Source organism: Grus americana, chromosome 2 (assembly GCF_028858705.1).
Source record: "Grus americana isolate bGruAme1 chromosome 2, bGruAme1.mat, whole genome shotgun sequence".
In the NCBI taxonomy this organism is placed as follows: Eukaryota; Metazoa; Chordata; class Aves; order Gruiformes; family Gruidae; genus Grus; species Grus americana.
In genome coordinates this window covers 54,082,480-54,659,195 of record NC_072853.1, presented here as the reverse complement: position 1 = coordinate 54,659,195, position 576,716 = coordinate 54,082,480, and the positions used below count along the sequence as shown (strand labels likewise).

The window sequence follows — 576,716 nt, the reverse complement described above, 5'->3', positions numbered from 1 at the left end:
GCCTGGAGACTTTGTTCACCTTTCAAGCAAATAACATGCTATTGTCATCCTCAGCTGGTGATGCTGAGTCCCTAGCTAGCTCAGTTGGCTGTGTCCTGTTACTGGTTTACAGGACAAACATCTGTGTAGAGAAGGTATGGCTCCTTTGGCCTAAGCTAAAAGAATAATAATGTCAGGCTCTGGGCCCAGACCTGCTGAGTGTTTGAATCTCTTAAGTATTTGTCTGATAAATCAAGAATATCCAATCCCTAGCCATGCAATATTCTGGACTGTTTAGTAGATGTGTTCTAGAAAGTGCTGTAAGAATTTGGTATAGAAATAAATATGAAGTGCTGTTAGTCTAGGTTTTAATTACTATATTTTGATTATAGAACCCAATAAGGAGCACACAAATTGTGGAATCTGAATTTGAAGAAAGACATAAAATTCCTAGAGAAAGTTGTAGGTTGGTTTTTTTGTTTGGTTTTTTTTTTGTGGATTCTCCATCAGTTGATGCTAGTTATAAGATGGAGCAAACCTAAGAAAAACGTGTTTGCAAGTGATGTTGGCTGACATCATGTGCCAAATGAGAATATGTACCAGTAGACAACTTGAATTTGTGATTAGAAAATATTTTGGCCACATCCACACCTGCTGATGGCTCAAGCATTTGAATCTAGAGATTTATGAGACAAGGCAGCATTTTCTGGACACAACTTACATGGAACTACCCAGAGTGAGTTACAGTGGAAAATATCTGATCAAATGGGTTTTGTTTCTCCTCTTCACCTTTCTAACTCAGATCACTGCAGAAAAAACTTGTATTACAAATCTTAATTACTCTTTCTTATGTTCTGGTTTGAATGACTTGTGTAAAAGGTCTCCAATTCACTTTCTTTAATATTTGTTCATGGAAGGGTGTCAGAAATTCTCATGAACTAATGAAGTCTTTGTTCAGCAGTGATCAGTATCTGAAAGAGACGGCGTAGTTGGAGGTGAAGAATTCTGGCTGATGTGTTACATTCCAGACTTTCAGCATCTCCCTTTAACAGATAAATATTCAGTAAACTGCAAATGTTAGCAGGCACATCTGACTGGGAGATTGTTGGTCAGCCAGAGAAGAAAGAACATAACAAATGAGCACTTGTACGACGAGAGTGTCGCCTCTCTCTATTTTTCCCCACAAAGTGGCAGGGAGATGTGGCTGTCACAGCTATCGGCAGCGACTCTCTGATGGTATCACAAGGGCAGTTTCTATTTTCCAAGGTCAACAGCAGGGTCTAAAATTCTCTGTTTGTTCTAATCTTTGACCTAATACTTCCAATTTACCAAGTTCACAATAAGCTGCAGAGTTGTAGCAGGGGTTACTCTGAAGAGACTGCACGGTGGTGCCAAAGCCCCGGTGACTGCAGGGAGGGGAAAAAAGCAGAATTAAAATGCCTGACCAGGTCAAGACCACTCAGGGAAGCAGGCTGTAGCCATTCAGAAACCACTAAAGGAATAATAAAAGGACCCGATCCATAGCCAGCAAGTGGGACAATTCTCAGTAGGAGCCCTCTGAGGATGGAAGAAAGATGCACCAGATGAAACCATCCTGCGATGAGAAACTAACATCACATTACCGGTTACAGCAGTAAAAAAGATTAAACTGAAACTTTATCTAGATTCTGGGCCAGTTTCTGAGGTGATAAAAAGCAACTGAGCAAATAGCTAAATTGGAAGCCAAAAAGAACTTTTAACTTAACTCGCACCAAATCTTCAATAACCATAATCATTAAATAGAAATCCCTCCTGTTTTAGGAAGGTGGGAAACTTTATATTGCATGAACACTAAAGACAGGCAAGAAGTGTTTTATACTCTGTGCATTTTTCAGTGACAGATCAATCCTGAGAGTTGCAAAATGACTGGAAATGTTTTTTGGGGAGCCTACAGAAGTGTACAACTTATAGCCACTGTGAGTTAGAAGGAAGACTTATCCAAATTGCTGTCAACTCTATTCTTAGTTCTTGTATTCTTGGTTAAAAACTAATTTGCAACTGTCTGCTGAGTATTGCTTACCTAAAAACTGGAATTATGCTGCAGGAGGATAGCGGTGAATAAAACTTCCCCCTATTCTCCATGTCACTGAGGGACATGCAGGGGCCAACCGAAGGCAGGGGTGGAGGTAGGCACCATATGAACTGATGGGCACTGATCTGCTGAAGCTGCCCCACTCTGCGTGTAGCTGCAGCAAAGCACAATTTGCTGGCACAGCAGAGCACATTACTAACATCTACCAGGTGGCTTAATGTTTTCCTGCTTCTTCCCTCCCCTTCAGTAAGAGCTTAAAAGAAATTTTATTTTGTGGGCAGCTATGGTGCTTGTTGCTACTGAAGGATAAAAATGTTTTGCTTCTGTGGGGCTGGGATGTAAGTACGTGGACTTGGGGACAAATTGACCAAGGTAGTGCAAGCTCTGTGATTGATTTTTTTTTTTTTTTTAAGTTTGTGGAGATCACTGAGCTTGATAAATGGAGGCTTAAAAAAAAAAAAAAGTATTGACCAAATGCATTTTGTAGTTGTACTGTGAAGAGTTGGCCAGTCCTTGGAGGGTGGAAGCTCAGGTTTACCAATGCCTGGCTAAGGGACTTTGGAAGAGCAGAGGTTCTCAGGGGAGGGGGTCTGCCTAACATGGCAAACATTGTCCCTCTTTCCTACCCCACATATTTAGTCATCCTTGCCAGGGGGCTCGCTTGTGGGCCTTTTGCCAAGGACAATGTCCCAAGAGCTCTGGCATGAGGCTGCTGAGGCTGAAGTAGTGCCACAAGCTGGATTGTACCAGACTTCATCTTGCTGTGGAAAGACTGGCCTGTGTTCCAGGAGCAGTATGGCCTAGGGGAGCTACAAAAATTGAGGCAGATATAAAGACTGAACATTGAGGTAATAAGATGTCCCAGTGTCAAAGATGGTTAAATTGTAAGTATCCCTATAATGCTTCTTAGAACTAGGGTAAGATAACTAGCTTGTGTTTTAAAGAGTTTTCTATTACCATTAACACAAAAGTGTTTTGCTGTATCTAGTCAGCCCTTGCTGAAACGAAGAGCGAGTGTCGATTGTGCCACTTGATAGCCACCCAACTTTCCCAAACACTGCCCTTGCTTGGGGATGTGCTGGGGGATACAGCTCAAAAAGAAAATGGAGTCTTGGGGTGACTGCTGCCTGCATCTGTGATGAATGCAAAACCTGAACCTGACAACGGCTCTTCTCCAAAACAGTACGAAAAAACCCCACGACTCTAAAAGGATAAAAATATCTTTAGGTTCCCAGCAGCTCCAGGAGAACAGTTGTTTCACAGCATGTTAATCTTTCACATACTCATTTTTCCCAAGAATCTTGAATAGATTTTTACTGTTTGAAGAACAGTGTGAGGCAGGTAAATTGTCGTGGGCTTTTTCTAAAGTTATGTAAATGTATGCTATAGGAAGACTTGTATGAAATGTGTTATTTATATACCTGGGAGACTGTTTAATAAGACATTATTGTCATTTGCCCTGTGATTCCAGACACTCTCAAAAGGCCTTAATGTCATATGTTAAACACAAACACAGATGCAGCAGAACAGGGGAATGATTCATAAGAATAACACTGTGCTTTCCTTCTACAGCTCTGCCTGTGACTTGTAGGAAAGCTATAGTGAAAAGCAAACCTGGAGCTTATAAAGCCTTTTCACATCTTAAATTACAAAAACCTATAAATTGGCTCACCTGACTGCTTCTGAGCTTTAAATTATCTGGTTTCCCTCAGATGACCTAATCTGTGCCCAGTGGTACTTTCATTAGCCCAGTTCAGTTCAATCCCTGGAAAATGAACTTGCTGCAGGTGGAGAGCAAGTGTGACTGTTCCCTGTGCTCAGGATTCCCAAAATGGCAGGAATGGCAGATGCAGATTGTGTGTTGGGGGTTTTTTGCATGTTATGGACCTCAGGTTTTTTTACCCCACATTGGACTGAGTGATATCTTAGATATTTAATCTTTAAAGACTCCCATCTCTGCTGAGTCTATACCTCCATACCTACCAGATAAGCTCTTTCAATGTCTAATTATCCTCATAGCTAGGAAAAGGCGTCTTATTTCAAGGTTGAAATTGTAGAGCTGTTTGTTTCTTCTGGGTTTTGCTTTCCTGTTTTTTATCTTGTTTCAGCTGATTTGTTTTTTTCTATAAATTTTTGCTACTAGATTAAAATTACATGAAAAAATATGAAATGTATAGGCATACTTAAAACCATTGTCTTTTAATTTTCAAAACTGTTGCATACTAGAATAGTTTATTTATAAACTATTGGAATGAACTGTTTAGCTGCAAGCCCTTTAAACGTGACATGAACACTTGCCCTCAGAGGGTACAGAAGAACAGCCATACTGGGTGAAGTGAGAGGTTCATTTAGCCCAACAGCCTCTTTCCAGGAGCGTCCAAAACAGATGCTTTTGGGAAGATGATTAATAACCCAAAAACTTATCTCTTCCTTGGCTGTTAGCCAAGCCACCAGTGCAAGTCGGCATAGATGCCAATGCAAGCAGGCCTTTAGGGAAATAGAATTTGGAAGTAATTTTTGCTGTTAGGTCTGGTGTGAGGTTATTTCATGGGTGGAAACATCCAGAACCACACAATAGTATGTAGTCTGAACTAAATCTGCATGGTGATCAGCTTAGGCCTTGTGAACCTACAATGTGTGAATTAAGCTCAGTAACAAATTGCATGAAAAAGTTTTGTGGGGTTTTTTCTTTCTTTTACAGATAAAATAAAGCTAAGCTAAGCACATAAACAAATTCTCCTTTAAAGGAGAAAAATGCAAGGGAAAACCAGCATAGTTAGTAATGGCAAAATGGAAGAGAAGACCAGGAAGAAAAAAGTGGCGTGTTTTAGAACTCTTGAACACTTTCATATTTTGTTGACTTCATTTGATGTTGGAGCGAGTCCAGAGGAGGGCCATGAAGCTGATCAGAGGGCTGGAGCACCTCTCCTATGAGGACAAGCTGAGAGAGCTGGGGTTGTTCAGCCTGGAGAAGAGAAGGCTCCGGGGAGATGTAATTGCAGCCTTCCAGTACCTGAAGGGGCCTACAAGAAAGCTGGTGAGGGACTGTTTAAAAGGGAGTGTAGTGACAGGACAAGGGGTAATGGCTTTAGCTGAAGGAGGGTCGATTTAGATTAGATGTTAGAAAGAAATTTTTCACTGTGAGGGTGGTGAGGCACTGGAAGAGGTTGTCCAGAGAAGTTGTGGATGCCCCCTCCCTGGAAGTGTTGAAGGCCAGGTTGGATGGGGCTTTGGGCAACGTGGTCTAGTGGAGGGTGTCCCTGCCCATGGCAGGGGGCTTGGAACTAGATGATCTCTGAGGTCCCTTCCAACCCAAACCATTCTATGATTTCTAAATGGAGGAAGATGATGATGCAAGCAGGCAAACCAATATTTCCTGGCTGCTGATTGTATGTATAGTTGTAGCTCCACATTTTTTTAGAAGTTTCAGCCATTTTGTTTTGAGCTTACTGGTATTAAATACAAATTATTACTCCAGCACATATCTCTGTGCAATGCCTTTATTACAGGTGTAAGATCAAATGGACTTGCCACTCCACTGTACAGAGAAGGTGAAAAAGGAACATGATTTTGTGGGAGGAAAAAAACACCACTTTTTTTTTTTTTTGATAAAGCTCCTGCCACCACTGAAGATCTATGCATAAAAACTTATTCATGCAAGTATCCAAGGGCAATAGGGTTTCAAACAGGCCTACCACACACATGCAGGTGGCAGGACTATCGAAACAAGTGCGAAGTGAAAGCTGGGAAAAGAGGAAAGGGGAAATAAAATGCAAATTGTCTGAACTGTCTAAATTATGTACCAGAGAACTCTGAGTGGATTCAGCCAGAAAGACAGAATGAATGATGACTAAACACGAAATGATTTGTGGCACCCCAAATATAGCCTGGAATCATCAGACTTCTTAAATCTCCTCTGTATTGTTGCTGATTAGGTAGGTATGAGCTACAAAACCAGACTCTGTTGTTTCTGGACAAAGCTGGACTTGAGGGTGTTTGCTTTCCTCTGCTCTAGAGACGGAGGGCAAAAAAGTCATGTAGCTGAGAACCAGATGCCAACACTAGCAGGGGTCTGAAATGAGAATGGAAACAGCTTTTGCTGAGCAGAAGCCATAAAGCCATACTGCTGCAGAACATAGTTTAGTGCTTCAGCAAACCCATATTTATAGAAAGCATCAGCACACAGCTATGGTCACATGTCTGAAGGTTGCCTTTCACCCCCTAGTAAATATTTTTCAAAGACGACAGAGGGGTGGGAGATGGGAGAAAGCTCAGATGATGTTTAAATTTTTGTAGCACAGGAATTTCAGTACCTGCTGCAGCGCATCTAGTCTTTACCTCTTAAACTGAAATACCAAAACTCACTCTCCTGAAGCTCTTGCCAGTTTTCACGCCCCCCCTCCCGCCCCCACAGCCTCACCACTACCGTCAGCATTTGCTATGCCATTTCGCTTCATTGCTCACTTGCTAAATATAAGTCTGAGATTTTTCTTTCTTCTGAAAGCTCTGCTGTGCCATAAGCACTGAATTCTGACAACTCCCCCACCCTAATTCACTGAAAGCTATGGATTGCCTACAAAGGGGTATAACTCCATCTTAAGTGAAATCTTGGCTCCTGTGGCCAAGAAATTTCTTCAGACTGCCCGTGTACAGTGTCATCTGGCAGTGGTGACCCATGAAGTCCATCAGAGCCTTCCCTTCAGGTGCTGAGGCGAGCTTGTACTCCAGGCTTGTGTATTCTTGTTCACTAATACCCTGTTTTGCTTTTGAGGCAGACCTAAAGTCCACCTAATCTCTCAGCTTTGCTGGAGATACAGGTAGCTTTATGTTCAGCTCATAACCAACACTACAGCAGTCAGTGGTGGTGTTACTGCTTCTGCCTGCCTCTCATTTGGGAAGTGGTAGACCTGGACCTGAGCCCCTTCTATTCCTAGATCCACAGCTCTGACCTTTGAAGACATGCCCCAGTTACTAGACTAGAGACCTGCTTGTGCACCGAGAAGGAAAATGACCTGCCAGATTGAGCAGACTTCAACTGAGTGAGCAGTGGGACTACTACATGAAGGTGGAGGTGCTTTGCTGGGAGGAGGAGCTGAAGTCCTGTTGCCTTTCAAGGTCAGTTCATGCTTTATGGACATATACTAAAAAAGACTGCGTCGAGAGCAGAGACTGCAGGCAAAGTAGACTGTAGGATGGATAGTTGAGGCTGGGAGGGACCTCAGGAGGTCTCTGGTCCAGCATTTGACTCCAAGTGGGGCCAGCTGTGTGATCAGATCAGGTTGTGCTGGGTTTTCTGGTCTTGAAAACCTTCAGACACAGCCTGCACAGTCTCCCTGGTCAACCTGATTCAGTACATGGCTATCCTCAGGGTTAAAAGTTTTCTCCTTGCATCCAGTCTGTGCCTCACACTTCTGTTTATGCCTGGAGTCTTCCCACTGTGCGCTACTGTGACAAGCATGGCTCTATTTACTGGGTAACCTCATAGGTACTGAGCAACTGCTGTTAGATGCCCCTGGAGCCGTCTCGTCTTCAGATTGAACCAGCCTTGGTCCCTCAACCTCTCTTCACAGGGCAAGTGCTCTAGTCCTGACCATCCTAGTGGTCCTCTGCTGAACTTCTTCCAGTTTACTGATGCCTTTGGGGGGCCCCAAAACTGTGCACAATATTCTAAACACAATCTAAAGGACTGCTTAGCAAAGAGGGATAATCCCTTCTCTCAATCTGTGGACAGTGCTTCTGATAATACAGCCCAGGATTGCAATATAACCTTCTGTGCTGCCAGGGCATGCTTCTGGTTCATGTTCAGCTTGCTGTCCTTCACGACCTCTGGGGGCTTTCAGATCTTCTCCACAGGTAGTGACTTGCCAAAGGATTTTGAAGTACTCTTTAGAAGCTCATATGTCTTCATTGCCTGTATGGAGAAAGGGCGTACTTGCATACCCGTCTTCTTTCACCCCAGTCCACAGTTTGTACCCAATAACTGCATGGGGCAACATACTACTGTTCTATCTGAGTGCAGCTCATGTTCTCATTCTTTTGTTCTCCATCACCTTTCAGTGTCAGCTCCTCTCCTTTTCTTGCTGCTCTACCCCTTTCTTAGCTGTTCCTAGATGTGCCCTTTTGAGTTTGTTCTCTGAGATAAATATACCATGCTGTCATACTGCAGAGAGACAGATCATCTTCTCAATCTTTGCTTGTAATTCTGAAATGCTGAGATTGGAGCTTATTGCCAAATTGTCAGGACAGATCAGCAGTGGAGGCCTTATCCAAAGGTCACTGTTGGAAGCTCAGGATATTTCAGGACAGTGGATTCAGTATAGTCTGCAAAATAGTTGCTTGCTTGCTTGTTTGCTATCAAATGCAAAGGCCTGATCCTGTAGCTCTGCGAATGACCTTCCCGGCCTCAGTGGGACTGTTGCGTGACAGGGATTGCAGGATCAAATTCTCCAGGATGTTTGATAAATGATGCATGTCCATGGGGAAATTGGCTTGTTTAGCCATTCATGAATGTATGCATTTTGAAAGAGCAAAATTTTTGCTTACAGTTTCCGAAGTAAAAGAGCAAATTTCCTGGCTACTTCTAAAAATATAACTATCTCTTAATGTCAAGATGCCAATCTGAAACAACTCGTATAATAGCATCTAATTTACAGTGAGGAATCATTATCTTCTAGCCGCATCACAGTTAGCTGCAAATAATGAAGTAAAGCTGTATGGCACTTAAACAGAGGGAAATGTTCATATTAATACAAAAAGTAAATTGGTGAGACCATATTCACAGTTAGTGCTCTGTGTGACATTCTCCCTCTGCCTCCTCCCCCACCTTTAATTTCAAGGATGAAACAGTATGGGCTACAGCATTAAGGAAAATAAATGTTTCTCTTCTTTCCCTGCTTGGCTTCAAAGGGCAGGAGACAAACCTGTATCAGTTCTCTCATAACCAAGTATCACAGTGCCAGGATGGGAGTTCACTGCATTCTGTAGCCAGCAAAAGATGTGTGAAACACTGAAAGGGTGGTCTAACTTACTGACCTTGATGTATATAGAAGCCTTAAAATGGTTCTGGAAAGCCAAGTGTCTTCATCGTGCAAGCTTCTGAAAACAAGGTAAAAAGGTCTAAAATCTGAATTTTAGTTACAGTATAAGTGGTGCTCAGCTAGTGCAGAGTGGTTTGGCCTCTAGGTGCAGAGAAGCTATCCAGCTTGTCGGCTTTTTCCCTTCAGGAGGAGGAGAATCAAGTACCTAAACCAATGGTTCAGGACCAACCGGGTGAGTGCTCCTGCAGTTGGGTGCTGTGCAGGACAGCTGGAGCCAGCTGGAGCATCTGCCTCCAAAGCATGGGTGAGGACCACCTGCCCTTCCCTGCCACTTCCAGAATCTGGCCTTAGCACTGCCCTTCCCTTGGGGTACAACGGGCTGCTTCAGCCTCTGAAAACAGCCTGTTGCACTAGTAGAAATATGATCTGGAAGGCTGAAGATCAGGAGTCAAATAGTGCTGAAGACACATTCTGAGGTCCTTCAGGAGAAGGTTTCATATTGCCATTCCCTTATATCTCAAAGCAGTTTACATATAAGAAAAGCTAAACCTGGTTGCAACTTCTAGGTCAAGTTCTTGAAGTTTAATAGTAGTAAAATGGGAGTTTGCTTAAGTATCTGAGATTCTAAGTGTTCACAGCAAGACTGTATGTTGTTTAGGCAGCTGTGCTGAAAGCGTGTGGATAGATTGTGGGTTGTAGGCTCTGCCTTAATTTCATCTTTCTTGAATGTGAGAGATCAGATGTTTTACTAGACAATCATCTACTAAATAGCCTAAAAAGAAAACATTAATTTAAAAAAAACCCAAACCAAACCACCCTTTTTTGTTCAGCCTAGGAAAGTATCCAAAATCTGCATGTAAAAAATGGCCACAAAAAGTTGCCTAGTTGAAAGGATCTACAAAACTCTTCAGGTGTTTCACCATGGGTGTCTTATGCATGTGCTTTTTTGCTGCAAAGTCTAATCTGTCACAGGAATAAAGCAGGAGAGGGATCAAGATAGTTCTGCAGTCCTACTCCACATGAGTGCAGACCATTAGCGGCGTGTGTAGGAAATGTACTTCAAGAGCCTGAGCAAGCAAGGTGTACCTCAGACTATCCTGAACCCATAAGAACTGTTCATGTTATATTATTTTCCAGTTAGATCTTGGCTTTGGCAGTATCTAGGCCTTCAGAAGGTCAAAGGATCCCCGCCCTGTTTGAGAAGCCTAACGTATACATCAGGGGGATAAATAAACCTTTCTGGTCCTCAAAGGTGAGCAGTCCAGCCTAGCCATGCTCACACAACACAAACGTGCAAAGGGGTCAGGCCAGGCCTCCCTCCTTCTCTAGGCTATCATGAATGAAAGAGTCTTAAGGGTTTTTGAGAGGGAAGACTAATTGCCTTGGTCATAAATTTCTCAATGTTCTTTGGAAGTTTTAGTCCCTTTGCTTATTGAATTTCTCCTAAAGCATGAACAGAGATGCTACGGTTTATTGACATAGCTTATGAAAGATGTGGGACTAATTATCTAGTTCCACATGGTATATTAGGAGACATGAGATTAATAAACATGGCTTATTATTAAAAAATAAAAAATTGTTGAGGAGGTAAGATAAGCTATGCACTGCAATATGCTTGCTTATCAAGCCCTTGGTCTTGCAATCTTTCAAGCACATCAGCATTTCTGGATGCATAAGCTATTTCTGTGAAGTAAGTGCTTTCTGTGCCCTGCTTGAACTGGCTGACAGAAAATGCCGTTGTCAGATATCTAACTTCCTCAAAGTTTAAACAAAGAAACCCCAAACAAATCCAGACATGTAAGCATATGTATAACTAGTTACGTTAATATCACATAAGTAGAGTTTCATAGCATGGTGTCACAAGGTGGCAAGATGAGATACCTGGTAAATAAGTTAGACTAGACTGTATTATTCCTACTGCATGGAGAGACACTGAGGAATTCTTGCAATCTTCCTTCCAGACAGGCTTTGGTCAGAGTGCTGGATAACTCCCCGGTAATTTGGGTTGATGGGTTTGGATGAGTTTTGGTGGTTGTGTTTTGTGTTTAGCTTGCGCCCCCACCCCCTTGGGTTTTTTTAAATTTTAAATTCTATGGTGGGTGTGGGGGTGTTAATCTTCAAGTAACTAAAAATCTTGAGGTTTATAAAGGACTCGGAAGTAATGAGACACTTAACAAAGCACTGGCTTTGAGATTATTGTCTAATGTGTAAAGAAGGGTTAATGTTTTTAAAACTGATTCCTGGATCTATTTTGAAGATGGACGTGTTAGATTCTCTCATTGTGTACACCTGTGATAGTGATCCTCTGGTAGATAGGGATATATATTTACACAGTTTTCTGCCATTAATTTCTAATTAGATACTTGTCAACAATGTGAATCAGCATTGCTATTGTTCAGCAACCTTTTGATTGCTCTGTCCACCCTAATTAATGAACAGCTTCCTTATAAGTAGATTAATAGAGGTAGTCCCATTACCTAAAGTTATTTCAGTCACTGTGTTATAGTGCACCTCATTAGAGAATTGTAAAATGAAGCAGCATTTCAATTAACTATTACGCAGTATCTGCTTCTTTTTGTTTTCTCATTTACTGTTTCAAATGGGTTTGTGAGAAGGCCCTGACCTCTCTCCAGCACTCTAGAGCACAGCACATGTTTCTGTGAAATGTCACTGCACTTCAGAACAACAGCAAACACAGCTAACTTCTCACTGTATTGCTAACTGCAATGGAAACTATGTTCTGACTAAGGTAAAGAGAGAAGTTTCTCTTTAAAAAAAGGCCAGCATACAGATACTGTGAGGTATGCAATGTCAGTCAGAACTTGGTACAGTTGCTTAGCCCAAATGCTAAATGGGGACTATGTAAAAGGGTAAAACCATAAGGTAAACTAGCAAATTGCAAGCAGCTTTCACATAGGAAAGTCAGAAATGATGGCAGAAGAGATTGTCACATGTGCCTGTGCTGACTAGTACTGCAGAAAACACTTATGTGAAGGTAACAGTGCTGTGTCCAGTTCTGGGCTCCACAGTACAAGGGAGATAGACATACTGGAGATAGTCCAGTGAAGGATCACAAAGATAACAAAGGGATTGGAGGAAAGGCTGAGAGAGCTGGGACTGCTCACCCTGGAGAAGAGAAGGCTCAGGGGGATCTCATCGATGTATATAAGTACCTGAAGGGAGGGTGCAAAGAGGATGGAGCCAGGCTCTTTTCAGAGGTGTCCACTGCCAGGACCAGAGGCAATGGGCACACACTGGAACACAGGAGGTTCCCTCTGAACACCAGGAAACACTCTTTGACTGTGAGGGTGACTGAGCACTGGCACAGGTTGCCCAGGGAGGTTATGAATTCTCCCACCTTGGAGATACTCAAAATCCATACGGACATGGTCCTGGGCAACCAGACTCCTGCTTAAGCAGGGGCATGTTGGAACAGACGGCCTCCAGAGATCCCTTCCAACCTCCCTGGGATTGTGTAGGAAATGTAATGCAAACAATGCAGGAGCAGAGTGAACCTGTCCCTCTACTGAAATTAAGAAAGGAAGCAACCTAGAAGGTAATTCACATTAATTCAATCTTCAGCATGCTGAAATGGCTGGATTTGCCATTACATTACTGAATTTGCCCATAAATGACACGGAGAGCCTTTTCTGCATCATAAGTTAAGCATCCACCTTCATAAAATGTCTGTTCTTGTTCTGAATGGCAATGGTAGGACATGCTCAAGTTCTCTGATGTGTTTGCAGTTTGGGTTGAATTATACAAGGCAGGGCGAAACTAGGGAAACTATTGCTAACTTGACTTCTTTGCCATAGCTACAGACTTGCCAAGAGTTTAGAGAGCACATCCACAGGTAGTGGGAAGGCAGGGAGAAAGAAGACTTACCTGCTGCTTTCTTATGGTAAAGAGTTACTGGTAAACTGAGGGACTGAGCCAGCTGGCTCTGCACAAGGTGGATGGGTGGTTGGTACCCATCCTCCTTGTGCAGAGGAGAGAATGGGTACCCATTCTCCTGTCTCCCTTTCTCTTCTGAGAGAGGCATCAAACCACTCTGTGGGAATAGTGGAGATGTCTGGAAAAGGGACACATTTAAATGGTGGCTGTTGGCCCCTCAAAACTTAACTGATACAGAGTTCTAAGTTTCTGATCCTTTCTTTCAACAATGTTCATAATCATAATTTAGATCAACACTGAATTTAGAAAGAAAAGCAGCCAAATGCTCCTTCTGGAAATGTTGGGTAAGGTGAGTCCTAAATACCTGAGACACATCAGTTCCTTGCAACATGAACACAAAGAGGGTAACGGTGGTGTTGGACACTGCTGTTCTCTGTCTTTGGATGGAGACCCTGATTCATGGACAGAAAGCTGCCTCCATCACAGTAACAACAAAAAAACCACAACACAAACCTCAAACATGAAGAGAAGCAAACAAGTTTGTGGTGGTACTGAGGAGAGGAGATTTTTTTTTTTTTTCAAAAACTGAATTTTATAGGTTATCTTATAGTTTAGTGAAGTGCATGTTATATGTCTCTTGTAGCTGTACTTCACAGACTCAATGGGCGTCATGGAGTTCAAAGGAATTTAGTTAATCAAAAGGCTCTGCAGAATTCTGCTCTACAGTCAACTCTGGTACTCACAGAAACTTTTCAGTTGTGGTTACAGATGATATCTCAAGTAAAGCCAGACAAAGGTCACAATAAGGATTATTGTCATTGTATGCTATGGTCATGTCTTTTCAGTAGTAAGATATCTAAGAAGAATATAAAGCATAAAATATTAATGACATGCAAGGTTTCACTTTTTTATTTGTCTTTGTATAGCAATTAAATAGTTATTAGAGTAGACATGCACCAAGGAAACATGTAGGTTCACAGTGTTGTTCTTACAAACTAGGCGTTTAAACTAGAGCATAGAATAATGTAACACTGCTCCATGAAAAATGTTGGAGTTTTTAATGAAATAGCATGGCATAAGATCCAAACATAAAGGTGTTTATTACAATGCTGGTGGTGTATAGAACAATGCAGAAAACTTAATGTGATACAAGACTTGACCCAAGGCATGAAAATCTAATTGAATGGGAAACTGCTGCACTGAAATATTTGAACCAGAGTGTCTTAAGTGTTTTGGGTTGGTTGGTTGTTTGGGTTTTTTTTTTCCTCCCCCAAGGCTGTTTATTTGAATTGTGTGGTTGGATGAATACAGCATGAATATCAATCCAAGGGAACTTCTGGTCAAATTTTAGACACAAAACTCTCTTTCTAGTAGTATACAATCCAATTGTATTTCTGGTAGTCTAGGAAGATTTTTTTTTTCTATTTGCTTATCTGGGTCAACATAGACAACTACTATCATTCTAAGGATTAAGCACTAGAAGGCCAAAACATCAGTTTATTGATTTAATCTCTCTTATTTTTGGTCAGCGACATTGCTGTCACAAATCTCTTTATCATTTGAGCAAGCTGAATCACCCTCGGTTATTCAGACTTAGAGCACATGTTGCTTTCAACACATATTTCCAGTTTGGAAAATACAGTTAAGGTAGATTCTTGCTTATACCTGCAGTCATGCTTAAATGAGAACTGCAAATAAAGCAATAAAACTCAACACTTCCTACACAGGGATCAAAGACACAGGAGGGAAGGTGGGGATAGAGCAGGCACTAAAGATGAAGATGTATCATTGCTACTGGGTGAAATGGGAGGTATGGGAGACATGGCAGCTACACCGGGAGCCAGTCCTTCAGCTGCCATGCAGTCTGACCCCTTTGATGCTGGTGGCAACAGGAACGAGCAGCTTGCTGTCTTATTTGACTTTTCTGTCTCTTCCTTAAAGTGTAATGCTCAGAACTGGACACTCAGTCATGTTTTCATCAGTGTTGAGTGGAACAGACTAGAGCCCTTTGCCAGTCATAACTACAGTATGCCTACACAATTTCATCTGCAGTAGATGGTGGTTTTGGTGAGAAGGACTCCTATTTAGTTCTGGTGCACTTGAAACTCCAGTACTTGGAGGCTGTGGTCCTTGTTTTGCAACTGGGTGTTAGATTTAGCAATGGGAAATCAATCACTTTCTTCTTTAATGTTTTTCATCTTCTTGCACCGCTCGTCCAATTCGTCATAGTCATGCTGACTTTGTCCTTCAGAGTATTTTGCTATTTCTTCATCCTGGTGTCATCTATGTACCTCCTTTTTTTCATGTTTTTTATATGAATATTATATCTATTCTTTTCAGCATCTCCCAATGACTTTGAAAAAGAGACCAGCTAGGGACATACAGGTTCTTTGTGTTGGAAGTACTTTTCCAAGTCTGGCAATAGTCTGGCAACTAGTCGTGTATTTCATCCAGACTTGTGCATATAGCCTCCCAAACTGGTCTCTTCAGTCAAGGTCAAACAATACCATGCCTACTGTTTCCCCTCTACCTTGGTTCCCATATAACACTAATGGAGCCCCTCAAGCCAGAGCACTCGATTCATGAAGTCCCTTGCACTTGCCCTTTCAACAGTGATGTGTCTGTCTATCTTTTAAAGCTATCTAAAGTGAAGAGTGAATGTTAAATGCACCAGTCTGAGCAAGGTATAACCCGACCAGTAACTGAAGCCTAATATCTTGTAAGGCCTTTACACCACCATGAGATTTTTCTTTCAACTCAAAGTAGGTTCCGATAAGTCCAAATGGTGCTAAGGGAATACAGAGTTAAGCAAAATTTTTCTTTTAGTTGAATAATAGATCCTAGTCTTTCATTATTCTGTAAAGGTCTAAAATGGCAAGTGGCTTTTAATATTAAAAAGTTACAAAAGTAGAACAAGGTTAATTGTTTTACAATTGCTGTTTCCTTTGCTTAGTCTATTCTCAATGTGCAATGCCATTAGCTTTATAATTTCACAAAGCTTACTTGATAATTATTACAATCATTACAATGTTGTATTATCTACTTTCTGCATGTATTTAAAATTTTAGATAAAATTTTAAAGTAAGTGACGCACTGTTTTTATGGTTGTCTAGGAATCTTATTTCTTCTGCATTTCTTTCAAGCCTTATCACACTGCGCCTGAGTGGAACAGCACTTGCTTCTGAGGCACTGTTTACACAGAAGCAGCAAAGTCTGTCATGGCTTTAGAATAACTGCATGTTAATAAAGTATCACTAACCAATCAACTGCAAGCTATGTAGCCAAGGTTTTAGAAATAGGCAACAATTTCTTGTGTTTCAAATCTGTTGCTCAATTTAACAGACCTTAAATAGGTCTCTGATCTCAGAGAATAATGTGTCTACAATGGTGGATCTCTACTATGTTGTCTGAAGTTGAATGAAAATACCTGAAGGTAAGACAGAACTTGAAATAATTGCTTCCCAGAAATTGAATTTTCACATCTGTCTATTGAAGGGCATAGTGGAAAAGTAGTGGCACAATTATTTCAAGCTTCCTAAGTCACCATTCAGGTGGAGTTGTGCTGCATGGAGGAAAAAACCCATAAGCTTTGTTATTAGTTTTCTTGCTTTCTACAGACAATTTATTCCAGTGTTACAGTGACTGAAAAGAACATATTTCATGCTTGTATGCCACTGAAATAACTGCTGCAGTACACTGTGGTGGGTATAAGAATGATGTTGGCTGGATATGAAGGTCTGAACAGCACAACCCATAGCTGGCAGTACATGGAAATAGTTTACTCTGAGATCTTGCAGGACATTGTCTTGCTGGTGATGCTTTCACCCATTATTTTGACAAGACTATACAAATGTTTTTCAACAGTACAAAATAAACTGTTTCAAGATGGGACCTGAGCAAGTGTTACCATTGCTACTTAGTGTGTTAGTTAGATACGTTGAGGTCTACAGAATATTTTAGTAAAATGGGGGTTTTTTATAGCCATTGAAAGTTTCTTCCTCTCTAGGTTTGTTAATGGATAGTGGACTGTGAAAAAAGAGTAGAAGACCCATTACAGCTGTAGTTGCCGTTCTCTTCTCCCTTTGAAGTTAATAAATCAGGCAGAGCTGTGAGGTAGCAGATGTTCTGTTGGAGCACACCATGTTGTCCTCCTATTTGTAAATTACTTTTTTCCTACAACGTCAAAGCGCAATGTAAAATTGAGTTACTGTGTTATGACTGCAATAAAGCCCTCTGAGGCTGAAGTGGGAGCTCTAGTTCTGCACAGAGATTGCCATTGTGCACTATTGCACACCTTTGAGGATGCAACCTGTTGAATGCTAAGTATTACTCTCAGGCCTTGGCAAAACCTGTTTCAGTATCAGCTGTATAATATTCTCTGTTCAGCTTCCTTTTTTTCAGATGCTGGCAGTGACCTCTTGTTTTCATCTTTTGAACCGATATTTTTCTGTAGTATGGCCTTCCCTGTGGAGCCAGATGTTTGTTTTCAGAAGTTTGAATAAACAAAATTTCAACCCCTTCTCTCAGAGAAGAATGAACAGAAACTCTTCCTCTGCTGTAAAAATAAATTCTGCTCTTCTATTTTTATTTGAAAATGGAAGTCTGGCAGGGAAATAATTTTGGAACTATGCATGACCTCATTTTGAAAGGCATTGACTTTGATTTCTCAGTTCTGAAATACATATCAAAAATAAAAAAAGTACAGAGGGCTTGGCGGGGGTTGTTGCTGATTGAAGAGAGAAGCACTATATTCATGCTAGGAGACCTTCACTGCTTGTGATCTTACAACTACATTAAAATGGCAAGCCATTCTATGGAAAGCTATTGATGTTGAATTCAGCAGAGAAAACTGAGAAGTTGAGAAGGTTTCTTGAGAGAGGACCTTGTGAACTATCTAGTACGCACATAGTATGTTGATAAGACTACCTTTTTGAATTCTGCATAAGACTAACAATCCAGGGCTCTTGTAGGAGCGCAATCAGTGATGCTTTAAGTCTTATAAGGCATTAAATTGTTGAGGAAAGTGTCTGGCAGAGTTCCCAAGAAGCCAGGAGAAAAGTCCTTTTTTTGAGGATTAAGGCTTAGAGAGGAAAGGACTTGTTCCTGCAGACCTTAATACTAGTTTCATACGGTACTATTTAAGAATTTGTTATATGACAAAATAAAATGGTGCCTCAATGGAAACACCGCTGCACAAGCAAGCATAGCCCAGTGCTTTTATGAAATCTGGTTTGGTAAGTGTGTGGCACTGTCTTTGGTCTGAACCTGAGTGCTATTGGAGAAGGGTTGATGCCCATCATAGGACTCAACTGTGTTTCTTTTCTGTGATCATCTTTTGTAATGTGCCTTGGAGCTTCAATCCCAAGTAAAACCTGGGACCAGGCCACAGAGGTCAAAGCCTTCAAAGCATCTCTTAAAGCAACTGAAGCAGTATGTACGTTGGAGCTGGTTGTACATTAGGCCTTCATTGACACCTTGGCATATCTGCCAAATCTGGGAACTTTTTGCTAGTGTCCTGATATAAAAACCTTTTTTAGGCAGTGTGTCGGCTGTTGTGAGTATTCCTAGGCTTCCAGCATAGCTCCGCAGCTTGAGAACATCTAACCTATGGTCAACGTGATCAGTCTGATTGCTACACTTAGTCATTAATGATCAGTTGATGACAAAAATAGTGATTATGAGTGATATTTTTGAGGAGAAAAAAAAATCAAACATTAAAATGCAGTCAATCCATGTCTATCATACCTGAGTGCAGAAACAGGATAGTTTTTGCATTAGAAGTCATTCTGTGTTTCCCAGTGACACTATATAGTTATCTAGAAAGTTCAAATGTGTCATAAGCTGCAAAGGGAGGGCAAGCTAGTAATAATAATAAAATGAGGGCTGGAAGAAAGGGAGATGACAAGGACCACAATTGCTGCTGGTGGACTTTTCTTTCTACTCACCATTCTTTTTCGATTCCTCTTCTCCCCTCCTTTTGCCTCTCCCCTGTTTCTGTTTGCAACAACATTGACCTGCTGTAAAGGTCACAAACCAAAAGGCAGAGTTGGATGATATCATACGTGACGGGGACTGAACACAGCAGTAGTTCTGCCTTTACTATGTCTAATGGGAGTTGGAAACAAATGTGGGGAAAGAATCACTTCAGTTCAGTTGCACAGTTCTCACTTCAATAATCCTTCAACCCCAATTATCCTGGAGTGTTAATGACTGGGCTGTAGGAACTACAGAATGAAATACCGTTAAAATCGCTTATATTAACAATCTCTCTCCCTAAGTGAAGTGGGAGTGTGCATCATCCATCAGCTCTATTGATCTAAGTCAGTCCCAAGCACTCTTTTGATTTGAGGTATTGACAATTTTAGTCTAACAGGGGTGGACTACCATTGCAAGTCAGCAGGGTACTGGTGATGATGCATCCATAGAAGGAGCCTAATAATAACTTGAATGCCGTTGAATCAATAGCGGAATCATCAGTGAATAAGTACTGTGTTTTTCAGGGTTTGCCAGGGCTTGAAGGCACGCTCTATGTGAACCACTAGTGCAAAAGAGGGGGAAAAGATCTTTCCCACCGTAGAAGCAAGGTGCTTTGTTATAGCAACAGCATTAGAAATCGTTTTGATATTTAGGCTAGCATAGACAGAAATCATTAGTTGTACAAATGTGTCATGGCAACAGTTGGAGTGCCTCCTGAAGCCTTTTTCTGTTTTGTTTCCTTTTTGGAGGACACTTTTGCTTCTTACCTTTTTCCACTAACAGGCAAGTTCATTAGAGCAAAACAACCTCTGCCTTATGAACAGGAGAAGGCTTTTCTCACTGGTATTTTTGTGCAATTACTTTATAGCAATAACATTTGAGATAAGAAGCCAGATTCCCTCCTGATGAAAGCAAATGTGGTTACATTGGAAGTAAACATAGTTTCATCAAGAGATGAATAAGATAGAAGTCCCAGCTTTGCAAGAGACCCAAATAACCTTATAGCACAGCTTAATTCTCTGCTATTAAAATCAATGAGTAGAGCATATCAGTAATAGCACTTAATTGAAATAAAGAACTATTGCTGTCTTAGATGTTTTGATTTGTGGCCTCTTGGTAGGAAGGACAATGGGAGAACTAGGAGGACTTACGTGGGGTTTGTTTGCTATTTGCTTTTGGGATATTTTTTGGTTTTTACACAGCTGTAGCTACTTAATGTATCTGGCTATTTTCCAGTAGTTGAGATCATGAAAAGACTACCTAGAAAATGAAAAGAACACTCATCAGATACAGGGGAAATAGTATAAATGCCCTGGGGAGCATACTATATGAAATGAAGATAATGAGAATCACCTCCCATAGTGGCTGAGGAATGATCATCTATCACACATGCAGAAGATCCTTGCAGGTAGCCATTAAAAGGCAAAGTCAGTGAAGCTGCACCATCTTTCCTGAGTGGAATATTGCCCCCTGAGCTGCTGGCTCACTGACAGATACTTACCCTTTCGGTAAGACAGGCTGTACTCTGCCTGTGAAATAATCCTCAACGCTGTTTCTCAGTATTAGAGTAACTCTTTGAGATGTTCATTTGGAGAAATACTTAAAGTTTAAGAAAATGACATTAAAAAAATAATGAAAAAAGGTAGTTATCTCACCAACCGTTAGACTGCAGGCAGGAAACCTCTGCCTGCTCACCCATCTTGTTTTCCCCACCCCATGCCAGTGCCACTCCCCCTCATTTTTTCTGGCTGAGCTGTGCAAGTGAGCAATCCTCCCAACTCAGGCAAAAAGATCTGGTTTGGCTCAAGCTGCGAGACTGGTCTTTGCGTGCTTTGATGGAAGGGGATGTGCTGAAGGCAGAAATCCCCAGCACCGGGTGCTGGTGAGCAGCTGGGGTGGGCTGGCAGGAAGGAGGTACCAGCTTCCACTGGCAGAAATGGCGGTGGGAACACACGGTTGTCTCTTTCCTGTGTGTCGTCTAGAAACAGCTTCCGCTGCTTTCTTTTCTTCCTTCAAAGTGAAGAAATTGTAATAACATTTGTTCAAATTTGTCTCCTCTCTCTGAAAATCAGAGAATCAATTAGTTTGTTAATTCTTGTGCATAAGCATATAGATGCTGAATGAACTGTGGCAGCATTTCAACTTCCAGTGCTAGGCTTCTACTAAACCTTCACTTTCAGTTCTGATTTTGCAAGCATCTTGACCTCTGACACTTATTTGTTTTGGTCACAAATCACCTTTCTGATGGTGGTGAACAACCACGTATGTGAAGTCGTACTCTCAACTCTGCTATAACACATTTATTTGTTTGATAAGATGTCTTCTAAATAAATTCCTAATATATTTCTCTGTATTAGCACGGGGCACGCTTGGCTTGTTTTCTGCCATGTTTCCATGTTTTCCCCCCTAAGAAAAATAGAAATGGCTGTGGGTTGTGTTTTATTGTACTTTAGATTTTCTTAAGGACAAAAGCAGTGTATCATTGGTTTGGTTTTTTCTTCCTCTTGACTTAATACTGATTAATACCAAGGAGCATTACACAGATCTATTTTCATGTCCTGTGACAGCATGGATAAGCTTTCTGTTTTCAAGATTCTGAGAACAGTAAGCTAAAAATCTACACATCTCAAGCTCAGTGTTGAAAACTGCATTTTACATACCAGCCCGAGATATATTTTATCATGGTTACAGGTGTAGTGAACCACGCTGAACTGGCCTTCAGCAGCAGCTAGCTTCGAGGCTTTTTGTGATAATTTATCCATTAATAAATATGCAACATCCCTGGGCATATATAGGAATATAGTAAATGCAAATCAATCCATCCATAAGCTTTTTGGCTGCACCAGCTTGGCTTGTGGTGCATCGTGAATTCTGTTGTAGGACAAGCTGTTCTTAGGTTTCAATGTTACAGAAATGCCTGTTCATGAGTTGGGTCCTTGTGTGACCTAATGGGTGGTTTTGGTTATGGTTTTGTCAGGTTTGCCAGTTCTTTTCTAAGTGACTTGGAGGAGAGCAGATCCAGCACACCAAAAGAAAGCTCAAAGGAAAGGTTGCAATGATGGTTCCATCATGCAGAATGCAACATGGTGTTAGAGGTTTCTTCACATCAAACTAAGTCACGTAGTGAACCGGGATCACATTCAAATATAGGTTCTCTACAAGGCAAGCATCAGGATTTATTGTCTGGTAGAGGATTCTTTAATTGATAAAGAATTTTATTATACATTTAGCAAAGCACCCACGCATAAGAAAATAAAAAAGCTTCCTAGCAGTAGTGTAATATGCTAACGTTTTTTTTCCTGTAAACTCATGAAAGATAAGTCTATGTATCAAAACAAACAAGACAGCTCAGCTGAAATTCAAGGTAGTAATGATGCATTCATAAGCTTGAGAAAAACAGGAAAGGAGAAAATGGCAATAAAGGATAGAAGATTTTTGTCTGAGTAGCTGCTGCTATTCACAGCTGTACAGAGAAATGAGGGAACCCAGTCTGTTTGCTTCATGCTCCTCTTTCTCCTTCCCTTCAGGCTTGTCTTGAGCTCTTGGAGAGCGGTGGTTGAGAATTCATGGAAGGAAAATAAATGCTTATGCAAAGTGAAGGATGCATACTTTTGCAGCCTTCACCTATGTGCAAGAGATGGGTGTGATAGTGTACAACTGTTTTATCTGCCAACTGATCTTTAAAAAGGTGTGGTTACCACAGCAACTGCCACATAGTTGTGATTTACAGCATGCCACTTCTTGCGTGCTCCACAGCATGGAGTCTCTGTCCCTCTGGCTGGAGTCTCTTGGGCTAACTGGTGCCCGTGTGGTGCCACGTCCACTGCAGCACCCCTCTCTCCCGACAAGGTAACTGGCTGTCTCATCTCACGGAGAAGAGACAGGTTGTACAGACCGATAGCTGCTTTCGTACCTTACTGTATTTCGGCTTGGTTGAGATGTTGATGACCTTGGAGGTACAAGGGTCCCATGGTCACCCCTGTGACGAATGCAGCGTAGAGAAGTGGCTGTGTGAGGTTTGCCTTTCAATGCAAGAGCAAGCAATGAGTGCAGAAATCAAAGGAAAATTTAATTATGGTTGCTTGCAATTGACCTATCTTCTCTTGGTGGCTTTCTCACCTTTGGCTTTTCTTATTTGCAGGGATATTTTGTGTCTGTGCTGATAAATTACATAAATATGAAGTTTCTCTTGTGATGGTGGTGCAAATGCGTGCTCTGATCAGTGCCGTGCATGTATCCATTTGGTTGTTGAAGAGCTGCACTTTTGTCAGTGCGTTACGTAAGGGGATAATTCTGTTGGGTAATAAATTCATGAGACCCAGGAAAAGGCTGCTGCTGTAATAAATAGATGCTGTAGCAAATAGCTGCAATCTGTGCTTCTACAGACAGATAAAAATTGTGCATAAAAGAGGTCCTGAGGCAGTTCCACTTTCTTGGTTTTCATAACTAATTTGAGCCACAGCTTTTAGTTTGGCCTCTTCCTTTCTGTTTTGTCCAAAAGATTTTTTATGTCTTGCTAAGGAGAAAAGTAATCTTGATGACTGAATTTTCAGAAATGTGCATTTCAATGAAATCATGGAAATACCTTGAGGTGGTGAGATTGCAGGCTGGCTTCTTTATTGTCGTACCTCAGTAAAACGTGAACGTTTGAAGGGAAAGATCAAGGGAAGGCTTCTGGAAGACAGGTCTACCTTGCCCAAAGTAGCAAGGGGCATCCTTAAACCACTTTGGCTTGCCTTGGTAAACAACTGGATTAAGTTACCTCAGACTTTGCTACAGTGCTGAAAGTGAATAATATTTTCTTTTAAAAACTGTGTATCTCTTCTAAAATAGGCAAAACCTAAGTATAAAAGAATAAGAAAAAAGACTAAGGACAGAATTATGGGCAACAGCAGGCAACTGCCTTACACTGGATTCAGAAAGATATAAAAGCTCTTACAAATCTCCTCCGCCAGTTAGACCCTTCAGAGAGTAAAAATACAGAATGGTAATTATCGCAGATTTTTTTTTTGTGGCTTTGTACTTTAGCTTTTCGCATGAGCAAAGCAGAAGGGATATGAACATTAATAAAGCAACATCAAAGGAAAACAACCCAGCCAGAAAATAAAGGACTTTCACAATGCCGTGTAAAGGAACATAGGGAAGTCATCTTAATAGCACAGATCCTGTTTGACATAGAACTAGCCATCACTGCTGTAACAGTGATGTTGTTACTACAGCATACATCTCCTGGGCCTCCTTGTCTCATTCCTGGTTTAGATTTCACATATAGCGCTAATAATTTGACAAGGAGCATGGTAGCAAGAGACTTTTTACATAGTTCATATCTGTGAGGACATAAGAAGCTGGGGAGAAATGACACTAATTTTGTAGGGTTTAAAGTTAAAGGAATTCTGCCAGCTTTTCTCAAATCTGCTTGGAAAATGCTTAAGCTTTAAAAGAGTATAGTTTGGAAACTGTTGGAGAAAACTCCCACCAAGTTAAAGGGGAAGAAAGCAATTGGCTTTTTATGCATTTTCCACTCCATAAATACACACTTTCATGTTCGTATACTACAAGATATTTATATAACACAATATTATTCACGCCTTATGCAACAGTTATTTTTTTATGAACTGAAGGCAGAGAATATAAGGTGAAGACAACTCTTCAGTACTTTAGGAAGAAAATAAATAGGATTAGATGTTGTTTGTCTTGTATCAAATCAGCAGCTCCTCTTTCTGCATTTATCTTCCAACACAGCAGGGAAGTCTGTGGTTATACAGCACAAAAGGGAGTCACAAGCCCAAGACGTGAGAAAGAGTAAAATATTAAGAACAGAACTAAACCAGTGTTTCACCGCTGACTGTTTCAGTATGTGCAGCTGAGACATAAGCTGGTATGCAAATCATTTGACCTGAAGCATTATCAGTAGAGTCCAACTAGAGTTATGCCGGTGAAAGTGAGATAAGTCTTGTTGACTGGTGTCAGATAAGCACATCCTCTTCCACAGGAATAGGTAGCTTACATAAATTGGTGGAGTCTTTGACAGTACCTTTTTAAAACAAAAAATTAATTCTCTCTTTAAAACTTGGCAACTTAGCTTGGGATTTGTAGTTGGACTCTAGAAAATAGGGGGGGGGAAAAAAGGGAGGGGGAGATTTAAAATCTAAAGTAAATATGAAGAATTTTCTCAGGACTGGGGGTGGGGGTGGGGAAGCTTATTAAAAATAGCCTGTGGATTTAGGTGGGTTTTTTGTAACATTAACAGGCCTTTTTTTTTTTTTTTCCTTTTACTTGTACATGGGTAAAAAATAAAATGAAGCAAACCTGTTAGTGTATACTCACATGGCCATTTGGAAGAGGACTTGAACACAAATTGTATAAAGGAAATTGTTTACACATAAATTGCTTGAGGTAAATGACTCATAAAGCTTGTGTTCATCTGCAAAGGAGAGATATGGGAAAATTTCAGGTATATTGAGGCCTAGAGCTGGAAGTCTTTTAAGGGCCACTAGACCTTGTTGGCACAAGGGAGACTGTAAACATTTCTAATAGCCGCAAGACAAAACAATTATCTCTCTGTAAAAAAACTAAACCGAAACAAAAGCAACAAAATCCAACACAAATTTTTCTGCTTGTTTTTTTTCTCTTTATGATAAGCATCATTTGCATGGAGACTATGACTGTTTGTCCCCAAAAAGATTATCCTGACAATGCACATTACAGCCATTTCAGTGGAAATACTTCTCCAAATAAATGGACAACCTGGGTGCTATTTCTTGCTTTGCTTAGTGGCTTAATTTGTCCTTGAAATACTGATCGCAGTGCCTGAGAAAGGTGTGATTTCTACACCATTTAAGATCATAATTCTGCCAATACAAAATGTTCTTTCTGAAGTATTAATGTATTTTGACGTAAGCCTCACCCATTTGGCTTCTGTGAAAACTGTTTGGAACTGTTAACTTTGATTAACACTGCATAATTTCTTATTCAAGTCATCTGAAATGAATGTAGAGGATACTGTGTCAAACCCTTTTCTTGCACACCTTTGTTCTACCGCAACAGTATAGAACAAAAGGAGCAATAAAAAGATGAACCTGGATTAATTTTGGAAAATGCATGTTTACATTCATGACCCTTGAAATGAAACTGATTTATTATATCACCTTCTAGGTACATTCATATTGTTGAACTTGAACTTCTGTTGGATAACTTGTACGCTTAGATGTTTGCATGTGCTTAGGCAATGTTGAATTTGGACCTCTGCTGCAATAGAAATAATGGCATGCAACATTAGAAAAAATCTGGAAAAATATTTTTTTCCATATTCTAAAACCTGGACATTTTTTAAACCTCAACTTAAAATCTTTTGATTGAATTCATGCTCCTGAAGAAACATTTCAGGGTGGACTGCATGGGGCCAATCTTTTAATCTTAGAGATATGAATTAGGTGCTCAGATCTAAATTTTACCAAGACCAAATCTCCGATGGTTTTTCTCATTTCTGCTGAGTGATCTCATTGCTTTGGTCTGTTCCTCAGCAGATGCCTGTGGGCATAACTATGTAGAAGTCACTGGAGCTCTGGCTTCCCTTGAGAAGCTGAAGTAATCTCTGCATTTCAAAATATCTGACAGATGCTTGATGCAAAGTCAGTGTATGGCAAGTCAATTAATCTTTCTGTGCCTCAATTCATCCCTCTGTGAAATGTCATGCACATCTCCCAGGGAGTTATGAAGCTCAACAGATGTTTATTAAGCACTCTGAGAATCTCTTATGGAAGCGATGTAGCTGCTATACAGCACAGTCCACCTTTGCCTCATACTTGAGGGTATTTATATAAGAAATATGGAGAAAGACTTTTTACCAAGGCCTGTAGCAACAGGAAATGCGCAACAATTTTAAGCTGAAAGAGGGTGGATTTAGATTACATGTCAGGAAGAAATTCTTTACTATGAGGGTGGTGAGGCACTGGAACAGGTTGCCCAGAGAAGCTGTGGATGCCCCCTCCCTGGAAGTGTTCAAGGCCTGGCTGGATGGGGCTTTGGGCAACCTGGTCTAGTGGAGGGTGTCCCTGCCCATGGCAGGGGGGGTGGAACTAGATGGTCTTTGAAAGTCCCTTCTGAGCCAAACCGTTCTGTGACTATGATTTAGTTTCAGGCCTCACTCTCCAAAACTAAAAGCTACCCAAGGCCATTTATATATAAGTAACTGAATTATGGACCACGACCACTGATTAGACATGCAGCCATAGCGACACTAAGGGCTTCTTTCTTCTGGATGTTACTGCATTTTAATTATAAGGCTTTTGATGAGGAGAGAGGCATTCAGCTCAGAGTCATGAGGAAGAGGCAGACTAGTGCAGTTCTGTCCTGCCTGTTTACTCCTGCTCAGCGTGAGAGATCATAAAGATCAACATGAGCCGGCAGTGTGCGCTTGCAGCCCAGAAAGCCAACCGTGTCCTGGGCTGCATCTAAAGAAGCGTGACCAGCAGGTCGAGGGAGGTGATCCTGCCCCTCTACTCCGCTCTTGTGAGACCCCACCTGGAGTACTGTGTCCAGCTCTGGGGGCCCCAGTACAGGAGAGACATGGAGCTGTTGGAGCGAGTCCAGAGGAGGGCCACGAAGCTGATCAGAGGGCTGGAGCACCTCTCCTGTGAGGACAGGCTGAGAGAGTTGGGATTGTTCAGCCTGGAGAAGAGAAGGCTCTGGGGAGATCTAATTGTGGCTTTCCAGTACCTGAAGGGGCCTACAGAAAAGCTGGTGAGGGACTGTTTATCAGGGAGTGTAATGACAGGACAAGGGGTAATGGGTTTAAGCTGAAGGAGAGTTGATTTAGATTAGATGTTAGAAAGAAATTTTTCACTGTGAGGGTGGTGAGGCACTGGAACAGGTTGCCCAGAGAGGTTGTGGATTCCCCCTCCCTGGAAGTGTTCAAGGCCAGGTTGGATGGGGCTTTGGGCAATGTGGTCTAGTGGAGGGTGTCCCTGCCCATGGCAGGGGGGTTGGAACTAGATGGTCTTTAAGGTCCCTTCCAACCCAAACCATTCTATGATTGTATGATTTTATTCTGCACAATAACTGGAATTTCTAGAAAACTTTGCTTTGCTTTTCCACGGCAACTGCTTCTAACACAACAGCTTGTGTAAAATACCTTGTACCTGCATTAATTCCCTAGTCTTTTTGCTCAGTTTAGAGCTTTTCCCTAGCTGTACCTTGCAGATCTGTTTCACAACCTGAAATTGTCTTGGCATTACCCCAGTTATTTCATTTGATGTGACATTTCTTGCACTCAGAGGACCCAAGAAAGCTATGCATGGCTTTGAAAGACAGGAAGCAAAAAAATTATATAATAGACTGCTCATTGTAGTACCAGTTGTCAAATGAGTCGGAGATAACATATCTGGAAGCCCTGGATTAATTTTTCTTTTTTTCTTGGGCATTTAGCTTGGAGGCAAAAAAGGATTCCTGTGTAAGCTGGGAATTACAAGAAGTTTTGTAGCTTAGTTTTGATGTGGCATGTACTTTTACCTTTTTCATATTTGACAAATATGTGTTACAGAGAACCTAAGCTATTTTCATGTTCTTTGAAATCAGATTAAATCAGGAGTAAATCAGTCCTATTTTTCCTTTCTCCCAGAATACTTCATCTGCCATTTTATATGCCAGGAAGTTTGCTAATTTTATTCCTTCTCTGGGGTATCTTCCTAAAACATTTGTCTGTATTTGGCTATGCCTGTGTCTCGGAAGCAGAATGTATTGCTTTAGTATATACTTGATTTGTCAGTTATTTCCTTCCCAGATGGTAGTAAAACATCTGTCAGGCCACCAAATATGATGCAAGTACTAAGTAACTGTGTTCTGTACTTCTGCTGAAGTGCTAATGCAGCTGTGGATTTCAGGTGTGTAATCAGAGCCTGATTAAGGGGGGAAAATTAAAGGGGGGAAATGTCATTTTGGTGGGAACTTGCTTTAATAAAAAACCCTCCAGAATTTCTGGAGGTCTTTTTTGTTTGGGGTTGGGGTATTTTTTTAATACTAATATTTTGAATAAATAGAAAAAGATGTTGAGTTTTGTCTTTAGACAGAAAGATAATTAAATGGGTTTCATGAAAAGGTATATATTTTAAGGTTTTTTTCGATAGCTGGGCTTAAATGTTCAGTTTTTCTATGGTAGGAAAATAACTATATTCTTTGTGTGACTTTTCTATGAAGGAAAACCAGAACAAATCCTTTCATTAAGGAATTGTTCTTTTAAAAACATCTTTTATCAGAAATGGTGCATAAAATTTGAGTGATAAGAAATCTGTAGAAATAAATTAAAAAAAAAAATAAAAATCACTCTCTTCTTCAAGAACTCTAGGCTTCTTTTTTGAGTAATTCCTGTTAGGCTATTTCCTGTTCTGATGATATGCCGAACTGTCCCATTGAATTTATCATTTTATGTTACTTAGCATAAGATATTCTTGTAAGACTGAGTGGATGCCTTCAGGAATTAACTTCAATTTAGGTGTAAATTCATCACCCAACTCCAGGTGCTGGACTGTCCACTCCATGTGGACTTGTCAGCTGGGACCTCTCCCTGAACAGTGGAACTGGTCTATTTCTTAAAAAGTTTCACTGAAGAAGGAGGAATCACCCCTCTCTTACTGAGCAGCCTGGTAGATCAGGACCCAGTTCCAGGACGTGGAAATCTCTGGGTCAGCTCTCTCTTTGCCCAAATAAACTTGTCTTTCTACCTCCTGCCTACTCAGTATCTCCTACCCAGTGTTTGCCCTTTTTGCATGTGTGCTTAAGTGTCTTTGTAATGGCAGATGGACCTCTTTAGTGATCTATTGAGATGTTAAAACATGCTTTCTCTTATTCAATAAATATCAAATGTGTTTATGTGTGAGGAATGCTTCCAATGGAAGAAATTGTGAGATCCTGTGAAGACCATAATTCTTTTCAATCCCTAAAAATGGATGGGGTTTTGGGGGGTTTTGTTTGTTTGGTTGGTTGGTTTTTTTTTTTTAATTCAGCACTGCTATGAAGCCCACCTTGGTCCAGCCTCCCTCTGTCTCTTTCCTTTGCAGTCCCACTCATCACCACCTCATGTTCACACAGCAGGTCCCAGGCCTTGCCCTCCCTACAATTGCAAAGCTGCAACCCTCTGTCACCTGGGCTCCCATTTGAGCAATGCCAGACATCTACTTCACAACCTTTTCTTCCCCCACAGTTTGACTGTCTCAAATGCTAAAAAAAAAAAAAAAATCGCCTCTGTCTAGCTCTAGCCCTGCATGATGTGTCACCTGCTATTACTTCTTCAGCACAGAAGCATTTTGTGGACTTAGAAACTTTTTCTGTGCTGTTGTGTAGTTGGGCATAGGGTAGGAAGAGAGTCACAGAACATACTTGTATGAGCCTTGGGGAATGATTAGCTTGGTGGGGATCTCTGGAGGTAACCTCCTGCTCCCACAGCAAGCATTGCACAAGTCTACCTTGAAACTGGCAGCTGTGTTCTTCTGAAAAGTCAGAGATGCAAACTTGCGATTCCTTAAGAAAAATATGACTTTGGTACCCAGGACTTTGACAGCTTCACTTTAATCACTTGTGCGTTGAGTGAAAAAGGGAACTATCTTTTCCCACTTCAGCTGCACTTTTTGTATGACTTTGTATTCTCAGGGTGTGCAAATGCAACTGACTTCTTTAGTAGTAGCAGTAGGAAAAAATGATTAATGGATCCTAGAGGCAAAGGCTCAAAGCAGCGACCCACAAGGTTAGCATGTCCAAGATTTGGGCAGTTCTGAGTAAAATATTTGGAGCAGATATAAGGTACTGTAAGACTCTGTTATGGTATTCCAGACTAGGCATTGACTGAGAAGTGTTGCTGAGTACCTAAATGCAAAGTGCTTTGGGGTGCCTAGCCCCATAGTGGGCTACTTCAATAAAAGCTGGGAAAGTTCCACCTTCTGGAATACCCAGAGATGAATAGATTTCCTTCAGCTGTAACCTAAACTAAACTTGAATTTGGGACTACTCTGAAGCTATCTGAGATAAATTTAATCCATTTTCAGGCTTTGTATGGCCTTGACTTGAAGGGCTCCTCACAACAGTGATTAGTACATGAGCTGGAGCAGAGTGGAAAGCAGTGTACTGGATCTCTGCTAATAAAATAAAACATTGGACCTGTTCCTGTGAGTGAATGCATTTTCCCTACACTCTCCAACAAACTGTCTTTAATCTAATAAGTTTCCTTCTGTCATTCACACTTCTTCTGAGTCACAGCATTGCAGGCAAGTTATTTAAAAATTAAAACCCACCACCACGCTCTGGAATGTAATGTGAATCTTTGAAATTTGGTTGGGCATTTCAATTTCAAGATTAAACCTAGCAATCAAGCAGATGAGGAGAGATGATCTTAGGTAACATAAAATGCACTGTTTCTGTGTGCTGCTGAAAACCAGGAATTTATTTATCTTGTGGTGACTTTCATGTATAAACTGTTGACTTCAGGTAAAAATGTAGAGGGTAGAAATATTTATCTCATCCATCCATCAATGCCTACTTGATTAAGGTATTCAGAAGGATGTTTATAAATAGCACCTTATCGCCTTCTTACATATGTATCCAAGGTTTCCAAAGAGAGGATCTGTTCCAGGTGATACATTCCTTTTAAGTGATGTGGGTTTTTTTAAAATGAAAGCTGAGTGTTGCTGATATGCTGAGTTGAGGAAAGGGATCCTTCCTATAACTGTAAAAAAAAACAGTTTGCAGAGCTGCACTGAAATGGCCAAGATAGCATAGGTACTCACCTGGGCAAGGTGGCTCTGTGGGGGCCAGTAGGAGCCTTCCCACTTGAGAAATTGGGCTAAGCAATATGTTCCTGCACTTAGAAAATCCTCACACCATCCTTTAGACAGTGCACATGGCTTGTTTTAAATGCTGCGCTGTGAGTGTTTTGATTTTCACTGCTCTTCCAGGAGCTGCATTGTAGCCCAAGGCACTATTTATGACATTTCATTTCTTTCTTCCAAGTTTTATTTGCATTTTGTTTGCTCTGTTTGCTATAGAAAATGAAAGGCTAGAACCAATGAAGGTGAAGTTTGGTGTACCAAAGCAGGGACAGGACCAGCACGGAGTGTGGCTAAAGTCAGGTGCCCAAACTGAGCAGAGAAGATGGGATAAGCCAAGGATCTGAGAGCACACTGAAAAGAAAGTTATCCGAGGTCAATACCCTACCTTACCATGATTACAAGTCTGTAGAGGTGAAGTGGGTCTGAATCCATCCTCCAAGACACCACATCTCCGATGACTTCGAGCACCTCCCTGGAAAGCCCTGCTGATGACTTGCAGCCCATCCTTCCTTTGCACGCTCCTCCTCTCCAAAAAGTTAGTGGAAAAGTCCTTTGTTATAAAATGTACTCAGAAGGTAGAGTGGCATTAGCCATCCTTAGATAAAAAACTTAGTAATTGATTCAATCTTACAGTAAATTGCCATGGAATAAGCTGGAGAACCTGTCTGTGAAACAAAAAAAGCAAAATCTGGTCTTCTGCAAACTCAAAAGAAAGCTTCAGCTATACCATCTATACTGGTATGCTTATTTCTTCCTTCTCCATATCACTGAATTACTAAATTATTTTCTGTATGGTTTGCTAAGTTCACAGGCACAGAGCAGCCTGGTAGGTTTAGGGTAGGTAGGTCTAAATTCTTTGGGAGCAGAGGAACAGAATTCAAACCTTTTTCGGGGGTGGGGGGGAATTGCATCTGAAGTTTCTGTTTCTTGAATAAGCATGCAAAATTTTGTGCTATTTTATTAATGCAGTTCTGTCTTAAACATATTTTTTTAAGCTTTTTCTGAAACGTGCTTGGTGGCGAGGAGACCTGATCCTGATAGTATACAAGAGTGCCAATCTGAGTATGTTTTATTGGATTAACCTGTCAGAGATACAGGCACAGAAACATTGAGCCATAATTAGGTTTAGGTATAGCTGAGCACTGAGCTGTTTCAGTATTGTGGTTATTCTTTTGCATGCGTGCAGAGGTAAAACTTTAAAGAGTGTAAGAAACTTCACCTCCAGCCGAGTAGGTTTCTTAAGAACTGTGGGGTTGGAGGCAGTGCCTGAAGGCTGCTTGGGTGCTTTTTGGACCAAGTCCAAAGTGATTTCTCCAAACTTTTTTTCCTCCTCTGTGAACAAAAAAAAAAATTTCTTTCTTCCGTTTGAAGTGAGATGTGCAGATGCCCTGTATGTGGGAATAATTTTGGATTTTTTCGGTATGCAGTCATTTGACAAAAATAATTTGGAAAGAATTTTTTTCCTATAGCTGTTTGTTAAATGTTTCAATGCTGTTGCACATATTTTATAATTTACGCTGCAATGTCTTCTCTAAACAAGCAGTCTGGAGAAGTCATGATTTAAAAAAAATTAACAATATTGAGAAGTAAGAAAACACACAGCTATTCAGTAAGCACTTCCTTATTTCACAGTAGTTTCAAGCTTGCTATTCCCACATCTTTTCTTTGGGAAAACCAAGCTCCCAGTGTACAGTAGCCATCCTGTTAATGCTTCTTCTGAAATGGACTTGCCTTTATGCCAGCTGCTACTGGGGCTTCACTGGTTCTGAGCTCGTCTTTCTCTGAAGGAAAAGACATTGAATGAGGACATGAGACCAAGAACAGCAAAATAAAAGGTGAACTAAGGGCAGGAAAAAATTAGAAAGGGATGGGAAACTGTTGGCTCGGTTTTGGTGAAGAAATTAAGTTGCCTGTAATTGCTTGCTGTCTCCTTCAAGTGTTCACACCAGTGCTTAACTCGGGTGTTGGCTCCCTGGCTGTCCCATCTCTGCTCCTGCGCTTCCAATCGCACAGCTCATCTGCTGCCAAAACAATTTGTCTTGGTAGTTTCAGTTTTCCTTTACATGTGACCACCCTTTCAAGCTAGGTTCACCCGAAAGGACTCAAATCAACAGTGACGATGCAATTTAAAGGACTTTGTCTAATATTGTGAGCTAGTGGCAAGGTCCCTGGCCTTAAGTTTTGGGATACTTTTTGTCTGAAGAGGTACTGTGGCCTATCCCATCTAGCTGAGGCAGTCCATGAAACGTGAACTTTCATGGTCCTCCCTCAATTACATGCTTCAAAACCCAGAACCTTCAGAGGTCTTGCAAGTAAATAATTGATGTGCATTAACCTTTGTAAATCTGTGCAGAAAATTCAATGAAACTGGTGAAATGTTTCTGACACCTTCTAGAGCTCATCGGAGTTTGGTGGTGTTGCTATGGTACCTATCAAGTAAAGTTTTTGATGCCATTAGTGTCTCAGTCTCTTAAAACTCACCTTATTCCGCAATAGAGACCAGGATCTGGAATGGGCTTTCTTTTATTACCTGAAAAACTATCAAACTTCTTGAATTTTTCTGAGCATAGAAAATGCAGTAATATCCATAGATGGCATTAGCTCCATTCTGTTGTGACACCAGGCAGTATCTGGTGTCTTATTTAAGTATACTGGAGGAAAAAGATCATTACACTCATTTGCTCCCATCTGCTCACTGTAAACTCCAAATGGAAGATCCTTTGGTGCACAAAATAAATCTCTTCTGCCAGGCATCAGTCAGCGAGAGTTTAGTACAAATAAATAAATGCAAATAATGCTAACACATTCTGTGATGGTCTCAGATTTGCTTTGCAGATTTGTAGCAGACGATCCTTTGTAAAACCTTGAAATATTCATGGTTTTTTCACATTAAAATGCCTTACAATTCTCTCTACCTATAAGCAGAGTGCTTTGTTTCCTTTACTGTCAACTTAACTACATACCTTCAGAACAAAAATAAAAGCGGAATTGAAACAGTATGCCAAAATAATGGCCTCGGGCACGCTGCCACTGCAAACCATACATCTAAGCAGGACCTTTTCCTTTGGTTAGATGTGAGTTTTGTGTGCTGCCACATTGGTGGGAAAAGCATTCTTAAAATATAAATATACACAATTCTATTATTGCCACAATTTGAATTTGGGAGCTGGTTGTCAGGGCTAGCTTAATTTTCAGCTGCTGCACAAAATACATTTTTAGCATTTCTTAAAGATGCATTAAAACTCAGTTAGCTTTTTAAGCAGGGAAAACATTTTGAAACGGTATCTTGAGTTGAATCCAATGTCCTTGGCTGGAAAGAGAGGAAAAGAGATCTCTCAAGTTGTCATTAAAATATGAGCCTGTCTGTTTTTATGATGAATGAACAGTGACGATGAGAAGGAAGAGCAGAAAGCTGAAAGGAACCCCTGAGGTTACTGAGGTACTGCAGACACGGTACAAGGCTTGCCTGGTCTCAGGCTTTACTCCCCTAGCTCAAAAGTTCATCCATTCCAGTAGCATTTCTTTTCTAACAGCGGAATGAGGAAGTGGAACAACTTCTTTTTCCCAGCGCCGGGTCAAGGCCACGAGTAAACCTGGGACGTGCCTCCGTGAGTGGCAACACAGGGGTGGACTGGGCTGAAAAGGAAGGAAAGTGCGTGCCTGAAGCTCTTGGGCTCCAGCATCTGTCTCTGCACATGTAAAGACCCTATGTCTTGCTAACATCTGTACCTGTGGTCTTGCTCAAATCCAGGTTTGCCTTAAAAATTATCAGTCACGCATAGAGACCACTACTATTTCGCTCTGCCTGCAAGGTAGAGGCACTCTGCATGTGCAGATCAACTCTGCACATGTGTTCTCTGTGCTTTTGCTGTACTTTTTCTTGAGACTGATTGCATGGTGGAACAGGACACATGAGGCTGTGTCTTAAGACAGACCCATTAATAATCTAACAACCAGTTTCTTAAAGCCTAAACAACTGCACTGGGTGGCATTTAGAATCATAGAATAGTTTGGATTGGAAGGGATCTTTAAAGGTTATCTAGCCCAACCCCCCTGCAGTGAGCAGGGACATCTTCAACTAGATCAGGTTGCTCAAAGCCCCATCCAACCTGGCCTTGAATGTTACCAGGGATGGGGCATCTACCACCTCTCTGAGCAACCTGTTCCAGTGTTTCACCACCCTCATCGTGAAGAATTTCTTCCTTATATCTAGTCTACACCTACCCTCCATCATCTTAAAGCCATTACCCCTCGTCCTATCACTCCATGCCCTTGTAAACTGTCCCTCCCCATCTTTCCTATAGGCTCCCTTCAGGTAGTGGAAGGCTGCTATAAGGTCTCCCTGGAGCCTTCTTTTCTCCAGGCTGAACAACCTCAGCTCTCTCAGCCTGTCTCCATAGGAGAGGTGCTCCAGCCCTCTGATCAGCTTCGTGACCCTCCTCTGGACTCGCTCCAACAGCTCCATGTCTTTCCTTTGCTGTGATTTCTCTGATCCCATGTTAACTATACTCATCTTGTACTGTTTTCATAGCCATTTTAGACATATTTATGGGACTAAAGTGACTTTCCATCTACTTGAATCAAATTTTTTTCAAACTCCCTCACTGAGCCTTAATTCTTGTCTTATTTGGAAATGGAACTTACCTTTAGTGACTCTATAAAGTTCCCAGTTTTAGTGATATTGAACATTGCACGTGTCACTGTGGGGTTGCAAAATGATTCCACTGTGGCTAAAACTTCTGCATTTCTGAAAATGGAATTCTATTTAGCTGAAGAAAACTGGAAAAAGGAAAACATGCAGTTGAACAAACAAACAAACAACCCAAAAGCCAGCTGCTTAGGTAGCTGATGTGTTAAAAATAGCCTCAGCAAAGACAAATTAGTGATAAGGATAAAGGAATCTATCAGTTAGGTAAGACAGAGGAAAGTAAAGGGAGAATGCAATGTGTCATATGTCTCCACAGTTTATTAGCTGGGTATTCTCGGTGCTTATTAGGGGTTTCCTCAAGAAAAGGATTTTCCTCAAGGTGAGATCATGTCACAGTGACCAGTACAGGAGTAAACCCATTGAATACTCTTAAATGATGTCTGTGAAGGGAAGGGGGAGAAGGGAGCTTTCTTCTTTAAGCGGTGATTGCTTAAACAAAATACCAAAATAATAGGGAGAACTGATTGAATTTAGCCAACTGTTATGTCACCATAGCAACCATACATGATGGCTCCACACTGGAAATATCATTTTTTTCAGGGATTAAAATGCTGTTTCTTTGGGACAAAAAAATGTGGCAGATCCACTAGGATCTTGCATTTGAAGAAAGAACTAGTTTAATTTTGTTGTTTTAAATATTGTGATGGGGAGAAAAGACATGGATGCTTTGTGCACTGCATTGGCAGTTTCCTATATGGCCATATGTTATCTTCAGCAGGAGTGTAGGGAAAGCAGAACAATTGCACGCTGCCTAACCTAAAAAAAAAAAAAAGTCTTGACAGTTATTACTGTTATTTATTTATTTATTTATAAACTTTTACACTTAGAGGCCATGGACCTAAAACAGTGATCAATTAGGTTGGACTCTTTCTACTGACTTACTGCCTTTTCTGTGGTTAGGTCAAAATGCTACAGCTAAGCTATGCTTTTTATGATGTGATAAGTAAATGGAATAAAAAACTTGCTGATATTTAAAATGTGCCTACTGCTGCAGTGAGTTGTGGAGGTATCAACAGTCAGAAAATGACCCAGTAGACTAATCAAGCAAAAATGTCTTACCAAATATGATGTGTTCAGTTGATGAAACTGCCCCAAAAATTGTGTAATAATAAACTGTTGGCCTGGGATCAGTATGAGAGAATTTCACACGCCCATTTATTGTCTATTTTTGCACGACAAATGCAGTTCTCACTGATGGCAGCAAACTGTGGTTTCTTACAGTATTTTAGTAAGTTTGGTCAAGACTAGGAAAAATTACTTTAATACAGAACAATAACCACTTTTAATCAGCTGTATTTGTCCTTTAGAGCAAACCCTTAGCAATTACTTTTGGAAAGAAGAATGAATGCTTTATAGTGAAGAGGTATATTTGTATGTATGTTGTACTGTAGTCAGAGAGGACAAATGCTCCTTTTTTCTCCTCTAAGCAGATTGTCACCAGGCTTTCTGAGTGGCGTTTATGAAGAACAAAGTGAGAGAATAACTTTGTAGTGAAGGTAGGGAAAAGGCCGTTCAGAAAACCAGAGTGGGGCTTGCAGGGGTGCTGCGGGTTCCCCCAGGGATGCACAAACTGACCGTGGAAGACGGAGCAGTGCTGGGGGCAGGGGGAAAGCACGGCTCTGCTGCTGTAATGCAAACCCTTTTGCTAACAAGCTTTGCCTCACAGCAATGTCATGCTGATGCTTTCCTTCTGCACCGAGTTTGGTGGTGCCGGAGGTACAGAGGGGAGCTCTGCTTTATGGCACACAGCGTAGCCAATGCCTGTGTGACCATGGGTACGGTATTAGCCAGATCGGCAAAGACGGCTGCCGATCCTCATTTGGAATTCCAGGTGCTCTGTCCTTTTGGGAAATGGACCATGGAAGAGACAGCTAGGGGTCCCAAGTCCAGGCATGTCTGAAAATGTTGTCTCTTTCCTTTAGCATCTTCATTAACAAAACATTAATACTAATAACAGGCTCCATCAGTAGGTTACAGAGAAAAGGCAATCCCTGAAGCTTTGTATCTTCTTTCAAAATGCTGCTTCTGCCTCTGAATGATGGATTAGCTGCTGAACAGCTCTGTCAGTGCTACCTAGCAGTGAACTGATGATACCACTTTCCCACAATTAATTCAAGTGTTGCAGCAGGGCTGACCTGGCTAATTAACGTGAAATAGCTTTCAAATTACCACAAGCATATTAGCTCTTTATTGTTTTTAATTTACTGACAGCAAAATCACTGAAAACACAGATCTTGGCCAGATAGTTTAAAGAGCACGATTATTCTGGAGTCGTGAGCTGCAGTAGGGCCGTCTTTGGCCAGCTCCAGCTCTTGTAGCCATACTGAGTTGCATTTGGCCTATATTAGCTCCCCTTCAGTAGCATTTTTGCTTCCCTGAAGGTGTGATATCAAGTGTTATTAATAGCCAAATTGTCTAACATCTTATAAAAGCTGTGTATTTCCTTGGATTTCATTCTTTTGGTACTGGTTTTCCACAGAGGAGGCTATGAGATAGTGCTCGGGTGTGCAACTGTAGGGAAAACAGCAAATGTGAGTGGCGGGGAAGGTGATGGATCAGTATAGCTCCTACATCCATAAAACTTGTGACTTCAAGCTTTTCGGTGTTCCTGGAATAGCATAACAGGCTTTTTTGTGTGTGTGTGAGGTTTGAGTACTGTAATGACTATGCTGTATGCTAGAGATGATGGCTGTAGTTGTTTTGCATAGTTGGAGATCTGCACGGGGAGGAATACTGCTTTCCCTCCTCCGTTCACCACGTGCATGGACACCTAACTACATAGTGCTGATCACCAGAGCGTTTCTCCTTTGCAAAACACGGTATTCAAAAGAGGATTTTGTGCTAATTGTTTAAACGATGTTAGTCATTGATGATAGCGCACTGGCACCTATGAAAAAAGGTGAGACACATCCTGTGAGCAAATCCTCATGTGCAATTTCTCACTCTCATCCATTTGTGTGGATTTTGCTGTGAATTTCTGGCAATTTGTATTTTCACTCACAAAACAAAAACACAGAAGACGTTATCGTTTAATAAATGCATTTCACAAAATGTGTGAATCAATAGGAAATTTTAGCAAGACGAGTGAAGTTGCTAAATGAAAAGAGGTAGCTGCTTTGCAGAAGAATATGGGGAGGGGGCTTGCTTTTTTATTGTAGATTTCCATTACGTCCCTAAAGTCTACTAGCTACTTTCCAAAGTGCTGCACCAGAATGATCAATCCAATTAATTGCCAACTGCCTAGAAATCCCTAATGTTTAACTGGATCAATAGTTTCCCTTTCGCTGCCTGTTTTCACAGCGTACCGAATACCATGATACCAACTTGTAAAGACCATCTAAAAAGAGCAAATGCCAGTGGGAGAAAACAGTGTAATACAGCGTTTGCTCTATGACACAGTGTTTGCTACTTGCTGTATTCCATTTCTGGGAAAAAACATAAGCTATTGGTCTCTTCGGGCTTTCCAGCTGTCCCTCAGCCATCCCTTATTCATTGCTAATCTACTGTAGTAGAGATTTTGCTCACCGACTCTTTTCCTATGTGTCCATAAAAAACACATATTGTTTTTTCTCTTTTCTTGCTTCCTTCCTTGCTCTTCAGTGATCTTCTTTACTCTAGATATAAGAACAGTAGTGTGGGAATGGGAGAGTTACTTTTTTCCACAAGTAGCTTCAAAAATATCTTAGGTCATATTACAGAGTGCTACCATATGAACATTGAATTTTGTAGTATATCTTAACAGTAGTTCCAGTTAATCTTGTGTTGAATTTCTAGGAGACTTGAGTCATGTTGCTAAGAAATACTTATTTTTAAGTAGCAGAGCTGATACTTTTTTGCAATGATTCTTTCTAATCATCAATTGGCCAAATCTCCTTTTAAAAAATAAAAAAAAAATGAACAAACCCATAACATTTTTATCTTATGCGTAAATGAAACTAGCCTAGAAGGCGTCGAAAGTATTTTTCATCAGTAAAACAATTTTTGTATGCCCACACAATTGATTTGATGCCTTTCCTTATTCAAGGGAGGTATTTTAAGCTGCTTTTTATTTCTTGTTTGATGTTTGGGTTATGGCTTTTTTTTCCCTCCTTTCTTTTTTAAGATTCATCATGCAGAATGATAAAGAAGATGCCCAGAAGGAGAGCTTTAGTCTCCGTTTTTTCCTTCTCATTTTGGCTGGACTAATCACTGCATGTATAAAGGCTGATTTACGTGTTTGCTGTTAGGCCTTGAAAAATGGAATTGTCTTGAAAAAGTATTTCCCTTTCAATTACGATGGCTTTTGCAAGAGCAACAGAAAGGCGTATCCTGAACGGTAAACAGTCTTCAGGTCCTTAGCACAATGATAATGACCGCAGCAATCTATAATCACTGTGTTTTAGCCCCAGAGTTGGATTTCCAAAGCTGGCTGCTGGTCATTCCCTTTGAGATGTCCCCTTGAGATGCAACCACATCCTAAGTGGGGTGACTGCGAGTGTAAGGGGTGTGCAGGAGTCTCATGGGCACAGGCTTTTCTGCTCTCCTCTCTTTATTTGCCTTACAGCAAATGCTGAAATGGCTTTGACTGCTGTGTGATTTTTTTTTTTTTTTTTTCCCCAACCTTTTGGCTTCATGACCTTACACCTGACTTGTAGAAAATCGGAACAGGAGGACAGCTCAGGCAGTGGCAGTGTGTGAAAGCTGTTTTGTTCGTACCTGTTGCAGCTGTCGCTAAATGCCTGCAAGGCACGCTGCCGTCAGGGAAGCAAGAGCTGCTGCTCCCTGTATGTTCTTTTGAACATTCCGTGTTGAAGACGCTGGCTAGCAAGTTGGGTTGTTTTTCCCAAGTGCTGCTGTGCTATAACTGGTGCAAAGATGCCCCTTATTGTAGTGCTTGCTACAGCGCTCAAAAATTTGCATTTGTAAAGCTCACAAAAAGCAAGTTAGCAAATGCACGGCAAAGCTTTCCTGCTCATTGCAAGGGCTGCCCGCTCTCTGCCTGCTCTGTGTGTGCATCGGGCTGCAAAGCTTTGCTGGGCAGCCCCTGGGCCCTCCGTGTTAGTCTGTCTAAAGGAGAGTCAGATTTGGGAGGCCAGGGATGGCAAAGAGCCCTGGCAGCAGCCGTCACCCCCATGGTGGGAAGCGTTCATAGAGGAGGTCCTGCTAGCCTGCAACACAGCTGTCTGGCACAAGCAGGACGTCTCATCTTAACTCTTGCCTCAAGAGCCTCAAAATGGTCCTCAGCATGCCTACTATGCTCTACATTTCACGTTAGCCTTGTTTTTACTAGTCTGCAAGTGCACTGCAGCTGACTTCAGCCAGGCTTTATGATGGGCAGTGAGAAGCCACCATCTGTGATGGTTCCTGTTTGGAGCCCAAGGTGGGCTCGCTTCTTCATGTGCTCATCAGAGGGCTCTATGCATTTGCCTCTGTTATTTTCAGATGCTCTTAGCAGTGGGGCTGTGAGACCAGGTAGCTCTTCTCCCCAGCTTGAACAGTTTCCTCTTCAAATAGTTTTTTCTTGGCTGCAGCAAGTCGCTTGAAAGGAGAAAAAGCCACTGGCTTTGCTTAAGCTTTATGCAGTAGGTGGCCACAGCTAGAGACAATTAAAAAAAAAAATCCACCAGGGTTTTTGCTCTCTGCTCCCCTGATTAGAGCAATTAGATAGAAACGTGAATCGTTTGAAAACCTTGTTTCAGTGCAGCACAGCTGTGTTGTTGGAAAGGCATTAGTTCCCTATGAAGAAATGAGCATCTGTGGAAACAGCCCCTGGAAAGGTGGCTCCTTCCCCGCCACCACCATGGGACCGCACGCTGGCTGCACCAGGCTGCAAATAACCCACTGATCTGGTTAAAGGGAGGTGTGCGCCTTGCACGTCCCCTCCTTAAGCAATACCAACAGTATCGGAAAATTAGTTTGGTAGGATCGCATCTTCCACATTCCAAGGGATTAGGCAGTGAGATGAGAGACACTTTTGGGCAGTGATGGGGGAGAAATGCAGCATTTCGGACCTCTCCAAGAATATTTTTTGTGAAATGTTAAATTTCCAAGTCTTTTTCTCTGCATGTCATATTTCTCCACCCACACTCCCTTGCTTAGAGGTGTTTAAAAATGCTTGGAATGGAAACACATATGAAAAATATTTAATCACAGCAACAGCCCTGTGTGGAGTGTTCTGTTTAGCAAAAAGTCTGTATAATCTGCATGTCAGCAACCACTTGGAGACATTACAGGGGCTGTTATCTCTAATCATCCAAAGATGTTTTATAACTCTAAGAACAACATTGACAGCCTTCCCTGGACCAACACAGCATAGTCTTTGCTACTTATACCACCTCTTGGAGTAGCGAGAGAAACATCCCGGTGCCTGATGCTTAGATCTGGTAGATGTTGGTTTTAATGGCAATCAGCATGCATCCGTTTTCACAATTGTTTAAAAATCATATTCAGTGTGTCTAAAAAAACTGGAGCAGGAATCAGTGTGATCCGATTTAGAATGCATAGCAACATTGGTGTACTAATTATAATTTTGCCACAAGCAATTGTCACAGTCATAAAACTGCCAGTCTGTTTGGTGGTGGGCAGCTTTCTATTTCACAGACATCTGGCAGAATCAGCAGAGGACGATTAGCTTGCCAGACTGCCGGCTGCGTGCAAGAACAAAAAATCTCAATGTTGAGGTAGGCTGGAGAAACCAGTAAATTCTGCAATAGAAATGGTGGGCTTAAGCGCTGCGAAATGGAATTTCATTTGGCATTAAATAAACAAGGCTGTGAATGCATCATGTCGGTTCTCACAAAGCTTATTGTTGCTCTCGAGCTATTCTGTACCCTTCAGAACATAAATAGTTCTGATGGTTTTATACCTAAAAAATACCTGAGGTGCTTTTGTAGCAGGGAGGTAAGCTAGCTTGGCCATGAATTTTGTGTATCAGAGAGGATGCTGTTGCACTCTTTTAGGACAAGGCTGAGAGCCTATACATAATTTGCACTCTACTGCATTCCAGAGATGGAGATATACCGCTGATAAGGCATACACTTACCTGAAGTCAGTTGTACATTTTCCAATGACACAGACTGGCACTGAGAAAATGCCATTTTGAAACAGGCACAATGAGAGAGCATCGTTCTTTCATTGGCTTTCCAGCCCAATGACAGTATTTAATTTCAATAACATGGCAAATTTCATTACAACTTTATATGATAACATATGAAACAGAAAAATATTTTGATCCTTTCATATGGTTTCAAAGTACTTAAATTCACAAAGAGAGGAGATAATTTCTTTCTTTTTCCCTCTTTTTTTTTTTTTTTCCCCTCTGAATATGCAGCAGAATTCTTTTTTTAAAATCTCTGCATTCACCAGTCGGATGTCACCGTCAGGTGCAGGATGGGCAAGGCCCTTCCTTTCCCACTCACCGCTGCTGCCTGAACAGCTGCGGAAGGCTCCCCGGCAGCAGCGCCGCTGCACCTCATTATTTACCTCTGCAGCAAACGGGTTCTGCCTCTCGGAGTGGGAGGCACACCTGAAGTATGCCATACCCCTTCTTTTCTCTAGATGCGTGAAGTTGCTTTCTATATTGTAATAAATTAAGTACTGCAAAAGTTGTGAAAGTTTACATGAAGAAGTTCCGATTGATTTTAGTAGACAAAAGTTATCTGGAGCAATGGGTGTTTTATCTTACTGTGTTTGCACACCTTGTCTCAGTGAAGGTTTTGATCTTTTAATCCTGTTGCTTATTGTATGCAAATCATTTATGGAAAGGAATCTTTTCATTTCAGTGGCTGAATGATGAGTGTTGATCAACGCTTTGTATCAAATGGGTCAAACACCCTCAAAGCAAACAGGACTGAATGCAATTTACCTGCCTAAACATTGCTCATACAGAAGGAGTTCTTTCCTGGAGATATTTTGAGGCTACGTTACCCACAGTTGAATGCTTAGTTCAGGGAAACATAAAGGACAATTAACTAAATGAGAAAATTATTATAGGGCAGGATAGACACATTTACTTTATAGAGAGAAAGTGAAGACAATAGCACAGGTTTGTCGTATCTTTTTTCACTGTCGTGCTTGGTTGCATTTTTAAACTAGCAGGAATAATAATAGTTAAATAATAATTTAAGAAATAATAATAATTGCAAAAGGATTAAGTAGCTAGAACTTTGTATTGGTTACTTTCCCCAGGGGTGAGAACCTCATGAGACCATCTGTCAGTCCCTCCCTGAGCTCTGCTTCAAATCCAACACAACTTATCTCAGTTTTAAGGAAAGGCATTCCCTAGTACCTATAGTACACTAAAACTTTATCTACTTTTTAATTTGCAATGGTAAATTAAATTGGAAATTGGAATTTTCACCCACATGTCATGGTACAAATAACTTCTTGAAAGTATTTTGCAAATACAAGCGAAGACAGACAGGCTTTCACAGTAAGGTTACTGACAAGATGAGTGACAATAGGAGAAGGACTTTAGTCTGTTTTGTTTGGCATGGAAACATGATTTTCTAAATTCCCAGGAACTTAAATGCCTCTTCTCTGCTTTCATCTGCTAGTGTACAGGATTTTAGCACATTATAAACCTTTGGCTATTATTAAAGTAGCACACAAAAGAAGTCCCCAAATTAATTCATACATGAGAAAGAACATATCTTTCGAAAATCATGTTTAAACTTTTTTACATAAAAGGTAGCAGTGGATTATGGTAGATAAATCCCAGCAATATTTGTAGTGGCTACTTACCATGTGCTTAAAAACATGTACCTTATCAAAATAGCAACTAGATTCAAATACCAGTTAAAAAGCAATTGTGATATACAGATAATTATTCAAAATAAAAATAATTTTATCTCTTCTTCTATAGCTATAGAAATGAAAATAACTTAACTTCTGATATTTTAATGACTCTATGATTTCATATTCTATAAGTAACCCGGATAATATATGTGAAGTCTGTCCTTGAACATTGCAACAAACGTTGTGTACGCCAGAAGAAACGTTGGGGCACGCTTCCATCTCTCCTTTCCTTCCCTCACCCCATCTTTTGTGTTCATTCCTAGATAAAAAGTAAAGAAGGAATGAGGCTTTCTGTGTTGGCATTGTGGATTGCAGCCCAGCTACAAAATAACTCTTGTCCTTTAAACGACTGCTGCGAGTAGCGGACGGAAGTAGGGCTTGCTTTGAGCTAGGGACGGGCAGCGAGAGCAGAAAATAATGACAGAGGGCACAGATACTCTGCTGAAGGCAGCGCTTGTCCTGCCCATATGCCCTCTAACAGTCAACAAATTATTTGGCGTGGAAAACACTGGCTACTCTTTCTGCATCGTGTTCTCAGTGTAAGAGAGAAGATGTAAAGAGTAACGTGATGTGGGGGAAGGGAGGAAAGATCTTTGCGAAGCGGATTCCAGCGTGCCGTCATTGAGGGGGAAAGGGAAAATGTTTTGGGAAAGCGCTACTGCAGCTGAATAAGTACATTCAGAAAGACCGGAGTCTCAGTGTAAGATGCATCTCCTTTTCCTACAGCCTTGCTCATCTTTGGTATATTTTGGCTCCTACTAAGTCATCTGCTATGGTGCAGGAATACAATTGCAAAGTCTTTCCACCACTTGTGAAAAGACTGACCTAAAGTTTGTGATGCTGTTGAAGCAGCACACTGAAAAAGGAAACAGGGTTTATAGAGAGAGGCAATGCCTTTTCCTTAGACTCATTGATACAGCTGGAGTGGGGGAAATATGAGAGCTTTTGTTTCAGAGTAACTTTATCAGGTTCTTAAGAACGGTGCCTGCAAGCTTGCCTTGTTTTATCCAGCTACGGTTACCTGCTCTTCCCTGCAAACCCTGATTCCCTTTTATCCTTAGGCCATCACACTGCAAATCTACTGCTACGTATTAAAAAAGATCACATCACGTAGAGAAAGAAATGTTAAAGTCACGTTCACTTTGGAGTTTCAATTAATGCTCAATCATCATCTGTTCCTCTTTTATGTCTCTTGCCTTTTGTGGAGCAAGTTTGAAAAGGACCATGGCTGCAGCAGGGATTAAACCCACCTAAGCAGAACGTCGACAGCGCATTAGGTCCTTAGCATGTTTCTGGGACGATTCTCTTATTGTGTCACCTGAAGTTTTAACTAGCCACATCTTCTGAGATAGCTTTTAATCACACATGTGAAGAGATATATTATTGCATGCTTATCTTAGGTAAGTAAAAAATGTTAATCATAAAAATACTGTGTTAAATCATTTTTAAAAGGTTATCTCAAAGTAAAATTTCCTCCACAGGTTGTCTGCCAGGAATGATGAGACAGATTTCAGTTAGAATAGGATGTCAAAACCTTAATCTTCATCTGACTTCAGATATTGTCTTTGGAGAAAAAGATGATAATGCATTTGCCCTTCAGCAGCAGGGAGAAAGAGAATCCACTGAGATTTCCTTTTATTTTGTAAATACTGTTGAAGGAGGCAAATGATGGTGTCTCTCAGCTGTGGAGTCCTCAGCCTTGGCATTTGCATTAGGAAAGTTGGAAACACTAGCATGACTTGAGTTATATACGTGGACAGTGAAACACTAAAATATATGCTTGCTGTTATCACGGTGAAATTCTTGATGTTAACTGACAGGAGATCACAAGAATTTCAGAAGAGCACTGCCAAGGTGAGTGAGTGAGAAAGCTAGGTAGACTGATGTAGGGAAAGTATATTTGAGACCATTCAGACACCCCCTGAGAGGTTTGATTATGACCATTCAGGAAAAATAACTAGGCACCATCAGAAGAAAATTGAAGATACTGTCATGCACAAAACCTGTTAATAAGAGTGTTGAAGCTATTATATAAAAATATATAACCCTTTCTTATTTGAAGTGGATTTCTATAACTGCTTTTCTTGAACCATTGTAAAGGAAAGCGCCACTGGGCAATCTTTACTTTGAGTTAATGACTTCCTGGGGAAATGAGGAGCTTATCTGTGGAACCTAGAGCCAAGAGTTGCTGGGACAAAGAGCTTAGCTGGATTCAATCAAGAAGCAAAAGCATACAACTTAGTCCTTTATAGACAGCTACCATGACACCTTATATAACTTAGGTAACTTGTTATCTAGAAATTTTAAGTAAGTTTCATAAAGAGGGGAAGGAAATAATGGAACCCATGGAAAGTTTATACTCTTTCTCCTAATGGCATAACTTTTATGTGTACACCAAAAATTTTAGATTAAATGACCCCTGGGAATAAAAGCTCTGGTCCTGTGTTACTGCTCTACTGGGGTGCAATGGGGTGCTTTTGGGGAGGTCCATGATGTTTCACTGCAATCCTGCCTACACATTCCTGCAGTCTTTGTGAAGTTCACTGCCCCACTGGCTGTATGGATTAACCATTTGTGTGAGTTAAAAGTTTTATAGAGGGGATGTTTTTGTGAGACTAGTTTCTGTTATTCAGTGGTTTGAGAACAGCTGAATGAGAGCACAAGGGAAGTAATCTTAATTTTGGGTTAATGAATTTTTGGGGAAGTGTCTAACCATGGACTTCAATGCCATGAGGACAAAGAGTAGTTGTCTTCAATGAAGAAGTACGTTGGAAAATTTGGACCTTTGTAGAGAGCTACAGTGATATCTGCAGATGAGTTCTCAATTCAGGGACAGATATCTGTAAAATACTTAGCTTTGTCTTTCTACAGATTTTTTTTTTTTTAAATGCAGATGCACTGTAAAAATATATTTGTTTTATATTGATAATTTATATGGAATATTTAACTGCATAAGCAAGTCCTTCGTCGGTGGTATGGTATTATGTAGCCCTGTTTGGAGACAGATGTGTCACAGATGAAAATGAACATCGCAAAAGATTTGTCTAGTAGATTTTTTTTTTTCAAAGTTGAGAAGAAACTCCTAACCCAGAAAGAGTCTATTTTCAGTAAAATGTTCCCAAAGCTACTGGTGCTGATTAAACTAACCTATGAGTAATGGATCTTGCACTGTGGTGGACATGATAATTTGTGCCAGTGATAATGAAAATAATTTCTTGGCAATTCATTTTTCTTGAGAATATGATTTAAAATAATTTTTCTATCTCTTGTTGTTGGCAAGTGTCTTAGTCATTTTTCAACCTACTTTGTCATCAAAAGCTTGAAAAATCCAGGAGTTCTGGGGAGTCAGTCTTCTAAGTTTTGTAACTCAGCAATTTTTCTTCACTTATTTTTTCATAACTCTTGCACTTCATGTCTTTTTAAACTGAACCCCTGGCAAATTCCTTAGAAATAGACTTTTTTGTAGATTGCTTAGTTTATTTAGTCTGCCTTTTTTTTTTTTTTAAATTTGCTTCATGTAAAGGAAATTTATATTCAAGAGAATATTAATTAATGCTAATAAAGTTTTAGAGCTGAAATGTAGGTATACACTAGGTGGGAAACAACTTTTTGGTGCTCTACACTGCCAAAACAACATTTTAATTCCAACTCTTTCTGAAACATGAAGGCTGGAGTTTCAGTGCAAATTGTATGCTTGTCTCCCAGTGCTTCCTAGATGTGCAATGGATGTGTCCTTCTCCTGCAAGCACAGCCTTTCTCAAAAGTCTCCTTCCCGGATACTTGAGATTATCTCTATTGGATAATCCCCTCTCTTCTCTGGAAAAGGCAGGAAACTTGGAAGACTTTACGCAAGTCTTTGGTGTCCTTGTGAACTCAGCTCTTCTCAGTTGGCCTCCCAAATGCGGGGAGCGAATGATTTGCAGTGTCAATGGAGCTGAGTAAACTTTTGATAGGGTGCAAATATTAACAAAAGTGAACTTTTTTTCTGTCTGTAAATGAAATCAAAGCATTCTTTTTTGCTTATCTTAAAATTATGGGATCAAATTTGAAAACCTGTTTTAATACAATGGAGTTCTTCCTACTTACTCTCATGTTGTCTTCAACTGGTTCATTAAATGGGAATTTTGGATGTCTAAAATATTTGGATTGGGAGATAAGCATGGGCTTAAATCACTATCTGAGCTCTTATTGTAGGAGCTTTTCTTACTTTTTTCCAATGGTTTTTGTAAACAAAAATCATTAACTCCAAAACAGATTTCAGAGGACTTTTGAAAGGCAATAAAGTTTCCATGAAGGAAAATTGTCATCACTATCTTGAAGGGATGCTACAGCATTAAGAATTGTAAAAACACCTAACTAAATAAAGATATTACTCAGCATGTATTTGCCTGTGCTCCTCAGCATGTTACACAGCTATCACGAAGAGAGACTTCTTGGGTGTTGCAGCAGAAGCAAAGAGTAGTGGTAGCAACTAGACCATGCAGCTAAGGGAACGCTGCTCAACGTGCTGCTTGTAAACTTGCATCAGTTATGATGTCCGGTCCCACGGCACATGGGATTACCAAGCCTTGCTAAGTTTAAAGTACAGTAATCCTCTTTCGTGCGGTAACACGTGTAGATTCTTTATAACAGCTTAGATGGTAATTAGCGGGGGATTTCGGATTCATTGACTGGATACAAATATAGCATAGGGGAGGGAAAGACCCAGGCAGCAGTTCTCAAACTAAGGGTCACTAATGCAATAAGGGTTGTAGCATTTATGGGGGTGGCGATGAGCCAGCAGAATTTCGAGGAGGGGTGAGTGTTACTAGCATTTGGGATTGCAAACGTAGCGATGGAGTCTTAATCAGAAACAGATAAAGACTGTCTTGGCTGGGAGAAGTTTCTGTTTAGATCTGTGTTTTCTCCGACATTTCGTAACCATAGATGTAAATTCTTTGGGGCTGACACTCCAGATGTTCTGCTTTTGAAGTATTAGGAGAATTGTAGCTGTTGAATCAGCCTTATTAATTTAGTGTGTTTTGATATGCCTTACAAGAATGGGGTGAAGTGAGAACAAAGTGAGTTAAGCTGTCTCCACCTGACCTTGTTTTACCTGCAGAGGCGTTACCACTGCAGTTAATCGAAAGGAAATGAAAGGTTTTACAAATTTTAGTATTCAGCAGATTGATGTAGTCACCAGATGAATCTTATTGCAAATGCATTGGCTCTTTCTGCTGACAAGTTTTCTGTGTTTTAGCTATTCAACTGGTGGTAATGAAATATCACATTATATTTCTGGTCTCACTGCCAGCTAGCAAAATTGAGAAAACATGGAAGAATTTGCAGGTTTAGGGTTTAAGGCAGTAATGAAAATCTTTTTAATTTTCTTTTAGTACTTGGGAGGAATATTATTTTGTAAGAGCAAGATTCATATCAACTCTAAATGCAAACTCAGATCCTAGAAATATAATCTGAATTCACACCTTTAAGTGACTTAGAACCTATGAGTTCAGCTATTAGTTTATGCATTGTCTGTTGTACGCTTACTTTCTTGTTGGAAGAGCAAGGGGCTGGAGGGGCCCTAGGTGAGAGCTAGTTTTGAACAGTGCTTTGAATTTTTTTAAAAAATACTGTTAGAAATGTATCTGAATTGGCATTTTCTATTTTTTAAGCAACAATACAGGCTTTACTTTGACTCTTACTTTGACTTGTAGTGAGCTTATAGGTTTGTTTACCAAGAATGGGCTTTGGCAACTGTTCTGCTTTAAACATTTAATAAATGCTTTAATAAATAAGCATTTATCAAATGTATGAAAAATTATCTATTCCTTCTCTGTCCTGCCCACAAGATACTAAGTAACAAAAAACATTTGTTATATTCAATATATTGACTATTTTACAATTAAAAAGTCATCCTGATTTCATCAACACTTTTATTTTTTAATGAATGTTGCACATCTCATTTTGTTTGATTGTTGCATTAGTTTCTCCCTCTCCCTCCCTTTTGAAGTACTGAATAAAAAAATCCTCCTGCTTGAGGCTGGTCCTTGATGAACTCTGAAGTCTCACTTTTTTTAATGTTTTTATGAAAATACCTTTCTCTGTGCTGTTAGTGGCTTCCCTTGCTTTCAGTAGTGGCCCTGAAAAAGCGCACCAAGAAATATTTCAATAAATTTAAGACCGAAAGCGGAAGGCAGATGACTAAGTCTACGGAAACACTTGCTTTCTGGTTCAGCTGCCAAGTTGAAGATGTCGTATGTGTGGTCAGAAAAGCACACATTGAAACTTCACTTTTACGTCAAAACGACAAGTCGTGCTGTCAGCAAAGGCTGGTAGCAGTGGGCCAGTGGTCGGGCACGCCCTTAATGGGGAAGTGCCGGATTTCGACCCATCCTCTGATCGTCGGCCCTGTGAGGACTGGGCTTGGGGTTGGGGCTCTGGGCACAGGTCGCAGTGGCAGGGCAGCAGCTTCCACTTGTCGGGGCTGGAGCTTGTCATGCGTTTGAGACCCAGGGGTGCAGGTTGACCTGCTCAGGTAGATGTGACGGTGTGTCCAGCTCCCAGCTGCATAAGGCCCACGAGCAGCTGTTTCTCCTCTCTTCCTAAAGCAGATGCAAACACTATGCAAGCCACCCACAGAGCTGGGCAGAAAAGCACATCGCAGGTTGGGCTTTTCTCCTGTTAAAGCTATCTATCTTGTACAACCAATGTGCAATATTAAGTACTTAATAATAAATGTAGGGAAAAACATAAATTCTCTAGCTCTTTGGTCAAAAGATGCATCCAAGAATGGGTCTTTCCCCAGTTTTGTCAGCCTTGATCTACTCTTTTATTTAGTTTTCATTCTGCCCAAAATTATTCTGTATTTTAAGACCTAATTTCACAGATAGTTTCAAAACATCTGAACTGGCATTTTTAGATCATGAACCAGTTGCGGAATATTTCGACCTATTTCTGTAGATGAACCCAAAAATTTGAAAGGAAAAGAAATGTTGTCTTCAATGAATCTTAATACTATCTATTTTGGAAGACATCATTTCTGTTTACAGTCTGAGAACTTTGTCAAATCTGAATTGAATATTAATATGAGAGAAAAACACAGAAAGAAACTTCTTATTCTCAAACTTTTCAGCCGAAAAAGATTTGAATGTAAGGTGTAACTATTATGTTGATACCTCCTGTGTGCTGTTATGTTCCCACTTTGCATTTGTATCTCTGCTACCACTCACCAGGTATATAGTGCCTGTAACTTCCTTGGGATTTATTTCTGGGGACCAGAAGACACACTAGTCTGTTGCACTGACAAGATGTACTAGCATTATCTCATCCCTAATGAAATTCATAACACCCTTAATATTTCTTTTTGATGCCCAAGAATCTTAATAGGTCATCGAAAATGTTCACTTCCATCACAGCTGCCATAGTTCTCCCGGGACAGCTTCTTCATCTGTTTTAATAACAATTAGGCATTCTGTTTTTTCTCACTGCCTTGTTTTCAGTTGATTTTCTTAATTAATGCATCTAAGCTAGTAAGCAAATAGAGGGGAACAGGGCAAACTGTGGGGTAGTCATTTCTTTTGTAGCTGTGCTATTCTATTGTTTTCAGTTCCACGTTAGCTCTGGTTCATATAATCTTTTCTCTTACTCCATATGACTCACAGGCTAAACAGAGCAGATGGGGGAGTGATTTCAGACAGTGACCTCATTTCTGCACATACTACTTCTCAAAAAGAGACAGCAATCAACCTGTGTCTTACAAAAAGAAAAAGGATGAGGGTTTTTTTTCCCCTTTTACTGCATTATAGATGTGAATAATTTTGAAAAGATAAAAGGGCAAAGGAGAAGAGTCTAAGCTTCCAGCACCACCAGCGTGTTCTGCTGTTCGGAGCTGGTATAAAGACCACTGTCAAACCTTTGGGTCCAGCTACCTTGAAATCTCCTTTCACGATATACTTTTAGTTTTTCTCTATGTGCGAAGTATCTAAAAGACTATTTTTATTAGTGAAATAATTTTAAATTTAAAACATATTAAATATCTTTATAAGAGAGTTTCTACTCATTTGTGTGTCTGAACATATTGAAGTTATCAGGTGTTGAAGTTACCAGGTATTGAACTGGTTGCAGTCTTCAGGTCTTAGCTGCAGTCTCTATTGCTTAAGACAGATACATATATTAATGATTGCAAACTCCTATCAAAAAGTGTCAGAGTTCTCAAGAAAAGTCAGTGTTCACAGTGAATAGCTGTGCTTGTTTTTTCCTGTTGCCTTTATTGTGATGACTAGTCCAAGAAAAAACACAGCTGGATGAAACCTCTAGAATAAAAATTTCCATAATGCTGGGAATGTCTGACAATTTTCATTTTCTGTAAATGCCAGCCAATACATATATACAGAACAGTGATCAGTCTTGAAATCAGAGTGACATATAAAACTGTAAGAGACTATAATTTCAGTAGTACCTTGGGTTTGATATTTACCTTTGCTCTACTAGTATTTGCATCATTAAGCAGCCAGTGCTCCAATCTTACTTTGGTGTTAAGCTGACTGTCAGGAATATGTCCTTAAAGCTCACAATACGTTTGTATTTTCTTCAAATCTCCAATGCAGTGAGTCAATTTTTTACAAAAGAACCTTCCTTTTCAAAAGAGGGATATTGCTATACTCGAAGGAAATCTTTAAGCTTTAGAGTGAAGATATCCTGAAACTTAAGAAAGGAAGTAAATAAGTGCCTGTATTTTAAAAGTATTTAAAATATTGATATATATTAAACTAGTCTTTTGAGGTTTGGAAGAGGTACAACATCATAAATCTAAAATGTCATAAATATGAGTAAGCTGTAACAGAAATGAGCTGATTATTTTAATTTATTTAAAGTTAATTTTTCTCCATACAGTTACTTAAGGATACAAATATTAGTGAAGATTATACTAAATTTGCTTAAAGAGCAGGTAGCATGGTAAAACAGTGATTTGCTTCATTATAATCACAAATATTTATACAAACATTATTCAAATCATATTGGTTTATTTTTTAAATAAAAAATTCTAGAAGCTATAACATATAGAAAGGATGACATCCGTGAAAGTAAACTAACTTGTGTGAATCTACAAAAAGTAGATATCACAAGGAATAATTACTATGAGACATGTTATGTCCTGTGAGTTGACATTGCCTCTTTTAAGGGTAACTTTTGTCAGTATTTGAAGATTTAGTATTAGAGATGATCTCTGCTAAAATTCAATCATAAAGGGGGACTTCTGAGGAGGTAGATTTTCTGAGTCTGCTTAGTTTGTTTTAGAAAAAACTAACTTGCCAATTTCTGCGAGAAATTAGCATTCTCTTTGTTTTTCCTTTTACCACTGAAAGCCTTTCTCTCCATCTGATATCTTTGTATTGTTCTCTGTAGGAAGAACCTGTGGGTGGATGGTAAGACTTAATCCTGACCAAGGCAAACAGAGACACGTTTATCCGCTGACAACCTGAGCTCCGCTCCTAACTAGTGCCGAGGCCGAGAATTAAATCCACTTCCTTGCTTTATTTCCTTGTAAATGACCCCGAGCAGCTGAGAGGACTGATGACTTGTGACTTTTTCCTCTGCTCTGCCCTTCAGAGACCGCAAGCAGCCTGACAGCCAGTGCCCCAGATCAGAGGAGAGCGATGCCAAGCCCTGCCGTGGGAGCCCAGGGCTGCGTGGCCAGGGGCTCTCTGGACTTGCCAGTCATCCTCAGCACGTGTCTTTCCTAATCCTTGCGAAGGTTTGACGTGTACTGGAGGTGGAGTTTCTTACCCTTGTACTTCCTTTGTGAGACTTTAATGTAGGTGCCCTTCATCCCAGAAAATGAGAGAAAAATAAGATGACTGGAGTCTTAGCATTATACAAGGAAACGGGAGGTGATATATGATTCTATATACTTATCAGAGTATGTGTGATAGGTTGGATTTTGTGCCCCGTAAGATATATTTTCATTTACAAGAGGTGAACTATTTGGGGGGGCACGGGAATATTGATGAATTATGAGCAGAGTAGCTGTTGTTGTATACATAGTTCTGCAAGTAACTTTACAAACATACATCAGACAAACAGATTTTTCCATTACTTGAGAATTGTTTAAACTCCTTTAAATGGTTGAAAGCTATTTGTTGTGCTGGGGGAGGATGAATAGCACTTTTATAGGGTAGTTAGGAAAAAAATCCCATTACGTCTGTTATGTAAATACTGTGAAATCAAATTAGAGCAAAGAATATTGAAAAAGAGGAGCGGAGAATATTAAGAATTTCCTTTTCTCACAAAGCAGGTAAAATGCTTCATCAAGGATTTCTCCCCCAGTGAAACTAGCCCTGATTAGTTTAATTATGCAAAGATTAGTCTTTGCTTCATTTCTCTAAATCACAGTAATGATGGTACTGTCAGACTACAGAAGAGGTACTAAGCATCTCATAGGAAGTCCTTTCCAAACCTTTGCTATGAGCTCAGAATAGAAATGTATTTTTCAGTGTAATCTTGTTCTTGAAGTTTACTTGTTTTTGAATCTTACTGTTCTTCAGTAAGTTAAATGGAGATGCCACTCACCTTCTAACATGTAGATACTTCTCCCATGGATCCATATTCTGTTTGGTGTTTAACGTAGCTAAAATTCTGTAAATAGAAAAGACCATTTTATGACTGTCACAGTGTCAGAAACAGCTGCTGTACAAGCACTGACCAGCTAAACAAACACTTCGCCTAACACAAAGGCCGTACACATGAGTCTGTTAGCATAAGCGTGGGGCAAAGTAGCCAGTTAAGGTCAAAATTTGTGTAGAATCACATAGTGAGGAGATTGCTAACAATTGATTGTAGAAGAGTTTTATTCACCAGTGAGGATTCATATATCTAAACATCTGCAATCTTTCAACTTGAAGCCCAAGAGTAAACCAGTTGAATGTGGAAGATGCGGAGGCTGGCCACTGGGAAATGGGAAATCACGTGCCTGAGCCTTGTGCTGTGGCAGTGTCAGGTCTGACAAGTGTGGGTGTTATCAAAAGGTGGTAAACTGTCACCTGGACTGCTTTGCTCTCTCATCTAGTTGTCGCCTCCAGCTCCCGCGGATATGTAATCTCATCTCTAGCGCTTTTCCACTGTTTTTCTCTATTGCAGTGTGGCTCTCGATGGCTCTATATGCTAAAAGGCTATCATTGCAGAGATGGCTTTCAAACAAATTGCTGCTTACTGATGACCTAGCTCTGAGGCAGGGCGTTCCCCCTCTCTCGCTGCCTCTGTACAACTTAAAAAAATACTCGTAAGGGAACTAGGTGTCTGATCGCTAATGGCAGACTGAGTGGAGCTTCTGGCTGTTTTCTCCTAGTAGTCCTGATTACGTGTGCTCACACAGAGGGAAAGGTGGCCATTACGTGTGAGAGCTGCTTATTTGCACACGTAACTCCATTCAAGTATTTGTACTTATTCAGCATTTGCATTTATGTAGTATTTGTACCTGCTAAAATATTTGTACTTGTTTATGCCGATAACAGAAGGCCAGACCCTGCCTTTGGAAAGCTCTGGGGGTCAGAGTACAAGGAGGCAGCCAGCTCCTCACCGGCTCTGCGCTCGCTCCCTTGGAGTTGCTGTATGGGCCTCGTTGTCCTGGCTTTGTAAAACCACTTTCTGATCTACTGCTTAGATATACACGTGCATATTGGTAATGACCTGATATTCCTTAAGGATAAACATTAAAAATAGTTGTACAAAACAAAAGAGAGAGTCCTGTGACAAATAAAAATTACACTTGAGAAAAATTCCATTTTATAGTCCCTAGGGCTTAAAATATGAGTAGTCTGAAATATTAACTGTAATGAAATGAATAATTTTTTTTTTCTGATTACTGAAATGTTTTCACAACTTCCAGCTACAAGGCATGGATTCACAGTGCTTTAGACTAGAAAAATAGCCTTTTGCATCACAATGTCTCTTCTTTGGGCATAGGGGATTAATAAGCTTTTTGTGAGTAATAAGTCTCTTTCATGCAGTAACATGTGGATTCATAACAGCTTACATTATAATTAGAGAGTCATTTAGATTCATTGACTATATACAATTATGGTTTTCCCTTGTCTGATTTCTCTGACCTATGCTTTAGATCGTACCTTACAATGCACCTCCTACATTAAGCATCATTATAATTTCCACTGACTACTGATGTATTTTCCATGGTATTTAAGAGATTTCTCAAGGGAGTACTGCAAATCCTGTAAGTAAAAAATACCACAGTGCAATAAATAGCCATTTTTAATGGCATCCATTATTTCCCCAAGATGCAATGTCTCAGGGGGCCTGAGTCCAGCAGAGACTCTGATTAGCCCCAAGTCCTTTATAAATCTGCCTCTACTTGTTAGGTATCACTCTTCCCCTCACAGGCATTTCGGATATTGTTCCTCACTTAGCACAGCAGCTCGGCACAAAAGCTCCTTCCATTCGGTTTTCTCTTGAAGTCCTGGGAGAGTTTCCTGATTGATGGTAGCGTGTTCAGCCAGTGGACATTAGTGGGTTGAATTACTGTCTCTAGTGCAGTAGCTTTCAGAAAAGTTTAGGTTAACACTTATCTTTGGCTGTGATAATATTTCTCTTTATTGTAATCGGTTCTTCTAACCTTGTGTTATTTCTATCAAATCTGAGATTAATGATACAATCTTTATGTTCTGTTATTGCCTGGGCACACTAAGTAGGAGCTATGACAAATATGGCTCTAGAAAACTCCTAAGCAGTAGCTAACTCTCGTTAGCCTAGTTAGAGGAAGTAAACACACCAATTGCATGGGGAATCTTATGAGTCATTTATGAGATGATAGTTTTAAAAGCACTTGGAAAAGTTGGAGATCACTGAGGTAATAAAGACATAAAGTCCGACTTCAGTTTTTTGGTATCATCCAAAGAACATCATAGTTGCATTATAACTGAGTTATATGTCACAAACGTATTGGTGGATACAGAATAACTGGAGAACTCCAGTCACAGCAAGAGAGGAAAAAAAAAAAAAATGGAACTGAGGATGTCAACACATCATTCAGTGCTGTTCTATTACTCATTTTCCACCCCATGATACTTAATCACAATGAAATGCCATAAAGATACACTGAAAAAAGTGGGATGATAGCTGTCTTTCAGTAATTTTTCAGGTAGCTTTTACTGGAAGCAAAACTTAAATATTGCATAAAAATTAAAAATTAAAAAAAAATAATCTGAGTTTCTGTAGAGAGACTGCTAAAGATGTACATAAAATCAAACAATGCTTTTAGACTTCAAAGTCTCAGTCTCCTGTGAAATACTTTTGCACATCTGACAAAATTCTTGAGTGTCAAGTTCAAACTCTGTCTTGCTTCTGGATTCCTTCTCAAGATGTAGCTCTGTGTGTTCACAGTAAACCATCAGAATGGGGGTCTACAGTGGAGAGAAGGGTGAAGAGAAGTGATATGAGTGTTTAATCTCCCTGTGATCATCAGTCAATACACAGTCAAAATTATTTATAAAAAGCAAAGCCTATCACTGAACACTGATGTAAAATTCCCTTAGACTGTGAGGCCAAAAGAGAGCACAAGAGGGAAACGCCGATGAGATGGGGATGGTATAACAGAGTAGAACACTTCCGTTGCTTGGAGAAAAAAGAAATTCTGATTACAAAGGAGCTTTCTCTGTACACAAGGCATAAAGTTCCTGCAATTTCATAGACAGGAAGAAGATTTGTATGTTTATCATCCCTTGCATAACCACTGCAAGAAAAGATCATGGAACTGCAGAGAAACATAACTTTTATCATTTTAAAAGCAACTGCTGATGGATTGGATAGCAAGCCTATCAATAGTGCTTTTAAAGCTATTTGGAAGAGTGGAGAAGAAGAGGGAATCTCCTTTCTGCTTTCTTGAGAAACGATAGCAAAGCAAAGGTGTCGGGGGAACAATTTAAGCTTTTTAAAAGCTGAATTAGTATTCCAATGGTATTCCTACACTTCAAAGAGTTTTGATCTTATTGACTGCCACTGCATTTCCAGGATTCTCTTTTTCATATGTTTAATACTTTAGGTAGATGGGTAACCCGGCAAATAACAAGAGACAGTTTAAATTAATATCCTGACAGGTGCACTTGTATTAAATAAAATACTTGGTAGATAACATAGGTGCCAGAGGATAAACTGGAAATGGATAGTAAAGAATCAGCATAGAAGTCTTACAAATGTTTAAGATTATGCTTGTTTCCTCACATGAGCAACATCACTGCTGATAGTAGGAACATTTTCAGTGGCTAAGGCATGTGGTTGCAAAACTGGGAACTCAACTACTTACCATGGTCTCAGGAAGGTACATAAAACAAATTCACCTTGAGAAAATTTGAAAAGAAAGTATGTCGTGAGATGAAATCTGAAAACAGATCCATCTGAATGGAATTTTTTTTCCTTAATTGGTAGAATTGTTCTGTGTTAGACACCACCATTTTGCTTATAAAATGCTAAGTCCATTGATTGCTTTGAAAAATAAAGCAAGCTAAATGAATAAGTGTGCAGAAATCCAAACTTTGAATTATTTACTATGTGCAGATAGAAAATCCCCAGGAGGGACTGGAACAGTTGTTGTCTGAAGGTTCAGTTCACTCAGTTAATAAGAGCTTCTGGTGATTTGGTAGATATTTGGAGGAAAATTGATCTGGCAACAAGCCTGAAGACATTTCTCTAGCTTCAGGCTGCAAGAAATGTGGCACATTTATTTACAAAGGAGGGTGGGAAAGGAAGACTGTTTAAAAAAAAAAAAACCAACAACAAAAAAGTAGATAAACTAATGCTCCATTTTCAGCATCTCTCAGCTTGAAATATTGTGAAGCACATAATATCCCTGTAGCTACAGCAGGCTTCCTCATAAATACTGGTGACATGCTGAATCCTTTAAGAAAAGGAATGGAAGTCATTAGACTTCTCATTAATGGCATAGCTCTTGGGTAAGAGTCCTAATGACTGCTGAAGCATGAAAAGACACCCTGGCAACTGCTGATCTGCCAAAAGATTTCTTCCTCCCCTGATATATCCATTGGATCTTTTCTTTATATACAGAGAGGAGCTTGAAATGTATGATGTGAAAGGTGCATGACTTAAGTATGTATATTAAGCAAAGGCCTCATGAAAGCATTTTGATTCTCATTCAGTAACATGGTGCTTTTTGTCTTAATTATATGTGCGGGCCTATAGAAACTGTGAAGTATGAAAACCAGAATGCTTTAAAAATTGTTTTTATTATCTTTAAGTAATTTTTTTCTGATGTCTTTGACAGATGGTGAAAACTGAGATAACACCACAACTGTGTGAGGCAGAAGTAAATGTAGATCTAAAATGACTGAAAGCGCTTGCAAAGATTAATTACAGTCGAGGGATATGCATGCCATAGCTGGCACAGTCTCTCTATATCATACGTAAGTATATTTGATTATATAAGTTCAAAAATAGCTTTTGTGCAGTGACTCAGATGCCTTTTTATTTTTGATATGCATTAACTTTCATAAATTCCTTTGATGTAAACCAAACTCCACATTCTCTGCATCATCAGTATGACTTCTTTGGATATTTTGTTGTAAAATGTAAGAAAGAGAATATGCTGCCCCAGCTGCACTTTGACAAACTGGATCATTCTTTATGTGCTTGCTTATAAACAACATCCATGCCACTGCAGGAAGAAAAACTAGTACATTTTAACAAGAAACAGGGACACCATTCTCCTACCTTCTGCATCAGAAAAGCAGGTAGGTTGCCTAGGAGAAGACTGTGGGTACAAAATATTCTGTGTTAATGAAGGGTATGAATTTGTAATAAATCAGATGTTCTAGGATTACTATTTAGTCATGTTCTGCCTCCTATATGTAATGCAACTTATTCATTAGGAAGGAGGGACTGACAGATAAATTTGCATTTATGATAGGGTAATAACATGGACATTGGAAGTAATTTTAGAATAGATTCTGGGAAAGCAAAAGAAATACCGTTGGTTACCGATTAATAGTTTCCTATTTGGAAGGAAAACATCTATTTTGAAGATACCAGGTATGGAAACATAAAGAACAGCTTGAAGCAATAAGAGGGCATAAAATCTTTGGTACTACCCAGGATGTTAACTTTGGAAAGCAAACGCCTTGCTTGCAGTTTCTGTATTTTCTTTTCCCTCTGCATGGACAGCTTTTTGTTTCCCTCACCTCCAGGAAATGGGCCAGAGGGTGGCTTTATCTGAATTACAGTGAAAGCACCTTGTAGAGACAAAAATGAACTGCTTCTGCTTGGCCAGGACTCCTATGCCTTGTCAATGGCATTAGCCAGCCGGAGAATGAGCGTCTCACATTTCTGGGCCTCTGTTCTTGGGTGAGGAAGGGGAAAAGGAAGTTCTTCTACTCTATCAGTTGTAGGTCTAATGCATGAGGTAAAATGGGTCTGTTCTCCAAGATCTGGCCTAATGGTACAGTTTTTGCAATAGGCAAACATCTGCTGTTGCCCCAGCTTCTGCTCAGCCAGATGTTGTTCTTCTGGTCAGGATTTCAAAGAAGGTAAGGTCAGTGCCCTTACAGGGGGAAGCCAGAACTTGAGTAAGCTGCACTTTTTTCACTTTTTTTTTTTTTCTTCTTCTGCCATTATTGCTAAAATGCAAGACTAAGAGTCAGTGATATTTCTGGAGTTGGATGAGGAAAAAATAGCAGAATTATAGAGTTTGTAGAAAGACTGCTTTCCAGTCAGTTCTCAGCATAGTTCCTGCATGCCTGCATGGGAAAATTCTTCTGTTCTTCCCATACATATGACACTTCTCATGTTACTTTGCTTCCTAAAAGAGAAAAAAATATTTGTAGCTTGATGCATCAGAAATCAACATAATCTGTTTTTCTTCCCTTTGGAAGATTAATGACTGGTTTTGATGAATGCATGATTAAAGTTGCTAATAAAATTATTGCAGTATCTGAAAAACTAAACTGATCTGTTTCATACAAAATTCCATAATATGTTTTACTGCTGATAGGCTTTATTTACCTCAAAGCTGAAGGATACACGCTCTCTTGCATACAATTGCCTGCACTCTTCTTTTTTTCTTCATCTTTTGCTTGCTAGTACAGTGCAGAAAGAATCAAATGTTTCCTCCTTTTGCAGGCTGATGATTAAAGACCCTTAGTTTGGCCATTTAGGCATGCAGTTATTTTTGCATAAACATGGTTGCCAGACAAGGATACAGGAAGCACAGTGACTGTAATTGTGTTTTGTTATTAAAGCAAAAGTGCTGGTGACTCAGGAAACAGAGATCTATTTCGTTTTCCTCTAACACGCTCTACAGTATATGTCCTAAGGATGGTTTGTTATCAGGTGCAAGTAAGTTAACTCCTACCAGAATCACAGAATAGTTGAGTCTGAAAGGCACCTCCAAAGACCATCTAGTCCAACATCCCTGCTCAAAGCAGGGTCAGTCTAGAGCAGGTTGCTCAGGACTGTGTCTACTCGGATTATGAATATTTCCAGAGACAGAGACTCCACAGCCACCCGAGGCAACCTGTTCTGGTGTTCAACCATCCTTACAATAATTCTTTTTTTTCTTATGTTTAAACAGAACTTCCTATATTGCAGTTTGTGCCCATTGACTCTTGTCCTATCAATGAGCACCACTGAGAAGTGTTTGGGTCTGTTGTCTTTAGCCACCCCATCAGGTATTTATACACATTCATAAGATGCCCCTGAGCCTTCTCTTCTCCAGGCTGAACAGACCCAGCTCTCTCAGCCTCTCCTCATATGTTAGATACTTCCATCTTTCAGTCACCTTCATAGCCCTATGCTGGACTCTAGTTCAATATGTCCATGTTTTTCTTCTACTGGGGAGTCCAGAACTAAGCCTAAAGTTGACCCTGCGTGATGTGCACCGCATAGATAACCTCCTAGATTTTGCATTCCTTTAAATCAACCAGGCAAGCTTTCACCTTGCCTGTCAGAGTAAGCTTTTCTGAGGAGCAAGAAACTCTTTCTTTCCCAGTGGGATCTCATATTGATGTTGCTGACTGGACTCTGAATCAGGATGCAAAAGCTATTTGAAACAAAATACTGCCTGTGACGATGGCTAAAAAAATGGCAGGTCTTCTGGTCTGGAAGACTGGGAGATATAATAGTGAAAGATTGGTCTGAAAAACAATGGGGGCAAACTTGAAATGTTGTCTTAAATCATTGCTCATCAGAAGCCAAACTGTTAAGGAAAATAATTAAATAGAATGGGGTGGACTAGACAGAACAGATAATTTTGATATCCCAGAATCATTTTACTGAACAGCGATGATGGAAGTGAGTCATTTTGCTCACTATGACTCAAAGACGTTTCATATAAAATCAATGTCTGTAATCTCTCTGCCTAGTGTAAATTATATTTGAATGGCAATAGGAAGACAAATGCTATTTATAAAGATGAGTGAAATCAGTTAGTATGCTGATTGGATAGTAAAAAAAAATCAAAGATGGAGATTAATCTCTGCAAATTTACACAGCTTAGAAGAGATGTCTTTCAGTTTAATGCTGTGGAATACCATGTATGAGCTATAGATACCATAGGTCTCTTCATCTTCTGCCTTGTATATGCAAGAAAAATGTACATGTACACGCACGCTAGCCTGCTACTGAACTAGAAAAGTAGTTTTTACTCATTTCTCATTGAGTGAATTAAAGAATTCAGCTAAAGTCTTTGCTCATGGATGTGCCCATTGATTCACATTGCAGGGATTTTCAAGCAGACAAAAATATCAGTTGTCTTTTCCTAGTAAGGAGAAAAAATATTGCATAGATCTACAGCAGAGCTGTTTTCTTCTTACTGCTGTGCTGGTGGCAATGCGTGCCATTACTTTTAGGTTATTTCTAGGACTGCATTTAGATTCTTGCACCTTGATTTTGACATTACATTTAGACCTTTTCAGTATGAGTTTAAAGGAACTCAGCCTGGGTGCAATGTCTCATTTAGACATTACTATCACTGCTGTTTTTTCCCAAAGTAAAGGGGTAAGAAAGACGTATTTCATTATGAATTGAGGGAACACGGTGAGAAGAGAGGACTGTCTGCCCATTACTCTAAGCCTTTGACTGGATTTTCAGTGCAAAGCTTTCCTCCTGGATGCTTCCGTTTTTCCCAAACCACTCCTGTTTTTTGCTGTCTGAAACTTTCCATCTCAGCAAGCTCTTTAAGAGGAGAAACCTTTATCCAATTCCTTGCTTTGTCTCCTGCCTTTCCTCTCCTTTGTTTGCAAAGATCTTTTTTTTTTTTTCTTTTTTTTTTCCAGAGAACAGGAACCCAGTGATGAGAGCCAAAATGTAGCAAGCTAGTCCCAAATTCTGCTTCCCTACTAGAACAAATGGGAAGAAAACTTCCAGGAAGAAAATATGATGGAATTTTCTTTTTCTCATTTTCCCCACACTGAGACGTCCTATGGGAGAATATGATTGTTTCCAAATCACCCTCTATGTATGGGCAACACCATCCATGTTCGTCAGTTTGGGATATGGTCCAGAGCAGGCAAATTGGTATTAATCTTCAAATGAAGTATATTAAATTCGTACATTTATAACTTTAACGTAGTTAATGAAAAATAAAGATTTATTCTTGAACATCTATATATGAAATGATGAAAAAATACAAATTAAATCCAGTTGTGTTCATCACTTCTTCCTTTTCCCTATGGCATAAAAGCTCTACCAGATCACACCGAAGATCTTGCCTCTAGCTGTGAACATCTAGGGACCAGAGTAAAACAATTGTGTTATTTCCACCAAACACTCCTTGTCTCTGGTAATATCTTTCAGGAGTTTTTTCTCCTTCTCCCCTACATGATAAATCATATGTACCCACAAAAATGCTGTAACAATACTTTTGTTCTTTTGTTGTACTTTATTACGGGGTGAAAGGGACTGTGCATGGTTCAGTCTCTAAGGACTGGCAACCTAAATAAGCATGTATTATGCTGGAGACAGAACCCTTCCACTGTATAAGCAATACAATTATTGCTTTCAGAAAGAAATGTGATGCCAGAACTAAAACTTAAAAGTCACCTCTTTAAATCAAATTTTATCTGGTTTTTGTCATTGCCATTCATTCATCTATACCAACTCATGCTTTGGAAGGTGATAGGATTTTGGGGGTTTTGGGGGTTTTTTTTGGTGGTTTGGTTTGTTTGTTTTTTTTTTTTTTTTTTTTTACTTTTTTGCAAAAATTTTATAGAGATTCTGTAATAGTATGGTGTTAAAACATACTGGGTCTTGACACTTCCCATAAAGAGGATTCTGTAGTTCCTGTATAGTTGTTCAGAAAGGACTGCTTGTAGATAATTCTACAGGCCTCCAGGATTAAGCCTCCAGCTTAAGTGGGACTAACTCTACAATAAAGTGGTAAATTTTGCCTGCAAAAATTTATACAGATGTTTTTTAATTTAGAATGATTCAATTTACATGCTTGTACTCTGGCAATAACCATTCCATTCCAAGTGAAATAATTCAAATAAAGGTCACTAGATGTTACATTTTAAGCAGCTGTGAGTTATTAAATCATGTATATGCTGTACCAATTTTCAATAAAATCCCATGACAAGTATTCTTTATTTTTATTCTTGGTAAAAATTGTGAAAGTAAATTAGGTTTGGCCATTAAAGCAATTTTGTTTTTATTTAAAAGTCTATACTTTTCTGGAGACTGAATATCATGCAGTGTCTAATCATCTTTATCAAAGACAATGTATTTGTTTTGTGTAACATCCCGAATGACTTGCTATGTTAGACTCAGGACTGGAAAATTATACTGCTCTTACTACACAGAATAATTTACCACTTGAATCACCATATACTCCAAAAAGGTCTGCTCTGCCAAGATGGCATCATTAAACTTCTGTTCAAATTCCTGGAAGATCTCACAGGAGTCTAGGAAGCTTGCAAGGATGCCTAGCATATAGTCATAAAATACAGCAGCAGTGAAGTGAGAATGCAATGTCCTAGCAGCGGAGGTGCCGTATTCTGATTGCCCCTATAATTCTGGTCCAGGTCCTGTTGTTCCAAGTACTTTGTGTGTATGTTATCATTTCCCAGTTCTGATCAGCAAGGATTAAATTACTGCCATCTGAGTACTGTTCAGAGTCGGTGGTGAGAGTTAATAGAAAAGTGAATTAGATCGATGGGCAAGTGTTCCCAATCGAACTGCGACTAATCTGTCGATTTTCCTTAGCAGAGAGAAGCAGGGGAGGGAGCCAAGCCTGTAGCATCATCATGCTATCAAGTCATGCCTGTGCTACAGCAGGTCCAGTCCCTCCACCATCCGTTTTACAGTGTCCCCGCGTTCACGTGAAGGACAGCACCCCGGTCCCCTGGGTGACAGAAGCTGGTCAGACATGGGGTGCAGTCAGAATGGCAGGTTCCCTGACTGCCCCAGCCTGAGCCAAGCTGATCAGGAGCAGGGCTGCTCAGAGGAACACAGAACAGCCCTGACTGCGTGATTTGCTTTGCCTAATAATCCTTTTTCCCCTTCTCCTACATAATCACTCCAAACTCATTTTACTCTTGCCCCCACTAGCCCTGGGTTTGCCAATTTTATGCCCTTATTTTTTAATTCTGGCTTGGTGAGAACCCCTGCTAAGCCAGCACCCCTTTCACTGTACTTTGGCGTTATTCACCCAAGGGGAGTTTCTGATAGTTCCCTTTCACTTTGATAGTTTATCCCACTATTCACTATTGTCTTCTTAGTTTTAGACCACTTTAGGTTTTGCCAAGTACTTATCTTCGATTTTGTACAATGTCCAGCCGACTCTCACATTTTTTCCTTGATAGTTTGACTTCTGGCTAGGATTCCCCATTTGCCTGTATATCTGAACTGAGCGATCTCATTTTGATTACAAATAATTACTCGTGTACAATCCCATGATTGGGGCTCAACTTAATGAAACTTTGTCTTATCACCTGTCTGTTTGGCCACACTCATGTATTGTAGTAGCTCTACTGGTGATACTGTGATAGTGATTGCAGACTGGCAGCCTAGGCAGGTGAAGAAAATGTTGATCCCAAAACTGAAGAAGGGTTCATGCAGGTGTCCTGTCACTGGAAGATAGCAGGCATTTCTCCTTTGGCCTGCTCTGGAAATGGACAGATGCCTTCCAGCACATGTCTCATGGTTGTGTTCCTTGCTGTCTTCTCTCTGTCTTCGTACACACACGTGCACGAGCACACACACACATACATTCTTGATTGTTAAAGATTACTGAATTATAAATCAGGGTAGTTAGGAAATGAGGGAATTGTTACTGCTGCAGTGGTGGAGGGGTCTGTTGTATTCCAGGAATTTTATAAACCTAGGATAGAGTGAGTTTATCTTTCTTCCAGCTCTTTGCATCCTGTAGGAACGCTGGAATTACAGCAGTGAACAAAACCAAAGATCCACCCAGTTCACCACTTTGTGTACCTAACAGGTTCAAATCATGGGTGCTTCAGAGAAATGTGCTGAACGAGAGAAGCTGTGTCTTAAGTTCTTAAGTCTTGTATCCAAAGATGTTTCCTGTCTTTGGATGACCACTTCTGCACGTTCCCAGCTGCTAGACCCCTTTTTTCTGCTGCTTTGCATCCTTCAGGAATGGGGAACACTAGAGCTGAAAGCAGTGTCCTGGAAACCGGCCAATGCACTATAATGTATGGAAAGGCCATTGTCTTCCTGTCTCTTGATTTACATCTATGAACAGCACTTGGTGGTTTGGTATGTCAGTCAGTCATGGTATCTGTGGCAGACCTTTAACTACAATTTCTTCTAAATAATGTCATTGAAGTTTGTCGTAATCTTTGGGTTTATCTTTGAACTTGTAGTTAGTTTACCACTGTCCTGAAGTTGTTTTTATATTTATTTTTCAGAGCAGTTTTATCTTGAATGTATGTATTAACTGAACTGTCCACAGCAATAGCTTTTCCCCTGTACTAGCTGGAAAAGCTAGGAGGTAAAATTAAACCCAACTGAAAAAGCTGATGCATTATTGTTTGCATGCCTTTGAGAAGCTGTGATGGGATTGCACTGAAATAAAAAAATTTTCCCCTGCTGTGGCCTGTCCTATTTCTAATCATTATTCTTCAATGCTTTGAACACTGATTATCCACTACTTTGCTGCTACAAAATTGGATGGATTTGAGAGAGGCAAGGTGAGGAGAGGATAGGATATCTTAATGGTATACTGGCACAGTGTTTTGCTGTTGCCTGTCATGGCAGAAGTAAGTGTAGTGGCACAGATTGACCCAGTGTTTTGGTTCTCACTGGAGTCACGCTTTTCACCCATGCCAGGTCATCTGCCATGGATCCTTAGGACAAGGGGGGAATAATTTTTGCAGAAGTGTTACGTTCTGCCAGGCTACAGCAACAGGTGAAGGCTTTTTTGTTCCTAAGGACTTGGTTTGTAACAAAAAACTTTGTGCAACTTTCCAAGACTTTAAAGGAAAAAATAGTTCCAAGAAAATCCTGTTTCTCAGTAGCACGATGAAGAGTTGTTTATACAAACATTTGATCTTGGCACTAGCATTGACAAAGAGCATTATAAGGTAAACCAAGCCTTCTCAGCAGGTATCTCCAGACATGACAGGCAAAGAAGTTGATATCCTTATTAGAAGAGCAATAAGCACCCCAAAGGATACAGTGAGTGAAGAGGCAAACTGGACTCACTTGGGAAAAAAACTGTTTCTGGAGGGAATAGTTTTTCTCTTGACATAAATTTCCCATGTCACTAGAAAGCTGGCAGACTAACTTTTCTTTACATAAAAAGGTAATACTTCTCCATTTGACAAGGTTTAGACATTGTGCTATGACTAGATGTGGAATTTCATGTTGGGATAGCCACAAACAGCCTGACACTAGCACAGCTTTTGCTTATAAGAAAAAAAAATAATGCATGGAGCGAGAGCTAATTAATTTTAAAAGAGAGCTAATTAATTTAAGGCTTAATTAAAAATTAACCTGCTTTAAGACCTACTGAGAAAATTACTGCAAACTGTGACTCAACTTAATATGGGCATAGCTAGAATGCACACTTGCTTGATACAGACAGGTTTCAGATTGAAGAAGGTGGGAGTCTTCCTCCTGGGCTGGTAGTGAATTCATGTTCTAGCAGGCTGGGTTACTTCACATCCTAAACCTGTAGTTTTTCTTCACCTAAGTACCACTAATATAACCGGGTATTCATGCCGTCTCAGTAGTCATATATTTACCCTCATCCTGGTCATCACCCAAACCGTCTGTCTCGTTAATATTGCAAACACAGGGAGAGACAGACTGATTCTCTTTAGCCTAGTAATTAGAGTGCTCAGCTCGGGGTGTGGGACAATCCCGGGGCAGACGTGGCCGTTGATGGCTTTTTTGTAATGTCAAACAGATCCAACCGAGGGTACTGAGACAAGACGGGGCTGTCTCCTGCTAAACTACTCTGAAATGGAGTGTCTTTCTGTGTGTACTTTTATAGTTAAAAATAACAACAACAACAGACCCCTGAAATGTTTTGATGGTGTCCTAATAGGAGAGGGGTTTTTAAAAAAATTCCTAATCTTTGAGGACTCTGGGAAGCTGTCTCTACCTGAAGCCTTCTGTATTTTCTTGCACGCTGTTTATTAAGAACACAAACTTTTTTTTTTTCTAAAGAGCAAGAATGATGTGAACATTTTAAATCTTCGGGATCTATAGAGATTTCTACGTATCTCAAGGAATTTGGTTTAAAAATAGAAGTTCCCCAGTAATCTCTAGACCTAAAGCCTAAAGCCACACAAATGCAACAAATAATTATTACTGAGGAAATCTTGTACTTTCAATAGCAGCAGCTAGCAGTTCCTTTTTTTTCCTTAGCAAATCGTAAATTAACAGTTACATGTAGTTCTAAAGAGATTGTGTGGGCAAATACCTTCAGCCAAAAAAAGTGGAAAAGAGTATTCAAAAATGTTAAAATGTTCTAATATATGAGCACTTGAAATACTTTTGATATTTTTTAAAATAAATAACTCATCTTCTCATGTAGAAATTACCTTTTTGAAATAGAGTGGGAGTTAAGAAAAAAGGTTAAGTAACCTTGAGACAAAACCAAACACTTGTCTTCCAACAAATTCTAAAATTTAACTTAACCAGAATTATTATTTCTTCCCTGCATGGTTTTCATTTTCCCTGAAACCTCTTTTTCTTCTTTTCTCTAACCTCTCTCCCAACTGAGCTGAACAAAATGTCTCTTGGCAATCAAGTAGGTTGCTTTACTGTGGATGCAAAATGAAGAAATGAGATTAATAACTCCATGAGCATTTTCCAAGTTCAGTTGTGAGTTCTGTTCATGGGGGAAATGAATGATTTGGAGGGTGTAGGACTGGAGCAGAAAAAATATTTTGTTCCAGCTTTAAACTCCCTTCACACAAAGTTTGTCCTAATACTGCTTAAAATAACTCCTTTTCCCTTCCCTTTTCCTGATCTGACTGTGAAGGTCTGGGCCACACCAAACCCTGAAGGGAAAATACGGAAGGTGTTGCTTCATATGGCTTCTCAGGGTGTCCTCTGCCTGTCGCTGGAGTACTCTAATGGCTTCTGAAAACGTTATTCTAGTTGAATGCTCCAGCACTAATTTAAAATTATGTTAATTGAACTTGAAATATGCTTCCAGTTCTGCCATCCCCTCCCCATGCTCCTTCTCCTTGGCTTCAGCATTTCCCTGCACTTTATGTTCCTTCTGTACGTGGGATTGTGTCTGAGACTTAATGAGTGGACTACAGAGGTCTTCCAAAATGTTTCAGTGCTGGAACCTGTATCATTGGCTTCCAAACCATTTTCTTTATAGTTTCAATAAATAAAATGTTCTTTGCAAAGTGAACTTTAAGGGAAATGGTAAATGGTACTACTATTTTGTATGTTTAATTTTTATTTCATGAATGTATAGTGAGTGATTATACTTATTTAGATGTTGCATCATATTTCAAAACTAAATTGCTTATTTTCATATGTCTTGCTTTTATGCATTTGAGTTATATATTAAAATGATTATATATATTGGCAGTACATATATGATTACATATCTTGCTGGTCTAAATATCTGCTAAAGTGGATTAAATTCATGTCAAGCATTTACATATTTACGCAGTCAGTAAATTAAAATATAGTGAATAAATAACTAATCTGAGCTATCCAACAAGTCTGACAGATAATTAATGCAAAGAATAACTTGAATTCAATCTTTTTGATTAAAGAATAAAACACTGCCACAAAGTAATTTATCACATAGTGATGCATAAAGAAGGAATTACAGGAAATAACAATCTATTGCCAGTAGAAGAGCATAACAAAAAGTAGCTTAACTCGATCAATTCTTCCCTCATTGCTGCTGGTATTCTATTAAGGGACACACGACTGTCATGTTTGGAGACGTAGATGTATATTTTTTTTATATATATATATATATATCTCATCAGCTGAGTTTCTGGAGCATTGGCATGCATATCTACTATATTTAAGTTTAGTTTAACTAACAAGGATAATAATTAGCAGAGAAAATGTAGCAGGAGAACCTTCAGCTCTAATTAGTAGTCCGAATAGGTACCTGGGGTTTCTGGCAGGCTCGACTTATTTGCACTGCAGCCTGACTGGCCTGTGTTCACTGTCAGCAGTTAGATTAAGGACAATTTAGGTATGAGTGTCTGTGTTGCATATGCTATGACTAGATTGCACAACCGTGGAGGATTGTCTTTGAGATAAATCTTGCAACAACTATAAAAACAGTTAAAATGAGATGGGTTATCTTACAAATGCAATATCAGATTTTAAAACCTTTGTGATCTACCTACAAGGGCCACTTCCAAGGTATGATTATCACTAAAACATGGGGAGTAGAACTCAGTCTACAGAAGAGAAAAAAAATGGTTTATAGGGTAATATGGCAAGATAGCTGTTGTCACACGAGTTGGGCCAGATTAAATTTATCCTAGAAAACCCCAGAGCACTTTCAGAACTGTTAAGGTGAAAAGTAGGCATGGTACAGAAGATTAAATGCATACATATACACAGAAGAAACTTTGCTTTCCCCCCCGTTGCCCTCCAGTAGAGAATCTAGTAAATTATAGTTCAGTCATCTAAACTTCAATCCCATGAAAAATCAACTAGAATAAATAATAGTATCAAATATTTGTAGGCATCTAGAAGATAACAAAAAGATGAGTAGCAGCCAACTGGATTGATATTAGCAAGTCAGATCAAACCAATCTGATTTCCTTCTATAACAGACCCTGTGTTCTGTTCTGTATCTTATCTCTAGTAAGGTTCTTAAGAAAGTCTCCTATGATATTCTCATAGAGAAAGTGAAGAAATACAATCTGCAGTGAAGAAATGAATGGATAACAGTAGCTGAAGAATAGATACCAGTGGGTTCACTGTTAAACTGGAAGGAAGAATCTAGTGAAATTCAGCCAATGTGTCAAGGGTGAGGTCTTTTATGTTCAGTGTTTTTACTAATGAATTGGAGAATGGAATGAAATGAAAAGCATTACATTTACCAACAGCTGAAATCTGGGAAGTTAGTGCCCATTTTATAATTTAAAATTATATTTGCAGATAGTTTGAACAAAAATCTTTGACATTAAAGAAACCCTCAATGACAGAGCTAGGAGGAATCAAGTTCAGAAGAACAGAGATGAAACAACCGGGTAGGTAGTTGCTCTGAGGAGACTCTGGGAATTACTGTGGATCACAAGCCAAATGAACCTTTTAATGCCATGTGGGTACACAGATCATTGTAGCGGAGTATGTTTGCCAGACCGGTGCAATAACTCTTTAGTAATATCTCTCACTGGTGAGACCTCACCCCATTTGATGTTTAAAGAAGCACCTCAGGAAGATGTAGATCAATTGGAGTGCACTAAGGAAAGCAGCAATCATTTATCTAGAGAGATGCAGCTGTTTAGTAAGAGGAAGAATCTGAGGAGGATGTAACAACAGGTTTCCAATACAAAAAAGCTGTTGCAAATAAAAGGGAATAATCCGCTATTCATGTCCAAAATGGGTAGAGATCAGATGTAACAGGTTTAAGTTGCAGCAAGAAAGATCTGTGTTAAATGTGAAGAAAACTTTTCACTTGTTAAGTGAGGTGGTGAAAGAGACTGTCCAGTAAGCCTGCAGGGTCTCCATCACTGAAGATTTGTGAGAGCAGGTAATGAGGGAATAAGGGATGGCTGATCCTTTCTCAGGGACTGAGGATCAACTAAATGACCTCCCAACAGCCCTTCCATCTTTATAAAGGCCCTTTATTTCTGTTTTTTATGAGCTTTAGAGGATTCTTCATTTTGTTTTTCCAAAGCAAGGAGCACATTCATCATGTAAGTTAGCATTCCCAGTTTCTGGTTTATGTTTTAGCTTCATGTTTCAGGGAGGGAAGTGTTAGCTCAGGTTCTGACAGTGTCTGTTTTTATAAAAGTTCATGATGATTTGACATCTACTCTTCCATTCATATCAACTATAGGAGCCAGAGACATTGGGGCATTAATTACAGTACCTTCACTGACGAGTGAGACTTTAGAATTGTCTGCTGACTTAGACTCCTAAATATCATTAGAAATCTATGAACAGTATCATCTCCATGGGAGAGTTCAATTTTTTTTTTTTTAACTTTTGATTGAATAGAGTTCTGTGCTAAATTATTAATCAAAAATGTTTGTCTTCCATAAAATTTTATATGTATCTAGATCCATATTTGAAATTAAAACTACAGTAGACATAGCACGTCTTGGTTCTCTGATTGTTTTTTAGAAAAGCAGTCCCATATTGCAGCCTGCAACATAAAATGGTAAGAATGCATCTGCTTTTTAGGTATGCTCAGTGTCAATAGAGACAATGGGGTCCATTTGTAGCTGAATTAAAATTAGTCTCCTATAAGCCAAAATAACCTCTAAAGAAAGATCACCGAATTAAAAATTTTAGTAAAATACGAACTAACCATTACTTACAAGCTGATGTAAGACTAATCAGATTTGAGTCTAAGGTTCAGTTGTTCATATATTGTTGTACTCCAAATTACTCTCTCTTTCTGGTAAAAATCTTGCTGTTCCATTTATTTATTTTTGTGATTCTTTTGTGACTTTCATATAGCAGACAATACTCGGAGAAAATTTTCAGGACATAAACGAGAAAATCCTAATTCAGTGTTCTAAAGGTGCAGCATTTAGCACTGACTTTCTCATGTAATTAAATAGAAGCCAAAGGGTAATTACTTGACTTTATCTTATTAAAATAAAGTTCTGCACAGCATTACAGCTTGCAATAAATATCCTCTTTTTATTGTTTAGTGTTTATGTATCGCTGAAGACAATGTCCTGCAGATTGCAATCAAGATTCCTGATTATTTTTGGGTCTATCTGGTAGAAAAGAAAAGGAAGAAAGGGGGGGTGGGGAGAGAAGGAGGAAGAACTATTATATCTCAGAAGTAGTCATAAAAAACCTCACCCAGCAATTTCAAGTAGTAGATACAATTTTGCTTTTCTATTATAGCATAAAGTGTTCTAGCTATATAAAAGTAGCTTTCAGGTGCTCTTGTACAATGACAGATAATTACTGCTATTGGATCAAAGGGCCAAGCTGATATCCAAGGATTCTAAGGGTGCTTGAATTTGCAGCTACCAGTGCTGTCTGACTCATGGAAAACAGTTAAATATATACTCAGAACATTTTGACAGGCAGGTGCTTCTCGTACAATCCTCTCTGTGCTCCCTGTATTTTCTTCAGCCAGTTTGATTGCCACTTGGCTTCCTTTCTCCCAAATCCCTGGCTAATCTCTTCTATATAGACTCTTTTGCCACCCTTATCACCGTAGCATCCAAGCGGCTGCCAGTAGCGCATTAAGCTACGCAGTAAGATGTCACATGTGTCTCATGGTCTCTTTCATCCGCTTTCCAGGGGAAAAAAAGAACCCGTGTGGACAACAGGGTGTTGTAATAGGGGATTATTTTTTTTTTTCCTTTTAATATGTATCCTATAACCTTTGAGAAATCTTCGTAGAAAAAGCATGCCTTGCATTGGAGGTGGAAGTGGGAATGGTCACATACGCTGATTAATTGGTGCAGATAGTTTCCGAAGGATTGATGGGCTCTGTCCTCCCCAGAAGTGGCAAAAATAATTAAGGCTCAAATATCCTCCACCGGGATGAAACAGAATGTCTTTCCAAACAAGGATGACTGGAGCCTTCCTTTCTGGCTTTCTGTGAACCAGAGTAAATCCATCAGCACTTCTATGCCAAGAAAGCCAATTGCTCAGAGGTGTTTGCTCTGTATGCCTTCCAGAAGCCCAGTCCAGTTTTGTCATGTGTGCTGGACAAATCCAGGGATTCCAAAGTAAAAATGTAAGCTCCCAAATATGAAACTTTAAATGTTTTTAATTTTTTGCTTCAAAGTGACTTTTTTTAAGGCCACCCAAATACACTGTACTCATGTATTTCAGCTGCTTTTTACTATTGCAGTACTAAGAAAAATATTTCTTAGAAAATAGAAGCAGAAAATATCACATAAGCATTGAATGTGAAGAATTTGGACTGCTGTGAAAACAGCTATCATTCCATGAAAACATTACATGTAATTATGTACCCCCAATGTATCTGTAAGTCAATCTCTGGGTACTTTGGAGCTATAGAGTGAAGGTCAGCAGTATTCCTACCTCAGGCTGCAGTTCCAGACCTCACCCTGCAGCTAATGACTGCCTGCCACATTTGGAGATTTCCTACCTGTGCAAGAGAGCCCTCTCAGGGCTTTCTTTGTTCTTCTGGGTCTGTGACTACTTTCAGGAATGAAGAGATTTGACTGATGGAAGAGACTGTAGATCTATCCACCAGTACACTTAAGGAGAGAGAGCGTAGAAGACTTGTAGCAGTCTTAGGGCTGAAGTAGTAGCTTACTCATGATTAATACCCTGCAAAGGTTCCACAGCGATCACTAGATGACAGCCTGCTGCTTGAAAGAAAAATCAATAAAAATAGATACCTTTGTTATCTCTGTGGATTAGCACCTGTCATAATTAAGCTTATAGCCTAACACCTTAGCAGACACTGAAATTGCTTTCATTACATTTATTTATGTCATCCATGGTGAGTCAAGCTTACCCTTTAGGTAGGACAACCTTCTCTCATAGTTTTGTGGAATTTAATTTTAGAGTTTTAGATACAGGGAAATTTGCCCCAGGAAGAACACCAAAGTGTGTTTTTGAATGGCTATTACATCTTGTTTAACTTGAAAGAGCTACCACTTCTACCATCATTCATAGCTGATAAAGCTACACCATCACACGGTCACTGGGGTTTTTTTATTTTTTTTTTTTTAAATAAGTAATGACAGTTCTGGAGTACAGGTAAAGCTTCAATAATATTTGGTGGCTTTAACAGAATTCTGAGAAGAGTAATTGCACAATTTCTTTTTTCCATACATGATTCCCTCTAAGAAATGGGAAAGGAGTCTTTTTAAATTATGATTGTCTTAGGGATCTACTTTACCCATGAGGATTTCTGGAAGAAACTTTCTCTTCAGTGAAAAATAGTTATGAGTTATTAACATACTCCAATTCCCTTTCAACTAGTTTTGCATTCATCTTTAGGATTACTGTTAATGACTAGAAGTAGGGAATAGCAAAGTGTGAAATTTACTGGGTGACAATACAAAGCTGCTGTCGCTAGAAGAAAGCTTAGCTGAATATGAAGTGTTTCTCTGCCATTTAATAGCTCACACAAATATATGTATTCTTTAATAGAAGAGCCTCTCAAGATACAGAAGCCAACAAAGATTTGAGTTTGTACTTATCTACAAGAGCTGAATACAGTTGAATGCCACATTTAATTTATAACTCCTAACAAAGATGACTGAACTACAGTTCATGTGCATTAAACTTTTTTTCCATCTGTTTCAGTTTCTCAGGTTAATATGTTCAAGTGTATTGAAGATCCCAGTTTCTTGTAATAGAAAGTTTGAAGGATTTGGGTCATGCAAACAGAGAGGTAAGATATGATCAAATACGTTATTTCACTAAGACTAAAGTAAACACATGCACACACACACACAGACCTTGAGGTAAAATCACTCTTGTTCAAAATGGTTGGACTTGATGATCTTAAAGGTCTTTTCCAACCAAAAAAAAAATCTATGATTCTGTGAAAAACTGAGTGGAATAGCAACAAGGTTGCTCTGCAGAATTCCTAACCCCAATAAGATAGCAAGAATGCTGGAAGAAAACTGTTTTAGAAGAAAAGTACATGTGAAAAAGTAAAGATAATGCTTGGCTAAGTCAGAGAAACAGTAATTCTCTATCAAGCAGTATTTCTTCGTGTCCAGAAGGCATTTGTAATACCTTTTTCTAAAATGATTGTGGTTAAAAAAGCTTAAAATAACCATGAACCTAAGTGAAGGCCCTTCTACGTTTGGCAAGCTATGGAATGATATTTTGTACCTTTGACTAGGTTTTTTGTTATTGCATTAATTCTTGATCTGTGTCAAAATCTAATATCAGATATTTTCTAATTTTTCATGTGCATGTTAGCTTCACCGTGTCAATGAAGCTTTTTTGGTTTGCCAAATATTGGAATGTTCCATATTGGAGTTCTCTAAAGTTTTCAGTGCAGGTTTACACCATAAAATTAGAGCTTACTTTAAGCCTTACTTTGGAGTTGGACTTTTTAATGTTGTTGAGCACAATCATTCCACTGTGGTCATTCATGGTGAACTAAAAATAGGATATATCAATGGTCATCATAGGTAGTTCTGTTCTTGCATGTGGGATACCTTAGGGAGCTTTGTGTTTACAATAGTAGTGCTATTTCTGGGTTTCACTAAGGTAGCTAACACATTTACATGGTGACTTTTACGCTTACAGGACACAAATACTGTTCCACAATTCAGTGTAACAAAATAAAATTCAATATACAACAACATTAGCTTAGGAAGAATGTTTTACAAAATTATTTCCTTATGCATATTTTTAAAAGAAATAGTGTTCCTGAAGCAGCAATGTTTTTCAAGGAACTCATCTTCAGCTTCCCTTTTCACCACCTTAATTAGAATGACTCAGAATGAAATCTGAAATGAACTAATTAATCATGTTAACACCATTGCTTCCACATGTTCAAATTGAAGGTCTTCTTGCCCTTGCCTTTGCTAGTCAGGAGGTTATTACACTTTGCAACTATAAAATACTGTTTTAACTATTTTTATTTCTTCAAGGCTTTGTAGATGCTATTGCCAGTTATCCACATGTATTTAACAAAATAGAAATTGATTTTTTGTCTTTTTTTTCCAACTAAAATTCCCTTTTTTGTTAATCAGCAGGTCAATATTTTATATGGGCCAAGACTGCTTCTTATGCAAATTCTGCATTCCCCAGGCACCTATTGTTGGTGAGTTTTTTGGCTTTCAGGGATACAAGAGAGACTTGATCAGCTGGGGTTGCGTTTCTATTTCTTGCACCTACCCCTTGCATTCAGCTAAATGTTACCAAAACCCATCTACACTTAAGTCAACTCTATGTTTTCTCCGGGTTATCCAGCCAGGTGTCAACCTCTTCCAAATATTTATGAGCTTTAAAAGAAGGGCTTGTAAAGTACTCGGGTGACACAGTTTGTTGGGTCAAAGTGTAAAACACCTTCATAATGAAGGTCTTAATCCAGAGGGCTTCACTGACTATTGCATAGCATCCTCTTACAAAAATATTTTAAGTAGAAAAGGTAATACTGAGAAAATACTTAATTCCGAGCCTTTAGTTTCTCTGTTCATGCTTTTAGCCCAACCTCCTGTTGGCTATGAACCTTCTTCTCTTCTACCTCCATTCCTCCTCTTGTTGCCTCCTGAACTCTTCCCATCCACCTAGATCACATAATTTAATCTACACCTCCTTTTCTAAAACTACTCCTGTTTCTACCTATTAACATATGGCCCTAAGTACCAAGAGATTATTGACAGTTGTTACTTCAAATACTTCACTCCTAAATCCACTCTGGATAGCCTTAGCTTTTGCACCTTTCCTTCTCATCAATGGAATTCCTTTCCTTCTACAAAGAAGAATGCATAAATCATCAGTTCTGTCACCTCCTTTGACCTGTCTCTCATCTGTTCCTCGTGTAAGTGAGCACTCTCATGAAACTCTGTTCTTTTCTGGGGTTTTCAGCCTCCACTAATATGGGATTCTCTTCTGAAGTTCTTGTTATAAAGTGACAGAAATATGTATCCCGTTACCTCTGCACAAAACTTTGTTACAAGCCGCCCATATCTAGGGGAACCACACGGGTTGAAGATTTTGGCAGTTGATGGGTTATGCCATGCTTTGCATGGCTTACAGTTTGCAAAAGTTTTCCAGAAGCCAGGGCTTTCCTACCTAAACTGCGATGAAAGAGAAGGGGTTTTTTGTGAAATGTTTTGCATGAGATGCAATGAATAACCAGAAGCCTGCATGAAAATTAATGGAAGCAAGAGACCTTCAAGTGGCAGTGTTTCTGTCTTTGCCCAATCTTCCAAGCTTTTTTTCCTGTTTAGAAAACACACTACATGAGTCACTAGAAATGATAATGACTACAAGATTTACCCTACAGGGAAGATACTCTTGCTCTTTTACGGTGCTATGACTTGGACTCTGCAGAGATGATACTTTTGTTGTATTCGATATAAAAAAGAATACATTTTAAATGTATTTTAAAAGGTATTACAAAGCTGGCCATAATATCACATCTTTAATATGTCTCACTATTTTGATTTTTTATATTTTATGAATAATTTAAAATCTGCTAACAGTTATCTTTTTTTTAATTAGCTGACTAAACTTAGTACAGTGAATTTTTAATATTTCACTCTACCCTTCCTAACACATATCTCCCAAGACAAATGTGTTCACAGTATTCCATTTTTCATGTTTGCTTTGCCTTTTTTTTTTCTTTTTTTACCTTTTAATATATCACTTTACTCTGAAGGTACCTGTAACTCAAGAGGTTTTAATTCTGAGGTCCTGATTCTAAGATTAATTTCCCAAACAAATGCAACATGTCTTAACTTTGTACGGTGAGAGTCTCTGCTAATCTGCTCGTTCAGAGCATCTAATCTTAGCCACAATTCTGCAATATCACATTTAAGAAAAAGAAAGAATGATTTGGCTTGTGAATGGCAAGTATTACTAGGAATAAGGAAGAGGAATAGATCACTGCAGAGATTAAGGGATGTCCATTCCAAGGCTCAAAACTATTTTACAGATGAACCCTAATTCTTTTCCTGACCCTAACATTTATCAGAAGTGTCTCAGATAATATGAAGAAAATTGAAAATTAATTTAAGCACATTTCCTTTGCTGGAAAATAGAACAAATGCACGTTGCTAGGTACATCTTTCATCTCTAACAAAAGGCCAAGATAGTACTCAGCTTTTTTGTAGATATTGTGCTTCAGAAAATTCAGTAGTGTCTTTAATTTCACTCTTGAGCAAAAGCTCATATTATAGCTAATTTTCCCACTAGAAAAGTGTTCAAACCAGAAAAGGAATTGTAGCCCAAGAAACAATGCTTGCTATTTACAGTGTTTAGAAGACGCACTTTAAGATAGCAGCCATAACAATTTGGATAAAGCACTTGAGTGGGATTTGAGTCAGCTGCATGGTTTAATATTTAAGTAATTCCTGACAGTATTGGCACACAAAAGAGAAGAAATTAACCTACTACCTCTACTCATGTAATCTGAAGGAATTTGTAATTGTCTCTGGTCAGGTATAAAAAAAATAAGATTGTTGTCAAATAACAGTTAGAGAACCTGTGCGGTTCCTATCCACTTTCATGGGATCATCAGCACTGATGTCCCAAGGTTTTCTTCCCCACAGAAGAAATCCCAAACGTCATTCTAGATTTCAGGTTCCTTTTGAAAAATAGTGGAACCGTCTGGGAGAAATCCTAATAGCTTATGCTTAGATCATGTAAATTGCATGCAATCAGCATGAATGGACCGAAATGTCTAAAATCCTAAGAAAGGTGATGTTTTCAGAATCTAGCTTAAAACTGTAATGGGCAGAACCAAAGTCCTGGCTGCAAAACTCCTGACCTTAGGCATTAGAGATCCAAACTGTTCTGAGATTTATTACCTAAAAATTTGAAAGCATCAAGGGAAGCTTCACTGAGTTGGAAGGACCATTGGCAGTGGGATACTCCATAATGCCCGGAGGAAGCCCATGGAAACTATTGCTCATCACTGGAACTCACTTGCCGCATTCCAGAGGTAATACTGATTTAAGTCAGCTGCTGGTTTTGTTAAGCCATTTTAAGAAATAGACTGGGCAGCCTACTCTCCACAGAAGGTGGATGTTAGCTGAAACATGGCTTTTTAACCACATTTATGTGGGTTCTCATCAGAAAATATCTCAAAAGAATTTTTATCTGGAAACATATTCATTAGAGTATTTTAAATTAGTTCCCTCTACTTTTCTTTATTTTCCCTGTTGCCAGAATTCAGAAACAGTTGTCTATGGAAAGACACATGCAAACAATTCAGGCATACAAATCAAATGTACATGCACCTCATAGCAAAGATCAAAAAAATAAGCATTTAAGTCAAGGTACAGATTTAAAGCAGGCAGCCTTGCCCCTACTGCTGCAGCTGCTCCTGCTGCTGCCTTCAGCAGAGCCAGCAGCACCAACCGGCATCAGAGGCGAAAGAGGATTTGCAGTTCTGAGGAAGGAGTATCCAAATGGTATGTGGCCGTTTCTGCCGGGGGCTCTCAAACCTGGGCATATCTCACGGCTACCAGCCAGTGCTGTGTGTGAAAAAAATTCTTATGGTACATTCAGAGAAGCAGAAACAGCCAGAACTATGTGATATTTTAAAAGGGAAACCAGTGAGTAATTAAGTGCATACTTAGCTTTAAATACACAAATACCTTTGATTAATTTTTTTTAAAAGTGAGTAATCTTATCACATGTGTGTTTGCAATAATATGATATTTTAAAATAGAAAGAGGTTATGTATTACTGCTACTTTTGAACATTGGCATGGTATTTATAGTTGCCTTTTAAAAAAGAAATGTTCTAAGATTTAACAGGTGTTAATAGTTAAATATATAATTAATCTTAATGTAATGTATGGAACAATACCACCAAATAGGAAAAGAAAATTTGAACCAAAGGGTGAATTACACAACATACAACGGCCCAATTTAAGTCTAATTTTACCAGTTCACAGTCAAACTGAGTAACTGTGAAACTAGAAAGGGTGAGGAAGATTTTTGCTTCTCAATAAGCAGTTTGCTTGCAAATAAGAATTTAAAAACAAGTTGAAAAAAATGAACTTTCTGAATCACTTATGATATTACTTCTCTAAATCAACTTTTGAACTATGCCATTTAATGTTTCTGTTAACGACACAAAAGAAAACACAAAAAGTCCTTAGTGAAGGAGGGAGACATCATGATAAGGATGAATCACCAATACAAAGCAATACAGGTAACTTGATTTATAGATATGATAAACCACTATGTGCTTCAGCAGAGGACAGATGCAAAATACCTGGTTTTACATCTACAGCCAAGGTGCAGACAATAGTATATAACAGGAGATTCTGCCATAGGGAGCAATTACTCTAAATAAGGTATTATGATCATGGTGATAAATAATTGTAATTCCAATGAGAAACCTGGGATAATGTTGTCCTTCAGGATGTAACTATTATGCTACTGACGTGATCATTACTGAAATATGTTTTGTAATTTGGTTGTCCATATTTCAAGAACGATCTTGAGAAACAAAACTGGGTTTGAAAAAGAGCCCAGGCATCATTAAAGAGTTGGAAACTATAGCTTATAGGTAGAGATTCAAGGTTCTTAATCAATTTAGCTTATCAAACAGAAGATTAGGGAGTAATTTTATCAATCTGTAAGTGCCGCAAATCAGCTATGGGATAATTATGTCTAGAAAACAAAGAGTAATAATACCAAATACCTGGAAGTGAACTTAAACATCATGATATAGAAATTTGTGCCACAATGGTGACGTCGAAGTAATGTGACAATGTGAATGGAATAGGTGTTATTTACTGGGACTTGTAACCGAGGCCTGTGATAGACACTGTACAAACAGTAGTTCTAAAATCAACACAACGAGCTTTTCTGGAAGGTGTACTTAACTTCAGCTGCAAGCATTAATTAATGAACACAAATGATGGAACTTCTGTGAATCAGGAATTTGGAGAAGATTAACTAAATTCTCTCAGCTGGCCTTAAAATCAGTGAAAACTGTCATCTTCATTGCTAGTGAGTTGAATTACCCAAACAGAGTAATAAAATAGAGGGAAAGGTAGAAAAAAGGTGAAATGTGAATTGAAAAAAGTGCCTCTTTAAAAGAAAATTCAATCTCATTTCCAATAAATATAGCACACTGGTTGAATTCTGATTTTTCAGAGGAATGATTCATCAATGTTTTCAATAAAAATTTTACCAAGTGTTTCATGTCTTTCTATTTGGATAGAAAACTAGATAGAACTTTTGGATAGAAATTCTTATTGGTTTTAGTGAAAATTGATTACTGAAATTTAAATCAGTCTATATATTTGAAATAAAATTTCTCTGCCCTTTAATAAATCATTAAAGAGAAAAAAAAATCAGTTGGACTATCTTTTACTGCTGTTTCATGAAAGCCTATTGTTTTAGATTAATTTCATTTGCAATCAAGCTGCCTTCTTTAAACTAGTGTATTTTAGAATGAAGATATTCTTAGTATAGATATAAACCAGTATGCCAAAAACTACTTTAGACATATGGACTTTAACTCTTGATTTCTTCTCTCCTAATTCCATTATTCTTACTCTATTTATTAAATTCCTTCTCCATTTATAAAATGGCAAGTGAAGTAAAGCAAATGGGTTGACCTTTAAAATGGAAACTCTGCAGTGATTAGTTTCATGCTTGTGTGCATTCCTGTGCTGCTTGATTTTGTTTTGGCTAACTGCAAACAATTAAAAATACTTGTTGAAAAAAAACCCCTTTTTATGTGTATTATTACAAAAAATCCTAAGTCAAATAGTCTTCTCTTCTGAGTAATTCTGTAAAGCAAAAATTAACACATCAGTTCTGTGTCCAAATAGTCGAAATGATCTCTATGGAAATTGCCAGATGTTGATCATGTAGTAGTACAGGACAAAGGTTTAAAATCTAGAATTTGTCTCCCTGATACATGAGAGACCATAAGTGCCCACAGAAGCAGTTCCATGTTTAAAATGGCTGGAAACCTAAAAATTACAATAGGTATTACTGACCTCAAAAACGTGCTGGGGCTTCATCTTCAATGTTTGCAGTGGGCTTCTTCCTAGCAAAGAACTGACAGAGAAGATACAAATTTTCAGAGTGGAACTGAGATTAGCATTTTAAAACTGCATATGTAACTTAATCGTGTGGAAATCTCTTGTCCACAGAGATTAACTGGGAAGACTTAAAACACTAATTCTTCAGCCTCCCACCTTTTCCAGAAAGTTATAACAAGGTATTTTCTAATTTCACCTGAAATGCTCCGACTGGCCTAATTGGCTTATATTGTAAAGATCAGCTCCTGGAAAATCCCATGGAACTGCAGTACAGTTAATATTACAGTTCTAATATATAGAAGCATAGAGAATAATTTCAAGTACTCTATATGAATTAGAATCACAGAATGGTTTGGGTTGGAAGGGACCTCAAAGACCTTCCAGTTCCCACCCCCCTGCCATGGGTAGGGACACCCTCGACTAGACCAGGTTGCCCAAAGGCCCATCCAGCCTGGTCTTGAATACTCCCGGGGAGGGGGCATCCACAACTTCTCTCGGCAACCTCTTCCAGGGTCTCACCATCCTCACAGTAAAGAATTTCTTCCTAATATCTAATCTAAATCAACGCTCTTTCAGTATAAACCCATTACCCCTTGTCCTATCGCTCCATGCCCTTGTAAACAGTCCCTCTCCAGCTTTCCTGTAGGCCCCTTCAGGTACTGGAAAGCTGCTATAAGGTCTCCTCAGAGCCTTCTTTTCTCCAGGCTGAACAACCCCAACTCTCTCAGCTGGTCTCCATAGGAGAGGTGCTCCAGCCCTCTGATCAGCTTTGTGGCCCTCCTCTGGACTTGCTCCCACAGGTCCATGTCTTTCTTGTACTGGGGACCCCAGAGCTGGATGCAGTACTCCAGGTGGGGTTTCACAAGAGCAGAGTAGAGGGGGAGAATCACCTTCTTTGACCTGCTGGTCACGCTTCTTTTAATGCAGCCCAGGACACGGTTGGCTTTCTGGGCTGTCCATGCACATTGCTGGCCATGATGAGCTTCTCGTCCACCAACACCCCCAAGTCCTTCTCCTCAGGGCTGCTCTCAATCCATTCTCTGCCCAGCCTGTATTTGTGCTTGGGTTGCACTTATTTGTAGCTAGAAGCTGGCCAAAAAATTGTGCAAATCAGACAGAAATTATGTATTTTCCTATCAGTCTATGGTAGGACAAGTCTTAGCTTCTACTGAAGCAAAAAGGAACCGACAACCTGAACTTGTGTGAGACCATTACAGGCTAACTCATCCATAACAGATCTCCTATGAAGTGGTTAGTATAACATAACAACAAAGAAATGTATTATCACTGAGCAAAAGAAATTAAATAGAAAAAGAAATAGATAGTTCTCAGCAAATAATGTAAAGTTAATACGTATGAGATCAATGTTGAATAAGGACTGATTTCTTCATTTTACTTTTCTTCTCATAATGACCAACAGCAAAATGTGGTTGGTCATAGTAATACTCATTATATAGGATATCATCTAAGGTACCCTTCCCCCATTACTCTTACAATTTCTAGTCAAAGACGGCTTTAATCCTGTGTCTGAATATCAGGATCTGGAAACTCAGTAGAAAGCTATATTTACTCATTAGTGACATAACCAGTGTAAGGTTATCTCTAAAGTTTGCGCAGCACTTAAGCGCTTAACTTGGATTTGCCCCAAGTATTTTGATTCACTTAACTCCTATATGAAGATGCAGAAAGCAGACTTAGCATCTAGATGTTCACAGCAGAAGATGAAGGCAATTCCTTTTGCCACTGCCACCTAGGTACTTTAGAGCTGACATATCACAGCTAACCCACCTATGAGCTCACTGGCATGTTTCCTCTTCCATAAATGTCATCCAATATCTTCATTTACATGGATACAGAAGAGGTCAGAGCTTTTTTTATCCAGGGAGAATATTTTTTTTCGGAGCTCTCTCTGTCCATGCTGTATCCCAGAACACAGTGGTGATGTTCACTTCTCCAGGAATAAGGCTAGCTCAGTATGAAACAATCTCTGTTACATTTACATCATGAAATGATGCCTTATCAGGATACTGATTCAAATTTGGAGAAACTGAAGTAGTAGTAATAGTAGTAAATAATAATAATGAATAATAATAATAATAATAATTTTTGCACTCATATGTAGGATGTTATGGATAGTGAAACCAGAAAATGGTGAAAGTTCTCTCCTTTGAACTTTCTTACCACCTGAAAAAGTAAAGAATAAAAATTCAGGAATTTTTAACCCAGGTGAAGTACAGGTGATGCTGTAGGAATAGGAAAGGAGATGTGTTTTAAGGAATTAGCTGTAGTTAAATAATCAACATTTCTATTAAAATTACAGTTATTTCAAATGCTAGCATTGTGTCAAAATCTATTTTAATAACTTCAGTGTGCCAGAAAACTCCAACTTTTTATTCCTTGACATGAAGTGTGTCTGCACCCACCTTTTTAAGAATAGGGTTCTTCAATGTTCTCTAACTAGAGAAAGACTACCTGGAAAACGTAGTTTGATTCACTAAGCAAGCCATCCAGGTCCCAGATAGGTTGATGGATTCACTGTACTCACAGTCAGATGATGTTATTAAAAACTGATTTTTTCTCAGAATACTTTACCCTGAACATCTTTTTTGTCCAAAACTCACATCCCATCTAGACTCATATTTGATGCTATAGTTAATACTATCCAAGCTGAAATTACTTAAGTCCATAGCTAGCACACTGGGAAAATCTACACTTACAAAATTATCTCCTGGTGGCAAAATAGTTATCATTAGTTCAATTATTCTTGTGTACAGAAAGGTTGAACACAAAATACCATATGGTTGTGTATGTCAGAGGAATAAGGTGAAGGAATTATACACCTAAAAACCAAGGATAGCATGAAAAGAGGTCAATGTTACTTTTTTTTTTTTTGGTTCAAATAACATTCTTAATTATGAGCAGACAAAGTGACTGAACGTGCATGTATATTGGCTTTTAAATAACTTCAGTGTGCCAGAAAATTCCACCTCTCTATTTTCTGTCATAAAGCATGTCAGCTCCCTGCACTTTCCACATGCTGGTACTGCTGCAAGGGCTGGAAGACAAGGGATATATCAAATTAAGCATCTGAATAACTAATAAGATCTCTCTTTTTTTTTAGAGATGAGAAACTTTTTACTACCCATATGCTATGGCATGCCTGTATTCCTTTTATGTTAGACATTCTAAGTAGTTCTTCCATTATTCCTATATGTATTAGAAAACAATTTCTCTTTTACATACATTCTTTCAAATCTACTCCTATTGTTCAAATCCCCAAATGGTCTATGAAAAGCTAAACATAAATTCAAATATGTTCTGCTACCAGCTTGAGATATATTAAGAAGACATTTTGATCTAGTAAGTTTATAAGCTAATAAAAGTTCAGTATGATAGTTCTCATTTATTGTATATTTATATTCCAGTTTAATTTTTAGTACCATGGAAATTTTAATTTTTTTTAATGAACTATTAATAACCCTCCTGGTCAATGAATATTTTGGAAGACATCTTCATATGATTTGTATTAATTCATACTTTTTCAATGTTAAAAAGCACTTCTAAAATGTGAACATATGTAGATGTACTAACAGAAAAAACTGAGGTGTAGTGGACAGTTATATTACCAAGGATCAATTCTGTAGCCTTCCCATTCTCTTTCATTGCTAGCTATCTTTATTTCTATTTTGAATATGCTTTTTTGTAGATAGCATGCAGTTAAATTTTTATTTTCTTTCATTGCACAGTTTATTTTTCCCATCTTGTCACTGCTGAATATTCTCATGGTAAAACTGAGAATGGTAACTTCACTTTTGATCGTAGTGGAAATGCAGTGCACAGAGGCAACTGTACATTTAGGCTTTTCCCTGCAGAGCAGCAAGGTTCTAATTTACTCTGCTGTTTGGTTGTGGGCTGTTTGGTGTGGATTTTTTTTTTTTTTTCCAAATTTAGCAAGAATGCTAATGATGCTTTGCAATGGTATCTTTGTATTTAAATGATAAAGTTAGAAGAATCTTCCCTATGAGATACCATTAGTTGAAACATTTCTGCAATGTCATAAAACTTACTCCCTGTGCTTGATTAAAAAGAAAGAAAGAAAGAAAGAAAGAAAACAAACAAACAAAAAAACCAACAGAGGAAATTTTGTAGCTATTTACAGAATCGGAGAACATTGTTAGCTTCTGAATGATTTAAATTGTTGGTTTTAACCTACTGGTTTTCTGTACCTGGTGAATATGCATCACCAACCTATCTTGAATAGAGAGGTCCCAATAAAGTACATAAATGAGCTTTGATGACTCTTCTAAATTATTCCTGATTGCCCTTGCTTCTATTTGCATGGATCTACTACATTTGCCTTCAGACACATTGTACTGGGGTATATACTACTGGCTGAATGGCAAAACTGTTCCAGGGAAAATGTTTTTTTGACATTAGCAGTGTGAATTTCTCAAAATGCAAGCCAAACATAAGGCTACATCTTTGACTACATAAACACAAAACCACTTTTAACACACGGACTTCCTCTGTGTTTATCAAATATCATTGAAATGAACTATTGAATAATTTTTACCTGTTTATTTTTACATGTTGCAAAGACCATTATAGTGATTTAGCACTCTTTGTTCAGTAGAACAAGGCATTGCAGAAATATCACACAGGATTATTTTAAAACTAATTTTATAATAGGACTCTCACTTTTATTCTCCATGCCTCTGTTTGTTATAAAACAATTTTGTGCAAGGTGGTAGGAATCATGTCTTTCACAGGAGTGAAAAAATATATCTGTCCATGAGGAACCATATTCATGACATTGTTTCTCTTTCTCTCTGTATCTTGCTTTCTTAATTTCAACTGTAATTTTTTTTTTTCTGGATAGAATATTTTTAACTTACATAAATTCAAGCATTATTATCTGCATCCTGATCATGCATAACTCTTCTCCATCTTTGCTGTTGCAGCACATGCAGTGGAATGAATGACCCAGGGGTTGACAGAGACTGAGGTTTGGGTGAGAGCTAGCTAGTAGAACTAAAAATGAAAAAGATTAGAACAGAGCCTGAAGTTGAAGAAGTCCACTGGAAGAACTGGTATGAGTTATAAACTTACCTTTTCTGAGGACACAAATTCTTTCTTTATAAAACAGCTAAATAGGTCAGGAGTTTTAAATTTAATATCAAAGTGCTGTGTTTCAGAGGAAGATACGGGCATTGGTCAGGGACTTCATGTGTCTGTGTAGTATTTTAGGGCTTTACATTGCTTTAGTACTGTAGGATTTAGTACTTTAGTGATGAGAGTTTAGAAAGCCATCTACAGTCTAAGTGAATGGAGTATGAGATATTTTGCAAGATTTTAAAGCAGAAACCATTATTTTCTCCTATTTCAGTATTGACTTACTGCTAGAAAGGCCAATTTAAGGCTTTTCTTGGCCCTGGACGTGTTCACAGGGGTATGAAGGAGCAGAACTTGCAGTCTTGACATGGCAGTGGATCACTTACTACCAATAAAAAGAGCAATTCTTCCTCTCTGGCTTATCCAGCACCTTCTGACAGGTCCCTGGAGCAAAAAACTTCATTTCAGGTCAAACTGGCACCTTGCTGCCGCAGAGGTGGCAGCTCCAGTCACCTGGTGAGTTCCTCTGGAGTGAGATGTTCTGCACTGCTGCAGGATGCAGCATGGACCAGAGAAATGAGATTGTGGAGGTTCAAAAGTATGTATTAAGCTTAGGTGGGGAGAGGAATTAAATTTAATTTTTAGTTAGCTAAGCACTGAGAAACTCCAGTTATGAGCTAGAAGCCTGAAGCATTAGCCATTGTCTAAACATGCGGCGAAAAGACTGTCTTATTTTATTTGTAACGTATGTGCATGCATCCAAAATGCCTTAAGAAATAAGTATTTATTAACTTTCTACATTCATTTTATTTCACCTATTTGGTCACCACACGAAAGTCAATAATGTCCACAGAAATTGTTTTAACAGAGTTAAAAGTTTAAGGTTTAGCACCTAGGAGGGCATTTTTTCCTTTCTTTTGACACAGCCTCTTGATACAAGGATATGTGTTCTTGTCTAAGAGAAAATAGAGCTAACAAAGCATCAACGGAGCCAGTTAGGGAACGGCAAGTTGATGAACTGCGTTTTGAACAGTTGTCCAAGGAGCTTCTCAGAGGGCGATATTTAAAACTGCAAGTACTAAATTGAGAGCACACGCTCCAGGACAGAGGCCAAAAGCCTAATTCTATACATGTTTATGTGTGTGTGTTCCACCTTATCCTTACAAGTAACCTTGTTGGCTGTCACTGCACTGAGAACCTACACCTGGAACGTGCTGAGCACGGGGTGCTCAGAGCTTCAACCTCTCAGGGAAATGGGTGGGAGTTAATGGGACCTTACGGGTTGTGTTCCATTTGTATGAACCTAGGAGCGAGACTTGTATGTGCTTCTGTGTATAAAGAAAATATTCCTTTATCACACAGAAAAATGCTTTTATAGTTTTACTAAGGGTATGAAGAAAGCGCCTCAGCTTAGGGCAGTAAGGTTACTTTTAAAATCTCACACAACTTTTCTCCCTGTTCTACTACCTAACAGTCCTGCTCTTGAGCGTACTACTGTGTACAGTTTTCACCTTCACCATCACACATATTACATATTACTGAAATATTTGAAGATGTGGAGAGTTCCCTCCCAAAATACATGAGCCCCTGCAGGAAAACTTTTCCAGAGAAGGATAAATTTGGCTATATGTACCATTTCCATTTCCTTTACAGTTGATTAATGCAATGCCTGTAAGAACATAGGCAAGCACTAATTCTGATTAACTTTTATTGCACTGCTAACACATCCTTAACTTTTGAAACTAATTGGCCTTGTTCTTGTGCCTAGATCTGTTTTATAAAGCATAGCTGTCCATTGGTCTCTCTGCAACCTTTTCAGACACATGGAAGATGTAAAATTTTCAGAGCAATCAGCTGGTTGAACTTTTACCCAGTCGCTTATCCAGACCAAACTCTTGTTCAATATAGAGAAAATTCTGAGATGCAAAAGTTTTTGACACCTTTCCACACAATGCATTTTGTAAATGTATTTTCTAAGTGAATTCTGGATGTTTTCACCTATATTTAGAAGCTGGAATGGGTGTCCTGAACCTGGTTAACAAATTCTCGACGATGATATTAATAACATGTCTGATATGAAGAGACTTTTCTATTAGCTGAATGAATAAGTTGGCCTTAAGCCTGCAGTCTTTCCACTTTGGTATACAGCTAGTTGCAGAGCTAGGCTTTTGTTACCTTGAATGAGCTTCAACCTCATTCGTCCCTTGCACTCTCCCATTTGTTTGTGTGCATCTTCTGTCTCTAGCCTTGTTCTCACTTTATTAGCTCTCTGAAAGATACTCTTTTGTTCTGTATTTGCAAAGCACATGGCACAGGTGAATTGATCGTCCTGAGCATGGTTCCTAGGCATTAAAACAAAATGAAAATGAAACAATCTCATTCTTGAAAGCCAACTACTGTATTGAAGTATACTCTTTATGTGCAGAGAGTTGTTTTGATTGCATGGGATGCAGAGGAATGAAATTTGCAATATATAGTCTTTATTATGTTCACAGAAATGTTAGAAAATAAGCAGGCACAGCATCACAAGCCATTGAGAATATATTTCTCTGGATTCATGCTACCTTTAAGTGGCACTTGTTATCTTATCTTATGGTGTGTAATTCCAGGAGGATGAGAATGTATGTCTTTCTACTGTCTGCTGACAGCAGGAGATAATTCATCATCCAGTAAAGCTCTTACCATCCTAGGTCTTGGCCTAAATCCAGATTGTCCTAGGTCCAGAATACACTGGCTTTAGCTAGATCAGCTTGTAATTGGCCTTTGGCTAACTCCTCTATGAGTCCAGTCTGATACTGGGTTGTAAGTATTCAAAGCTGGTTTATTTGATGCTGGGTAGATCCGTTTGTTTTCATAAAAAAGGAGAGGAATCATTCATTTTCTGAGCACATTCCAGGCTGGGCTGATTTTTTGAAAAAAGTAAATCAAGTTATTACACCTTGTATAGGGAAAAAAAAAAAAGATGATAAATAGGAGACCACCTTACCAGCTTTTTTGACCTTAAACTGTATGAATTTCATCCCTGAATGAAACTCTGTCTACTTCAAATAGGCACCACTTGCTTCTGCCAGTGAAGATGAGAATATGGTTGCTGATCTTGGGTTCAGAGTCACCCAGGGGATTTAGAACAGCTCATCTATGATGTACAGTTTAAAGACAGCCTGTTGGTGGTTCCTATAGTCTGCTACTTTCCATCAAAGAACACTGGATGATAATCAGACTGCAGGGACAAAACAAAGTACCAGCTTATCAGGAAGGAGTAACACCATGCCAGTGTGGCACAGAGATATTGATAATAGCATTTAGCAATCTCTAGAATTTACTCCTTACTTTATTTTAAAATTTATCCATTTAAATATGCATGAAAATCAATACAAAAAAAAATCTTTATGTTTCAATAGGCCTATTTAGCTACTTTGGCAGAACAAGAGTATAATCTCAAGTGCTTTCTCCAAAAGAGTATTTAAAGATGAAGAAATGGGACTTTCAGAGTTTTCCTCAGGAGTCCGTTCCAGAGACTAACAGAAACCCAGTACAGATGAAGTAACAAGGCAGATTGGGAACTTTAAGGAAACTGTAAGGCATTTTACCTCACCTCTTCTCCTGTGAACTTCTCCCTTCCTTTCCCAGGCATGTTTTCCATGGCACTTACGGTAGAAGATAAAATATGATACAATTAAAAAAATGGGACTTTTTAACATGCAGATTCCTTCTTCAAAATTGTAAACTATTATTCTTTTTAAAAACAAAATCATATATTACCACTTTTTATTCTTGTTAATTCTGCAGAGGGAATGTATCAGTGACAGATAGAATTGTTTTATACGTGGTTTAAAGAGCAACACTATCAAGTGCTAAGTCAATGGCATACTCCTGAGTCTTTCTGTCCTTCAGTGATGCAGAAAGAACACCACCTGGTTTTTCAACCCCAGCTTGAGTTTTCAAGGATGGCAGTTTAAAAAACTCTGAATAAATAAATGGAGAAAGTACTGAGAAGAAATTAACACAGTACCTTACAAAGCTATTGGTAGTAATGTCTTTTGACATTTTACCTGCGCTTAAAATATTCTGTCCCCTTTGTTGACCTCTGGTCATCCTGGAGGCTTTTGGATCCTCTCGATCACAGCAGTGCATTTAATTATCAGATATTACATGATGCAATTCCCTTATGAACAAGTTCAAAATGGCACTTTTTCTTGCCTTCAGCTTGCCTCCGTGGTAGTCAGTTAAAGCAGCCGTATGGGCTCTCCGTGTCGCTGGAGCAGCACAGAGAAGCTATATAGTAGAAGTACTTCCTCAAGGTATAACTAATCATCAAATCGTTGACTCAGTTGTACTATGGCACCATTAGTTGGTGAATGTGATTGCTTGTCATTGGCCAAACTCTTTTTCCTTACACCATGGTGCTGGACACTGTGTAATTTGCTAGTCTTGCTTTTGCCAAGGGCTTCTGCCTTCAGAGACGTTGCATTGTGTATGCATGGTGATTTATTCACAGGAGTTTGCTGTCCTTTACTGAATGCCATTTTAACATTAAAACAAAATTTAATGGGTATTAAGAAAGGAGAAAATTGGGGGTTTTGTTTTTATTTACAAGCTTCTAGGAATGAAATGTTACCAGGTCAGACCAAAGCTTTTGGTGTTGGAGCGCTGTTGTGCCGGAATGATATATAGAAGAATGCTGTCAGATATACTTTACTGCAGCCTCCAAACAACTTTATAAAATATGCTGAGCTGCACAGCACTTTACAGGTACTTGCAGATTTCCAAGACTGTGCTAGCTCAACTGAAGACCAATTACAAATTAGTTTGCTGATTATTTCAAAAATAAAAATTTCTGGATAGCTGGTATCTAGAACACTGGAATGGAAGAAGCTCATAAAGATTTCCTCTTACAGGAGTTATAAACTTTGTATCTTCCCTTACATATTAAAAGTCTGGGGGATTTTGTGAGTTTGGAAGCCTGCTTCAGCTGTTCGGAAGTAAGCGTGCGATAGCAGAAGTACACTGACTGAACTAAGACTGGATGGCTGCTAGGAATGGGAAAAGATGCTGTCAGGATACTGTTCATGGGGACAAGGGCAGTGCCATTCAACAGCTGCTGGCTTTCTGCTGATGAGAAAACTCTCTCTGAGAGTTTATTTGAGTGTGTTGAATAAACTGTTTGCCTTGCTTTTGAGGGGTAAACACCACCACCCCAAATACCTGGCAGAAACTGCCGGAGAGAATGCAGAAAAGAGTCACTTGTTGTCCATAAACACTTTTTTCCATGCCATTAATAGAGAACTTTTGAGAGAGGTGTGCATGATTTTTGGTAAATCCTGTAACAACAAGAACGTCCACTATATATGCATGCTTTATGTGGTGGGTTGACCCTGGCTGGAGGCCAGGTGCTCACCAGAGCTGCTCTCTCACTCCCCTCATTCACTAAACAGGGGAGAAAAAGTACAATGAAAAGCTTATGGGTCGAGATAAGGACAGGGAGAGATCACTCACTAATTATCGTCACGAGCAAAACAGACTGAACTTAGAGAGGGAATTCATCTAATTTATTACTAGGCAAAACAGAGTAGAGGAATGAGAAAATAAAATCAACTCTTAAAACACCTCCCCCCACCCCTCCCATCTTCCCGGGCTCAACTTCACTCCCGGCTTCAACCTTCCCCCCCTCAGCGGCACAGGGGGACGGGGAGTGGGGGTTATGGTCAGTTCATCTCACGGTGTTTCTGCCGCTTCTTCATCCTCAGGGGGAGGACTCCTCTCATCGTTCCCCTGCTCCAGTATGGAGTCCCTCTCACGGGGTGCAGACCTTCAGGAGCAAACTGCTCCAGCGTGGGTCCCCCACGGGGTCACAAGTCCTGCCAGCAAACCTGCCCTGGCGTGGGCTCCCCTCTCCACAGGTCCACCGGTCCTGCCAGGAACTTGCTCCAGCGTGGGCTTCCCACGGGCCGCAGCCTCCTTCAGGTGCCTCCACCTGCTCCGGCGTGGGGTCCTCCACGGGCTGCAGGTGGAATCTCTACACCCCCTCATCCTTCCTCCATGGGCTGCAGGGGGACAGCCTGCTTCACCACGGCCTTCACCACGGGCTGCAGGGGGATCTCTGCTCCGGCGCCTGGAGCACCTCCTGCCCCTCCTTCTGCACTGACCTTGGTGTCTGCAGAGTTTCTTACATGTTCTCACTCCTCTCTCCGGCTGCAAAAGCTCTCTCTCTAAGTGTTTTTCTTCTTCTTAAATATGTTATCACAGAGGCGCTGATTGGCTTGGCCTTGGCCAGCGGCAGGCCCGTCTTGGAGCCGGCTGGCATTGGCTCTATCAGACACAGGGGGAGCTTCTAGCAGCTTCTCACAGAAGCCACCCCTGTAGCCCCCCCCCCCCCCCACTACCAAAACCTTGCCACGCAAACCCAACACATTTAACAAGAAAAGACTTCTCTGGAACAGTGCAGGTAGAATTTAGTTGATGAAATGCAAAAGTCTGGAGATTTCAAGAGATCTGAGAAACCCTCACTTCTTAAATTGCTAATGTTAACTCAAAACTTTTAGCATGGCCTTCCATACCAGGACCCTGTTTTGGAACAATTGTAGAATTCTACCACTACCTGAAAACTTCTTCCAGCTTGAGACAAAAGTATGTTGGAATATGTTCCTATACATTTTTAAAAATATCATAATTGGCTTCTTCCTGTGTTGTCTTTGATTTGTCTTTATTTTATCTACAGACCCTCCATGAAAGATGATGCTTAATTATAATTACACTGTAACTGTTATACTTATGTCAGTTTGGGGTACTTTACAGATCATGGATGGAAAATAGGAAATAATATTTGTTGTAATTTGATGAGATATTTTACTATCCTACTCTGCTGCTACCTTCATTGTAAAACTCTTGTTGACTTCCATGGGAGGAGAAACAAACCTGAAATATCCATGTGTGCTACCTTCATTGACGTTACCAGCTCTTTATTGTGCCTTAAAATAATTCCTTTCCCATACTTGACTGACACTTTTATTGATGTAAGTCTTAATTATCGGTCTTTCTGGAGTCTAATTCTGTTAGAAGTTCCTGTTAAAAGCTCTCCTCAGAAACACCTTAAATGTGAGATATCAGCATATCTTCCAGGCACAAAATGGAAAATAATTGAACATGTTATAAAAATGTGGGTTTAATCTTGAATATTGTGACCTTTTGACAGTTGTGTAGTGCTTACTACTTGCTTTATCGCGATTCACATGAAAGGGTGGTGAAAAATGTTTAACAAACTAAATTGTTGCCTCCTTTTCCCATAATGTAAAAACCCAACCAACCAACCAACAACAAAAAAACCCACAACCAAACCTCAGGAAATGAACAATCCTATCTCTAAAGCTTTGGATGTCTTTCCTTCTGCTTTAATGTACATTTTATGCTCGATTCCTCTCACTCTGGGATAGGCTTAGTAAGAAGGCAGACAACTTCTATCTCCCTACCTCTGTTTCATTATAAATGACAAGATTATTGCATAACAGTAAATCTGGCCAAATCTAGCTGTCACTTTTTTATATCCAGCCATTTAAGAAGAGGGAGGGAGTTGAGTTGTCACATCAGAAAACCCTGTTGAATGTTCTTAGGACTGCTCTCCAGGACACCTGTGCTTTGTGTGAAGGCCTTAATTTTAAAAATCTTTTGGTGGTTGAAACAGACCAAGCTAGATGCAAACGATAACCCTACTGTTAAAATCTAAAACCAGAATATAGGAGTCCAGCTCTTCTTTCTGCTTCTGTTGATATTCAACTTTCCACCTGAAAAATTGAAGTAATGTTTTATTTTTCCCATCATGCTTCATGCTATATATGATTAAATTATTAATCAGATAATCAGAGAATCAGAGAATGGTTTGGGTTGGAAGGGACCTCAAAGATCATCTAGTTCCAACCTCCCTGCCATGGGCAGGGACACCCTCCACTAGACCACATTGCCCAAAGCCCCATCCAACCTGGCCTTGAACACTTCCAGGGATGGGGCATCCACCACCTCTCTGGGCAACCTGTTCCAGTGCCTCACCACTCTAACAGTAAAGAATTTCTTTCTAACATCTAATGTAATTATTTATGATAAAGATTGCCTTTTGTCTTCAGCAAGTTTGAATTGATAGCACCAGTAGGAAAATGAAGCCCTGGCCTCAGTTTGGATCTCAGTTGACTGTTGTGGGATCTTTGATGTGCAGTTGGTCTGAGTAGAGAAGAAGTATCTTCCACTGTTACCTGTTGTAAGAAAGGAGTAATCCTAGCTCACATAGTAGACAATGGTGGTTTCTGTACAAACTAGTCATGGGAGTTTTCAGCTAGCTCTAATTGCTTCGTGCTAGTTGTGCTGACTGTTCAGGAATTAATGCCGATAAAAAATATCGTTTTTATCTAAAAATACCTCACTTAAAATCCTAAGTGAGAGACAGTTTTCTACATGATTACTAGTCTTCTCATTCATCTAAATTTCCTATAAAGCTTTCCCTGTTTCCCCACTTTCCTGTCAAAAGGAGCAAAAATACTCCCATGGTTGTATTGCACTCCACTTTAGAATTATATGTTCATTCTTAAAAAACATTATATCATAAGTTATTATAGCCCTCCTTAGTTAAGAAATTGAATGTACCTCCTTGATGCAGCTGTCTACAAACTAATTTGCACTTTGGCATTCTCTTAGGGCTCTGCTCTGTCTCAATATCTGGAAAAGTATTCTCATTCTGCTGAGGGAATTTCATGGGCTTATTGGTTTGAACTAATTTTTTCTCCTTCTCTTTATGCTTATTCAGAACATTGCTGTTTATACCACTGAAATACATCCTGATACCTGAAAATCACAGCTCAGTTTCTAATCCTGAACAAAGATTTGGGGGGTGGGAGGGAAGGCGTCATGGTCAAATCATCCATTTTACATCTTCCAAAACAGAGACCCTGCTGAGAAGCTTCTCAAGACAACTTCTGACATTTCCTGATAGAGGTTGAAAGTCACAGGGTTTGTGGAATTATGTGTTTGATAGCCTAAAGGTCACAAGAATAATACCTTTAATAAAGTACTTGTTTTACTTCTAAATCATAAAATAGTATGTATCAATTGTAAACCCATGTTAATCTTGAAGTTTGGGGTTTTTTCCTCCATATTAAGTAGTTTTGCTGAACTGACACTGTATTTGTATTACTTGTTACTCTTCTCCAGTTTTTCTGAATGAGTAACCAGCAGCTCACCAGGCCTTCTTATCATCCATCTTTAACTGACCAGTCAACAGTCAATGTGGTTCTACAAGGTGAGCTGACGCCTACTTAGCTTCTCCTTGGAGGGCACCTGTCATTTAGCAGTCACTCACTGGGAACAAGCGCTCTACTCCATGTCCTATTAACTCCTTCATGCTATCCATTAGGCCAGGGAAAAGAATTTGCTGCAGTGTTTTTGCAAATAATTAGATGACATGAAATGATGCAATCCACGCAATTCATCCACTAGAACATTACTGCCTTCAGTGCAGCCCAGTAAAATATGACAAACAGACCTACAATGGGTGTGGCAGATACTAATCTTTTTCAGTAAAAGACATTATAGTATTAGGAAAGGGAAAATATTTAAAATAATATTATCTAGGCAGATGTCTTCTTACATTCTGAGCAGATCTCATCCTTCCCAGCTCTCTGTGTGCCTTGGCAATGCATATGCCCACCCACTTGGAAAGCTAGTGCATTCCAGCAGAAACTGCTCTCAATGTACGTGAGGAGTTGTGACAGCAGGTGGAGGAAATGAGACACGGGGGAACTTGGAGAATATCACTGCTATGCTCTCCATGTTTCGCTTGTTCTGCTGATGCCCAATCTGTGAGGAAAATGAAAATAAAATATAGCAAAAAGGGGGTACTTTGGCAGTATTGATATAGACAGTGAAAGGTAAGTATAGAGGCATGAAAGATCAGAGTAGGAAAAGGGATGGAGGACAATCTTTTTGTAATGCAATGGAGAGTGAACCAAAGAATTTAGATATGAAAGGTAGAGATTATCTACAAAGTTACAGACAAATACTATCAAAGCAGCACTGCTCAAGATTTTCAGCACCTCTGTGATGAATTCAGATGCCTCTTGCCCAGAAGTTAAGGGAAGACATGTATCTTAAAATCTCAACCATTGCTTAGTCGTCATTTTGCTTGTGTCAACAAACTGCAGACAGCAAACTGGATGCTCAATTATTTGAACTCACAGGGAGAAAGAAATCTTATGGACGCTGGCCATGCAGACTTCCACATTTGTGAGCCTCGGTCATTGAAAGGCGATTTCACCAACAAATGTGGCCCATGAACACCTGTAGTGGCTCTAAGGCTCCGTACTAAGACCTGATTGAGCGGCTCTGACCTTCTCTCCAGTAGAGGGCAGTGATAGACAAAAACTAACCGTATTTCCCAACTCTTAAAAAATTGTAACACCGTATCAGCATGGGGAAGAAGACCATGTAAGCACGCATATAGTTTAATTATGTCGTAATGACAGTCGATATGATGATCTCTTTCACTATCGGTCAAAGCAAAGAGAACTCCCTCCAAGAAAAAAGAGATCAAAGTGTGAGTATAGTATATTATAAAGACATTCGCATTTGGAGTAATTTGATAAACTACATATGGCTGAAGATACTAATACGGAACTATCTCACCTCCCCAGGCCATTTAAAATGTTTCGTTTCTGATTCCTACTTTTCTGATCTGAAAACTATTTTGGAACATTTTTCTTCCAGGCTGTGCTTTCTTCATTTATTTCTTGTTCACCTACATTTGTTTGCTGTCATTACTGAAACCCTCTGCTTCACAGCCTCTTTTTTTTTTTTTTTTTTTTTGTGCATGCCATCTCTCACACAGCCTGAAGAAGAATCTTTGCTCCCATCTTGGAAATCTCCCCTCCAAGTTGCATGTCTTCCAAGACACCCATGAGTACTAGCACTAGCAGTACAGACAAGTGTTATGCCTAAAATGAAAAGAATTAGTAGCCCACAAAGACCTTCTACATCATTATGTAAAGCAGCCTGAATGTCTTATCCCTCCAAGATGCAGGTTTCTCTAGATCACTTCAGGAGAGAATATACAACCAGACTTCCCTTCACACCCTGTGATCCAGCCAGGCTGAAGTCAGGCAAACAAGGAGCATCCAGAAAAAAATGATTAAATGGCTTAGATTGACAATAGGGAGTGCAAGTAAAAAAAGAACAAAATCTCCATGCTGGCTTTTATTTTGAGGCCAGATAATTTTATGCAAAAAAAAAAAAAATGTCTCCCCTTTCCTTTTTACTCTTCGCTCTTCAAAGGAAATTGGGTCTACTTAATTTTCTGGAAGTTTGTATGAAGCCCAAAAATATGTTATCTGTTTTCATCACTATCTAGTTCTATTAAGTAATGTAATCAACGCATTTGGTATAAATATTTTTGTAGAACTATCACACATAACATGACTAAATCTGCTTTATAACTTCACAGGCCTACGGAGGGCAGGCTAAATTTTCACATAATTACATAGCAAAGATTACATAAATTCTACTATGAGGTCTTCACAGACCGTCATATTTAAAACAACAGATTATGACAAATTTGAAACTAGCTTGACAATACAGTTCATTATGACAAGTAAAAAAAATCTTGCTGAGAGGTAAACTAATATACTAATAGGATAGTGCTGTATGTATAAACACCAAAAAAACCCAGCGAACCCTGTACTATGTAGCTTATTCACCTGAGTTAGCTCAGATTCACCATCTGTGTTTCAGTTAAAGAACTAAAAGGATATGTGTACCTTTATTTTAACTAAACAAACAAACGATATGGCTTTGGGGTGCAATTTGTTTTTTTAACAATGTCATCCTGACTTGATTTATGTAACTTAGTAACAACAAATTTGGGCTTTTTGATTTTATTGCAGTACTTCTGGGAAGTCAGAACAGCTAAATCTTAACAAGATGGACAATCTTTTCAGTGATTTCTTCTCTACACCACGTATTATGCGTACAACTAAAAAACCCCAAACAATTATTTTTAAATAGATTGACCAATTTTTTCCCCAATTGGTTGATTGCTTGCTAATTAGCATGATTATCAGTCATCAGAATTTCCTAGCCTACCTAGCCTGTAGATGTGACCTACATTTGTAATTAAAAATGTCAACACCACACCACTTCTTCCTTTCCTCGTTTTACCCCTGAGACATAAGGTCTACATTGTCCACTACAAAGAAACAAAAAAATAGTATAAACAGTATACCTGATATCCCCACCAAAATATTTTTCATCCTTGTCATTTAATAAACCTTTTTCTACTACTAAGATTAACTTTTATTCCATACATATTACCTGTTTTGTGCAAGGAATAAAATTTCAAGGGCATTTCTCACAAAACTTTCCTGGTTTGGAGCTTAAAGAAATCACATCTTGAAACTTGCTGGCACGACCCACTAATAAATTTAGGACTATAAGAATAATTTGTTCATTCTATTTTAGCTCTTTCATGAATTGTATGTCAAAATCTCATTTATATGTACATGTGTGTCTATATATCCAAAAGATGGATAGAATTTACTATCTAGCAAATACTTGATTTGAACATATTACCATTGTTCAAACACCTTTTAGCAGGTCACATACCGTGGTTGAAATGCGAGTGTCTGCACAGTGGCCTGGATTAGCACAGCCCTTCACCGCTGTGTCAGTTTCAATACTAGCAGACACATGTACGTATAGTTGTACCTATAGTACTCGCAAACTCCCAGCCAGCACCCTCCCGACCCACAGCCCTCCCGCCGGTCGCCCCCACGCACGGACAACGGGCGACCCCCACGCTTTGGGGCTCCGCCTGTCACACCCCTGCCTCTGGCTGCAGCAGCACCCCCGGGGAAACGCCGCGTCCCCCCCGCTCCCATCCCCGCGCTCCGAGGGCCGCGACGCTGCCGGCAGCCCCCTCACCTCCCCGGGGCGGCCGTAGCCGGTCCCGGAGGGCACAGCACGGCTCGGCTCGGCACGGCCTGCCCCTCCCTCGGAAGGTGCCACAGCCCCGTCCCCCGCGGAGGCCGCTCGGCATCGCGGGCGCATCCCCGCGGCCCGGGGGCGCTCTCCGAGCGGCATTTTTTGGGCAGAAGCGTGGGGGGGTGCAGGGGGTTCAGCTGCTTCCCGCCAGGCTCGGGCAGCCCGGTGTGCAGCGGGATCCCCAGGGTCAGAGGCCCTGAGGGGTCTTTCCCGAAGGCGCGTCCTTGGGATCGGGAGGAGAAGGGCGGGCGTGCGGGGCCGGCGCGGAGGGGCAGCACGCCGGCGGCTTGCGGTGCCCGACCGCCGTAGTAGCGAGCTGCTCCTCCGGTGGTTGGGCTGGGGAGCGCTGGGCTCCTCCTCCTCCTCTTCCCCCCCAGCAGTGCACAGCCGGGCGTGTGACTGACTAGTCTCCCCCCGTTTCTTTTTTTTTTTTTTTTTTCTACGGGTACACACACCGAGATACGCACATGACAGTACTTCTGTGCAAGAGCCGGTGCATCGCCAGGAGGGCTGTGCTTCCACTCCGGGCACGCACACGCACACTCACGCATGCTGCTGCTGCTGGAAGTCTTTCTACACGGGGATTAGCAGCCGCCTCTCGCTCTCTATATTTCTCTGTCTCTTTCTTCTCCTTTCCTTTCCTTTCTCCTTTTCTCCCTCAAATGCTTGACTGACGGACGCCGGGCATAAAAAGGTAAATGCGTGTGTGCTGTTTGCTGACAATACCGATGGGTGATGGTGTTTTGGCAGCGTGCTGCGCGGTACGCCCTCCGCTTGCCAGGCAGGCAGCCTGCCCTCCTGCCGCGCCGGCGGCTGCCGCCGCTGCCGCTCCCCGCGGCTCCCCGGGACTCTCGTCTTGGGGGATCGGGTTTTGCCGCGAGAGGTTTGGCTTCCCCGGCTCCCCCCCCCCGCCTCCCCGGTCTGTGAGGCAGAGGTTCCCGCTATTGTGCTCCTAGCAGTTGCCACCGCGGGCTGCGAGTGTGTGGGAGTGCTTAGTGAAGGTTTCGCGGGATGAAGGTTGCTATTAATTGCTGTGTGCGCGGAAGAGAGCGAGCTTTTCGCTTCGGCAGGGAACCTGTGCATTATTAATCAGGGCTGGAGAGTGGCAACGGGAGGACCAGACCCCTCCCCCCCCCCCCATCGTTTGCTGCATCATTCAAATGAGTAATTTCTAGCTGGCCTTGCGTTGCGGGGCTTTTATCCCCCCCCCCCGCGGGTGTTTTAGCAGCCGCCGAGGACTGCGATCCTCCTTCCTCTGCCCCGGGGGGCGCCCCCTTCCCCGGGGAGCGAGCGAGCGAGGCGGGGGCAGCCGCCCCCCCTCAGCCCCGGGCCCTGCCCCACACCCGCCGGCTCCCCAGACCGGCGGGGCGCGGACCCGTGTCCCGGCTGCCCCACCGCAGGCTCCACAACTAGTTGTCGCCTGTTGTTCGGACCGAGTTTGTCCCGTGTCCTTCCTCGGCAGGACAAGAGAAGCAGGGTGAATTTTTGCCTTTCCCCTCGGCAAAGCCCGTGCGGTGCGGGGATCCCGTGAAACCGAGAGGAGGTCCCGCACCGAGCAGCCCCCCCGAGCGGACCGCGTCCCGCGGGGCTCGCCCGGACCCCGATCCAGACTTTCATTCCCCGGAGGCTCGGCTGCCTGAGGAAGCGTTTTAGGCCGGCAGGGGAGGGGAGGAAGGCGGCGTTGAGGAGCCTGCGCTGCCGGGCCGCTCGGGAACCGGAGCTCCCCAGCTGCTGGGGACGAGGGGGGGAGGTCGCAGGGGGCAGCGGGCCCCGGAGAGGCGCAGCCCCCCCTCCTCAGGGACGCCCCCGGGCCCGGCGTGACACAAGTGCGGGCATTTAGCGGCGAACAGCTCCGGTGACCGCCTGGGCAGTCCCCGGGGCGGAGGAGGTTAAAGCGTCCCCCGGGAGGTGCGGGCCTTCCCCCCGCCGTACCGGTGCGCATCGTTGCCCGGGCGTGCGTGTGCGGGCGGCGGGAGCGGCGCCGCGGTCCCCGCCGTGCGGGTGCCGGGAGCGGGGTGGCCGGTGCCGCCGTGCCCCCCTCCGCTGGGGAAACGGGGCGTTTAGCGAGGTCCGTTATGTAATTATGTCTTTTTTTTTTTTTTTTTTTTTCCCCTTCTTCTTGTTGCTGTTACTAAACCCGGCTCAGGATGCCGACAAGGAAACTGTTATACCACGCTTGTTTCTAAAGGAGGTTGATGGTTTTATGTGATCTTGAAGAAAAATTATTGAGTAATTAATATTTAACAGGGAGCACTTCGGTTTCACACATGATTGATTTTGGGTAATCCCGTTTCATTCATGTCGTTTTCTACACCTGTCAGAGATACGCGAATACACTGTTAAAGACAGAAAGCCAAAAAATAGTAACAGAAGCAAAAATGGTGAGAAATGTAGTGGACAGCATATGAGGTTAGTTATTAAAAAAAAAAAAAAGTAGTTGTTTGACGTTATAGCCTACTTACAAATAAAAGGTAGGTGTGCTCGTAGGCATGCTGTATGCTCAGCCCGTTGTGTTGAATTGTATTTCAATGTTAATACACCTTTAAACAGGCAACACTAATTTCTACTGGTATGTGGGTCCAGTATATGCACTTAAGGTACTACCCCTCACTTAAAAGATGTTGCGAGTTTGATCAGTGTTCACTGATCCAAAGGATCCAAAAGTCTAAAGGATATATATTTGATGATAAATTTATCGCTGATAATAATGATTACAGGAAAATTAGGAGTTTTTTAAGGGCAACAACACAGTTCCTTGTTGTCTTCTGTATAACTTACTTGTCTGTCTGATATTGTGTATTTCAGAACTATTAAAATTAGATAGCATAATTAATGAAAACAAATGGGAGCAAAATATGCTATTAGAGAGGTAATCAAGTAGTTTCAAAATAAAGGGTACAATACTGTTCCATCATATATATATATCCTCCTGAATTAAAGTTTTCTTTTTTTTTTTCTTCACCAGAACTGTATATGTTAAATATACTTGCTTAATTCAAGGCTCATACTGGTCTATCTCTTGTGGAATTAACACTTGCAAACATATCAATGTAATCTGTTTGTGTTAGACTTTGCAATGTTGTCCTTCCTGTAAAGGTGATGCATCTCAGTGCAGCCCAGGCTAGTGATGTTGCCACCTAGAAATACAAAAAGAACTGCATGAATAATTAATGAAATAGTATAATAAATAAAGGCAATCCTGTATCAAGGAACAGTAGTAAGTAGCCTTTATGCAATTTTTTTTGTTGTTGTAACTTTCATACCATCCAGTAACTCAAATTTTCACTCAAATTGTAATAGACAGGTGCAATACCCTCAGACTGGCATTGCCGTTTTAAGAAGATAGACCTCAAGGCACTTTAACATCAGATAGTTTATTCAGCCCTTAATCTCTGGAACCAAACTTAATTTTTACAATGTCTGTTGTATTATCTCTCAAGATTTAAGAAGGCTATTTTTGACAGGGGCACGTAATTAATACTTGTTCTCCTCTTATGCTAAATTTTGCACTTGTGCACAAAGCTCATCCAAAGAAACCCGAAAAGGGGATCTCCATGGTAACGGGAGAGAGAGAGGATTTTCTCCCTCATCATAGGTCAAGACTAGACGCCTACCCATTCCTTAACTTGTAGCAGCATTCATTGGCACCTTCCCGTTTGTGGTTATTTTGTCTACTGGGGTGTGCTTTTACTGTCTCGTGCTTCCAGAGGGCTGCTCTTGAGAACAATGCTACACTGGATGAGCACAGCCTCTGTGTCTCTCTCCGCTTTCATCCTCCCTTCCGCTTGCATCATATTTCAGTGTTTCTATACCTGTATGATTTGACTATGGGATTTCAGGAAATAACTTGTTTTCCCCATCAGGTTTGTGATTTGAAGGCCTGTCTTGGCTCTAACTGTGTGTAAGACCTGACAGAACCTTACTCCTCAGTCCATTTCAGATGGAAGGGTGGGAATCTCCTTTCTCTCTTTCTCTATTTGTTGGCACTCTTTTTGGACAGAGTTTCCCCATGGTGTCCCAGAGGTTTTGTAGCAGTAAAAGCAGTCTATCTCTTCTCTCCAGGGAGCAGGGCTTAATTTTATTTTTTAGTCAGTATGTGATACCAGGATTACTGTTTGGAAATGTTAATGATAAAAAGAGTTTCTTTTGCCCTGACCCTGCCATCACAGAGCGGTAATATGGAGCACTGCTTTCTGGGGTAATTATTGGGGGGTTGGGTTTGGGTTGGGTTTGGTTTTTTTTTTTCCTCTCTTCTTTGAAGGACTATCTGCCTATACTGTGTCTCTGTCCAAGCTAAGATGAAGTGAACACATTTTATTCCATATGATCCACTAGTCAGATACTTAAAAACTTCACTGAGGAGTATAATGTATTTTCTATTCCTCTTCTCTGTATTCAGTTTTTATAGCTAAGATCTCATGAGAGAATACCAAATGGCATTTTAAATGGCTCCCTTAGGCTGCTGGTGCACCAGGTCTCTCTGGGCATATTTCCAGTTCTTTTGCCTTTCCCTGTGACATAGCTTGGGATAATTTGAAAACATCTGCTGGAGCAACCATCTTATATTAAGACAGCAGTCATCATTTGTCACTGAGCAATATGTCATTTGTGACTCTGTAATTGGAAGACAGATGCTAATGCTGACTTTGGCCTTCTTAACTTGTCTTGTTGGCAGATTGTCTATAGAAACACTTTGCAATGCTTTGAAATCACAGAGTGTATTTCTACCTTTCTGTATCTCTATGTTTCTGAAAGAATTCCCTGTGTCATTTGAAAATCTGCTCAAGAAACCATAATGATAGCAGCTAGTATGTTTGTAATCTGGCGTGCCAAGTAAGCTTGACTTTATGCATATCTTCAGTGTCTTCTGCCTGCTAAGAACCATCTTTGAATAGTTGTCTGTGAAGCTTTTCCTTTAACCTTTGTATATGAGAAACTTCTGATCTCTTTCCACATGATGCCCTGTCCCTGTATTGGTAGCATTTCAATGAAGGTCCCTCATCCCAGCTGTTTCCCTCTCTTTGAAAATTTTGCTATCACCTTTAACTAATGGAAGAGATTCTTCATCTTCTGATTTCTCATACGAAGGAAACTAGGGATTTGAGAAATGAACTTCTAACTGGGTGAAGGAAATGTACCTTTCTAATGATCTAGATCCAGATTTCAAACCTCAGTTGCTGTGATTCAGATGACAAAAGTGTGTGGCATCAACTTGTAACCAAAGATCTCAGTAGTTACAGATGATGTTTCATATCTGGAAGGTGCTTTTTTAAGCTTTGTGGGCTAATTTCGAATGCAGGCTGCAGAAGCTTGAGTTCACTTGCAACAGCTTACAGGTTTCAGCTTCTTAATAGCCTGATGTGCTGATGTGGTGCCTGTGCTGGATCCAGCCAAGGATTCTTTGAGTTTGTCTTTCTCTTGGGGAAAGGAGAGATAAAGGGATAAGGATCCCCAAAATTTTTGTCTAAGAATTGTGCTTGAAAGTCCATTTCACGTTCTGGGCATAAATCCTCACTGAAGGTAATTCAAGGGGCATACTGATAGGTAGGATGGTAGCCAAGTTACTTTTTCAAGTGAAAGGGAGCGGGGGTTTTTCAGCCAGCTTCCCGAGTGTGACTTCTATTGCTAATTCTGTGCTTGTACACGCTTTCTTCCCATGTGTCTGTTTACTTTTGCAGATGGAACAGGATTACATATGTCTCACTGGAGGTCAATAACAGTGAGAGAAAATGATTAGCAGTCTCACCTTCATTGTGGTAACTTCAGATTTAGCAGTGTCAACACTGAGAATTAGTGCCTTGCTACTGTCCTGTGTTTTTCTTTTGTCTTGTCATCAGAAAAAAAGAAAAAGGAAGAAAAAAATCAAAGAGAAATGGAGATGAAATCCAGGTTTCTGGGTTTTGGTAGAGGTCTCAACAGTATCTATTCATGAATAACTGGACAACAGACAGTGTACAGTTGCCTTTGTCCAGCAATATTGGGAGTCAGCATGCTCCATGGACATGCAGTGTCACACAGATGTCCAAAGTACACAATAATCTCCACCTTCTTTTCATCTTACAGCTGAAAGAATTTTGGAGTCTTTGCAGTATACCATTCATGTAGGGTGAGCTTCATTTCGTGGGTTGTAGGAGAGCACAACTTCTGGTTTTGTGGTACTGGAACTGCGTTGGTGCAAATGTTTCATATGGATATCAAAGGAGATTCCTTGTTCTCTTCAGTCTGTGTTGTGGGGTTTTGTTCTTATTTTTTTTCTTTTTTTTTTTTTTGTGAACATCACTAAATTCCAGTATTGGATCTCATTTTGTAAGAACACGCCGTAGGAGATCATCCTCCTAGCTGTTCCTTCCTTTTCTTTGCAGAGAAGTGCTTACTGTCAAATTTTTATACACTTTTGTAAATAATATTGATGAATATCCAGACGTAGCTTTTTAGTGGCAAGGGGATGGCAAAGTAGAATAAATAGGGGGAAAATCACTACAGCAAGGAATGAAAGAAATAGAATTAGGAGAATTTCTTGTGATTTTGTACAAATGAAGTATTGCAAACATTGTCATGTTGAAAGAATTCGGATTAAAAATGAATGTTGATACTGTAATTCTGTTTGTGGAAGAACTTTGCAACCATAAAATATAATATTTGGGGAGATTATTCAAATAATTTTCTGAAGAAAATCATCCCAAATACCTAGGTGGTGTATGTCATTTAATAGCAACAGTGAAATAGTGCTAGCAATTACTAGATTAGTGGTACTTTGAAAAGTATGGTATGTATATCACTTTATGAAATGAAAGACTCTAGAAGAAGAGATACAATGTCTATTTGGGAAGCTCTGTAACTTTAGTGAAAAAGATGGATTTCTTAAAAAATGTAATACAGATATCTACATGATAAAATAAGCTTGAGAGGAATTATAAACTGAAGACGAAATGTTTTTCTTAACACATTTGGATCTCACTCTTCCTTGGAAAAAGGGCTAATGCGGCCAATGCAGGATTTTTTCTTAAAAGAAAAAAAAAAAAACCCACCAAGCTACTGATATTGCACTCAGGAGAGGCTACTGAATGGTGTTCAAACCAGCTGGCTGTCCTCTTATTTCAGAACAAAAAAATTATGTTTTTAATTCCTGAAATATTACAAATTTATTCATGCAAAAACTATGATTACCTCTTCTACTTTATTTTGTTCTGGATTGGTTTTTTTTTCTTTAGTTCATAAAAACTACTTCAGAGACAATATTCTTTGTAGAGCTGTTACAATACCCATGTAATGTCATTTACAGAACTGAAGTGTCATGGTAGTTGAAGAGCATTCATTTCACCTTGGGTAGAAGTATGAGTTGATTTCTGTATGTACAAATTATAATTTTTATTACTTTTTTTTTCCAACCTGCAAATCTATGTGGTGTTTCTTACCATACTGTGATGGTGTATGGTCTGACTTCCAGAATACTTGCGTGGTGTTTTACATCTCTAGAGCATGATATAAATTTACCCACCGGGAATCTTCATGCTCTGTTTTGCTGAGAGAGTTGTATAGCAGAATTATATATGAACAAAGGTATTTATGCCTGAAAAGGATCATTTATTTGCTGTGCCATATGCTAATAATTTCTCAGTCAAGGGGCAAAAACAACAGTGTGAAGCTGTGAGACCACTTGCACATCACAAATATTCTAATGAGCTCAATAAAAAGGACATTTACTCTGCTATACGTATGGTTAAGTTCTTGCATGCTGTTTGTCTTCAAATAAAATGTATTTTCGGAAAAAGGGATGTCTTTAGAAATCGGAATCAGGGCAGATGGATAGAAAAAAAGGAAAAATATTTGCAGATTTCTAAAACCAGATTTTAATAATTATCAGTGGTAGTTTTAGACAAAAGTTGAGGAAATGTCATTCCCATTTTTACAAATTCATGTGAAAAAAGCATTGCACAGTTAACAATGAGATCTTAAATACAGAAAGAGAAAAGCTAAACACAAGGAAGTTCTGTAGTATTCAAGTACTTTGGTCATTTACAAAGCAGATATTAGGTAAGGTACTTCTAAAATCAATGCAGCGTGCTGCAAAATAGTTAACCTCTTACGTTAAATTACCTTCCAGAGGACATTTCTGACAGAACTAAGTCAAAATAGGAGAGTATACTACAGTTCTTGACCTGATCCTTTTCTCTTTATGCTAACTGGCATTTTGAACATGAACTGCAGGAGTAGGTTGCCTGTCCTGTAAAAATCCATATGAGATTTTTAATGTTGAGCATCGATTGGTCAAGATCATATTAGAGGGGTTTTTTCATAAGAAGAAATGCTGAAATGCAGTGTGTTACACTTCTAGAGCCCTTCTGAAGACAAAAATATTTGTTAAGAGATTACTCAAGGATCATAGCATTTCTACAAGACCTAGGAGAAGTGAATGACATCATGTTTCTTTATTTTAAATTTCTGGTGCCTCCGTGGCAACACACAGCAGAGCATGGTGAGAGAAAGATGGAGCTTTATCTTGGGGCCCGTTTCAGTTTCTTTTGGAGCTAAAAGGAAAAGTTGTACATAAAATAAGAAGAAAATTGGGAACTTCAGTTCTGTGTGTCCAATAATCAATTTTCTAGCAAACTTTGCACATCTATAGAAACTATAACTTGCTTTTTGCTATTCCACTTATCTGTAGTTTGCTCCCTGAACTGCAATAGGACCAAAAAGAATTAGACCATTTTCCCAAGGACTTACAGTCTCTCTAAGAACAGAGAAATTAATATGTAGGAAAGCCCACAAATGTAAATCTGATTTGTTAAAAGCTTCAATATTGTTAATCTGTAACGCTGTCACACTAAAGTTTATTTTCAGGTTTAATACGGTGTATCATTTAGAACAAATCCTACCAATGTTCTGCGTGCAGCTCCCAGTGATCTCTGTGCGAGATCCGTCCTTGAGGCAGGAAACAATGCTGGAACCTGAGGCTATTGCAGAAAAGCCCAGTGGTTTATTTTATTGCAAATTAAGAGATACCGACTAATAAATTGCATGTGGATTTTTACTTGGTTCAGCTGTGATTATTCTTTGTTTGTTTGTTCGTTTTTATGCAGAACTGAGATCACTACTTAATTATATGTGGTATCATTAATTAATTAATTAATTGAGGAGTCTCCCAGATCTGGTTTAGCCTTTCTGGCTTCTTTCACATTATTTAGCCTTAGCAAGAGTCCTTGCAGCTGATTTAGACATTGGATTGAACAATTGCTGAACAAAGCAGTGCCCTGGTTTTGAGGGTCTGGTTTCATTTTTTACTGCTTTGTATTAAAAAATGAACATAATGTTGACTCCAATATTGTGTGTACATGAGAGCCTTGTAGAATATTGTAGAATATAAATTATTTCATATGTATCTGTTGATTTTGCCTTAAAGTTCACTCTAACCATAAACTGCTGCCATACTCGAGTACCTCTTCAGGCTTACATATACTTTGAATTTAGGTTTAAGTCAGGACCGATCTTTTGATGGGGATTTTTTTTTTCCTCAACCATAGGGAGAATAAAAGTGAGAGAGTGAGTTGCCTTTAAACTCCCTTATTCTTGATGTTAATCTCTCCCGACTCTTTGGTGTTGTAGAGGAGGCTGAAGAGAAGCTGAAATTAGCTGTTCAGGCACTTTAAAGACACTTTAAAGAGTTTTTCTTGTCTTTCCGGTGGAAGCAATGAGGACCTCAAGGAGGAACCATGAATTTCTTTCTGGAAGGCATTGAAGGCGGTGAGCGCACACCTCACTCGCACCTCGGGGCTGAAACTGCCACTTTAGTTATTGCCGTCAGATGGCCTTGAGAACATGAATTTACAGACCTGCTAGCTCAAACAAGCGGTGCACTCCACAAACCCTAGGTCAGACCTACAGCGCGCACTTGCTTAGCTGCGCGCATGTGGTAGACCCGACTAGTCACAAGTCCACTTCTCAAGAATAATTCACTCAGAGGATGTGTTATTAGACAATTTTTCTGTATAGTCAAGGTGACTGTCCAGAATTTTTGGATACCAGCAGCACAGTTACACTGCACTCATATTTTTGATTACAGTAAACACCCTTTACCCATGGTAAAGGAAATAGTATTTTTAAACAGGTTGATCTAGGCAGATATGTGCCCTCTACAAATTGTAAATAGCCAATATGTTACTTAGTGTACTGTGGTGTATGGCTGAATAAATAAATAAAAGATGACTATAATAGAGCTGTACCGTAAAATCTAATATGATAAAGCTTTTTCCACCACTAGCAGAGCTCAGTAATTTATTACTACAATTTGGTATCATGGATATGATTCATTCTATCTTAGTGGATACAAACAAATTGCTTTACATTTGTGCAGTAAATTATTACTCAAAGCCAAATGCATACTTGGTATGATACTGAGATACTTGAACTTTTACAGAGTAAGATGTATTTATTTATATGTATTTTTTGAGGGGGAAAGTAAATTTTCAGCACATACTATTTAAACAATCATCAGCTAACATTTAATTCAGCAATCAAAAGAACAGTTCTTGGTCCAATTGAATTTCAGTGGAAAATCATCCTGGAGCCGAACAGGTCTCTCCTGACATCAGATGCTAAAATTTGTGTGTAACCCAAGTGCTCAGTCGCTTTCCAGTTTGTTCACCTGTAATATGAATTTTTCTAAGGTAACCTTCCTGCTGTGTGTTTTGTGGAAGACAATGTTAAGCCACAGTATTAGAAAGAAAATGTTTAAATACATTGATCAGTACGTGCACTGCACATCTTATCTGTTTAAAATAGACAAATAAAGAAAAAAAATCATTTTGCTTCCCCCTTTGAATTTGCAGATTAGTCATGGATTGTTGCCCACAATTTTATGGAACCTAATCATGTAGTCCTTTCTTAATAGATTCCATTATTATCTTTACAATATACCAGCTAAAGTAAGTAAATTAATTCAGTGGAGTCTCTCTAGAGCTAAGTTTGTGTATGTGCTGGAAAATTAAGTGTGGCAAATGTAGTATTAACAGTTATTGTGTTAAGCAATTTTTTTTAGAGTTTACATGGAGGTATTTTAAGAAATGGGATTGATTTTGTTGTATTTATTGCTAGGTCAAATACTTTTTGAAAATAGGATGAAATTAGTCATGGTTTATCTAATAACTACTTTTAACTAACTCTTCTTGTGCCTAATAAATAAATGTGAAATTAAACTAAAGATATACTGAAGGAAATACTCTATAAAAGAATACTCAAACCCATATATTTTGTCAAAATAGACCAGGTCTTGTTCCCTTCTGTGTGCTGACTGGATAACATTAACAGGAAGCAAAAAAATTTATTTGCAGTAAAATTTATCTCAGCAGATGCAAAATGCAGCAGACTGCATTTGTGACTGGTGTGTTTACAGGGAGGTAAATGGGGTGAAAGCAGGAATGGATTTGACTTCATGCTAGATTCAAGTAGGTATAAATGTAAATACACAAAGCCAAATTTACTATTTACAGATTTTTAAATTTTGCCTCACCCTAGACTTTTTTTTTTTTTTTTGGAGGAAAAGAGAGGTAGAAGTTTATCATTTGGATAGTGGAATATACAACAACTGTAGAGAAAATAAAAGAAAAAAAAGAAAAAAGATTAAGTTCACCAATTCCAATAGCTTTGATAGCCAGTTAAGGAATGAATTTGAATTTTGAGACCTTAATGTTTAGTGTATATGACATTAAGCCTCAGAGTAGTCTGTGGGTAAAGCAAGAGCAGAATGTATGGAAGAAATGTCTTATGCAATGAATATCAGAACTGGCAAATCATTTGTGTAGTACTGGCCACAGTAATAAATGAGATGTGTTCATTGTCGCCGCAGTGACTAATAAAATATTGCCATCCCTCCTGTGGTAAAAACATGGTCACTATTTATTTGGTAGGATGTTGTTGTCAGGGTAATGAATTTGAAATTATTCTGTGTTTAGCAAAAAGAAAAGGGTTTATAGAAAAATTATTGTTTTGAACAGCAGAAGATCACATCAAACTGAAGTAGTACAAGTAATTTCTGAGTTTTCTTTGCCAGCTGAGTTACAAATGAACATGTCATTTGAATGACATTTATAATGTAAAATAATGAAGATGTATAACCAAGGACAAAGACTGAACAATTTAAAGTGATGCTTTTAGAGTTTTAAATATTTAGACTTTTATTTATGATATCAGTTTCAAATGAATTTCCTGTTTGAGAGGTGATAACTAGACCTTTCCTATACTTTCAGATTATATCTGATAATATAAATGAAAATAACACAGTAATTTGAAACAGTAACATGAAAAAATTACAGTGCTAAACAAATCGTAACGCGCTTCATATTCCCTAAATCATTATCTGATAGATGAAATCAAGACAGATTAAAATATGGTCATAGTTCTAAATTATAATTAATTCTCCATTATATTTTTTCAACAGTCTGAATTTCAATTTATTTATATTCACTTTACCAAGTATCCTGTAAGGTCAAACAGTTTTAGATGCTTTTTAATGGTAGGGTGGTATCTTTTGTGCCTGTCAGAGTTCAAGGAGCATCTGAACGATAGCCTTAGTCATATGGGTTAGTTTCAGGTAATCCTGCCAGGAGCAAAGAGTTTGAATTGGTTATCCTTATGGGTCCCTTCCAACTTGAGATATTCTATGATTCTATGATCTTACATTGGGTAAACTCAGAACACCCTTTGAAATAAATAGCAGAATTTATTGTGACTTAAGTGGGTCCAACTTTCAACATTTTCAGCAAGGTGTATAAAAAGAAGCATGTCTGTAAGCCAGCAGAGCCTGGTGGAGCCTCTGATGTGTGCCCATATAATTCTTATTGCTAAAAGAACGCCATGGTTTAGCATAGGTAGGATAATCCATAGGAACCTGATCTAATACTTGCTGAAATCTGTGACTCACAGTCTGAATGTAATGTCTATCTTTTCCTTAAGCAGGCATTGGATTGTGTCAATACAGAAGCACAGCGATCACATCTTTTTTTTTTTTTTTTTTTTTAATGGGACCTGCTGGGTTATTTGCACTTCAAAATATTATCTCCTAAATGCTTTTCTTTTCCATGTGAATTGTTTGAAAGGCAGACTTTATACTGCTATCTGGTCTCCTTTGTATTTGGCTAATATTTGCGGGTTTCTTGACATTGTATGTGCACAAAAATGACACTTTTGATGGGACAAAAAAAGTTATACAGGTTCAAACATTTGACACTGTCCCACACAACATCCTTGTCTCTAAAACGGAGTGGCATGGATTTGACAGATGGACCACTCAGTGAATAAGGAATTGGCTGGATGGTCGCACTGAAAGAGTTTCGGTCAACGGCTCAAAGTCCAAGTGGAGACAAGTGACGAGTGGTACCTCACATGCTATTAGGATTGGTGCTGTTTGACGTCTTTGTCAGCAACATGGACAGTGGGATTGACTGCATCCTCAGCAAGTTTGCCGATGACACCAAGCTGTGTGGTGCGGTCAACATGCTGGAGGGAAGGGATGCCATCCAGAGGGACCTTGACAGGGTTGAGAGGTGGGCCCGTGCAAACTGCATGAAGTTCAACAAGGCCAAGTGCAAGGTCCTGCACGTGGGTTGGGGCAATCCCAAGCACGACTACAGGCTGGGTGGAGAATGGATTGAAAGCAGCCCTGAGGAGAAGGACTTGGGGGTGTTGGTGGACGAGAAGTTCATCATGAGCCGGCAGTGTGCGCTTGCAGCCCAGAAAGCCAACCATGTCCTGGGCTGCATCACAAGAAGCATGACCAGCAGGTCAAGGGAGGTGATCCTGCCCCTCTGCTCTTGTGAGATCCCACCTGGAGTACTGCATCCAGCTCTGGGGACCCCACTACAAGAAAGACATGGAGCTGTTGGAGCGAGTCCAGAGAAGGGCCACGAAGCTGATCAGAGGGCTGGAGCACCTCTCCTATGAAGTCAGGCTGAGAGAGTTGGGGTTGTTCAGCCTGGAGAAGAAGAGCCTTCCAGTACCTGAAAGAGGCCTACAGGAAAGCTGGAGAGGGACTCTTTATGAGGGAGTGTAGTGACAGGACAAGGGGTAATGGGTTTAAGCTGAAAGAGCGTTGATTTAGATTAGGTATAAAGAAAAAATTCTTCACTGTGAGAGTGGTGTGGCACTGGAACAGGTTGCCCAGAGAAGTTGTGGATGCCCCATCCCTGGGAATGTTCAAGGCCAGGTTGGATGCAGCTTTGGGCAACTTGGTCTAGTGGAGGGTGTCCCTGCCCATGGCAGGGGGGTTGGAACTAGATGGTCTTTAAGGTCCCTTCCAACCCAAACCATTCTGTGATTCTGTGATTCCATAAAAAGTGTGTGAGTGCCCATGGATAACTGAAATCCAAGTTCAAGCTTGACTTTGTATAATAGAGACAGATATTCCAGGTTTCTTTCAAAGAAAATGTTAATCTCCACTCAGTAAACCTGCACGTAGCCTATGCGTTATATTTGGTTCATGTTAGATATATGTTTAGTACTTAACAGAGGTTGAACTAGTGCATGAGACCATCTAAGCTGACTTGAATTTTATCCACAGAGAGTGGAAACTGGCTGTTAAGCTAAATGGTGGAAGATTAAGACATTATTTCTCCCACTAAGGATTTATGGTCATAAAGCTGTCAAATTCATTTGTGTGTCAATTGCAGTTCCAGAGGTCACAAGTCAAGACTGCCTTTCAAGACAAGTTTTTCTAATTAGAGTAATGAATGTTTGATTAATATTCCATTAGTAATATATGATAATTGTACACTGACGGGCTGTCACTTTCACCACATACAGAATAAGATCACAGATGCATTTTTATGTTGTTATGCCTTTGTCAGCTTTGGTTCCCATCAACAGTCAGCTTTATGCAGACGTACGCTGTAATATTTCCAAAATACATTTTGTCCATAAGCCTGTTAAATGGTGCCACATGTCTGCTTTGTGGTTCAATGACTATCTCTTGCTTTGTTTAACACTTCATCAGGATTTTACACTTTGACATTCACTAGATTGCACTTGCAGGGAGTAACTTTAGTATTCAGGAAATATAATGCGTGGGAAAAATCCTGATTTACTAACAGTGAGTAGATACAGATCAGGAAATACAGTAACTTCATAGAACTACAGTGGAAAATGCACATCTTTTGTCCTTTGGAGGTTAAAAACATTTCCTTAGAATAATAGGTGGTGTAGAAATGTGTGGTATTAATACTCCGAATCCCAGAGTTACTGTAGTATGTCTCCCCAAGGGTGATCATTGCATTCAGCTTAATTCTGTGATTTGAGAGCTTACGATGCTTTCCTGTGAACCTCATTGTCTTCGCCTTCTAAAGCGGTTCTGGACCTTGCTGTTGATTGTGAACATCCTGGTACGTGAGGTATGTTAAGAGGGAGGGGAAAAAAGTTGTAAGGATTGCATGCTACCGATTGCATAGCAGAATGCTGGAGCAGCAGGCAGAGACTGCCTGGATGCACATCTGACCAAACTCTCCTTTTGTTTTCCTTCCATTGTTTTCTATTCACACTAGCTCAGAAGACCATTTTCTTTGTATTGCAACCTTTACATATGGCTGAAACCATGTGTCACAGAGCAAGAATGAACTTTTCTTTCACAGTTGAAGAAAGGAAACCTAATTGATGCTGGCATACATGTTTAAGTGGGCCGTGCATTAATTACCCATAGTTGCAAAGGAAAAGAGATGTATGCCAGTTACGTGTGTGCGTGCTACAGTATATATAGGAACAATTTCAGTATTTGAATGTCTAATTAATTTTGCACTGAATTATTTTTTTTAATCTTGGAACATTTTTATATTATTAAATATTGTGCTTTAAAAAAAAAAACAACCCAACTTGATTCTTTTTCTGTTTAATAGTATCATATAGGTATCCCACGAAGTTAAGAACCATAGTGCAAAGCTGTCTGCTTCTTGGAACAGCAAAGGACAAGTAGCTGTAGAGGACTGTTACCCTTTCTGTGTCCAGCTGCAAATCTGAGAGAAGAGCTTTGCAATTAGCTTTTGTAAATACTAGCTGACAGCAGAGGAGGGTTTTGAGACTTCAGTTTTCTGGGCTCCACTCCAAGTTCTGGAATGAAATATACTTCGGTGACTACGTATCTCCCTGGCCCTGTCTCGTCTGTCTCCCCTAGCCTGACTACTTTGTCTCCTCATCTTGACTCATGTTCCTTTTGTGTGCACCGCGCTTCTTTCTCCCCTTTGCTGCGTTATGGTGAATGCTACATCTCCCTTCTCTTCCACGCTTTCTGTAAAGCATGGATGGAGGAGAGAAGGTACTAGAAACAGTATTTTTGTCTCATTTTTAGCATTCACTCACCGAACAGCAATAAGCAATGACAGAAAGGCTCTTGCTTGCCTGCGGCTTGAGGTGCGTTCAGTGGTTGATGCTGGAGGAGCGTGTTCTGTGGGACTGGGGTACAAAGAGGAGTTTTCTTACAGCTTCTAATGTACTCCTGTTGGGTGAGATGAAATGGCAATTTTCTAAGGCCACCTTTTGATGATTTTAGTAGCTTTCAAGCCAGAATAACCCTGTTGCCCTATTTTTAAGAATGGGAACGGTAGCTTTTCAGTGAGATATTTTTAAGAATTTAACTTTTAAACTCATATGCTCAGAAGTGTCTCAGCTGCTCTTCTCAAAAAATTTAAAAGAACTCTGAACAACTTCAGCATTTTCATAATTTGTTTGTAACTCAGATTATTTCACATTTTTTATTTGAACAAAATTAGTTGAATGATTAAATCAGATCTAATATCTAGGCCGGCTGTGGTAATAGCTGGGACTGAAGAGATGCGGGCAATTGCCATTTAAGGTGGATTTGCTGTTGGTAGGAGAGATTCTTTTACTAGGAACACCTTGGTAGGGTATCATGGACGGTGGCATGACTCAGTGCTGTGCAGAGCACAGTCTCTGCCACTCATGTGGAGCTACTTTCAGTGACAGTCTACAGAGTCCATAATTCAGGAGTGGATGGTGCTAAATACTTAAAGGAATCCAGAGATAGCGCTGAAAAAATGCTTTGACACATATGGCAGGAGGAGGAACTTGGCCGGGAAGAGCAAAAGTGTTCGGTTTGCTGTTAACAGAAATTACCAGGACTTTTGATACAAAAACTTCTTACGGCAGTGAGCCAAGAGACTGAGATCCTAACACAAAAGCAAATAAGATTGTTTTGGGAAAAGATTACATAGCTGCTTTGAAAAGGGCTCTTAGTTGGAAAGATGAAGATGACCTGAGTAATCAACTCATGTGCTCAGTGGCAAACCCCAATAAGTATTCCCGACAACAGAGGACCTGTTGCCTTAGACACGGTATGTACGACGTATGCTCCGTGAGATACCAGGAGGAAACTGCACTAGGTATTTCCACACCGTTAAGGGTAAACTGATCTTGTGACAGGAAGCATTCGTAATTCAAGAGAGGGTTCAGCCGATGGATTCTCTCTTCAAAAGAGAGAGGATAAATGTTACTAAATACTGCCATTTCTTGGTGGAATTGGATTGGAGAGACTGTAATAGTGCCTAAAACGGTAAAGAAGCAACTAAACCGCTTCCAGGTGCTGTGATATATGCTAGACTTGAATATGATGAATGCATTCATCATGGGGTGATATTGTTTAGTTTTTGATGCAGAAGGATAATCTCTTTGTTCTAATTCCTGCTAAAACTGTAGGACTGTTAAAACAGGTTGTGGCAGTAGCTTCATCTCCTGATATATTTCCTCATTTTTCCAGTTTAAACCTTCTTTTGTAATATTTAGTTAATTCTCAGTATTTTTGTCCCAATAAATATGTTCTTGTAATCTGCTTGAAATGGTTTTAAATAATTTAAAGTTTACCTTTTTCTTTAATCATTGTTAGTAGTTGAACAGGATCGTTCATTAACTTGATTTGATCAGATCTCTGCTCCTTAATACAATAAAACCAATTGTAATATAACATCAGCTTCCTTATATAGGGTGAGTAACGATATACAGAGATTTTTTTCACACAAACAGAATGTAAATTTTTACATTGTGTTAGCTTCTATTTTTCCATTGGAATTCTTTGTACAAAAATGATGTACTTTGCTCATGTTTTAGAGGCCTCTTGATAGAGAGTACAGTTTATTCTGTTGCTAATAATAAACTCTCTTTTCCTTCCCATCTGCACTATAAAAATGTTATTAATCTTCAGTATCACCATATTCCTGAAACCCTGTTCACAATTAAAATGCTATTGTAATGGTGACACCAAACAGTCAGTTTGTATTTTAGTGTCTGAGATAATACTAGTGCTATCTGTAAGATAATATTTCCCATGTTCTCAGCTGAATATAGCTCTGGAACCTTGTATGTTGTGTGGGGGAAACTATTTGTGCTTACGTATATTTTTTAATGCATATCTTTATTCCGCATTAGTACCACATCTTAGAGGAAATAGCTTCAGAAAGAATGCTCCTGCTCAGCTGACAATTCAGGAGGTATTGCTGTCCCTCAGAGAGAGATTTAAATTAGGTCTTTTTGTTTAAGCTTTACTTGGCATTTCTAATTTTCTGTGGTGTAGGAGAGGATACGGGTATTTTGCTCCTGTGGCAGACAACCCATTAAACGCACCTGATACAATTGAAATAGATGTTCCAGAGATGAACCAGTTCCTGTCCAGTTAATTACAGCTTTGTAATCTGTCATCTATTTAAGTGTCTTACTGCAACTCCTTGTTTTCTACAGAGCTCAGAAGTTACCTCTTAGTTTGTCTATTTTTATTAACTATGGGTGTGGCACTAGTTCACCATTGCAACAGAGGGAAATCACTTATCTTTGTTTGCCTTGATGTTAAAAATGTTGCATTAATGAGCTCGTATTTTAACAGTATTATTTGGCTATGAACCGATTTTATAGAGGATTAAACTACACGCTTGCTGAAAATAAATTGATTTTATGCTTCAGCAATTAACACAAAATTAATGTAATTTGACAGACTCTAACATGGGTTTCAAACAGACCCAAATCAAGTACCTCTGTGATCATTTTGGTGGGTCCTTTGTGGCACTGAAACTATTGTTCTTTCATAATCACATCTTGTTAAGGACCATAAATAAGTTAACAGTAATCATTTTATATCAAAATAAACTTTGAATATTTAATACTCCTGTGTCTCTCACATAGTTACAGGAGACTTCTGCAAAAATATTGGGTGAAAATTCCTGCATATTAAACAATGGCATGGAAATTATGACCTATTTTCTGATCCTTTTTAGACAAATTATAAGATGGGAAAAATGCATTTGGAACTAGTGTAGGAAAATGGTTTATTACAGTTAATCATGACACTAGCTGTAGAATGATAAGGCTTGAGGAAAAATTGGTATACGCAAACTTCAGAGATTTGCTGAAATTCAATGGATCCCAACTTGTCTGCCATTTGAAGTGATTATATCTTGTATTTGTTCCTGTAGATCTTTTTACAGGAATGCTTCAAGAAGAGTAATGGCCTGGGTTTTATATCTACTGCATGCAGAACCACACCAAGAAAATATGGGATTTTTTTTCTACAAATGTATGTTATCAAACATGTGATAGTACTGTTTCTTATATAAAGCATTTGACTGTTGGAAATAATTTTTCTGTTGTTGATGTAGCATGCATCTGATGACTTTTTAGACTTGGTAACATAGATTTGTGTTGTCGGCTGTGACCTAGATTAAAGCACACCAGAACAATATGGCTTTCATTGCGGGCCACTGTGGCCAGAGGATGCTGCATAGGGAGCATTGTATTTGGTGGCCAGAAGTTCATTAGTTCTCTGCTTTCTTTTGCTCCGAGTGTGAAGATTTTGATTTCTTACACTCCTGAGGCATAGTCCCGAAAGGTTTTCTCCTCAGAGTTAGCAAAAGGAGCTCAGTTTATCTTGTGAATTAGTTGATGAAATGTCAGAATGGGAGCTAGTCTCAGATACACTGCTCATTTGGGAAAGGAGAGCTGGACTCAGATTGCATACCCATATACAAATAAGTAATGATTTTAAAATAAGCGCAGTAATACGTGACTCAAAATTCATATGCAGTAACTCAGTGCCTTTTGTCTGATTTTAGTGACCCTCTAAATTCACTTCTTATTAGACTAGCTGAAATTTTATACTGAACAAAATGAAGTATGCAAATTTTGTAACTTCAATTTGTGTTGCGAATTTGTGCGTGTGTAAGTAAATAAAAGTTACAATATCTGCGTACAGATAGACACATGCTGTTTCAATATCTGCAGACCTGTGTCTAGGTATTCTGGGATTATGTTGGCTCATAAAACTAAATTGAATTTTCATTTAACTCCATGTATTTCTGTGATGGTGCTCAGGTGGTGCTAATAAGTCCATCTCCATTTTAAAGGAGGCCATATTCTGCTTTCTTTGATACTTTGCAATTCCATTAATTTTATCTATTTTTAGTTAATATCCATGTCTTATATCTCTGAAGACTGATTGATAATGGTGCCTTCTTGTAGAAAACCATTATTCTTCTTGCCCTTTATTATCACTACCCTGGAAAGTTATAACTGAGTAAAAAAAAACCCCAAATCCAACACATTATGTGATAGGTAGCATTTATATACTTGGACAAAAGACAGAATAGTGTTTTACAGAATCATATATTTAGTAATCAATGTACATAATGAAATTTTTTTTTTTTTATTGTCAAACTACAGTCCCTGAACCATATCTTCTTGGCTTATTTAGGCTAGCGTTTAGAATATATTTTATCTTTCTAAAAACCTTGCTGACCACAATAGAATACACTGTACAGATGTTTTCACATATGTAAATGACACTTTTCAGGGTGGTCATGGGCTCTCCATGGAGGCTAGCAAGACAATCATCTGAATATTGTCTTCCTTTCTGCTGCTCAGGTGTCCTACAGGTAAGTGATACAAGGAACGTTGTGGCGTTCTTTGATTAGTATAAGACTAGGTCGTCAGTGACCTCCTTGCGAGCTAGGATGTTGAGGTGTAAGAACAAATTTAGTTGCCCATATCACTTCAGTAGGAGTCAGTGTCCTGTTACACAAAACCCCACAGGATTTCTGTCTCATTAGGGTTCCCAAAGATTAACTAGATTCACGTAAGATTCTTCTGTACTCCATGCTATTACATCTGCATTGTTTAATGAATACTAGGTGGTGTCTTCTTAGGGGAGACATTTTCTCGATAAATTCTATGTAAAGCAAAAGCCTGCGCTGGTCTTTTAAAGACCACATTATTATAAAGTTGGCAAAGGTTGGCTTCCTTCCTCATGTAAATAGCAGAATTTGGCTTAATATGTTTTTGTGCTAGAGAAACTGCTCCCCAAAGGTGAGCTGCTGAACCAGAAATCTCCACTCCCTTCTGGGTAATAATCACCTATGACTTCCCGCATTAAGAGAGACATGCATCAAAATGTATTGACCTGAGAAGTTTATGTTAACAGAAGAAATAATCTACTTCGCTATTTACTTAAAGCAAAAGTAAATCGTGTTGCTTAGTAAAATGTAAAGGCAAGACAGTGAACGTAAAGGTCACCGCCACCACCACTTGTGCCAAAAGTTTCATTTTCTGCAAATCTGGTTCCGCATCTGGGCATTACAAACAAAAATTTTCATAAACCATATCCCAGATCTAACTCTCTGGGAACTGTAAATTTCTCATAGGTAGATTCTGAGTGTGGAGAGAGCTATTTCAATCTATTACTGCCATGTTAGAGCTATCTGAAAGACTTATGGCCAGCTGGTAAATTTTACCTGGAGTTTGTTAATGGACTCCTGAAATCTTAGTGAACCACCCAGGAACACGGACTTGAATGTGTATGTCTGATCAGGCTGGATATAGCATGGGTTCAGGGAAACCTATTATTATCTTCTGAGAAGCTAAATACGATGAAGTCATGCGCAGATCTGATCTCATTAGTTAACATTGTTCCTGATCTCAATATTGTTGATCTCTGAGGAGATCTAAAAAACCAGAAGTGAATTGTCATGTAAATTCCTAAGCCACGCTTATGCTAGAATTTTACTTTCTTGGTAATATTCCTAGTTATTAGTATAAAAGGAAAAGAATATCTATTAAAATGGAGCAAATATCTTAACATTTTATAACACATCCACACCTGGTGACTGCAATTGGTAGAGGTAGCCACTTAACAACAGTGAGGGTTTTTTGGGTGGTTTTTTTTTGTATCAGCAAATATTTGTTCTGAAGAGGGAAATAACTATAACAGTATTCTAGGATTTGTTAGGGGTTTTTCTGTTCGTTGGTTTTACATTTAATATAGAATCGTAGAATCACTTAGTTTGAAAAAGACCATTAAGATCATTGAGTCCAACCATAAAGCTAACACTACCAAGTCCACTATATTTCATGTTATGATGTTTTATATTCCACGATATATCAAGTACTTTGTGACTGATCATAGTAACTTCACTGAAGGGCCTGATGATGCAGATCAACAAGGTCTTTTTTAAGAAGTAAATAATTGGTTTAGTAACTACCTAATTGAATGTATAGGTAAGGAAAGGGAGGGAAAGTAAGAAAAATACAATTTTCATAGCCACAGTGAAATTTTTGCTTTGAGAGAAAAAGAAAAGAAAAGAAAAGAAAAGAGAAAAGAGAAAAGAGAAAAGAGAAAAGAGAAAAGAGAAAAGAGAAAAGAGAAAAGAGAAAAGAGAAAAGAAAAGAAAAGTCCAAAAGAATTGTGTTTAAAGAATATCTTACTGTAATAGATGGTCCTAACTTTTTTTTCCTGTTTCCCTTTTCCTGCTTGGGTTTATTGCTCAATCGCTTTTATTTAATTTTTCTTTTCTGAATAACTTCAAAATATTAATCAATCTAATGTTTCTGTTTTAAGTTAATGGCTGTCTTTGAGGAGGAAGATAAAGGTTTTGTGTTTGGGGATTTTGGGGGATTTTTGTTTGCTGGTTTTACAGATCTGTGATTGTGTATTCCCTATATTTTCTGAATATTTTCATAGAAAGTGCTTTGACAAGTAGCAATTGATATTCTTAAATTATATTCTTTGTATGGGAAACTGAAGCCTTGAAAGGTTGCTTTAGCAATCATTTCTTTCATGGAGAAGGAAAGAATGATATGCCAATTTATAAATTGTCTGGTCTCCTCTTTGTTCCTATGGTTAATTCCAATTAAGACATGTTTCTTACATGTATTATATGGGTCAGTAATAATTAGCACTTTGTTCATGTGCCCTTAAAAATATTAATAGTTTGTGGATACAATGCTGCACAATGTAAAACCAGTTCAGAGTCTTGGATCTGTGTTTATTTTGAAGGTACCAAAGAGATAGCGTTATTGAAGAAACAATTGGAACATGGATAAATGAATCTGGGAGTTCACATGTGCCTGCTTTATTTAAGGTGAATAAACATTTTATGCAATGCTGGAGTGCATTTCTAATTTTTTTAATTATAGAGTTCATCATGTCAATAACTGCTTTTAATTGTCTGAGCCATACCACCTGCTAATAACAAAAATTCTGATAGGTATTACATCTATAGTCTTTTATATAGCTAAATTTTCTTTTTGCCCATGGCAATAATATGCAATATCTTCATTAAACCTACTGACAGTTCCTTAAAGAGAAAATTATTAATTAATCATGCCATAGACTTGCAAGAAGGAGTAGTATAGGTAAAAAGATGCTGTTAGATCAAAAACTTTTGGGGAAAGATGATAAAAGAAATTGCATTGGTTGGTGAAAAGAGACCTACTTGGATACTCCAGAGACAGGATTCAGTGAGGATAGAGATTCCTGTAGTGTTATGAGCAAAGATAAAACTCATGCGCAGAAATTCAGAGGTGGTGATTGGGGAACAAATACTGTTATCAATGTGACAGCCTTAAATGCTTTGCTCTTTAGTTGGCAAGTTGTGATTACTAGAGAAATTAATTTTATTTGAAAAAAAGTTGTAAAAACCACAAACCACCTTAGATTGAGTGTTCATGAGCTGATTCATTTTGACTTAAATAGAAGCATAAATGAAAGTGTATTAGTAATATGTTTCAAGTCTTCAGTTTCAAAATAGAAAATTTAGAAGAACTGGGAAAAGCACATAGAGAAGTTGCTGGACAGAGGAATTCAGGATTTGTTATGTGGAAGAGGAACACCATCACTTTTATCATGGAGAAAGTTATCTGAAGCTAGTGTCACAAGGAAAAAAACCTGCAAGGGGTGTTTCCTGATTGAACTGGGTGAAATGATCATTCTCCAGAAATCATTTAGAATTAGGGAGTCTGTCTGTTCCATTCCTTCACAGCTAATCAACGAAGAAAACCATTAAAGGATAGACTGAAAACTGATAAAACCAAGGGTTAGTTAGATATCGTAGGAGATGTTTTAACAAACAGCTCTTCAGCCAAAGGAACAGAAAAAAAACAAGGAATGAGAAATACTGAGGGAAGACTAAATAGAAATTTCATCCTAGAGTGTAGAGTTTAGGTGTAGACTGAAAGGTATACTAACATTCCATTTCTTTTATGAATAAGGATGATACAGCTGACTATGAGAGCAAAGGTGAGGCATAACAGGGACAAAAATGTTAGTGACTACAAGATGTATGTCAATGTCTATCAGTTGGAGTGATGTCTTACGGGAGTTACGGAATGGCTGCTGATACTTTCCCCCTTTACTTAAATAATATGAGCAACTGCAAGACCTTTATTTTGACTTAATAGTCTGTAAATACTTGAATAAAATATTGCTGGAGAGAACAATTAGAAATGTGGAGATAAATAAAAAGTTGCATAGAATTTTATTTAGACTTTACAAAGGCAGACAATGTCAAACAAACTACCTTTAAAAAAATAATCAGTAAATATAGTTTAATGCAAGAAAACGTGCCAGATATAATCAATATGAACTTTAACGGAGCACTTATTATGGTGCCACATGAGAAATCACTAATTGAAACATGAAGAGTGAGGAACTGTGAGATGGACAAGGTATTGAGCAAAGGAGAGACTACCGACTATGGATGAAAGGAGCAGTATTGGCTAGGGGGAAATTTGCGTTTCTCAAAGAGAAGTCTTCAGATCTGTTGTGTTTTAGTATTTCATTGTTAATCCTGGCATAAACTGTAGGAGTATGCTAAGGAATGAGTCAATGTTTTGGAGATATCTACAGTTTGGAGGAGCAGTGAATTTACAGAAATGGGAAGAAGGTTGGCTTTACAAAGTGCAAGAGACCAGTGTCCAAGCATGCAAGTGCTTGGGGACTAATTCAGATAATTCCTGTTTACAGCTGGGAATTCATTGTTCGAGGGAGAAATCTGGGTAAGTAGCTGACTACAGAATGACTCTGATGGCTCATAATCATGGTTCGAATGCAGATGAAGGCCACTCGTAACAGAGCATGCAAGGATGGAGATTTCCTTAGACGTAGGCCAAGTGTGGTGTTTGACTAAGGCATGCAGAGGTGGTGGGTGCTGCTATGCCTGCACTGAAGGCTGGCCATTACCATAGGTCTGCTTGCCCCATATGCATCCGAGTTACCTGTCCCAGAGCTGCCTGTTGTCAGCGCGGCAGCCCAGAAGGCACGGGGGGTGAGGCTGGGATGCACTCTCAGACTGGGGCAAGTAGCTGCTGCCAAAGGGAGGGAGGATGCTTTAGATGGAAGGTAGAGCTTATGCCCGAGGGAACATGGATGAGGGAGGTGGGTAAGCTCCAGTGCTGCCTGTGAAGATGAAACTTCTGCCACCTCTGTCTGCCCCCGAGGTTTTACTCTGTGTGCTCGGTTATTCCTTCTTCCCAAGGAAATCTCTACATTCCCACTGATACCACTTCCCCCAGAGATCGCCAAACCCTGCAGCTTTCATGTAGTCTTGCTCATCATCTTCACACCCCTGAAAACCTACAATCCCTTTTACCCTCACCACGTGCACTGGTGAAATCTCCGTGACCCCTGTCCCTCCTCATGGCTGCAAAGCTGAGTTTTACCTGCATGGTGAGAATGCTTTGTTTGACATGGAAGGGGGGGAACCATAAGTTTTATTGCAAAACGTTAGTGGTTCGATTTTACCCGAAATACTGTGTAAAACTCTGATTACCCATTGGAGAAAGAAGGTTCACATTTGGAGAAAGGCCACATAAAATGTTGAGAGAGAATATGTTGTATGGCTGAAAAAGTTGAGCTATTTTTAAGGCTGGAAGGTGACAAAATGGCTCTCTGTATTTGTGTGAGGAACTGAACTGAACACCAGGGAGGGAACAACTATGTGAATCAAAGAATAGTGTTGGTAGACACAGAAATGACCCACCCATGGATAGTTATGGGCTGGAAACCAGACAGAAGTTTATTACTTCCAGTAACAGGAGGTTTTAGAGCAACATTCCAAGAATGGTGTTTTCAGGTGAAATTTGCTAAGTTTATCTAAGGCCTTATATGATGTGCTTATGTGTGATAACGAGGGAGAAATCTTTGTGAACCTGGAGGCCTCTTCCATTCTAATAAAAAAGACTTTTTATAATACATTCATACAGCAGATATTAATGATTTTGTAGAGTTAGTTCTCAGTCTCAAGAGCATCCTTAAGAGTGGAATTAATTTCCTTTTTTTTGTATAATTGAGCTTTTTCAGAAATGTCATGTGGTTTCCCTGGTTTTTTTCTTACTTTCTGAATTGCCCTTTTGCAGTTTTTCAGAATACACTCACGTACCATTGTGATTAACTTAAGAAAATTGATCTTCCAGATGTCCATGATGAAGTATATTATGAAAGATTAACATGCTTGAATTGTTGTAACAGGGACAGAAATGAAGGAAGGTAATGATGTAGAGGAAGCACAAAGAACTGGGTGAAAGAAGAATAACACAAAGATCAGTGAAACAGAGAAACCTGATCTGTAGCAGAGAAGTACCTGGACTTTCAGTGCTTATGTGAACCAAGCTTCTGAATATTCTCACAGTTGTTCCCTGTAGGTACCACACTTTGGTGATAAAAGCACACAGGCTTCGTATATGTTCTACCCTCAATTTTGGGATTAAATCTGGTAAATTTTTTGGCTACTTTGATTTCAGTGGGGGTCTTCCTTTTGTTTTTCAGTGGAATCTGGTTTTGGGACTGTGATGTGAGAAACCATCTCATTTTAAAGCACACACAGGAGACTAATTTAAACCAATTTAGTTTGGTGTGATGTTTCAAATCCGTATGTAAAGTTTGTCACTGTAACATCTGTTTTTAAAGCCTGAGTTCTATTACATCTCTAAATTCACCAACTCAAAAATATTTTATGCAACATTTTATCCCTGAGTACCAAGTTACAGACCGTGAACTGCAGGATCTGCAGTGAAATACCAACAGTTTAACTAGGTTTTGCCAGTAGCAATTACAAGCTTGATCTGGGTTTCTAAGTACTAAACTATGATATTCATACAGTAAATGTATAATTTATAAGTAAATGTATAAATATAGTAGACTTTTAGAAGCATATTAACTTTAATTAGTTAATCAAAAGAATATTTTTCTCTTTGGTATTTGTGTAGATTAATTTACTATTGAATTTACTTAATCCAAACTGTTTATTATTGAATGTTTTCTATTTCTAAGGGCCAAATGTTGCAGTCTTTAGGGAAAATACTCACTCATTTCACTGGGAGTCTTGATTGGATGAATGCCATGGGATTTGCCCCTAAAAGCCATTGAATCTATACCTACATCAAGCTTTAACAAATATTTCTGTGTTCCATTAAAAAGCTGCCTCTCTGCAGTCCAAATTTAGTTCCTTTCCAGACTACGATGCTTGTATATCAAAATATTTTTCATTATGAGCATTCCTCACTATGTTTTATTTGCTTTATTATAATTCAGTTTTAATTTAACATTGTAGTGCAACGTATGAATAATTTTCACTTGGTGCCAGTGTTCTGGCTCCTATAGTTGGCCATGGTGAATACCTATGGTAGCATATAAGATCAGGTGAAGTTTATAGTGGTGCTGTCTGTGATATACCTTCAAGCTCCCTGACTTGGGAAAATGTCTGGGAGAAAGGCATCATGAGATGTGAAGATTTTCTTGACAGATTTTCTGTTGTGAATTGTTCTTTAAGGTTGTTTCAAATTTGTTAATGTCCGTGGCACTAAAAATACCCTGAAGCAACAGTTAGTGCTATCTATAAGCTCTTTAACATTTACATCATAGAGAACAATTCATGCATATATTCTGTGGCCCATCATAATCTCTACAACAATTTTCCAGATATAGGAAATAGTTTTTCTTCAGTAAAATACAATAAAAAAGATTACTTTAAAAGCAAGGGCTTAAAACCTCTCCAGGCTATATTCCATCCTTATAGAATCTCCGCTGCTTAGGAGCTGCAGTGTGACACTGTATCATTGCACCTCTAGTTACAGATAGACTTTTTGAGCTGCACACACAGATGCATCTTGATAAATAATGCTTCTCTTCTTGGGGAGATATTAGCAAGAGTACCTTAGTTCAGTCATGCACCTAGAGGTGACCAACACAGTCCCATACCACCCCAAGTGTATAATCCAGAGGCAGGTTATCACAGAAATGCATTACTGTTTGGTTTTGGTTTGGTTTGTTTTTTTCCAAGAAACAATTTTCCACTTGCTTTCTTAATAAGAAAGAAAGGTATTGTGTGCAGGGGTTTAAGTAGTACACACAATTTAAGATTCTGGCTTTTTGGCAGCTGGCTTTTCAGATCAGTCACCTTAAAAATCTTGGTTGCTTTGTCTGTAAAACTGCACACGTGATGTAAATCTGTTACTGTGAGCTTTCTTGCTCCCTACTTTTGAACAGTTTCATTTTTATCACCATCACCACTTGCCTTGTTTGAATCAAGATGCTGCTTGTCACTCCAAGGTTAAATGATGGAAAAGTGGGTAATGGTCATCAGGCATTCAGTCTTTTAAAAGGAGGAGCTGAGCTCTTTTGGAATGGAGATTCATTCTGAAAAGCTGTAGCATTTCCTTCATTTGATGATTCTAATGTGCTTTCTCTTGCCTCTCCATCCTCCGTGCCACATATGTTTCCCTATGCATTTAAACTGTGTGCTTTGCTTAAAGCCTGCATGCATCTTGCCTCTAGTACGTTGGTCCTGATGGGAAAAATTGCTTTGCTGTCCTTCAAATCACCAGCCATTGCACTTGGCAGCAACACTTCCTTGATGAATAGATGGATATGTACTACGGGATGTAATCTACTTCTGTTTGGAATGTAGGCCAGTCCACTGACCCAAGCAGACTTTAAAAAGAGAAGTGTTTGAGGGAGTTGAATGCGATGAAATAAGAAAACCCCAAACAGATATGTAAGAAGCAATCCTCTTTTTACTTCTTTCTTTTTTTCAAGCATTTAGAGCTTAAACTATGTATTTCCTTCATGACAATATCTGTTTGAGCAGCTTACTGAAAAATACAAATAAAATGGCAGTCCCCTTGAGAGCCATTAGCTTCATGCAAATTCATGAAGCTGTGGAGATAAGAACATACGGTTAAAACTGGTACATGAAATACATCAAACTAAAACATACATGCCTCCGAGATTCAAAACATGTTCCAATGAAATATATGATTTGGGGGCAGCAGTATTTTGAATTCATATCTTATATATGTGTTAGTAATATTTGTGCTGTCATGTTCCTACTCTTAACTTACTAATTGACTTTTTTGGCATTAAAGATATATAAGAAATATTCAGTCACGTCCATTCGGTTTAGAGCTCCATGTCTGGCTACAGTGGAGAGAGGCACGTTGTATGTTGTGTGTTCAGCTGACCTTAGGAGTGGTCAGCCTCAGGAAGATTGTTCTGAGAAACCAGTAAGAGTCTCCAAGGGGCTGAAACAGTCACTCTTTTCACATATTTCTTAGATATCCTTTCCAAACCTGTGCCAAATACGGCTTCTTTCCTTGGAGAACTCTTCTGAAACATTTGATGGCACAGGGTTTGCACACCTTGCCAGTAATGATAGATATTAACAGTCTCTCACTTAAAAAGCTCATATCCAGAGTTACTTTTGTTTTGTGTATGTATTTATACAGGGATTTATCTGTATATAAACATATAAAGTATGATCCTATTAACACAGGATATAAACCTTCAGTAGTTTCTATGGTGTGAAGTTTAGGGTTTAGACAGGTCTAAATTAACAATACCACTAGGAGTTTTTAAAAGCAATCCTGGATATAGTAAGTCAAATTATATGACTACATTAATCTTAGAATCATGGAATCATAGGATGGTTTGGGTTGGAAGGGACCTCAAAGATCATGTAGTTCCAATCCCCCCTGCCATGGGCAGGGACACCCTCCACTAGACCACGTTGCCCAAAGCCCCATCCAACCTGGCCTTGAACACTTCCAGGGAGGGAGCATCCATAACTTCTCTGGGCAACCTGTTCCAGTGCCTCACCACCCTCACAGCTAAGAATTTCTTTCTAACCTCTAATCTAAATTGACTGTCCTTCAGCTTAAACCCATTACCCCTTGTCCTGTCACTACACTCCCTGATAAACAGTCCCTCTCCAGCTTTCCTGTAGGCCCCTTCAGGTACTGGAAGGCTGCTATAAGGTCTCCCCAGAGCCTTCTCTTCTCCAGGCCGAACAACCCCAGCTCTCTCAGCCTGTCCTCATAGGAGAGGTGCTCCAGCCCTCTGATCAGCTTTGTGGCCCTCCTCTGGACTCGCTCCAACAGCTCCATGTCTCTCCTGTACTGGGGCCCCCAGAGCTGGACACAGTACTCCAGGTGGGGTCTCACAAGAGCGGAGTAGAGGGGCAGGATCACCTCCCTCGACCTGCTGGTCACGTCTCTCTTGATGCAGCCCAGGACACGGTTGGCTTTCTGGGCTGCAAGTGCACACTGCCGGCTCATGTTGAGCTTCTCATCAATCAAAACCCCCAAGTCCTTCTCCTCGGGGCTGCTTTCAATCCATTCCTCGCCCAGCCTGTAGTCATGCTTGGGATTGTGCCCACCCATCTTCCTATGGAATCATAACATTTTCAGTTTATCTTGATGATCTACATTCTTAACTTTCTTACTTTAGAGTAGCATGCAGGGGTTTATATTTTAATGTCTCTTGTTTGTTCCAGAAGAATCTGGCCTGCACAGCATATGCTCAGCAAGCTTTAAGTGTGATTTATAGATACTTTTCTTGATCCACATGCAGCAAAATTATAGAACTTGTTTATATGCAATGGACTTGAGTATAAAAAATATGCTGAACTCCTTTTACTTGAGATTTTTATGCCCTACCAAACATTTGTCCTACACCCTGGGATTTCAGGATAGACTTTGCTTGTGTGGTTAAAGTAATGCCCGTTTTTTCTCTTCTCATTTTCATGTCTGTTTTAGTTACCACTCTAATTTTAAGCACTACCACTGAGGTGCTTAATTGCTTGACTTTCTTATAATTACCTGTAAATGTGGTAGTTAGTACAGTAGCCTTCCATTTTAACAGCTTACGATTGCCTGTTGACGAAGCAAAGACACTGACACTCATATACTACCCGTCTTTAGAGGCTTTGAGCTCCCTTTCTGCCTCAGGGTTCTTATTTGCTCATTTTTGACACCTCAGTGAACAGCAGAAGTCAGTCAGAATAAGCCTTTTGGATAATATGCAATATAAGAAGCCAGCTCATTTGAATTTGGGGGATATTTTGCATTGTATGTTTTAATTTTCTGCTTAAAATAGTTTTCTGCTTAAAAGCAGCTGGAGGGAATCAGATTAGAAAAGGAAAGAAAAAAAAAATCTCTGAGCTGAGACCAAAGGCAGAAAATTTTCTGTTGGAAAGAAACATTTTTCTGCAGTTGTGAGATTGTGAGCCAGTGCAGCGAAATAACTGTCCTGACAGAATATGAACTCTAAAACGTTTTGGTGCGTGATGCATCGTTCTGACTCATGTTAGTCCAGTGCACAGCACTACTGCTGACATGATGCAAAAATGTTTCTCATCTTCTTGTCCTGCCTGCTGAATGTTTCTGGAAAGTAGCTAAGTGCTTTTAACTCACTCTGTTCTAGAACTGAGTTCCCATGGGAGTGTGTATGTTTGATAAATGATATACTCTGCGTATCCTGCAAGCTTGTGCTATAACGCTAAGTGAAACTCCAGAAGGGCTGCAATCATTTTGTATGCAAAATATATTGAAATCAGTAGGAAGAGAGTGTGGCCTGGTGAGTTGGGTCATTTGTAATCTTAGACATTAAATACTTAGACTGAGATTTTTATGTGTTGCCCATTAAAAATAATAGAAACTAGATATCCAGATTCCGACACTAAATCCTGTTTGCAATGTTTCTTAGAAAAAAAAAGGTTGTTGTCAAATGAAGCCCCTATTACTTTGGTGTTTCTATTTTGTACTGATTGTGAAATGTAAACTGATGTGAGTGGTAAAGGGTTGCCGGTATTACAAAGCTTTATTTTTGATGTTCAGTATTTTATTAAAGTTTGTGTAAAACTTTGAGGCAGTTGCAGAGCAAAAAAGGCTCCCATTGATTATTGTCAATTTGATTAAATCTGAAATGTCCAAATTATCACAATTTAAAGCATGAAAGGCATTTCAATGTACTATAAATTCTGTTCTCCCATTTTATAAATATGCATTATTTATATTTATATATATTTAACATAAAAAAGTTAATCTTACAGAAGATAATGACTTCTAAATCAGATTGGTATCTGAATATTATCCTCTAAGTAATATTTTCTTCCAGTTAGCTTGAGTTTTGGCTATACGAATGATATCTCAGTAAGTCTTGGAGCATCTAGCATTTAAAGTGAGAAGTGACTTAGCTGAAGGATTTTATTTCCTTTGTGAAATTCTACTATTATGTTGATTGTGTAGGTTTTCTAAACCAAAACACATGACAAATGATAAAAAGAAATACTGGTTCAGATCATCTTTGAAAAGAGACTCTTATCAGTGTGAAGTATCATGGTTTTGGGAGGCCTGTCCTATAGACTGCGTGCTTTTATTTCCAACTTATGTTAGTGAGAACTGAGAATTTTCGGGACCTGCCATGAGGTGCTCGGCACAATGTCATATCCCAAATGAACATAGACCTACTCAACCAGTAGATCTGAGACCTTCATAACCAAAAGAGTCTATGCTAATCTATAGATGCACTGGGTCAAATTAATTCTTTGCATATTTGTTTTAAATCAAAGATCATATTATTCCAGCCACTGCTTTCACAGATATTTTTGTTTGTTTGTTTGTTTTTCAAACCAGTATGTACTAATCATAGCATAAGAAAATTTAAAAGCTGTTTGTTTTTTTAAATACGCTTGTTATTCTGAGGAAGTTTTAAAGAAGTAGGTTGCTCAGCAACATCTGGAAAAGTTGTTCTGTTAATTTCTCCCTAACACTTACTATAGCGGTAAGATGAATTGTAGAACTATGGGGGCGGGGGGGGGGGGCGGGGAAGCAAGCAAAGCCAAACAATAAAAACATTTACTTTTCACTCTTCTTTTTAGCCTCAGAAGTGCATGGGTTTACAAAAAACCAACCAACCAACCAACCAAAAAGTTTGGTCTTTTTGCTCTTTTTCATGTCTCCTGCATGTCATTGCTGTGCAATTTTTATTTACCCATTACTAAAGTTACGAGACAAAACATTATATCAGGTCTTGATTTCAAGCACGTTTTGATTTGTTGGCCAATTAACTGGTTCCTAATTGAGTTGAGAATAAGCAAAGGAAAATGTGGGAATCTTAACCTTAAGCTGAAGAGTTTAGAGTTTATAGCTGAAGGCTGACAGATGAGTGTCCCAGTTTCAGCTAGGACAGAGTTAATTTTCTCCCTAGTACCTGGTACAGTGCTGTGTGTTGGATTTGGGATGAGAATGGTGTTGATAACACACTGATGTTTTGGTTGTTGCTAGGCAATGTTTACACCAAGTCAAGGACTCTTCAGCTTCTCACACTGCCCTGCCAGCGAGGAGGCTGGGGGTGCACAAGAAGCTGGGAGGGGACGCGGCCAGGACAGCTGACCCAGATTGGCCAAAGGGATATTCCATACCATATGATGTCATGCTCAGTATATAAACTTGAGGGAAGCTGGCCAGGTACCTAATCACTGCTCGAGGATAGGCTGGGCATCAGTCAATGGGTGGTGAGCAATTGCATTGTGCATCACTCATTTTGTCTATTCTATTATTATTATTAATTATTATTATTATTATTTATTATTTTTATTTTATTTTATTTTCCTTTGCTGTCCTATTAAACTGTTTTTATCTCAAGCCATGAGTTTTACTTTTTTTTTTTGATTCTTCTCCCCATCCCAGTGTGGAGCGGGGGAAAGGAGTGAGCAAGTGGCTGTGTGGTGCTTAGTTGGTGGCTGGGGTTAAACCACAATGAGGAGCATCCTCCCTCTGTGGGTAGAGGTAAAGGGGAAATGTAACACAAACTGACAAATTGGTTACATAGATATTTCAAATAAAAAAAATCAACATGAAGATCAGGATCTAGATAAAACATATTTCTAGGGTATGCTAGACCCTGGAGCAAAACACAGTCAAGCTTTGGATTAATAAGAGCTGAACCTGAGCTTTCTCTACTGTTTCTGTCTCCCTTTAGCCTGGGTTTTTATCAAATATTCCATTTATTATGTCAAATGGAACTTTTTGAATCCCATCGTCTGTCTGGTGAAACTTACCTTAAGCTGTGTTCAAAATAACAGAAAAGCCATGACAAACAGCAAACAATCCCTGAGCACTGACAGAAGTCCTGACATGTAGAAAACTGTCCTGCCAAATGCATCTGCTAACTCACCACCTTTTAACAGATGTGCTAGTGCTGCGCAGTCTTATATATTTTCATATTCTAGTGCAGATTCTGAATACTATTATCAGTCTTTACCACGAAGTTATAGGGACTATGTTAATGTGCTATGAAAATGTAAAATAATTTGGATGAATAACCAAACTTGAATTTAATTCAGAAACCCTTAGGGGTATATTCTCATTTCAATGAGAGGTGGTTTATCCATAATGAGAGGCTTATGCATAGCTGTCTGCGCAATGAGATGAGAATACATTCAAAACTTCTTAAACACAAGAGCTACAAATAATCTATTTAGAGGTTTTGTAGTCAAAAGAGCTGAAATTTTAAAAGTAACTAGTTAGCCCTTATTTGCATAAGAAAATTAGCTGAAATTCAAGTCTCAGAGGAAACTTCAAAGGGCTTTGTCACCTCTATTACATGCTATCTGATCGAATTGTACATGAAGGCAAATAGCCTGATTTTTTTCTATGTAAATCTTGCAAAGCACGTTTTATCAAATTGATTATTTTTTTAAGAATCTTGTTAGTGAAGAAAATTGTTTCAAGTGGCAGTTTTTTTCCTAAGTGAAATTGATCATGATTACACTGCAAACAGATCTTTACCAAGTGTTGGCCATTGTTCTTTTAAATGCAAATTGCTAGTTGTATCTTATTTAGATTCTTCCTCTTTGTGACTCTATCAGTTCTCAACTAACATCATTTTTATTTCACAAAGTTTCATACATAAAACCTAGTATGTCTGATTTGTATCACAGGAAAGTATATTTTGAAATTATTTCACTGGTAATGAAAACACCAGGTTTGTAAGAGAGCATGATCCGTTTGACAGGTCCATGCTCTAGAAAGAAAGTTGCATCTCCCTTTGTTGTAGATGGGCTAGATGTAATGATATTCCTTATCAACAAGAAGTCTTGATGTGCCTCTTCTAACAACAAGGCAGGTGTCAGTTGTGGTTGGGTGATTGTGCATCATATGGCAAGGGGTGTCAACTCTTTATTTTGCCTTCAAGGACACCTTTTGCTAATTGAGCTGGCATTTTTACAGTACCTTCTGATGCCTTGCTCTGAACTCAGCCTCAGAATACAAACATGGCTGAGTCCTCACACGCTCACAGTTTCACATACAGATTTACTAGGGGAATATTCTGATTAACTTTATTGGCTTTTGGAATAGATTTTTAATGCTCCTTTCCTCTCAGAATATAGAAAGAATCAACAAAGGAGCATATGTATGTACAATCAGTGTGGTCCCTTCTTTGGCTCAGATTTAATCAAATTCTTATCTCCTACATGAGGCAAATCCAAAGGAGCTCCACACCAAATTACCCTGGATTTGCATAGCTATACCTACAGTCATAGTGTGCCTTTTCGATTCTCAGAAAGATACTGGGGCTTGGTTCTGTCTGTGTTCAAAGTCGATTTTTAGAGCAGAAGAAAAAAAATGCTAGGTCAAGACAATAGTGGAGGTAGTAGAGGAGAACGGGTTTACAAAATAAGAGCATGTGCCAAAAATAACTACTAGCAATACAGGAGAAAATGTATTTTGAAATGTCGTGTAGGAGCATCAGTACTTTAACAGCTGGTTATTGCTTGTGCCCACATGCAGTGTTTAAAATTGCTGCAGTGTGTCTGCTGAATTTTTTTACACATTAGGTTGATCTGGAGAATTGTTTGATGACTTTGGCCATTTGCAGTTTAAACCAGATTATGTAGGTCTCATCCTGTACATACACAGGTAGATAAAATTATATCGCATGAATTCTCAGCTAACAATTAAATACAGTCCACTTCTATTGTTGCATGAAATATATGGTGCTAAAGATACAGAATTTAAACTTTTCTGTATTTTTACTATTTATTGATTAGTAATAGCTAAATGGATGTAACTACTTTTACAATTTTATCTGACAAGAGATATTAAATTTTTTCTATCTCAAGACCATAGGCAAATAATGTATTTCTCATTAGTTCAGGTAGAACTCATGTTGGTTTGAAGGGAACTAGGAAGAATGCTCAGCACTTTAGGAAATCCTCCAGGTTTCTACAAGGAAAAATACTGCTGAATTCAGATAATCCTTACTCCAGTTACTCTAAAAGGTTGTTGCTGAGAATAATAATTTTAACAGCCATATTCCCTTTTTGAATCAAATTTAAGATAATTTGCGAAGCTACATTTTTTTCTGCTTATTTAGGCAGCAGACTCAATTTAAGTATGTGCTTAAATGCAGTCACGCAGTTTAAAATATGACATGCCTTTACCAGGAATTGACTTTTTTTTTTTTTTTTTTTTTTTTGAGAGAGAGAGAGAGAGAGGGAGGTGCTAGAAGTGAATCAGTTCTGGCTATAAAGTAGGCTCAAGGATTTTGGGTACTTGTTTGAAAGGTGCAAACGACAGTCCATAGAGAGGAAAATGCTCCATGCTGAGATTGCCTCACAGCTGTTGGGGATGCTTCTGACAGATTAATGTGTGCATGTTGTCATTAGTTCTTGAACTACAAAGCAGTAAGGCACGTGGCTTTGGAGAGTAGAGCTTTGAAGAGCTTCAGCCCCAGGCCTAGACCCTCTGCATCAACACTGTAGAAAAGATTCATTTTAAAAGCTGAAATATATTGGAGCCCAGATGGAAGCCAGACCACGTTGGGGCATCCTACTGGCTTCAGTTTTGCTTTGACGGAGAGCACTTGTAAGTTCGTAGAAGTGACCCGAGTTGCCATGTCTGAAATCATTCCTGTGCTGTAATGATTCTGCTGTGTCAGTCAAAGCAGAGACTTCCTTGCAACTTCAGACAATCCCCTCTCCTCTTATGTTTTATATCCATATAAGTCAGACATGAGGGAGAAAATATATTCTTTTTATGAATGCTTTCATGAGGGCTCGCAAACTAAAAAAGTCACTGAAGGCTGATCCCCTGTGGTTGCAGTAGATTGTAAAACAACTCTAAAATAATTTGTGGTTCTGTTCTCAGACAAACATGCATGAAACTAGCTGATACCTGTCACAAACTTCAGGAGTGACTGAGTGGCAATTTCTAACTTGTTTTTAAACAATTCCACAGCATATTTAGAAATCCCTTTTCCCTTCCTTACAGTTATAGCTTTACTGGTATCTGAAATCTGTGAAAAAGCTAAGCTTCCAGCTTTGCTTTCACTGTGAGCATGACTCTCTGCAGGTTTTCTTGGCTAGGACAGAATGATCTTAATCTCAGTTTGCTGTCTTCAAGTCTTAAGGTAGATGCTTCCTTTATTAGCTGTAGCTGCCAAAATATGTTATTACTTTTCTTTGATGCTCTCTGTTCTGTCAGGCATGAACAAATAGAACCACACTCAAAAGGGAAGAGGACAGCATTTTCTAGATTTTTTTTTTTTTTAATCAGTATTGATATAATGAGGGGATGCATCATGGGACTGAAAAATAGCAGAACTAGTGCAAAATGTGTGTACTCAAACCGTAATTATTTTTCTTTGAGATGTTGATAGCATTGCAGATAAAATCATGGAAGGTAACCAGATTTCTCTGCAAAGGGACTTGAGCAAATGGGTACCGCATTAATTTGCACAGAATATTGGGCAGCAGCAGAGCAGGATTGGTACGTGGTATGTGTGAGTATGGCCACGCGATGAGAAGAATATCCCGTCTCCCTCTGTCTTCATTGAGCCTCCCAAGGTCATGCTGCTTTCACGCAGGACCATGCCAAAGGCATTAGCTGCACATAGTTGTTGCCATCATGAATTTGGCTTAAAACAAGGAATGTAGTCAAAGCTGGAGGCAGGACAACTTATTAATTTTTACCTGAAGGTACAGACTTGCCATATTGTGCATAGTTGAAGTACTTTGGGAATGCTCACTGTAGAAATATATATGCCTTTCTACTCAGTTGGGTAAACGATTTAAAATCCAGAAGATCAATGGCAAAAGGATGAAGGACTTAAAGTGGAGAGTGAAAACCTGTATCAAAGAAGTGGTTCAAAGGAGCTCAAAGATAGGAAGAGATAGATTTCTTTAGCCAGCAAAGCTGAGTCCCTGGAGGCACTTGGATTGCATTGATTTTGTCCAGATGCAGAAACAGGTCACACCTGCTTCTACCATCCTGCTCTTGGGTAGGTCAGTGGTCTTAAAGTTGTACATGCTAATGGGTCACTTGTATTAAGGCACAAGAGAGATTTTTTTTTAAAAAGGCCAGACTCTTTCAGCACCTGAAAAAAGATTTTTACAGCTGCGCCATTGCATCAGTACCTGTGATCAGAAAGCATAAATGTTTATTTTTTTGTACTATCTTGCAATTTGAATATGTGGTCTAAGCAGTCAGTGTCTCACCAAGCTTCAGGGTTCAGGGAGGATGGATGGCACTGTCTAGTGTCTGGAAACAGTACAGTCCCCTGTGGTCAACAGACTGCTTTTCGACATCAGAAAGTAGTGGGATGGAGCTGGGATCTTTGAGCATTCAGGGAAGGACCCCTGGATTCAAGTGGACCAATTCTTTTTTTTCTCTTTATTCACCCATGAAGTGTGTGTCAGTGTCAGATAAAAAGCAGGAGGAGTTTGTCTGATACCAGGTTGGTAGCTGAACCACAGCACCCATTTCCATGAGAGAGCTGACCCGCTGTGATGTTGCTGTGTGCCAGAGCGCAGGTTACTGGTTTTGTGCTTCAGTAACACAGTGAATCAAAGAGGAGCCGCCTTGGGCTACTGGCCTGAAAAAAACCTCATGTTTGAGTTAACGTGACACCTAATGGTTCTGTATTTATTTTGTGGCAGGTTTTTTTTAAGTGCATCTCTAATGCATTTCTTCTGGAGGTATAGTTACAGGATCTGTTACGCTTGCTCAATGTTTAAGATTAGTTTTCAGTCAGTGGTTTTGAAGCTGGTCTCTTATAATTTAGGTCAGTGAAGGGAGTGTATGTACATTGAACTAACAGCTTTCTCAGCTTCACTTGAGACCACAAACAGAATTTAATAATATTTGTTTAAATATTTTGGAGGAAGGGAGTGGAAGAAAAATCAGAAAAAATATGCAATGTATGTGTTGTCTTAAGTGGAACGGTCTGTTGCTTAATAAACAAATAATTGCTAGCATGATACCTGACTGTTTATTTAAAATGAACAGTGATCACCTAATACTAAATGATGCCTCCTTCAGAAACCTGCAAGAAGGTTGAATAGTCAGCAAATTCAAGCTCTATTAGAATAAGGAAAGAATCGGTTGTTTTATTGAAGTAGGGTTTTGGTGCTCTTGCTGGCGGTTGCATCCCACCTAAACCAACAGATTGGCTTCTCGACTGCTTGGGTGGTCTCAGTGGTTGAGGCAAGTAATAAGAGATAAGTAAGAGGGAGATACTGGACTGGGGGGATTAGAAGAGATGGGGTAGCTAATAAAAATGGGACATGAAAGCGCACAGGGATGCCAGGGTCTCTGGTCAACACAAAAGAATTAGCATGGTATAGGCTATCACAAAAAATATGGCTGTAGAACTCTGTCCTTTTTTTCACAGTGACTACTGAAAAGAAATCCACTGCATAAAGGGTAAAATGAGTGGAACTAGTGAAAAAAAACTTCAAGTTTTTTTTGATCAAAAAAAGTGAGAAGAGAGAAAAGTAGCATTTTTCTAAAATTTCTAACTATTATCAAGCACAGATGGCTGTTTCCAAATGGTTTGCCTCTAAAATATTGCCTACTTCTATGCTAGCTGAATTTTTCAAATATTTTCTAAGTTCAGAGCAGATTGCAGTGATCCAAGTGGAAGGTAAGAAGCGATAGCTAGCCTCTGTAATGTCTATTTCTAGAAAAAAAATGGCAACACGTCAGTAGTACATAGATGGAAATAAACATTACTGATCCTTTACTGACACTTCTGGTCATCCAAAAGCAATTGAGCAGCTCCAGTTCAGATCAAATTCCCTAGCTAGTTGAACTGAAATAAACTCTAAAAAATATTTTCTTTTTTTTTCTCTTCCACAATATTACCAGTGTTACCTCAGTCTTATGAAAACCCATATTGCATAAATTGCACCCAAGATGTCCTCATCCAACCTCATCTCCATTAGGACTGTAAAAATACTTCATCTGAATGTATGTATATGTGTATATTGTATTGATACTCTTGTCATCAGTGACCAAATTTGGCAAACCTCGCTAGGCCTGCATTGCAAATAGTTAGGTACATATGGTTCTCCTCCCTCATGTCTTAGTCATATGTGCACACATTCTATCTGGTGATAATACCAAATGATTAATATCTTTTGGTTTTCTGTTTGAATGACAGGGGGGTTTAATTTTCCTTAATGTGCACAGATTAACCAGTTCCGTGACATTAAGGAGCACATTAAAATCTCGGACAAAACGCAGCAGGGCACTAGGACTTTTGAGCTGAAGCAATAGAGACTGCTGTGAAGAGGTTGGGGATGAAGACGGTCAAGAAGCAGGGGAACAGGGCAAGTCTTGCACGAAGGGCTTGCTTGCTGTAGAGAAGATAGAAGTGGCTGAGGTGCCAATGGGCAGGACTGGCGGTACTGGAGTCAGGGTCTTTAGCAGAGAAGCCCTGACCTGTAGAAGTTACCCGCACAAGGGAACATGTACTGAATAAGCAAGAAACTTGAGGAAGTAAAAGGACGAATGCATGGCTGGGGTGGCTGCATGGATTTTCAGAGCTGTATTTTACCTCTGACTCTGCGGAGGTGGTGGTGTGTCATATCAGTTAAGTGAACTTTTAGGTAGTTTTTTGCTTGACTTGAGAACACGTTCCAATTGACAGAAGTGCTAAGTACTCTCAGCTGCTTTGGAACATAAGGGTGCACGTAATTAGTTTTGGCATTTCCATACATTTGAATGAGTGACTTTGCGATCTTCACTTTTTAACAAAGGGATATTTGTGTGTATAATACCTATTAAAAATAAAAATTACCTTAAAATCTATTGCAGCTAGTGGATTCAACATAAGTAAGCTGGAACATCTTGTACATGCCATTGCTATGAAAATCTGTGAGTACTTAATATAGCTTGCACAACCAAAATTGCCAAGTGATGCAAAGCAAGATGAGCCCCAGCATGATTACAGGATCCCAGATTGAGATACTGGAGTGATAAAAGAAAGATCTTTTTAGACCTACTGTGTATAAAAGACTGCAAGGCAATAAATATCAGCCTACAAAGACGACTTTAGAACCTGTAAGACAGACAAATGGATACGTACCTTTCTGGTTGAAATGTGTACAAAATGCTGCTGCAGGACTGAAGAGAAATGTTTTGCTTATATTTGCAGTCTTAGATATGAAAAGCAGTTTGCAGCCCAAAACTGAGGACATGTATTTTTGAGGGAGGAAATTATCAGTTAATGATAAGCAGAAGGAGCAGACTGACTGATTAGAAGGCGAGAAAGTATGTACTGCCTCTGCCCCAGGGAGAACAAGCCTGGCTAACAATTCCAGACAGACACTCCTCAAGAAGGGGATGTGGATGGGTTTTGATTTTTTTTTTTTTTTTTTTGTGTGTGTGTAGGAATAGTGGAGGTGGTAAAAAGAGATTGTAATGTTATACAATAAAGAACTTAATGTTTCCAGGTCATCACTGTCCACAGGTAAATTTATTTAGTTTTTAGTCTTTGTAATGCTGTTCTTGTCTTCCATTTTATTAACCCAAACAGCTGTTTTGCATAATATTATGTGATATGTTTGCATTTTGTAATATTCTCAATTTCTTCTATAGCTTTTTCCCCATTTGTCTTATATGGTCTGGTTTTTATTTAAAAGCAGGTTTTCAAAAAAAAGCATAAGAACATTTAACAAGTCAACTCAGGCACACTGGAGAATGGGAGATTAAAATCTGACTCCTGAAATCTTGTGAATGTGATAAAAGTGAGTAAATGTACTAGGCTGAGATGAAAAATCAAAAGATGTATTGAACTGATGGTCATAAACCCGGCTGCATGTGTGATTTTCTGGTAGCTCAGCTGAGAACCACTTCTTCCCTCATCCCAGCCCAAGCATTAACTATGTGGACTAAGAAATTTTACTCTGAGGTACCTAAGCAGCTGTAAGCACACATACTAAAGATTCATGGTTTTTATATAAATGTAACCTCTATCTTGTCAGTTGTAAAAAGAAAAAAAAGAATAAAAAAGTCCTCTGAACTAAGTTTTATATGAGGACTAATGAGGGACAGTGAAAACAAATTCAGAACCAGATTGTAAAACGGGTCTGTTAATTGCCTGAAGCTGTTGCTGTGACTAACGATGTGCTACCTGCTTCCTTAGTGCGGGTTGGGAGGGGGGATTCTCAGAGACTTCAGGTGCTCTGATTGAGTGTCTGCCATTCCCCCGCAAACCAGAGGCACCTGCTCTGTGTTGCTGTGGTAAAACACGCCGGGAAACATGTCGTGGTGGTGTCTGAACTATGTGTGTGGAGCCAGAGATGTGTGTGTGAGACATGGTCTGCTTTTGCTTTCCTCCTTTATTTCGTAGCCCTACCCATCACCACCCAAATCCGTGGGCAGCTCTAAGTTGTTGGGGTTTTTTTCATGTGGTTTGTTCTGGAAGAAGGATTTGGATAACCCTCTTAAGCAGTTAAAAATCCTGTGTCAAGTTCTATTCAAATGAAGATATTTAAATAGTTATTACAGGGGACACTTCTGTCTTCTGTTCCCGTTATTTCTTTCAAAGCAGGAGGAGGAGCAAATGCCTTCCTCTCTCATGTTTCTAAAGAACTTTTTCCTTTTCTGAAATCTGAGATGTTTAAAGAGACAAAGTACTATTATGGAAATAGTAGTCCTTCCCTGTATTCCCATTCTTTCATCCTTGTGTGAGATTTCTTTTTTATGTTTCTCTGAAGTGATCACACTTGGAGGGGAGGCAAGGGAGGCTGCTTGTTGGCTCTCATTTGACTTCACTTGGGCTGACCAAAGCATCAGCAGTTTCCGAGTTTAATCTTTTATTTTGGGAAAACTGCTGTGGAGTTCCAAAGCACTGGGTGATTCTGCTGGTCTTTTTCAATTAAAAATGTCTAAGGAAATAGTTCCTGAGTTTAGATGCACCTCAGAAGTGGCTCTCTGATTTGCTTCTGAACCAATTAGAGTACCCTGAGAAGTACACAGCAGGACTAATCAAACCATGCATACAGTCTGCGTTCAGGTGTACAAAAACAAAGAAAATGCAGATTAGGTAGCTATTTCAGTAGATGCTTTATTATCATTTTTGTATTCTTTGTTCAAAAATCAGTCAATGCATTGGCAGGAACTGAGTGGGACATCATTGTGTCTCATATATTTTGTTTTTATTTGGAGAAGTAGGGTGTACCGTGGGGGCATCAGGAGGGCACTCAAGTAGAACTGGACACCTGAAGCTGACAGCACTCATGGCTGAGACTGAAATTTCACAAGTGAGGAGGGGTGTTCACGGTTCTTATTTCCTGAACTAAAGTAAATTCCCACTGGAAAAGGAAAATCCTCACTGATACCTTTGCAGTATGCCTTCTCCCATTCCCCATGAAGCTGCTTATGAAATAACAGAAGCCAGCAGTCGACCGCAGTAGCCGGCATCCCATAGCTCAGTCGTTGCAATTTCTGCTGTCTCTGCCGTCTGATGTCTGCATGCCATTGGCTTGGGATACTGTGTACATGTTGAACTGTAATTAGTAGGTCTTGCTTCACTGAATAATTTAAGTCTACATTTAGTTAACATTTTAGGCTTCTTTAAGGATTCGAATTATGGTTGCCAGTGTTAAATTCTGTCCTGTACTGTAATTTCTTGGGGTTGATAGACATTGGTCAGTTTACAAACTGAATAGATAAACAAAGGAAGACATTAAGTAAATGTTCAATTTCAGAAGCTACTAAGTCAAGATAGCTGTAGAGAATCTAAAAAAATGTCCTGCCAGTAATACGAGACCGTTAATAGTTGACTGAAGAGGTTTGGGGGTTATAGCTTGTGAAGGAAAAGAAGTTGCAGGAGTTCTGTATTTTGGTTTGTGATACTTGCTGAAACTTTAACCAAGTTGTTAATAGCCATCTATGTTTCCTTTTAGTCACTAGGTTACTAAAACCATGAGATGAGCTCTAGACTTGATATACTTTTCTGTTCAAGAGTTCTCGGTAACCAGAAAATTACCAAGGTCCTGATCACAGTGAAATGAGGCTTTATTTGCCTCTTAATTTTCTTCAGTAGAGAGAAAAATGTACCATTGGTGTAAATATTAAAGGCTTAGAGGAGGCCGTAGTGCATTCCATCAAAGCTTCTCATAGGTCATAAACTAGTGGCCTCAACAGTGGCGGTACAAAGAGAGCCTGAAAGGAGGGTAGCTTCCCAGTGGCACTTTCAGCATCGTATCTACGGGCATTATCAGAGGCCCTGCATCCAGCCCTGACTTCTTTGTTTCAAATGAATTGAGGTTTAGAATTGGTGTGTCTGGCCAATGGAAAATTTTGGAGTTGTAAAGAAAGAATCTGCTTCAGAAAGTATAGCTGAAGACTGAGATGCACTGCCCTTGGGAAGATCTTTGGTATGGGGCCAAGAAGCAAGACTTGCAGCGGGTGAACTGGCCTGTGTTTGTGCTGTACAGATCTTGGAGCATATTATCTTTTCTTCTGTGCTTAGGTACTCTCACCAAGCGAGGCAACTGCTTGGATTGCTCTAAGTAGGAGTCTGTGTGCACACAAGCATGTATGCAGTGTGGATACTGAGGCCAAGGGCTGTGCAGTGAAACGGAAAGGGAAATAATTTGACGGTGTAGATAGGAATTGTCATGTGTGTTGGAACCAGCAACTCAAAGAAGGCTTTCCCAGGTAGGCTGCTCTGCAGCATCCCTGGGAACCCTGGAAGGACAGTGCTTTCCATGGCCAAAAGTCCTGGATTCTCCAGATTTAGGACAGTTTTCATCCCTGAGGTGTGGGAGAGGCTTGGCTTCTGAGTTACCTGTTCCCCAACACAGTGGATGTAGCAATGTGAAAGAAGCATGTACGAGGCAGAGTACAGTAGACTGATGCTTAAATTTTATAGAAAGTTCATGAAACCTGACAGATATTTTATACTAAGTCACCTAAAAGTCAGCTATTTGCAATAAAAGGCAGTTCCATCAGAAAACCCTTAGCTAGTCACAATATAAAAGAAAATACTAGTCAATATCATCTTAATTAAGGCTAGATGATATAGAAATTAAGCTCCTCTGAAAATTAAAGCTAGAATGTTTAAAGATAGAGATGATGACAATGCTTCTGTCCACAGGAATGAAAATGAGTATTTGATCTAAACTCATAATTTGTTTGTTCGTTTGTTTTCTGTTATGTTATAAAATAACCACACTGACTCAGTCATAGTTCTTTGGAAGTTACAGATGAGATTTTAAAGCCATATATACATTGATTTATATGTATTACAGTAAATTACAAGAACCTCCTTCAAATCTGTCAAACTTAATTTTCTGCTCCGTGGACCACAGTGCTGAAGACAGTGAAGCTGAGTGACATTTTACACTGTGCATACTGCCAGCTGGCAAAAGCCTATGGCGTTAGCTGAATCCGCAGTAAACCCACAGACAAATGGTCAAGAAGGCAGGCTACGTAGTTCTCTCTCAAGAGTGCTTCCAAGGGAGCTTTCAGCATCGTTTTGCAGTGCCTACAATGGCAAAGCAGTGGCATTCTTGATGAGCAGTTTGACAGAGCTATGCCTAGCTATTTCAAATATTGGTTTGGATGCTGCTAAGTGGTTTAAGGGTCATATTTTCTTTAGAACTTTGTAACATCAGAAACATAATTGGGATCGGTGTCATATTCGGCTGTAGTCCAGCCATATCCAAAAGGCATACTCTCTTTTAAACTACATGGTTAGTCAGTACTCCAAGTCTTATAGGTTGTTCTGTTGGGAAGAAAAAGCGATGAGAGAATTATCTATAACATTGATGCATTTTTATTTGTTTGCAAAACAAATCTTCGTAAAATTATATCTTCCTAAATAATAATAATAAAAAAGAATAGGAATAATAAAGGGAGCAATCTCTTTATTCTTTATACTCAAAATTCTCCTTAGTGCCAACATTATGCTGGAGATGCACTCTCTGAGCTTTCTTCTATGTTTGTATTACAAGTGTTCCTCTGATATTTCATTGTTTTCCATTGCCTTTTCTGGCTACATCTGTGATACTTTTGTCTTTGTCTTTTTGCATATACGGTAGTACCAACAATTTCAAAATTGTTTTTAGCCAGCAGGAGAATCCATTTCCTTGCATCATACAACAGCACAAGAGCAGCATCTGTGTGAGTTAGAGGGGTAATTTCTTCTGCTTCTAAGGGTTCTTAACTTCATGTTACATTTACAGTGAATTAAGGATTCCCATTATGCCTCCAAAGCCAAAGGTTTTGTTCTCGATACTACTCTTACTATTTACTTTTAATGTATGCCAGACTCCTTTGAAATTGAGGACAAACATGCCAAAGACATTAATGGTATCAGATTAGGCATCAAATTGATGTATCTAGGGTAATTCATAAAATTCATCTTCTGATGTTTGGGTTTTTTCCCTCTCCAAAACTTCCCATTTACACATAAGATCTAAGACTGCAGGTCCTTGAGAGTCTGCAATTTGCACATTCTGTGAAATTTTTTTTAGACTTTGAGTATTGATGTAAAGGATATGCCATTTTTATGCAGGGGCTGCAGGAGCGAGCTAGCCTGTGTAACAGGTCTTCTTACGTCTTATCTGGGGTGGCAGGACATGAAGTTTGGGAGTCTGTCTTCTAGTTCAGGTGGCACCAGTGTCATGGTTTTTTCATGTTCCTGCTACTGAAATGTAAGAGTATTATCACAGCATAATTTTCCTAGTTGGTCATTTGCTTCCTTTTTTCCCAGAGCAAAGGTAACTTGGAGTTTTCTTTGAAGATAATTTACCACCTTGCAAACCCTATCATGAAGTATTCAAGACCATGCTCTACTTTTTCATGTGACACTAGATCGTCGTCATCCACAGCCATTGACTGCTTTGCCAAAATGTTAAAAATGCTTTCAACTGAAATCTTCATTTAATCTGAAGAGAAATTTAACATTTGATTCTTCATTTCCTTTGATTAAAAAAAAAAAAAAAAATCCCCTCATATGCCTTTCTCAAATAATTTTCAGATGACAGCAGAAAGGAAGAGTGGACAGAGGTGTGGTTTGTTTATGATGTTTTTGTTGGTTGTTTTGTTGTTGTTGTTGTTATTATGGTTATTATTATTATTACTATTATTATAAAACGAAGCAAATAAAACCTCCAATGTCCCCAATGTTTAGGGATGGAAATTTTCAGGTCCACAACATGCTGTTCTCCTTTAACTAAAGTTAGCAAAAAAATATCTTTTGTAACCAAGTGTAAAGGACAGTAGGGCAACGTACTTTAGCAACTTGGATCCACAGATGTATAGTCAGTTTCGAAAAATCCAGAAATCTTTGGTATATGTATAACAAAAAGTTCTCCATATGCATGACATTTCTGTTGAAAAGTAGCCATATATGTCATATCTCACACTCACTGCATTTGTTAATGATAGTAGAACAGACAGGTAATATATTTCATTTTGTTTTACTGCAATCAGAAAGCAATAATATCTTTCTCGTTGCACAACTAACAGTGGAAGAATTAAGTTGTGTGTAGCTGATTCAATTCTTAGTGACAGAACTACAAAAGACATGCATGAATAAAACATCATTATAAATATGCTAGTATCAAAGCTACCTTCATATCATGTAGAGGTTTTTGTATTGTTAAAATCAACTATATAAAAATAATCTTTTAAAATCTTTTTCAAAAGCTGAACTTTATTCCAAAGACTTTTTTTTGTATTGTATTTTCAGACTCTGTGTTCACCTCTTCAGGACCAAAATTTTGGATTATGCTTAGAGAAATATGCTTTCTCTTTAAAAAATACACAATATCCATCCACAATTATTTATTTGTGAATTGTCTTTTAAAGTAGAGTGGATTCTTTGGCTGTATAGACTAAAGAGACTGGCTTGACAAATTAGTTGAGCAGATATATTTTTTGATATCCTTAGCAGTGGGTGGAGGTGAGCTTTCCCAGTGTGGTCTGAAAGAAAACATAATATAGTGTATGTGGGAGTTCAGATCTTGTAATCTCATTTTAATTCTGCCCCAGTCTCTGCTGTGTAGCTTTGGAATTGTTGCATATTTTCTCTGGGCTTGTTTTTTTCATTTTCACAAATTAGATTGTAGTATAGGATTTTTGGTATAGGTGTCTTCATGGGGCAGGTAATACATCTTTCAGGAGGAGTAATTTCACTAGGTGATTGTGCAGAGCCTACTTTACAAGGTAGTAGAAACTGGATTAAATACAACATAGGACCCATTCTAATGTGATAAAGCCAAACTCAGATCATCTGTCGATTGTTTCCTTATTGCTCTCTACCTTTATTTATATTCAATTTGTACCTATGTAAATTTACATATACTATATATTATATATACACGCATAAATATATAGATGTATGTATATATTGTTTCCGTTACATACGTATGTTAATTTCCTTTATTTTTTACAGATAATTTATTTCAGTAATAGTTCTGGATGCAGCTGATTTCCACATAATTCCTTTATGATATTTCTACTTTTTAAATAAGTCTCTGGATATCTCTTGCAGCAATTGGGCAATTATGGATTTTGAAGTATGAGATAGGAGATATTCTGAAGAAGATCTGTAGCCTAGTTTAGTCAAAGCAATATGTTACTTAGTTTGCCTTTACTTTGGAAATGTCAGAGTAAGAAAGTGTGCGCAGCTGGTCCCCATGCTGCTATACCTGTTCTGAGTCAGCTCAAAAAAGTAATTATCCAGTGTTCTCAGGATAGCACTATTATAAGCAAAATAGAACACAGACACTCCCACACCCCCAGTGGTAAATGGGTTTATAACAGAATTAAACATGTTCATGTGTTGCTAACTCTAATTTATTCAGGGTAGGCCCAACACTAAAGCAGACAGGTTTTTATTAGGGGCTGGAGTCTCATTTTCATTAATATTCATTCACGTGTCTGTCTGGCAGTAAAGAAATGCAGTACATAGGTGTGCTGACTTTGGTCATGTGCGAGGAAAGCCCCGTGTAAGTGAGAACAGGGTCCTGGAGATTTGATCTGGTGAAACGTTTGTATCACAGGTATAACTCTGTACCTCCTTGAGGATGATGAGCATGAGCTTGCTGTTCTTCGCTTTAATAGATGCTCTGTGCCAAAGTCGAATTAAGTCTCCATGTCGCCAGGGTATTACGTAGGTACTTTCTTTTTTCCCTGGCATTCAGCTCTGTGACCTATTTTCTTTCTGTGTGTGATTTTTTGGGGGTTTTTTGTGACTTGCTACCACATAGCCTTCATTATTTATAAACTGTCTCTGTCCCTTGCAAAACCCCCCCCCCCAAAAAACAAAAAAACAACAATATACAATACTTTGAATTAAATCTGAGCTAGCAAAGAAAATTATCTGAAATGTTACAAAGTTTTACATCTCCAACTAAAATGATACTAACCTCATTTTAATTAAAAGGAATAATTTCCAAGCTGAGAGTTTATGTCAGAGTAAACGGTAATGGGCAAGTTGTGAATAGCATATCAAAGCCTGTAATGGTTATACTGTCAGGGTCAATGCAGCCTCAGCCAAAGCATTATCATACTAGATTGTCCTAAAATGTCATTAAATTGCAATGTAATTTTCTCTCTTTCCCCATTTTGTCACTGCTGTGGCAGACGTATCTGAATAGAAGCTTTTTTATCAATTTGCTAATCCAGCTTCATTTATCGTTTCCATAATTCAGTGCTTGAAACATCTTAATCACCTGCACGTATTTAATGGTGAGGTCCAGATGCTGCAGGAAATACGCTGTTCCAAGGCCTTATCTCTTGCCAACTCTTGTGGCCGTGCTTTGGGTATGGAGGAAGAACATTGGTAGGGCTCCTGAGTACATGGAAAATAACGAGTGCAGTGAGCATATATCACAGGCCTGGGGACCTTATCTCTTTCATAGTGTAGACAAGCCAGATTATCTCATAAAAATATCTTATTTTCTGATTCATAATCCTGGGGTGCTGACATCAGTTCTTCATGGATAGGCATCACTTCATTATTCCCTCCAGTTGCTCTACGCCCAGAAAACAAGGGAAGGAATTTAAATGTTGCTTTGTCACAGCTGTGAATGGAATCTAGTTTTCTTTTGGAAATCTGTAATTAAAAAGAAAGAATCAACAACAGCAAAGAGGAATTCCGTGTTGTGTTGATAAAGAGTTCTTCGTTAAATTCCAGTGCAAAAAGGACAAAAATAATTTGAAATCATACACAATTGTTTTCTTCCCAGATATAATAGTTTGTCACAAGTTCTTTTGTAAAAATCGTATTTGTAGGACTTTAATCATTTGAATGAATAATTTGCTTCTGGCTGAAAGTTGGCAGACGTGATCTCAGCTCTAGCACAATTGTTGGCTTTTTTGAAGGTGCCTTTATGATTTATTCAGTAAATAGAAAATATTTTCTTTTTTCGACACTTGTAACTTGAAAAGTGTTTGAAGGAATATTATTCCATGAAAATGCCTAAATGCCATGACTTCTATGTCTCTTCCACTCTCCTGAAATGGAGAGAAGCTATTTTGAAAGAGCAGAGGGACCAAGTGTGATAATGAATTAGTGAGAGGTATGCAGTGGGGTTTTTTTTTATTTTAGTTGTTTGGGTGGGGTTTTGGGGTTTTTTTGGTTTTTTTTACTGTATTGCTGCTGTTAGCTCTTCTTGAAGACAAAAGGGCTTGTGGAGTTTTGTATCAGCTTGGCAATGACACCTAGACAGCAGCTTCAAACTGCTGCTCTGAAAAAGTTGGTAGTATCAAAATACCATCTATTCACTGCAGCTTTTCACTGGAGTGAATCAGTGAGATTAGGTAGGGTCACACGGTAATGTGATGCCAAACCAGACATGCCACTTGTTTGACTCTTTGCTGGAGTACCTGGTACTGCAAAAGGGTAATTCAGAATCTGATTTTTGTCAGAACTCACTGACATTTCTGTTAAGAATTTTTGAACAATTTCATAATTTCTGAAATTAATCTAATTTCCTAGAATGCTGTAAATTTTGAAGATTGCTCATCTGGAATATTTTTGAAGAATTAAGCAGTGACAGTATAGGTAGAGCTTATGAAGGTGAATTAATGAATAACCTTATGTCCCTTCTGAATGCAAAGGGTCAGATATGTGACATCTCTCAAGTGACACAGGGTGCTAGTAAATGTTTCCTGTTAACCTGTTGCTCCACATAGAATATCTGAGTATGAGTAGTTCAATCAATTATTCAATAATAATGACAATGTAATATTATCCAAAGTTGAATTTCCAAATAAAAGAGGAACAATTTAAAAAATCAAATATTCTGCAAATAAAATTGTATTTAAGGAATGTGGACATCATTGGCCTTTTGCATTTATATGGATAAATTCTACATTTGTTAGTACCTACACAGAGAAAATACATAGCTGAAATATAATTGCCATTGGAATAATGCCCATGTTCATTAGGAGCATGAATAGTACTGTCACGTTAGAAGACCTGATAAATATTTTTCAATCCATTGCCATGAATGCAGAATTTGTGAGTTATTCACTAAGAGGAAGTTAAAAATTATCAAAATGGTTGTGGTTTTTTTTTGTATAGGGGGGTTTACTTCAGCATGATGACTGTAGCTGAATTATCAGTAGGAGTTTCTGTGAATAAGACGATGATGTTTGATTTGCCTGGACTTTGAGCAGTACCTTCTCGCTGGCACCTGCTTCATTATGGGTAAAGTCATAACTGTCACAGCTGCCGCAGATTTAGTTCTTGATTTATTATTAATGCATTCTTAACTGAGTTTTTTCTAGTGGATTGGTGGCTGTGAGGTGATGATAAATATGTAAGTGAATGTGCTTCTCTGAGGAAAAAGCCTTGAATGCTGCTGTATTTTGACCATGGTTTTGTAGGAAGTTACCAGTGACAGGTTGGTATGTCCTCTCTGTGGTGTGTAGAGGATTTTGCTTTTGGAATTTTGAGAGGCAACTTTCCACTGCAGTGTTGAGTGCCGTGCTTCTATGCAGCCTCTTTATAGATGTTTTTCAGAGGCTTGGAGGAGGAGGTTACTTTGAAGGAGAAGAAGGACCTTGAGGTCCATGCGCTGCTCTGTACTCCAGCAGGTATAATCAGCAGGGACTGGAATAGTAGTTTTAAATTAATGTAGTTACTCCAGGCATTATCTAGAATGTTTTACTGGAAAATAATTTTCCATCATCTCTCTGGCTATTAACACATATAGCTAAACATACGACTATGTGGTGGTTTTGAAAAATTATATCCTAGCTTTCTTTTGCTGACCTGAATAGTTTGCTTTGTTCTACATATGGCTGGAAGCTCAGAAAGAATGTGCAGATCTTATTGATTAAAAATGAATTGCGAAAAAATGTGTCAGCTTAAGAATTTGGAACACTGTGGTTCTCCTTCTGCTTTTGGTCCCTGCCACCTTTTTTCTTTTCTTTTTTTTTTATTCCCTCTTTTCCTGTCTTTCGAGGGAGAGGGTGGAATATAATTAACAAGACTGAACAAGTAGTTGTAATTAAATGCTTCAGATGTGAAACATACTTTACCAGTTCAATTTGTTTTTAGCGTTCAATTCTAGAGTTGAAGTATCTGGGATTACTCCTGCAAATTAGCATTATGGCCAGCAGTAGAAAAAGCATTTATGATGGATAGTTCATGTGCTTTCATTAGTGTTCAATAAGCAGTCTCCAGCATGGGACAATCACCCAAGCATTCTGCTCATCCTTCCTTTCTACCCTATTCTTTTTAGTAGGAGTGCATTCACTTAAAAATCATCTTTTAAAGCTTATTGGTTATATGCAACCTGGTCTAGTGCAGGGTGTCCCTGCCCATGGCAGGGTGGTTGCAACTAGGTGATCATTGAGGTCCCTTCCAACCCAAACCATTCTGTGATTCTGTGATTCCATGATAGTAGGCAAGAATTAAAGGTAACTTAATGTGACATTGTCTGAACTTAGGATGATATTTTCTGTTGTCCTTGATAACAGAAATATTAAATGCTCTAAAAAGTTGGATTGTTTCAATGTCACATCCACCTGAGTGTGACATCATGAAAGAAAAAGACACAATAGTACACATTTTTGCATTTAGTTCAGTTCCTAACTCCCTTTTTGTCCCTGTGGCCTTACCAAATGTATTTTTTGGTGAAGGCTAGCCTACTTCATCTTAGTGAACAAAATATCAGTAAAACTGAGACAAATTTGATAATTTATGTCATGTATTTGTCATAGGATTCACAGTTAATACACTGGTGATACGTATTCTAGTTTTGAGGGTTACTGGAAATTAGGTCTTTTCTATGTTTCTGTTGTCCTGGTATTAATGATTCTGGGTATTGGTATCCCCAGAGAAGCCGGATAAAGAGGCAGCATTTAGCTAAAATGTTCTTGACTCAACCTTGTGATAATACTAAGTCAAAACAACAAAGTCTTTGTTGTTTGCTTTGATGTTTTTGAAAGGATATACTTTGACCTTACCTCAAAATAATTGATTTTGCATCCACATTCAACAAAACCCATTAGTTTTCATAGAACATTTTAAGTCTGTTGAATGCATATTTTCTTTAAAAAAAAAAAAAAAGACATGGAAAAAAATCCAGCTATGCAGTTCCTGTGTAGTTAGCAAACTTTTTGCAAAGCTGGTTTCATTATTTTCCTATTGAATGATCTTGTCCTTCCATGCTTGTACAATAATAAGGATAACAAGAAGCAAAGGGAAAACTAAATAGCCATAAAATTCAAGCATACATACTCAAATATGCAAGTCTGTTTTGCTAAGAAAATCTATTAGAAATTGTTGACTTTGGGAAGGGATCCAAGTATGTGAATTTTGTACTTCATATAATTTCAAAAGGGTTTTGTCTCTTTCTGACTCTTCCAGATGTTAATTCCTGTTTACTTAAAAAAAAATAAAAATACTTTTAGTGCAGTTTCCCATTGTACTTTGTAGGGGAAATACTGGTTTTTTTCAATTGTTTATAACTTAGTTACATGCACTTAAACATAGGGTTATTTCCTGTCCTTAAGTCAGAAGATATATCTGCAAATAGCTACAGACCCAGAAGCCCAGGTCTCCTTCTGCTTTGAGCATCCTTGCAGCTATCAATTACTTGATTCTCTCCTTCACTTATTTCAAGAAACTTCTACAGGTTCTGTTCTGAGAAACCTTCTGGCATCAGCGGTGAGAGCCGCCCACTCATACATATAAGCTCAGTTTCTGGAAGGAAGAACTCTATTTTTTTTTTTTTAAGATTTTATTTGGTAGGCAAGAAACAACTTACAAGTCAGAACCTATAAAAAGTAAATCCAAATCATGGACTGGTTTTGAAAAAGCAGCAAGTTGGGAGGCTTGGGTATGGAGGTTTTTTCCTTGAAAAAACATTGGGATTTATGTAGGGGTGGTTTTACCAGGTGTTCAGATACTATTCATCAACAATTATATATTTATTTTTTTTAAAAAAGGCATGCAGATCTACTTGTGAAAATTTACCAAAAGTTGTTTTTGTCTTTAACTAAGTTTCTTGTGAATCTATTGATAAATATATCATGGGCTATATTTTTATTTCATGTATATAGATCATATTCATTGTTTACCCTAAGTAATTCAAAGAGGCTACGTAAGGTAGATGTCATTGTTAAGTATAAATAAAAATCAGAACTGGGGGTTGCAAGAGGGATTGTCTGCTAAAATTTGCATGAATATCATTAGCACATTTTGTGTGGGAAAATGGATGGCAGAACTTCTTCCTTGCTCCTGATGTAGGCTTGTGTGTGGTGGTTGACCCATAATACAATTTAAGCCTGTGCCTGCAGGCCTAAATGTGATGTAAGTGATACTAAGCAAAGTCCTTATTTTAGAGGTCTTGCACCTACCATCCCTTTTTTCTTGATTCCATAAAAATAGAGTTAAAGTCCTGGACAGTCCTGTGCTGTTTCGTTGTTTTCAAACAAAAAACCAAAAACCCTGCTATTGATGTACAGACGGCATAGAAATCTCTGCTCACAGCTTTTAAGAATACATCAAGGAGAATTACTTCCAAGCCTTTATGAAAACAAGAAAAAGCAACATTCACTAGCCCATTTTCCTGGATAATAATTAGAAGATTTAGAGACACCAGCCGGGTCGTTTTAACTGTGACATCTGGAAGTATAGCTTCTTGCTTAATTTTACTCTCTGCTAATCAAGTGTTTCTGAACGTCTTTGTAAATTGTGAATTTTTTTCTACAGAGTAAACCTGTGCTGCCTTCTTTCCCCTTCTTTTTGTCCCCATTCCCCTCCAAACAAATGAAAGAAACTTTATCCATGCAGGAGAAAAAACTTTCATACAAGCTGCTTTTTTCTTTATGAAGTTTTATTTTCTTTCAAGTGAGCAGTGTAAACCTCACCACCTTTTCCTGATACTATTACTTGCCAGAGTAAGTGATACTTTTCACGTAGAATTCTCCCTTTGGAGAAGAATCAGAGAAAACAAATATTTTGGGGCAGATACTAGTCATAACCCTTAATGTGCCAATAAACTATGATGTGATGGCCGTATGAAAGTGTTCATGCAGCTATACAGTTAATGTCCGCTGATGTGAGCTGCATGCGGTCAGTCACAAAGAGACTGTGTCCTGGTTTCAGCTGAGATAGAGTTAATTTTCTTTCTAGTAGCTGGTAGAGTGCTGTGGTTTGGATTTAGTATGAGAATAATATTGATAACACACTGATGGTTTTAGTTGTTGCAAGGTAGTGGCTGTATCTACACTAAGACAAGGACTTTTCAGCTTCCCACAAACTGCCAGGTGCACAAGAAGCTGGGAGGGGACACAGCCAGGACAGCTGACCCAGACTGGCCAAAAGGGTATTCCATACCATATGACATCATGCTCCGTATATAACTGGGGAAGCTAGCTGGGAGGCAGGATGGCTGCTCGGAAACAGACTGGGCATACAGTTTTGTTTTTTTCTGCACGTGGTGAGCAACTGCATTTGTACATCACTGCTATTATTGTTATTATTGTTATTATCTTCCTTTGTTATCCTATTGAACTGTCTTTATCTCAACCCATGAGGGTTTTTTTTCTGTTCTCCTCCTCATCCCCTTGGTGGGGAGGGGTGAGCGAGTGGCTGCATGGTGCTTAGTTACTGGCTGGGGTTAAACCACGACGGACTGCAATATGTTATAATGGCAAATAGGACTGCATTGCAAAACTCCAAAACTTCCCAAGTGAGTTCTAGTCTGAGTCTGCACCAGAACATCACAAACGTTCATCCACTCAGTTTTGAATCACATTTGAATTACATCACAGTTTAGTGCTGCTTTTGTTTGTCTGTGAAATGTTGACAAGATTGCTGAGAAAGTGTTCCTTTTTCATAGACATCTACCAGTTTTTCAGACTGTTTACCAAGATCCCCTTCCAGATCATGCCTGATTTATCCTGGCACACCTCCTCTCCGTTGCATGTGCCTAGCCTCAAAGGCCCAGCATGAGAGAGACCACCTGCTTTTGCTCTGCACAGTTGTTCCTTTCCCCGGATGGATCATTCTGGGCATCTGAGGTGCAGCACTCATGCATGAACCAAGGGCACCAAACACCTGACTGCAGTGCAGCACGATCAAAGAAGTGTGGTAGCTGATTACCCCGATGCTGAACTACAGCTTCCGGAATCTATGGGATAAATCAGTCTGACCAAACCTCAGTAAGAAGAGTCCATCTAGGAACAGGTTTTATCTTGCTGCTGGAACAGGTATTGAGGCTCTTTTGTTTAGCCCAGCGGATTGCCATTTATCGGTTGCGTCAGGACACCTTGCTGGAGCAACGCTTTTGACCTTGATGTTCACACCACTCACTTCCAGCCATTCCCTGCCAGCCAGGACCATTGCCGGCTGCTCCCACTAGCTGCCTTCTCTGCCAGTTGTTCTTGCTCACTCTGCTGCTTTGCTCCGTCAGCCAGTTTGCCGTATGCTGTTTATCTCCCATCTGTTCATTTCCACTCTTGCTGTTCTCTCTTCCTCAGTCACATTTCTTTGCAGCCCCGATAGGGTTTCAGGTCTTTTAGAAAGGATACAGTGATATTGATCAATCCACCTGGAGCCTTCCTTTTTTTCCTTTTTTTTTTTTTTTTTTTTAAAAAAAAAAGAAGAAGAAGAAGAAAGGGTCAGCTGCTCCTCTTTATTCTTTTAGTCCAAACTATTTTTACACCAAGGGTATAAGCCTCAGCATTCCTGTAGGATGACTTATCCAATCTAAAAGAGTGGACAGGTTACCTGTTTATGCTTTCCAGACACATTTTCCCCAATTTTACCCTTTAGCTATGTTTAACAGGAATCTTGCCAAGAGTTGCAAGAATTATGTAATCCATGAGTGAATTGAGTTTGATCAGCTGAAGCTTTTGGTCAATTCCAGGCAGCTTCCTTGACTGTCCGACCAAGGTCAGCACAGCCCCTGCCTCGTGGGGCTTCCCACTGAAGTTTCCAGGGAGAGACTGCTACTGTGTCTCAAGATCTCAGTAGAACAGAAAGGTACTTCATAACTCATATATAGAAAACTGATAACACATCCCAGTGGGATGACAGTTTGGATTTTTGTTGTTTAAGAGTATGACCACAGTTGACGTACATTCGTTTTGTGATAAATTGTAGCCATCAGGTGCTGTTTTGTGGAATGTCTGACAGTCAAAGCTTTGCTGAATTTCTGTCCTGAATTTGTGCAAATGAGTATTCCTGTATTATGCAGCACGTTGTACTCATTCGTAAGAGAGCTGTAGCTTTCGGACAGTTTCTCTGTTTTCTTGAGTGCCTTTTGAATTATAATCATGGCCTCCAAAATGCTTGTAATCCCTCTCAGCTTAGTGTGAGCTCTGAATTTAATAAAACATACTCCCTGTTCCATCATCTAACTCACTGACAAAAATAATAAATAATACCATCCTGAACATCGGCTCTTGTGAAGTTCACCCAAGTAATCCTTGTGTTTGTCACTGATTAGATGTTGTTATCAATAGCTATAAGCCTATTTTACTGTGGTTTGCCCTAGACCACGTCTCCCTAGTCTGTCTATGAGAATATCATGTAGTAACTGTGGCTGATTTGTACACGCCATTTTTTAGTCTATAAAATCCCATCATTTCCAAACATGTTGCTTCACTATTTTGGAATAAAGCCTGCAGTATCGGGGGGGTTTTCTGGACTGTGAGGATTTAGCACTGTACTTGTTTCCTTTTACTCCCAAGCTGATATTTTAGTGAATGTGCACTTGTCCTGACTTGCAGCTGTAGGAACGAGGGTCTCATATGGCACAATGGAGTGCTTCCACCTGTTTGTGTCTTTGATTTGTTTTTAAAATGTAAATTGTTGCTATGTTTAGAAGAGCTGTTCAGTGCATCTTAGCAATTAAGGTTGACACCACTGTATACAAGTGCCAGAACAGTTCTTTTTAATACACCGTAAATGATCTCAGTGTCAGATATAATGGATGGTTATGGTGTACTTGTCAGTGGCATCCTTCTCATTTTGAGTCTAAGTGAAAATGAGAAGTAGTGAGGGAATGGTTGATGAATATATTTTCCTTTCTTGTTGACTAGCAGTTTTATTTTAAGTGATTTAGCTGATTATTTTTTTTATTCACATTTTCACCTGAAACTGAAAGTATTTGCAAATTTATTTATTTTATTTTATTTGATGCTTGGGGTCCAAACCGCAGTGCCTATACAGCCCTTTGTGAGTATTCCCACTACTGGGGAAACCCTGGAAAGAAATTTTACTTAGAAGACACGATGCTCTCAGTGTGCAGCTCCTACTATCTCCCTTGAAGTGCTGTAGCCTTTTCCTTCATGTTTAGTGAGCCAAGATAGATATGGGACCAGTACTGCACTTGCTTAGTTAAGGTCATTCATTTGACGTGGTAGTTTAAAAGGAATATTTCTGCAGTCCATCAAGCACAGAGACTTCAGTGCTCCATAGCTGTCTGCAGGAAACACGGAGGGCAGCCCCTCTCCCGGGCACCTCAGCACGTCTGTGGGGCAATTGAGAGATACAGTGTGGTTCTTGGTGAAGGAGTTGATATGTGTACCATAATGGCAACAAGATTAAATTTCACCCAAATTTAATGCAAGCTTGGAGTGCTGCTCTCAGGAAACATGAGAGTCACAGTTGCATCATGGGGAATGACTGGCTGTGCAGCCAGTGTAACAGGGTCTGCTTGTTCCGACCTCAGGCTGAATGGAAGTCTGGCAATGTGATACGGTTACAAAAAAGGCTAGTGTTACTCTTGTGTGAAATGTGAGGAGGTAATTGCTCTATGCGACTAAATAAACGTCACTCAGGTCTCAGGTGTACCACTGTGTCTGGCTCTGGACACTGCACTCTAAAGCAGTGGTTGAAGAAAGTCTTTTGCATCGCAGCAACGTTTGTTTGAGATCCAGAAATGTATCTATGGAGAAATGTTTTATTTTAAATTTAATTTTTTAAAAGTATTTAATTGGGGAGTGCAGTCAGCATCTGTCATTGTGTAAGGTATTGTTAGAAAGAGGGCAGGCTATCTTTGCAATTTTCCTCACTGAAGATTTTAAACATCAGATTATAAAACACATTTTCAGAGATGGTCTATATACGTATCCTTCATCAGAACAAAAGAGTCAACCAGATGTCTTAATATCATTCTATAATTTTGTTTGTCATCCTTTTGCAGAAAAATGCCTCCTCTTTACTTTTGTCAAGACTCCCTATTTGGGGGGGGGGCGGAGCTCCTAAGAAGAAAGTATTTCCACCCGGTATTAAAAGTCTCCCTATTACCTGATAGCATTTTACTGAAACAATTTTACCTGGTACTTATGCCTTTTTGCACAGAGGCTGATAAGCTACAGATTTAGGGTAAAGACATGAGAACATCCTTAAAACAAACTCCACTATTTTTCTTCAGCAGAATGAGCACAATATTAGGTCAGCTAAAAATATGCTGCACTTCAGAGAGCTGCCATGGTTGTTGGGGATGTGGATGTTGAGGACTTTGAATAACATGGTACTAGGAATATCTTTAATTACCTCTGAATGGCAAAGCTTTGTTTTATATCATCTTTTTTAAACTATATATGACAGTTGGGAGCAAGGGGAACACTAAACCAAAATGGGTTAAGTTCACCAAAGTATCCATTCTCTTCCTGCTGCTCATTATTCACCACTTCTTTGCCAAGTTCCTTCAAAATAGGAGAAGGGATAACATCTGAATGGAGTCTGAGAGAAGACACAAAAAAGCCAGCTTAAATCTCAGATAATATTCCTGTAGAAATTTGGTGGCTGTCATTGATAACTCAATTAAAAACCTGCATCCTTCACTGTGCAAATAGTTGTATCAGAGTTACTCTGTATTGCATCGTGATTTTGAGCATTATCTGAGATGAGAGGGAAACTGGCTCACCACCTAATGTATACTATCTCAGCTAAACAATGAGGCTTGTTTTTCTCCAGTGCTGCTTCATAAAGGAAAATACGGTGTGCAGCAATAAATTGAGTCAAAGAGGTAAAAGGAAAAATAACCACATTCCGTACCACATCCAAACATCTTTGATTGCTTTGTGTCTGTCCTATTTAGGGCAATATGTTCCTTTCTGCTAGAAGGCATGGAAGAAATCAAACAAAAATACCAGCTCCATCCAGATGATTAAGTTTGGTGAGGGAACAGAAGGCATTCTGTGCTCTGTTTTTCTTCCCAGGAATAGCAGAATTCCCTCTGTAGAGCACAATAGTGTTGGATCCTCCATTCATTCTGTTTTGTTCTGCTGGGATGGGGAACAAGGGGGAACAGAGGAGCCAAGGTAGCCGGGTGGATGTGGAGAAGTCAGTACTTTATCTGCTAGTATTTTTGACAAGGAGCATGTACAATTGTTTTCCTCCTTGTCTCTGATAAACTCCCAAGTTTCATGAGCATGTGGACATATGGATAGAACAGAAAAAATGTGTCCAGTTTGCAAAACAGAAAAACATTTTCTTACAGGAATCACTATTATCATGAGGTAATTGATATTAAGATGCACTTTTCTGGAAGTATTCTGCTTAAGTCATTGAAAATTTCACTACACAGTATAATGGTTTTGGTGCAAACTGATACCAAGACTCACAAAACTTTTTCTGTTTTTCAGTCTGGAGGATCACTATATATCGCTTGGGTTTTTTTAATACATACATGTCATTTGTTGCAATTCAGCATACTCTTTTTCACAATACTTCTAATAGAGTATCTTCAGTAAAGCTGAAATAGAAAGGCTTAAAGTATACATTGCAGTTGCCACTTTATGATAATTTGGTTCCAAAGTAATCTGGGTGAAAAGGGATGAGAAACAGTTTGGTGGTATTATTTGTAGAGAGGTCTTGCTCTCTGCAGGTTGTCACCTAAAGAATCCTGTTCTTGCTCTCTCTTTGCTTCAGATCACTTACTTGAAATGAGTAATTTGAAAATTTTAGAGCTCTCAAAGAACACTTCCCATCCAGTATTTCCTGAAGAAATGGATTAAGTTGTTTGACTAAACCTTGAGAGAAGTTGGGCAAAATAAATGGAAGGAATTGGGCAGAGTTACAGGTAGGGGCATGGGTGCACAAGTTGGGGAGGCAATAGAGAGTTAAAAAAAAACCCAAAACCCCACCAACCTGAACACTGGTAAGAACAGGACTGCAGAGTGCCTGTTCAATGTCTTTCTCTAGACTTGGTCTCGCTAATCAGGTCAATAACCCTTCCTTTCTGACAAGCAGCTGTGAAACCCATAAGTGCTTGCAACTTAATGCTGGGCATATAGTTGAACCATATAGGACTAATTTAGCTCCTTTGTGCATACACATTACGATGCATCTGGTTAATAATATGCTGAAAGATGCTCTCTCCCCTACTTTCCACAAAACCTTTGCTAGCTCAGTGTATGAGATGGATTTGCCTTAGGACTATATACAGAGGGGGCAAGTCTTAGTGAGTAAAGTAGAGGACTCCAAGAGGACTGTGTTTGTGACATGGCTAATTGGGTTTCAGCTTTGCCTCTGCCCCAGAATTTCTCCGTGATGCTGGGAAAATCATGTAGATATAAAAATTCTCCAGCATAACTCCTCATGCTGTGTTGCTTATTTTCTGAGGGCTTCACATCAGGAACTACGGGTTGATTTACTTAAGTTTGGAGCACTTATAGCTGTAGCTGGGGCCAGTTTAATAGGAACTGTGGTCTGAAGGTGAAAAGTGCAATATAACGTGAAGTAATCTGAAAGATCAGGGATAGGCTTCTCAAATTTGGTTGCCCAAGAGGAGCTGACACTTTTGATCATTCTTGTCTTAATCTTCATGCTTCTGTTCTCAATGTGTCAGATAAATGAAGGAAAATGTGCTCAGTCAGTTGTAAAAATGGAAGTAGTCAAAAACTTTCATTTGGGTATATACATGCCCTTAATTTAAAACTATGTTTACTTGAAATATGCTTACATCTGTTGTATTGTAACTAAATTGATCTTTGCTGGTGACAACAGAATAAAGTATTTTTAGTGATGGCTTGAGAACAGGAATCTTGCTGTGGGTTGGTGGTGGAGTTTTGTGGGGTTTTTTTTGGAAGAGGACTTTTTTTTGTGGTTTGTTTGGGTTTTGGTTTTTGGTTTGGTTCCTCCCCCACCCCCCATGAATATTAGAAACAAGGGAGAGAATATAACGTTATTACATAGGAGAGAGATCCCTGGGAAACATCGAAGGATGCTGTGGGAGGCAAAGGTCTAAGCATAGTCTAAGTTAGACTCCAAAGACAGGGATGCATAATTTAAAAAACAAACAAACAAAAAAAAAAAAAAACCCAAACCCAACCAAACAGTGGAAAGGCACAGAATGGGAACACATCTGATGTAAATTACTGATGCTTTTTGGGAGATTGCATTGCCATCATGAACACTAGCCTCTTCGTATTGACGGTTGTCTGGTTTTGTTTGTTAGCGTTTTGCTCCCTGCTCTGCTAGCTCGCAGAGTACTCACAGAGGAAAAAAAGTGCACAACTAACAAAACATGTTTGTTCAGTGAAAAGGCACTTTATGTTTTGTTCAACTGCTTTGAACAGCTATTTTGTACCAACAGCGACGGGTGAAATAGAGCAAAGAAAGTGTGGGCAAACCTTGGGTTCTCCCTCTGGTAAAACAAATGGAAATAGGTACTCATCTCTTTACCTAATTCTTGGAAAGCTCAATATTACACCTCCTGGGCACTGTGCTCATTTGTCTTTGCAAGGATGAGCTGCATGTCAGGATTCCCGGGGTGGAGTGCTTTTCGTTGTTGACCAGTAGCAAATGCCTGCTAGGCTAGCGCATTTATAATCATATATTTGATCTAGCTACGTCTTGCTTATATTTATTAATTACATTTCAAATACTTCTTCTGACTTGCTAACTTGTTTTTAATTAAATCCTTGTTAAGTTGATTGACTTAATTGAAATAAATGCTACACCCTGATGAGAACTGGGTTATTTTGAATCCAGTTAACCTTCAAATGAAGGGTTTTTTTCTGCAGTGTAATTACAATTGAAATTACCTTATTATGCACATAATGAGTGACCTTTCATCTTGTCCAAGGTAAATAAATACGCAGAGGTATTTGCTGCATGAGCAGAAAGTACACGAGTTTTAATATAAGATACCAACTTACTGTTTGTTTTGTCTTTTGGGGCTCTCTCTTGATCAGACAGACGTGCTATTTTTATTTGTAAAGTTCTCAAAGCCACAAGTCAGGAGAGAGGCCCTCGTGTCAGGTGCTACGCAGAACCTCGAAAAGAATAAATGGATTCAGCTACTAAATCAGGCTTCATTTCTGACTGTATCTTGTGTTTCCTAGGCTGCCTCTGGATGTCCTTGTGCTACGTCTTGAATAAAAATGAAGCTTCAAATTTGTAGTTTCTCTCTCTTTCAACTTCCATCAGGCTTGTCAATTCTCTTTAAAAAAGAAAGATGAAAAGCCCTAGTGATTGCTGGGTATAGGCCTCAAGTGCAGAATCATTCCCATCAAGGCTTCTCTTTGTTTTTCAAGGCTCCATTCATTGGGAATACTTCTGTTAATTGTATTGTTATATACCCTCATACTTCATTTAAATGCTGACATGGGATACACTACTGCTGTGTTTTAATGAGTGTGATAATGACTTGAGGCATAGCATGCAAGTAGAGGGAATAGCGATGAAAAATATAATTATACTTCAATTGACAGTATCTGTGTAATAGAAAGCATATAGGTAGCATCACAATCTAGCTGACATAGATAGCATCAAAATGTGAAGACTCGTGCCTTTATGTCAGGATACTCTTTCTTAGTAAGTCATAAGTTATGTTCCTGGACATGTCGCACAGTGGCTCTGTGCATTGTTTTCATCAGCTGTGAAATAGGGAATATGCATTCTGATTTACTGTTGCAAAGTAACTCAATTTAAAGCTTCCATGTAAATATCTTGGTACTATTTTTCCTGTCATTCTGGCAGTGTGATATTAAATACTGAAAGCAGAGGCCACACGAGTCTCCTTCACTGAGTTTTGTTAATACCGACATCATCATGAGCTGTTTGTCATCAACATTTGAGGAAAGGACAGGCTGATGCTCCTCAGTTTGTAACTCCTTATAATCAGTTGCCTTTGTTCCACAAAAAATCCTGCATTAGTATTTTATGCTCTGCAGAATAGTACCAGTGTAATTTCTATAATGCCTCTTTTCAGCATGCCTGAAAGACCTTCCTCAAAATGCAGAATAATATCTTGCAATACATGCATTACTTTCTCAAGACTAATGTGACAGTTTAAAATTAACAATCAAATCGAGGCCTCTTTCGGAGGCAACTTGTATGTTTTAAATTATGTAGCTATATGAAGCCTTTTCTCTGATAGGTTGGAGGCTTACTGGATCTTCCTGTTCAGAAGAATACTGTTTGTGCGTATTTAAGGTTCAGAATAATGGTAATGGAATACTGATTTAGGCCATATGCTAGGGAAGTGAGAAGTTTTCATTTGTTTGGTCCAGGTGCAGACTATGGATGAGGGAAGGGAGATCAAACTGGATTCCATATAAAGCATCTTTGCATGGGATTTTCCTCAAATTCAAAAGCAAAAGCTGTAGGAGGTAATATTTTCCTTTTGTATTTTAACAGCATAGTAATGGTCCCCCACACGCTGGAATTCATTGCTATTGTCGCCTGTCTCTGCTAATCAGGTTTTCAGTGTGAGCTGATATTAAGTTGTTAAGATATCATGCAAAATCAGATGAAAAAGATTTTAGGTTCTGATTAGCTTATGGAATGACTAAGTCCATAAGTGTTAGTTTGTCTGCAAGAAAGATTTAATAATATAAAAGTCAAAACTGATGATTTCACAAAGCAAGAAATCATGCAATTTTGCTTTAGTTGTCTGTGGCAAATATTTTCAGTAATCTGACCCTGAATCTCCCCAGTGAATAATTGATGTCTTCTTTTTTTACTTACTCCCATTGCCTTATGGAGATTTTTTCCAAATGAATTGCAAACAAGCATTTAAGAAGGAAGAATAAAGGCCTTTGTATTGTATAATATGCATTGTGATGTTGTAAACCTAACAGTGATCCAAGTCACTAGTTATTCAAGTCCAGTAAGATAGCAGTGGAGAATTCAGAATCGTAAATAGAAATAAATACAAATCCTTAGGAACAGCAGAGAGTGCAGAGATGCCTGAAGAACCAGCTGAGGACGATGTGCTCCCCAACCTTGAGACAAGCAGCTGTCATGAAAAACTTCAAGGTCTGACTCTGAACTTGCTTAACCTCCCAGATTTCTTTGGGTTCATGTGGTGGGTTGACCCTGGCTGGAGGCCAGGTGCCCACCAGAGCCGCTCTCTCACTCCTCTCATTCACTAAACAGGGGACAAAAGGCATAACGAAATGCTTGCAGGTCGAGATAAGGACAGGGAGAGATCACTCACTAATTATCGTCACGAGCAAAACAGACTGAACTTAGAGAGGGAATTCATCTAATTTATTACTAGGCAAAACAGAGTAGAGGAATGAGAAATAAAATCAACTCTTAAAACACCTCCCCCCACCCCTCCCATCTTCCCGGGCTCAACTTCACTCCCGGCTTCAACCTTCCCCCCCTCAGCGGCACAGGGGGACAGGGAATGGGGGTTACGGTCAGTTCATCTCACGGTGTTTCTGCCGCTTCTTCATCCTCAGGGGGAGGACTCCTCTCATCGTTCCCCTGCTCCAGCATGGAGTCCTTCTCACGGGGTGCAGACCTTCAGGAGCAAACTGCTCCAGCGTGGGGTCCCCCACGGGGTCACAAGTCCTGCCAGCAAACCTGCCCTGGCATGGGCTCCCCTCTTCACAGGTCCACTGGTCCAGCCAGGAACTTGCTCCAGCGTGGGCTTCCCACGGGCCGCAGCCTCCTTCAGGTGCCTCCACCTGCTCCGGCGTGGGGTCCTCCAGGGGCTGCAGGTGGAATCTCTACACCCCCTCATCCTTCCTCCATGGGCTGCAGGGGGACAGCCTGCTTCACCATGGCCTTCACCAGGGGCTGCAGGGGGATCTCTGCTCCGGCGCCTGGAGCTCCTCCTCCCCCTCCTTCTGCACTGACCTGGGTGTCTGCAGAGTTTCTTACATCTTCTCACTCCTCTCTCCGGCTGCAAAAGCTCTCCCTCTCTAAGTGTTTTTCTTCTTCTTAAATATGTTATCACAGAGGCGCTGATTGGCTTGGCCTTGGCCAGCGGCGGGCCCGTCTTGGAGCTGGCTGGCATTGGCTCTATCAGACACAGGGGAAGCTTCTAGCAGCTTCTCACAGAAGCCACCCCTGTAGCCCCCCTGCTACCAAAACCTTGCCACGCAAACCCAACACAGTTCATTAACTTTACATTGACTCCAAGTTTTACACATTAACGGTGTTTCATGTAATAGAATAGATAGTGTTGAGGCACCAGGAACCCCAGCGCATGAGGCAGAAGTTGGCTCTGTTGGCTCAGACACGACCACATGTTAGTGAAGTTCTTGTCTTAAGTTTAATCCTTTAAGACACAGATGCACTTAGATCTTTTTTTCACCAAATTCATCTTTTTCTGTTATCCTTTACTACAGCCCTCGCTGTTTGAATGGGTTGGAGGAAACAGCTGATAATTGAATTCTATAAACTGCTGCTAGTTTCCTGACCTGATCTTAATGGTCAGGCAGACGGCAAAAGTAACCTTACCACATGGATTGGCTACTTATATCTAGCTTATAAAGGTTAAAACATCCTGTTCTTTCTACCTCATGCTTGCCACAGCCACCTCTTTTCTCCTCTGAGTTTTTGAATCTGTTTTCTTTTTTTCTTTTTTTTTTTTTAATCTTTTTTTGGAAGATGGAAAAATTTGTAGTTGTTCAGGGGCTCTGAGTGCTACTGCATCGTGTTCAGTCACCAGTAGTGACTGAAAATTGTTGTTACTTGACTGCTCTTGGAAAGTCTGCCTTGTGACTTGGTTGGGGACCATCACAGTCGGTGCTAGGTAACACCTGCCCCAGCTCTTTCAGGAGGCATCTGTGCTGCCCCTTGCCAGCATTTTTAGGGGAGGTCAGTACTAGGTGGTATGGCAATGGAAGATTGCTTCTGGGTTAGGGATGAAATGTGTTTCACACTTGGTTTGAAAAAGCTCCCACTGCTTCTGGCTGGGCAGTAATTTGTTTTGAGGACCAATATAGAATCTGAGTTTCTGTGGCTGTTAGTCTAATGCTGTAAATTAATATTAAGTACACTTTCAAAAGTCAATGATATAAATTAATAAAATACTTTTAAATATTGTAGGTGTTAAGTGGTGGTAAATGATACTGTTTAAAAAAAGAGAAAAAGAGACTCTTCAAATCTAAAACATGATGTAGAAATGAAAAGGCCGAAGCTACTATGAAATTTTGCATTTTTTATGCCACTCAGTTCTCAGATGAATATATATGACTACTGTTGTACCAATAGAGATATATTATTATTTTAATTCCTCTGATGTAGGCAATCAATTAAAATATTATACCTGTCAGTTTGCCCTTGGTCTCTCTAAAGGGCTGTTATTTAAGTTTGCTTGCTCCTTAATAACTTGGTTCTACTTGGTTGAAGCTTTGAAGAGATGAAATTTCTTTTCTCTGGCAAAGAATAAGATCAAAGTTATGCTAGCTTGAGGCGTTGATATTCTCTTAATTGGAGCAGGTTTTCTTCTCCTTCTTAGAAGTCTCACATAGAAATTGAAGTACAGCTCTTTTTTCCTATCCTCTGTTGTTCTTTCTCACCCAGATGATCAATTGCAAGCCTTATTTGTTTGTAAGGCTTCAGACCCTGTGGTTTTGGAATGTGGTCTCATCTTTTTCTTCTGTAAGATCTTCTAGTAAGAGTCTCTGGGGAGGAAGCGGAGCCGCCTTTCTTTTCGTCACAAGACTAGAAGTTGTGCTGTTCTGGTTCTCCTTCAGAAAAAGAAGTTTCTTCTACTTAGGTAAATTCAGGTGGGAAATGCTGCTGAAAAATGTTATAATGTATTTTCCTGTTCCATTTATTCTCACTAGAGTTATTACACTCATAATTAATGTAGATTGTATTTCTAATGAGCTAAAATTTAACCTGTGATATTCCTGTTCTGTAAGAATGTTCTCTTTTTTCTTTTAACTCAAAGTTACAATATCTGCCAATATTTTTTATATATAAGGTATGATAGCTGCCAGTTCATAGCCACAGGCAGAATGTGTGTATTTGTTCTAAACTCACATCAAATTGAAAAATTTGTGATTTTGATACACTTCAAGTACTTTGATTAATAGAGTCAATGCACAGTAAGGTTTGTCCACGGTTTTTTCTTTGATGAATGCACTTGAAACACAGAGCTCTGATTTGCCAAAGGCTGCTGTGGTCAGGCAGTGACCTTTAAAACAAAGGGTAGGTTCTGCCCTACAGTTTTGGTGTGATATTGGGCAGGTGACTTAAAATTTCTATGTCTGAAGACTGCTTCTCCAAAAGGGGAGCCACAGTCTTCATTATTCTCTCATTTGCTGAGAATGCGTAATCTTAATGACTATGACTTATTTTCATGCAGTCTGTAATACAGTTATTCTCCATCTTAGCTGGAGTATTTAGACCAAAGAGTGTTTTAATTTACAAAGTACAAATAATACCTATTATGGACTTGTCAAACATAGACCGCTAGAAATGCTACCAAATCCTGAATCTCAGTGCCTTAAAATATCCACAGGCTAGGGAAGAGACTATTTATTTCTGTTCTGAGGCAATACGCTGTGCGTGCACTCCCAATTGTATGGATGCCTGGGGTCCTTGGGGGGGGGGGGGGGGGAGGAATTCCCATATTATTTACCTGTAGCTGAATTTATTCATTGTAGAGGTCACCTAGTGACCTCTGTTATGAACTTCATTTCGTACTTGTCTATTAACACAGTGGCATGAGATGTCTATTAAAAAGTTGATGATGTATTTTGCTGATGCTGACTTGGCTGCCTCTTCTCTAAGAGTACCCAAACAATCACTTTATCTTTGTTTTGTGGGTAAAAAAATGCCACTATTTGAACTGCATTATCCTGCATTGAACCTGCTTCACCCATTTAGTTTTATGCTCCTTGGAGGGAGAGGTCCTTACTTGCTCAGTACGTTATCTATTGCTATAACACTGCATACAGATTGGAGAGGAGCTGCAGTAGATCTATGAGTCCATTATTAAAAACATCCCTATATTTCTGAGGAGCCTGTAATAGTTCATTTGAGTGGGACTTACCAGTGATGCCAGGGGCTTAAAACAATAAAGATCACAACAAATTTCTTTGACATTTTATCTAGACCCCCATTAAGCATTCCTTTAGGTCAACTTTTAAGTATATTTCTTTTTAGTTCCAAAAAGTACTCATTATTTAAATATTAGAATGTTTCAGGATCAAGGCTGGTACATAAAGCCACAGAAAAAAAATGTGTCGTTGGAGAGATTTGGATATATATGGGAAAGAAATAACCTTTTCCTCTGTCTGTCTTTCCAGTATCTGATTTACTCAGTTTTCCTTGTGACAACTCAAGGGTCCTTTTTTTCCATTAACTTAAAGGACATGTATGTGCAAGTCCCATTAACGTCAAAAGAAATTACCTATATCTCCCCTCCCTGTGAATAAGATACAGACACTCTTAGGTGCTGCTGCCATTGATAGCTTCTGTGAACCAAGACCTGCTTGCAGGTAAAAATAAAGCACAAGCACAAGAAACTCCGAGGAAAGTTATCATGATAAACCACTTCTCAGTGGATACTGTTAGGCAGAGGTGAGTGTGTGTCTTTGAGAGACAGAACTAAAGCCTAGCTAGGGTATAAGTACAATGAGGATCACTTCAGTATTGGCAGGAAAGTGGATCAGATTGGGTTTGGCTTTGACTCGGTGAGGAAGTAAAAGCATTGTTAGCAAAGCAGTCAGCAAATGCAAGGATTAAAGCAATTTTTCCTCAGAAATGATAAGCAATAGCCTCAAAAGGCTCTATTCTCACTAATTTCCATTAAAATGGAAAAAAAATGAAGACTGAAAGATCTTATTGCTTATACTGATATTGTTTTCTAAAAATACGTCAGCTCAAATGTAGCTGTGTGAAATTCTGGACCCAGTGAATTGATGACAAATTTCTAATTGATGAAGTTCAGCCCTTTTCTCACCCTCTTGTTTGCTCTCTGGTTTTCTGAAGTGAACATTTGCATCACCCAGTTACCTACACAGGTCACTGTTTCAAAGGAGAAACCCATTATTGAAAGCAAAAGATTGAATAAAACTGACACTGTCTTTACTGATTTTTTGATACAAGCATGCTGCTTATGTGAGAAAAATGCCAACCATATAGATGGAGGGCATTTTTCTAATAGAGTTTCTGAGCAGCTTAGCTATGTTTTGAAACCAAAGGTAGTTTATTAACTCTGCATGACCTCTGTCCTTCAGTCTACAATTTGACCTCACAGTTGCACTTCTTTCATAATTCTGAATTATAATGAAATGGAATGATGCCAAATTGTAATATTTTGTGGGCCACATGACAGAGTCTAGTGCAATTTGGGCAGGAAGAGAACCGAGAAAACTCTAGCTGGGCAGTTACCATTGATCCAGACATGGTTTCACTGGGGCTGCTTCACCCTTTATTCAGACTCTTTAGTGAGGATGTCACTCCTTACCTGAAGAGTATTATCTTACAGAATAAGGACTTCCCTTCCTCGAGCCTTCCAGAAGCATCCATTGCTCATAATCATTGAAGCACGCCTATAGGTGTACAACGTGTCTATCTGAAAGAAGACTTTTGAACATTTTACAATTGTGTATATCTGTCACTTACTGACAACAATACCAGTAAGTCTTAAAACAAACAAGCAAACAAAACTTCACAAGAAAATTCCCTGGGTTTACTTTAATCTAAATTCCGTAGTATTTTAGGTATTTTTTTTTAATTTTTACAGTGAGACTTTATAGTTAAACTGCATTTAATTTGTTATACAGTGCTAGAGCAGTTGGACATTGTAGGAAAATATGCCCCTCCGTCTCGTGGGCCTGTCGTTACACAATACACTGCTCTAGCAGTGATTTCCTAACGTAGTGTAGGTAAGGATGAAAGGACAATTATTTTTTTTTCCTTAGGAGAACTTTCTTCTAGAGGAATTTTAAAATGTAATGCTCTTGGAAAAAAGCCTTATTTCTGGCTTTTTGCTGTGATGATTAATGAGGCTGATGAAAAGTTTTCCACTTTCTCTTTCCCATCACAATAGATTATTCACTCTCGTTAGAGTGTGCAAGCAGAATCTGGAAAAAACATCAGAGGCTAGGCTACATTTTACTAATGATGTTGCTCCGGCACATCTAGTTTATTTGCTTTTAAAACTTTTGGTAAAATTTTCTGCCGTTTAATGATGGAGATTGTTTTTGCTCTAAAATCTTGGGGTATTTGGGGCTACATAGGAGAATACCTAAATTCAATCTCTAGTTGTGTAAGTTAATGGTGTGGTTTTAAGTTTCTTGACTGTATTTGCAAGATAATGCTTGAACGCAGGCATCACCCAGCATTGTTAGACTGATTTCTTAGGTAAAAAACATGGGTATTCTGTGTGTATAATATAGCCTATATTTTATAACATAGACATTGCTCTCTGAATTATTGGCTATACTGGGATTCTGCAGCAGTCATAGCTTCTCACCCTATTTTACATATTCTCTGATTACTTTGGGATTTCTTTTGTAGCCCAGCATAGTTTTGGTAAATTACCACTGTGCATTGAATTACATAGAATATAGATTACAACTCTGAATACATTACATCAGAACTACTTTCTGTCATTTATCTTTCTTTCTTCTGTTTACTAAAAGGTACTGGAAATAGGTTTCCTTAGGAATGAGGTTTGATGACACTTACACTTTCGGAGTTACAAAGCTCAAAATAAATGCAAAAACATCCAACTACCAGTAAAATATACATATTTAATTTAGTACTATAATTCTTTATTTATTACTTATTTTTATAGTGGGATATGAGAAGCTGTGGGAAGGTTCAATATTTCTTTTGATCTTATATTAGAAATACATTTTAGTCCACTAATTTTATGAGATTGTGTGTCTGTAGAGAAATACTAATAGTTTACCCAGAATAGAATGAGCCCAAGATTTTCTCTCCCTTAATGCTGGGACAAGTTATTGCACAGCTGGAACAGTGTCAGAAGGTCAAGACTAAGGAGTGACAGCTATTGGGACACATTTATCTGGGTCATTTGCTATCGTTCATCTGTCTGTTTACAGCTATGCACCAGGAAAGTTATAATAATAGAAATAATGCTTTTTGGAATACTACTTCAATTAGGTTATGTTTATTCAAGCAGCTGATTACATTATCAAAATAATATTTAAAAGATTTTAAAAGTACACAGCAAAATAGAGAGCTGTATAGAGGAGGCATTTATTTATAATGCACATTAAAAATCTGCCATAATTTGAACGTTTGTTCATGTCAAACCTGATAATTAAATTATTAATTAATACCCAAATAAACATCTTTTCTTTTCATGAAAATCAACTTCTACCTTAATTTTCCCTGGGAAAGAAAGTAGATTTTGTGAGAAAGACAGAAAGTTGGTGTTGCTTTCTTGTGCAGGTCATACCACTTCTTTAGGGCCACCACACTATCCTTACCTGTCTGTTTTCTGATAACTGTTAGAAGACTAAGAAATGGCTCAGGATTTCATGCTCAGTACGTAGCAATGATACAGCAGTAAATGTCAATGGCAACTAATGCTTTCTGACATCATACTGCTGTGAAGTAACATTTTGCCAGGTTTTATTTATGTTTCTCAGAACTAAAAAAAGCTCTAATGCCTTAGACTGTGTGGCTTTTCCTAGCAGTCCCTTACTCTCCCACAAGATCCATGAGATTATGCTAGCCCCAAACCACCCTCATGATGAAGTTTTGGAATTCAAATCTTGCATCCCATTTTAAGCACTCGCTTCAACACCTTCAACTCTTCTCACCAGAGACACAAGTGCTCTAGCTCAGGGGATCCAAGGCCAAGCAGTTCTGGGTATTTGGACAGGAGTATCCCTATTAGCTGGTGTTATACTGTTCCTGATAACTTCACTGCATTTCAAATTGGCTTTTGGCTGATTGTGCCTCTCAGGTGGCTTTGCCGGCAGACACTGGTTGGTGGTGTTGAGAAGTGCCACTCCAAAAGGCAGATTTTGGTGGAGGAGATAAGTGCAGGGAGTGTAAAAATTTGTCTTAACTAATATAACATTTTGAACAATGGATAGTCCATGTTAAGGTAGCCATGGAAGAAACTAACTGCAGCTTGTTAGAGAAAAAGACCTTTGACTTCTCTTTACATCTCCCTTCTTCCTTCTTTCCTTTGCCTTAGTAGTCAGCTAAAATCCATTTCTAGGAACCTATAGGTCTTTACCCAGGTAATCAGAGAAACTGGAGAACAGATTGTATTTTTAGTTTGCAAAACAATGAGCAATTAAGACTATATTTTTTGATCATTTACCAGAAGTTAATGACCTCAAAAGACCTGGAAGCATAAACTGAGCAAAGCATGATTGGTGTTTCTAGATGTCTGGTTCATTAATTTGACTTTTCATGAAGACAGGTGTTGCCAGTTGAGAATCTTGTACGTGACAGGTACCATCCTCTCTAGTGCTCTACTGAACATAAAAGCTACCATGCTGGGTGGGACCAGAGGTCCAGCTCATCTTGCTCTTACTGTGACCAGCAAGGAAAGCTTGCAGAAAAACTGTAAGAAATGAGGCCCACCAGGACTGACCATCAAGGGTTAAGGAGCTTGCTTCTGTATTTAATAATGATCAGTGAGCTTACTCTCCATGAACTTGTCAGTCTCTTTTTGAATTCTTTATACTTTTGACTTCCTTAATATCTTAAGAGAATGAGTTTCTCAATTTACATGCACAATCTGTAATTTTTTTTTCCTGTGGTTTATTTTAAACCTTGTATCTCGTAATTTCATAAGACCACCAAATTTTTGTGTTATAGATGGGCATAAGGGCTCTAGGGCCACCTTTTATGAATTTCCAGTGGTATGTGGAGCTTTAAGCTGTATAAAAAATAGTTTATAATAGTTTATGGTTTTATGAAGAACAGGTTTATAGATTGCTTCATGTGTGCATACATAGAAAAGGGTATAACTTAGTAATCTGTATCTTAAAAAAAAAAAAAAAAAAAAAAAAAAAAAAGAGAGAGAGAGAGAAGAAGTCTTATATTGCAGAGAAAACATATTCCAGAAGATCATTCCATAGAAAATCCTTAGAATCTCAAATGTGTTCCCAACTTTGCTGGTGACTGGATGTTTTACCTTAGGCAAGCTATTTTATTTTTCTGTGCCGCTGCTTCTTAACCCATCCATTACATACCTTGCCTTTATCAACTTTCAAAAAGCAGCATTTTATTAGATCTATTGACACAGAGTATATCAAAACGATCTTTTAGTTCACTCTTAGGTGTCTGCCAACACTGCAATAAAAATGACTTCCAAGAAAACAATATGTGAAGCAATTAAACCACTCTTTCTTTCTGCCAAGCAGTTCTTGGGAAAGTTCTGCAAGGGTGTCTGATACCATGTGTGACTCTTGCACTCAGAAGAGAGATATATAGTTTATAAATCAATCTTAATTATGTCACATGGCCATAATTTGCTGAAATCACTTGTAATTCTTGTCTATTTGCATCTCTCGGGAAAACTTTACCTTGAATCTGCAAGTTCACAATATGCAAATCCTGCATGTTATGTATAATCACAGCTCCCTGTTGCCTTCTCAGCTCCCTCTTCTGTTTTGTCCCTTATTTCATGTGTTGAAACAGCTTTATTTTTTCAGTCCTGTGATCCACAGGTTTAAAATAAACCTGTGGTGGGTTGAGCCTGACTGGGGCCAGGTGCCCACCAGAGCCGCTCTCTCACTCCCCTCATTCACCAAACAGGGGAGAAAAGGCATAACGAAATGCTTGCAGGTCGAGATAAGGACAGGGAGAGATCACTCACTAATTGTTGGCACGAGCAAAACAGACCAAACTTAGAGAGGGAATTCATCTAATTTATTACTAGGCAAAACAGAGTAGAGGAATGAGAAAATAAAATCAACTCTTAAAACACTTGCCCCCACCCCTCCCATCTTCCCGGGCTCAACTTCACTCCCGGCTTCAACCTTCCCCCCCCTCAGCGGCACAGGGGGACGGGGAGTGGGGGTTACGGTCAGTTCATCTCACGGTGTTTCTGCCGCTTCTTCATCCTCAGGGGGAGGACTCCTCTCATCGTTCCCCTGCTCCAGCATGGAGTCCCTCTCACGGGGTGCAGACCTTCAGGAGCAAACTGCTCCAGCGTGGGGTCCCCCACGGGGCCACAAGTCCTGCCAGCAAACCTGCCCTGGCGTGGGCTCCCCTCTTCACGGGTCCACCGGTCCGGCCAGGAACTTGCTCCAGCGTGGGCTTCCCACGGGCCGCAGCCTCCTTCAGGTGCCTCCACCTGCTCCGGAGTGGGGTCCTCCACGGGCTGCAGGTGGAATCTCTACACCCCCTCATCCTTCCTCCATGGGCTGCAGGGGGACAGCCTGCTTCACCATGGCCTTCACCACGGGCTGCAGGGGGATCTCTGCTCCGGCGCCTGGAGCTCCTCCTCCCCCTCCATCTGCACTGACCTTGGTGTCTGCAGAGTTTCTTACATCTTCTCACTCCTCTCTCCGGCTGCAAAAGCTCTCCCTCCCAGTGTTTTTCTACTTCTTAAATATGTTATCACAGAGGCGCTGATTGGCTTGGCCTTGGCCAGCGGCGGGCCCGTCTTAGAGCCGGCTGGCATTGGCTCTGTCAGACACAGGGGGAGCTTCTAGCAGCTTCTCACAGAAGCCACCCCTGTAGCCCCCCCGCTACCAAAACCCTGCCACGCAAACCCAACACAAAACCACAGGAAAAAAGATTTTACAGATCGTGCATGTAAATTGAGAAGCTCATTCTCTTAAGGTATTAAGGAAGTCAAAAATATGAAGATGTGGATGTGTCTACTAGGGAGCTTTGGATGCTGATAAGGAAACATATATTCATATATATTATATAGTTCTGTCAGCAGATGACATTTTAAAAGATATTCAGACATTAGCTTAAAATTTTTGAAGTGGTCTGCCCTGTAAAAAGCCTTTGAGAACGATGTTTTCAGGTTGGAAAACTCGCTATAGAACAGCATTTCACCTACCTACTCATTATGGAAACATAGTGGGATGACTTGCACAACTAGGTTGCTGCAATGGATAGCTATAAACTCTTCAGGAGGGGTAGACAAGGAAGGTGAGGTGGTGGGGTACCCTGCATGTTAGGGAGTGTTTTGACTGTCTAGAGCTTAATGATGGTGACAATAGGGTTGAGTGTTTATGGGTATGAATCAGGGGGGAGGCCAACAAGGCAGATACCATGGTGGGAGTCTGTTATAGACCACCCAACCAGGGTGAAGAAGTAGATGAAGTATTCTACAAGCAACTGGCAGAAGTCTCACAATCGCTAGCCCTTGTTATTGTGAGGGACTTCAACTTACCAGATGTCTGCTGGAAATACAATACATTGGAAAGGAAACAGTCTAGGAGATTCCTGGAGTGTGTGAAAACATGGGATCCACCCAAGGCTACTGAGGGAGCTGGCAGAAATGCTCACCAAGCCACTTTGCATCATTTATCAGCAATCCTGCTAACTGAGCAGGTCCCAGTTGATTGGAGGTTAGCAAATATGACACCTGTCTACAAGAAGGGCTGGAAGGAGGATCCAGGGAACTACAGGCCTGTCAGTCTGACCTTGGTGCCAGGGAAGCTTGTGGAGCAGAACATCTTGAGTTCCATCATGTGGCATGTACAGGACAACCAGGCAATCAGGCTCAGTCAGCACGGGGTTATGAAAGGCAGGTCCTGCTTGACTAACCTGATTTCCCTCTGTGACAAAGTGACCCATATAGTGGATGAGGAAAAGGATGTGGATGTTGTCTACCTAGACTTTAGTAAAGCCTTTCACACCATTTCCCACAGCATTCTCCTGGAGAAACTGGCTGCTCGTGCCTTGGACTGGTGTACTCTTCACTGGGTAAAAAAACTGGCTGGGTGGCCGGGCCCAAAGAGTTGTGGTGAATGGAATTAAATCCAGTTGGTGGCCAGTCACAAGTGGTGTTCCCCAGGGCTCAGTACTGGGGCCAGTTCTGTTTAATCTCTCTATCAATCATCTGGATGAGGGCAATCGAATGCACCCTCAGTAAATTTGCAGTCAACATCAAGTTGGGCAGGAATGTTCATCTACTTGAGGGTAGGAAAGCTCTACGGAGGGATCTGGACAGACTGGATCGATGGGCTGAGGCCAACTGTATGAGGTTCAGTAAGGCTCAGTGCCAGGTCCTGCACTTGGGTCACAACAACCCCAGGCAACGCTACAGGCTTGGGGAAGAGCAGCTGGAAAGCTGTCCAGAGGAAAAGGAACTGGGGGTGTTGGTTGGCAGACGGCTGAACATGAGCCAGCAGTGTGCCCAGGTGGCCAAGAAGGCCAACAGCATTCTGGCTTGTATCAGGAATAGTGTGGCCATCAGGACTAGGGAACTGATTGTCCCCCTGTCCTCAGCGCTGGTGAGGCCACACCTTGAGTACTGCGTTCCATTTTGGGCCCCTCCGTACAGGAAAGACATTGAGGTGCTGGAGCAAGTCAAAAGAAGAGCAATGAAGCTGGTGAAGGGTCTCGAGCATGAGTCTTATGAGGAGCGGCTGAGGGACCTGGGATTGTTTAGCCTGGAGAAAAGGAGGCTGAGGGGAGACCTTATTGCTCTCTACAGCTCCTTGAAAGGAGGTTGTAGGCAGGTGGGTGTTGGTCTCTTCTCCCAAGTAACAATGAGAGGAAACAACCTCAAGTTGCACCAGGGGAAGTTTAGATTGGATGTTAGGAAAAATGTCTTCACGAAAAGGGCTGTCAATCATTGGAACAGGCTGCCCATGGAAGTGGTTGAGTCACCACCCCTGGAGGTATTTAAAAGACGTGTAGATGTGGTGCTTAGGGACATGGTTTAGTGGTGGACTTGGCAGTGCTAGGTTAACGGTTGGACTCAATGATCTTCAAGGTCTTTTCCAGCCTAAATTATTCTATGATTCTACGAGTCTACCTTTTGGCTGACTGGGGAGAGTCATTCCTCTTCCTTAACTTAGCAGTGATCAGCCCCTGAGTCTCACTGTGGGGAAGAGAACGATGACTATTTACCTGCTATTATCTGCTGTGAGCGACTGGAGGCAGCAGGAGTGAAAGCACATTAGCTGCACCCCACCGTCTGTTGGAAGGAGGAGTGACTGAGAGCCCAGGGTGAACTCTGTGCAGCATTGAAGAATGCAAATACAACCCGCTCATCCCAGTTAACCCGAGTGGGCAGATGAGGAGGAACTGATGCAGATGTAAAGGTGTTCTTGATCTGTGTCTCTTTTAGGGAGGCTGTGGGTTGCTTCTTACCTGGACCAGGTTATGAAATAATTGCTCATATTTATGCTTATCCAGTGGCTTGTCCAATCTTAGTGGCTATTCATAGTTTCAAACACATTCAAGTATTTGAGTTTGAGATGAAAAATGTATTTGGGAATATGCAGTATTGGAAGAGGTCTGGAACCAGTTGATACTGGGTTTAGAATAGAGCAGACACAGTCCATACTAAACTGGGATTGCAGCACTTGCAGACTTGTTACTATCCTGACAGACTCCATAACAGATCCTTCACATTTGCAGGGCAAAAAGAGGACTATGAGAATGAGTGAAAGAAAAACATGATATGTGAAAGAAAGAGGGAAAGAGAGAGAATATTGTCTGGAATGCATATTTCATTTAAAAATCTGTATTTGATTAACAGAAAGAGTTCTGTTAGCGATAAAGAGTTGATCCGCTTCCTTACCGGAGGTTAACTTTAGCTAAATATTATCAGAACATGCATTCTTTATTTAAATAATATTGGGAAGTTTCTCTAAATTGTACTGTAAAGTGCCATATAAATGGCGCTTTTCAGGACATCCATCCACTGCTGTCCTTAGACTGAAGTGATAGATTTGGTGTTAGGAGACAGCTATCCAGTGCTCTGTCTATGGAAGCACTTCATAAGCAGTAGTATACTCTCATGAGATTTTAAAGATCACAACAGAAATTTTAAAATGTATATTTATGATAGAATGAAGCTTTACAGTAACAAATACATATCTAATTTATTACCTAAAGAGCTTCTCTGTGGTTCAGACATCTTTTTTTGTTTTGTTTTGTTTTGAAAGCCAGATTGACATATTTTAATTATAAGAGAACCCAAAGCAATCAAAACTAGAGGACTGAACAGTAAAGCTTGTAGGTCCATCACAAGTATTGCCCCTTTTCTACCCCTATGCATAGTGACCCAAGTTTCAGACTGGATGTCAGACTTATATCTCAGGTTTTGGTTTGGGTTTTTTTTCTAATATGGTTCAGTGTATTGGTATGATTTAAATATATTGGGGGGCTTAATAAAATAGTAACATCCATTTTTCTCAGTGTGGGAGTGCGAACTAATGGTTAAAGACAGAGACAATGAGCCACGATTCCCTGGTTCTATTCTGGGCTCTGAGCTGACTCACAGCATAATCTTACTCAAGTCATTTAAATTCAGGTGAAATGGGCCCCACTAAGCTGATGAGATAATGCATGTTTCAGCCTTTCTTCCTTAGTGGATTTTTCTAAACAATTCTTCCCCTCAGTCATCAACATAAGTTTATTAATATGTTGTTGCATAAGATCACTGTAAAATGTGTTTAATAAACTTGTTCAGTATCTTTTAAATCCTTTATTGAAAGGTACTTTTTTTCCTAATAGAAACAGGCAGGTAAATGTTATCCTATTCTGTGGAAATTTTTTTTCTAAAATGATTCTCCTCTACATCCAGATGAAACAACCTTTCAAAAAGCATTGACACCCATACTAGTTAATTGCCCATCAGTAGGGTTAATACCTGGAGGTATCATTGACTCATGCTCAGATCTCTGCAGTGAACTAAATGATCCTTTGTGATACAATGGTCCCAAGTCAGGCCACTGAACATTTGCTCTCCACTGTAAAGAGTATCTCTATCTGTCACTGATGTGTGAAAACTCAAGAGATCTTTGCTTTCTTTTTAATTTCAGTATGTGGAGAGAAAATCAAAATACTGACCACTTTTGCCAAGTAGATTTGTTTTCCAGCACACTGTAGTGGAACTTAACATAGAACAAAGCGTGCTTTCCCTTCCATTTCCTTCCAGAAACTGCATCCTGTATTACTGTTGTCTGCCTTTTTTGTTCCCTTGTTTGTTCCAGCAAATATTATTCTTTCTCAAGTCAGCATTCAAAATTAAAAAATTGAGGTATGCAGAATTCATCCAGTATCTGTGAAGTTGCTCTCGTATTTTGATGGACATGTGGGATTACCTGTGAGTTACTTGCATCCAAATAGTCCTTCCACTGTCATAATCCACAGCTGACTGAGGAGGATAAGAAATTATGGCTCAGAATGACTTCACATGACTACACATCCCAGCACTGTGAATGGCAGCACCAAGCGGTGGTGATTCATTCCCTCGGCGCTGAAATTGCCAGTGTTTGGAGGAAAAGGATTACTTTCGAACAAATAAATGCTTTATCCAACAGAGAGTACAGACATTATAGAGTTATTAATCAGGGCAGTCATCCTGAAAGTAGATTTAACTGCAGGATTTCATGTAGAGGGAAACTAGAATTACAGTAGGAAGCGATTGAGAACTCAAAGTAGTAGATAGAGTTGCATATTTTAAGGGCTCCTTAAATTACACCTGGGGAAAGGTTCACTCTGTGGATGCTAATTAAATGGTTCCTGTTTGTGTAGTTCAGTGTTTTCTTTGGATGGCATCTCCCCAGTATGGTAATTGCGGTTGGTTGTAAAATAGGAAGACAACCAGTTTAATTTGCTCTGTTTTCCACTTCAGTATCACCACAGGCTGTTTCTTTGCTAAATGTTGTATGCGAAGCCAAGTCAACCTCATCATTAGTGAGATGGGAGACCTCAAAGGAAAACCCAGATGTGGCAGGTAACTATACTGGTGATTTTTGGCTGCTAGCAATCCTTCTTTGGAATCACTACTGAAGCATGAGCTGGGAATTAAGGATTTTATAGCACTGGAGCAGCTATTGTCTTTATGAAACATAAAGCTGAGGTGCTATTCTCCTATGGCCATTGCAAAGCAATTCAGGTAATTTGGAACTCCCTGGCTCAGCTTCACTTCTTTTTGGAAAGTGCCTGAAGTAGAGCAAATCAAATTCCTACCTTGTCTTCTGGATTTTGCCGTAGTTCAGCTGAGGGCAAAGGAGTTTTGCATAGATTCAAATGATCGCTTAGGTCAAAAGGGGCTTCTGGACCTCAAGGACAACTTCAAAGCTAGATCAGGTAGCTCAAGGCCTTGTCCCATTGAGTTTTGAATATCTCCAAAGTGGAGGTTCCGTGATCTCTCTGAGTAGCTTGCTCCAGGTTTTGGCCACTTTCATGGCGAAATAGGTAGGTATTGTCAGTTGCTCTGGAATTGTTCCATGTAGGAGTTGTTTTGCCTTTCCCCCCCAAAAAATATATTTTGATACTGCCTCCTGGCTGTCCATGAATAATGTGTAAGTGCTAAGGCTTTAGTCACCTCCAGGTTAACAGTGCCTCTGCTGAAGTTGTTGAGAGTCCAGGTAGTCATCATTTATCTCTGTGGAGATTTTCAGATGCCCAGAACATTAACTGAGCCAGGTAAGGCTTGTGTTCAGTGGAGCCCTGTCATCAGTGGGTCTGTAAGTTTAATGACATCTTCACTTCCCAGAATGGAAGGGATGACCGTGTGTGTGCTGAAAACAGGTCTTTATTCTGATAAAAGTTAGAATAGAATAGGGGCAAGCAGAAATAACAGAAATTCTGAAACAAATTATTGGAAGCTTAGATGTCTTGGAAGTGCCATTAAAGATTTCAGAGGTGTACGTTTAGAAAAGACACCCTGAAACTCATTAGTATTTATCACAGTTTATGACATTGCAGATCACACCAACCTACATTTCTGGTAGTTCTTGAAATGCACTGGGTTTCACCATTTACTAATATCTTTGGTGTTTCTTTATACCTGTAAAAAGTGTTGTGAAATGTAGTCATTTTGATTTGGTTGCACTTTTAGCACCCATTCTGCATAAGTGTATGTGTCTGCTCAAAGGAGGAAATAATACGTAATCATGCATTTTCTATTTTCTTACACAACATCACAAAATTTCATTCACTGGAGTCTTTAAGGACTTCATCAGAATTTGTATATGGTCGGATATTACATTAGTTTCCTCTTTCTGTTTCTTTAGATGTTGGAACTTGGGTAATGAAATTCTAACCTTGCATAAATGGGCATGATTTCTGCCAAGTATCTGAAAGACATGCACCTTTAACGGAAAAATTGCTCCAAATGTGTCATGGTATTAATTCTTATTTAAAGACACAACTATTTCCGTCCTTAGTAATGTAGATTATACTTGAAAGCTTCCATTTCATTTACCGCTGTAAAACCGTGTCAAACAGTCTATAAATTCTTGGTCTACTAGTTTCAGCAAGTCACGAGCCAATATGTTGTTTACAACCACGGCATTGGTGCTCGGGGAGAGGTTTCTCCCTGGTCTTAATGGAATGGTCTGTGATCAGTTCATGTTATCCTGGAGCTTATCCTTTCTCCTATTGACTTATGAGATTATTCATATAGATATCTATTCTTTCTCTGGCATTATAGTGGAGATGACATCTTGGTAGTCATTTCACATTTAGTGAAACAAAGACTTAGGAAATAATAACTACAGTTCTGGAATACGCAGTTTCAAGTAGTCTTTTCTTCCCAGTGCACATATTTGTTAAAAGGAGGTTGAGTCTGTAGATATGTCTTAACTGCAAACTTCTCAAACCATTTTCTGCAAGATTTAAGAGGCAAGTTTTACTTATTTCAGCACCAAATTGTCACTTATCTGATTTCCTGATTGTATTTTTCTACTAAAAATCTTACCTCTAGCGCACCTCATTCAGAATAGCCATCTCTTTAAGATGGGTTCCAGGCCAGTCAGTCATATTACTGAGACTAAGGACAGGTTTTCCATTTTGTGTTACCTCCCTTCTGTGATTATGGAATAATGCATGCTGTTTCTTCAAGTCCTTGGGAGATATATGAGATTTCAGTAATCTCACTGTATTCTTCTGCTACATTTATGTGGGATCACAAACGAAGTGCAGTCTGAAAGGAGTTCAGTACTGAGAAATCAACTGCTGTACAACCGCACTGTTAAAACTGAAGTTGTTCTTCATCTCCTTGTTTTTAGTGAGTCTTATTCCTGAGAGTGTGCAGCATATTCCCTCTCCATCAATAATGATCGATTTAACTTACTGCATAATGGAGAGATGGGAACACCTTCCTGACCTTCCCACTGGGGCCTTTTATACTTCTAAACCTGCAGAAAGGAAACTGTCTTTGGTCATCAGAAGATGTATTAATGCCCAATAGTACAAAGGGAAAGACAGCCTAAATCTGTCCCTGTTTTTGCAGCAGCTTTAAAAAGTTCAGTCCTCAGCTGACAACTCATTATTGCATGCTAATTGTGGCCCAGCTTACAAGAGGATCTAGAAAATAATTTATGTGGAGGGAAATCTCATTGGTTGCTGCTTTACCAAGGAAGAATAAATGGTTGTTTTAACTACCAACATTTCTGCAGCTGGGTTTTCATCCTCACTTCCCTGGAAATTAGTTTGTCCATCTATACGTAAGTGAGCTTGCCGCTGTGTGTGTATATTGCTTTTACCAGTCTAACCTTCATACCACCTCTTAGCTCCTGGTAAGAGCAACAAAACAAAGTGAAATTTCATTTGATTTGCTGAAGTTTTATTCACAGCAGTTTCAAATTCATTTTTTTTATATGCTTTTGGGCAATTTCATGTCTGGAGAGAGGTAAGCAGCCAGCTAAAACATTTATGGATGTTCCAATTCATTCAGTATGGAAGTTATTTGGAACACATTTCAAATATCACATTTGTAAATAATGCTGGTTTGCCATATTTCATATAAAATGTCAGCTTCTTTATAGCTGGTATCATTGAAACAGGATACCTGATCACAATGCAGCTGTCTTAGTATTTACTATTCAATGTCTCTTTGCTTTTACGAGACAACCATAATATATACTCTGGTGTTTTCAGTGAAAATGTTTTATTTTTGAGGTCAGGGACATTTTTATCATGTTCATCACAGACCTCTCTATCATTTTTTTTAATATAAGTATATTGTGCATTTTTTACAATTTATCAGTTTGTGCGGAAGAAGATAGTGTCCAGTTTGTAATAACAGAGATGCTTCCAAGTGAAATCCATTGATAGTGGAAGACTTAATGTTGGTTTGCTGAGAGATGGATGATTGTATTGTCCAACATCTTATTCTCTCAGACAGCGGGTTCACATTAAACAAGTTCATGGGTGTATTCATGACTTTCATTATATTGTATTCGCAAGTAGACAAATGTAGCTGAGGATGTTAAGTGGAGACAAACAGCTGAGGGACAGTGGCCCTCCATTTCACGTTGTGAAAAAAGTGGGGGAAGTAAAGCAGAGAGAGTGCTCCCTTGGGGAAAGGCCTTGATTTTTTTTTTTTTTTTTAATGGAAATGACATTAGCGTGAAAGCTAGCATGAGACATTGATATTTAGAACAAACATACTTTTATGTTCTCCCTTTCCTGAGGCAGAGAGGAGAATTAGGAAAATTCTTCCCATCTGGGCTTTCTCTCATATTCCCATATGAACATAAATTTTTCTGTTTTCCTGATTTTCTAACATTAATTTTTATCAAGTTCCCATTCATATTTACATTTCCTCTTATATGAGCTATAATTACTCCTCCATTATCAAAGCATATTTGAGTTGCTGGATGCCACTGCTTGATGTTTATCTCGACCTATCTTTTCCTTTGTTTCATTACTCCAATGAGTGGTAACAATTTCTAAAAATCTGACAAGAATCGTAGGTGTCTAAATTGTACATTTGTTCTAAGGCATGTTGAATATGCCAACAGCATAGCAAAAAGAGATTAAAAAAAAAGGTCAATTGATCATTGAAATGAGAGAGGGAGAAATGTATCCACTGTTTACCTGCCGTTGCTGTAAAGTGTGTGGTATCAGATAGAGGATATGAATTTTATTTGTTGTGTCATTTTTTAAACAAGCACTGATTGCAGAAACAACTATCCATCTTTATATACAATTTTAGTTAATTAAATGCCTTGCAGTACCTGCTGGCTTTAGGAAGTTGAGCGGCTGGTGAGTCATAGTTATCTAATTTCACTGATATTTTCTAAACCCAATTCTGTCTTATTTTGCTGTGTGTATTGAACTCAGTGTCTGGGCCCCTTCACCGATTCCATGTGATTCTTTCCATACTCAGCAACCTTGCCTTCCTTTTCTTTCAGGAGCTTTTAAGAGCGACAGGTTATGCAATTATTAGTTGCAAGTCCAAAGACTAATATCTGCTCACTTTACTCTTAAATCCCAAAGATTGTTCCTGAAAGCTCAGGGTTTTCTTCATAGCTGTGCGTGTTGCCTCCAATCATTTAAATTCATTCTTTGTTATTAGTAATTTGTTTCAAAAAAGGTGCCTTTTTAGCAAGTTGCTTGTTGGCAAAATGCTCACATTGGGGATGTTTTACCAGGGCTGCTCTCCCAAAGAATTTTGGGAAGTTCTTAAAACAACAACTAAAAACCACATCCAGCATGTTCTCCCACTTTCATGACCTTCTCTACCAGTTCTTGGCTGAGTGGGTAGGTCGCTGTGCCCTGGCAGGTGTCTGCTCTGGCTCGGTCCTGGAAATCTCTGCTATCTCTGTGGCCCAGTAAGCAGAACTGGTTGTTATTTGGCAGCATGCTCCAGCAAATGCTGTATGTAGTAGAAGCAGTTGTGCAGAGATAGCAGATTCTTACTTCAGTTAGAGTTACTGTGTATGATTCGTTTTCTACTTTGCAAAGTATTCTGGAATATATTAATTCCTTTTAGCAAAATAATTCCAGATTACAGATAAATACATTTCTTAAAGAGGGGATTTAACAGTTTAAAATGAAATTTCATCAATCAAAACTCTTTTCTCCTCTTTAGCTAATGTTATATTTATTTGGTTTTTGTTTTTTTTTCCCTTGGCAGCCTAAAGCAACACAACAGTCATATTGTTCAGGATTTCAAAGAGCCATCGTTTATCTTTGCGGATACAAGTAAACGGACAATGGTGTCCCGACCATCTGCTCAAGCTGCTTGAGAACAGTCTTCTGTGCAAATGGCATGAAAGGTAATTTAACCTCAGAAGGTGCCCACAGAGCTTCAGTTCTGTTTACCATTGTCTCTTTGCCAGTCTAAAAATAGATCATGCTGAACAAAAAAAATCCCTTCTTCTTTCCCAATTTAAAGAACACATCGTCACAGGAGCTAATTTCAGCTAATTTCACTAGCAAGGGGTTGTTTTTCCTTTCTAGTATTTTTCTAAGTAGCAAAGAGTTTTTCTTGGATAAAAGGTAGCTGTCTTATAATTGTCTTTGTTGCTGTAGGAGGCTGTTGTTTTTCAGAGTACAAAATAGGATGTAATCATAGAGTGGTACTCAGTGCTGGGTGATACACACTTTCAACATATCAAATGCAATTCTGCCACAACCCTTTTGTTATTTTGCTTTGCCAGCCCATGTGTTTTAATGAGGAAGGCACCTGTGTTAGTAAGCAAGACGTCTTTTTCACAGAGGGATATTCTGTCCTGAAAATGATGAGTGCTTTCTCTGGCTGGTTTTTTTCAAAGCCTCATTTGGTAGTAGTTTCACCCTCTGGTCCCAGTGAAACTGTTAAAACGCTTTTAAAGGCTTTTATAATTTCACTCCCTGTAAAAAAAATCAGAATAGCTGCTGTAAAATGTGTGTCTATATACATAAAATAGCCAAAAGAGGGAAAAGGGGTTCCTTTCTAAATTTAAATATGTATTTCAGGATAAAAAAGAAGGACCTGACATTCATCTCACTGTCACTGGTTTTACAGTTCCTATTAGCTACAACAGTTAATATCAGGACTAGCAAGAGTAGTCTTCAGGTATTGTCCCACAGCTTTAACCTCTTTACTATCTTCTGCCATCTACTGTGCTGATTTCTTCTGTTCCCATCACTACAAATAAAACAGTTTCTGGCTCCTTCGTGCTCTCCAGCTGTTTATACTGCACTCCTCCTGCTTTGTGGTAGGTGAAACTAGTCCAAGATTTGAGACTGTTTTCTTGCAAAGATCGGAGGTCAAATCAGATGTTGTAGAGTATATTCTCTGGGACACTGCGCAGTCATCTTGCATGCTGCTGTGGGAGGAGAAGTAGAAAATGTGTTTTGCTGGCTGCTTTCTCAGATAGCTTGTTCTGAGGGCATGGGGAATATCAGCAGCAGAAAGAAGGTAAATATAATCTGTATTCAAGAAACAAACTTGGATTAAAGTAACAATGAAGACAATGTTTCCGTGAGAAAGGACGTATGTCTGAGCTGGTTTTGTTGTTGAATTAGCTACATTGGTTTAGCTAACCTAATAAAACATTTCTTATTGTAATAAATACATTCTGGACAAAAAAATGGTCCAAGTTCTTATACTTAATTGCAAAAGAGTATCCAGTCTTCATGGTGGCATAGCTTTTGCTCCAACTTAACAACATAAGCCTGATTCATATTTTTCTTGGACTTTTTCACTTAGAATTTTTTTTTTTTTTAAAGCAGAGAGGTGGAACATGACAGATTTGAAAATGTTTTATATAGCTTTCAACAAGAAGCAATTTATAGCAACTTGAAGTTATATAACTTCTAACTCCACTTTTTTCATGGCATGATTTAGATAGTTCTGGTGCTTTCACAATAATTCAAAGGAATATGCAATCAGTCAATCCATCTTATCTATTTTAAGCATTTCCAAGGAACCATCACAGTAGATTCTAGGTTCCTGATCTTAATACAAGTGACAGTTTGCCATAAACATGCATTTTGCAAAATATCAGAAAGGAAAATGGCAATATTCTTTTATGAAATTAAAACTTCCTCAAACAAAGGGATCCCATAGTGTTGCTCATTGCATTCCCTACACAATTAGTATTAATTTGTGCCAGTACTTTAGGACAAACTGCATTTGTTATAGCAAGATGATGGGTTTGGTCTCCAGCTTCATATACATCTGTAAGACCCCACAATTATCAGAAAGATAATGTAGTATTACCTTTTAGTAATTGTATTGGCCTAAATATAGGACAAATAAACACAACAAAAGTTTTCACAAAGAAATATTTAGGATAATCTAGGAGGGCATCTAGGAATTCATCCAGATGGCTTCAGAATACTTATAGCCAGAAGTAGTCTGAAAAATATCGTACAATAGTTTATTCAAATCAATTTGGGATATTGTTCAAATGAATCATTCAGCTTTTACTTAAGTGAATAATTCATGAACATTCATTTAGAGGAATTTAATCAAGGTGTCTGCTTAATATTTTTGCAATTCATTCAGTTTTACCTATAGTACTATCAAAGCAATGCTTCGACTTCAGTTGGCACCTCTGTGCGGTTTGAAAGTTTGGGGTTTGCATCATTTGAGCTCACAACGAAGCCAGGAAAAATAAAGTTGACAGTGCAGGGCAGAATTAGGTGCCTGTCTGGGATATAAAGGTTGCTCAGCTGAGAAAAACAGCCTATCAGTTGAGAAAAGCATGACAAGAAGTACAAATCAAGAGCAAGAAATTTGGAGTGGATGAAAATACCCCTAGGAGATAGAAAAGCCTGTGTCTCAGGAATATTATCTGCTTCTGACTGCATTAGCATATTTACATAAAATCTTTAAATGTTCACTCCTTGTTCATGTCTCTTTCAGAGCTGTAGAGCAGATTTGGATGATTTTAGCGCACTTTTTCAATCCATGTTAAAGTTTTACTGGAAAGAAGAGGAGGAGTATTAAAAAAAAAATATCAGAATTAACTGGAGCTTTTTTAAGGGCAGAGACAGCCTATGTAATTCAAAGCAAATCTGAACAATGGAAGACCCTTTTAGTATTCCCTGAAGTATGAAAGTCCTGAAGATCTGAAAGCTCAGTTTATCTTCTGTCTCTCAAAAGGTACATGGTAGTTCTGTATGTTATTGTTGTTGACATTTTACTGAGCCTATCATTTTTGGGTCATGTATCATTATTAGGTTCACAGAAAGCAGGAATTGGAGATTAGGTGGGATTTGATTTCTATTTCATATCACCTCCAACTCCTGGACCATGGCTGGATTTCATTAGTTGTTGCTCCTTAAATGGTAGTCTGTCCTGAGATGAAGTGGTCAGTGAAGAGAAAGGAGTAAATATTGCTCTTGTAAGTGGGACTTTGTCTTAAATGTACATTTGATGGAAAGCCTGAGACAAAATGTGAAGAAGCTAGTTCCCAATATACGGTAATAGCATTTCAAGCATCGTCCTCACCCATACCACATAGCACGGACGTTTGATTTCATGAGCTGTAATTTGCTGCTGCTATCTGCCATGATCTTAGGCCGTGGTTGGTTTTCAGTTTGTGATGAAGGCACTTTAGCACAAACATAGGTAAGTGTCTAAATGTGTGCTAGGTGTCCAAATTCTCACATATAGTCAATGAACTATATGTCTTTGTGGTAGTCGGGCCAAAAGAATGACCTGAATGACCAGCCCCTATAGGTTCAAATCACTGACACCTGTGTATGCTGCTAGTACCATTTGAAATGCTGCAGGGTGTGTGGGTCATCCACACAGAACTGATAAATACATCACAGGACCTGTAGATGACCTGCAGCCTGCTGAAGTGATAGCTGGAGGCCAGGAAGGAATATTCCAGGGCATCTCTGAGGGCAACTGAATTGAGTCTTAGGTGTCTAGGTAACAGCAAATGTCAGCATCTTTCTTGAGTGTAGACAACAGACGTTGAGTGTGTTAATCTGAAACTGAACTACGTCACGTGTAACTGTGTCTTTATTGTATTTTCTGCAAACAGTCTCACTGACATGAGAATCACATAGAGAATTAGAAAGAGTAAGGAAAGTTACCCAGGTTTTGTCTCATTTGCTTACAATGGTCCCTTGTAGGACTACGACATTGCTATGATATACCAAAGAGAAGCGACCAAGGGCAGGCCCATGAAAATTTGGTTTGAAGCAGCTGAAACAGCTGCCAGTGCAAACTTGCTGGCAAATGGAGAGGCAGAGGCAGGAGCTTAGGTGAGTACATGTAACAGTCCAGTGTATTGCCTAATGCAATCAGGAAAAACAGTCCCTTGGGTTCCGACTTAGGTGGGGACCTTGGGCTAAGTGAACCGCAGCAGGCATTCAGCCACACACATTGTCTCCAACCAAGAAAAAAAAACAGCAGAAGGATTTAGGGTGGGGCTTGTTGTATTCTGTTTTGGTTTTTATATGATGTCGTCTTTGCTGTGAAAAGGTGAGCAATCAAATCCTATTTCCTTGTAAGTGCAACAAGGCAAACATGCAAAAAGGAGAAAGAAAATGTAACAGTTTGACTTGCAACTAGAAATTTAGCGCTTCCTCAAAATTAGAAAAGCCCAGGAAAAAGAAATTTCAAGTCATTGTAGGATATTTTTTCTCCATCTCAGTGGAGCAAAAATTTCCCTATATATTTAAGGAAACATTAAAATAGCTTTTCTTACCTCCCTAATTAAAGCCATACTTTATTTCTTTAATCACAAGACATGTATTACAGATAACCCAGCATATACTGCTAGCTATGCCTGTGCAAACATAAACAATTACTTTCGAATTATGACGCATTTACATAGGGTGAGAGCCACATTATGCAAAAAGATATGGAATTACTTTTTGCCTTTGCCACTATTATAAAATAGCTGATAAAACTGGAAGGGAGCATAGAAAACATCAATTTCATTGACTTGTGACCAAAAAGAAAGGATGTTTCAAAAGTATGCAAACCACTGTGTAAATACAGACCCTGTATTGTAGTAGTGTTTCAGGTAGAAATCATGTTTTTAAAGGAAAGAATTTGGAAAACAAATGCAATAGTAAAGCACAATTATCACAGAACAATAATAAAATCAACAGTGAATTTGATGTATTTTGTATGAATTCTAAGAGCAGGATTTGAGCAGGCTCTGGAATGCAGGAACCGTGATCTTGCTTTGTTATTTGTTATTTAGCCAGCTGCATACTTGAGTAGAAAGGTGGCCGCGAGCGTTTGAATTTTGGTCACTGCTATCTATACCAGAGGCCATGTACTGCTGAGCTGGTGACCTCCTTCCTAGAAAAGCCTGACGTGTGCAGCAAGATTAGGTAAGATGCTAGAGCTTATGTTGCTTCAAGAACAGCCACAGTCAATTTAGAGTGTGCTCATAATGCCACAGTTCTTTTCTTACAACTTAGAAAAAAGAAAATTATAGTGAAGTGTAATGAGGACACGTATCGAGTAACTGTCAAAGGAACTTTCCTTAGTTGCATCAAAATCTTAAAGGATGTCTGCAAGAGCTTAACTACTTTAATCATATACTCAGGAAAATAGAGGTCAGTTGGTTTAATGTCAGAATGAGGGGGTTTGTGTCATTGGCCATGTCTCAAAATTATTTTCATATTTTTTCACACTGTTGATGGTCTTTTAACTATTGTAACACTATCTTATGCTAGTTTATGAGAAGCATTCCATAGTAGTTCATAGACATTTGATTACAGAAGTACTGTGATTTGAAGTTTCAAGATTGTTGTTCCCTTTAGTAGTAAGTAAAGCAAGTAGCATAAAATTAGTGATCACTAAAACTTTATGACAAGATGTATTTCATTTTGCTCTTTTAATATCCAACTCCCATACCCTCAGGTAAGTTTGTTTTTTAGTTCTGTTCCATTGTTTTCAAGCTACTACCTCTGAAGTTTGTTCTGATTGAACCTTGAACCGAACAAATATGTTGTCAATAGCATGAACTTGAATAAATGTACAGATCATTATATTGGTTCTGGAGAACGCATGCAGAAGACTTTTCATGCATTTCTAAATAGTTTAATAAATAAAGGAATTCTTTGTTGGCATTTTCATCTTATCTAGTAAATTGGGGCGAAACATTCAATTATTTCTAAAAGGTTTTAGTTATACGCAATTATCAGTTCTAGCTGGAGGTTTTGTTTATGTGAATGTGTGTGTGTATATATGTATTCAAAAACATGTCTATATGCTTGAATTCTGTTTGATTTGTTCCTCTACTGCATCTTTCACCTACTATTTGATTTTTCTTTATTCTAATGCATTTTGACATTTGCTTGAAATGTTCTTCAATAGAAACATTGCTGACATTTCTCAGATATTTAGAAACATGTTACCTTTTAATCCCTTATGGTATATCTTCATAGAAAATAACCTAGAGTAGAGATTTGTGTCTTCAAAAAGAAATCATTGGTAGTTTTTGAGCTTTCTTTCTTGAGTGGTTTTGGTTTTCCAAGGGTAGGCTAATACTGGTCAGCTGCAACTACGCTGCCTAGAGAAGGTATCATCCTAATGAGAGTGGTCTTAGAAGGGTGTATTTTTAGTTCCTATTCAAAAAGTTTGATGTTTGTAAATAAATAATAATTTTGCTAGCACTTGCATCAAGTTTTCTCAGGCAAAGTGTCTTAGATACAACATTTGGATTGTGATTTGTTCCATCGTGCTGAGGCTGAAGGTGCGTTACGTATATTAGCTGCAGTACAGAGTATTTCCATGTGACATTCTTATGGCTGTTAGCATTTGGCCTCTTGGTAGGAAATAGTATGGCAAAGCTTGTAAGCTCTTTTTTTTTTTCAGTGTAATAGTTAAATCAGTCTTAGAATTATCTTTTGCATCTCTCTAAATTATGGCCAGTAGTTGCCAAAGGAGAGGGGTTAATTGTCTTACATGATTAGCTTTTGAAGTAAAAAGAATGTGGAGGCTCCATAGTGAAGCCACTGCAGGCAAATCTTACGATCAGAAAGGGACGTAGTGCTTTCATGCTTCTTTATAAATAAGACACATTCCTTTTACAGTGTTTCCTTGCAAACTTGCAAGTTGAAATGGACATGAGGTCTTCCAGTTCAAAAAGTATTAATTTGACAGGTGTTAATTCTTGGGGAAAAAGCAGCTTTTTAATATGCTTTTGGCGTGCTTCCATTTCAGCACTTTAAATCAAGTCATTAAATATTTCTGATGGTTCTAAATTTTTAGAAGAAAAATAGGTCAGCAAAGTCAGTAAATCATTTTGTCTTTAGGAGCAGTGATGTCTCGAAAGATAGGAAAGTGATGAGATTTAGTCTTGCTGCATGTGAAAAAATTACATGTTTAACGTGATAGGTCACCTCTGGAATTAATACTAGCTTTGAATCAGTGATCAGTGCATAACAAAATGAAATTACAAAAAGTAATTTAAGTATTGGAATGTTAAAATTATAGTAATTCGTAGTTTTAATCTTGAAGTAACATTTAGACTACAAAAAATACCGCATCACTGAAAGAATCATGGAAGGATGGAATATACATGGGACTGTATGAGCAACAGGTACAAGGGATTTCGGGCCATTATGTAATAAATAGGTTGATATCAAATAAGGTTGGTATAGTTGAAAGTTACAGTATGCTAATGGAGTTTAGAAAGCTTGAATTAAATAATTTAGTGATTTTACCATGCTGATGGAATATTATCTGTTTCATTAACTATACCCATTACAAATGGAATATCTCTTTTCTAGGCAGATTTAGTGCAATAGTTGACCATTAAAAAGTCGAATAAACTAATCCTTCCTTATATTATAAAATAAGAGATTTGACAGTCAATTTTGCAGTACATGCGTAGGATTTTATAGAGGTGTTTTTTCCTACAATGTACTTTTTTTTTGAGCTTGGAGAACTTCAGTCCAAAGGACTGCAGTGTATGACTTATTAAAGACAGTAATAGTCAATAAATAGTGTTTTACTCTTTTTTTTTTTTCCTTACAGTGCAAATATGCTACAGAATTGACTTCTGTAAGGCACCTCAGAATAACAGCAGTTAGGATTTAAGTCTGATTAGTGTTCTAATTCTATAGGGTAGGCTTGTTTGGCTGATTCTTCTGGAAAAGCAGTTTGAAATGATGGGAACGCCGTGTTTCTGGGCATCAGCACTCTACTCCTAACAAAAAATAGAGATAAAACAGAAGTGGGTCTTTCCTTCCCCTTTTTTCATGTTCAGTATATATGCTGTCGCAAAGTTGATGGTGAATGATGACAATTATTCCTTATTTAGAAGGAAACATTTTCTTTTTTTTTTCTTTTTTTTTTTTTCCCCATTCCCTAGGATTTTGGGGGGTTTTGTATTAGCTACAACTTATTGTTTTTTCAAGTGGGGAGATTATTTTTGCTAAAACAGAGGGGCTGCTTTTCTCTCAACGAGTTGTTCTGTATTGGAAGCTAGCCCTGAAAGTCAACTACATTTTGGAAAGAGTGAGAAAAGGATAATGATATATGTCCTTTCTTTCCCCTCATATTGTCATCAGAATTATCACTTTGAACTATTTTATTTTACCATTTGCAACTAATATGCTCAACATAAGTCACTATCTGGAAATTACATTTTTATAGATGCATAGACTGCTGACTATTTGTTTCAGGTATGAATTCAATTTGACAAAATAGTCACGATAAAGTTAAGATGAACTCTTGTAGCTACTAACATCACCGGAGAATGTGTATGGCTTATATCTGAGGCAGAATTAAACAATGTATATATCTATATAGGTCATAATGTAGAGTTAGTTAAAGTTAAAATAACAAAAATCTAAATTTGCTATGGGATTGTCTCTGTTAAAGGTACCTAATAAACTATCCCAGGTTTATTTTGCACACTTACTGTTCTTGCATTCAGAATCTTTTGTGCAATCCCTAAACGAAGTCACCCCAGTTTCCTCAGTCACCTGCATTAATGAAACATAATGTATCGAGGTATTTGAGTATTGAAACTGAAGGGAATATAATGAGCTAATAGTAATTGAAAGGAGATTAACAGCTCTGTGTTATGTTCAGTAGTACTTAAGCAGACTTTTTTTTTTCCCTTTCTGTTCAATTATTCTAAGCAATCTCACTTCTGAGACTGACCTCTGATGGAAGCTTTACCTTGTTTAACAAATGAGTGTCATCAGACCTGCTTTAATTGTGTAAGCTCTCTTCACAGGCAGCAAAATGAATTCGAACCTTGAGTGTTCTTTGAGAATAGAGCTCCGACTTTTTCGATACACACTGAAGGTTTCTGGGAGAAAGGCATGCCTAACTGTACTGAACACATCGGGGTACAAAAACCTTAAAGACTGGAACGCAAATTGGAATTTCGTTATTTCGTTTCCACCAGTCACACAGGAACTCTTGTGGACAGGTAGACTAAAAGGAAATCAGATTTGCCTCTGTTCTTCGAAATACATTGAAACTCATACTTCCACCCAAAATATGTCACTCAAAGAAAAATTGTTTTCTAGTTAAACACCTTTTGACTAGAAAATACAAACTCATTGGAAACATTCTGAGTTCTGTTCTCAATTCAATAAGTACCTATATTTTGTTGACAAAACTTTGGTTTGCCTTTAAGTCTATCTCTAGTATTTACTTAATCAGGTAGAGTAGTTTTACATACTTTATGAGGCATTACATGTATTTCAGAAATGAAGATGACTAACTCAGAGTTGTGAACAATTTGCAGTCCATATATAATTGTGGTGTATTAAAAATTCTGATAGTGTAATGTAACTTAAAATTCTTACAATTTGAAATAAGTTTAAAAATATTTGGACAGTTTACAATAAAAAAAGCTGAGTAGCCTTGGAGGGCTGACCTGGATGCTTTACAGTAGCTGAGGTCTTGAGTTTGATCAGTATGTCATCTTAAAAAGTTTATGTTCTGGATTTTTAACATTTTTATGAATGGAGCAACTATAGAAAATACTTCGTAAATTGTCCCTACTATTAAAAACATATTTGTTTTATTTGAAAGCTGAATTTATCTGATCTTGGCTGCTTATGACTCATATTACTGAATTTCTACTGTTCTGTGGCTCCATAAACTGTGACCAGTTTATCCCTTTTAGCTTTTTTTCTGAGCAAACTTTTGGTAGCAAGCATGGTTGTTGATTGGTCATTCTTAGGATTATTTGCTTCTCCTGGTTTTCAGGATCTCTATGCAGCTTTGCAACAATAAGTTAGGAAGGGAGTTTGGGGGAGGAAAGAGGACAGTTCCCTGGAATGCAATAGAATTATGAAAAGCACATGAGGAAAAAGGGTAGCTTTTGTGCCATATAAGAAAAGGAATTGTAATCCTTATAATTAACTCCATCATGTATGTAACGCATGATGATGGAAAATAATTTTCATTTTTTCTGCTGACTAGATTTTTTAGTCTTCAGAGGAAATATGAACATCAAAAGTAGCTATTACCATCTTTTCACATCAGTAGATAGTATTTTGGCTACAAAATAATATACTGTGGATGCCTTGAACTATGCAAAGTTCAGGCTGAATGCTTCATTATTGGTGTCTGTGAGGTAGTTGAAAATTGTATTCTATGAATCACATTTTCTGGTAGTTCATAAGAACATTAGTTAAATACAAAATGCATAATGTATAGTACATATATGATTTCCAAGGGATTATTATGTGACATACACATTTCTTTAATAATTTAAAGTAGGAGATTTTCTACCTCACTGGATTCTGTAGTGGTATTGCTTAGGGTCTGATTCCAACAAAAGCACTTTTACTGACCTATTAGCATATCTTTAAACAAGCTTTAAGTATAATGTGTTTAAATTTACACATTGGAAAGTACTTTGATTAACTGTGGTCTTTCCTTTTGTAAAAAAAAAAAAAAAAAGAAAAACTTAAGAAACCAATGTGTTTTTTCATTACTTCAAGAGTTACTTGGATTTTTTTGGCAATATTAACATTGTGGAAAAGGAAAAAAATCTTAACAGGACTAAGATAACGTATAATCTAAGAAATTCTTTAATTATTGATTGAGTTTTCCTCAACTACTTTTATGTATGATGGATAAATGTCAGAAACAAGTGTTTTCTTTTCTAGTGAGGAATTATGTAACTTGTATCTTTTCATCCATCTATGTCATTTGCAGTGGTGGTTTACATTAGAAATACTAATAGTCTTAACTATAGCTGTGTAATTCCAAGTGTGACTACAGTTAAGTGAAAAAGAGAGGCAGTGTTAGTCTGGACAGGTAAGGAAGCTGAAAATCTGGACTTGTGGATAAAATTGTGAGCATGAAATGTGCTTCTTTTCAGTGTTAATATCTGATAAAACTGAGACCCAAAGAATTTGAAGTTCCGTCTGATCACATGAGACTTGTCAGCTTGTCCTCAGGTTGGCTGCTATAAGTTTTCTGTAGATATGGGGAAAAAAAAAATAAAAAGGAAAATTAGTGTACTTTTAGTAAGCATTTGCAATATGATTTTGCTGATAGTCAATCAGAAATGTTTCATTTGTGAAATTAATTTTATAGTGAACATTTACATTGCCTTTAGATTCTTCTATTGTTCTCTATATTCTGCTAAAAGGAGTAGGATATTTTTTGTTTCATCTTTGTTGTTAGCTCTATTTTTAACACAACATCACCTGAGATCTACAGCATATTTTTACTGGACAAAACCTTTTAAACTACTTTTTACTGATTGTGGCTTAATTCATGCCTGGATTAGCCACAAGTGCAGTTGCTAGATTTAGTGTACCAAAATTTGCAGTTCTGTATTGATGTTCACTCCCTTTTTGGTGGTCTTACTCACCCCATCAGTGTTGAATATTTCAGTTGCAACCCAGCATCCACAAGAAAATAGCGACTGTGTAATGAGTGTTTGTACTGCAGCCTGTTTCACTGCCTGTAGCATTGTTTTGAGCAAGGAATGCCATAGGAAAGCACAGAACATAAATAATGTTCATAAAACATAAAGGCAAAAAACATATGTAAAATTGAAGTCTAGACTACCTGTATTACCTCTGTATATTTGGGAGTCGTCTTCAGATTTATTCCTGCATGCCACGAGAATTCCATCTCAAGAGTCTGAAGCTGAGTTTTGGAATTAATATTAATTGTGATTATGGTGCCCCAGATCTTTCTTGATAATGTGTGTACTTGTAACTCCTCCTCTATACGTTACAATGCCTTACTGCTCTGTCAGACCGCACAGTTCTAGAAAACTGAATTGCATTTGAGAATCTGTTGCGGTGAACCTCAGATTATTTCTACACATTTTCCCAGCTTTAAATGCATTTTAGTATGATATTCACAAGAAATTAGCAATACTAAACAAATTTATTTCACAACAGAAGCAGTGCCCAAAGAAAAAGAGAAAGTATAGAATGCCCAGATTGATCATGACAGCATAAATTGATCCTACAGAATTACTATGGACTGTTCTTACTTATCATGTCTAACAAAATTACGGTCTTTTTCTGAGTTTATGCATTATGCAGATGAATATCATACACTCAGCCTGTTCTTAACAGTAAACAGTGATAGGCTTGAGTGATGTCTGATTTCCTTTTGTACTCTCAGGAATGAGAGGGTGCAAAATAACTGTATGAAATGGGAAATTTGAGCAATTTGTCATTGAAGAGAAGATCACTGCTACATTGAAGTCCTTGTCTATGTTGGCAGAAATAATTCCATATTTCTTGTATAAGTGAGTCTGTAGAAGAGCACTTTAAAGCCCCAAATCATAAGTATTTTTTTTTAGTTGTAAAGTTCTGCCAAACTTCCTGTAAAGCTGGCAGTTTCTAAATCACCTTTGTTTAAATTAAACATACAGAGTCATGGAATGGTTTGGGTTAGGAAGGGATCTTAAAGACCATCTAGTTCCAACCCCCCTGCCATGGGCAGGGACACCCTCCACTAGACCACGTTGCCCAAAGCCCCATCCAACCTGGCCTTGAGGGGCTCCAGGGATGGGGCATCCACAGCTTCTCTGGGCAACCTGTTCCAGTGCCTCACCACCCTCACAGTGAATAATTTCTTCCTAATATCTAATCTAAACCTACCCTCTTTCAGTTCAAACCCATTACCCCTCGTCCTATCACTCCATGCCCTTGTAAACAGTCCCTCTCCAGCTTTCCTGTAGGCCCTTTCAGGTACTGGAAGGCTGCTATAAGGTCTCCCCAGAGCCTTCTCTTCTCCAGGCTGAACAACCCCAACTCTCTCAGCCCGTCTTCATAGGAGAGGTGCTCCAGCCCTCTGATCATCTTTGTGGTCCTCCTCTGGACTTGCTTCAACAGTAACATATGGTAAAATCTTCCTGTCTATAGAGGAATTTGGGGAAATAGAAAGTCTTTAGGACAAAAACTCTCTCTTCCCCCCCCCAAATTTATTCATGCATCAAAGGTACACAACACCTGCCTTAATATTTGTGCAAAACTGTATGCTTCTCTGCTATTGAAATCCTCATGCTGGTTCATTCTGACACATGGATAATCTGAGGCTCTATTGAAATTAGAATAATATTATATTTGAAGAATCTTCCAGATCAGCCATTTTTTTAAACATTAAAGTTTTGACTAGACAGCGTGATGACAAATATGAGCCAGTTTAGTGATTCTGTGACTCTGAGCTGCCAAACGTCAGTCAAATCCCATGCAACACCTTAGAGGAGCACAAGGGCTTCTCTGTGCTCTGCCTGTGGGTATGTGGTCATTTGGCACAATACACAAGTTCCCAGAAGTTATTCTCCAGCCCCAGGAGCACAGGATGGAGGAGAACAGGGGCTATTTCATTCTCCCTGTTTTATGCTGGTGTTTTTTCCCCTGGCCAGAGTAATTCCTAATTATTGGATAATTGAATTCGAGGGGGGTTTGCTGCTAAAGCCGTGTAGAGCAGCCTCAGTGGTCCCAAGAAGGCACTGTCTATAGGCTGTTATGCAAGAGGAGGAGTTGTACAATACTTTCTCCATTAATGAACCAGAACAACCTAGGACACACTTACTTCCTGAGCAAATGTCTCCCAAGTACTGACAGTTCCCATTTATCTGCTAATGGATAAATCAAGTTATGCAGAAACATGAATATCACAGAACCCCACAGCGTGCCCCCGTGGTACATGCATATTCTCTTGCAATGTGTCATTTGCATACTTTATACTATTGCTTTTAATCAGGTCTTATGGGAAGATGAAATAAAACCATAGGATGTCTTTTGTTAGCATAACATATAAATGTAAAAGAATTAAATTTGAACAGGTTTTCACAAAGAAAATGAAATAACTTTGACAGCCATTTTTCTTATTTTATGAATTTTCTGGCCTTAATAAAACAAAGCTGACTTCATGGTTGATAATTTCTAAGTGCTGAGTGTGAAGTCAGCATGAGCTTCATCAGTAGCTGATGCTCTTGCTGGGTGCCATTCATACTTGATTGCAAGTATCACAAGTAAAAATCTGATAATTTATCATTCTGAGTCTAATCGATTGATTATTTTTTTCATTGATAAAAGTAGTTCTGAGAAAAATTATACTGTAAAGGAATCAGCTTTGTTATGGCACAAAAAATTTGATTTAACATGAGGATAAAGCTGCACAGCAATTTGGGAGAACGTGTTTGTTTACCTTTTCCATCTTTATTACCTTGGTGAGTGATACCAAGCATAGCTGAGAGTTCAAATAAAATAAAATCTTTCTAGACTTATTCTTGCAGGTGCCTTTTCCATTCCCTGCCAAGTCTCTTACTCATCTCAGTTTCCATATGGCACCTGAAGCTGGTACCTCTGCAGATTCCGTGGGGTAACTCCTGTGAGGAACAAAGGGCTTGCTCTTCTGCTTCAGCTGAGTGTGTCCCTGAACACTAATGCTTCAAGCTTTAAGAAAGGTCTCTTTTATGATTGACTATACAGCGTTATATAATCTGCATTAGGTAGGTTCTAGTCTTCTCACTGCTGCTGTATTCAGTCTGCATTATTCTCACCCCAGAAGAGCACTCCTATCTTCATTTTCTTTGCCAGTCTTTCCAGCTTGATGGCTGCGATTTTGATTACAGTTTATACCTCATTTAACCTGACTGTCCTGAATATCTTCTAGCAAGCAATGGCTTATTTTTTATGATATTTCCTTCCTTAATCATCATGTCACTCTTTGCTAGACAGAATGGTCTTTTGGATTTATATTTTCAGTCTTAGACTTTCATCTGTAAGGTCTAAATGGACTAGACTAGATTAGACTAGACTAAAATAGAACATTTCAGTTGGAAGGGACCTACAATGATCATCTAGTCCAACTTCCTGACCAACTCAGGGCTGACCAAAAGTTAAAGCATGTCGTTAAAGGCATTGTCCAAATGCCTCTAAAACACTGACAGGCTCGGGGCATCAACCACCCCTCTAGGAAGCCTGTTCCAGTGCTTGACCACCCTCTTGGTAAAGCAATGGTTCCCAATGTCCAGTCTAAACCTTCCCTCATGCAGTTTTGAACCATTCTCATATGTCCTGTCACTGGATCCCAGGGAGAAGAGGAAATGCAAACCCCCCCTTTCCTATCATAAGTCTGTGATACTCTATACCAGTACACCCGTGGATCCTTTGGTTTAAGTATAAAACTTTACTTTGCCTGTTTTCTGTCTATAAACTTTTAACTTAAGGAGTTAGGGGAGGAGATGTGGGGAGGAGGAGTGACTGTGGGTGTTGAAGGAGGGAAGGAAAAGGAGCTGAAGGAAGCAAGTCATGAATAAGATGTGGCTGAGTGTGTTTTAGCAGAGTACAGATATTTCTAGAAAGACATCATTGCTGCCAACATTTGTTAGTAATCCAAAGGTAAGAATAGCTACATGGTGACCTCAGCTGGGAAGGATCAGTGCATGAACTTTATCTTCAGAGCCAGGTGATGTTCTTCAAGCAGTGGCTAACATCTGAGCCAAGGAGAGATTTTTGCAGCTCATGCCAAAGGAAATCTGCTTTATGTCTCTGTTTTATGAGAAGCACTAGTTTGTAATAATATTTATCATCATTTTGGCAACTGCTTGGTGGTAATTCTATCAGCTTGCTTGTTTTGGGAAGCCCAGCTCAGTGAAGTAATAAATAAAATGGACAGTGCTGTGACAGACGCTAGCAGGATAATAGGAAGGTGTCTCTTTGAATTCCTTTCATATTGACAGTGCCTCATTTCCAATCTTGTGCAAATAATGAGAAAAAATTAGTAATGGCAGTCATTTGTCATAATGGAACGGAGCTTGTAAGTGTATTAGAGAACCATAGGTGCTTGTATTCCTGGCAGGACAGGGTCCCTACTTTGTCACGCAGTCACACTTACCTCTTTGTTTTTCTTCTTTTCAGAGATATTTGGGTTGCTGTTATAGGGTTTTGAAAATAGAGGGGGAATTACTCTGCAATGACTAGTTGACTGCAGTAAAGACAGAATAGTGGTTCTTAATTGCTAAACAGAAAACTTCTGTTTGGATGAAGAGCATGATCTTGAAGTAATCTGCTTATATTTAGAGCAATAGTACTAACAGTACAGATTATTAGATAGAAAAGTGTAAAAATCAAATAATTTCTAATATTCCTTAATTCTCTAAGGCAGCAGAGTAAGTAATTTCTAGCAATTTCTAAGGAGTTGAGGAAATAATTTACCCTTTTAAGAACATCACGGACCATCTTCTTATTTGCAGTAGGTTTTAAACTCTGCTGCTTTAAAGGTAGTGCCACTGTTGTAGTTTAGCAGTGTGCTACATCCCTTTAAACTGCACAAGCCTTCTTAACGCTACCAGAGACCACATATTTGTGTTGCACGTGCAAGCGGGAGCTGTACTGCCTGACTGGGAGTGCAAGCGAGTTCATCTTTCTTCGGTGCGTTTTGCTTTGAAGAATTCCGTAAAATAACACCAAAATGAAGAAATTTTGTATTGACTGATGCACAGGTTGGTAGCGGGACTGTCCATCAGCAGAGCTAAACTCTCATGTCCTAAATACAGAATGATATGAAGAAATGACTTAGTTCAGAGGCCTCCTCCTGATCATTTGTCTGTAAGTAGAATTTACTCCTTACAGACATATCCTAGCAAGAAATTATGCTGCCAAGTTTTCACAGATAAAAAGGAAGCTACATAAAATGCAAAGTATACTGACATGCCCAACTGCAGTAAACGCTTGATCTGTGTTACTGTTGCACATGTGAATAAAATGGGTGAATAGTACTGGGGTAAAATTCAGCCTGCCTCTCAGTGCAGTGCAGCGACAGAAAGCATACCTAATATTTCCTCTAAAATGAAATATACCGCATAGGGTGTTTCACTGGAATACAATTTAGTATCCATATTATGTTTTTAGAACTTGTATTTCTTCAATGTATGTGTGATTTAACATATTTTTGCATTTAAGAAACGATAAGAAAACCCCATAATTTGCAGTTAAAAGAATATATACAGCAAAGCTAATAAAAGAAAAAACAAATAATATGGACATAAAAACTAGAGTAGCCAGCTTTCCACCTGTCTCACACAAGCGTTCAGCGTGCAGTGCTCACTTACTCATCCACAGCAGAGAGGCGATCTGGAAAGGATGTGAACGGCTTCACACTTGCCCGTGTACTCACCAGTGCAGCAGAGCTAGAGAGACTGGAGACTGCTTGGCTGCAGCTGTCAACAGCAAATTTCTATCTTCCTTGTGCACAGAGGAATTGTGGCTTATTTCTGAGGGTTGAAGCAATGCTGTTGTCCCTTGCTAATTCAGGCTATGTCCCTGGAATAGTCTGGTGTGGAGCAGCCGACAGGGGAATATGAGAAATAAGTGTTGGGATACGTACATCAGAACTGACAACAGTTTTAGTGGGACCAGAGTGATGGACACTTCAGAAATGTGCGAGTTGTATTGATAATGTCTTATCTATGTTTCATCCATTAACACATACTTATTTAGATGATCCATTTTTAAAGTAAAAGCCTGACATCTTATGTAAATGTGCTAGTAGATTTCAAGAACCTGTTGGAAAGGTTCCTAATTCTGCCTTTCTGTATCTAGCCAAATCTGCCTTCATAAATCCAAACAACCTGGTATGTTTTCAGCATGCCCTGCCAGAAAAGCAAACAAATCCAAGACAGAAGAAAATAAGGTGATTTCATCCTGCTAATAGGATATGACAGCACACTAAGGCATGGACTCAACGTGGCTCGATTAAACAGAGGATAGTCTCAATCATGGTACCACTTTTTTGTTACCAGGCTTTCACAGGGTGTAAAACTGGACTAGGCAAATAGTATGATCTCCTCTCTCTGTATGTTGTTAAGTTTCATGTAGATAACTTTGTCTTTGGCCAAAAGACTTTATTCAGACAAAATAATTTCCTTTCCTCAGAGACTAAACTTGGGGTTCAGAGAAGAGCAAAAATCAAAGTATCTTCAGTGTGCAAAGCCACTGTGACAGTAGGGAATTAATTAGATAAGACAAGCCTAGATGGTGCTAGCAGGCAACTGAGGTCCTGTGCTGCAGAAGATAGCTGAGGAAATACTAAAAAGCCCCAAGAAAGTAGGAATGAATCTCTGCTGGTTCATACTCACTGAGGAGCTGACCAGAGATTAGATGATGAGGTAAAACTGCAGAAGTTGGCATGACAGGGTTGCACAAATGTGAGCTGAGACTGGGCTGGCAGATTACCTGGTTCCTAGGTGGGGGTTCTGCCCTTCGGTAATTGTATTTTCATTTCTTATTAGAAAACGTGATACCTTGAAGAAAGAATCTGGATGACTACACCTGTGTGTTTTATATGCTGAGACATTTCATGATGTTCTGAAAGGAATTCAGGCATGGAGCGGTTTGTTTTTTGTTGGGGCTTTTTTAAGTCTTAAAAAATCAAGTCTTTCAAAAGATGCGTGTAGGTATAAGAAACTAGTGAATGAAGATAATGTAGAGAATAAAAGAGTTCTTATTTTAACCAACGATTAACAATTTTCTTTTGTTACAGTCTTTGAATACAAAGTAAGCATAGACAAATACAAATGACTGTGCAATGACAAAGACTGTATGTTGTGACTTTGAGTGTGGAAGTATCTTTGTGTTGTTCATCTTTTTATTATGTTTATAAATATGCATGCACCTATTCTGATGCATAGAATTAGACACTCAGAACTTTTAAATTAGCTGTTCTTAATGTCTCCTATTTAGCAGGCTGGTTAAGTAGTAAAGAAAGTTTTAGCTCAATGGCAAATGATTCGAGTAAGAACACATTCATATAAGGTAGGCTAAAATTTTTATCTAAGCAGTATGAAATACGTACAAATTAGCTGAATGTTAGTGCTCAAATGGTCATTTAACTAAATTGTGGTTACAGAGATACCCTGACTATAAATACCCTGGCTATAAATGCAGTCCATATTTAAAAGGTGTTGGAGGACACTTGTAGTTATTAAAAATATGCTGTACAAGGGCTAACATTTATCTTACTGATGGTTCTCATTCTTAAATTTCTTTTGAAATGAGCAAAGTTGTTCTGTACATATTCAGATTTTAAAAGTCAATAGAATAATAAATGTTATAGGATCCCTTTCTTTCTTCCTTCTTCAGGAAACTAAAACAAATAACATATTTGTCTCCCCTCACACTTTCTGATTAGTTTCACCCCAGAATGAAACTTGTGCTCCATACCATAAGGACTTTCTGTAGGAGCATTGAGGAAACCCATAATTTTCAGATAGTAGTAAAGTCAGTAACATTCCTGGTGGCCATAAAAATTAAATCTTTTGAAATGGGTTACGTAACTTGCTGTGAGTGCAGAAATGGCTCGGCATACATGTTTAATGGTTTCACCTGTGGTTATGCTTGAGGGCAACCTCCAAGCCTTAATGCTGAACTCTAATTAGTGTAGACAAGATCACAGCACTGGATTTCAAGGGAATGCAAGATAACCTGCAGACAAATTACTACTGAAGTAACATGACAGGTCTTGACAGTCATGTTACAGAAAAAGATACATCCATTGTCCCCAACGTTTTCTAATATTTTGGCTACCAAAACATTTTGCACCCAATAGGTAGCTACACTTCTGAATAAGTATAGAAGTGGTACTGTAGCTGGAGGGTTTATGGTAATTCCATAAGCAGCAAAGTGTCTCTGTAAAGGAGAGATAAACAGCTAGTAATCCTCATAATTCCCCACTGATAGCCTATCCATCTCTGCTATAAATTAGAAAGCCCAGAGATTAGGAAGGCTAGGCAGGGTGTAGCTCACAGCATTAATCACAGTATTAGGACAGCAGTGTGCTCGCATTCTGTGTCCAAAGGGCTGGTATTTCTCTCTAGGTTAAAGTGACATAATGTAGTTTAGAATACACATTGATCGAACTACCGACCCAATGCAGAGACGGTTTTACATAAGACATTGTTATACACTTCTGAAAACTAAGTTATCTACTGCAAACTTGGGAATAATGCATTGATTTTCACTATGAGGGTTGTAGCCATGATTTTGTAAGCTCTTTCAGTTTCTAAATTAAGATTTTTTTTTAATATGTTTAGCATTATTTAGATAGAATTAGGGTCATTTTGTCCTCAAACCTCTCAGTACTAGAAGGACATTGTGCAAGTACTTCTGATCTTTTGGAATCTGCATGTGACCGCACAAACTGCACTGGTAATACAGTCATTGTGTACAAATTCCTATTTAAAGGTAAAATGTGAATGGACACTTTTAAAAATTAGAAGTTAGTTATTAGTTCTCAGAAGTATATGGTTGAACTAAATACATTTAATCAGAAATTTTCTTGACAATAACATTTCTTTGTGGTGGTAGTCAGATGGAGAATGAAGAACTGTGATTTGGCCTTCATAATAGTATGTCATATATTCCAAATCCTATACGACATTTGATTTAAAATACTTAATTCCAAAAGTGGATTTTTTAGCCCTCTGCTTTTTATCAGATACATTTTATGTGTTCAGATCTCTCCTGCCTCCTTTCAAAGTCTTTTTGGATATATTCACAATAATTGTACTCTGGGAATGTAGTTGACATGCATTATTGACACTTCAGCCTTTTGAGTGGATCTAGTTCAATAAACTGTTGCTTGAGGAACAGTTGAGGAAGAGTAACCCTTTTCTAAAATTGACAGTGGATCAACAAGCTTTTTGTTTGTGCATGCACAGTAGCAGTGTACGAGGCTTTTGAGATAGTGAAAGTGTTTCCATCATCTTGTATGTTCTTGCTTTGGAGTGACGATCGGGTTTCTGGTTTTGCAGTCATGAGAAAGGCTAAATGGGAATTTCTAGAGAAAGGAGTTCACTAACTGCAATATGAAAAAAAGTCTGCTCAGCAAAGTGAGAAAACCACTTTAACACATGTTCATAGGGGAAAAAGAACAATATATCCGGAAGGGCCAGAATTGTAGCTAAAATGGAATATTTTGTTTAAGTGTTTGTAATATTGTGAAAGGATATAAATTGACATCTGACTGTTAAAAACAAATAGGAGACTAAGAACAGGCATTGGCCAAAGAAGCACCATTTTATCACCAGCACAGAGTAATTTAGACTCAGCAGATACTGTATCAAAGTTGAAGATTCACATAACTGCAAATAAATGTCTGCAGGATGACAACCGTAGACAGAAGAGAGTCCGAGAGACGTTCATGAAAAAGCAGTTAGAGCAAATACACCCTATAGCATAAATGTAAAGTTCACAATGGGAAACTGTGGAAGATGGAGCAAAACACCAAGCCACAAAGTGAAGAAGCTTCCAGCAAAAGGCAAAACATGTATGTAAGGCATCAGTGGAAAGATGCTTTGCAACATGGATCCAAAAGGGAATGTTACCTCTGGGCGACAGCAAAGAAATACATCTTCAACAGCATACAGAATGTCTTTGTGTGCTGCTAACTTCTAAAACATTTTCACAAAACTTAAAATGTCAGTATGATAGTAATAATGGTCTGATCCACCTTTCAACCAGACATATGTTTGAGAAGAGCAGTGGAGATTTTCAGGCAGCTTTTTAAATTGTGTTACTAGACACTTCTACAGCATCTCAGTCACCACTGTTTGTGTCTGGACTACAACCAGCAGAGTTTCTGATGGGAAGGTGAATAAGGACTCTGGCATTTTTAGAGGTTGTTAAGCCTGAACTGAGAATGTGAAAGAACTGAACGTGAAAGAAACTAAACCAAAGGTTGGTGTTGATACTTTGAACTGTTGGAAAAACTGTCAGAAACCATTAGCTAACAATTGAAATGCCATAAATACTTTTAGAAAGTGGTGTGCTTCAATCTTTATTATTTTCCAGGACACCCAGGAGAAAATTGTGTGTCTGATGGTGTGGTATCAGAAGTAAAATTCTCACCTCCTTTACTTCCTCAGGGAAACTCAACAGGTGTGAGAATGCACTTTGGAAAGTTGTTCAGACCCCTCTTTCCCGTTCAAAGTACTTTTAGGAAGAAAAACTTGTAGTAACATGTATGGCCATTTCCATGCAGATAAGTGAACATGGTATTTAGGTCTATGGATCTGAGGCATAAGAATTATTTTCCAGTTGTATGTCTGTAACAATACAGGAATGCGTGTGTAAATGATTTGTAGGTCCATTATGTTTCAAATTATTCATCATTGCATAGTCAAATCAATGCTGCTGCTGGTTCCATGTTGTCCTCAGTTCTGAGTACTTTGACAAATTATACTAAAAGTCTTGTTCAAGACACCCTTGAGATGAGAAACACTAATGTAGTGACCACCTATTGAAATTTTGGTTGATTTTATTTGCTTTAATTTGATGTTACATAAGAATTCTGTAGTTGGAATGCAAGTTTTTTTGGGGGAGTTTTTGACAGTTTTAACCATTAAATGCTCCTTTTCTTTCTGTAATCTCTTGCCCTGTTCACTCTGCATTTTTCCAGGTCCAGCATAAAATAGGGAAAGGGTACTGTAGGCATCATGCTCTCTGCCTTTGCAGTTATGTTTCATTGACTAGGCAGCCACAGACTGTCCTGAACAAGACAGGGTCATTGGGAAAACGTGTCATCATGTAGTTGTAAAGAGTATGATAATGATCAACAGAGGGCACAGTAAGCTTACAGAAGCAACAGTATGGTGTCCTGTACCTTTCCAGATCTTGTTTTACTAACCTCTCTGAAGTTATTTTGGGGAGTTCTAATAATTTATTAGTCTCAGTAAGCTCCGTGTTTGCTTTTGATTTATTTCTGGTCCCTAAATTTGGGCACTTTATTGCAGTGTAGCAGTGATAGATGTATACATTGCTTTTTTGTTCAATACTGCCAGCTCCCTTGCATGTTTTAGGCACCTGCTTGAGGAACTAGTTGGCAATGATTCAGAGATCCTTGTCTTGCTATTCTCTACCAAACAAATATCCCAGTATCTGAAGCTAAACCAATCCTCTCTTTTGATTAGCCCTAAGAAAGTAGGAGAAAAAGGAGAGACTAACTGATGAAACTTTCAGGAGTAGTTACAAACACTGGCTGGTCATGACTGGAAACAGAACTGGTGAGACATGACTTCTTTTGTGCAATTTGGTGCCTGAGCTAACAATTCCTACCAAGACAGCCATGCTGCTTCCAGAGACCTCAACCATTGCACGTACAACGGCACTGAGCTGTGCCGTGTGGGTTGCAGATAACTGTCCCGTTGTCTGATACAGGCACACCTTCAGTTCTAGATATAAGTATCAACTTAATTTTCTGATAGCACGGGTTAAGTTGAAAGGAATTATTTTTGGTAAGCTTAAGACATGTTGAGGATATCCAAATGTGGATACCAGCCTTGTAAGCATAGGAACAAAGATACTTGTGTTAGTCTAAATGAAGATACAAACTTTTCGTAAACTTTAAATATGATAAGGGCTGTGTGGCCTTTTTGTTAAGTGACCCTTTGAAAGCACAGCTGGAGAACACAGAGTTGATATTTACATTTACACCAAGCTGGAATACTATACCAGATACTTAGGTAGATAGCTGGGCTGAAATCTTCAGTGTAATATGGCTGCAGACCTCACTGTAACATATCTACCATCAAGGGAGAGGACGGAGTGTCAATAGGTAAGTGATTAGCATTCATATGCCAGGAATAAATGAGCAAGAAAAATGTTTTAGAACATGTCAAAATCTGCAAAAATTCATTTATGTAAATTTATATGTCAGACTGTGGTTGCTAAAATGATGTATGTTACATTGGGAAAGGTTATGCTACTTCTAAGGGGATATGATAGTGCTTCGAAGGCCTGCAAAATGCCTGTAAAAAGGAATTACATGTATTCCAAAGGATGACTGCATTAAATCGCATGCTTAAAGTCATTAAAATAGTGAAAATTCCTTTCTAATCAATCTGCTTACTGAGTGCTTACTAACAGCTCTGTACATGGCATTTATTTTCCAGGAGAAGTCAGTCAAACAGTATAGGTCACATCCTGCTATTCATTTACATTAGATGATAATGGTAGTTTTAAAGGTGTTTCCAGTAACACTGTAGATATTTTTCAGGTTAAGAGCTGGTAGTCTCAAACTTTTCTGCTTTGAGCCTCTTGCTTTGTTGTTATGTTCTATCAGAAAGTCCTCACGTCTGGACTGTGAAGAGACCCTACTGTGACTGGAAAATTCTTATGCATAATTTTTGGACTCCTCTTTCTTGAAAGAGGTTGTCTTTTCTAAATTGCTGAGTCAAGTGCTTTATTATCATAATCCCTTTCAGAAAGGTGAGGGGTCATTCCTGTATTTCATGAAGTTTGTTAGATTTTCTTTTCCTCTCCCAGTGTGTTGCCAGCATGCTTGTCTTTTCCACCTTCTTGAGCAGTTCTCATTCCCATGATTCCCTTGAGCTTCGTGCTGTTGAAAATCTATTGTATGTTGGTTTCATTTTGCCTACTATCCTGAAAATAAGAAAGTATTTTTGTCAGGTAGTAGCCCGTAACATTTCTTGAAGGACAGTGTGTCTCTGCCTTGCAGAAGGGAAGCCAGCACGCCCAGTTTGCATCTTGGACAACTCACAACTCCACCCAGTTTATCCCTTTATAACCAACATATGGAAAAGCTGGATAACTGAGGTATACACACATTGGCCAGAGTGGGAAAGGAATGATTTTCACGGAAATGCTTAGTCTCTTCCCCTTTCAGTTCCTGTCAGCTCTTTGGCATATTGAATTTTACACAATAAAAAGGATATTTTTCAGGTACTGGAAAAGTCTTCTTATAGTTGAAAGTATTTTGACGCAGAAAAAAAGAAGGGAAATGAGCATTTGAATAACATTTGGTGGTATTTTGGTTTAATTTTGGGAATGTCTGATACTGCACACATTAAAAAACCTTGAGACTGATTTCAGCTGGGACTTCATATGTGACACTATGAGATTGAGACAGGGGGAATCTTTGTCTTTGCTTCCTGGAGAAGCATCATATTTTCACTACTTCAGACCTTCATTTAGAGGTGAGAAACTGACACTATTACATTGTCTATTATTTTGTAGATGCTAAATTCCTTACAAATGTACCATCTGCAAGTAGTAAGCTTCAAGGTGCTTGGAAATAAGAAAAAAGCAATAAAAGGTGGTCTGAAATGAGGAAGACGTGTCAAACGGAAAGGGTAGTTTAGGTTATAAATATTCTAATTTAGCTCTGTGTGTTCTAAATTGTTGTAGTTCAGTTCAGAAAGGCTAATTTTTCATGCACTCAGACTAGGGAAATGTCAGCCAGTGCTGAATTCTCAGGGCATAATTCTGCTCAGGACTGCAGATAGGTAGTTACCGGAGAAGTCAGAAAACTGCAGATGCAAATCCAGAAACAGAATTTGCCTTTAGTTGCAAGGCTTGCTTTAGTCAGTGTCATAGGAGATAGCACTGCACCTCAGGCAGGAGACTATGACTGTTTCATGTTGGAGACAGATCTTGTGCTTAAGCCCAGAATCTGAAGTATAACTGTTGTTTGTTTTTATTTTAGCAGGGAAAGAGAGCAATAATCCCAACTGGCAGTCCAAAAATAACCAGATTGGAGGGTGGAAGGAAAAAGAAGGAAAAGGGAAGAGAAAAATGGAGAGGTAAATTGTTATTCTGTAGCCGCAGTTCCCTTGCAAGGAGGAGCAGGGAGGCAGAATTTTATCAGGGGTGTGTGGAAATACAATGTTTCAGTGGTGTATGGTGACTCTGCAAATGAGGACCAGAGACATCACTGCTACACAATAGCATCTGAAATGGTTAATGAGATCTGTGGGAGAGAAAGGGGAGCACACCATCTCCAGTTCTCTTCTGGAGATGTTAATATCTTGTGTTCGGTTGTCTCATAAATTTCCTTAAATACCTCCTGAGTATTGCACTATTACTGTTTCTAGTAATTCACTATAATGTTGTCTCTCCCCATTTCTTTCGTAGCTCCTGGTCTCACATAAATAGCTCTAATCTAGGTGGTCCAAGCATTGGGAAAGACTGATTCTTTGCAGTGAAAGATAGTGGTGCAGCAGAAGATTCTTATTTATCATTTCTCTTTCCTTGAATATCAGATTATTGGGTGTTGTGGATGCTGTGGACTAATGGCATGTTTAGGCTCTGATATGCTGATATTGTGCATTTTCTTCAGAGTTTTGCAAATGATAAACCTCAGCCACAATTGAAGGAATGTTACGAGTCCTGAGATGGATTCTGCCATTTTTTTTCCTGATTCAGAAGTGAGCTGTGGTATGATATCATTTGGGGACTAGAAATATGAAGGCAGAAAAGTAGAAAATATGAGTCTCTAAAAGCGCTCTGAATCCACTCTTGATGTTTATTGCTTTTTTTCCTCATGAAAATAAATTTAAATGTTTTCTTCCTGAACATTTTAAAAATTCAATATATTCTTCCTGGAAAGTACTGCTGCTAGGTATTACATAGGCTGCCTTTTTTAAGGTTTGAACCATAAATACAACACAGTGGGATATTTTAGCAGTAATGCATAATATTTCTTTATATTATTTTAATTTTACAGCTTTGTTTTATATTATATGTTTGGAGCTTGGACCCTTTCTTCTAAATTTTATATTAGTGATTGCAGTAAAAGTTCCTAGTTTCCTCTGGCCATTTTTCTCCCCTGTGCTGTAAAAGAATAGATGGCAATGTGTAATGATATTCCTTCAAAGCTGAGTGGTCTGGAGAAGGCTGAAATAACCCAGACTCCACTCAAAGACTGTAAATGCTGCCTCTCGTTTTATTGCGGAAGCAAACGCAGAGTCCTGTGTCTGGGCTGGGATAACCCCGTGCAACAGCACAGACTGGGAGACCAGCTGGCTAGACAGCAGCTTTGTAGCTGCTGGAGGTATTCGTGGACGACAAGTTGTGCGTGAGTCTGCAGTGTGCCCCTGCAGCAAAGACAGGCAATCATGTTCGGGCAACATTAGCAAGCATAACCAGCAGGTCCTTCCCCTCTATTTGGCACTTGTGAGAGCAAATTAGGAGAACTACAACCAGTTTGGGGTTACCCAGTAAAAGAAATACATTGACATACTGGGTTGAGTCCAGCAGAGAACTGCTAAGATGGTGATGGGGCTGGAGTACATCTGTGGTTGTGCAAGGTGAGGCTGAGAGAACTGGGTTAGTTCAGCATTGAAAAGAGATGGCTGATGGGAGGTCTTATTGCTGTCTTCAGGTACCTGGGGCATGCAGAGGAAACAGGGCCAGACACTTCTCAGAGGTGTGTAGTGAAAGGAACAAAAGCCATAGACAAAATAAAACACAGGAAATTCTAAGTTGTAGGGGTGGGGGAAATTATCAGGGGTAAAAGCACTGGAGCAAATGTCCCAAGAGGCTATGGGATCTCCATCCTTAGAGGTACACAGAACTTGGCTGGTCTTGCTTTGAGATGGGTGCTCGGACCAGACGAGCTCTAGAGATTGCTGCCAACTTACATGGTTTTGGGCATACTAGTGAAAGGACAAGAGGGAGATAAATTGGATTTCCAACAGAGCTGTGTAGCACAGGAGGCATGTACTTAGAGTTGTATGAGTGTTTGTGGGTTGGATTTTATTGGATTTTTTTTTTGCTGAAAGACTTCTGACTCTTATTTTTACCTTAACTTACTTGAGGACATTTCTATAGTTTCTCATTTTAAGATAAGTTTTGATTATTTGTATGTTTGTCAGATCTGCAATCATAACAGTAAATCATCTTTCTTGTAATAACTCTAGCAACTGATAAGGACCTTAATGATACAATGGCCTATTTCTTTGTAAGCTTTGATAAGTGAAGTAGATAACGAAATCAATTTCTGAATTATTCTGGTTTGGGTTTAACTTGGATACTGCCTGTAGAGATGATTTACATTTATCTGTGTCTCAGTTTCTGCTTCAGGCTCTCAGCAAGCTCCAGCAGATATGAAATGGATATGAAAGGCTATAGCAATATTTAGAAGGCTCTTTTCAGAACCAAGTTCTAGAAACTTGTTTTGCCTGTAGTAATTTAAGTTCTGGAGGACAAGATAAAAAGCTACTGATCTTCCAAACAGGTGAGGCTCAGTGTAATCCAGTCTCTGATGGCATTACTTTGAAAGAACGCAAAAATTACATTTTGTGTAGCTTTATTTTAAACCACTCACCTGCTCTGAACCCATTTGCAAGATGTTATTTACTCTCTGGAGGTTGCTTTCCTGGACCTTCTTGAGAGCTAAAGTTGCTCAGCAGTTCACCGGCTTTGAGCCCACACAGACTGGGCGGCTGTCCAGCTAACAAAAGAATCTCCCAAGCAAGGATTTACATGTACCAATGTGACTTATCGGACTCAGATGGTTTCTTTATTGCCACATGTCAGTCATCTGCACATGTGGGTTTTGCACTGTGTTTGGGCCTTTCCTTTCAGGAAGGGCACTTGGCATCTCTCCTGAGCTCAGTTGAGGACTGTTCATTCCTCCTGTAGCTGTCTCCCAGTATCCCTCTTCTCCCAGGAGCCCTTGGAGCAAGGTGTGAGCTGCATGAGCTTCTGATAGAAGCAGCACATCCATTGATCCATTGACACAGAAGCCATACGGCCCTCCTATGCCCCATCAGATCAGACTTTGTCCATACGTGTGCAGGTAAGATGCCAAGAAATAAGTTGCCAGTGCTGAAACAGTTTATCCCACTTGCAGCCTATTCCCTTTGCAAGCGGTTTCTGGCAGGCAGGGCACCAGGAACAAACGGCAGGGATTAGCCTAGTGATGGCTGCCCTCCTCTCAGGGTGGTGAGTGCAGGAACCTGAGTGCATGTGAAGTGCAGTGTCCACGGACTGGACTCAGTGCAGTCTCTGTGTCCATGCTTGCTGAATCCTGGGATTCTTGGGACCACGACTGCAGGTGTGTGCATGGGTGAACTGGTGCGTGCAGAAGATGCAGTCACTTCGCTGATGATGGCCTGGATAGGCTTTTGCTGTAGCTGGCGTAACCGTGTGACGCAGCCTGGTCAGATGCTCAGCGCAGCAGTCAGGCACTGCACTGTACACTGCTTGCCTATTTTGTACTTTTTTCCATTTCATAGCAATGGAAAGTGCTTGTGGTCCTGCTCCTGCTCCCACTAAAGTCTGTGGGTGGTGCTGGAAAAAGAGATACCCATTCACAATGTTAGTATAATTTCACAGAATCATAGAATCGTTTAGGTTGGAAAAGACCTTGAAGATCATCAAGTGCAACCATTAACCTAGCACTGCCAAGTCCACCACTAAACCATGTCCCTAAGTACCACATCTACACATCTTTTAAATACCTCCAGGCATGGTGACTCAACCACTTCCATGGGCAGCCTGTTCCAAGGCTTGATAGTCCTTTTGGTGAAAAAATTTTTCTTAACATCCAGTCTGAACCATCCCTGGGTCAACTAAAGGCCATTTCCTCTCATCCTATTGCTAGTTACTTGGGACAAGAGACCAACACCCACCTCACTACAACCTCCTTTCAGGAAGTTGTAGAGAGCCATCAGGTCTCCCCTCAGCCTCCTTTTCTCCAGGCTAAACAACCCCAGTTCCCTCAGCCGCTTCTCATAAGACTTGCTCTCTGGACCCTTTACCATGTAATTTAGATTATCCTGAGAGGGGAAGAAAGAAAGAGAATTGAAAAAGTGAACTGAAAGGATGGAATGTCATGCAAAAATAAATTCTTTTTGTGTCATTTTGTAGTCAGTACCTCATTCTCTCTTGGATAGTTGGAATTACAATTTTTAAATAGTAATTTAAAATTAAGCTAATATTAAGCTCATATATAATCTGTCCTTAAAAGTATGTTAACTAGTATTACACTCAGAGAAACTCTAATGAATTGCTAGCTTCCTGAATTGTATATACCTCCTATGAACTACCCAGACTCCTGTAAAAGAATTGTGTCATCAGTTTGGCCAGCTTACAAGGCATATGGCAAACTCTTTTATGATGCCTGTTATCTGTAATGATAGCTGTTGGTGTAGCTATGCTATTCACTGAGCGAGAGTAGAACAGTAGTGCAGCAATTGCTACTAAGTGGAGCAAACTGCAAAAGGACAAAAAAAAAAAAAAATTGAAGACCAACAATTTAGAAATGTGAGAAAAAGAAAAGCAGTGCAGTCACCCAGGGGAGTTTCTATAGCAGCAGTAATCTGAAACACCCAGGCATGTTGCCAAGAGCTCCAGTAGGTTGTTAATCAAACTTCCAAGTCTCCTGCCAATCCAAGGGGCTCTCAGTATCAGAAGGGAAAACTGTCACATAATGATGTGGTACTTAACTTCTGTAAAGAAATTTTTAGGTCTTTTGGTGAGGAGTATTCTTGTCCTAAGCAGATTTTTTTTCTTTTTCACCCTATAAAAATATCCTTCCCATTGACTTTCAGCTGACATAATGTATTTTTATTTGTTAATACATTGAATTTTTAATAAACATACAGGATACTTTCTGATACCCTAGAGAATATATTCTCTTTTTTTGGCTGCAATTAGGTGTTCCAGTCATAATATGCAAATCTTATAATTCTTCCTAGGAATGGGGTAAGGTAATATTGAGAAGATTAAAGAGGTGTCTGTGTAAAGTAGATATTTTATTGCAATGTAAAATTTAAGTAAACTCTGTATAAGCACTCCAGTTATCTATATAGTTAACAGTAATATATGGCTTTGCTTCAGGCATTGAATTAACTGAAAAATAATGTCAGCCACTTCCTGTTTATAGGGATAGTTGGTTTCTTAATATTATCACACAGTAGGCATTTTTTTCAGCTGATGCTGACAAGTCCCATTATCTAGGAAATGTTTCTATTGCATAATCTTAGCAACAGTGAAGGCAGCAGCGATTTGAGTCTTTTCCATCTTAATTTTCTGGGTGATGGATTTTTCAGTTCACTCGGAGGAGGAGGAGAAGGCGGCAGGACATAGAAGGAAAGTGTGCTCTTTGGCATGGTTTTCCCTTCCCACTGCTTGCCTGGCAAGCCCTCGGCGGTCCCGGTGAGGATGCCGGTGAGAGGCAGGAGGGAGGCCAAGAGGCAGCGGCAGTAACTGCCGGCCATTCATATCGAGAGCGTTCCCCAGCATCTCGCTGTTTGCTCCGATGATGGTGGGGTCAGCATTAATTCACACGGTCTGGCACATATTTGAGGGGAAATTCGCTGCTAAAGGAATGGCTGAGAGTACACAGGGATACCAGTGAGCTTGGAGAGCTGCGTTTTATAAGAGCTGTGCTGCCATAGAAACTGGGAGACTATACGTAAGCATTCGCTTTCCCTGTAAATAGCCATAATTGACTTTGGCCTGCCTAAATCTTCAGAGAGAGATAGATTTATGGGGCTCAGGAGAGGAGAAGTTCCCTCCCCTATGACCCCATTTCCCAAAAATACCATACGCCAACAGGATTCTTTTAAGGGAACTGTTAAGAGTATTAATGAAACAGAGCGTCCTGTGTTTTTTGTAGAATAACCCATGTCAGTTGATTTGGTGAAAAGCTTTCACTACTAGAGTTTTCAGCCTGTCAAAATGGAGTAGAGGAACTTGACATGGAAATACAATTCTGTGTATTGTATTATAGGTCTCAAATTTTGTGTCATAGTTATTATTTATCCCCTATATTTTTGCTTACCAGAATTCCAGATATTGGCAGTAGAGTTGTTAATACCATAAAGATCCCTGTGTGACACGATAAATCCGTCTGTCACGGGCCAGGAGGCATACTTAATGGCCTTAGGCAAAACTGATGCAAAGTAATAAACCTAAGAAGCTGGTATGTGTAAACTGAAACACTTTCAATCCAATAGGGACACTCTTTAACTCAGTAGTAGTTTGGCTTTAGTTTAGTTTGCGTTGCTTACACTGTAGCTGTATAAGAAGTATATGGCTTGTCTTGGTTCACTCACTAGTTTAGAGTGCTGAAAGAACCTACGTATTTTAATACAAACACAGGATGAATAAAAACAAGGCTAACAACTTCAGATTTCCTTGAAAATGCAGCTTTACCCAAGGGTAGATAAATTAATTTCACTGATTTGCCTATCTAACAACTCTCCTGAAAGGCAGGGCTATACTTCTGTCGAACATGGGGTGGCTGTCGATGTAGGTAGGTGCAAGATGACATTAGTCTAGCTAAGTGGCAGCTTCGAACATCATGAGTTTCAGTGCAGGCTGGAGACCCCAAGTAAATACTCAGAATAGTGAGTGGTCTGCAGAAGCCTGTAGCAAAGCGCGTTTGGCTACGAATGAGTGCAGTGCTCATGAGTGCAATGAGTAATTGCAAACAAGATTCATTTCCTCATTTGATTTGGATATTTTAGCTGTCTGAAAACTGGGCATCTAGTCTGAGCTACTCTCTGGGTGCCTTTTCTAGCCACTGGAAAAGTGGTGATACATCTTGTCTTAACATGGTTAGATGAAATTACATGTGCTGAGTATCACACTTAGAGTATTACTAGCCTGAGTATGCTTTTATGTACTAAGTCCGCCACAGGCCCCTCAGAAGTGGCGTGCGTCTTCAAGTCTTGCGCTCTTGCTTTAACAAAGATGATCCAAAGATCATTTTTTGAAAGAAAAGGGTAGAACTCTATTGCAATTTTGTGTTCAGGATAGACTGCAAATTGTAATTTTAAACCCAAATCCATCAGTCATTTATGTGACAAACGCAGTCTAAATCATGCTTGTGATACTGGCAGTCCACTCCTACAGCCATAAATTGTTTATCTGCTTCCTGCAAATATTTTGCCCTTTCTGAATTATACTAAAATTATTTACTGTCTAGTTATTTTTCAAGTGCTCATGTCATACAAGCTGCTTTGTACAGGCAAAAGACTTATTGAAGGAGTTTGAAAGATAGAAACTCTGTAAGAGAGTTCAGTCTTCTAGGTGATACTGAGTTGATCAATTTATGAAGACCACTTCTTCATGGTGGTCTTCATTTCTACTTCTTCATGGAAACAGAAAAAAATAAGAAGTACAGAAGTCTGAAGTTTTTTGGATCCTTTTCAGTGGTGTTTTTTGAGAAATCCAGTTACAAAATGGTCGGGAAGCTGTTCTAAACCCTTATCCCTGTAAAAGGATTCTTTTCTTTGCAGCAATAGGTTTTTAATGACAAAGGTGCTTCATATTGGACTTGTTTTAATAAAATGCAGTAACCCCTGTGAACTTTAAATGTGACTTAAATTGCTGCTTCTTTTTTTCTTCTTTTTAATCTGGCAGAAACTGATGGTTTGATTTTCAATTTTAAACAGCTGTTCCTTTTATGAGATGTGTAGTGAGTTACAAATGTAAATTTCATCTAGGAAAAGTACACGGATTTTCTACTGCAATTGGTTCCCTGGCATTCCGCCCCAGAACGGGGGTAAACGAGGAGGATAAACAGGGGAATGGGGATAAACTGGCTGAAGGAGGAACATACCTTCAATATCAAACATGGTTTGGTTTTAGTGTCACAATTATTGCAGACCCTTGAACGATCAGATTTTAAGGGCAATCTTACACGCACTGGTCCAGCGTTAGGAAGGAGACGTTTGGGAAGGGGTGGCACATCACTGGGGATCAGTCACTTCTCTCACAGGTGTTTCCAGCTCTTCCATGAGGATGGTGGAAACAAATATGTCACCATAATCCTTGACTATAGGAAAAACAAGTTTTGTTCTGAGACCCACATTGACAGTCATCACTGATTCATATCATTGTGTTACACATCTCAGCTGGGCTCCTATTCCCATAATTTGTACTAACAAGAAAATGAGTCTCTTCTCTGAATCACATTTAATATACCATTTCTGTTTTTCACATTCAGCCCACATGGTGCTATGTCTGAATAAAAGCAGATTGGCTTCCTTTTTTATTCAGACACTCTGGCTAACCCTTATATACATAAAAGAACTACATCAAAGTTACCACCCACTGAACATACACATTTTTTTCATGAATCAGGTCCAACTCCTGTTTAAAGGAAGCTGTTTAGGGGATTAGGTAGCTTCTTCGCATGTTACGCAGATTCCTTCCCACTTTACAGATTCAGCAGCAGCTATTGTTGGGAGCTAAAGGAGCCATTTTCCTACCAATTCGAGTGAAATATTAGTCCTGCTCCATAATAAGCTTAGTGAGTATTTACTGGAAACTGAGGTAGTAAAGAACCACTAGAGATCTTGAGTGGAATATAAATAGATTACCTTTTATTTGGTCTCAATGAGAGGAAGCTGAGAAATATGCCAGCTGTTTAATTATTAACATTCAGTATAAATCAATAGCAAAATAGGCTTTGATGGTGATCTTCAAAAGGGTTTTAATTATTACTCCCCTCAGATACAGAAAGTAAGCCTGAGCACTGGGGGTTTAGCCTGTGTTTCTCTTAACTGTACTGGAAGGTTACCATTGTGATGTTGCACTGACATTAATAGCAATAATTAAGACAGCACCAGTCATTTAAACATATTGGCATTTGGGGCTTTATTGTTACCACATGGTACACCCAGGTAATTCCTGAAGCACAGATGACAGACTAATGAACAATATTCACTTAAATCCCATTGAAATTAATTAAATTGTATGGCAGGACTGTGTAGATTTTGGGCCCGTGTGGTGCACATGCACGGCACAGAGTGAAGTCAAACAAGTTTATGGTTCCATTTCAGAGTGGTGTTCCCCTGCCACCCGCCAGGATAATGATGAGCACACGGGGTCCTGGGGGTATCTATGGATCCTGATTCCTTCACCGGGCCGCTTTCACAGTATGAATTTGCACACTTGCTTTTGCATTTTATTTGGTATTACGGAAAGATATGGTACGTAAGCCCTTGGAGAGCGTATTCCCTATTTGTATACAAAAGGTATTCTAAGCATAGTGGGGATGGGAGGATGTGTGGGATGCAAAGCAGGATGAGGCAGGGGAAGAAGTTTAATGGCGGAGCAAGTGACATTGAGAGGAAAGAATAACTTTATAGTAGAAAGTACAGAGTAAGGGTTGCCAGGCTTTCTGGATCTTGAAGCCATGCTGCAATGTGTTCGAGAGCCACAGCTTCCTGATGGATTCACTATAGCTATCCAAAATAGGATCTTCCACTATTCCTGCCCAAGTCCCACTTCTTCATTCCATATTTCTGCTTCTTCAACCAACTCCATGTCCTCCCACCTTCCGGCTGCTCTAACTCTGTATTGCCTGCCCTGCTTCCCATCTCTAATGTACAAGCTGTGCTCATACCAGGTTGCAAATGCTCCAGAACTGCCTTCTGCCTCTAAGCTCTCCTCTTACAATTTGTACAGCTCCTTGCACGGCTCCTTTTCCCCAACATCTCTATCAGCTGGAAGCTGGAGGTTTGGAAGATGGACTTAGGGCTGCAGCTAGAGCTGTGCTTCCAATACTTGCAGTGTCTCTGCAGTCATAGCTGGTCTCTGGCTATGAGATCTTGTGTGCTAGCCCAAGGTGCTCAGCCTGGTCCATGGTCTGCAATGCAGGCTCCCAGGCCGGAGGGAGACTGCACTGTTCATGCTGTGACCCTGCTGTCAGAAGAGCTCTAGTAGAAAGGTGCTTCTTGCAAGCTGTGCCTCGGCACCATGCCCCCCACTCCCCCCTTTCTTATGTTGGTCGACGTGCCTACAGTTGGGTGATGGCCTGCCAAGTGAATCCTGCTTCATATATGGAGTCTTTGGGGGAAAACAAGGCAGAGAAGGGATGGGGAGGGCAGAAGCTGCCATCTGTGAACCACCTTGGCTTGTAATCCAGCTGGTGGCTGGATTTCCTTTCAGTGTCACCCAGTGACTTGGAGGTGGGCTCACTGCTGAAGTCATTAGGCCATCTGGTTTACCTCATGGGTTATGTAAAAACATTTATCACCCACTGGGGTTTTGGATATGTTTTTGGATTTTTTTTTATGATGATGCAACATAAACTGAACCAGTATATGTAACTGTTCGTATAGTCAATTATACTACCTTTGCAGCTCAGACAGATACTATTTAAGCTATAGCTTATGTTGTTATTTTTTAATCCATCTGTTTCAAGGGATTAGATAGGAAATATTTTCATGTGGTAGTTTGAGAATCCAGTCCTCAAAAATTTCATTTTTAAGTTCATGTGCTTTGTCCTGTATGTGCAATTTGCTCAGCAAGATTGCTTTTCCTTTAGTTATTTTCTGGTATATTGATGCTGGGCATAGGAAGAGATTTTTTCTTCTTTTGGTAAACAAACCTCTAACAGCCACACTAAAAATGTCAGAGTGCATTCTTTTCTTCCTCGCCGTCCTCCCCATACAAATGCTGTGCTATTGCTATTGCAGTGCCTCCTTCAATAAATAAGTGGATCTCTTCCACTGCTCATGCCAGCACGTACTGCTTGGTGTTGGGTTAATGGTACACACTTGCCACTGTGTTACTGCCTACTGGCAAGTCAATGTGAGCCTGTGCAGACTCTGCCTCTGTGGCTTCAGAATTTGAGCTCAATCACCTGCTTTCAGATAGGTGTCTGCCTCTTGGAAGAACAAAGTACTTCTGCCAGGATAAGATTTTATACACTGAGACATCCAGATCATCTGCTGTGGTTTAACCCGGCAGGCAGCTAAAACAACCACACGGCCATTTGCTCACTCCCCCCTGCCCAGGGGTGATGGGGGAGAGAACTGAAAAAAAATAAAACTCATGGGTTGAGATAAAGACAGTTTAATAAGACAGAAAAGGAAGAGAATAATAATAATAATGATAAAAGAATATTCAAAATAAGTGATGCACAGCACAATTGCTCCTCACCCACTGACTGATGCCCAGCTATTTCATGAGCCGCAGCGCCCCCCAGCCAACTACCCCAGTTATATACGGAGCATGATGTCATATCTTATGGAATACCCTTTTGGCCAGCCTGGGTCAGCTGTCCTGGCTGTGTCCCCTCCCAGCTTCTTGTGCACCCCCAGCCTCCTCGTTGGCAGGGCAGTATGAGAAGCTGAGAAGTCTGACTGCTTAGCAATAACTAAAATATCAGTGCCTTATCAACATTATTCCCATCCTAAATCCAAAACACAGCATTAGACCAGCTGCTAGTAAGAAAATTAACTCTATCCCAGCCAAAACCAGGACATCATTTTACCATAATCTCACAACAATAAACCTTCCAAAGAAACGTTCCCCTCTAGAAGTCCTGCTAACGTACATGGTGTTTGCTAAGGAAAATGGTTTAGTGCTATGAATCATTTTATTAGAGTTGTATCACTTTTCCACAAGGGAAACTCAGAGAATTATTCATCAATACGGAGTTTCTTTTTTTTTTTCTTATCATTAAAATTAAATTTCACCGTTTAAAAAAAGATGTTTTTCAGCATTTCTGTTAAGTCATACTTGAACTGATTTATCTTTTCAATTTTGTGCCCTTTGCTTTTTCCTTTTAGCATTTTTACTACAGATAACGTAGTAATGTATTTATGGGATATTAGTATGCTGATAGTTACACAACATTTTTTAAATTCCACATTGGGTCACTAAATTGACAAAGCCAACAGCAAGTCATTTGGGAAGACGTACGACTGGTGTATTCTTGAAACCTCCTAAACTGATGAAATGAATTCACAGGTAGATATGCTTTTTCACTTGTACTTTCTAAACCAACACTTCAGAGCAAAGTGATATAGTGACTCGCCACACACACGGTTTTTCATTTTGTATCATTTGATCGGGCAAGCTCATTTTACTGAAAGAGCTGATAAATAGTCAGATCCTGAACTATGTAATACAAATGGTCAGGAACAGTCCATGGAATAGTATAAGTTGTTGTTTTTCAATAAGTGATTGTTAAGGGAACTGTATTTCAGAACCTAAAAATATGGTATTTATATTGGCCATCATCTTTTATGGAAAAGAAGCATTTTTCATATCCTCAAATATTTAACAGTCTCTGACTCAGCCAATTATCATCTGAATCATTTTGTTTCATTTTGCATCCTGGAACTGTAAAACTTTAGGAAAATTGTGCAATTTTAGAAGAATAATGCAAGAACAAATCTTAGAGGAAGTCCTTCTCTGTGGAACGTGACTCCTCAGTTTGTGCCCGTTACATAAACTTTTACTTAAAGATCTTTTTTCAGCAAACCTGAAAAATTACTTTCATGCGTTTTGTCTTCTGAGGTGCTTGCCAATATTCAGGATACCATATTGTTTAGTGAATATGCTTTTGTTCTGGTTAAATTAGTAATTATTCACCAGATGTCTTTGTTCCTTTTTTTTTTCCAATCCATCTCTTTTCCTGGCATCTGTAGGAGTATAAAAAAAGGTGTCACTTTCCTTGGCAATCACCAGCATTGCATTGGCGTTACTAAATTTCCGTCAGTTTTTGTAACTGGAGTTCTGGCATGCTGGTATTGATTCATACGCTTTTCTTTGGGGCTTTTCACATGCTCGTGGAAAGGCTTACCTCCTAGCATAGCCTGTTTATGCTTTTTTGAGCCGGTGCTAAACCAGTTGTATCTTGATCCATCCAATATCCATATCTAGATCTGAAGTTTGAAAATAAAAGTGGAGATCTTATTTAACTTGAGCTAAGAGCTAAGTGTCCAGTCAAAGCTAGTTGCTTAAGGTGTCTCTATAGGCAGTGGTGACAAAAGGACATTCACAAAGTATGATTCTTCCCATTTTAAAGTACTTTCATCATTTAGAGCATATAGAGATGCCTGTTTCTCTCCATTTTCTATTAAGGGAGCACAGCTTAGACCAAATGACAACTTCCAAGACTAGTGATACCAATATAAGCTGTATTTCCACATTTCTTTCAGGTGTGCAAAACTGAATTGTAGATGTACCTGGGCATCGCTGTCGGACCAAGAATGGCATATTTTTTTACATTTGTAAAGGAAATAACCCAGATACATTTAGAACAACTGATTAATGGCTGTAGTTTCAAAAGCAGTCTGATAAAGACATGCCCCATAGGTCTACTCCTGTAAATCCTATCCACCTGCAGCCTTTTCCACCCTATTGTTAAATGCTGTTACCTATAGTGAGTGGTGTAACTTGGCTTGTTTAAACTTCTGGACAGTGTCTGCAGTTTTTACTGTTTTCTCTGTAATGCCCACTACATTTTTTTGGTACTGTGAAATATTAATAGCAGCTGTTGGAGGTAGCAGAATAGGGCTATCAGCACTGGCAGCTGGTCAAAGATATTTTTTCATTCCGTGCTGTGGAAACAAGTGCTTTCTGTCCCCTTGGTTACAACAGGTTGTTTCTGCTACCAAATGAAATGTCCATGGCCCCACTCTGCACGTGGCCGGCACGCATTCACTTTAGTCAGGTGATTTAACTCATTGAAATTGTTAGGTCTTTGAATGCCTAAAACTAACATTACATGAAGAACTGCTTGACAGACTGGTACCTAAATTAAAACTGCCCAGTTGTGAATATACAAGACTCTGGTTAGGAAACCCTTGCAAATTGGCTTGTTGAGCTGTATGGTAGGCGCTGACTTACTGCTGCTGGTGGTCAGATGCAAAGAACGCTGGAGGCTGAGTATCTGAGCATGTTGGTTGTCTCTTACCATAGCTGAAACTATGGTAAAGGTTATCACCACTTGCATCTTTTGCTCAATAATACAATTTACTATGAACTTTAATGATTTAATTTCATTTACTGTCATTAAAATATTTGGAAAACATTCTCTTGGTCTCTCATCTGTGTTTAAATTCACATCCTTTTACCTAGTAGCTAGACATGATTTTTTTTGTAAATAATATTTTAAGTGTCTGATTTTGATTTCTTTGTTTGTCCTGGCTATAAGAATCATATTTGCATCATTAATATCAATAGTGTTTCTATATTTCCTTCACTATTTGACATGTCAAATATGACCAATGAACAGTAGCTCTGTAAGTAAATATTTGTATAGTATTCCCACTTATAAGCAGTTTAATGTTCTTTTTATTATTTTCTTTATATTTTCTCTTTAAATCACAGTAGATTATATCACATTTCTTAAAATTCTTGACCAAAGCATGTAAGCCTAATTTTTTTATAATATTTATTGTACATACTTCCTTTCATGCTTAGGCATGGAAGCATGATGTATTTTTCTCTGATCTGAATACATGAACTTCTTTGACATAATTGGTAATTGCACAAATATCTTTGAAGCTTAGACATTTTTATTCATTCATAGATGTGAAAGATTAGTTTAGGCAACCTTGTCTGAAGAAATGGATCTTGGAAATGCTTTATCAACTTAGTCCACTAAGAAAATATGCACATAAATGTAAGTATATATACAACCACAAAAATGATACACATACACAGAGAGATAATCATATATACACATATGCATGTGCATATATGCATAAATATAGAACATGCAAAAAGCATTTGAAAATAGAAATAAAAACCAGTCCAAAATCAGGAAAAAGCACGTTTAGGGTGGCTTTAGGGACAGAGGGAGATCTTAAATGCTAGGAATATATGTCATATGCCATTTGCTAATTTTTTTATTTTTTTTTAATGCAAAACAAACCCCACTAATTCCATGATGTCAGAATGTATTGATATCCGGATGTGTGATAAGCATCTTTCACTCCTCTTCCCAAGTACTTGCCACTAGAGTTTACGAAGTGGTTTTAACAGTGACTTGTCCTATGTGTACTAGCCACTAGAGGGGGGATGAGACACAGGTTTTGTCACAAAGTTTTGCAGATATTTGGTTGCAGAAGTCTTGAGATTCCAGAAAATTTCCTTCATTTTTAGGCTGTGTAGAGTATAGTCTTATGGCTACTCATCTGCAGAATTTTAACATTGTGTCCTCGGGGTCTAATCCTCATTTCAAATTCATAGAATCACAGAACAAGTTAGGTAGGAAAGGACCTCTGTAGGTCATCTGGTCTGAATATTCTGGCCCTCAAAGTGAGGCTGTCTTCAAAGACAGAACCAATTTCCAAGCTTGAGTAGGTTTCTCAGGGCTTTGTACAGGCAGGTTTTAAGGATCTCCAAGAATGGAGATTCTACAGACATTCTGGGCAAACCCGATCCAGGGTTTGACCACCAATGTCGAGAGTTAACATCTTTTTCCTAAAATTTAATTGGAATAACCCTTGTCACAGCTGGTATCTGTTGCCTTGCAACCTTTCATTGAGCATCACTGAGGAGAGGCTGTCTCTGTCTTCTCTACACCTTCCCACTGATTACTTGAATACTACTATAATACCCATCCTTAGCCTTCAGAAAATCATAGAATGGTTTCAGTTGGAACAGACCTTAAAGATCATCTAGTTCCAACCCCCCTGCCATGGGCAGATACACCCCCCACTAGACCAGGTTGCCCAAAGCCCCATCCAACCTGGCCTTGAACATTTCCATGGTGGATTTCATCAGAGTGTCCTTGAATGTCATCTGGTCCAGGCCTCTAGTCATCTTGGTAGCTCACTGCTGGACTTGATCCAGTATGCTGACGTCTTTCTGGGAAGCCCAGAACCAGACATGGTTCTCTTGATGTTGTCTCACAAGTGCCAAATAGAGAGGAAGAACCACATTCCTTAACCTGCTGGCTATGCTTGTTAGTATAGCCCAGTAAGGAAACTTTTCATCTCTCTCTGTGACTCTACATCTCTATTTCTTGCTTCTACTTCCTGTTTGATCCTTAGCCTTCCCCAAACCTTTCAGCCCACCCTGGTTTCCACTTTCAGCTTTTCTCATGCTCCTCCATCTTATCTCATCTCTGCCTGTGTCCAGATTCCCCTCCCCACTTTCTTCCTGCACTCTTCTCCATACTATGTGAAGAACATTCATCTTTCAAATATAAGAAAAATCAGGTCCAAGTTTTCCAAAATCGTTGGCATACTACCACAGTTTTTCTTTTCCAGATAAAGGCTTCCATTGACTGCCATCAGTGGCAGTTGCAAGCACACTGCTATGTGAAATGCAGAGTGAATACAACTGCAGAGATTGTGTTTCACCATATTTTGCATGAAATTGTTTACCAGTTCTCCGGCACAGTTCTTCATTCTTTGTTCTCAATGAGGTACACAGGGTTCTGTCAGAGGAATGGGATTTATTCTTTCAAGTCATATAGGGAATAGATTTGTATGGATTTATAATGGATTTATGTATGGTTTATATGGAATAGATCAAAAGACTTGATGAAATGAATGGAATGTTTCTAAGGGGTTGAGATGTACTATAAAGTTATCACAGTATTTTTTTTTTTTTTTTCTGTACAGAACTCCACCCATTTCCCTGGCCACAAGGTGAAGTGGTATTTTTCCCTACTTTCCATACCAAGCCAAGCGGAACATATATTTCCTGACAGAAAAAGATCTGCTTAGGGAATAGGTTTGAGCTAATGCAAGAGTTCTCTGGATACGATGCAAAAATGCTGTTATTTGAACATCATCTCTAAATATACTTGCAAAAATTGGCAATAGTACAAATTATAATTCAGTCACATTCCATTAGAGGATTTCAGTAATTCTGCCACAGTTTTAAGGATCTCTTGAGATGACCAGATGAATCTTTTAATGTAGCTCCCACTTGACAGTCTGCAGCATCGAGTCCTGAGCCAGTCTCTTTCAGTACAAATGTTAGGTGAATTTAGCCCTATAGTCTCAAGAAGAGAGAAGATAAGGAAGACAGGCAAGTGAAATTGTCTGTTTAAGTGGTTTAAAACTCCTTTTCAAAAGTGAATATAAATTTTAAAAAAAAGTTGCAGTTTACAAAAGTAAAGTGTATCACATAGCATCTATTCCTAGTCACTGTTAAAAGACAGGAGTATAAGTGAACCATGTGAACCTGTGGTTTGACTAGTGTGGAAATTTGTGTAAGTTTACTCCAGATCCTTAACATGGGAGAGAAGTGAGGAAAAGAATAGTAAAAGTCAGTCAAAAAATTAAGGATTACCAGTCAGTCTGCTTGACAGGTTGAGCCAGGAATTTTCTTCTTCTAAATTATAATAGGATTCAGAGTTGAGTCATTTGGCTCTCCTTCTTATTTGGGAAACAGGAATGTTCGTGTATTTGTCAGGGTTCAAGAGTAGTTGTTGACACTTAGGTACTAAAACTGAGACTTTCTGCACATAAGACAGCTATGTTGGTGCTGTAGTCTGCAATACAGAGCTCTGGACGCTATTACAAATTAAAAAGTAGCTATAGAAATGAAATTTGGTGGCATCTTTGTTCAAATACATAAAACTTCACAATGTGCGGAATAAGGCAGAAATAAAATACTGCAGGTAACTGAGTAAATGCACTTTTCAGCAAAGACAGCTACAAGAGCTAACTTATGTGATGACACGAGTATGCCGCAAAATTACTGGAAGACCGCTACATTGTTAGCACCTACCATTTGTAATTACCCTTATTTCTACAGATGTTCCTATGTTGCTGTTGTTGTTACCATGAGATAACTATGCAGTTAACTCACATCACCTATATAAGCAGTCTGAGCTCTTCACCTGTGGCTACATTTACTTCTCAATATGTGCTATATTGATTCGTACTGTGCAGTCCACAAACTCAGCAGAACTACAAGTCTAAGCTGTAAAGATTTATTCTTTTACATAAATAGGTTTATGTTGAAAAGCTGCTAGTTTCTTTGACCTTATAAAATCTAATATAAATATGATTAGGTATTAAAAAAAAAAAATTAAATGTGCATATAGTAATGTCTCTTCTCATAAGATTCTCAAGGTTATAGTTTAGGAAAACATTGCACATCCCAGTTCAAAAAGAAAGAAAAGTGCTAAAGGACAAGCTGTAAAAGAATCTTTCTTATCTTAGGGCCATGTGCGCTTTTGCATCTTGAAAGAATTATAGCTCAATACTTCTGTTTTTCAAAAAAGAGGTTCTCATTCCATTTTATAGGGGGCAAAACTGGAACAAAGAAATGAGAAGTAATTTGCACAGTCATATAAAATAAGACCTTCACAAAAAGAGGCTATTAACCCAGATTGTCAATTCCATTCTTCTAGTTTCACAACTAAGTACATTTCCTCTTTTAAAAGGCACTAAACTTGTATAGTTTTGATTTTTAATAAATCTTTAAAAATGTTATTTCTGATAAAATCCTAAATGTCAATTTACTCTTTTATTGTCTCTTTGGCAATGTTATTATTATGTTCTTTTTTGCATATACTAGTATGCCTAATAATGTTTTAGAGATAGACAAAGAATAATATTGCTAGGCTGCACTTGTATAAAGCTTCATTAGAAACAAACAGTGATTGAGAGAGAAAGCACTGAGACAATTCAGGTTTATGATGTCATAATTAAAAAGTTGTTCTAGAGAGAAACTGAGACACATCTTGAAGTAACATAGTGTTCTAGGTGTAGCAGTCCTGTGTTCTAAAAGTCCTTCATTTTACATTATCTCTGCTGTTTACATAGAACATCTGAATTAAAAATACTGCACTCTTTAGCATATGTTGATGACAGTGGAGCAATTTTTACCCAGGAAAAAAACCAACCAACCAACCAAACAAAAACCCCCAAACAACTGGTTTGCTACATATAACTCTCAAATATTTTAGGTCAAACCCTCAATTTGTATAAATCAAGATAGAGTTGTTGAAATATGTCTCATGGATGCCTTGAATTTTGTCTGGTGGATGTTTTTCATATTTGAGTTGAAGCACAGTATGCACCTATTTTAATCAGATATTTCACTAAGTTCTCCTATCACTACAACAGTGATGTCATCAGAACAGAAACTGCTTCTCAGAGTGGTATTTCTTACTACAAAGCTGTCCGGAATTTATACTGCAGTAGTTAATAAAAATATCAAAGACTTACAGTGAATATAGCATTAAGATTGAATAAAGAAGTCATATCAAAATTGGGAGAACCTTGTTTCTGGCAAGCTGTGAATATATTTCTTGTCTACCATGCCAATTCTCGTGTTCAACAACAGCCCGTTGCCTAAGGAAAATGGTTGGACTTGATGATCTTAAAGGTCTTTTCCAACCAAAATGATTCGATTCGATTCGATTTGATTCGATTCGATTCGATTCGATTCTATAAAAAGATGAGCAAAAGCCATTCATACTGAGGAACAAATACTGAAACATTGTACAGTTGAAGTTGAGAAGCTATAATTCATAGTAGCAATGCTCCTTCATTTCCCAGATGTGGGAAGGCATTCCAGCTGTGTCCCAGCACCCTGCTGGGTGAGAACAAGGAATGCCTCTTTCTTTCTGCTGCTCTTGCAGTGTCCTGCTTTCCCCGGGGAAGGAAACCTCTTGGGTGATCAGGCCGGGTGGGAGCCACCACTTCTGGTAATAGTAAATGTAACAAGAAACCCAAATTAGGGCAAATTTTGGGTTCAGTCATGCTAGAACTCTACTTCCTAACTTCCCTTCTGAGTCATTCCCCCAAAAACATGACTGATACCTTTGTTGGCATCAATTCCCTTTCGTTACCATAGTAAACCTCCATATGCAATTCAGGACTGTTTATTTTACTTAGTTTAATGTATTCCATCTTGAAAGTTTCCTGAAATAACCTTGGAAAATAAATTAAAATCTAGAACGGCTTTTTGCAATGTGGAAGGTAATGGCTATTAAAAGCTGACTGACACGGTCCTTTCCTGCCTGTTGTGAAATGGAAATAGAAATTAAATTTAGCAGAGTTCATGAGTATTGCTACACTAAGGAGCTCTCAATCAGTAGTAAAGTAGATAGGAACTGTCATACCCGTTTGCAACAGAAGCTGGGATCTGATGATATAAATTTGCCTTCAGCCTGCTCTCCTTGAACCAGCCTAGTCCCCATCAGATTCAGGTGCCATTGCACACCTGATATCACAGTTGCATTTAAAGACTTTCAGAGCTCCACTCAGGCTTCCGTGTTTTAGTATATATTATCTTCCCTGCTTCAAATTGAACTGAGTTTCATTATGTATTTAAGGTTTAGCTCAGTGTCACTATAATGCTGGTCTTTCTAATAGTGAAAGAGGCTTCCTGGTTCATTTAAAATTCTGATGTTCTCAAGCATGAAGTTTTTGCAGTTACTGTGTCTTTTGTAAAAAGTCACAGATATATCCTTAAGGATGGCATTAAAATCCTCTTTCCACATCATGAGCATTTAACTCATCATAATTTGTCCTGATATCTGATGTTCCTAAATGAGAAACACACTCTGTTTCTTTCACTAATGCTCAGAAGAAATTCTATAAGGGAGAGATTTATTTACTGAGCAAGCATATCGACTTGAAATAACACACTGAAGAACTTGTGAATGCATTTATGGTAATTTGGAGAAGGCAAAATTGGCAATTTGTCTGCCAGATATTGCTAAGTCAAATGGAATTAGATCCTTTAGGCTACATCTCCATGGTGAGTGTAAATTTAAGTTGGCCATGATTAAATCTCATGGGTTGCTTCAGTTTTTGCATAGCCAACTTGGGTTAAAGGCTCCACTATAAAAGGTTTTATCAAGACATTCTAGACTAGGTTCTCAACATTTTTCACGCACATCCTTTCTTTATTTTGGAAATTTTGGTTGTTCATTTCTGTAGTATTATACCCTTATGCAAAACTTTAGCATTTGGAATTAAATGGTGCTTATTTTAGCATCTTAATTTCTTTCTCTAGAAGCACTTCCAAGTGCTTACATTCTATGCTAACATTAAGCAACAGCTTGTTCTGTTTGTTCTGTGGCAACGTGAAATTAAAAAGCGGCTTTGCAAGCAGCTACCCCAGTAGATTAAAAGCAAATGATCCAGTTTTCTGATGCAGTTTGAATCATGTTGAAAAAGCGAACTCTCAGTACCTGTTGTAAAAGCATTGAATTTGATTTAAAAGGCAACAAACAGAAATAGTGCGTTTTCATCTTTCTTCAGGTGAGCTCAGTTCCTGCTTCTGAGCAGTGCTAAAAAACAGACCTAAAACCCAAACTGATTCAGTAAAGCAGAAAAGTCTCATTAGTGGCCTGAGCTTCTATGGCAGCTCCATGCTGGCATTTGATCATTCGACTGTAGTGATTCAATCATTCCACACAGCTAATTTAGTGTGTTTCTTCATTCACGTCACAGGAGATTAAGTGAAAGTCTTGACCAGTGCCTGCCTGCGTAGGCAGACCGAACTAATCTGTATTCCTGCGTGCAAAGAATAAGGTCCTGGCTTGTGATCAACCTTGTTAGCAACCACAGGGAAATTCTCAATGTAATTTGAAAGTCGGAAATCTTGGGGATGTAAAGAGGGGAGATGATAAGAAACACTGCATAGCTTCCTGTTAAACGAGAGGAAGACATTAGTCCAATCAAAACCCTCATATTTCAAGAAGCTTTGTATTAATTAGAAATATTTATCATCATAGTTTATTTTTACAGGACAACATGTATGGCAGGGATACAATTTTTTTTCAGTGAAGCAGCTGAGTCACTCAGCTTTAAAATGAATTTGGTTAGAAGAAAGAAATTGAGAAGGAAGCTAGGTAACAGCAAGCAATTAAATATAAAGAAAACTACCTAACAGCACAGGTTTGAGTATGGTAGTACAGCTGCCAAATGACTTTACTGAAAGAGTTTCATGTTACTACTTTTAATAGTACAGAAAAAAAAAAGTTCCTGTATTGCTTTCTCATACTTTTGCAAATTCTCTAGAGCTATTGTAAATGCCTGTTGTGCAACTGATATATTGCAGACAGCTACCCTGCAAAGAGTTTTAGGACAGCTTTTATGGTGACAGTTCAGCTGAACTACTTTGTTGTGCTGTAGTATGTGTTACTATGATACTTAATGATAGTTAACTGAGGATGGACTGACACTCTGTGCAAATATGACAGTAAAAATTTCAAGACCGACTAAAAAGCCCAGTGAAAAACAAAACTATTGTAAGAGAGAGAATGCTCAAGAAAGAAAAGAAATAAATGGTCTTTTGTACATCTTTAGCAAGTCTTCGCATTTTCCCCTCTTGTCAAGTCTTATTTCCAGCCTCAGCCCCACGTTTAATGCTTTTTTTGTCCTTAACATTTTTTTCCTATGCTTCTAGCTGAAACATGGTCACAGAGTCTGTAGACTCTTCCATACGTTCACTCCCAAACATTTTATAAAACAATCATAATAAATTGTCCCTCATTTCCTCTTTCCTGACTGTAAGAAGCAAAAGAAGAGATAGGTAGACAAAAATAACATCATTACTGACATAGAGTTCTCCAAGGGAACTTTGTGACCTGATTGTTGTTGATGTCCTTTCTCTCATTTCTCACTCATTTTGTGTTTAAGATCCCACTGCATCACAATGAATTTATACTGGTACGTTCTTCAGACCAAGAACTGTGCCTGTGATTCTTGGCACATTTCGAGGTAATTTGTTTGAATAATAGTTGCAGTCATATTTTATGTCTAGAAATTGCTTGTATTTGAATCACTGCTTTTGTAGGTTTTATTGTCCAGAGTAACAAAAATAGAACAAACTTCACTTGATACAGTGTTCTGTATTAAAACCATGCCATTTATCTCAGGAAAAATGTTATTGTTCTTAATAAAGGAGCTTGTAAGTGGTCTGGAAAGTATTTCATTAAGCACACAGCAAAAAGCTATTAATATTCTTTTGTCTTCCCTGACAAGCAAATTTTATGTCACAGCAAGTGCAATGCTCTTGTTGAGCCTCTTTTATGATGTGACTTCACTGTGATATTTGTCATTTTTGAGTATTATAGAAAGTTTGGTCATTTGTTCAGATATTTTACCTAGACTCTGGCCTCTATCAGATTGAAGGGTAATGAGAGAAGCAAAATCTGACCCAAGCTTACTGAATGACATCATCTTATAGAGAGAGAGGAAAATAAATATAAAACAATTTTTTTCTATGGTCGTTTAGCCATTTCTCTTGTGATTGAAGTCTAAAAAGAGCCATTTCGGTAATTTAATGATGAAATAGATTAACAGAACATTTTAATGTGTACATGTGCTGTAACAGCTTTGGATAGTAAATGGATTTTGCAAGACTACATTTATCAAATGTGGAAACTTGGACAGATGTGGTATATGCCAAAACCTTTAAAGCTGGAAACACTATAAAAGAGGAGGATTAGAAAATAGACTTTTTATCTCAAACTGCTAGTAGCCTTTCAAAGGTGAATAAAATTCTCTGCGATGAAGCCACAAGACTAATATTAGATTACTTGGTCTTTCAGATGATGAAGATGATTTGATATTATTTATGGAGCAGCTGGCTCCTGAATTATTGGATATAAACGTTAACAAAAGACTCTATTCATAGTGAAAAATCCGCATCCTGTCACAATAAGAGTGCCGTCCAAAATTCCAAATGAATGGATAGAAAACAGTTATTTTGAAGTTGCTGAGCTGCAGAATAAGATAGAATCTTGCTGAGGCGAACAAATGATAAAGATCCTGTACAGAAAATTCACATGGAATTTTCTTTTCTAACCATGAGTTCAATCATCCAACAAAACGCTGTCTTACACCAGGGAAAATGACTCAGAATAAGAAGCAGATTGAAGCTATGTTTCTTCTTCCTACAGAAAGCATGTCACTGTTCCAAATGAAAGCTTGATTTTTATTTTCATTTCTCCTTTGAGGGGTCTATACCAAGTGAAAACTGAAGAAAAGACATACATGCATCAGTGTCTAATAGGCTTTCCCAGTCCAGCCTGGAAAGCAGGACTCATCTGTAGCATCATGGCTAGTCCCCTACAAGTCTGATGGTGACGGTGACATGGCCACGTGCTGTGAAGGCGTTACTGACCAGTGCTCCCATCAATCATTCAAAACAGTAGCACTGAAGATGAGGGGATGCCCTGAATTGGAAGGAGGGACTTCTTCAAACCAGTCTTCATTTCAGAGCCTGGATGCTGGAGGGCTTGTCAGATACCAAGGTTGTGCTCTTGACCTGAACCACATGCCTGCCTCTCTCTGCTGACTGCAAAGAGAGCCTGTAAAGACTAGGTTCCTCATTTACGCACCAAAATGCAGTGACCCAGATTAGGCATTATTAAAACCTAATCAAAACCTTGGACTTGCAGCAAAAAGTTTAAAACTCAGATAGTTAGTCCATGGAATTGGGAACAGAAGGGTTTCTTGGGTATTCCAGTCCCAGATCCTGACACATGTTTTGAAGGATTTCTAGTAATGTCCTCCCTAATAAAAGTATCCGCCCTTTGTCAAGGAAGGTATGTGGCCCTGTTATTCGAACACAGTCTTCAATGAGAAGATGAATGTTGGTAGAACCCTACAGTGTTCTACTGGTCTTGGAAAGCTAATACATTGGTTCAGTGATTTTTTTTTTGTGCTCAAGTCTAAAGTCATTCTTGGGCAGATTTTCTGGTATGCATAGGGACAACGCTGGTATTTTATTAGTTTGTGACTGACTGTGATAGTCTCACCCCAGATTGAGAAGCAATTGCAATCACAGTTTCAGAAAAATCAAGCATAATCTTCATTGCTAATGTCATAAGGAGAGAAAAATATTTGATGAACTGGGTGCATTCAACAAATTGTGAAAATGTCATTCTTTGGACTTCCTAAAAGACATAAAGGAGGATAGAAACACAGGTAGTTCATATCTGCATTTCAGATACCTTAGGGGTGGAATGTGTAACCAGCTAGGTACCCCAGCAGCCTCCAAAAGCCTGACCAAAGTTCTTGAAAGTGTTCTGCCTAAACAGTCCAGCAAGTATTGGAGTAATAATAATTTTAAAAAAAAAAAAATCTGAAATCGCAGATGGCTACAAACATTGACAGTGTGCATCAGATTAAAGCTTGCATCAAATCATTAATTCACAGCACTTGAAAATTATTCAAGCCAAGTGTACTTATATCAGTACCCTGTTTCCAGCAATGACCAAACCCAGAAGCCTAAGGAAATATGTAAAAATTGTAAAAGCTTGCAAAGAAACTTTCCATAATATTCCCTTAGCTTCTAACTATTTGCTTTAGACTGGGTCCCCTGACAAGAACTACATTTGATAGAAGTGGTGTCTTTATATTCAATGGAAGGATGAATTTTCACCTATGGACATTTTCAGTTTTCTCTTTGAACCATGTAAACTGTTAACATCCACAAGATGGCAAGGATGTCCACAGATTAATGAGATGTTACATGAAGAACTGCCTCCTGTTTGTTTGAAACCTGTGCTTTGGCAGCTTAATTTGATGGCCTTCTCACTCTGTGTTACAACATGAAGAACTGATCCCTTTTCACACTCTCTGTGCCATGATTTCAAAAGTCATTTTTCCAGCTTGACAAATTCCAGCCTATTTAACTGGGGTTTTTTCTGTAGAAACATTTCCAGAACACCGATCATCCTCAATGCCCTTTTCTAGTTCTACTGAGTGACTTTGAGATAGTGGAGCAAAGCTGCGTGCAGTGTACCAGATGCAGGTGGGCCATTTGTTCAATTAGTAACCTTGTTCTTTGTTCCATTCCTGATAATTCCTAACATTGCTGGTCACTCAGTTGACATTTTCCTGGAAAGACAATAGGTGTAGGATCTAGCTGCTAAGTGGTAATAGTTAGCTTAGAGGCCATCTTTCTATGTGTAAATTTAGGGATTTTTTTTTTCCCTGCTTGTGTCACTTTCCATGTATATGCACTGAATTTCTACAGTCACACTACTGCTCAATCTGGTAAGATCTTTCTGCAGGTTTTTTGCAGTCTGTCCTCATTTATTATCCAGTAGAAAGTAGTATCATCAGCAAACTTTAGGTGAGTTCATTACACACCTCTTTTTCTTGATCATTTATGAAAATGCTTAAGAGCATTGTTTCCAGAAAAGCTCTTTGATTTTATGGGTGGTTTCTTTCCAGTGTGAGAACTTTCCTTTTCCTGTTTTATAATCAATATTGTACCTGGGGGAGTATCTTCCCGTTTTGTCATACTGCTTTTTTTCTTTTGTGCGGAACATTTTCAGAATAATTTTGGAAATCCAAGTAGAAATTCAGTAGAGTAGATGAATGGATCTTCCTTATCCTCACGTCATAAACTCCTTCAAAGAACACATGCTGCATAATGAAGCATGACTTCCCTTTGCAAATGCTGTGTTGGCTGTTCCCCAATAGCTGATATTTTATCTTCACATCCACCACTTCTGTTCTTACAGGTCTGTAAAATTCTTATGGAACCTTTAAAAGTCAATGTCACATGCACCATACCCCAGATATGGTACCAAGGCCGTGCCCCTTGCTTTATATTTCCTTGTTCCTACATCTCAAAGTATTTCAGAGTCAAAGCAGTCATTTTTCATGTTTGTAATGCTTCCAGAGTAGTCATCTGCCTTCCTGAAAATATGCAAAAATTTGCCTTTCACAAATGTTAGCATAATACTTGGTGCCACTCCACAAGCTATGTGTTATCACTAGGTTTCCAGTATGACACATCACACTGATTTTGCTGTTAAAACTTGTCAACAATGGCTTCTACTCTGTAATTACGTAAAAAAGGAGCTATTTACAAACCAGGTTTGTATGTGTGTGACTGTGTGTGCAAAATTAGGGTTTTTCTTTTCATCGGCATTCCTAATCCAGCACCGCTACTAGAGAGAGGACTACGTTATATTCCTGCAAGTGGTCCTTCTCATGTTGACTGAGTTCTTATGGACCACGTTTAAGCAAACTCGCTTGTCATGTGGTGGTTTAGCATGGGCAAGGCTGATGGTGCTAGGTAAGACAGAAGAAGCCTAACAACTCATTAAAGTGTGCATCCAGTCTGCATGACTGATGTTTGTGGTGGGAGAGGGAATCAACAGCAACTATCTATATCAGACTTCACTGCAGAAAAATAAACGTTGAGCGCTACTGTGCCTGTATTACTGCATAGAGCAAAGATGTAGCAACGGCAGTGATAACAGCCATCATAAAAACTCAACTCTTCATAACAATTTGCCAAAACAAAAAATAGTTTCCTACTGCTGGTGAAAGGGCAAGTGCAATTTCAGTTCACTTGCCAGTAGGTGGAGAATTGGGGGACTGTGATCCTTTGATGTTGCTGTTGCGTGAAACAAATTATATGACTACGCTTTAGTCAAGTCATTTCTGTAGTTAATAAAATCATATCTACCATGTAGATCAAAGGGAAACGTGTTTGTGTCATTACTGAAAATTGAAGTTTTCTTAGGTAATGATTTTTCTTTTATTTATATATTGCATTATTTTCTGTCAACTAACCATGTGCTGGCACAGTCATGGCCGTTCAGCTTGCTGATCTTTTGTCAGAACATTTTTTATTTTATTAGTAATATTTAATGCTTTATTCTTGGAAATATTTATCTCTAACTAAAAGGAAACCTAGTGAGCTAATTAGTTGATAGCAAGTTTATTTGCTGTCCATTTTAATAAAATGTTCCTTATCAGTTCATAATCCTTTTGAGAGATAAGTGCCTGTGTTTAAATTATAGAAGGCTTCCTAAGGGTGACTTCAGGTATGTAAACACTGACAAGGGTACTCCTTATTACCACAACATTAATATCTGCCCTTTTCCTCCTTTATCAAACCCCAACACGCTTGCAGAGGTGTAAATTTGCTAAGCACAGTGATGGGCTTGCAGTAATGTTTTCGTCCCTCTCCATCTGTACTATTTTATATTTGTTGCTATAAGCAACAGTGCTTTGAATTGCTGTATTTATAAAGCTTTAAAATAGGACAGATTAGAGTACATAATCTTTGTGATGCACAATTTTTCTCCATTTTCTCCAAAAAAAAAAAAAAGATGGCCTGTGGAAGGATATGCTCCCTCAGCTGGATTTACAGTAGTCTTTGTTCCCTCCTGAAGCCCAGAGTTTGTTTGCCCTTTCAAGGACAAATCTCTTTAAAACTGGCAAAAGGAGGAGACTGTGTGTCAAAATTGATTAAATGTGTCAGCCGTGATAATCTATTGCAGAGGTCTTTTTAGCTTTGTATCTTCAGCATTCATGTTGGAAGGTACGAATCTTGGCTTTCTTTTCCTCATGCCGTCTTGTTGGAGTCTTTATAACTTCAAACTCAGATGTTATCAAGGTAAGACCTCCTTCCATGTAAGTTTTAGGAAATTATTAATATGTCCCTGAAGTGCCAACAATGAGTGCAAACGACCATTTGGTTTTATTGGCTCATTTAAAAAGGAGTTCAAGAATGTCTGCGTTTTCAATGATGGTTGTGTCAGCTTTATATTTCATGAACAGGCAACTGTGATGCAAGAAAACCTAAATTTCTGAAACCTTTTGGGGGTTTCTTGTGAAATTCCTTTGCTTTTCATGCACCTTCAGCTGTGGACCATAAACTGCAATAGCAACAGTAGTTTTTAAAAGATGTTTATCTAAAGGATAATTTACTAGAAAGCAGTAGCCATCTCTTGACTGGAGATAAAATTCAGGAGAAAATAAACCTCTCAAAACACCCAGAAAAAAACAACTTTACCATTTTTATGATGTCCAGAGTATATGATTATCATTAAATATGTCCAGAAGCTCCATTTATGAAATCATGATATATTTATATCTGTACCCTTTCATGACTTCTTCCAGATGTATTATTTTAACATGAGCAGTACATGCAAATATGAATTTATAATTTAAAATTTGTAATTACATCTTTAATATAATTATATTAACATTATTTTTGATACATTAATATATAAGTAATTTTCTTTAAAAGGGACACTGGGCTTGAATACATGAAAAGCAAGCATTAAATAGTTTTTATTTACTTTGTCATAGAAAGATAACTTGAATTGAATTAAGCACATTGGTTTCAATCCACAGTGCAAGAAAATTTAAGTGTTAAAAAATTGTGAAAGAGACTGTGAATCATCCCCTTTATAAATGATAAATTACCCATTTTTACTTTGGTACAATGTAAGTTTGTTCAGCCTTTACAAAATGTTACACCCGTTCAATACAATGAAAAAATAGCATAGTATTTCAAGGGAGCTTTTCAAAAGACTGTAAGGGGCAATGAAGTTAGTTATTTTTATTTCAGAGACTCTATGTCTTAAAGAAGACCTTAGATGAGAGATCATGTTATCTGTAATTGCTTCTTGTATTATCTTACAAGTAGCTAATCCTTTTTCTGATATAGCAGCTTTTCTTTGTCATACAGAAGAGTGTGTAGCTTGGATGATGCTTAGTAAAATCAAGTCAAATATGCTTATGAAGCTTGGCTGCTCATCAGCCTTTTTCTCTCAAAAAGGGCTGGGGTTTTTTGTTTGTTTTCTTTTTTTAAAAGAAAAAGAAAGTCAACAATGAAGAAACAGTAAAGAGAAAAGAGTTCAAACTAAACTGCATTTGGTGGAGTAGGATTAAGTACAAGTGACTTGGAAAATCTAACAGAAGGGACTCACAAGCAGCTGAGGGGAAGCTGGAGGTGGCAAAGCTCTTCAGCCACACTGCTACTGCTGGAATAGTATGTCTGATTGTGCTCTTACCTGGGGAGTCATCTGTTAAATAGTGAGGATGGAAAGACTTTAAACTCTTTATCTTAACATTCCTCTAATGCATTTCCTTGCTGGAGGAAGGGGTGGGGGAAGAGAGAGAGATCTGGTTTTCATTGGCCTGAGCTTGCAGGAAGAGCTGCAAATCTGGGTGAGCAGTTTCCACCCCAGGCGGCTTCCTACTCTGCAAGGCTTTCTTGGAAATACAGTTTCTGGTACGTGAATGATGTAGGTTTACCAAGTTTCCTTCCCCCATGCCTTCCTTAGACCACATCTACTGGTGGTTCATTTCTGAGGAAATTAAGATTTGGTTATCTTGTGTTGCTGATGAGTAGAGTGCATAGGTATACAGAGAATGATCCCTGTGGGATGATGTGGAGTGTATGTGGTACGTCCCAAAGAATGCACAACTTGGAAAAAACTTCTCCCATTCCTTCCACTGCTTCTCACATGTGACTCTATTAAAAAACATGCTTTAGTCCATGAGCTAAAGCAAAGCATTTTCTATTATCCTGGTGGGTTCTTCTGAGCAGGCTGTTGTCTGTTATGACTGGGAATTTTGAAGCGCTTAGCATTTTTCAGGGCCCTTCCACTAAAACTGATCCAACTGGTCCAACATCAGTATAGTTATTTCTACAACTGCAAACATGTGCTTATCTGCTGAACTACTAACGTAAATAAATTTTATCAACTCGGAGATCAGGTCATAGTGAGTCTTCTTGTTTCTTGTTTTACCATGACCAAACTGCTTATTGTATCCAAACTAGCTCAAAAATACCCAGGTTGTGCTGCAGCCTATTGCACTGATTGCAATCTAGACAAAACCAGCAACAAGTTTCTCACAAGTTTTAAAAGTTTTGCACTTAAGCCATTCAGAAAATACTAGCTTACCCTAAACTGAGGTTATTTTCTGTTGATAAACGATACTATAAGCAAGGCTCTTATCTCCTGGCTAAAATGTGTTTTCTTTGATCACTTGATTAAATTCCTGGTATCACGTTCCATACTTACTACTTTTCCTTCTACCCTTTCTCCCAAAGCCCTGTTTTAAGCCGGTTATCTTTCTATTGCCATTTCATCCCCCATCATTGCTACTCTTTCGGACTCTAAAAAGAGGTCAGTAACATTGCACAAAACTTTCTGTCTCAAGGACTAAGTTATATATCGTTCTCTGCAAATGGGAGAGAATATTCTATGAAATGGATTCAGATTGGGTTGGGGGGGGGGGCAAAGAAATATTTATATATGAGAGCAAATGGCATACACAGACAGCTGCAGTACTCAAAAAAGCTCACAGCATTGCTTTGGGCAATAGCGTTCCACTTTATGACTCTTTTTGGCTATATATTCCTCTAGAAATTGTAAAACTTGTTGATCTAGCCTCTGTCAGATACCAAAGTGGGAGAGGTGCTCTGTCAATAAGTCAATGTTTTTAAAAGGCAAAATAGAGTTACTTTTCAATTGGAAAGATAAGAGTGAGGGCGATAGCACTTAGAAATGTGGCATTTGAACTGTTGAGTCTAGTGTTCCTGAAGGTGAGGGACGGTCAGTATAAAGCACTTAAAATATCTGACATTGCGCTGGAAAACATTCCACGGCAATGTTTCCCTTTTCTCCTGGAATAAGTACAGCTAGCAATGAGATGGAAGTTAGATGTTAATGCTTGTTCAGAGTTCAGGTTATCTGAATGACAACTTTTTTGCAAACCTATGCAGGCAGGCAAGGTACAGTAACAATAGTAAAATGATTAAGAAGTATTCCACCCTTTTTCCTCGGGAGAAAAAGAACTTGCATTTGTTCCTAGAGAGGTAACATGTAATGAAGCATATCATCTGGTAGGGTTTTTTTAAGCTACCAAGAAAATGGGGAGAAGAGATCACAAGATGCCATCTTTTTTAGGCATTCAAATAGAGCAGCTTTCTAGCAGTGATCTCTGCTGAAATCAAGAGGAAATTAAACATTTCATCTCTTTTTGGTACCTCTGAACATCTTATCCTACTAGTCTTACATCTGCCTTTCTAGATTTTTGAAAGGCTGGCATCTAGGCTTTGTGCTGAGACGGTGAAGACAGTAAAAACATTCTTCTGTTAAACCACGATCCATCCTGTGAGTAAAGTTAACATTATGAAGTTCTACACCATCTTCTCAGTGGCAAAGAGAGTTTCTTCTAGTCCATGCTCTGTTCAGGCTGGCCATTTATTACACTCCATGGTGCTTTAAAAGTCAAAGGGGGATACTCTTTCTTAGAACTACCTAAGTACTCTTCTGTGCATACTGAAAAAAATATTTTGCAAAATAGACGCAAAGTATTGATTTGGTCTAACGATACAATTTTTCTTGACCTTTGTGAGTGAAATTTATTTTAATCAGAAACACATATATACCATTAACTATGCAAAAAAACTATCTAACCCACCAAGGACAATCCTTTGGTCATGCAAAACAAAATTAAACCAAAATATCTGACAAGTATTCCTACCAATCTGATTCAGCCCTGACTGAATTCAGTTTCTTATCCATCCCTTCATCTTGCAGTCAGAGTGAGATCCGCTGAGGGAGCTCAGCTCCGTCTGGTATTAAAGCACTTTCTGCTTCAGGAGCATTCTCCCCTGCTTTAGCTGGCTTTCTTTTCTCATACACCTAGACTGTGAATTGGGGTTTTGTTTCATTAATGCTTTGCTATCAAACCCAGACTGCTAACGATTTTATGGTGCTGCTATTTAATGCAGAGGTCACTGCAGTATGTGAGAAGTCCAATCAATAATCAAAGACCTATTGTTTTAAGCACTGTATAAAAAAAGATAGTCCCAGCCTGGAGAATCGTTAAAGAAACGTAATCAAAAGAATCCTTGAAGAACTGCGATCCATTCCCCCATCCCCAAACCCAGTGCATATCTGCCTCACGTGACAAAAATAAACATGTAACTTATGAACACATAGTCGCACCAGCCAGTTCTGTACAGCTCTCTGGATAGTTAAAGGAAGGTAAAATGCATCAGTAATTGTTTTGTGACCAGTAGAATTTCTGACCTCATGTGTGGCGCTCTGGTACTCATAGAAAGTGAGTCATTGTCAAATTAAACTGTGTATCTTATTTCCAAATTATGAAAACACAAGCAACTTGGGAAGGGGAAAAGTAGGAAAATTATTAATCATCCTTCATTGCAGGAATTTTTTCTCTCTGCTGGTGATGGGATGCAAACTTCACTTGAATCTGAAGAGCTTGCTAACCTGAGACTAAAGAAACTGAGGAACACGAGACTGTCCTTTGCAGTAGGCTCTACCACAGCTCCACCACTGTCTATGTAGCCTTGCACAGGCAAAACTGCCATGCAGTTTTTCCAAATGTCTAGTTTTTAAGTTCATAGGCATTGTGAATTCATGTACATAACTTAAAATACTAAAAGGAGAGTTAAAATGGAGTGAAAAGGAATCCTTTATAGAATTGAAATAGCTGTGATTTGGAGGAAGACAGGTTGTGCAGATGCTCTGTAAAATATAGAGGACATGAGAGCCCTGCAATTGACATCGAACTTCAGACAATCCGTGTTTACCTGTGTGGTGAAAAAAAGACAAACTGCTAATATTTTTGAGCTTCAGAAAAATTTAACCAAATGCTATTTTGCATAATAGATGCTGCTTTTTTTTAAAAAAAAAAAAAACACAAAAAACCCCAACAAGGATGTATATTGGTATTTAAGTTGGGATATTTACGATTTCTTCTGTATCTCATAACATGATTTACTTTGAAAACTGTTTTAACCTTGTCAGTATGCTTGTATGCAATAATTAAACAGGCTACTCAGAAAAATGCTAGGAAACTATTTAAAAAACATCAAATCATACTTCTTTCTTAGATGGAAGGACAGTACTCATTGTAGTTGGATGCAAAATCAAGGCTTTTTTTCCTTAAAGTTGTTCTGTTTTCCTGCTGGCATTATTTTAAAAGAACAAGTATTGTGTCTTCTTTTTAGAAAACCTTATCCATTTATAATGCTGCCATAACATTTTTAAGTATCGAGTGAAGTCATTCGATCGCTTTGGGCCAGAAATCTAATTCACAAGCTACTAATATAATTCATTCAGCATTCAATGTAGCGATTTGAATTTTCACAACAAGCTTTTGTTTCTTCACGTCTTTACACTTGACTCCTCGCTTTGTTTTTAACTTTCTGATAAGAGGAACTTCAGTGGAGAAGGCTGTCAGCTTCAGAGAAGGTTCCTCCAATCTGAAGATTTCTTTGCTAATCGCAGGCGGGTTTCTGGCTGGGGCAGGGTTACCACTCAAGCCATATCTATAATGTGCCCTGGTGTAAGAAATTTTGAGTGCCAGCATATTCGAGTGAAAGCTAATTCAGTGATGGATTCTGCATGACAGTCAGCTGCTAAATACCTAGACAGTCACGGTTTGTTGAGGAAGGAATGTATTTACCAAAAACAAGCAAATATGTGCATTTGATGTTTGTGTTACAAGTGGCTGCTACAACAGGAAGTTATTCAAGTGCTGGAGCACTTAAGCATTATATTGTTCTGGTATTTTGTATTCACTAACCTGGAATGAAAGCATCTCTCATCCGATGTCATCTTCTGTAATACAGCAGACAGAAGCCAATGTTACAAATCAAGAGTTCAGACTGCAAAAGAACAAAGTGAACATATTCAAACATTCAGCCAACATTATATGGAGACTGTGCCAGAGGCATTTATTGCATATTTTCCCAGTGCATTTATTAATCACTTCCTCAAAGGCTTATGTTAAAAAAATCTCTGAATTATCCATCTCTGAATATGTCATTGTATAAATATTACTACATTTTAAATAGCAGGAATTTAGAGAAATGTGATTAACAAAAGAAGAACCTGTAAAGTTAGGAGAAATAGGAGAAAAAATTTCTAGCAGGTTAGGGAGTATTTTGCCTGAATTGCGAAAATTAAAATGGAAAAGAGCCTGTTCTCATTCAAAAAACTTGTTGAAAAGGAATTTTCTCATATCGAGACTTAATTTCTCCATTACAGTAACTAGTTAACTATTTAAAAACTGGAAAAAGGCAAGAAGCATCTGAACAACTGGTATTCTTGATAAATATTTTGAGGATCGCTTTTGTTCCTAGGGTTGTCAATTGCCATTAGTGCAAAATTTATCAAGCGAACTGTCGATACCAAGATGGATATACTTAGGATACTGTCAGTTCTGTTATGAAGTCTTCATTGGGACTGTGGGTCATGTGGGACCATGTAACATCCAGCATGTCATTACAAGCCTAAACAATAAAATTATTTTCTGTAGCATATCATGAAGGTTCATCTGTTGGGAGTGTTTTCTGAATTCTGTGGGACTTCCATGAGATTTGCTAGCCCGGAGACACTAAAAATCAGCTGTTCCTGTGCAAACATGGTAGGAAAAGCTGCCCCAACTCATTTTGTTCTTTGTGTAGGGGCACATAAATGCACAAAGTGCAGAGCTGAGCAATTTGTATGTCACTTTGTGCATAAAGTGATCAGTTCCTGCCCCACATGGTCAAGTTTTAGTATATGTAGGTGGTTGTGTTCAGCTAACAAAACACGAGATCTGTTGACTGTGGACTTTCTCCAGATAGTGAAAGAAAAAAAAATGTTTGTGTTTTTTTTAAATTTTTTTTTGCTACCAAGACATACACATACACAACTGCAGTCTATTTACAAAATTTGCAATAACTGCAAAAAGGTGCCAACTTGAATAAAATAGAGTTTTAAAGTGTGAAGAAGCTGAAGATGTGCGTTTTGCTGTGTAGTATTATCTTCTGGAAGGAATGTGAAATACAAACAACAAAAAAAAGCCCCAAAGCTTTTAGCAGTAATGCTCAGCTGCATTTCCTTAAAGGCTAGAATGAGCTACCATTCAAAGTATATTTTCCTTATGCTCAAAATATGATCATGTAGGGTCTGCTGAGCCTCGCACATTCAGTTTTCTTTAGCGAGACTTAGATACACCAGATGAAGGATGGCTCCTGGAGTCATAACTTCAGCTTTCGTGAAACAAAATGGTTTCTTTGCCTCATCGTTTCAGCAGAAACCTGTAATCTGAGCACAATGCAGGTTGCGATGTATCCTGAGTCTGGAGGCGGCATCTGGGAGAGAAGGGAGGAACAGCCAAGACCACAAATTAATTACCTGTCCCCCATTAGCAGCCTGAGACTAGAGTGGGCCTCTATTCCTCCAGAATGGCTTGATAGAGGACAAAATTTGCTTGGAGACTTGCATGTTCTTGGCATACAAAATATGACTTGATTGTCAACATCACGTGGGGAGCGTGTAGCTTTTGTCAGTAAAAAAAGTGCAAGTACCAAAAATGCAAGCGACGGTGAGCGGGGTGTTTGTGCTCTGGGTGCCACGTGTGCCCGGATCTGTGTCTGTTCAGAAACTACCGCAGCACAAGAGGGTGGGATCAGTTGATGCTAAGGACATGGCATTTCCACTGAGGGGTTTCAGCTTATTAACTGATTTTTCCCTACATTCCACGACCGTTAAGTTAAAACTCTGATCTACATGTCACTTTAAGATTCTCCAGGGAAGGAGAGTGCTCATAATGCCTGCCATAATAATAAAACTCGGATTCTTGGATACTTTCCCCTTATTATGGTAAACAACATAAAATACAGAGTACCTAACAAGGTTCATCCTTGTTTGCCTTAGCACTAGGTCTTAAAGAGGATTTCATAAATAAGGAGAACAATGCTAATTCACCAAACTAATAAAAGGAAGACTCAGTAGGACATGATCACAAAATTGAGGTATGAAAAGGGTTAATAATGTGTCAGAACAAATTAACTGAAAATTGCAAATGAACTCTGATGGACTTTTTGTGAATTATAAGACGCACTTAACAATGGTATAGCAAAATGGTTTTGGCTTTTTTATCTCTTAAGATATGCATCCATCAGATTTTTCAGCATTCTCTATATTTAAAGCAACCTGAAAAAACCCTTATATGTTGAGCTACTAAATCATCTCTGCAGGCTGTTTTACATATACCAGCAGGCTAAAGAAAATAAACCAATCAATAAGGAACAGAAATCCACCTCTTCATACAGTTGTGTTAAAACTTTCATTAGTATCATATGGAAAACTATTGATATCATAGAAATAATAGTATAATAATAGACTGTGAATATTCTTACTTATGATAATGAGTTTGTTAATGTGATTTTTTTTATCTTTTGTTCCATTAGCTTGTTTTACCTTTGAATATCTAGCTGTACATTTAAACACTCATTATTATTTATTGTATAACTTTACCATTGATAGTCATGGCAGAAGTATTTTGGAAGGGTTTTAATTTCGCTTGACAGATGCTTTAGCCTTTTCTCTCTCTCTTTCAAGTTCACTATGAAGTGTTTGACTTTTGGTAGAAATTATGTGAAGTTTCTTCTCATCCTTTGCAGGTTTTTTTTGTAGAACTCAGACTAACTTTATTCCTAGAGCAGCAGATACAGCTCTCTCTTCTGCATGTTTCATACCACTAGACCCTTTCTCCTGCTTTTTTACCATCACTAGGTACTCTGTTTCATTTGCTTCATCCATTTATGCATGATTTTGGACTTGGAAAAAGTGATAAATGCTGTCTTCCCTTTATCACTCAGCTCTTAAGTCATTCTGACAGCAGAAACTGCTGTCCCAGTTACAGCAGGTTCATTAGGTCATCAGAAAGTACTAGCAGGAGCACCTTTCTGCCTCCAACCTTACTGCACTAAACGCTGCGGCACCAAATGATCCAATTCATGAATTGGTCTAAGACAGCATCCACCAGAGCTTATAATAACACATAGAAGTATTCTGTCACAGTGGATGTTGAAATTATTACCTCTCATTTGCAATTCAATGAAGCTGTCGGTTTTTTCCTTGCAGTTCTGCTTCTTTTCCACCATATGTTCTCCTTAATATAAGCAGTTGGGCAGCGCTTTTTGTATCGTTCATTCACCTCCTCTCTTGCTTCTGTCGCTCACCACGAAGCAGGCTTTCTGGAGCTCTAGCCTACAGTTTGCTGCCTGCGACTGCTTTGCAGTTCTGTTTTTCCTGATGAAGGAAGTTCGCCAGCAATGTAGGCTTGTTTCTTCACTATTACGCAGTTCATATTTTTTTGTTACATGTGTACAATTTGCAGCTGTAGTTGAATGTTACATAAATAATATGATTAATTAGCACTTATTACTGCTTTACATTTCCTAAGTGCTGCACAAACTAGCTAATCAAGCAGTTAATAAACTAATTAAGCAAAACCAACACGCAGTTACAGGAGTTGTATTTTTCTCTTTGTCCTTGTACAATCCTCTAGCATACTGGTACACTGGGAAGTCTATAATCAAAAATATGTATAGAAAGTTCTCCTGATTAGGTGATTTCTTCAATTTTCTCACAGTAAAATATAATTGAAAAACAGTGCTTGTGTAGTTAGATATAACAAACCTGATTACACTGTGTGGGATTTTTAAAAAGCTTTTTACTTCAACCTATGTTCCCATTCAAATCAACAGCAATATTGGCAGCCAGTGTGAGCAGAGAGAGGCCGGCAGCAAACTCCTATGACTAAGGTACCACATTCATGACTACGCAAGGCTGTCTTGATGTGTCTTGCCTGTTAGCACAAAATAAGAGAAAAATATTTGTTAGGGTCAACCTGGCAGTATTGTCTGCTATTTTGGTTAAAAAAAAAAAAAAAAGGCAAACTAATTTATAGCTAATAAAGATAAACCTGGTATACTGTAATTTTTCATTTGCTTTTATGTGCACCAGGAACTTATATCTGACCACTTGGCATGATTTAAGCCAGTGACATATAAAGTTATTTCATAGACTTATGAATCAGCTCTTTTGACAAGGCAGTTTGAACTTGCCTAGGTCTTTTGTTCTCATCTTGCCAAGGTGAAACAATGCACGGACTACCCTGATTTTAAAAAAAAAAAAAAAGATAATTCTCTGCTAACAAAAGAAATGTTTAATTGTGCAGGACATAACACACAATCTCTACTGTGCCTTGACTAACTAAGTTCAGTTTGGTGGGAATTCATGCAGGAGTAAACTTTCTTCATTTTACTATGCAGTACAGCATGATGGAATTTTCTGATAAATTTTCTGTTGACAGCTTTTTTGCCACATCCAGTGTAGTATCCAGAGCCCTGTTTGGCAGGTTTGAAGGCTTGAGTTTAAGTACAGCCAGTGGATGATGACTGAACAAAAAAAATTGCACGCTGTATAGGAAAACCATTACGTAGCGAGATGTTTTAACCATGACGATTTGCACTGTCGTATATGCACAGTGATGTTTTGCTTTGGCTCCAAAGTGAGTGTGGAATGACATGGACCAGATGAAAGAAAAGAAATAGGACATTTTTTCACCAGGAAATGGTAAACAGAAATAAATGTGCTCTTAAATATTTTGAAAGGTGGTCTGTTACATTGACTGATTTGTGTTATGAGAAATGTAACCTTTATGAAAATTATGACTGGATTATCAAAGTATCCCCCTGTTCACAGATTCCTGATTGTGCTGCACAAGTAGAGTTCTTTATTACATGGCATATTTTCAACCAACTGTGTAATTGAGACTTTCTCCTTGCAACAGCTGGATGCAGTTTTTTAACATGTTCAGTATCAAAAACTGCTCAAATGCCTCGTGATTGCTATTTAGGTTGAAAACAGATTTTTGGCATTTCAAAGCAAAGGGAATTTCAATGATTGCAGGAGTAGGACTTCATACAATACAAACATAAGCTGGACATGTTTAAAATTCGCATGCAGATTCTGGAAGATGTACTTTGAAGCTGTCTACTTTTCACTGTGAAAAACAATACACCTTGGGTTTTGTTTCCTGTTTTTTATTGCCCATCATACTATTTTGAGGAAGCGAGGGATGAAAACTTACAGTGGTTTAAAAACACGATAATTCTTGTGGTGTTACTGACATATTTGCTTCTATAGACGTTCCCAGAAGTGAGGGTGAACTGATGCAATGTAAAGGCTTTGTGAGGAATATGGAGACCAGTATAATTTGGGAAAGAGCATTATACATTTGTGGAAAAGTCATTTGAGGTACACCATTTCTAAAAAATTGGCAGAGTTGTGTTAGAAACACTTCTGTCACGTACAGATATTTTAGGCAGAAATTGCGTAAGATGTACAACAGTATGTGAAAGAAAAAAAATTGTAGTTGGTTTCTGTAACGTTTCATTTGACTCTCAGATACAATATAGAGACTTCCCCCCATATGTAATGAGAATAAATATATCTGTATACATATCGAATGGTAAGGGGAGATGGACTGGCCAGTCTTTATAACAGTGCTTCACACTGAAATTATTTTATATAAAATAATCATGGCCTAAGCCTTTTCTTTCTTGTTTCCTTCCTTAGGAGCAAGGGACAGGCTGACTGACCTGGGCTGTTAATGTGCTCTACAACTTTCATAAGGCCGTTGTATGTGTTTTCTTCCGTTGCTCAAGTCGGTAACACAGTTGAAACTGGGATGATACTGTCTGAGTGCCAGATGCCTAGTTGCTAGGTCTAGACATCTCTCATACTTCACTGACCTTTTCGCATGGCAGCTGCAATGTTTGGGTCAGCTGCTTGGCTCTTCCTCCGCAGTCAGCACGAGGCAAGTTTCACCTCGCTGGAAGCGCTCGTGTCTACAAGACGTGGGCAATGCGGGACCTCGCTGGAAGTGCTTGTGTCTACCAGACGTGGGCAATGCGGGGTGAGGACATCTCAACAGGAGTAATGCAGCAGCTGTTAGGAGTGAACACGACCACGGGTGTTGCCTGTGGCCTGCCCTTCCTTGCTCTCTCACTTGTTGCACTCAGATTTTTCACTTTCAGTCATCCCTTTTAGTTTAATGTTTTGTAATTATTCCTGTTTAAAATACATATATTTTAGGGGAGGAAGGGGGTGTTGGATGCAGAAGAATGTGGGTTTATAATTTTTTTAAAAATTGCCTCTGTTTTAGATTCCTACCCATTTTTAAGCCAACTCCTTCGTGCACATACCATGAAAAATCTCACAGTAGAGCAGTCTTGAGTGAGGAGCTGTGGAAGCTTCTCCTTATTGCAAAGCAGGTTTGGAAATATTAAGGCTTTATATAACTGATTCTTTCACTTACAAAGAAGAGCAAATTAAAACCATTTACCTCCAACTACAAGAGATTGCAGAACTTCCCACTGGTGCTGATGCAGGAACATTTCATAGAGAATATTTTCCTCTTCCTGTGGACTGATGCTGAGGGAAAAGCCTGTGCTTGGGATTTTTCCTTTCTGTCATGTGCAGACTTATAACTCCGTTTCAAAAGCAATTAATATTTATGAGGTTGGGCTGAGAATAATACAACTGCTGTGAGACAGTGAAATATCTGCCATTCACATATTTAAGTTTGAATGAATTGAATTGTATTTAATTCTTTCTCTCTGAGCTTGTAAACAGATACCAGCGTATATCAGCACTAGTGTACATTGTTGGCAAGTGACATGTGCTGTCAGCATAATTTTAGACACATTTCATTTCTTGCATAGTACTTATCTGAAGTTTATCACTGATCCAGAATGTTAAACTTTTTCTCATTGGTGTGCTAGCTACTGAAATCAGAAGGTTTTCTCAAGGTATGAATTGTTCCTACTTTGGATGCAGAAGCAAGGGAATGGCAGTAGTGATTGTCTAGTGACTTGCTGAAGTAGCATAATTAAAACTCGCACTTTGCGGAGCCCTTTAATCAGCATTGATTTTAATCCTTTATTGTTAAATAGCTTCAGGTTGTCTTCTGTTCAAAGTATAGTGGAAAGACTGTATATGTATAATTGGTGGCAAATACAATCAGGCTAAAAGTGCTTGTCGTCTCTGCCCACCTACCCAACCGGATGATGGAAGATATGAGCGGCTTATTATTGCTAACTTGGTGCTCCAGTTGTCTTGGGGAAAATAAGTGGTTTGCTCTGACTACAGACAAAATCTTAATGTGTTGTTATTACTGTAGATCAGGATCTGAGCTGTAGACATTGAAGTATTGCATTAATATTTGCTGTGCTTGGATTAGCTGAATTGGCAGCATATTTAAGTAGGGACTTGGGCTTTCATATTATTTACTTAATTATATTTGTAATTTACTGTGGCTCAGTACTCAGCATGGTTTTTAATTGTCTGAGGGAGACTGTTAATTTTACAAATGAAGTGGAATAAGTGCATGTAATTTTGCAGTCTTGGCTTTATAGGAAGAAGGTTGAGTTTTGTGCTCATTGCTAAACTTTATGGTATTCCCATTACTACTACACTGGTATGGTTCTAATTAAAATTTTAGAAGTTCATTTGCTAGTAGTTACTAGGCAGCCATCATTTCTGTAATTATTATTATTTTGCTATAATTTGGGTAGCAAATATATGAGGTTCCCACACAGTGCTTAAAAAGTAAAAAATTGTTGATGCTAGTGGCTTAATATGCACTAAATCATGCTCTGAAAGAGGCCTCATCTGAACATCTGAGGTTATCTGCCATTTGCCACCCTAGGTATCCTCATTGAAAGAGTGCACTATATATAAAGCCCCTCTAAGTACATATTTATAGTGGAACAGATTTGGGCTGATAGTAGGTTGGTATCCTCATATTCCTTACAGAAAAATGAATGATGAATTACTTTTTCTTTCCACTTTTCCTATTTTTATTAAGTAAAAAAAAAAAGGGGGGGGGGAAACATAAAAAGGTAAAAATTTGATCTATCTCCTTTACAGTATATTTTTATCAATTAAAAATGGCACCTGACGGCAGAATCCCAGGAATGTAAAGACTCATCACATAGAAGAACAGTCGAGTGCCTTACTATGTAATAAAATTCTCGAAGACCTGCTCTTAATTTTTGCATTGAAGTTTAGTTTAATGATAATGGTCATACTGTGAACAGGAGTGGTACAGAAGTGATTAGGGTTTATTTCTTAGAATTAGAGACTCAAAGAAGGTTCCTCTCAAATTTTGTTTCCTCTTCTGCATTTTAAGCAGTGGCTTACGGAGTGTTTAACACCTGCATGATGCAGGTGATACCTTTACGTTGCCTGGCCTCAGTCTCTCTGTCATCACTAAACAGATCTGACAAGTTACAATTTCTCTTATCCAAGTGAATGCTGTCAGCTAAGAGAAACCTTTCTGAGCCCAGCTTCAGCAAGGTTCTCAAGCACACGTCTTCAAACATGGGAGTTTCAATGGGTTACAACTGAAGGCTCTGCATAAAAACCTGCCTGATTTGATCTTTGAGAGATTTTTCTTTGAAAGCTCCCTAGGGGGAGCTTATACGGAAAAATCAATCCAGTTTACTTGTTACAATTAAATATACTCTGTCAAATTTATACTCTCAGGGAAAATCTGAAATGGTTATGAAGAAGTCAATATTGTTGTCAAATTAAAGGTTCTCTCAAAAGAGATCCTTCCAACTGGAAACCCATGCATTTCTGAAATTATTTAAAAGTAATTTCTGATTCTTTACGTCTCTCTTGATCCCACCACTAATCTGATGGTTTTACCATCACATTTTCCCACTTCAAACATATTTTTCTCCCCCTTCTTACACAAAAACCTGCACAACCAAGAAAGAAAAATTATTTAAAGACCAATTGTACAGAAAGAACTGGCAAGTTAGTTTTAAACTTAGGAAGAAATACACTACAGATGGTTATATACCTCAGGAGAGAGGCAGGCCCTCAAAGCCAGCTATACGCAAAAGTGCTGTCGTAGGAGTACTAGTGGAATGTGTTTCTATTCTGACATTAATTTCAAAGACTCTGAACCAGTGTCAGAATTTAATTCATCTTGGAAACAGGTCTCATACCAAATAAAAAGACACTAACCAAAGGCAGGCTGAAGCCTTCATCAATCTGACTGCTTTTGAGATTGAGGAATTCCCAGAAATACACTTGCCTTGTGTATAGAGGCTGTTCCAGTCCTCTGAGCAGTTATTTGGGAGAACTTCAATCCGAAGCTCAGTGCTTTCCTAAGACATGCATCCCATTTCCAAAGGAGTTTGTTTAAGGAAGTTTTCTAGCCTGTGGAAAGCGGGACATCAGCCTCTCTGATCAGGTTGGTCTCTTCTGGCTCTGTAAACATGAGTTCGTAAGATTTGCAGGTTGGTTTTGCTCTGACAAATTTTGCTTGCTTTTTGTGACTAGTGTCCAGTAGTAACACGTAGTCTGTGTAAAGGCATTTCGTTGAATGAATAGCAACAGAGTTAAATAACCTGGTAGTTTTCAATATGTTGAATGAGTCGTTGTACCAATCATACTTCAGTATAGTCTGAGGTTAATATCACACTCAACCATGCTTCTTTTTCTCTCTTTTAATTTACGTTTCAGTTAAAGTTTGATTGGTGTTAACTGCATTTACAAGAAAAAAATATTTGCACTTATTCTAGCTTGTACTTACGAATTGTTCACATAAAAAAAAAGATAATAAAATAGGCTAGACCTTTAAGTGATGAGAAACAAAACTTGAAATAGTGAGATGACTCATAGAGCTCAAATATAGAGCACAGAGGAAAGCCATTTATTTCTGTTAGTCTCGGTAAGCAGTACTGGAGAACTAAGAAGGGAAAAACATATATATCATTTTCCTCACCAGAGAAAGAAAATGGCTTGGAAATAAGTATTTTCAGTTTTAAATATATGAATTTTTTTTAAATTATATGATGTGCAGTGATTTGCCATTGCAATTTTGTCTGCCACGCACCGGATGCTGGGTGGGGAAGCACCGTGTGTACAGCTGGGTGGTTGGTCGTGTTTTCTCACCCTTCTCCTCTGCTTTTCCAGACAGAGGCAGCAGGATTCCAGGGTGCTTATGTAGGGTGAGAAAAGGTTGTAGAAGGGTGAGACTGGGGGAGAGGTGTGTTTGCAGACAGTCAGTAGATTTACTGGGGCAATCACATGTAACTTCTCTTTGTATCTTTCTGTAAATGAGCGGACAAACTCTTCATGTGTTGTCCAGGGAGGGTAAAACATGTGAGATGGCACCACAAATGCAGCATTATACAATCTAAATATTCTTTTTTTGTGCTTTTTTCTTGCAAGGAGGAGAGTGTGGTACATGTGAAAATTTTGCCACATTGATATAAAGCCTCTCAACGTTTCTGTGATTTTTAATGCATACATAGCTGCTTGCCACGTTAGTATTTTTATCTTGTTTCAGGCTAGTAGTTTTAACTGCTACACTTTGTGTTTCAGAACAGTCAAGCATCAAATATTGGAACTGACATCTGAATTAAAGAGTGTGCAAAAAATCTGTTCCCTCTTTAACTATTGAAACAAACTAAAATGGAAAACTGACTAAGGAGGGTGAGTCCTTTCTTCTTACTCTCTGATTGTTCTTCTTGACCTGTCTCTGCATCATTTTTATTCATTTTTCTCCAGATTTGCTTGTAAAAGGCAGGAAGCCAAATGATTGCCAGTTCTGAACTGCTTTAATGGAAACGAAGGTTGCCTGATAGCTTGCTATTTTGGCTTAGCAAACGATATCTTTGTATATAATCTAGGTCTGCGGGCTGCAGACGGTGTTAGTATCAGGCGTCTTTGAGCATTGTGGTGAACGGTTTTCATGAGCCTGGCATGAAGATAAAAATGTAGCATATAAACTTAAATGTTGAGTAGAACCCCATAGGGCCAGATGTGCCACAGTTACGGAGTGAGTTTAGAGAGTATGAGAGGCAAGGATTGATTTGGCCTGGAGGAGTGTAACAAAAGAGAGAGATCAGAGCCAAAAACAAAGTACAGAAGACAGCATGAGGGAGTGGGTTGCAGCATCTTGGAAGCAGCGTTGAAACGGCCTGGAGAAGCTCCGGTAGGGAAAGAACTTCCTTTTCCACAGTTTCCACAGCTTTTGTTGGTGTGTTTTGGTTGTGTCTTTTTAGGTTTTTTTTTTCTTTGTTTGTTTTTTAACACTAAGAGCTGCAAAAAACCCAGGACCTTACTGACCTGGTAGACATGCTGAAGATAAGCAAGCTGTTAGCAACTGTAGCCTCTTGAACACATACTGAAATGTCTACTTATAGTGAACTGTGGGTATTTCACAAAGCTAATCATATCAAGATGAATTAAAATCAACAGTTCCACATCCTATTTCTTTATTACCATGTGGTAATAAAGACTTAAACATAAATGCACTAGAAACAGGGAGAGTGTTTTTAATCTATATTTCTTTTTAAAATGGTGGTCATGCTGCTTATGATTTGATATGATTTTAAAAGTAACTCGTAGAACTATGCTATATTCAACTGTTTACAGTTCGGTAACAAGCAATTTAATGATATTGTTACATTAATATATTTATTATGTAATTGATTATGGGTATATCAGGATTAGTTAAGTATGATACTGTATTCAACAGTAAATTTCCCTGAGTGGAGCGTGACTTTAAGATATTGAATGAAATGTTTATCATCTCTGGAATGTTCTTTATATCACTCCAGAGGGATCTTTACTTATAGTTTTCCCTTTATGTAAAAAATTTCAATGGGTACCTCACTTAAAAAATGAATTTCTTACAATTAGGGTATCTAATTGTATATCTAATTATCCAGCAGTAACAATTGCTTTGTATTTTAGTAAACTTACTATAAGAGGAGAAAATACTGATGCTGCTGCAACATTTCCATAGCCATAAAACTGTATCCATGACGATTTATTATACATTTTATATATATGTATATATGATTCTGTATGTTAAATATGTAACATAGATATATGTACTTACACATTACAAGTATATATTTCTGAGGTAGATATAAGTTAGAAAAAGTGGTGCCTTTTCTTTGCAGAATAGAACTTGGAATTAGCATGTATTTTCTATGTAAATTATTAGGTCAGTTCAGCTGCCTTTTCCTTAGTTTGTCCTTCTGAAAAAGCCGAAAACTTCATTGAAATGGTGATATAATGTTTGCAATAATGTGATTTTTCCCACGTAAAAATTGGATTTTTAGCTTAGGAAATTGTTTTTTACAATAATGCATTTACTTATCACTTACATATATTTAAATCAATTACTATGCTTTTTCGTACACAAAAGAATCTATCCCCTCAGTTCGCTGTGATTTGGGTAAAGTGACTGTCTCCAGCATTCCGTGTTCAGTTTCTTGCATCTGTGCTCAACTTTGGCTGTTATACGCACCTGGATTTGGGCATGTGTCCTTTCGAAGGGTCAAGGAAGTTAAGAATGATGCAGTAAAAACATGACTAAGGCTGTGCAGTCACCTTTGTAAAAATTAGGAAATGCTAAAATATACGTTGTCAGTTCGCACGCATCATGACAGATGCTTTCCATCAACAATTTCATGTACCATTTTTTTTCTTATAGTTTTACTGGAGGTTCACCTGAGTGTTGGTGGTTTCCTTTTTTAATGATTAACTAAACTTGTGATTTAGTTATATTATTAAATGTGATCTTATGATGCTTTGTAGAGTCCACCTATTCAGTTGATCCTCCCAGTTTTGGACAGGGTTTTTGAGATTTTCGATAGGGTATTTGTAGACATATAAAGACATTCATACTCTTCCTAGTATAGCAACCCTCTACTTACTCACCATAAGCAAAGGCACCACCACTTGGAGGGCAGAATTGAGACTTTTTTCACTGTGTGCTAGGAGAAGAGATGTCAGAGGGAGCTCTTTCCACACAGAGGATTGTATTGGAGAATGCAGGGGGGAGTGGTTTTTATTGTAAATACACTGGTTTGTTGGAGAATTAATTCATTGTTCATAAAAATGGAAAGCTGAGGGAAATACTGGGGGATACAGCAGCATGAATGTGACCAAACACTCTTAGAACTATACAAAAAAATACCATTCATTTTAGAATAATCCGAATGGGCAAAATTACTGAAACTAAGTAGTCCTGTGAGGATATAGATGCTTCTCAGAAGAAACACCAGTTTCTGCAAGGCTTCCTAGCAGTTTATTGTCCTTCTGCAAAGGGGATGTTTTGCTTGGGGCAAAAGGATGCGAGGTAGGGACATAAGAAATCCCTTAATAAAGGAATACAAAAGAAAACATTATGTCATTGAAGAAGGTATTTTGACTAGTGACGCATTTATTAGAAAGAACAGAGTATGGTCCATTTATTTTCATAAGGAATATATCATTGATGTATGTTACTTTATTGTGAATTTTGTTAAAGGGAGATGCAGATGGAACTTAAATATGCCATTAATTCAAGACGTGTTTATCAGCAGGGAGAAGATGGCTAGGCTTTGAAAAAGTTAGATGAGGAGAATCTATATGAAATGTGTTAGGGATCCTGAAGAAATTGAACTTTAACGAGACCAAACAAAAGGAATATAATTAATCCTCTACAGGGAGACTGTATGAAAGAAATGTAAATCTTAAGGTCTTCCTGCCTGTCTGGGAGATGGGATAGTGGATGCTTTGCATGATCTAATTATGCAGCAGTCTTAGGCTCTTCAAAATATTGTTCCTTAGGGAAAAAGGACACAAGACATAGAGAACAATTACCAGTTAAAAGATACAATGATCTTTGATGCAGTACAAGAGGAAATGTAAGGTATTTTACTAATAATGCTGGTGTGAAGCAACAGCTGCAATGAAAAAAATGTATTGCCTCAGGTAAAGTACACTGAGATGGCACAAAAGCTCAGCTGAGACAAAGGTAGTGTAATCAAACATTTTAAAAAATCAGCTTTCAGGTGCTAATTGAAAACTGATCATAACTTGTTTGGGGTTTTTTAAAGAAAAATTAAGACAAGACTTTATTATAGCTTGAATGATAATTCCTTGATCAGATATACAAAGCCTATGAATCAGAGAAAAGAAACTTAAATGACAATGAGATAGACAGCTGAATTGTCTTGTCTATTAGATAAAACAGGAGATTAAAAATGAAAATAATTTTTCTATATTCTACTCCCTTCCTACTTATGGGAAAACCAAACATCAAAATAGAAGACAGGGATAACTCTATTAAGCACGGTATGTAGGCAACAAGAGAGACCTGATGAGATATAAAAAGCCAAATGCATTTTTTGCATCCAATGGCAAGTTAGAACTCCAGGGAATATCCATAATCTTTTAGGATGAGGAGGGTACTGAAATTACTCCTTGGACACTCCTTAGCTTTGAGTGCCGTAGTGACAATAATGTCATAACTCTGAAAAGTCATGATTTGCACAGGCATAAAGGAAAATGAAGCTATAGTATATAGATGGAGAAAATATCAAAAACTGCAGATACAGAGGTGCTGAGATACAGAGTAAAATATTCTATCAGAAGTTTTGTTTCTACTGATAAATACGGAAACAATCATTAATAACTAGAAACTATAGAGGCTTATCTTTGAATAATAAAAAATTGTGATGAATTTGCTTACACTAGTTAAATATGTAACTGGAGAAAAAAAGAATAAAATAAAGAGAAGGTTGAAATTTGCTATAGCTAAGGCCATAATTTCTTCTGTACTGGTCTGAACAAAATTTTGCTTCATCACATCTAGCAGAAATGGATAACAGTTCCTCACAGCTATAATCATTTTTGTACCAAAGTTTATTTCAGAAATGTACCTTTGATCTCCTGCCTTTTGACGATTAGTTTCATTCAGATATGTATTGAATGAATTCTAGAAGAAGGTGTGGTCATTCTTCCTCTGCCATCTAGATGTGATATTTTGGGGGGTTTTTTTTGGTGGAAGATGGGAAATTGGTAGAGGAAATTGTCCTAGAGTGCCAGAAGGTTCTGTTTTCTACAGCTGACCTTAACTTCTGTAAAAATAAAGAGAGAAAATTTGTAACCTTCAGATCAATTGCTTTATTACACTGTCTTTAAAGTATGACTACATTACAACTGCAGGATTTAATCAGAGAGTAGTAAAGAAATGTGCCTAATTATGCTTTTATATAAACTATGTCAAGGTACCGAAACAGAAGCTTTTATTTAATTTTTAAATGATTAATTTTTATTTTAAATAATTAGGGGTTTTTATCTAGTTTTATTTATATAAGAAAGTAAACAAGTTGGTAAACTCAGAGGAACAGGATCAGGAAAAGAGAAAGTAACTTCAAGGCAGTGTTGCCTGCTTCCCAGCCCACCTCCCATCTCCTTGATAAGTGTGAGGTTGTAGAAGACAGGTAAGGAGCTGAGGCTAAATATTTAAGCATCTAGTTCTTTGTTATTTATTACACCTTTTCTTCCTATTTTATATTAATCCTATGGAATGTTAAGTTGTCCTTTAATTTTAAAATGCCTTTCCTTGTGACTTTCTTTACTTACAGTGAAAGTCACAGCCAAATTAGACCTGCTATTGAGTGCATGACTGTTGAGTGGCAGCCTGAGGCCAAAGGACATAGTATTGGGGATAGATAACACTATTGTAAGGTCTCAGTCCTCAGAAGAAGTCATCTCTAGCTCAGGAAATATCAGAGTTATTCAATCTTTTTATGCTTGTCTATACTTTTCCTTAGGCATGTCCTTCCACGGTTGAGGCATCTACTTCCACGGTTGTTTATGACGGTGGCTCAGTGGCCCTTTGAATTCACCCCAGCACGGCTGTTTTTATAAGTGCACACTTGGAAATAGATGTTTGTAGGAAGCATGGTGGGTCGAAAGTAATAACACCATTAACTCTGAGTAAGGGAACACTTCTTGTATTCCCACCATTCTCTTCCAGTAAAAACTTTCAAATTGAGCACAGTGGGAAATGTTATTTTCTCCCATGGTGTAAAATCATATCCCTGAAATAATTCATCTGTCTTAGAAACAGACTGATCTATGGAACTGGCACTGGGTTTAGGCTGCTGATGTGGGGAGAGATGTCTGTCTTAGGTTTGCGTTTCACATCATAAGCAGATGTAAGCACAATGATAAGTATCTCACGACCTCCTGATGGCTTCGTGGAATCAGAGGCTCCACGTGTATCCTCACACCAGAAAGATTACAGGAAACACAATCTTGCCTTATATGGTCTGACTTTATGTTTTTATATGATTGTAACAGCTAGAACAATAACATAATAAAAAATCTGATTTGATAATCTTTTTAGTTCAGTGTTGCAGGCATGGAACCTGCACTGTGCAAAATGAAAAGATAAATTTTTCCTTACTGAATAGTGAAAGTCTGGCCAAGGTACATTAGTAACCTCTTCCAACTCATTGAGTAATACAAAATGATGTTCTTCTGAAAGCCTTATTTTATATGAAACTCTCTCTTCAATATGATTATTATTTAAAATTGTTTCTGCAATCTGTTTTATTTTTATTATATAGTTTCTCTTCATCTTTTGTTTTGTTGCCCTTTCCTGCCAGGTCTTCTAGCTTCTTTTTATGTGCTGCAGGCACAGTTTAAAACACTGGCTAATGATTTGGGAAGGGCAGGATAGCAGTGGGTCACAACAGGGACACGGCAAAGAATTCGGGTACTCAGGGCTTGAATGCCCAAGAGACACCACAGTTGTGGTTGGGTGCAGTGACTATATTCTCAAGATCAAAAGAAAAAAAAAAGAACACAAAACCCAAGGAAAATTGTTTAACACAATATTATTCATCAAGAACAAAGTGTATAATCATGTATGTTATTGAAGTTTTCTGAGTTGCCTGTGCTCTTAAAACATGAATTTTTCTGAGCACTTTGATGAAGTTTAATTAGGCTAGAAATTTCCTGCAAATACTCATCTTACTGTTTTTATTTTAAAAGTGGGAAGAAATATTTCGGTGTTACAAAATCAGCACAATGAAATAATTTGCATTTAGGTTTTATGAGCTGGCTAGGAAGTTCTTTCAACAACTAAAATTCAGATCTTGCAAATCTTGGAAAACAGGAAAATTTCAAGGAGTTGAAGAAAATATAAAATCATCAAAAGTAAAGTCTGGAAATAGTTCAAAAATTGGTGAAGTGATAGATACCGAGGAGGGTGAGTTGCTTAAATGTTTTGGGTGAGTTTATATGTAAAGTATTGTTCTGTATGCCCTATATCTATATAAATACAGACAAATATTGTAGTTAGGAATAAAGGAGTACAAAATGAGGATGTGATCCCATAAATCAAAATTCTGAAAAGGTTTTTGAGGGTGTGATATGTTACCAGATGTAACATAATTCTGCAGGTGGCAGGTTAATGCACTACTCGGACTTATGAATACGAGAGGGTCACCTTTCTATTCCAAATACAGCCACTTCAGGACATACTACATTAAGGTACTCACATTTGAAAAAGTCGTTGAAAACTGGAGAGACTTTGGGAGAAGCCACAAGATTGGTTCGGATGGGACTAAAAATAATCACTGGTTTGGTTCAGTGCTCAGGGGGGAGTCAGAAAATTATTTTCTTACTGTGGAAGACAACAAAATACTGAACTTCTGAGATTCACAAGTGATGACAAAAAGATCCAATACATGGAAATTAAACATAGAAGTGGAAGCAAAGTGCATATTTTTAAGGAGAAGTAAAGAAACACTGGAACAATTTACCAAGCAGTGTTGTGGATTCTTGTAACCTAAAAGATTTCATTTGGAATTAAGGCTAGGATTGCTGAAGCAATTTAGGGAATTAGATGCTCAAACATCCTTGAAATGTACTTATTAAATTCACCAAGATCTCTTGGGTTCCTCTAGAAATGCAGCAAAGCTAAAAGCAGGATGCTGCTTTATTTTGATTCACAAATGGGGCTTGATTGAAGGTGCTGCGGAGTAATACGAGATGTTCCGTGATACGTTACGCAGCAGGTTGGAATGTATTGTTCCAGTGGCCTCTTTTGTTCACACAGTCAGTGAGTTTATTTCTACGTGAGAATAGCTAAAATCTGTTCTGACTTAATAGAAGCTACTTGAGATTGCTGTTGAAGTACTTTCAAAGTGCTTTCTTACAACCCATCTGTTTAATAAGATGACTCTGATCATATAATAGTAGGATGCTCTTTCACCTCCATTCTTCTCTTGCTGGTAGGGAGAAGACCAACACATAGATAGCACGGAGCATCTTAGCAATGGCTTTGTTTCTGTTAGGCTTTCAGCAGCTGATTTAATTGCCAAAGCAGAAATGCTGTGATCTGAGTGTGTCGACCAGAGGAGGTCCTGAAATACAGCTAAATAGATATATTAACTAAGCTTTTCTTGGTTTTCTGTAATATTGTCTATATAAAGAATTCACTTCAGATAACTGTCTTTCACGAGGAAAACTTTGATCTTAAATAAGTCAGTCTGGTTGGCTTGATTTTTACCTCTGTGAGAGTTTAATTGAATTAGAGGCTACATAGACACAGTGTACATCCAGTCACGCACCACTACGAGCAGAAATTTGACTGTCACTGGAGCTCTTACTGTAGAAATGATCTATTTTCTTTCTTTTTTTTACACTTCACTGCCTAGGGTCTGCATGGCTAAAAGCCACCTGCAAACCAAATCTATAATCAGTAAAAGAACTATTTGCAAGCCAATTTCCTAGTATTACTTTTCAGAGATAAGCGTCTGAAATGGGATAGTCATGGAGAACAAAGTAAAGCTCACCTATGGGTGAGGAAGATCACTATATCCCTTGAATCAGAGCTGGATTCTGTCCTAGTTTTGTTTAACCACAAAGCTGAGTTTTGTGAGGCTCTAGAAAACCAAATTCTGTTTGATAAACAAATAAACATATAAAAGTTCTAGCAGTAACCTAGAACATTGAAGTATGGGGAGTTTTCCTATACTTTTTTTTTTTTCAAGAATGCACAAAATATCAACATGGAAACAATTAATATAGAAAATTAATAGTCTGCTTGTGGTTACTAGCACTCAGTTAGATTATAACTTGTGTGTCCTGCTCAACAGTTTTTTAAATTTACTTTTTGTTGTATAAGGAAACAGGCTAATGTCAGCCCAGTGTTAAAAACTCAGGGTATAAATGGTTATAATTTGTATAAAAGTGAGTTTAGTTGAATATAAAGTACAAAGAGAAATAAGTGCTTACGTAGTGATTGATATATCATAGATATTTTGGAAATCTGTTTATCCAAGACATCAGTGTGACGACAAAGTTATAATATTAGGTTCTTGGGACTGTGTCACTATATAAAAGCTATTTGTCATCACTATCAGAATAAAAATTATACTGATGAGATTGCTGCATTTCTCATCAGATCTTCTGTGTGATCTATCAAGTCCAACAAGGAGATGCAGCAGTATGTATTTCAGAAAAATTATTGATGACAACTACTGTGTGTTTTCTTTGCGCACTTTACAAAAGTTCAAACTAAAAAGAAACTATTGTGATGTCCAATGTTGGAAAAATAATTAAGTGTAAACCAATTTTAAAATATATTACATTTTCAAGATCAAGACATTTCAGTCAGGTACTTGAGCTGAAGTTATCAAATGTCCAAGCAGTTGATTATTTTATGTTAGTGACTGAGAAAATGAAAGTGCAGATGTTAGCAGTTTGGGATTTTTGGTTTCTGTAAGTGAGCAAGGCCAAAAAGTAGCATATGTCCTTGTTAACTTCAATAGCTTTATAATGCAGCTATTCAAATAATACACTCCAATTTCTCCAGTGCCTCAAAGAAGTGTACAGCTTTCCTGTAAGGCTGTTGGGATTTTAGCTACAGAGCACTGCATGAGGATGCCCTCTGGTCTGGAGGGTGCACTGCTTCCTGATGGATAGACCTTGTTAAAATTAGGTTTTGAACACAGTAAAAATTGAGGTGTGCTGCTTTATGATAAAGTTAGTTAGTTCAGTACTTGATTTGGCCAAATTTTGTGGCCAAGAAGGCCAATGGTACCCTAGGGTGCATTAAGAAGAGTGTGGCCAGCAGGTGGAGGGAGGTTATCCTCCCCCTCTACTCTGCCCTGGTGAGGCCACACCTGGAGTGCTGTGTCCACTTCTGGGCTCCCCCGTTCAAGAAAGACAGGGAACTACTGGAGAGAGTCCAGCGGAGGGCTACAAAGATGATTAGGGGATTTGAGCATCTCTCATATGAGGAAAGGCTGAGAGAGCTGGGTCTGTTTAGCCTGGGGAAGAGAAGACTGAGAGGGCATCTTATCAATGCTCACAAATACCTGAAGGGTGGATGTCTAGAGGATGGGGCCAGACTTTTCTCAGTGGTGCCCAGCAACAGGACAAGGGGCAATGGGCACAAACTGGAACACAGGAAGTCCCATCTGAGTATGAGGAAAAACTTCTTTACTTTGGGGGTGACCGAGCACTGGCAGAGGCTGCCCAGAGAGGTTGTGGAGTCTCCTTCTCTGGAGATATTCAGAACCCGCCTGGATGCCATCCTGTGCAACCTGCTCTAGGTGATCTTGCTTTAGGATGAGGGTTGGACTGGATGATCTCCAGAGGTCCCTTCCAACTCCTACCGTTCTGTGAATCTGTAAATGAGTCTGAGAAATGCTTGCACAGACTAAAAGTCATGTAATTATTACATTGTCTCTTTATTATACATTATATATCTGCATTTGTACATATACGTATATCTAGTTTTCTAGAGCATTTTGTAAAAATAAGAAATAGAAGGTGGTTTGTTTTGTTTTTTTTTTCTTTCTATCAGATTTGAAAATGTAACTCAGAAAGTGTGTTCAAGGAGATGAGGCAACCCAGTTGTCCCAGAAAGTACAAATTGGACTGATTAGGTCAAAACCTATTTTCTTTAATATGTGATGTAGAATCTGCCCATAAGCAAAATAATACTAGGCAGGACTGAAGGCAGTCAATATTCCATCAAGAAGGAAATAATACCACTGGGTTGAAATATGACTTTAAGTAACTATAGAACTTTTTAGGTTTAAGATCAGGAGCAACCCAATATGAGAGAGATACATCTAAGTAACTTTGTAGGAGATGCAGCTATTTTACTTCACCAGAAATAAGCGAGCTATGATACTAAAACCAGCACCTCCATGCAGATGCTATTGAACTATTCCAGGATCTGATTTTTATTCCCCCCCCCACCCCCCCCAGTGGAAATTTGTAACAAGGATGAACTTTGTCCTGCAGCAAGATTTCTGATCTCGCTCTGACTCTTTGATTCTTGGTGACACCAGTCAGATTTCTTAAAGTATCATGACAAGAGTTAGTGTCTTAGAGCCACAGTAAGCAAAGAAGCACATGCTGTGGGGAAAGCATGACAGAACCAGATATATCACAGCAGTTTTAGAAATTACTTTATTTGACAGAGCATCTGGTTTAGGGTTAGACAAATTAATACCTTGAGATTGTTTGGGTAATGAATTGATCTCTTGTTGAGATATCAATAGCCTGAGTATCTGAGAAAACAGAAGTAATTGCTGTATCTTGATATCCTTCAACTACAACAATTTATTCATCCTGCACTGCCTGACTGTTGTAGCCTTCAACAACACGGTGGGTTTTTTATTTTCCATTACTAATCTTTACTGAACATGATATTATGGCAAGATGGTGTGCTTGTAGCATGTCTTCTCTGAGTAATTGGTTAGCTGTCAGGGAACAAGGAAAAATCAATACCAATACTTTTTAGCTCTTAAATTCTAAATCAAATGTTTCTTATATTAAGTAGCTGTCATTATATGTACAGCTCTTTTATTTTGATTGCATTTATTTTCTCAGTGGTTTCCTCATATTTAAGCGAATTAATCATAATGAACTAAAAGAAGATCTTTTCTTCATCTTTCTAAAATGTTAGATTGTTTACTTTCTGGAAACACATACCTGGCATAAATTGAATTATCTGGTTTCAGCTTATATTAGGTACTTGATTTGTAATTAAAGTCCAAATGGTAAAGCTAATTGAGAATGACAAATGCTGTTTATTGAATCAGTAGATCACTACTTTCCTGTATTACAGCTGTTCTGTCTCCAATGCAGTTCCATTTGATTTACTAATTATATACAAAATATTATGTTGTTGTTCTTCATAACCATTTTTATACTTCATCAGAGATCCTTCTTGGTTAGAATGATTGAAAAGGATTGGTGGAATAATTTGTATCGTTATAGTTACTGATAGTTTATGCTGCTACACAGTCTATCAGACTGTGTTTATTTCATGTATGTTTGGAAAATGAAAACCTATTTGTTTTCTGTGAGGAAATCTTGAATAAATTTAATGCTTTGCTTTTAACAGAGATGTGATATAGTGTTCTTTTTTTAACTTTACAAAATGAAATGCCTTCCATAGTGGAGTTGGACCTCTGTGCAAAAGGAGAAGAAAAAGCAACTACTTTGAAATATTACTAGTTTTGGTTATCCTTCTAAATGCATATTAGCTTATGGTCTTATTCATAGCTACAGCGGTACTAAAACAAGGGAAGATGTATGAGGCACGAATGCTATGCTGTCTTCTGTCAGGGAAACAGAATGCAAATTTGTGGAATATTTTTTCAAACTTGAATTATTTATACATCAAACATTACTCTGGCAAATCCTGATTAAACTTACATGAATTCTCTTAATCTCTTCAACAGTTTGCCCTGCAGTTTTTAGTAATCCTCCTGACCCCCCAAAAATCTATGAAAGCTGGGACTTTCATATCCCAGTCTGAATAAATATTATTTAGATCCCAAAATCTCTCTAGCTACATTGAGATATATTTCTTTTTTAATAATTAGAAAAATCTACCTCTTCATAGCTGGGAAAAGTAGGCACTGTTTCTGTGCAGAGCCTATTTAATCTCTTAATTATGCTTTTCCATTCATCGTGATAGTACCTGCTATCCTGACACACATTAAGCAGTTAGTTATCTCCATATTCCTCTAGCGTGAGGAGTGATCTGAAGGTCTTGAAAGTGGAGGGATCTTCAAGAGGACACGAACTGTTTATGGCAATTTTAGAGGGCAGGTGGGTCTCTCAGGAAGGCAGTTTTGTTGTGAACAACAGAGCCGGTGCTTAAGTGGCCAGTGTCTCTTTGCTTGTGCCCAGTGCTGTTACTGTGGGCTCACAGTTGAAGAAGTCTTTTATTTGATAAAGCCAAAGAGAGCTTGTTTTACAGCGAGTGGGATTCTCCGGGAAATAAATCTATTGCTGAGCAACATTAATTCTCACCTGCCATCATCACTTAACCCACAAATAGCCTGTGTCAACACTAATGTCGTAATTTTTGTTTTCAACTTTGAAAGCTCAACTTTTGCTCTGGGCTATAACGTAAAGGCTGGCAAAGGTGTGGACTCACTGGGAAGGTTGTTAGCTCAAAAACTATTATCCTTTGGTCAGCCAAGGATCATCTGTTTATCTAAGTGTGAATGAGTGTTAAATTGGGCTAGAAAAATCAGCAATGTAGTTGATGAATGTTATTGCTTAGCATAGCATACTGTTATTTATTTTGCAATTTAAATTATGGACAGCTACCCAGAGATTGTAGTTGATGGGAATATAATAATCACATCTATAAACATTTTTCTTCAATGCATATAATGTTTAGCTTTTCCTATAAAATAATTATTTTTTTAAAAAACATGATAGTATTACCTATTGCACCAATTCTGAAATGACCATTTAATATCAATCACAAGTTTATTTTGCTGCATTATAGTTATTCTTTAATAAGTTTCATATTTTACCTTTCATTCTCAATTTCCACTCTCAAATGCTTTGCACAAGTGACATTATTCAGGCCGCTATGGATGAGTACATCTCACGCAAGGTGACCAGTTATTGGCTTAGCCTAAGATAGTCTTCAAGGGCCTGTCTTTAGGCAGTGGAAATAGCATCAACAAAGAATGTTTTTGACCAAATCCCTAAATGATGAGGACAGATTATCCCCCTCCCCTCCCCAGATGTCCCTGTCTATCTACAGCTCTTGAGGAACCAATGACAAAAGAGCTGAGATCAGGTGACTGATTTTTTTAAAAAATTAATCCCACTAGAAGTCTTTTAAATCACTATTATTTAATAATAGACATTTTTTTTTGCAGAGCAGCTGAAAGGACACTATTTGGTTAAGCCCAGAATTTATTTCTGGTTGTGTGTGGCTTTCCAATATGAGTTACAATATAAGATTTTGTCACCCATGTATTATTGAATGAATAAAGAAATACAACAGCACAAGAAACCACCTGAAAGTGGTCCTGCATAGTAAGAGAATTCTGCCTTTCATACCCTTTGGTTGTTCTCAAAATACAAGTTAAAAAAAATACCATCAGACCTGCAGCATCTATATTTTACACCCTGGATGTTCTTCAGAATAGAAATTTTCTTAAGAACATATTCATTGTTTTCAACAGTCAGTCATATTTCACGAAAGCTTTTTTAGTCCATGTGAAGTACTAGAAGGCTTGTACTGTAGCATCTGATGTACATTTGTGAGCCCTGGTTTGTGACATTAAATGCCAACATCTAGAAAGTATTCTTCAAATATCATCTTTCTCCTCTTTGTGGTTTAACCAACAGGGTTTTTCTCCAATGAGGTATCTCCCCTTTATGTCTTTTTTTCTGCTTTTGAGAACAGGAAAATGTTTGGTAGGCATTTTGTTTATCTTTTTTCCCTTTGGCCTGAAAGTCTCTAAAATATTTACCTGTTCTGTGTTATTTCTCCTTTCCACTCTCCTGCCTCTTCAGGAGTTAAGGGGTATGGACTAAGTGCTACCAGTCACGCCAGCCCTTTCTGTTCACAGGAGAGCCTCCTCGAACTGCTTGTGTCTAGCACCAAACACTTTTTTCTACTCCCTTTTTACTTCATCCCAGGAGGGATGATTCTTCCTCTAGAAAAGGATTATCTGGATTATGAAATTTATCCTGTCGTCAGACCTAAGAGCAAGAAAGTTGCCTGGCCTGGATTATAGAGACGAGGGAAATGAGTTTGCAGAAGACCAGGGCATTTGCTGGCTCTTCAGCCTGCTACGTTACAGAATCCAAGGTTGCCTTCTTATGCAAGAAAATGGATTTTAAATGGAAACCTATGTTTCTTGTTTAGCAAGAGAAAGTCTAGTTATAATAGAGGAATAGCTGGACTTCAGGGGGGAAAAAAGACTCCCAAGTATTTTTTTAAATATCCTTCTTCATAGAATACAACTTACTGTACAGAAGTGCAAGTCTGGCATTTTTCAGAAGTGCAATGAACTCTTTCTTAACCCAGAATATTAATAGGCCTAAGAACCTACAAGGCAGGGTATGTTCTTCTGGTTGCCTGTAATCATCTCACCTTTAATTATTAAAATGAAATAATTCATATTTTCACCTTTTACATTACTGATATGTAATCTCAGACTGAAAAACTGTTATATGCATTTTTTCATAATATTTGTCTAACTCACTGTGAGTTTGTAGACCACTTTAATTTCCAGTAGGAAATATTACTACCAAATACATGATGTATGATTTGCTCTGAAAATTGCGTAACTGGACAGAATGTATTATTCAAATTATAGCTGAAGTGCGACGTAAGTGCTTCATAGGTCTTGGGATGCTGAGGAGGGTGCTGAGGAGGAGGCTGTGGTGGGGTGTGAAGTTTACTCTGCTTGCACTTAGCAGATTCCTTTTTTTCTGGACTTTCATACTAGAAAAACCAAGGCATGTGAATGTTCATGCAAGGTGTTATACCATTGTCACAGAGGAATTTACCTCTGACTTGGAAAATACATTCTGTAGAGTCAGGATTTCGCTATCAATATTTTTATACTGGGACTTCTATTATTGGTGCTTTTTCTGTTTCCATTATAGAACAAAACCTATGTGATAACGCACTAAAGCTGTCATGTATTGTTACTCAATACAGAACAGCTTATAATTTGGGCCTAAAACCAGGACACCTTGGCACTTTGCGTACACACTCAATCACTACTATAATTCCTGCCCGACCATCCCAAAATAATAATTTGTGCATAGGTAAAGGCATCCTACTTTTTCATTTTAATTGTATCTATTTTCTAGGAACTACGCATGCACAGATTATTTTTATAAACTCCTAACTGGCAGAAAGGAAAGGAAAAAGGATTTACAGATATTATGTAATGTATTCAGGTATATTATGTATAGTGCCCTATTTAGGTTGCAGTGCCTAATCCTTTCTAATCCATTCTCTCCTTCCTATTTTCTGTATTATGCAAGTTTGGATATCAATTGTCACACTTCTGCAACATGCAATCAGGCAACATGCCTGCTACTATATTTAGCCCTTTCACAAGTCCTAAGTTAAACACGTACTTACAGAATACATTTATAAAAGAAAAAAAAATCAGGTGAAAATAATTACTGGATAACTGCAGTGAATGAACTGAACGAGGAGTAAGAGTCACACAGAGCCTTTTCATATTGACTTTCTGTCAGATTAGGCATTAAAGATATGACCTTTTTTGTTTGGCTGCTCCATTTCTGGTGAAAATAAAAATCTTCTTTTAACTGTTTCATGCAATTAATGATACTCTTTGATGGTCTGTAAGGAATTAATTGGACCGCTTGATAACATTTACTTGCAGGGTAAAGCCTTCTAACTGTAAATGTAAATACTAAGTAAATTGCTATTGCTGTTTTGACAGTGTTCTTCAAAAGTCACAAATACTTTAAAGGTTATTTTATAATAACTATTTTAATTTTGGGGAGATGTTTTGTAGACTTTGTATCAAGAATACATCATTTATTGAATGCATACAGTCTTGATACATTGCATGTTTCTGAGAAAATCCTTCAATCAAAGTATCAGCTGTAATTCCTTGAGTTCTACCACTGTTGACTGACTTTTATTTTGCTTCTTAAATCAGTTTCTCTACAGTGGTTCTACCTAAAGGGACTATTAAAATTCAGAGTCACTGAATCATGCAAAGCAGGAATGTTTGTGCATGTGTCATGCAAGTTAATAAGCAAGAAAGTTTCTATGAGCAAAGACTGTTGTGTTTTATACGGATGTAATCAGAGAGCTTTTTCAAAGCACAGCTACTTTGTTTCCACTTCATAGTAGAACATATGTTGTGATTAATCAATTATGAAAGTATTAGATAATAACTTCTAAGATGAGTAATTATTAATGAATAATGTTACTCTGCAACTTCAAATTACTATGCATAGGAAAACATAATCTGGAACACGCAGTGAGTGGAAATAGAATTGGGAGAGTGATACCACGCTGCCATAGACTGAGAATGAGGAAAGCTCTAGAGAGGTAGGAAAGCTAAAAAAGAAAAAAGAAAACTTCTTGCCTCTTTAACAATTTGCTTTATAACTTTTTGGCCTCAGTAGGCACTCAGCTTCCATTTTTGTGAGAAGTGCCTTGTTTAACAAGTTTGATAGGTGCATCATACTGACATACAGACAGAGCAAATTGTTTGGAGTCAGTGTGTAAGGATGAAATAAGTAAGGCTAGTTTGTATGTTCATGTCAATACAACTTAGGTGCCAATTATTCAACAGAGTGCTTGCTCCTTGATAACTCATCTTCACAAACTGAAAACAGATTGGGAGAGCCCATTTCCTAAGGAAAATCAGAGGTTATAGAATCACAGAATGGTTTGGGTTGGAAGGGACCTCAGAGATCATCTAGTCCCAACCCCCCCTGCCATGGGCAGGGACACCCTCCACTAGACCACGTTGCCCAAAGCCCCATCCAACCTGGCCTTGAACACTTCCGGGGGGGGGCGTCCACAGCCTCTCTGGGCAACCTGTTCCAGTACCTCAGCACCCTCATAGAAAAGAATTTCTTCCTAATATCTAATCTAAATCGACCCTCCTTCAGCTTAAAGCCATTACCCCTTGTCCTGTCACTACACTCCCTGATAAACAGTCCCTCACCATCTTTCCTGTAGGCCCCTTTCATGTATTGGAAGGCTGCTATAAGGTCTCCCCAGAGCCTTCTCTTCTCCAGGCTGAACAACCCCAGCTCTCTCAGCCTGTCCTCATAGGAGAGGTGCTCCAGCCCTCTGATCAGCTTCATGGCCCTCCTCTGGACTCACTCCAACAGCTCCATGTCTCTCCTGTACTGGGGACTCCAGAGCTGGATGCAGTACTCCTGGTGGGGTCTCACAAGAGTGGAGTAGAGTATCTGGAGTGAAGTAATATCTGGAATACTGAGAAATACTCCTCATTGAAAAGGAGAATGGCAGGATCACAGCACATGTAATGTGATCTGAAAACATTGACACAAGCCCTTGACAGGAGAGTTTATTGAAATAGTCAGTCTCCATGGTTTAGTACTTTCATTGCCCCTGAATGAAGCAAACTTGTTCTTAAGTAGTAATCCCTCTTTCTTAGGCATTATAAAAGCCCTGTGCTGACATTCTGCTAAGGCATCAATGTCATACCATGTCAGTACATTGTGTTTTTTTCTATACTTGGATGGCTTAAAATCAAAGAGTAAGTGAAGGCCATGATAAATTTAGTGCATCTTTGATATTTCTTGGGAGGAAAATAAGTGTGTGTCGGAAAGAAGGAACAAAGGCTCTAAACATGTAAGAAATCTTGGGCATCTTAGAAATCTTAACGTTTTCACATTCTTTCTTAAAAAGGATCCTTGTGACAGTAGGATACATGAATCCCACAATGCAAATATTCAATTTGTTTCTGACTGAGAGCTAGAAAGGTAAGAAAGAAAATGAAAGAAATAGCTTATAGTTTTAATTAAATGTATTTTTCTCATGTGAGAGTCGCATAAAATTAGTGTACTTGTAGATGTCATCTGCATTAGCTTCTAGGCTTGATCTGGAAACCTATGAATTTCAAGGAGTCTGCCCCAGGAAAAAAAAATAATAATTTTTTGCACAGAAATACATAAAAAGAACTTTGGTTTAAGTATTAAACATGCAGTAAAGTGATTGAAGAATAATGCAAATAGTGTATTTGTATCTTTTCTGTTTGAAAAAGACTGATACAATGGCAGCAATATGTATGCATAGATTATTTTATTAATAGTTATATTTGTAGTCAAGATGTTAAATTTGAACATTGAGGATTATCAGCTGGTTTTCCAGCTATTGGGAAGTCTTACATCCTACATAAGAAAGACATTGAGGTGCTGGAGTGCATCCAAAAAGGAGCAACGGAGCTGGTGAAGGGTCTAGCAAGCAAGTCTTATGAGAAGCGACTGGGGTTGTTTAGCCTGGAGAAAAGGAGACTGAGGGGAGACCTTATTGCTCTCTACAACTCCCTGAAAGGAGGCTGTAGCCGGGTGGGCTCTTCTCCCAAGTAACAAGCAATAGGACGAAAGGAAATGGCCTCTAGTTGAGCCAGGGAAGGTTTAGATTGGATGTTAGGAAAAAATTCTTCACTGAAAGGGTTGTCAGTCATTGGAACAGGCTGCCCAGGGAAGTGGTTGAGTCACCATCCCTGGAGGTATTTAGAAGACACATAGATGTGGTGCTTAGGGACCTGGTTTTATGGTGGACTTGGCAGTGCTAGGTTAACAGTTGGACTCAATGATCTTCAAGGTCTTTTCCAATCTAAATGATTCTGTGATTCTACAATTTTGGAAACTGCGTTCCAAAACATAACTCATCCCATAGGCAAGTGGGAATCTACATTAACAGCGTAGTGGGAGCAATATCTCAGAGCAGAACCCTTATTGTGTCTTTAATAAAATAAAATTTGTTATCTGTATAATGAAAAGAGGTGTTACATATTCCAAATCCTCTTAATCTGTATGGGACAAAAATATATATGTTACTAATACAATTTTTTTAAAAGGCAAACAAATCTCTTGTTCTCATCTGTCAGGATCATTTGCTCCCTTCAGCTCATGGCAATTTTGTCTCATTTGTCATTCTGACCCTAGTTTTTTCTGGTCATCTGATTTTCTGCTGCCATAACGGAAGTTAAGCATGGTCTAACTTCTCTGTGCCTTTTATGCATGCTTTAATAAATGTTCAGTTACACACTGATTTAAGGGGTTTCTTGTATTATCTTACACTGTGTTTTATATTGCAGTTTACAAGAAGAGTTGCTACTAGATGATGTATCTATATAATGTTTGGAGTGTTATGTTTTATCCAAGCATCTTATCCTTCTTCACATCCCTCCTCAAAAGTTACCACTATCATAAAATAAATATATAACTTTTATCACATAAAACTTAGATGGTTGCTAAGTTATCACTGATAGCCAGTAAAGCAGTGTATACGCACTAAACTTGTATTAAGAGACCATCTTACTTTTTCCCTTATTACATTGTCACAGAATCACAGAATTGTAGGGGTTGGAAGGGACCTCTGGAGATCATCCAGTCGAACCCCCGTCCTAAAGCAGGATCACCTAGAGCAGGTTGCACAGGATGGCATCCAGGTGGGTTCTGAATATCTCCAGAGAAGGAGACTCCACAACCTCTCTGGGCAGCCTGTGCCAGTGCTTGGTCACCCTCAGAGTAAAGAAGTTTTTCCTCATATTCAGATGGGACTTCCTGTGTTCCAGTTTGTGCCCATTGCCCCTTGTCCTGTTGCTGGGCACCACTGAGAAAAGTCTGGTCCCATCCTCTTGCCACCCACCCTTTAGATATTTATGAGCATTGATAAGATGCCCTCTCAGTCTTCTCTTCCCCAGGCTAAACAGACCCAGCTCTCTCAGCCTTTCCTCATATGAGAGATGCTCAAATCCCCTAATCATCTTTGTAGCCCTCCGCTGGACTCTCTCCAGTAGTTCCCTGTCTTTCTTGAACGGGGGAGCCCAGAACCGGACACAGCACTCCAGGTGTGGCCTCACCAGGGCAGAGTAGAGGGGGAGGATAACCTCCCTCCATCTGCTGGCCACACTCTTCTTAATGCACCCCAGGAGTGCATTAAGAGTCTTGTGCTTTTATTATATCTGTAGTTTTTAAGGGCATATACTTTCTTTTCTTTTGTGCCTTATCATACTTGGACCCAGAAGTGACGGAACTTACTTGTCAGTATTGCCAATATTTGTCCAGCTTGTGTTTCTTCTTTCTTGGAGAATCTTGTTCAGTTGCTCCAGGCTAAGAGTGTTGGCAGTATGGGGAAGGACTGGGCTGGTGCTCTAAGAATGCTATATGCTGAATATTGAGTGTTTTTACAAAGTGATTGCTTCACATTCTTTCCCTTTCAGTGTTATTATACTGTCACCATTTCCTTCAGTTTAAACATTCACTAAGCTCAGGTGCACCTTATTCAAATAGCACAGATCCTTCAAGTAGTCATTTGAGTTAATTTTCAGGAGTGGGGCTTTGACTAGGGAGTTGAGGTGGTGTAGATCCAGTGAAGATGTGGAAAGGCAGGGAGTCAGATGAGTTTAGTTCCCCTGAGCACTCTATAAGCAGCTGCTGCTACAAATGTGGAAAAAAACCTCCTATATGGAAGCAGTCACGGACTCCTCTCTTCTCTGGTGTGTGGCTTTAGATGCAGAATTTTGGAAAAGTGCTAGAGGGAGCCAGTTTGGTGGTCATTCTCACTTATATGAAGATTGTTTGAGACACCTTTAATTGGTGTGCGTCAAGGTTGAAGGCTGTGTAACTTTCAGAAGAAACTTTTTTGCTGAATGTCTCAACCACACTCTGTTTTTTCTAAGGCTGGCTGGCTTAGGGAAGGGCAGTGAAAGCCGTTCAGTACCTATCCATTGGAGCCTCAGTTAGATGTTCCTTGTGATCTTATAATTTATGAAAAAAGGCCATCTGGTCTTTATAGGTTTAATCTCATGTCCCTTCACGCTGCCTTTTCTTAGTATAATAGGATTTAAATGTTGCATTGCACCGGGGAAAAAAAAAAAAAATACCCTCAGACAGTACAGTTACCATTGCTTCCTTGTCCATGCAGTTCTACTGTTGACTTGGCACTAATGACATTAAATTTAACTGCAATGAAAAAATCTTTGAGAAACACTCATGAAAATCTTTTAAATACTATGAGTAGGTTTGTGCTTGCTCTTGAGATGCTTAAGCAGTACAGCTGTCAGAAATGGTAGAGAAAAGATAAATTAAAAAAAATCTTGGTTAAAGTGGTTTGGTTTCAAAACACAAAACTGAAAAACACTTTGAGTTAATTTTCATTTCTTTAGGAATGAAAAACAATTTTTGACAGAAATTACAAATTCTGTGAAAATTTAAAAATACTCTCATGGCTAATTTTTTACTGTTACTGCTTCTGCTTTTTACCTACATATTTCCTTTCTACCCTGAAATAATAAAAAATAGAGGCCCCTGTGTGGTAAAGAAATACTAGTAAATATTAGGTGATGGTTCAGGGATCATTACACCAGAGCCTCACAGCTGGTACTCATAAGCTACGGTACGAGGAGCCCTGGTGGTGCCAGGCTGGCCTCAGGGGATGTGTTCTACCTCCCCATCATCCTTCCTATCTGATAATCAGTACCCTGCGAGCAGATCTACACAAATCATGTTATGTAGTGGCTGACCTCTGTCTGCCTCCATCCACACCTGTGCGTATGTCTTTTGCCTTGGTATGTCTGACCTACCTGAAAACTGGTATTGTGTGACGATGAAGCTCAACTCTTTTGGAGCTCAACTCCTTTGGACCGCCTGAGACTGGGGAGATGTTCGTCCTATTAACTGCCCTGCTCTTGTTGGTCTGAATGAGCTCTGGGCAAGTCACCTTTCCTTTCCTTGGCAAATAATGTGGAAGTGAAACCCTTGAAAATTGACTAAGGGAAATGCCCCATAAGAGCTCTCATAAGTGTTCCTACAGAACACTGATGTAGTGTCCTGATGAATATTAGGATTATGCTTCCCACCTGCAATGTGGGACTACACAAAGCAGAGAGAAAGCCTCCTTAGACCCAAAGCTTTCTGGAAAGCATGTGTGCTGTCCCAGCATCAAAAGTAGCTGCTTGTGTCCTATGACACAGCACCGTTACTTGTCCTGAAAGTGTATAAAGCATGGTAAGAGAACGTGTATTTTGATAGTATCTTGTTTCTGCTGCTTGTGAAGGAGTTTTGGGTTTTTTTTTTTATTTTTTCACTCATGCCAGCTCTTGCTGTTGAACCCTGGATCCAGCCAGTGCAGGGTGAAAAGCTGATTTTCCATAAATTAGCGGCAACATTTTTGTCTGAAGGACCTTTTGCAAGACTTTTCTGTCACGCGCTGTGGTGTAAACTTTTCTTGAGTCATTGTTCATTTGGGCCAGGGTACATTTCTACTAATCAGCAATGCAGGTGCTGTGACAGAGGTCCTGTCTGTAGCTGTAAGTTTTAATAAAGAACTCATCTCTTTTTATTTCCCCTGGTTCTTATTATGAAAATGAATTGGATTTCTTTCTGTCAAGCTCTATGAACATGAAGCTATAGACAAATTTCCTTTGGTTTAGAAAAATACTGGTACCATAAGAGTATGATGTGATGATGGCCTGCGCTTCATCCTTCCCCTGTTCTTAAACTCTTTTACATTTTCTTTTCCCCTGTTGTAATATTTGAGTTACTAATTTTTGTGGGGTCAGTCGAGTATTTTCAGTCACTTTTCCTTGAACGTATGCCTCCTATCACAACTCTGATACATATCTTTCATTTTTTTACTCTTTATGCTATGTCTAGTTTTCCCTTTTATCTCTTTATGATACTACTATAAGAAATAAATATAAAATCATTTATGTTGAAATGTTTAAGGATCTTTGAGACAGTGGTAGGTATTCAAAGCTACAACGATACACAAATTAATCGATACAGTGAAGACAGACTACCCAGATTCCACCAAAAAGTATAAAATACAATTTTTGTATAGTAAAGCCTCTCAAATTACTTACTGTAAGTTAGAATTAGGACATCTGCATATTCACTGGAAACATCCTCTATGATACTTGAATTAAGCTTTTACCAAAAATTTACATCCTAGAATGCATGTGTCTGTGTTACATATTCTGACCTATGGGAACATCAAAGTAAAATGCTTTTTTTCTTATTGTTGCAATAAGTTTCTTAAAGAGACAGATTGATCTTATACTTCTGGGGACTTGTACCTTATCCCACAAGTTGATGTTTGATATGAACAGCAGCAAATTCTATGTTATCTGTGTTACTGTCATTTTCATATTGAAAATATCCATGTACTTATGCATTCATAGCAAGCTCATAACAGAACATACTACAAAGATTGTCAAAGACAAGATATTATCTTGCATTATTTTTTTTTTTTCTTCTTGCAGTAGCTTATATGGTTTTTATTCTCTTCATCATAATCCTCCCATGGTGCTTACTCTTCCTCATTTTGAAATCCAGAGTTCAGTGTCAACACTTGGGGTCTGGTTCTTGCAGGTGGGAAACATTCTTAATTTTTCACCTATGCAATGGTTCTGAATCTGAGAGTCTCTTACAGAAAGCTTGTAACAATATATATGCTCATGAGTGTTATATACTCCTGTTGTGGATGGAAATGCATGAGTTTATTATTTTTAAGGGTATTCTAATGTGCCTAAATTTTATTTATACACATGATATGTTTTGCATATCAGACCAAAAATGACAATATTTTGAAGCTTGAAATCTTTGCTAGGAATTCTTTTCTAAAAATAGGTATTTTATAAACCAGTCAATCTTATGTACAGAGGCAGAAATCTTACCTTGTCCTCACTGTACCATAGTTTTCAGTATGACACGCCCAAAGTTCAAACCAATAATCTTGGTTTATTTTTTTCGTAGCAGGTAGGATGAGGAAGCTTCTGGGTGTACTATTTTAGCAGTGTCTTCATTCTAAAATGAAATATATTGATGAATGAATGAGCAAAGATTTGATTAGATAATTATGATGAAACAAGACTGCCGGAATTGTGTCTTCTGCTTTGCCTGTGGGCTTTTCCATTAGCAGTTGAACAACAAATCTGAAAAGAGAAGTGACAGAATCAAATCTTAGCAAAATAAATTGAGATAAATTGTATAGTATTAGCTGGTTTTCTATCCCTGATAATTTGCTGCCTCATGGAAGTCAATCAACCGGTATTCTGTTTTCCCAGACTTTTTTAACCTATGATTCTTGGATGCTCGCAGTCAATAGACAACTCCAAGGAGGTTTAGGAAAGAACAGTAAGAAAAATAAACTTCTTGTCAGCAGGCTATTTACAACATGAAGGGCTGGACTCTCCCGAGAAAGATTTGAAGCACTGAGAACCACTGAAAACCACAGGTCTGAAAATGAGGAGGAAAAACAGAAAATGAAAAAAATGCTGATTATTTGGTTATTTTTATTTCTTTGCATCACTGTATAACTATTAACTTTTTTTAATGCCTTGCTTCTAATGGAAGACTATATCTAAATCATTTTTCATGTTCTGGAAAGTTCTGCTGCCTCATGGCAAAATTACGCATGCCAGTATTTGGACCCTTGCCAAGCTGCTTCTGCTTGGAGGTGAAATGGATTATGAGAGTCAACTATCTCTTTAATGATCTTCTGTTTGTTAACAAAGAGGATACAGCAAGTGCATTTTTCTGAATGCGGGAAGAACAAACAGCAGGCAATTTCCTTGCCCGAAATGCCATTGCTGTCTTTTCAGCCTGTCCTGTGTACCATGGGTTTATTTTTTAATCTTTGTACAAGGACACATATTTACACTTCTCCTCTAGTTTGCTGCTGCCTGACCCTTGGCTTTTGGTTGCTGGTGAATTCTGAAAGTATGGTTTCATAATATAACATTTTCTATAATGGAGTAGTTAGAGAAACTTCTGCTTACTCCATTACTCAGACCCACTTGTTTCATTGCAACAAAAAGTGGGCTTCACTGTGACACAGCCTGAGACTGGTGGGAATAGGGTGGGAAGTCTTTAAGCTGGGTTTGACACTGAACAGTTCAATCTGATGGAACTGTGGCTTGACATATTGCTAAGAATATAATGACACCCATCTCTTACAAGGTTAAAAGTCTGTTTAACCACATATGCCATATCCTGTCTTCAGCCATGAGGAATAGCAGCTACCATGGAAAAAATACAGGACTAGGGCAGAGCATACAATGAGAGATACTGCTCCAAAATCTTCTCCCAGCCTCTACCAGTTTAAGAATTAGGGATTTGCTGAGCCCAAAGTTTCATATTTGTGTTGACTAGCCCGTGATGGATCTTTCTTCTGCAGATGTGCCTAGTTACCTATTGCAGCAGTATGGGCTTTTTAGTATCTTCAACTCTGTGCAAGAGTACTCGCAAGTTTTGTACATATTATCAGCGACTTTAATTTTATGCCCCATATTATTCAGAAAAGACAATAATTATTCATTATCTGTTGATCCTCTTTATGCTATTTCAGATTTGATAGACCTCCATTACATCCAAGCTGCAAGCAGTCAGTGCCCCAATGTAGCATGTATCATCACCCCAAAAAATACCTCATCCCCCAGGAGCCTAGTAGTTGTGTTAGTACCTCAGCAATTGGCATCTGTTGACTCCACATCTTCAGCTGCATACCAGATCTTCAATGAGGCACTCACTTAGTCTCAAGGTAGGAGAATTGTCATAGAATCACAGAATGGTCTGGGTTGGAAGGGATGTTTATAGATCATCAGCCCTCATGAACATGGTCATGGACATCCTAAAGGTCTTTTCCAACCTTAAAATTCTATGATTCTATGTAGACGTGGTGGTGTTGGGTTGACGGTTGGACTTGATGATCTTAGAAGTCTTTTCCAACCTTAAGATTCTATGATCTTTCACTAGATCAGGTTGCTTATAGCCCCATCCAACCTGACCTTGAACACTTCCAGGGATGGGGCATCCACAACTTCTTCGAGGTTCCAGGGTCTCACCTCCCTCATTGTAAAAAATTTCTTCCTTATGTCTGATCTAAATCTACTCTCTTTCAGTTTAAAACCATTGCCCCTTGTTCTGTCAGTATAGGCCCTGCTGAACAACCCCAACTCTCTCAGCCTTTCTTCATAGGAGAGGTCAAACCCATCTGCTTCAGGAAAGTCTGTGGTTAGCTGTAGATTGTCCTTAATACCTGTTGGCATTTTTCACTGCATGTGAATTTAAATTATATCCTAACATTTACCCCAACTATCATAACAGCTCCTTCTTGCTTTTCTCTGGGAAGACTAGGCTGTTATCATTATCTCCTAAGTGCTCTGGGAGTGTTGTTTGATGTTAATATTTCTATTGAAGCTCCAGTTTTCTTTAAGTATGGGATATCAGTTGTGCAAAGTGTCTCAGGATTTCTTTCTGCTGTTCTCCTCTGTCTTTAGTTTAGGTTGCTTTTTTCAGATTTGGCTCGCAGTGCTATGACACCTATGCTTTCTCTTTCCTGAAAAATTTCTCACAATTAAATGAGACCATTTCTTAATTTTCTAGTGCTATACAAAAGACATGTATACTTCCTTTCAGAAAAAAGTGAGTTCTTGCATAAGTCTTGTTGACCTAGACGTTATCATCTGCCCCACTTTCAAAGTAGCTGTTTAAAATGAGACCAGAAGATTACAGTCCAAGTGCTTCTTACCTATTTTCTCAATTTCTCATTTGATCAATGAGGTCAATAAATTCTAATTTCAGATCCATCCTGAGTTTGAGTTTGTTACTTTATTCTCAAAGGTAAGGGTTTAAACTTGTAATTTGTTTTGAAGAAAGGAATGTAATATATAAATTGAAAAGAGAACAAAATATTCCTCTTCAGTAACAAATATCTATAAAATATAACCTAAGAGTAAACAGAAAAAATTACAACATTGAAACTGGGAAACAGTCGGATGTTATCAAGCATCCCTTGTGAAATGTTAAAATTGCTTGAAGAAGGTTTTTTAATTCAGGGATAAGAGGTTAAGCCTCTGCTCTGTGCCATTGCTAGTATTAGGTAGGTATTAGACTGCAACAAAAAACTGTATTAGTATCAAGCTATTGCATTTGTCTTTAATTCCTATAGAAATTGTAAATTGGTATGAGCCTGCAGTCTGATTTAATTAAAATTTGACTCTTCTTCTACTGTGCTCTTGAGAGTCCCTTAAGTTATGGTGAAGGGTCAAAATATATTATAAAATATATTTAGTTTCTGGAGGAGAAGCACAGTTAGTGGTTTCATCTGTGATGCAATAGAAAGAAGCATTCTGATGCATCAGCTGATGATGCAACTGGTCTTTTCTTATAAAGCAAGAGACTTATGTAGCTTTAGGTTAAAATCAGGTGTTTATGAAAGCAGTCACAGCTGTGGGTGAATTAATCAAGTTCCATGTCCCACCCATTTCCCTCGTGCTGCCTACTTTTTTAAGAGACTTAAATGGATTCACTAAATAATTACTCTCTTGATTTGAAAAAAAGCTGACACTTGAAAAGACTTTGAAAGTATTTAAGTAGCTTATTTTTTCCCTTTGGAGGAAGCTCCAAGTCTTCCATTTACTCATTTAATGTGTCGTTCCATTTTACCCAAGGGCAAAGTGTCATTTCTGTGTGCTTCAGTAATTTCGTACAGCACACAGAGAACAAACAAATATCAAGTGACTGAAGCAGAAGTGGATTTCATGCAGAAAGCTGTGTTTCCTTTTCTCCCCATACATTTTTAATAGAGATATTCTTGATCGTAAGGTAGTAAGTAGACTTCTGCCCTGGATTTTATAAATGTGCTTATAATAGCAGTTGATACAAACCATAGGTCAAAAAGTGTTCTCATAATACACTGTTTTTTCATTAACTTACAGACAGTGGTTTGATAAATATCTGGATGCAATGAAGGAACTGCCTAGCAAATCAAAAGGATCTTCCTTTTCAGTTTTACAGAATATGATCTTAGATAATAATATCTGCAGTCAGTTCTCAGTGTTGTTTTAGAGCCTTGTACTGCCCAGCATAATGATACAGGATATCAAAAAGATCTTAGAATTCACTCTTATGAATTAGTGGTTTTAAATATAACCACATAAGACAGTACAATATTGTGGTTATTTCAGAGGCTTAAAAGAGAGCTCTGAATCCAAGCTGAACAAAGCTTATTAACTGACGTCACGTTTCTGATACTCATGATGCTATGCTATTTGACTAGAAGCTACAAAACACTTTAAATGAAATCACAGAATTTAACATGATAAATATTTTAGTAGGATACCATGCTGTCAAAACTAGGTCTTGGGAAATTTATGATACTAAAATTATAGAGTTTCTTTATTGAACTGGCATTTCAAGATCACTAGTGCTATTAAAATCATGAATGAAATACAGAAGTTCATTTAAGAGAAGGAAATTGCAATAATTAAAAAGTACAAATCATATATAGCTTAGTATGCAAAAGATATAAACAAGTTTTATGAGAAAGTCTAGTATCATGTAGAATAAGTAGTCCCTATTAAGTAGCCCCACATTGGCTTTTTTCTGGCTTAAATGGATGACATCCATTTATTCATTCCGTGTCATATTCTGGTGAACAAAATGGCTCTATGCATCTAAATTTGAAATCAAGAGAGGAAATGTACTTTTTAAAAATAATTCTTATCCAATATACATAACTGAGCTTATCCTTATAAAGGATTACTGTATTTAGGCACAGTTTAGAATGTATCTATGAGCAAAACAGAAATTCTGGAGACGCATTTTTAGCAGCTGTCAACATTCACGATAAATTGAGTTAAATCTGGTTTTGGCTTACTGTGAAGAACAGGGCAGTTGTACAATTTAGAACTGAATATAGTTTCTGTTGTTTGAGGTCTGGACTACTACCTTTTTAAGATTATATACTGGTATCTCATGTTAAAAAAAAATAAAATTGCATCATTGTGATTAAATTTCTTTACATTAGCAGATTATTAATCCAAACATTTGTGTAAAGATTGAGAGCAAACACAATTCAAGCAAACTGAATCAATAGTAACTTACAGTACAGCCAAGATTTCAGCATCTTGGTGCCCAGAAACTTCCCTCTAGTTACTTTTGATGGGGGAGACATCTGATGAACATGATCTTTATTTAGTAGTATTCTTAAGTCATCTTCGCATCTCTCAGCACTATCATACCATTGTAGGTTTCTTTGTACCTGGCATAATAGCATGCTTTGGAATACACCATGATACCCCTGTAGAACAGTTTCCCCACCTGCTTTTCCAGCTATAACCTTTTTAGGTTTTTGTGAGCTCCCAGCTTAATTTTCTGCAGCTGTCTTTCCACATTTGTATTCTCAAATAAACTTTTCTGCTCCTAAAGGTGATTGATTTTCACTCCATTCCACTGCATTTTTAAATGTCCTGGGTAGACGTGTCAGCCTAGAAGCAGCTTTCACTTTACCTTTCATTTTGTATTTACAGTAATTGCCATTTAAATTCTGCCTAGAAGAAATTCGTTAGACTAGGGTTTTATAAATACTAAAATGGCCTATTCTGGCCCTTTCCATTGTAGGAAATATTGCCAACAAGGTGCTAATTCTGCTGCATATCAAGCATGAGCTATTGAGAGATTACTGTTCATTTGTTCCAGTGAGCAAAGAAAGAAAACTTTATGTTTTCAAGTTACTTTTTGAGATGGGGAATTCAGAAAGCATAGACATTCAAAGTGGTTATTTTGAAAGAAAAGGTCTCTGAGAGTGTGGTGGCATGGAGTGACAGAATGGAGAACAGGATAAAAAGCGTTCTGGAAAGAAATTTAAAAACCTCCCTGTGTAAATATTCCTATCCCTAGAAGGGGGATCAGCATCAGTCATCTAATTTGGATTAAAAGATATGTCTAGCTTGGACATGACCAACCTCTGAGTCCACTGTAAGGGGAAAAAAAAAAACAAAAACCAAACCCTCTAGCCGAGCTTACAGTTATTTCTCAGAACTGCATCCTTTGCGGAATTAAGGGCTGCACAGATCCTGACTGTTTTTCGATAGTTTCTTCATTCAATATATTGTTTACAGATCTTCCAGCAAGTGGTGGCTCAGTTTTTTCTTGTGACCATTTGTTATATATTTTTATCAGAAATTCAGAATGTTTTTGAAGTCCCAGTTCTGTAGCTTATATTGCACAAGTCTACAAATAAGAAAAAATAAAATAAGCAACTAGATTTTCACAGAGTTTATACTAAGATCATTGCACACCTTTTAATTTTATATGATACTAACATACTTGAGAAGTATGATTTCTTCATACCAGCACACAGGATTTGATGACCAAACAAAAGACAAAGATACTCTATTTCTCACCAGAAATAAAAATGGAAGCATAAAACAGGCATAATGAGGACATTTGCAGAATTTCTGTTATTTTGTTTCAAAAACCTAAAAATTACTTTAATGCTTTGAAGAAGTGAATTCATAGCATATATCTAGAAACCCTGCATTTAACATCAAAGGTTAGTCACAATGCAGCAGAAAACAATGAAATTCTATTAGTTTAGCAGTGCGTAGTGATAAATACAGCCATGTTGGAGTCAATATAAAGAGCTTAATATATAAAAGATGCTTCTGAATACTCTATTTTGGGGTTGGCAGTGTCTAACAGAAGAAGAAGAAACAGGAGACATTTTCACAGCCTGAACACATAAATTAATATTGATTCAAGCAGAAGATGCAATGGCTTATCTTAAAATTTGGTTGATGGGCTAGAAACAGTCATTGGGAGATAGAGAAGGATGAAAAAGCGTACAGGCTGCAGGATGCAATTTTGCAGAGATGAAGCAGAAGTGTCAGGGTCAAAAGGCACACCCACGCATGAAATGTCTCTAGCTTCTGCTCTTAAAAATGTCTAAACTGCAAATTTATGGAATTAGGTATTAATTTTGATTAAGTAGAACTGCTGTAACAACTGTTCACTGGATTGCTAATGGGAGGACTTGACAGAGGGCTGTGAGCAGTTGTATTGTTAAAATTGCATTTAGTGGCTGTCTGTACATTGATCTCTAGGGTTCGGGTCTCTTTCCTGTGAAGCTTTGCAGATTTGCACATTCCCTGCTTTTCAGTCGGGGTTTGATGTGTGAATTCACAGCAAATTTAGTGGGAAAGGGGAAACACAACCAGCTGATCAGCGTGGCTCTTTCTGTCAGCTCCTCGCAGCACCCCAGGCGAGCTCAGTAGCCCATCACATGGTGCAGGAATGCTTTCACCTCCAAAGGGAAAACCAGTCTCGGCTTAAAGGCTTGTGGCAGCAAGGAGAGAGCAGGGAGCCCGCTCTTGGAGACTTGGAAGTGAGCTCTTCTTTCTGCACCAGCGTGGGGATTGAACAGAGCAATTTCATGACTGGCAAAGAAAACCTGATGGCATACTCGCTCCTCGCTGATAGAGCAGCTTGGGCAGGATATGTGGAGGAGTTTATTTTAAGTAACTAAATAAAAACTTCAGAAAAATTACAAATATTAACCAACCGCTTAACCAACTGCCTCCTCCCCTGCTTTCCTGTATTTCCAGTTTAAAAGCAGCATGTCTCTGTGAAGTGGAACAATATGGCACAGTGCTTTTGAGATACAACATAGTTGACATTGTCACCTGCTTTGGCCTGGCCAGTGGGAGCCAGTGAGCCTCTTTTCTGCCCTCTGTCCCTCTCTTCTCCTCCCAGGCTGTGACAGTGTTGGATGGGCATGGGCGTGAGGTTGAGCGCTCTTTCATCCCCCCAATTTCCTGCTCTTGGAAATTTGTTCCCTTATGTGCTAACCACCTCATGACAAATAGTCATTATTGCTGGTGGGGCCCACCCTCCTCATCTTATAGCTGCCATCTTTGTTGGAAATATGTTTCATGGTCTGTGGGGGGCTTAATGGAGTGGCCTTCGTCTCCATACAAAAGATGCCCAGAGCGCTTTTCTGTCCACTTCTTACAACATCTCAGAGGACTGCTGCTGGGGCTTGGTATGGGCAAAGGCAAACGTATGCCTTGTTGAAAGAGGATGTAAAGTTGTCAAATATTGTCACGTTTTTCAGCCAGCATCTTGTGCAGATGAAGAGATATTGCGTCCATCTCCTGCATGGGACTTAAGAGGCTAATGGGGCTTTCAAGACAGCCCAAATTAGGACTTCAGTTCTTGGAGTGGAAGACGGTCCTTTACTTTTTAGTTGTATGATTAAGGATCAACAGATAGTGTCTAGTAGTTTTAAGTGGAAAACATTATTTCTTTCCTTCTCCTCTCCTTTTCATTATTTGGATCAAATTGCATGCACTGGCTTTGGTACAAGTATGTTTAAGTGGTTTCAGCTAATTAAGTTACAGGAGACATTTCCGGATGAGTCTAAGAAATTTTAGAAACTGAAGTCACATTGAGCTCATACTCTATCTTTTGTCTGATGTTAAAATGTATACTCTGTCAGGATGTATTAGACAGTGAATTGCCGTCTTATAAGAAAATAAGAATATATTAAAAATCTTATCAGAAAAGAAGAGAGGAAGGATGCTTTCAAATGTGTTTATTGTGTTTCCCAATGCCACAAAGCATTCCAGTAAGAATTACTATATCTCTTTTCGAGTTTATTTATGGAATATGGCTACACCTGCAAAACATACATTGCACTGATTCAGATCAGTTATGATCAGATTTTAAAAGCTTAATGTAATGAGGCCAGGTGGTTGTTCCAAATTTCTTCTAGTCAATATTTTGTGATTTTAATTTGGGAATGCCATAGCAATTCATCCTACTCTTGTATTATTTCTGATCTATCGCAGTGTTTGCTGGTGGGTGGCTGTCATTTGTTGACATGATGTGTTTGTTTTATATGGGTCTGCTGATGTTATGCAACTGCTTGGCAGTTACATTGTCAAAGGAGAAGTGATAAAAGACTTGTGAGAAATAATTATGACCCTTTATCATAAAAATATTTATTTGCTTTTCTTGCTTTATTCTGTAATGATTTTGTGGGATCATATCACAATTTTCATTCTAGAATGTCGGTGCATTTTTGCCTATATCTCTTTATTCAAAAACTAGAGTAATTGAGATTTGAAGTTGACATTTATCAACAGCCAGTTTTTACAGGTAGTGCAGTAGATGCTTACACTTGTAATGGGCATGGCTGTAAAATCTTCAATATTGCAATAGTAAGAAATGTTTAACTTGTAATGTTGACCTTGCATACACAAAACCCCAAAATTTGTGATAGAAAGCTTATTAATGGAATTCACTACATGAAGGGCACTTGGCTGTGGGGAGTTAAAGCAAGATCAGCTTTTCACAGAGCAATAGACAGCTGTGGTGAAAATACCTGGTCACTCAGATACCTGAAAGCTGTTCCTGGAGCAGTGCAATGAATGTGTAGTGCAGTGAATGGGTTTTTCCATACCGCTGAGTTGCTGAATTCTAGAACTCTGAACATGGAGATAACTTTCATCTCTATGTTTGTTAATAAACCTTACACATATCAGAAATATGAAATGCAAATGAGGTAGTGCAACTGTGAATACTTGAAAGAGTTCAAACACATATACCTCTGTTGTGGCTAGAATATGTATGTAATTAGTTGTTAGGCATTCACCTATTTGCACACAGACCAGGTGTTTGAACCTATATGGCTGATACATTTATTATCTAGACATATAACTGCAGTTTGTATATACAGTATGCATATCTTTCCAAAGGACGACTTAGACTTTGACATATGACAGCATCTAGTTTGTTGTCTTTCGGTAATGACTTCATATTGCTATCTCAGAACCATCAATATACTGTCTTCATTTTTCGTGCTTCAGTAATTTCAGGTGCAATATGATGTTTGTTCAGCTGTGCTTGCCATCTCCAAAGTACATTAATGTACACTGAGAAGGCAAAGTGACTGGCACAGAAATGAATATTTACAATAATGACTAGCTGTTATTCTTGTTTATTCTGAGGAGTATTCTAATTAGCTGCTCAGGAAATGGCTACTTCCTACATAGCTGTCATCTACACTAATTCCTGAGGTGGAACACAGTTGATTTAATGATGAATCCTCCACTTCATCTAGAAATAGTGTTGACTCCTGTACATACCAGTTGTGTGACCATATGTACTACTACTCCCGCTGCCACCAGGTTCTGGCAGCTCCTAGAGCAGCCTTAAAAGTGCTGTGGGAGAAAGGGCAGGCTGGAATTCCCCTGTGCTGTGAATTAGGAATATGTCCATCCACCCTTTCTACTCCTGTTTCTTGCCTTCAACTTTAGTTCAACACCAATGATGTCCTGCAAAAAAGATCCTGTTTGCTTGAGAATCAGTAATGGTGTTAACTTGCCTGTGTGAAATAAGGATGCTGTTGATAAAGTGGATCAGCAGAGAACTGCAGTGGTATGTATAGGCAAAAGTCTTATTTTGAAAAGTAGAGGTAAGGTAAAATGGCAGAGGAAGGGGAGAAGGCAGCCACTGAACTGGAGACGTACTGAAATCTGAGGTGCTCACTTGCCAAATGAGAAAAAACAGGGATGAGTCTCTCGCGCTTAAGAGCTAAAAGGTATTTCAGTGCAATTACATAAACAATATTTAGCCATGACTGATGAGTCAATATTGGAAGGTGTGGTAATGAAAATCAACATGATGAAATAGTACATCTTCCTTTCTTGACAGTCTTTAATATTTTTGATCATCCTCTATTTTTCTATGGATTTGATGGCATTTGATTTTCTAAAATGCTTTCCTTGTTCCTTTTCTTTTTGGGGTCCATGGAGAATATGGTTTTATCATTTGCATTAAAAAGGAGTTTTTCATCTCTACTTTTATCTGACATGAAATGTTAAGTTTTTACAGGTCTTCCAAGTTTCTCAGGTCTTTTTTAGTCCATGTGAACTAGAAACCTCTTTTTTTGGTGATCTAAAGATAAGCAAAGTTTGGTAAATAAAGACAGGTTTCACCACGTCTGTCTTCTGCTTGTATTATCTACTTTTATATACGAATTGTTTTGATTTATTTGCTGGTTTGGAAGGATTTTTCATAGAACTTTTAACAGGAGGAAAAGAGGTGGCATTGGAGGGTTTCGGCTGAAGTACTGTTTCTGCTTCTAAGCCTTGTGCTTCAGGAAAGATTAAGACCTGTAGGATAAAGTTCAGGAGAGGGCAAATGAAATTGTATAAGTCTAGGAAACTGATTATTGAGAGGAAAGGCTTCATTAAAAATGGTTGCTTAGAAAAAGAAGAAAATAAAGAGGAGATACTATAACCTTTACTTAACCGGAAGGCTACTACAAAGAGCAAGGGAATTTATTTTTCCACTCTGTAAAGGATATGACAAAAGCTAATAGGCTTGCTTTTCAGAAAGGAAGATTCAAAAGTATATAGAGGTATTCAGGTTTGGTAGATGGGTTGATAAAATGACCATCCGCAGTTTATCCCAGGTTGTGTTGTTTGGTGGGTTTTTTTTTTTTCTTTGATTGTGAGGAAGGAAGCAGAATCCAAATGACAGCACTTAATAACTGGGTGTGGGAAAAGCAGTTAGTTCTCTGGGGAAAAGGTTTATTTGAAAGCCATATTTTTGCTAAGCAGGAAGGCTTTGAGAGGCCCTGTAAATTTAATTTTTAAGAATTAACACTGTAAAATTATAAAAAAAAAAAACAACTGAAAAATAGAGTTTATGGAATTGTCTGAGCTTCCTTATTCTTTATGGTGATGTTTTGTTAGTAAGTTTTGCAGTTCAGCAATATGCGAATCCTGAGTCTCTAGTTAGCTGGGAGGGTGATTCACATTTGACATACGCGGCTGAGCTGTCAGTTTGCAGCAAAAGAGCAGGGCAGGTCTCGTTTCCAGTGTTAATTTAGGTTTGGCATCTCATTTATACCTGGGAAAGTCTGTTAGAAAATATTAGAACACAAATAAAGCTAGCACAGCAGGGTTTTAAAAAAGAGATTGCATTGACTTTCTTCCCACAAAGTTAGAAAATAAATTCACCTAATATAAGCAATCTCTGTGATAATTATAGAAAGATGCTACACTAGATATCGCATTCTCCAGCCATTGGTTTTTTCCCCAGGGAAAAAAGAGTCGAGACCTACTGAGTGCTAACTGTAATGAAACTGCTTCCAGTAAGAGTAATCATGTTCTAATTTAGATAAAATTTCTGTGCACACTCAGATATGAAATATTTCAATTTTATTGTCTGTGTGTTTTTTTAGCAGTAGCACTAAGTGTTGTAAGCATCTCTGAACACCATGGATCAAGAAATTGTAACATTTAGTGTAACTTGCTTCTAGCTCCCATAGGATTTTATAGAAAATTATTTGAACTTGTAGCATACCAAAGTAAGTTTTTACTGCTACAAAAGTATCTCACTCATATCTGTAAAAATGAGTAACTTTCCATTTTTTCAGTCTGCACCAATACTTACACATTCTGTGATGGGGGGTAGTGGGATGTGTGCTCATTTTGCAGAAGACAAAAAAAAAAAAAAAAAAGCCAACTGATGTTTTGTCCACCCTTTTAGAGGACCAAAAGACACTCCTTGAGAAGCTCCATATGGTTTACTCCAGTGAATTTGAATGGTGCATTACTGTTCATGGTAGCTGACTTTCTGGATATCCTGTAAGAAAGCAAAAAAGGATGAGGGCAAGTATTCGCATAATTTTGTACCCTTTCAGAAGACCTTAGAATCTGAGGACACGCGCAAAGTTAATTTCCCATGCACCATTTTAAATCCCACAGATTCATCTCAAGTCTGCATGGGATGCTTGAAAGCAAGTCACAGAGGGGGATAAAAGAGTAAACGGTGCTAGCCGGAAGTCTCCAATCCCCTGAATTCACATGCTAGATTTGTTCCTTGATTTCTATTGCATCATAATAATTATGAACACATAATACAGCAAAGTAGCACTATTAAAAATAAATAAATAAATAAATAAAAATCCCTACCACTACAGCTCCTTACTGGTTACTTACAGCAATTGCACTGTTGTGCATTCTGAATATGCAGAGTGTTCAAAATACTAGAAACATTCAGAAAAAAATTAGTAAAAGTAGAGGTCTTTTCAGTCTATTTGAGCAGGAAAAAACATCAGTTCTTTTACTATCAAAAAAGCTGAGGAAGTAAAATACCTCTTCCAACTTAGTTTTGCCCACTCAAAGTAGAAATATATGTTATCACCACTCCTAGGCGTAACACAAGATTTTTTTCCAGGCAACTAAGTAAGCTTGAGATACAACACAAGATAGTCACAGTGGACCTATCATAGTTTAAATGTGTAATAAAGTCAGCAATGTCAACTCCAGATGTTCAAAAACATCCATCAAGCTCCAGAAATCCTTGACTTATGCTTCTTTTTATTCATCTGCTGGTTCCTAAGTTTTTAGGACTCCCTTGGATCTTGTTTCACACAGCTGAGCATTAGAAACTTACTTTATTTTTAATGCAAAGAGTAAGTTTCTCACATTCTTTGTCACATAGCGTAAAATATAACTGTACTGCTAATGCAAACTGGAGTTTTCTCTGGGCGTGCTGAGGTGGTACTGCTTGCAGAAGCTGTATATGTCTAGTAAATGAAACGTGATTCTGTAGTAGAGTTAATTTATACTTCATCCAAAGACTTCTTGGAACTAATGGCTTGATTCATGAAAGGGGATGACAAATGCAATAGCAGTAAATGTAGATGATGTTTCCCTTAAAAAGGTAAATTTATTTCTTCCCCTTTATAGAAATTTTTTTAAAGCTCTTCAGGAAAAAATAAAAGTCCTTCATAAAATTGATAGACTACAGACATTTTACTTCTAAACTAAAAAAATTCTTAATAAGTTCTCTTTAAGAATTTTTACAAGTCCACCTTCTCTAATTAAAAAACCAGGTCATAGTAGAAATCTAGGCAAACCAATATATACCCCATTTTTTAAGCAGAAAACATTGAAACATGGTATTGGGGGGTGGGCAGGGGAGTAATTGACTACTGAAAAGGAAGAAAAAACTTGAAATTTAGAAATTGCTTAGGGAGAAGTTTCTTCACTCGAGGCCACATCTACGTAGACAGCAGATACAATATTTTTATAGATAGAGAGGTACATATATAGTACTTTTCTGCAGGCAGAAATGGGGGACTTGATATGTCATCAAACAGCAGCATGAACCTTTCATATCACAGGAAGAAAACGGTTATTCATGAAAAGGAAAATTGAAAAAATTAGACTCCTGACTTAAAATCAGAAGGGCCTGAAAAACAGAGCTGCTGTCTCTTATAATTATAGAGTAGTCCTTTTTTTTTTTTTCCCAGTTTCTTCAGTGTCCTTGAAGACATTAGTCCAGTGTTATGATTTCTCTACTTCTCTGGCAAGATAAGCAAACAAATTACACTCTTGGGGGATTCCTCTGTTTATTTTATATCAAAGTTGTTCCTGTCAGTCCTGCAAGCTGCTTCTGACTTAACCGCCTGCAAGTGAGAGAATAGGCCGTCATGTCTGATGATACTCTTAAGGCACACAAAGTTGACAGAGAAAGGAGGCCTGGAGAATTCCACTCAAGGGCTGACATGATTGATCACTTTGATGTGTATCAGCTTCCTTCAAACCACTCTCAGAAAATGACAACTCAAAGTCCAATCTAATACTCTCAGTGCTTGTGGTTCCTTTTAACTAAACATCCCTGTTGAGTCTTGTAGGACATGCTCTCAAATGCATTTATTGCTGATTGTAGAATCAGCATGATACTGACGTAAAATTCACTATTAATAAATTTAGTTCCATATAAAAATTTTAAACCGTTTCAGTATTGTAAGACTTAAGGTCACATCATATAATGAAATATGCTGATATAAAGTGTATAGTTTAGATGTCTGAAGAAACCGCAGGTGACTCAACAATTGTCGTGTTTCCATATTCTAGTGGAAACAAAATCTTAACACTTAATCTGTCATTATTCCAATACTATGTAAAGCCTACCCAAGTGTTTTCAGGTCTAGCTTTACCCTCAAAATAGCAGTAAAAGTAATTTCATGGTGGTCCATGTCACAATGTCTTGAGTCCTCATTTTGCAAGTAAAAAATAAAAGAAGAAAAGACTATTGCAACCTCACGTTATTTCCTGAGAGTCAAGTAGGTTTTATTTTACTTCCAGTTATTATCATTAATGGTTGAATTTTGCCACACAAATAATGGCTCATTTAGGCAGTGCAAGTCTGTTATTTATCCTTTTTCTGGTGAGATCCCCTCTAGGAGAAGGGAGAAGCTTGTATTGCTATGGGAAAGATTATATATTTTTCTTTAAGCATTTTTGATTATTTAAGAAGATTAGAAAAGTATCTTCAGTGAAATTATAATCTGATTTACTTTTAAACTGAAGAAATGTATTTTGAGTCACCTTTCTTGAAAGTATTTCATAGTTGCAAAAGGGAAAATCAAAGCATCCTGCTTTAGGGAGAAGAAGTAATCTGCACCACTGATTCTGGCTTGGACCTTTAGATTTCCATCATTTAATATTCTGAGATGCTCACATTTATTTCACATACAGCATTAAAATAAACACAGCAGCCAGAGCATGTGATTTTATCTGAACCAGAACAACTGCGGAAGAGACACAGACAGTTCCTGTTATTATCCTGTTATGTACAAAGATACATTTGATACGAAGACCAGTAACCATAAATTTCAGTTCCATCTTTCCTCCTAATTGCTGTTAATATTTCTATTTCCTTCACATTATACATGGTTCATATTTCTAACTTTGACAGTATCTTTCAGTGGTTCCTTTTCACAAATAAAATATTGGACGGCTTCTTCAAGGTCACTTTAACTAGAGCTGGGAACAGACTTCAGACTTCTATTACACTGGCATCAAGCCTCATCTGCCGTGCCAGTCTTTCAACAGGATTATGGAAAATAATTTTTATATTGCAAAACATTTGCACTTAGAAGTCAATTTGGATGGTGTGATAATGTTCATTTTTATGTTTTCAGCTAAGAAAAACTATTCCTCTGAAAACAGTTTTGTATTCATCTAAATGTGTGCAGCCTTTTATGGGATATTTTGCCCATTTCTTATAAGCAGGACATCTGCTGCTGTAAGCTACAAAAATGTTAAAATTTGAGTTAATAAGCTTGTCTTTCAGCTCATTCTGAAAGATGTAACCTACATTCTTTAAGGACATGGGATGTCTCAAGCTTTGTTCTAGTCATGCATAAAGCCATTCCTTTTTAGGACCAGTTTGAATTCTGTACAGCTCAGTGGGTTTTAAGTGCCATTTCTATCGAAGAGATATTTGGCATCTCTATGCGATGAGGTTTTGGTGAATTTGTGTTCCAGTTCACAGTCCAAGGAGCTTTGCTAGCTCTTCAGTGCAGCTGCATCCCTTAGCATTGGCTAGATCCGTGGCCCAGCACCACGGGATCCCAATTCCCTCGTAAGAGCTCATGCCCCTGAAGGCATATTAAACCTACTGCACGTTTACAAGGAGTGGCAAAGTGATTATTACTATACTTATATCTGAAATGAGGTGGAGAATTAGAAGATAGGTACAAGAAATCTGGCTTGACCTTCTTTAAAGCCTTCATAATTTTTTGTCCCAACTCTCAGGGTTTGGGTCTGACTTACACTTTAATAACTGCCTTGGCCATTGACTTCTGTTAAAAAGGCACACGCAAAAAGTGATGAAGTTCAACGTTGATGCCATTGATAATATGGGCATTTGTTACACCACCGTTAGCCAGATTTAGCTCCATGTCGTATCGTTCCCTTTTTGTATTACAATAGGCCCTAATCCATCTTACAGGTTACCTTTGGCAATTAACTGAAGTGGCTATTTCAGGGGCCCAACTGCCCTCTGTTTCTCACGTAATCGATATAGACAAGCATTGGTTTTGCATACTAGATAACTAAATTTAGGCAGGTTTAATTCAAGTCATAGCGCTCAACAGTCCATACTAGAACTAAACCCAAGGAGGTGACTTTCCCATATTCACACAAGAAAAATACAAGGAAGAGAGACAAATCTCAAATAATGTGAGGCCCAGGCCATTGCTCATTGCAAAATAAATCTTCCCCTTTCACAAGGGCCCTTCACCACTGCAGATAAGAAGCTGCAAAACAAGAGAGGAGTAAAATTGGCACCATACAGTGAGGAGGGTTATCAAGATGATTAGGGGGTTGCAATATGGGGAGGCTGAGAGTTGGATTTGCTCAGTGCTGCTCAGAAAGGAGTGGAAATATATTGCTGTCTTCAACTATACCAGTTGACAAACAAATTCCAGTTTGATTTACAGCTAGGGTGGTCAAGCACTGGAGCAGAAGTCTGGGAGAGGCTGTGGCATCTCCATCTTTGGAGATACTCAGAACTTGACTGGATGTGGCCCCGAGCAACCTGACCTTACTTTGAAGTTAGTTTTAACTTTGAAGTTGGCCTCGCTTTGACCACAGGGTTGGACCAGCTGACTTTCAGTGGTCCTTGCCAGCCTAGATTATTTTATAACTCTGTCCCCCGAAGCTGCCTGACTTGGCAGAGCGTAGCTGCACGCAGCCAAACAGGAGCTGCTCTTGTACAGCGCATCCCTGCCTTGTCCACCCTGGGCCACTGCCTCACACTGGGCTCTCGAGATTTTTTGTGAAGTGTGGATGGGAAAAGCACACACCAGCTGAGCCACAGCACCCTTCTGCTGCTCCTGTGATATGGTCAGCTCTGTGGTGCTGGCATTATTTTGCTCCCTGTGCAACAGAGAACTGAATATGGAGAGTCAATGCCTTTGAATTCGTCATAGGAACTTTGATCTTTCTGTTTGAAAGTACTTTGGCAATTTCTTTTAAAACACCTGACAAAAATAGCTCAGTCTGGAAGCCAGCAGGTGTTTAGGCACTTTTTAAATGCATTTATTAATAAAAAAATGAAGTAAAACCTTACAGTAATTTGTGTTAATCTGTGTTAGACTATTACAGATTTGTTTTGTACTGTATTATGGAGATATTAACCAGGAATATTCAAAATGTTTGTGAGAAATGCTTCACTGTGTTCAAATATGACATGGCAACATACTTATGTCAATACAGATAAGGGCTTAAAAAAATTGGGGAAAAGTGAATATGCTTCCAGTGTTCAGGCATGGACATCTGGTGTCAAAAAATTAATTGCATTGAGAAGCAGGACTCTGTGTTCTGGGCTGCCATAGACTGAGTATAAACAGCTACAGAATTTGGCCCATGGTCTTCAGAAAAAAATCAAATGCAAGTGTAGGTAAAACCTTTTATGTAAACAGTTGTGTGAAGTTCTGATTTCCTTCTATTATGGCACCAAATTTTGCAACAGATGCGTAATTCTCCATGATACCTTACTCTCTTCCTGCTAGTCCAGTGTTCACTGTGTTTGCTTTGTGTTTGCTGGAGAAAGGGAGATAAGGACGGGACAGTTAACATGAAAGCCTCAATTTTTACTTAGTTTACTGTTTAGAATAGAGAATAAAAAGATTGCACTTCAAAGGCTAGATGAATTTTATTTAACGTTATTCAGTCCCAGCACGGACTTACGTCAGTAGCATGTTTTCCAAGATGCTTAGTTGCATTTAGTGTGAACAAGCTGCAGAAAATACATAGAGACATTAAGATAAACAACCCTTCTTTCTCCCTGAGCACACCTGTCAGCAGAAGAATGATTTCAGGCCTTTGCCCAGAGATGCAGTGCCTGCGCGTCTGACACATCACAGGGTACCTCTGCTTTCTAAACCAGCGCAGTCTTTGATTTCCACTCCAAATGTCTTGCAGTGTCAAACAGGCAGATTTGGATTTGAGCTCCGTTGCAAATATTTTGTCTGATCCAAACAGAGTGCTGAAATCGGCAGGGATAGATACACATGTATACATACAAAATTGCACTGGCTGCACTTTTTAGTGTTTTACAACTGTGACAAGATGGAATTTTGTTCTTTTTAGTCCTACAATTGTAATCACTGGTTCTTTTTCAGTGTTGTAAAGTGTTTGTGTAGGTTCCTTATGACCAGAGAATAAAGGAGCCTCCTAGACTTCGTAGCAGAAAATCATGTTTTCTAGATGGTTTCTAGATGCCCTGAAACCTACTGAAGAAGGGGTGAAAATTAATGTAAGAATTATGCGCCCCATGTGGTATAGAGCACAATATGTTTAAGGGACTTCAGAAGAGGTGCATGTGCAAAACTAGTCAGTACCTAGGGATATTAACATTTATGCCTCATTTACTTGATGTTTTTCTTTCATAGATTTTTAAGTGGTTTCATAGAAAAGAGATAAACCTGAAAAATGTAATGTACAGTACAGTGCACCATTGTTTCTATGAAAGCATATAATCATAAAGAGAAGCTTGCTTTTTTTGTATTCACTTTCAACAGATCTTACATTATATTAATTATAATTTGCTTATTAAATAACAAGGAGTTGAGGAGGTGAGTGTACAGGTCACCAGTCTGTAGAAGAAAATCCGGAGAGTTAAAACTGAATCATTAACACAGCATTATGTTTACAGTTCTTTGTATGAAAGGAGAATTTTCTAATGATGACCTGATTCTGGCAACGTACCAGTTTCCCACCACTTTTTGCAAGTGGAGCTCAAACTCGGACAAAACCAAAACCCAAAAGATACAGATTCCTTAGCTTTCCATGTTTAAAATACTGGAGACTGTTTTCTGTCTCAAGCATGAACCAAACAGAGGTTGGACTCAGGTTTAGGGAACTGAGCATCTATTGCCATTTTAGATGCTGTACGTTATCCTCCTGGGCTTAACGCTGTTGCTCCAGTAGGGCACAGCTCAGGTCTCACTCCTAGTTTGTACCTGCCAGCCCCACAAAAATGTCTCAGAAATTGTAGATGCTTAGGGCATCCAAAATAGCACAAGCTGCCTATGTTTAGGTACCTGAATCCTGCCTCTTATTGTACCGCTCGGAGGGTCTTGTTGCTAAGGCACCAAACTATGTTTTCACTGCAGGCTTTCTTTGCCTGTATAACTACAGGCAAATTTCTTCCCATATATTAGTGGTTTTGCTCCAATTCCATGAAAGGACCTAATATTCCCTTGTTCCTGTTGTTCATCTGTCTTGACTAGATCAACTGGAAGGTTCCTGTGGAAAGATCTTGGGCTAGCACGCACCATAGCTTAGCTGTGATTTCAGGTGGGTGTCTCTTGTGCCTGTGTAGTACAAATAGTAGTAAATGAGTGAAAAGCTGATAAATTGTTTGGGAAAGGAGCTCTTTGTTCTGATATTTGTAGATGAAGCTCTTGGGACTTAAACTGCCCCAAACTATAAATGTCAATACACCCTATGTAGGAGTTGTGTGCTAATTAATATTAATGGTGTTAGGAATGCTAAATCAATTCCTTTTGTATGGAAAGTGGTTTCATATTGCTGAGTACTATACGAGCAGTCTTGTACTTAGTACATGAATTTCTAGTAGAGGGAAGTTTTAATTAAATAAAGGAAATGCTCAGTGGTCTTAGTGATTCTGCGTATTTTGACCCTCGCTATCTTCACTGAACACACTTTTATGTATTTCTATGACACTGTTTGTGTCAGCTCAACAGTGATACTTCCGTTTTAGAAGAGGATAAAAAGGGACATATATTTTTATCAGCCTTGCAAAGTTGTCAAGACAGTTTACCAGCCTGTGTGCAAAATCTTTTTCCTGCATTCTACTATGATGATTGAATAAAATGTTTTCTCCCAGTGTCTCAGCCTACTTCTTTATAACACGTGCCTTAGAAGTTGTCACTTAACTTGTAGGTGTTTTGAGGAAATATATGCAGAAGTAAAACATGTTAAGATCTTCAGATGAAAATGCTATATTTGTCTTCCTAATTATTGTCAGTGCTCTAACTAGTAAGGTCTTGGGTCTGAGCTGTGACCTTGAGTTTAAAAAAAATAATAATTATCTGTCTTTGAAAAATGTTAATTAACCCAGCCAACCATTAAATTGTTTAGATTACACTTGATACTATTTCATTAATACAAAATATAAACTCAGACTTTGTTAATGTATGAAATGCCATTTAAATTAGCATTTAGTCCTAAATAACGTTTCAGATTTTAAAAAAATTTTTGAAGCTAATGTAAGCATTCTCATATCCTTTGAAAAATGTTTATTACATAAGATATTTTATCAAAATCCAAATTCAGAAGAATACTTTGGCATTTCCTTGATTTCAGCTTCTTATTTACAAATTAGTATTTGTTTTTTACTAAGTAGAGATCACTGTTGAATTCCTGTCCCGAACTGACTGACCGATTAGTTAAAATAATTGGTGTTGGACCTTCTCCCAGTGGTAGGGAAAGACAGCCACAGCGTTGTCCTCTGTAGATTTCTTTGTGAGACCTGCTGTTGGGGATGTCTTGGGCAGCATTCGAGTGAAAGGGAAGAGGTCTGCCGTGAGACAAGAGCATCGTGAGGGGACCGTGCAGTGTGGGACAGCCTGGAGGTGCTGCAGATCAGGTGTATGCTCAACACAGACTAAAGACCACTTAAGGCTTTGGGACAGATCCCAACCAGAGTTCAGCCCACAGAAACCTGGATTAAAACCAGTCTTCTTCCCACCTGTAAAAGGGGTGCACAGTCCGTTCCTGTACCATACAATGGGGCAGTACAGAACCCTCCCGTTGGTTTTAAGTGTGTGTAACAGGAGGCAGAAACTGCTGGGAGGGTTTGTCCTTACAAATAATAACGTGCTATGGCTTCCCGAAGGAGCCTGTGTTCCTGTAAGGCTTTCTAGTACAAATTCTGCACCTGCCTTGTGTTTGATCCCGTCTTGCTCTGTAAGGGTGCCCGCGCTGGTGGCGTGCTGGGTTCCTTGCAGCACACCGCATGCCTGGCCTGCCTCGTGTACCGACAGCTCACAGAGCTGGTGGGAGAGAATCTCTGGGGTTTTTTTTCCAAAGACCATGGCAACTTAGCAGTTTAATTATAGAAATGACGTTTCTTCACCCATTCTTCAAGCGAGGGGAAGAAAATAAAAAATCCCTTAAAAAATGTGAAAACATCCAATTGTACTCCTTTCACTATTAACTGTATCATTTACTAAATAAACTATATTCAGAAATACATAAGTTGTATATTTCCCTGCTTCAGAAGACTGTCACATTAATTTTAAATTGCTGGAGGAAGTGGTTCATTGTTTGGACTGATTCCTAAGAAGCTTTCCTGTCAGGGGTTGTGAGAAGGAAGCCTTCCCCTTAAACGTCCGGGAGTTAGCCACATAATTTGGTTAGCCCTTCCCACTGCAGCCAGGAGTCACCAAACAATGAACTTCAGCTAGAGTAGCCCTGTTTGTGGAAAAGCAGAAAAAAACCCCTTCTTTCTGAATACCTTCCTCCCGGTAGACTTTGTCTTAAAAAAAAAAAAAAAAAAGATCCCTGAACACGTTAGGCTTCCTAGTTGCATCATTAGAGACAAAGCCAGCTGCTTTTCTATTAATGATCACTGTGGTCCCTGCATTAGAAATCAAAGGAGTTAGGACATGGGGCCTTGCGCTTTGTGGTTCTCAGCGCAGTGCAAGGCTCTGGGACTTCATACGGGTTGAGATGAGCAAAGGAAGGTGTGGATGAGGACCTTTAGCCGAGCAGGACCGGCTGCAGCATCTCTCAGGCAGTCATGCAGCATCTGCAATCTGAGTGCTGTAATTGTGACTGCCACCCCATGACCAAGAGAGAAGTGTCTTCCTCCCCCAACTTTCCACAGAGCTGACAGACGAACTTAACTAGTCCTTTGATAATTAAGGGGTGAAAACATCAAATCCCTAGACATAGCCATTAGCATCTTTTATAGTGGCAAGTAAGTCAGTGGTGTGACGGCAATGTGACAAGCTGTGAAAATGTCTTTAGCCCACAGTGCAGTAGGATGATACGTGGGAGCACTGGAATGAAGGTTAATGCATGAATGGTGGAACATGGTGTTCAGCAGAGTATTTCATCCTAGGCGGTATGGTGCAAGTATTGGACAACAAGCGGTTCCTGAGCTGTCCAGATTACCATAATATGCCAATATCCCAATAATACAGCACCCACAGATACAGTTTTTGTCTTTCCAGGGCAGGCAAATTTGCATTTTTAATTCAGAGGAATCTCATTGCTGTTATCCCAAAGACTGAGAAATGCTAAAACAAGATAAACAAGGAAAGCCTTCAGCCCTTCTGCAATAAATGTTAGTTTTACATTTCAAAATGGATTTAATTGAATGGATGAAATTCAGTTCCAGAAGCCCAGCTATGCAGCTGAAAGAAAGCAGGGTGATCCTACATTTGATTTTTTTTTTTTCAGCTAAAACTTGTCAAAAGAGTAATTTTGTCATGACAGTAGCTTTTTCAAATTAAATATCTGCAGCCTTCTCTATCTGCCTAGGCAAGAACAGCATATTGGAAAGTTGCAAATGAAATGAGATAAGACATCATGCAGCAGCAGGAGACAAGCTTGGCAGTAGCGTATGAATGGGATACTGATACTGTAGCTGGCATCATGAGCATGACTGGGAAAGGTAGGTTATTTGGGAGTCCGCTAAACCCTGCCGTGAGGGGAGCTGCAAGCAGCTGGTTCACATACCTGAAGACAGCAAAGAGGCGTGTTAAAGATCTGTTGATTAGCTGAAGTGTACACCATTCAGATGTAGTTATCTACAGTGATACAAATGGTGAATATAACAATCTGGACCTTCCCGCCAGACTGAGGGCTTTTCTCATGTACCCCAATAAATGCTGTGACTTTTCAAGGATTGTTCTTCCATTTTTAAGGCAGGAGAAATAACTAGCCTGATACCTAATAAGATAGCAACACAGAACTTAGGGATTTGATCAAGTTATTACTTCTGATACTAACTGACTGTGGAAAAAGATTGTGTGGGGGTTTTAGTGGTCATTGCTCTTTAATGATTTTTTTCTCTTTTTCTGAGATGCATAACGGGACTCCACATTCTTATTATACCTAACAATATTATTAAAATAGAATTGAAAGCATAACTTTGCTTACAGCTGTCCAATATAATATATAATTATAATTTATAACTTTTTAGACTCTGTTCTGTCTTCAAAAAGTAAAATTTGGAAATGGCTTGTTGGCTTTTTCACAGATACTATTTCAGTAATGTAAAACAGTGCACAATGTCATTCTGGTCTGAAGAAAATAGTTCTCTAAAGAAACTCGTGTAAGCATTTCACTGTTCATGTTCTTTGCTGTCCTTCATTTTTTTCATAAAACAATGCATTTCAGATTCCAGGTCTGTCAGCTCTACTAGGTATCTAAAATTGAAGCTGGACTATTGCTTACTTACTGTTCAGTATTTTCTTCAAATGTGTATTTTCAGTGATATCTGAACAAGCCAATTTGTTTAGACCTTCCATTCATTTTCTCCTAACTTATATTTAGGGCAAAAAACATAGAAATGGTTTCAAATGAGTTTTCTTTTTTAATCTCTGTAGATCTTGGCTGAGGCCAAAGTCCTGCTATGTATTATTTTCGTTGTTTGCATTACTGACAAAGTCTCTGGAGTGCAAAGTCCAGTGCAGCCAGAATTTGCTGTGCAGCCTCCTTCACCCATGTCACCCCAAACTAATTTCTGCAGAGTGCAGACTTAGACCCATTTAGGTACAAATATGTGGAATATTTTGTGAGGATTCTGCTTGTTCCTCTGGAGCTGCTGAAATAATTATCATATTTATATAAATCAGTCTTGACGAAGGTGTTTGAAAACTGCATAGTTGGAAATCATAACTAATCCAGCCTCACATACTTAGACCTTTTGGTCTCTTTTATGACCATGTGCACTGCTGTAGTAGTGCTGTTGGAGAGTAATTCAGATTTTTTTCTTACTTTTTTTTTTGGCTTGGGAAAAATGAAAAAGCATTCTGACTAGCATAGGCGCACAAAGGCACTTAACAGTTTAGAGCTGAAAAAGACCTTCTGTGCTTGAGAGCTTCCAGGGTTTCCTTCCACTCTGTCAGCTGGTCTAATAAAAAGATAGAATCTCTGTCTGCATAAATGTACTTTTAAAAATCTACTATATCTCTTTTTTGTTTCTCTCAGATGTTTTGATTGGGGTTGTTTTGCTGGGTTTTTTTGAAATTAGATCCAAGTTATACTTAACATGAGACCCCGCCTGGAGTGCTGCATCCAGCTCTGAGGCCACCAGCACAAGGCAGACGTAGGTCTCTTGGAACAGGTACAGAGGAGGCCACAAAGATGATCAGAGGGCTGGAGCACCTCTCCTATAAGGACAGGTTGAGAGAGTTGGGGTTGTTCAGCCTGGAGAAGAGAAGGCTCCAGGGAGACCTTATAGCAGCCTTCCAGTACTTGGAGGGGCCTACAGGAAAGCTGGAGAGGGACTGTTTATCAGGGAGTGTAGTGACAGGACAAGGGGTAATGGGTTTAAGCTGAAGGAGGGTGGATGTAGATTAGATGTTAGAAAGAAATTCTTCACGATGAGGGTGGTGACACCTGGAACAGGTCACCCAGAGAAGTGGATGCCCCATCCCTGGAAAAGGTCAAGGTCAGGTTGGGCAGGGCTATAAGCAACCTGATCTAGTGAAAAATGCCCCTGCCATGAGGGACATCTAGATGATCTTCCAACCCAAACCATGTTATGATTAAAGTAGCACTTATCATCTTCCAACCAAAACCTATGATTAGGTCCTATGATTAGGGTAGCACTCAGCATATAAAGAACACAGAGTTACTTTAAATTTTGTGCATTATAACATGGGGTTTTGGTTAAGATCCAAGCTACAAGAGACTGAGAAGGAAATCAAATTATTACCTGAGAGCTGCTATTGGCCTCTGTATTTATTTGGTTTTTTTCCAAGAGTAACATGATCTATAGTCAGACTAGGCTCATCATAGGTACAAGAGCCTTTGCTATGCAAGTGCAACAGACACCATGCATTTTGAAATAACATTTCCTTTAAGTCTTGCACTGTACAGTCATGGATTGTCTCATCAGCAGTGGGCCAAGGATCACAGTAAGCTTTAATCAAACAATTTCCTCTTTTGTAGCTCAAAATAGGCTTGATTGTGGTAAAAAAAAAAAAAATCTATTTACATCTGATAAATGATCTTTTCCTTGACCGTTCTATACAATCACTGCATTTTGCCAAACAGTAGCTATCATGTTCATGTTGCCTAGACCTCAGGGAGATTCCTCCTTGAAATAATGCAAATTGTTTACATATTTTCTAAGTAACATCTATATATGTCTGAAAAGAGCATCGATACCTTTCAAATAGCATGAGGTAATTAATGTTACTTTCTTTTTGCCCCAGGTGGTTTAGTCTTGCATGTAACATTCTTGAGTTATAAATTAATAATGAATACAGTACTGAAATTTATCCATAAAACTACTCAGAATAAAAATTAACTGTGGATAAATTAGTATCAGTTGTCACAACATCACAAACCTTGAAAATATCAAGAAAGGTTTTGATCATTTTAAATAGGATTTTAAGATTTATCTAAGCATCACTGTAAGAAAGGCTAAGGATCACAAAACTAGTGACAAAACCAAGAAACCAAGGAAGAAAATAATATTTTTATAGCACATAAAGAAAATAAACAAATGTAAACCTTTTCTAGTGAGTGTGACAGATGAGTGTTACTTTGACTTTCATTCTACTTTAATAAAGATTAGAAAAACAAAACCAGGTCCCATTAGTGCCAAGTTATCTGACATTGAGAAAACAATACTCTAAAGAAGATGATGTCTAACACAAGGAGCATGCTTTTGCCTTAGACACATCAATCTTTCTCTAAATTCTTGTAATCTTACTAGAAAATTAATTTTACTTCCTTGGATTATGTTCCAGTTATACTATGTATAGCTTCTGACAGCAGCTAATTCACTGTTTTAATATTCTGTTCTATCCAGAAGTTTCAATACCTGTTGATTTTAGTTATTCTGCACAGACCTCTGTAGAGAGAATAAATGAAATGACTCTTTGATGGAAAGGACTACGTTAGTTGTGGCTTTCAACTTACTTTGAAAGACAAGGTGTATTGAAGTTAATGTCATACTCAAGTGTATGCTTAAGATTTTTTTAAATACTTTTTGACGTTGTCTACTTACATGCCCTAATTATTGCTCCATTTTTTTCTCTGATGTTCAAGTGAAATTCTGAGCTTATGGTACCACCTAATGGGATGACATCATAATGTACCATTTACCATAGAGTGGTAAATGTAGATATTGTGAACTGTGCACCTTAAACCTGTCTGGTTTCCCTCAAATTCTTTGTTTTATTTCATTTTTTTAAGTCATTTATTGAGTATCTCAATTTGTTTCTGTCCAAGCAAAATGACTTTTTTAATGAGGTAGGTAAAGCACCCAGTTGAGTCACCATGAATGTTCTTGAGCTGAACTCTCAAACTATTGTTTTGACAAGAGAAAAGGTGCTACTTTTCTTTAAAAAGCCTTCTATATATCAAAGCTTATTACCTTTGCTTTTTTTTGTTTCTGTATTGGGTGTCCGTGTTCAGGTACTGGCCAGGGGGGCTGCTGGGGCAGCCTCTCTGAGGAGAGGCTGGGGCTGCCCTGTGACAGACGCAAATGGTTCCAGCAAGCTCCAACCACCCCACCGCAGGGCATGGCTGAGCCCAGCAGTGATGCTGGTGGCACCTCTATAATAGCATATTTAACAAAGGGTAAAAAACCGCTACACAGCAGTTGTGAGAAAGAGGAGTGAGAAAAATGTTGTAGAAATAGCCCTGCAGACACCAAGGTCACAGAAGAAGGAGGGGCAGGAGGTGCTCCAGGCACTGGAGCAGAGATTCCCCTGCGGCCTGGGGAGAAGACCATGGTGAGGCAGGCTGTCCTTCTGCAGTCCACAGAGGACCACAATGGAGCAGATATCCACACTATAGCCTGCGGAGGTCCCCTCTGCAGCAGATAGATAGACATGCCCTGAAGGAAGCTGCAGCCCATGGAGAGCCCATACTGGAGCAGGCTTATGGCAGGAGCTGCAGCCCATGGGGAGGAGCCCACACAGGAGCCAGTTTTATCGCAGGACCTGCGGCCCGTGGGGACCCACAGTCTGTTCCTGAAGGACTGCACCCCACAGAAAGGAGCCATGCTGAAACAGTTCTTGTAGAACTGAAACCTGTGGGAAGGAACCAAGTTGAAGCAGTTCATGAAGGGTTGTATCCTACTGGAAGGACCCTACACTGGAGTGAGGGAACAGGGTGAGGAGGAAGGAGCAGCAGAGATGAAGCGCTATGGACTGGCCATAACCCCCAACCCCCATCCCTCTGTGCCACTGGGGGGCAGGTAGAAGAGTCGGGAAAGAAGGAGTGAAGTTGAGCCTAGGAGAAAGGGGATTGGGGGAAAGTATTTTTAGTTCTGTCTTTTTTCTCACCATCCTACTCTATTTTTAATTGGCTATAAGTTAAATTAATTTCCCAAGTCGGTCTGGTTTGCCATGGTGATCTCCCTGCCTTTATCTCAAGTTTTTTCATTTTATTTTTTTCCCCTTTCCTCTTGAGGGAGGGGGAGTGAGAAAGTGGCTGGGTAGGTGCTTGGTAGTCAGGCAAGGTCAAACCCACCACAGTTTCCTACTTCTTCCACAAAGAATTTGGACTGTATCCCACTAGCTGAAAGCATGCACTACTACATAGCAGATTGAAGATTGTGTTAGCATTGGGAAATTTATGCATGACTTCAGTCCATGAAAATCATGGATATGCCGCTCTATTCCCATGGCACTCACAAGGAAGAAAGCACACTGTGGAAAGATTTGTAAGATGTTTGCACTGGGATGCTGTGACCCATCTAAAATTAGTCCAATGTTGCCTTTTCCTACTTTTCTGAAATTTCATTGAATCTACGTGTTCTCTGGTTGGGGAACATTGAGAAGACAGTTCTAAACATACTGCCACTTTTAATTAAAACATCAACTAGTGCAGGCTATTAAAATATCATCTGAACATAATAGCCTTTTCAAGCTCAACTTGCACTTGCAAGTCCTGCAGGATTGAAAAATACAAATTGTGTGTTTGGTTAGGAAGGCAGGGCTCTGCACACCATGAAAGTCTTCTGTATCCAGCCAGTTTCTTTTCAAGATAGGATATTCTTTGAATTAAGTTCAGGTCAGCTGCAGTCAGCTTTTGATACAATGCCTGATCTGCATCCCTGTTCTGGAGCTATTGTCTGGAGCTTAAGCAAGTCTAAGCTTGGCTACAGCACCATGGCTTTGTTTTGCTTTTTGCTTTGCCTAACCAAAGCTTCTCTATTTATCAGTGGTGATTTTCTTTCCTCATTCTGTGTTGTGCCTTCATTGCGTTTTTTCTAACTGTAGGAACTTCCTCAGTGTATTCTCTGCTGTCAAAAGCCTATCACTAAAATGAAGCATGGTCTTGCTGTTGCTAGGCTAGGGAGTACATTGAACTCTGTTTTGGAGACCTTGCAGCAAAGGAAGCTTAACATTGACAAAACTGTGTGTGACATATATTTGTCACAAAATTAATTGCTGTAATTGCTTCCTCATACTCACTCTGGCTCATAAGTTCTGCATGGGTTTGTTGCAGCCATCATCATGTAATGTAGGGCAACAGGATGCCTGCAACACAGAGAGGGTAAAGTGTAAAGGTGATGTAAAGCCACCTTTGTTTCTCCTTCCTTGGGCTGTACCAATGATTTTGTCTACTGACTTGCACCAAAATGTTCAATGGTAATTTGTACTACTGAACAGCAGAAGTTTCACAACATTGTAATTACAGGCTCTTGCTTGGAAGGTTTGTATGCTGTGATACTAGCAGGATGTAATTACAACTCCAATGTATGAAGCAGTGGAAGAAAATCCCTAAGGATATTCTATACTAGGATAAGTGTATGCCAAATTATGCTGAGAGCTGACAACACTCCCACATTTAGGATCAATTTTCAATGATATAAAATGCTCTGGTTTAAATACAAATAACCAGGACAGTTTCTCCACTGAGTGATGCAACTGCGATCTGCACCTCCAGTAATTCATAGAGGCTGGTAGGGAAGGGAATCTAAACCAATGGAGCACTCAGTGCAATATTCCTGGTTTTGAACAGAACATATCTACTGTAATTACCTACAGTATATTGAATAAAATACTGCTCTGTCCTGAAATGGAAACCAAATTGGTAAAATGCAACAATCAATGTGTAGGAGATATCTTAGAGAGAAAACATAGCGATAGGGTTAGATTCAGTTTCATTAACATGTAAGTTAGCGTTGAGGAAAGAAAATAAAATATATGCTGATGAAGTATGCAGATTTTATCAATTAGAAGGATGTTGCAAACACCTCAAGGAGAAACAAACAAACAGACCTAAGTGTATTTCTCAATCTAGATAAAATATCAGATGTTCATCAAAAAATGAAAACTAATCAACTTGAAGAAAGGCAGCCAAAAATATGCACCCGTAGGGAGGTCAGAACACTTGGAAAGCAGGTTGGTGCCATGAGAGTTACGTTAGAGGACACGAGATGCATTCTGAACTTGCTGCTCAGATTGTCAGAAAAAAATTCAGTGCAACTTGGTCTTGCATGTCAAATGCCTTAGCAGGATGTTAACACTTCTGATTTCTTTAATGCCTCCAGTGAGAGCATGTTTAGAGTTTTGTATCTGACCCTCAGCAACTGCAGGCTAGACAGCTGCTGATAAATTCAATGTTCAAAAACCTCCATCAAAACAATGTATACTAGGATAATTTGAGATCTTGTTATTTATATTTGGTTAAAGTTATGAATAAAGAAATAATCAGTCATGGAGCTTTTGCAGCCTCCCAAATTAATGGGAGTTACTGGAAGGACTTATCTTCATTTCAACAGACTTTAGATAAGAATCGAATAGATCGAAACACCTTGCAGTAAATTCAGTCACTAAATTCTCAAAACTGATTGTTAGCCAATAAACAAGACTTTCAAAAAACGAAGGTAACTTTGAAAATACTGCTGCTGTTTACTCATTAAGAATAGTAGTAGTGCTAACATGTAGTCTGTATTTACAAGAATTTACTATTCAAATTTACATCTATGAGTTACTTATGTTGAAAAACCCCAAATTGCCTTTATGATATTTCATTCAGCTTCTGAATAAAAGTCACATCACTTATATTTTCATCAGTAAGAGGAGATGAAATGTTAGTAATAATATGGGAATGTTTTTAATATACTATTAGTGGTGCTTCTGGGTAGTGTGTAGCTGTGTACAACATACATGCGCATCCTTTTATCAAAACCTACAGCAGTTTTTTCTTGTATTTTCAATGATAACTAAAATGGCATTCAGTTTTATTTGGGAGTTTGATATCTGATGATACTAAACATACTAATCTGTTGAAATATTAATGCTTCTTAATACACCTATAAATATTTGGTATATGAATCATAGAACAGTTTGGGTTGGAAGGGACCACAAAGACCATCTAGTTCCAACCCCCTGCCATGGGGAGGGACACCCTCCACTAGACCACGTTGCCCAAAGCCCCATCCAACCTGGCCTTGAACACTTCCAGGGAGGGGGCATCCACAGCTTCTCTGGGCAACCTCTTCCAGTGCCTCACCACCCTCAAATGAAATAGGCAAAATAATACTTTGACTGGATACTTCCTGTCATGCTCAGTGAAATTAGTGAATTAAATGTGGTCCAAATCTCAGGATCATTGCACAGTTAACAGCAAATGCCAAATCACCACTGCGCATCCCTTAGTATGGGAATTTAACAAAAAACCCCACATAAACATGGATTTGTAGTGTTAACAGCATTCAGGGATATAAACATGCAACGAAAGAGCCAAAATACAAAACATAATAGCTCTCTTTCAATTTGTACCTCACTGTAAACCCCTGGCAACAGTCCATTTATTGTCCTAACTCCTCATTCAGTCGGCCTCCCTTTACCTCCCATCCCTTGTCTGAACTTTATATTTCTTTTCCAATCTTTGTCTTTCCTTTATGTCTTCACGAATCCATCCTCTTCATTCCTATGAACTGGGAAACAGGATATAAAGAACAAGAGGGTATGATGCTTCACTTCTTACCATAAGTCACTGACAGAGCATTAATGGGAAGAACATTGATGCTGTCACACACATTGAATTCCTCTCTGAATGTCTTCTGGAAAACCTTTTCTAATATTTATAGGAGACAGATAAAGAATGTGTTCTGGAGTGAAGCCATGATTTGTGTTTTTTCCCTCTGAAGAGCTCTCACATTTGATGGATCTCCAATTTTGGTTCTCTTTTTTTGGTTCTCAAGTTAGCAGCAACTTAACCACTGTGTGTGTGTGTGTGTTCACTGAATGTAGGCTTTAAGGACCTACATTTGGGTCTGAGCCACTGAGTTAACGGACTTAAGAATATTGGCAGCGTTGGAAAATCCCTACCTAAGCTGCTGCGTGCTGCATGTGCCAAGGTATGTGGTGTACTGCATGGTATGCGTGGGTCTTAATGCTTTGTTAAGCTGAGCAGCTGCATATTTTTTTCTTTGTAGTGAAGTCTATAACTTGATTGTCCTTCTGGACACAGAGTAATAAATCAGAGAATGGCACTGGAAACCCACTATGCTCATGTGGCTTGTTCTACATCCTCACTGCGAAAATTTCAGCTGGCCTTCAGCCAGCAGCTCAAGAGAGCCTAAGGTGAGAGTGTCACTGAAGTCAGTGGATAGCATATTTGGGGGGGTGAAGGAGCAAGAGAGACAACACTTAGGCCCAAATTACTTTTTTTTTTTTTTTTTAAAAAAAAAAGTAGCCTCTCAAAGAATGAGAAAGACTTCAGATAGATCAGCTCCCTGAAGTACATTTAATTAAGTATTTTTTGAAGGCTACAGTATTTTGTTCTGAGAACTTCATTATTAAAACCACTGAATGTATTGGAAGGCCACCAAATTGTTATACATTTCCATTCAGGAATGAGGAGTTATGGAAACTAATTTTGACTTGTTTTCTGAGAAATCTCCCCATGCAGAATTGCCAGTGACATTCAACTTAGCAGCCTGTCAACCTCTTAAGCAAAAGAAAGGGGTATTAAAGTAGAATATATTGTCATTTTCAGATGAGAGACCATCAGCAACTTAGGCCAGTGTAAAATACATTTTCCGTTTGTAAAATACATAGCAGAAATTACTTCTGTCCATTAGTGTAGTTTAAATTATACTTTTAAAGTGATTTTAAAATGTTCTGCCCAGCGCTTTTGCTAGGCCCAGTGGTCTAATTTCCCCAAGGCTTCCTTTCAACCATACAGCTTGAGATGCGATTACTGTTTACTGTGATTAAAAAACATCAAAGCATTGATTGTCTAGTTCAAATTCCTTTACCAAGCCAATTTGAATCATTAACTACCCCATTGAAGTCGCAACTCAAATTGTTTCTTTAGCCTGCTTTTCTATTTTTGCTGCTTCTTTAAGTAATATTCCATTCTCTTCATTAATTTTTAAGACTGTTTCAATTCAGTCAATACGTGATATGAAATTTAAATGTCAGGTTTGCTTCTTAAAATCTGAAAAAAAAAACCAACTAAAAAATCCACAACCAAAACACAAAAAATACCCCAAAAAACAAACAAACAAAAAACCCAAACAAACAAACAAAAATCTCAACATTTTTAAGATACTGAAATGCCTGAAATGGAATCAGAAATCTCAACAACTTTGTCTTTAAGGCAAGTAACAGTCAGCTAGTTCATACCATGATTGCAATTCCATCAGCTCAATCAGATTTAATATAATAGTTTTGAAAACATGCAAGACAAGGCCTGGTATTAGAAAATAATATATAGTTGGGTCTGAGGAATCGCATAGGAAATCCCAGGTGTCAAAAAACAACAATCTAAACCCTACAGTACAGCAGAGTTTTGTATGGGTAGGTAATTTTCGGCTTCTGTGACCAGATCCAAAAGGGGTACAGAAAAACTACCTTTGCCCCAAACTGCCTTTTAAATGTAAAACCAATCTATTGTGTAGACACAGGAAAGAATCTCTGATCTACAAGGTATTGCACATAAATGTTTTATTTTGGAGCTTAGATACTGTAGGGATAAGATCATTAAAAATGCAGAAGTAGTGTGTATGCCTGTGGGGAACTGACTCAAAATAGAGAGGTAAGAGGAAGCAAACTGATTCTGCACCTAGGAGAGAAAGGAGAGAAAGGAAATGCAATGAACCTTTAATAAGAAGGAAAGCAAGACACCTAATGGTCAAGAGGAAATTAACAGAATACAGCACCAATCTCAAAAGAAATGGCAGGACTATTTGCTATTACAGTCTTAAACTGTGCTTCGGTTGTTTGCTGCATACTGCATGAGTATATAAGATAAAGAGAAAGAGAGCATGTGTGTGTGTTTATAAATATTTTCCATACCAAACTGCATGTTGGATTGTAAATGAAGCATCAAAAAGCACAATTGCAACAGAAAACACAGTTCTGCTAACCTAAAATGGAAAACTGTAATTTGATTTCTCATTCTTAAATATATCCACCTTATTTCAGAATATTCGAGCTGTAAAATTTATAATATATAATATAATTAAAGATTGCTTTCTCTCTCCTTGCTCCAAAAGATACAAATAATGGAATTTTTTTTAAAAAATATGAACATCCGTAAGGTATGATTTGAAATAGTGTTTTCAATGGAGCCAGTAACCTGTTAACATCTAGGGCTAGCTGTATATAATCTCCCTTCACTAACTGAATTTGTCTTCTCAGAAAAACATTTGGTAACTAAATAGGCCTTGCCATCTGTCTTGAGTTCAAGGGCTTCACAGTTTTAGGGACAGCAAATAAGCGCGAGAGATGCGTCTGAGGAAGAAGTGAAGTAGGGCTGGAGTTTCAGTGTTCCCAAAATTGATGGAAAGAATTTGGAGGTGCCACGTAAACTGCAGGAACAAAACGAAGAGAAAACTACTACCTTCAGTTAAAAAATGGAAGAAGTCAGTACCTAATGCATGTGGAAATCGTACCTTCAAACACCTTTTCCCAGACAACAGTGTGTTGCAGCCATCTGGCCACCAAGGAGCTGCGTGCACAGTCCCTCCTACATGGCCCTGTGTGCCACGAAATGCAGCTCATAACTTCCAGTGCATCTCTTAAATGAGTCCCAAGCCTCATCTACCAACACGATACCTAATGTCACTTAATCTTTTGGCTAATATGTATACTTAGTGTAAGACCAAGTAAGCATATATGTAGTTATGTACCGTTTTATACATACATTGTAGCAGGCTTCAAAATAGCCCAGGTGCTGCCCAGAAATGTTTTTTGGGGGGGTGGGGTGGTTCATTTTGTCTGTTTGTTTTTCAAAAAGGACATTGATGCTACATAGAGGAGGATGAAGCCAATGGGGAATGTTTAATCTTATACTTGTGCAACCTAAGCAGTGATATGATGCTCCTATTTGTTTATTTATTTTTCAACTTCTAACAATTATTTAAGAGTATATGCTATATAACATCAATCAGTCAAATCCCATTGTGCTGGTTTTGGCTGGGATAGAGTTAATTTTCTTTATAGTGGCTAGTATGGGGCTATGTTTTTGATTTGTGCTGGAAACAGTGTTGATAACATAGAGATGTTTTCGTTACTGCTGAGCAGTGCTGACACAGAGCCAAGGCCTTTGCTGCTCCTCACCCCACCCCACCAGCGAGGAGGCTGGGGGTGCACAAGGAGTTCGGAGGGGACACAGCCAGGACAGCTGACCCCGGCTGGCCAAAGGGATATTCCGTACCATATGATGTCATGCTCAGCGTATAAAGCTGGGGGTACGTTGGCAAGGGGCGGGCACTCCTCAGGGACTGGCTGGCCATCGATCTGTTGGTTGTGAACAATTATTTACATTTGCATCACTTGTCTTTCTTGAGCTTGATTTCTCTCTCTTTGGTATTTTCCTTATTATTATTATTACTATATTTTTATTGTTTTCATTTTCTCACTTTTACCCTTCTGATTCTCTTCCTCCGTCCACTGAGGGGGAGTGAGTGAGCACCTGTGTGGTGCTTAGTTGCTGGCTGGGGTTAAACCACGACACCCATGAAGTTCCTAAAATTTGATTTGTTGTTCCAATACTCTGATTTCATACCAAAATAAGACCTTTAAAAGACCTGAAATTGCTGAACTGTGCTTCAGGCACATCTGTTTCTTTATTTTTACATCAAGATCTGTTTTGTTTTCTTCTTTCTATCACTTACGTGTATATACAGATACAGAACTGCATGTCTTTAAAGTCAGTTCCATCCTTCAAGTAAGGGCTTTTCAAGTCTGCCTCAAGCCAGTTGGGCTGCGCCTACTGTGATGCTTTATCATTCAGCCCTTGACTGCAGGCCCTGCTTAACATCTTACCATAGGAGACTTCTCCCAATGTTCTTGATGTACCACTTCCTTCTCTGTTCTGTCTTTAGAAATCACTCTTGTTCTTCAGTGACACAGAGATCCTCCATCAGCAATTTCAGTTTTCTGCTTCCGTATTCTGGCCACTCATTTTGTCATTTTCTAGTAATCTGTAAGTAGAGCAATTCTTGATAGAGAGACAAGTGATTCATAGCCATATTTTGTACTACAGGATGCAGAGAAACCTGGAACATATTGGTAAAATTTAAGAAACACTTTATAGATTAATTTAGTATTTCTCACAAAGCATGATACATAGCAAGAAGAGTTTGAGTGACTTGAGTTAGCAAAGAACAGCAGCAGTCTATGTCTCAGTCCTCTTGAAAAGACTCTATTTTAAAAGAAAAATAGGCATAATTTGGTTGTCAGGCAGGAATATCAGTGGCTGTTCTGAAAGAAGAGCCCTCTGGGCCTTCTGCCTGTTGTTGGCGGATATTGAGACATCCTGTATTATAGCTATCTACTGTATTGGTTATGAGCAAAACTGATTATATCCATAATAATGTTAAACATTTGCTGGCCAAATACTGGTTATGGAGAATGTCATTGTATTATTTGTGAGGGACTGTCTATATGGAGATCATATTATACAAGAATATTCGTATTTTGTATTGGCAAAAAAGATTGAAAACTATACTGAAAATATTCTTTGCTGTCCTTCTTTGAAAGATGTTTCATTGTTTATGCATCCCTTTTGCAATCATAGTAAAAGTAGAACAAACTTTCTTATGTCATGGTATATAAAACTCTCAATTAGAATTACTTATCTAAAAATTAATTTATTTCCGAATTCAAGTGCTGACTGCACTGTCTTTTTTTCTTTTTTCCCTTTTTTTTTCCTTTTTTTTAACTGTTCGAACTAATTGCTGGTGATATTTATGCTGGTGAAATCCATCACTTGGTGTTACTTTCCCACACACAGGAATTATTCATCCATCCATCAAAAGGTCTGTGTGGGTGATAATGATGCACACAATAACATTAAGCCGCAGTAGCTCACCTTCAGCAATGCTCTTTCCGTAGACTCTGACAAGCTCCTGGTTTACAAGTATTCATCATGGGCGATGAATATTGTTTTCCAAAACTGTGCAGAACATTTTCCAGGCAGGGGGTCTTTACAAGGAAACTCCACTTGGGTAGATGGAGCTACTACACAAACTAGAAGCCGTGCTGTTTCTCGGCTTTCTCCTGCCGCTTTTACTGCCCGCTCTGATAGTCTGTGCTCAGTGCCCAGCCAAGGGCAGGTAGGATCCATACTTCACAGAGCTCCGTCAGGGCACGGGGTCTTTCAGTTGTGGCGGTAATGAAACCACTGTTCCTTGTGCTTAGTTTTGGGCGCTTTATTGTCAAAATGACATCAGGAAGTTAGATGAAAGTTTGGGCGTTCTCTTCTTGGGCTGCAAGAGATTTCCTTGGTGATTCTGGGCAAATCTCCAAGTCTGTCAAAGTTTTTTTCCTAGGCATTGCTGTTTTGAAGTTAACCTCGTTTGAGTTTGTGAGGATGCTGTCCATAGAAGTATCGGCATAAGCAATAACGTATTGCAGAACTTAAAGGATGTAAATAGCAAAGGGAGAGATGCGTTGCTTGGAATATGAAGGGGATGAGAACTAGAAAACTGCAAGATTAATATCAAGGAATGGCTTCTGGCTTGTTTTGTTTTGCTCCACCCCCCCCCCCCCCCCACCACCCCACCACCACCCCACCCCCCATTTTTAAGACTGGGGGACTCTGTTAAACTCTGGAACATGTATTTCACACTACATAACTGCCACATGTATAGGTAATGTATTTTTAGGAAAAAAACCTAGGATATTCAGGTAACAATGCCTTTTTCTTTTTTCTTGAATGTGTAAACATCTTTGTCACTCAGACAAAAGCTTACAACAAATGATGCCTTTTATTTTTACTTAAAACTGCATCTCTCCATAGTGCAGAGATTACTGCCATAGATACTTCTCATTAGGAAGCACTATTTAAAATGACCGCTCTAATATACGAGGGAGAGGCTTTAGACATCCTCTGGAAAAAGTGAAGTGAGCATCAAGGATTTCAATATTACATGCTGACTAAATTGTCTATTTCGACTGGTGGAGAAATTGCCAAGGCGTTATTATGACTAAATGCAATTCATCTAAGTTAACTTTAAAGTTTATATTCCAGGGAAGAGCGAAACCTGGAAAGCAGCCGTAGTGATCAAAGCTGACAGCATGATCATTTTAATTCTGAAAACTGAAGCAGCTAGAGCAAGCACTGCAAGTGAACGAAAATACTGCAGGTGAACAAAAAAGCTGCAGCTTCTTCAAAGGATAAGTTTTAACTGGAGCAATTATTTGGTACATCATTTAATGCATGAAATAGAATTCTTTTTCTTGCTTAACACCATAATTGGGGAGGCTAAAGTTTAAAATTACCTTTGGAGGAATTAATTAGATAAAAACATTTAATGCAAAACAAGTTCTTGAATCACCACTTTGAGAATGGTGAGCAAAATCCATGGGAGTGATCATACAATATATTCTAGGACTGACACATAGTTATAAAGTCGTAATGCCAACAAATATATTTGAATCGATTTTGTGGGTGGTAGTTCTGTTTCAGTAGGTGAATCAGAGAAGTACCAAAGAACGTGTCATTAATGGGCTTCGTGAACAAATTGTAAGACCAAGAAATGCAGTGTCCAGCACTGGAGCGTGCAGACTTTGAGATTCAGCAGGAAAGGAGGGATGATGCTGTAAGGTGGGTTTCCACCTCAGAAAGCCCTGTCTGAACACAGGTGCTGTAAAACCAGCGTCAGCCAGTGTTGTAAAGCCAGCTCAGCGGTTACTTGGGCCCAGCCCAGCCTTTTAAATTGCACTTCACATATTCAAGGTATTTCACCAGCACTTGACTCTCTGATCCTTATACAACCCTGTGGCTGTTAGTGTCTCACTGATACAGAACACTGAAACAGAGAAAAAAAATTTAGAACCCAGTTTTTCATAATATCCACCTCCAGTTTCCTTAGATACCGACTCTGTCACACATTAGGCATCAAAATCAAGATGTGAAAATAGATACTTCTGAAAATACCTGATCATGTGCATTCCCCAAAGACAAGATACATGAGAAATGTGGATCCACGAATTCCCCTCTCAAGTCATCGTGGACTGCCAGAGTCAGTGCCTGCTTTGTGCTCATCTGTTCCCCTTTGCCTTTTTCTTAGCATTTTTCTCATCTTACTAAAGTGTCAATATTCAGCACTGACCTAGAGAGGATTTCAGAGAAGAACTTCCATGTTGCAAGAGATTTCTCGTAAAGATGACCCCTCTCACAACAATTTCTTCAAAAGCTCCTTGTTGTCATCTTATTTAAATGTCGCCTGATGAAAACTGACAATCTGGTCCTCTTAATTATTTAATGACACATCAAATATCTGTAATTAAGGGAGAAGAAACCCTTACAATTGACGCGTGGTTGAAGCTTTTTTGTTCCTTGTGTGACTTAAAACCTAATTTGTTACAGTATACGCTGTGTTTTCAGGGAGATTGTTCTCTTCCTCACTTTGAGGCTGAGAAGTACAATGCTAATGTACATTTATAGCGCAATTAAATTTCTCTGTCATTTCATTTTTTGCCCTGCCTCTTATTTTTCTCCTCTTTTTCCAGATTGAAAATCTGTTCATAAATCACATTATGTGTTTCTGTATACTTAGTATGGATTTTTCACTTTCATTTCTCAAAATCTATCAGGAAATCCATGCACCTTTAAAGAACTCTCATGAATTTTAATGAAGTAACTGCCAATATTTTGAATGTCCAAGGTGACATACTATTATTTGCTTTTATATTGAGTTAATATTACAAAATATGATGTTAAGTGACTAAAAACAATTTTTGGGGTTTTTTTCTCCCCTTCACATAAAAGGCAGGTGCACTATCTGCAAAAAAAAAGAAAAAGGAAAAGCCAATCTCAGTACGTGTTTCTTAACAGATCTCAGCCTTTCTAAGAATATTGTATTGATACCTATTTATCGGTTCATTTTAGAGTACCCAGAGGCCTTAATAAGTCAGGTCTCCATTGTGCAAGCTACTGTACAAACACACAGTCTTTACAAATGCCTCTTTTGTAAAGACAATACAATTTACAAAATAAGAGTAATAAATTAGTCTGGAAGGAATATATTTACATTATAAAAAAAAATACAGGATTTTGCATAAATTAACAGTGTGCTTAATTCCAAACCAAACAGTATTAGGGAATGCATAAGTGTAACTTGCTTCCATCATTAGTTTACTTGACAAAGTTTTCTGCTAGCTTTAGAAATGAGTACCAACTTTCTTTCAGAGGTTTTATGTGATTTTTCTTTACGCATCTATCTTTTCCACAAACCACTCTAGGACTTTTTTTTTACATAAAATATCAAATTTTCCTTGGTCTACTTCATCAACCTTTATTTCTAATGTATTTTCCTTGCCATAGTAAAGTTCATGAGAAAATTGTTTTTGACTCTGTGGTAGATAAACTTTGCCTCATATCTTTTCAAAATGATAATGACTCCATGAAGTTTTAGTGTAAACATTATGGAACATAACATTATGGAACAGAAGCAGCACAGAACATATAAAATAACATTATGGAACAGAAGCAGCAAAAAAGTTATTTTTATTTCAGAGATTTATTCCAAACTGAACTTTATTAGGAGGGGGTTTAGTCTCTCAGATATATGTAGCATGCTGGGTATGATCTTGGGATGTTGGCAGCTAGTGAAGTATTTGGGGGTGAGGAGAAAATAACCTTGTCTGGCTAGAGTTTAGAAAAGCATCTAATTTAGGCTGAATGGCAGCTTCCTCTTATTCCTCGTTTCAAAAAAATGTTACTTGGTGAGAAAAAGAATTTTAATGCAAAATCTATGCAAGGGAAGTGTGGAGTCCTCACCAAGCATAAATCATTTCACTATGTCAATATTTAGTTTTAGAGATAAACATTTAGCTAATATTTTTTTAGAAAATATTAAAGCTAGAATTTGAGGACAAATTTACTTGAGAAAATGCATTTTGACATCTCTTCTGATATTTTCAGCTCACATTTTTGCTGTTATTAACAACAATCCACAAAATCTGATTTCCATAGGAAATATGTAATGCGTGCGTAGCAGCGAGAACTCCCAGGCTGAAAAGGCTACCTGTGAAGTTTTAGTATTATCTCAGCCTCAGAGGTGTAGAGTATCCTGCCAATCCCCCAGAGAATTTCTGGTCATGTAGATGATTTGACAAGGCAAAGCCAAGTGTGTCTTCAGAAGCATGTTATTTCCTTTTGTTCTGATATGGTATCTACTCATTTATCAAATGCAAGAGCAAGCTCTTTTTACTGTTCACAGACTTGGAAGTCTCTCTTCTAAATTCCATAAATAGTAACAGTGGATCTATTTAGCATAGAAGAAAGTGGGAGTGTAATTAAGAGTATATGATAGCATTAAAGGAGGAAAAAAATCTAGGCTGAGCATTAGGAGAATCTTTCTAACGTCAAAATTGAGTAGACAGGTAGTAATCTAGTGCACAAAGTGGCTGAAATGCTTTTCTCTTTTTTTCTGTCTGAGGAAAGAGGAAATACATAGTAAGGAGGAGAAATCCAACTCAGTGTTTAAGAGTAGATGCATTGTTTGAGAGAGTCTCCTTGTCTTGCTTTGTGATCAAGGTATGGTGACGGTTCAGAAGGCCATTCCATGTCTCAGCTAACTTTCTTAGAAAGGGGTAAATTCCTCCCTGGAGGAGCTGTGCACCCTCAGTAGGCTCTTACAGAAGCCACCCTGACAGGCCTGTCTTTTTTATTTTTTTCTGAGTTAACAAAGCAGACGGAGATTATTAGGAATACCTGCATTACTTCCAAAAGTAAATATGCCACTATGATGCTGAAAAAAAAAAAAAAATTGTTTAGCACTTGTACAATTTCAAAGCATCAAGCTACTTAGATCCATTCTGAGTATTGTGGCTGGTCAGGGACCGTTTTTTGAGATGTTTGATTTAGCATCTCTCCTGAGCAGTCTGCCCTACACTACTGAGCTTTTTGTTAAGCATCTCCTGCTGCAATTTACAGCCCAGAATCAATTTTGTTTTGCCTGAAAGCATCAGGATGTTAACTGTGATCATTTCAGGATATGCTTCATATGTGGTTTGCCCATCCATGCAATGTTGAGGGTAATCCATTGGAGAGAAGTAGAGCAAACAGCTGAGGATGGTAACTGTTCTCTGCCATCCAAGTTTAATTCACCTGAGTTTGGGAAACAATACATAAAGGCTTTTAAATGAATTACATCCTTTTTCGACACCCAGCCCAGTATGCATATTAAAACACCCATGCTGACGAGATACAAAGCTGAAGACTGGGAGTCTGTGAACTTTGCTTTTGTAATTATACAGGTAGATGGAAAGTCTTTGGGCATTGATCTGTCTCTGGGCACGCCACATATAGAGTCGTATGCTGGTCATGCTAGGAAGACTTTCAGCTGTGTGCAGGCTTTTGACCTGCAGCTGAGGCTATCAGTAAAATGCACGCCTGTCTTATTCCAGGCAGGTAGCACTGTAAGTTTAATACTGATACAAAACTGTACTGTGCTGTAGAATACATATACAAGGTTGGAGAGTGAGAAAAGGAGAGAAGAAAGGGAAGTTAATTTCTATTTTTCTGCCCCCTAATCTGGGGATACAAATTAATTTCATTTCACTGCTGCAGAACCTGTATTTTCAAACATCATGACCGATTTTCCATTTGCTTTGGGCTGTGTGTCTTCCTTACAGGTAACTAGTGCAGAGAAGTTCAAGGTGGTTTTGATTCAGTTTGAGCATTTCTGAACAAAGAGGAAAAATCTAATTGTCACTAAACCCTGTGGAGAGAAGCATCTCAGACCAATTTCTGCATTGTTAGGATATTTAAGATGAAAGAGATGTATCATTACTTTGTAGAAATAATGAACCTATGCATCTAAAGTCGATTTTCTACTTCCTGTGTCGTATTATTTATTCTTCTGTGCAAGAAACAGTCTATTTAAAGTAACTGACTGTGTAAGCTAAGAACTTCTGATTATGGCTTCCAGATTTTCATTGTTATTGCTGCAGGTTTTGATGCCCACATACTTTTTAAAATGTACTTTTTAAAAAGTTTTTTGGCTTTGGTGTGTCTCTGTGGACACTGGTGTGCCTTCTGTGTACACCCAACAGTCATAGGCAGTTCAAGCTAAAAAGGCATTTGGCCTTGCCCAGGCTCCTGACCCACAGTCGAGGTGGGTTTCATAAACATGAACATTTGTAATCCCCTCTGCAAATCCATTCTGACTTTTGGCTTTGAAACCCAAACCCTCTTTTCTTCCCTGAAGTTTCTTGTTTTCCTTACACCCTTTTCTGTTATTGTTCTTCTTTTCCCAGTTGGGCTGAATCCCTTCACAACAAGACAGAGCTCAAATAGTTAATCTTTATGTAACAGTACTCAAATCCTGCCCCAGCTGTACCTGTGGCTGTTCCACACCTAAAAGAATTTGCCTATTTGGCATATGGCGTTGTCAGTAGAGCAGGAAAGGGAATGCTGGCCAGGTAAGAGCTTCATTCAGAAAGATATGCTTCATGAGGATTCAGTCACTTTTTGTTGCAGGGAGGCTTCTTGAAGGCTCTCGGTAAGAAGAGGGGATGTCTGTGCTTAAAAAGTAAGTGTTCATACTCCGTGTGCAAGATGAATAATTTTTGCAAAAATATGTGACTTCTGTTTGAATCATGCATATTGGCAAGAATGAGAAACATACTAGGTGAATGATGCAGTTTATTTTCCCAATGAACAGATGGCATCTACATCTTTTAATAACAAATTTTGCCCTCTGCATCCTTGGTAAAACAACTGAGGTTCTGCGCAAAGCTTTTCAGTTTGTGACTATTCATTGTTTTGAGATAAAATCTTTTTTATCTACAGCAGTATATTCACTCTTTTTGCAAATACGGAGGAAAGCAGGATGAAAAGAGTATGTTGCAAAGCACCTTCCTTAAAACAATTGATTCCTGAGTGGCAGCACAGATAAGAGCAGAAGTTATTTGTCCACTTGTCATTTCCTTTTGTAGGCTCCAAGCCTCGAGAAGTCATTTACATCTTACAAAAGAACAGAGAAACCACTATAAACCCAAAATTCCAAAGTTCATAGGCTGCATTTGAAATAGAAATCAGCAGGATCGGTGGACACTCATTTCCAGCCTGTATGTGTGGGGAATGGATGTTTTATTTTAGTTTTGCCTGATTTACTGGACAGATTTCACAAGATTGTGGGACTGGATGAGTGGATGCATCACTGTAAAATTGATAAACCATCAGGAAGGTAGGTGTACTTAATTGTATGTCACTTTAAGCCCCCAGCTCTGATGCACTGATGAGAAAATAAAAAAAAAAAAAAAAAAAAAACCAAAAACCAACCCAACCAAACAACCAAACAAAAAACCCCAGTACCATAAGGTCATTTGAAATGAGAGGTTGGGGTCTGGTTGATAACTGATGGTAGAAAAGTATTATCAGGGATCATACTAAAATAACACAAAGTATCTGTAGGTCCTAGGATTTTTCTGTATTGATGATCATTATGAATATAGGATTTTAAAGGATTTGGGGGGGTTATTGAGTCAAGTCTCTTTCTATTGCAAACACATCTCACACAATTCTGTTTTGAATTTATCACACATGATTTCAGAAATTATTTTGATAATGTAAGCAAAGGTGTAGAATACTGGACTTCTGAAACTCTGTTCATAAAGTACTCATAGCTTCTATCTCTATTGAATTTTTTTGAAAGAAAATAGAAATTTGGTGAATATTGTAAAGCAATTTAATATTTAAAGCCCCTCACTATTGCTATCCTGTCAATGAGTGATTCATTTTATGGTTATCTTTCACTGGAGGTCACTGTTGTAATGATATTGTAGACCTGGTTAATTGTTTAAGCATACCTCTCAGTTTCAATGAATCGAGAACACAAAGGAATGTGCACATTATTCTTCCTAGTGAAAATCAGGTCAGAATGTGTCCAACCATGCACAGTAGCCCTCTCTCTAAGCTGCGTCAGGTTTTTTTGTGAAAAACAGAGTTTTGCAGGAAAAAATAATTACCTGAGTATTTTTTCCTTGGTTGGTTTGTTTTGTTTTGTTAGTTGCTGGTTTGTGGAGGTTTTTTACATCAGGTTTAATCTGAATTGAGAATTTAAGGAAAAATGTACTTTAAGTGGGGATTTCAAATATTGGTTTCTTGGATCCTATGGCTCTTTCTTAGCACCTGTGTGAACTGACTTTTCTTGATTGCTTAAAGATTCAAATAGATGATGAAAAACTCTTTAAATCCTGTCCTGAAGTAATTTTGCAAAAGCCTAGTGACCTTGAAAGGTGGACCTATGTAGCATTAGTTACGGTCAGCTTTGTTCTCATTATGCACATGGGCTGTTTCAGCCACTTGAGCTTTGTCTGAGAATTGGATCTATGTTGGTTTTTTATTGTATTTAAGATGAAAGGAATTTCAGTTTCAGAGGGCAGGATATGAGGCTCAACAGGAAGTCCTGACTTGTATATTTTTTTTCTGTTGCCAACAATTATGCTAATAAATAAAAAAAAAATTACAAGATTTGAGCGATGGACAAGAATGGTCATGAGAAGAAGGTATTTTGTTTTATTTTCATTGGGTTTGATTTCTTCCAGAAAGGCATGCCTACTTCATCTTTTGTCTAGATTTGATTAGCTTTCTAAATCACTGTAGAACAGAAGAGTTTTCCAGTAAACATGAACAGCCACCTTAGCTAATGCCTATTAATCTGGCTCTTCAGATGTTAGCACTGTTCAGCAGTTCTGTGAGAAAAAACAAAGCAAGCATTATTAAATTAGCAGAAAACAGTGGTGGTCTAAAAGCTGTATCATTTCATACATTTAGCCAAGGCTCTCTGGTGTTTGCCTGGTTTTCTATATTCAGATCCACAGTCTCCTGCAAATGATCATTATAAGTCTCAGTCCGTAGATATAGAGTAAGGAAATGACCTCTGTTGTTCGCTGCTACGGAAATAACAAGTTTCTGCCATTTCATCATTTTAGTAAAGTTCCTGCACTTCATTCTTGTGCCTGTTGCAGTGTGTTCATTTAACTGTATGATTTAAAATGGAGAGCATTTGGCTAATTAGCAGGCAGCTGTTCACTTAAGTAAATGACTCATAGAGTGATATTTATGGTGCATAACTATTTTTCAAGCCTGGAGAAACTTGGGAAAAAAAAAAAAAAGACACAAAAGCAGATGTTTATGCTTCTACATCCATGAAAAATGCTGTGAAAACCAAGTGCTGCTTTCATTTCATGACATTTTTCTCAAAACTTAGTGATAAACTATAAACCCAGCTTTTAACTAATATCTTTCAAAATTAATGAGATAGCACTGTAGAGAAAATATCCAAAATACTTTATTTCCAGTGTTTGTGTGAGCTGAATATGTAAAATGATCAGACATCACATGAAGAGGCCTCAAAGTTTGACATGCATAGGCTCAATTAACACTTCAGAGTACAGGAATTTGCAGTTTGGCTAAAGCCTGCTTGCTTTTTTTGCTTTATATTACAAAATATGTATAAAATAGTTCAGCTACAAATTGGAACATATCGAGCCCCATAAATATCATACAGATTCCATTTTAAAATAGCATTAGTACAGCAAAATACCTACAGTGTTTCCTTCGCTCTGCCTTGGGAGTTCATAATGTTATAGACTGTCGTATTTGGACTTGAATGCTTAGGGCACTCCCCAGGAAGACCGCCTTGTACCCATGCTTCTCCCCATGAGCTGGTTATGTCAGAACTGAAGATATCATCTTGGTGTTTTGGGAATGGGTTGGGGTTTTATCCCCTCTTCCCTCCCCTTCGATTTGCCTGGCATTCGTCCGCTGCATCCCTCCCTCCCGCTGTCGAGTACTCTTCCGCAGTTCCTCTCGTCTCTCCGCTGGCTGCTTCAGTGCATGCTCTTCTAGGTGCTCAGGTCGCTCAACCGTAGCTCAGGTACAGTGTAAAATCTGTTCTGAAGAAAGAGAAAATATAAAAGAGAACATTTTTTGTGTTCTTCCCCACTTTCTTTCTCTTTTAAAACTGGGTAGTGCTGGGTGCTAATTTAAGGTTTCTGAGACTGTACCGAGTTCTGAGTACAAGGTTCTGTAGCATTGCTGGGTGGATTAGGCAGGTGGACGGTTTCTTTTCTTTCTTCCTATGCTGTACTCCTGCAGTCTGCTTTCAAATTCTTTTGAGACTGTTTCATAAAAGCTGTTGGTTAAAATACATGGGTTTTGGTTATTTTGAAAGGACTTAGTCTTCTTTCTCATATAAATGAGGGGAATCTGTCTCTCTAGAGGTGGCATATGTACATGCAACCACAAAATCTGGGTTTAGGGGGTTTTTGGTTGTTTTCACTGGGACAAAGAGAAAGGACATTTCCTTTATGTAACTCGAATGCAGTTTAAAATCTTAGAAATACTCTTTAAGAAGGAGAATAGAATTGTTGTAGGGTAGATATAGTCTCTTAAATAACGATTTTATCTTTAAAGAGGAAGCTGAGGTGGATCAGTGTTTTGTGACTATGGATTAATAGACAGCAGGAATTTATTTTATTCAATGAAAATGATTTTAAGCTAGATCTGCTGCTGCTAAGATAGTCAGTAGTAACCATCAAGGAATTGTAACCAGTGTGTCCAACTCTACATAAATTGAAACTGCTTTACCATGCTTTGTCATCGTACTCTGTGTCTAATCTGGAAAAACATGTTTTAGTACAGTTTGGAAACAAGAGGTGTACCAAGATAGAATGGAAAAGCATGTAAAGCCTAGATTTATGCAACAGAATTGGAGGTTTATAACTCTTTTATCACTCATTTTATTACCTATTTTATAAATTCACAACCATAGCTCACTGTGTTACATTTAATTACCTTGGCATATAAAATGGCTATCCTAATTTCCTAAATAAAAAGGAAAAAGACAGCAAAAGATTGGAGAAGCATATGTTATTGTCAAGATAAAACCTTGAGCTAAACTACCAGCCTTCAGAAGCAGAACAACCTCCCCAGCCTGAGAGTATTTTAAGATTTCACTTTTCAGCACTCTTCACCTCTCAACAGCTTTGGAGCAATTCCCTAAGTGAGACTTTACAGCTATTGTAATGGTTATTCTGTGATATATTTTAAATATAAAATGTGTTCTATATAGAGCAAGATTTCAGCAACCTTAAAAAAGATAATAAAAAAAAAGAAATTTAAAACTATGGAAGCATCTTGTAAAATGTAAGATTTGTTTAGTACATAATTGCTTTCTTATTCCTCTGAATGTTAATTGACTTGGAAGATGGCCACAAATTAAGCAGTAGTTGAGCTGAAAAAAACAAAATAAAGTCTATTAGAAAAATAGTTAGGTGAGTTACCATAGCCAACCATATTTATTTTTATCCGTAGCAGATAGAAGAATGTTCTACTAGGTCACTAGTCTGTAATGTCCAGAACGACAGAGTATTCAAAACTTGTGTGAAAAATGTATCTAGACAATTATGATGTAAATGGAGGATAGAAAAGGCTTCATGGTAGTACTGGAACCGTAGTGCAAAGAACAAAGCATCTCCACTGTGTAATGGTAATGTATGCTCATGTAAACTTCTATATATACATATTAGATGAGTAGTTCACAGCCCATCCCAATTTATATTATTTTTCTGATATTTAAAATTGTAAATATTGTGACTCAGTCCCTCAGTGTCTTTATAGTAGTGACCAATCTGTAACAGGAGTAAGAGCAAACTTCTGCCATATTCAGCAGTGAATTCTGCTGACATCACTTCCGTATATTTGTTAATAGACAAATATTAAAATCTCTAAGATTTAATATGGAATACTGCATCTCCATTGGGACACAAAAGTGTAATTTTTGCTTAATGATTTCTAATGATGGGTATGTGTTCATCTTTGTGTTGGAGGGATAAATGATAAAACTTTCAGAAAGGAAGAAATATTTGTTTCCATCTTATTTGAAATTTACTGCCTTTTATGCAGTGCGGGCATGCATTCAGTGAGCTGGCAGCACGTGGAGTGTTTGGGAACAGCTTTCTCAGATAAACTTGCATTATTAATGAAACTAGATTGAGTTTTGGAAGGAGTGCACTTTCAGCTGTTGACACCTGTTGTTCCATTAGTATATATCTAATAAAATCAAGGTAGGAGTTTGTTTAGCACCAAAAAAAATGTATTTATAGAGGATAAAAAATTATCTGGTATTTGGCTTTTTGTGACAGATATAATGATTACTGATAAACTCTGCAACTGACTCCATTGCTGGTTGTGGTTTTTTTTTTTTTTTTTACTGGAAAGTATATTCTTTCTTATCCAAGCAAAAGCTCACAAGTCCTTTGAAATAAACCATTGCCATTTGTCAAAGTGGATTTGAATCCAAGCAGATCATGTGCAAAACATGGTGTGCAAGAGTAGAAAACTGCAAATATAGTAGGTTGGAAGAGGAAAAAAAGAACGAGAATTAAATTGTTCATGTATTGAAGAAGCAAATTGAAAGTAAAACTAGGAAGCAAACTCAACGAGTAAATCTGGAATTTTTTGAAATAAAATTATTTAAGCATATTGACATCCAAACAAATTGAATTACATAGATTCTGATTTTTTATGCATACAGAGATTATGACAATGAGACAGAGGAGGAGAAGAAGAAAAGAGTCCTGGTATTCAGAATTCAAGTATATCAGAGGTAAATAAATAAAACCTGAATTGGATGCAAAATAAAAAGGGGACAATGAGCCCACTGAATATACAGAGATCATGTGAGAAGCCTGCTAGCTTGCTTTCACCTTTGTCAGGCTTCAATATTTCTTACAGAATCCAAATCCTAAATCTATTTTTTTAATCTGCAATTTCATAACTCTCACCCTTCGTAGAAAAATTCCATTCATTTACCAATTTCTAGTGAAATTGCTTAATTGTGAAGCAGTACAGTGAAAGCTGAGACCAAACATAGTATCCTTGCTTTCAGGAAACACGATCTTCCACCACTAGTTTAGAGGAGTAGCTCTTCTAGCTGCAGTGACACTGAGGGATTTATTTACTTATAGGCTAAGATTAATTAAATATTAATCACTTGAGTAGTTGTTGGTACACTAGGTTGCTAAATATACCGTTGCTGGCATCAGGCAGGCAGAAGGCAAGCATTTTTACTTATCTGATGACCAAAGCAGTGAAGGATCAACAACAATATACAAACCACAGGGTGTTACTTCAGTGCACAGATATCCTTGAACATGACTCCCAATATGATGAACTGAAAGATTTTCCTTAATGCATATGCATCCAATCCACATCAGGCCACCTCAAAACACCAAGGCGGCTGCTGACAGGCAGGTAACCACTCCTGTCCGAATTCTAGGTAGAGCTGTAACACCTCCAGGCAATCTGTGGAGATGAAGTTTCAAGTTTCTGCTCATAGGTGGCAGAATTTCTCATAGAAGGTAGTTTTCTAAAAGCCAGTTTGAACAGTGCTAATTACCAAGAGGAATTGCTCCTGTTATCTAGACCATTCGTGCTACGGTTTGCAAGGGAACCCACGCACAGATTTAAGGGTTTGGCAACAGAGAGGCTTTGCTCTTGTGGTTATTTGCAATGGAAAGCAGATGCAGTTCCACATCTCTGAGAGACTCTGGAGAGCCACCAGCTAAGCATTGCAGCGAAACTGCTGTGTTGCCAGAAACCAGTGGGGCTGGGGCTGCCGCTCAGTGTTTCCTTTCAGTACCTCTGCCTCATGTGGCTACTTGGAAAGCCCTAAGGAAAGCTTCAGGAGCAGTGGCAATATTGCCTCTTGCTGTCTGCTTGAGGGAAACACATGATAGAAGAGTTTCATTTGCTTTTCCCTGATTGACCTACAAAGTAATTCTGGGGAATAAATGATTTAACACAATTTCAAGCTATTGCCCGAAGTTCTAGCATAACTGCATGATTTACTTTAGTCTAAGTACATGAGTGATAGTTTTGCTTGGTAAATCTCCATAAACATATTTTAGGTGACTTGTGGTACAGTGATACTTGTGTCTCACCCCCATGGCTTGAATGGTAACTGAGTGGATTATTTTTTCCTCTTCAATTCTACTCCATGTTCTTCAAATGGAAAATTGGCTTCCATTGTTTTCCATACCATCCTTCTTTGCATTTGTGATAGGAAAAGCAGGTGAGTTCTGTGAAACTTATCTGTAGGTGTTCACTGTGTGCTTCTGCAGGTATTTTCCAACCTAAACGATTCTATGATATGAACAAACCTGTTTTCCTTCTGTTAAAATAAATAGTCACAGTTTTGCAATCTCTTGCCAAATAAACCTCAACTTTATCTAGTTTATAATAATTTCTCTTTTTTTCCCTTTGTATGTCTACAGTAACTGAAGTGTTAGCCTGAGAAAAATAGATAATTTTGCAGACTGTCAGCAGTAGGCAATACCTCTCCTAGTCAGGCATATAGGAATGTAGAGGAGAATCGTTTGAACAAGCATTAGACTTTATGAAGTGAGTAATTCCTTTTTGTTCGAGAGCAAACAAGGACTAAAAGAGTCTTGATCCTAGGCATTGGGGAGGGTGAGAAAAGAGTTGCTGACCTTTCTGCTGAATAGGCTGGATTCACACTGGGCCAGGATCTATCAGCCTAAAAGGTCACTAGTATTTTCAGCTAAATGGGGACCTTAGGACATGGCTACACTTGGATTCTGTGTTTGTCACATTCTGTGAATGTATGTTATTATATGCTTAACGATTACGAGTACTGCTTTGCGAAAAGAAAAATATACTTTATGTGGGAGGGAGTTTAAGCCTATGTGTAAGTATTCGTGTGCTACGCAAAGGCTGTATATAGGAAAGTGTATTTTGGTAGCTAAACCACCAGTACACTCTAAAAACAATAAATGGATGCATTTAGGGCATCATGCTACAAGCCAAGAGGCTCTTTTGTCACAGGCATTCAGGTCCTCCAGAATTTTGTGACTGCAATCTGTTTTAATGATTCCAAATTTATAGATGTAGGCTTAAGCTGAGATTATCAAAGTTTTTATATCTGCTAAATCTCTATTTTAGAAATTAAATTCCCTTAGGAAAAAAAACCCAACTTTTTTTTTAAAAAAAGTATTCCAGTGCAAAGTAAGTGCCTAATTATGTTTGTCATTTGGAAACATCCTTCCAAGACACAGCAGAGAAGTCATGAACTGCACTAGTCCCTGCACCTTCACCAAAAAAAGCCATTCCCAAAATGTTTGGTTTCCACAGACAGAAGATTTTAGATATCCATTGCATACTGACTGGGAGTCTACATGGATAACATCTGATATGATTAGAATCTGGTTTGTATGTGTACTGCATATATATATGTGTATATATATATATGCATATTTTGTCCATTTGGCAATAGTTGGAAGCATTGCTGAAGGTACCAAGTCCTATGCATGTGTAACAAAACACATTGCTTTTACTCCATAAGCAGTATCTGCTTGTATAGCACATAACACAACCTTCTTCTTGTCTAACATCTTATCTGACAGCAATGAGCACAAATTCCATTCAAGTTGGCTTTTGGGCCAAATGAGCCTGTTGGTAATTTTCTAACTGAATTTTGAAATGCTGTCTTTTAGCCTCCAAAAAGGAATATTCAAGGAGCTAATACAACATATTTCAAAATAAATCAGAAAACTCATTGTTGAATTGAACTGTTTTTAAGCCAGACCTTTCCAAACAGAGATGTTGTCTTAAATATTGTTTTTTCATATAGTAAGCATTGTTAGAACAAACTTAGAAGTTAACTTGGGGCACACCTAACTCCACATTTCATGCAGAGAATCCCTAATGTGTTGAGAATTTAGATATTCATAGGGAAATAATTTGTGCACTCATTCAACCATCATATTTCATTTTAACTTTAATGTTAGTTTTATCACTGTACTGATCATCTGTGAAATGCTAGAGATACATACTGCAGACATTCATATATCCTCATATTATTCTCAGAAAATCTGAATTAATAGACGAACTAACGATCAAATATTGTGTCCTCCAACAGAAATTTGATCTTGTCAAAGTATCAGCCGTTCTCTCTCAGAGGTGTTTTGCCTAATCAGTCTCACCAGAAGTATTGGATAAAGTCACAAACTCACTTCAGAAGAAATCAGCAGAGAAGTTACTTTATTTATGACTAAAATCAAAGCAGTCGTGTACTTTGTTTATTTTTATTTATGATGGCAGAAAGCAAGTGGCATAGTGTCAGGTGACATCACTGTAGGAAAAACTCCAAGAATACACCCTTAAAGTCCACTTTAAATATGAGTTGTTTCAGCTTCTTTGGCTGTGACTCCATTGTTGAATTATTCAGATACTGCTTTTGCTGGCTATGCTTTTGTTACCATATGTCAACATTTAATATATGTCAGAAAGGTTAACAGTTGTTTCTAAAGGGAGAATGTCAACTTCCCTTATAGCTGGGATGCTCAGTGGTCTAGAACATGGCGGCTGGTAAATCTTTTTTTAACATCCACTTGTTTTTCCACAGTAACATTAGTATTACTTGAGAATTTCTGTTTTTCTTTTAGGAAAAGGGTTTTTTTTTTCCCATGCGAAAGGAGCAGAAATTTCATTTTAGTCAGAACTCTCATAAGAGTGAACACTAGAAATAGCCCAAGTGCTACTGAGGGTAAAACACAGCTTACACAACTGGAGCAAAACAGAATTTATATGAATCCATAATGCAAGCAGAGTTTAAGAGGTACTGTGAGGTCACTCACCGTACTCTCAACTCCAAAGAGCAAGTTGAGTGCAATTCCTAGTCAAGCACAGTATAATCACTTTAGACACAGAAAAGTCCTTACCTATCTGAGAACGGCAGGAAAAGAAAGCAGACAAATTCTCCCCAACCCAATCTAGTTGTGTCTTCTTCATAAGGTTAAAACTCACACCTAGGAGGCCACAATTTTGGCAAAGAATAAAATCTTTCCTAGTCCCTGAAACAGAGCTGGAAGATTGGGCAGCATGTAAATAGTCCCACATCAGTGAAAATGCTAAATCTCAATATAATAAAACTTAGTCTTAATAAACACAAATACTGGTGTCTGTTCTTCCTCATGCCCTATACCCAGAAGGAACTTTTACCCCATTTTTGGTGGCAAGGACAACCATCACCTCATTACAACATGGGCACATCACAGAGAAGCCAGTAGAAGCCAGCTCTGTTACCTCGGTCTGGCCAGGACATAATTTGTATTCCTTGGTGCTGTACTCCTTGTGTCTTCAGCAAGCCAAGTTTCTTTCAATTAGCTGCAAAACAGTCCAATGCATGGATAATCATTTGGCCTTTTGAAATGAACTCTGGCCAGTTTTGCTGTGGTTGTCGTTTCTTGTGGTGCTTCTTTCTGTATAGAGGTATGTTCATTTGCACAGATAATGAGTATTTTTGCTGCTGTTTGTCTTAGTAAATTAACTGGTGTCAAATTCAAAGTAGGTATATGTTTCTTTAAGGCAGAGCAGCTAAGATCAAAATGGTGTCTGTTTTGATGACAGTGTCCTTAGCCGCTCCTCACAGGACATGCCTTCCAGCCCTCACACCGGCTCTGTGGCCCTCCTCTGGGAGTCCTCAACCACCTTCACATCCTTCTTAAGCTGCGGGGCCCAGAACTGCACACAGTACTTGAGGTGAGGCCGCACCAACACAGCGGGATAATCACCTCCTTTGAGCGGCTGGTTACGCTGTGTTTGATGCACCCCAGGGTGCGGTTTGCCCTCGTGGCTGCCAGGGCACACTGCTGGCTCACACTGAGCTGCTGCCGACCAGCACCCCCAGACCCCTTTCTGCAGGGCTGCTCTCCAGCCACGTCTCTCCCAGTCTATACTTGTGCCCGATGTTACTCCATCCTAGGTGCGGAATCTGGCATTTGGACTCATTAAATTTCATCCCATTAATCATTGCCCAATTCCTCAATCTATCCAGATCCCTCTGCAAGGCCTCTTGTCCCTCAAGAGAGTCAACAGCACCTCCCAGTTTGGTATCATCAGCAAACTTACTAATGGTGCATTCAACTCCTGCATCCAGATCATTAATAGAAATATTCAACAGAACTGGCCCTAGAATTGAGCCCTGAGGTACACCACTAGTGACTGGCCACCAGACAGATGTTGCCCCATTCACCATAATCCTTTGAGTTCTGCCATTCAGCCAGTTCTTCACCCAGCTCACCCTGAACTTGCTCCTCTCACAGTTGGACAAATTGTCCAGAAGAATACAGTGAAGAACAGTATCAAAAGCCTTAGTAAAAACCCGGAAAAACTACATCCACTGTCTTCCTTTCATCCCCTAGGTAGGTGACATCATAGAGGGATGTCAAAGTAGTTAGACCAGACTTTCCCTTCATAAGCTCATGTTGACTGTACCTGATGACTGCATTGTTTCTTTAAATGCCTTTCAATAGCGCCCAGTGTGATCTTCTCCATAACTTTTCTTGGAACTGAGGTTAGACCAACAGGTCTGTAAGTTTCTAGGTGCCTCATTCCCTTCTTTTAAACTGGAATAATGTTGGCTAGCTTCCAGTCAGCAGGGACCTCCCCAGACTCCCAAGATCTTTGGTAGATAACTGAGAGGGGTCCTGGTGTAACATGCACTAACATTGGTAGATCAGAAATTAGATATGAGCCAGCAACGTGCACTTGCTGCCCAGAAAGCACATCAAAAGAAGCGTGACCACCAGGTCGAGGGAGGTGATTCTCCCTGTCTACTGCGCTCTCCTGAAACCATACCTGGAGTACTGCTCAGAGGACCCCAGCACAAGAAAGACATGGAGCTGTTGGAATGAGTCCAGAGGAGGGCCACAAAAATAGGCAAAGGGCTGGAACACCTCTCCTTTGAGGGGGACAGTTGGGGTTGTTCAGCCTGGAACAGAGAAGGTTCCAGGGAGACCTTACTGTGACCTTTCGAGTACTTAAAGGGGTCTTATAAGAATGATGGAGAAAGACTTTTTACCAAGGCCTGTAGTGACAGGACAAAGGGCAATGGTTTTAAACTGAAAGAGGGCACTTTTAAATTAGATATAACGAAGAAATTTTTCAGGATGAGGGTGGTGAGACCCTGGAACAGGTTGCCCAGAGAGGTTGTGGATGCCCCATCGCTGGAAGTGTTCAAGGCCAGGTTGGATGGGGCTTCCATCAACCTGATCTAGTGGAGGGTGTCCCTGCCCATGGCAGGGCAGTTGGAACTAGATGATCTTTGAAAGTCCCTTCCGACCCAAACCATTCTATGATTCTGTGATCTTACAGAATTTTGAAAGAGTATTAATAATAGCTCTGGTGACCTGGCAAATTCAGGTTGTGTGAGCATATTTTGTCCTCCTAACTTCTTCCAATGGATTTTTTTTTATCTTGCTCAAATAAGAGATGCCTATTTTTAGAATTGTTATGTATTATTGTGTTCAAAAAACAGGGAGGAAAGCCAAATATCTTGAACTTTCAAATTTATCTCTTATATTTTTGTGATTGTTTTTGTTATTTCTCATTCTTTCCTTCTAACTCACACTTCTATAGAACAGACCTATAGAACTTCTCTGGGGTCAGCTCAGGCACCTCTTAAAGAAAAGATTTGATGGATAGTTTTGTTCTAATTCCTTATCTGTCACTTCTTAACCTTATTAAAATTATTACTGAGTAGGGTTCATTTTCTTCATTTTATTCCAGGGGTCTCTTTTAAAGGCACTTCATATGTAACCATTTTTAAGTTAGTCTTACTTTTATTGAGCCTTACCTTTGTGCATGTATCTACCACATAGGTCACAGAGGGCAAATACGTAGTTTTAAGCCATAGCTGATGGTACATTTAGCTTATAAATATGTATATACATATCTCCATGAAATTTATGGCCCAGGATGCCACAGGAAGTATTACAAGAGTGTAATGAGACCCAGTATCCATTCATTCTTATAGAACCTGTATTATGTACAATAACATAGGAAAGACTCAAACATCCAATTTTGCTATTATGCTGTTCATAATGGGCTGGGCACAGCCTGGATTTGAAAAGGATTTTAACTTTATTCCTTGTGTCTGGCCTAAAAAATAGTTTGGAAAAAAAAAATTGTCATTCTCCACTGAAATTTAATTTTACAATGTTTCTAAATGTGTGATTCCAATCAACCGTATATCTTGGGGAAAACAACTAGGTTTTATATCACAGTCTGGCTTTGCACAAAACTCCAAATGATATGCTTAGAAGTTCATGCCAAGAAAGAAAATAGATTGTTTCCAAATAAAATGCATCTTTGATGCAAATCTACCATTTATAAAGCAGAGAGAGATTAAATGCTTTAGCCCAAGCATCTTGACTTTTCCTGAATCCTTAACAAGAGTTCCAAATATGCAAAGAATGTCTTTCTTTTTACTTTTTGAACACACTGAACAGTGTTAAAAGCATTACTCAAACTCATGTGTGATATTTTTCAAAGTGGTCACTTGTTATGCAAAGAAATATGAATTTAGAATCTGAGATGTTTATCTTGCACATATTTTTGCTTAAATTATTTATGAAATCTCTTCTGCCAAGATAAGGGAGTTGCACTTTTGGAGTCAACACAGCATTGTTTTGTTATTCCTTAAGGTGTTTTGCATCTCTTAAGTGTTAATGGGTGTCTTTCTCCAACTCCACTCAAAAGTTGTTCAAAACCCATTTTATTCATGCAATATATCATCGAGCTAAACACTTGATAGAGTGTCTGACCTCATTGAAGTTGCCAGCAAAATGTCCTTTGACGTCAAGAGACAAAACAGCAGAATTAATCTGATGGATTTTCAAGTATAACTTGAGTTACATCAGTGAAAGCACGGATCCAAGCCGTCTCATTTCTCCAGTTATGACGACTGATTCAGCTGAAAATTTCTCAGACTTACATGGAGCTGACCTTAAGGCCAGATTTTGATTCTTTACATGCACCATCAGGAAGGGCTAGTTTCAAAGTGAAACTGCCATTTGCATTTCAATCTAAACAGGTTTGCACTTAGTGCAGTATGTACAGAGGTAAAATAAGATCCAAGATTTTTCCAAGTCTCAAATTGGGATACTTGTCAATTTAAGTCTTACGTTCTATAAGTAAATAACTTCTTTAGCATCAGGAAGGGTAGAATACTAACACCTGTTGGGTTTATAACAGCAACTGACTTCTCAGGATACTTCTTCATTAGCATTTTTCACCTGTCATCAAAACTGCAGACCTTGCAGGAGTACAATGTATAGGTGCAAAAAATAGCAGTACAGAAGAATACTGAGGCTTCATACCAGCAATGCAACATTTTTTGCTTGAGTGTATTTCCTTCCAGATTCAAGCAAAGTGCCCTTTCTCACAAAACTTGAAATAATATTCATCTTTTGAAGACAAGATTCTTTCTTTGAGCATGTCTGTAAAGGGAACTAGGGATGATGTAGTAGAGAAAGCTGTATAATGTATAGGTGGCCTCGTTTGGACTGTAAAACTAGCAAAGTGGATCGGTCCACTTTTACAGTTATGGCTTTAATGGAAATAGTGAAGCAGCTCATTTTGGAGCTGTTTGCTTCCTTGCAGCATGAAGTCAGTTGTCGTGGTTTAGCCCCAGCCAACAATTAAGCACCACACGGCCACTCACTCCTGCCAGCCACCTCTCCTGGTGGGATGGGGAGGAGAATTGGAAGAAAAAGGTAAAACTCCTGGGTTTGGATAAGGACAGTTTGCTAGGACAGTAAAGGAAGAGGAAAATAGCAACAGTACTAACAGAATGTATAAAGTGGGTGATACACAGTGCAATTTGCTCACTGCCCAGAACCCAACGTCCAGTCCATCCCCAAGCAGCAATCCCTCCTCCCCAGCCAGCTCACCCCCTTATCTACTGAACATGATGTCATATGGTATTGAATATCCCTTTGACTAGTTTGGGTCAGCTGTCCTGGCTGTGCGTCCTCCCAGCTTCTTGTGAAAATTAACTCTATCCCAGCTGAAAACCAATACAACAGTTCAGCTGAAGGCACTGTCTCAATGGAGATCCAAACTCTTAAGTCATTGCTCACATCATTGTGACAAAAATAACGTTGCTCAAGCTTCTTCGCTATGCCAGTGCTTTAATTTCTAATCCTTAACATATTTTCCTTTATGTATCTTATTAGAGCCCAGCAAAAGCTCATTTGAGGACTAATTCAGCTGCAAGCCAAAAGTACTAATTGTATTCTCTGGACAGTGATATACACTTTCTTGCTATTTATTTTCAAGCAAATAGCTTGGTCAGTTATGTCTCTAATTTAAAGAGATCAAGATAGTTTAGCAGTCGATAGGAAACTAGAAAATTATATCAAGATTTCCCTCTGCATGAAGTATTTCAGCATTGAAACATGCTGGAGCAGTAGCATGCCTGGCCCAGGAGGTGCAGGCATACCAAAGCTTCTGCGGTTACGGTATTTTTTAGGTGTGGTTGCTCTGTTACTTCAAAGATCTGTTCTCTCTGTCCTGTGCATTTTTCCACATTCAAAACAATGCTGTTACTGTTAGGTGAACTTCCAAGTAGATCCTAGCAGTACAAGGGTGTGGGTTAGATCAGCCTTTGGAAGAAGTGAAAATCTTCTAAATTCTCCCAAAAAACCTCCAAACCATCTTAACTCTGCAATTATACTTTTTGACAGTTTAGTGGAAAACCTAATCTGGTCTCTGAGTAGGCAGTTTTGCAATCTATGGCTTTTCAACTGCCTGAGGAAGAGGAATGTTACACTTCTACTGTATCTTTAAGAATAGTCTTTCTGCTTCAAAAATTCCCCTAATAGAACACTGAAAGGTAGCAAGATAGGGATTTCGTGCTGAAATAGCAATTTTTAATCTTTCCAACTGTGATTATTTTCCTGATTGCACATTAAAATGTATCTGATTCACTTGCACATAGATTTAATTATGATTTAATTCATTGATGAGGATAAGAACTTGTCATACTTTTTATGAATATGTTTTGCAATGCAGAGTTCTGTTGTGGCAATATTTCAGCATAAAGTTATTTAAGGGTTTGGCCCAAGTACTTTTTCACTAAAAGGTTTGTATTTTTATTAGAAACTGTTAATAATTTGATGCTGCCATTGAAATTGATGAACAAGCACATGCGAAGAACAAAAATAGTGGCCCAGGTGAGCACTGTCAGGAGTTAAACTAAATGTTGTGCTGCACAGATTCAGTGGTGTTGCTTCACGGAGAATTGTGGCTGTACCATACTGTGGCAACAGTCCAGGTGGGCTCTGACATGTTTGAACTGTTAAGCCTATTCAAATCCGCCAAATGATGTACCTTCCGGTAAACACAACAAAGGCTGTGTGATAGGAATAGGAACAGGGTTTGCATATGTGTAGAATAAGACTCAGGAACCTGCTGCTTAGTCGTGTTGTTTTCTTGTGCACACACATCCTCATGGAGCATGTCAGCATAAAGAGAGAGAGTGTGTGTGTGTGTTTGTGTGTAATCATGAAGTTTCTGATGGGCATCTGACTAGTTTACCCTAAGCCTCCCATAGATATGTCTGTAACTTTACGGGACAAAATTTCTAAGTGGAATCTCAGACTAGGACAGAACTTCTCAAAAGTGTAGAAAGCTTCTCAAAAGCATGGGAAAGTTCTCAAAAACTGTAAGATGTGATGGATACAGCCTCTGTAAGCAGACTGCAGGCTTCCTGTTTGGAAATTGTCTGAAGAGGAGTTGCAAAAGATCTGCTCACAAGTCTTTTTGGAAATTGGTCTTTCAGCGTGGTGCTGTTGTCTCTGTTTAGTATTATCATTCTTGGTGATGAGAGAGCATCCTCTGTTCTCAGAGAGAGCTCCTTTGCCGTGAGAGAAGAGGATTTCTTACAAAATGTTCCATTTCCACTGACCAGCAATGTGCTGACTTGGGCTTTTCACAACAGTGCTGTGATGGAAACCAAAACAACTTTCTGGCTCGTACTCCAGGAGGTGCTAAGTAACTGGAATCCTTGCTTGACTAATGCCTATGTTTCTTAGCTTTTCACTCTTGAATACAAATATATGTTTAAGAAAGTGAAGCTTGAAAGCAGTAAAGAAAAAAAAAATATTCATGAAATCCATATGTTTCAGGACCTCATTTATGGCCTTGCTAGGCTGAATATAAGACAGATTTCTTTCTCTCATGCTTGGAAAGGAAATCTTTGCCTGGACTCAGGAGAGCAGTAACTGCATTTAAAAATGAACCAGGAAATAAAATACTTTCCTCTCTAATAAAGTCTAATCTATTAATATTAAATTACTATGTCTTTTACAATTCCAGATGTGCAGGGATTTTTTGCTTAATGTAACACTAGAGAAATTGATTTATTTTTTTTTTATAATTGAAAACTCTCTTTTTCCTATATTCTCTTTGAAGTAGTGTGAGTAACACTTTAAAATGTGTCAAAAGTTATTCTAATTCTGGAATGGGCACTGAACCAGAAATGCAGTGATCATTTACAAATTTAAACAGAATACCACTGTGTTTTCATGTGGAATCCTAGCTCCATTCAACTTCTTAGCACCGTATTTTCTTCATTTTGCTGTGCTTTTAAAGCACTTACTACTTTTCCATTGGGAAGAGCATTATCTATTATTTATCTATAGCTTCAAGCAGCTCTTTGCATGCTTATTTCAAATATGAAGCAGCCAGCACTATTTCATCAGGAGAGTAAGTTTTATGGAACATAAGACTTCATTAAAAAGTTTTCAAGTAGCATGGACGTATTTGTACTGACTTATTCATAATGCTTGATTTTCATTTTGTTTTGCATAAGTAAAACCTCTGTGCACCATTTTAGGAAAGTACACATGCAAATGTTTTTTGGGTTTTGATGAAATTACCTGTTCCCTTCCCTATAGTAGTGGAAAGATATGTGTGCAGTCTTATGACTTGAAACATAAGGAATCCTTCTCTCTCATAGGTCTTTAAAAATTGAAAACACAGAGTAGTGCTGTAGTCTGTCCGTAACAGTGTGACAGAATTCCATTTATCATTTCAGTCCGTTAGCAGGTGTTGGTCATCAGTGGAAAAAATAGATTAGTACATTTGATCTGATAGGACAGGGACTTATTATGCTCCTCAGACATAAAGGAGGTCGGGTTGGCCACCAGAGAAGAATCTAGGCTATGGCTAAAGCTATGCTTGATTAAGTCTGCTGAAAAAAACCAATTTTTGAAAAAGACAAACTGAAGTGTCGAGTACCTCAGTTAACTTGACTCATGATATTACATTGCTCAAGTGAGGATATTTTAATATAGACATCCCTATCCTTCATATAACAGATTGTATTTGCTGCAACAATATGTAAAGGAAAAAGTACGTTGCCCTGTGTTGCAGCTTTCCTCCAGCTGTTTATGTATTTCCAAGATTCTGAGCACGGTCAGGTAGCAACTGTTTCTTATTTTCAGTTCCTAGAAACCTGTCTTTGCTTCATTTTGTTCCCTAAGTTTGCTACAACCTAGGATCCAAAATGGTCAGTGGTCAGTAGTCGGTCTCAGTCCAACAGACAGTATCGTGTAGTTTATCAATCTTCTTTGTTACTACAAGGTTGATAAGTACAGTCTCCAAAGCATTTGCATTATTGCATAGAAGTACTTGATAAATCACTTTAGATTATGATGGGTTTAGACTATTTTGTAAGTTATGTATTACTATTTCTCTATCTCAATCCTCCAGTATTACGTTTACAACAAGATACACAGCCTACCAATATGCATAGAGGAATAGTTCAATGAAGATTTTTTAAGTTAGAAAATGCCATAAACATTTCAAAATTTTTCTGCTTTCACAGTAAATATGGAACCAAAACTTGTGCATTTCAGATATGATTTGGGAGACTTCGTCCATACTTGTTTGAAATATATAGCATATCTCAACATGGCTTGGTTGTTTGTGAGTAAATTTAAGTAAATTTTTCATACAGAGTGAAAAAACCCACCATAACCATTGTGCGTTTGTAATCCTTTTATCACTCTATTACTTCATTCACATAAAGAATCACAGAAAAGTCGAGGTTGGAAGGAACCTCTGGAGATCATCTGATCCAACCTGCTGGGTTGGATTAGGCTATCCGAGGGCCAGTCAAGCTGTCTTGAATGTTTCCATGAAGGAGATGCCACCACTTCTGTGGGCAACCTGTTCCAGTGTTTAATTGTTCTTGCAGTGCAGAAATTCTTTTATGTTCAGATGGAATCTACCCTGAAGAAACTAGTACCCTTTGCCCCTTGTCTTATCACCAGGCATCCTTGTGAAGTGAGTGCCTCTGTCTGCTCTACAACTACCTTTTAGATACTGCAAGACTGTGGTTAAATCCCCCTGAGCCTTCTCTTCTCTCAGCTAAACCCAGTCAGTTCCAGCAATCTTGCTTCCTGTGTCACCTTCTCCAACCCTCTGATCATTTTGGTGCCTCTCCTCTGGACTCCCTCCAATTTTCCATGTCTCTCCTGAACTGGGGAGACCAGGATTTGGTAGAGCAGAACAGGATACAGTGTTTCAGGTTAGGCCTAACAAGTGCAGGGCAGGCAGGACAATCCCACATCCCTCCATCTGCTGGCTGTACTCCTGTTGATGCAGCCTAGGACGTATTTGGCTGCTGGTGCATGTTCAGTTTGTTATGCACCAAGACCCCCAGACCCCAGAGCCTTTTCCACAGCGCTGCTCACCCCACAGTCAGACCGCAGCCCATACTGCTGTGTGCAATTGTTCAGGATGCAGGAGTTCACATTTATCTTTGTTAAGCCTCATGCAAGTCTTCCTGTCCCAATCTTCCAGACGGTTGACATGTTTCTGTGTGGTGGCTCTTCTTTCTGGCTTATCTATCTCTCCTTCCACTTTGGTGTCACCCACAAACTTGGTGAGGGTGCAGTCACTCTTGTCACCCAGATAATTTCTGAGGATATTGAATAGTATTGGACCCAGTATCCGTCCTCACAAACTGCAGTGATGACCAGCTGCCAGTTGAACTTTAAGCCATTACTCAACACCCTTTGAGTCCATCAGGTTAGCTGGTTTTCCACCTTGTGGTCCATCTGTTCAGTTCATTTCTTACCTGCTTGTCCATAACAACATGTGCATGAGACATCATGCTGGAGACATGCATATATATAGGTATGTACATGCAGACACACATATGTATATAAAGAGGGAAAGTATATTTCCCTATATAAATGTCCTCTTTTATCAATACTGTATTATCAGTACGGTTCTTTGGCAGAGATGATAGGCTCATGAATAATGGTCAGTCTAGTAAGAAAGTTCTGAAAAAATATAGATTCCAGGTTATTATTGCATTAAAACTCCCTTAAGGACTCTTCATAAAAATATTAAGATAATAATTTTGCTCCATTGGTATTTAGAGCATTGTTTTTCCTTCATTTTAGGAGTCTGGTGTTACAATTTCCTTTTAAAAAAATCAAATTGCAATAAGTTTAAACAGCTAAATCATCTTTCTTAAATGTGTCCATTTGTTTTATTTATAACTTAATTAACAACCACACTACTAAAAGTGTTTCTGTCTTTGTGACAGATTCTAGTGGATTCATCATATTGGACAAAAGGATTCATTGTTAAAGCATAGAGTAATGCCAAACCAAGTTCTTTTCTGTGCAATGCCATTTGAACTGAGCTTTCATTTTATGAAATGGTAAGCAGCCCATTACATTATTTTGTATGAAGCACAAGCAATCGGCTTCTTAAAGACATATAGTGAATTAAGTAAGTCAGTCATTTTCTGATTGCAGCCGTCAGATTTTGCCCAGTCAAATGCATTGTGTTTCTGTTTGCCAAGACGACAAATGAAGTGCAAGACAAGGGACCAACGTGCTTTGCTATCTGAGATGCTCACCAATAAAAATCTCTCAGTGAAGATGTCAAACAAGAAGATACCTACTGCTTTTACCTCAAAGGAGGTAATATTTTCTCATACAGATGCTGCTAATGAGAGCAATTGTGTGTTCAGATTTCCTTCAATCTTCAGAGCACTGACAGGAAGAAAAGCTGTAACTTCAGAACCCTGCAGATGGAGGGTACTGACTTGTTGGCCCTTGCATGTAAGACAGGAGGAAACCTAGCACTGACATACCACCTGCCACTCCTAATTTAATAGACTTAGTCTTACTCAGTCTTATTTACACAAGGGAGTGTAGCAACTCAAAAGGATTTGTAAGCAGTATATGTTATGGGGAAATTGCCTCAAATAGGGAAGTTACTTTCAACTCCATTCTTTGGTTGGCTGAGAGATTTAGAGTGCATAACATTAATGTAGATTCTCTAGACACTGGAAATTCACGTCCTCTGGAAGCTGTAAAAGAATGCTTCAAAAGAAGCTTCAAAATTAATGCCCTTCTAGTTATAACAAAAACTCACAGCTCAATAATTGGTCAAAGTCCACTCCTGCTTTTCAGTAAATGATTTGAAAGGAGGTAAAACTTCATCATTTAATACTTTGTTGAGCTTTCATTCAGGTTTCAGTGGAGGTTATTTTCAAAATTTGTACTTAATTTACTGAGATTTGTCATTTATGAAAGACAAAATATATTTTGCCATATGTCTGCTAGAAATTCCTTATAGATAAGTTATCCCAAAGAAATACCAATTTCTATGACCCATTTTCCTTCTCCCAGAAACAAAATGGCGAGGCCCTCAATGCGTGTAAGAGATCTGATCAGAGCATACCGTGGCAATGATATCCAGCAAGTCTGTACTCACTAAAGCTACATTCTCATGTTTCCACAGTGGATCTGCTGCCAGAGTAACAAAAAAATGCTTTCAGGCAGATGGGAATTGAGCTTTGTATGATGCATGTCCATTTATTTTAAATTAAAAGTTGCTTATTACCCACCCTGGTTTACTCCTATTAAGCAATGGTTTACAGCCCAATTGTTCTGAGTTCTGAGAAAAATTTTGGTGTTTTATATGATTTCAGTGGCAAGATTCCATCATGTTCCCTGTGTGGTTTCCACCTTTTTTTGAAATTCTGAATGATTTTATGGTTTATTGTTATGACTAGCCCTTAGAATAATGATTGCTTCAGATTCAGCTAACCAAGAACTTAACACATCTGCACCTTGGTATGATGTTCTCATTTTGCTAACATGGTAAGAAACTCTGTGGAAATCTTCCTGGAAAAGATCTTGTAAGAGGAAAACTTCTTTTTCTTTTTCATTTTTTTTTTTAAACAAAATAGAGCAAATAGAAAATTTTCTTATCAACTGCATCTTTCAGACCAACCACTTCCACAAACTCTTTTGGTACTGAGCCTTCTGATGCTCAACCAGGATCCATCTGCCAGACATTGGTCTTGTCCAAAGACTGGCTACAGAAAAGTGAATCTATTCAGGGACTGTTACACTGTTATTATTTTACTGGAGAACTTCACTATGTGATATGAAATGTCTACACTAGTCTTTACGCTGTTTGATCTCTTTGGGTGGGGTTCTGCTTTTCTGGAGCAATAACAGTGCTGTAGGCACCTGCCCTTCTCTCTAAGGACAGGTAGGATTCACATGGGAGAGGTTCTCTTTCTAAGGGAAAATGATCAAGTAGACACCCGACATTACTTAAATTTTCATTCCTTAAAAGGTAAGCCTCTTTAGGAGAAGATTATTTTGGAATCTAAACCCTAAAAGTTGTTGGCTGTTCACAGTCCTTGTTTTATCCTCCCAGTTAAGCTGCATATTTAGACAAATGTGTTTGAAGGACAGGCCAGATGATTGAAATCAGACCGAGATAGCTCATGTGCTTCTGACCTGATATCTAGAAATGTCCTCGATCAAGCCCCTGTCTTCTAAACTCCTGAGTAGAACCCGACTGAATTCATAACAAATCTGTTTTTCTAGATTTGTGGACTTTCCAAGGAGAGACTATGAATATGTATAATTATTTTTTCTTAAATAACTCTCTGAGTAACTCTCACTTTTACTATTATTTGTAGATAGCTCATGGTATATTGTTGGCCAAATTAGGACATCAACATTTGCTGTACAGTTGAATTTAAACTGAGATACAGACTCATTCTAATAAAGGGCAGTACCATCTTAAAAACAAGAGAATGTGGTATCTTTTATTAAACTATTATGTATTTTTGCATTAAAATATGCTTTTGAACCTGTAAGATGAATAGAAATTTAAGAATTTTCTCCTGATCCATTTTCAACTAACCTTAATAAATACTATGTAAATTCAAGCATTATTTTTCAAATCATCTACAATAAAATAATGAAGATGCATGAAAAGAATATACATAAGAAACAGCTTAGAGTGTTGTGAAAGGAAGCCTTATTTCTGACATTCAGTATTAGAATTGCTGCTCTAACTAAATCCCAGACTGCATGAGAGAGAGCTCTTGGAAAACAGCAACATTGACACAGAGAGAGGAAATTTTTCTTTCTTCCATTCAGAGCTCAGATCACTCCTATACCCTTTGCAACAAAATCTTGTATTGGTTTTTTCTAGCAGCTGCCATCTGTGTTTTGGATTTTATTAAGTGAATTTGTTTCCCTGAACAAAACAAAACATCATTCAGGCTACAAAAATGAGTAGACAGGTGGTCTTCATAAAAGATATTTTTCCCATTGTGTTCTATACCACCATTTAGTCTAATTATCTCTATCATCTCACCCCTCATATTGTGATTTTTTCCCCCAGAGGAAAGAAATAACGGCATTTCTTTTTGAGAACAAAGAATTAACTTGGAAATCATGCAAAAAAGCAACACTGCCCATTGGTAGCCTTGCAAAAATGCTTTGGCAACAAAATAAGGGACATAAAAGGGCATTTAAAATCTCATAAATTTGAAAAAAAAAAATGTAAATTATTTTCAGGTTCTGTGCCTGTCCTTGAGTTTCTCTGCCAGTTCACATTAGCTTTTTATGATCATTTGTGTTAGAAGTCTGAATGCAAGAGGAATGCTCATTCAGTTGCGAGGGAAAAAAAGGAATGCTCTGTGTGGGGCTGTGGGAGCAGTGCTGTACATTAGGAAATGAGAAACAAATTATATTTCTAACTTCCACGAAAAGAGGGAGATTACTGTGTTGTAATATCATCACTTAGCTTTTGATACTTCTTTGACTTCCACTTCTTTCCTCCCCACCCCACCCCAACCCATGCCAAGACTACCACAATAATGTATTTAGCACTATCAGTGCCTGGCCAAATTAGAAGTGATCAGCTCCAACAGTGTAATTCTATTAAATATATCCATTACCATGCATCCCCAAAGAAAATTTTACAGCCCATTACAGCCCACTCCCTTGCATGAAATGGTGAGAACGCCAAAAGCAACCACTGAGATGAATTGTTATCGAGTATTTCATTTGGCTTTTAAAGAAAAGAGAAAAGAAAGCTTGGGCCAAGTTCTTGGGCATGTGAGATCTTTCAGTTGCCTTTAGGTAAAAATAAGCTGACGTTTCAGGTGTTTCTGTCCCTCAAACGCTAAACAAAATACACCAATTTCAATGCATATTCCCATATGCTCACATTCTAAAAATGTGCTTTCTAGAAGTATTCATGCTTATACTGTTTTTATGACTGTTAACAAAAGAAAGAAAATTCTGTCAATTAAATGTGCGCAAAAAGTGAAAACTTAAAGCATCTGAGCATTATTAAAATGAGCTGGAATAAACAAATGTGTAAATGTATTGCATATATCCAAGTCCACTTGGACATTTTCACCACTAGTAATTAGAACAATCTCTCAACTCAGTGCCTCAGTGGAGTGGCTAAGAAGTGAGAACAATGACATTTCTAACAGACCGTAGGGTGTTATTATGTGGGAAATGCTGAGAAACAAGCCAGGATTAAAAAGAGAACAATTGCAACGGGAGTTCAATTCCCTTTTTAGTGAATTGATCAGCTTCACAATCTATTCAGTTATATAAATGAAGGAAGAGAGCACCGCACAGCCCTTTTGGTCACAGGACAGCCGTCTTCGTTGTAGTAGAGGACAGGCAATTATTGGTGCTTCTGTTAAAAAAAAAAACATGGTCCTATTGCAAAGAAGGGGAGGGGCAGACTGAAATCCTTCTGCTATTAGATAATTTCAGGTTCTTGTGATATACAGTTAGAAAACCTACAGGTACTATATAAACCCTCCTTCTTCACAGGAGATTACAGAGGTTGAATACAATAAAGTTCTGCTTCCAGCATAGCCTGAATTACTCCACAGTTTAGGTACAGTTGCCAGTACAACTGAATTCAAACTCAAATTCAGTTGAATCTGCACAATGGATCAGAGAATCCGGCTCAAGGGTTGTTGTGTTAGACACTGAGATTCTCAATACCTAGCATGAAAAATTTATTAGGTAGTGTCACAGCAGGTTTTTGCCTAATTATTTCATTATAGTTTTCATCTCTCAAAAATGGTGAATATGGGAGTATCTGGATATTCACGGGGTTGAAAGCTGTGTTCTGGGAAACATGTAGGATTAAATTAATGAACTGTAGAAAGAGAGGGCAAGCTAGAGAGAAACCAGTGCGTGCACACTTTCTATCAGTGATCAAAGAATGGACTGTATTGCCCTCCAGAAACACCTCTTGAGTACACCGTGGCTGAGAGCATATTGACTAAGAAAGATGAATATCAACCACAAGTACACTCCCCTTTCCCTCCCCATTCCCTCCAAAAAAATAAGTTAGCATTTTGGTAGCAACAAGTGAGAAAAATGTGAGAGAAACAGCCCTGCAGACACCCAGGTCAGTGCAGAAGGAGGCGGAGGAGGTGCTCCAGGTGCAAGAGCAGAGATTCCCCTGCAGCTCATGGTGAAAGACCATGGTGATGCCGGCTGCCCTCTGCGGCACATGGAGGACCACGGTGGAGCAGATATCCACACTGCAGCCCATGGATGACCCCATGCCACAGCAGCCATACATGCCCTGAGAGAAGCTGCAGCCTGTGAGAGCTGGCACGGGAGCAGGCTCCTGGCAGGAGCTGCAGCCCATGAAGAGAAGTACACACAGGAGCAGGTTTTCTGGAGCAGTTGGTTCCTGGAGGGCTGTACCCTGTGGAAAGGACCCATGCTGGAGCAGTTCTTGTAGAACTGCAATCCGTGGGAAGGACCCACACTTGAGCAGGGAAGAGCGTGAGGAGGAAGGAGTGGCAGACAAAACTGTTACAAACTGACCATAGCCCCCATTCCCCTTCCCCCTGAGCCACTGGTGGGCAAGTAGAAGAGTTGGGACTGAAGGAGTGAAGTTGAGCCTTGGAAGAAGGCAGGTTGGGAGAAGGTGATTTTGGTTTTGGTTTTATTTCTCACTGTTCTACTCTTTTATTAAGCGGCAATAAATTTAATTAATTTCCTCAAGTTAGGTCTGTTTTGCCCGTGATGGTAATTGATGAGTGTCCTGTCCTGTTGACGAGGGGAAGGGAGAGAGCAGCTTGGGGGGCACCTGATGGTCAGCCAAGGTTAACCCATCACATTTACTCATTATCCTCTCCACTGTGTGATAGGTAGCACACTTCTTCAGTGCCTTTCCAACACTTGTATTATAGGCATTTCATTTTATCCTTACATTGCTAACACTTAATGGACTCATTGAAATATTTACAGCACTATTAGGGCTGACTGGCTTTCAAATACTTCCCAGAAGCTGTTGCACAGTAATATACTAATCACTTTGACTATGTCAAAATAGGGATCATGCATCTTTTCTGAAGTTCTTTATATGGCATCTTTTTAAGAAACTTGTAGCCATAAAACATTTTCTTCTGGTAATACAACATAGTCTACCTGAGATACATTTTCATGTGTGTACATAGCCCATTTTTGAAACATTATAGATCAGACAAGTTCTGTATGTGAGAAAGTTCTACCATGTATACAACACATCCATATGTTCAAGACATAATTTTTCAGAGCTAGAATTGCATAGCTTTGAGTGTTCACGACTTTTGCATTGCATCTGCAAACGTAAGCAAGCCCTGGGCCTGAGGAACTGTGGATATGTAATTGTTAAAAGCTAAGTCTCACCACGTTTTTTTAAGTCTTCGGTCTGAGCAAATACTCACAAGCATGGATAAGAAGTGTCTAGCAAATTTTATATCCTTATTTTAAAGTACAAAGGAGCTGACATACATAATTTTCAAACATCATCATATATTTTTCTTTAAATAAGCAAAACATTTTCACTTACTTTGCAGAGATAGTGGGATTCTTTTGGCTGAAATTTTCAAAGAACATTCAGAACAAGGGAGAAACTCCCAATAATCGAAGATGTCAGCCCATATGCACAGAGGTGTGTTAAGGTTATGAGCAACTGGAAAGGAAGTGTTATAAGGTATTTGGCAGTCTTCATAATAAGTGGTGCCACTAATCTCATTTATATAAAAAAATACAGTTGTGATGCACAGAGTTTTAGTGCCACCTGTTTGACATGATGGCATACTCAACCAAGTCAGCTATACTTCATACTGCATTTATACAGTTCTATAGCTGTGTGCCAGCCAGGGCAAGCTGTACCCACATCCAATTCCCTCAAGTTCAATGGTTCTCTCAGCTCAATGCTTGCCTGGTCAGATACTCCTAGGACTAGGGCAATAAATGGATGAATGGGAGGTGAAAAACAAGCCCTCTGCTTACAGGTGGCTTTCACAAAAATGGTGCTTAAATCTGAAAGTTTTCCTGAACTTATCATTTTTAAATATACTTCTGATGACTTACATTTGCTTCTCTTCTAAGAGCAACAAATATTTGCCACAGAAAAATGCTTCTTCCTCACTGTCATAACGGTTTCACCTTTGCGAAAAATGCTGCATTTAAGCTACCATATTGCAAGGGTTTTTTTAGTTTGTAAAGACACATTTGAGCATAGACAAGGAGTGAAGGGAAAGTGGCAGCTCTGGCAAGATTTTGAAGACTGTGGGAACCTGCTATGTGCTGAAGTTGACAGTGTGGAACTGGAGTTAGGCTGTGTGTTCTGGTGATCATCTTTGCAATAGGTTATTAAAGTATATTGTCACAATAAAGAATTTGAAACAGTCTGATAGTGCTTTGGAAAAAAATTCAAAATAACAATTTGTCAATTTATCTGGAGATTTGGATGCGTGTTTATGGAAACATTTGCATATTTGGCTCATACCATATTAAATATCATGTAGTTTCCCTCATATGACTTACCTATAACTGTGATACCTGACTAAAATGACATGATGTGAAAGCCTGAACATGAATATGTGTCTTTACCTCTGTAAACACGGGAGCGCTTCGTGAATGTCACCGCTGTGCAAATGAGGCGCAGCTGAGAGCACATTGCCTCAAACTCTTCCCACAAGCAGTCTGCAAGTAACTGAAAAATTCAGCAACCTGCTGTTATCATCTGTCGCAGTTCAGTTCTCTTTCCTTTTTATTTATTCCTCAGTCACAGCTGAGGAATATCAAGATCTTTTCCTGTGGCACTGCTGGTGCTGATGGCAACCCATAGGTGGTTCTGTGGTAGCTGTGAATCCTGCCCACATCTACTTCACTGCTTTTTAAATTCTGATTTATGTGTGGGTGCTTAAGGGTTTTTCAGAAGAAATCACCCTCTTCTTGGAAAGGGAGCTTGTTGGTGACTATACTTGGAGGAGAAACTAAAAAGGGAAGCTTGATGCATCCAAAGACCAGGCATGAGTGCTGCTGATGTGAACATAAAACCTGACAGGCCGCACGGGCTTGCAGGAGTTGTTCTCTAGACCTCACATTAATCTGGCCAAAGTGAGGAGAACTTGGAGCTGCAGCATGAGGTGGTTTGGGCCTGATGGCCCCTTCAATTTAAATCCATGGAATTCACTGAAAAGCTGAGAAGAAAAAAAATATCCACAAAAGGTTGTATGCTGAGTATTTGTATTGATTTGGCCCTTGGTTTTGTATAGAATGCTAACCTGGTTATAGGCATTATAAATACGCTTATCAAAGTCCAGCATTTTTCTGTAGGGTGAAAACGTAAGTCGGTGTGGGTGTTGCAGTAATTTACATGCAAACATAGTTTTCTACAGTATTATAAGATGATGAATAGATTTATTTTTAGTCTAACTGCATAACAATGATACAAATAGTTTAGTGATATAAGTGTTCTGCAATAAAAATGTTTTGTTGCCTCACTTGATAGGAAAGATGTTCTTTTCTCTTTTTCTTTGGCATAGACAAAGAATTTTTTCAATGAATTCCTTCCCAAAACCACATTAAATGTAATCTCCAGAAGTGGTAAAGGGCATAAAGCAATTCTTTTTTCCCTTCTTATTTTACATCTGACTTATTATATTGCAAATTCATTCTTATTGCACATTCCAACTGTTGAAATGCAATAGGAAGTTACAGGCAATGGCACATTTCCCTGAACAAGTAGTCATAATCCAACAAAGTATATCTTTTAAGAAGTGGGTTGGGTTTTTTCCTTACCGTGCAAGGAATGGGAATTTTAAAGCAGCCTTTCAAAATACTAGCTGCCAATTCCTATTAGCCTCCTACTAACGGGGATGTTCCCTTGTGTCAAGATTTGATTCCCAGGAGGCCGTATGGAGTTCCTCATGGCTGTATTGTACAACGGCTGTTTGAAAGCTGCTACATCAAGGTTAGGAGGAGGGCAGATGGGCAGGGCAGCGAGGAATGCAATGAACAGTGCACGAGAAACTGTGAATCATCATTTTTGGTCTGCATCCTATCTGTCAATACCTAGGAGTCCTTTTGATATCTCTTAAGCCAGTGAAGGAATCTGGTATTCCATAGATAATTCTGGAATCAGGACAGAAATTAGTTGAGCAATAAGTTCTTTAAAAAAAAAAAAAATCTTCCATAAACAATGAATAACATACTTCAATGAATAATTAATAAGAATAAGAAAATGCTGAGTGCATGTTTCATGTCATTCGTTTTCTGAGTAAATTATGATGGTCTTGAATGAAGGATGAAGTTGCAAGTTTGACCTTTATTCTAGTCACTGACAACTGTCCGGGGGAAAAAGAATATTTCCATTTCAGAATGCAAAATTCCCTGAAGGATTATCTAATAGTTAGAAGGCCACTACTTCCAAATCTGTTGGGTAAATGAGTATTCATGAGGAGGATGAGTAAGAACACGTGTGAATGTGTTTGCACTGTCATGAATATGGCAAACAGATTTTTTCAAGATAATGTAATGCATAAACCACAAATATCTCTGCCTCACGGGAATACAGTATATATGTACATTCTTAGGCTGATAATCGTCAAGGTGTTACAAAATGTTCAAGAATATTTTCATAGTTCTTAGAAATTACAAGATCTTTAAAACTTCCAGTGTTTTGCAATTTGTCATGCATGGTCATAACACCTCAAACCCTTGTGAAATTCACGGTGGCATCTGTGACATCTTCTTTTATAGGCTTACAACTTCGCCCGGTACTCCTGATGATTATTGTAAATGAACCTTAAAGAAGTTGGCAATATAATTCATGTTCATTCCAAAGTCTGGTTTCAGTAATGGAGCAACATGGAAGTACCTTTGTTATAAATGATAAAATTATGCTCGAGAATGTGATGTTCAGCATAGCTTAGAGCTGTTGGGAAAATATGTGTGTACAAAGTCAGAGTTTTTAAAAGTGGTTTCTCAGCCTCTACCAACAGCATCTTGCTATGACCTATTCAAACATATGTATTTTTGTGTAACCAGCCTGGAGTGCTCTTCATTCCAATATTTCTTTGTGTAAGCAGTGGGTAACTTTCACATGTAGGAATAAACAATAGAGATATAAAGATTCGCCAGAACAGTTACGTTCTTACAATTAATACGTTGAATCCTGAATGTTTATTTTCTGATTTGTAGATAATAAAGAGAATGTTTCCAGATTATATTTTAAATATATTTTAGTTGGAATAATTTGTATTATATAAAATTACTAATAGTTGTCAGTGTTGAATGATAATTTTAGCAAAGAATGTGATCAGTCTTGCAGAACACTGTATATGGCACTTTTTTCCTGAAGAGCAAGCCTATATAGAGATGTGTAGTTTCTTTTTCAACTCTTGCCTGAAGTTGTGTGCTTAAAGTTTATAAGGGAGGAGATAGTTAGAAGTACTCCTTTATTGAAATCTTACATAGCTAATTGTTATTTTCAGTTTTACAGAATTTTTAAGTATTAAGAGAAAATAAATCGATACCTGATATGAAGACTAATTGACTTTAAAAAGACATTTCTCTATATTAATTGAAAAGACATCTAATTAAAGTATGTTGGATAATAATGTCTTTGACCTATAAGATAGACCACAATAGTAGTATGCCAGAAATAAGCATTGCATATGTTTGCATTTCCATTGCAACAAGATTCTTTCCTCTGAGACTCCCTTGGCTCATTGTTAATATTTAAAGAGTTCTTGATCAAATCATTCCTGTATGCTGCCAGTGCAAAAGAAAAATCAATTAATATGCCAAGAAATGGAAGGCAAACACTAAAAGAATATTTTAAGCGATCTATTCAACTGTGAGTTTGGCATGAACAGTTTGTCCTCTATTTCACAAATATTTAATATTATGAATTTTTATTTGCAAATAGATTAATTTGCATAGGATTATTCAAGTTAGTATAATTAATCGTGTGTGTGTGCAGAATGATGGATGTATATGTTAACCATTATTTCACTTAGTATTTAATTTTTTTCCCATTTTATATTCTGCTTCTTGTTTAAAGTGGAACAAATGTACAGATACATGATTGCCACTGTTATATCTGTAGCATATTAGTTGGACACCTTCCTAGATCTCAGAGTTGTAATATGGGTTATGTACTGGGATATAAATAACCAGGTCAGCTTCAAAAGGAGGCACATTTTATATAATCATATTTTTAGTTCATTCAGGGCTGATAAAAGTTAGCTACTTAGTCAACTGCAATACAGGATAGTATATTCTGGTTTTCTTATTTTTCTCAATATACCATATATTTGAACACTAAATTCCAACTGGAATAATCTTCCATAAGGAAATACATTAAAATGTACTAAATAGCTGGGTCATTTTGCAATATAGATGACAGCACTGCAGATTGTACCAGAATGTTTTTTTACGGTTTGGGCTTAACATTTTTCTAAAGAAAATGAAACTTGAAGTGTCCAGTTCCACCAGACTTGAAGTTTTCTCTTCCAAATGATACGGGGTATTTTTTCACAATAGGTTCTGGGCAGTGTATATCTTTCACTAAAGCACTCTCGCCTGGGGAGGTCACGGAGAGCAGGCTTTGCACAAATTGCTGCTGTACAGCCTGTGTGAGTTGTAACAGAATGAAAATCCCCAGTAGTGTCATCTGTTCGAGGGATTTTGCAGAACTGTCAGTCACGTTCACTCGACAGAAGGGAAGGGTATTCTGTTTCACACCTCGGTTCATGATCTCAGATGTGTAATCACAGATCACATGAAGGGTTTCTCCGGGGAGGTACCACGGAACCTGACGGGTGCAGAAGGCAGCAACAGGCTTTGTCGTGGAAGTTGCCCGAGAACTAGCCCTTCTTGCCTAAGTCCCAGAGGCTACTTGTAATGGAAATATTTTTTCCACTGACACAAAGCTAGACTAGATATGCATGAACCATGTGCTTCGCTAATCTAATGGCAGAAAGCCTAAACTATCCATATGCTCGCTGTGGTCTGGAATTGCAGAGGCATGCTGACAATTTGGCGATGGTGACTGTTCCTGTGGGCGTCACTGAGACATTCCTGTTTCACTTCATCTCCTTGGTATCATATGATGTTCTGGGAAGCTGTGTACATTCTGTTTCTTCATGCTTCACAGAGAATGCCGTTACATACCTCAAACTCCAAGAAGTTAAGAAATGTGTACCACAAGATGTAACTGACCGGGAAGTGAAACAGAAAAGGTTTTCTCGGGCTGGTAGTTTAATACCACCAGCCAATTTCTTTGCTTATTATTGTCTCCTCTGCCTGTAAGGCAGCTGAGCTCTCTTAGCCGTGGAGCATTTCATATTCCTCTCACTTCTCTTGATGCTTCTTATCATACTTCATTACGTCTTCTCTTTCAACCAGAACATTACTCTTTAGAACTGTAATGCTGCTTATGTGTCCCTGAGCGTGTACTTCTGAGGGCGAATCACCTTAAAGCAAAGGGAAGTTAGCTCTGTGCTGAAGTTATCTGTAGAAGCAAAGGGAAGAAAAATATCCCTTGTGTCATGAAGGAAAAAATTATTGCCTATGGAGTTCATTTAGGACTGCAACTAGCTTGAGAAGTCGTATCAAGTGCTTAACAAAAAATACTCAGTTCCTGACAAGTAGAAATTCATTTGCCGATTATTCTAGCTTCATAAAGGGAATCCACTTGGTCATTAGAAGAGCTTTGAATCAGGGCCTTAGGTTAAGTTCATCGCTGAATGTTCTTGCGGTGTTGTTGCATTCCAGGTAAATTTCATCTGTGACATCTTGGCTTTAGCCATAGTATTCATGACCAATGGAATGAAAATTGGCAGCTTAGGGAAATAAATGTAACTTTGTTATTCAGTGCATTTTTAACAAAACTGCTTTGCATTCTTGCCCGCATCTTGTTTTCTAATCACAACTAGTGTTAAGGAAAAAACAACGAGAACTATTGCTGGGGACTTCAGGCCATGGGAGAATGGTGACCGCAAAGTCTGGTAACAACAGAGGTTTATTGGCCATGTGAGAAGGAGTAGGCAGAAGCATGGGATTATCTAGTCTAAGATTTCCACAGGTTGCCCATTGAGAGTGAGTGCAGCCCCATTTGACTAACCAGAGGAGGACACTGCAGCAAACCTCTCCCCTTGCCGAGGGGATGGCATATCCTCCAGGAGGAGTACCAGGGCTGTGCTGTGAAACACAGGCATCACCCAGGACACAATCACTTGAGTCTGATCCCAGCAAGAGAATATCGCAGCCTTCAGAACTTCTCATTTTGCCTAAGGTTTAAAATGGGTGGAACAAGGATTGATAAATTTTGATGGCTTGTTTTTCCAGATTCCATGGATTGTTCTAGCTACTTATGAGAATATGGGTGATCTGGAATTGAAAGTAGAAAGGATTGGGGTTTTTTTGTTACCTGCATGACTGTGGGACAACCAGACTTGCTATAATAATTAAGCTTTTTTTCAGATTCATAGAAGTGCTTCTATTAGTATAATTTTGGATCTAGAGAACCTGTTAAAAAATCCTTACTGCTGACTTCAAATCTAAAAAACTTCACATTCTAGTTTCTTGATCATCTATCTATAAAAAAAGAACTATCAAGAAAAAAAGACAGACATAATGCTTTGTACAATTATCATAATTAAACTCAAATCCCCTAGTTATCATTCTGTCTAACTATTTTCACAAGAATGCCCTATGTGTCCAAGTTAAATGTAAAGCAGCAGAACAAATTCATATTAAATTGACTACTTCATATTTTGGACTGGTAGGTATTGGAATCCTCATATGTCACCATAATTGCATGTAAAAAAGGTTGTCATATACACTTTATTTTTTATGAATTTTCCCAATCTAGACTTTAAAATAGTGTTAAAATACTTGGGAAATTTACTTTTTTTCTCAAAGTTTTTTTACCTGCTTGGAAGTTGTGTAAAAGAGGGGATGGCTTTTTACTTGGTTATTAATAGACTTTAAGCCTTTCAAAAGTCTAGAAGATAAAAACATTAAAGATGCTGATACTAATATGTTCATTATCATAACATAAAGCAAGTAGGTGTGTGGGTAAAGCACAGCTGTCTTGACTGGGAAATGTGACTTTCTATAGCTTTATGTGTGTCAACTGACTGCATAGTTAATCGAATCATGGTAATCTTTTTGTTACTCCGTATGTATCTTTAGTCTTTTCCCATATCTTTTTTTTTTTTTTTTTTTTTTTTTTGGCAACAGCAGTCAGGCTGTTTTCTTCAACTGGAATAATCAGACATGGGAATAAAAAGTTACGAGGATTGAACTTGTAAATGTTCAGACCTGGTGTGAGTTCGTATTTTTTTATGAGACTGTAAGAGTGTAATCAACTTTACAGGCCCTATGGTTGCCTCAGTCAGATTTGAGTTCAAAATTTTATGAGAAAATGGCAGAAAAAAATAACTGCATATTCAGTCCAAATAGTCACACAGCCCTTCAAAACTAAAGGCAAAAAATATTCTTTTGCACAATTCCCAGCGATGTGAGAATTAACAGAGGACAAGTCAACTTGAGCACATGGACAAAACTTCCAGGTCTGCTATAAGAGTGAGCAGTACAATAGGAGATGCTCAGTCAGGCTCAGAGGACTCAAAGTACAGGACCAAAGAAAACAAATTAGCTGGCCACATCTGAGTCTGACAGGGCTGATTGCAGGAAACCTGAGGAGGGATCGATCCGTGGGCTCCTTGGCTCTCCCAGGTTCCCAAGCAGTGTACTTGGGAGGCCAGTGCCTTCTGAAGGAAAAAGAAAGGAGAGCTTGAAGGATGCATGATGCCCTCTTTTGGTCTTATTATTTGATCTTCACATGCCACCATTTCTGATGCTGTGAATCTCGGAAAGGTCCTGTCTCTGGATAGTGTCCTTGGTGCCTTGTACCGCTGGAGCCCAAGTCCAAAAATAACAGACTCTTTTATCTCTAAGAAGATTCAGGCTCCTTTTATGGTTCTTCCCACTGTCAAGAAATAGGTGGGATTTGCCTCTCTTTACAACAACTTTCAGGGATTGTACAAATCTTGTATTTCAACCCTTACCAGTTTAAATTTGAAGTAGGGAGGCAGGGCAGGAGGTAGGGCGGTGGATGGGAGAATGGACATGAGTGCACAGACAGGGGAATTGTATAAACCTTACTACCACAGAAAACCTGGCAAGTAACGCTTAACAGTTGATCATTTTTATTGCTGTCCAACATCTCTCCTGTAGACATCAAAGATGCACTGTAATTGTCTGAGATCACACTCTTAATGGCTGTATTAAGACTATAAAAACTTTCCTTTAAATCACAGTCTTATGGAACTGAACCAATGTTAAGAGCCTTAGCAGGCTTGGGGTTTTTTCCTATTCACTTAGGGTAGGAGAGATCACAGACCTCTTCATGCTGTTTCCAGGGTTTTATTCTGAACTGTCTCTACATATGTCCTTGACCTGCCAGTCTCTTTCTATTTAGGAAAAGAGAGGAATGACTTTTTTAATGTAAGGCTCTTCTGAACACAGCTTTATAATCAGCCAAAAAGTACTTATCCTAAAAAAAAACCCCTAGGACCATCACTTTTTAACATTCTATGTATTCAGTCATGTAAAGAATTACTTGCATGCTCATATTTGATGTGTTTTCAGTGAGTCTGTGGAGTATACATGTTTTGTTTTGTCTTCTGTTTCACACTGCTCTACAAAAAACTGTTATTGAAGATGGTGAAATAAAATGATGGACCTTCCTCTCATCTCACCTTAACCACATGTGTTCTTAAACCTGAAATAAAATGGAAGGAAGAGACTAGATAAAAGAAATATATATCCCAATATTGCTGGAGCCCACCTGTGGTGGGTTGACCCTGGCTGGGGGCCAGGTGCCCACCAGAGCTGCTCTCTCACTCCCCTCATTCACTAGACAGGGGAGAAAAAGTACAATGAAAAGCTTATGGGTCGAGATAAGGACAGGGAGAGATCATTCACTAATTGTTGTCACGAGCAAAACAGACCGAACTTAGAGAGGGAATTCATCCAATTTATTACTAGGCAAAACAGAGTAGAGGAATGAGAAATAAAATCAACTCTTAAAACACTTCCCCCCACCCTTCCCATCTTCCCGGGCTCAACCTCACTCCCAGTTTCAACCTTCCCCCCCCTCAGCGGCACAGGGGGACAGGGAGTGGGGGTTACGGTCAGTTCATCTCACGGTGTTTCTGCCGCTTCTTCATCCTCAGGGGGAGGACTCCTCTCATCGTTCCCCTGCTCCAGCGTGGAGTCCCTCTCACGGGGTGCAGACCTTCAGGAGCAAACTGCTCCAGCGTGGGTCCCCCACAGGGTCACAAGTCCTGCCAGCAAACCTGCCCTGGCGTGGGCTCCCCTCTTCACGGGTCCACCGGTCCTGCCAGGAGCTTGCTCCAGTGTGGGCTTCCCACGGGCCGCAGCCTCCTTCAGGTGCCTCCACCTGCTCCGGCGTGGGGTCCTCCATGGGCTGCAGGTGGAATCTCTACACCCCCTCATCCTTCCTCCATGGGCTGCAGGGGGACAGCCTGCTTCACCATGGCCTTCACCAGGGGCTGCAGGGGGATCTCTGCTCCGGCGCCTGGAGCACCTCCTGCCCCTCCTTCTGCACTGACCTGGGTGTCTGCAGAGTTTCTTACATCTTCTCACTCCTCTCTCCGGCTGCAAAAGCTGCCTGTAACTGTTTTGTTTTCCTTCTTAAATATGTTATCCCAGAGGTGCTGATTGGCTTGGCCTTGGCCAGCGGCGGGTCCTTCTTGGAGCCGGCTGGCATTGGCTCTATCAGACACAGGGGGAGCTTCTAGCAGCTTCTCACAGAAGCCACCCCTGTAGCCCCCCTGCTACCAAAACCTTGCCACGCAAACCCAACACACCACCTTATTCCACACAGCCAGCCTGGGCTGGAAACAAAGGAATCCAAAGTGCAAATGGCCAAACTCTGTGGCTGTACAGTGTTGCAGATCACAGGACTCTGCCCACTTGCAACACAAGATTCAACCCATGTCTTCATTCACTTGTGTTCTGCAGCTGTTTTACTTTCACTAATTCAGATAATAATGAAAGATTTTATAACCCATTGCAGAACTCAACTCTACCCTAAATACTCATCAGCTAGCAGTTCTTTAAATAGGTACAGAATATCAATGCATAATTACTATAATCAGAATAAAAAGAATACAATTAGTTTACTAATATCCTTTAAGCAGCTGTCACTTGTAAGCTAAAAAAGTAATTTATTCACCTTTTTAAAAAATATTTCTTTATTTTTAAATAAGTTTCATGCTCAAGTAATTTTAAAATGGATAGTTACAGAAACCCGTGTCCTTCATTTATCTGTTGGAAAGTATTACTACAGAAATCACAGATTTCTGAAAGCAACCACCCATGTTATCCAAAATTCCTTCCTTGGATCTTCTCTACAGTGCCTTAAATAGTACACTCTGAAAATATACTGGATATTACAGCTGCAGTAGTGCAAATTTTCTAACAATGATGCATCCCATTTCTTTCCTAGTGCTCACATGCATTGCTGTTTCAGCAGTGGTTAGCCTGTCAGTTGATAATGACCACTAGGTCTGGCTTTACTGTGAACTTCCCAAGAGGGTAAACATGAAATTTTAGACCAGCTACTCTTTTATGGGACTAACGTAATTTTGTTTCCATTTCTCCATGCAGTACGGATTTAACATTGGTAAAATGGCTAAAAATATGAATGAAAAATAAAATTAGTTTACTTGAACATAGGGTATGATTCTGAGTAATATTTGTGAAAATGCAGGTTAATGTGACTGATCTGAAAGAATCATAGCATCATAGAATGTCCTGAGTTGGAAGGGACCTATAAGGATCATTGAGTCCAACTCCTGGCTCCACACGGGACCAGCCGAATCAGACCACATGACTGAGAGCGTTATCCAGACGCTTCTTGAACTCAGGCAAGCTCGGTGCTGTGACCACTTCCCTGGGGAGCCTGTTCCAGTGCCCGACCATCCTCTCGGTGAAGAACCTTTTCCCGATGTCCAACCTAAACCTCCCCCGTTGCAGCTTCATTCCGTTCCCTCGGGTTCTATCACTGGTCACCAGAGGGAGGAGATCAGCGCCTGCCCGTTTGATCCCCGTCGTGAGGAAGTTTTAGGCTGCTATGAGGTCTCCCCTCAGTCTCCTCTAGGCTGAACAAACCAAGGGACTTCAGCCTCTCCTCATACGTCTTCCCCTCTAGACCCTTCACCATCTTTGTTGCCCTCCTTTGGACACTCTCCAACAGTTTTATGACCTTTTTGTACTGTGGCACCCAAAACTGCATGCAGTACTTGAGGTGAGGCTGCACCAGCACAGTGTAGAGCAGGACAATCACTTCCCTAGACCGGCTAGCAATGCCGTGCTTGAGGCACCCCAGGATATGGTTGGCCTTCCTGGCAGCCTGGGCACACTCTTGGCTCACGTTCAACTTGCTGTCGACCAAGACCCCCAAGTCCCTTTCAGCATGACTGGTCTCCAGCGTCTCATCGCCCAGTCTGTATGTATAGCCAGGGTTGCCCCTTCCCAGGTGCAGAATCTGGCACTTGCCCTTGTTAAACCTCACGCGGCTGGTGATTGCCCAGTTCTCCAGTCTGTCCAGATCTCTCTGCAAGGCCTCTCCACCCTCGACGGAATCGACAGCTCCTCCCAATTTGGTGTCATCTGCAAACTTGCTCACAACACCTTCTAGTCCTACATCCAAGTTATTTATGAAAACATTAAAGAGAATTGGCCCTAAAATTGAGCCTAAAATTGAGAAATGCTTTTAATTTATCTAATTATTGGTAAAATGTGAATCTGTCTGTCTGTGAGAGCATGAATTCAAGAATTTGAAAATTGTTGTTTTAAAAGTAACATTCCAAATCCAAAACAAACAAACAAATAAAAAAATCTATTATGTTAACTGAAGACAGCTGTGAATAAATATTCTGTATGTTATATATTGTACTGTGTTTACAGTCCAAACTAGGATCTTGATGGGGAAAAGCAGGGAAAGACCCAAGCCCTACTATGACAAATTTACTTGACATTTTCAGTCAAGTTCTTTGCAGACAGAAAAATTCACAAGAACAAATCTGTATTTACTGATACAGCATAACATTATTTCGTACCTGAGAAGAACTGTATTTTACAAAGTAGCGAAAGGCTGGATGGGAGGCAGCTTCAGGAGTTACTAAAAGCCTGAAAATCTGCCTTCAAATGTGATTGAAGAAACCCAGTCAATTTAGTTTATGATAGAGAAGGGCGTGAAATAGTTCTGTGTTACAGCAGCATGAGGGAATGTGGCTCATGGTAAGGTCTTCTGAAAACGTCTTTTCAGAAAACTCCAGAGCTATTAGCTGGAAGTGGGTACCAGACACATTTAGATGCAGCTATGTATCAGTGCCTAACTACCAGAACAATTTGTTTGGAAATGTGGCAGATTCTCTTATTTCATATCTTTAAAATTGGAATGACTATCTTTCTACAAGGTGTACTCTATGTCAACAACAAAATTGTGGCTCCACTGTAGCAGTTACGGATGTTTTTCACAACCCTTATGCATGAGGATAAGCAGTGTAGTGACCGTGGCTCCTCCTGAGCTTACACAATAATACTAACATTTAACATATGATGAACCTCATATTTTGAAAAGAAAGATGAGGTTCCTGTTGAATAGCTAAGATATAATAAAGCGAAAACGCTGTGTACTTTTCATTCAGGTTTAACAGAGCATGGCTTTTTAGTACACAAATTAAAGTAGATTGTATGAATCCACTTGCCCTTCACCTTGAAATGAAATTAAATTAGGAGGAGGAAGTAACAAAGAATTATCAGGATGTATTACATAAATCACGAGGTTGATATAGATATATATATTTATATGTAGTATTTTGCTTATGGTGTTTCTCTTTTAAAGAACTGTTTTCCTGAAATATTTTCAATGCTATGGAAATATTTAATGCACACTTAAGTATTATTCTGTAGGCAGTTTTTACAGAATATTAGAGCTTAATTTAACTAAAAATAATTTAAAATGCATTACTTAAGTGATTTTTTAAAATACTCATGATAAGATGCTTTGCAGTAGAACCTAGAAATAAAGCATTTCACCTTAAAGTGTATATTATTACAGTATATGTACACTTTATCATTTGCCATTAGTTGTAAAAGAAACTTCATGAGCTCCTTAAAGCGTATTTCAGTTATGGTGGTTCTATGTGACAAAACGATGAGTTACTAATACCAATCTCTTTAAAGTGTATTATTAATGATTTTGAAGCTGTACCTACTAAATACTATGAAAAATACTTATTCTTTTTTTATTGCTTTAAACTAGCAGGTATTAAAAGCAGAGATTAAGTTCATTCCATTCACTTTTACTCTCACAATATTCATGCTGGTCTCATTCAGGAGTAATTCTGCTGAGATTATGAAGGTACATCATTTAGTTCTTCCTCTTCCACTCTTTCCCTCCCTCCCTCACTTTGATTTTCCTGTTTCAATGCATACTCCTTAATACAGCGAAGTCCAAGTGAAGTGGAAACATTCTTGACTGTATTTACTTTACTGTGACTTCTTAACTCTATATATAAATAAAAGTTTTAATTCTATTTTTTATTATCATGTTTGATGGCAGCAATGTGTGAGGTTGCATCAAGGCTAGTATTAAGTAACAGTCTGGTGCTTTGGTATTCCCTCTGAGCCCCCAAGAATGAAAAATACAATATATATATATGCCTAATGTGCTGATGAAGTCAGGCATCCTTCAACAGTAAGATGTTAATTCACTATTTCACGGAATCACAGAATCACAGAATTGTAGGGGTTGGAAGGGACCTCTGGAGATCATCTAGTCCAACCCCCCTGCTAGAGCAAGATCACCTAGAGCAGGTTGCACAGGATTGTGTCCAGGCGGGTTTTGAATATCTCCAGAGAAGGAGACTCCACAACCTCTCTGGGCAGCCTGTGCCAGTGCTCAGTCACCCTCAGAGTAAAGAAGTTTTTCCTCATACTCAGATGGGACTTCCTGTGTTCCAGTTTGTGCCCATTGCCCCTTGTCCTGTCACTGGGCACCACTGAAAAGAGTCTGGCCCCATCCTCTTGACACCTGCTGTACATCTCAGCACAGTGATTTGTGAAGAGCTTCTGGACAGAGCGCATACAGGGAAGAAGAAATCATCTTCAGATATAAGTTTCTTACAAACGTGTACATGAAGTACATGCAGAAGCATTTTAGGTGGCGCCTAACTTCAGTGTACAACCACCATATTCCTCACAGTGTTGAAGCCTCAGAGCAAATCCTGTGTGACCTCACCAAACTGATAAAAGATCAGTCAAGAACAGTTTAAGTAAAGATCAATCAGTCAGTCAAGTACAAATCACAGTTAAATTCCGTGACATTACAAAGCTGACCTTTGCAATTCAAGCTATCAGCATGTTTGTTAATTTTTTCTTTTCAGCTATCCAATATCAGACAATTATTCATAATAAGTAATTTCATGAACTAATTTTTCAGTTATTTTTTCTTCTTCCTGATTTAAAAGTTATTCTGGAAGCAATTTCTGAAATGTTTAAGGCATGCTCACTGTTGTGAAAAATTTATTTCTACGAATAATTTTTAGCATGCTTGCAGGGATTCATTATACGTGTTCTGTATTATGTATTAACCTTTGTTTTGAATTTACCTTCATATTAATAGAATTCTTTTCTGATTCTTAATTGGATAATCATAATTCTTAAAATCAGATTCTTGTCCTATGCCATTTGTCTGCATACCTCAACATACATGAACAAAGATCAAAATAAACTTTGTGGAAGTTTGTTTGGGTTTTTTTTTCATTTTTAAATATATTTGTTTCTAAGTATGTGCAGACCATTGAATCTATTTACTGAAAAATGCATGGAAAAAAACTCCGAAACAAAAGAATCATGAGCACAGTGGAAACAAATTACATGTGCATAAATCATAGCAGAAAAATTTGAGATACTCTTTTCATTATTTTTCAGGTTTTCAATCAGAATATATCCTAATAAAACCAAAGTTTCTGTCATAGGGGTTTTGCAAAAGCTTTTAAATTACTGCTGTTGTAAATTCATAGATTAAATGCAGCTACTGGTTCTGTGGTTTAGGTGGAATTGAATGAAGCCTCAAAGCAAAAGTTGAGAAGTTGTGTCCTCTGCTCAAGGGCAGAATACCCTCCTGGAGAGGATGCAGCTGCTCTCCTGTGCCATGCTTGGGGAAGAGCCTTGTACTCACAGACTTCTCTTTTGCACTTATTTTTGCTGGGACAACGTACTCTGTGAGATACTTGATAAATTTAAGTAGCTTTTTGAAAGTCCTTTTTTTTTTCTCAGAGATTCTTCACAAATTAAAATTTATTTCCCAGTTTGCCATTGCTCACAAACATTTTTCACAGAATTCTGTGAAAAATAGTACACTTTCAAAATGGTTTCCATTTCACCTTCTTCATAACTAGAGCTGCATGCTAAATATTTGTAGTCAATGTTTTCCTCTGAAAAGAAGCTTTTTCTGTTTCTTATTATTTTTTTATGCCAGTAGAGGTGAAATAAGACGAAATGATTCGAGCAAGTGGCTTAAGACTTCCACCAAATCTAACTCAATTTCATGCCCAGAGAGGTTGTGGATGCCCCCTCCCTGGAAGTGTTCAAGGCCAGGTTGGATGGGGCTTTGGGCAACGTGGTCTACTGGAGGGTGTCCCTGCCCATGGCAGGGGGGTTGGAACTGGATGATCTTTAAGGTCCTTTCCAACCCAAACCACTCTATGATTCTATGATTCTATGATTCATAGCATTACTATAAAACCAGAAATTATGGACATTATATCTACTGTGTGAAAACAAATATTGACCAGTTACTATAGTCATCAAAGATAAGTTGGTTTAAGTTCTTTAACTGCATTTATATAGCACAGTATATATGAGAGTTTGGTTCTAGTTTGTGTTTTTTTAAAACCTCAAACTCAGGAAATTCAATGTTACAGCCCTGTTTTAGGGAACAGTTACAACAATCCTGTTATTCTTTGTCTTTTAATCAGCGGTTTCATATTCAATGCCAAACCATGTTCATTGGCCTTGGATATGAGCAGAACATTCTTGCCACTATATGCTTCCTCTCTGTTCCTACTGCCTCACTGGAGGAACCTTGCTTGGGCACACAGGACCTGGAATATATCCATGACTGGGCATGGTGGTGACATTTGTTTGATACAGCCAAAGCTCCGTAATACCAATATGACAATGAAGTAAATTTTTCAGGAAGTTCTCAGTGATAGCTACAATATGGGACATTTTCACTGAGACTTTGCAGGTTTTTTGGTGGGCTAATAGGAGTAGAATATGGACTGTCCAGCTGTGAAGATCAATAAGCGCTGTAGTGTCATTCTGTTAAAACTAATCTCTTCACAACTCTTACCTTTGGTCTTCACAGACCTCCTGTAAGGCTTCCATGAAATTTCTCCATTAACACACTTCTAAATTTCTTTCTCCATTTTCATTAGTTTCTGGAGCTGACAACAGATTTTCAGGGGTGACACCATTCAAATAGAGCTACCAATTGAAAGCCAAGATGAGGGACCATCTGCAAGATTAGAGGCTCTGATGCTTATATGTTTCTGTAGCATTCACTTTTGCTTGGACTTAAAAGATCACAGTGTACTTGGAAGAACATTTTTCAAGGAAATTAATCTCTGTTTCTGCTAAATGAGGTCAAGGTCTGTGATTAAGACTGGAGCTGTATAAAGAGTCTCGTAAAAGTATGTTTCATTACATTAAAAGGAGTTGGGTGGGGTTTTGGTTTGTTTTTTGTTTTTTTTTTTGTGGGGAAAGAAATATTTATCATGTTTAGCTGATTTTCTAAACAGTAAGGAATACAAAGCTTAGTTTGAGTCATGAGCATTGCTGGTCAAGACCAGCAAAGTCACACAATCATGCTGTCACTGCCGTCATAGAAATAAAAGTATGGATCCTCTGGTGTGGCGTGCCATGAGTGAACTGTGGTGCATAGAACTAAGAAAAGCCAGTTGCCTGTCTTTACAGTGAATATTGTCACAAGTAGATGCATGTAGAAAAGCTTTTGAGATCATGAATACCTGTAGCTCAGACAATAATTTAACTGTGATTCCTGACGCAAAAGTGCCATGCTACAGAATTGTAGATCAGTTTAAAAAAAAGGTAGAAAATGAATTAGTGAGCCATGCAGCCAAGGACTGTGGGATGTGGATGCAAGGTCTGACTTAGATTAGTAGCTTCCATTGGATCGTTGGCAGCCACTAGATGTAATAGTGGCTCCTTTTCTTGGTCACATTAGTGTTCTTGCCATGAGCATCAAGAGCTTCTTTTAGTACAAGGGTGTCCAATTTCACTATGTGACCACATTGCAGAGCATGAAATTGTTTGACTTTCTCAGGAATAGTACACGTGCACACATTTAATGTAGGTTTTATCTGCTGATCATCCCATTCCAACCAGAAAAACAAGTCTTTAACATTCAGAAGTGACTGGCTTTGCAGGAATCTATATACATACCTGAAATCTCCATATGTGTATTAGTTATTTATACTGTATGTTCTATGGCAATATGATAGCCCCTTTATTTTTATAGGGTGTCAGTGCTGTAGGAATGTGCCTGATATTTACCTCCTTTTGTAATCCTGTGATAATATAAGCAGTCTAAACCACATTGGTTATCTCTAATTGCTAGAAAGTAGTGACTGCAATCCTTTAATTCTAAGAAATTCTCTGTGAGGAAAGCAAGTAAAAGATCTCTAGAATCAGAGACTTAGATGTGACAATAGACTACCCAAAAGAGAGCAACGCAGGTAAGTATGTGTTATTCTTCCAAATTTTGGAGTATCTTCCTTTTCATCCCCTTTTGCTGTTCCCCCAGCCCAAACAGCATTCTGGAAACACAACTGTAAATACTGCTAAAAAAAAAAAAAAGTTTAAGGTCATAAAGTTCATTATCCTAAAGACTGAGAAGAATAAAATGTGACATCTAAACTTGTATATGAGCTATGTTCTTCAATACTGCCTATGTGACATTTATCAAATGATTTGATTTAATATATTATCTTACATACACATTATACAGACATAATCTTCTGGTCGTTTTCTTTCTGGGAGAAGAAAATGTTGATTGGCAGTTCTGAATTTGCAGTGGAATTCACAGCAGGCTTTCCGACCTAAGTGCTGTACCTCAGCATGTCAGAGAGACTCTGTGTCCTATACCACAGAAAAGGCTTGAGCAGTCTAATTACACAGTATATTATTACTCACTGAAGAACATCTGAATTTTTTAAAAGTTGACTGTTAATTGTGTGTGCAAATAAGGAGAGTGGAAGAGCAGATGATCACAGTTTAGCATTTCTATTTGTAGAGCCAAGATTTTTGCATGCAATCCTGTCTATTGCTAGTCGTGCTCCTAACAGGATTGAAACAGTCAGACTCTGTGTCAAAATTTTGCTGACATATTACCAGTAGAATTCTTGCAGATCTTGTAATGTATTTAGATATGACTCGGAGATTAATTATGTGTTAGGTTCCTTTAGTGACTACAGTTTTAGTGACACTCCTAGTGAAGAATCAACTTGCTATTAGCCACAGAGATGAAGAAAAGAAACCCAAACCCAAACCTTCAAGGCATATATTACCCTGGTACTGACCACTGCTGTTGCTCACCAAAAGCACATGGATGAAAACAGTCATAAAATGTAAATGTGAAACTTGTCACCACAAATATATGCAAGTTAAAGAGTGTTGGATGGAGACAGAAAAAAATAACCATCCATTTTTATGACATTGTTGGAGGGATGCCTCTCTCCTTGTTTTTTTCTGTATACATACCAGTCACAAGGTACTCCTCAGAGACCAGCTAGAGTTTAATTACATTTTTTCCCCAGTTACTCCCACTTACTGATCTGCCCATAAACTTGGAATGAGTTTATGTTACTGGCCAAAACATTTCTCTTTATGAATCCCCATCCACTGTTCAAAATTAAATTAAGTATCACTTGCCTGGTGTGATTGCTGACATGGAAGCAAAATCCAGACACTCTCCTGAGAGTTTTACCCAAGGCACAGTATCTTTCACATTACATGCCAAAATGAATTAGGAAAATCATTTGAGACCTCATTTTCTTCTGAACACCTTTAATAAAATATGTGGATAGATGCATTTTAGAATACGTGTCCTTTTATTGATGTCTAGATTTTCATTAATGTGATGTAATATAGCAGAAAGGCCACACAGAGTGGCTGCAAAATACCAAGACCTTTAGGATAAAGCAATGCGCTGCATGAGGAGCATGTGGAAGTTTGATTCTCAGCATAAATGTATCTTCCACGTGTTTGCAAAAGTCTGAGAGTCAGAGAAAGGAATTTCCCTGGGAACATCCCATAGTGTGTGAGTAAATAAATAAGCAAATGCTGTTCAATATGGAACTGAGAATCTCTCTTTGTTTGCCGTTGTGCATAAAATGGGAGCATTACTACAAATAGTACTGCTAAAAAGCATAGTTACGTCCTCGCTCAAACAGTAACACAGCATTTCTTTGAAAAGGCTGCTGTGATCCGAGGTGTAAGTACCAATACGGTCCAAACGTGTGTTTCAACTTGTGTGCATGATTAAATGCCTTCCTGACTCAGAGCTATACATACATGACATTATGTGTTTACATTGCCTTCCTCCTGTGTACCAGCCCTTCGGTTACTACACCTGGCACAAAACTGAGGATTCAGAAGCATCCTCTAATCACTGAGTGGTATCTTAGAAGAACCACATTCACCAAACAAAAAAAAAATTCAATATCTCTTACTCCTTAGTTTCTGAACAAACAAAAGATCTTAGACTTAAGGTTCTGTGGTCCTGATGACGCTTAATTAGGGTGTCACTGTTGGCGACAGGGTTAGGGTTGGCTGTTTGGGTGCCTCTGTTGATAACTACACGTAATATAATTATGTTGCCTTCCTTCTGTATGTTGCTAATACAAATTGCAAGAGCGTGTTTGTCTATTTCTCATATATATCTCACGTGGTTTTATACTTAAGCTACACACCTTGACATAGATATCACTGTCATTCTCTCAGTTATCTTAGCAGTTATTTACCTTACACTTTACATTGCGCATTGTATCGTGCATATGGCAGTTTGCCTTGCTCTGACTATTGAATGGATACAACATAATTGGATTATTGAAAAAAGAGAAAATTATGAATTCTTCATACTGATCCTACAAAATACATTTCAATTATGAAGGTTTTTACATCACTAATGGCTATAAAACATTTTTATTGTATTAGTAATTTTGAGTTATTAATTATCTGTGTTGTACTACCTGCTATAGTCTCCTGTATTATCTACTTACTCTTTCTATACCTATGCATGCATTATTTCAGTGAAAGCATTTTTTGCCTGTTTGTTTTTCACTTGTTCCTGTAAAAATGTAGGAAAAGCAATTCTGCAGTCTCGTGAGAGAAAATTGGAGGAGCTATGTGACATATCAGTAAATCTTTTATGTGAGAGAAGTTTTCACATATATCTAAAGCAAAGAATGTGTTTCTTGAACTTGTATTTTATGAATAAATTTGGAACACACGAGTAGACAATATAATTAAATAAAATTTGTAAAAGCATAGGTAATTTATGCATTCAGGTTTTGTTATTTTGCATGCATTTCCACTTTAATCACATAAGAATTAATTACACATTTTTCTAGCCACTAAGTTATTCCAACAAATTGTTGTGCATTAGGGACAGCAAGAATTAATATATTCCCATCCTTCTTACCCAGGGCATCCTCAAGAAAACAAAAGCAAATGTAACATGAATGCTGAAAGTAATAAGCATTCTTCAGCCTTACAATACTGTATCTATTTAACATCTCATTTATTCCTATGCCATCAATGGTTTTGGTCTGCTGTCCATAGAATTGCTAGTTCCACTGTTCGTTAATACGCAGTATGTTCATCAATTATCTTGCCTTATTTAATGAGTAATTAAATGTTCCTATTTTGGCCAAAAAATAACAATACAATAAAAATCCTAATTGGCTTCCTCACAGCTATTCATGGTATGATCAGATAGCCCTGTCTCCAGCTGTTAATTGCACTAAACATTGATCGATAGGTTCAGCCAACACAATTATGGAAAATTAGGCTTTTAAAAAAAAGAAATACTGATGGAATCAGAAGCTATAAGGAGGTTTTTTCTAGACATATATTAACATATTAACATATTAAAGCAGGATTGAGGTGTGAGAGTGATTTAGGAATTGTTTTGGGTTTTTTTCTGTGTAGAAGAATTTTCCACTAAATATTTAAGAAAACCACCACTCCTTCAATGTAGAGCATATTATACTTGTTCTTCTTGGTTTTGGGTTTTTGGGGTTTTTTTCTTATTCATTACACTTACAATGCTGTAGCAGCAGCAATATAGTTAAGGTAAAATGAAGCTATATTCTAGTTAATACTCATGGGTTTTTACCACAATTGATACATGATAAAATAAATGTTTTTAATGCTGTTGCAGCAGAAAAAAACCTCTCATAATGCATACACCAGTCTAAGAGTTAGGAATAAACACTTTTTACTCTGAATTTCAGTTTCTCCCAGGTTTTGGAGTCTTTACCATCACTTCTTTTTCTTACATAGGTTGGTTTGGTTTTGATTTGGTTTTTCTATGGCTCTCTGGTCTTTGCTGCTTCTTTTTTTCCTCCTTTTTTTAAATGTGCTGCTCCTGCAAAGCTTTATCCTCCTTTTTTTGTAACTCTGTGATCTTTTGCTTTCACAAGCATATTTTCTCTGTTATTCTCTGTATCTGTTCATCTGATTCCTCTCGGGCAGATCATCCTACCTATTTTCTGCTTTTTTCTCCAGTACTTCCTCATGGAAGATTCATTGACAGCTCAGACTCAGAATGGGTGTAGAACTAAATGTTATCTTTTCTCCTAAACATTTCCACCATCCTACTTGCCATCTAAACTCATATAGCAGTGCTTAGCCAATCTTCCTCCACAATTTATGGAAAGCCTGTCCTTTTCTCTCTATACAGACAAATGTCACTTTTCATAAGCTTTTTCACTTTTTAAGATTTCTTGCGCATGCTCCTTCATATTGCCAGTCCATCCAAAACACAGCTGCTAACACTGCTGCTCTCATCAGTCAAACATATCTTTTAAGCTCATCTTTATCTTCAAGATGTTCTACACTATTCTGTCCCAGCCTCTAAACCAGATCAAGTGCTTCTTCATCCCAGCCATTCTACTCTATAAATATATTAAGACTACATATTATTAATAATTCCATGACATCCCCTGTGCCTGTCATGACTTCGCTATTCTGTAATTTATCGGTCCTTTTGGTTCTTTGTCTACATACAGTCTTTTTCCATAATACACAAAAATGAAAAATTCATAGCCGTTCAGCTAATGAAAAAACAAAAATAAATCACTGTTTCTGGGCATGTCTTTTTACTGTCTTTCTCCATGTCTTTCTCACAGCTTTGGGGCAAGGTTTTACTGTTTTTATCTTATATAGCACACTAGTCTATTGTTAGCCCTAAAATAATTTATCAATCATCTTGAGGACTGTTCTATGATTGTAAATGGATTTAAATAAAAATTAACTGGCTGAAGTCTTGTTTTCACAAGCCTGCAAATGTGAAAGATATTCACAGATGACAGAGACTGGAGTATTTTTATTTGGTCATTATATCCTTTAGTGGTGGTGTTCTTGACAGGATATTCTTGGTCAATGAACATTTTCAATGAACTAAGTAATGGGTCTACTACTACATCCTTTTGGATGTTTCTCTATTGCACAGTCTAATAGATCACATTTTTAAAGGAGTTGGTAGGGATATAAAATGCTCTTTAGAAGTGCTAAGGATTGTCACTCCAGTATAATTGACAAGTCCAGCTCTCTGAATATATTTTTTTTCGTGAATTTAAAAGTGCCTTTGGCCATTCTCCTCTTCAGGTAAGCCAGTGAGCTCATCCATTTGAAATATTTCAAGTGCCTTTTGTGGTATTTTGAAAACTCTTTTTTTGGAATTCAGGTTCTCCTGAGAATGAACATTTTCTGCATTGCAGGGATCCAGTGAGGGGGAGTGAATTGCAGGACGTCCACACTAGCTTTGAAGCATATTGAAAAAAACTCCTTTTTAGCTCACTGCAGACTCAGAATAAAATATAAAATATGTTCTGATGAAATGCAGGCATGCTTTTCCAGACTGACATTAACTTAATGGTATTTTAGAAAACTTCATTGTCGCCAATTTGCAAGTAGGTACAATGTCTACAACCTGTTAAAACATGAACTTTATCTGAGAACTTTATCTGGAGGAACATAGTGGAAAACTGTTTGCTATGCATGTCTGTCCATACTCCAGGAAAGACCTCAAGGGTGACATTTCCAAAAGTATTATGTGATTAGCCATGCCGGAAAGGAATAAAGTAGCTGAGTGACTCCCATTTCAGTTGTGTGCAGTATGAGAGGGCATCTTCTAAGAAGTCCTCTGTCCATCAGGAGCTGAGACAGCACCATGAGAATGTTTTGCTACATTTGAAACCCCATAATTTACACATTAGTAGCTCAGAGGTTGCAGTAGCAGTTGCATCCAGACTTTTGCTAGTGGTGAGAGCTGAAATGAGGACATCTGGCCTCAGACAGAGTGGTTATTATATCACTTGTGGTGAAGATTTCCATTTTCAACCTGTTGTAATCAATAATCTATAACATTGTGAGTCATTTCAGGGCCAAATAACTGCAATCAGGTATTAGTGTTGAAATCCTTTACACTGTTATAGCAGTGTGCAAGTTTTGGCTATAGCAATTCACCTAATGGTAGAAGGCGTAGGTATGGGTATTTAAACACTGCTTAGTACTCTGAAAATTTATGGAAAATTAAACCAAGCAATACATTATCATAATAAGATGGGGGGGTGTGAATAGAATCAAGTAAACAGTAAATTTAACAACCACAAATGTATAGGTTATTAAACATTTGGTTTGGCTTCATTTTGTCAGTTAGTGTAATGTATTATTATTTTTTCTTAATTTGAAAAAAAGCTTACAGAAATAATGTTTTGATATTGTCTTAAGATGCTAACAGTCTAGGCAGACAACATGGAGATCAAGTAAAAGTACACTTGAATCATGAACAGATGTGCATTGAAGACAGAGGAAAGTTTCCCATTAATTTCACCACACTTTGTGTTTGGCCCAAAGTAACCCAGAAAGTGGTCCATTAAGGACATGATCTTTTTTAATGCATTTATTTGGCCCTGAAAGCATGCAGATGAGCAATTAAGGCCTCCTGGGAGGCCTGGGAGGCCCCCATCCATGAATGTTTTCAGAACTGAGGTTTTAGAGTATAGGTGGTGATACGTATCTTGCTGTGGATTCATGAACAATAGTGAATTTCGTATCAGAAGAATTTTCTTCCATCTGTTTTCCAGCTGGTGGAGCGAGAATTCTTCTTGTGTGTTATTTAGGTATTCCGTATCACTATGTTGGACATAGGAAAGATTAAGCAATAAAAAGAATCAGAGAATGTTTATTCCAACTATTTTTACAGTAAGAAACAATAAATGCTAAATGTGCACATGCTGTTTTTTCTTTTAGCCTGAATATCTTATGGCTTCTGTTGTATTTCATTCTTTTAGGCGTTTCTCTGAGATCTGCCCGTTGCATAGCCATACGTATTAGATGACTTTGGGACTTGCTTTACATCAGCAATGAAGGGATTATCTAGCAGCCGTAGTCATCATCATGGGGTTGCCTGTGACCCTCCGTGTGACAGTCTGCCACACCACCCAGACAGGAAGCCATATTTGTTAAACCCGGTGGACCCCCATCCTGCTGACCACCCTTACTACACTCAAAGGAACTCTTTTCAGGCAGAGTGCATGGTGCCCTACAACGATCAGATTGCCAGCAGCACGTTTCCCCGGAGGCATTACAATTCCCACCACGAACTCAAGGACGAGTGTGCTCTGGTTCCCCACGGAACCGCCAACAAGACCAACCGCATTCCTGCCAACCTTTTGGACCAGTTTGAGCGGCAGCTGCCTCTGAACCGGGATGGCTACCACACTCTGCAGTACAAGCGGACTGCCATGGAGCACCGCAGTGACAGCCCAGGGAGGATCCGGCACCTGGTTCATTCTGTCCAAAAGCTCTTTACCAAGTCCCATTCACTGGAGGGACCATCCAAGGGGAGCGTCAATGGGGGCAAAGCGAGCCCAGAGGAGTCACAGACGATGAGGTATGGGAAGCGCAGCAAGAGTAAAGAAAGGCGATCAGAAGGTAAGCCTAGATCCAATGCATCAGGATGGTGGAGTTCAGATGACAACTTGGACAATGATGTTTGCATTTATCATGGTCCCAGTGGGGTCATGACCATGGGAAGATGCCCTGATCGTTCTTCTTCCCAATACTTTATGGAAGCCTATAACACTATTAGTGAACATACTGTGAAGTCATCCAGAAGCAATAACGATGTCAAATGCTCTACCTGTGCAAACCTGCCTGTGAATTTGGACTCCCAGTTAATGAAGAAAAGCTCTTGGTCCTCTACATTAACCGTGAGCAGAGCCCGTGAAGTTTACCAGAAAGCATCAGTTAACATGGACCAGACAGTGGTGAAGGCAGAGACGTGTCAACAGGAACGGTCATGTCAGTACCTCCAGGTACAGTGTGGAGAACTGATTGCTGTTAACTGTGCTCTGCCTTGTCTCAGGTGTTTGTGGGGGATGGAGGTTTGCTCTGATATTTCAACTTTCCCAAGAGGTCACTGATCACCAAACAAGGGGTAATGCTGCTGAAATTAAAAATAAATCTGCTTTTTCTTTTCTTTTCTTTTTTATTTTTTTGCCAGCATTCAGTATTTCAAAGAAACAGGTCATGTGGAACAGGCTTAATTTTTTCATGTGGGAAAAATAAGACCTTTCTGTGTACTTTTTGAATTTATAAGGCAGTCACAGTAGGGGTATAGGGAATTTGACATTGTAGTGCTTGCACTTAGCATTATGATGTCAATTAACCAAATGTTACCAGCATACAAATTCTTTGATTTCTGTAATTTCAAGATTTGCCTTTATTTACTGCTTATTTTATTATGAAAGCTTTTGACACCCTTTTGAGAAACTTTGGGGTACCTTAATGCTTTCTCCAGCAGGAAAACAGCCTACTTTCCTTTTTGCCATAGAGTATAAATTCTCATGAAACAGTTATTGTAACGTGTCCAGATTTGTTTATCTGGCTATTCCTCTTTCTCATGGCTTTGAGTCAAAAATAAAAAATCAAAAGGTTGAAATTATTGCTTGTTCTGATTATACATTTTAGGAGTACATCACCTACTCCCTCACAAGCTGTTTGCAGTTAATACAGCGTCACTATTTTTCACCAGTATTGTATCTTTAAATGTCAAGAATCAGATGTCTGCTCTTGGAGCTATCATACTGCCGGTGAATGTTTGTGGCAGGAACATGGATCAGAAAATATTAAAACTGTTTCATTCTTAGGAGAGCTGTGGATAGCTTTTATGCACTTTAAACGAAGCACTTATGGCACATCTAAGTGTGTGTGTAAGATGGAGCAACGTTGCGCAGAGAAGAGAGAAGACCATGAGGAAAAAAGAGGTTTGCTAAGACGATTTGGTTTCATTTTAATGTAGTGGGACTCTTGACTATTTGTATAGAAACTGTAGCGAGTTTTCTCATATGGGTGCTTTAATGAGACAGTCAGCTTCCACATTCTGTTGTTTAAGTCAGTACGCAGAGAAAGCGTAGGACTGAGGCATCCGCATTTAAAAATTGATCTTAAAAGGTTTTATTGAATGGCATGCAAAATAATTTTGAATGCCAGCCTCTGGGATTCTAAGTTTTGAATGTGAAGAAATGGATCTGCGTATTTTCTATTAATTGTTAGGAGAGTGCGGTGGGGGGAGAGGGGGCAATACGAGTGCTCAGTGTGTGTTTAGAGCTGTGTGTATGGACTGGGGAGGGAGAGGGGGTTCAAAATAGCCTCAGGTTGCAACCTTTTGAGGTTTTCTTTCTTTGTATTAAGTCTCTCTTGTCTGAATTTTGTGAGTGAGAAGAAATCGGAACTTTAGGCTTCACTGTCGTGGTTACTTTGGACCCTCAGATTTCTTTTGTTGATGTTTTTGTTTACTCCTTCAATCTTCCTCTCAGGTTTAGATAAAATAGCTGACAATTCAGTATGTGACCAGATGGCTAGAAAAAAGCGAAAAACTGTGCCAGCATCAGCTTTAAATGAACACCTCCATAGGGACTTTTAGATAATGTTTAAATGACAGGAATAGACTCTTGAAGTGGAATTAGAGGACATTATCTGTGTCTGTATGAAAATATGTCCAACAATTGTCAAGGGCAGGAATTAGAATAACTACATTCTCACTTAGAAAAACTAAATTCTCACTGTGTTTCCCATCCTCACTGGTAGTTTTATTTTGGTTTTCATTTCATTTCATTTTTTCTAATTGTATGCTTGTTTGTAAAAGCCAAGGAAATATAACTGGTTTGAAATTGGTTTGGAGGTTTGTTGTTTTTTTTTTAAAGGAAAATCTTAATCAGGCTTCGATTAACATTGGAAATAATATTCAAACAGAATAGGGTAGATTTGAAGAACCAGGTCAGGATTATTCTTCTCTCCTGGCGGCTTAAAAGGATGACAAGTGGATATAGATATTAGAAAGTCAGTCTATTTTGAATGTATCCCATTGCCTTTCTCTTAAGTATATCACTTATCTTTCTACACTACAAGCCCTTTGGGGCTTGGACTTTGTTCCCTTTTGTGTTTCCACAGTGCCCAGCACAATGGGGCGCAGAACCTAATTGAGGCCTTTTGGCTGTCCTGCAATATAAATATATATTAACAGCAGCAGAGTATTACTCCATTAGTGGGCTGCAGAGGTATTCTGTATATCTGTTATTTTTCTGGTGACCTTCTCATCATTGTACCAAAAGGCTGGTGCCCTTTGTTAGAATAATTAGAAATGCACTAAATGAGATGAAAGCTGCAAATTCATGACAATACTTGACAACTCTGGTAATTATTTTAATTATTGTGATGCTTCTTTATTACTTTATTTAACTCATTAAATATTAAATAGATCCTTTTATCAACTCACTTGTAATTTAAGCTGTTGTTTATGGCCCAGGACATAAACTCTCTGATCCTTGAAAGATGCAACTATTTTGTTCGTGCGAACTCTTCTTGTGACGGTATCTGAATACAATGGAGTGACTTTTTTTTCAACTCAGCCTACCCAGGATAATTTTCTTTATCCTGATAGATCTGAGTACATCAGAGATCACAGATGACATTGACTTCACATTTGCTTGTAAGGACTTCTATCACAAAAGTATCTGGATTAATTTTCAGTGTAAAGACATGGAAATAACAAACAATTATCTCACTTGGTGTGATATTTTCCACATGAGTGTTCTGTGGAAAGAGTTGGCAGTAGTTTGTGTTACAGATGGGCTTATTTCTCATAATTTGGAATTTGGATGGAGTGCAGAGTCCTCCTGAATTGCACAGTCTTTCCTTACCCCGGCAGGCTCCCCTTCCAGCCCGGGTGCTGAGGCGCAGTGTCCATCCTTGGAGGTCTAGGGGAGGCTCAAGGCTGTGCGTCTTCAGAAAGAGATATTAGCTCCCGGACTAGTCTAAAATCTGTCAAGCAAACCTTTTTGTTTCACCTGCATTTCGAGAATAGAATTCTATTTTTCTCTTTATTTCTCCTTTCAACAACGAGGAGCTGGACCGTAGAAAGATAAGGTCCTTCTTTTGAGCTGCTTCTTACTTCGGGAAAGTGCTTTTATTTGATCCAGGTTTACAGTTGGACTAATTTGAAGGAAGGTGAGAAGGAACTGTTCGTGTTTTCTCAAAATTCTTCAAGATTGTTTCCCTGCATTGAAAGAAGAATTTATAAAGCAGTGGACAGCCTCCACTTCTCTAGTAGCTTCTCCTCTGGAAAAATTAAAATTAAGCAAAGCTATTGAAGACAAAATGTAAGCAGCAGTCTTTTTCTGCGAACAATAGGGTCTAAATACATGGGTAGATATTTTTGACACTCTTGTTTTCTATGAATTCATGATTTTTGAAGCTAATAGAGTATCAAGTACACTGCAGAGTTTGTCTCTGATTATAGTTTTGCTGTTCAATATTCCCTGTAATTACCATTCCCATTGTCCTTGGTCCATTCATTAAGAGACAGAGAAAAATACAAAGGATGACATTTTTTGTATTATTCCTCTTTTCTTGTTATGTGGGTCAGTCATACATTTCCTTTTGACCTCATTTGATGAGACTGAAGTCAGTTGTGTCAGATACTTGGGGCTGAGGATAGAAATTTTACTTCTGAAAACTGAAGTGCGGTAGGTGGGGACAGCAATGCAGTCATCCGAGCTCCGCATTTGCATCGCTTGTTGCTTGGTGGGAGACTTTCAGAAATACTATAAAAAAATAGAAGCCAAGTTTCTGGGTGTAATAAGCATTTGCGGGTGGCAAAGGGCTCTGGTTCGTACTGTGCTCAGTTTCTTGTGCGAAGGATGTCCTGTCTGTAATGTGCACTTTTATATAAAGTGTAGTGCTAAGAAACTGGTATCAGATTGACTTGCTTTCCCGTCCCAGTACAAGTCGCTTTCGCAGTTTCTTAGAAGATACTGCTCAATCCCAGCCTCTTCCTGCTGCCTATGTCCATGGATGGCCAAATAGAGGGCATCACCCCAGGTCAGAGTGCTAATAAGGACCAGCATCTGTGATATGATTTGTTAATGTAGTATGTTAAATTACAAAGTGTTTATCCTTATGACACAGCAATTTATGATAGGCCTGTTATACTGGGCTTACCTGTGCAAGTCTATCTGCATTGTCAGTTATTCTATTTGCTCATTTGTGGTGCTTGCATTTCTCTCGCCAACTACTATTTCAAATTAATCTTTCAGTATCTCCTTGTATATATATGGAAGTTGGATTTTAATATCCATTAATATTGATCTTCCATTTTTCATAGATCTGAAGATGTGCATTTTTCTCTCTTATTCCATTATAAACTGAAAATGAATGAAGCGTATATAATTTCCCCTTCATTTTTCTCTGTAGTCAGAATTACAAAGTATGTGAAGTATAAGTTTCAAGTTTTTTACTAGCTCAATTGAAACATATTTCTCAATAAAGACAATTTGAAAAAATATGAAATAAAATGTCAAATGTTATAACGTATTCCAGGCCACCTTCCAGGTAATGGAATAATCATGAAAACAGTTGAAAATTCTTAAATGTTCGTGAATTTTAAAATAAACTAGTGTCTAAGAACATTTAAACAGAAAAAATATCATTCACAGAAAGCTAATGTGTTTCAGTCTTTAAATTGCTGTGCAATGGGTAATATGAATAATGAATAAAGTTAGACAATATGTGGGGACTTGGAAAATATAAATAAAGCAAAAAATAGCTTATTTACAAAAAATATATTAATAACAAATAACTCCGTTGAACCTACATCTTGGTTATTTAGGCTACCTGCAAACTTACCCAAGATGTCTTTGGTATATTAAGATGAATATGTAGACGAGTATTTCAGTATAGCCGTCTTCCTCATCTTCACAGTCCTTTAATTCGCCTTAAAAAAAAATTGTCAGCTGACTTGGTGAGAATGATCTTGCCACATATTTCACCTTAACAACTGCTGTGTTCTCATTCATTTAATTAAAACCTGGACTGACCTTTGGTGTCTGAGTAATGCAATAATGGGGCCACCTAAGTACTAAGAGAGCTGTTCTACAGCAATGTCAGTACTTCACATTTAACTGCAATTTTATCTGCCCATGTTCCTTAGGTAGTAGTTTTCTATCCTTTAGTTTTATCACCATTCTGTAACTTCTTAGTATTGAATATACTGGCACTAATCTTTTTTCTAGATTAACTTGAAGAATTGCTGTTGTTTCATTCTGTTAACATCCCTATGTTCTAATACAGCAGCCATTAATGAACGTAATTCTGGCATCCGGATCCCTGTTTTGTGTTGCTACATGCATTTAGCAACATACTTGGGTGACACAATGTTACATATACTGATGTGTCAGAAATATTTATGAAAATTATGGCTGCACATAATAGCTGGCATTTGGTATCTATTTCAGTTCCTTTTGATATAAACATGGATAAGATTTGACTCAGACCTGGATCTGACTCCTTTCTGTAGCCTTAAATATCTGGAGTGTTTGGTAATTTCACTGTAAAAAAAAAAAAAAAAAAAAAAAAAAACTCAACAAAATTCTTCAAGACAAATCAAGTCCAGCAAAGAGGATCATTTCAATCTGCATCTGAGTTTGAAATCACTAACTTTTCTTATGGAGATATGTAAAGTAGGTGGGAAAACAACAGTGACTGGTGATATGTTTTCCTCAGTCAGTGCAAAGTAGTAAGGAATATTTCCCCTACATCCAGTTATTGGGGTTTTTTTTGTTTCAAGAATGAAATCTGTAGTCCAGGTCTTGAGTGGGGAATACTACAGTGCCAGAAGAATGGTTTGAGCTGGGGGCAGCTGGCCACAGTTTCTGTTTCTGCCCTCCCAATGCCCTTGCATTGTGCTCGTTGCACAGCTGAGCTTCCGTCACTAGTGAATTAAGCAACAAGAACAGGACTCTGTTGTATATCGTTTGCCTTTTCATACTCTTACCCTGAGCCTGTGCAATGAACTGTCTTGTTTGAGTAGAGGGCAAAGAGGTGATATGACTTCTGATAGATATGCAGTTCTTTCACCAAAGGCTAAGCAATGTGCCATGCATTTGGACAAGGCACTGTGACAGTTCTGATGTGCCAGGGCTTCCAGAGACAGTCTTTGAATTGTCTCTAGAGTCTTTCATGCAAATAAATTTGTGTCTAATTTTGCTTTGCTGACATAACACCAGCCTGCTAATCAGCTTGTTAGGAAATCTTTGAGATTTCCTGGTCTCTATCAATTCGGTTCCCAACAGGATTAGAGTCAAGACCATGACCTTGATTTGGTATCCAGTGAGACACTACTGTAGAGCAGAGGTGACAGTTTGGAGCCACTAAGACACACTATGATGGTCTGAAATCAGGAAAGTTTTCTTAGAGCTGAATGAAGGCTTCTTATGCAGGTATATTTCATTGCTATAATCCAAAAGAAAACGTTGTGGAAGTTTCGGTGAAGTCTGGCCACTGTACACTAAAATGTGACAGAAGCTAATAGCCAGCTGGAGATGGGACCTTAACTGCATTACTTACAGTTGCTGTCTGCGAGAGCACAACATTAGCAAAGCACCAGAGATTATGAAGTTACAGTCAGCCAACAGAAACAGCATAAGGGCTGTTTCTCAAAATGCTTTACCCATCACATCTGTTTTCTTCCAGGGATTCAGATTCAGATACATGTTCTCCGTCCACAAGCCAGTTTCGTGCTGGCTGCTTGATAGTGGGGTTATGGTCGTGTTGTGAAAGGTAAAATGACATCTCATTTAACAGTATTGGCATTTGATGCCAACTAGTGACTGTATGCAGGTGACGAAGTGCTTAGGGAGAGAACTGATTCACCCCAATAGAAGGTATCTAGAAGTGAAAGAACATTTCTCTATTGCTGGTCATTGAAAGTGTCCTTTCAATGATTGGTATTCCTGTTAACAGTCATCCTTCCTTGGGCGAGGAGCCATATCTCATTATAGCCAACTGCACTGAGGGCTTCAAGGGTATTGAGAAAGATGAGAATGAATGTCTGCCCTCTGCCACAGAAAGAACATCATCCATGAGTATCACTGAAGAAATCTTAATTTGAGGTCCTGGCCAAGAGTCCTGCTATATGACCTTCAGTTATGTTTCCTTCAGCTAATAGATGTGGTCGTTGCGGTTTGGTTTCCTTTCTGCATAATGTGTTTGGGGGTGCAAACGTGCAAGGCATTTGGCTGGAATCATTGTATCCCACGTGGCCCTCTTCATAGTTGGTGGGATTTTTATGCGTAAAGCAGGAGGAGAATATTTATCTGGAATCAAGACATGGTTGTTTTGTGTAGGAGAGACACATTCCTCTTCATAAAGCAGGATGTGAATCAGACTGACAAGCTAGTGGTCGAGGCACCTTTTGATGAATGAAAATTATAAACTGGAGCAGTGCTTGATGAATTTGGTGTATTGACTTAACTCTATGAGGATTCTTACTGTTTTAGAACACTTTCCAAAGTACTGTTTATGAAGGAAGATTGTAGTTCTTCACATCGCTTGTTCAGGTTTGATGCAAGATGTGGGCATTTAGGTTTGAGGATGTGATGTTCTATCTCGGACAGGGTCTTTGTCTTGGATGTTAATGCTCTTCATGTAAAAAATTACAGAGATAAGTCTGCTAAACTAAATGAATATATAGTAGAACTTGATTGCTGAAATAGTAATTGAGTTGCTGCAGATACTGAGAATATTAAGTTTGTCCTAAATGGAAGCAACCTTCCTATCTGTCTTTTTGAAAACTCTTGAAGCTTATTAAACATATATTGTTCTTTCAGGCTTCCTTTTTTTTTTTTTTTTTTGCATACTTCAATGATTCTTAACGCATGCACATTGATAGATGCTACTCATCTTTATTGGTCTGATTAATTCAATATTCATGAGTGCTAGGAATAGGCTTAGTAAGTGGAAGATGGCAATTGAAACTTCCTTAACAGCACGCAGAAGAGGCATAATAATGGCTAAGAAAACCAAATTGCATGGGTTTGAAAATCTGCACTGAGCAGTCATTAAGCATTGTTCTTCAGTTGTGTGATTTCATTTCATTAAGTATTTGCATACTAATAGAAAGCTAAAGTTACAAGTCTACTGCTGTGAGCAATGGTTAGCCACTCCTTCCAGTCCTTGTGTTTACTTCTGTAGTCATCCACATTGCTTTGGCAAAGCACAGGCAGAAGCTTTAATGATTTCAGCCGCAATAAACCAAATCAAACTGGAGATCAATAATGAACTTAATTTGCTATAGAGACAATCTGTTTGATATTTCATCCAATAAGGTAAGTTAATAACAATTTTGGGCAAAAAAAGAAGTAAATTAGATAATCTAATTTTATTGTTTAGAAATTGAATGAAAAGTGTTTTCTTTACCTTTGTCCTTACGTGCTGGGTTTATTTCATGTACCACTATGTGTGAGCTTTTGAAATGAATATTTGAAAACTGAGAGGCAAGTATACCTGTTTGCTTAGTTTCTTTACTTGGGGACCTAGACTATCTATTAGAAAAATCCAGTTCCTTTATATCAAAAAATGCATTAAAGGAATTGACCAGTCAGTTCAGCCTGGCTAATGACAAAGTGTGAGCACTTCCAGAGCAACATAAATTTAGTTAAAGATCTGGACAGGTAATCTATACAATAAACGAAGATGAATCCAGGTAGGATGTTGTCTGGTGGCTGTATGTTATCTGTACAGTCTGTTCTGTTTACAAAAGAATCTTATATCTGCCATTTAATCAGAAGAAAGAAACTATAGTCAGGCTTAGCTTTCATACTTGTAACAAACATTTTAATTCTAGGTATATGCTGAAGTGTTAAGTTTCAGTAAGTTGCCTGGCTCAGAGGCCTTTGCTGAATATTTTTTGTGTATTTCCGAGTAATAATGGTGTTCTGTCTCACTGCATTTTCTGTATAAGTAAAGTGCACTCTTGATTTTTAGGCTTCTAAAGAAAGACTTGTGCATGATCTTAAAGATCATTTGCAGAATGAAATGTTTCAGGATCTCTATTACTTCAATACTATGAATAATAATCATTTTATTTTAATAAACACAATGATGTTCATTGTTAGGTATGAGTTTAGCTCTTCCTCCTTTTTCATGAGACTAAAAAGCATCATGAAAGTGATGTTCCTGCTTGATATTTGATACTGAAAAAATGGTATTGCCAAGCTAATTGGATAATATGATTTTCTTAAAAGCATGAAACAGCTTTATCTCAGGTATGTCAATCTTAATGTCATGAATCCTCTAAGGCAGCAGATACCGTGCATATGCACTTGCGTGCAATGTAGTGTGTGACCTTGCAAGATACAATATTGGCCATTCAAACAAAAGAAGAGCCTGTGGGAAAATTTGTGCAGACCTCCTGAAAAAATAAAAAAGAACTGGAGGTTCACATAGACACTTTGCCTCGCATTTTTGTAGATCAACAGAAGGAAACACACTACAGAATGTTTAGTATCATATGTATAGAAACAGAATGCAGGAAATAGCATGATTTATTATATTTTCTAATCTGTAGTTTTGAGAGGGCTTTACTTCTTTCCCATGATACGAAACACTTTCCTGTGACAGTAAATTGCGTTGTCTGCAATGAGCTGTTACAGCCATTCCTTTTAGGCACCAGAGAAAGCACTCTGAAAATCAGGTCACTTCTTTTACTAAGTATTGCTTGAGGTATTTGACTATAGGCACAGAAGTATTAACATGTTGACATTATTTTATCTGCCTCTATTTTCTGAACAGCAAAATAGGTACAATAAAAGGAAGTGGTGAGCTTTAAGCATTGTTTGTCCTACTCGAGTAATATACAGACAGTGCTCGGAGATCCTTTCATAAAAAGTATTACAACTATTAGTAAACAAAGAAAAAATCTACTACTTCTGAAGCTTTTCTTTACCTTGCAAATATTCTCTACCAGTTACATGATATCTTACTGTTTTTTCCAACTTCTGAAGTCAGGGTTCCTGACTCTTCTTAAACTGAAATAAGATAAAGGGGCACTGGACCCAAATGTCTTTCCCTAAAAGTCTCTTAAATACTGAAACCTTACTGAAAAGAAGAAGAAAAAAAAAAAAAAAAACACAACAAACCCACTCAACCTTAAATGTCTACAAGAAAAATGGGCAAACTGTTTAACCAAAATAGCTTTTTAATCAAATGTCCATTACATTCTTCTACTGCAGCTTTGTCTAGGCAAGTAAGGCAGTTTGTACAAACACTCTGACTTCCTCAATGCGTAAACTGAAATTAGAAGCATATCTGGTTTGTTATTTCAGGCTATTCTCTAAATCTGGGTGTTTTTCCTAGCTATAGCCATCCTTTTCTCTTTGGCACATACAGGGTTTACCTTTAAAACCATAACATGGTAATGGAACTTGGGTTGCATTTGTATGATTTTCTTTGGTTTTGCACATGTAAGTAACCTCCAGCACACCACCCAGCCGGTGGGTTTGTGGCACTCCGGGACTGCCTCGTCCCTGGTCTCTCTGGGAACAGCTCAGCTTTTTTTTCTGCAACAACTAGAGAGTTTAGAAGGTGGGAGAGCTACTAAAAAGATAGCGTGCTGTATTTCATAAGCTGCCCTACTTCACTGAGCAAGCAGAGCTCAAACTGGAAACTTCCTCCAGATCACCTCACACAAATTGTGGGGCTAGAGCAATGCACCCAAAGCTCAGCACGGTACACAGTGTTTGCACGTGTAATTAAGAAGTTTTGTGGCAAATTCATTGCAACCAACCTTCAAAACTCAGCTTATCGTATCTAAATCATTTCGAGAAGCTTTAGGATGAAAGGTATTGTACTTTTGTATGGGATTGTTGACAACAGAACTCAAGAATGTAAGGGTTATAGTGCCCACATCAACTGTATCTAATCACTAGTACTGCAGCTATAAACTATACCATTAAATTTAACAGTATGCCTGTTATTTAATAAAACTACAAGTGTTCAGCTTGCCTGAAAAATGGGTGCCATATGAGCATTGTAACTTTAACTCCTCTGACTTTTTCTCAGTTCAAGACACCAACCTTAACATTATACTAACATTTTATTTAGCACATTAAAGATTTATTCACTAATTTATTTTAATGAGAAAAAGCACAGATCTTTAACTAAAGCATAATGAATAAAATATTAAACAGATTAAAGCACATGCCCTCTGAGAATTCACAGATTCTCTACATACTCTGACTTAGATATCTATCTAATATCTGCCTGAAAACTGAGTGGAACTACATTATTAGGGGTTTCAAACTTCTGACTGAAGTCCGAGCATGCCATCAAAATGTCAGCAGAGCTTGATTTTACTAGACCTGTCTTAACTTCTGTTTTGTACATGAGTGATTTGAAAACTCAAGGAGCTGTAAGTTCCAAAATATATGTGGCTTAGAAGCCACAGAATTGAAGCATTGCTTTTTCTTTTTTTTTCTTTTTATTTGACATGGAAACATATCAGAGCTGTATATTCAATCTTGTTAGTACTTAGTACTCTCAGTCTGTAATACTCCCATTCTTAGTTAGAACTTTACCCTTTTATAGAAGAATATTTTTAGTGTTTTTAAGTGTATTTATTCAATTACTTCCTATAGATATGCAATTCTGCATGCCATTGTTCAATAAGAAAATTGGACTTTGAAATATGTTCCTACCCTAAGGAACTTATGTTCTTGAAGCCCAGGCAAATAACAAAAATGAAAAAATAAAAAATAAAAAAATTAAAGAAAAAAAGAAAGAAAGGAAGGAAAAAATAAAACAGCAACAAACTTTGTGTACTGATGGAAGATCAGAATTTACATGTTCCACAGAAGTAGAGTTACCAGAGTCAATAACTAAAAGATATTTAAAGAAAACATGGAAATTTACTTTAAAAAGGCACAATTAAAGAATTGGTTAAATAAAACATTGAGCAACTGCGAAGGAAGTCTGAGTCCCAAGAAGGGAGACTGAGTCATAAGAAGAAATGTTGATAAAGATACAAACTAGAGTACACTTCCAAGATTAAATCTTGAGTCCTGTAAGGAAAATATCAAAGCTCCAAGTGTGTTTATCAAGGCCAGACGTGAGCAAGAGAGATCTGGGAGAAAAGAAAGAACTTAGACTGAGCACAAGAGGAAAGACGTACTTTTCTGAGCCTGGAAGTTCAAAGGCGGCCCTAAATCATGATGTCAGTAGCAGGAAAAGAAGAGTCAATGAAGGAAGAAAGTTGGCAAGGTCTCAGGTTTGAAGGCAGCAGGAAACAAAGCAATGGCATGCCTTATGAATAGTTTGGTTAATTAATTATAATTAGTAATAAGTCTATGAATGCTTAGGACCATTAAATGTCTTTGTTCCTTTGTATAGCACAGTAAGTTTTGGATTGCAGTTTATAGCAGCATAGATTGGTAAAATGCCATAAAAATTTGACCTACATTGTCAGTAACATTTGAAAAGCCTTGCACATTGTGGATGTAGGCTTATGTTTGTAGTGGGACTCAACAGCTAAGCTGTTAGCAAACAGTCCAGTGTTTCAGTTTTGGTTGTCTAAACAAGCTGGCATGTAAATGCCCTGGCTGCAGTTTGGGCAGCAACGGATACACAAGATACTCAGCAGAAGCTAAATGTTGAAGAACAAACTTTCCATAGAAAAGAGACACTTGATGATTATCCTGGAAGATGCTAGTATTTATAAGCTGCAGGACAAATTTTAGCAACCCAGATTTGAGACTTCTTGTTTAATATGGCTTGTAAGGTTTTCTGAGCGCTGTTCCTATAGCTTGCTTGATTCACTGAGAATAATCAGAAAAGCAAACTAAAAATTCATAACTACTTTTATTTAAATCTAACACAAAATATGTTTAACTAAAAAGCCCTTTTGCAGTTTCACCTTTACTATAAAAATGAGGTTTCTGCAAAATAACTTCAGGACAACTGCATAAAGGATCCTGCTCCACTACATGTTGTTTCCACTGTTACAGGAAAGACAAATGTGTTGGTTGACAATGGTCAGAAGCCCCAAGAGCAGAGGAAGGGAGAGGAGCACAGTGTTCTTGGGCTGTCCTCTGCTATGCCCCAAAATCTTGTGAATGCACATTTGCAGTGCTCCAGATTTCCAATGCAAAGAATGGACAGCACTTATTTCAGATCAAGAGAAATAATGCATATCAATAAGAAGAAGAAAAAGAAGGGGATAAAGAATTGTATGACTCAGACACTCAGACTAACCTAATTCAAAAGGAGGATCCCTGCAAGCTGGCGGGTGTTCAGTCACACTAATTATGCTATAGAAGCAATAGTATTATAATTTCACACTTTCAAACCTACTTTTGTGATGATTAGTACATAGCTCCATTAATTTGAAATGTATCGTGAACCAAAATCATCCTGGTGAGTGTAGCTATGCACACTCTGTCTGAAAAGATTGTGATGCAGGGATTCATATTTCATCTTTTGTGCCTCCCCAAAGGTGTTCAATATGTTAAGCAGAACCAAAAGTACCCTGATCTGGTTTGTAAATGCTTTGAATGAAAACCACCAAAAAACCCAGATTTATCCAGCCAAGTATTAGACCCAACTGAGGCTCCTACATCAGCATGTTTGCTAGAAACTTCCCAAATAAGAAGTGGAAAATAACAAACTCCAGAGGTGCTTGTGACTACGCAGGGGGAGAAGTAGGCCTTTGCTGCAAACATCAACCCATGCTCAAATGGGGTTGAGGATGGGCCCTTGGGCATGAGAGTTTTTGTTACGGCTCTATTGTGGCTTAGCACAGTCAATTCTTGCTGTGCAATTACATCAGGGAAGGGTGTACTAATAAGAGAATTGTGTTTATCACTTCAGGTTCCTCAAGATGAATGGACTGGATACACTCCACGAGGGAAAGATGATGAGATTCCCTGCCGACGAATGCGTAGTGGCAGTTACATCAAAGCCATGGGGGATGATGACAGTGGAGACTCAGACACAAGTCCGAAGCCATCTCCAAAGATCGCTGCCCGGAGAGAGAGCTATCTCAAGGCCACCCAGCCATCCCTCACAGAGCTCACCACCCTCAAGTAAGTCCGTGTTTTACTACGTCATTTAGAGGTCTCCATTAAGACATACAGTTTCTGTTCCTATTTGTTTCTACTCTTTACTTCTAGGTACCCGTTAAGGAAAGTATTTAAACAAGTATGTTCGGTCATGCTTATTTTTGGTTGGTTTTTTTTCTGAACAAGGGTAGATTTGGGAATGTATTTCAATGTTTTCTGAAAAGAGACCCTACAACCTGCACTTTTAATTTGCAAAATATTTCAACCTCTTACTGTTAAGTGACTACTCAGGTATGTACTATAGGTCTGTTCTTTAAATACTTGGCTGAATTATAACTTCGGCCTGCAAAAGCTTTGCATAATTGTGTATTTATATACACTTAACATGTGAAATTAGCCCTAAGCTAGTCTTTGCAAGTCATCAGAGAGCATCTGACATTTAATTAAAAAGAACAATGACTGTGTCTGAAAATAGACAAATCCATGGTTTCCGCTCTTTAGTTCACTCAGAATGCCACTGTATTTTGTGGAGAAATATAACCAAAACTGGAATTTTTTTAATCATTTATGAAAGCTTTAGTCAAGAGGAATGATGAATTTATGTGTTATTGATGTCACTTTGTGCTTTTCTTTTATTTGGGCCTTTTAAAAAAGCCATCCAAATTCTTATGAAAATTGCAAAAATGGACAATTTTATTTTAAATTATTCTAAATTGGAGAAGTTGCCTAAAGCAAAAAAATAAACTATATCCATAAAAGAAAATAGTATGGATTTAAATCAACAATTGTTTCTGTCTGTCTTCTGCAAAATTCGTAGCTATAATGGTGAATCATAGTTCACTGAACCAAAAATAACCTAATTTTAGTATAATTTGCCTAAGGCTGTAGCTTTAAAATGGAAAAAAAAGAGCTGTATCTCTTCTAGTATCCGTGATTAGTGACAAAAGACTCCTTCTGCATTTCCCTCATTAATTTCCTCTCCTTCCTTGCCCTCCTCTACCCCATTTTTTTCCCAGAGACCTTATCTGAGAAACAGATTTTAGAGAAAAGTGTGTGATTCTTGTTAAGAATGTCATGCTCTTGACATCGGTGATGAATAGACCAGAAGACAAAAACATGCTTATTGCAGCCCCCCATAGCAGCCTGCCTGACGTTGTCTCAGGGGAAGCCAGGAATTGCTTCTGCTCTGCCTTTCCATTAGTGTCCAAAGGAGAAAGAAGGAGAAAGCAGTCTCATTTTCTGCAGGGATTTTCATGAGCTAGCTGGCGCTTGCTCAAGGGATCCAGTGATCCCTTTCATCATCCAGCAGACTTTACCACATCCTTTCCTGAGCCAAAACTCCTCCTCTGAGATCAGTTATTGCAAACTTTGCAAGGTGAATATAAATGTTACGTACCACACAAACTCTATCAGGCATGGACACGCTATCGGGCATGGAGCTTATTCTTTTTGAGACTTTGGAAACATATGTTCCATAGTTCCATAATACATATGTGGTGAGGGTGTTTGCTCTTGGTCATTTCTGTTCTCTGTAGATATAAGATTTTCAAAACAATATGGAATTACTAAAAAGAAAAAGTCCTGCATGTCACTATTCACCCACAAAGGATGATAGATCAGAGGGGCTAGGCAGCAGAAGATTTTGGGTTTAGCTTTGAAGTCATTGTAATTCAGCAAAGTGCTTGTACGAATACTTCATTTCACATATGTTTTTTAATCCCTTCCTATTTGGGAAAGCTTTTAGGAATGTGCTTAATTTTAAGCTGCACTCTGTAAAATTCATGTAAGTAGGATGTAAATCACAGGGTAGAAGAAGGAAGGCGAAAATGATAAATGGTAGTAAAACAAAAAAAAGAGGACAAAATATGAAATAACTTTTCTTTTTCGATGACTTTTTATCATAAATTAGGATTAAGTAGAATTATTTCTTTTAATCTATGATGATAGTTTATATACTATATATCTTTTCCTGGCAAACCTTTCCACTTTCAGAGACAAATTGTATAATACATAATTATGCATTGCTTTTGCTCTTTTCTGCTGAACATGGTAATTTGGGTTGTGTTTTTTGTTTGTTTGCTGTGAGAACTAGCCAAGGGCTTGCTCTGGGAATTGAAGTCTTCTATTAAGCAAGGTCTGTTTTGCAGACGACTTCATACTTTCTTAGTAGCATGACTTGACCTTGACCATGGCATTGCTTGTTCATCCCAGGGCTGATTACTCTGAGAGGTGTGATAGAGCTCTGCTGGCATGTCAGCCAGAGACTAAATTAGGGCCACTAACTCAATGAATATAGGTCATCAAGCAATTGTGTAATGTGTGATAACAAGTTATTTCCTTGGCTTACTGTTGACTTGAGTTCAATTTGCACCTGAATAAGAGCCTTATGGAAATGAGCCAAAAGCCACGCTAGTCAGCAGGCAGCCTTTTACTGACACTAGTGGACTTTCTAGCTGACCTTGCAGGACATTATTAACACCTTAAAGCTGAGTGGCATTTCACTCTTTTAATTATGGCTTTTCTGTCAGTGAAGAAGGAGGCACCTTGTGAAAACGGCATTTCTACAGTGGTAATTGTCAGGGATCTTCTGCACTTCTACTACTCTCTCTGTTTTCTGTATGCAATCTCTAGTTGGCTTCACTTTCATCTTTGGCAGAGCAAACAACTTAAAAATATGTTCCCTTTTGCTTTCACTGTTGTTTTTGAAGGGATTTTTCATCTTGTGGGACTTTTCCTCTCTGAGTACTTTAAGTCTAATATTGGTCTCACAACCCACACTGTTCCTCCCACCTACCTACCTACCATTGCTCATGCGCCTACTCTTCTAAGAAAGGGTTTTCATTATTACCAATGGGTCTTTTTATATAACTTTTGAACAGCACAACTGTGTCATATCTCCTTTACGTAATACAAATTTATTTTCCTGTTTTTGCTGAGTGTTTTTTTTTCTTGCTATACCTTACAATCTCCCTCCTACAATATTCCTCCCATGCCATGGTTTCCATGTGGTTACAGCACATGTGTCAAATGCTGTGGTACCATTCTGAATAAAGCACAGCTTGCTGTGATCTTGAAATGCACACCTCCGCTGCTACACTCTCATTATCCTACCAGGAAGTAAGCAGCTTTTTCTCTCTGTCTTTGCTGGCAGTATCCTCTTGGTGGTTAATCTTTCACAGTCTACATAAACTGATCCAGCTGAAAAAGAGTGACATTTTCTTGCCCATTCCTGAAAAGTGGCAAAAGTTTATCTTGCACTTGTAAGCAAATGGAAAATGGACTGATTGGCTAACTTCTAAAGAAGGTGCAGGCAACAGATAGCTGACATTTCTATTACAGCTGAGCTTGATTCAGGACATATTCCTTCACTATCTATATGTACGTTGGTTATGTTTAGCCTGCTTTCGTTGGGAAAAAGGTATGCAATTACATCCTCTGTCCACATGCCAACCTGTCACCTCAGCCTCCCAGTAACTTTTGAATCCATTGGCCAACTATAACCAAGTTTGCTAGAGAGACTGAAGTCTGAAAGATGTGAAGTTCCAGCAAACTTTATGAAAATCTGTAGCTAGATGAGACAGAGAAAGATCTGCAGCCGTTCCTTATGATCCCTTGAAGGAGTCTGGGCAAAGTAGCTGGGTGAGTCAGCGCAAGGTATAACTTGATGGCAGCAAGCACTTTCCAGGCCTAAAGGATGAGGAATATGGAAGAGACTATAAAACTCTGTTGAGGACAAGAGGTCTAAGAGATGGATCTTGTTACCATAGTTTTTCTACTTTATTCTGCCCCTTTCCTCTTCTCCACTGCATGCACACTCACTGCTTAAAATATGCATTCAGATTCACCTTCCTAACTCAATACTGCTGCCACTGTGGGGATAGCTTTGATTTTCCTATAGTGATGCAACACATGCATTTGTGTATGTAGATGTCTTCACGGCTTCTCAAACTGAAATATGCAGCTCTCATAAAACTATGGGACAATATAAAGTCTGGAGATGGTTCTCCCACCTTCTCAGCTTTTCTAAAATGCTGCCCTTGGGAAATGCCCCTACTGAGGGAAATGATAAGGGATATAAGGATAATTATAGCCTGACACATGGGCTAGGCTGCTCTGGCATTTGAGAAAACCAAAGCTGATGTCTTTACACTGCACTTCACCATGCGGCGTAGCATACATCCTTAGGTATAAAAACCATCTTGGTCTTAGGAATGAGGTCCTATTTACTTTAAAGTGTTTCTATATTACTATAACATGGTCCAAAATATACCCAGGAAAAAAGTGTCATATAAACAAAAGCATGCTCTCTTTAAATGGAGGTGTTGTCCTCATTCTGCTAAAAATAATGAAAATGTCCCATTAACTTCACTGGCCCAGATCACAGATAGGGGGAAGGGAGAGGGAAAATATAAGGTGATGCAATACCTCATCTTCCTTATGGTGAATATTTTTAGACACATGCAGGGAAGCTTGTTAATTTTCTTTCTTGTTGGGTGACTTCCAATTAGGGAACAATGACTTTCCTAATTAGTACAAAATAAATAAGTCTGATTAATCTTTTATTAGTGTTTTACAGTATGTTTCCAGTACAGTGTGTTTCATTGTGTCATGTTGCAGTCTCTTTCATTTTCATCAAACCTTTAGTTAGTGAAAGAATTGTTTCCGTTTTCCGTGAGGTGTGTTTTGTTTGTTTGCTTGAAGGGGGAATTTTTTTGGATTTCCCAGGAAAGAGATTGGAGCATCTCCATGAGCTTTGGACATGCAGCCAAAGGAACAGTATTCTGGAACTATTGTTGGCCTAGGTAGTAACTTTCCCAGCCCGCAGTCACTGATGCATGATGTATTACTTAGCTTTTTATTCATATTATTGCAATCCCTTCTCTCTTCTCTCTGAAAGCTAGGGAGAAGACGTTGGAAAGGTTTCTCACTTTCAGGGTCATGTGTCAGGTGTGATTAAGTTCAGTGAATAATTTATAAGACAGAAGAAAATTTGAAAGGCAAGACAATAAAAAATATACTTATTCTGAGGTAGTAGGTGGGCATAGTTCTGGAGCCAATGGTTTCCTTATGGTAACTGGCATCTGGTTTGTGTACACGATATTTAAGGAGCAGACGATATTGATTTATTGAAGGAACTTAGAGCTTGGAGCTTTTAACAAACAGTTGCAACTTTCCACTGATGGATATATAAAGCATGTTCAGTCAGTTAATGCTTAATATCACTGATGGGCATGTGAGAAAGCTTGTGCCCCATGGCAGCTGCCCTTCTGGGCTTTGTGTCCCATTACACGGCGGTACGTATGCCTTTAGAGCACAGAAATGAACCCGCTCTTCTCACTGTGCAGTCCCCTTTGGAGACAGGGCATTCCCACAGTTCACTGCGTAGTACGTAGGTAGGATGGGCACTCCTCCTCTCTACTTCTGCGATGATCCCCACCAGTTTATCTTGCAACGAAACTGAGGTGCCCTAGCTGTTACAGTCTCATTGCTAGCAGACATTGCTTATTCCATTGTAATACTTACCCTTGTGTCAACCCACAACCAGCTCCATATCCCTTATGCCTTGTTACGTCAGTATTGTCACGATTGTATAAATAATGTTACTTCTTGTTTCTCTAGAATGAGAAGTCAAAATTTTGTTGCAGTCTGTGACCTGTACTACAGTTGTTGCCTCACTTGTAATTTTACCTTTACTTGCTGAAATTTGGGGCAATGAAACAGTTACAATTAACTTCTTTAAGAATAAACATGGTCAAAAAAAAAAAAAGCCTTTAACTTTGCTAGTCAAAGGGAGATCTTCTGGCAATATTGGAGCAGAGTTTTGGAAGCCGATAATCTGTTAAAGAAAAGGTGCAGCCTCATTTAGATGATTGCCTTACTTGCAGAAATGAAAATCCTTGTCCTGTACCTAGTCATCTGGCTCAACTTTGCACAAGACTTAGCTTTATGTTAGAAATAGCTACAGATGAAAGTGAGTACCTCCAATTTTTTACCTCCTCGCAGTTAAATTCTGTAAACATTTCTTCATTTTAGAGCAAATTGTTTTGCTGAATCCAAGTCCATCCCACTGTCTCTTTTAAAAAGCAAGGTCCTTTGCTGTACCTTATGGGTCAAATGGGCACTTCTAGGGCTTGCTTTAAGAAACGCAGTTATAATCACTGAACCAAGAAGTGGTTTTCAGCAATCTCTTTCAGGGTACAGTTTTTACACAGCCAACCTGCATGTTTGTGTGCTAAACTGGTCTTGTTTATTTTTAGCCCTACTTCTGCCCACCTACTTAAAATGCTGCATCAGAAAGGAAGTTAATAATGTCCAGTGGGGACGGGATAAGAAATACTGCCTTAGACTGCAAGGACATACGCAAGCTATATGTTAGAAAAATTTTCCTAATGGTAATGATAGTTAAGCATGGGAGTGGATTGCCAAGAGAAATCACTTCATTCGACGTTTTCAAGAAAAGGGTAGAAAATGTCTGTCAGGACAAATTTAGGTATTGCTGATACTGCTTTAGGGGAGGAGTAGGAGGGATCAAATGACCTCATGAAGACCTCTCCAGACCCATCTTTTACGATTCTCGCTCTGTCTTTCTCAGGCTATTGAATACCCACTATCACTGTTCTTACTTCCCTTTCTTAAGATATTTTTTTAAATATAAAAATAAAATTCTCATCAGGACCATATTATTCCTGAAGGCCTTCTGTTGGATAGTAAATATAGATATCCCACCCACATCAGTGCTGCGCAATTCTTTCATGTATTTTAAATGTTATTTCATTGCTAGCGATTCAAAATTATGTTCTGACTGCTGCCAGCCATACCGTGCTTGACTCTTGGTATGCGATCTTGCGCTATCTGGTTTAGTTTGCTAAGGGGAGCTCAGCTGATGTATTAAATCTGCCATGCAGAAAATTCACAGGCATAAAAAGAGATGTGCATTTGCACAAAATTCAGTCTGGAGTCCTTAATGTCCAACATAACAAGACAAGCAAACAGGCAACAATAATTAAGTTAATTATTCATACTAATTTTCTGTTCTGATCAGTTAGAAGTGCAATATTCTTTCACTGTGAAATACTGAAGCCCTGTTAGATTAAAAATGGGAAAAGTTAAAATAATGTGCTTTGCATTAGTTTTAATGTGAAATTACAAGACAAACAGTGTTTCTGCAGACATGCTTTGGGATCTGCTGTTAATTTGCATCACGTTAGGGTGAGAGAGAGAGACATGAAAGTGAGTGATTGTGCTGCCCTTACAAATAAAAGATACTATTAATATCTAAGTCATGTTGATGCCCAGTCATCCGTTTCTTGTATTTTCTTGTGTTTGTATTACTGCTAAAATGGAGTAACTTTCAACTTATTTTAGTAATTCTCTGCTGGCTTGGGTGCAGTATGGGGTGAGGTTAGGGGCAGGGGGCAGCAAAGAAACTGTATGGCCCCTGGTAGCCAAGATACTGAAGCAGGGCAGCATCAAATACCACTCTGCTCCCAGTGACACATGTCATTGAATGTTCATCTGAAGAGACTTGGCTTTTTAAAATCTCCTTTCCTCCTAATGAAGTTATAAATCTTTTCAGGAGGGGAGAAACAAGAGAAATTCTTTAAAGACTTTCTTATGGTGTGCCTGCTTTCTTATTCATTGTACACCAGAAAGATAGAGAACCATTGTACGATCACTGCTTGTGTTATTTGCTGGTGTGAAACATTTCTGTTGGAAGCACCTTTGCAGCAGCTACTGAGTTCCTGTGTGAGATTTCTGTGGTTGCACCTGTACCTGAGTCGCACGGCACTTTCCCATTCCCCTCCAGAAGAGCTGTGCTACCTGACCAGCCCGCACGCCAGCTGCCCAGCAGCTTTGCCTGCAGCAAGCCCAGGGACCACAGAAAGCACTAACTGGTTTTGTCATCCCCGAATGCCAGCAGCCACATCCAGAGCACCCAAATCTTTCCCTTTATTTAAGTGACATCGGGGTGGCAGCCGTGCTTGGGTCATGTCTGTGCAGCTCTGCACTGTGACAGTGATGTATCATGCTAAAGGCAAGCTCAGGAGCTTTCAGAACTAGTCTATAAATCTCTCCTGGTTTATATCTGGCAATTGCTATTGCAAATCTGTGCTGTCTTCATTACTCTGCACTTGAAAGGAAACCTTGAAAAACTTCTTTTGGAAGGTACTCCTCCTTGGGCTAGTCCTAAGAACATTCACAGCTACTATTTATTACTTTATCACACCAAAATAGCTGTAATATAGACATTTATTAAAACTCTCTCTTGTAATAATCGATATTTATTACTGTCTGCGTAACAAAAATTGGAAAACATGCTAGAATGCAAAATAGTACAAGGTTCTTACTTCGTATTTATTTTACAAAACTTAAAACTGCTACTTTGCTTTTATCATATTTAGAGAAATATTTTCATTCTGAACTTTGTATAAATCTCAAAACCAAGGATACATAGATAGTACAGAAAGCTTACAACCACTCTGGGTGAAATGGTGTCAATGACAACGTCGAGTGAGTCATGGCTTCATCTCATAACATTTATGTTTGTAGCAGTGATAGAAATTATATTTATAAAATCTGGAATTTTTTGGGGGGGAGGGGCAATTTCTGACCTGGAAAAGGTCTTTTTTCCTTATTCTAGTGGGATGTAGCCAACATGTCATTCAACCATCCTTGTGAAGTTGCAGTCAAAGACGTTAGAAATCTCAGAAACGTTGGCACTGTCTAGTCAAGAGGGTCCAATCTAAATGTCTAGCCATGGATTTCAGACTGGTGCAGGATCTGTTGGACTCATCTCAGTCATGTGGCTACAAGAGCTGTGAGACAACAGGGCTTTGGCAGAGATTTGTTGCTCAGACTTGTTTGAAATGCTGGTGAGTCAGGCTGTGCCACTGCAGTTGTTCAGTCATTTACTGTTGGGTAGAATGTAATTTCTAGCAGAGTAGTAACTCTCTGTCGAGAGTCTCTGTTACTTCCCCCCGCCCTCTACTTAGAGATCATTTGATTTGGGGCACAAATGAATTGCTGCTAACCTACGATGTGCAAATTTGAATTGAGAGGGAGTGGATAATGCTTTATTCAAATAAGATTTTAGACTGACAGTGGCTGGAACAAATGTCAGCACTATGTCACTATTTCTGTTGTCCCTTTCTCTTTTCTTTTCTCTCTCTCTTTCTTAAGTGATTCCTTAATATTCCTAAACAATAATCTTCACTACTTAGCTAGGCATCCTTTCGCCACTAAAAGAGCCAAGATTTGCATGAAGGATGCCATATCTAGAGTCACTGTCCCTTCACACAGTGACAGAACGATCTTCTATCAACTATTTCTAAATTTCCACCTCCCCACTGCTTATTTTACTTCCTATTTTAATGAATATCACACCTTTGAAAATAATGTGTGTGTAGCATTCTCTTCTGCTTTCATTTATTACAGCTGTGATCCTAACACATTCTCCTGCTAAGATTTTCATCAGTGGTGATTTAATTATTAACCTTTTTCACTAGTCCTGTTAATGATATCACCCTTGTGAGTCTTTCACAGTTCTTTTATCCTACAGTTCCTAGTCCCGACTAGAGCTGGTCTGTTGCTAGCGCTCCTGGATCCCTCTCTTTGGATCCTTTCCTCGCCGGGGAGGCGTACAGCTTGTGTTGGAAAATGGCTATGCCCTCCTTCATTTCAGTGCTCCGTTGCTGCCACCGTACACGCGGCGGTTAGTTGCGCTCACTCACGGTTCAAGCTATCTTTGGAGCGATTTCCCGGGCAGCTGGGTTTGCTCCCTGCTCCAGGTCTCTGGACAGAAGCTGCTGCGGTGGCTCACAACCACAGCCTGGCGGCTGAGGTGCCGTTGCCATCGACCCGCGGTCAGGCAGCCTTTGCACGCTGATCCCTGTGTAAACACACGTGAACGCCAAGGAGGCTTTACCCTACCAGCTCTAATTGCCCCTTCTCCAGAGAAGTTAATCAGATTTGTTATATCTCTGTGATGACCGCAGTATCTGCCTGAGTGTTTTGCCTCTGGCAGAAGATTGACAAGCCCTGGTTTTCTATTGAAATTGTATGTTATGACTATATTTCCTTCCCCTGTTCTCAGAATCAGTATATCCACATAATGGTAGCTTGTTATTTAATGTAACTAGTTCCCTTAAGGGCAACAGCCCAAAGAATAATAAAATAATCCATTTGAAGCTCATACAAACAATGAATCACCTGAACAGCTGTCTCTTTAAAAACAGGGCTGTAGTTTGACATTGAGGTCACAGAGATTCTTCATCTTTTAAATATGTTTTCAGATTATGTGTTTTATTTTATGTACCTCCTTTAAATTATGTACGTAATAGACAATATTAAATAATAGATATGGGAAGAATCTTTATTTTTAAGGAATGTTTTTTGAAATGAGGATGAAATAAAATTGACATGTAAAGTAATACTTAAAACACTGATTTTAGAACTTCTTGATGCTTATTTGCAAGCCTGTTTTACAGTATTTTCTACTATCAATAACTTTTAAACATCTAATTCCTTCTTATAAATAGAAAATACATATTACTAGAGAGGAAAAGTAAAATTAATCTTTTTTGTACCCAAAACCAGGTAAAAGCTTGCTTCTGAGTTGAATCTTACAGGTTTTATTGTGCTATCATATATTTCACAATTACTGCCTCAGTGTTTCTATCACGGGCAGCGCTGAAGCCAGGCAGAATGGGAAGGTTAGATCTGATCCAGGTTAGATCTGAGATGAGTGTAAATCCCCTGCCCTGCTCCCTGGGGTACCCACTGCCCCCAGTACAGGCCTGAGATACCCACTGGGAGGGCGTCCCGCTCCGTGGGGAGGTATGTGCTGCACTCGAAATCAACACTGGGCTTTTTCCCTAAGGCGTGAGACTAAATAGGAATAAGGCACAGAAAAAACGATGATTGTCGACTGTTTCTCTGAAAGTCCTTGGGAATACTATGCAATTGGGATCCAGGTCCTCGATACTGGATTCTGCAGTGGGTTGTTTACAAGTCTCAAGTGTAGAGTTTAAAATCTGAGCTATGGAGGCTTTTTCCTCCCCCCTGCCAAGAGCTATGGAGGCTTTTTCCTCCCCCTTGACAAAGTACATAAGAAGTTTTCTATGTCAGCCTCCCACCCAACACAATGGGATGATAACCTCTGCCATGAATTAATCAAGCTGCTTGTTAAAAACATTATCTTGCCACTGTTCTTCCAAGTTCTTTTGAATTCAGACAAATTTAACAGCTTTCTCTTCCATAAAATGATACATTAAGGTTAATTATAGTTCAGGAGCACTCTAAGGTATGATTTGGCTGCTCGGTGTTACTCAGGTCTAAAAAAGAGCATGAGGGGTGCACCTGGCTTGCGTTGTTCCCGTAGGGAAGGGGAGGATCAGTTGAGCGATTAAAATGAAGGACTGAAATTGCAAAACTCTCAGGTTTGGTGCCCTTTTTTCTGCCAGAGAAGAGCGGGGTGGTGGGAGAGTCCGTCCCCACGCCTACGTGCTGTGCCTCCATGGCAGGCAGGCTGTGGCCTCGGGAGCAGGGGCTGAGGAAGGAGTGCTGGGTGCCCCATCACTGCTGCTCCCTGCCTGGCCTCTTCCCAGCTGTGGATATCGGTGTGCCTCCAGCTCTGGGTGAAAAGGGATAATAACACTCACCTCCTGCACATCGGGATGTCACGAGGATTGATTCATTACAGTTAGTGCAGCAATTACGGAGCCTTCTAAAAAGGTTGCAGAAATGCTGGTACAGTCATCATTAGTCATTGTCCCCTTGCTCTTGGCTCCTGTTTTGTACTCCTGAAGCAAGGCTTGTGGCAACCTTGTGCTCACCGAGATGCCTTGGAAGAGCCCCACCACATTGCACGAGCAGCGAGGCACAGCGTGGGGAAGAAGTTAAATCATCCGCATACTTCTCTGCCAGAGGAAGAGCTGCAGAGTCTGGTGAGACCTCACCCAGGGATAAAAGGGACGGTTCTTGTAGTTCCTCCTCAACTGCGCTTCCTACGTGCATCCTGCTGCCAGGATGCTCTCTTCTCTCTTTCCACCTGCTGTACGTATTTGCTCTCCCCCTGATGTGTGCAAGCCCAAAGGGGAGCACACTACTCCTAGGAGTAACAGTAACTCCTGTTGCATTTTGCTGTGTCTGTTGAAATTCATAGGTATGATCTTCTCATAACTTGACACATCTCCCCCTCTCTTACCACCATGCAGCCCACACCCATTGCTAACATATGTACCAGAGGTGGTTCAGATACTTTCACAGGGGGTAAATGAAAGATAGGCATCCTTCCCTTCAGCTATCCTACCTCTCCTCTTCCCTCTATGCCCTACCTACGTTCACTAATGCACGGCTTCCCACTCACATCTCTATAAATTTTCTTTGTATTTCTTACCCTTCACACTATAGCAGAAGTGAATCTTAAAATGGTGCTGCTTTTTTTTTTTTTTCCCCATAGGGAAGGCCTTCAGAGCTAGGAAAAGATATTTTAATACATCTCAGAGCCTGAGCTGCCATGGTATGTGCTGCACAGAGAAGCAAGCACACCACACACACTGAAAATCACAGTCTGGCTGGGTGGAGGGAGTTCCCACTGTATGCTCTGTGCATGCCTATCCCTGGAAAACCTGTGAATTTTCTGATGAAAAGCCATTTGAAAGGCTGAGAGAAACGTTTGTCTCTGTTACTGTCTCCTTATTTCTCTTCTTTGAAGAGGGTAGACAGCAGCACCAATGGTCCGATATTGATGGCAGCCTAATCACCCACTAAGAGCATGGCGCTGCCAGGGACAGTAAAACCCCCAAGAGCTAGTGGAGGAGCAGTTTTCTACTTACATCCCAAGCTCCTAGTGCACTCACAACAGAGATTATCCATGAGCTTTCCACAGTCTTTTTATGAAGAATATTGATCTATCTCCTTCTGCTGAGTTTAAGCTTTTTTTTTTTTTTCCCCCCTGTTTGGAAGGGCAGAACCGGCCCTGTTAACTTGAGCAGAATTTGTCTAAGTTGACGAAAAAAATGTGCCTCAGACTTTCCCATTGATAGACCTGCAGCACAACTCCAAGATCTGACCTGCTAAACATCTAGCAATTACCTATCTAATTAATTACTTATCTTCAGATAAAATCAACTTTTTAAATTTATGTAGTGTTTTCCTGTTACTGAATATCTGCTCATCAGTGAGTAGTGAATAGCTCTACACACAAAAACCTGCCTTCACATATCCAAATTGCTTTCTTCCTGCTGTAAATGGATATTTAGCAGAGTTATCTGTAGTGAAAGGAGCACAGTTGGTAATACAGTCATTGAGAGTGTATTATTGTGTTGGGCTTTTTCTTTGTATTCTACTTTCAAATACCTTTATTCTTAAAGAATATGGAAGTAACGTTTTTAGCAAGTTGTCATTTTCTGTACGGAAGGAAAATTCCTTTTTCAACCCCAGTGCTGACCTGCCCTTTCTAGTCACTAAGAAAAATGCTTTCCATTCATGAAAAGCACATAAAAAAGCTTTAAATCCTACCATTTTTGTAATGATATGCAGAATGCTGTGAAAGCCAATTGCCCTATGAATCCTAATTAATTGGAAATCAGGTCCACAATTCATCTGGGCTGTAAAAATCAGAATATATTCTATGATATAATAGATGTGCAGCATCTTTTTTTTATGCTTTCTTTCTTGAGTCCTTGAACTTCGATTTTGTGTGCTTTCTTCACCAACTGTGAAAACTGGAGGATTTTTTCCTTTAACTGGAAAGGTTTTGCAAGCCTCATGAGATGAGCTGTAAGAAAAACATAATGCATTGCAGAAGCGTAATAAATAGCAATCATTGGCAGCACTAGATTATTCCTCCCTCTAGTGGATGGCTGGCTCCAGTGAGAATAAATGGAGCTCTTTATTAACATCTCGAGGAATTATTCCATTAGCTTAGCTACTGGGAACTTACTTTTTTTCAGGCTAGCATCCTCCAGCTCCCTGCCTGCTTGGTAATCCATGGTGCCTCCGTGTACATGTCCGTGACTATGTTACGCAACCAGCCTTTCCATTTTTCAAGGCCACCTCTCTACAGTGTTCTCAAGATTTCCCAGTCCCTTCTGTACATTATATGATTCCCAGTAGTAGTCACGTAAAGAAAGTCAACCCACTTCTATTGCATTTCTGTGGTTCCACACAGTACATTACACCAAATCCAGGTAATTTATCACAGCTGATCTCTGATGTATGCTAAGCTGAAAAAGTGATGAATTTGAGGCAGCTCGGTTTTTCTAGTCATGGTGCAATACTGGGAACTGTGTTTTGACAGTGAGCAGGATATTAGTACTTCCTCCATCTACCTGGATGTGTCTGCATGCCCATACACCAGCGGGCACCTCAGGAATGTTCATGTCATTAAGAGAGACCAAACACATCCCTTCGTGGGTAGTTCAGGAAAATGTAAAGGCGTTGCAGACCTGGAATGCTCCGTTTAATTTCGCCTAGCAGCAACCCCTATTTACTTAGTCGGAAAGACAAAATTTGGTGAGTTGACAAATTGGCCCTTACCTGGCACATCACAGGAGAGGCCAGAGTCTCAGGATGCTGAGCAGACCTTCAAAGGTAGCTCTGCGCATCCTGTCTGCACGCAAAGACATGCTGGTGTTCAAACATCGTCAGACAGATCTCTGCCTTGTTGCTCCTGACAGTAGGAAATGGATAAATATGTTATCATGATGTTGCTGTTTTCCTAATCAAGGTGATAAAAAAATCTGAGCAATAAAAATAGCTGCTATAAGTACAGCAGCCATTTAAGGAAGAGGTCATCTAAGGAAGAGGGCACTTATCATAGGACACAATTAAATTATGTAACTTTGGGGCAAAATCGCAGTCATCCTCATAAGAGTTGTGAGGCTTGAGAAAGTAATGTAGGTTTCATTATGCTTTGCTTAAAATCGACATTTTAGACATTAAATTTTTCCATAGCTCACTGAAGTTTTATTAGGCTGGAGATCTTTTCAAGGAGTTCTCTCTTACCTCAGCAAAACCATTGACTTGAGATGATATCGTAAATCACCATCCATAGTCAATAATGGTTTTAATCGAAAAATGCATTTCTTCTAAAGTACCTTTTGACCATCACACCAAACATTCTTTACTCTTTATTAACCAGCTATTCCACTTTATATACAACATCTGTCTCTGGGGCTGAAGTTTATCATTTCAGTCATTCTGTCACCTTTGCCTCATACACCATAACGAATACGGTGCTGCTATTCTCTTCCATTGAAGAACCTCAGTCATGTTTGCTAACTTTAATTCAGCATCACAAAGCCACCTGAGAGGTGCTGTAGGGAAGTATTAACATACCTGTGCTGAGTCTGAAAGTTTATATGACTTCTTCTCCAGGTCACACAGGAAATTTCTGTCAACACTGAAATCCAAACCCATGAGCCACAGTCCATTGCCTGTGGTTTTAAATGCCAGGCAGAAGTTATTTATCCAGAAATTTTAGAGTTTATCTCTCCCTTTCCTTTCCCCGCCCCCCCCCCCCGTTATGGGCTTTTAAATAAAAACATAGAAATCCAGGTATTTTCATGTTCTGAGTAGGACAAAAGGCCATCTTCAACTTCCCCATGTATCCTATCATTATGTTTTGAAAAGGAGACAGTTTTTTCTTAACTCATTCACAGGTGGTTGGTTGGTCTGTGATTTATACAGGGTAGACCACACACTATTAATCAGTCCTCTGTAAGGAACTAGCTTTATTCCTTTCCCTGTGCAAACACTGAAGTTTGGGCAATTATTCTCTTTTTCATCTGACCTTGCTGAAATTTTTTCCTTTAATTTTTCACTGGAAAAGAGTAGTGTCCCAGTTCAGTAAAGCATATATTTTAATTCTAAGTATGACAATTAAATTGAAATAAATATTTGGAAATTCTTAAGAATGCCTACTATTACAGGACAAGAAGCCAGCTGACTTTCTCAGGAGTTAAAGGCTTTCTTACTTTAAAATGAGGTGCAAAACTCCTTTGAAGATCCTCAACCCTGAAGAGCATCCACTCTTTGGAAATATTTTTACATCCTCATTGTCTCTATCTGAATCACTGCATTTGATTCTAACAGCATGATGAATGGTATGATAACTCATTCTCCATTCCTTTACTTTCAGACCCAAATAAACATTTCAGGGAATTTCTTTTTCATGGGATTAAAAGATACCTATTTTAAATAATTAAAAAAAAATATCCCTTTCAGTCCCCAGCTGGCTTTTTAACTATTATGCAGGCTTCTTAAGATTTATTTTTTTCCTTTGTTCTCTCATATTCCGAAACACAATTACTTCTGCTTTATCAGGATTCATTCTGTACAAGTTTGGCTCAATGATAGCCTATATCACAGAAAGCATCTGTTTTTTAAAAAAGGAAAAAAAAATCTAAAAGTGTGTGTTAAGCATAATTTTACATCTTTTGAGCAAACTTTGATTAATTGGAAAAGTTTTCATAATGGAAATCAACAAGTCAAAAGAATTGTACCTCAAGGTATTCAGTGCTTTGGCCCTGTTTATAAAACCATCGACAAGCCAACTTGCCCAGAACACAATATATTTCACACATTCCTCAAATAGCAGGTTATCACTTCATGGTGTATCTCAGACCGGCAGACAGATCTTTTTGTAATCACTACAAAACAAAACTGGAAAGACTTTGGAATGTAAAGAGAGAGTTATAAAATACACATGGACAGCTGGGGTTTTTTAATTATCTGGGTTTCTTTTGAGGGATTTCATTTGATGTAAAAGCACCTGAAGGGAAAGTAGTGTCAGCTTCTTTTTTCTGAGGAATACCTCTGGAAAAGTTACACAAAGGAAAAATCTTCCTGCTCCTGGGGTATCACTTCTGCTGTATAATATCAGTGATAAAAGGGAAAATCTTCCAGAGCAGCAGAGACTGCTGCCTAGATATTCAGTAGAGAATTTGCCCGAAACCCTACTGCACGCCATTATTTTTTCATTTACTTATATTCTAAACATGACTTTAAATAAAATTATAGAAGAAAAGTTTGTATTGCTAGCTTCTTTGGTACGACAGGAGAAGTTGCAGGGTTTTATCTTACTGATAACTCTATTTGAACAGTTAGTCCCCCGAAGTCTTTGTTTGTTTTTATCAGAAAGGGATGGTTGCAAGTCATATCTGAGCTCCAAGCTATACTTATCCAGACACAGCTCAATAAACTGGCTGTAGAGTTATCCAGGAGGTCAATCCTCTGTCTTCTCACCACCCTCTCAACCCCTGTGCCATCAAGAGCAGCTTCAAAGTCACTACCTCCCCAGTGTCTGCAGAGAAACAAAATGTAATAAGTTAGAAGTACTTGCTTAGAAAGGAAGAAAAAGCAGTTTCTCTTCAGGCACTTTAAACTGCTTAATGTTCTTCAAATACAAACCAGCTAAAATAGAGGATACTGAAATAGCCACTTAGTAAGAGTGCACATACGATCTTTCAAAATGAACCCATCAAGTGAGAAAAGGAGAGAAAATCCAGAGTCACCACCAGCACATATTACAGTCCAGGTCAACAATTTGCAGGTGTTACCAAGGAATAATGCATGCCCACAGCAGGTGAGATACTCAAAGTATTTGTCATGTCACATGCCTGGCCCTGTATTGACTCTTGCTTTCTCAAGCATTCATTAGGAGGCAGTGCTGTTACTCAGAGATGTAAGAAGGTGAGCTCAGCCCCTTAGCTTGCTTAGACTTGGGATTTTTCCTTTCTGCCTTATAGAGTTACTCGCCAACCCTCCTCATTGCTTTAACATCTACTTGCTTTTCAGAGTTCTCCAATAGTTTGGTTCTTGTTGCACATCCGTACAGCTGGTGTTGAATCTGCTTTTTTTTTTTTTTTTAGTAGGTATCTGAAAGTTTTGAAATGGCAGAAGACTGAATAGGAAGTGGAAAAATGCTGCATATGGAAAATGCATTTTTGGAAAATGCAGGTGGCTGCTTATTTATGTGAAGGTTTTGGAGTAACGGTGTTGACTTGCAAAACTAAGATGTGCTCCTAATTTCACTGGGCGATGTTTATACAGATCTAGCCCAGATGTTTGGAAATGTCTTTCTGAACTAGGTGACTTGGAAGCAGGCATGTGACAGGGCTTGCAGGCCCATGGCCATGCAGTGGGTGGGTGACCATCACCTGGTTTCAGGTCCATGTGCGGCTGAGGACGCTGAGCACTGAAAAGGCATTGCAATTTGTCAGGAAAAATTGCTCTTAAGTAAACACTGCAGTGACAGTCAACAGCAAATACTCTTTCAGTATTTACTGGAAAACATTTGTAGATAAATACGGCCCAATATTGTAACTTGGAGTAGCACAGGAGGACTTTGAGTTACGGGAAGTCTGCCCAGCAGATGCCTTTTAGCTGAGCTGGAGTGCTATCCTCCCACTCCCGGGAGCAAGCCAGAGCTCCTGCATAAATCGCAGCGCTAAGAAGGGAGGGCTGGTTGTGCAGCCAGCTCAGCGCACGGCCGGGTGACATTCCTGAAAAGTAACTGCTTTCCTCCCGCGGTTTGGCAGAGAGCTGTAATTCTTGGGTTTTCCCACTGGCAGAATTAATCAAACTTTTAATGTATGAATGGAGGGAGACCTGAAAATTAAATTAAGCAGGTGAAGTCCGAACTTGTGGAGACTGTGATTTTAGAATAGCACAAGGACCGCAGTGGGGAATATCTTGATCCCACATACCCTGAGGTTAAAAAAAGAAAAAAGCTGTCTGTCAGTTTTCTGAGTAGGAGTAAGCTTAATATTAATACAGACTGAGACTTGAACTTCAGTTCTCTCCACGAATGCATCAGGCAGTGCAGATCTGCAGGTGTACAAGAGGATGTTTTGAGTGTGTTACCAGACACCCAAAAGGAAGAAAATGACAGTATGATTTGACTCATTTATGATAATAGCAGCAATTACAGAAGTGGCGGTGAAGTGGTCCATGTCCATGCAGGACCCAGCACTTGGCCTTGTTGAACCTCATACAGTTGGCCTTGGCCCATTGATCCAGCCTGGCCAGATCTCTCTGTAGAGCCTTCCTACTCTCAAGCAGATCGACACTCCCGCCCAACTTGGTGTCATCTGCAAACTTACTGAGGGTGCACTCAATCCCCTCGTCCAGATCATTGACAAAGAGATTAAACAGAACTGGCCCTAATACTGAGCCCTGGGGAACACTACTTGTGACCGGCCACCAACTGGATTTAACTCCATTCACCACAACTCTTTGGGCCCGGCCATCCAGCCAGTTTTTTATCCAGCGAAGAGTATGCCTGTACAAGCCATGAGCAGTCAGTTTCTCCAGGAGAACTTTCACCAGCTCCCTCAGTACCCTTGGCTGGATCCCATCCAGCCCCATAGACTTGTGTGTGTCTAAGTGGTGCAGCAGGTCATTAACCACAGAAGTAACCGAGAACGTAATGTGATGTGGGATCAGATGGGTGAGCCTGGCCTCACCAAGGGGATCTGAAGGAGCACCTTCTGCAGGAGGGATGGGTTAACTTTTTGCTGGCAAAGAGAGAGTTCATCAAAGAAGTGGTGGAGGGCTTTAATAAGGAGAGCACCAAAGGATTCATCCTCACCTCAACACAGGGCAAAGGGTTCCAGGCAAGGCTGCAGGCATCATTGACCTGCTGAGGCCCTCCAGTGTTCATTCTTAGTGCTATACCTGACACAAGGCAAGAGCTTTTCCAGCTCAGATATATTTATCTCTCTGTTGGTGAGTAGCACTTGTTCCTGGGATTATTAGTGCCAGCCCAAAGGAAACTCCTGCTGAAAAAGGCAAGAGCCTTGTGTCACACATTTGGTCTAGGTTCAGACATCCTTGTCTCAAGCAAGAATCTCCAAAAAACCTTTTAAGCATGTACTCAATAAGATTGGCAATAGGAGACATGAAGGCCCACAGCTTTCTTCAGAGGGTCTTCTGAGAGGAAAGCTACTCTTCTCAAGCTGGGTGCTCTCGACAATGTTATATCTTAGCCTGCTAGGTGTGCCAAGAGAGGACACATTTCTTTTCTAGTGTAAACAAAAATTGTGTGGTGTTGTACAGTAGTGGCTTACCCTGGCACCACTGGGTTGAGCTGGTTCATCTGGAACTGTTTCTATGCTTCAGCATCTCTTTTCACTCTCCAGGGTGGAACAGAAGAGCGCTCACAACTATTCCCCACACACACACCCCCACATGGGAATCAACACCAGCATGTAGCCCAGATTTCTGATTAAGGAGAATTGTATAATGTCTGTCTGCATCATCTTCCATCTGCTTCTCTTACCAACTCAATTGCATACAGCATAACATGCCCATTCCATGCTGTAATCTGTTCTTTCACCATGTCTAGAAAGCAGGGAGAAGACACAGCACGTCAATGACAAGAGAAAGATCCCTTCAATTTATTAGCCTATTTTTTGGGGGGGGATTGTACACAGCACCTAAGAGGATCTTTGAAATAAAAAGGAAGCTTTCTTTTAATGTATATGTGAATTTTTTTACAGTACTCAGCTTTGTTTGCCAACATTTTAACACTTATTAAGGGCTAAAAATGGTCTTGAAACATGGTCATACAACCTGAGCACCCCCACACCCCAAAAAGAAATAAACCAACCCAATGATTCCATGTTCTTTGAGAGGGAAGCAGGTTTGTAGTAAAATCACAAAGAAGTGGTTTCATGGCTGATTCTGAAGCCGGCAGTGGCCAGACCTGGAGAGTTTTAAAAGGGACTGGGCTTTTTAGAAGCATTTCCTACTAAAAAATGTTGATCCAGTTCGTGCTGCCTTCTATCAAACAAACAGGAGCTCTCTGGCAGGACACCATGTGCTTACTCCAAAAAACCACAACAGCTGGAGACAGACACATTAGAGAGCTGTGTGACACCAAACTGAGTGGACTTCTGGATTTTTTTTTTTTTAAGTGCTTTCCTTTGCAGCCCTACCAGAATCTGTAAAATCAGGCAGAGACACAAATACACTATAGTGCAATTTCTGCCTCTTCTCACCCTGTGACAAACCCAGTGACGCTGGCATGTCCCACGCAGTTTTGTGGTATGTGTTGGCTGGTCCATGCAGGGAGGACGATCTGTAGTCTGTTCAGTGGAATCTTTTATAACGCAAAAGGAAGCAGATGCCAATTTTGTGCTGATAATGTTGAATTGCTCTTCAGCAGATGAGCTTTTCTGGTTGTCTCCAAGTTTTAGATTTTTCTTTCTCACACTTGGCTCTTTAGCAACACACTAAGGACTTGAAGAGAGGTTTTATTAATTATTTTAGCTTCAAGGTAGGAAATCCCCATGAGGAGGTTCACTTGATTATCAACAAAAAAAGAAAAGAAGATCTTCAAAACCCAGAAAAATCCCTGGTGAGGGGGAAGAATGTTCAAAACTGTTTATGTGCTGCCCTTGTCTCTGCCGGTAGCATGACAGATTTGTGTTCGCTGCTCTGAAAAAGCAGCAGAACATAGGTGCCAACATGATCGAATTACCCCAGCGTGGTGACCCGTATCATGACCGGGATCAGACAGATGCACCTGAATTACTTGGTTCTGTATATGTTCCTCCCTGATGTCCTTCCCTGTTTGCCTTGTGTCAGACTGCCCTGGATTATTGTACCTTCTAGCAACGCTAAAATGCAAACAAAATTAAGCACAGAAATGTACGTTGGATGTGCCCACCAGCCATGCTGGAGGTGGGGCGTTCAGCCTAGGATAATTAAGCCCTGGGGAACTAAGCTGTCCGTTGTAGGCTACAGAAACAAGAACTGGGACATTTATCAATAGTGGTGGTTTTGAGGTTTATTTTTTCCTGGGTTTGGGTTGTGTGTGGTGTGTTGTTGGGGGCTTTCCATTTGTTTGAAGGCAAATTTTAGCACACTCGTCTGCTGGCTTACGGAAGTATTCTGGACACGTTTCTGGACTTTCACTTTATTCTGCTTTGTCATTTTCTGTTGGCATAGCACAGTACCCATTTGGCACAACACTGCGCTTTGTGCTATGAATCTGAATGCTGAACTTGCAGAAGACAATACAGTCTTAGGACTATTTTCATTGTAACGCTTTTTTCTATTGTGTCTCGCCTAAAGGGGAAAGAAAGCAGCTGTCGTTAGTCCTGCCTCTCCCTGTTTTCATTCAGAAATGAAACATAATACATGAAAGCGTTTTCCATAAAGAACATATATACAACAGAGTGCATTGTGCTTTCCTAAATTAAACGGAAATATTTGAAACTGAACTTGCCTGTTCTTGTAAATCCCTGTTGTCTACATTCTCTTTGGCATTTGAAAGTCATTTTGAAGGCAAAGGAACTCTTCTAGGAATATATTCAAAGCTATTTCACTTTTAATCTGCTAACACTGCATTTTGAATCCTTTAATATATATATTTGAATGACTTAAATTATGGCCAGCATATACAAGTCAGAAATGACAAGGCAGTATGTAAAGATAGTGTATAGCTTGCTTTCCCTTTCATTCATCCTGGGCCATCATCTGAGCCAGGCACTAGGTTAAGACTATTTCCTGCCTCTGTCTCAGACTTCCCTGTACAAACCAGAGCAAATGAGCTAAGCCTAGGTCCTCCCATGCTTACATATGCTGACCAACTCCTTACTCTGCAAATAGTCAATTAAGCAAATTAGGGACCAAAATGTGCTTCCATCTGAATTAAGACTGTGTACATACAAACACATCTGTAACAGTTGGTTAAAAGTATTTATTAACATGCATGTTGCAACAGTGGTAGGGGCGATTAGGTGTGTGCATTTAAAATCTTCTAATTTCTATATTTGAATGAAAACAGGAGAATCAGCCTCAATGTGTCTAAAGTGTACAGAGCAGAAACCAAATGGCAGTCAGTAAAGGTAGCTTAAAAATTTCCTTGACACACCTACACGATCTTCTGGTTTAGATGCTTCACTAAAAATGCGTTTTCTGCTTAAATGAACATTCTCCTGCCTCTCAGAGCCCCTCATGGGCTTTCAGGAGAGTTTTGTCCCCACAGGTTGGGTATCTCAATCTTCCCTGAGGCACAGTGTGGATCAGAGGCACTTGCCATCCTTTGCCCGGGGGAGCCTTTATTTCTCCGCTGGGACTCAGGCAGACTCCATTTCCGCAAATCTCAGCACAGGGCTGGCTCCTTTTCTGGTCAATCCCCTTGGGACACCGGCAACATCAGCCAGCAGAGTGGCAGAACCCCAAAGCCCTCATCTTCTCCTGGTGTCTCTTGCTGTGTGGTTCTTGGGAAGCGCATCTAGCAGTGCTTCTCCTCCCGCCCCATCCGTTATTGGCGTGTTGCCCTTGTGGCTGTACTCCCATCCTCTGGGGTGAAGTCTGGGGCAAGGGCAGCAGTACAGGGAAAAAAGATGGTGCAGCCAGTTTGGGAACCTGTCACCCATGAACAAAGCACGTTGCCTTAGGGGACAGACCATCCCCAAAGCACGCCTCACTCCCCATGCCCCTTGCAGGCTCCCTGAACGCTGCTTCAACCAACTTCATCACATCGTGTATCCACAAGGGACCAGAAACCTCGGAGGCAAAATCTCCTTTCACCATAGCAGTAAGGATGAGCTGTGTATAAGCCCCTCCGCAAGGGCTCTGGCACTGAGTTCAGGGCTACGCTTGTCCCATGTCACACCGGCAGGCACTGCAGCACAGAAATGATGCAGCATGCTTGAGAAGCTCATTCGAGATCTTTAATAATTCACGTCCTCCTTCTGCCAATTAATATATCCAATGAAGAGAGTAGAGCTAACAGACCATTTTGCATTGGCCAAAGAGCTGTCCCAAAGTCTCAGTCCCTTGTCTGTCATACCTAGTTGTGGAAATTATGATGGCACAAACAGAAGTTTAGGTAATGCAGGATAAATAGAAGATGGAGTTGAACCTTTAAGGAAGAAAAGAATATTTTCATTTACAGGTTGCTGGTAATAGTAACTCTGAGAAAATAAATTAGACGTTCAGATCTTCCCCTGTCATACATAGCCAGATTTATTCCTAAATGGCATGTTTTCAAAATTTCCAGTGGCATTTCAACTGTTCATTAAAGCGTACTGTAGAATACAGTGACAATTTATTACACAGCTATAAAAGCAGTAGTAATCATTATAAACGCAAACCTTCAGATGTTTCTTTGCCTATGCTTTAAATCCTTTTCCTTTTTTTCTTTTTTTTTTTTTTTCATCACTACATCTAGTGAAACAGTGATTGCAGCAATCAGTAAGCAAGGAGCCACCTCCTCCAACAGCTGCCAATATCCTAGTTTGTTTTATACGACAGATGGGAGGTATGTGCAGGCTAAGATAAATGGCCACCTGTAAAATACGGTTCTAGATATGTGCCAAATTGGCCAGTCAGATAGTCAGGAACAAAACTAGTCAGAAAAAGAAGGCAGCTGTGCTGACCACCCACATCTGAAACAGCAGGGAAACATTTACTCTCATGGATGGATGCCCTTGTTTCAAGCAGAGTTGGGAAAATGTTGTTATGCAACACTAATGCATACAGAAAATGAATTTCTATATCTTTTGGGGTGGCTTTCCATGACACTTGGAGCATCTGATCTGATGTGTACTCTGGCTGCCACAGCAAAATCTTGCTGCTGTGGGTACCTGCATCTTGTTATATTGGTTCCAATCTTTAAAGGACACCTGCCTCAGCACTTGCAAATTTCTGTCTGGCAATATCTGTGCCCTGAATTTGGTGATGCGCTGCAGTCTTCTTGCGAAATCAGCTAATCAGTGAACAGTGACAAGCCCCAGGTGACGTATTTGACTAACTGGCAGCTAATCAAGCATATTTGAATTTTGCATGTCACATATTGGCAGCAAACTGTTCACAACATAGTCATAAAATACATTTTGAATTAATTTAAGAAATGCATTTCAAGCAATGCTGATCAGTTTACAGATCTGCAGGGTGGTGAAGTAGCTCACGTGCATCTGAAAAATTATGTTTGTTGAATTATTCATTCTATTTTATCTTTTTTATTTTTTATTTCTTTATTTTTTGTCAAATAATAGACAAGAATTTTTTTTCCAAGAGTTCCACGATTAGTGTTAGTTATCAAAATGTTGCAGCTAAACATTAGTAACGGTCACTTTTTCATCACTTTCTCTTCCTTTTTTTGAGTTGTTTGGAACACTGCTAATTATGATGTCTAAAAAGCTTTCTACTTTTGTCATGTGGAATCAAATGGCGTAAGGAGTCAAAGCGTATGAACATGGCTGCTGTGAGTAGTGCACTGTATGCACAGTGAAAATGGCAAGCAAAGGCTTTATCTTCATCTTGTGACAGGAATATCTAGTAATTAGCATAAGTTTATGTATTTTTATTAGGCAGGTAATTAGTAGTCAGAGAATACGGTGTTGTAGAGATGACCTAGATTTTATTACGGTATTGTACCATTCAGAAACAGACCCAGTTTCTGAACTACTTAGGTGTGCGATTACACAATGGAATTGTCCTCCTAAACTACGTTGACAATTACCAGAATTGTGCATGCCACTGGGAGATTGCTCATACTAATTACCATCATTAGCTACTTGAATACAAAATATCTGAAAATGCTTGAGGAATTAGACATAAAATAGATTCTCTTCTTTCAGGTCAGCTGTGTACTTATTTCTAAAGACTAGGGGACCAAGATTAAGCCTGTAATTAGGTTACAGGTTTTTCTTTCATATAGCTGCAAACATCCATGTGAGATTTACATTTTAAAATGGACATTTAAATACTATTTTAATTTGTTTACTTTGTAATACTTGGAGACTTTTAAAGATATTCCAATAAAAATATTGAAGAATCACCCTTTCAATAATTTATCTTTTAATTGTTTAAGAAGAAATATCCCCCACACTAATAGTATTGCATAAGAGGCATGACATGGATCACTTTTTGTGACTCATCTTTATAGGATGCCTCAGATTTTGAAGACAGCACTCATCTGGCATTTTCAGAGGATAAAATGTCTCGCAGGTGGAGGATTGTAGCTACACATTATAACCTTTGCTAGCCAACTCTAAGCACGTATGGCAGGAGTACTGTAGTTTGTGCACGTTACCTATGGGGGTTTTTTGTTTGTTTCTGACTGCTTGTGCATCTCATCTGTCACTGCTATTGGAAAGCTGGGTTTGTTATCACTTCAGAAATACAACTGTGTTTTTTAAACTTCTAAATTGACATCGAGCCATGTAAAGCTATTTCCCTGGTCTACATTTTCTGAACTTTCAACTTAAGCCAGGAATAAAATAAAATTTAAAGCACATCAAACCTTACCAGGTGCCCCAAGTTCTTCAGATGATTTCCCAGGTTAAGATGTACTATGAGTGTCATACATGTTGTGTATGATCTGCCTGCCCTATTTGCCCATACACCCTTGAAAGCTCCACGAGAAGCAGCCTGGTTAGACAGGTATATATGTGGGTGTCAGAGTCACAGCACCCACAGGTCTGATCAGCACCGGGTTCTCATGGAGGAACAACCCTTTAGAGGAATAAAGCCCCTACAGTTCCTACCAACTGCATTGCAAGAAGTAGATGTTCAGCTGATGTGTTTAGGATCATGCAGCCAATCTTACTATTGGGCCTCTCCTCTCTTTACCCTACTTCTGATGAGGCCATTCAGATTTAATGAAATTTCTATTTTTTATTATTTTTTTTTCTCCCAAAACCTCCCAGGATATCCAGCGAACACTCGCCAAAGCTTCAGATCCGCAGCCACAGTTACCTGAGGGCAGTGAGCGAAGTCTCCATCAACAGGAGCCTGGACAGCCTGGACCCCGCGGGGCTGCTGACATCCCCCAAGTTTCGCTCCCGCAACGAGAGCTACATGAGAGCCATGAGCACCATCAGTCAGGTGGGTGACATACACCCGTGGTGGCCTGGAGGGCAGCCACCACGCTGGACACCAGCCAGGCCCTTGCAATAGGAGAAACTGGGTTTTGCTTTAAGTGGAATCAGGATGTTGCATGCCACACATTTTCATAATGTTTTTAAGAAAACAGAAATGTTTTCACACAGTCTCAGTTTTGAGAGGGTAACATTTGATAATGCCATAACCTGCCCTTTGCAAATGGATGAGTGGCACAAGATGTAATCTGTTTGAAGGAGCAGTCTGATTTTTTAGTTTTCTTTTCCAAAAGCAGGTGCTCATCAACAGTGTCTTTAAACAGGATTCTCTTAAGGATCTTGTGCTTTGTACCTGAAATCAAATTTTTTTGAATGCCTCAAAAAAAAAAAATTCACATGCTGAGAGAGATGCTAAAAGAACATTAAGTCCATAGTATTTTGTTTTTCACAATTTTATTAGTATTTTATTAGAATTTTTAAAGCTTTCTTTATGCTACTGTATACATTCTTGGCTCTGTGAACCTCTGAAATGTTCACTGATATAGTACAAATGTCGTAGTATATATATTAAGTGCAAAGGTATTATTGCCCTGAAATTCTGTAAGATCTCTTCATGCTCGTTCTAAGCCAGAAAAAAAAAAAGTCTGCTGTGACACATTCAGTTTATGAGTTTTAGCATCACAAAAAAGCCTATCCTTGCATACAACATGCTTCTACAGTTGAATTGGTCAGGGATGGATCTGAAAGAAATATGAAAGTGCCAGCACTCCACCAGGCAGTGGGCCAGTAGTTCATCTGCTAAATCCTGTAGCTCCTTGGTATGACTTTTGGCTTGCTTGCTTAAGTGGATCATTTGGATAAATCACCTGGATAAAAGAATTTTCTTACACTAGTCCAGAAGTGCAGCAGGCAGGATTTGTGGTGCAGGATACTGGCCCCTTATTATTGGCATGTCAAGTCACTGCAATGTCAAAAAAAAGCGTGTGACGTCATTGATGCCAGGACTTTAGCTGTGACCATAACAAATATATGTGCCATTCAGAATGGAGCTGTAGTTTGAATTTCTGCAGAATTCTCTATTTGGGCATTGCAACCTCAGAGTATCCACCTGTGTATTTTATAGTGAGGCACTTTGCATAGGGTATGGACTGATGCTCTGGAAAGAGGGTCAGGATGTATACAGGAGGAAACAGCACTGAAATTCAGGTCTCAGAGGCAACTACATGAACATTAGGTCAGGTTACTTATTTAGCTGGACATCTAACACTTATACAAAGCTGTCTTCCAAAGATACAGTGTCATTTGCCAGTATGAAGAAGCTCAGGGTTTTTTTAAAAAGCATTAATTCAGACATATTTATTTGGGGATATGGCTATTCCCCACCATATTGGATTTCAGGTATTGGATATTGGAACATGGGATTGTTCTTTATGATAAGCTATCCACTACCCTTCCATGCTCTTTTAAGCAGTTTCCCTTTGAAAAAATATGTTCTACTCTGAGATTTCCCTTTTCATTTATGTGTACAAATACTTGGCATAATGTTTTCCTCAGTAAAATTCATCCTGGAAAAAAATTTCTAGATTTTTTTTCCACCACCCTAACACAGTCTTATCCTGTCTTGCAATCTTGGTCTTTTGCATGCTTGAAAACCAACAAAATCCTCAAGTGGTGCTTTCCATGTGCATGTTTCCTACAGTAATAATTATTGTGCTTTAATGTTAAGCTCAGGGCTCTATTCTCAGTTTAGAAACATGAGCAGCCATTACTAATTAAAATGAGGTAAGTGGTTTCCAGGTTTGCAAGACCTGCAGCAAGGCCACATGCTTTTGAATGTTCTTTAATCTACGTGAGTGCAAGTCTTTGTCACCACCTAGTGTCTGCTCCACAAAGGGTCTAAGGATACCCTTGCATCTCTCGTGCTCAGCCAAAAGAGTCAGCCCAGAGATGTAGTTATACATACATTTTCCCCTGCAGCAAAGCTGGTTCCCTTATCAGCCTCCCCTTCCCAACTGGTTGTTACCACTTCTACCCCCCCAGCTTCCCAACCCCTCAGGTTTATCACCATGACTGCCTGTGGGTTGCATTGATTGTGTACCAGGGTTAAGCTGACCTGGGTTTTTTTTTCTTTCCCCTTGGTCCCCAAAGAAAGAGTGTGATTTATATTTTTCAATATAATGGTCATAATGGCCAGAGGTTCAGCCTCTGCTGTGGGCCCAGGGTGAGATAAACCAGACGCTGCTATGAGGACTCCCAGCTTCCCACCAGTATTAGCAGGAACCAAGAGCCAAAGCTGCTGAATCTCTGCCTAAAGCCTCTGTCTCCCCTTTTTGTACATTTTTTTTTCTTTTAACAATTGTTGCTTTGTAGAATGGGATGTGTTTATGTGCCATTCACCTGTTCCCCATGTGTGAAGGCATCTTCTAACAGATGTTGGCCATTGTGCCACCATAGCTTGTGAGTGTTTGTACCGGTTAGGCTGGTGTGTTGGATGCATTGAACCTGCCCGCTCTTTGCCTGCAGGTGAGTGAGATGGAGGTGAATGGTCAGTTCGAATCCGTCTGCGAGTCGGTGTTCAGTGAACTTGAGTCTCAGGCAGTGGAGGCACTGGATCTGCCCATGCCGGGCTGCTTCCGTATGAGGAGCCACAGCTACGTCAGAGCCATTGAGAAGGGCTGCTCCCAGGACGACGAGTGCATATCCCTGCGGTCCTCATCTCCCCCACGTACAACCACCACGGTGAGGACCATCCAGAGCAGTACTGGTGAGTAACAAAAAGGGAAATCCAGAGGGGTGGTGGAAAGGGAAGGTACCTTTCTGTGCAGCTCCATCAGATCAACGGTGAGCTCTTCCCTGTCAGATACCAAGCCTATAAGAGAGTCTGCATTTCATCAGGGAGCTGGACAGACTAATCAGCCTAAAACTATGCACAGATCAAGGCTGATGCAGTTGTGTTGTCTCCTACATCCAAGCTAATTTATTCTGGGCTAAAAGCACATAGAAGGGAAGTCCAAGGTCATGTCTCCTCTTGCTATCCTCCCCAAAAGAGCAATCATAATTTGGCAAGCCTGAACGTGCAGGCTCTGGGTTAGCAGCTCTGCTGGCTCTTACCAGCAGAGGAGGGTCCATCTGCTGAGTTTTTCTACAAAGATGAGGTCATCTTTGTCTTTTCTAAAAGTGAAAAGTTGCTGGATGTGTTCTTTAATGGCTCAGAGAGACTGTTGCAGCTCTCCAGGCCATATCTCAGAGGTGGGAAAAAAGAAGGGAAGAAGAGGTCTGCAGGTCAAAACATGCGTGCTTACATCCTGCTGTTAGTCCTTCTGCAGTTCAAACTGTTCAAGCTTTGCAAGAGGGAGAGGTTTGCATCTAAAAGTGAGACTTACAAACCTTCCTTTTAGTGTTTGAAGTTGCTTTTCTTTTGGAAATAACCATGATGAATTCCAGATTCTGTCACCAAAATTAGTGCTTAAGGGGAAGAAAAAGCAAGTCACAAACCAAAATCCAAATCTGCCTCTCTCATTTAGGAAAGCAAGAGGCAGGAACCATTATGTGTGTGTGCTCTTCCCTGTGGGAGAAGAGACACCCTCTTTCTCTTGACTTCTCTGCATCCATTCTACTGCTTTACACAAGCTTCATTTACTATACATGTACTATTCATATTCAAGACTAATGTTGACTATAATAAGTATTTCACTGTATCTACTATCTCTGTTCCCAGTTCTGTAATTTCTGTTTTCTGTACTTTAAATTTTTGCCTTTTTGTGTGTTATCTCACAGGTGCAGTTGTTTATACCTTGTAAGTTCCTTATCTCTCACTCCAGTCTTTTTTAAAGCCTCTTGTCAATTGGTTTATGTCATCAAAGGACACTTTCCATCCTTTTACCAAAAACGTTCAGCTTAATTCATGATTTTTCTAAAAGTAACAAGTTTAAGTACTGTTGGAAATACATTGGCAGTACATCACAAACATCAAAGAGTTTTTAGCAAATGCTGCAGAGCAGTTCTCTTCTAAATCACTAACCCTTAAGAAATATGTGACAACATTTCTGCTATAAAAGTAGTTCTTGCATGCACACAGGATTTGCACCACACCACAAAGACAGGATTTACATGAGGTATGTGTTGCTTCATTGCAGAGTATTAGCTTGTGTCCAATGTATTCCAAGGCAAAAGCTGAAGGATGGGAGTTTTCAAGGATTTTTTCAGTGTGCATTTGCCTATATTAGATCACCTTGGGTACCCCAGAGTGGTTTTTCAGTTCTTTGAGGATGGCTCTGTTAACACTTTTCCTTTACAAAAAATAACTGTAATCATTAATCCAGAAAAGAATAACTATTTTTAATTATCTTGATATAAGAGATTGCTTCTGTCGCTTAGAAAAATGGTGCCTGTGTTTGGGGATGATGGTGTATAAATGGAGAAGGTTGGCTGTATGTATCAGCCAAAAGCACTGGAAAACCTGAAAGAGGAAAATAGTTATTGTAAACTGTCTCTTGTTTATGCTCCTCTTTTTGTAGTACAACCACAAACGGAGGACTGGTGTCTTCTCTGAGTAGCTGGCTTTATTAAAAAATCATATGAACAAAGCTATGTTATTGAAAAATGTAATCCAGTGGTCTGTCTTGGGTTACTGCTTCTGTAGTCAACCCCTTAAAATGCAGAGAGAGGAATGATTTTCAGCCCTCTCTTTGGACATCACGAGAAGCATTTAAAGACTGCTGTAGGTATCCATTTTCTGCTGTGGGAATTTTACTGAGTTATCTTTCTCATTTTTTAATTCTTGGGCACATCCCTTGCACCGGTAGCATTTCAAACAACTTGTCTCTTTTACTACCTGACTTACATACCACTACCCATTTAATGGGGATTAGAGCTGAATTAATTCCACCCAAAAGCATCTATATTGACTACCTTGCTGTTGCCTGTGGCTGGCTCACAGAAGAGAAATAACATGAAAAGTACCGTTGATGGTTTCTATTAATTTGTGCAAGGTCCTGCACATGGGTCAGGGCAATCCCAAGCACAGCTACAGGCTGGGCAGAGAATGAATTGAGAGCAGCCCTGAGGAGAAGGACCTGAGAGCGTTGGTGGGAGAGAAGAAGCTCAACATGACCTGGCAATGCACACTAGCAGCACAGAAAGCCAACGGTAGCCTGGGCTGCATCTAAAGAAGCGTGACCAGAAGGTCAAGGGAGGTGATTCTCCCCCTCTGCTCCACTCTTGTGAGGCCCCACCTGGAGTAGTGCATCCAGCTCTGGGGTCCTCAGTACAGGAGAGACATGGAGTTGTTGGAGAGTCCAGAGGAGGGCCACAAAGATGATCAGAGGGCTGGAGCACCTCTCCTATGAGGACAGGTTGAGAGAGTTGGGGTTGTTCAGCCTGGAGAAGAGAAGGCTCCAGGGAGATGTAATTGCAGCCTTCCAGTACCTGAAGGGGCCTACAGGAAAGCTGGTGAGGGACTGTTTATCAGGGAGTGTAGTGACAGGACAAGGGGTAATGGGTTTAAGCTGAAGGAGGGTCAATTTAGATTAGATGTTAGAAAGAAATTCTTTACTGTTAGAGTGGTGAGGCACTGGAACAGGTTGCCCAGAGAGGTTGTGGAGGCCCCATCCCTGGAAGTGTTTAACATTAGGTTGGATGAGGCTTTGGGCAGTGTGGTCTAGTGGAGGGTGTCCCTGCCCGTGGCAGGGGGTTTGGAAATAGATGGTCTTTAAAGATCCCTTCCAACCCAAACCATTCTATGATTCTGTGATTAATACCTGCTTCAATAAAATGGGAAATGGCACAATAGCTAGGCAGATGAGAAGAAAGGAGAACAGTATCTCAGACGTATCTCCACTGAGGTGATGTTTCAAATGCTTTTGTGGGAGACATAAGGGCAGTTATGATCTAAACTATGGATTTGACATCCCCAAATAAGACAGCCATCCCCCTGCCCCAAAAGCACCTCTACCTGTTCTACCAAGCAATGTTCCTTTCATCAACATTAGCAATTCCCTGAGGGACCTGGCTTTTTATTCACTAATGCACAAAGCTGTGATCATACACTGATATTGGGAATTTCTTTGACTGCTGGAAGCCCAGGAAAATGCCAACTTGATGATGATGGAAAAGACAAGAGAGCTGCCTGCCCACTGGATTCAAAATTATTCCTCCAGAGCAACAACCCACAGCTTTCCAGGGCATCTGGATAAAAATATGAAGCACTATGGACAAAAAAATCACACTTTCCTCTGCCTGTTAGCTTATGCTACAGTGGCTGCAGCCTCAGGTTTTAATTTCCTGTTGCCACATAGTGTTAGAGGTTTAGTTCTGGAATTAGGAATATATCTCTACTGGCATAGCTGTTCAGTTACTGAGGATGTGCTCAATCTAACTACAAGTCCAGTGCTAATGTGCTAGCTGTGGCAACGAGCTCTTCTATGGGTCACTGCCCAACTGGTGGCCTCTGCAGCCTGCGCTGGTCTTAGTGCTATCGTGGCAATGCCGCGGGGTGACTGCATCAGGTGTCATCCCAAGTGTGAAAATGGGGCTGTACGCACAAACCTGTTGTCATCAAAAAATGAAACGTTCTACTGTGGGTGGGGAAAAAAACCCTAACGTCACCAAAGTGAAGTTTCTGCGTGTATCTGGGAGGCGAGTACTTTGTTCATGAGGCAGTCTTATATGTGAAATTAGTTTTTATCCTTGTTTTTAAATGAAGGACATTGAAATGAAGAAGAGAAAATACGGTCTTACCACTTTATATGGAAATAGAGACATTTGGGAAATAAGTGCTACATCACAACTTCATCATGCCTTGAAAGCTAAGCAGTTGACAAAGGCCATTCACCCTCCTATTTGCTCGTTCAGCATCGGTCAGACCCGTGGAGGCGGCAGCTGCGGGTCCCTGGGAGCGGGGCTGTGCAGGCTGGGAGCTACAGCAGCTCTAAAGTGCTGGCATATGTTATACACCATAGCCTGCACTAAAAATTACCACCCATGTAATTTGGTCTCTTCAGAGGAATTTAATGAGGTGTGAGTTATTGTATAATTTGATCCCAGGTTATTTGCAAATGCAACCATTATAGCTGAAGCTTTTCAGCCAACAGATTCAGTCACTAAATAGGTAGCCTTTTAACAGTTTTAAAAGTCTGTAAATCATTTCAATAAGCTTAAAGAATATAGTAATTAAGAAGCAAAGAAATTTTAAAGCAGTCTAAAAAACATCTTTCACCCACATTTCTTGTGTCTGTGTTTCTAAACCATGCCTGTGCAGCCGTGCACGTTCATTTGCTGCAAAAATATCCTGTAACATTGTGAGAGCTCAGGCATTAGCACATGTGGTTACAAATATATGATTGAGATTGGATATGTTTAATTTGAAAACACCTCTTTCATGGAGCTGGAGCAGCAACATCGGCAAAAACTCTGCACTAGATTGCAAGTATTTTCTCAATATCCAATGTCTGTACAGTCAGGTAAACAGGAATATCAAAGTTATCTGCAGCAATGCCATCTGGTGATTCTCAGTAATATTACACTTCTGCCTACAAGCAAAACAAACAAAAATCCCAAGGAAATCATGCTGTGTAGCCAGCAGGTTAGAGAAGGACTGGGAGTTATCGCAGTATATGCTAATTATGGTGCTTCAGCTGAGCAAGCTATTTTCCTTCCATTCGTTGGAACATCTGACCAAGAGGGGGTAAGGTATTTTGTGGAAAATCTCTAAGGGGCTGCCTAGCCAATAAAAAAAAAAAGAAAGAAAGAAAGAAAGAAAGAAAGAAAGAAAGAAAGAAAGAAAGAAAGAAAGAAAGAAAAAGAAAAATGCAAACAACTTTAAAAATAGACTTGTGCCAAGCATAATTCAAAAATAAAATCAAATCCTGTGGAGAAGGAAGCTGTAACTGACTGTACGCCAGCTGTGTCCAAGCTCTTTTGGACTCCTCAGAACTGTTCTTTCAGAGACTGTTCTGTCCAAAAAAGAAACAAGGAATTAGGATTTCAAATTTGATTTCCAGTTGAAGCTAGGATTCGTTTCTGGATCTGTACCAAAATTAAGATATTTCTGCACAAGGTCTGAAAAAATATAACTAAGTTAGGGCCTTCACGCAGATGTTGAACCTTAAAATAGATTTGAAGAGAGTAGAAAACTGTTTGACAAAGAATTTACATGGTTCATTTCCTCTGTTTCCTTGACTAATCCTGAAATGCAGTCTGCCTTTGGATCCACTATCAAACTGCTTAAACCAGCACTTAAAAATGTTTTCCTTTACTAATGAGGAGCTGACCTTGGAGGAGAACACTGTTTCCGATTTCAGAGGCATCTGACTGTAGCTGTAGCAAGTTTCGTCTTGTCGATCCCAGAAGTCAGCTTTATGAATGCTAAGCTCCATATCACACACAAAAAAAAAACCAACCCAAAACCAAAAAAAAACATGTTTATGAAGCCAGTAGAAGTTCTTAATGAGAGAAACTCAGAACAGAGCTCTTGCTGGGACATTTCTAACTGACTTAAAGCGTGATGCAAAGCATTTATGGAAATTGCTCTGATAATAAGTGCCTGAGAAGGAGCAGGACTGAGCCATGAGAAAGACTCAGCCACGGAAAGGCTACCTAAACATTTGGCAGGTCGCACCAGGTCAGTTTACATGTAGTGTAGTTTTATGTCAATTGAGAACAGGAATTGAAATGTTTGATAAATTCCATTTTACCTTTTGGATATAAAGTCTGTATGTCCTGAAGACACGTGGAACTTTGTGGCCTGAAAGACAGTGATTACTAGAATAAATATTACACGGGCCTCTACTTTAAGAATACTTGGTAGTTACAGCTGGTTCGCAATTTGAGTGATGTCAGGTAGTGGGATGTATTACATCAATTTTTCATCATGCTCCCTGGTTCTACCTCTTTTCTCTGTATGATTATGAATATTAAATTTAAACAGTTTGGTCCTCTCTGAGACACTGCCCAGATCTGGAGAGGCAACCTGTGGCATTCACCCTGGAGCTTGGTGATTTTGGTTTCTTTATGACAAGTCCACTTTCCCTCTCAGCACTTCAGGAAAGTGCTCGGTCCTTGCAATTTCAGGCAACTTGCTGAGCATAAGGGCACAGCCAAAGATCCGAATTTCCTAAAGAGAAAGGGTGAGAGAAGGACTATGTTTTGTAGGGTATGGCCTATTTATTTTTTCCACCTCTGAAAACATAAAGCTTAGAGGATTTAAAAGTGGTCTCCAAAGTTATAAATGTTTTCCAAGTGCAGGAAATGAAAGGTTTGTAATACCCTTTGGTATTCAATCTTTGCTTACTATTCTTACTCTTCATTTGCTTGATATGCTTCTAAACTTTTGGGCTAAGGCTCTTAGTGAGGTAAGAATATGAGATATATCTTAGTCTTTCAAAACCGTGATCTTAAAATGTCTTGAAGGCATGTATTGTCTTAATTTGTGAACATTTCCAGAAGCACAGAACAACTCTGCTATTTTGTTCAGATAGCGCTTGTGTGGTTGACTTTTCCAGTTGTCCAAATGACTCGGACATCTCCAAGGCTGAAATGGGTACATCACTAGCTTTTTAGATGCTAGTAATAGCATGGCCATCAGACCTGTAGATTTGACAGTCTCAAATGAAACAGGAAAAAATGATTTTTCAGGAGAAAAAGATCTTTAACAGAAATTTATATCGTTCTAAGAAAAGAACTTTTAAGGAGATTGTTCATCTAGTGGCAGTACAAATAAAGAGGATGCAGTAATTAGGTACATAAAATGTAATGCTTCATTATTTGTTAGTCTTTTCTTAATTTCTTTACAGAAATGAAAAATTGTACAGAATCCCTTTGCATACATCTATATACAACGTGCCTAAAGATAATCTACCATTAATTCATTTCCCTTGATTATACTGCACACATTAAAGTGATAATCATTTCAGGTGATCAGATTTATATAGGAGTACAGATCGTGTTGATCTGAGCTATGCTTTTCCTTCAGACTCGGTATGTGTGTTATCAAACTGTCGTGGTTTAGGCCCAGCCGGTAGCTGGGTGCCACGCGGCCGCTCACTCACCCCTCCCCCAGCGGGATGGAAGAGGAGAAGTCTAACAAAAGGCTTGGGTCGAGATAAGGACAGGGGGAGATCACTCGCTAATTACCGTCAGGAGCAAAACAGACTGAACGTAGAGAGGAGATTCATCTAATTTATTACTAGGCAAAACAGAGTAGAGCAATGAGAAAATACAATCAAGTCTTAAAACACCTCCCCCCACCCCTCCCATCTTCTCGGGCTCAACTTCACTCCCGGCTTCAACCTCCTCCCCCCTCAGCGGCACAAGGGGGCAGGGAATGGGGGTTGCGGTCAGTTCAGCACACATTGTCTCTGCCGCTTCTTTGTCCTCAGGGGGAGGACTCCTCTCAACGTTCCCCTGCTCCAACATGGAGTCTCTCCCACGGGCTACAGTCCTTCACGAACTGCTCCAGCGTAGTCTCTCCCACAGGGTGCAGACCTTCAGGAGCAGACTGCTCCAGCGTGGGGTCTCTCCCACAGGGTGCAGACCTTCAGGAGCAGACTGCTCCAGCGTGGGGTCCCTCCCACAGGGTCACAAGTCCTGCCAGCAAACCTGCCCTGGCGTGGGCTCCCCTCTTCGCGGGTCTACCGGTCCGGCCCGGACTTGCTCCAGCGTGGGCTTCCCACGGGCCACAGCCTCCTTCAGGTGCCTCCACCTGCTCCAGCGTGGGGTCCTCCACGGGCTGCAGGTAGAATCTCTACACCCCCTCATCCTTCCTCCATGGGCTGCAGGGGACAGCCTGCCTCACCATGGTTTTCACCACGGGCTGCAGGGGGATCTTTGCTCTGGTGTCTGGAGCACCTCCTCCCCCTCCTTCCTCACTGACCTTAGTGTCTGCAGAGTTTCTTACATCTTCTCGCTCCTCTCTCTGGTTGCAAAAAACTTTTAACTCCTTTGTTTTCCTTCTTAAATATGTTATCACAGAGGCGCTGATTGGCTTGGCCTTGGCCAGGGGCGGATCCATCTTGGAGCCGGCTGGCATTGGCTCCATCAGACACAGGGGAAGCTTCTAGCAGCTTCTCACAGAAGCCACCCCTGTAGCCCCTCCCGCTACCAAAACCTTGCCACACAAAACCCAACACATTCCACCCCTCGCCTCTGTGAATCACATATTTAAGAATTATCATTAAAATATACATTCAACACAAAAAATTCACAAACAGTAATCACATTACAAAGAAAAAAGAATTCCCCACACCAAAATCAAAACATGGAATCCACCTCTCATCCCTTCACCACTATTTCATTCTCAAACTACATTCAGTTCATGTTTTGCTCCTTACCTCTTCCAATTACTATCCTTATCTCGAGCCCCACGTTGGGCGCCAAAAAGGACTGTCGTGGTTTAGGCCCAGCCGGTAGCTGGGTGCCACGCGGCCGCTCACTCACCCCTCCCCCAGCGGGATGGAAGAGGAGAAGTCTAACAAAAGGCTTGGGTCGAGATAAGGACAGGGGGAGATCACTCGCTAATTACCGTCAGGAGCAAAACAGACTGAACGTAGAGAGGAGATTCATCTAATTTATTACTAGGCAAAACAGAGTAGAGCAATGAGAAAATACAATCAAGTCTTAAAACACCTCCCCCCACCCCTCCCATCTTCTCGGGCTCAACTTCACTCCCGGCTTCAACCTCCTCCCCCCTCAGCGGCACAAGGGGGCAGGGAATGGGGGTTGCGGTCAGTTCAGCACACATTGTCTCTGCCGCTTCTTTGTCCTCAGGGGGAGGACTCCTCTCAACGTTCCCCTGCTCCAACATGGAGTCTCTCCCACGGGCTACAGTCCTTCACGAACTGCTCCAGCGTAGTCTCTCCCACAGGGTGCAGACCTTCAGGAGCAGACTGCTCCAGCGTGGGGTCTCTCCCACAGGGTGCAGACCTTCAGGAGCAGACTGCTCCAGCGTGGGGTCCCTCCCACAGGGTCACAAGTCCTGCCAGCAAACCTGCCCTGGCGTGGGCTCCCCTCTTCGCGGGTCTACCGGTCCGGCCCGGACTTGCTCCAGCGTGGGCTTCCCACGGGCCACAGCCTCCTTCAGGTGCCTCCACCTGCTCCAGCGTGGGGTCCTCCACGGGCTGCAGGTAGAATCTCTACACCCCCTCATCCTTCCTCCATGGGCTGCAGGGGACAGCCTGCCTCACCATGGTTTTCACCACGGGCTGCAGGGGGATCTTTGCTCTGGTGTCTGGAGCACCTCCTCCCCCTCCTTCCTCACTGACCTTAGTGTCTGCAGAGTTTCTTACATCTTCTCGCTCCTCTCTCTGGTTGCAAAAAACTTTTAACTCCTTTGTTTTCCTTCTTAAATATGTTATCACAGAGGCGCTGATTGGCTTGGCCTTGGCCAGGGGCGGATCCATCTTGGAGCCGGCTGGCATTGGCTCCATCAGACACAGGGGAAGCTTCTAGCAGCTTCTCACAGAAGCCACCCCTGTAGCCCCTCCCGCTACCAAAACCTTGCCACACAAAACCCAACACACAAACACACCACTATCTGGAGATTGTTGTAGGAGTGTCCAGAGCCCCAATTAGATGGAGACCCCCTGGTGTACTAATGCAGTGAGAGAACCCTGGTGCCACGGTTGTGCACCCCACTCCTGCTGGTGTGCACGTACTTTGTAGAAGTACCCCTGATGGAGCCTGCAGCCATGCTTGTCTGTGTATATGAATGCATCTGAACGTCCAATGCCTAGCTGAGACAAAACACCACTTGATTTACTGTAACAAAAGTACAGGAGGGCATTGCAAGCAAAATAGTAATTTGAAGGTTGCTGTGCTGACTGAGCACTGCATGCATCAAGTCTCATTAGCTGAGAATTAACTGTTTTCTAAGCCTATAAACAAACATGAAACCTCAGTGATTTTGCCACAATCCAAGAAGCAGTGGCTAAATCAACCATCTCTTCTGCTCATTGCTGCAAGTCTACCCTGTGCCGTCAAGCTTGGGCTGGCTGACAGGTCTACCTCAGGTAGAAGCAGCAGTTTAGCTCAGGTCCGGCATCCTCACAGTGAGCTTGGGTGCAGGGCCAGGCTGATGTGACTTCAATAGCTCTGACTCTGCAGCCTTCTGCATCCGTATTTTTGGGGACAATGTTTTCTGACTTGCAAGCAGGAGTAGGAACCAACCCCCTTTGAAATATGCCTGGAATTACATTGCAAGGGAGCAGGTTTCTCATAGCAATGTCAGCTTAGTCACAAACTAATCGGTAGAACATGCAGCAGAATATAAAATAAACCCACAGTCCATTTCCACTTACATATTGTAGGAGGACAGTATAACCTTTATCCAAACTGTAGTTCGCAGGAACTGGTCATTGCTTGAAAACAGCAGAACTCTGAGCATTAAGGATACATTGTCCCTCAGCTGAGATGCTTATAACAAATTAAGGGCAAATAATTAAATTTTCACTTTATGGAGAAATACAACAAAGACCTGAATCGTTTCTTTGTTCTGGCTTGTTTCCAATGCAATGTTTTTGTGATGGTGGTGACAGAAATCAGCTGAATCAGTAAGCCGAAGACATGCCCCAATTTATATAATGCGATCACATTTTCACTAATAATTCCTGCCATTCTCCTAAAATAGACTAGTGTGGCTTTTAACTACAGTTGTCTTTTGGGAAGCAAGATTTAGACCTCTTTCCTGAAGGGGTTATGCTTAATTAATACATCCAGTGTATAAAAATAACTCTGGTTGCTATTTTTAGTGTCTGCTACTGTCCAGTCCTCAGCAATGTGTTGCCACCCACCTGCAGTAAGTTCCATGTCATTCTGTTAAGGCAAACCTGAATACTTTGGTTGTCCTCAGATATAATAATTACAAAGCTCTCTTGAGCCATAGCATGTTCCGAGAAGTTACAGACGACCTATTTGGTGACGACGGGCTTTTTAAAGTGACTGAGTGATTTTGAATTTTCAAAAAACTAAGTAAGAATTTTTAATGAGTGGGTTTAATGAGTTCAGCTCTTCTACTACAGCAATTCATTTGGAGCCATTATATTTCATCATGTGAGTAATTCCCATTTCAGAGCTCAGATATGATGCATTCGGTACTGGATCCAGTAAACAGCTACACATTTTCATGCTTCCTAAATACGTGTTTATGCAACAGTCTAACAATAATTGGCTCTTTGAAGCTATAGTGGACTATGGGGTTCGTATATTATTAACCACTTTTTGAAACAGAGACTGCCTTTTTTCTTTAGTAATGCTACAGATAAACCCAAAGGGAATGTGGCAGCAAAGAAATCTGTACATTGAAAAAAAAATTTCAGAAGCTCTGAAGTGTACAGAGAGATGTGATTTACTCTTTTTATTTCTTGGTATTACACTGATCTTACTGCACTGCTTCTTACAATGCTCAATAACAAAGCACAATGGAAGTCAAATACTGGGATCTGGAAAACGCCTAATGTTATTTTGCAAAGAGGGACAGTCTAGCTGTCATTACAATCTAATAGTCCCTTTTATCAAAGGCACAGTGTAGGCAGATGCTGGTAATCTGTTCTAATGCCGCAACCTCTGTCTGGCCTCTCAAGGGGGAAAAGGATGTGTTGGTCTTTGGAAATTGTTTTCCCTTACTGAATTTGGATTTGGTCAGATGGGAGAGTGCTAAATTGCATTCCACTTAAAATGCAGTAAGCCATCTGAGCAGAACAATTCCTAGCTGCTCTGATCAAGGATTTGAGCTAAGCTATCAGAGGAGAAAAAAAACAATAACATGATAGAACCCTTTACTGTTACAGATCTCTTGCTTGTTCCATTGAGAAAGATACCTACTTTTTGTCTCTGCACAGTCAAGACGATGGTGGCTTGATAACCATTCTTTTTGCTGTAATGATTTTTCAAATTAATTCTGTCTTTAGCTAAAATAAAGTGTAGATCTGTATCCCTCTGGGAAGGTTTAGACGATAGTCAGAACATTGTAATAGTATAACAAAATAAATGCTGGCAGACTCTTTGTTTAAACAAAGCAGGCTATTTCTGTTTTGAAATTACTTGCTATCAATTCCTTTTAACTGTCTTCTCCTGAACTTTGCTAAGAGTGAAATAAAATTATGTTCATCTGTGGCAGAAAAAAAGCTAGGGTCTTAGTAGACCAAAAATAAACAAGCTACAAATAAAACCCAAACTACCCATGAACTACTAGCCCCAATCCGCCTGCCTCAGGAAGTCCTGAGAAAATGTGCCGCTTTCCATTTTGCATGAAGAGTAATTTACACCCAAGTGATAGAATTAGCTGTCGCTTGGTGTCGTGACCTTACACGGTCTCATCTCACACGGTTCCCTGAACTCTCATGTGACATTTTACCATTTGCCTCTTAAAAAAAAAAAAAAAAAAGGAGGAAGTGGGGAAGAAGGTATTCAGAGAGATGGAGGTGGGGTGAGGGGAAGTATTGTGCCTGTGCTGGAATGCTGGAAGCTCTGACAGTGTGGTTTGCAAGGCTGCATGTTCTGATCTAGGTGAAGTCAGTTACTGTCGTCTTACTGGCTCTGTCCTTATAGGTATCACTTTACACCATCTCTTTCCTCTTTCCCTCTTTGGCATGTTGCTATAGGGAAGTGAGATCATGTTAAAAATTGTATTAATGCACAGCTAAGGCCAAAATGCTTATTCTCTTTTCAGAAAAAGGGAGACAAATAAGGGCAAGAAGTCATTAGTTAAGATTTCCAATATCAAAATTCACCCTTCCCAAATCTTCCTCTAGGACTTTATCCAGCTACCAGTCGGGCAGTCTTGTCTATGCCAACTCTGCAGCCTGCAGCACATCAACATCTGTTGTGATGTCACGGGCTTCCACAGATTACATATGGCATTACGAATGAGAACACCCTCAAAAAATCTGATTTACCTTCCCAGTCATCCCCCTATGTGGACTTCAAGTATGTGCTGCAGTCCTGAGATCCTTTTCCTGTTTCTGTCAATGCTTACTGAGAATGGAGAGCCTGTACAACTAAGTTGAGCAGACTCGTGCTGAGTACAAAGACTGGTCTTATGTCCTGTGAGCTTGGGTGGGATGGTTGAGTAACAGCTATAGGGCAAAGAGGTACTGAGCCTGACAGTATGTGAGTGGGGGTTTTTTATTTACTAAAATATAATAACCCACCCTACAGGTGAGACATGTCAATGGAGAAAACATGTGTCTGTAAATAAGTAGGAGGAGTTAAGGCAAGTTTTACTCTTAATATTATACTTTTTTTTCCTAGTTCAACATACCTCCTTTCACTGAAGGGCAAAGAGTTTGTTGGTTCAGGAAAAAAGATGAGAAGAAGTAACAAAAGGGGAAGGAAAACAACAAGGAAGAAACTGATTCTGAGTAACAAAGTGGGTCCAGAATAATTTCATGAAACAGAAATGTGTCCTGCACTTCAAAACTCATTCATTTCAACAAAATGTAGAATCAGTAACACGTTTCCTTGTGTGAATAGTTGATGGTGAGAAATAGATGCCTGAGTTTTTCCAAAATGCTTTGTCTTCTCTTTATTCGTTCATCACATATGACTTGGTCTGTAGACTAGATGGAAATGGTGTCCTATCTAGCATGTTTTATTGATGCTGTTTGATCCCCCAGTGTAGCCAGTTTCTGACACTTATTTTAGTACATGTGTTCTGGTTGTGATGAGTCTCCAGTTCCCCTGCAGGCAGGAGATATAGAGGGATATGAGATGGTCATCAAATTAATGGCATCCAGAATCCCTTTATTGCATTCAAAGGGCTGGCAAAACTAGTGAATGGAAAATAATGACCATGACAAATAAGAGTATGCACTGGATAGAAAGCTTAAATAGCTGTGGGAATTTGTGGGACCACAGCAGCAGTGTTGGAATTTCATCAAGTGAAGGGTAACTCTTTCCCCTATCTGTTTTGCAGATACATTTTTTAATATTTTAAGGGCAGCATTGCAGATCAGAGCTGTCTGTTAAGCTGTAAAAGTGAGACTGACTTTCCTGCAAACCTTGCTCATTGAGGGTCTAATTGTAAAAGGTGCTGAGTGTCCTCAGCTGCCGGCATCGTTGAATCCATTTATAATTTCCATATGCCTGGTGTCACAGGAACATCTGGCTCCTCTATATCACTGTAGGAGCCTTTACAACCAGAAAAGTCTGGGTCAAGAACATGAATCTGTTGGAATCCAGTTTATGATATTTTTTAGAAGACACAAATGTAACCATTTCTAGTCCATTTTCTGTTGAAAGCTTAAATTGTGCAACCAGATCCTAGGAAATAATATAGAAATGGTTTGCAAAAAGTAATTTCTGGGCAGTCTTTTCAAATGCTGTGGTTTTTTTTCCATTATGCTGCTACAAAAGATGAGATCCTGGGAAATGTCAGGGAGGTAAATATTTACACTTTCCCTATGCTGTAGTAGCAGACAAATTTGCAGCACAAGAAAAAGTGATTTTTATCAATGTCAAGATTGTTTCTGTCACATTCATAAATGGAAGAAACAGAAGGGGTGGTTGTATCTTTCTTTCCACCCCCACAATTAGCAAGGAGAACATGCTCAGCGGAATGATATGGAGCAATCCTGGGTGACTTGCATCTGTTGTCCATAACATCATATTGTGAATTGACCACTGCCACCATATTTCATGTACATGTGCTAAACAATGATAAAAAAAGACCATCCATTGCAAAACTAGCGTGTCTCCATTAAAGAAATTATTTCTATTTGCACTGCAACCATGTGCACTTCCCTCAAACCATCTGTGTTTTCTCCTCCCCAACACATTAATTTTGGTACATGCATGTCCTTTGTATCACCTTTGAAGAACAGGCAAAAAACTAACTTTGCCAGCTACTGCTAATGAGGAGAAAAAGCCTTACTCCATCTTCAGCTGGCTGCCTCTCCAGCATGAGGAGTCAGGGACTCTTTTAGGGTGGCGTTCTGGCCAAAGCCTATGCAGAAGCACATGAAAGAAGGTCTTTTTATCCCAAGCCAGAAGCTGTGTAATTGCAAAATGTTGCCAATTACTATCACTAATCTCAAAAAATAAACAGAGTGGTTATCGAACAACATCATTGCAGTAATTCGGGACATGTGACATTAATCATAGAATCATAGAGTTGTTTTGGTTGGAAAAGACCTTGAAGATCATCAAGTCCAACCATTAACCTAGCACTGCCAAGTCCACCACTAAACCATGTCCCTAAGCACCACATCTACACGTCTTTTAAATATCTCCAAGGACGGTGACTCAACCACTTCCATGGGCAGCCTGTTCCAATGACTGACAACCCTTTCAGTGAAGAAATACCTTTTTCCTAATATCCAATCTAAACCTCCCTTGGTGCAACTGGAGGCCATTTCCTCTCGTCCTGTTACTTGGGAGAAGAGACCAACACCCACCTGGCTACAACCTCCTTTCAGGGGGTTATAGAGAGCAATAAGATCTGCCTCCTTTTCTCCAGGCTAAACAACCCCAGTTCCCTCAGCCGCTCCTCATAAGACTCATGCTCCAGACCCTTCACCAGCTTCATTGCTCTTCTTTTGACGTGCTCCAGCACCTCAATGTCTTTCTTGTAGTGAGGGGCCCAAATCTGAACACAGTACTCGAGGTGCAGCCTCACCAGCGCTGAGGACAGGGGGACAATCAGTTCCCTAGTCCTGCTGGCCACACTATTCCTGATACAAGCCAGGATGCTGTTGGCCTTCTTGGCCACCTGGGCACACTGCTGGCTCATACTCAGCCAGCTGCCAACCAACACCCCCAAGTCCTTTTCCACCTGCACCCTCATGGGTGCAGGATGAGGCATACCCACCTGGTCTAGGCTTCTCATTTGAAAAGCACTTTTCTTTTTCTCACTTTCAATGTGATATTAACTTTTGGGGGGCTTGAGGCATTGTCAGGTTGTGATACTGAAGTGCACTGGCTGCATTGGCATCATCTGACACCATCTTTTACATCTATTTTTTTCTTCTGAAAAATCTGTTATTGTTGTTGGAGCATGACATTATGATTCTTAGGAGAGAGAAATAAGCCCAGGGAAATAATTAATTCAAGCTGTCAGCAATACCTAGCTCATTCATATTGTTATGAAAAACATTTCACTTGTAAAATAAAACTGGTGCATGCTTGATTTTTGATAATGTAGTGGGAAGAAATGGGTATCTTTCTACTGGGACAATTACAGAAATTTTTCAAAATCCAAATTAACATACATCTTCCTCAAAGTGCAGTAAGTCACAAAATCATGGCTTTTCATCAAATTGGAGGAAAGTGTCGCACTTCTCAAATAAGCTTAAGTGAAAAGAATTTCACATTGCAAAAGTGGCAATGTCATTAAATAATTTTGTAGAATGAGGCCTGCAAATGCTTCGTGCGCTGCCAATGCACAAGTCATCTGCCAGTCAGCTTTCCACTATTCACTTTAGCTACTTTGCTGATTCTTATGAGTTTGTCTGCTTAAAATGCGTTTTCATAAAGAACTTTGAATTTCATACACTTTGAATCATCTTTACCCTCACTGCAGATTTCCGGTCTACCTCCATTGAATCCATATTTTAATACTTGGCTGATGTTGAAGGCAACTGGCATGTCTTCTCTTAGACTTGTATTTACACTGTGATTTCTCTGGCTCAGTCCCTGATGATTCCCCACAATAATCAAGCCTGAGCTGTTTGCCATGCTTGGTGGTTAGTTAATGAAGATTTGTTTGGAGACAAGTTGAAGCTAATAGGATAGCTCATTTACTCGATAAAAACTGCTGCTCGGTAAACTATATCTGATGACCTCATGACACTCATGTCAGTCACCATTTTTCCTAGGCCATTTATTCTGATTTTCACAGACAGTGGCTCTCCAACCATTCTATAATACTGCTTAGAAGAAAACCAATGATGTGTCCATACTGATTTTTATCACATAGACTTTTATCTTTCACCTTTTCCTGCCTATGAAAAATGCAGATGTCTTTCAGTTCGTCAGCCAGCAACACCTCCGGCAAACGGTAAAACAACATACTTTTTCTTGAAGCAACGCTATGCAATTGACATTGTCATAAAAATTGAGGGACTACCATGCAGTAGTGCATAACTATATATTCTGAGACAGTCTTTAAAGATATGCTGCTAGTCTGCCTCCGTCTTAAAGATGCAAATTAGAATATCTAAAAATTGTATGACATAAAGCTATTTGCTGCATCTGGTCCGGTGGTATGTACAGAATAAATAAAGGCTTTTCTAGGGAAGAACTCCAAGACAGTGCCCCAGATGCCCTTTGCCCATTAGTTACAGCATATAGATAGTTAGAGCTGTTGTTGTTACAAGGCCTTTAATTGAACTTCCACTTCTACAGCCACCTCTAGAATACAGCTGCTTTCTCTGGAATCATATCCATTAAAGTCATCTTTTATTTCTGCTAAATGCATTATTGTATCATCATGTTACTGGTCTGCAACTCTCCTTGCTGTGCACATACGTGTTAATCACTCATGGCTGCAACAGTAATTTCCTGTCAGTTTTGCCTACATGATAATTTTCTGGTTTCTCCCAGTTGCACCCTTCTGGTTAGCATGAAGGGGAACTCTGTGCATTCACAGTCAAATGTGCTGTTGGACAAACTGGGCAGCTCCAGCAGACAAGTGTCATTCCTGGCTGAAGAAAGGGACTGGGTTACATGGGAGGCTGCAGGAAGCAAAAAGCAGATTACAGCTCTGGCAACTTGAGAGATTTTTCTGGGCCCCTCCTAGTAAATCAGATTTTCTTTTCCCTTCTTTTCCTTTTTATGTTTTAATTAGTGATTATTTTGGCGGTTAGAATCACAGTGTGGCCATTTCAGCAGTCGGGATATGGGTGGCTTGTAGTAGTATTGCAGCTAAGATCACCCACCCAGTCATGAACTATAAAATCATCATGTTTGCAACATCTATAATAAAAGATTATTATGGGGAGACTTAGCGGAGCAGACTGCATTTAAGGAAGGAGCATTGCTAATCTAGATGCATACTAAACACAGTGCTTTTTTTTCTTACTCTTTTTAACTGTATATAATTATCTTTCAGACAAGCTGTCCCTTTTCATAGCTTCTTGCTTTTGTTTCCTTTTCCTTTGATTCTGTTTCATGTTGCTAATTTGAATAATTATGTAACAGTGTCTGATTTTTGGAAAGGAGAAGCACTGAGAAGTTTTCCACTCGTATAGCTGCGCTCACAGTTCCTCTGTCAGATAACTCAGCTCTTAGCCAGCCCGCGGGCCAGCAGTGCCAACCTACCACGATTTCACAGTTGCAATTTCACTGCACTTGGTTACGTTAAGGGCAATCCCCTCTTCTCGTTAGGCTACATAGCCTACTCCCTGTTTGTGTTAATGAGTCATTTGTATCTTCTCAGAATTATTATTGCATCTTATTAGTACTGTCTCCACTTGAATTAGGCAGCAACGAGAAAGCTGTACTCCAAGCCGTGAGTTCCTTGCATAAACAGAGGCTTGCAATCAGAGAAGTCCTGTTTCGTTAGTAAAACCACAAGAATTTGATTCACAGCAACGTGATTGCTCTTGCAACAGGGCAGAGCTCAGGTAATGACAGCAATGAAGCATGGCAAAGAGGTCGCCTTACCAGAACAGCGTTCGAGATTCAGAGGCTTTTTGCGTTGCAACTTGCCAGGGATGAAGGCATGTGTGAAATGCAATGATTTTACCTCTTGAAATGAAAACTTCTGTTAAACAGAAGCTAGTGGGCTATTGGAGAAGTGCTGGTAAGGCAATCGCAATACATCCTTCCGCTGTCTAAGTTTTAGGGAGAAAAATTACCGGCTTTGTAGAAATTGACTGGCCACATCTCCATTTTTCTTAACAGGATCATCATTTTGCATAGACTAGATCGAAAAAACAGTTCCTTCTGGCCACTTGAGGAATTTAACAGTAAAATAATAGCTAATTCCTCATCCTGCATATAATTATGGCAAATTCTGCTGAGAGGATCAATTTTCTCCAGTCTCCGTTTTCCCTTTATCTAATCATATGCAGCAGGAAGCTTTGCCAGTAATCTGACTGGCTCAATTCCACTTCATGATTGTTCTTTTACAAAAATCTCTTTCTGAACAAGTTGTTACAAATACAGTACAATTACAGTATATTGTGTTCTTTCAACTTAGAGATTAAAAAATGTAAAATTTGTGGGCAAAAGTAAGGCCTGTATTTCATTCAGATGCATGGACTGTGTGGCACAGGGTCAGTTTTTTAATAACTGCATATGCGTGTGCTGATTTATCTCATTCGATGCCTTTAGGGAGCCCTGATCTCGTTAATGGGTCAGAATTGGCAGTAAGGATCTACTCCGGCACAAGACACAAAACTGTTAACTGGGTTTAAACTAAATACAATTCCCTTTACAAAAATTAGGTTGATAATAACAGCAATAGTATGAATTAAACCTAGTTCTGATGTCTTAAAAGTTATGAGTTAATCCCTCTTTTCTTTTCATGTATTCTAACTGAAATGTTAAAAATTCTTATTGAACACTGAAGGCAACACTGTTTCCCTAACCAAAGTGAATTTTGCCCTGAAATAAATACATCCTACATTATCCTCTTTGGATATCAGAAGTAAATCCATTATTTCATGTCTTTTGAAGCTGAGCAGCTGAGGATATCTGTGAAATCACAACAAAATCACACAGGTGTGCTTAGTGCTAGTTCCTTTGTAAGCTGAGTGCTTGACGGGCTGCGATGCGTGACCGCGCCGTGCTGGAGCTAGCAGCAGCCAAGGCACAGCTCCGAATTTCACAGCTGCAGCAAGTGCTGAGGACAGACAGTTCCAAGGAGCGAAGTTCATCTGGGTGTGAACTGCAGCACAGCGTGAACCCCGTCAGCGTGCCCTGTGCCTTTCACTTTTCTGGAAATCGTGCAATTGCCATGATACCAGCATTCCCTTCATTTGCAAAAATGACAACTGTTCTCATGACATTTAGAAAAACAGAAAGACATGCTTGGAAAGCAAGCAGTCTTGAAAGTGAAACAGAGGGTATTATCTGCTGCACCTCCTGCTTTCCAAGGAGACTGATACCTGATCCTGGAAACAAGGGATGTGAAATGATGGGTTTGATTTGGAAGGCTAATAAAATACTTAACAGGTGCTCTACTTGAAATGTTCCCTTTCTCTTGCAGAGGTTTGCAAATTTATTACTACACAATCCTTATTTTCTTGAAAGCTGTGTGGTGCCTCAGTTTTGTCAATTTTTAGTTTGTCAGCTTTACTCAGTATTGAAGGATTTTTTTCATGGACCTTCGTGTTATACTACTTGCATCAATCAATTCCATTGCTTCTACCCCTAATTTAGTACAAACTGGTCCCAGGCAGAAAGTTCCAGTCTGAATTCCCATGAATTGTACCTGTTTGTGGTTTTGACAAAAGACCATTTCAAGCTAAAAATGAATAAATGAGAACTTTTTTGGAGGTAACTGTAAATCTGGGTCAAAGCTTTCCTAAAGAAAGATGACCAAAATGAGATGTGGCTGCTTCCTCCTCCAACGTGATTGCTCTTCATTAGCATCAGCAGTAAGTCCTGCCAAGCAGTGCTGCCTTTCCCATTGACACAGAGGGACATCACTTTCGCAAGACCTGAGAACAACTGGTTTTACTTATGCATATCATGTTGGAACAAAGGGGATCACATAAAGCAAATATAGCTAAAGATATCTTCCAGAGATCTTCACTTAATGTATGGATGCCTGGTTCCCCAGGTCAGGAAAACAAAGTAGTGACCTCATAGGATACCTGTGAACTGCTGGTGACTCTGAAATGGATGAGGAGCCAAAATGGCACTGTGGTAGGCCTGGGACTAAAAGTCCGGAGGGTCGTGACTGGTAAGACAAGGCAACTGTTGTTTCGAGGTAGATCAGCCTCAGCCTATTCCTCATAGTGATCCAAAAAAGACCCATAAATACTTTTAAACTCAAAAAGATATTTTTTCAGGACTATAACCTGAACTAGTTAGTTTTTAAAATACAGAAAACTCGAAGTGACTCAACAACATAGCTGTAGTGGGTTGACCCTGGCTGGAGGCCAGGTGCCCACCACAGCCGCTCTATCACTCCCCTCCTCAGCTGCACAGGGGAGAGAAAATATAAAAGGTTCTTGGGTCGAAATAAGGGCAGGGAGAGACCACTCACCAATTACCGTCACGGGCAAAGTCAGGAAAATTAATTTAATTTATTACCAATCAAATCCAAGTCGGGTAATGAGAAATAAAACCAAATCTAAAAAAACACCTTCCCATCACCCCTCCCTTCTCCCCGGTCTCAACTTCATTCCCAATTTCTCTCCCTCCTCCCCCCAGCAGCACAGGGGGACGGGGAATGGGGGTTGGGGTCAGTTCATCACACATTGTCTCTGCTGCTCCTTCCTCCTCAGGGGGAGGACTCCTCACACTCTTCCCCTGCTCCAGCCTGGGGTCTCTCCCATGGGAGACAGTCCTGCACTGACTTCTCCAATCCGAGTCCTTCCCACGGGCTGCAGTTCTTCACCAACTGCTCCAGTGTGGGTCCCTTCCACAGGGTGCAGACCTTCAGGAGCAGACTGCTCCAGTGTGGGTCCCCCATGGGGTCACAAGTCCTGCCAGCAAACCTGCTCTGGCGTGGGCCTCTCTCTCCACGGGTCCACAGGTCCTGCAGGAGCCTCCTCCAGTGCAGGCTTCCCATGGGGTCACAGCCTCCTTCGGGTGCATCCACCTGCTCCAGCGTGGGGTCCTCCACGGGCTGCAGGTGGATATCTGCTCCCCATCATCCTCCATGGGCTGCAGGGGGACAGCCTGCCTCACCTTGGTCTTCTCCAGGGGCTGCAGGGGAATCTCTGCTCCGGCACCTGGAGCACCTCCTGCCCCTCCTTCTGCACTGACCTTGGTGTCTGCAGGGTAGTTTCTCTCACACATTCTCACTCCTCTCTCCGGCTGCAGTTGCTCTTGGTGAGGGTTTTTTTTTTTCCCCTTTTTAAATACTTTATCGCAGAGGTGCTACCACCATCGCTGATGGGCTCGGCCTTGGCCAGCGGCGGGTCCATCTTAGAGCCGGCTGGCATTGGCTCTGTCAGACACAGGGGGAGCTTCTAGCAGCTTCTCACAGAAGCCACCCCTGTAGCCCCCCTGCTACCAAAACTATGCAAACTCAATACAATAGCACAGAAATTAAAAAAGGTAGCACAGAAATAAAAAAGGCTGTTGAACATTTGGAGCTGTTGTCCTCTGAGGCCAAGGTTCATTTGTTGCAGGAGCAAGAAGTGTACCAAATAAGATCAGGGAACTGCAGTGATAAAAAGAATGGTCTCACAGTTAAACCCACGGAAAACTGCCCTGGAGAGCTGTATTCTGCCCCGCTTCTGACACACAGCTCCTGTGTGATGTTAAACAAGTCATTTCCTGCAGATGTCATAGAATGACAGAATGGTTTGGGTTGGAAGGGACCTTTAACGATCAGCTAGTCAAACCCCCCTGCCATGGGCAAGGACATGTCTGCCTGCTTTGAAATCCTTGTTTCGTAGGTCTCTGGCACAGACTTGATTTGTGGAAGTGCTGAGAACTGAAGTCACAGGGAGCTCTCCCTTGCATGTAGGAGGTGATGTAATCTGGAAAATTAGGTAACATCTCAGACTGGGCACTAAAAATTGTAGGTAATCTTAAATTTGACTGTTCTGCTTCTCATTTGCCCACCTCTGAAAAGGGAGTAATTAACCTCCCTTTTCCTCAGAAGGATGCTTTTAAAATACAGTAATTTTTCTAAAAGAAAAAGTTAGCCACCAAGAACATAGTCATTCTGTCTTTTGGGTGTAGTGTTAACTGTGTTTAGTAGATCTATGATGGGACTGCAGATTGAACAACAAGGAAAACCCCATGAATGACAGAGTTGCTGATCAAATGAGCACTGCTTTTCCTGTGTACTGAACTAGTAGCCATTTTGTGAAGAAATAGCCAAGGGAGCTAAGTTAAGGCTTATAAGGACTGTAATTTTTTACATTTTGAGTACAGGGCATTTATTGTTCTTCCAGGATCCTATAAAAAGGCTTATGCATTATGTGCAGATGTATAACTATATTGATTATATAGAAAATACATAATATACATTTTATACTTAATCTGTTCTCTGATTTCTCCCTAACTCAAATTTAGTTTAAATTGTAGCTTATGCCCCTGTGTGTGTGTTTTCCCCTGGGATCTCCAATACACGAGTTCTGTAACCACTCATGTTCATACAGAGGGTTGCTGTTTTCACTCTAAGTAATGTCAAGTATCATATGGAGTTCTTTTATAGGCAGAAGATTCAAATGAAGCTAAGCACTCCTGGGCATCCTATAGTACCTGGCTAGCTCTGAGAGAAGTCCCCCCCAGTTTTTGAACACTTGCAGAATTCAATGCCAGTATACGTAAAGCACTTCTACATGCTATTTAAGGATCTGCAGGTCTGATGAATCTTCTTAATAAAATTACAAATATAAAAAGGCTATTATTAAAAATAAATTAGCAGAGACTGAAAAATGCTGGAACAAAATGATCCTACAGTCTGTTACAATTTTGCCTTTGGGTTGTAAGAGTTATCACATACAAATGCACTAGGACACATTGTAAACAAGGCTAAAAATCAAGTATTTCAGAAAAGATAAATGCAGCCATAATGTTTAAAAGGAAGACTTATACTATGCTGTTTCAAACATGTTTGCCATTTCAGAGCTTCCAGCTTTAGCCTTAATACACCCCCAAAATGTTTCCTTTTCAAATTTGGCTTTACCCCCAGAAATAATTTCCCTTCTTGAAACCGAAAACAGCAGTGACAGCTATTCCGCATGTTGAGACATCGCTACTTAAAATCTGATATCTCATATCCCTACAGGCTCAGAAACTGGAGCTTTATATCGCTGCAGAGGGTTGATCTCCAGCTGCCTAATTGTTCTGTGCAGCTGCTTCTTTCAAATCCTGTAAGGACCTGATGCATCAAAGTTGAAATTATCAATTTCTGGCTTGAAAAGCTTTCATAAGTTTTATACATATAGTTGGTTTTATGCTTTCAAAGCTTGAGCTGTGTAGAGTTGGGCGCATAACAGCTATACAAGAAATCATTCTTTGAAAACTGCAACTCTAAAATATTTTTCAGTTGTTCTCATATTATGTCTTCATTCAGGAAAGATGCAGCTACAGAAGACTTGGGCTGGTGAAAACTTACACCATCTGACATTCGTTGTGTGTTTTGGTAGGATAATGTAATACAATACCATGTTGGCTACGAAATATGTTTCTTGCACAGCTGCCCTTGGCATTCAGTTACTTGATTTCAATAATAACAAAAAAAAAAAAAACATCCAAAGTAGAGTTTCATAACACACTGTAAACAATATAATATGATATCAGCAGCTTTAACATGGTCAGTGAAAGGGAAAGTCAAGCAACCAGCCACCTGTTAAATCCCTTCACTGTCCCTCCATCATCAAGAAAGGTCACCCTGTGCTTGGGCTTGCCCAGGGTCTTTTAGACAAGGTGGCAGCCCAGAAGGTCACCCCAAGGGCCTGCCAGGAGCATCCCAGCCCAGTCCCACAGCGGACGCCGCTGGAGCTGGCCAGCTGCCGACAATTGAGTCGGCGCTGCCGCATTTAGTATCTGCAGAAGTTGTTGAGTTTTGACAGATCTGACAACACTAATCATGTGTTTGCTGTTAAAAGCTTGGGATTTGACATAATGATAGACCTGCATGTCTTAACTGAAAGGTTTAAAACTAGTTTGAAATGACAAAGGATGACATCTTCATGAATTTTATGACAGCCAAATGGTATCATACGTTCTTCCTTGCTTTTCTGTGGAAATTGAGTATCTAGACCAATGCCTATCATTAAAATATATTTCTTCAGATAACTGTCATACTAACCATGAAAGCAATTAATAAAGGATTCATTTTCTGCAGAAAAACAAAACACACTTATGGTATCATAGTAGTGTACTTTTGATGTCATGTTGATTCATTTTAAAATTATTCCAGATTCTCATCAGACAGGACAGAACAGTGTAGCACCACACAAGTAAGTGTGTCAGCATGCAAAATCTGTCAGTTTTACAGTTGCTTTTCAAATTCTGTTATTTTGGTCTCATCCTCACGTTACATAGTGTACAGATGGATCCTCAGGTCATAAAAAGCATTGGCACGTCTCCATAGCAAATAACAATGTGCGAAGGTAGACCTTTGCATACACCTTGCCGTAGGTTATCCATGTTGTATCCCTGATTCACTTAATTGCTCCTGAAGTTTTTTTAGAAAGGTATATAAGATGACTTTGACTTTGACTTTGAAAGAATAACTAAATCAGTTCCATATCCTACAACCCAAACAAATTAATTTATACCAAACATCCCACTGGAGCTTAAGCCTTCATATTGATTTAGAAATACCTAGAAGTGTGAAGTGGGTTGGAATTTCTGTGTTTCAGTCATAAATGTAAATGTAAGATTTGGGGTTTGACTGTCTTTTCCGAGAGGAAACCCACCAATGGCCGCTAAGTGACATTGTTATGAATGATAAGTGGATGCTTGTTGGTGCGAAGTTTTGCTGAGATTAGGCGTAAAAAAGTTAAAGGGCCAAATTTTCCAAAGCATTTCACTCCCGTGTTTATCAGTGGAGTGAGTCCTGAAAAATCCACTGTAGAGAAGAGGTAACTAGGTGATGTCCACAATGTGAAAAAGGGAGTCGGACCATTACCTGATATATAGCAACACACTTTTTAAGGCAATATAGCTAAATTAGTTTATAAGCAACTGATAAATTGCTGTGACTTGTAAGGTTTGTCATTTGTCTTGTTCTACTGATGGCTTGGAAAAATAATAAGCCGATTATGCTTGTCGTGTGTTATCTTAAACTGTGATGGATGATTTTTGCTGGGATTAATTTTAATATTTAAAGGAGATTTTTTTTTCCTTCTGTAGTTAGCTACGCCATTATGCCATTTATGTTCTGCAAGAATTCTCCAAGTGGAAGGGTTGTGGGGGGTTTAATACAGTTAGGTAATTAAATAGGGCTTTGTAGTTTCTTTTATATGTATCACTAGGTGTTCTGAAACCCATTTAATGACAACATTTTACTAGTTCCCTACGCCTGTTCTTTGTCTGTACAACCACTTTTCTAAAAAGTGAAAATCTTAGACCCTGCCCATATATACATTAAAAGATGCACCTGCAATAGGTTTAACTCCTAAAAATTACTCTATAAACTTTTTCAGAATGGATCTCTTTAGTGGAAAACATGTGAAACAAAGTCATGCAGTGATTTCTGAAATTTTGTTTCCTTGCCTTTCCTCATCGGACGGTTATTATTTCCTGAAGAATTCAGAGTTGTGCATTTATGGTTTCAAATACCCTAGTTCTTTACTTTTATGATACATCTTCATGATTTAATTTGTACTTTTAAAGCTAATTGTGATGATACTCAACATTGACATTGTATTTTTCATCCTTGAAACAATCCGTGAATGAGAAAAATAAGGATTATTCGCCCTGTATCACTGATGAGAAAGCTGATATAGAAAGGGAATTAGCGCCTGAATTTTAATTTGGACATTCTGATTCCAGCCTTGTAAGTGCTGATAACATTAAGCTTCTCATCTTAATAGTGAAGTTTTCTTCTCTTCATAGTAATAACATATATGCAGTGGGTTTATATTGGATTCTATTTCAATTCTTGTTCACTTAATCTCATTTCAATTAAGCATTAAGATGAAAGAAAAATAGTATTAATTCTAACTATTAGCTTTTACCTCAGTAATTTGTTTTTCAATCAACAAACATTAAAGTAGTGATTTAGGAGTGATTACGCTGATTTTAAAAGTTCAGAAACTGAACGGGGCAACGTATTTCATAATTTAAAAGTTGTGTTTTTCTAATCAATGCACTGTTAATGAAGTTTGGAAAAGTGATTACTTAATTAAGCTTTGGCAAACTAGAGTTGCTTGTCATCACCTCGATGAGGACTAAAAAGAGCGAGCATGTTCCCCGTGACAGCTGGACTTCGAATCCTCTTTAGAGAGAGGAATGGAGGAGATGAGGTTACCTCTTTTTTACATGCATTGATGCATCTACATGAAAAATTTTGTTTAGCATCTTGCTTGTAACCTTGGTGGTTTACCTCACTTTTTTCTATTCACCAAATTAAAATCAGTTCCTTTTGACAGGTGTTTGCCTTCAATGTTCAGGATCTAAAACTTCACGCAAACAATCAAGTTACCAAAGTGTTTTATATCTATCTGGAGTTTCTGGACTTTCATGTGAGATGGGAAGATTAGCACTTATAGTTGATAAGTTAACTTTATTTCCTAAAAATGGATTAAATCCTTGAGTTTCTTATTTTTTGCAACACAAATGTTTGCACTCATGAGAAAATTCAGCTGACTTAATTTTGGCAAATCAAGGAAATAAATGGCAAAAACAGCTGTAAGGAAATTAATATTTGGCTAGTTTGCTTGGAGTACAGTGAATTTCTCAGTGAGAGTAGAGTTTCTCTCTGCTAGAACCATTAATTTTGCTGATTTACTGTAAACATTTGAAATGGCATAAGAGAGCCTAATTTCCTGCCTTTCTTTTAGAAATAGTACTGCCTGATTCCCACGTGCAGCCCACTTCAGCTTGGAGTGTTTATCAGTACTACTTACTGTTCTTGTTACGCCTGGGTGGCAGTCTTCGAGCTACGACACATGTGCTGCCGCAGTTCATGGCAAAGAAGGACCTGCAGGTCTGTGGGGCATCCCTAAGTCTCCAGCAAAGTTCAAAGCCACTTAGGCTGGGAGACCACCAAGACCTCTTCCCTCAAACTCCTCAAACTGAGGAGTTTGCATTCAGGTTTCTGAGTCAGGAGGAACAGGTTATAATCTGAATGAAGTAAGTGCAAGGTAATTTTGATTTTGTACGAGGAAGAGAGTTTCGCAGAACTTCAGGATAAACTTTAAGCCTCTTGCAGTCACAAGATTAAATGATGAACACTGTGAAACTTTAACTGAGGGTGCCAGAGAGCTGTGCTGTTTAGGTCAGGCGTATTCATCCATCATCCCCAGGGCAGCTGCTGTGACTCAGCAGCTGACCCAGAGCCCATTGCTGATCCCTCGCTCCAGCCCCTGGCCCAGGAGATGGGAGGACAACGTGGCTGCGTAGGACAGACCAGTGCAGAGTGGTTGCGGATGGGTGATTCCCATGCCCACGGACAGTGGGGACCAACAAAGGTACAAGGAATAAAATGCCCCTAGACCTCAGCAGTACCACCAGGGTCTGTCCTGACCTCTGTAAAAAGCAAAGCTGAAGAAATTTCTGTGCCTGATCTTTCGGGGAGCAAGAAAGGCAAGATGGTTGGGCTTGGACAGACAAGATGAGATGGTCTGATCAGCAGGTTGTGCTGTTGCATCATTGGAAGCTATATCTCAGCATTCCTCCAAGCTTGCTATTCCTTATGGCAATGTGCACATTTGTCAGCAAATAAAAAACATTTTTTTGAATTCTTAGGATAATATTCATCATGTCCTGCAATTAATGCAGTTTATGTCATTTAGGATCTTACAATGACCTGATGAGACTCACATTATACTCATCACCTATTGTCACGGTTAGATCATTTAAACAAACATGCTGATCTGATGAAGTAATTCTAGTCTCAACCTCTACCTCTGACCTAAGGTGGCACTATCTAAAAACATTTAATCTTGCAATAATGAAACTTTGAGTAGCTGGTAGCATGCTTGTAAATGGCCAGGTGCCAGTGGTAGGGGACTTGATTATTACTACTGAGGTGGGAATTTTTCTTTTACTAGCTTGTTTTAGTAGTCCAGGAGGAGATATTTTTAAATCATTCCAGACAACTAGATTCTATTCTTTTCTAATTCTCTGTTCTACAACACAAATAGAAAATGTTTCATTTGTTTCCTGTTAACTCTCCCAGAAATGTTGTGCCTCCGTCTTGACCAAACAAAAAGTAGGCATGCTACCATTCTGCTGGACATCTAGAAACTGTTTACTCATTTTTTGTTGACCCAGTTCCAGCCAAGCAGTGAATCTGGAATAAGAAAAAAATCAGATGGTCTTAGTCAAAAACAGAAGAATCAGGTTCTCTGTAATATTTAGTTGCCAGTGTCCAGAAAATGGATATGAATAATTTCCAAAAGAAAAGCTTTCAAGAGCATATGTGATTCTGAGGATTACCGTGCGCAAGAGGATTATTATCTGAGAGACAAAGGGGATAAGAGATTACAGCACATTGAAGGGGAGTTGTTTTACATCAAAGGTGTCGTACGGTGCCACACTGTATAATACAAGGCATTGGCCAGGGAGCCTTCTGCCACAGGGCTATTTGTAACAAGGATGAGGGAGCCAGACAGTCAGGATTTAGTATGAGCTTTCAAGCTCTCTCAACTTTTCTGATTTCAGCTCTATACACCAGTGTTTGAAATATGCAAAGATGTTTGCATTCAGAAGTGAATTAACAGCAATGATAATCAGCTTACAGATTCCTGTTCTGTGACATGCTGAATTTAAAAAAAAAAAAAAAGCTCCAGACATTCAGGTCAAATATAAAAAGCCTGTAGGCTGCTTGGAGCGAGCAGCCAGCTGAATGATCACATGATTCTTTGGAAGGAATTTCTATTAAACTGACCAGAAAAATAGCCTCTTTTCTTTGGCAAAAAGCATATTGTTTTCATCAGCTGATGACAGAAGAAATCTGGGGAAAAAATTATTGGGTGTTTAATTACAAATTATCATGTGATACATTTTTAATATTAAAAGTTTATGTATTCTTGTACATTTTGCATTAAAAAAAAATTAACACTCATCACTACTATGGCAATAGGTAGGTACGGTCTAGCCCTAAGAATAGGCACTTAATTCCCTTGCATTGCATTTTGCTTCTTCTGCCTGCAGATATAGCTTGAAACTCACTTGTAGGTCAGATTTGAGCCTTGAAGCTGTGACAGCATTTCTGTAAATCAGTTTGCAGCTCAATGACAGTTCCACATTGTCTGTCCCAAGAGCAGAGCACAGCAATTCATTCATGCTGAACTATCATCTGGTCACTCGGCATATCCCTATACATATCCTGACCTTCTCGGGATTGGGTTGGTAAGTTCCAGTATTCATCAAATAAAGCATCCGGACACATTGCAGTAAGCATACTGTTCGGGTACTTAAATAAATGCAGGGAGAATGCTAATAAGTCTTTGGCACCGTGAGCCGCTCGGTGAGCTCCACTTTTCCTGAGGCAGTGGTGTTCGCCTGCAAAGGTGAGCGCCTCTGGGGCCGGCGAGTGCCTGATGGGCGCACGCTGTCCCCTCTGCCCAAAGCACGAAATAACATCGGCCGAGGAAAGAGGGTCTGGAGTACGTACATCATCTTCTGGCAGGGTTTCCCGTGGCAAGCAGTAACAATAGCAGCCCAACACCAGAGGGAGTTATTGTTCTACTGAAGAGCTGGGAAAGGAAAGCCTCGGGATACGGTGCTTGTAAATAGAGTGACTGCGTTTTCTAAACAAAGAAAAAAGTTCAGATGACAAGATTCTACTGAAATTTAAATGGTGAAACCAGTCATTCTAGTGATGTTTGAAAGAGCCGTGCTCTTCATTGTTTTTCAGTGCTGACTCCAATGTGCTGATTCTTTGTACCAAGGAGCAGTTTTGCAACACTCATTTTTGGTCTAATAACTTTTTATGATCTCTTTGCAATACTAGGGGTTTACAATTCAGTGTCCAGAGCCGGGTCACCAGCAAATAAGGAATACTATTTTCACTTGTTTATTAAATGAGTCTTTTCTCCTGGTCAGTCCACATGTGCCCTACCTCTGTGTCTGAACTGCTAAAGTCCTTGGACCTTCAGAGTCCTGGTCCCCAGGTGTGCTGCATGCTGGAAAGGGACCAGGATGCAACCATCTCCCCCGGTGCCCTGGTTTTCCATTGAAGCAAATCTAGGAACACAGGAAAGAAGCAAGTGGGCTATCTACTCATTGGAAATTTAAGGTTTTGGCAACTTTCATAGGATCCTCATATTCCTGTCCAGGATCCTATATATTTCTACCCAGAGAAGCCCATATGAGAAAAAGTTGCAGACTTGTTCTCTGCAATAATATATCACAGGTCTAGATTTCACAGATCTCAAATACCTGAGGAACATCACTGTTTTGCTTCTGTAACTTTGTCCCATAAGTAAAAAGGACCCTTCCTTTCATACACCACATACTCTTCACCCAAAAGGCACAGTGCCAACAAATACAGCTCTGTGAGCCTCCAGGTGCTTATTGAAGTGCCCTGTACTTCAACCCACCATGGCTGTGGCTCTGCCCTTTCAGCAGCTATACCTGTATTTTGTGCCTGCTAAAAGCCTGTCCTTCTTCTGCCCATGAAGTCTCAGCTGCCCTGTACCAGGAAAAGCGAATCCCCTGGGCTCTCCATCTAGAGGCTCTTGCAACTGCTCGATTTTCAGTAACTGATTGAAAGAAAACTCACAGGCAGCCCCAAGGTAAATCTATGCCAGTGTCTTTTAGAAAAACATTTCAACGAACAAACCGACCCAACTCCATTACAGTCCACACAAAGCTGGGGCAGGTGGGAAGCTTCTCCAGTTTGCCACTGGTGTCCAATACAACGGACTAAAGCAGAAACACTCTCTGTTTTTTACCCACATGTAATTAATGCTTCTGCACTGACTGCTTTTAGTTTCTATTATTTACATGGTGCTTAACTTTTCACAGCCGCTGAGGTCCACCTGTGGAATATGAAGCAAAGATTTGCTCATTACACAATCCAGCTGTCTTTTCAGCAGAATACTTCAAAGTCCTCTTCTGTTCTCAGAAGGGTATTCTGTAAAAATCACCCTTTCATTGATGAATGTCAAAATAAATCCAGGCTGAGCCCGATGTTAAATTATATGCCCCTGGCTTTCGCAATGCTGCCAAGGTGAAGGATTCTGCAACAGAACTATTTTCTTTTTAACAGTTTTATTGCAGGTGCGTAAGATCTAATGGAGATGAGCCTATTCTCTTCCTAGGTGTGTCAGCTTTACAGAGCTCACCATCACAAAAAGAGGATCTTGGCATTGTTATAACGGTGAGCGTAGAAGATGCTTCATACATTCAGGTAGATGAGTTGCATTGTAGAGAGCTTTTAAAAGATCTGGGCATTATTAGAGGTGGGTGTTTAATTGTTGATTAATTAAATCAGAACCATACACAAATTATCCAGGCAGTAAATCTTTTTCTTCTGATAGGTAAAAAAGAACCCTGAGAGAACGAGAATCAAATTCTCATTTTAACTATACCAGCATAAATGTAGAGGAGGAGAAATGTATTTAGGTATTTAATGATGTGGATAGATGCCTGGTAAAATTCACAGAAGCCCCTATGCAGACCAAATGTTTAAGTAGGTTTGGTTTTGTAACTCTGTTTAAATATCAGTATCTCTGTGACTTCAGGTCTGATTCCTTGGTTGCAAGGTAATACATTGCTCCTGCTTTTGAAGGTAAAAATCAGAATACAGATTTGAATCTTCCTACGATATGGAGAGAAGTAAAGGTTATATATAAGGCCAACTTCAGCCTAGAAAAATAAATCTCCCTGGGCTGCTCTCATGGTCAGTGTAAAGACAGAGGGTCCTCCATGCATTTTAAGTTAGGCTGTAGTGACAGCGCTCTGTCTTCAGAAGTGATACTGTCATACAGTTTATTGCTCCCTCCAGCTCTGCTAATATGGCTATTTTCTGGAAGTGTGCTGTGAATCTGGCTTTAAAAAAAAAAAAGTAAAAAAAAAAAAAGATAAAGGAAAGAAAACCTGAATGTAAAAGCAATGATGTGTATCATCTACCTGATTCGGTTGACAGCACCATAGCACCATCCAACTGATGTGTTTTAGTACAGGTGGGGATGTGGCAATGCAGAAATAGCAGGAAGTGGCTACGGTATCTGCATCGGTACTATCGCTGAAGACAGCTACCATCAAACCTTGTCCTTAATACCTGCTCTGAAAAGAGCTGAAATGATCCTTTGTGAACAGCCCATTCATTGGGGACATTTTCATTATAGACTTATAAACATTTCCATATGACATTTCTACGTGAGTTTAAAACATTTCTGTGTGACTTACCCACAACTCCTGAGTAGTGCAGGTGTTTCTTCTGCAACAGTATTGTAGCATTGAGGTAAAGGAAAATAATATGTTTTGTAAAGTAGTTTTTATGACGAATTCTGCTGGTGGGCCTGGAGAACACCGGCTTGCTTGAGGAATGGGGAGAATTTGCAGAGGAGCTTGTGGGTCTAGCAACTGTCCTCCACTGAGTACAGATATCCAAAACAAGATGTTTTATAGACCTGAAGCAATATGTTGTCATCACCCGAAACATAAAAACATGATGAATATCTCTTAAGACCAAAGCGCAATAGCAAACACAGGAGCTGGGTGTTGATTTGTTGAGCTGTACCTATCAGTGCATGACAGAAACAACAGAAACTCACATAGCATCAAAAATGCTAGATATAGTACAGAAAACCTCAGGGGATGACACTGAGGGTGGGTGGGAATATGGAGACACTATTTTTGGTTAAAGTGTGTGCTGATAGCAGCTTAGATTTGCAGGACAGAAATCTTTGTCTCTTTGATTCTTCCAGAGTTGATGAAGTCAGACTCCCTTTATTCTTTGTTAACGAAGATTCAAAGATTGATGCCTGCTCCACCACCACAGTCCTATCCTAGCAATAGCAACCATCTAATCCAAAACTGACTAGCATCTCAAGTCAAAAAGGAATAGCAAGGTCACATGCTTATGAATGTTAAATTTATTCATCAGAGAAGCATGCCTGTGGAAAGGACAAGTCCTCTAAACTGTTGGAGCAATGGCATTTGTGTAAAACCAGGGCACTGCAAACAGTTAAAATATGCAATGCCAAGCATGACTTACATTCTAAAGTAATCATTGTTGTGTTACGTTAAAGCTCAGAAGGCCGTGCCAGGCAGCATGTACGGACAGCAGAGGCGGCATTTGTAACGTGAAGAATCATTTCTCACTAGGATCTTTCAGGATCTGTGTCTGTGAAAAGAAACCCCACACCTCAGGGATAAGAACAAGGGAAAAAAGGTCAGCTTGCCCTTGGGAAAATATGAGTTGCAAAGCTCATATAGTTCCTCTTTAATAATACATTTTGAGAGACCTGTGCTTTTGAATGCCTACTTGGAACAACACCCACCTTTTGGGGCCCTTTCATGAGGACTTATAACCTACAATAAATGAATCTTAGTCACAGCAGTGTGTGCCTGCATATGTCAGACTGCAAACAGGGAAGAGAAGGCAACACAGGGACTGATTTCAGAGGATGAAATTCTTGAGTCACATGTGTCTTTCTCTAGAGCCAACTTTTGCATTTCCTTCATTTCTAGCTTATGGTTTTACATCAAGGTATTGGGACACTTAATTTGATGTTTGTGGTCTTCTGAAACTGTAGCCCTTCCAGAAATATACTTCATCTACCTAAAACACAGCGTCTCCTATACCATATTTTCCCTAGCTCAGCTAGGTTCACACCCATTTACCAAGTTAGCGTAATGCCTTTTTCCAAAGGGTTTACTTATTAATAAATATTCAGTACTCCTTTGAGTCCCCTGACCAGTTCATTCCTCTAATTTTAATAAAGGATGTTTGTTTAGAAAGTTTACTGGATGTCTTTAGAATCTGATGCAATCACTGGTAACCTGTCAGGATTAATCAGCAAGGCGTTTAATCAACACCTACCGATGCTGAGCTGTTAGCATGCTCTCATCCTCCTTCTCACAGCACCTTTGCTTCATTTATGCAGCAGAATTTGCTTCAGAAAAGTTGCATAGGCATTAGCCCAGGATTTGCTTGAGGCTACTAGCAGAAAACATGTTCGGGTTAGCTGGGAGCAGCCCCAGAGGCACTTCTGCTTTGCCTCTGCTGCGTCCAGTCTAATTTGTCACTCACTGGAGCCTGGATCCATGCTGGCTCCTCTTGGGGAACCAAAAATACATCCAGCCTCTTTGGCCAGATTGGAGAAGTGAAGGTCTGAGTGGTCCATCCTGAATCCAATCTTACTTCCACGCTCTGGGATCGTTGAGGAGTTTATTTCTCATCTGAGCTCTGGTGTGGGCCAGAGGAAAGACAAAATGTAAGCAGAATACACTTTTGTAAATAACTCTGAGAGACCTTTTCATAGTAAGGTGATGGGATAGTACAGTAACAACCTCAGTTTCAGTCAGTCTGTTTTCCTTCATCCCTAAAATGACATACAAAACACCCACGCTCCAGAACGTAGCGTGATTCATATTAAAGTCTATCCTTGGCCAAGCCTGTACTTGACAGTTCTTGTGCTTTGCAGAGGATTATTTCAGGGGGCAGCCAGGGCGAGAAAAACCAAAGACTGAAGCTATTTGTATACACACAGATGTGTATTCCTGGGCTAGCATTTCCCTGCCTGACCTCAGGAAGACGTGATGAAACACAGCGCTAGCTGCTGAGCCAGTGAGGCTCTTTGAACTGATAACCATGACATGTTCTGTGATGTGGTTTGCCTGGAAACCTATTTGTTTCTTTTGAAAATCCAAAATACCAAAATGACATCAGTTGTAGTGTGCGCTGAAAAACCTAGGCTGAGATGGCAGACTGTTTTATTTCCTAAATGATTGCAGATGTTTGGGTGAGGGCTGCAAAACACAAGGCTTTTCAAATGTGTACATGTGGGAAAGGAAACTAGGGACATATATAAACATGAACATATTTGTTATATATTACAGCCAATCAGCTGATCCCATTTCAGATTGGCAACTATTAAAGCTGTGCAAAAATAAGTGGAAACTATGATAGCCGCAATACATCTGGTTTAGTGAGTGGTTTTTATTTCTCACTCTATAGGCTTACCTCCCTTTGTCTGATGCCAGTTACATACTAGACACATAGAACTGTCAGCAGTCTGAAGAAGAGGCTTAGGAGATATGCTGCTGGTTTTTATTACGACCAGATTGCAAAAGTATATAGCCTGAGCTGGTTTTCCAACAGGCTTAGTCCCAGCTGTACGTCGCAGGAGCCTGCTATGCTAAGTAAGATCTGGCTGGTACTAATTTAGGAAGCGCTTTAAGTATGTGGTGGCCTTTAAGTGACTGAGTCATTTGCTAGAGTCACAGGCATGGGAAAAGGATAGGAAGAAGAGCTGCTAGCTGAAGAACTACTGGCATTAGGTCTCCCTCTTGATCTCCAAATTTGAGCTGTTTGGCATTGAATTCCTGAAGGAAGGTCCTAATACTTCTTGCTGACACTTTATCAAGGTGAGTGATAAGGGCTGTTGGAGGCCATGGCCACCCGCTTCCCAGCCATAGGAAAAATCAAGTCATCGTGAGCCTTCAGCTTCAAAAAGCCAATGGCAGGCAAAATCTGGCACGGCAAAATGTTTTTGTGCCATCTCTTTGGGCCAAATTCCAGCTTATTAATATGTTGCCATATAATAATTCTGACAAGTCCTTCAGCTGATTTGTCACAGCTTAACCCTCTGTGCAGCTGTACACAGAGAGTGAAGAGGGCTTTGCTGCTGTATGCTTCCAGTTGTTCTGCAGAGTTATCTCTAGATATATTAGTGTTAATTTCCTATAAACCCGACTGACATTTCTACAGCTTGTGTGTTTATTACTGATGACAAATTAAAAATGAAGTTTCAAGCATTTACGCAGCAGAAAATCTCGTCATTCAGTTCTCTTAAAAATTAAAGTGTCAACTACTTTTTCAAAGTACTTTTTAACAAACTTTGCATATTTTGCAATGTGCACAGTTGGAAGATGGAAAACACAATTTCTTTCTTGATCAGTGTTGTTATTTTCCATTTGACAGACATTTTGTTTTAAAGTGTTTCTGCATCTGCAAATGTCCCCTTTCTGTTTACACCTCTGTCTGCATCAGTCAATGTTGTCAGCAGTAAGGAGAACAATTACAGGTAGAAAAAGGCGGTGAGGCAATCACACACATGGTATATGGATATGAGTGTGCTAAAAAAGTTGAAATTGAATTGCACATAGGCAGGGAAGAAAATTCTCTGGTTTTATGAAACATGAAAAACTATTTAGATGTTTTGTCGTTACTATATGGGTTCAAGAAGCAACCCTACAAATAAATGAAATAAAATTCACTAAGAGCTATAACAGCAAAGGATACCACATCAGGCTAGGGAAATTGCTGAACTGCAAGTCACTGGAGCTGGGAGAGAGAACATACTTTGCCTTGTTCTTGTCTTGAGCAGCCTGCCTCACCCGCTGTCCGAAATGGCCATAACGAGATGGAGGTTTGGTTGCTCTTGCAGTATTGCAATGAGCAAAATGGCTTCTTAAAATTGATAGAAATCCTAATTGTCAGCACAGGTTTACACCAGCTAAGAGTTCCACCAATGTGTGTTGCCTTATTGTCAAGTAATTGCAGACAATTGAGACAGTGTCTCAAGTAAAAAAAAACCAAAAACACAAAACCAAAACAAAACAAAAAATCCCACCAAAAAAAAAAAACCCACAAGTTTCAGGTCCATAGGTTCAAAAAGAGCTCTACAAAAGTTGATTGTGTGTGCTAGAACGCAAAATTTAGCCAATTATTTCAAAACTTGCTGCTTTCATTCTGTGGTTTGTTCTTTTCTCAATACACCAAATTTCATAAATGATTTTGTGTTTAAAATGTCTTCTCATGTGTAGCAACAGCTGATAGGTTCAGTAAAACTTAGCAGCTGAGGGTGGAAAAAAACACAAAATCTTCACAGGTTCTGTCCATGTGAAAAGCAGCACGCAGCATCACAAATTTGAGCCAGCAGTGTGCCCAGGTGGCCAAGAAGGCCAACAGCATCCTGGCTTGTATCAGGAATAGTGTGGCCAGCAGGACTAGGGAAGTGGTCGTCCCCCTGTACTCAGCGCTGGTGAGGCTGCACCTCGAGTCCTGTGTTCAGATTTGGGCCCCTCACTACAAGAAGGACATTGAGGTGCTGGAGCATGTCAAGAGAAGAGCAATGAAGCTGGTGAAGGGTCTGGAGCACGAGTCTTATGAGGAGCGGCTGAGGGAACTGGGGTTGTTTAGCCTGGAGAAAAGGAGGCTGAGGGGAGACCTTATTGCTCTCTACAGCTACCTGAAAGGAGGTTGTAGCCAGGTGGGTGTTGGTCTCTTCTCCCAAGTAACAAGTGACAGGACAAGAGGAAATGGTCTCAACTTGTGCCAGGGGAGGTTTAGATTGGATATTAGGGAAAAAGGGCTGTCAATCATTGGAACAGGCTGCCCATGGAAGTGGTTGAGTCCCCATGCCTGGAGGTATTTAAAAGACGCATAGATGTGGTGCTTAGGGACATGGTTTAGTGGTGGACTTGGCAGTGCTAGGTTAATGGTTGGACTTGATGATCCTAAAGGTTTTTTCCAACCTAAACAATTCTATCAAACAGAAACTAGTGTCCCAAGTGGCACCAGAGACTAAGGGTTTCATCACGAGCAAGCTGAAGTCAGTATGGTAATGGCTGGGGACAGAACCTGATCCAAATATCAAGACTCCAGCTGAGTTCAGCAGAGCTGAACATGGTGGAAACAGGACACCTCGTGCAATTGTTATTGCATCCCACAGTGTGAAGCTGTGACCTGGGAAAGAGAACTAATAAAGAGCCACCCAGTGCATCTTGCAGGGGACCCCGCCTGAGAGAAGCTGCCACTGCTGTGCAAGTAACATTAATAAAGAGCAGCAAGTACCTGACAGCAAGATAGAAGCATTATTGAGAGAAGTGCTTGGTTGAGTTAACTTTATGGGACCATCCAAATTCCTGAGCCAGTACTCCTAGCACCTTGCAAGGTTGTATTCTCAGTAGTGATGGTGAGTACCGAAAGGAAGGGAAGGCGACGGGTGCTAAAGCTGTTGTGCTGCAAAGAAGGTTAAATGAATTTTTGGTAACGTCATGCAAAAATGTATGATTCAGCTTCATTAGAAATAGAACGTAGCTTGTTTCTGTGCTTCAAGTGATGAGACTTTCAAATCCTGGCTGTTTCTGGGGTAAGATGTAAGCCTGGATTGCATCCAAGCAGAATTTACCTGCAGCGATGGCAATAGCATGTTATGCTGATAAGTACTAAGGGCATGCTGGTGCTGGAGGAAATTCTGTGTACTCTGGTTGTTCTGGTCTAAGAGCTGAGGAACACAGCTGCCTTCATGTTCTTCTTTCTTGGGCAACACCACAAATCAAGCAGGCTGGTCTTTACATCACTCTATACTAAAAATTGTTGGCAATTATTTTGAAACAGCTCATTCTTTAGTAAGTACTATCTTGATGACATCATTTGAGGTATAGGTCTGGAAGCCATATTCCTATTTGAATTCCCCAGTCACAACAGGTAAGAGCACATTAAAATCTGGGGAAGAGCTTGCTTGGCCAAGGTGCTACACAGACATGGTAGTTCAGCTGCAGAACAAATGGGTTTGTTTCATTCACCAGTAGGCTAGAGGGGTTTTTATAAGGCTTCGCAATGTCATCCAGAGGACCTCATGGGTTCTTTTTTTTTCTTTTTTTTCTCCGTCTTGGACGAGGAGATAATTTCAGATTGAAGCATCTGTAGCCTATGTTTTCTGCAGTGCTGGTGATAATAGAAACACTTCAGTGAGGTCCCTATATGAGTTACGTCACTTGTTTTTTGACTCGGCAATCGGAGAGGAACTAGCGAGGAAGCCTGCTGTCACTGCTGGAGAAAGGATATAGGTCCTGGCGGCAAGCCCAGGCCTGCTCAGCAGATCAAAGGCTCTTCCCTTGGCTCCCAGAGCAGCTGGAAAAGCAGCTGCCCGGTACCCTTTCAGCATCCTTCGTTCCTTTCCCCCATGCCAGCAGATAACAACTTCTTTTCACTCCCCACCTCAGCAATAGTCTCACTTTTTTCCCTCAGTATCCTGCCAGGCAAGGTCCTTTTAGGGAGAGCATTTTTGTTTACTACCTGCAGATCCCAGTGCCAGCCAGTGGAAATGCGCTGGGGATGCTGCGTTTCTCACACGCTCCTCCCAGAGATGCTCCCAGCTGCTGATTTTAACCTGGAAGAGTAGGCAAAGCCGAAAGGAACAAGCCGTGGTTATAAACCACATGCTGTTTTCCAAACCAGCCCGATGGAAGATTTCAATTTGGAAAAGTACTTTTTGTGCCAAAACAGCATAACAGCCACGCTTTTAAAGTCTTCCCACCCACCTCCCAGAAAAATAAATAGTGTGACTTTTTTGTGGGCTTCTTGGTGGTGGTTTTTCCTTTTAAATACATGACTGCCTTCCTCCAGAGCTGCTGCTTGTCGGTGCTGGTCGTCACCATCCCTGTTAACTGGTTCCTGCCAGGAGTTGCTGTCTCCATCCCTGTTAACTGGTTCCTGCCAGGAGCTGTCTCCATCCCTGTTAACTGGTTCCTGCCAGGAGGTTGTCCACTGTGAAAGGAGAGTCAAGCAGACATGTCAGAGAACTGCAGACTCTGCAAGAAGAATATTATGTCTACTATTACAGTGCTGTTTCTTCTTAAGTTACACAATGGGCTGGTTGATGGGAGCCTTTAAAAATAACTGCACTGCGCTTCAAAGGCACACGCAGCCCTTAGGTACCAAATTCCTGCTAGAAAGGGGGTGAGCCCCTGACCCTTGACTGCCCCCACAGGCAGCGTCTGCATCACCAGCACCTTTTCTCCTCCCTGATTTTGCGAGTCAATCAGAACAGTAGTGGTTGGTGAAGAAACTGTCCTGCCTGGGTCTTCTAAGGGTCTTGAAAATATTTCTATAATTGCTTTTGTTAGCACTGCGAGGCAATCGCAGCTGCAGCTGTGGATATGAGGTTTTTCTTGCTCAATAAGCGGTCCCCAAGCATGGGTTTGCTGACTAATGATCTGCCATAATTAAAATTACTATGGAGCAATGTTTTATAATATCTTTGTTCCCAATGTGAGCTTCTATGGGCTATTAAAGCTGTGAGCCTTTTGGGAGCTCCTCTGGGGAACAGAAGCTCTTCTCGCTGTGTTCGCACACTGCTAATAAGGCCTTCATATGGGTTTGCCTACTACAAATTGCCAGTAATTAATAATATTCTATATAGAAACAGTTAAAGCATGCGACTGCGGACTGGCCCAGTGCCTAGCCCAGCTGCTTTGTAGCTCCGTATCTGTAGGCGAGTTATTCTATGCCTCAGTTTCTCCTTCAGTAAAATGAAGACCATATGAGACTTCGTGAAATGTTTAATGTCTATGGGTGGGTGGTGGAAACCACTGGAAATGACAGGTGTAGAAGCAGTAAAAGAAGAGAGGTTATTTTCCATAGCTTTGCCTATTATACCTGATGCTATTATAATGGAATCTAATTTTCTAGCTCATCTTTCGCATAAATATCCTATATTAGACAGCAGTGGCACGGTAGGGGGAATTAGAATAAGTGGAGAGAGTAAACTGCAGGTTCATTATCGCCAGAAATACATATCATTGTTTATTATCATAAAGTACCTCTAATGAGGCACAATTATGCCTGTAAATTTTTTTCTCATTGTTGTTCTTAATTGTTCTTCTCCATGTGTCTCCTACCACCGTTTCTTTAATATGTGTATTGCAAAACTCCTCAGGGGTCGCAGCCAGGCACCGGTATCGCAGAAAGGCAGGGGACCCCGCAAGTACGTGCCGTCATTTCTTTCTGTCTCCCTTATCTCTCTTCTCTGCCTTTATTGGCATCTTCCCACTTGCCTCTTCCTTCCTCCCTGAGAGTCTGGTTTTGTCTTTACTATGCCTGAAACAAATTATTTTGACAAAATGAATATAAAAAAGGAGGGCAAAACACTCTCTTGTGTTTTGTTTAGTAGAAAAACGTGTGGCATTATAAAATATCGAAACCCTAATGATGTAGGACAATTTGGGTAACGAGTAAAACAAATGGATACCCGAAGCAAACGTGTGGATGCATCGGATGGGATTCAGTCCAAGACCACGCCATATCTTTATCCCAGGAGAGATGTGCGGTAGTTACGGGCCCTGATCTTCAACAGATTTTAGAATTCTGGAAAATTAATCATTACAAGGATTTTTTAAAGGATTTAAAGGGGTGGGTGAAGAAAGTAATTTGTCTTGAGAGGCCAGCTCAGCGCTTTCTCGATCTTTTTACTGTCCCGGTAAATCATTTATTGGGGCAAACTTTCAGAAAACTCCCACACAAACTATGCTAGGCAGAGACTCCCAACAGTAATATTAGTCTCTGTTTATGCTTTCTGGACCTAAAAAAAAAAAAGAGATTGTAATACCAGGGTGGTACAGGCCCCTGCCTGATAGTGGAGGGGCTTGAAAGCTTCCCTTTTCTGAAAAAATATTTAGTGAATTGTTCAGGGCTATAAGGGTCTTCATTTATCATTTAAACTTCCTTTTATGTACTTTATGTCTGCGATACCTGATACAAAATTCCAAGTACTACCACAGTGCAAGATCATAAAGTGCCGCATCTTTTATCTTTTGAATGAGTAAAATGAAAGATAAGAAAATTTTTTTCCTGTAAATTGTTCTGGTTGACTTTGCTGGCTTAGAGCAGAGGTGTGGTTTCAAAGGTTCGGATTTTAAAATGCTAAGGTGAAGAAAAGAGTGAAAAGGAGAAATTGTGCAAGTTCTATTCTCCCTGGCCATAAGAGGCTCCCAGAAAATCTGGGATCACCATACTTGACTTCTGGAAGGATATATTTTAACTTGTGTTCATCAGTTATGAGGTTTTCCCTGGTCTAAAATATGCCAAACCATTTACTGTCATTTGTATGCAGCAGCAACTCCAAATCCTGAAGTATGACGAGTACCTAAAAATAATGAGATGTAAAAAATGAATGTCTTTCTACTTATAATCCAATTTTCAAACCATTCAGATGCAATTGATTTATTACAAGAATATTAACCTAACATGAGGACCAGAGCTTTCAGAAAGGTATTTTAACAAAATACCTTCTGATAAAATGTCAAGATTTGACAATACTTACTAGAAATGGGACTACTTGGAAACTTTGGTAATTTCTATTACTGCTTTCTACAAGGCCATGACCATTTTCCCATCATATCATAGAATCATAGAATCACGGAATGGTTTGGGTTGGAAGGGATCTTTAAAGACCATCTAGTTCCAACCCCCCTGCCATGGGCAGGGACACCCTCCACTAGACCAGGTTGCCCAAAGCCCCATCCAACCTGGCCTTGAACACTTCCAGGGAGGGGGCATCCACAACCTCTCTGGGAGTATATGTTAGCACATTGTGAAAGGGAATAGTTTAAGAGGAACAAGGAATAACTCTGTGTTGTTTTTCAGCAAGAAAAAGAAAAACAAGTTTTGAAAAAGTTTTGTGTAAATTAAAATATATGCACAGAGAAACCAGTTATACATGCAAGTGGAATACACCTTTTTTTATTATTATTTGCACATAGTATGAACTGATGGATTTTAATAATGCTCCTGCATCCAACAGCTATAATCAGCCATGTTTCACTGCAAGATCCAAACAGCAGCAAATGGTGATATTTACTAATGTTCGTTAAAATGTAAGCTTCAGGTGACAGATGCAATTCCTCATGGTAGCTCCTTACGCTGAGTTTTGCATTAGAAGCAGGAAAACATCCTCGTTCTCTCACAAATGAAAAGGTGTACGTCCTGACTGCCATTACAAAACTTACTGCTTGAGTAGAGAAGGAGTTTCTGACAATGCACAAGTGAAGACAGCTCAGGAGTTCAGGGATGACAGTTCATTAGGACAGGTACTTCCAGAACTGCCCATGTCTGGCATTTCTATCACAAGAAGCATTAATGACAGAGTGCTACGGATGTTTCAAGCTTCCCATCGTTGTCATCTTGCAGCAAAATTATGCATTGGCTACTTCTGAATAAAGTTTTTCTTTTTTTTAGGAAAAAAAAAAAAAAAGAGAATAGCTGGTTTTAGCCTGGTTTCCTAAACCTGTATTCTCCCACTGCCTTCAGGCAAGCAAAGGCCAATAACCCATAGCCCCATGATTAATGTTTTAACCCATTGATCCATTTCAACCAAATTTAAGTGTGGCAGAGCTCTCACAAGTGCTTTATGGTTTTATGAAAATCAGTGGCAGGATAGGAAAGCGCAAGTCGGGTTTGCATCCCTGCCGACAAGCCCGGCAGCTCCTGCCCCGGCAACCCCGAAGCGTGGGAGCGGGTGGGTGCTGCTCACCCTGCCTGGCCCCTGGTGGAGCAAGGGACCCAGAGATACCAAAAAAGGGGTGAAGCAACAGGACACTTGGCAAAGGCGAGATGGAGTTATGGAGAGAGGAGGGGATGAAGTGAGAAAGAAGTAATCCAGGGGAAAAAAGGCTTCATCTGCTCCGTTTCTCATGGGAAAATTGTCTTCGCCATTGCCAGCCTTCAAACTTGGAGGTTGTAATTGTGGCCTCGAAATAAGAAGTTTGTGGGGTTTTCATTCAAACAAGCTCCCCCCGTCTACCCATAACATCTGTGGAGCAGCTATAGTGTTTTAAGCTCTCCCAAACTTAAAATTTTAGGGCTAATCTTCTGAAAGAGCTAGTTGAAATCGAGTGTCAATAGCCTATATTAAATGCTAATGTGTAACCTCACAAGTGTAAAATATGATATTAAATGTCTCCCCATACCTATCCATCCCCCAGTTCATCACAAAAATTTGATTCCTCTCACCCCAGATGGTATTTACCCGGTACATAGACCTGCTCCTTGCGCCCTCACTCATCTCTGCTCCTGCCGCTGCTGCTCTAAGGCTACATCTGCCTCTTTTACTCCGTGTCTCACAAAGACGGTGTTAGCTGTTCACCAGCGTTAAAGCAAATGTGGCTGCAAAAGCCCCTGCACATGGAAGCTATTTTGAACAAGCTGCTGTGAAGGAATTTCTGCTTAAAACAGAAGGGAAAAGAAAAAAAAAAAAAAAAGAGTTGGTATCTTGAAATACTTTCCCCACTGCAGCAATCAGCTGAGGAGGAAGGTCAGAAGAGAATAGCGTAATGCTGTTCACAGATAACATGGGGATAAAGGGAAGAGGGCAGAAAGCACTGAAATTTGTTCATAAAGGAGTGAAGGAAACCTCTGGAAGCACAAAGAGGAGTAGCTAATGTGCCTTTAAAGTACATTTAACGTGGGATTGCTGACATGTCATCTCAAGCACCAGCATAGAGCTATTACATGGGTCACTGCAGGGACAGGGTTATGGTGCCCTTTTATAATCTTGTTGGATTTATTTTATATTTAACTTTGCCGCTGAATTCCACCTTGTATAATGTTTGGTTTAGGAATAAGTACTACAGCGTTCCATTTTTTTTATTCGGACCTGGCAATAGGGACTTTTAACCCCAACTCCCCTATATAATTTTTGTCTGAAAAGTAACATAAAGTCTCTCTGAACAGTATTCTTTGCTCTTTCCAGGTATTTTTTGTGGAAAGTTCAAAGAGCACTTTGAATTTCTCAGATACTCAGATTGGTTTTGCAGGCATTTTGAAGTTGCCAGTCTCTCTGCCCTTTACAAAAGTTTCCATTAACAAACAGAGAACAATAACAGCCAGGTGTGATGAAAATTGCTCAGCCACACACCAAAAACACTGAACATGCCAAGATATAATTGAAGTGAGCTGTTTATAAAGAAGTGCTAAAACATGACCTAGACCCGTAAGAGGTGTTATAGAATGATGTTGCGTAACAAAAAATGTCAAAAAATTTTCTGCAAGATTTGTTAATAGAAAAAGGAGTGGCTACGTTCATTATTGGTTATAAACACTTTAGCCTGGTCTTCTTAATATAGTTCCACTGGCACAATCACAGCCTTCTACGTTCCAAAATATAGAGCCATCCTCATCCTTCCTTACCACAAAAATGTGTTTTTAAGAGCAAGTAAAAAGGAAAGAAAAAGTGGCAGCACCTCAAACATGTTACCGATGGCTGAAAACTTGTGGCAAAAATAACAGCACATCTTTAAACTGCAAGTTCTCATAGTTGGATTTTGGCATTGGAGGTGGAGGGAGGGCGTTGAGACAGGGTGAAAGTCTAAATTGCAGGTGCTCCAAGCATCTGCATGGAAGCTGGTGAGCCCCAGCTTGCCTGGGATCCTGGGTAGGAAGATTTGCTAAGGATGCTGCCCTTGCAGGAAGAGGCAGGATCAGCAGGCCGATAGCCCCATTTGTTGAGGACACCTGGCCAGCAGCAGTCACCAAGTCCCCTCCATTGTGTCCCCTTTGGTGGCAGTGGGAAGAACAACCCAAAAATACCTGTGCCCGAGCTCTGTCTCTTCTGCCTGGCTCCCTCATGCGTGAGGTCGCAACACTGAGCTGTGCAGGTGGTTGTTGGAAAGACGGTTACTGGTACGACGTACACCCTGGCTGAGACACCCATCGCTCTCATCAAGCACAGAAGCGATCCCAAGCGCCTCATGTATTTGGCAGCGGTGGCCTTGCATTGACTCAGAGTTTATATTCTCTCATTAATTTTGAAATGAGTAGAAGTAGCGTATATTGCTTTCTGCTCGTTGCTTATTGATCTATATATCAAAGACTGTGAACAAAATGCAGACAAAATGCATATGGTGGTTGGGGCAGAAACCATTATATTTGCAGAAGTCTTTGGCAGCTTCTGGAACAGGAGGTAGCTTGCTATTTTGCTTTTTTATTTTTAATGTATCAGACCCATGAAAGCAAGGATTTATTTACAAACCTATCTGAACAAATAGCTCCAAAGACAAAAGTTAATTGCCTAATGCTCACCACTGTGGTAGCAACAAAAATTTAATTATTAATGGGAAGACTTTATCTCCACCATTTTTGCAGACTATTATGCCTTGTGGGATGGGGAATGTGCTTCATTAGGGAATTCTCTTAAAATACAAATGTAAACCATATGCACATTCAGCTCACGGTCTTTACCTCAGAAATAATTATGTCTGTAGCTACACGCTGCCTGTTAGCTAAATGTCATTCAAGGTCTTCCTTGAAATTGTAGAAGCATAAGTAATACCAGAGTAATCAAGTTCCTGAAAAGTATTTTGAAGGTTATTCTTTAAAGCAAATAAGATTGTGGGACATGGCTCAGGGCGGAGAGAGAAGACACCGAGAACCAGAAGAGATAGAGCAATCCCCTCTTTACATGTACTGCAGGCTTGTCTGTGTGTTATGCGCAGGGCTTTTACATCTGAGTAAGAGCCACATGTACACGGAGAGAGAGTGAAAAAATAAGATGGGTTTGGGGAAATTAGTTCAAATGGTGCCTACACATTTGGGATCTCTAAGGTCGAGGGTAGCAAGTGCACAGGCTAAGGTCCAAATACCCAATGAGAAACACACACGATCACAATATTCAGAAATTCAGAGTCTTATTTGACAGAAAATAAAATACAGGAGCATGAGTGTACAAGCATACGTATTGCATTATAGGCCTCCTTAAAAATAGTTGCTGGTAAAACAGGATTTCTACTACAAAGAAAGAATCGTATCTTTAGTCGGTCCTCTGTCAATTTAGCTGCTCTCCATTTCATCAGATAAGGGTGATGTCCCCAGGAATCCCTCTGACGAGGGGTTCCGCCACAGCCTGGGAGATTATCCAATTGCACTTTAAAGAAACTTAGAGCAAGGATGACTGATTAAAGACTGAAGTCTCTGAGAGCATTAAGAAAAGAGAAATAAAGAGTGTGAGGGAGCAGTGTGTAAGAGAGTAAACTTCACTTTCTCATCTAAGTAAAGCTGGGAGAATTATACCTGTCCTTAGGTTCTGTGGTGAGTGGAGCCCAGTGTTTAGTCTGGACCTGCTTGCTTTCCTTCCTTTCTTCTTTTCTTCTACTTCTCTCTCCTGCCACGCGCAGACTCCGTATTTAGATGAAAACCTTGCATTGATTCTTATGGAGGCTTGTTAGATTTACATCCGTTAACAAAAAGGGACTCAAGTGAAAGGCTCTGTCTGGGGCAGTAGCAGCAGAGAATAGAAGAACGCTGGTAGTCTGGGCTGAGCCGAGGGACTGGTAGATGGCTCCTTCTCCTGGGAACGCAAGGGAGGTGCCAGAGAGCCATTACCTTGGAAATCCACCCGAGCAGGCTCATCAAGAGCTACCGGCTCTTACTAGCTCTCTCTCTCAGTACTGGCAGTTGTCCACAGGAGGAGACCATATTATCACACTTGGAAGGAGAACTGCGTGATGATGCATCTCCATCTCATGCCCGTCACAGGCAGTGCCATCCCAGAGGTGGCCCAGTCCCATATTAGATCACTCTATGTACAGGGCAACACTTTTCAGAGGCTTTGCTGTTTGTAAATTAAATGTTGATTGAGGGATATCATATGGGATTGTCATTCCACTAGAGCTCTAGCATTCTTTGGGCAGGATGCCTGTTTGATTGAAAAATCCGTATTTGAGTCGCCTTCAGTTAAGATAGGTGTGTTGCCCTATCTGCGCGCGGCGGGTCGGTGTGGCTGCCGTTCCCTGTGGATGTGCGCTCTTGAACAAGCTGAACAGTTTTATCGCAAAAATCACGGTGCGTTCTTACTACATGGTATCCGTGCACACAAAGCCAGATCTGGATCTATTTTTTTTTCGATTTATACCTGTGTAGTTCTGTTGACCTTGGTGGATTTATCCAGGTGTATGTCAGACCAGAATCAAAGCCTCTGCTCTCTCAGTGAAATGCAAGTCAGGAGCTCGGCTGGTGTGCTAAACAAAACACATGATTACTAGGAGAAATGACTTGGCAGGAGTTGAAGCACAAGACATACAGAAAAATGTTTGCTTTGAAATTCCAGAGACTTGACTGTCCCTTTGGTTTTTCGGAATGCTTTGATTTAGTCATGCGGGGTGGGAGCAGGCTGTAACCTCGCAAGGGCACTGGGAACAGTACCTCTTGTGCAGCAGCTACAGGAGACGTGAAGGGAATTAACTGTCAGCAAGCTTCAGGGAGACAGCAGATGTATACGTGGTCAGGAGAAGTTTGGCTGGCTTATGAAATTTATTTCCACCACAGGATCAAAGGCAATTATGTCTATAAAATATATAATCCTTGGACGTGTAATGTATAACAGGACATACAGATGTAAGGGAACAGTGAATTCATTGCATGCAAATAGCTGAAACAGTTTCACTTTTAATTACTTGATAGCAGGAAAAAAAAAGGCAGCTCCTACAGTTTCCACGAGTGCAAATTATATATGCCCATAAGGAAAATAAGATTTGGTGCATTTAAAATAATCCATTTTATGATTCATTTTCAGAAGTAACCTTCCAAGCCAACTCTGCTTGCTTTTGGGTGCAGCTGACAGGACAACCCTTGCATCAGCAGAATGAACTGTTGACACAAATCTACTTGCTGTACTTGAGTATCTTTCTGATTTGCTCATGCAGTCAGCAGTTAAAGGCAGCTTGCTTACATGTTCTGCCTCTACTTCTGTTACTAGCTGTTTGTACCCCTCAAAAAAATCTCTGAGTATCAGAAAAACAGCAGTGGGGCTGGATGCTGTTCCCATGTTGTTAGGGAGCTCCTGCTAGACTTGTACCCCAGTACACATCCAGGACCATGTGTACATGGTTAATGTACACACTGTACGTTGTTAATTGGGCTTGCACAAGAGGAGAGAGAAAACACCACCTAGGTGAAATTTCTTCATCGTAATTTTAGTAATTCAGTCCTCTTCTATGGCTTTTATATATTTTTAATAAGTGTTAATAAGCGTTTCCATTTATTTTTCATTGTTATGTTGGTATTTTTTTCTAGGACAAGAATAAAAATAGGATGAGGGAAAAACACTGATTAGAAGCTTTAAAATTGAATGTTACAAAAGGAAGGAAAATTGAATAATGCCATAAAAATGTGCTCATGTTCCAACTTCTTAATAACCCAATTATGGAGAAATGTTCTGATTAGAATTTTAAAAATATGTTTTCCCACTGATTTTCTAGTGGGCTGCAAAACTTCTAGAGCCATACTAAGATAGCCCAAATTCCACCTTAGTCTCTGAGACTAGTCACGTGGATAAAACTCACAGAAGGTCTCTGATGATCAAATCGGAGGGCACCAGAAACATGCTGGGCAAGGAACCAGCTGGATCTCAGATAACAGGTCCCAGGTTACATGTGAAAGTTAGGTTCTCTCGATACGGGCTCTGTTATCTGAGATCACTCATTTGATGCAATCTGCGAGATCTTTACTGAAGTAAGTTTCACTGGATGCAAAAAAGAATAGGTAGACTATAATCCTTGATTTCTTTACTCCAGGCTTGCCAGTGAGGTGTCTGCCCATATTTTGAATCTTCCTTGGGTTTGTTTTTTTTGGAACAGGCTTCCTAGAGAGGTGGTCAATGCCCCAAGCCTGTCAGTGTTTTAGAGGCGTTTGGACAATGTCCTTAACAACATGCTTTAAGTTTTGGTCAGCCCTGAATTGGTCAGGCAGTTGGACTAGGTGATCATTGTAGGTCCCTTCCAACTGAAATATTCTATTCTATTCTATTCTATTCTATTCTATTCTATTCTATTCTATTCTATTCTATTCTGTTCTGTTCTGTTCTGTTCTATTCTATTCTATTCTATTCTATTTATTGAAGATTACATTTTACCTTTAAACACATGTTGAACCCTTAGGAGAATATAAAATATGTGCTTTTAAAAGGTCTTAAACTGTGTTAGGAGGTGGGCCAGCAGCTATGACAAGCTGTTTTCTGGGAGGATTTTAAGAAATGAAAAAGTTTGTAGGTTTTTTAATTGAAAATGAACAGTTTATTTTTGGCGAGTTGGATTGCTTTGTGTCTCCGAGCACACTGCAAGCCCTCTGACGATGAGTACTGCAAACAGCAAGTCAAACTTGTCCACAGCAGACAGGGAAATTGCGCTTCATACATAATTCACAATGTGCTACAGTGATTTCATAAGGTCAATATCTCTCGTTAACGCGGAGGAAATCAGAGAGGAAAGAAAGCAGTGTTTGTTCTCACTGATCTTTGAAAGAGCTGTCTACAAACTGCTGATTTCTATTGCGCAGCGCTACACAAACAGCAAAGCAGAGCCCTTCTGCACATTTACAAGCACTCTCTCCGAGACAGATAAACTCTGCGGCTAGAATAGTGTCTCTTTGTCTCTAGATTTTCATCTCGGAGCTTGACAAAAATGGAGAAAAGGCACCAAATACAAATAGGGGCAACTCTGTGCAGCGACATGCTGCAGTTGTTTAGTGTTGGGATTCCTGGTGCCTAATTGGCCATCCAGAGCTAGTCATGCGGGCCTGCCGTGTACTACAGTGAGGGAGACAGACACTGCCAAAGGCCAGGTCATCCCCTCCAACATATAGCTGTTGTAAGGACTGTGGGACAAGTTACTTTGCCCAAAGTGCCTGTGTTTTCTCGGCATTTCTAGACATTTATACAGGTTCTTACAGATTTTTCCTCTTTTTGTTTTCTGCATATATTTGCAAAGTGGATTGTAAGTGAGTGTGCTTTGTATTTGTTTCAGATTTCCTTTCACAGCAAGGAACCAAAATTAGCCAGGTTGAAATTACTCAGCAAACAGGAGCCAAGTCATAACTGGGATTTTCAGAAAGACAGTACCACAACAGGGCATAAACAGCATGTTGGAAAACTTCAGTCATTTTGTGCATATGCTATGCAGTGACAAGGCACTTACGCAGTGTCTTTATCCTTCCAACGAGTGTGACATTTACTGCGTTGTTATAGAAAGCAACACAGGATATTATTAAAGCCAACCGTGTCCTGGGCTGCATCTAAAGAAGCGTGACCAGCAGGTCGAGGGAGGTGATTCTCCCCCTCTACTCCGCTCTTGTGAGACCCCACCAGGAGTACTGCGTCCAGCTCTGGGGGCCCCAGTACAGGAGAGACATTGAACTGTTGGAGCGAGTCCAGAGGAGGGCCACAAAGATGATCAGAGGGCTGGAGCACCTCTCCTGTGAGGACAGGCTGAGAGACTTGGGGTTGTTCAGCCTGGAGAAGAGAAGGCTCCAGGGAGATGTAATTGCAGCCTTCCAGTACCTGAAGGGGCCTACAGGAAAGCTGATGAGGGACTGTTTATCAGGGAGTGTAGTGACAGGACAAGGGGTAATGGGTTTAAGCTGAAGGAGGGTGGATGTAGATTAGATGTTAGAAAGAAATTCTTCACTATGAGGGTGGTGAGGCACTGGAAGAGGTTGCCCAGAGAGGTTGTGGATGCCCCATCCCTGGAAGTGTTCAAGGCCAGGTTGGATGGGGCTTTGGGCAACCTGGTCTAGTGGAGGGTGTCCCTGCCCATGGCAGGGGGGTTGGGACTAGATGGTCTTTGAGGTCCCTTCCAACCCAAACCATTCTATGATTCTATGATTAATATGCACAAGAGGCCAGCGATAGCATGATGCATTGAACTACCAGGCAGAAATATGGTATCCTGAGAGTCTGTAAGGAAGGAGGAATTCAGCTGTAATCACACCGGGTTGTGGGAAGCGGTGAGACTCAGGAAGAGCATCTGAAACGCTGCAATGTGAGGCAGGGCTGAGGAGGGGGCGGACAGCTTGGAGAGGGGCCACGGCAGAAAAAACACTGTTTGTCCTATGGAGAGACAGATGTGGACACCCCAAAGTAAAAGGCTTCTTTTTCCTACAGGCGGCATGTTTTTGTTTGCCTAGGTGCTTGTTTGAATGGAAAACCACTCAGGAACAGTCAGGACAAAGTCAGGAGAACGATGTATGTGTCTGTGTGTGAGCGCGAGGGAGAAGGGAGCGGTATTTCTGTGAGTACTGCTCACATGGTCACATGTGGGCTAACAAAAAATGAAAAGGCAGCAATTCTGTCTCTGGATGTAATTTGCAAACCATCATTAATTAAATAATACTGTCCTTTTTTTTTTTTTCCAGACTAGCTTAAGCAGTAACAGAGTGTAATCTGTTGAATAATAAATATCCTTGTGTTTCAACGAATGTGAAACTACATAATGATGCATGTCAAGAAGAAATCTGTGGTTCTCCTTGAACATCTCCAAAGTTGTTTAGATTTGCCTTTTTAACAAGCTTGTAATGTAATGACTACAGAGGAGTATCATAAAGCAATGTTTCCCAAACTGAGTGAGCAGCCAGGCCCTGTAGGTGGTTTTCAGATTGTCTGGAGACCATATTAAAATAATAAAATCATAAACTGGAGAATTAGAACATGAGTGATAAGAGTGCCTGCCAAGCAGGCCACAAATGCATGGCAGGAATTTCATTTACAAACATACGGGATGGGCCGTGGAAGGACCTACGAGCTCTCACTTCTCCACCATTCTGCATGGGTTGGCCTTCGTATCCACCAAAAACCTTTTGTTAAATGCAAACGGCTGGGAAGGCAATGTGTGGGGGCGTCTGCTTTATGCAAGACATAATGTGTAGGGCAAGGATGCGAATGCATTTGAGCAAAAACAGCTTCCCATCAACAGTGGGCAACTGGAGCCAGTGAGCCACTGAGGCTGCTTCCGACCAGCGTCACCACGTGAGGTATATCAGCTTCCACATAAAAAAATCCAAGCATGTTGCGTGTGATCGATTACCTATATACTTGAATGGACAGCAGAGTGGACTCACCTGCCTGCTTTGCCTGCAGTTCTGGCAGCACAAGGGAGCTGTGAGTCTGAGAGGCGCTGCCCGTTAGGCCAGGATTAAGGCTGCTTGGTAGCACTGGGACGGGTGTTAGTGGCATACTGGTGATCTGAGTATTTCTGAACATACACAGTTACATGTTCACACTATAAATAGCCTGCAAATAACAAATATCCTCAAATACTGGTACTTATTTCAAATTCAAACCTGTTATGTTTTTTCCAAAGGGAAATATTTATTCTGTGCAAATTACCTTTTTAACTCATAAACAACTAATAAAATATTTATAATCTTTATATTCTATTCAATAGCACATCAAAAATGGCACAGATATGTGTGTTTCTCCTCTCCAAGGCTGTGCGCTAAAATGAATGCAAAATGGCTACTTGCCATTATGCTCTAGCCTCCTTAGTGACTAATGTATTCGGTCTACAACAGAAAACAGGTCTGTATCTGCATTTTGCAAACAGCTCTCTTCCGAGCAGCCAGACAAAACCCCCAAATCTGCATACCTTTAAATGCTGGAATATAAAATCTAGGGTTTTCATTTTATTTTCAAAGAGAAGCTAACCTGCAAAGAATTTCTGTTCTTTTTACCCTGTGTTAGCCACAGATGATTAGTCTGAAAGGTAAAGAAAATTCTCTTCAAGTAAATGAATCTATTCATACTTAGATGAGCTATTCTTCTGCTTTGGCAACCTGTGGAAATGGTAATCTAATCATGCCACAGTACTAGTATCCAATATGCTGAAAGCTTGTAATTCACAGCTCAAGGGGAATGTGGAAGATAGTTGAGAATGCAGTAATTATAGGGCTGGTGCTCGAATGAGCAGTGAAATAATGTGTATTATTTTGCTCATAAGCAGATTTTTTTTTTTAGCCCATAGCAAGCAGGTTGTGCGAGCAACTGAGCTGCAGGTTTTTTGTCTTTGACACAAAGCTGTAGGACATCTGGTGCTATTAACTATAATTCCCTCTGTGTCCCAGTAACACCTTTATACAAATATATGCACATGCATGTACACTTACCTTAAAGCTGAAGAATGTTTCCAGAAAATTTCTGAGCGTCTCTTCATATGCTGTTCTGTGAAGTGAAGAACTGATGGGGACACTAAGTCGTATTTGGATTCAAACCAGTTAATGCTGGGGACACCGACCTCTTAATTCCAATCTGTGGTGTCAACTAAACTAGTTTACCTGTAGGAAAGGATCACCTGGGCAGCTTTACCCTCATCTAGAAGGGCCCTTGACACTGGCTGAGCCCTTGAAGCTCTTCTGCTCTCTTCCCATAGCATTTCACTTCTGAGGTTTAAGCCTTTTCTACTGCAAGTTCTATGTGTTTTCATTTAGTTTTGGGGTGTTTTGTGGCCTGAGTCAGAATGGTTAGTGTTACAAGATACTTTGGGACTTAACATGCATTGCGTGGAAGCTATGAATAGACCAAATAATCTCTCCCAGCATCATATGCCAAGGAAGCTGAGAATGCTACCCAAAAGGAGCATCCTGTAAGAAACCAAAGATGCAAATCAAAGCTCAGGAGAAAAGCATACCTTGCAATTTGTTGCATCGTATAAGATGAGAATGAAAGCAAAACTCAAAGGCAGAGTTCAAACATAGTTTTGTATGCGTATGCATGGATGGCTATATTTATGTGTTCAGACACGCATATGCACACAGGTAATTATTATACTTGTGGGCTCCTCTTTCTTACTCCACATACACTTCCAGCACCTCACCTACCTGTCACCCTGATGCGTATTATACAATGTAGAGTAAGATTTTCCGAATGCATTTCCAAGAATAGTAATGCCCATATTGTTTTTATTAGACAATTGCATGTGCACAGTAACAATTCATCTAGCCTCTGCCTCATCTGGAAAAGTGCAAAAAAACATTGTGCAGACAGGAACATGTGTTAACGATGCAACTGATGTTAAAACTGTCACGTAGGATGGATTTCACACATGGCAGGCTGTGGAAGCTCATGGGAAGCTCAGTTCTCGACCAAGTGGCATGCAGCAGTCTGGAGAATGTGAAAAGTAGCCTTTTTAACCCATTTTTTTTCTTTCGACAACATCTAATTTATGGAGAAGGGGGAAGTACTGTTGGCTTAGTTCTCCTTAGTGAGGCTAATCCAGGAGGTCTTACTTTTAACTTGTACCAGTGGAAGCGAGGAAAACGAATCTCTGGAACATTTCAGAGGAGCTCAGGACACTTTTAAAACCAAATGTCTTTGACTGCAATACTAACTTAAATTACAGCAAATAGGGCCTTCCATCCTTAAGGACTCTAAGACACTCAGCAGAGGTTGAGTCCATTCTGTCATGTGAGCATGGCAAGGTTCAAAATTATTGTTTCTTCATTTCTATCATGACAGGTTTTGCACTTATAGGGTTGTTCGTAAATATAGAAATTTATTTTCTCTGTTAAGTCTAAATTCTATTGCACGTGCTTAAAAATTGATACAAAGAGGTTCCACATAGACATATATAAAGAACATTAAGGGTATGCTTTTCCAACTTCACAGTTTAAACTTTTATATAAAGAAAAATGGTTCTGTATTTTTTCTTGAACGAGGTACACATCTTAGAAAACAAGAAAAGGGGAAAAAAAATCCTCTAGACCAGTGACTTTTTATTTGGCTCCATGGGGTTAAAAAGAAATCGTTCACAAGAGGGAAACAGGGAGGAAAAATATGAAACAATCTTGTCCTGTTGAGATGACGCTTTTCTCTTGATAAACAGGTCAAACCAGCAGGTTCCCAATCTCAAAGAAAACTGCTGTGGTGGCCTACTTGGCTGTTAATACAGAGTACATTCAAGACATGTATAGAAAAGTCAACTGAATGGGATAACAAGGAAAATATGACTCATCCACAGTCCCAAGTGCTAAATTCAGGAAAACTGTTAAGAAAGTTCCTTTTCATTTTATCAGTAGATTTCACTCCTGGTGTACATAGATTAAACAGCAATTTTATACATAAAAGAATGACATTGTGGATGTAAAAAGCTGCCTTTGAAATTATTATAAACTAATTGTTTATGCTTTTTCTAATCATTCTGCAGGTAGCGAAGTCTGTGACCTGAGAAATTTTAGATAGAGGCAAGTTCATGCACACATTTCATTGTTGTTTTCTTCACCCAAGTCATTCAGCCAAAGTACCTTGAATATTGCCCTTTTTAGTCTTTAAAAGCTGAAGGGAATCAGACCTGCCAGCACTTTGACAGACTCCGAAGAAAACAGAGGTCGTGGGAGGAGATGGCTGGTTCGCTGTGCCACATTCCTCTCTACAGCAAAGTCTTCTGTAACTCTGGAAATTCTCCAAAAGTACCGCGGTTATTCCAGAATAACTCTTCATCTGGATACCCTTAATCCCAAATAAAAAGTGAGGGTGTAATGATTCAGTTCAAACCACTTCCAAAATGCATAATTATTTCAGAGTAATAGCTCTTCTGGAAAACATCCAACTAACCTTAAATTGTTCTCTCAGCTGGGCGCAGTGCAGCCATGGATGATGCTACTGTGACCTACAGCTACACACAGTCTGCATATCCTCTTAGATCCCCTGTGATAAAAAGTAAATTATATTAATATTGTTAGTAACTGACTGATTTAGTCACTGGAACTGATGTTAATCTTGAATTTATATTTTTTCCCAGTTCCCAAGTTGTTTGCAAACAGTCCTCATTATTACACATGTATTTGTTTATCATTTGTTAACAGACAATTTATGAAAGCAGACCCTGGCCTGTGGATTATTCATCATCTGTCCATTTTAATTATTTGCTTTTTGTGCTGGGTGATTGGCATTTGACAGTGATACTGCTCAGACTCTGTAATTTGATGAGAATAACAACTAATGAATAACCACATGTTCTCAGCAATGTTAACCAGGCAGACAAAGGTGCTGGTGTTAAGACAGACATTCTTCAAACATCCGTGCAAACAGAAACTGAGGTCATATAAAGGTTTTCAAGCAAAACAGTGTGGGCAGAGCTTACCTGAACAGCCTGAGCTGAACCAGGTTGGCTGTTGCTCTGCTGAGCATCCCTGGTTTCGTAGAACATTCAGAGCTATTTCTATTAGTTTATCTTTTTCTTTTCTAACTGACGAATTTGGAAAAGAGGATCCAGATCTGATTCTTACCCTTTCTTTCACACCCCATATGAAGATGCTGTGGGAGCATCTTCGGCCAGAGGTTTGGGTTACCTTCCAATTCAGAGTGAGACAGCAAAGTCTCAGAGACAGATTTTTATTCCAAAAGAAAAAAACAATTTTGTAGGAGGAATAGGTCTGTGCAATAAATGGGTTGTCTTAGAGGGATGATTAAAGAAAAGGAAATGTCAGGCTGAGGCACAAAATGGTAGGGAGAGAGCTCAAAAATTGACCTTTGGTTAAAAATTCAATCTTTCCTGCATCTCATGCAGTCGGAGGTGTGGAGGATTTGCTACGTGCATGTGAAATTGTACAGATTTGTAGAATTATTGTATGGATTTGTAGAATTCACTTTGCTGGCGTTTGCAAAGATTTTGTATTGGCCTTGCGATCTTCAGAAAGCATTTCTGTAGTCTAGAGATTCAAAAGGTCTAAACACTTTGAAATGTTGAGATTCATTTGGGCGTGTTTGCTTTCTCCTTTTACGTATTAAATAGATGGCCTGGGTTTACCTTTTAACTTAGTCAGCACAGAACATCAGGGTTTACCTTTTAACTAAACCAGTACAAAATGCATCATTTGTTTTTTTACAATTATGTACATGTAAGAAATGCTAATATTATTTTGCTGTCAGGGTTTAGGGAACAGGGAGGTTTATCCCAGGCTGAGACCATGAGCACTAATTCTCAAACCTCTGGCTAAAGGAAATTGTAATTGAAAGATAAATTCTATATGTGCTTGGGAGGGAAAAGTTTACTCACATTGGTTCTTTACTGTGGCAATGCTTCTTTGTCCTTGTGGAAATTATGGAAAATAAACCTCTGATTTTTGCCACTGGAATGATATGACATGAATTCAGCCATCAGGGTTTCAGGATCATGTTGGCAAGTTTTAAATTTTCACCTCTGCTAAACTGATGTTTTTAAAAATAAAAAATAAAAAAAAGCTGTTGAAGTATCATCAGACATGCAGCTGACGTCTCCAAGGAAGTTACGGGAGTCTGACATCTACAAACTGTGAATCTGAATTTCTTCAAGTCCTGTTTTACAGGCATTTCTTTAATAAATGGAGAAATATGTGGAAAGAAATTAGAATGTCTTTCGTACAAATCATGTTTAGAAGTAACAGAAGACTGATCTGTCCTCTTTCATGGGTGCCAGGGCCACCATCTTTCTTTATCTAAATGTCTTCTGGGAACTCTTGCAGTCAGTCCTCTTGCTAGTTCAGGACTCACAAGAAGAACTGATTTATTAAATGCTCTTATGTGTACACTATGGTGATCGTAAATGAGATGTCAATATTTTTTGTGCTCAGGACACTCAGGCTGATCATTAGGAATTTCTCATGCCAAGTCAGTTTTTTCAGCTGATTTGTTGCATTATTAACTAGGACTCTTCTCATAAAAACAAGCAAATAGATAAAACGATGAAGTCACTCACAGTGACCTGAAACCTGCAACTGAGCAAGGACATAACTTGTTCATTTGAATGTAAGATGGGAAGATAGAAATCAGGTTTTGGTGTAGATTTTAATTCCTTTCAACACAGAATACGTATTTCATGTGCATTCTTCTTATGCCTCGTTCACCAAACAATTGCATTTTTTCTAGGCTTTGAAAACTGTTAATGTCCTCGAGCCTGAGTCAGTTTTGCTATTTTACCTGAAATTTGGCCAAAGATAAGTATAATTTCTTGTGTAAACCCCCTGTCTACATTTCCTCCTCATTTGAGAAGGGATTGGATTTCCCCCCAGGGCACTAGAGGATCTGCCCCGACAGGTGCCTTGTAGCAGGTCGTCTGATAACCTTATCAGGGGAGGCAGGACTTTGGAGCTGCATTGTAATTCTCTCAGGTGACAACTCACTCTTCAGCCTGCAGCATGGATTTAGTCGGAATTTTCCCTCTTCCCTTCCTTCTTCCCTCTGCAGGAGGCTCTTGCTTTTGGTTTTGGTTTGGTTTTGATTTTTTTTAGGAAATCCATGAACATAACTTGCTTGTTTTAGACATTCCTGCTTGGACTGGAACACCCGAAAAGCAATAAGTGCACTGAAGAATGCAGTACTGGCTGCGTAAAAACAAGTCAGTACTTCCCTGGCTGAACAGATGTTCTTGCTCAATACCCACATGATGCTTTCCTTCCTGAATGCTGGTTTTCTACATTTGTGTTTATTAGTAATTCTCTATGAGAATAACATAGTGTGTTGTTATATTTGCATAGCTTTTTTGAGTTATAGTAAACTACATCGAAACAGACAATAAAATGATATAAATCAATTCTTGTGGTGCTTCATGGCAATTTATAGTAGCCAAAAAGTTGTTCATATTGCTTTTATCAATCACATTCTTCTTTTAGTTTGTATTGGCTTTTATTTTCTTGTCTTTGGCATTTGTACAGTTTCTTCCCAACATATATCTGATTAAAACACAGCAGCCCTTCATCATTGCTGTCATTTGAATAACTTTTAACTCTTAGCCAAACTATTTAATATAATCTTAGATATCAAGTAGCATAAAAAAAGAGTCTCAAAACAAATTGAAAGGTAGACTTTTGAGATGATGTGAGAGCAGTAAAGCCTTGATGCCATCAGGGACTGAGCATATACTTTCTTTTAAGAATTTAAAGAGATTTGAGTCCTTTGCTGGATCGGGTGACAAAGTGCTTTCCGCTGTGAGGAATCAAAATTTATAAGCATCATGAGGTAGTTTGCTTAATAAAATAGGTGGCTACCGTACCAAAAATAGTAAAATCCATCTCATATATGTTGTATGAAACACATTTGAATAGTACATATCAGAGCAATTACTTTCCTGATTGCTAAAAGCTTCTGAACAACCTTAAGGTTGAATAACATGCAAAACTGGTATACCTACTTTTTTGTACTTGCTGTGTATACCAGCCCCCTAATGACTGGAGGAATATAACTGTCCCATATGTGTATATATATATATATACGTTTCTCATAGTGCAGAACTTCCCCAGTGTGGGTCAACTTTGAAAAGTTCATTAGTAACAATGCTGCTCGCTGCATTCTGTGTGTTAGCGTAGCTTTTAAAAAATCCCAGATGTAAAAGTCACCAAACCATGAAAGCACAAATGAACTCAAATAGAGCAACCCTGAGAACTGATTTTGACTCAGAAAATTAAAGAGGGCTCTTAAACTTCACCAGTTGTCTTCAGGTCAAATTATACCTACACAGTTTTGAGTGGAACCAACTGGATGTAACTGATAACAATGTACAGTTTGTTTGCACACCATGACATAAAAGGAAATCAGTTTAAAGTCGGTGAACTGATACATTTAATTGGGATAAGCTCTTTGAATGAATTACTCTTATTTCTACTACATTTCCATTTAAGTTTAAAAAAAAAGACCTTATCAGTCATATCCACTTCTAAATGTGTCCACATCAGGGGTGGGTTTGCAGTAATTTAAACTAATTGATTTCTAAGCCAATTTAGATGCATTACTAATCAAATTCTGTGAGATTAGCTTGATGCCAGTGTGTGCAATGATACAGAATTCTGCCTACCCTACCTTAAGTTTATTAAGTATTCAGAAAACCGCTGGGAGTAAAAACCAGTAGAAGCTTGATTTCTTGCTGACATCAGCACCAAACAAAGAAGATACATTTCCAGCCTGAGGAAGAAGGAGCAACTTTTATGGTCATTTTTTCTTATCGAGGAATCACACTTTGAAGTTGCAGTACCCCAGCCAAATACTGCCTTTTGAAAGTTAGTTGCAGTGAAGAGCTTAAAAATAAAATCCTAGCAGTAATGTTGCAAACAGTGATGTCCAACTACGTTAATATCTAGCTAACTTAAATGCCACATGGTCAGATTACTCAGGGATAATTGGCTTGCTCAAGACTCCTCTAGGTGCACAGGCCAGTATCTGGGATTCACACACTTAGAAGAGGAGAACCCTAATTCTTCTTTAGTGACAAAAGCTGTGCAATTTCAACCTGCAGTTTCTCCATCAAATTCATGACAAGCTCATCCTGAAATGACTGATGGCTAAACTTGCTTTATCATCAATCATCTCCATTGCCGCCGTGGGAGGATGACAGACTGGCAGCAGAGGCTGAGGAAGGACAGAATGCTGTGCTTCTCAACGAGCTGCAAAGGAGGGCATGACCCATAGTACTTGCTTCATGAGTAACGTGTGGGCTTGGTTCTGACCACACATCTGCCCTGATATATCTCCAGGTTTGACAGAATTCAAGTCTCCTATACATTGGCTGCTCAGATATGAAACATTCCATTTGTAACTCAAGGGAAACCATATATACAAGAGTATATTAATATGTCCAGAACCAGTAGTTACAAACTTACGTGATAATTTTGAGAAATAGCACCTACAGTAATATGCCCAGACAGAGTGGCAATGTGGGCTCCACTTTGGCATCCTCACTGCGCAACTGTATGTTGAAAGAGCTATTGGTATACTCGGGAAATTAGGTTGTGTATTCACAGTTCAGGTCAGGTTTTCGCAAATCCAGATTCAATTTAGAAATGTAAATAAGAGACAGGTTTTCAAATGATTAGCCCCAAGAACTTGCAATGTGCACATGCAGCTCATGTCTTTACATTCAACCATTCCTCAGTAGTCAAAAAAGAAAAAGTTATTAGTTTTCAGAGTATGCATGGATTTGAAACTTCTTAAATACATCTTCCTACCTAAGGTGGCAACATACTTGCAAAAAGTTCAGCCCCCTGTGTTTCTGAAAAACCAGGCTTTGGTTCTTGCACTGTGTTTTCACTTAAATAGCTGCTTACATATATATGTGTCTGTATTTGGTTAGTACAACTCCACAGTTAAAAAAAAAAAAAAAAAATAATAATTGCCCATTTTGTTTTATTAACAGTATTGCCAGAGGGGAAAAGATGCAAATTCTGGAATTTGAGAGTGCTGCAGTAACACATAACAAAGTGTAATATCAAAGTGCCAGTGAAGTTGCTTCCTGGAAAATATATGGGAAAAGGATCTGATATCATCAAGCTGCATATTATTACATTTATTTACTGTTACACATTCTTGGTCTAAGTGGGATAAACTACCTTATTTCACAAGGTTTCCTCTGTTTTCCATAAATGCTTTTTATAAGATTAATGTAACACTCAGAAAGCTTATGAATTTCTTACCATGGTGATTTAATGACTTGTAAGTTCTGAAACATAAGGTATTTTAAGTATCCTTTTTTAAAGCTAAAATGTTAATGTTTCTTGTTTTCCATGAGTGCTTTGAAAGGAGGGAAGCATGAAGAATTTGGTGAAGTACTTAAGTGCAAAAAGCATTTGATCGGTTCACTAGACTTAGTTTAAGCTATAGATCAGTGTTTGCCTGATTTTCTCAGGAAAAAAAAAAAATTGCTGTACAGATGAAAACAGATGATAAATAATTCATATGCTAACTAAAAAAGACCACGCTGCTGTATTGTTTTTCTTTTCACTCTTCTCAGACATGCTTCACTGGATGTAGAGGTTGATGTTCTGTGTCAGGTATCTTCTACCATGACTGTTTTAAAGCAGTTTGAATCTTCAAATCTCTCGGAGAGCATCTGTCAGGAGCAGGCTCACATCATCATCCCTGCAGATCTTGGTGGTGTTTTTCCAGATCTTTGTTGGTAGCCAAAGTTTAAGGACAAGGCCAAAATAATTTCACTTCCGACTTCCCTCTCAGCCTGCCTAAATTTCCATTTGAGCAGCTATTCATAAGTCATCCGTAGGTATATGACTTCATCGCATCCCATGGGCCAATGGCCAGGGTCGAACCCGTCTGTGAAGCACCATCTCCACAGGTACGGTGCAGCTTGATCTCGTGGAGGCAGCTGGTGGCGGGGGAATGGCGGAAGCAAATGCTGCTGCTGTGCCCTCCAGCTGCTCACTCCTCGTAAAAAGGCGAGGGAGCTCGTATGCGTTAACTGAAATGAAATCTAGGGCTTGCACGTGGTCGTATTCTTACCCATTTTATCTCTGTCTTCAGAAAAGATAAAGCCGAGCCCTAACTGCTTGACACCAGTAAAGATCACGGCTTTTAGGAGCAAAGTATTATAAGCCATCCTAGTAATGATCCACTTTGGGTAATGACTTTCAGTTCACATGAAATCTTCTTACAGAGCTTCAGTTGTTTATAGACTTCTTGGCTTTGAGGCCAAATGAGTTGAATTGCTTAAGTTGTGTGCTGTTAACATACTGGTAATTTTACGTATAGAGAAGTTCAGCTATAGTGATATAGTACAAGGAGTGAAGTGCGTCTCATAGGAAGCCTGAATTTTGTCTGCGCACCCATAATTTGTGGTGATATCCTAGTGATAAACTGCATTTAGCAGACACCTTTGGCTGTCTCACCTGTTCTCTGTACACTAATTCAGCTTCCCTGGGATAGCAATTAAACTTCTGACTGGCATCAGCAGCTTCCAGCAGCAGACATTAAAAGAAAAAAAAAATCTGCTGGAGAAATATTCACCTGTCATCCCCTGACTATGCATGTGCAGATTTTCTAAATCCATTTCAGATGCAAGATGAGCCATATTTCTTCTCACCCCACTCTTAGGTTTCAGGAGATCCTTTACTGTACCCAGCTAGGAAGCTGGAGGCACCCTAATTGCAAACAAAAATGTCCAGATTTATTAAAAGATCTCCAGCACCGGCTTTTAGACCTCAGAGTACACGGGATATGAAATCTTAAAACTGTGGTAGTACTGTGTGCCGTAAAGATAGTTTAGATACTTTGTACAGATTTCTGCGGGATTTTAGTTACCAGTTATGCCTGTTTCCGAAGCCAGTGTAGCTTTTGTCAGGTAAGATATCTGGCTTGGGGAGGGGGAGGAGGGCAGAGCATGGCCTTGGCAGAACCACGAAGATGGTGTGGTACAGAGATTCCAGTAGTTCTCATGTGGGATAATGACATCCATAACTCACTCTGGTATCATTCCCTTGGGCAGTTTAGAACTTCTTATGAAAATCTTTATTTCAGTTTATTTTTAATAGTAAATCTCTGCATCCTCAGAAGCCATCTGCTACCTGAAAATAGGTTTTTTTATTAAGAAAATGCATGCTCCATTTTGATACCAATTTTTTGCATGTAAAAATAACAATACAGGATCTGAAACTCCATTTCCAAGTATTCCCCCACCCCAAACTCAACAAAGCAAGGATATAAATGCACGATAAAGAGAATAACAGCTCTGTTTGAGTCTAACAAGCCAAACCGAGCACTGCACCTCTGGCAGGGAGGGGCTCGGGGGCTGTGTTTGTGAGGCTCAGGCCTGCTTGTGTTGCGTGGCCGTTGTGTGAGGTGCAAGGGCACGGCTCTGAACACACCCATTTGACAGACAGTCAATCAGAAGACTGAGGTCTGTCTGTGCAGGGTGGAAGAACTCCTGCCTTGTACCTTAATACTTAGTTGTGCACAAGTTATGTCCTTTGCTGCTCCTTTCAGACTGTGGAATTAGTCCTTTTTCTCAAGAGTTAATTATTTTAATTAACTTTAAATTTGCACCTTCATTTATTCTTGCATCTGTTAACCAAGCTTATATGAGACTGCCAAATTAGAAAGATATTGCTTACATATCTCATCACTTGAACTGTTCAAAGTACTGCATGGATTTGATCTCTTCACAAATATTAATCTGCCTTGGGGTTCTCCTGAGCACCCATTCACTGAGCTAAAAATCTGTGTTTGCGTGCTGCTGTTTGTTCCCGAGGGCTCATCTCCCTGGCGAGCATGTTTAAACAACTGAAGTGCTCTTACAATGAAACATTCAAATTCAAGCCTTTATTATTATGCAATCTGGGATTATTTTTTTTATCATTAGACTTCCTTCTGAACTGGGTGGTTGACACTCCCTGTTCCAAATTCCTGTCCCATGAGCTAGTTGTTTGGAAATACTGGTTAGGAGGACAAACACCATGATTTTTTTTTTTTTTTCAATCTGGAGAAAGTGCTTTTTCACTAGGTATTTGGGATTAAACTGTAACCCAAAGGCAGGCAACAGAAATAGGATAAAGATCAAAAGGAAAAGGAGAGCATTAGTTGGTAGAGTGATACAGCTGGAAATGGTGGGCCTGATTCAAGGTGCTTTGGGAGTCAGAGGATTCTTGCACATGACTTAACTAGTTTCTGGATTAAACCTTGCGTATGCCCTAGGAGAGGAATGTATACTTGCTCCAGCAGCATGTGTGCTCTGGAAAATAATGTGAAAAGCTAGTCTATATTGTGACAAACCGAGGGTTCATATGCACGTTTGCTATTCAGAAAAAGATATTTCTGCTTAACTCCATGTCTAAACAATTTTAATGAAAAATGAGACTACTTTGACTTGACTCTCCAGTCAGATCAGTTTCCCTACAGAACTTCGCTCCTTGATCCCTGTCCAAGAATGTATTTATCAGGGAATTTATTGAGCCCTTTAAATTCACTTCCTGATGAGAATTAAACTAGCTTTCATCTGCAAAACCCCTTGAAAGTTCCCTGTGTGTGAAGTGAGGATTTCTCCATCCTTTTCACGCGTCCCATGATCCTGTAATCTTCTCCCTCGGAGTGCTCCTGCAGGACAGTCGACCTCTGCTGCAGGAAAGCTGGATGGAAGAGCATCCCCTTTGCCCACGGGGATGGAAAGCGCCACGATGTGCTCTTCCCGCACCAACCAAGCGCTCAGGCTGTCTTGGCTGCACAAGGAGAGCGCCAAGGTTTTGTCATTTTTCTTGGGGAGTGCTCGCTTTGTTTTTCAAGCAGCTTAGCATTTAAAATACCGTAGCCACTTGAAAAGCCGGCAGGTCACAAGTTGCCAGGTTCTTAAAAGTGCCTGGAGAAAAACTGATGCACCGAATCCCTTTCGTTGCTGTGCTTCAGCCGTTTGGAGGGCTCAGCCAGCTACGACATTTAGACCACAGCTGCCTCCGACGGCGGCCCGAGCATTGTTTTGTTGTCGTTTCTGCAGAGGAGCGGCAGGAGCTTACATCATTTCCAGTAATGAAGTGCCTGGGGTTCTTTTATGACTTGCACACTCCGCTTCTCCGGAGCTGTACAGTATGTGCTGTGTGACTCCTGGAAACTGAGGATTTGTTTTGACTTGCTAAAAGAACGTTTGCTGTTTCTCTTTACAATTTCACCGTATGACTTGTCAATTCTCTCCCCCTCTTAAGAATAACTTCAGATTTAATTAGCTGAGCGCAAACATCTTTCAGTGCAGTGTGGATTAGACTCCTCACTGAGTACATTTACCAACAGAATGAAAGACATCTTAATCAGGCGTTTCTGTATTTGTACTGCTGTGTCCAGAGTGCCCGGTAGCTGTGGATAGACAGTTGCTATTGACTCTCTTTCTACTGGGGGATGGCCGGTGATGTGGGCACCAGCCTCATTAAGGCTTGCTTTTTATTTTTGAAGCTCTGTCTCCTACCTAAGAGTGCTTTTCAAGTGTGTTTCATTATCATTCCCCTATCTGCTGCGTAGGAGAAATGATACGTGTTTTGCTGGGATGTCCCGAAGGTGCTGGCATCTCCCCAGGAGTTCCACAATGACCCGGCCTAGCATATTTCAAAAGGTGCCATTTATACTTTGCTGAATTGCAAAGTAGCATTGCACACCAACCTCTACTAGACAAGTTTGGCACCAGCTTCCCAAAGCGTTACCTGGATATACGTGTGTATATGTGCTTTGAATTCTTCAGTGGTGAATTTTAGCTTGCATTTCTGCACTCGGAGAACATTCTCCAGACCAGGAACCACCTGGGTCGTTTCTGGGATACCATCACCCAAGCAGCAGCCTGCACAATTCTCCCTAAGTCCCAGAGTAAATGTTTGTGCTGCAGCAACAGCAGCTGATTTACCTGAACATGCACTCACAACAGATGCTTTTGGGCAGCATCAAAACCAGCAATGAACAGCAAAATATTCACAATCCCCTTTGTAAAACTGTCATCCTTTCTGTTAGTTCCAGATATTTGTCTTTTCATAAGCACTTCAAAAAGCACCTTTAACCCCTATCAACTATTCACTTCCCCAGAGTTAAAATTTGACAAGTTCATTTTTAGCCATCTCTACTCTCAAAGATGCTGTGGTTACTGTTTGATTCTTCAGAAATGAATCATAATTTCAAAACCTTCACTACCTTAGTGAAACGCTCTTTTTCCATTAGCATTCAACGTGTTTAACATGGGTTCAGACATGTTATCAGAAACTTATACTAGAGTCCTTAAAAAAATATCCCGTGTGATTTCATGCCCTGGAAACACCTTTGATGCTATAACTATTCCTTCAGCTATTGGGAGATACGAGGCATATGGATCTGAGCTAGTCAAATTAATACCATAATGGCTTCTGGCTCAACAAACATGTACAGTGCAAACAGAGAGCAGAACAGCTGTAGTAGAGTTACCTTTTATGTGGGTGGCATAGACGTCTGCCAATTAAAATGATCTGATGAATCATTTCTTGCCATATGATTACTGTTAATAAGAATTTATGTTAACATGTTTGTGTCTGAACTTTGCACAGGTTCATGCCTGCATTTATTTTCTTAAAAAATAGAGCATATCATGATTGTTTTTTGTTCTTAATGGACTTTCTTTCCTCATTTGAAAGCTTTCCAGGACTTCAGTAATGCAGAGCTGCCAACTATCCCTTAAAGGAAGATGTTTTTATCTCCATGTAATGCTTTCTGCATGTAATTCTGTGTACACAGGCCAATAGTTTTTAACCTGGGAACCTCAAGCTAAGCTTCTAAATCCATCTAGCAGCACTTAGAAAGAGAGCATGGCCTTCAAAATATGAAAAGAGAAGTCTTCATAAACTTTTATTAAAACCTCTGTTGTTGCAAACTTTTATACTTCCGTTTAAGTAGTCCCACTGACTCACAGGCTTTAGCCATTGATTTCATTATGCTAACTCCCCATGTGTAAAAATCAAGCATTTTTTTTTCAGAACTGATATGTTATATTTATGATGAGAAATTCAGGTGTGGCAAAATGTTGTTTTAAATATGTCCTCAGCAGCTTACAAAACATTTCAAAGTATTTGGGAAATCTATGCAACAAGTGAGACCTTTTATAGCAAGAAATACACAAGTCCAAGCATGGTAAGTGTTAACAGACTTTGACCTAGGATGGTTTGGGGATCTCCCTCTGATCAGAAAAAAGTAGTTTAAAATTATACGTAAGCTTGGTAAATACAGTAGGACAGGGTAGAGAGACATAAAACAATTGCAATAAAACTTCATGAAGTACAGCTTAGCTAGGATAAACGGTTGGAGACTCATCATCCTTGTGAATCTTGTTTGGAAGCCATGAGCAGAACAAAAGTTTTGGTGGAAGGACTTGTTCCCATGGGAGTTGGAACAGTCAGTAGAAAATATACTGGAGAAAACAATCCTAAAAAGACTAAGGAGAAACTTGGCAAATAGATAATTTCTTTCCCTCTACTGGCAATTCTGCCGCTCACAGGATAAGCAAGGTTTTTCCATGGCACTTACACTGGAGCTTTTGGGGGCTCTTTGGCTAACAGCATCGTCCTTACATCTGTTCTGTCCATGCTCACTGATGCTTTGAGATCATATTTGCATCCATTTTCCCTGCAGTGCCAATAAAGTAAGAACTGATATGTTTTTTCCAGTGTCATCCTGCATTACCACCTATAAGAAGACACCACCTCCAGTCCCACCGAGAACTACCACCAAACCATTTATTTCCATCACAGCCCAGAGCAGCACAGAGTCTGCCCAAGATGCATATATGGATGGGCATGGACAGAGGGGAGACATCATCAGCCAGTCTGGACTTAGCAACTCCACAGAGAGCTTGGACAGTATGAAGGCGCTAACAGCTGCTATTGAAGCTGCCAATGCGCAGATCCATGGCCCTGCAAGTCAACATGTAGGGAACAATACTGCCACCGTCACCACCACCACAACCATTGCCACCGTTGCAGTAGAAGACAGAAAGAAGGACCACTTCAAGAAAAACAGATGCTTATCTATTGGAATACAGGTACAGTACAGGACCTGGATTATCTGCCTGCCATTGTTTTGGATTTCTACATCTGGTTTACTGCTCGTTATGCAATGTTTTGTGTATTTCTCTTCTTTTCCTGACAGGTGCCTATGTAGAAATTGCAGCAGCATAATCATTCTGCATGGTACTAATGATGTTTTCCTAATTTATCGTAAAAACATCAGATGCGAGGATTTGTTTAAGTCTCCTTACTGCTTGTTATTCAGCTCTGTTAAATTACACACATGAGCACTAATCTATGAATCATAACACAGCGGGGGTCAGAAAGGCATGAATTAAATCATTGAAAGGGAATGTGTAAAACAATGATTTACATTACACTATCACCCAAAAATATTTTCGTCCAGCCTCACTGAATTAATTGTCACTGCTTATTCATGCATTTCATAATGACTGGTAGCCGCTTGAATGAGGCAGCATTGTTCCTACCTCAGCCTCAAGAGCAGAGGGTAAGTTCCTTCTGATTTGCCCTTGTTAAAGAATATTACATTTTGTTACCTCTAGTGAAATGAAACAAGAAAACTAACCCTGCCAAAGTTGACGCCTATTTACAGAAATGAGAAGATCAAATAAACTAGACCAATTCAATCTGCTTTCTTAATTAATCTTTCCCATACCCCCCCCCAAAAAAAAAAAAAAAAGAATATGCATAAGACTCCAGCTATCTGCTTTGCAGGATTAGCTTTTGCAACAAAGTACTTGAACTTACAATCAACTGAGAATTAACACAAGTTTTGATGGGAGATGAAACCCAAGCAAATAAAACAGCAATTCACAGCTTATCAGCCTTCACAAGACGACATGATTTTTTTTCTTGCAGATGGAGGTTGTAAGCACAGCACTATGTGCCTGGACAGGCTTATCTGATTAGCAAAGCCTAAGAATTTCCAGTGAAATCTCTGCATCAGCCTGACGAGATGAGAGGCGCTGTGTAGAAGTATGCCATCCCAGGGGCAGCTCCTGGAGAAGCTGTGACTTTTCTCTTACTTCTTCTTGGAAGGGCAATAATTACCATTGCCTGTGGGTTCAGTTCACTGCCTTTGTTGTAGACTTTTTCTGCTTCACAGCTGTTTGGTTTGGGTATATTCTGAAAGAAGGGCTAATGCTCAGTATTAAACACAGGAGTGAGATCCAGGTGGGACAGGGATAGAGGAAAGCTTTTCTATTACTTACTCCCATACCCAGCGAAGCCGAAGGTGCCATTTTATTGTTGTAATCCCTCGTTTCACTGAGGGCTCAAAGCAACAAGGACTCCTTAGCAGGCAAACACCCTGCAAAATAATGGGTAGAAAGGAATAATTTCCACATTTGCAGAAGCCAACATGAACAATGGTAATGTGAATCGTGACTCTTGAGACACCATCTCCCTGCTGTCTCTTCTTAAGGTGGTGTTGCTGCAAGTAATAAATGCTGCTTTTGAGAGATACAGGGGCCTCAGTTTCCTGAGATCTGAGGAAAACAGAGCCCCAAATGCTGTTCAAGCCTTTGAAAATCTCCCTCTAAAACTTCAAAATTTACAGATGACCAAGATAAACATATGTGAAAGCTGCCTGGGGATGGTACGTGAGGGGCTGCCAGGGTAGTTTTTGTGTACCAACCAATGGAGTGATACAGCCTTACAGGATTCCTGCCCGTGCACCGTGCCACACTCCCAGTTGTGCCCATCAGTGAGATTTTGAGAGTCAGACAGGCCTCACAAATAAAAGTGCTTTGCCAGTCTGCTGTCTGGTCCCTTTTGCAGCATCATTGCCCAAGCAGTTGTGCTGGTACAGCTGAAGGAGTAGTGTGGGAGTGAAAATACCGTAAGATCACTGTTGCTGCCAGAAATTACTTCTCTTAGAAACAACTGCCCTAAAATAGGTAGGTAGGCTGTCAGCCCTCTGACTGGCAGTATGAAGTCAGTCTCTCTCCACTGACTGTAAAGGGAGCCTAGTTTAGGCTTAGACTGAACTCAGACCAGGTATACACCTTACTTATAGTCTGGCCCATCTCTGTAGAGCAGGGCAAGCTGCTTTAGCCAGAGGCATATTCTTGGTTTGCTTCCTCCTCTAATAAATAAACCCAATGTGCGCTTGTGATCAACCTCCACGTGTGTCCTCCGCACCCCTTAGTCACTCTTAGGACACCACAAGCCTTTGCTGTAAATCTCTTTAGCAAACAAGTAAAGTAAAGCAAGGCAAAGAAAAACCCTTCCATCAAAAGGTTGCTTCTGTGTCAGTTACGGGATTTAAGGCATAGTTATTTCCCCCAAAGCCTCAGCATCGGGTAAGTACCCTGCTTCACCAAACAGCTCTGTAACTCCCATCCCTCCTTGAGCACTTTTCCTGCACAGGCTGTTAAATTGGCTCTCAACAACAAGCTTATTTACGGGTGGAACAGATGCTAACTACAGCTGGAGGTTTTGTACGCTCGGGGCCACAGTGGATCCACAGGTCACTTCATAACACTGCTGTGGTCCAAAAATTCTGTGTGCTGGAAATTTTTTTCTTGTATGACTAGCAATGTCATGTACAGCATTGGGAATTAGCAGCTACACTGATTGGACCCAGAAGTTTGTGATTTTGCTCAAAGACACATCTGTGGTTGAATTCTAATGTTATACCATTGGTATAAATCTCCCCACAGCAATGGAGAGGTGGTATCAAGTTCCTGCCTGCGCTCCTGGGAACCGCCTGTTTGCATGATGAAGCAGTAAACAAAATGCATCCAAGAGCTGCATGTGCTTTCTTTACATCTTATCTGTACAGTGCTCTGATTCAGGGCACTAACATTTAAACAAAATAAACACGTAATTTTGACATGAGTTCACATATGTATGCACATACAGACTAACAGGTAAAATGAAACAAGCAGTGGAGCACAGTAAGTGGAGTTACAGCTGCTCAGAGATTTGCTCCGGTAAATCTGAGCATCCAGCCTTCATAAAATACTGGATAAAGTCCACCTGCATTTTGCAGGCTGAATGTTGTCTTGCCAGAAATGCTTTATAGATTAACAAGAATGATGAATATTCACTAATAACATCAGAAATGGGCACAGCAGAGATAAACTGACTAAATGAAGGTACTTCTGGTACAAGCTATATATGCAGACACTTAGTAGTTATCATGCATAGAAATTGTAAGTAGCTGAGTGATATCTCTGCTAAAATGCATTCTAATTAGCTGGTTAATTTTTTTAAGGTTGATGGTGCTGAAGAATCCACCAAATCAGGTGAAAATAAAGCAACCAGTAAGTTCCAGTCCATAGGAGTTCAAGTAGAGGAGGAGAAGTGGTGAGTAGAAGTTAATACTGTTTTTCTAAAGTAAATAATTATGCAACAATTAATTTTTAAGAGCCCTAGTTCCTGCACGCATGAGCGTATAAACCTGCTTCCTGGATGAATTGTTAGATCACCCAGCTGAAAAGCCGAGTCTCATGAACGCTGTAGCTCTTACTCCTCAGAGGGGATTTTTCAGGACCAGTGGGAGAACTGGAAGAAAAGTGCCACAGATTTTGAAGGTCAATATACTTTTAATAAGCTCTTTTTCCCCAGAAAATCTACCTGAACAGCAGACGGTGACGCAGCTGGAATATTAGTCTCGGGATGGCTGCAGCAGCGTAGAGCTTGATGGGGAAGTTTACCTTGTTTTTCAGCAGAATAATTTCAGGCATGTGGAGCAGTGCAGTGGCAGAGCCAAACTGATTGCTTTTGCTCAGGTATCTCACCCAGACATCTCTGCAGTACTACTGTTCCCTTGCAAAAAATTGTTGAGATTAAAAAGCAAGCCTGTAAAACCCGGTTCCCTCTCGAATCTGCAGTGTAACCTGAACTAGTAAACAAATATGCTCAAAACAATTGAAAAAAAAATAATCTAGACTAGCTGATGTCTTCAAGGGTTATGTTTCTTTTGGATGACAAATTGCACTCACTCTGCAGAGCAGCATAACTCTGCATGGCACTTTCCAGCCTCACAAAGTTTCTGAGTGCATGAATGCATCTGCAAACCCTCATTCCTGCCCAAAGCTGGACTCAGTGGGTGAAGAAAAGCCAGACTCCCCCCTGGAAGCGTGCAGGCCTGCCCAGTGCTGCTGTGGCTGCAAGCACCCACCCAAGTCTTTGTTCATTTTTCGCAAGCCGTTTGGGCGCAGTGTAACTTTTGGATCCTGGAGCCATGCTGCTGATAACTCGCTGTACCATATCATAGAAGCCTCAGGGCACTATGGCTTGTTGGTGAGGGAAGAGTCACCCTTGCAATCTCTCCAGAAAAAACCTGGGTGTAGCAAATCTGAGCTGACAAAATCAGGGCCCTCTGCCCTCCTCTGGCCCGCCAACTGCAGTAGCAAGTAGAGGAGATGTCCATTTTCACACTGTTTTTTAACTATGCCTGCTAAAAATACTCAAAAATAACGTTATCTCCATCATTTTCAATTCAATAAAATCTCCCCATAAAGTAGCAGAGTATTTTCCTGTGGTTTTAAAAGGCTAAAGTGATTTCAGCAAAAAGAAATGTGATTTTGCAATAACCCTGCTAGGCTGTTACCAAGTTCCTCATTAACCTGCTAAAACATCTCTTGCTGGCAGACGTTTCTTTATGTGTTAGACCTTAGCCCCATTTACCCACAACTCTTCCAGCACTAGATAAATGAGCACATTAGAATAGATGCTGAAGGACCCTTTCCCTTCAGCCTGAGCACAAAGGAAATAACTACCCCAAAAGCCCAACCCTCCTCCTTCCCTAACCCCCCCCCCCCAAAAAAAAAAAATCCCAGAAAAACAAACAAAGAAATGGCTGTTTGTAAATACCTTACTTCCAAAGTCCTCTTTCTATTGCAGTTTTTATTACTCCAGAGAAAATGGTAAGATTTGCCTGTGAGGGTCTGCCCTGAGAAAGCAATATTTCTGCATTACCTACTGACAGCTGTATTTGGGGGTTTCCTTGCTGATAAAGTTGAGGTTGCTGCTGTTTGGAGCAGACCGGCAAGCAGCAATCTATCATGGACTTTCAGAAGTGAACTGGCTGATAAGGGACAGCCCCTAATCCTTAGAAAATGAGTGCACTCAAGACACAAAGGGCTTATCATCACAGTTTGGCACTCATATTCCTTCTTTTTTTTTTTTTAACACAGCAGAGCACAATGTATTGATTATCTGTTACAGGAACAGAATTGTAAATACAGTGCATTCTTGCCTGCCCCTGCACCATAACATCTGCAGAGCCTCAGAAAAGCCCTTTTGAGTTGAATCTTTGACAAATGTTTTTTAAAATCTCCCAGGCTTCAGAAATATTAAATAAATATAAAATAAGAAGAGAAGAATGACACAGCAAAGAGGATAAATACAGTAAATTGATTGTGTTTCCTTGCCAGTCTAAGCTATTAAGTGCACTGTTATCAAACAAGAAAGCTCTTTGCTTAAAAAGCCTACCATACAAAATTTGCTTCACTCCTCTTCTTTGCTTCCTGCTCTTTCCTCCCCCTTTCCCTCACCTCATATGACTGTCATTCTCACACCAAGGAGTCTTACCTCCTCATGTCCTTTCAAACATTCCCGCTTCTGTGCTTGGACCAAGTAAGCAAAAGATTTTGCCTCCGTTTCTTGATCTAAGTAGCTTGAAAACAGTATCTTCAGAGGACAGATCTCTCTCTTCCATCTTCCATCTGGTCTCAGACCTTTCATTAGCCTTTCACTCTCTGTAACCTGGGCTTCCTGCCAAGACAAATGACTCTGAGTCCTCCTCCTCCTCCTCCTCCTCCTCTTGTACTACTCAAAGGATTAATGTGCCTACCGCTACCTGACCATATTACAACTGGATCCATCACCGCTATTCGTCTTATCCTTAGTTCTCTATGCTGCCTGTTCTCAATAATCTTTTTCGTGCCCATTCCCTAAGTGCAGCTCTATGATTTCTAGCATTTGTAGAGTACCTCTATCCAGTCTTTCTCATGGAGAAAAGATGGTATGTGTTTCTTCCAATGGTAACCTCATGATCTTCCTGCTGCTACTCTCTTATCTCTCACCTGATCTCCCTCATGATGTTAAAAAAACCCAACAAAAATGTTCCTCCCCTTTCCTCACATGACCCACCCCCTCCAGGGCAATTTTGAAATGTGTATCTAATGAAGCTGATCAGTATAATCTCGGGTCACTTCCATTTCTGTTTGTCCTTTCTCTCTATCTGTGACTTCTTCTTGACCTCAAGGGACCACCTTCCATTCCTCACTTACAAAGGTAATTGAGTTGTTGGAAGTCAACCAGTTCTACTGAACCAGAAAAGAAGAAGTCATAAATTGTGCCAGGCCAATTAGCGCACATCCTTATTGAACAAGGGGCTGTCAGTCCCATAGCTCTGTAATCACTTTTAGTCTCTCTTGCATTTTACCTTGTCTGCCCCAAGATCTCCTTTCGTTATGTCCTCACCCCCAAAATCATCTTGCTCATTGCTCCTAGTCATACCATCAGCTAGCAATTGTATTTGGTTTGCTATCACAAGAATTTATGAATGCTGAAACGATGGTAGTTTCTGAAGCAAGAACACTGCTATAGGAGACTAAGACCATAGACACGGTCCTTTTCCATTTTCTCTGGCTTGTGTGGGGCCAGGGAAGGTGCCCCCACCTCCTGCTGTAGTATAAGGTGTGGTTTACCACACCATACCTCTTGGTGTGGGATAAAGTAAAATGATTTGAAATGGTGGTGGGGTAACATAAAAAGAACAATAAAGTCTTCTGTCTGTTCAAAGAAAAAAACCACATCTTTGACTTTTGTTACTATATAAAGCCATATTTCCCTCTTTTTTTTCATTTAGGTTTTGGGGTTTGGTCCTACTGTCCTGACAAAAATTACTCAGGTTTTAGCATCTTCCCTGCACAGCAGGACAGTCCTACGCTCTAACTCAAACTTCTTAACTCTCCAGTCTTTAGAACAGGACCTTCAAATCTGTATCTTGGCTAAGCTGAGCTGGGACTGATATTTTCTCGGCTTTTGTCTGCAGCATTTTCTGGCTATCTGTGTTCTCCACAGTGGAAACCCTTCCACTGAGAAATTCTGAAGGTGGTAGATGCCCCATCCCTGGAAACATTCAGTGTCCGACTGGATGGGGCTCTGAGCAATCTGATCTAGTTGAAGGTGTCCCTGCTCATCGCAGGGGGCCTGAACTAGAAGACCTTTAAAGGTCCTTTCCAACCGAAACTGTTCTATGATTCTGTGATTCTAACCTGGCTGTGACTGAGCTGGTATTCAGAAGAGAAAGACAGTTTCAAAAGCAAGGCTTAATAATGTTCCCTGTTTAAAGCTAAGGGCCCTGACCTGGTCTTGCAGGCGCAAGCAGCTCGGTGAGTGGTGGTCAGGGGGAGGGCTGCCATTTTATGGGGTGGGGGACAATGGGTAGTGAGGAGGTGGCATGTGACATCAGAGACCATCATGATGGCGGCCCAAGTGGTTGACCATGGGTCCCTTTGGCTGAGGGGCGTTTGGCATGAAAGAGGCCCTGCCTGGGAAGACCAGGGTGCCCAGGGCTGAGGATGCTCTGCCCCTGCCCAATCCCACCTTGGTGGGACCCACTCTCCACACCTCCCGCCGCCCCATGCGTGCTTGGGGGAGGAACTACCACTCTGGTCAACAGAGGGTTAAGCAGCCACTGGCTCTGACATGGCGAGTTTCCTTCCCTGGACACAACTGCCTGTGATCAGAGCAAGCCCTTACACCTCTGGTGGCTCTCAGCCTGCTGGTGGGCTGCCCCAAGCCTGGCATTTGCAGAATTTGCCATGGATTTCTGATCAGACCTCACTGGCTGGCAATAGCCTCTCTCCTCCAGCCCTGGCCCTCATGATAAGGTTACCTGCCAAAGAGCTCAAAGGGCTGCAGTGAATGGGGCTGCATCCAGCTGGTGACCGGTCACCAGTGGTGTTCCTCAGGGCTCAATTCTAGGGCCAGTCCTGTTCAATGTATTTATCAACAATCTGGATGCAGGACTTGAATGCACCATCACCAACTTTGCTGATGATACGAAACTGGGAGGTGCTGTTGACTCTCTTGAGGGACAAGAGGCCTTGCAGAGGGATCTGGATAGATTGAGGAATTGGGCAATGATTAATGGGATGAAATTTAATGAGTCCAAATGCCAGATTCCGCACCTAGGATGGAGTAACATCGGGCACAAGTATAGACTGGGAGAGACGTGGCTGGAGAGCAGCCCTGCAGAAAGGGGTCTGGGGGTGCTGGTCGGCAGCAGCTCAGTATGAGCCAGCAGTGTGCCCTGGCAGCCACGAGGGCAAACTGCACCCTGGGGTGCATCAAACACAGCGTAACCAGCCGCTCAAAGGAGGTGATTATCCCACTGTGTTGGTGCGGCCTCACCTCGAGTACTGTGTGCAGTTCTGGGCCCCGCAGCTTAAGAAGGATGTGAAGGTGGTTGAGAACTCCCAGAGGGGGGCCACAGAGCCGGTGCGAGGGCTGGAAGGCATGTCCTGTGAGGAGTGGCTGAGGACTTTGGGCTTGTCTGTTTTGGAGAGAAGGAGGCTGAGGGGTGACCTCATGGCTCTCTACGGCTTCCTGAGGAGAGGAAGTGGAGAGGGAGGTGCTGAGCTCTTCTTCCTGGGATCTGGTGACAGGACACGTGGGAATGGTTCAAAGCTGCACCAGGAGAGGTTCAGACTGGACATTAGGAACCATTTCTTTACCAAGAGGGTGATCAAACGCTGGAACAGGCTTCCTAGAGTGGTGGTCGATGCCCCAAGCCTGTCAGTGTTTAAGAGACATTTGGACAATGTCCTTAACAACATGGTTTAACTTTTGGTCAGCCCTGAATTCGTCAGGCAGTTGGACTAGAGGATGGTTGTAGGCCCTTTCCAACTGAAATAGTCTATTCTAACATTGCCATAAGGGATTAAAGTTTCCCTGCTGAGACCAAGAAAGAGCACAGTCAATGGGTAAAGTGAGGCAGGCTGAATTTATTGTAAGTGCCTCTGAGGCTCACCACACATCAGTTGGTTTGAAACCTAGATCTTTTCTGGGTTTTTTGGGCTTTTTTAGGAAAGAAAGAAGTTCTTTGAGTTGAAAAGTGAACATGTTTTTCAAAAGAAATCAAAAGAAGACTTAGCTAACAAGTGACCCTGTTGTTGCTGTTCAAAACACATTGTGCTGTTGTTCTCGGTACTGGTTTATCCAGTCTGAGGTTTCATGGCTTTCTGCACCTTAGGCCAGATATCTGCTGCAGTTCTCTGAAGCTGTAATTATTACACCTTGTGCCTGCAGGGCACAACTGATTACAAAAGGGCCAAGCCTGAAAGCAGAGGAAGAAGCAAATCTCTGTTTTTAACGATTGCCAGTAATTTTTGAAAAATTTTTTTGTTTTTTAGATGGACCTGTGAATGTTTTGTATGTCTAGAAACAGTGAAAACTTAGGCATTAGCTTCAGCAGCTCTCCTGTGGTATGGAGTTTTAACTGAGAGCAAAACAAAAAAGGCTCATGTGGGACACAAATGGTGTTTTGTCAGAGTAAAACATCCTGGAATCGAGTGAGGAAGCTATGTCAGAGACTAAAATTACCATCTATTAGGCAGTTTATATAGATGTGCTGGAGGCCAGCAGATAGTGGGTGCCTTCCTCCATTTCCATTTCATTCAACATACATTTCCTTGGGAGTATTTTTTTTTATTTTGAACTGATGCTATATTCTATTGCCAAGTTGTTTTTCTTTTGAAGACAGATAGGTTACACAATCCAGTGCCAAGAATCTGTCAAGCAAGCCTGTAGCATACCATTATATAGATAAAACAAAGGCAAAAAAAGTAGGTCATTCTATTTTATTTGTTGAGCAGTGTCTGGTTTTGGTGGTACTAGCTCATTGAACCCAGTAAGAGTGCACACCTGAAAGCTTTGAAATGTAGTGCCTCCAGCAATACATCCTCTTGACAAGTAGACCTTGATGTTTTCACATTTGGGATTTGGTGTACACTGAAAAGCCAGGGTGTTAACTGAAAATACAAATGGTCATGTGAAACAGGAGGATATTAGAGGCACTGGGGAAAGCAGGAGGCGGCTGTGATGTGGAGGTAGGGGCATGGAGAAGAATGAGCCTGGATTAGGCATTTGCTTTTCTCTCCAGTACCGTGGAAGGTGTGGAAGAGTACACCGTATACTAATGCTTTGGCTCTCAGTGAACCCTGACTAAATGACGGCAAAGAAATACTGCGTGAGCATGTGCCTGTGTGGGCACACATGTTTTTGTGTGTGTGTGTGTGTGTGTATGCGTGCATGCACACACTTCAGTGCAGATAAGGGATTTGTCAGATTGGTGGCCAAATTAAAGCAATTTTTAAAAAAAACTAGCATAGATTGGACCAAAAGATTTTCATTGTAATGTCAGCCTAAAGCTAAAGTCTTTCTAACCACTAATACCAGTCTAACCGCTTTTCTCTGCCAGGGGCCAGTAGCAGATACTTAGGAAAAGTATAAAGGAGTGTGCGTAAAGGAAAAGTATAAAGGGTGTGTATAAAGCACTGCTTCTCCCGGTAGACCTTCCCAATTTAGCAGTCTGTTGTTCAGGGACTTCCTAAGCCAGATAGGACATCTGTATAATAGCTCTTCCTGGACATATCTCCTGTGAATTTGATCAGATTCTCTTTGAACCTATTTTTACCTTTGGTTTTCCCAGGATCCTGTAGCAATTTAATTACACATTGTGTGAAGAAATACTTCCTTTCACTAGATGTAAATCTTTAGACCAGTCTTGCAACTGGCTGCCTTCCTCCCCACAGTTCTTGTCCTCTGAAAAATGGTGAAACATCACCTAGTCGGGATTTCATAGGTCTCTCATATCCCTCCTCAGCCATCTGTTTTCTAAACCAAGAAATGTCTTTCCTCCTATGGAAGCCATACCATATCTCCAATGATCCTCATCCTCCCTTTTGAACTTTTTCTGCTGTATCAGTCCGTAGCAAAATGCTTTGCTCTGCTTGTCAAAGGATAAATACTACCGAGCTGAAGAGTTCTGCTTACTCCATATTTTTCAGTTTGCTGGTGCGTATCGTGCAAAACTACGGTGGCATAACCGTGACTTTTACATCATGTAGGTTTCTAAAGAACTGCAAGCAACAGGCGCTACATTAAAATGCATGTATTCTAGGCCATTATAAAAAAATATATACACAGTCTATTATTAAAGTTTTCTAGGGAATAGTGTGCATGAGAAGTTAATTCAAGCTTTCTTCTGTAGAGGAATTGGCCTTTTTTTTTTTTTTTAGTTGGAGAACCCTTCTCAATTCCTGTTTTGCTTTGCCTTTCGCTTTTCTACTCCTCTCAAAGCCCCAGACCAACAGCCACTAATTTCCTGTATCAGCAGGACTTGATACAGTTCTCTCTGAAGTCTGCCGCACTCCTCCTGAGGTATCTGCATGCATCAGGTATATAGGACATGAAATTCTCCCTCAGCATCCTTCCATCTGCTCCCTCCCACCTGCACACTAAGTACACTTGACAAAGTTTTGCTGTTAGTTGGACTCGTCTAATCGGCTATTGCTCTTCAGTGCAAGGTGGAATATAAATGAAAGAGACCAAAATGGTGCCCAGCGTCCAGCTCCCTGTCTCCTAAGCATTTTCATTGCCGCTTGAGCTCAAACTAAAAACAGAACTGGTAAGGGCAAACCAGCCAAAATATCATAGGGAAATGGATCCCAACACTGGTTTTAAGAGTAAATGTGAGATTGTGAACAAGTTAGAAGCAAAGTCCCAGCTGCGTGAGTGCACAGGCATCCTCGATTAGTAAGAAGAAGGAGTGGGAATCTGTCTCTATTAAGGACAAAACTATGTTAATTCTGAAGCCTAAATATTACTAATTCAAGTAACATCTACATTAATTATTTTATGGTTCCACCTTCTTTATCTCCTTTCATCATGGGTCAAGACAGGTGTCTGCTTCGCTTGTTTTCTTGTGTCTCTCAGTGCATCAGTTTCCAGAGTGACCTTGACTTTCTGTAATTATTTGCCTGCAGATTTTCCACTCATTCCCTCTGCTTGTCATATCTGCTCTCACTACAAACCCCTACAGCAGCATTAGGTGTCTGCTACTCCTTACACTTCCCTCTGCTCCTTCTCTATCAGTCTCTTTACCTCAGATGCCTTGGACTGCAGAATATGGGGTGCTGTTTATGTAAAGAAAACCCACCCAGACCCAAAGCCCCAAACCTCCTCTCTCCCCTGCTTTTGCCTTGACTCTCAGGGTTTGCTCTCTGCCCTCAGAGGCTCTAGCATGGGGAAGCTGTGCAAGGTGAAAGGAAGCTACCTACAAGGTAGCAGCCATCACGATGGGGGTAACACAGACAGCAACTGAGAATGCTAGCTTTGGTGTAAAAGAGAAGGGCATTTAGAAACTGAGTCGGATGTGAAAAACAAACTGTCTTAATGGTGGGAATGGGTGCTAAAATTGTGAGAGATGGCAGTGGTATTTGCAGAAGCAGTGAACTATCATGTACATAACTATGAAGAGTAAGCATGAAGAAGCAATATAAACTACTTACCTGGGTTAAAAATACTTAACTTCTTTATAAATGGAATGTATAACGTTATGTAGATAGTGGACTTCTTGGTATTACCATCTTATCAATCTCACATCTGTGATTTTTAAATGTGGCTTGTGAGTTTGGGTGTGCAACCTCGAAGGGGTGTGAGTTTTAAAAACTGAAAGATGTCATTTCTTAAAATTGGGCCCTTTAAACTTTTCATTAATCAGTAACCTAAAACCTGAGCTACTAACACTATGAGCTGTCTCTTGGGCTAGCCTCTGGCTTTGTTAAACCACTCAAGAATTAGGGGACCTTGCCTCAATAAACAGTGAGCTTGCACGGAAAAAAGATGTTTGTTGGTTTCCAATGAGAAAATAAGTTTGTGCTGATCATTTCAAGAAAAGACACCTGAGTGTAGGACTGAGAGATGCAACTGCCAGTCTTTGGAGGACTGGCAGAATCTTAATTAGTGCTTTCTTACCGAGTTACCTAGAAAAAACATTCTAACCACTTTATGTTTGTGCTCTCCAAAGCTTTCGCAGGTTTACACGGTCTAATAGTGTAACAACAGCCGTGCAAGCAGACCTGGATTTCCAGGAGAACTTTGAAATAATCGACCCTCAAGAGGACAATACATGTTCTGGACAAATATCAAGACAATTTTCCCGAGATGCAAGCACCTCTACCGTTAGCATACAAGGGTCAGGAAACCATTACCATGCATGTGCAGTGGATGATGACTTTGATACAGATTTTGATCCATCCATTTTACCTCCTCCTGACCCCTGGATTGACTCTATCACCGAAGATCCTCTGGAAGCTGTTCAAAGGTCAGTGTGCCCACGAGATGGCCACTGGTTTCTGAAGCTACTTCAGGCAGAGAGAGATCGTATGGAGGGATGGTGCCAACAGATGGAGAGAGAAGAACGGGAAAACAACTTACCTGAGGACAGTAAGTAACTGTATATAATGATATCGCAACTACAAAAAGTATTTAATATGGGTCAAGTTTACTCCAGTGAATTCTGTATCGTGCTCTTTCTTATTTAGCTAATGAAGCTATGGTCATGATTCTCAAAAGGACTGTATGTATGTATATAATAATCCTTATTAAAGTTGACGGGGAATGCAAATGCTCGGCACTTCTGAAACTCCAGAGGTATTAGCTTTTGGGATTGCATAGTTCAACGGATAATTAGGAGATTGTGGTTAGGGATCTTGTAGTATTAATGTTTCTTAACTCTTCCATTTGAAATCACTTCTCATAACCTTAGAATATAATTGAACAGATTCTAGTTCCTTTTCCTTAAATTAATATTTTAGCTGCCTTTTTAGATAGTGATTGGCATCAGAGTCTTCAGATACTTCTCCGAACTGGAAGAGGTTTCAGCTGTGCTTCCAAGTTGTTCTCTCTCTCTCCCCCTCTCCAATCTCCCTTCATCTCCCTTGCAGTTCTCATTCCTCTTTGATCTTCCTGGTAAAACAAGCTCTCCATATTCTGTGATAAAACACACACACAAGCAACTCTCATTTCAGTTGTCACCACTGCCAGAACTATTACCCCACCTGTAAGGTAATGGGAATGTCTAATAAGCCTTCATTAGTAAGAAGGGTTGGGTAGCTCACGTCTTACTCATTCACTCTAATTAGGGAAGAGCTGAACATGTGCCTCCCTGTCCAGATTTTTTTCTCCCAGTAAAAATGGAAGTTTTTTCCATTTACTTTCATTACGAGGAGCAGTACTATTGATAGCTGTCAACTTTTAGACATAGGTAAACCTGTGAGCTTAGGAGCATACTCCATGTGAATGAAGCTTTTTCAAATTCTGCCAGGGAGCTTCTAGAAAACACTAAGGAGCAGCTGCATATAGAGAGTAAAATACTGTATAATTCAGGCACACCTAAGCATATTTTCCTGGATATTTTCCACCCCCAAATTAGCTCCTACCAAAGCAAGGACTACTGCTTCAGCTCCAGGATTGCTTCTTCCTAATTTCTAACCCTTCCTCTCAAGAAGGGAGGCGCTAGCATTCTTGTGAGATGTGAAGGTTTTGATTTATGGAAGGAAAGGAAATAACACTTGCAAAAAATATATTTCTTTAAATTCTTAGAAATGCATAAGCTGTTTCTGCAGGAACTTCCCATTCAAGCCAATGGAAGAAATAACCATAGAGAAGTTCGATCTAGATAGTTAAAATTAGGCACTATTATAAGCAACTGGAAATTGACTTCTAATGGAAAGTATGAGCTAACCTTAAGATATGTTAAGATTTTCTATTTCTACAAAATTTCTGTTACCTAATAGGCTAATGATTTCTTCTGAGGGAAAAATACAGAAGGATTAGCCTTCAAAGCAGATCCAGATTCCCCAAGTTTTAGAGTATTTGAACCTCATTTTTAATTTACATCATCAATACATTCAAAGATCTCTCTGAACATGTGTCATAATACAAAGGTTTTCTGATGTTAGTATGCAAGAAATAAACCCCATGAACTATGAGATTTTAGACTGAAAAAGAAGTATGAGCACATCACAAATAGGAAATAACATTTGTAAGTCCAAACCACAAAACCCACTTGCTTTCTCTTTGCAACAGCAACTTAGATTGGACATAAGAAGTTTTCTACAATGAGGGTGGTGAGGCACTGGAACAGGCTGCCCAGAGAGGTTGTGGATGCCCCCTCCCAGAAAGTGTTCAAGGCCAGGTTGGATGGGGCTTTGGGCAACCTGGTCTAGTGGAGGGTGTCCCTGCCCATGGCAGGGGGGTTGGAACTAGATGGTCTTTAAAGATCCCTTCCAACCCAAACCATTCTGTGATTCTATGATTCTATGAACCGCTAATAATGGAAAAACATACAAATACTTTATTTGTGCACCAAAGTAGTTATTCACCTTGGGAAAAGAACATGAAGTGAATTTTACAAGGCTGATACATGCAGAACGTGTATATCCATGTATAGAATTTTCTCTCAGTGTCTTTGATATATGATAGTCTTAAAGGGCTCTTCTTTAGAGCAATCAGTGGGAGAAGTCAGTTATGGGGAAGATAAAGGAGTGGCTAGGTTGGCTATTCCCAGTGCCTCCTTACAGAGCACATGGTATGTGTCCTGAGGATTATTCCTCTTCATTCTTCTGACTGGCACTCCTCACGATTGCTGGAAATGGGAGGAAGAAAGGGGCCACCCTTGTTTTGCAGTCACTGGCGAGGTGCTGGTTTCGGTGTGACGCCGTCGGCCACTCCGGCACGTGACAGCTGCCTCCCACACCGGCTGCACAGGGCTTTCCGTCTGTCTCTGCACGGCCCGCTCTACCTGGTGCCAAAAAAAACCCCATATGGTCTATGGTCAGGGCCACGCTGCCTGCTCAGCAGCGCCAGAAACAAAAGCCTGGCTGTTACCAACCCTGCCCTGAAATACGTCTTTTTCATACGTCTATAAACTTTGAAGAGAGGGAGGAAAGGAGCAGAAGAGGTGTGTTTGCTTTGGTTTTCCTAATGAAATATAACCAGAGCAGGGAACGCACCCCTTTGTTTTCAACCTGACATCCCCAGCGTGTGTTTGGCCAGATAGCAAAATAACGAGAACGTGTGATGAGCGAGGTTTTCTCGATGCCATGGCAGCTGACAGAGGGCTCGTCCCCCCGGCGCTCCGCGTAAAACGATCCGCGCTTCCTCCAGACAATGCGGCCCTTGTGCGAAACAGCTGTCTCGGGGAGACGGCTCGCTGCTGTTTGACAGTAGCTTGTATGTTACATAGATACGTTGGGTATTATCTAGCTGGGAATGAATCTACCAGATGGGATTGAATGTTTCTAGCTGGGAAATGGAGTCTGCTGCTGTGTATAAAGACAAGCTGTGGTTCAGTGGCTGCACGATGAAAATGCCAATATAGAGAGAAATGTGGCTCCCCTTCCGCCATGAATTATTTATTGTATAGTATATTCTGGTTTTATCTGAAATCATTTTCTGATAAAGCTGCGGCGTGTGTAACAGGCAGATGAACACCACTCACACTTTAAGCTAGGATACTTGATATGATTTCCATGTATTTTGCTGTTACAGGGACGTCAGCTACAAACTCTAGGGCTCTCATAGAAAAAAAAAAAACCAAACAAGATGTTAGAGATATGAGGCTAAACACCTTGTGAGAATTGATTCACGCTTTGGATCATGCCTCAATTGTTTACCTTTTTTGTTTGTTTTTTTCTCTTCCCCTTCCACTCTTTCCTCCTCTCTCCCCTGCAAAATTTCATATAGCCAGAGCCTCGCCGCGCTGTTAGCCAGCAGCCTCTGACCGCTTCTGTCCACGGCAGCGGTGTGCACAGGAACGTACACCTACCGCCTCGGCCTGGCTTTTGCTGGATGTTTTGCTGTTGTTTTTATTTTACATGGGGCATTAACCTTTCTGGAAGAACCTCAGGACTTCATTTTGCCCCCTCCTTCAGAAATGTTTCTCTTCCATGCAGGGTTGTAACGTGGCTTCGATGCAAAGATAACCATCCAAAGCAAACAGTGGGCCTGATTCACCACAAGTCAGGTGTAATGTGGGGTTAGTGGCAAGACAAGTCAGGCCAATCAAGTAAAAACTAAAATAGAAAACCAAGGCTCTGACAACATGTGTCATTATAACTGTCTTGCGTGTACATTATACTCCTCTGGGCTAGTCTGCAAATGAAGGTTGACCTCAAATCTGCAGTAACCTCACTGCTTCGGACCAAAGTCTCTGCAAATTCAGCCAGTTCTGGCAAATTATGCAATATTTGCACACTTTCTGCTCTTCTCTTTTGTTTTGATTGTTTCAAAGGAAAACATAAAAAAGAGTGAAGGCTAGACACCTGAGAAGACAGTTAAGGAAATGATATTCTTTTTGCAATAGTTGTGCATGGCAAAATAAAAGGAGAACCTTGAATTCACTGTCAGTCACGAGCAAGGAAAACCATTTTCCAGTCCTCTGCAGGGCTTCCCCAAGCTGTTGTGGTCCCTGCTGCTCGGAGGTGCGAGGTGGCCTCGTCCCGCAGCGGGCTGATGCAGCCTTGCAGAGGGATGGTCACCAGCCTGACGTGTGGACGAGTCCTGCTGGAATTCCCCTGGCTACGTGCCTCTGGCCCTCTGCCCAACTCGTCCTTTCCTTCCTCCAGTTTTCTTCTCTCTCCAGAAGGGACTTCTCCCTCTGCGAGGGTTTCTCCAGGGAAAGCCAGCCCTGCCAGTGTCCAAAGGCTAGCAAGGAAAGAAGAGAAATCTGCAAGTAGTGAAACAATATAGTTAGGGAAAAACCGTGAAGTGTGCTAATAAAAGCCGAGTAAGTCAGAGAACACATGGAAACTGCTTTACTCTCAGTGAACAGCATTTACTCATGCAGACAGCCCTATTAATTTCAATGAGATCACTCCTATAAGTAAATATGACTCAAAGCAAGGACTGCCCCTTCCATCCCTTACTCCATTTGGCTGTTTTCTCCTTAATAGCTCAGCTGAAGACCCGAGCAGTAGCTTTAACTTTGAATTTCCTGGCTTTTGTCATGCCTGGCGTTATTTAAATGTAGGTCTGTCAACATGAATAGGCTAAAACGCTGGTCCATCCTGGCTTGGAAATGGATTGTGACAGCTCTGTGGCAGGATTGCTTCATATGCACAGTGCCCAGCCAACATCTGCAACGCAAATGTCAGGCTGTGTCCCTGTAATTTCGGTTATTGTTCCTGCCACTTGCTCCTGGGGCAATGGGCGAGCCGCTGGGTTTCTGTTCCCTAGCTTGCGCCCTGCCTACCAGCCAGGTGATTTCACTTTAAGGGCATTTGATAGTCACAGTCCTAAAGTGCCTCCTTTGTCCCTTGTTAGACCCTGGGGCCTGTCAGAGTTGAAATGCAAAGAGATCCGGTGGTGGTTTGAGGCCAAATAATGCTGCCATTCCTCAAAACTCCCGTGGCTTCCATGTGATGACTATTCACATCACTTCAGGTGGTTTTTGTTGTTGTTTTCTTATAGTTTGTTATCCTCGTTACACACACAGTCTCCTTCCAAGGTGGAGCAGACAACAATATCACCAATTCTTTGCTTGTGTTTGAAATTATTTTGTTGTTGTCGTTGTTTCATTTATTTTCCCATGAAAATGGGGAGAGAGGGAGGAGATACATAGAGCTCCACAATCCCAAAGTAGGTCCTATGCAGTTCTTAGAACCAAGAGAAGCAAGAACTGATTCCTTGAACAGCACGTAGTCTAAGTTTATATTTAAAAATGTTTTAAAAGGTGAACAGGTTGGGGGATTTAGAGAAACACGGAAATTCCCAGGCATGTGTCTATCCTAGAATAACATTCTCTGACCCCTAGTCAAGAACAATAATAGGAGGCACTCCACAATAGCTGAATTATATCAAAATAGCTATACTGAAGCAGTTCTTCCAGAACAGACGTAACTGTCTATTTCTTAAAAGTCATCACAGGAGAGAACTGGATTTACAAGGAAGAGAGGTCAAAGCAAAGCAGGGGCGGGGGGGGGGGGAGGAAGGAAAAATTCAAACTGTAAAAACAAAACACTGCAGTACACACACTTCTTCCCCTGGGGAAGGGGTGACAGCAAAGCATATGATGGATGTTAATAATGTTGCTTAATGCATTACTGGAAGGCATTCAGATCTGACAGTGCTGAGTGTGCTGTATAACCCTGTATGGAATAGAAAGCAGACATGAATAATATTATATAGGTGTTTAAGTCCGTTATGATTGCATCTTGATCAGTCGTATTATTTGGTTGTTGCTTGGTTTTATACATCTTATTTGTATCCTATTAGCTGACCACATTGATTTGAATGTTTGTTTTTCTCCTGTATCCTGTCTCCCTTGCTGATAAAGATTTCTCTACTTCTTTTCTTACATATTTTGAGCATTATCTTTGCAATTCCACTAATTTTCTTGGTATTTGGCTTCAAACCTTTTTTTCTCCTCAGAAAGTATCAGTCTATTTTTACTTCTTGGTTTTTTACTACACCTTGGCCTTTCTCTTTGGCACCGCAGGTTTTGACTGAGTAAGCAAAATAAGCACTCTGCCTTGAAACACTAAAATCAACGTGCATTTGGAAACAAAACTATTGATAAGGCTTTGTGCCTTTTGGAGAGATTCCTTTCAGTCTTTCACATGCTTTGTCCTTTTTTTTTTTTTTTTTTTTCCCCTCCTAACTTCCATGACAGAGTTGGTTGTTGACTGGTTGCGCATTAACAGACCGCTTGCTTTTGAGGGGTGAGGAATCAGTGACACTTGACTAGATACAGCCGGGGCTACAGCAGAAGTGGCAACAATAGAGAACAGCATCAGCATGCATCCCACAGTCAGCTGGGATGATGGTTTTTAGGCAAATAGCCAGTCGCTAGGCAGCCAAGGACAAGGACTTCCTTTTCCCTCTGCTGAGATCTCTGAATATTAAGCTCTTCTTCCCTCAAAGAAAGGGGCACATTCCCATCCATCACCAACAAGGTGTATTTACATTTCTTCGAGCTTGGGATGTGATTTCCAACTCGGGTGGTGCAGAGTTTCCAGCAAGAACCCGCCTCATCTCTTTTTTTTTTTTTTGGTCCCGAGAAGTCGAGAGACCGTTTTTTCCTCCCCTTCTCAAGTCTTGGGAAGCGTCAGAGTGGCCGAGCTCCAGATGAGGCAGCTGTTCCCGAATATACTCAGTGGGTAGAGTTTTCATAACAATGGGAACCACATGAAAGCTCCCGGAGTAGCTCCTCCTACTATTGAAGAGTCCTTTCAGTTGAGTGGTTTGCATATTGGGTTGCATAAATGACTAGACACACCAAGGGGTCCATTTTCAGCACTGTGCGCATAGAATTAGACACGCAAGCCTTGCTAACAATAATGAGAGTTGTGTGCAAAACTCCCTGCGCAATATGCTGAAAATATTCCACTTAGTGAATCTTCCAGTTCACGGCTATTTCCTGGCAGTGCTGAGCTGAGTTCTGGGAACAAAATGAAAGTCTGGGCTCTGTGTGTGTTCATAGAGCTCTTTCCTATAGTTTCTGAAAAAAATGTGAAAAGACTGTCTCTCCTCCCCTCTCCCTTTTTTTTTTTTTTCCCTTTGTATGTCTAAAATATAAATGAACTCCACACACCACTTTTCCTTCAGCAGCCTTAAGGAGCAAGCTTTAAGGCTGCTGAAGGAAAAGCCATTTGTTTTGAAGGAGCAGAACACAGATTTCGTACTACTCTGTGTCTGGTTTCGGTTCATCACGAGTGCTTGTGCCAGTCTGCTTAGCGTGTGGCTACGCAAGTGAATCCCTGGGAGAGACCTTTCTTTTACCAAAGACTGCGTGGTGGCGGTCTGTCTGGTCGCAAGTTGCCAACATGCACTGCGGCCAGGCACAGGACCCTGAGACCCTAAAAATGTTGTCAGAAGGGGTTATAGCAAAGTTTTACATATTTATTTATTTATTTATTTTTACCTTGTGGTAAGTCGAAACACTTAGTAGTATTTTGCCAGTGGAGCTCTGCTAATCTTGGATTAGGTTTTACACAAAAAGTGACCATGCCCAGGGGATGGTACAGAGGATGGCAGTTTAGGACTATTATCTTTTCTAGGCTCTGCAAATAATTCACTCACCTTGAGCAGGCCACTTCATCTCTTTGTTCTTCTTGTTCTTCCCTCACCTGCCTCATGTATCCAGACTGTAAATTTGTCATGGAGAAGCTGCTGTGTTTATATGAGGGCTGGGACAATGCAAATATCTATGATAGTGAAAATTGTGACACAGTGGCTGCCATTCATGTTTTTTATTAACAAAGTGGTGAATATTTTTTTATTAAAGGAAATTAATTTTAAAATCAATATTTAACCAAAGAATTGGGGGATAATAAGTTGCTTCAGCTGAGGGAACATTAATGGTGGAGCCAGATACATCCATGATGCCAGCCTGTTTATTTAAAGACCATGCATAAAGCATAGCTGTTGGGGTTTTTTCCTGAGCACTGAGTCTCAAAAAAACCAATAGCTGCTTTCTTGTTCACACACACACACTCTCGCCCTCTACCAGAACTCAGCAAAGCCCCGGGGAAATGCAGGTCACTGAATGCACCAGTGTCTGCCTCTGTTTCAGGTACCATAATCTCAGCTACCCCTTGCAGCAGTAAAACCCCACTGTTTCAGTGAGGATGAATGCAACCAAAATGGTATGAGCTCCTGTTTTATTCAGAGGAATTTACTATGGGCTGTCTTCTGGTTTACTGCAGTCCTTCACAGTACTCAGTGAGTCCAAAGAGACCATAAGTACCCAGCTGTCTGTACAAAGGAGTCTGGGAGACAGCGCAGGAGCTGGGATAGGACTTTTTGTTGCCTCCTTGCAGGTCACCAGCAAGCAGGAGAGGAGAAGCCAGGGTCTGATTGCTCCCTGAAGTATGCCTGGGCATCCAGGTTCAAAGGCAGAAGCCACCTCAGATTGTGCTTGTGGAAAATACTCAGAGGGTCCAAATGAGATTCATCGGTGTGCATTAGAATCACCCTTCCCTTTCTGGGGCTCAGATCGAGCAACACTCAGCTAAACCTGAAAACAAGGTGCCAAGTTGCTAAGTGAGATGGCCGAAATGCTGGTAGACACAGTGTTTTCCAAACAGAGTAGATGGCATTACAGGGTTTGAAAGCCCCACGTTCTTGCACAGGGACCTGGGTTTATATTCAAAGCTTGAGCCTGGGTCATAGCGGTAACGGGAGGTGTCGTTTCTGGAGAGCTTTCTATACAGGTTGCAAGAGCTTTTGATTAGCCATATTTATACTGCCATGGAAGTGCTCTTTGCTGGATACAACTGGTCTCTCTGGGGAGAATGAGAGTACGCTGCAGCAACAGATGAGTATTTTTGCCATTGCAAGCTGCCCTGGGAGTCCTTGCAGCGCGCTGTTGCATAGTGCAGATCTGGCCTCAGATTTATGAGCGTGTCTCTAATCCATGACTGAGAGATAGCGTGCTTTTTGCAGGCCAAAGCTGACCACTGCGCAGCTTTCTCCTCTCTTTTTATAGGCTTTCAGTTGCCCGCAGCAAAGAAAGCATTTGACTTACGTTTCTTTTTCTCTCAGTTCTAGGGAAAATTCGAACTGCAGTGGGCAGTGCCCAGCTTCTCATGGCCCAGAAATTTTACCAGTTCAGAGAACTTTGTGAAGAAAACCTGGTATGTAACTTTTCTGCTCGACACTGCTGTGTGCCTTTTACTAACCCTGTGAATAATCGTATCTAAACTAGACAGATTTTCTGACTAACAAGGTATTTTTTTTCCAGTAAAGGCCTAGATATGAATTTGGGAGTAACTCTATGAAACATGGCAGAGTCAGCGTGAGCGTAACAAAAGCTTGATAGCCTTAAAGACAGGCAAAAAGCTATGGGTGAAATATCACTGAGGCTCTGCTACTGACTTCAGAGGAGCAAGGATCTGTCCCTTGACCCCTGAGTTCAGTTCTCATGGGCACAGAGATGCGTGGGTGCCTCCTCAGTGTCTTTCGGGGTGGACCAGAAGTCTCACGAGTGGGGCTTTCCCACGTAATCCAAATGCTGCCTGTATTCAGCCAGACAGAAATATCAGGAAATCAGACACTGAAAGTTGGTGCCTCCTGTTCCACAACTCCAACAACGAAAGAGATAAAAGTATTTTTCCAAAGTGCTAAAAGGGCAAAGAGGCTGTATGTTATCATTACTATTACTGTATGTAATAGGTATATGCTACCACTATTGTTATTATTGTTTGCTATCCTAGTAGTAAAATCAGAAAGATATTCCTGTTGGTAGATAAAAATACATTTCACACCACATATCTAAAGCAGTACTCTCAAAAATGCCAGCACTTATAAATATTTTCAAACTTTTTAATTAACAACCCAACCTTGCAGAGTAGATACAATACATTTAATTCCCAATTTTTGGCATAAATTTCTAGAAGCCCCAAAAGCATAGAGCATTATGGTCTCTCAGCATAGACAAGGGAAGGGAAGGCAAACCCTGTGATGCTCACCGGAGTCGGGTGACTGTCTTACACTTCAGCTAATGAACCTCTGAAAATCAAGCTCCAAACTGAAATCTGCATCAGTGGGCAAATGCAACAGGAATCAACTCTGCCTAAGCCTTCCAATTCTTAATATAAAAATTGAAAAGACATTCTGGTTGCACATCTTTGTAAAGGCCTACAACTGAGCAACCTGCTGGTGTCAAGCACTGAAAAACTAGGAATCCAAGTATAATATCTGGTGTCCTTACGAATCTAAAAATATATACTTTATTGTTTTCAATAATTGCTCCTTTGGTGTATAATCATCCTATCAAAATCATTTGTCAGTGTTGCTGTGAAAAGCAAAATACTTAGAAATTTCTTAAGGCAAGCAACCAACTCTTTTGGGTTTATTGCTTCTGGAGAGGGAGAAAACTTAAACACAGAGTAAAACTTGAGCCATGTAAAGCAACATGCAGGGGTCTAATAATATTTTATTTATTCTTTAATATTAACAATATATCAATGTAATTTTATGAGGCCACAGCATCCATGAAACTTTGCTGACTCAGATTGGCATAGGGACTGCTCAACATTTACAAAAAAACAGTCTTGAAGTGAGCGTGTGCAACACCTCATTTTTTTTGAAGAGTTTCAATTGGGACCATTTCATGTATGTCCACTGCATGCAGAAAATGTTCAGAGCTGGGTTTCACTGAAGGGACACAAGACAGAACAGGACCTCTCGGGTCACCACCGTCTGGTCCGTGCTGCGCTGGAGATGCTAACGGCCCAGGTCTGCTCTTCTGAGCGGTATTCTGGGGCTGATGAATGGGACTCAGTTTGCACATGCAAAGTAACGCTCCTCATGTGTCCCAGTCTCACTCTTCCTAAAAATGCACCTGTAGAAATGGGATTACGGTGCTTCTGCATGTTCTCTTCTGAGCTTTTTACCCTACAGAGGTTATTCTTGTCAAAAAAAATTATGAAGAAATTGGTCTGAGGTGTGTAAGAGGTAATTTTACTTGAAATGGTATGCTTTTGTAGACCTTAGGTTCTCCAAGTGTGGAAACTTGTTCATGCATCGGTATATCACTATTTGCACAAGCAGCAAATGTGCATTTGCACAGGTATCAGCGCAAACGTGGCAGGGAATCCTTCCTCATGAAAGTGAAGAGGAGGCTGGCGATTAATTCCAGTGCAGTTAGGATATCACCGGTTGTGCCCGGGAACATCCCTAGGCAGATCCTGCCACAGGGGACCTGCCACACGCCCTTTCCCTGTGGTCCATGGGGGGCAGCCGCTGCCTTCGGCAAGTGGGGGTTTGCGGGGGGCACAGCGGCTTGCAAAAACCCCTGTCAGTAAGTAGCGCTCCGCTTTGCTTCTCTCTCTGTGTCACACCGATCGCTTGGATCTGCGGAAACTGCTTTGCTAGCGAGATTCGTAACCGCTTGCACAAATGCTTTACATTAAGAGGTACTAAAGCCAACGTGTCTTTTTTTCTTCTGTTGCACAGAATCCTAATGCACATCCACGGCCGACCTCCCAGGATTTAGCAGGGTTTTGGGATATGCTGCAGTTGTCCATAGAAAATATTAGTATGAAATTTGATGAACTTCATCAGTTAAAGGCCAATAATTGGAAACAGATGGATCCTCATGACAAGAAGGTAGAACATTGTAGATTTTGTATGCTTCATTTAAAACCCTGCACAAATACTGGACAGATTAAATAGGCCTCTGTGTTACAGCGTTGACGTTAAAAATGTGAAACGAAGCTCATATCAAATTAATTTCATTGTAATAACAATGTTTACATAATAATCATCTGGGATATTATCTGTAATATGTTTCAGGCATATTTTTAAACCAAATCTGTCTTTGTGAATCGGATAATGGGAATGTGGTACTTTGTTAAGCTTTACATTTAATCATATTAGACGATCAATCGTTGGAAGGAACTGCCTTATATATTGATTCTTAAAATTAAATAAATCACATTTACGGTTCATACTATTGCATATAGCAAGAGTTCTAGGTTGTGTTACTGAAAAAACTAGGGAAGCACTGTAACCATCACTGACTTTGGTAACCAGATTACAAACAGAGCAATATCAAAAATATGCCTTCCAAAATGTTACATGAAAGAACTTCTACATCTTTTTTTTTTTTTGTCCATTTGTTTGGGTTTTTGGTTTTTGTTTTTTGTTGTTTTTTTTTTAAATGGGTGATTTCATAAACAGGTTAACTTTGCTGGTAGTGTTGTTTACCCAATGTAGCATAAAAATCATCTGGAGCTTTGGTCTTTTTTTTAAATGTAGTCGTCTTCTGTCACCATGAAAAACTACCACATCTCCAAGTGTGAGCCACATTTCACTATCCATTCTCATTTGGCACCATTGCCTTATTTTTCTCCTCACTATCTGCACCGAGACAAACGGCACTTGGGTGAGCCAAAATACACAAATGTTTCAGAAAATCCTTAAAAGACAGACCCATTCCTAGAGGAATCAACGGTCTAATGTCGCGCTCTTATAGGTATGTAATTTGATGGCTGAATTTCCACTGTGGCTGGTCTGATAGCAATGAACACAGCCAACAGGTAGGGTCACCAAAAGGAGGGGGCTCAGACAGGAGTCCGGGCTGCCCCAACTTATGGTCAGCTGGCTGCTGATGACCAAAGCGATGTTTTCTTTCAGACAAATAACCGTAATAATATCAAACCCCATTAATCTTGCAGCAGGAAGCTTGCAAAGGCAGTGCTGGTAGCACTCTCTCTCCTCCTCCGATCAAGACTAAATACTCATTCCTGACTTAGGAGTGCCATGTTCACACCATTTGTGCACACCTAGTGTGTTTTGTAGGGGAATGAATGGGAATGTGTTTTCCTAGCCCAAGGTACCGAAGGCAAGTCATTTTCTTATCTTCTTTTTTTTTTTCAGTATCTGTCAGAAAAGGAAGTTAAAACCGTCAAACATGCATGCACAGAAATGCTGGTATATGGTCTTTCATTAGCTTTTACAGTAAAACGGTTAGGCCGAGTGTTTGCAATTGCAGCAGTAAGAAACGAGAGCTTTCCTTAAAAAAAAAAAATGTGCCTTTTCTTTGCTTCTGAAAAACATTTCAAAGAGTTTCCAACAAAAAGAAGACTATAACGGGTTAAAGGAAGTTAAGTAGTGCTGAAGAAAGGGACCTACAGTAGGAAGGTAAAGATTTTAAAGAATTACACTGACTGTGTTCCTGTTTCAACAGCGTTTGTCTATGATTTTAGATGAAACAGATCATCTTTCTTAAAAAGGATAAGAAAAAAAAGAAGAAGAAAAAATTTTCTGTGGAATTGATATTTGCAGTTGCCTCTGGCCTTTGCCACTGGGCCCTTTTTAAGCAGCATAGATTAATCCTTGGACGGAGAGAAAAAGAGAAGTATGAATAAGTGTAACTAAGCACCTTTATATTTCGAGCCATGGAAGCTGTTGTGAGCAGCATGAGAGAAAGCGAAAGGGCAGAATGGGACCTTTGTAGTGCAATAAAATCCCTTCGCTCAGAGACCATGTTCACAGTTGGAAGGGGATGTAACTTAAAAGACAATCTAATTAACTTGACAAAGTCTTTGTGGCCGCCTGAAATTCAGACCTGAATACACTTTTCTTTTTCGGAACAGATCCCTCTCTGAGGGTTTTCTTGGTTGGCTTTTTTTGTGTGTGTGTACATGCACTAGGATATACATAAAGGTCCTCCTTGTTGACCGCGTATCTGGAGCTAGCTGCCACCGTGATGATTAATGCATGTTCTCTTAATGGTTTTTAAGTTTTTCCTACCATTTTTTTTTACTATTTCTAGCTGATTGTAGCTTGTCATGCCTATTTAGCAGGAGACTAGAGTTTATGAGCTTGCACGGTGAGACCCCAAGTGTGGGATTTTTGAGCAGTCGTTAAGCAACTATGAAAGAGATACACAAACACGTGGTGTTTTTAAAAAGTATTTATTCTGATGCACCAGCTGCAGGCAGCTAGTTCCCGTCTGCATGTGGGAACGCCAAAGCCACGGTACCTCCGTGTTGCCAGAGCGCCTAGAGTTATGCACGTATAGAAGAGGGTGGCCCAGGAGTCGGGGCTCTCCAGAGTTCCTCTGCCAAGAGCGGCGTTCGCTCCCCGGCCGCACGGGAGGCAGCGTCCGAGATGCTCTCCTTTCTAGTCCCTGGCACCAGGAGGAGACGCCTGGGTCCCCCCCGCCCCGGGGAGCCGCACTAAGCGGCTGGCGGTGGTGGGGGCCTCGGCCCTGGCAGCGCCGGGCGTTTCACACGCACCGTCCCCGAGGAGAAGTAGCACTACGGCCGGCCCTCCCCTCCCCTTTGCCCTTGCCCTATGTTTATGAACCCTTGAGCACAAAAGCCAGTTCACTGAAGACAGAAAGGCAGATAAGAGCTAACAAACCTTAGGTAAAATGTGTGTTCTAACTACTGACGTATCCTAGTTTTTCCCGCCTTTCCCTGCGAAGCTGTATAATGCCATTAACCTTCTGCTTTGATCAGGAGAGAAGGGTCCCTCCTCCAGTGCCAAAGAAGCCATCGAAAGGTCAGGTGCCACTCATACGAGAACGCTCTCTGGAAAGCTCGCAGCGTCAAGAGGCCCGGAAACGGCTGATGGCTGCCAAGCGCGCTGCATCGGTCCGCCAGAACTCAGCTACCGAGAGCGCCGAAAGCATTGAGATATACATCCCCGAAGCCCAGACCAGGCTATGAAGGGATCCAACCGGGAGGACTCTCTCTGGCAAGACAAGCCTCATGTATAATCTGCCCCTCTAGGCTCCTGCTCAAGGTCACCACGAAGTATTTGTACCTCCTCCTCCTCTTCCTCTCTCTCTCTCGCTCTCTCTCCCCCCCTCTCCCCTTTCCCTCTCTCTGTACGCAGCCGCCCCGATGCTCCCAGTGAACTCCACTGCCGTGGCGTAGTTGTCGGTCCTCCGAGAGATGTCCTCTAATCACCCTTGCTTTCCGAAGGTTCGCCCATGTCATCATGATGCTTTGTCACATGTACTGATGCTGCCACTTTGCCTCATGTAAACGAGTACGATCCTTTCTTTTTTTTTTCTTTTTTTCTGTTTGAAACAAATAAACGCAGCGCTCAGACTTCCACCCACCCGCACACCTGTACAGTAGATGCTCCGTTTAACTTACTCATGATCTTTAGTTGACCTAAAGCTAGTCTGTTACCCAGTGTACAGCAATATCAAACTGTAGGGGACTTTGGAAATTTCAGTCATGCAGGGTGATCCTTTCGGACTCTGCCGTCTTCCTCACAAAAGATGAAAGGAGCTATGACTCGGATTCCCTTCTTTTTATTACTGTTTTTTTTAAAGCAGATGGCGCACTTTATTCTAAACCTCCGAATCACACCTTCTCACCTGAATTTAAGGAGTCACACAAGGGGAGGGGGCTGGGGCGGGAGTGGGGAGCCGGGGTGGGGGGAGAAAAAACCACACAGCTCTGGGAGGTGAAAAAGTGGAAGTATATCCCGCAGGTGAGATGGCGAGGGATAGAAAAGATCCTGTGGAAAGATACCTGCACACTCACAGCTGCACAAACTGCCTCATTTTTATTTCATCAATCACTACTTAAACATTTCAATCAGCAGAAGATTGTAAATTCGATCTTCCAGGGAAATAATCTATTTTGAAAGGCAATAAAAGAGTGAAAAGGAAGGAGATAAGAAGCAATGACAGTTGAAGAGATAATATAAAAGAAGGATTTTCTTGTCCAAGTATTAAGAATTTTTAAAATTGTACTGTATTGTCAATTCCTCTTGTATTGTATTGTATGGATTATATTGGTTAAAAAAAAAAAAAAGAAAAAAGAAAAAAAGCTTGGTTTTGTTGATGTCTTAATCTCGGTGGGACCATCCGATCTCACACGTCCACGCAGCCACACACGGACACCTGTAGGCGAATTGCTGTACATGGAGCCTCTGATGCTTTTCCAGGCCAGGCTTGCTTTGCTCTATCCACAGCCGATTGTATGCTACAGTTCAGACTGCTTATCACCAAACGGTCCATATCTAGGAGTAACTTTCTAATTCAGCCTCCTCTTAACAGTATAAAATACCCATTTGAAGAAGAACAATAAACAATTTTTCACAAGTTACGGGATCAATATGAACTTAATTTTTTTTTTCTTTTTCACAACAAGCCTTCCTACCCTGGCTTCTGCCATTGTTTTGCAATCACGAAAAATGTGCATCCCAAGTAGATCATTAATACTAGGGGGAAAATGGCAGACAATAGGGCTGGAGAGGAGCATGAGAGGTCAGCCCTTGCGCGTCCGTCCCCATCAGCCACCCCCGGCTGAGGCAGGAGCTTGTCCTCCACCACCTCTGACACGGGACGATGCCGACCACACCGCTACCGAAACCTCTTGTGCCAACGTTAGGAAACCTATGCCAGGCATGCTGCCGAAAGCAAGTTGTGTGCATGCGTGTGAGAGTGTGTGTGCGTGCACGTGCGCGCACACGCGTGCCTAGCTGGCCTGTGCTGCTGAAAGCAGAATTAGCGTGAGCTGGTTGGGATGATGGGGCTGGTCCGGGGCAGAGGAGTGCTGTGCGGCCCCCGGCATGTGCGCGGCCCCGCGGTGATGCCGTCCAGACCCCTCCGCTGGTCCCTGCCTGCTCTTTGCCCTGGCTGCCAGGGCATGGGTGTGTGGGAGAGGAAGGCAGGCTGCTTTCTCCTCCCAACGGGAGCAGGGGCAGGGAGAGCCCCCCTCCCCAAAGAGGGGCACAGGGCGCAGCCGTTGCCGCACGCCAGCGCTGGCCGGCCGTGCCCGTAGCTGTTAAACTTTTATGGACGGTGCAACTCGTGAAAAAAATCCCGCTGCACGGGTGGCGTAATTCTGCAGCTTGCATTTAAAAAGCATTTAAAATTGTCATCAAAAAGTTAAGCTCTTGCTAAAACTATTCGTCGAGATCATGCCAGACAGCTTCTTTTCCTACGACATCATAGCCAGGTGCTAATTTAATTTTATTCAAGAAAATAGGAGAGGTAATAGGTTCTGGCACCAAGTATTTTCATGACAGCATACTAAAACCACTAGAGAATTTTCTACCTCTCAAAGCCATTGATATCTGAGCTATGTCTTTATAAACAGGGCACAAATATTTACTGCTGTGGTTTACAAGATAAGGGCTAATAATTTAATATATAAAAGACTTTTAACTAGAGTAATCAGAAATCCAGTGTAACCCTAGAGTGCTTTGTGTTACAGGAGCTTCGAAAGGTTTGACCCTCCAAGCGTTTGAATACCAGTGTATTTGCTAGTTTTGAAACACTGCGTTTAACTTTTAGCAGCAACGAAACATCACCGTGTTTGCAGTACGTAATGGTGCCAACTGCCACTTTTGAGCATATGTAGTCATAGGAAGTGTTAATTATTTGGAACTCATTTGTACTGAAATATTCAAAGCAGTATCCAGGTGAGAGTCCACATTCACAGCTGTGTCGCAGAATTATTTCATTTTGTGAATGTTTTACAAAATATGAGTTAAGATTTGGGTTGACAAGTGGCTACAGAAATTTATATCCAGCAAGCTCCCCCCCCTAAAAAGCAGAAAACTGAAGACTATCTAGTCTTGTACATTATGAATTATTGTATTTGTATATCATAGAATATTTTTCATATCTATTTCAAATGACTCTATTCTTAGCTGAATGCCTGTTAGTTAATTTGGCGCTGAAGAGGGTATTATCATGTTTGCTTAGTTTTTTAGCAAAATATTAAAAATACAGTCAAGATCGAGAAATATAAAATAGAATTATTGTCCCCCTAGAATGCCACTAGTTAACCACTTGACTCATTTACCAACACTAATGCTAGTATATTTGCTCTATCATTTGTTTTAGTATTATTTGTAACTATTTGTTTTCAGTCTAACCTGCCCAGCGTATGTTAAAAATGCCTATGTTCTGTTTCACTTTGGGAAAAAAAAAGTACTGGTTTGTTGTTTTTTGGTTTGTTTTTTTTTTCCTTGGGGGAAATTTTAGAAAAGGTTGTTTTTGTCTCCTGCTTCAAAAGTTAAAAAAAAAAGTATTTATTATATTTTTTGCAGATGTTTCCATAAAAATCTCATAATCTTTTTGTAAAGAAAGATGAAGAAATGGATTAAAGATTTTTAATATTTGAAAAGGTAAATAGAAATAATTTATTTGTAATATATTTCAGTTTATTTATTGGTGTTCCCTTAATGCTTTGATGTGCACTATCACTTTAATTTAAACTGTACCTTTGTGAATTTATTGGTTCTTTGGTTTCGGGGGTTTTTTTAAGGAAAATGGTCAAATGCATATTTTAAGTAACTGGAATGTAAATCACTGGCCTACCTGCATTCCCAAATGTGATTTTAAAAATGTTTTTGATTTGAAACAAAAGACACAAATTTGAAAGCCTTTAGACAGAGGGGAGTGTTTTTATGGCTTAACGATTTGGGTTTCCATAGGATTATCTATCTAGTTTGTGTGTGGACAGGAAAATGTAAATAGATGAATGTTTCCCATAATGTAAAAAGAGCAAATTAATAAAATAATTAATGCACTGCTTGTAAGAGCTGTGGGTTTTCAATGCAAATTCGTTCTCCCAGAACTGCCAAGGCGTTTCATTTGATGTGGTCAAGGATAAAAGCACGACAAGCAGAATGTTTCTCTTAAGCACTCATTGCTTACAACCGATCCTGCAAAGTCTCGTACGAAGAGTCTCGCTGAGCGCCCTGGAAGTGCTCATCCGCACAGATTTACTCACAGGCGTAACTGTTGCCGTGATCAAGGCCTTGAGCCTTAGCAAAATCTTCAAAGGCGCTTCTGCACGGAGCCCAGCCAAACCCCGCTGAAGATGTCAGGAGTTGTGCTGGTGACTTCAAAAGAAGCAGCGAGAAACCCCCAGCCTGTTTCTTTTTCCCCTCGCTGGTTCCCTTCATCTTGCTCTTATCTCTGGTGATGGCTGAAATGCGGGGGGGGGAGTGGCGAAAGAGATCCCTGGCAGAGATAGCTGACTTTCCCTCAACTGGAGTCCTGCTTCCAGATGGGGTTTTTCCCAGTATGTGAAATAAAGACCATCACCAGATCCCATAGAAATATGTCCCGGATGATGCCGTTCGTGGCTATACCAGTGTTTAAACAGATTCTGATTCAGTCTACAGAGCCTAACCGTCATATTAATAGCATGCCAGTGCTGCGCCATGTACCGTCTGCCCACGTTTAGACCCTCAGCACAGGAAGATCAGAAAGATTTGTGCCAGGGATCTATAGGCAGGGAAACTTCTGCTTAAAGGTTTATTACCACCGAGATGAAGGGATTTCTCTTCATCTGCTGGAATTTATGTTCTCATTGGTCACCGATAAACTGATACACCAGGGATGGAAAAAAAAGCGTTATTATTTAGAAACCTTTCTGAGGTGGCTGGTTTTGTAATGAGAATAGATCAAAGGGCGTAAAATAGCAGATATGTTTCAAGCTGTTCTCCGGCAGAAGAATGAAGAAGTTCAAACCATGGCTCATAGCCCTGCCTTTCATGCATGCTTAAGGTAAACTTTATCCCTATTTATACTCAATGTTTCCTTCCAGATGAAATCATGAGCCTTCCCCACAAGCAGAGCTTGTTGTCAGTTTGTTTGCCAAAGCCTGTTCCCTCCTGCTAGGCATTTATTTTTGCAGCACGCAATAGGCAAATAATACATTTCAACCGTTGGTTTGGAGCATGCTCGCCTGTCAGATCCGTTGAGAGTTGGTGTTGACTTTGAACTGACATTTTTGACAGCAATTGATAACAAAAATATCGGCCGCTCTGCTGCTATTGGCATTTGTCGTTGGAGTCTTAGGTTTATACATGATTTGGAGTGCAGTCAGTAAGTGAGGTTCTCCTTTCCCGCTCTGCGTGCCGTAACGGGGTCGGGTCAGCCCCACCAGCCTGTGATGCGCAAGTGGGCTCGCTCTGAGCAAACCTGGGACCAGCACCCACAGTTGAAACATATTTGTCCCCTTTCCCTTTAGTCTGATGCAACGCCAGTGACCTAAAAATAACTGCTGTCCTGACGCAGCAAGCTCGTTCACAACCATCTTCCCTTCCCTGCGCTTTCGTACGCGGCGGGGAGGTTTTTACAGCCCCTCTTCTGCGCTGCTGCTCGGCCGCTGTTGCAGCAAGAGCAGGTAGCTGCTATCACTTGACTCATCAGGATGCGTTTGGATGCCGGCTGCTAAGCATGACGTGACCGGCCTCTTCAGCCAGCGGCCAGGCTTTCCCACGCTTGGGTCCCGTCGGCGGGCAGCACCCTTTTCGGTAGCGCGGGCGAATACAGGGGGTCCTCTATTGCTCTCTGAGTCACACGCCCAATCCGCAGCAGGACAAAGGGACGAGGAAAAGAACAGGGCTTCCTGGTAATTGTGTTTTTCATGGTTCTCTTCACTGATCCGGTAACAACATAATCATAGAAATTAGAGACAGAAAAGCTCTGCTGGGGCATTGTGTTAACACTCTGCCAGTTCCAGATTGCGATCTACCGAGCTGTGGCAGGTAAGCCATCACCTCCCTGGTTGTGCTCCACCCGGGGGGAAAAAACAACAACACTTGAAAGGAGAAAAAAAAAAAAGATATTAAAAAACAAGCTGAGCTGTGACATCGCCACCACCTATTATGGGCGACTCCAGGTGCAGAGGCCTTCATCATGTCGTCTCTGCACTGAACAATCCCCATGGCGGGGTGCCGGGCTCTTCCTCATTTTTAGCCAAGCAGAATGGAAGCAATTATGGATTTTGCCAGCTCTATTCAAAGAGGAGAAATACTGGAGCGCTGCTGCAGAGCCGCCGGAGAAAGCAAACGCTGCACGGCCCCAGAGCCGCGTTGGCGACGATGCTCTGCCACGTTTCAAAGCTGTCAAAGGTTCAGGCGAAGGGACGGGCCTTGCCTGGAGTTAAAGAAAAGCAGTAGGACAGAGCGTGAAGGATGTTTTATGGGTATTGAATGTCTCACTGAGGTAAGATAAGTCACCTGGGTAAACAACCGTGTGCTGAGGCAAACTTCTTAGTTTGGAGATGGTAACTAGGGAGCCGAGATGTTGAATAGCAAAAGGTAACCCCTTCCAAGGTAACTAACCTATTTGCCTGGTGGGAATGCCCAGCCTGTCACTTTTCCCTGGCTTTTAACTAGAGAATTATCCAAGTCATGTCCTTAAAATAGTATGGCTTTATTTTTTTCTTATTGTACTGACTATCAGTGCTCAAAACTGCTATCTGGAATCACCTTGTGAGCGTATCTTCAGCGATGGATTGCTGCAGTCTTTGAACCAGAACTGTGATCATCCCTGCTTTTGTTGCGTGCGCTCCAGAAAGTATGTAGCACTGAGACGTTAACACATTGCATGAGTTGGGCTATGTTATTTGTCAACTTATAGCATGTTCTTTTCTCTATTTTTTTTTTAATAAGAATTTGCCACAATAACTATGTTCCAGTCATTTTGCCAGCCTTGGGAAGAAAACTTTCCTACCACCTGAAAAAAACCCCAAACAACAATACTGAAACTTCTTCAATTTGTAGATAGTTCTAGCAAATCACGGCTGTGCTAGACCTAAGGTGGGGGTGGCGGAAACAGGGATAACTGATGCACTTCAGCATGTGTCATTCCTCATCTCTCCACATAAAAATTGGCAGTGAAAAGAAAAAAATTGGTACCGGTCAGGCTCACAGGCGACACACCGAAACTGATGGCATTTTGCCATGGTATGGTACCGGAGTGAAATGAGCACTGAGAGCACGGGCCATGGTACCGAGAGCTGAAACAGGGAGTGCCACCAGTGGTGGCCCTAGGGAAGGAGGAAAGCAGGAGGAAGGAGAGGGACTTGGCTGGAGAGCCTGGATACCATCAAGTTCATCTGTGACCAAAGCGTTTGCTGTCACAGTCTGTAGCGACAGCTGAAGGAGGAAATTCCTTCCCATCTTGGAGCAACATTTCATGAAACAGTTTCTAAATATTCGACATCCCTTCCCAGTGCATCAGTGCCACCATAACCACAATTTCCACCGTGCTATTTGCAAACCTCAGATGTGCCAGGGCAGCATCATGCTCTCAAGAAGCCCCTGGGACCCAGCTGAGGGCAAGGGAGATGCAAGTCCCAGGGCAACACTGGGGCTTGCACGGGGCAGGGCTTCATCACGCGTTACTGAAATGATGCCAACTCTAGCGGAATGTGGTGTGGATTTAACACAAATAACATAACCCAAAAGTAACCCAGATAAGTTCATGGATGTTACTTCCATGAAGTAAGCCATCACGGTGGGAAAGAAGAGTTTGAAAGGGTGAGTCTTGTCATCTCGCTAGCAACTGTTTTAATCCAGCATAAACACCAGTGTTTGATTTTTAGTGAAGTTACACAGTGGTGTTTGCAGTGTTGGGAGAGAAAGGAGACTTCATCCAGGCAGATTACCAGCTATGAAATTTAGACGAGGCATAATGATGAACCTTTCGCAGCTTCAATGGAAACACGTCCATTTGTCAATCTCTGAGTGAACCCAGAAGAGCTGTGCCTAAAACAGCTGAATTTTAAGTCATGATCCTATGTGACAGGATCCTATGACCTTGCTCACTGCCCTGACTCACACATAGTAAATACTGCTGTGATTTAAAAAAAATGTAAAAAACGGTGACTTACATCAATGCATCTGTATGACTACATATAACAAATAACATCTTTGATAAATAGATAGTGTGTATCAATCTGAAAGACTCTGTAAAGTACCCTTTTGTATTACTAACCTAACGCTTCAACTGACAACGAGAGGTTTCCTTTTGTTTACATCTTTCCTGGCAATAGCATCATGACAACTGCAGCCTGTCTGCAAGAATGCAAATGGACCTGGGAACCCAGCCACACGTTAGCAAACCGCACTGTACTCCACGCGTTTCTCGTCCTTTGCTTAATAGCTTTGTGCTTGTATACAAAAGGGGAAAAAAGCTACTTGTGTCAAGTACCACGTTTCATTGCAATGATCCACATCGATCAGCTTCTCTCAGGCACTATTTCAGGTAGGAAGCAGCCTACCCTCTGTATTTGTCCTCTCTGAGCTAAAATATCTCTCAGTAGAAGGCGGGGAATAAAATCAGAAAACCAAGCCAAAACAAAGAAAACCTGCTGAAGCACACAGAGTTTGTCATTAAAGTGCAATCCAAGCAGATTTAGTTTGTCAACAGTTGCATGAGCCAATATAACAATATTCTGGAATTATTTTTAACTGGAATTTTTTTCATATCAAATAGCACGTGTGAGCTGAACACTAATGGTCCAAGGCTTTCCCAAGTGTGAAGCGAGCGCGATGCGGGTACTGTCACAGCATCTCCACCACCTGTGCTAGCCATAGCTGCCCCTGCCAGGGTCTGTCGGCTGAGGTGCCGCTCTCTGGGAACCTTCCCTCGTGGCACATCCCTCACTCATACAGCAAAAGGACATTGTGCTGTAGGAGCCACACGTTTTCTGCTTTACCTTGCACTGATGCCAAGTCAGAAATCCCACCAGAGCAGGGTGAACAAATCTTCTTAAACACCAATAATTACATGCATGTGGGACACACATTTAGCTTTCAACTCATCCAGCTTTTGTTCAAATATCTTTACACCTCAGCTATCCTGCTCTCTCTGATATTTCAATAGACAACATGAAACTCTGCTCTCACGCCTCAGGAGCCAGTGTGTTATATTTGCTCTGGACTTTCAGCATTATAACTAGGAGCAAAAGTTGGATCTGTTTTTTTCTTCCTCTCTCAAAAGGTCAAGGAAACATGAAACTGCAAAAGTCTAATTCTTCTCCATGTCACATTTGTGTAAGCCCAGAGGGCAACATGGCAATGGTATTTTTAATGCTTTTTTTTTTTTCCCCTGCCTTTTCAATACCCAGCCCTTGGCACATCTGGTGACAGCTCACACAGTAACGCACTTACTCTCACATCGCTCCTTCTAAGAAGTTGCTTCTGATAAATATTGACAGCACCTGAAAAGGTCCCGGCCACCGCGGCGCGCGCGTGATAAGCAGGGGGATGAGCGGGGGGCCGTATCGCAATGCTTGGCCTCATCGTGGGTTTTCTGGTTCCGGTGCTGCACAGTCACGCTCCACAGTCCTGGGCACACACATGCACATTATTGTTAAACTGTAAATATCTTAAGAAGGTATTGAGTGTGATTTAATATCCCTATTAGTGTGCCTCCGAAGCCCCAACTAGAGAAGCTGTGCTATGCTGGGCTGAGCACTCTGCAAATATTGATGGTTTCTGTCTTGCAGTGTTTACAATCCAAGAAGGAGCCCTGCACCAGAGCTCTCTGCTACAATTTTGTTATTTGTCTTTGGAAATGAATTGTGTGATTTAATGCGTCATAAATGAGCATGTCCTTTCTTTTGCCACTACCAGGAGAGCAATTACTCTACAAAGAGCTGTGAAGGCAAAGTCCTATACCTAAAGACTTTATCATCCTGACCAAGAATTAGTCTTTTGATATAAACCCAAAATCCAATACTTTTTCTGAAGCTGTAATACACTACAATGAAAAATGATCTCACGGTTCCCAAATGCTTGACAGGTAACAGTGATTCAGCACGGGCAGGGCAAGGCATCGCTTTGCTGCTCCTGAATGGGGACACGCTGTCAGGTAAACTCACTCTAAGCCTTAATTGCAGAGCCTGCTCCCAAAGCCACCCCACTGATAAGACTCAGAAATGCGGTAGTGGCTGTGGAGAAACCCACGGCGGGAATCAGGTAAGTTAACATTACACATGTCTATAGTATGAGCAGACGCTATAGGAATGGCTTTTGGCCTGACACCAAGCACACAAGGCGGCTGCAAGCGTCTTGCTGAGGGCACCGGTGTTTGGAAAGGAAATGACAGTTTCTACAGCTGGAGTGTCGGCACTGGCACACAGCCCGGCTATACCCTAAAACCTCTGCAAGGGAGTCAGGAGCTGCGCTGCCCCTCGGAGTACGGCCAGGCGCCGCCGCCATCCATCACGCAAGCATAACTCCTTCAGAGTTCAGAGGCAAAGTTGCAAAAGACTTGTTATTCCTCAGGGTGCTCTGAAGATTTATGTACTGTCACCTGCCCGGGCAGTGGGAGATGTTTACCGGTCTCCTGTGTCAGCTGAGCTCAGGGAGCAGTAATGTGATTACAACACTTGCGCGCTCAGGAACGCCTTCTGGCTCCTCATATCTCCTCGTCTGATCTCCAGGACAGCTCACTAGTGTTAAAAAAAAAATAATCAAAACACCACCCAGATCCAAACCATCTGAGGTATGGGTCCAGAAGCATCTCTAGCATTCCCCTTTTCCCGTGCCATTGCAGCCCTCAATTTCATAAATGATATCAGTTCTTCCCACAAGCTTTACCTCGTTTGGGGTCAGGGAGTGGCTTAGAGGTTTGACGAGCAGGCAAGGTTATACCTGCTAATGTGGGAGTGCACGTGGAAGGATGGCCTCACACCACCACCACGCTGCTTGCCACAGCACTTCGACAAGGGCCAGAAACCGAGATTTAAGCTCTCAGCCTCTCCCAGCTCTCACGCTGCCCCGCATGGGGAAGCCCGTACCTTTCTATTGCTGCCCCCATCGCCGTGAACACAACGCCTCGGGGCTGCCACCAGCGCTTCCGTCTGCGCTGTGCAAACACCGCTGCGCCCTTTCTCTGCACGGAGTAATAATAGTGCAGCCCTTGTTCCTCGCGCCTGGGAGTGATGGTGTGGGCACCGAGCGGCAACTACAGACAGTGTCCCAAGGTCTGGTTAATGTTTCAGCACTTGTCCGTCACAGGTTGCACTTTGAGCCGTATACAGCACGTTATTGGTGAACCGGGAGTTTATGGGTTTGTTTTCACCAACCGGTTGGGTGCCTTACTTTTTTAAGAGGAGGCTGACACTAGAAATTTCATGTCATGTCAAAGCACCTGATCTCCACCCACACCAGCGAAAAACCAGTAAGCGCTCTGCCATAAGCGTAACCTTGATTTCCACAGACTTTGGGGTTTTTTGCACGTGAGAAAAGGCTGTGGCACCGCCGGACACCCTGTGAACAGCCGACAGGGCAAAGTTCTTGTTTTCTTTGTAGTGAAAAAGTTCAGGGCCGGATTTTGATTATCACAAGGAGTAGTAAAGTACACAGAGCAGAGATCGCGCATTGGGTAAGAATTATCACCGAGGTGAAAAAACCAAACAGAAACAGCAAAACAAACTCATGCCCAGCTGAGGCAGCGCTGCCCCACATTCTGGTGTGCACAGCCCGGTACCTACGCAGCACACATGGCTTATGAAAAATGCCATGCCGTGCTCTGGACGCGGTGCAGCCTGCCCTGGCACGGTGCGGCACCGCAGCACGGCTGCCAGGGGAGTCCTGCCAGGGCGGTTGGGCGATGGAGGGCTTATCCTGCCTTTTTGACAGCTTTCTTCAACATGCAAATTAAAATAAATCAGGTGAAGTATCAAAGTCCGGTGTCATGTCACTTGGCTTGCACACACAAAGGAAAAAAAAAAAAAGCACAGGGAAGGGATCAAAGGATCTCTATTCTTATTTTTTAGCAGGGTCTGCTACCTTGAGCCAGGCTTAGGAGGTAAAGCGCAGTTGTTTCGAATGCAGTGATGGATGTACTCCCACACTACACCCAACCTGCCTCTTTACAAGGGTTTGAATATTCTTTTACAAGTCTGGGAAAAAGGAAAATTCACATTTTACACAAAATTACACTCCTGCCTGACAGCTCCCCAGCTGCAGGCTGTGCCCCCGCTGTGTTGTTGCTGCGTCCTGCCTTGGTCGGGCTCCGGGGCCTCAGCTCCCCTCAAGGTTCCCAAAGAAATTGTTTTATTTCTCACCATCAGATTCACCCACCCCCGTGCAAATATCTCCCAACCGACAAAAGTCATGAGGATTTAGAAGCAAAACATGAACGTTGCAGTCGCTGTGGCTGTTTGGAGAAAAACACAGCCAAAGGACCCAGCTCACAGACTCCGCTTGTAAATGCCACCGGTGTACATAAGAAGAGCTCTGGAAAAATCTCGCCACTCCAGGCTTGCACAACTGGGCTGCGAGCAGCAAGGGGTAGAAGCCATGGGAACTGGCAGCGGGGTGACACAGGAGAGCAGCAGGACTGCCAAACTATTCAGCTGCAATCCAGAAACCAAGAGTTGCAGCAAGAGTCATCTTCCCCCCCGCCCCCAGCCCTGCAAAATATTCCCTCTCCGAGAAATTTGCATAAGCCTGTGTACATTTCCTGCAGTCCTTGGGCAACAGACAGAGCTGTGGTTCAACAATTTACGGGATCAAAGCAAGATTACGATCCTATCACAGGAACAGTTAAGTTCTTACACATGGGCTTTTTGGATAGCATTTCTTAAAGATCAAACTCTGCTGTATTCCAGGGAAGTGAGTTTAGGCAAACCACATCGCTGAGAAGCGGGAAGGACTATTTATTCTTTTCCTTCCTTATTCTTTCCTTAATCAAAAAGTTTGTCAGGGCTTTCTCAAAACCCGTAGCTCTCGTCCCGTACCCAGCCAGCGCTGACTGGCTGCAGTTTAAAATCCCCAAGGTGGGTTTGCCGGACTGCCTTGCAGCGGGGGATTTCCTAGGGCAGGAAGCGCGGGGAGGGAGGCTCAGCCAGCTCTTCCTTCCACGGCAGAAAGGGACGAGGCACCGAGGGCCGGGCTGCGGCTTTTACAAGCACCTCTCATGCGATTTCCCTGCTCTCCGTCCAGGCCCCTGGCAGCTGGAGAGGAAGCGGCCTGTAATTAGCCCCAGGTGGAGGGAGCAGCTCCAGCTCCGCAATGGCAGCTCTCCGCGCCCTGCGACGGAGCCCGCAGGCGCTGGGGAAGGCATCCGGGGCAGCCCACTTCAGCTCAGACCAGCTAGCAAACGTGGAAGAGAGCTGGGGTAAAGCGAGGGTTAAAGGCAAATCTTCAGGGAAGTAGAGGATCCGAAGTCAAGCTCCCTCCGCGTTCACCAAGCATCATGGAGTGGCAGGGTCACGCCACCGACAAGTTGCTTCTGCCAGACGGGGAGAGTCTGGCTAACGTAGGCATCAGCTGGTCGGTGCTTCCCTCCTTGCTCCTCTGACCCTGCGGAAGGAAACCTGAGCTTCTGTATCACCGCATTTGAAAGGAAAGGAAATGAAATTTCTCACAGTGGAAATACCTGTTGCTTATCAGCGTAAATAGGAGGGAAAATTATTTCCCCCCTCCTAAGCCTCCATGCATGCTGCTTATTTAAATTCGAGTTGCCGCATCAGAGGAAGCTCAGAGAGCGGTGCTGGCTGCTGGCACGCTCCCCAGCCCAGCTTCGCACGCTGCCCTCCCTGAGACCACCAGCACCCTGTTGCACCGCTTCCACCTCTCCCAGGTTCACATCGGGGTGGAGGAGCAAGGTGTCACAGGACTGAGTTGGGAACTCTCCCATATAGACCTGTGTGCCCGCATCCCCACCGCCTCCTCCTAGGGTCCGAAAAGACAGTCTGGGATGCCACTCTCCCTTCAGAGGGTGACCGGGACGTTCACCCCCAAGTGTCACGGACACAGTAGGTGAGAAATAATACCAGGTGTCTCTCAAAGACCCAGAGCACATTTATTATTTTACTGACCAGGCAATGAAGGAGACCTTCTGCATCTGAGCAGCCATCCACAGCCTCCAGAAACTCAAGGACAGCCGCAGGGCTGGGGCAGCTGGCAAGTCCCAGCAGGCGAAGAGATGAGCTTGGCTGAAGCTACTTGTGGCTGGACGGGGGGAGCAGGGGGTCAAGGAGACCTGGTTTGGTGGAGGGAGGGAGGCTGGAGGGGCTGGAAGCTGTACAACAGACAGTATGTGCTTTGCAGATGTAAGTCTGTAAACTAAAAGGAGATATTTACAGGAGCTTTTTTCCATGTATCACCAGCTAAGGAAGAAAGACTTTTGAGGAAGCCCTTGGAGAATGTTGGCAGCACATCACTGGAAATACCTTGGCTGACTGCAAGCCAGCTGAATTTAACATGAAGAATGAGTTACAGCAGCAACTGCCTAAGTAGCATTTAATACGATAACCTGAGCTAACCTTTTAGTCAAGGCTGGCAGAGGAATGTCTGCTTCACACCTCACCTGGTGGGACGTCCACCTGGGGAAGGCCCATAGCAGCAGAGCCAGGACTGCATGGTGAAACCAGAAACACCACCGACTCGAAACTAAAAACAATCCCTCTGTTTTTAAAAATGTCCGATGGATTTTCTTACTAATTGCTTCTCTCTTCGGCTTACCCCTGTCACATCACAGAAAGCAGAAGTTAGAAAAAAGCCGAGCTATCTACACGGGGAAGATGTGCTTTTTCTCATGAACAGAAGTTGATTTGTTTGCATCAGAGCAAGATTTGTTGTTGTGGTTAGTTTAGCGGGGTGGCGAGGAGCAGATGACTTTCAAGACAGTACAAAACTAGTCAAAATAATCTCTAACCTAGTTAAATGGACTGTGCATGATATTCTTATGTAAGCACTCTCAAGTCAGACAGGGAGAGAGATGATAGAGGAAGAGTTCAAACAAGGAATGAGTCTAGAAGTACGAAAGAAAACAAAATAAGACATTCGGCACAAGGTCAGGCAATCAGAACTTTGTAGGCTAGAAAAGGAAGTGAAATTACAGGCTCTGGCAAAACAGCTGAACGCTTACTCAGGAAAATTACAAAACTGTTGTGATCTTTACCATCAGTTTTGTGTCTGCTATCCAGAACCATTTCCAAGACAAGCTACGCAAATTCCTAAAAGCAAGCTGGAGGACATCAAGTTCTTCCCACAGTTGGTCAAGTGATTTTTGTTTTATATACATATATAAAAAAATATGTATTTGTGTATATATATAAAAATACCAGGACCATATATAGAATATATATACATGCATATACTTATGTATACATATATAAATATCATCCTGGTAAAATCTGTAAGTGGGTGGTAAATTACAATCAACATTGTCTTTTCCATCAACAGCTTCTAAAGGAGAGGTCGAAAGGCCAAAAGCCCCCAGCCAAGCACTAAAATCTATTCACCAATCAACAGAAAAAATTTTGCTCCTGCCAAAGACCTAGGACACTAGAAGCAAAATTGAGATAGGAAGGCAAGCTCAGTTTTATGCTGAAACTAGATAGGATACATCAGTTAAAGAACTGGAGAATTTGTCCTTAACGTAAGCTGCTCTGGCCCAAATGTTTGTTTGTAGAAGAGGAAGCAGCAGCAAGCTGTATGACGCATCATTCCCTAAAGCGCTATTAGACTGTAGGGACTTCAGAGCTGGGACCAAACATTTTCTGTATATTTATTAAATACTATACTGGTAAAACTTAGAGGCCTCACAATTGGGAATTATTTCCTTACTACTGATAAAAATGAATATTCTCAAAAAGAAGCTGAGCCTTGCCAACGCATGAAATGTCACTGATGGAGGAGCTCCAGGACCACTTGCCAGGGCAGTATTTCCCCAGTAGCGTGGCAGTGGTAGAGAGAGGGAACAACTGAGAGAAACCAAGCAAACATATATACCTGCTGCAAAACCCATAGCACTGGGATTGACCCACTCTCACAGCAGTCAGGCTGATCCTCTTTATCATCAGCTGAATCATTTGATGAAAGGCTCACAAACCCCACCCCCACCTGCAGGGTTTATATATGCCCAAACAAGGGGCCCTCTTTGCTGTGAGAGGGTCATTTTGTTACACACCTACAGACAGGGCTCATTGCCCGGGGCAGGTACTGGCTAGGATGCAATTAGAGAAAGCAGCCACAAGAGAAGTTGCCAAAGAATAAACAGGGTTAGGTAGTTGTCAGCTGCGCTCATTCAACCCATCCTCACAAGTTGCCATCCCCCCCCTCCCCCCCAGTTAAGTCACTAATTCAAAACACTGCTACCTGTGTGCATCTTTACAGGTTTATTATGCATCAATGTAAGCAGCTGAAAGATCGACACTTTGTTTGTCCGTGGAAGCACATGGAATTTGGCAGAAACCCTGCTATCCAGTGGATCAGGGATTAGCTGGGAGGCAGATGTGACTTATTCGTGTCTGCATCAGCTTCAGGAACCGTGATTCGTATTACACAGCAAGGCAGCACTGCAGTGCTACCCTAGTCTGCAAGCCTCTGTAGCAAGACCTGCGCTACTTGCCAGTTTTAGTCCCAGACCCGATGCATTTGAAAGCTTCAGAAAGAAAAGGGAGTTTTAAGGAAAGCAAAGCCAGCTTCAAAGGGAAAGATGAGCAAAATGGCTAAATGCCATGGCTTTGAGCTGTCAGCAGGAACTCATGCAAAATTTAGATGGAGAAAGCAGTCTGAGTTTTGACTTTGTAGTATAGCTAGCATCACTTTACATGATTTTCTGTGTGCGCAGAACTCCAGGCACTCGTTGTCATGATAGGGACCAGAATAGAGATTGAACCGCATACAGCACACATGGATGCAATTATTACATCCGGAACAGCAACAGCTTTAAATGACGTTTTGCTAGAGAGAGTGGCTAATCTAATCTCTTCTCCTTCAGTCTGAAAACTGGAGCTCAGGGAAGAAGAGCCTGCTGAACCAGTGAAACAGGATAGAGACGTTAACTACCTCGGCAATTGGTGAACAAGAAACTTAAAACAAGTAATGTCCTGAAAAGTGAACATGCCCTGTATTCATGCCAGTAATCCGTTTGGCAAAAGCCAGGGGGGAAGTTGACAACTGCAAGATGCCAAGAAGAAGAAAAAAAGAAAACCCAAATGAGCTTTAAAAGAACTACAAAGTACTCCAGGAATAGATTTTAAGCATTAAAAAGAAAAATGCATCAAGTGCTGCGAGAAAAACGATGAAAGAAAACAGACTTTGACAGGCAGCACACAGTTAACTGCGAATGGCCTACATACCATAGGTATGAAAGTGACACTTAACAGGGTCATGGTGCACCTGGGCTTCCAGCTGCACCGCACCTTCTGCTGGCCAGGCTTCCCGCTGCAGGCTTCCCTCCTCTCCAGAGGGAAACTCATGATCATTCCCCACCACCACCCATACTCTCTCTCAGGTTTCTGCTTACTTTCTCCTGCCGCCCCTTTTCCAGTGAGGTTATTGCCTGCACCCCTCTGCCCGGGCAGCAGCGTCCCTCCGGCCACGGAGCCAGCACTGCCCTGGAGCTCCCAGACTGGCTGCGCTGCCCTCCCGAAGCAAGTTATCCCAGCTTCTCGCTCTCCCTGCGCCCCTTCCCTCCCCCATAGCACATGAGGCCAGCTGTTACAGCTTCAACGGTTTTATAGACATGTACACTGACCTCACAGCAGAAGCTGGGAGACATGTGGGATACTGCAAGCCCCCCCACCCCAACCCTTGCCAAAACAGGCAGCGAGACACCATCCCCCTGTGCACACAGGCAGCGACGCCAGTCTCAAAATTCCCTCCCTATTGTAATTATTTTTGCTCTGTGCAGAGATTTATCGCATGCAGCTGCCACAAGTTGTTTACAAGACACAAAAGCCACAAAAACAAGGTTGACGAAGTCTGCGTGTGTGCCGTTTTCCCTGGCATAGATGTATCATACCTCTTAGCTCACATGCTGGCTGGCTGCGCGGTCACCAGTAACGCACAGCCATGCCTTCCCTTCATCTTCAGAGTCAGCCCAAGTGCGTGTTTTCAGTCTGAGATTGGGTTTTGACACAGCTGCCTTGCTATTAGGTTTATCACTGCTGAAGGAACAGCAAAACTGCCCACATTGTCTTGTTGTTTCTACTGCTTTTTTTCTTTCTTATTCCACTGTAAAACAAGTTTCCAGAAATAAACTTTTCCTTTGCTCTACCAGGGATGAGCGGCCAGCACGTGAAGCCTTTGGTTTGCTACTAGGACTCCAACTCAGTTCTGGATCCTAGCTCCACCTGATGCTCTACATCTACCAACCTTTAATAATTTTATCTGGAGTTACTTCAAGTTTCTGCTTTGAAAGAATAGGTTCAGGCAATCTTCAATGGCCTGCACCAGAACTATCAGTGCTAGATTACAAGAAAGCAGAAACTTTCAATGGCCTGCACCAAAACTATCAGTGCTAGATTACAGGAAAGCAGAAACTCCTTTTTGATATTATTTAAGTGGATACTCAATATGAGTCATTTTCTTCCTCCAAGTTAAATAACACCTCAGGGTAGGGAAAAGCTTTTACACAATGTGCCAGGTGCTCCTCAGCTAAAGGGGTTTGGCTTATGACTACAGCTGAACTTCTAGGTGTAGCCTTAACATAAGTAATAATTAAAATAAAAATAAAAATTAAAAATTGGCCTCAGGCAGAACTGGTCACAAGTGAAGCCCTTAGGGTAAGTCAGTCAGCAAAATGGAAACGCACTGCTCATCAGACGGGCAGGACTTTGGTGCTCAGTTAGACTAATGCCATTTTGTGTGGCATAATGGTAAATGAAAACAGCACAGAGACCACAGGCTTTTACTTTCAATGAAAACTGTTAACCTGAATGACAACAGCTTTCTTCCTCATCCTATTTTCATTTTCAGTACTGCAGCTGTTCTAGTGGAATTACAGAACTGGTCAGCTCAGCCAGCAAAGATTTTTTTTTTCTAAACTTGCTTTTTTACTTTTTTATTTTAAAGGGGAGAGTAACGAAGAGTAAAGATCTCCAAGAAGGCCCTTTAATGATCCAAGTCCCCTGCTTTTTCTCTACCCCACAGCACACCAGCAACCTGCATTGTAAAAAGAGAGGGAAGAGTCAAACACCTCAAATCAAACAATGCAAGCCTCATTTGCATGAAGTGGTTTTTCCTTCATCAGTACTTGGGGCACAGGCGTAAGGAATGTTGCAATAAAGTTCCTTCCTGCATGTGGACAAGGAAGCATCTTCCAAACCTTTACAAAAGATGACACTCCCCTCTGGGTGGCTAGCACCCTTTAAAAACAATCATCTATGCCACAAAAGGATGCCTATTGACCAACTTTTCCCTCAACATTGACCTCACAGTTACACAGAACTGTACTGCCATTTTATTTTATAATTACTCATTAAAAAACCAAACAACTAAAAACCCCCATACATACATATCCTAGGAAAAATAGCCTAGAAGTATTAAGTACAGTGTGTCCAAAAAGACAAGACACGAGACTCTTTCTGTACTCATGCTATTCCTTGAAGACAAAGTATACAGCTATGTTAAAAGTGATTTTTCCTAGCTTTAATAGTGTTTTTAAAAAAAAAAAATCTGTATTTATACAGTGTATTAGGATGACTGCCTTACTGAAGCAGATGCAAACATGAGTAAGCCACAGTGTTTACTATTTGCCTTTGAAAAAAAAAATTAATTGTAAATTTGAAGGTTAAAGAAAGGCAGAAGTTCAGTAGAATTCCAGAGTACTCCAGAGAGTACTTCTGACACTAAAAGAAGATAAAGGCCACAGCAAAACAAAATGCATACACATTGCAGTCTGAATATCGCAGTCTTCTACTCATAACGATATCCTTGAATTCGTCAGCTCTCCTGCTCGGCAAAGCCCTCCCCCAGGCTCCCAAACAGACAACTGGTTTGTTTTCAAGGATTAGCCGGAACTGATTTTTTACCCTAGAGGTCTCTTATTTCACTGTTGTTGGAAGGATAAGGGAGGGTGACTGACATTCAAGTAAGCTGAAATGTGAGCTGCAAGTCTTCACATTTCTCAGTAGTAAGTCATTTTGATAGCAAAGTCCTTTTCTGAAAGGTAACTTAGATTCTGTTGGCCAGAATACACCCCAATACAACAGTGATCTCTTCTACATCTTCATCAACCACCTGTTTAAGTATCTCACCAAGACCTGGCTCCCAGAACTCAGATTTCAACCAAAACAGTCTCTTCTATTTCAGTCTACTAGAATTACTGAGTCAAAACCTTGTCACTGCTAGTCTAAGAAGAGTTAAGAGTGGGAACCCTTGTCCTCCTCCCTCAACATTTGTCACCAATGATGTCACGAAGACCTGCAAAGACCGCTTACCCCGACCCCTCCTCTGGTCTCCTCATTTCATCTTCAGGACATTCCCATGGACTGTCACATCTCCTAAGTATTTCTAGGAGCCAAAAGCTGGAACTCTTAGAGGGGCCTAAGATATCCCCCTGAAATTCAGTGAGAGTTGGTTACACAGCTCCCTTTGGTACCTTTAAAAAATTTCAACATAGCAGAACATGGTCAGGTACTTCTGGCTCACTTTTCAGCATTTCTTTAAACACCTGGTTAACAACAACCACTAGCATAGCTCTCTAAACCAAAGTCAGTATGAGTTCAAAAATATTTCTCACTTTCATTTATTTCAAAAGTAAAGCTGTGTTTCTGCAAAGCTCGTATTCAACAAAATACTCTGTATGCATCCATTTTTAAAGAAAATATTTTATTACATTATGGGAAAAAAGCATAATCATCCAAAGTTCGTATTGTTAAAAAAATTGAAAATTTATTTTAGACAGCGTGTCGGTATATTCTGTTCCGCATGGGAATGATAAGAAGACTCTATATCATTACTAGATATTGCACAGTCTGAAAGAAACAAAAACAAATCACATGATCTTGGGAACCATCTCACATTATGAAAAACCTACAAAGAAAACATAAAAAAAACCCCCCAACAACACACAATCCTTTCTTTCTACAGTAGCTTTAAGTTTATAATTCTTGGAATGACCATATTCCACTGAAGACCATCTCAGTGACAGGAAGCTTCATTTCAGCAATCCCTTGTGCAAATAAGATTAATAAAAAAAATAATAATAATGCAGTGAAGTCTTTTGATATTGTGTGGATGGCAATAACCACACAGCTGTTAGATCCCTGCCTGGAAAAACAAAACGGGGAAGGAGAAGGAAGGGGATTTAGGCCATAAGTTTCGCCTGCAACTCCATCTCTGCCGCCCTTTTGAGTGCAACATCCACCAGTAGCTGAAATCCACTAAAATCCTGGTTAAGGTCTGGTGGGGTTGGAGGAGGAGTGTTAAAGAGCCCACTTTGTGCATTTGCACCGGGTCCCAGTTTAGATGCGTCCTCATGGTAGGAGAGGGAGTTGTCTGTGAAGCCGTTGGCTGGGGGCTGCTGCAGGTCCGTGGTCTGGCCTACATCAGCTGGCGGGCAAAAGTGGAAAGGGGTGTCTTTCAATGCAGTCACAGTCGTGTGGCAAATCACTGATGGCCGAGCCAGGACCGATCCCGGGGAAGCCAGCTTGGAAGAGGGCACAGTCTTGCCGAGCGGTGCGGCGGCAGGAAGGAAGGCGGTCTCCTCCAGCAGGGGAATGTAGTTCTTTGTGCTGATGGAAGACTCCACCAGGCCGCCCTCGGGAAGCTTGGTCCCTCGCCGCGAGATAGTGAACTGATTTGGGTCTTTGCCATCCTTCCTCAGCATGTCAGGTAAAAGCCTGCGGCGCGCATTGATAAACCAGTTGCAGACCTGGGAATATAATGACATCTTAATTTCTACCTTCGTTCATTTCCAACTATGTGACATTAGAGTCATCGGGTTAGATTAATGAATCCCTCCAAGCAGTTTCCTTAACTGCAGAACAAAAGAGAGACCTACTGACAAGTTCTGACTCGCCTGGCAAAGGCCCTTCCCTTGTCGCGGCTCTACCCCCGGCTCCCCGCTCCTGTTACAGAAAGCCCCGGGACATCTGAAGGCTGCTAGCCCCAGCCGAGGGGTTTAGCTTTTAACTCTGTGCACACACATTAACCTATTAGCTATTGTTCCCTAGCTTAGGTTAATTAACAACAGGAAAACCTTTTCTCTCTGAAGAGAGCCACTCCTCCCACAAATAGTTACTGATTTTCCTTGTTCAACTGACTGTGTCGACAGACATAACATGAATTACCTCATTTGAGTTTGTCCTTGTTTAAATATCAAGCCAGTTTCCTGGGCGATACAGGATAGTTTATAGTTTAACGTCTTTTTTCTGTTTACTACCTAAAGGAGGTTTTCCTTATTAAGGAAATTTTACTTTCTAGACAATTACGAAATTTGTACTGAGGAATTAATCTGGAAGAATAAAGCCCAGAAGTCAACAGGAGCGCTCCATATTTAGCGCCTCTCAAAACCAAACCAGGGTTCGCCCAAGTTCTCATGCAGCCACCTTCCCACGAGGTGGAAAGCAGCAATTGTCAACAGCAATTCCACCAAAGGCGATCACAGAAGCCGAGAACGACGCATCCAAGGGATGTTGCAGCTGCCAGCAGTGTCCCGGGATGAGAATCCCAACTAACCACATAAAAGCCTCACCGTACCTATACTAACACACTTGAGTAGCTCTATCCCATATAGGTTGTTCCACTGATCTTAATGGAAGTGATCACACGCATAATTATGTACGTGCATGTTCTACAGGAACAAGCCTCAAGGTGCAGTTTTAGAAGTGAAGAGTTATATGTTAAGTTGTGTATCTATCACCATAAAACCTCTGTTGACAAATAAATACCTTCTCTTCACAATCAATTACCTTATACAGACACTTTATGTCCTCTGGGCCCCAATTCTGCAAAAATTAGCATGCATGCTCGAATTCATAACTGCCTGTTCTCCCAGAGAAGGTATTTTATTCCCAATAAACAAAGATAATCATAACACACAATTCATTTGTTTTTCTCCTTACAAGTGCCGTCAGAAGGAGAGCGAGTAACAATAAAAAAGGAAATCTCACATGCAGCGTAAAGATTTGTATCAGTGACTCGACCACAGGTAAATTAAGAAGAAAACAGCTCTTTTTGAAGCAAGAACTACTTTTTTTTTTAATACCTGTAGTGTGGAAAGGTGTGTTTGTCGGGATAACAGCGCTTTTTCTTGCTCTGAAGGATAGGCATTGTATCGGTGCTCATATAGCCAGTCCCGAAGAATCTGCACGGATTCCTTGGGCAGGTTGCCACGTCTCCTCCGTTTGCCTGAGCCAGCAGATGAGGAAAGATCCAGTGGGACATCCATAGTGTCATCATCCTCCGTTTCACTGCCTGATATTGCAACTACACCTACAATTACAAGAAGACAAGAACAATCAGCCTCCTAAATCCATAAACTACTCAGTTCCAGCATTCTGTGGTTCACTTTTTATTACATTAACCGTCTCTACTATGAATCATGGTATAGCCTTCTATAGAGGAGATCTGTCCTGTAGTGTTAACTTGTCAAGCTGTAGCTTTTCTGTCAGCTGAACAAAACGTAGCACCAATGATCTGTTCCTAAGGGAATTCTCTGCAAACCCTCATGTTCTTGTTCCCCTGGCAACCTTTTATCTGCTGCATGTTATCAGACAGCTTCTACCTAATGCCAATATTGTCCAAATTTGCTTGCTATGGTATGCATCCAACACTTTTCTTCCAGGATAACTATCCAGTGGCTGGGCAAAAGGCCAATAAGCAAGAACTTAAATTAAAACACCCAACTCAAGCAACGGGCTATTTAATTACTTCTTAACATGCTGATGCTTCCCTCCTGGGAGATACAGCTTGTAGATTTTATAAATTAATAGTTCATTCCAGATCTATTAATAAAAACTAATGGAACAAGAAAAGCAGAAAGAGAAAAACTGTGTCTGCCCTCACCCGAGTGGATTTTCACTTAAGAAGGAAAAAAAAGTGCAGGAAAAGGAAAGAATCATGTGCCTAAGTCACGTAAGAGTCCACCAGTTTATCAGAAATTGGAGTTGTGTAATTTAACTGCACTTCTGTATCAGAGAGTCATGATCATTTAATGTTTGGGTGGGTTTGTTTGTTTTAAATGTATCACTTTGTATCCTTATTATTTTTTCAACTTCATTGTTTTCATCTCATATCTGTGTGTTCTGTGCTACATTTACTACAAAGGCTCCTGATTTACAACTTAACTGCATACACCTTTTTCCTTCAACACCAAGGAAGGAACAGATTTCAAAATTTGATTATCCCTTTATATATACACTACTAGTAACATGAAGGTGTAGTATGTAAATAAAATTTAAACAAACAAGCAAGTATTCAATCTTTAGGAAGACTACAAAAATTCTATTCCTTTGGTAGAATATACAAGTCACTGAGGAAACAAATAGTACTGTAAAATACAAATAAAACCATGCTTTAAATACTCACTAGGTTAAGCACATCAGATATTTTAGGAATCTCACAAGCTATATATAAACTCAAATAAGGTACCACCTATTTTCAACTCATAGAATTTAATACTACTTTCAAGAGAAATTATACTGGCTTTCAGAAGCATTTTCTAGAAGCTACAGGAGGAAAATAAGACCTCAATCCTTCTGTGTTTTGAACTTAGATTGAGAGGGGGAGAAACTTGCTCATTCATAACATCAAAACTTAAAAACTTAATAGTAAAAACAAGTTAAATGTAAAAACTTTTTTTTAAATGTGGGCAACCACCCATAATTCAAAAATTCTGTTTAAGGAAACAAAGCCCTAAAATACAAGAAATGTGCCTGTGAAAGTATAAAACTATATACAGTTATAGTTATATCTGTAAGTAAAGAAATAGAAGGAATTAATGTAATTTAAAAAACCAAACAAATAAACAAACCCACAACACAGAAAGAAAGAAAGAAAGAAAGAAAGAAAGAAAGAAAGAAAGAGAAAGAAAGAAAGAAAGGTATGTGTGCAAGTTTTCCTTAACACTTGGGCAGGGGGCAGAGGAGGACCTTTCCCCACACTTTCAAACTTTAGCCAAAGCTGACATGGAAATTATTCTTTCCTTCTATTATGAATACTCCAACATCCTTAAATTTAGTTTAAGTTGTCCAAATTTCAATGCATATTTTTGACATGCAAGCATTCCCAGCAGGATCATCAATCTGCAATTTGTCTGGCACAGTTACTTCAGTAACTTACTTAGTATTGTTTTCATTCTACCAGTTGCTGATTTATGTAACCGACAAACACCAAACTGACATACCAAATTTTTCCTGCAATGATTAGCTACATAAATTATCCAGTCACAGAACAGGAACAATAGGACAATATTTAAATAGCCAACACAAGATAAACTCTAAATTATGTAAACAGGTTCTTAATTCACGTAGAAAGTATGTCAAGTTTGCTTTCAAATGATTCCGACCAAACTGCTTTGTTTTTGTCATAGCTTCACGGAAAGTGCTGTCATGCTTGCAACCTAACCTAAGAACATGCCTTGCACAATGAGCTCCTGGAGCCATGAGAAGCACTTCTTGGAACAACGATCCTGCACAGACAACACCATGGCTCTGCAAAACAGCACATCCCTTTTAAATTCAATTTAAAAACTAGCTAAAACTAGCCTACGCTATTCAGACATTTTCAAGTTTGCTGTTCTTGTTTGTCAGAAACCAGAAGTGTTGCAGCACTTCAGTGGGTTGGGTTTTTTGTTTGTTTTTAAATATAATAGGCAGCAAGACAGGACCTTGGAAAACAGGGAGAGGCAAACACTGAGGGCTGGAAGTAAGAGGGAGGAGAAGCCAAAGAAACTACTCCTGTGAGAAAGTTAGGTGTCTAATGGTTTGCAGGCCATATTTACGTGGCATAAGAAAAAGTCCTCCAGACACACACCACCCCATCTGGAGTAACCTCTCCAAAATCTAACACACAGCTAAAAGACTCCACAGGAACCTCTCTGGATATGAAAAAACTGATTTGACAGCAAAACTTCTAGAACTGTTGTTCTTTTTCACCTGGAAAAAAAAAAAGGTGACAAAATACTGTCTGAAAGCCAGCAGCATAAAAACGTTTGTCTATTTTGCAAACATTATCTTTTGCTAAAGTAAAAGTTGCCATCTGACTAACCGTAACCTAACTAGCAAGAAATGAGTCAACAGCGGAGCCTGCCCTTTGACCTGCTCGCTTAGTGTGTCATATTAATTGACACAGTAAGTTAGTGACACAAAGCAGGTTTTGGTTAAGCAGGAAACCCAGTGTAGTACAACTTCTCATTTAAATAGATGATCAGCCCTCTGAACTTGTAGCAGATCTCTCTGGCACAGTACAGAGCGAGCAGCAACAGGAAGTCATGGCTAGAAATCTCACACTACCCCAGCTGATATTTTTTTTACTAGAGCAGGAGCCACGTTGTTGCTGTCAAGGTTCTGTTTTCATTAAAGCATTCCTGCTGATTACAACCCAGCTTTGTTTTTCCGTCTTGTTAGTAATCAGGCTACTCGCTGCTGGTTTCCTGTTTTAACGGGGCCCAACTGAAAAGGCTTCTGGCTAGGCTCCACGGACTGGACCATTGGCTTACTGTTATTTACACCCAGAATAAAGGCTTGTGGACACGACAAGTAGCCCCAGCTGACCTACTAATTTATTTCGCCTTAAAAGCAGGCTAGCACCCGGTTATTTTACGTCTTCTCCTAAAGGTGTTTAATCTAAACAGAAAAACTGTTTTAACAGGACTAAATTAAAGCAGCACAAGTTTGTTTGCAGAGAGGTCTAAGAAACAAGACAAAATCCCAGTTCTCCACTCCAGCCATCACCATTCAGATGAGCAGTCCATGCTATTAATGACCCAAGAACTCCATGATCAGAGTCCCTTCTTTATAAATTACTTTATCCTCCTAGGTTTTCAACTGAAGTCATATACATGATTGAATGCACTGTTGCATTGTATCACAGCCCAAAGACTTCACAGGTCCTCCTGTAATCAGCTCAGGGAAGATTACACCCAGGATCTCGAGTCTAGGCTTAACACTCAACCGTTAACAGATTGAAACAACTTGAGTAAAAGTACAGAGATGACTGAAGTTGATTTCAAAATAAACTACTGCTACTGAAGAAGACATGCTGAAATACTTTGAGAGGGAGGACAAAGAATTTAGAGAGACTGAGACAAATGAAATGGAAGTTAAGCAAATGAAAAATTTAGGCTGAGTATCAGGGAAAAAAAAAAAAAAACACAAACAACTATCCCATTGTGTCGAGGAAGAGCTTCACAGAGGAAGTGGCAGAAGCCAATTGTTATTCAAAACAGGACAAAGTAGACCACAAGGAACAATCTCTGCCCTCCAGAGAGAGGATGGACAAAAATCACGTTACGGGAAAACGTCCCACCCCATCCCCTTAGGATTCTCTGAATTTTTTTTAAGCCGGATTTTTTTATGAGCACAGATAAACAGAATCAGTTCCCATCTAAGGCCCCGATCCTCTTGTAACCAAGTTCAGTAGGATTCCTCACATGTATAAACTTGAGCACATGCCTGTGTCTTTGCAAGATTGTATTCTAAATCAGCTAATTAACAAGCTGAGTATGTTCAGTGTGATTGCTATCACGTTATTATTTGTAAATGAAACTATCCACAGAAGAGTCCTCGGGGTTTTACTCCACAGCCTGTTAGCTAAAATCAAAAACACAATCAAAAAAACAACCAAAAAAAAAAAATCCAACACACAAAAAACCTAACTAAAATGTAATGTGAATTTAAAAACCAACAACAAAAATAAATTCGTTTAAAATTATTAATAAGTAACCAAGAACTACAAGGATGCAGAAGGGAATTTCCACAGTAAAAAAACCCACAAACTTTTTCCTCTGAATAGGTTTCATAATTGAGGAACCAGCTTATTTGTGTTCCTCTACATTTCACAGCTTCTAAAGCAGCCAGACTTGGCTATACTATACTTTTTTTTTCCCCTTTAAACGGGATTTTTCTAGGAGTGGAAGCAAGAAATCTGTAACAAAGTCACTCTTTGAAACTTCTTGAATGAGTCTCACATGCCAGGAGGTCACAAATAACTACAAGCCCAACCTTTAATAAAACAAAGGCACCCTAGCCCTAACATAGTTTTAAAAGTTTCTGTCTTTGTCTCCACACCTTTTAATTTCTGCCACGCAAACCCCAGGCCCATGGCCCCTCTCAAAAGTTCTCCCTCCCGCCTGTCACCTTTCATTGTTTCCATTGTTTCAGCCCAGGACTTGGAATCCTCAAAGCAGAAGATCTTTCCTCCTCTCTCTCTCTCTCACACACACCACATACACACACACAAAGCCCTACACATGCATACCTAGAAACTACGTCAGCGTTTTTCACACGCATTTATTTCGGGGGTGGCAAGAACAACAGCTGAAAGTGCAGGGAGTTTGGTATTTCACCAACCAGCAGCTGCCCTCGGGGAGAGAAGTCTGAACAATGGAAGCAACAGCAGACAGGAAACCAGCTCACCACTGCTGTGCAAACAGGGAGCATAGGAATGTCCTAAAAATAACTGGGCTAAATTAATTCAGTGAAACCATGAAAAAAAACCCAAAAACAACTCGCCTGCCATAAGGTTAAGAATCTCAACCTACCTAAGACGACTAAAACATTTTAAAGTCAATGCTGTCACTGTCTCTAGGCACAGACGGCTGAGCTTGGTATGCAGCACATGTTGTGATCTCAGAAGCCGTGCAGTCCGCAGGCAGGCTGAAACGCGCCGTACGCGCCCAGCTCCTGCGGGAACTCCAAACGCTTCGCTTTTACACACCACCCTGCCCGCTGTTTAAACTTCGTCTTTGTGTCTTAATTCCCTTTGTGTGTGCTCCTCTTAGACGAGTGGCACGTCCAAAGCTTCTTACGAGGGCTACAAACCATATTAGTACATCACGTTTCCAGCAGTCCAATGATTTCACGAACTACATATGCGTTAATTGCTCCAAGGATATTAACAATGAGAGAGGCTGCTCTACTATAGAGCCGCAGGAATGCATAGTAGGGGGAAAACAGCACAACTCTGGAGTACTGAACATGCGCACTGCTCCCCTCTAACCCTCCACTTGGGATAATTTAATGGTCTTTGAATGCGAAACACCCTTCGTCCACGCTAAATCGCAAATGAAAAGATCCTGCTTTGCTATAAACTTCTTTCCAGCCAGCGCAGACGTGTTGAATCTTAAAAGCACGTTCCGCGTCTCTGTGGCCAAGCGCTAATTTAAAGGCACTTAGAGCACAAGCGCAGAGAGTAACAATCCTCTAACTGTAAAGTTTTGTCTGCAAGTTAACACAAAGAAAACTTAAAAAGGCTTCTTTTGGAGGGGGGGTCCTCCTCCTTTTAACTTCAACTGTGTCGAAACTTTCTACTTTTTTTGTTTTAAGGGATAAAAGGGAAGGAAAAGGCAGCAACTTGCAGCAAAACAAGGCTGCCGAGGCCGCGGATGGGGTCTGAGACCCTGCTGCCGCTGCCCCCCAGCCCCACGCTGCCGTGCCCGCTCCCCCCGCGCCGCCGCGAACAAAGAGTTGCCAGACGCGCGCGGAGTTGCGGCCCCGCTTTCCTCGCCCCAAGTTGGTAAAACGACCCGTACCCTCGCCCCCCGTTACCGGGACGGCGGGACTCGGGGCGGAAAAGCGACAAAAACCGTTTTAACGGAGGGCTGGGGGAAGAGGCTCCACCGAGCGAGTGAAAACAAAACTTCGCGGAGGCACAAAGCGGGCGGCTGGACATGTTTTTGACAGGGAGCCAGTAGCGCCGAGAGGCGGCTGCCTCCAAACAACAGCCCCGCATGTTTTGTCTAGAGCGGAGCATCCACTGCCATCTTTACACGGGAACTCGGCTGGGAATGGGGGGGCACTGGGGAGAAAACGGTCCAGAAGAAAAACAGACTTCGTCTGACTTAGCAACAGCTGCCCCTCTTCCCCCCCCCCCCGAGCCGTTCCCGTTGGGAGAGGCACGGAGCACCCCGCTTTCTCCCATCGGCCGAACACCCCCATCACAACTACCTTTTTTACTTTTCATCTTGATCGCGAGGACCGAGCCGCCGCTGATGCCGCCGCCGGACACCCCGCACACCGACCCAAGTTTCTTTCCCTTCGCCGGACACTGCTCCCCTTTTAAACTCGGCGAGGAGGAGAAGGACAACGACGACGAAGAAGAAACACCACCGCGGAGCCTGGCGCCTAGTCCGGGGCCGCGCTGCTGTCAGCAGGAGCCGCAGGGCTCTGCCTCCCCGGGGCTTTTCTGGTGCGGCCGCTGCCGGGGTGGGCTTCCCTCCCCCCTTCCCTTTGTTCCCTTCTGCCGGCGATTGGCCCTGGCTGGTTAAAGTGAGGAAAGGCACGGGAGGGAAAGGTACACAGCGCCCGCCCGCCCTCCCCCACCTCCCCGCAGTGAGTACGGGAGAGTAACCGAGCGCTGCACTGGCACTCGCGGCTGCCGCGCTGCCTCCTCCTCCTCCTCCCCCTCTCTCCTCCCCTCCCGGGCTGCTGTGGCTCTGTCAGACGGGAGGGGAGGGACGGGCCGGCGGGGGAGGGGGGGTCCGCCCGTACCCGCTCGCTCATGCACACACAACGACGGCGTCGGGGGGAGCCCTCCGTGCCTCCCGCTCCCTCGCCTTTATTCCAGCAGACGTTTGATCATTAAACTGGAAGGAGAAGGGGGGGGGGAGGTAAGATTTTGACAGCTGCCCTTGACTAGCCTCCTCCTGTTGCTGCCGGATGAACCACCCACTCCTTCGCGTGAATAGACAGGAGAAGAAAGGAGAGTACGTACGGCAGGAGAAGGAGCCCCTCCAAAGACCAGCGGGCCCCGCCGCCTCGCCTCCCCGGCGCCCTCCTCCCTGCTGCCGATCGGCACGGCGGGGGCTGCTTCGCCTCCTGCCCCCCGATCCCGATGGCACCGAAGGAGCCCTGGCCGGCCCGCGCTGGCCAGCCCCTCCCGCGGGGGAAGGCAAGCCCCATTTCTAGGGTTATTTTTACATCAGTTCGTAAAGGTTTTCCTCCCCATCCACTTCCCCCCGCCCCCCCCCCCCCCAGCCCGTTGGTTTGGCTACGACACATGCTTATAGCTGTAAAGTCTCACAGCTTGACTCACCCCTCTCAGGCGAGCACGTGGTGCAGCAACAGTTTATTTTCCTCCGGGATGAGAAACGCGGCACTTGCCAGCTGCTTGTTTGCGGGGGCCTCTGTCCGGCTTCCCACCGACCCGGGGGGAGGGGTGTGGGGAGCACTTCCCGAACGCGGGCGGCTTCGGGTCTCCCCGCTCCTCCGCCGCCCCCCCGTCAAAGCCAGGTGCCCATCGGCGCCGGGCGCGTACTTCAAAGTGCCGAATGCTGGGCTGCGGGCTGAGATTTCACGCGCGAAGGTTTCGGCCTGGAAAGCAAAACAAGCCGCCTTGCCTGAAAACACGCGTGTGGATGTAACGCGCTTTTTACACACGGGAGTGCGTATATTTATATTGCTCCTGCACCGCCACGTGCTGGGCTGTTTGCGGACGCGGAGGAGCGAGGGCAGGCACTGGGGGGTTGAGAAGCAAACGCTTTGAACGGCTGATGAAATAATGAATTCCTACGGCAGAGCAGGGGTCCTTTCTTCCCCCACCCTCCTGCTCGGCGGCGCGGGCATCCACGCAAACACGCGTTCACATTAGAAGAGGAAGCAACAGCGGTTTTACGGCAGATCCTCCCCGAGTACCTTGTAACTATTTTTATGTGGCGTAATTACAGCGGCCTTGCTGGAGATAAAACAGCTGTTACATCCTGAATAGGGGACGTGTGCGGGGGGAGGGCCGCTGGTGAGTCATGTCAGTTAACAAGGCCCCAGTGTTGGCCGCTTTTGGGTGACCGTTGGGGTAGGTCGCTGGTACCCGGTGTGCCTGGCTGTAGGCTGCCGGGCCGGGCCCGGCCCGCTGACTCACGACTCGGGGGGCCAGTACCGAGTCAGGCGGGCGGTTTGTGCAGCGCGGCGCTGACTGAGCGCCTGGCGGCGGCGCGAGCTGCGCCGTTACCCGCCATCCAACCGTCCTCCGCCGGCCGTTCAGGCCGCCTTCCCGCCGCGGTGCCGGCGTCGCCCCTCAGCTGTGTCCAGTTCGGATCGCGCCCGGGCGGGGCAGCTGGGTGAGGGAGCTCGGTGCTGCCGCCCCGTACGGTGGCAGCCCGGGGAGGACGAGGCTCCTTCAGGGGCGGGTGTTTTTAACGTGAAAAGAAGCGAGCCGTGTCTCCGAAGGACTGGTGACTCAGGGGCGGGGGGAGGTTGTGCGCACACGCCGCCGTATTTTTTTTTTTCCCTGTTTTGTTTTTGTTGTTTAAAGTCCTGCTTCCCAGCTGTGAGGGCTGACTCTTCAAACTGGCGTTTTGAGCGTCCGGGCATAGTCATGCCAAAAAAGCAATTACGGGAAGTTAACAAAAGACACGTCAAGGATTTGAAGAGATTTCCCTTTCTCCACGCCGCCCAAGCCGCCTCACGCTTGCTTATTGTCCTTGGGACTGCCGGCAAGTTTGTGAACCAAACTCTTCCCTTTCTTTTTTTTTTTTCCCCTCTTCTCTTTTTTCTTTTTCCTTTTTTTTTTTTTTTTCTTTTTGAGGTTTGTTTGGGTTGGGCTTGGGGTTGGTTTTTTTTTTTGGTGCTTCTTTGGCAAGGTCACTTTTATGAGGGGAAAAAAAAAGGTTTATTTTCACACTGAGCTCAGGCTTGCTTTTAAGAGTGTTAGGAACAGCCTTTCTAGCTCTGTTAGAACGTTAGTTCCTAGGAATTTTCTCAAAGGATGCTTGGAGAGGATTGATTCTTACCTTGTATGGCATTCCTAGCTCTCCAGGTACAAAATGCACGGAGAGGCATTTTTTTGAACCAAATTATTCTTTGGATGGGAGTATGGAGAGGTGTATCCATAGTTAGGAACACTGGGAAAGACAGAAAGTGGGCTTGTGCAGGGCACCTTGCAGTTGTTGGTTGGGGCAATACCTTGGGTCTGTCTACAAATTCTGGCTGGCTTTAGCACTTTACTGTGTGTTCAGGGTGGTAGGGTAGATAACCTTTGCCAAAAAGTAGGGTGGGCGGAAGAAACCCCCTGCAACCTTCTCTACCATTAAAGCCTCAACACACCTGAAACAAGGTTGTATCTAAAGAGAAAGCAGGTGATTTTCATGTCTGTCCTGAGCTCAAATCTAATGAACAGATCAACTTGATTTTACAATGAATGCAGTAACCTGATGGCCCATAAGTTGATGAGTGTTGGTATTGGCTGCTGCTTGTAGGCAGAAGTAGACAGTATGTAAGACAATATGTAACTTTCTGTAATTTTTCATCTTGGCAAGGCTGTGGTTTTTAGTATTACTTAATCTGCTAGAACTGCATCAGCACTAATAATCATGTCTCACAAGTAGTTCACACTACTCACTGAGCAACTTTGGCATCTTTGCGGGTCCTTGGGTAAGTACTGATACACGCGTGCATCAAGACACATCTGTGCCGACAGGTTTGGACAGCTTGGTTTAGTCAGAGCAAGTTCAGCTCTTTGTGGACCCACCTGCATAGACATGCTGTAAGTATTTGTAAAACTGGATTGCAAGAAGGGAAAGAACTAAAACTGGAGGGGCTAGATTTTGAATTGCTCGATGATTTTCCATATCATAGGTTTATCAATGTTCTGTGGCGATGCACGCGTGCTTCTGTCCTGTCACACTGCCACGTGTGGTATCTTCCACAACTAATGGTACATTTCTTACTTTATAAGTGTTTTGAGATGCTGGGGCTATGTTTGCCGAACTACTGCAGAAGTCTCCAAGGCCATGCTTTGGGCACAGAAACTCTTAAAAGGAGTTACTCTGGAAAGTTGAGACATAGGCATCTCAGGCTTGTCAGTATTTGTTATCTTAGTCTGTTTGTTCCAATTTCCCAATTATAAACTGGAGAGTATATTTTTTTCCCCCCACTTTATAGGATGTTATGAAAATAAATCCATTGATCTTTGTGGAATGTTCAGATGCCATTGAAATGTTTGTGACAAAATTTATTCCTTTATATTTAGAACAGAATTAAGTAGCGCACAGTAAGTTAAGCAGGTCATACCCTTGGCAATGAGAATAAAGCAATATAACAAATAACTGTTCTTCCAATGAGTAAATCTGTCCTATCCATGGAAAAACAGGAATTGCTACTGTGGGTCACACTCATTCTTAACCTTTTCTTATCCATGACATTGACTAGTCTCAGATGTATCACAGGAAAAGGAGAGGCTCCAGAAGACAGATGGGAGATAATATTTTCCCACAAACGTCCTGTCCAAATCTTTAATAGTTTGATATAAGCACTGGAGTTTAACGTAACATCAAATTTTGTTACTGAGATAGCTGGATGGTCTTTATACTGGTATAAAAGTTTAGTAAGTTTAATATCTCTCTAGCATTAAAACTCTGTAATGGCAGTTAGTGGCAGAGTAGCATGTTGGTTGTGAATTACTTAAAAATGCATTTATTTTGATTTTTAATTATTTATTTAATTGAATAGCCTTTTCTGCTTTAAGACAACGAAAACAGAAGTTCCTGGTTTTTACTTTCTCTGTATCATTCATTATTTTATATATTTTAATCATTTCTGCTTTTTGAGATAAAATTTTTCACTCTTCTGAATTTCTTCTCCTTTGAGAATTACTCCCAGCTTTTGACCATTGCCTTGGTTCTCTCCCAAGTCTGTTTAGTCCTACAATATTCCATCTTTCAGTAAAGGTGACTTATGCTGCATGCAGTATTCTAAGCAAGGTTATGCATCTGATTACAATATATATGTATTTGATATTACTCCCTGACCTATTTCTTACAGAATCCAGCATGTTAGGCTTTATCTTTGGTGGCTGCTACACACTGAGCACAGGGCTCTATCAACTTTGGAGGTTATACAGCTTGTTTGAAGTTTCTCTTGTGCATGGTTTCATATTCATCTCAGTGAATTTCTTTGGTCGTTGCATTGTTCATTCATGTGAAGGAAGTCACACTGAAGTTACTCACAAATCTCCCTTTTCACAAATATATTTTTGATAGTTGCAGACTCTGCCACCTCACTGTTCTTCACCTGTCCCTGTTTCTCCCTCTGTCACTGGTCTGAGTTAATATATAAAAGAACACTGGACTGAGTATAGGACCTGAAAGCACCCTGCTGTTAACCTTTTGTCATAATAAAATGCAACCATTTAATTTTACACTTTGATTCTCTTGCTCCAACTAGATAGTCATTCATGACAATTGTTTGCCTTTTTCCCCTAGCATCGTCTTCATTTCCTCAGCAGCTCCTTGCATGGAACCTTGTCAAAAACCTTTTGGAAATATAAATAAATTATGCCAACCAGCTGTGCTCCCATAATTAGAGCTCACTTTGCCTCCTTTGTGCAAGGGCAAAAAGGGTAAATCAAAGTCATGAAGACAATCCTGAGATTTCAGAACTTCTGCACAATAGATTCTGTGACTTGAACATGCTTTTCACTTTTTTTTTTTTAAATGGGGATATTCTTGTGATTATTGAAGATCAAACAAGAACAAAAGCCCCAGGAATTCTTTATGTAGAATCACGCTGATTCCTGTCTGGTATAGCATCAGGTTTGCAAGCTTTTGTTTCTCAGCATGGATGTTAGTATAGACTGGAGGTAACGGGCAGTAGTTATCTTTCCCAATGAGGATCAGCTGCTGGAGTGATCTGTGCCTGGGGTTTCCAGTCATTTACTGGCAAAGAGGAGCAAAGGCTTCTGTAGTAGGTTCTTGTGCAGAGTCTCTCTCTGAGGCCCCCTTCAACTCTTCCCTGCACCAGCTCTTGCTCCCTCATCTCCACATAGTCCTCCCCCATTTCTGTGCTTCAGTATATATGCGTATGGAAATAGAATATTATGATTACTATAGGGGCAACTTAAGTATATGCAATAATGTTAGTTATGATTACAAGACAATGCAGAAACTTCATAAGTGGCATAATTACTTGTGCTCTGAGACTAAAAGCTGTGCAGATACTCTGGGGAGTAGTTTATGAAACTTCCATTAATGTAAAAGCAATTTCTTCTCCATAGTTTGAAGTCAGACCACTGTGTAAAATTAAAAATAAAGTGAATTATAGGTTTAATCTTGCTTGGAGTAATGGTGTTCACTTTCAGGTTTTAACTTAAAGTACAAGTTTGATACAGAAGAACAGACCTCATGTATTCCAATTACTCAGAAATGATAATTTTGTCTACCACATGCACATCTCATAACTGCTTTGCCCCGTTGTCTAAGGAGGGGGGCTCTGAGTCTGTCTTCTTTTGTGGCACATAAGTGAGCCTATCAAAATCAGCATGACAAATGACATGACCGTTGACAGTCTCAGCTTAGCTCAAGAGCTTGGGGCATGCAAGGAAACAGATCCCTCTTTCCTGAAATTTGAAATTGTGGCTGCAATTTTGCGATTTACGTAATCACTTGTTGCTTATCTGTAAGAAGTTAAGCAAGTAAAGTGGGTATGGCTGACCAAAAAAAAAAAAAAGTGGTTTTAGGGTTGGGTTGGGTTGGTTTTTTTAATTGTGGTATGACTAACTCGCCGTTACCACAGACTGGTTAGTGCATACCGAAGATGAGGCAGGTTTACTGCAAGGCGCCCTGAGCAAGAGTGACCTTGCTTAGCTGACCTTGGCTAACCAAATACTAGAATGTCTATCTCCACTTAAAGTTTTGCATCAGCAAACTATAACTGTACAAAAATCACCCTATAGAAGAACAAAAACAAACCTAAGAGATGCCTACACTTGAGAACTGATACTTTTTTCAGGGCAGAATGTTAATTTAAAATGAAATAACTCTTAATAAAAGTATCTGGGCACTTTTATTCTGTTTAGCATAGTCTAAACAAAATAACTTAATGGTCAGCCAAGTGTTTGCTTGGTTGAATCTACACTAAAAGTTTGGGTTTTAAGAATTATATTTTAGGAACATTGTCTCTTAACTTCATCTTGTAAGGACAGAAATAACTTAAGTTTGACTTGCAGAAGAACAAAAAATGCAGTCATAATGTGTGTAATGTATTATTTATTATTACACTAAATATTATTTGGTATAACAGTTTTCTTTGTAAGAAAAACCTAACTTGGAATATTTGTTATGACCTGTGAACTAAGGAAGTGATGGTACCGCAGACCAATACAAGCAAAGATGACTATTAGGGAAGAAAAGCTCAAAAGACTGATTTCTCAAAAGTGCTTAATACTTTGGGGAAAAGGAAGTTCTTGCTGAAGATGCACTGTTGCCATTCCCTGTCTTTAGGATGGAAGACTTGTGTAGAAAATAAGAATGCCTTCTAGGACTGCAGATTTTCCAAGTCTTTATAAATGTGGATACTATTAGGTATAATATTATTGAAAAACCTATTCTGATATATAACCTCGTGTTCAACAAAGACTGAAAATGAGGCAGATTAGTTAAATAGTGAGATTTTATGACAGGCCACAATTAAACACTGTATATTGAATTTAGAAGACTTTCCACTGCTATCTGTGCTCTACCTGCTCTGAATATACGTTGGGACCTTTATTTTCAAGGTTGTCCGCTTTGTACCTTTATAGATATTGCATCTGCTTTATTGTTTTTGCTGATTGTGATTGTTTTATTGATCTTCTGTATTATACAATTTAAAATTAATGTTACATCGTTATAAGTTAGCTGTAAATTTCACATATTTAAGTACGAACAGAATATTCTTTCAGTATCGTAGATTTTACAGAGATTTGAGTGACCGGTCAGATTTACAGCATTATGGCACAGCTTCATCAATTGAACATGTAAGCAAGCTATTAATGTTAGTTTATTTACTGAGCATTTATGTACATAGGACTCAGCTGAAAAGATTCGGTGCCTGCTTGAGAGGCCCAGCCTAAAGGAACTAATTAGAATTAGGGACTACTGCAGCTGTCTTGCAGGGGATACCCGTGAGCCGATCTTTTCACCTGGGTGGAGCCATGAAAAGGATGTTTGACAGCTGAAGAAAGAGGTTAAGTTTTCACTGCTGTAGAAGGTGTGTAAGGTTTTTAAAGTGACAGGTAATGGGTGTTGGCTACCTTCCTATAAAATCCTAGACATACCCTGAGGCACTAGTCTTCCGAAGGCAAGGCAAATGTACCTTGTGGTGATTTGGGACTGTACCTGTCTGCAGTTACGATTTAGGGCACCAAGGAAGATCACTAAACCTGCATGTGGCCCATCGAAGTGTGACTATTAGGAAACAATGAGAGCGCTACAGTCTAAGGAAATTAATTTCATCATGGTTTTGTTGTTTTCTGGGGAGGATCACAGCAATTTGGTGGGGACTTCTGCTCTCTCAACCTCAGTACTTTTGTACTAGAGAAAATAATCATGGAATCATAGAATGGTTTGGGTTGGAAGGGACCTTAAAGATCATCTAGTTCCAACCCCCCTGCCATGGGCAGGGACACCCTCCACTAGACCACGTTGCCTGTTAAAATAAGTCAGGTGCCAGTGCTTGATTTTAAAACCCAAATCCTGAAGGTTTGCAGATAAAGGAGGAATGACCAGGGGAGAGAAACAGGAATGCATGTTATCTGTGTTCAGTAATGCTGACGTTTCTGAGTCTGCGTGAGGCTTCCTGCTCTCTCTGTAGTGTGCTCTTCCTACACGTGAGTATCAAGCAGTTACTAGGACAGCCTTCTTTTTGGATGTATGGGATCCAGTCTGATGAAGGGAAAGGGCTACTGCTCACTGAAAGAAATAGCCCATATAGTTAAAAAAAAAACCCCAAAAAACTAGACACCATGAGAAAAGTGAGACAGAGCTTTTTATATAAAGTTATTTTGCCTATGTCAGGATATTCCTTGTGGATGCTGAAGTAAATGATGTAGCCTACAGAATTGTAATTTTCAGGGTTTTTTTTAAACCATGGTAAGTTGGTGAAGGATAAACTGTAACCCAGGAGCATCTCAGGATTGGATTTTTGGAACGTGGCACTTAAAGATGTGGATATTCTGGGCAGTCCATAAGCAGCTTGAGACAACTAGCTTGTTTTGTGAAGGCCTAAGGCAGCCTGTCACCAAGTAATCTTTCACAATGTCAGAAAATGATCATGAGGGTTCATGGATCTCAAAACACAATGACCCTATGCATGTCTGTCTTGGGCACAGTATGGGACCTGTGGCAACGCCTCACTTTAAATTGTATGAGAAGCCTTAACTTACTGTAAAGTGAATGGCATCATGGCAGGCAGTCCCTAAAACTGATGTATTCAAACCATTTGCTTTTGTAAGATTTGGGCATTCGGATGTGTTTAGAGAGTAAATGCTCAAACTGTCCTTCACACAAATATTTTTGTGATAATCTTCATGATTTTGATCATCTTCGGGAGTCTGTAAATATAGTCATTTCAAATACCAGAAATCACGGGGATATTCTTCATGGGTGCTCTGTGGCCTGCATAATTAGCTAGGTGATAATTGTTCTTTGTCCTGCAGTAGGCAGAGCCACATTGTTCTTTCAGAGAAGTGGGTGATAACTGCCCTGGGAGCTCAGGGAAATTGTGGTAATGCATTAGGAGACGCTGGATCCTCAGTGGAGAGTACATTAGCAGCCTGACTGAAAGCAACCTTGGATTGAATACTAAATTTATAGTGTGGAGATTTCATGTCTTGACAAGAAGGGGACACTTAAGGAAGAAATGTAACTAGTTGAACAAACTGTATCCTTATGGAGCAAACACGAGTCTTTAAATAGCTGTTAATCATATGTTGTTCTATTAACTATTAAAATGCTAAAATCTGTCTCTTCCTTCCCTGGCATTTAAAAGGCATAGTAAGAGCTACACATCCTATTAGGAGTAAATATCAGAATCTCTTATACCTCCCCTACCTCTGCACCCATTATGAGGTGTAGCAAAACCTGACAAGTCTAAGTAGGGTCACTGGTCTTCCGAGGAGCTGGAATTGAATCACCTGGATGCTAACAGTCTTATGTAGGATCTTCAAATGGCTGAGGATCTGACTTCAGCTGTTCAAGATAAACCTCAGGTGTGGAGCTGTTTGAATAACTGGTCAGCCCTGAAAAGTGTAACAGAAGGCTACACAAGTTGGAATGACTTTCAGTCTTTGTGTTGAATTGTTTACAACTTTACAAGGTGCTAATTCTCTCTTACCTGTCTGCAGTTAAGGCAGATGATTGACATTTGCTTCAATCTCTTGCAAGTGTGCTTGCAGTCACAAAATCTAAGCAAGCTGCATGTAGTTAGGTCCAGGATAGCATTTCTATTCTTAAATCACATTAGTTGAAGATTGAGTAGCTTCCCCTTTGAAGATAGAACCTTTTAGCCTTAAATGTGAAATTAAAATGTTGAAAGTTTCAAAAATCCTGTATTTGTTTTTTACTTGTTAATTAAAAGTAATTGATACTGAACCAATGTGTTCTTACTCATTTCTCTAGGGAAAAAAACCCCTGCTGCCAGGTTTAATACTAGATAAATCATGTATACCTGCAGTAAACTCTAGTAGACACAAAGCACTCTATTAACTCTATACTGTTGAATTGTTAACCTATACCTATTCATGGTTAACATGCCTAACATGCTAAAATACAGAAGTGCCCAGCTGTGCGTGATGATGTCATGTGGCTAGCAGGAGCCACGTTGCCATGAGCAGTGCTGGTCAGGAGGGCAGTAGAGCAATAGCTGCTTTTGGTGAATCTCATTTCTCCTAGAATAAAGAGCCTTTTAGTCAACAGTGGTAACTGGATAGACACTGCATTGTATGTGATGTACAATACTGAAACAAACATGAAATCTGGGGCCAAAGTGGCCATCACTGAGAGTTTGGAAGATTTTTGGGGAAAAAGGGGAGTTTATGCAATGCAAAGGCTTACAATCTGTGTTCCAGTTACAGAAGCTGGAAATCCTGAAATAAATTTAGCCCTCTTTTTATTTTTTTTCAACTTCCTTGATTCTTTGACATAGACACTGAACCTCATATTTGAGAGAGACAGAGATTATTAAGAGACAGTACTTATTGCTTGGTAATTAATCTGGTGGTAGTAAGTGTCATCTTCCAAAACATGATTTCTCAAATTGTTGGGTTTTAGAAGTGGAATTGTATACAGTTAACGTATCTATAGTCTTGGTATGAAAGCATGAACATTGCTAATAAAACAAAATTTAATTTCATGGGTAATCTAAGAGGAAAAGAATAACAACGCAGAGTGTATTTATCTAATCTTTTTTGCTGGCTCCTGTTAATATACAGAGCGCTTCAGACATGTTCTGTTCTATACTGGGTTTACAAATATGTATGTGCTTATGAACATATATATACACACAATGTAGTAACTGTCCTCACTTTCACTGTTGGTGTAAATCTTAAAACACAAAGCAGAGAGCATTAAGCACTGTTTGCATACATCTGTATATTTGTGTGTTTGCAAATATGCACACAGTGCTGTTCGTTATATAATTCTGATAAAATGCCATTGCCAAGAATCAATGTTCCTTGCTGTCTTACTACACTAATAATAATACATGTGCAGATGGAAGATACTATTTTGCAGATTTGGTAACTATTATTTTTGGAAGGCTTAGTGAATGGAATGCCTAGCAGAAATGATCGTTCTGGTGTGCGTGTTGTGCCAACATCTGCTGGGAAATGAGATGCCTCTGTAAAAGTTCTCTGTAGACTGGCCAAAATTTAAGTCCTGTCCAAGTGACAAGTGTCATGCTAAATTAATTTTGAGCACTGGTAACAGTATGATCTTGTCATTGTGGCATTCCTGCTTCACTAATTAGCTGAGATGTAAGGCTTAGTGTTGATGAAACACTGCACTAATATAGCCATACTTCTTTTCACTCTCAAAGCCAGCTTCAGACTTTCATGTCCACATAACACAGTGTTGTACATGACAACTAAGAAAGTCGTGCTGATGATTATTTTCAGCAATACTCTTTCCCTGAAGTGGCCAGCTTGTTAACCAGTGTTTCAGAAATACAGAGACCCTGTCAGAAATGTCCATTATGCTTCAAAAGTGTAAAATTCAGTACAAATGAAATAAGGCCTGTTGGTGGCCCGATGTCAGAAGTAGCTTAAGGCGGCAGAAAGGCAAGCAGGTGTTGGTGGAGATAAATACACCACCACCTGGGACGGCAGACTACATGGACAAGTAAGCTGTTTTGAATGGGTGGCTCAGCATTACTCAAGCAGCCATGCTTAGGGTTTACATGGTCTTGGAGTTTGGAAGCGAGACTTTGGCCTAGTTCAGATTTATGGAAAAACTCCCATAGACTTAAGTGAGGGAAGGTGCTATAACTTCTAGTTCTGCTAGCATTCATAGATGCTGCACTTCTCATTAATTTAATTTCTGCAATATGAGTGGACCTGATCAGTGAATTAATAAAGTGTAACTTGCTTTGACAGAGCTAGAGGAAGATATAAAAGAGGTATACTGGAGACAGGAGAATGAGACATGCCGCAGAAGAAACAGTGAGGCTGCCCGTGAATGCCTGGTGATGGCATATTGTGCTTTGCTGTCAGTCTGTTGACTCATGTACACTTCAAAAGATCTCTCAGGGGAGCCAGTTATGCGAGTGACTGCCTGATGCATTGTAAATCATGGCAGTACATTTTTTTTGTTTGGATGGGCCTTGAGTGTGCCTAATGCTGTTTTGAAACATCATGTAATGCCATTGGAACTCAGGGATTTCAATAAAAGTGGGGCAGAGGGATAGAGAAAACATGTTCTCGCAGATGTGATCAGCCAGAGCTGCTTCTGGGTTGGCTGGTCGTCTGTTCTTTAATATCATGTACTGCTCCTGTTCAAAGCTAAGCAAGCAGCATGAACCATGAGCTTCATGGAAGTTGAATAGAGATGAAGCCAAAAACTGAGTGTGCTCTGTCTCTGTGGCCTATCTCAGGGAAGCTGTACTCCTAAGACTTGGTCACAAAACAGAGCAAAGGCTTCAGAGGGTCAGGGCAGGGGTTGGTGCTGCCAGGTGCTGCTTTGGCATGGAGTTTCCTCTTAGGAACAAACGAGTACTTCTCTAAGGAGCAGGTAGTAAAGGGTACCCGGTGGCACTGAATGAACCTTGAAATGTTGCAGTCATAACACTATAGAAGAACCAGGTCAGGAATTTCAGCTGGGATTCCTAAGGAAAGGAGGTTTACATAATTGTGTTGCCTTTTTCGTCTGCCTGTGTTCCTCAGTAACTTTAGGAGTTGTAAGCCGGTTTCACATGAATGTTACAGAATGCAAAAGTCCTAAAGATGCTTTGTTCTTGATGACAATGGAGTGGGTAAAGGCCTGAATCTCTCCACAGAAGGAAAGGCTTTGACAGGAGCTCAGTTATGTTCTTAGACAGTGACAAACCCACAAGGGGGGAATTTCGAATGCCCAAGCACAAGAGAAAAGGCAGAGTTTGTACCTTAGTTGAAGTGGGATAATACAAACAGGCACAAAGTTGCAGGGAAACTTGAAGAGCACTTAACTCCCTGTGGAACTCTTTGGGCCTTTTAAAGATTTGATGGGTCACTTGTGTTTGTAAAGCCAAAGTTGGGCTGCTTACAGTTACAAACCCACAAGCCTAACTTCGGTGATGGCACAGATGATGAGTGACTTATTAACACCAAATCTGGTATCTGCTTAATTTCTCTCAAAAAAACCCAAACTCCACAACCAACCAAACTAAAAAAAACCTACTACACCAAGACAAATATTTGTCTTAGTGAAGTTAGTTTTGTGCAAAGATATTAAACCGATAGCGTGGCTTGTCTGAATTGTGCCCTAGTCAGAGTTCAATTTCTAGGGTCCAAAACAAAGAAGTCTGTAATATGTTCAGTTGTCTTCCTCTTCTTTTTCATTACAGTAGATCAACAGTGGAATTTAAACAATGGGTAACTGATGACAAGGCTTTTATTTCAATTGCTGATAATGGAATGATGCCTTCAAATACGTTGTTGGGAGTATTTCTTTTCAATTTTGAATAAGTGATGGAAATCAGTTCTCTCTTAAACTAGCTGAAGCAGTGGCTATTCCTATAAATTCAAAGCACAGAACTGCCTATGTAAAGACTTGCAGATCAAAGACGATATGGTTATGAAACACTAAACCAAACTGTAATATGCAAATCCGATATTATCTGTGAAACTCTGGTGCTGGCAATGGAGAAGCTCCAGGAGCTGTATGGTTTTGCCTCTTGCTTTAGTGCTGAGAATGGAGGAAATCACTCTTCTCTTGAGAGTGCCAAGGAGATAATTTTGTTGTATTTTAAAATCAACAGGAGTGAATATTTGCAAGGAAGTTAGGACATTCAGCTTCTTATGTTGCTTCACAAAACCTAAGAGGGTTATTTTAGATGTCCTTACTTAGTTCAGTGATGTCACAATTTCCACATACTTACTCTGAGGACAGAACAGGTTCTGATATCTGACTCCGAGTTTACTAACTTGTGCTTTCGTGGCTGTCAAAGCATGTAGACTTGATGATCCTGTTTTGTCAATAGCAGTGATCACAGCAGGTACAGCTTGAAAAAAATTATGTCCAGCCACAAAGATACAACATAACCAGTAGTGTCTAGACCTCAGATTTTAACCTGATTCTAGGCTTTGTCTGGTATTTGCAGTGTCAAATTGCAATACTTAATAATTTACAAAGCACTCGAAATACATCTTAAGTATGTGGATAGCTGTCATTAGAATAGGGGAATTAAGAGTCAAGGGACCTGACGCCCAAAACTGATACTGAGGGAACCAGCAGTGGTCTTTCTGTATCCGTAGTACCAGAATAGCTCTTAATGCTGGGCAAATATTGGGGAAGAGGTTCTCTCTAGTTAACATGGCACCATTTGCATTGCCACAAACATGGCCATACTCACAAGATTACTCTGTACTGTTTTGGTATGCATCCTTTGCCTTCATGTAAAGTTACTGTATATGCTTAATATTTTCTGGGCATTGCAGTCTGGCAGGATGGCAGTCCAGCCAACCAGGCAGCTCTGAAGTTGTACCGTAGCAATGAAATGATGCTCAGTATGTTCCCTCCAGACATACAAGTAGTTATGTAGGGTCACACAAGAAAGTGCTTCATTGGGTAGACAGAGCATGGATTAAAGGTGACACCTCTGCTTGCTGCTTGGCCCTTAACAAAGGGTTAAAGGCTGAAAAATAAACCATAAAGAACTACCCAGCCTCTGAGGAATAGAGGGAGGAGATGGTGTGCAGATGGTCTTTAAGACAGGAGCAGGGAGTGATGAGAGTCCCTGGTTTTGGGCTGTGTGGTTTGCAGACTGGCTACAAAGAAAAGTATATCAGAGACCAAAATGTATCTGAATGCCTCAGAGGGTTTATGAGCACAGGTTTTACTTGCCCTAGGAAACGAACATGGGGAGTTTTAGTTTGGATGGTCAAATAATGTGGGTGTGCATGTGATTCTGAGTTCACTACCCATTATCAATTGTGAGTTGGTGACCTCTCTGCTGGTGGACCTTCACTAATGTGGCCAAGCTATGGTTTACTGGAATGGTTTTGCAGGTGGTAGTGAATGTAGAACCTGCTGCAGAGACAAGACTGGAACTTTTTTTTTTTATGGTTGTGCTATCTAGTCCTCCTCCGAGTCAGATATGGGTGCTTTAGCCAAAACAAAACAAAAGCCTATCCTTATCTGAGCTGTGGCTTCCCTGATTAGTATATGAGGGGAGCTGAACTAGTAATGAATTACATATCTGAATTCTAGCAAGGCAGGTGCTGTCTGCCGAATGTGAGCCAAAAGCCCCAGTGTCAACAGTAAGGATGAATGATGTAATGCCACCTGACAGCCAGAACCATCCTGAGATCGTGAGCTCATTTCATATTAAATAATGATCAGTTGGAAATAGTTCTTTGTCATTAGTAATCTGCCAGCAGATTTGCAAGTTAATTTTCTCTTGAACGTGGCAAGGAGACTGGGGCAGCTCTTTATGGTAGAGCCTTTGTTGGGCCAAAACCACTGAATCAAATATTTTGACCATGCTGCTGCCAGTGTCTAACCTACAAGTCATTTTTAGCCATTTGTAGAATGATTATCTGAAAACCCAGTGCAGATGTAACGATTGCAGCAGGAGAAAGGAGTGGGAGGTGACAAGCTGATAGGAAGGGAGTTTTGGCAAGGATTCCCATGTGCTGCTTATGTCTTCAGCTGTATTTTCCAAGCTTTTCTAGCTGTTACAGTGAACGATAGGCTTGGGAGACCTCAGAATTCTATAGCCTTTCATGAAGAACTGGGGTAATTCTCCTTTTAGGAATTATTACGCTATTTTGAAGTAGTAAAATTCTGCAGAGATGGATGTAAGTGGATCCACAAGGATAATTGTGAATTGTATGGATTTGGGAAAGAAATTGCCTCTCCCCACCCCGTGTTTATATAGCTCAGCAGGTCTCTAGGTTAGTGGTGGGGTGGAAAAAGAATTTTTCCCACTTCTTCCCTCTTTTCCCCCCTTGCTACTATTTTTCTTCTTGCTATTATTTATTTGAAGAACATCTGTGTTATAAGAAACATAGTCGTTACTGCCATTTATACTGCACCATGAAAAGAATGAATTGGAATGTAAAGTAATATTATATTTCACAGTTTGGGGGTTTGTTGGCTTTTGTTTTGGGGTTTTTTTTAAGTATCGGGGTATTTATCAAAGACGCAGAGGCTTCTTCTAACCTAAGTACATGTTGTTTCTCTACTACTGAAATATCAGTGCTAAGTAATTGCTGAAATCTTTTTCATTTTTCTTCTTATCTTCACTTGGCCTTTACTAACTTTGAAGTTTGGTTCAGGTCAAATTGTACATTCATCTTTTAAAGCATCTGAAGTGATAACCTCAGTTTGTCCTTTAGATCCTGAAAGCTTACATTTCTGTTCAACTTTAATTCAGCTCTTCATGGTCTGTACTGAAATTATTAGAGGTACTGAGTGATTTATTTGTAGTGAAAAGTAAGAGGCATGCATCAGGCATTGCACAGACTTTGCAAGAATGTATGTTAGGAAAAAAACTCTTGGATTTTGCTGCAACTGTCACTGGTCAATTTGCTTTCTAACAAAATCTGATTTATGGGCATGAAAACAGGACCCTTGAAAGCTGCCTGTCCAGTGAGTACAATTCATTAATTAGCACTTCTTCACTCATGATTATGAGTGATATAAACTTATGTCCTGGAATTTCCTTTTTGCTGCCAGAGAATGAAATCTGTATAACACACATACATACGCACTGGGGTAAAAAAGTGTCATAGATACTTTATAAAATTATATACTTTCTAAAGATTTACATTTTCTGCATCAGCACCATAATCTGTCTGGCAGATTTCTGTCATCATTCTACTGGAGAATTTTGCACTCTCCAAATGGAGACTGCATTAGGACATCCATTTTGAATGATGAGCCATCTTCCCAGGAAAAATGTTTCGACATCTTCAAGAACAGCCATGGTAGAACAATTTTTGGTTCAATCTAAGAACTGCTGGACTAGGCCCTTGAAATGGAGGGCTCTGGATTTTTTTTTTTTAAATATTTATTTTTTGCTTTGTTTTTACAGAAGGGAACCAGCATGGCTGACCTGCCACTTCTCAGCAGGAGTGCATAACAAGCAGAGGGGGAGCCTGCTTGGCTGAAGAGACAGATAGGAGGCAGAGCTGGAGTCTCTGTGAGCAGGGGCGCTTGGAGAGAGAGGAAGCAGGAAAAACTTCGTGTGGCTTGAAACACTGACAAAACTTGGACTGCTGTGGAGGCAAGGCCAAGCTTTATCAAACTTGGGTATTCTGCAGCACTTGTTAATAATAAAGTAACTGGTTGAGAAATTCCTTTGCTGAGCCAAAGTACCATGTGTTTTGGCTTTTTTTTTTTTCTTTTGTGTGTGTGAGAGAGTGTCTGGAGGTATCAAACCAGAATTACAGCACTGAGGAGGAGTTCTGAGAAAATATAAGTAGATTACTGAACGGGAAAGGGGAGTCTTGGATATATAAGGCTGCACTTCAAAGCTCTGTGACAGCTTTGGTCAGGAAGCACTGTGGCTCACAGAAGGGTTTACACGAGGAATCTGGGCCTGGGTGAGAGCAATGCTGATCCAGAAGTAGAAAAAGTAACCAAGTCAGTTCAAAGGCAGTGACTCTTCTGGCAGGTTAGCTGTTACCCCAGGCCTGGGGGCGCAGCCTTAGATTTCAGTGAAGAGTTGTAGCAATCTTTGATCCTGCAGCTCTTAATGCCATGAATAATCTTGATTTTCAGAAGAGCAAAAGTTGCAGAAACAGCTGCTGTTGTCTTCCATGGCAGCTTTTGGGCACTTCTAGTCTGGCTGCATTCATGGAATGGGAACAATGTGATGCTCTGGTTCTTTGTGAGCCCTCATTTGCCATGTTATTGTGGGCAAGTCATGATCCCCATTTAAGAATGGAGGATGGAGTCTCTTAGGGGGGAGTTGGATCCAAATGTTAACATTACAGTGCCTATAGTTAGGTACTGTATGTTCTTACTTAGGGCCTAAACGGTGACATATGTGTCCTGCGTAATGAGCACTGAGAACGTATTGGAGCTGTTCCAAATCTGATAGTATTTTAACATGATTTTAACTTTCATACCAGTGAAATTATTACTCACAATTTTTATCCTCTGAAGCAGAAGAATTAGGTTCTTGTATTTTCTCGAACTGTGGGGAGACCTTGACATTGATTGCAGTCTTCCCTTGCTCTGTGTAGCTTCACCTCTCAGTGATACTGAGATACTTCTGGAACTTAATTGTAACGCAGCTTTTTCAGTATCTGCTACTAAGATAGTGAATTAGCTGCCAAAGTTCAGGTTTGTTAAGAATCACTCCCTTTTTCTGTAATTAACAGAATGCCTTCACAGGCACAGCCAGACAAATAAGCTCAGTGCTAAAGAATTACGATAAGGCTATAATGATCATGCACCAGTTTGCAACAGATGACTACTTCCTTCATGAACTTTTATTTCACCATTTGAGGGGAAAAAAAAAGTGAAAAAGGTAGGAGGAGAGGATAAAAAGGGAAAATTTTTACTGAAAATAATTATATTAGCTTTTCTGAGACGTGTTCTGTGTAAGAAACTGGGACTGGAGATCTGGGTAAAGGCGACACATTTGAATTTCTTTGCTGAGAGACTTACTGCGTGTCAACTGTGTTGTGGTAACTGCCACTGTGTATGTGCTGCTAGGCTATAGGGAGCCTAAGGTAAAATGTGTTTGGATGAACCTCCAGGAAAAAGGTTTAAGCTAAATCATTCTGTCTCCTTTTGATAAGCTAAAAGCAGCCACATACTGTGTTCCTGCAGTACCCTGTGAAGTGTCATAATTCAGCCATACATCAGGATCCTGAGGTGGAACTGCCCCGCTAAAGTAATTAAAACCTGGATCTGCAATGTTTCTTCCTTGGTGCCAGTATCGTTTGTTTTCAAAACAGCGGATTAAATGAGGACGGTTTCGGTTAGATCTAGTTATCCCATTAGAAAGAGTGATTATGCAATTTTAAAAGTATTTTGGGACCAGTGACCTGAGCTCTTAGTGCTGGTCATCCCTGCATTCACTGAAGTGCAAAGTCTAGCTGTGTAAATGGCATTTGTTTGACTGGGCAGTCAGCCCTGGCTTAATCCCGAACACTGACTCTGTCCAAGGAAGGCTTGGACTGAATTTACTTTAAGGAATGAATGCACGCAGTGATGTGCTTGCACTCTACATCCTGTTCCTTCATTCATACCAAGTGGGAAACCGGACAGCGTGTACACCAGCTCCTGCCCGGCTGTCCCACATGGAAGTAACAGCATAGGGAATGCTGAGTCATGTCAGATCTCACCCTGGTGGGACACGTGTTTTGCGTAATGTTGCTGGAATGGTTTACTCCTTTACAACCAAATTAAAAATACTTCTAAACTGACCGTTGTTATCCCCCCGTCCCCCTCATGTTTATTTGTATCCGCGTGTGTTTGTTTACAGAAAGCTGTTTACATTGTGCTTAGAACCACTTTGGGTACCTTGTGATCAACTCTCACCCACAGGTCATTTGATAAAAATCAGTGATCCAGAGGTCTGGGTCAAACATGCCATTGTGCGGCACGTCATTTTCTCCTTGATCTGTGACCTAGAGATCATATTGAAAAGGCCATGGTTTAGTAGAACTAAAATTGACCAAAATTAATTTTTATATTTTCCAGAGGAAGAATTCACTGTTTCAGGAGTTTATAGCCAACATGGCAGGAGAGAGAAAAGGAAAAATAAGTTGGTTGTTAGAAACATTTATGTTTTCAGACCATCATGCTGGTTTCCTCTGCTTGAATTTAAACACTGTAAGATTCTAGGGAGTTTCATTTTTCCCCTCCACCACTCAGTTAACTCTGTCAAGGATTCACTTTCACATGTTTGTCTGGGTGACTGTTAAGAGACATGTTCCTTGTCTTCAGTCTAATATATATATATGTTTTCAGTTTAAATTCAGAACGTTGGGTCACTCCACCTGTGAGTAGGTAGCTAGTCTTGCCATCTTGCCCTTGCATTTAAAACCTCCTTTGGAAGGATTGCTGTTTTCCCAAGTCACTCTATTCAGCTGGCTGCGCAAACAGGTGGCTGAATGGGAACAGCTGTGATTTCCAGTATCACGAGGACTGTTCAAGTCCTCCTTAAGGCTTAGGATTGTAATCTTTCTCTCTCTGTCATCATCCTCTCCTGGAGCTCTTTCCCCACCACACTGTGGAAACTTTTTTTTTTTTTCTTTTTAAAGCTGTGATCTTTAAATCTGGCAAGTCATTCAAAGGTAATGCCAGTCATTAGTTAGAACAAGCATATGCTGCTTAGTCATGAAGTGACACACATCCCAGGGGAATGTTCCAGCTCCTGGATTCCTGTGTGCTCTGTAAGAGAGCTCTTCCAGTCTCTTGTAACTAAATATTTATCAAGTCAGAGAGAGAGAATGACTTCCTCTCTCACTCAGCTGCGTTGTCACTGCATGTGGTTCATATCTTTGCTTTAATGGATGTGTAGTTATTTATACAAAACTTTATAAAGTTATTTAAACAGCTTACCTAACTTACCCAAGAACAGACTGTTACACAGTTGCAGACCCCTGGGTTAAAGTTCAGTTTGAGGGCCTGAAACAAGATCTTCCTTGGTAGCTGTAAATACTCTAACCACTAAGCTAATATGAGAAGTGCTAAACATACAGGGAAAACAAGTCTTGGTTTGGCTATTGCAAGCATTACGTATAGCTTAGGGATCATAGAATCATGGAATCATTTAGGTTGGAAAAGACCTTTAAGATCATCAAATCCAACCATTAACCTAGCACTGCCAAGTCCACCACTAAACCATGTCCATAAACACCACATCTACACGTCTTTTAAATAACCCCAGGGATGGGGACTCAACCATTTCCCTGGGCAGCCTGTTCCGATGATTGACAGCCCTTTTGGTGAAGAAATTTTTCCTAACATCCAATCTAAACCTCCCCTGGCACAAGTTGAGACCATTTCCTCTTGTCCTGTCACTTGTTACTTGGGAGAAGAGACCAACACCCACCTGGCTACAACCTCCTTTCAGGTAGCTGTAGAGAGCAATAAGGTCTCCCCTCAGCCTCCTTTTCTCCAGGCTAAACAACCCCAGTTCCCTCAGCCGCTCCTCATAAGACTCGTGCTCCAGACCCTTCACCAGCTTCATTGCTCTTCTCTTGACATGCTCCAGCACCTCAATGTCTTTCTTGTAGTGAGGGGCCCAAATCTGAACACAGGACTCGAGGTGCAGCCTCACCAGAGCTGAGTACAGGGGGACGACCACTTCCCTAGTCCTGCTGGCCACACTATTTCTGGCACAAGCCAGGATGCTGTTGGCCTTCTTGGCCACCTGGGCACACTGCTGGCTCATACTCAGCCAGCTGCCGACCAACACCCCAAGTTCCTTTTCCGATGGGCAGCTTTCCAGCTGTTCTTCCCCAAGCCTGTAGCGTTGCCTGGGGGCGTTGTGACCCAAGTGCAGGACCTGGCACCGAGCCTTGTTGAACCTCAGACAGTTGGCCTTGGCCCATTGATCCAGCCTGGCCAGATCCCTCTGTAGAGCCTTCCTGCCCCCCAGCAGATCAACACTCCCTGCCCG

The 576,716-nt window shown here is 39.8% G+C and overlaps 2 protein-coding genes and 2 long non-coding RNA genes across 13 annotated transcripts; 1 reads left to right on the top strand and 3 right to left on the bottom strand.

The window, feature by feature from the left end:
• Window positions 1-103,089: 103,089 nt before the first annotated feature.
• DLGAP1 (DLG associated protein 1) lies at window positions 103,090-525,126 on the top strand. 6 transcript variants are annotated; one of them, XM_054816403.1, is made up of 15 exons: window positions 103,128-103,361; window positions 125,970-126,054; window positions 129,441-129,684; window positions 190,192-190,333; window positions 260,914-261,024; window positions 381,889-382,914; window positions 396,800-397,014; window positions 423,666-423,843; window positions 426,360-426,600; window positions 496,150-496,523; window positions 499,730-499,821; window positions 509,564-509,982; window positions 519,085-519,176; window positions 521,500-521,652; window positions 524,514-525,126. In XM_054816403.1, exons 6-15 carry the CDS (start codon window positions 381,961-381,963, stop codon window positions 524,721-524,723), a joined length of 2,928 nt encoding a protein of 975 aa, XP_054672378.1. In that variant the 5' UTR covers window positions 103,128-103,361; window positions 125,970-126,054; window positions 129,441-129,684; window positions 190,192-190,333; window positions 260,914-261,024; window positions 381,889-381,960; the 3' UTR covers window positions 524,724-525,126. The 6 variants fall into 6 exon arrangements, with proteins under 6 accessions (XP_054672373.1, XP_054672378.1, XP_054672374.1 ...); XM_054816398.1 differs by lacking the exons at window positions 125,970-126,054; window positions 129,441-129,684 and having other exon boundaries at window positions 103,090-103,361; XM_054816399.1 differs by lacking the exons at window positions 125,970-126,054; window positions 129,441-129,684 and having other exon boundaries at window positions 260,919-261,024.
• LOC129202824 (uncharacterized) lies at window positions 492,244-502,204 on the bottom strand. Its single transcript, XR_008575842.1, has 3 exons — window positions 502,054-502,204; window positions 497,721-497,818; window positions 492,244-497,634 (listed from the first exon to the last, which is right to left on the bottom strand). It is a non-coding gene; the product is annotated as an uncharacterized LOC129202824 (long non-coding RNA).
• Window positions 525,127-532,318: 7,192 nt separating the features above from the next.
• On the bottom strand, window positions 532,319-535,231 carry LOC129202825 (uncharacterized). Its single transcript, XR_008575843.1, has 2 exons — window positions 535,117-535,231; window positions 532,319-534,120 (listed from the first exon to the last, which is right to left on the bottom strand). It is a non-coding gene; the product is annotated as an uncharacterized LOC129202825 (long non-coding RNA).
• Window positions 535,232-545,335: 10,104 nt separating this feature from the next.
• TGIF1 (TGFB induced factor homeobox 1) lies at window positions 545,336-556,057 on the bottom strand. Of its 5 annotated transcripts, none has more exons than XM_054816719.1 (3): window positions 555,721-556,057; window positions 547,733-547,959; window positions 545,336-546,397 (listed from the first exon to the last, which is right to left on the bottom strand). In XM_054816719.1, the coding sequence occupies exons 2-3, from the start codon at window positions 547,913-547,915 to the stop codon at window positions 545,831-545,833; spliced, it is 750 nt and encodes a 249-aa protein (XP_054672694.1). In that variant the 5' UTR covers window positions 547,916-547,959; window positions 555,721-556,057; the 3' UTR covers window positions 545,336-545,830. The 5 variants fall into 5 exon arrangements, with proteins under 5 accessions (XP_054672694.1, XP_054672697.1, XP_054672692.1 ...); XM_054816722.1 differs by lacking the exon at window positions 555,721-556,057 and adding an exon at window positions 555,400-555,554; XM_054816717.1 differs by lacking the exon at window positions 555,721-556,057 and adding an exon at window positions 554,634-555,214.
• Window positions 556,058-576,716: the final 20,659 nt, after the last annotated feature.

Bases quoted from the DNA above. Each gene is read 5' to 3' on its own strand.
- DLGAP1 (XM_054816398.1), top strand. From the start codon at position 381,961: ATGAAGGGATTATCTAGCAGCCGTAGTCATCATCATGGGGTTGCCTGT. The intron at 426,601-496,149 runs GTGAGTAACAAA...TGTTTTTTCCAG, and splicing joins GACCATCCAGAGCAGTACTG to TGTCATCCTGCATTACCACC. The intron at 499,822-509,563 runs GTGAGTAGAAGT...TGCTCTCCAAAG, and splicing joins CAAGTAGAGGAGGAGAAGTG to CTTTCGCAGGTTTACACGGT.
- TGIF1 (XM_054816717.1), bottom strand. The intron at 546,398-547,732 runs GTATTAAAAAAA...TTATATTCCCAG, and splicing joins CACACCTTTCCACACTACAG to GTCTGCAACTGGTTTATCAA.